Source organism: Gobius niger, assembly GCF_951799975.1.
Source record: "Gobius niger genome assembly, chromosome: 12".
Taxonomy (NCBI): domain Eukaryota; kingdom Metazoa; phylum Chordata; class Actinopteri; order Gobiiformes; family Gobiidae; genus Gobius; species Gobius niger.
This window is the reverse complement of record NC_136863.1, coordinates 9,533,101-10,109,816: the sequence shown is the minus strand read 5'-3', so window position 1 is coordinate 10,109,816 and position 576,716 is coordinate 9,533,101. Positions and strand designations below refer to the sequence as shown.

General features: G+C 41.2%; 32 protein-coding genes across 43 annotated transcripts in view; 14 read left to right on the top strand and 18 right to left on the bottom strand.

Moving 5' to 3' along the window:
• Positions 1-11,847: 11,847 nt before the first annotated feature.
• Positions 11,848-14,633, bottom strand: fbxl22 (F-box and leucine-rich repeat protein 22). Its single transcript, XM_079568202.1, has 2 exons — positions 14,207-14,633; positions 11,848-12,222 (listed from the first exon to the last, which is right to left on the bottom strand). Exons 1-2 carry the CDS (start codon positions 14,542-14,544, stop codon positions 11,874-11,876), a joined length of 687 nt encoding a protein of 228 aa, XP_079424328.1. The 5' UTR covers positions 14,545-14,633; the 3' UTR covers positions 11,848-11,873.
• A 2,649-nt stretch (positions 14,634-17,282) lies between these two features.
• usp3 (ubiquitin specific peptidase 3) lies at positions 17,283-22,665 on the bottom strand. The gene is made up of 15 exons (XM_079568191.1): positions 22,411-22,665; positions 22,271-22,331; positions 20,541-20,672; positions 20,379-20,462; positions 20,227-20,299; positions 20,025-20,104; positions 19,650-19,760; positions 19,438-19,551; positions 19,227-19,367; positions 19,029-19,135; positions 18,871-18,951; positions 18,685-18,803; positions 18,497-18,610; positions 18,365-18,432; positions 17,283-17,819 (listed from the first exon to the last, which is right to left on the bottom strand). Exons 1-15 carry the CDS (start codon positions 22,502-22,504, stop codon positions 17,465-17,467), a joined length of 1,734 nt encoding a protein of 577 aa, XP_079424317.1. The 5' UTR covers positions 22,505-22,665; the 3' UTR covers positions 17,283-17,464.
• A 1,804-nt stretch (positions 22,666-24,469) lies between these two features.
• LOC306972001 (BPTI/Kunitz domain-containing protein) lies at positions 24,470-27,663 on the bottom strand (the record flags this gene model as incomplete). The annotated part of the gene is made up of 6 exons (XM_079568445.1): positions 24,470-24,551; positions 24,635-24,713; positions 25,115-25,159; positions 25,985-26,161; positions 26,246-26,437; positions 27,600-27,663. The coding sequence occupies 6 exons, from the start codon at positions 27,661-27,663 to the stop codon at positions 24,470-24,472; spliced, it is 639 nt and encodes a 212-aa protein (XP_079424571.1).
• Positions 27,664-28,996: 1,333 nt separating this feature from the next.
• ca12 (carbonic anhydrase XII) lies at positions 28,997-39,198 on the top strand. The gene is made up of 9 exons (XM_079567338.1): positions 28,997-29,083; positions 29,187-29,207; positions 30,072-30,251; positions 33,992-34,134; positions 37,138-37,233; positions 37,405-37,468; positions 37,537-37,694; positions 37,775-37,901; positions 38,373-39,198. Exons 1-9 carry the CDS (start codon positions 29,023-29,025, stop codon positions 38,990-38,992), a joined length of 1,470 nt encoding a protein of 489 aa, XP_079423464.1. The 5' UTR covers positions 28,997-29,022; the 3' UTR covers positions 38,993-39,198.
• A 3,463-nt stretch (positions 39,199-42,661) lies between these two features.
• On the top strand, positions 42,662-56,739 carry man2c1 (mannosidase, alpha, class 2C, member 1). Its single transcript, XM_079568204.1, has 26 exons — positions 42,662-42,804; positions 43,337-43,462; positions 44,721-44,844; positions 45,044-45,114; positions 45,230-45,407; positions 46,617-46,806; positions 46,971-47,077; positions 47,156-47,266; positions 48,204-48,296; positions 48,594-48,710; positions 48,788-48,883; positions 50,319-50,464; positions 51,614-51,737; positions 52,001-52,122; positions 52,206-52,291; positions 53,173-53,313; positions 53,385-53,464; positions 53,683-53,777; positions 53,845-53,949; positions 54,543-54,699; positions 54,964-55,107; positions 55,365-55,474; positions 55,578-55,657; positions 55,733-55,875; positions 56,355-56,458; positions 56,540-56,739. The coding sequence occupies exons 1-26, from the start codon at positions 42,692-42,694 to the stop codon at positions 56,649-56,651; spliced, it is 3,075 nt and encodes a 1,024-aa protein (XP_079424330.1). The 5' UTR covers positions 42,662-42,691; the 3' UTR covers positions 56,652-56,739.
• Positions 56,740-56,924: 185 nt separating this feature from the next.
• Positions 56,925-60,831, bottom strand: neil1 (nei-like DNA glycosylase 1). Its single transcript, XM_079568198.1, has 10 exons — positions 60,749-60,831; positions 59,672-60,145; positions 59,445-59,564; positions 58,405-58,486; positions 58,224-58,311; positions 57,620-57,741; positions 57,515-57,542; positions 57,367-57,437; positions 57,092-57,287; positions 56,925-57,017 (listed from the first exon to the last, which is right to left on the bottom strand). The coding sequence occupies exons 2-10, from the start codon at positions 60,121-60,123 to the stop codon at positions 56,971-56,973; spliced, it is 1,206 nt and encodes a 401-aa protein (XP_079424324.1). The 5' UTR covers positions 60,124-60,145; positions 60,749-60,831; the 3' UTR covers positions 56,925-56,970.
• A 232-nt stretch (positions 60,832-61,063) lies between these two features.
• commd4 (COMM domain containing 4) lies at positions 61,064-62,847 on the bottom strand. Its single transcript, XM_079567962.1, has 8 exons — positions 62,771-62,847; positions 62,494-62,565; positions 62,338-62,403; positions 62,223-62,262; positions 62,019-62,138; positions 61,637-61,717; positions 61,378-61,554; positions 61,064-61,297 (listed from the first exon to the last, which is right to left on the bottom strand). Exons 1-8 carry the CDS (start codon positions 62,771-62,773, stop codon positions 61,257-61,259), a joined length of 600 nt encoding a protein of 199 aa, XP_079424088.1. The 5' UTR covers positions 62,774-62,847; the 3' UTR covers positions 61,064-61,256.
• Positions 62,848-63,626: 779 nt separating this feature from the next.
• On the top strand, positions 63,627-74,692 carry sema7a (semaphorin 7A (JohnMiltonHagen blood group)). The gene is given in 13 exon segments (XM_079568195.1): positions 63,627-63,903; positions 64,043-64,185; positions 65,262-65,303; positions 65,563-65,661; positions 65,740-65,833; positions 66,017-66,127; positions 67,328-67,470; positions 69,455-69,581; positions 69,584-69,632; positions 69,829-69,937; positions 72,180-72,375; positions 74,223-74,335; positions 74,518-74,692. Coding segments are annotated over 13 exon segments (1,515 nt in total). The 5' UTR covers positions 63,627-63,767; the 3' UTR covers positions 74,671-74,692.
• A 6,678-nt stretch (positions 74,693-81,370) lies between these two features.
• Positions 81,371-82,248, top strand: LOC306971928 (immunoglobulin superfamily containing leucine-rich repeat protein 2-like; the record flags this gene model as incomplete). Its single annotated transcript, XM_079568367.1, has 1 exon — positions 81,371-82,248. One exon carries the CDS (start codon positions 81,371-81,373, stop codon positions 82,190-82,192), a length of 822 nt encoding a protein of 273 aa, XP_079424493.1. The 3' UTR covers positions 82,193-82,248.
• Positions 82,249-85,969: 3,721 nt separating this feature from the next.
• On the top strand, positions 85,970-90,845 carry LOC306971812 (immunoglobulin superfamily containing leucine-rich repeat protein 2-like). Its single transcript, XM_079568201.1, has 2 exons — positions 85,970-86,039; positions 89,970-90,845. The coding sequence occupies exon 2, from the start codon at positions 89,979-89,981 to the stop codon at positions 90,777-90,779; it is 801 nt and encodes a 266-aa protein (XP_079424327.1). The 5' UTR covers positions 85,970-86,039; positions 89,970-89,978; the 3' UTR covers positions 90,780-90,845.
• A 3,396-nt stretch (positions 90,846-94,241) lies between these two features.
• Positions 94,242-97,112, top strand: islr2 (immunoglobulin superfamily containing leucine-rich repeat 2). The gene is made up of 2 exons (XM_079568188.1): positions 94,242-94,464; positions 94,728-97,112. Exon 2 carries the CDS (start codon positions 94,737-94,739, stop codon positions 96,867-96,869), a length of 2,133 nt encoding a protein of 710 aa, XP_079424314.1. The 5' UTR covers positions 94,242-94,464; positions 94,728-94,736; the 3' UTR covers positions 96,870-97,112.
• A 232-nt stretch (positions 97,113-97,344) lies between these two features.
• stra6 (signaling receptor and transporter of retinol STRA6) lies at positions 97,345-114,738 on the bottom strand. Of its 2 annotated transcripts, none has more exons than XM_079568190.1 (17): positions 114,576-114,738; positions 113,885-113,951; positions 112,723-112,805; positions 111,220-111,353; positions 109,318-109,484; positions 107,362-107,487; positions 105,595-105,665; positions 105,240-105,307; positions 105,100-105,161; positions 103,721-103,883; positions 103,569-103,644; positions 100,972-101,105; positions 100,767-100,884; positions 100,576-100,677; positions 100,328-100,491; positions 99,457-99,591; positions 97,345-98,894 (listed from the first exon to the last, which is right to left on the bottom strand). In XM_079568190.1, the coding sequence occupies exons 1-17, from the start codon at positions 114,644-114,646 to the stop codon at positions 98,656-98,658; spliced, it is 1,980 nt and encodes a 659-aa protein (XP_079424316.1). In that variant the 5' UTR covers positions 114,647-114,738; the 3' UTR covers positions 97,345-98,655. The 2 variants fall into 2 exon arrangements, with proteins under 2 accessions (XP_079424316.1, XP_079424315.1); XM_079568189.1 differs by having other exon boundaries at positions 105,240-105,310; positions 114,576-114,737.
• Positions 114,739-179,198: 64,460 nt separating this feature from the next.
• ccdc33 (coiled-coil domain containing 33) lies at positions 179,199-184,212 on the top strand (the record flags this gene model as incomplete). Its single annotated transcript, XM_079568444.1, has 6 exons — positions 179,199-179,330; positions 181,074-181,162; positions 182,857-182,979; positions 183,099-183,195; positions 183,266-183,357; positions 184,198-184,212. The coding sequence occupies exons 1-6, from the start codon at positions 179,300-179,302 to the stop codon at positions 184,210-184,212; spliced, it is 447 nt and encodes a 148-aa protein (XP_079424570.1). The 5' UTR covers positions 179,199-179,299.
• Positions 184,213-185,147: 935 nt separating this feature from the next.
• On the bottom strand, positions 185,148-192,010 carry cyp11a1.2 (cytochrome P450 family 11 subfamily A member 1, tandem duplicate 2). Its single transcript, XM_079567738.1, has 9 exons — positions 191,692-192,010; positions 191,388-191,543; positions 190,917-191,116; positions 190,499-190,702; positions 188,576-188,736; positions 188,340-188,506; positions 187,312-187,390; positions 186,627-186,839; positions 185,148-185,334 (listed from the first exon to the last, which is right to left on the bottom strand). The coding sequence occupies exons 1-9, from the start codon at positions 191,943-191,945 to the stop codon at positions 185,206-185,208; spliced, it is 1,563 nt and encodes a 520-aa protein (XP_079423864.1). The 5' UTR covers positions 191,946-192,010; the 3' UTR covers positions 185,148-185,205.
• Positions 192,011-192,211: 201 nt separating this feature from the next.
• On the bottom strand, positions 192,212-195,217 carry stoml1 (stomatin (EPB72)-like 1). The gene is made up of 7 exons (XM_079567706.1): positions 194,831-195,217; positions 193,684-193,790; positions 193,466-193,615; positions 193,073-193,276; positions 192,781-192,988; positions 192,518-192,703; positions 192,212-192,436 (listed from the first exon to the last, which is right to left on the bottom strand). Exons 1-7 carry the CDS (start codon positions 194,952-194,954, stop codon positions 192,243-192,245), a joined length of 1,173 nt encoding a protein of 390 aa, XP_079423832.1. The 5' UTR covers positions 194,955-195,217; the 3' UTR covers positions 192,212-192,242.
• Positions 195,218-196,557: 1,340 nt separating this feature from the next.
• nr2e3 (nuclear receptor subfamily 2, group E, member 3) lies at positions 196,558-203,362 on the bottom strand. Its single transcript, XM_079568197.1, has 8 exons — positions 203,260-203,362; positions 201,964-202,105; positions 200,486-200,589; positions 199,546-199,803; positions 198,313-198,497; positions 197,096-197,324; positions 196,807-196,912; positions 196,558-196,726 (listed from the first exon to the last, which is right to left on the bottom strand). Exons 1-8 carry the CDS (start codon positions 203,333-203,335, stop codon positions 196,594-196,596), a joined length of 1,233 nt encoding a protein of 410 aa, XP_079424323.1. The 5' UTR covers positions 203,336-203,362; the 3' UTR covers positions 196,558-196,593.
• Positions 203,363-203,370: 8 nt separating this feature from the next.
• hexa (hexosaminidase A (alpha polypeptide)) lies at positions 203,371-218,782 on the bottom strand (the record flags this gene model as incomplete). 2 transcript variants are annotated; one of them, XM_079568192.1, is made up of 15 exons in its annotated part: positions 218,366-218,782; positions 217,559-217,663; positions 217,072-217,137; positions 216,901-216,947; positions 216,224-216,334; positions 216,041-216,142; positions 215,820-215,952; positions 215,031-215,211; positions 214,462-214,548; positions 214,310-214,382; positions 211,165-211,345; positions 210,005-210,095; positions 209,827-209,934; positions 208,737-208,784; positions 203,371-203,497 (listed from the first exon to the last, which is right to left on the bottom strand). In XM_079568192.1, the coding sequence occupies exons 1-15, from the start codon at positions 218,622-218,624 to the stop codon at positions 203,371-203,373; spliced, it is 1,719 nt and encodes a 572-aa protein (XP_079424318.1). In that variant the 5' UTR covers positions 218,625-218,782. The 2 variants fall into 2 exon arrangements, 1 of the variants encoding a protein (XP_079424318.1); XR_013793478.1 differs by lacking the exons at positions 203,371-203,497; positions 208,737-208,784; positions 209,827-209,934 and adding an exon at positions 213,645-213,819 and having other exon boundaries at positions 210,009-210,095.
• A 551-nt stretch (positions 218,783-219,333) lies between these two features.
• On the top strand, positions 219,334-226,467 carry arih1 (ariadne ubiquitin-conjugating enzyme E2 binding protein homolog 1). The gene is made up of 14 exons (XM_079567426.1): positions 219,334-219,777; positions 221,635-221,702; positions 221,787-221,934; positions 222,010-222,102; positions 222,182-222,237; positions 222,914-222,980; positions 223,079-223,185; positions 223,472-223,514; positions 223,588-223,659; positions 223,750-223,880; positions 223,968-224,025; positions 224,365-224,625; positions 224,754-224,866; positions 224,935-226,467. The coding sequence occupies exons 1-14, from the start codon at positions 219,490-219,492 to the stop codon at positions 225,017-225,019; spliced, it is 1,590 nt and encodes a 529-aa protein (XP_079423552.1). The 5' UTR covers positions 219,334-219,489; the 3' UTR covers positions 225,020-226,467.
• Positions 226,468-227,497: 1,030 nt separating this feature from the next.
• cUnh15orf39 (chromosome Un C15orf39 homolog) lies at positions 227,498-242,771 on the bottom strand. 2 transcript variants are annotated; one of them, XM_079568180.1, is made up of 3 exons: positions 242,644-242,771; positions 233,834-237,045; positions 227,498-229,070 (listed from the first exon to the last, which is right to left on the bottom strand). In XM_079568180.1, the coding sequence occupies exons 2-3, from the start codon at positions 237,033-237,035 to the stop codon at positions 228,181-228,183; spliced, it is 4,092 nt and encodes a 1,363-aa protein (XP_079424306.1). In that variant the 5' UTR covers positions 237,036-237,045; positions 242,644-242,771; the 3' UTR covers positions 227,498-228,180. The 2 variants fall into 2 exon arrangements, with proteins under 2 accessions (XP_079424306.1, XP_079424305.1); XM_079568179.1 differs by lacking the exon at positions 242,644-242,771 and adding an exon at positions 237,765-238,090.
• A 4,274-nt stretch (positions 242,772-247,045) lies between these two features.
• On the bottom strand, positions 247,046-250,615 carry ppcdc (phosphopantothenoylcysteine decarboxylase). The gene is made up of 5 exons (XM_079568203.1): positions 250,430-250,615; positions 249,280-249,375; positions 248,976-249,104; positions 248,730-248,898; positions 247,046-247,404 (listed from the first exon to the last, which is right to left on the bottom strand). Exons 1-5 carry the CDS (start codon positions 250,565-250,567, stop codon positions 247,313-247,315), a joined length of 624 nt encoding a protein of 207 aa, XP_079424329.1. The 5' UTR covers positions 250,568-250,615; the 3' UTR covers positions 247,046-247,312.
• Positions 250,616-250,707: 92 nt separating this feature from the next.
• On the top strand, positions 250,708-257,776 carry hacd3 (3-hydroxyacyl-CoA dehydratase 3). The gene is made up of 11 exons (XM_079568443.1): positions 250,708-250,895; positions 252,221-252,263; positions 252,329-252,402; positions 254,384-254,689; positions 254,749-254,803; positions 254,848-254,958; positions 255,028-255,155; positions 255,235-255,347; positions 257,247-257,353; positions 257,425-257,556; positions 257,641-257,776. Exons 1-11 carry the CDS (start codon positions 250,818-250,820, stop codon positions 257,715-257,717), a joined length of 1,224 nt encoding a protein of 407 aa, XP_079424569.1. The 5' UTR covers positions 250,708-250,817; the 3' UTR covers positions 257,718-257,776.
• Positions 257,777-257,887: 111 nt separating this feature from the next.
• ints14 (integrator complex subunit 14) lies at positions 257,888-264,342 on the bottom strand. Of its 2 annotated transcripts, none has more exons than XM_079568194.1 (11): positions 264,067-264,342; positions 263,872-263,979; positions 262,829-262,984; positions 262,625-262,743; positions 261,651-261,793; positions 261,346-261,438; positions 261,106-261,250; positions 260,888-261,021; positions 259,011-259,129; positions 258,863-258,928; positions 257,888-258,257 (listed from the first exon to the last, which is right to left on the bottom strand). In XM_079568194.1, the coding sequence occupies exons 1-11, from the start codon at positions 264,286-264,288 to the stop codon at positions 258,024-258,026; spliced, it is 1,539 nt and encodes a 512-aa protein (XP_079424320.1). In that variant the 5' UTR covers positions 264,289-264,342; the 3' UTR covers positions 257,888-258,023. The 2 variants fall into 2 exon arrangements, with proteins under 2 accessions (XP_079424320.1, XP_079424319.1); XM_079568193.1 differs by having other exon boundaries at positions 257,889-258,257; positions 261,106-261,253.
• Positions 264,343-264,842: 500 nt separating this feature from the next.
• Positions 264,843-268,560, top strand: LOC306971772 (sodium/potassium/calcium exchanger 2-like). Its single transcript, XM_079568149.1, has 6 exons — positions 264,843-264,899; positions 265,227-266,179; positions 266,725-266,961; positions 267,029-267,118; positions 267,241-267,401; positions 268,145-268,560. Exons 2-6 carry the CDS (start codon positions 265,286-265,288, stop codon positions 268,401-268,403), a joined length of 1,641 nt encoding a protein of 546 aa, XP_079424275.1. The 5' UTR covers positions 264,843-264,899; positions 265,227-265,285; the 3' UTR covers positions 268,404-268,560.
• Positions 268,561-269,418: 858 nt separating this feature from the next.
• On the top strand, positions 269,419-276,790 carry LOC306971771 (sodium/potassium/calcium exchanger 1-like; the record flags this gene model as incomplete). Its single annotated transcript, XM_079568148.1, has 9 exons — positions 269,419-270,435; positions 270,878-270,937; positions 271,040-271,148; positions 271,440-271,520; positions 272,894-272,982; positions 274,194-274,439; positions 274,509-274,598; positions 275,151-275,317; positions 276,427-276,790. The coding sequence occupies 9 exons, from the start codon at positions 269,419-269,421 to the stop codon at positions 276,674-276,676; spliced, it is 2,109 nt and encodes a 702-aa protein (XP_079424274.1). The 3' UTR covers positions 276,677-276,790.
• Positions 276,791-279,835: 3,045 nt separating this feature from the next.
• On the bottom strand, positions 279,836-303,952 carry dennd4a (DENN/MADD domain containing 4A). Of its 2 annotated transcripts, XM_079567475.1 has the most exons (30): positions 303,727-303,952; positions 300,057-300,384; positions 298,621-298,867; positions 298,461-298,530; positions 298,193-298,362; positions 297,375-297,610; positions 296,157-296,223; positions 296,012-296,070; positions 295,788-295,932; positions 294,416-294,591; positions 292,139-292,239; positions 289,942-290,160; positions 289,469-289,614; positions 288,151-288,174; positions 287,580-287,713; positions 287,368-287,500; positions 286,648-286,854; positions 286,446-286,574; positions 286,229-286,373; positions 286,013-286,132; positions 285,453-285,560; positions 284,689-285,341; positions 283,678-283,864; positions 283,333-283,424; positions 283,087-283,262; positions 282,072-282,381; positions 281,732-281,849; positions 281,409-281,571; positions 280,321-280,385; positions 279,836-280,230 (listed from the first exon to the last, which is right to left on the bottom strand). In XM_079567475.1, exons 2-30 carry the CDS (start codon positions 300,365-300,367, stop codon positions 280,094-280,096), a joined length of 4,848 nt encoding a protein of 1,615 aa, XP_079423601.1. In that variant the 5' UTR covers positions 300,368-300,384; positions 303,727-303,952; the 3' UTR covers positions 279,836-280,093. The 2 variants fall into 2 exon arrangements, with proteins under 2 accessions (XP_079423601.1, XP_079423602.1); XM_079567476.1 differs by lacking the exon at positions 288,151-288,174.
• A 2,529-nt stretch (positions 303,953-306,481) lies between these two features.
• Positions 306,482-517,207, bottom strand: megf11 (multiple EGF-like-domains 11). Of its 5 annotated transcripts, none has more exons than XM_079568181.1 (27): positions 516,963-517,207; positions 484,108-484,185; positions 475,945-476,053; positions 474,053-474,154; positions 473,298-473,398; positions 453,594-453,686; positions 453,459-453,479; positions 386,005-386,251; positions 384,076-384,196; positions 380,186-380,322; positions 376,896-377,108; positions 374,824-374,998; positions 352,169-352,289; positions 350,386-350,549; positions 346,597-346,699; positions 338,512-338,658; positions 333,849-333,983; positions 328,095-328,223; positions 320,676-320,804; positions 317,133-317,261; positions 315,501-315,629; positions 313,634-313,870; positions 312,439-312,602; positions 311,634-311,697; positions 310,704-310,751; positions 308,006-308,212; positions 306,482-307,805 (listed from the first exon to the last, which is right to left on the bottom strand). In XM_079568181.1, exons 3-27 carry the CDS (start codon positions 476,043-476,045, stop codon positions 307,612-307,614), a joined length of 3,411 nt encoding a protein of 1,136 aa, XP_079424307.1. In that variant the 5' UTR covers positions 476,046-476,053; positions 484,108-484,185; positions 516,963-517,207; the 3' UTR covers positions 306,482-307,611. The 5 variants fall into 5 exon arrangements, with proteins under 5 accessions (XP_079424307.1, XP_079424309.1, XP_079424311.1 ...); XM_079568183.1 differs by having other exon boundaries at positions 313,634-313,867; XM_079568185.1 differs by lacking the exon at positions 320,676-320,804.
• Positions 517,208-523,479: 6,272 nt separating this feature from the next.
• map2k1 (mitogen-activated protein kinase kinase 1) lies at positions 523,480-531,115 on the top strand. Of its 2 annotated transcripts, none has more exons than XM_079568506.1 (11): positions 523,480-523,720; positions 526,500-526,728; positions 527,127-527,273; positions 527,359-527,436; positions 527,850-527,901; positions 527,969-528,093; positions 529,039-529,243; positions 530,401-530,465; positions 530,547-530,605; positions 530,674-530,719; positions 530,782-531,115. In XM_079568506.1, exons 1-11 carry the CDS (start codon positions 523,638-523,640, stop codon positions 530,893-530,895), a joined length of 1,203 nt encoding a protein of 400 aa, XP_079424632.1. In that variant the 5' UTR covers positions 523,480-523,637; the 3' UTR covers positions 530,896-531,115. The 2 variants fall into 2 exon arrangements, with proteins under 2 accessions (XP_079424632.1, XP_079424633.1); XM_079568507.1 differs by having other exon boundaries at positions 523,482-523,720; positions 526,500-526,710.
• Positions 531,113-534,472, bottom strand: rpl4 (ribosomal protein L4). The gene is made up of 10 exons (XM_079568508.1): positions 534,335-534,472; positions 533,401-533,572; positions 533,221-533,327; positions 532,882-533,020; positions 532,518-532,642; positions 532,303-532,432; positions 532,078-532,234; positions 531,602-531,685; positions 531,302-531,422; positions 531,113-531,233 (listed from the first exon to the last, which is right to left on the bottom strand). Exons 1-10 carry the CDS (start codon positions 534,335-534,337, stop codon positions 531,162-531,164), a joined length of 1,110 nt encoding a protein of 369 aa, XP_079424634.1. The 5' UTR covers positions 534,338-534,472; the 3' UTR covers positions 531,113-531,161.
• Positions 534,473-534,855: 383 nt separating this feature from the next.
• On the top strand, positions 534,856-540,826 carry zwilch (zwilch kinetochore protein). Its single transcript, XM_079567337.1, has 18 exons — positions 534,856-534,972; positions 535,054-535,096; positions 535,165-535,257; positions 535,407-535,564; positions 535,632-535,819; positions 536,086-536,165; positions 536,397-536,552; positions 536,910-536,981; positions 537,369-537,462; positions 537,544-537,602; positions 538,038-538,140; positions 538,343-538,422; positions 538,610-538,766; positions 539,970-539,998; positions 540,116-540,252; positions 540,339-540,434; positions 540,508-540,623; positions 540,696-540,826. Exons 1-18 carry the CDS (start codon positions 534,923-534,925, stop codon positions 540,782-540,784), a joined length of 1,800 nt encoding a protein of 599 aa, XP_079423463.1. The 5' UTR covers positions 534,856-534,922; the 3' UTR covers positions 540,785-540,826.
• Positions 540,827-540,984: 158 nt separating this feature from the next.
• lctlb (lactase-like b) lies at positions 540,985-546,270 on the bottom strand (the record flags this gene model as incomplete). Its single annotated transcript, XM_079568577.1, has 14 exons — positions 540,985-541,100; positions 541,239-541,283; positions 541,823-541,886; positions 541,968-542,167; positions 542,241-542,367; positions 542,520-542,797; positions 543,938-544,099; positions 544,192-544,246; positions 544,477-544,572; positions 544,652-544,780; positions 544,849-544,958; positions 545,053-545,140; positions 545,297-545,457; positions 546,147-546,270. The coding sequence occupies 14 exons, from the start codon at positions 546,268-546,270 to the stop codon at positions 540,985-540,987; spliced, it is 1,755 nt and encodes a 584-aa protein (XP_079424703.1).
• A 1,587-nt stretch (positions 546,271-547,857) lies between these two features.
• Positions 547,858-550,098, bottom strand: snapc5 (small nuclear RNA activating complex, polypeptide 5). The gene is made up of 3 exons (XM_079568114.1): positions 549,750-550,098; positions 549,597-549,677; positions 547,858-548,382 (listed from the first exon to the last, which is right to left on the bottom strand). The coding sequence occupies exons 1-3, from the start codon at positions 549,837-549,839 to the stop codon at positions 548,212-548,214; spliced, it is 342 nt and encodes a 113-aa protein (XP_079424240.1). The 5' UTR covers positions 549,840-550,098; the 3' UTR covers positions 547,858-548,211.
• An 11,857-nt stretch (positions 550,099-561,955) lies between these two features.
• smad6b (SMAD family member 6b) overlaps positions 561,956-576,716 on the top strand; it is a gene marked incomplete at its 5' end in the record, with an annotated part of 18,481 nt that continues 3,720 nt past the window's right edge. The window contains 3 exons of one of the 2 annotated variants that reach the window (XM_079568111.1): positions 562,662-563,355; positions 565,701-565,757; positions 566,878-566,955. In XM_079568111.1, the coding sequence (XP_079424237.1) occupies positions 562,662-563,355; positions 565,701-565,757; positions 566,878-566,955 (829 nt within the window). Of the gene's footprint in view, positions 563,356-565,700; positions 565,758-566,877; positions 566,956-576,716 lie in introns of both variants that reach the window. The other variant, XM_079568110.1, reaches the window with a different exon arrangement.

The window sequence follows — 576,716 nt, the reverse complement described above, 5'->3', positions numbered from 1 at the left end:
GAAGGCTCAGGGCTCAGGGCTGGTGCACAGTTGAACAGATTGTGCCGTAGGAGGTGGGAGACTCCTGACTAAATCTCCGTCTGCTGCCGCGCCTTCTGACAGACAACATGACTTTCCTCAATGTGCTCTGTAGACGCTTAAGAAGTGACATCATTAGAGAAAAAAATCAAGGAGGAATCTGTTTATTCTCGCAGTTATAGCTAAATGTGCCTTGGACATTGATGTATCTGGCTCTCAACCGGAGTGGATTTGATTTGGACCATCACCAAAGAATGACCCAATGTTTATTTCAACTCATGAAACACTTTGTCCTTTTAATCAAATACATATAATGTAAAATGCTGTATTTCCCCACTAATCATTAAGCATTGAAGTTGAAATCATAATACAAATCCTTCAGCAACAGTAGATTCGTTGAAAGAACTGTTCTCTGAGAAAGTGATGTTGAAAACCACTGCTCAAATCCACTGGGGTTGTTTTGTTCCATTCAAATTTACTCTGAAAACTAAGCACTGCATTTTACTTGGATCAGACTGTCCTCTTTCTATCTTCACATCTTTCTCTCCAAATTTAGCTGTTGAGTGAGTAATAGTGAAAGAAAACATTCTGTGCCGGCACGGTAGCGCAGTGGTTAGGGCTCTCGCTTCACAGCAAGAAAGTCCCGGGTTCGATTCCCACCTGGACGGGGCCTTTCTGTGTGGAGCATGTTCTCCTTGTGTCTGTGTAGGTTTCCTCCAGGTACTCCGGTTTCCCCTACCTCTACCAAACATGTACAACAGTCCAGGATGAATGATGTGTGTCGTGACAGCGCTTCTGTCAGTCTCCCCCAGGGGAAAACGTAGCTTACCACCACCGAGTATGGAGTGAATGTACAATTGTCTCATGTAAAGCGCTTTGTGTCTATGTGTGAAACTTAAAAAAAGTTATAACATTATTGCTCAATAAACAAGTTAAACATGACTGGGACCAGGGGCGGATCTAGAGGGGTGGCACCCAATAAGGTTTTGCCACTCGAGCTGCCACCCCATTGATGTCATATAAAGTCTCACATCTGCTCTAGAAGCTACTTGAGTGCTTACTGAGTCTCACTTTCAGTACTTTTTTTGATAGGACAAAGAACTACAACAACTTTATTGCAACTGTGGCCCCCAAGATGATGATTTTTTTTCTTTTTTCTTTTTACAAAAGTTTTAAACCCCCTACTTACTATTTGTTCATCATTTTGGAAGGCTCAGCTGCACCCCAGGAATTATCCCTGACCCTGCTTGCCACCCCGTGATTTTTTTCCCTAGATCCGCCCCTGACTGGGACTAATATTCTGCAGTTCTATGACATTTAAATAGACACACGGAGAGTTTATTTGTAGCCTTTGCTTCGTCTCACAGCTGTTTTGTAGCACACTAAGCTCACACTTATTGGCACCACTCAGGAGATAAGGAGGACTGGTATCAGAAGCAAGCTGGCCATTAAGTTCTCGGCTGAATTATAAGCAACACTTCCCATATGGTCGCAGAGTGTATCAACTACATCCCTCTCCCACTGGGTGTCCCGTGTCCCGCTGTTCGGCGAGAGTCTTTCGTGTTGCCTGTAATGAAGTAGATACAGATCAGAGCCGCTCCTCATGCCTGCTGCCCTGGAACAAGCAGCCGGTCACGGACTCCAAACACAAAAAGGGCCAAAAAAAGCCCCCCTGCCTCACTCAGTAACCAGTGACAGGAAGAGCCTCCGGGTATTGACCATATAAGGATGACGCTGCCAGTAAACCACAGCCCACATTACTCAACCTATAGCTCGCTGCTGTTCTTTGTAGTTTTGTCAGCATTACTCCAGTATCATATTGACACTTTTTATGCTTTTTTGTTGTTGTTTGATTCTAGTTTTATCTAAATTTGCTTGGACATATCAATCAGTTGTTTTGTAGAGCCCAAAATCACAGCAGGAATTGATAAATTAAAACAATGAAACAAAAGGGAAAAAAATGTAAGCAAATGTAGTGTCCAGGCATATTTTCTTGCATGTGCTTTGGAAAGTTTGGGAGAATTACCTCATTTCATTCATCCAGGAAGCTCTGGATTAGAGGTGAAATGTTCAACGTTTAAACTACAGAGTACAGATGACGGCTTATGAACTTTCGTTAATGATTGAAAACTCCTGTTCGACTAATGTTGGGTACCGTTACCACGATACCAGGCTGGTATAGAAAAAAAGGTTTAGGTACAACTGGTACTGTAAAATTAAGGTATCGAAAGCAGGTACCGAAAATAAATATTAAATCTTATATTCAAGTTTTGATGCTGTTGGTCATCAAAATTTGAAAGAAAGAAAAAAAAAGGGAAACACAAGTTGAAAAAAGCGGAGAAAAAATGGGGTAAATTTGGGGAAAAATAGGAAAAAAAACATGGGGAAAAAACAGTGGGAATTTGGGGGGGGGGGGGGGGGGGGGCGAGTAGGAATACAGTGGGGGGAATTTTTTTAATTTTCAAAAAAATTTGGATTGTCCCCCCAAAAAATGTAATAGGGTAAATTTAGGGAAAAAATATGGCCAAAAAAAATGCAATTTTGAGAAACTGTGGGGAAAAAACGAGAAGAAAAATGGGGGAAAATTTGGGGGGGAAATTGGAAAAGTGTTTTTTTTGCCCTTTTGTAATAAAAGGAAGTTTCTTGGTTATTTCACGTCAAACGAATGATACAAATGCAAAAGAAATTAAACAGATGGAAAATGAATAAATTACCATAAAGGATCTGTTTTATGGTAACAATTTTAGCATATGTATTGGAAAAAGTATCGTTCAGGTATTGGTATCGAAAACCAAGTATCGTTAAAAGTACCAGTATAAAAAAATGTAGCGGCGCCCAGCCCTACCCAGAGGAAAGAAAATCCCAATTTGAGATCTTAATATTGTTTCAGTTCTTTCTCCTAGACCATTTTGAGCAGTGTTTAAGACCAAAGTGAGCTCATGGCTTATTGCTCCTGTTTCTTGTTTTTGTCTCTTGAGCAACAGACTGTGCAAAAGCTCAGGTCAGACTCCAGTGTAGATTTGAAAGAGATCTAAATTTGTTCTTTATCAAAACTCAAGCTGTCTCCACATTGGTGTCTTCACTTTGTCTTAAGTTTAGAAACCAGAGATTTCACTTCCAACTGAATCAGGTCTCATTCCAGGCTCTTTCTGTGTTTCAAAAATTGCCCTTTACAGACAATAAAAACCCAAGAAAAAAAAAAACGGTAAAAAAAAAAAATTGTTACCTGATTCCTAAATAAAGATTTGTATTTATCATGAATAACAATTTTTTCTATGCTCAACACCATACTTTCAATGTCTCTCTTTGGTTTGACTCAAGTCATATTTGACCAAATATATATATATATATATATATATATATATATATATATATATATATATATATATATATATATATATATATATAAAATTTAATTAATATTTTTTTATTTTATTATTTATTTATTATTACTATAGTTTATTTATGCTGTGAATTTGTCATTGTCTAGCCTATGCATTTGGGGAGGTAAATAAATATAATGGAATTGCATGGATGCTATATTATTATACATGGTAGTAATTTATAAATAATAATCTTTTTTTTTTTCTTTTCAAACAAACGGTTCGCGTTCGCAGCTTGAACAAGGATGAGCTACAAAGTCATTGGTTAGCGCCAATTTTTCAAATTCACTATCAGTCCTGTAATTGGCTAGGAGCCTTGTCGCTCACTGTTGCTGAGCTCTGATTGGTTGATTTGTCCAAAGTGGCTGGTGGTCAGTGGCACCGTGCAGCAGCGCACGGAATACAGCAAAACTACTAATAATCCTGATGGAAAATATTATCCACCAACTACAACATTGAAGGTAAGACCAAGTTTCATTTCTGTTTAGCCTTCCTATTATTTACTGTGGCTTGATTTCCCTACCAGGCGCTGCGAGTGCAGCAAAAAAAGTTGCGTAAGCTATGTTGTATTATAGCACTATGCTAACTAAACGGGCATCGTTTTACTGACTAACTCTCTCCCAATATGGGCATGCCATATAGCGTTGGAAAGCACAGAACCTCCCGAGTTATGTCGTCGTATTAATTTAACTCCCAGAACGACTTTTTTTCGCCGCGATCGCGGCTATGCTAGCCTTAGCTGTTAGCAATGTTGTTAGCTTTGTGTGCACAAGCTGTAATGAGGAATCGGATTTTACATTTCTTTGTGGAGAGTGGAGACATGAATGTATTATTTGTTAAGATTAGGAATATATTCTCATAATAATTATTATAATCCTATAAAGCAACGATATTTGTATCAGAACAGTATGTGTTTTAACTTTGCACTTCTCACTAAATATGCCTGCAGCTAACTTTGCTTGATGGTTCTGCAAGGAAACAAGAGGATGGGGAGAAGAGGGAGACACTCCCACATACACCCTGAAATGTAAGTTCACTCTCATTCATTTATGCATAATATTAGGCAATGTCTTCAGAACTGTCTGGCTACAAACTCTTTTTGCTATTTTGCTGTCTCCTTATGAAAATGGTATTAAGACATCCTGTTCAATATATGCACTTAGAATCAGTTTGAGAAATAAATTAAATTATTAGTTATTACAAGACAAACCTGATTTAACACTGTGACGTTATTTGATATTGCTAAATAAACCTAACCTTTACCTAGCGGTAACCTAATCAAAATCATTTCCCAAACTTTAATTGTTTCTATACTTAAGCGTTTTCCAACGCCTGGCCCTTAACCAGTAGAATTTGTCCATATCAAATGCATGTGACAGCAAAATAGCTGAGAAGCGTCCCATGGCATTGTAGACACTTCTATAATATTAATATTTTTACTCTTGAGTTTGCATTTACTATAGGTCATATTCTTTTTTTCCTGTTTTGATTTTCAGATCTGATTGCCATGTCCTATACCAGCCTCATGCACGGCCCTCTGAACTCAGAGACATCCACCGTTCTCTACTATACCCCAGGCTCCTGCTATCCCTCAGCCAAGTGGGAGAGTTGACCAACTAGAGGAGTTTCGACAAAAAGTAAGTAGTATTTATCATTTAACATTATGCTTTTTATTTACAGTATAGGCTATGCCTCATTTACTTATTACTTTGTATGGTATTTTCCTTAAACATAATCGTGGCTGAAATACATGACCTGAACTTTTCCTCCTGTTTTTCTGTGTTGCAGGTTGTGTACAGCTGGAGGCAGGACACAGATTTTGCCCAATACCATGCGACCAGCTTAATTACAGGCACTTCAAAAGTGAGTTTTTGATTAGAGTAGGCATGTGACACCAGTGGTTTTAAATCCGCATGCAGCTCTTCAGCTCTCATCTTGTGGCTTTTGGTTATATCTGGGGAAGAGGTCTGGTGACTTAAATGATTGACTGAAATGATGCATGGCTGCATTTCCTTGCAGATACCGATTTAATATTTTCCAGTTGATATTGCAGACTACATGGTTCTTCTTACACATTAAAACATATTTAAAAAAAAAAAATATATATATATATATATATATATATATATATATTTAATATTTCATTGCTGCAGAGTCTTGTCCAAAGACCCACTGTACTTTACTGGCTTTCAACTCAGAGTTTTGTAGTTTATTATAGCGTTTACTCCAATTGTGTTATTTATATATTTTTAAAAGTTTATGCTTATTTCTTTTGGTAGTTGCACTGTTTTAAGTGTGTTATTTGGATGTAGTATATTATGTTTCTCTTGTAAACAGACTACAGTTTGTATATGTAATTGGAACTTTTGGCAAGTGTATGGCAATGTTTGATCCTTAACCTTAATAGGACGGTCCGCAATGAAATGATGACAGTCATTAAACATTAAATGTTTTTGTTTGTGTTGCAGCAGAAGAATGAAGAAGGGGACAAATGGACACCAAGCAGATGTTGCCACCGATCATCTTAACAAATCAAGATTGAACCCCAATGTGATGACAACAGAACATCCCCAAAAACCTTGAACTGTTTCCAGAAGGTGAACAAATCAGCAACTTTCCTGGACTAATGGACTATTACCTTTGGGCAATACTGAAAAAGTCCAGAAGGATAAAAGCTTGAAGTCAAGACACAGGACCTTTACATAATCTAACATCATCTGTGGGATCTTCAGCACGGGTGCCCAAGGGCAGCCTTTTTTATTACTTGGGTGTCACAAATTGTTAGAAATGGAACTTGTTACTTTAATAATTCTACTCGATTGAACTCTTGTTAGACAGCTGACATTAAAGTTCAACCTTGAACCATTTAATGTTTTACCAGTTCCTCCAGGAGTAATCCGCTATTTTCTTTGCTTCTTCCCTGCAAATACTATTTCCTATCAGTAGAAATCCATTTTACTTGGTATTATTGGCATGTGCCAATAATATATATTTTTTTCCTCTAGGGTTCAAACAGGGAAGAAAAGTTAGATTCATTGCAACTTTTGGAAAAATGTCCTGTGAAATCAGGCACATACTATATCCTACAACAATAACAAAAAAGGCCTGCAAAATCCTGGAGGGACTGTTTTACTGCTTTGACCATATGCTGTAGCTGCTCACACTTCAATAGGTGGCCTTCGATGAAAATGTTTTTATTTATGTATGCTAATATTTGTTGTGTCGCATAAATTAAATAAATGTATATTTAGCTTTTTAAGTGAGATTGAATCTTTATTTCTCCATTATGGCTTGTTTAGAAGCTTTAGGAGCCATAAAACCTTTCTCCCTGGTGTCTCAAGTGGGTCTCACCTCTAGTCTCATTCGTTTCTCCCTGGTGTCTCAAGTGGGTCTCACCTCTAGTCTCATTTGTTTCTCCTAAAATTCACTAGGAGCAATAGAGGAGAATCTCATTTTCGTCTCTTGAGCTTAAAAATAGCCACATTTGAGCAGCAAATTTTTCCTCTGGGTATGGACGACTGAGAGCTTGCAGTGTTACACATTTTTTCCAATTTGCTGAATCTGACTGCGACCATTGACATAGCAATAACCTTTCATTTCTGTTGCCCTAATGTTTTTCTTTATTTGCTTCGTGAATTAGGAGCTGCATCACCAATGAAAATACCATTCTGAGGCGTATGAAATGTCTTACTCCCTAACTCCCTCTTCCCTTACATGCCCTGTATAGATCCTTACATGCTCCCTCACGTACCGCCTTCCAGCTCGCTGTGCGCCTGCATCCTGTCGTTACCGGCTCATATTTCACTCCAGGGAAAGGCATTGTGCACATTGTCCTGAAAAACCACACGATACTGCACTTGCATTACTTTTAAGATGATTAACTCGGAGCTCACTGTTCATTAATCTGAGCTGCAAAATTTTAACTTGCCTGCACTCACGGCTTTGTAGTTTCTTCTTTCCCTTTTAGAGCTTCTATCATTTTTGTTACTTCCAATGAGGAAAAGAAAGAGCTATGCTTTTCATTATTGAGTTGGACATATCCACTACATCCAAGCAAGGCAAGTTTGTTTTTGTAAAGCGCAATTCGTACACCAAGTACAAGTGCAAGAACAAGAAGTATGTGTTTCAGTGCATGTTATTACACTTTAAAGGCAAAATAAAGGCCCAAATTACAAAGAGTTTAGAGAAATAACCAATATAATTAGATATGATTGATTGCCAAAGTGATATACAATTATTTTCTACTTCATGAGTAGCCACAGCAGGTTTAAAATGACTGCTATACAAATCACTTAGCCTGCTCTGCCTGGTGGATATGCTTATGTTTAGGCCGCTGTTATATTCATGTTAAGCTCAGCAGTGATGAATGATTGAATATACAGTACTACAGCGTGTCTGCACTAGTCTATGGTTCACATAAGGTCTCTGTCTAATCAGAGCCAGCGACTGTGGAACAGATGTAACCGCAGCCTGCCTCCATTTAACATTCCACTGCGCTATAAGATCGCTCAGATGCAATCCTGCGAGTGGAAAATCTGTAGAAATACACACTCTCTGCCTTCAAGTGTAGTGGAAATGATGCCTTAGTAAAACCAGAATGCCAGAGCTATAGAGCTCAGGATGGAGCATTGGCAGAAATCAGCCATGCTGGGGGTATCTATACAAAAGCTAGACATTGGAAATTCCAACCGATGTGTAAGTTGAAAGTAATGTATAAAGAGGAAAAAGAGGCAATTAAAGTTAAAAATTAAACCGTGGTAATTTGGAGTCCTCATGTCCATCTGTCAGGAAATGATTTTACGAAAATAATAAAGAGACTAGATGCAAGTTGGTCATTTTTATACTCACTACTGCCACCTCAGGTCTTACGCGTAACTGCTGGTTCTATATTAAGCTCGTGCATGACGGCACTTCGGACCCGGAGTAACACCTTTTTGAGTGGCAGTGCAGGATTTTAGAGGCAGGAAAATACTTAGTTTTAATATTTTTGACTCCGTATAGTCCCTTTAACATGAATTTTAACCACAAAAGCACTGCTGGACAGATTTCATTTTTTATCCATCCATCCATCCATCCATCCATTTTCTTCCACCTGTCCATTGCTGGGTCATGGGGACAGCCGTACGAGCTGCCCAAATCACATTGCACCAGCCTCTTATGGCTCCTCTGGCAGGTGGTGGGTCCTGTTGGTCTCTCAAAAGGGGCTTCTGAACCGCTCTTTGTCTAACCCGTCACTTAGGACCTGGTTGCCATGGGAGACCCTACCAGGTGCACGAAGCCCCTGACAACATAGCCCCTAGTATCATTCAGGTGCTCAAACCCCTCCACCACATTAAGGTGGCAGCTCCAGGAGGGAATAGAATTTCTCATATTCTTACTGTTTATTTTTTCATTATTTTTCTCTTTTTTTTCTCTCTTGTGTTTATTCTGGCTTTCTTTAAAGGTGCACTATGCAACCTTGTAATGTAAACAGACCAACAAATGGATGATTACTTACCATCCCCATGGCCTGTTGGAAGCAGCAGGATCAATTGTTTTTTTAGGTTTTCACTGCTGATTGAACCGTATCCATGGTTACATATACATTTCATTCCGATAACCTACCAGAAGCCCTAAACAAACGGAAATAAATCCTGAAGCATCATAGGAGCCACCGGGATGGAAAGCAATATTAACTTTTTCTTTTACATTTAATTTTTTTTTTTTAATGATAGCCAGTATTTAGCGTACTGTGCACTTTGAACCTGTACAGCACTTGATGACTGTTTAGAAAGTGTGCTTTATAAATAAACTTGCCCTTGACCTTGCCCTTGACCTATATGGTGCCAAGTGATCGAGTAGCCTAGCGCTTGCAGAGGTGGGTCAGCAGCAGTAAAGTAATTTGCTAATTTTTCCACTCAAGCAGCATTCTCTCATTTACATCAGATTTGGGGCTCACGTATGGGGCTCGTGTATAATACTGCCGTTTTCATATGGTAAATTTGGTGCAATAAACCCCCAGAAAGCTACTTGCTAATTTCCAGCTTGCACTCGCTATTTGAACCTATTTTCCAACATATTTTCCTATTAGCATCGCCGAACATGGATGTTAGATCTGTGGCACAGGTAAGAGTATCCAATTAGTTTTAAAATGGACCCCCACTGCACGACCGTCAGAGCTATGATATGAGTTACAACAGGTTACCATGGCAACACCCTCTCAAGAGTTTTATTATAGATCCGTGTTGCAAACATCGTCCATATGTTTCAATTTGGTTCATGAGGCTCTGATAGCGATGACGATGAATGTGTGCATCCATATGACTAAAATGTCCAGACATCTTCGACGATAAATAAAACAAATACTTCCAGTGACACAGTTTTCTGGTAGGTTTGTGATCTTGAACGTCCTGAGTGGAAGTTTTGGTCTATTTACTTTAGTTGCGTGTGTGTGTGTGTGTGTGTGTAGGTTGGAGCAGCATGGGAGGTCAGGACTGAGCGAGCCTGTGTGTCCCTGAGTCAGACTTGAGTTTATGTTCTGCTAGACTCCCTGATCACAGCTGCCTCCAGTTAAAAACATGCACAGACCAGGCGAGTGCTCCCGAGGACACGTCTGGGCAACAGGTCTTTCTTCTTTCCATTTTGAGCTTTTGTGGCTTTGTCAACGTCAAAAACGGTAGTGTTGCTGAATTTGCTTGGATGACATGTATATTTATGCAACGAGTTCAGGAACAAACTGATCTACAGCCTTGTCAGCGTACAGAAATGGCAAAAATATGACTGTGACAAATGGAACGCATCTGCCGACTTTGTATGTATGGTCTGAATACCTTAAGGAAAAGAAAAGTGAAATAAAAGTGGTCTGAAAACTTTCTGAATCCCCTGTATGTTAGTGTCATGTTGCAAATAGTGGTGCTCAAAAGCCACTTTATGCTTTGGACACTTCATACATTCTCTTCATCATTGTCCAAACGTGTTCACTATAAAAACGTCAACTACTAATGCAATAAAATGGTAAATGACTTCAAAAGACCCAGACAAGCCTCATTATTCATGTTGGGGCACGTTTTTATACTATAGTCGGATATCCTGCACGGGGAAACCACCTGGGAACTCTTTTGGACTCTTCTGGCATGAGATCAATGTAAAGCCATCCATCCATTTTCTTCCGCTTTATCCAGGGCCGGGTCGCAGAGGCAGCGATGCCCAGACTTCCTGATCCACGCACACCTTCTCCAGCTGTTCTGGGAGCATTCCGAGGTCACACCAAGCCAGCTCAGAGACATAGTCCCTCCAGCATGTCCTGGGTCTTCCACGAGGCCTCCTCCCAACAGGACATGCCTGGAACACCTCCCGAGGGAGGCGACCAGGAAGCATCCGAAGCAGATGCCTGAGTCGCCACGTTAGCTGGCTTCTTTTGACGTCAAGGAGCAGCGGCTCTTCTCTGAGCTCCTCCTGAGTGACTGACCTCCCCCTATCTCTAAGGGTGCGCCCAACCACCCTGCAAAGGACATTCATTTTTAACCGTGTTCATGATCATCTTATCTTGTTTTAAAAAATCTGACTCTTGTTTTCCTCTTAAAAATAAATAAATGTACCTAATTTTTGTTTGTTTACATGAAAGTAGTGGCTACAACTTACAACCACCGCTGATCAATTACTGCAAAGATGAGGAAGACTGAAAATAAAAAAAAACAATACCTAGACAATACTAGACAATAATTTCTATAAAAAACTGCATTGAACTGCTTGGATTAAGTGTCTGTCACCCTCTGCTGGCAACTGTGGGTAGTAGACCGAACATACGATGAGCACTGCTAATAGTAATGGCGCTAACAGATAGATGAATGAGCTTACTGCTTTGAATCGACTGCTATTTCCAAGTCTAACCTATGCTTCAATCAGGATTTTAGATTTAGACGCCTTGGTGTTGGTATTTAATGTTTTCCAATCAGAACCGCTTTTTCCTATACGAAGACTACACACGTTGTTATCGCAACAGGCTCTGGATTTTTGCTAAGGGCCCCAGAAAGGCCAGCACCGGCTCTGTTTCCAACTTAAAAACTTTTTACAGTGCTTTGAAAATGCCTGGATGGACAAAAGCTGTCCTTTTCGTCCACTGATGTTTGCCTAATTACTTCAACAATGATTTAACACAACTACCACATCAAATTAGCGCTATGTGACTCAGAGTGCTGCTTTACTGACTTGTAGCCTATTTTCTGAAACTAGAGAACCAACCAATTCTTGCAAATACTTTATTCATGAAAACAAACCGTAAAAAATAATTATCTTCAAGTCAATAAATAATTCAGTGTTACTAAAGAGTTCCAGTTCATTTATGTTTGGTCCCAATTTCTCATAGAACAGTTCGATAAGGCCAACTTTTGTCAATGCTTGGGATTTATCTCAGAAATTCAGCAAACAAGCGCAAAATGGAGAAAAGCACTGATTTAAGCAGACTGATATCACTCTGAAGAGGCTCTTTTGTGCTTAGGAGAACAGTCGGACCTTCTGCAGAGTTTTCCTAATGTTCTCTCTCTCCTCAGGATGGCTGTCTGGGATCATGCGCGCGCTCCTCTCGGCCTTCAGCCTCAGTTCGGGCCGGCTCTCGCGCACACGCTGCAGTCCGCTCTGGGAGACGTTTCTGCAGAAGTCCACCCTGACCTCTTCCAGATTGGATCCATAAGTCACCACTCCCTCCAGCACAGAGTCCGTGATCTGCACACAGTTCTCCAGGAAGAGGCAGCGCAGGCGGGGACAGCTCTGGAGCACAGAGAGGACGTCCTGATCCGAGATGTGCGCACAGCCTGACAGGCTCAGCAGCAGGAGGTTAGGACACCTGTGGGCGAGAGGGGACAGTCAGAGGCTGCAGGAGAAAGGTCACACCTGAATAATACTAGCTATACTGAATACTAGCTTTTGACAAATAAATATTCCATGTGTAATAGGTCCTTTTCCCTAAGATGAAGTAGCATTTTAAAAATGTAAGATGTTTCATATTAACTGCGCAGCCTCCTCTCGGTACTCCGGGTTCCTCCGGGTTTTCCCTACCACTAAAAACATGTACGATTGGCCAAGATGAATAAGAGTGTATTAGAGAGTGCACATGGGGGACGACGGATGGAAATTAGCCCAAGGCTACAATCCGATGTAGCTTGTTTACATGCATGAGACCCATTTATGTTCATTAACATGCACTGTCCTGAACAAATAAAATAAATATAATAGATGCCACAAGGCTGGATTTGATAAGTCAGAAGATCATAATTATTAACTCAAGTAATTTAAAATAAAGTGAATAATAAGCGCAATTGTATAGGACACTGGTAATCTATAGGGTAAGTGGCCTGATCAAACCTTGCTTGGGATCTGGAGATACTAAGCTGTGAGAAAGTACTGTATCCTAAAGTTATTATCATAAATTTGTAGAGAATGTCTCTTATTATTACACTAGTTTAAGGACCTTGAAGAACATTTTAGACAAGCATACTGTGGGATGTTTTGTGTTTTTCATCCTGGGCCATAATGATATCTGAAAACACAAGCATATGGTTTGATTTTTCTCAGAAACAGAAGCACAGGCTCAGTGTGTGCTACACAGTTTTTTGCTAAGTCTTCCTTTAGTGACACCATGACCTCCGTATAATCCACGTCAGGTTACTGAAAACTTAATAATTCATGCCGTATGTTCATCTAACATTACAGAACAAAATATCCTGTGTCCTTTAGAAATGGACAACATGAACTGAACACAGGCCGTGCAGAATGTTCCTGTTGAAGATTCTTTGTTGATTCAATGTGGACAAGTGTATACAGTCTCATGTAAGGTCATTCTTCATAACAGTCCGTTGGTTGATAGTATGTAGTGGTGGTGGTATTTTGACTTGTGTGGGGCCCACCTGTCTGTGCTGCACAGCTGCTTCCTCATTCAAACACAGACGTCACGTGAGGTCTGCCCCGCCCCCTGTCACACTTCTAAAGTTGCTCAGTTTATCTCTGAGTGCTCTGTGCATGTAAACATACCGACTGTGTGACTGTGCTGAGGCTCCGGGGTTTGTCGTATTCACAGCGAGTTCTAGTTCGGACTAGTTTCACTCTGACGTATGAAATTCCACAATTCCGTTAGTCCATGAACTGATTTATCAGCACAAGTAACCACTGCATTCTTGCCTTTCAAATTGGAGGCATGACGCAGATTTAAAGACAACTATGTTTTACTGTATAAACATATTCGGGAAAATGTTAACAGTATCGGAGTGGATGTGTATTAAAGTAATGGAGAAAACCACAGGCGACGCAAAGAAACCGCTGTTGAAAGCAGGGCACTTTCAAGCGCAACATGTGTTATTAGTACACAGAGGTTTGTCCTTTGTTGATCCAACAAAAGGTCAGCATCGACTGCAGGGGTCACTAAGCATGAAACACTCCCACATAACTGTATTAGTGAAGCTGCATTACACCTATTGCAGCTCACAAGTGTCTGTTACTGATCTCAAAACACTGCCCAATGACGAGGTTTTATTCTTCTGCTTATTCCTTTGAGTTTTTGCCTCTTGTTTAATCATTGTATTTGGCGCAAATAATGCCTGGTTATTTATTTTTACACAAATAGCTCAAATAAACGAAGTGAACAATGACCACATTAGAACATAACAGACTATAAAACCCTTTTCATTTATAATGTCATTTACACTTGTTCTCCAGGTACCATGGCTTGTTTTTACAATAAAAGATAAACGTGTTCACTCAGTATCTAGTAAATGCGCCTCTTAAAATAGAGCATGCTGTGAGATAAGGACGTGGTGACACAGTGTCGAACTCACTTGTGGCAGACTTGCTGGAGAAAGTCTGTGACCAGGCCCTGGTGTTTGCTGCAAATGTCCTTCTGAAAAGAGCTCTTGAGCCAGTCCTCGATGTTGCAGACCTGTTGCACTCGGCTGGAGTGCCAGCTGATGGTCAGGTACCGCAGAGAGGGCCCAAGGATGAAGTTGTCTTGCCTGAGCTGACTCGGAGAGCTGAAGTGGAGCCGTGTCCACAGACATGGGTCCAGAAAGACTTCCCTGAGGCGCACGCAGGTCTGGGACAGCCTGCTGCGGTTGTCCTTGTCCAGGAAGGAGAAAAGGTGCAGCAGGCACTGTTGGTTGAGTTGGGTGAGATGCATACTGACCGGTATGGGCTGATGATCAGTGACACAGCCACAATGAGCCTGCAGCCTGTATTGTGTGGCCTGGATACATGATGCCTCCTCAAGCACATGCTGCAGGCCTGCACATATAAGGCCACACTCCAACGCTATTTTGGGAAGACAACTGTTAGCGTAGTCAAAGATGGAGTTGTTTGAGCCATCCTCTCCCTTTCCATCTGTCTCTGCTCAACAGGCGAGAGGCCAGATGTTCACACAGCACTGGCCTACTTCTGACCTAGGCTTCCGAACACCTCCACGGACTTTGGATCATTGTTTTCTCTTCTGTCTTAATATGGAGCAAGTCAAACACAGTCAAAGCATTACACACTAACAACAAGTGCATGACTTTGTATGTCAACATGCATCAATGAACTCATTCTAGCTACTGAATTCAATGTGACACATCATCCACGTGTAATAATATCTGAGAAAATCCATCTGTTAGTTCTATCACAGCCTGTGTTATCTTTTTTAGTTCCTCAGGCATTCTGCAGCCCGAGGGGGTTACTGATAATATGCAAAGGCCCTGTCTGTAAATAGACTTTCGTTCAACACCATAAGACACAAAAAAAGCCTCTGCAGAACTTTCTTAACAATCCACTCATCTTTTCAGCTTTAGGGCTGTTACGAAACAAGCTGCCTGCCTTAAGAATCATGCAGTGGACCAGCCCACATGTGAGCGAGAGTCACGAGCACAGACTGTTGCGTAGTATTTTAGCAAGAGAGGAACACGCTGAACTATGAGTCAGCCCGCTGTATTCAGGAGAAAAAACTCTGATGAAAACATGCCGCGAGCCATCCCATCATTCCGAACTATCGCCTCCCCATGCCTCGAAAAACAACGCCGCTGTTGTGAGAATGATTATGTTACACACTAAGACTCTGTGTCACGGTGTCCCAGAGCAGGCCCGGTATCAAGCACTTAACAATGCAATGCGATGCCTATTACAGCAGCAGCAGGGCTACGGCAGAAAAAGAGGCTCTTGTGGCGGAGACAGGCAGGGCCCCTCACAGGTGCTGTAAGGGCCCAGGAGGAGCAGCTGCTGGCGGGGCATACAGCAGAGTCTGTTGTGGCCGGAGAGAGGGGCACGTGCTGGAGGGCTGTGCTGACGTTAGCGTGGGCGCAGAGGGGAGAGGTGGGGGGCATGAGGGGAATCAACAACAACACACATAAAAAAGCTTAATGTCAAACCCAAGGCTCTTTGTATCAGGACAGAGTGACCGTTTTGTTGAGTTGTTATTGTTAAGCTGCTTTTATCACTGACACACAACATTAACAAGTGTGTCCTTCGTGGTAAAATATTTATGTTCACTGCAGGACAGACTTTTTTGCTCCCTGGCCTCTGTGTCTGTCTTTTTCACATGTTATATAGGCCAATTACCGTTTCTTGTCCATTCTAGGATTGTTACGTTTTTGCTCATATTAGTATGATTAAAGCCTATGTATATAAAGGAAATTACAGAAGAAATGACATAAATTTACTATAGTTTGAGTAGTTGGTCCAGCCTCAATAATGCCTTACACTTAATGCGCTTTACCCAATTGTATTACCAAGTGTCTCAAAGCGCTACACTGTTCTAGCCACAGCTGCCCTGGGGTAGACGAAGTGAGGCAACCAGTCTGTGCCCATCCAAGTACCTACCAGGCCCTTCCCATATCTGACAGGCCTGGTGGTATAGTCTTAGAAAAATATTTTTAAATGTAAAAGTTAATTTGTCTGATTTTAAGTTTGGTGTATGCTTGTTCCACCGACATTAGCCTTTTCATCAAACCGACTCAAATTCCACATAATGTACCTTATTTCAAGTAATTTTAAGTCCTCATTTAAGATGGTTCTTTTTCTAGTGTGTCTGGTTTTATGTAAAGCGGTCTATGGCATATGACAAAAAGATATTTTATCCTTTGCCTCTATTATAACACCATTACATTAATACTGTAAATATTTAGAACTATATATAGATCTCAATTGAGCCATGTGGCTTGAGAATTACAGTACTAACCAAATAGAAACCTGTCCGTATTTGGCTGGTTTTCTAGTTTTAATCAAGCCGTGTTTATATATATTGTAGATAGAACATTTCACACAATGCTTAATTTCTGAAGACCAAATCATTAACACTTCCAACTTTTCTTTTCGACATAGAGATTTTAGATACATTTACTGCCCTGCCACCTACTTGAACACCACACTGTTCTTAACTGTGAACACAACCATCGCTTTGGCCACTGTTTATTTTTATAGTGCAGGCCAGGGGTTCCCAAAAGTTTTTGGCTGGGACCCCAAAATTGACGCATAAATAACTCGGGACCCCCATTGTATAAAGGTATTGCCTCTTACGCAACTTTAGGGAAGAAAAACATGTAATAATCAAGTTAATATGTATCTTAACGGTTTATTTTTGATAATTGAGTGGATTTCACTAATTATAGGCTGGTTTACGCTAAAAAATTTACTAAAAACACTAGCGTTTTTCTTTTTGATCATTTTGGGGGACCAAGTCCTTGTGACCCCCACTTTGGGAACCACTGGTATAGTGCACAATTCCAATGTAGGTGTGTGTGTCTCACTCTTTGTATAGTTTAGTAATAATACAATACATAAAACTTAGCAGCAATAGACAAAGGTCTATAATTTTCTTGATATTCCATCAACATCAATAAAGCTCGTCACTTTGTTCCATTTATGAGGTTCTTTAATTAAAACTTCAGTTCATAGTTTGTTATTAAACTACACAGTAGATCAACATTCAGAGCTTAATTTTAAACAATCTAATTTTTGATTTTTCTCACAACAGAACAGTCATGAATAACCATTACAAAATCAGTATGTCAGGCTTAAGAAACTCACAACAATTCACAAAATATAAAAAATAACCTTCTGTGACATCAAGCTTATCATACAACACGGTGCATGTCAGGGCTGGCATCATTTGCAGCCTGCTCTGAGGTAGTGACATCCGAGGTGCTAAACGTGTCTCCCCGCTCGAGGACACTCTTCCCCGGGACGGAGGCAGCTGTGGGTCCTGGGCTGGGTCTGCCTGCCCCCTCCTCTGCGGATCCCTCCTCTGTAGAAGCACACGTCATTGCCGTCTGCTCTGCGTTCGCTGGTCTCGTGCTCTCAACGTAGAAGAGAATGTAGGCCTTGGCTTTCGTCACGCTCTCCTCGTTGGTCAGAGTCACGGTGCTGTCGTTGAAGTGGTACCAGCGGCCTTCGTTACTGCCGTACGCCGTGTAGTGCCCTGAACCGACTCTGTGGACAACACGTACATCAAACGTCTGCCAGAGCTGCACAATATAGCTCCAAATTATTGTTATTGCAATATTAGGTGACTCAATATCCATGTCACAAGAATCAACAATTTATTGCAAAATCTAGGTGGCCTTCCTTCTGATTTACACATTTTACTGACACAATCAAAAACAAAAAGTAACTTTAAAATGTCCAAAGTTTTGTTTTAGTAGAAGCAGGAAGACTTGGTTTGGTCCTGATTTTGCTAGCTTTGTTTCAAGACAATTTGATAAAATGGGAAACAAATTGCAAAGAATTGTTTGTGTAAATGTACTGTGAAATGGTTTAGTAAATTATCACAACAACGGTCTTAAATTGAAAGAGTTTGTCAGAAAAACTGCAATTTTTCCATAATAGTGCTGCCTTATGATAGTATATGGAGAAAAGGTTACACATTTGTTGTATTTATTTCGAGCATTTAGAAAAAGAAATCAGAGTAAAATACGAGAGAGCAATAGCTCCATCTAGTGGTCGAACAATAAATAAACGGACACTAACTGACTCACCCAGATCCATGATGCACCACAATTGCCGCCAGATCATACAGGCAACTTCCAGGTGCAGCAGCTTCAGGCTAAAATAAAACAAATGTAAGCTCACGTTTGTACATCAACAGGAAAGAGCTGGTCATTGCTGACCTCCAGCAGGTAGTCTCTCATGTCCAGACTCCGCATTGGAAACTTCACATAAGTGTCCACTTTATTCCTAAAAAAGGTGGTCCAGTGGAAACGCTTCAGATGCAAACACAAAACCTGAAATATATTTGATTTTATTATATCATGCAGTTTGTAATATTCATTAATAATTATGTACTTGTGAAAAATACTTTTGGCAGCTTCTTAATCCAAAACTTCTTAGTTGATTTTTGACGCATTTTACATGTATGACAATAGTAGAGTTCAGTCTCATCAAGTTCTTCCAAATCAGTGAAGCTTTGTAAGCAGTCTGTAAAACAAACAAAGTTAACCTTCCCTGCCGTTCAGATGAATGAGTATAAAGCAGCGTGAAAGACCTCGCAGTGTGCAGGTGGGCCCGGGCTCCTGGTCCTTCTTCCTCTTCTGCCTGAACTGGCTGGGAATGTCTAGTGACAGATCTGAACCAGGGGAAAACACAGGAAAACAATGAGACAGTTACTCAGACGCCTTCAACTGGTTTGCCTTCAATTCTTACCAAGAAATGGGTCAAACTTTCGGGATTCTGTTCCACAAATCAAACAGTTGACTTCGTTCTGAAGAATACCCCCAAAAACAGACGTGATGACACTGGCATTTCCATTTCTGAAAAGGTCAATAGAACACAAAGAATGTAACTAAGGACGTAGAGTATTGAAGGTAATGATTGTCTTTTTCGTGTTAAAACAGAGCTTACAGACAGCCTTTGTCTCCGGTGGGCAGCCTGCCCTCATCCTCATTCAGGTGCACCTCTCCGTTCCTTTTGCTCTGCAGCTCTCTGTGGAGGTGGTCCAGGAGGTAACGCATGAACTCATGTGCATCCTGCTGCTGATAGCCCCTAAACACAAACATGAGCATTAACATAATGACCCTTTCTTTCCATTTAGTTACGAGTGGTTCAGTGTCACCTGAAGCTTGGCATGAGCTTCCAGATGGTGTAGAACAAAGAATCTGGGCTGAAGGCCGTCTGGTTTCCCTGCCACAGAGAGCACAGGGTTTTCCTGACCTCCTCCACCAAAGACCTGTGTGATGAGAGCACACATTGCTGTAATAATAATAACCTAATAATACTAAGAGTTTTTGTACTGGATGTGCTTGGTTTGTCAGGGCGGGAGCTTACACACTGGTGTCCCCCTGGCTGCGGGTGTGGTACATCCTTCCTGCAGTCTTACCGCTGAGCTGTGCCGCAGCTGGCAGTTCTTTGAAGTAACAATTGAATTGCTCGATATTACTGTTGGACAAGTACATAACCCTTGATTACAGCATTTATTACATATATATTCATATGTTTTCTTTTTTTTAAATCTAAAATTAAAAACATGAGAATAACGGTTCATTTTCTTCAAAATTCACTCAAATGCGTATTTTCTCCTCTAACTGTAAATATTCAAATAAAAAATAAACTGATTAAAATAAATAGCTAAACAGAAAAGCAGTTGCTACTTAGACTATCCCTGGTACAAACTTGGGTTTCAATATGGGGATGTGTTCCTACCTGAGGGACTGCAGGATAGCATTCATGAAGCAAGTATTCCCCAAATTTCTCAAACCTGTGGCTGCCACAGTGGTCCCATCCTAACATAAACCAATAATACAAAATGAATCAGTAAGAGAACATTCAGTGCTTTGAAGAAGTCATATTTATCTGTATTTATTACTACATTTGATAAGTAAACAATCACCAACAGAAAACTTACATTAGTTTTAATTATTTTGTTTTCTGGACCATCGCTTTCTTCGATTTTACGTTTTCTCCAGGCAGTTTCTGGACTGTAAGAACACATTCTTAGCACAAAGCAATTTCTTGCAATTGTTATTTTGTACAACATGTGGGGAAAAAATCACTTACTTCTCTACACTTTGCAAATGCTCCCTGACTTTCTGCACCAGCCCAAGCTCAGTGTCATTGGCAACAAACTCATCACATCTGTAACTAGAAAGACAAGTATGACGTGGTGCCATCATTTGTTTTACTAACGTGGGAAAACCTCTTATTTCAGTCATTTCTTACCAAAAGACACTGTAGTTGGCACAGTCCATGCAAACACAATGCCCTTCATCTTCTTTCTCCAGAGTCTCACCATTCTCTTGGCCCAATTTTGAACTGTCCTCGAAGTGTTTGACTGCATGACCGTTCACATATCTGTTCAGCACAAATATGCACACAGGATGACAAGAGTGCTTAATTTGTGCCTCATGCAACAAACTACAAAATCAGCTGTTAGAGTTGCTGGGTGCGGGTTTGCTGATGGGGAGCTACTGCCCTCTTCAACTGGCCCGCTCAACACCCTGCTGATATTTGGCATTGGTAATGGTAACCATCTGAAAGAAATATATTAATGGTCGCCTTTTGTTACTTGCTTTGTAAGGATCTTACATGAAACAAGACCGTTCTTATAATAGTGTATCATTCTGTTAATTATATGAACAGTTCAAAAAGTGGTTGTGGGTTTGGTCTGTGTTAATAAGCTGTTCTGAAAAGGTAACATCTTCTTCTTTTCAGTCAATGAGACTAATTACAAAATGATGCGGCCAAATGTATGACCGAACATGTAAACTTATTTTCTTATTATTGCTGTGGAAACTAGTTTAGTTTATTTATTTATTTGAACAGGGACAGTGTACAATATACTTTAACCTCGAAAAGGAGAGATGCATTGTACCAGGTTGGAGCACTGAAGCATGCTTCAGGGGTCCAGAGTGATCACTGTGGTCATTTAATTATATCGAATTATCATTGTTATTGTTGTAATTAGCATTACTTGTTGTAGGTGTATAGTACATGACAGACATGTAATCTTCCTTCACATAAATGCCATCTTGCCATGACCAGACTGTGTACTTAATCCTTTTAGCTATTGTTGTTGTTTTTGTTCCCTTTTACATTGATTGTACTATTGTGAAATTAAATGTTTTATCATATTGAGTTGGGGGAAGGCACTCATAACCCACTCCTTTTGAGCAAAATGTACACTCGAATAAATAAATAAATAAAAACCTGCTGAATAAGCGCTAGTGGAGTATAGTAGTATACCGTACATGCAATTGTTTTTGTAATCTAATCTAATCTAATTTGTAATTTATCAATTTATACAGCAGTCTGATACTAAAGTCAGTGTTTCCTATTAATTAAGTAGACAATGCCCCCCTCCACAGTCATTAGAGTCAACTAAACAGTCCGATAAGAACTTAATGACAGGTTAACTCAAAATGTATATCATTTTTTTTTTTTTTTTAAAGGTTCACCTGTACCACCAGTGTTTCAGTCAAAATGTGGCAAACTTTTCAATGTTATGTTTAAAGTGGACATTTTAATCTCTTACCCCCGGCCATAACCAAGTGCATTTTCTCCAGTTCAGCATTACCCAAATCTAAAATGTTGTAGTCTATTAGACCAGAGTAATGCCTCATTTGAAAGCTAAGACCTACACCACTGATCTAGAAGGATGTTTTTGTTTGCATTGTTGTCACTTTTTTTTAGATTTAGGTAAAGCCAAACTGGAGAAAATGTGCTCGGTTCAGGTTAAAGGATTGGGGTGAACAAAGTCGAAGTGAAGGCAAACAATAGGATTCAGAGCCAGACGATACAACCACCAGATCATCATTGGTGATCACCAGATCACCAATCATAACTTTGTGCTGATTTCTGGTGATAATAATAAGCGTCTTTACAGAGCACAATATAGACACTCCCTGGACCCAGTCCTTAGAATAATTACAATGTAATTGAGATAAACGCACCTTCCACAGTGGACTCGCAGGCAGGTCAGACACATCCACGAGTTTTCCTTAGCTCTGCATGCTGTCGGATTTAACAGTACACTCTGGTTTAGTAAATAAAGCAGCAGCGAATCGTGTGACACCTTGTATCATCGCCTCACCGTCACAGCACCAGGAGGACGGGACCCCCTCGGGGAAACGGGCCGAGTCCAGCTTTGAGCTCACGATGTGGTTCAGATGAGGGCACTCCATCATCAGGCACTGTTCAAAGAAGTCAGCAGCAAATCGGCTAACAGCAAGGAAACAAGCGTTCACTCTGGACTAGCATGCTAACCGCAGCTAGCACCGCCAAACACGACAGCACGCGTTTATAAATGTTTAACGGCTAGATAACTTTACTGTGTTATAGAAAATGTGGAAAAGTCGGTTACTGCGTAATAATAGGTTTTACATGTAAAAATTAATCAAAACAATGATTGAAAAGACAAACACGGTTGTGCTACAAACAAATGGATAGACATTCAGGAAGTGACGTCACCCGGCGTCGCGGCACAAAAGAATAAAATAAATGACTGCCAGTAACTCCTCGTTATATAATATTATGTCTCCTACGCCTATGTGTTCATTAGTGACATTTTTTGCTTAATTTAAAGTTAGTTTCTTACCGACTCTATGAACTGAATTAAATTCACGCGTGCGTACTATGTGTTGAACCAACTTAAAGGAACACGCCACCGTTTTTACATACTGAGATATGTTCCTGCCTGAGCTTAGACGAGTTGATTCGTACCTGTCTGGTTTTTGTGTGTGCCCTCAGTCATGCAAAAAGATCAAAGATGTTGTTAGCATTTGGCCTCTCCCAGTATATTCCTATAGCTCCAAACGGGGGTGAAGTTGGAAGCTACCACGCTCTTCCGCGGGCATGCACAAAGACCAAGCGGGTACGTATCAACTCATCTAAGGTCAGGTAAGAACATATCACAGTATGGAAGAACTGTGTGCCACCAGTCACGCAAAAAGATCAAAGATGTTTTTAGCATTTGGCCTCTCCCAGTATGTTCCTATAGCTCCAAACGGGGTGAAGTTAGAAGCGACCAAGCTCTTCCATGGGCACGCACATAGACCAGACAGGTACGGATCAACTCGTCTAAGCTCAGGTAAGAACATATCTCAGTATGTAAAAATGGTGGCCTGTTCCTTTTGATTTTTTAGGTTCTCTCACTTCAAAGTCTTGATGCCTTTGTGCCTTTTGGCAAGACATCCACGTTGTCTATGTGAATTCAGAGAATCACTGTCACCCTTATTCTCCCCAGAAATGTGTAGTGCTTAATTCACTTGTCACCCTGGTTTGTAATAGCTGAGCCGTTGTTATAATTAGGCCTTTATCGACTGTAGAGCACATGCTTATTGTTAATCATTTAGCAGAAATCAGCATTTTCTGCAGTCCAGGTCAATGATACATAGCCTGCTCATGCCAATACTAAGTGTGTGGATCTGTCTCTAAAATCCTGCACTGTCACTCAAAAAGGGGTTAATTCGGGTTTGAAGTGCCACCATGCACGAGCTTAATATAGAAGGTGCAGTTACACTTATCACCTGAGGTGGCAGTAGTGAGTATAAAATGGCTAACCTGCATCTATCTGGGGGCAGGTAACATTATTTGGATTTTGAGGAGATTTTTGCTGTTGTACAGAGAGACCATGGACCCAGTCAAAGATATTAATGATCATTTTAGTAATTAATGCTTTTCCTTTTTGATGCTACTTGTGAAAGTGTAATGCAGTTAATAGGAAGAAATGGCTCCTGTCCCGCACATGGGAGAGAGACATCATCACATTCTAGGCTTTGCCACTTGTGTGCAAAGAAGAACCAGAATTTTCAAATTTTATTAAAAACCACATTGTATTGAATAGTTTACAGACATTTTGTACGAACAATCATACACGTGAAAAGAAATATGTTCTTGTGTCTATTCTGAGTTTTTAGTGTGGCAAAACACAACCAAATAAGGCCACTAATAACTATAAAAAATGTGTTTACAAGCATGCTGTTTACCAATTTACTTTGGCCAATGTTGTTTCATAATTTTTAGAATAAAAGATTGATTTTTACATTCATGTCTTCAAAACATTAATTCGGATTCATGTACAGGATGTAATAATACACATAACAGTCCAGTGTAAACCATTGTAAGCCCTTCTATATAACTGCGGTCGATCCTCACGACACCTCCACCGAAGCCTCCTGCAGAGGCACGTCCTGCTGACGGTTTCCCGCTCCCTTCTTCTTTGCTTCTTTTTTCCTAAAATGAGCAGACGTTTTAGTATTCTGTATCAGGATAACTATGACAAAGTTTACTGTGCGTTATGTGCAAATTCCACTTACTTTGACAGTACAGTTAAAACTACAATGGTTATGACGATGCCAAAGACCACAAGAGCCAGCAGCACCCCACAGATGATTGCTGTAAAGGGAAAATAATGAAACCACAGACACATAACTGAGGGCTGCACTATTTTGGAAAAACATCGAAGTGTTGCAATTGCGGTTAGATTTGTTGATTTCTTATTTTTAAAGGAAGATTCAGTTCGAAGACTACATTTTGAACACACAGCAGCATCAACATTCAAGAAGACTGAACTATGAAATGACAAACTCATAGGAATCACATTCATCTCAGAAAATGTTTGTTAAGGTCAAAGCTAAAGGTTCAATGGAGTCTTGGTGTTGGTTTTCAGATGTTATTGTACTCTTTGTGATTTGTTAATCACACAAATAGCAATTTCATTGGACGACAATGAATTTATGGAGGATGCTCTGTCCTCTGGCCTTCAGGCGACTTTTGAACATGAATAAAGAACTCACCAACGGGAGTGTCCCACTCGATGTCCTCCTCGTCCTCTCGGTCATCTAAAAACATACTTTTGTCATTACTGTAAACTTAAGCACAATAAGATGTGAGTATAATATGAATATGGAAGACAAATTATTATCAGAATCAGAATAGTTTTTATTGCCATTGTTTGAGAACAGGTTCACAAACTAGGAATTGTAATATGAATTACTAATATTATTATTGAGGTAACCTAATGATATTCCTTCTTGATTGAATATCTGGTAAGCCAACAATGATTTGTGTCAAAAGCCTACAGTGAGACCTACCTACAGTGACCAGCGGAAAACATTATGTTTCTCTCTAACTTTTTGGAGTAACAATTACGCTTAACTTAATTAGATTGTTTTTGTGAGATTGTTCGGATAATATTCTATTATACTATGATGTCACAATTATTGATTCATCTATTAATTCTGGTATTCCTTCAAGACATAGGTGGGAGTGTTTGGGTGAAAACAAAAAAATTCACAGTTTTAACAGGAAAGATCAGGTACCTCAACTTTAAAGGGACTATATGCAAGTTAGCCATTTTATACTCCCTGAATGACAGTGTGAATGGGTGAGTGGTTCCTCGATGTCAAGCACTTTAGGTAAAATCACTATATAAATTGAGATCATTTACCATTTTGAGCTTATAGTGTATGTGAGTGATTAATTGCTGTTGGTTTTGAGGGTCTGTTAGCTACCCCTGGGCAGCTGTGGCTAGATGTGCAGCTTACAATCATCAAGACTTGTGCCTTGTGAAGAGCTTGAGGTGACTTGTTGTAAAGTGCTTTACAAAGAATATCCTTTCCCTTGTGGACTTTGTGTGTGTGGATAATACAAACTCGTGCACTCACCATGGATGCCGTCACAGGTGGCGTTGCAGATGTCAATGTCGATGAAGCGGTTTCCATTGCCAAAACAACCTGAGTAGTGGAATTTCTTGCATCTGTCAGTCACTGAGTTGTAGTAGTATCTCAGTTGGGCCCCGCTGCAGTTTCCCTTGGCCTTGGGGAAGTGGCAAGCTACTTTCACTGTCCAAACATATCAAAAGGAAAGTGGCATATATATCTCGTTAATTGATGACTATGTTTGAGTTTGTGCCCGTAGATACTTACGATCCATGGGGTAGATTTTCTCGGCGTTGACAGAGCAGTTTCGGATGCACTCTCTCTCATTGCTGAAACGATTCATGTTTCCTCCTTGGCCTCTGTAGAGGAATGGATGGCACAGGTCCGTTTTTTGGTCATAATGGACTGCAAATGCGAACGATGTGCCCTGGCCCTCGTCTTTCGGCTGATGACAGAAATCTGCAACACAAAAAAATCTGTACATTTTTGGCTCATTTTGTTTTTGTTGTCTCTTTTTTCCTTCCAGTTTCATACTATTTTAACTGCAAGTCACAGCTGGTGCACGGTAACGTTTAGTATAGCACTGAAACGAAAGTTTAAGTCACTAGCTTACTGAAAATATTTTGAAAATGCCTGACATTGTAATAATATATAGTTTCAGTAAGTCGTAATAAGTGTCATGTTATCCTGATATAATACTATATAATACTATATAATATACCTCATTAGAACACAATACTTAATGTTGAAGATTATCATCCCATGTACAAATAATAAATCAGTATTAGCCATACAACCTGCTTCCGAGACTGTGGCAGCACAACTACCATCCCCCTCAGTCTTGCCATTTTTTATTTACCAGCTTCATATTTTGTAAAGGACACAAAAACATAGCATTATTTTCAAAGGTAGTTCACAGGTGGACCCTTTATTCAATAAGAAGCGTTTAGCTGAGTCCGTGACTAATGTTTAACCAACACAGACCCACTCCCTGTTTTTATGGCGGTCATAAAAGTATTGTTTATGGTGTAGTATCTCCGTCCTCCCGCCCTTTTACACAGAAGTCCCCGCAAAGGCCTTTGCCTTCCTCATCATTAACTTAAACACTGCTCCGACCAAAATGGCTATTTCTTCCCTTTTCGGCTCCTTTCAACCAATAGTTTACACAACAGACACTAAACTGACCTGAAGCCCTAATGGAGATAATCACTGTGGAAGGAAACTGAAGTGAAAACATTCTGAGTATCAGGGGTGGGGCACAAAAAAAAAGTTGGTTACAAACCGCCTTGGGCCCATTTCACACATTTTCCTGATAGCTTTAAACACTGAACACTTTTTGAGGGGCCAAGGAACCAAATAGAACCTTTTATCCCTCCCCCAATCTGACGCCCCTGCTCAATATTACACTTTTCTTTTTAGCTATGGTTCCAATTACTCACTGCACATGAACTCAAAAGACAAGTATTTTTTTTACCAGCATATGTATATGAAATATGCAAACCGACATTTATAACAGTGAAATTAGGGCCTGAGCCACGCGCCTCAGGTTTCAATGAATTCAATATTCAAATTTAATTTAAAAAGGTGTTTATGAAAGATGGTAAAAGAAGACATGTTTTACCTGGAATCAAGAGTCCAGAGTGAACCAGCGTCAGAGCGGTTCCTAAAAACAGCAGGAGCTTCATGGCACAGCAGCGTCTTTGTCCGGAGCTGGAGACACAGAGACAGAGGAGACCAGGGACAGGGGAAGACCTTTGGACCCAGACTCCACTGATGGCACTGACTATTCGAAACTAAACTGCTCCACTGCTTTTATGGCACCTGCTGCTATTGAGTGATAAGGTGGAAGTACTATATACCACACAAGTTAGGCCTATTATACTCACAGCTTTTACAGTCAAACCTGTGCAGTAAGACGTTTCAGATCAATGTCAAAGGTGTTATAAGTATGTTGGAGACCCTGAGCATATGCTATGGAGTCGTGTTTGATTAAAATTCAATTGGAAGTAACTACTCAGTAATGTGTGTGTGTGTGTGTTTGTGTGTGTTTGTTTTTACTTTTTGTTTCATATTTTTTTGTTTTCTTTCACATAACAAAATAGACATTAGAAAGATGTGCTGTTAAGCGTGTTGTATTGTGTTCTTTTAATATGGTCTCTGATTTTATGCATGTCTGTTAACGCACTCTCGAAGTGCTCAGTTAAACATTCTGCTGCTATATTTCCAGTCTGAGGCTCTACAGGATCCGTTTATCAGTTTTAATTCTGATCTGTCTGTTTTGACATGGACCTGTGGCATCTCCTATTTCTCCCATATACCCAATCTGCTCCCTTAGACATTTGTAGGAGTCAAAAGATGCCGCTGAGCCAAAATATTAATAAAAATAAATCACGGTGACTAAACAACACAATTGTATTGCCAACATCAGATGGACAGCATTTTTGTTCGGAAGGAAAAGAAGAATTTAGTTCTTTAGACATGCAATAACAAAACACACTTCTTTCACAGCAGGGGGCGCTACTGTTATAGTCGGTGAAACAACCAAGCTTGAACTCCAATCGATTACAACCCTTGAAAATGAACATTGTTATAGTTGTTTGTTTTATATAATCTGTGGGGTGAGACATTGGCCTCTGTCACTGATATAACACTATAGTTTGCCTCAATTAATAATATTCTATTTTATTTTTGCATCAATTACTAGTTAGAAACTAGTTCTAATTTCTATATTTCTATATTTCTATATTCTATATTTTCTAATAGAGTTCTAATTTCGCGCATCAAGCTTTGCAAAAGCCTTGACCCTGGTAAAATACTAAACCCATGGGCCCATGTCTTCACCCTCGCCCTGAGATTGAACTGCGGTTGCTGCGCGCGCCCTCCGCTGACCTGCGCGCCAGCGAAGACACGTTTCGTTGTTATTGTTTTTTTTTTTTTTTTACGTCATTCTGAGAACACGCCGAGGTTGACTCATGAATATATAAAAGCGGGTTCACAGCTGCTGTCTACACACCGGGCTTCACTGGACAGCTCAGACCGGAGACATGCCGCTGCGGCGAGGCATCACCCCGCTCCTGCTCCTGCGCACAGCCTCTCTGCTGCACGGTAACCCGCTCTGCACAAGTTCTTTTGGAATGAATGCAAGCTCTCTTTTTTGTGTGAATATGCTTTGTGATATCATTGGAATAATTACTTTTCTTTGTTTCAGCTGCCAAATGGACATACTCTGGTGAGTCAATGACAGTCTCTTTTTTCATTCAAACTTCCTCTACTACTGAAAAGGTCATTTTAAACTTATTGAGGACTGACCTTTGCTGGAGGCTTATCAAAAATACAGATAAGGAAAATCTACACTTGGCTTATAGCGTTTATAACGTTTATTTCCTCTGCAGAAAGGATACCAAGTGCAAACTCAATATATCAAACATGACATCTGATTATATCCAGCCTGTTCCTGCACAGGGCAATAGTAGAAATAGAAATAGAATATATATTTTTTGCTCTACCTGTGCTTTAATGATCTCCTTGTGAGACTGAGCCATGTCTATAATGTGACCTTAATAACTTGTGAACATTAAGAAATGGGTTGAGAACTGACCGAATGTGATGTCATACTGAAGTGCTCAAGTTCTACGTTCATAGACATCATTTGTTATGTCTGTAAGAGCGGCAGTGGTTTTCAAATCTCTGTCTTTCCCCCCCTATTTTTTCTCATTTAGAAACTATTATAAACAATGTTGTGTTTTTGGGGTAATCTCTTGTTATGTCTTCCGATTCTCGACCTGATTTAGCTACAGTTTAGTCCTGGGTTAGCCCTGATATAGATCTGGTGATTATCAGCCATGATTTCCTTTGGTGGTGGTGCTTGGTGTGAAAAGCTTAAGACCCACTGAGGGTCTAGGGATTAAAATATGAGAACTAGACTTTTCGAGGCAGCAAATAATTGCAATGTAATGTTCTCCAGCAATTAGTCAGACTGGAAAACAACAGAAAAAAAAAAAGTCTGATAAGAAATGCTCACATACGTATGGAAATCTATTAGTGAAAGGAGATAATTCGTGACACCACTGCACCTCTTTGCCTCTGTGTCCAGGGCCAGACGGGGAGCATCACTGGCCCAAACACTTCCCGTACTGTGGAGGAGCGTTCCAGTCTCCCATCCACATCAGCTCTGATCTGCTCAGGTTCGACCCGTCACTCGGCCCCATCGTCCTGCAAAACTACAACCTGCCCCCCAGCGATCAGCTGACCCTGGGCAACAACGGCCATTCTGGTGAGTATACGGTCTGCAGAGATTGTCTTGAGCTCTACTATAAGGGCTTCACTTATAGGGGTGAGGGTATTATAGAATTCTGTCACTGAGCTTCATTGATTTCGATTTTCGATTCGATTTTTTCATAACAAAACACATACATGCCACTGATTCATGAAGTTATGCAAACTTTTGATACAAACCTAGAAAACAAGAAGAGCAAAAGGTTTATTTTTACGTTATGGGTGCCATTTGCCAAAGAAATGGCTGTAAACCTGAAGATATTATAAAGACCCATGAAGATTATTGAGACTGACCAAACTAGAGATTGCGATTGCCATTAAATTTCGATGATTTGCCCAGCCCTAACTAGCACTTACTGTACTAGGATTTGATTGGGAACAAATGCTGGGATTATGGAAGTGGGAGGGTCCCTTTTTGTTGTTCATTTCCACATTTGGTTTTAGCCGAGTGTCTGGTTATCTGGATTGGATAATTATCTTGAGAATCAGCATTAGATTAGATTTGAGCACACATACCTGGGGAGAAAATTCATGCTTATAAAGTAGTTACAAAAAAATCTTACATTGCAGTTTAAAGAATGGACCCAGTGTGGGGCAGGAGCCAGTTTTTCCTATTAAATGCATTACACTTTCACAAGTCGTATCTAAAAAGAAAATATATGAATGAGACGAAGAAATTCCTCATTAACAAAATAATTTTACCTCTATATAATATTATAGGCCTTTAGAACGCTGTGATGTCACCTGAAACCCAGCAATTCTCTCATTTAGTTCTATTTTTTGTGCAATGTTCATAAAAGCCTATAGTCAACCTGTTCTAAAACCAAGGGGCTTTGATAACTTACTAGGGAAACTACTTTGTTGACTCCTTTTTACCTCCAATGACTCCTAATGTATTGTAACCGCACTCCATTTGAATTCTTGGTCTCGCTCCATAATCAAGATATTCCACTCTTACTCGGCGTGAACACTGTATGAAACGTCTGCAAATCAGATAAAAGCGAACGTGATCATTAGAACGGCTTGACATAAATATGAAGGATTACTTTTTTTTTCACTAACGATTTAAATTATGGGTCACCCTTCAGAAAATGACAGGAGGATCATCCGGGGGAGTTTACCACAGCAATTATCCCCAAACACTCTCTTATTACAGAAGTAAAACTAGTCTGTTGCACTAGTCTGGGTAATCTGGGAAAAGATTAGTCAACGCTTTTGAAACTAAGGAACGAGCAGCGGGACTGACGTGTTTAAATAGCGCTGAATAGATAATAAGGCGTCTGTGATCGTCGGGTGACTTTTGAAGAGCGGGCTGATGCTTATGTGTGCATGTCTGTGGACGTCAGCGCTGGACACGCTGCTGACTCAGGCGGTGCTTCTAAATGTTTGTCACCCTGATGTGCCGTGCCCTCCACTGATTTTAGCGCCCTTGACAAAGCAAAGGAGGAGGATAAAACATGCTATTGCTGGTCAAAAGTTTGGAAACACTATTTACTTTCTTACATACGATTCTTTTTGAAGACTCAGGAAATGCATCTTGGTTTGAGCGGTCTTCACTGATTTAGACTTTTTTTTCCTGATCTGACCAAGTTTACTTTGCTCTTTTGATGACATTCACGACTAGTTCTAGGCAATGTTGCTTGAAATAAGAAAGTAAAATTGCCAAATGGGATAAGACTGATTTTCTTACCCCATTGGCAAAGAAAATTACCTGAAATAAAGCCGAAACGTACTGAAAGGAGTGAGAAACATCTGAGAACAAGTGAAATAATCTAGGTCAAAGGCTCAACGACATTTTAACCTGTCAAAACAACTCAAATTTGGATTATTATTCTCATACTAATACATTTTAGATCAATCTAGTTAATTACTTTTTGCAGTGTAGGAAATAGAGTTCGGGAATGTGATGTCATATCGCTAAGCATTATGGGATTAACAGCAATTGTAAACTAATGGAGATTTTAAAAGTTAAAATACCGGAGTTATTGTTCACATTAAAACACTTGGACACCACAGGAAGTTAGATGTATTTACCAGCAGTAACTCAGCAGCTGTTGTTCCACAGCTTTTTCTCCCATTTTTATACAGTTTTTAGCTAATGTTAGTCAAAGTGGAAAATGGATGCTAATAGCAAAGATGGCGGATCTCCATGGTAACTGTGGATTTTCCTGAACTCTATTGAAACGAGTCAGAAACGTCTCAGAACAAGTGAAATAATCCCACCTCCATTTTAACCAGTCACAACAACTCAAATTTGGATAATGCTGCTCATATTGATACATTTTAAAATAATCTAGTTAATTACTTTTGGCAGTAGGAAATAGGGACGCACCGATCCAATACTGGGATCGGTTATCGGTGCCAACACTGGAAAAAATATGATATTGGGTATTGGCAACAAATATCGAATACTGAACCAATACCAGTTTTGGCTCTTAACGCCTCAAAAACACAACTTTCACCACCTACATCTAAGTGAATATGGGCATGCTGTATATCATTGTAAAGCTAAGAACCTGGTGATTTAGTTTTAGACCCGAATTAACACCTTTTTGAGTTACAGTCCAGGATTTTAGAGGCAGTTGTGGTGAACAGGTCTGAGCTCATTCTACACATTAGGACATGGCTGGAACATGTAGGGGGAGGAAAATACATAATTTTAACATTTTTAAACTCTTTATAGTCCCTTTAAAACCTGTCATATACCCCAGGATATTTAGTGTAGAAAAGTCATCCTTGTTAAATGTTTATCCAAGGGTTTATCAATAGATATAATGGATAATTGATCTGTAACATGACAATGAAATATGACTTTAATGATCTTACAATGGAGATGAGTCAATTACATTTTTCACTCAGAGAAAACCACTTTTAAGAAAGTGGTATCGGTAAATATCGGATATCAGCAGATTCTCAAACCTCAGTATCGGTATCAGTAACAAAAAAGCTGGATCGGTGCATCTCTAGTAGGAAGCATAAAAGAGTGAAATAACTCAAAATATGATTTAGATTCTAAATTCTTCAAAATTGCCACCCTATTCCCGGCATTTGCTCAATGAGTTTTGTAAGTCGGTGAAGTCAAAACCGTTTCTGGTGACTACCCATTGAGAAAATGGCAAAAGTGTCCAAACCAATAATCAAAGCAAAATGCTGCTCTTTTGAAGAATCTATTTCAGTTTAAACATAATTCAATGTGTGTTCATTCATAAATTGATGCTTTCAGTGAAAATCTACAATGTAATTAGTCTGGAAATAAAAGAAAAACCAGTACATTAAAAAAGCGCTTGCAGACTTTTGACCAGTATTTCATATAACTGTGCCAGGGAACAGAAAGTTTCCAGTTCCCAACCAAGTCTTTTCAACATTATTATTATTATTATATTTCAGGAATATGCAAATAAATGTCATTCATATTAATGTGTTACTCAAAAAGAATTCACTATAACAATAAGAGTGTGGAATTATCACTTTATTCTCTTTTGAAACATTACCCCGCAAGAATTTTTTGCAGCTGTTTTTGATATTGTCTTCTTAACAACCATTTTAGTTTACATGAATGAACAAAACAAAACAGAATTTTAACTATATGTGCCCATATCTGACTGCATGTATATTTTGCTCCTGTCAAGAGAACGGTTTCAGTGACTCCCAAATGAATCAAGTCATGAAACAACTACACCCTATTTCATCTGCGGTGCTACTATTACTTTTCTAACATTTAGTCATTTTTCTCAACAGTCCAGATCTCTCTGCCTCCACAAATGTACATCTCCAGCCTGCCCCACCGCTACAGCGCGGCTCAGCTGCACTTCCACTGGGGCTCGGCCGGCCGACCAATGGGATCCGAGCACACGGTCAACAACAAACAGTACGCAGGAGAGGTACGTGAGACTGCTGCGCTACATGCTCTTAAACCAGTTAAAGCTTATTTACTCTATTTTTGGACGCTGATTCTATACAACATTCTTTCCGTCACGTAAGCGCCACAGTGTTTGTTGTTTGTCACGATTTTCACATGTTTTAGACAAAGGAGGGAGGTGTTTTTCAGGCTGACACAGATGCACTGTCTGCTAAAAACAGATATGTCTTTTGGGGGTAAAAGAGTAAAAAAGACTGGTCAAATATTCTCAAAGATGAAATGAAATGAATAATTTAAAAAGTTTTCGCAGCAACAAACTATAGTGAGACTTTACAATAGTAGAGGCAGCAATATTTACATGTAAAGCAATGCATTTTAGTGCCCACACATCAACCAGATTAACATGATGAGAGTAGAAAATTCAACAGGCTTCCTTGTAAAGACAGACACCCGCCTCAACAACTACGTACACCACTGATTGTCGTCTGTTGTGTTGGAGACTACTTTATGTTTTGACGTTTGGCCGGTAATAAGTGACCTCTCTCTCGTGCGCCTGACTCCAGAGAAGGATGTCAGAAGCACCGGTCTTTTAAAGAGCTGCCGCTACAGTTTTGTGAGTGTCCTGACAGACGAGACAGACACTTGAATGCTCTTCAGACACTTAGAAATGCTTATGCCCGACTCCTTCTTTAATCAGGGAAATGACTGTCTGGCTGCGGATGTGTACCACTGGTGGGGCTCAGAATCACATGCAATTTTAGACTTTATTCATTTTCATTGAAGATAATTTCCCCTATGCTTTAGTAATGTTTGTACATTGGGCGTTTTTCTGGTGTAAGTCATTTAAATCTGTTGTAGATCTTTTGTAGACTTGTTTTGGTCCTGATTTGATCTTGGGCCCCTGTGGAAGGTCAAATATTTTACGAGGTGGTACTTGTTTAGAAAACTTAACCATATCTAGAGCTATCAAATTGCATGGAGAGTGACATCTTGAGAAAGCTATAAAACTGGAATGTATGAACTCACAATGGCCCAATAAAACCAACTCTGATATTATGGTCTACAAAAACAAAAGTTGCCAATCAGATGACTGCATTGTATATCGCAGTGGGGTATTTAGAATGGCAAAGCCTTTGTCTGAGCTGACAGTAGGGCTGTGTGTCTCTGAGTCTGTGGTTTGGGGATTAAAGTAGAATACCACGATGCACTGGTTTCCACCACCTCTGAAAGGAGTGGCCGTCTGCTGGCACAGCTCTGTAAGCACTTTTCACACACTGTTTGCTCTTTTGTTTGCCGTCTCTTCCTAGTTTAATGCAAGATTAAACGCAATAAAGTAGTAACAGCACAAGTGTAATGACAAATTCATTGCATGGGAGAAGAGTTCCTTTATTGTCCTGGGTGCAGCAGTTGGGAACCACATGAGAGCAGCCTGTGGTCTGACCTGCGTCTCTCGATGGACACGTCAGAACCAGCGCTCCTCTGAACCGTCTCCAGTGCATAAAACCGCATTCCTTGATGGCATGTTTGTCTGCTGCTGCTGCTGCTGCTGCTGCTGCTGGATGATGGGAAATGTCCTCTCCTGCCGAGTGTCGTACAAGTGTCATGTAAAGCACTACATTTACCAAAGCACTTATATCATTGCTAGATAAAGCCACACGGATCATTTCAAGTATATGTTGCTCGGTCTCAAGGTCGACGCATCTGTTATGGAACCCAAAACATCGAGCAAAGTTGCCAGCAACACCAATCCTGCTCCTGAAGCTCAGTCAGACTCTTTGTCAACTCTTTTTGGATATCTATAATCAAAGCAAATCTGAAACCCAGCACCGAGCAGGTGGTTTCTCGCTCTAAAGTTACGAGTTTGGTCTGAGGTTCGATCTGCGTGCGAGTGATGCGAGGGTCAGGGCTTTTTTTTCTGACCTGCCTCAACCCCACCCGATGTAAATCAAACCCAACCCGAAAAAAGCAAGTCTCAATTTTCCGACCCGAACCCGACCTGAACCCGCACACATTAAAAAGTTGCCTCATGAGCCGCTCTGGCTGTCACTCAAAGAGGAGCACGTCACATGAGCGCGAGTTTACAGAAGAAATAGAACTTTATGCTTTGTTTTGTTGCTGAGGAACCTTTGAAATCTCTCATGGATTTATCAGGAAATGAGGAGCAGAAACTTTCCCATTATTTCCATCACATGTGCCTGTCGTGCATGTGCTATGGCCGTTGTGCTGCACTTGGAGCAGAGATCACAGTCATACAAGAGCTATAGGCGATGTCTAAACTCGGCGCAATGAGAAACCAAACATGCAAATGATACCTTCTCCCATAAAACTAGACATTCAGCAAAACATACAGTTGAATTTGAGTGACTTTTATGGATAAGAATGCAATGTGTGTTATGAGCCAACAATGTAAGGAAAACAAAACAAAAAGTGCGCTGTCTAACCCGACCCATCCGCAGCCGAACTTTGCAGTATATTTGAGGTACTCGACTGAATCCATGGATATCTGGTCCACCCACGCATCACTACTGCATAACGAAGAAACAGTCGCCACCTGGATTTAACCAACTGTTATGATCAAAGGTTACTGCAGTTGGTCAGGTCTTGGTTCAGCAACGCTATGTGCACAAAGAATGAGAACATCTGAACATCCTGCATGACCAGGTTATTCCTCGGTGGATTTCTTCTACCCTGATGGCACGGGCATATGCCAAAATTCATTGGGCCAGTCCAGATTTTAACCCCATTGAAAATCTCTGGGATGTGCTGAAGAAGGTTTTGCGCAGAGGTTACATTCTCCCATCATCAATACAAGATATTGGTGGAAAAAATGCATGCTGGATGGAAATACATCTTTTGACATTGCTGAAGCTTATTGAAACAAAGCAACGGTCTGGCAGGTCTGCCACTCATTTAACAACATGGAAATGGAAATATGTTTTTGCTTATAAAAAGTTTTCAGAATGAGTTCAAATAAGAAATTTCCTCTGTTTGGCTGAAGGGCTGCAAATCTTTTCTCCTTGTACAGATGCATGTGGTACACTTCAATTCAGAGAAGTATCCAAACATGTCTATGGCTGTGGATAAATCGGACGGGCTCGCTGTGCTGGGAGCCTTCATCGAGGTGAGATAACATAATAACGTAACTATATTTTGGGAACTGAGCAGCTACTATCTGTCTGGGGTTGAGGAGCTTTGACTCTAGACTAGAAACTAGAGTGAGAAGGTTCAAAGCCAAAGACAAAAAACATATTTTGCTCCAAACCAAAATGAACTCGCCGATCTTCTTTTACAGATCGGCGAGTTCAGTCCAGCCTTTGAACAGTTTCTAAAATTCCTCAATGGAGTTAAATATCGAGGTACGTGGCTTTTATCTCATGGTTTTGTACTTCGTGTTACTTTGCTGATTGTGTTTTCTATTTTCTAGGTCAGAAAGTGCAGGTCCCTGGTTTCAACATTAGAGATCTGTTACCTGCACGCCTGGATGAGTATTACCGCTATGACGGCTCGCTGACCACCCCTCCGTGTTACCCGAGCGTGTTGTGGACTATTTTCAGAAATCCTGTGACAATATCTCGCTCTCAGGTGAGTTGGCCGATTCTGTGATGTTCACTTGGATTGTTGTCATAAAAGTGTGTGACCGTGTTTTTGTTTTTGTGTTGCAGTTTGTGTCCCTGGCCACAGCCCTGTTCTCCTCTCATGTGCAGGACTCGACCCCTGTGCCTCTCAATGGGAACTTCAGGAAACCACAGCTGGCAGACAGTCGGGTCGTGCTGGTGTCCTTTAAAGAGGGTAAGTGTGGCCTTTCCCCAGGTCAAACCACTGACCCCTGCACTGCTTTAAAATAGTGAAATCACAGGTTTGGGTTTGCGTTCTTCTCGTGCATGGCTGTCCGCTCGGCATCTCTCGTACACTTTCACCTGTCTTTGGTGGAGCTTTTGTGGTGAACTTTACGCTTTCATTAACATTCATTATAAGTACACCCTTTGTGACTTGCTGACCTTTTGTCTTCAGTGCATGACTTTTAGGTGGCTGCGTGCCTCATTGCACTGCCTGGTTGTACTGTTATGGCTGTTGAGCTTTCTTTCCATCACTAAGCTTTTCTAATAGCACCTTTCTTTGGACGCAGCATCATGAAATCCCACAGCTTCAGTGGGTGCCACTTTGCTGACACAAGCTTGTGGATTTTCTTATTTGCTGCTTCTTTCTGGGTGTGGAGACAAACATCATACAGTAAATGTTTAATGGCTGTGTCCGATGCAGGCAGAGGACTGCAGGCCCCGACTGTCTCATCTCGCTTCATGAGAAAACACGTTGTCCAGCAGCTGCTGGTGGGAGACCTGGCTGACCTGGCGGATGAGGGCCTTTACCAGCTTCTTCCCAGTGTCTCAAAGCTTCCTGGTGCCAAAAAGAAAGAGCTCCGTGCTCAGAAAGCCTCTAAAGCCAAAAAACACATGTTGAATTCCTCTCAGTGGAAGAGCCAGGGCCACTCTGTGTCTGTGCCAAACCAAAATGCACTCTGCTATGTGACAATGGAGCAGGGTGTAGTGCGTCAGCTGAAACAGGCTCATGCTGAGAATCAGTTGGTCCAAGCCCTCGAACAGGAGGTCTTCCCTGAGCTAAACCTCAGGAGTTACCTGGACTGCCGGTCAGACCTGGCCCTCCCAACAATCAGACACATTCTGAGTGGACGCCCCACAGACGAGGCCTGGGAGCTGGACCAGTCTCTGACTAAAGCGCTGAAGAGTCGGAGGACCTCCACAGTGAAGAAGAAAACCTCAGGGACCAACAATGGCAAACATGCCCCTGCACCCGCTCCCACGAAACCCCTCGGCCAGGGTCATCCACATCCCTGGCTTCTGCCCATGGAGTGGGAGGACTGAGGAGATTCCCCTCATACTTTCACTTTGTCGATGAAGACACTTGTTATTTAGCCTTAAGCTGCAACGCTTTCTGCTCATTAGTAACATGTTTGACTAATATGAGTGCACTAGGTCCTGCTGCTGTGGCACTGTACAGTGAAAAAGACTATAAACTGCAGTGGGCATGATATGTGCCCGTATAGGGTTATACTAGAGTTGTCCCGGTAATTACAAGATTTGACTGTACCAATTTGCTGCAGCTTATGAAATTTACAAAGCATTCCTGCATCTAAACATACTGCTCTGTACAGCTAAATAAAACATGTTTTTTTGTTCAATATTTCTTTTGACAGCTTTGACATGTCTTAATTACAGACATTTGGAGAGACACGTTTAAGTTTATTACTGTTTATTACTGTTATTGTGCTGACTTTGGGAATTAACACTAAAGCTCTGTAGTGGACTACACTACATGACTGTTATACACTCGTAATGACTTGTTCCTCTGCTTCTCTGTGCCTCAGACCAACTGTTCTGGACAAACCCAGGTAAGTTCTCATAGGCGTCTGTGCTACATCAAAATCTCTCAGACCCAAATAGTTGTATGGTTGTATAGTTGTATGATTACAAGTAATTAGAATTTTGTTAATTTAGTCAAAAAATACAAACGCTAAATACTAATATCCTGATTATCACATTAAAATCCATACACGTTATACAAGGCTCATGTCCTCATGTCCCCACAGGTCTGTGCATCCCTGTGCTCGTGGGCTCCACCCTGGGACTAACTTTCATTGTTTTTTTCCTGTGCCTTATAAAGAGAAAAGGGTAAGTCTACAGTTTTAGATAAACTACAATCTATAAAATCATAGTTTTAGTAATCAAATATGAAGATAAAAACATTTTTAAAAGCCTGCATAATTTTAACTTGGCCTGGCATGAACCACTCATCTGGTTTAGACACAAATAGAAGACGCTGCTCACTTAACCTCTTTTAGTCACATTTGTTGCGTGAATCTTGGCCCGGCTTGTAAGACTGTGGTTTTCTATAAAGACTGTGCCCTTTCCAGCTGCTGTACATTGCACCATGAGTAAGATCTTTTCCCTGGAATTATGTCTAACGCCACCATGTTTCAGAGAACATGGAAAAGGTATAACCCAGAACTGTGTGTTCGCCTAAACATAGTGAGTGAAGTGGAACATGTGTCACAGTATAAAAGGCTGTCACCACAAAGGGCATATGAAGTTATGTTATCCCTAAGTAACTGCTTGTGAGGCTCAGGGGATGGTCGTTGGTTTCATCCAGTGTTCCCTGTATGTGTGAGTGTGTGAATGTTTAAGTTTGAATGAAGGTTGAACAGTAGTTTTTTATTAATTTAAATGTTTTCTTTTTAGGTCCTCTGACAAAAGGACCACGACGAAAAGCATTGCCTATAAGAACGGGGAGCGAGTCCACCACGACACTGTTGTGTAGCCTGCATTTACACGCTCTAAAGATCCCTAGGTCCCTGTCCTCCTCCATCCATCAGTCCATGTACAACAAACATACCATGTTTATGTTCATCAACATCAATGCAGGCTTATGGCCTCTAGCCTAAGATAATCACAAGCATGAGGGGCTCAACTCTTGTAGTTTTATAGTTTTCATCAGTTTAGATCAGACCTCCCTGTCGTGTTTAATGTGAGACACAGGCATTCTCAGATATTCTAAAACTGATGGGATTAGGCAGCTGAACGGTTTCCCTTGGGAATGATGTGGTGCAGCCGTGAGTGTTTACCACGTTTGCTGCAGGCCAAGTGTAGTCGCCTGGCACTGGTGAGAGGCTTAGGTCAGGCTGGACCATGGCCCTCTGTCCCCTGGCGTCCATGGTGCAAGCGCGGGGCGATCCACGCTGACAGACCTCACTGATGATGTCCGGTCTGCGGTCTTCCTCTCCAGCCTGTACTTAGAGCCGCTCCGTGGATGTGTTAATCAAAGGGCGCTTCCTCCACACAAACAATGACTCCATCCTGAAGAGAGAGGGAGAGAGAAGAGGCCATTGTGCTGGAGGCTTGACGTGGGCCGAGTGCTGATCCCTCTGAGCAGGGATCACAAGACCAGCACCTCCAGCCTGTTCCAGTGGAGCTGCTCAGTTCAACATCATTACAGCCTGTAACAGTATGTACTCTGAGAGCACTGCACTCGTGGTGAACGTAGAGTTTAAAGCGAAATGTGCACATGGTGTTTGATGAGGATGAGAGATGCTGTTGAAATGAAATACAATATGACATTTTTCTCAGCTCCTTTATGTTGGAGCTATAATACATAATATGCTGCCATTGCAAACAGAGGAGGCGAGAGCTGGGAAAGCCAATGTCAACTCAAAAAGTAGTGAAAGTAGTTACTTTAATTTTTTTCTAGAAGAAGACACCAATACCTCCTGATAAGTCATGAATAACACTAGTTTTGGATAAGTGGAGGTTGAGTTTGAGTCATCTTTTGGCTTGGCTCATCGCTAGGCAGACTTACCTACTCCTGGGCAAAAATGTGAGGCAAAAATAGATTATTGAAGGGGAAGTTTGATGGATTTCTCAGGGATATTGTGTTCGTATCTTTATGAGAAAGACTTGAGCAATTATTGTACAGTGAGGTAACAGGAGGGAGGCAATACCTCTTCATATTCATTTCAGCCTGCTCCAATTCCAGAATAGGCTGCGTGTCAGAGTTTCAAAGACAAAGATGGATCCTCGCATGATGCAGCTAAAACAGGGGGTAAACGTTTTGAAATTAATGCTATGCACCCATTTGCACCTCATTACAGTGTCCTACACATGAATGCTGGTATTGACAAGAAGCCATTGTGTGTGTGTTATGTCAAACTATCCTGTATATCCTATATATGTGTATGAAATCTTGAATCTCAGAATATTGTGTGTGCTGGTATGGCCTACACTCAATAAAGTGATAATAATGACACTTTTGTTTTGTTATTATTTTTAAACACATGTTTTACATTATGGCACGTACAGGCAGAGGTGGGTAGGGTATTCCAAATATTTACTCAAGTAAGCCTAACATTACTTAGAAATAACTCTCAAGTAGTGGCCAGAGAACATATTACATGATGAGTATTGTGAGTAAAGGGACTGAGCGTAAAGGTCTTATAAAATATAAGGGAAAAAACATGAAATAATGTGATAATTGTAATCCTTCCAAAGAAAATACAATAAAAACACATCAATATGAAAAATTCAAAAGGAAGATTTTTTTTAGCAACAGTGGCATGAGTTACTATTTTGTTTTACTCAAATAAAAATACTGCTACTTCATTTTAATATTACTCAAGTATAAGCGAAAAAAGTACTAGATGACTGTATGAAAAGAAGACTTTAAAAAGTACAATTACTTAAAAAAAAGTTACTTATGTAAGCTACTTGAGTAAATGTAACTGAGTACTACCCAGCTCTTCCTACAGGGATAAGTAAAGGGTATATTTCTGACCAGAGAAAGAGGAGTCCAATTTTCTCAGATTAGCTTCAGTATTTAAATGATGGTGATGTTGGTATAGGATGAAGCCATGGTATAATGCTACTCATGAAGACATATGGAGATTTACCAAACTGTAAACCCCAGTGCTCAGTAACATCGCCCTCTAGTGTCAGTTCTCCCACAGTGCAGGCGCTGTTTACTTCCTGGTTCCGGCTGATCAGCTGATGTGAAGGTTTGGAGTTGCAGCCGTGATGAGTTTGGGTTCCTATCATCAGCCTGTGCTTAAAAACAGGCGCACGCTCCTCGAAAGAGCCGAGAAATTCATTTCGGACATTTACTTCACAGACTGCAACCTTAGAGGACGGTGAGGCGCTCAATGACACGCAACAAGCACCATGGTTTACTGTACAAGATCCACGTGTCTTAAAAGAGAATTTGTATCTTTCTTTATTTACTAGAAATGTAATAATAAAACAAGAAAAACAGCCTATTGCAATCATTTTTTGGTTAATTTGCAATGGAAATGGAAGTATAAAATGCTGCTTCTGTCACATGGCTCTGGTGAAACACTGGATCTGGGACAATTCATCATTGGTTTTGTAGAAAAGGGGACTAGAGGCTTCAACAGTGGGAGGTCTGGTCACCCTAAACATTTGATGTTACCATTGCAGCAGGTGCTACTCATGTGTCACACTAAAAGATCACGCATTTCATTCTTAAAAAAAAAACTATCAAATACAATATCCAGCAATAGTAGAAATGGGAAAACTCCAGTCCATCTCCTGGGCCTTAGCTTAAAAAAAAAAAAAAAAAAAATAGGGGGATGTGTTGACTGGGATTTGTTGCACTGCTCGACTTGAAGTGTTATAATGAAATATTGCTTCTGTCTGTTGCAGCCTCTATGGAGACTCCTGCCCTCTGGAAAACCTTGAGTTCTTTCTGTCTCCGAAACGCATCCCATTCACAGAAGCCTCTAATCAAACCTTTGCTCCGTATAAAGTTGGAGACAGCTTCGGACCAACGTGAGTAAATCCACTGGGCACAAGGGTGGAATAATAAGGCCACGAAAAGAAAAGAAAAGAAAAGAAAAGAAAAAAACATACTAATTGTTGCCAGTAGATCAACGATTTATATTAGATTATGTAAAAAACAATTGCCCATGCTGTTCCCAAAGCACACTTTAAACCAGTGTGAAGTTCGTTGACTAAATATTTTGTCATGATTTTAGCCAAAGTCATATTTTTGGTGACTAAAATCAAACTACAATGAAAATCAACACTATCAAAATTAGTTAATTTGAGTGACACTGCAGCTAAAAGACAAAGTAAGGACCAGAAACATTAGAAACTCTTAAAGCCACACTGTGTAACATGTTTACCCAATAAAAAGTACAAGCATTTATTTTATGACAGATATTTTCATCATTGAAATTTACCTCATAAACGTACAAACAAACATGTGTCTTTGCTGTGAGCGGCTCACCTCTCCTAAAGAGTCGTCTCCATGGAGATGTGACTAAAGGCAGCAGAAGTGCAGTCCTCATCCAAATCCATTCTTTGATTAGCCACTGCAGTAATAGCATTTTCTGTGCCGAGCTGGTCATTAGGAGCATGTTTTGTACTGATGGCAACAGTATAGTCCAAAAAGTTACACAGTGTGCCTTTAAATTCAATGCCAAAATAAGATAAGATAGGACTTTATTGATCTTACAAAGAAAAAATAACAGGTTTGTGCTTTGTTTATGTGGGAAAAGCTCCAAGAAGCAGTCAATATTTTTTAATAGATTTGAAAACAACAATATGAACGTAAGACACACATTTATTTTAGGTTTAGTCAATTACATAACATTTACAGTAGATTTTGGCAAAGAATTGCTTGACTAAATCTTGACTGAAATCTTGAGTGAAACTGAAATTACATATTTGTTAAATGACCAGACTAAAACTACATCAAAATATGTTATTAACACCTCAAGAAGCACTAACATTTGAGACCAGACCAAAATATTAACTGCTAAACTAAAATGCAGAGGTCTAAACTACAAAGAGATGAGTTTTTTCACATAATAAATCCTAAAGGAGACAAATTCACCTTTTAGATTGGAAGTTATGCACAATAAAAGCTAATAATCACTAATAACGGAAACAATAGCCAACAAAAAGAAAAATAGCCTAGAGCAGCAACATATTTGAATCTATAAATTGCAAACCAGGACCTAAATAATTGCTGTCTAGGTTATTTGTATGCTCATGCTGTATGTCTGTCCTGTCTTGTGTGGAGGTGGTACACTTGCTGGTTCAGAGTCGCCCTGACCGTCCCCGCCTCATGGAGCCATAAAGAGGTGCACCTGCTGTGGGAGAGCGATGGGGAGGCCATGGTCTGGAGGGACGGCCAGCCAGTGCAGGTAACAGTGGAAATAGTGGCGTGTTCTCATGGATATTAGTGATAATGATAGAATAGTATAAAAGAAAGTAAAATGCCCCATAGATGTATTGTGATGGTCGTTGTTTTTGAAAATATACCTGAGGATTTTAGCTCAACGACCCTTGGTATACATTACATACATGGTATACATTTTTAGACACTTATGTATTTACTTGCAGGGCTTGACAAAAGAAGGTGAGAAGACCAGTTATGTCCTGTCAGAGGCGCTGCAGGACGAGGAGCCCCACAGGTGAGTCCACGTCTGTCACTGACATTCACTACCGGTATTTAGGTTTTGTTAAAAGTTTAGTCTGTGGAAATTGCTCTACAAATAAAATCCCCTTCTCTCTCTCTCTGTTACGAAGCGTCCAGCTTTACATTGAAGTGGCCTGTAATGGGCTGTTTGGAGCAGGACAGGGCTCCATGATCGCCGCTCCGGACCCAAAGCGGATGTTTTCTGTGCAGAGGGCTGAGCTGATTGTCTTTCATCGCGATGTACAGGAGCTGCTCACTGACTTCGAGATGATGCTGGATATCGTCAAGGTACTGGCATTTTCTATTGATAGATGTGATATTGGTAACGTCTTCATGCTCTAATATCAAAATGCATTTTCCTTTTGCGACACAACACAGTGGCTCAGGACTAACCTAGCCTGGCCTTAGCCATCTTTAAACACCGGTCAATTATCATTTCCCTGCATGTTTCGTCTGGGTCTGATCTCAGTGGTTGGTGTTACATCAGTTAAATTTCAACCTATACCATTCAGCGAGCGGGGGAGGCGGGTGTTGTAGGTGACGTCAACCAGCAATGGCAGCGGATACGAAAGTAAAGGAAGCTCTTCAATCCGTTCTGGCTCGGCTCCCAAATATCCAGAAATTAAAATTGAAGCCTTGGCTGCCCCCAAGAGTTATAATAGCTTGCTTCACTCACTCGGGCGCATTACATATACGTCACGACCAAACGCCAGTGATTGGGGAAAATCAGATCCAATCGTTTCAACTTTAAAAGGAATTCACCCCTCCCACCTGAAAACAGAGCTCAATTGTGAAGGTCCAGACTCTCTGTGCGAAATGAGTACGAGGTATGGTCAGACCAGGCTAGGACTAACCCAACACCTGCATGCAATTACTTACTTACTTACTTACATACTTACATACTCACTTGCGTAAATTAGTGGAAATTGCTGAGACCACAATCCTTTACTCTGTCTTATTAAGAAACTAATAGTCTTTTTGTAAAGGTAGTACCTTAAGTAAACAGACAAAAGGCTTTTATGCTGCATTTTGGTATCTTTTGATGGTATCACGAGTGGTGGGCTGATACCATATGTGCTTCTAAACTGTAAAATGTGTCCGTGTTGAACTGTGTCAGCAGGGGCGGCTTCATTAGAGGAAGAGGGTTGATTTATTCAGGACATTCGTGTTTAGTAGGTGCTGCAAAGGAAGAAAGATACAATTATAAGCAAAAGTCTGCAACATAAAATATATAAAATAGGTGTACAAACTTGTGACCAGTATATATCTGTGATATAATATTGGTCGACCACGAAAGGTTTTGTGTCCAGTTGAAAAAGCAGCCATTATGATTTAATATTTTGCATTGTTCTGGATGAAATACTGAGCAGAATACAGAAATACAGAGCAGTGTAGATTTACATTTGGCAAAACTGGGCAAAAAGTAAACCTGAGAACCGTGAAACAACTCATAACCGAGACATTTCCGTCTTGGATCTGTCTCACTGCTGCGTGCAGGAGCTGGGAGAGAACGACCAGCGCAGTTTCCAGGCCCTCTTCGCTGTGAATGAGATGGTGAACCTCTGTGAGCCCTTGGACCCCGGCACTTTCCCCCGAGCCCGCGGCCTGGCGTCCGCCTTCCTCAGCCAACGCAACGGGCAGAGCCAACACACGGTGCACGCCATGGGACACTGCCACATCGACTCAGGTCTGGCTCTGGCGCCAACAAGTACACAATAGCAGGAACAGACAACACAATAGTTTCTACAGAAGTATTAAGTGCAGGCCTGTAGTACTGTGCTATAAAACAAAGTGCAACAGGTCTGTAATAACACCTCTTGAAATGATTTTACGATGTGTTTGTGTTTGCAGCTTGGCTCTGGCCGTACGAAGAGACCATTCGTAAGTGCGGCCGGAGTTGGGTGACTGTGGTGCGTCTGATGGAGAAAAACCCACAGTTTGTCTTCACTTGTTCTCAGGTACGGGTGGACGACATTGACAAAATGAAAAAACGATCTGAAAGAGATGTTTTAAACTGTGAGGCGTCTTGTTTGCAGGCCCAGCAGTTCCAGTGGGTGAAGAGCTGGTACCCGGGCCTCTATTCACAGATCCAGGATTTCGTGAAAAAGGGCCAGTTTGTTCCTGTTGGAGGAACATGGGTTGAAATGGTAAACAAGTCTTTATGTTTGATACTAGATGGACTGTATACACATAGCATACTGTGCATAAATATAGGTTTCTTGGAAAATAATACATTTCGTAACTATTTTTTATGCATCAGTTTGTCAATAACACCCAAAAAAGATGGTGTAGAACACATTCAAGCCCAGTTTTGGCTGAAATTATGCACCATTGTTACTCAAAAGTTACCTGCTGTATCTCTTTAGCTTATAACCTCTTAACACCTGAACCTTTTCTCCGGTTTGGTTACCCTTCTTTAATAAAGTGTCAAAATAGCAACAAAAATGAGGATGCAAATACAACAATAAAAGAAACAAAACAAAAACACAATACACAAGTGACAAAAACACGTTTAAAAGGTGATGACAAAGCAAATAAAGAGCCACAAAAGAACGGCAAAAAACCCTACAAAAACAAATTTAAAAAGCAAGAAACAAGACTCTGGCCCATAAGCTGTAAGCTCCGGTCGAGAAGTGTTAAGATTTGAATCAAGCTGAACTGGAGAGAATGTGCTCAGTTAAGGTGGGGGGTAAGAGGTTAAATACTGAAATCCTCCCTCAGTGCACATATATTTTAAGTTTTTGGCATTAAAACTGTAGGGTTTCAAAGTCATTCAATTAATTGTGTTATTGGGCATTTAATGGCAAATTATGACATTGCTCAGCAGGGTTTACTGTATAAGTTCATAGAAAATTAAAAAATGTTGTGTCTGTTGTGTTGGTATGTTGGTGCAGTTTTGACAACATTAAAAATGTCCCGTTTCGTCCCGTTCTCTTTCCTCTCTTTGAAGAAAAGCATATAAAAAAAACAATAAATATGTAATTCTTCTGCCTGTATAGCATTATGGGATCCACCTACCTATATAAACCCTGATACAGTATGTGGTGCTAAGTTTTGCATTTTTGAACCTTTTCTCTCTCTCAGGACGGTAACCTGCCTTCAGGGGAGTCCATGGTCAGGCAGTTCTTGGAGGGACAGCGCTTCTTTAACAAGGAATTTGGGAATTACTGCAAAGAGGTTTGTCAAACTCTGTTCAAAAACTGCCGTACCTTTTTAATTGTGTTTTTTTCTGCCGTAAACTGTAACTCTGACGCATAAGAATAGCAATAAAGCTTTGTTCTGATTGTACGTAACCACACCTTTAATAATGCACTTGTTGTAATAGACATGAAATAGAATTACAAAGAAATGACAAAGTGATCTATCATTTATTGAAAGGTAAGTCGATGCAGTCATTATTGTGACAGGTCTGTTTGCCACGTCCGTACAGTGTGACCTTGACTTTGTTGAAAGTCTCATCCTTTGTCTCTGTAGTTCTGGCTTCCTGATACGTTCGGTTACTCAGCACAGCTTCCTCAGATCATGCAGGGCAGCGGCATTTCCAACTTCCTGACGCAAAAGCTCAGCTGGAACCTGGTCAATACTTTCCCAGTGAGTGACAAACAATTCCTAACATTATTACTATTTCTGCATAAACAGTGTTTAAGTTTTACTTTTCTTTTTTTTAGCACAGCACGTTTTTCTGGGAAGGCCTTGATGGTTCTAAAGTCCTCACGCACTTTCCGCCGGGGAATTCCTATGAAATGAAAGGGAAAGTTGAAGATGTGAGTTGACATTTTCTGGCTATGAGCTGTCGTAATTTTGACAACAATTCTTAATCAGGCTGCACAGTGGATCACCAAAATTATCGTTATCACAGTATTAGTTGACACAATATCAATATCTCAAGATCACAATATGAAAAATCCTTGATCTTCTGATGGACATTCACACATTTTTTGCTAACTCGGCCTAAAACAAAATGGAAGGTAACTAATTTAGTTCCATGCTAGCCTTGTTTCGATGACTTTGATTTTTTATTTTGACACAAAATAATTGACTTTGAGTAAGTTTGAACTAGTGTAAGATTAAAAAAAATGCCAATGGATCAAGCTTTTTTTTTTTTTAATTATTATTATTGTAGGTTCAAAGGTGTAGGCATGGGTTAAAACTCTGCTGAAGGCACTCAGTAAAATTTCACTGTATACACTTCAGTATGCAGCCTTCAATGAAAAATGTTTGGACAAATTCCAAGCTTACTCAAAACTAAAATTATCATCCATCCATCCATCCATTTTCTTCCGCTTTATCCGGGGCTGAGTCGCGGGGGCAGCAGTCCCACCAGCGTGCCCTGGGCCTTCCACGAGGTCTTGTCCCACTAGGACATGCCTGGAACACCTCCCGTGGGAGGCGACCAATGAATAAAAGTCCTTTATTCTACGCATGATGCCAGCGCGTTTCGACCAATGTGGTCTTCGTCAATGGCTACAAGTGATTTAGTTGAACCACAGGCATTCTTAAAGGAACAGGCCACCCTTTTTACATACTGAGATGATGTTCTTACCTGAGCTTAGACGAGTTGATTACGTACCTGTCTGGTCTTTGTGTGTGTGCTCAGTCACTCTCTTCCACGGGCACAAAGACCAGACAGGTACGCATCAACTCGTCTAAGCTCAGATAAGAACATATCTCAGTATGGAAAAACGATGGCCTATTCCTTTAATACACCGGGGCATCACGTGCCCAGACAACAGAAGAAGAAAAAAAACGTAAAAATACATTCATGTGAACAACACGCACATTCATCTGAAGATAAGAATCACACTCCTCACTCTATCAGATGAATGTGCGTGTTGTTCATTCACTTGTAGACTGCACTGATCGAAACACGTGCGTTGGCGTCCCGAGTACAATAAAGGACTTTTATTCAGTCAGTGTGCCTCGGACAAGTATTTTTCATCCAGACATAATTTTATAATCATTTCATCTGTTGATCGTCCTGGTAGAGCACCTGTCTGTACAGTTGTGTCGTTTTCTGACCCAGTGAAGCGTTCCCGCTCTGCTGTAACCCAGTTACGTTTTTTTTAACCCCGTTTTGTCAGCAAACCAAAGTAAAAAAATAATTTAAAAAAATATATTCGTCGACCAAATAACCGCTGCTTATGAAATATGAAGGAGAGTTAATTTACACAGCTTTTATTTCTCTGTGTTTGTGCCCAGCTGGTAAAAACTGTGAGGAACAACAAGGACAAGGGTCGGGTCAACCACAGCGCGCTCCTCTTTGGTTTTGGTGACGGAGGCGGAGGTCCCACACAGCTTATGTTGGACCGACTGCAGCGCGTCCCGGACACAGATGGACTTCCCAGGTCAGTTCATAATATTTAGGAATCAGTCTGTCAACTACTTGTCATCTGTCAACTACCGGTCATTTTCATAATCTAAAGTTTTTACCACTGTCAGGTTTTCCTCTTGAAAACATATGGAAAAAGAAACAAAAAGTATTCAGACCCTTTAAAGACTGCAGAAAACGATGTGGTCAAACATAGTGGTGCTTTTTTTTGTTTCTTTATTTATACATTTATAGAGATTTAGATTTGTGATGCATTTCATTAATTGCCTATTATACAGAAAGGTACAACTGGAGTGAAGATTTTATCTGAAAAATAAGCAATTTTAAGTATTAGCCTTGAACACAACTATGGAACCACCAACACAGTATTTGGTGACAGATCAGAGAGTTTTTAAGTGTTGCCTTTTTGTAATAGCTTCATCTATGGCATATGTGTCAAGGTCAAGGTGGCCCACGAGATGATTTGATGTGGCCCTTTGAGGAGCATGAATTCCTGAGCATGTCAAAAAAAAAGTCTCCAGCCCATTCCTGTGTGGAGTTGCGTATTTTTGACAAAATAACCCGTTTGCTCACTCCAGCCACTAGGGGGCAGCTTAAATTAAAAAAGGAAAGAATTCCACACGTGTCCAGCAGAGGGCACTGACATAATAAGAGATCAGGATATAAACAACACATTATAGCCATGTGGTAAATGGTCAGTCTGCCCCAGGACGACTGTGGCTACCATAGTAACTTACTGCCATTGAGTGTGGAGTGAATGAATAATGACTTTATGCAGCACTTTAAGAAACATGTGACACAGGCTGATAAAGCGCAATAAGTGTAAACTGTCCTACAGTATATGCGGCCCGCGAGCCACCGTGGGGGCTGATTTTAGGCCCTCGACCCAAACGAGTTCTACACCCCTGATCTATGGGAAAGAAAAAGACTAGAAAATATGAACTACAATTGTAGTTTTGGTGGCTGTGTGTACACGTCAAATGCGGTGGGAAATTTAAAAAATCCTGGCCACTGCAATGTATACAACCACACAAGGCCCACTTCCTGAAGAACCACTTCCTGAAGCCAATTGTGTAAAATTAGAGAAACATTCATCCTGCTGGGGAGTACCGTAGGATGTCGATCACAGAGAGGATGTGAGTGATGGCCTGTGACTCTGTCCTAGGGTGCGGATGTCCACTCCTGATGCTCTCTTCTCTCAGCTGTGGTCAGACTCACAGCTCCTGTGTACATGGAGCGGAGAGCTCTTCCTGGAGCTGCACAACGGCACGTACACCACACAGGCGCAGGTAAACCAGTCCTGATGCTTGGATTGTAAAATACAATGTGAAATCAGTGGGTCATTTGTCAGCATGTTGCACCTAATGAACATTTTGCCTGTATTAAAGTTTAAGTGGACAAAATGATTCTCCTGCTTATCCACTTTTGCACATGAGAAAACATTTGGTTAATGACCTCCACAGGTTGCTTTAACAAATGTCGGGGACAAAAGGGGGGAACTGAACTATACATGTATGATCATTTGAACATCCTCGGTGCATCTTCTGTGCAGATCAAGCGTGGAAACCGTCAGTGTGAGACTCTTCTCCACGACGTCGAGGTGGCCAGCTCTTTGGCCATGTGTCGGGACCCGAGTTTTCAGTATCCGGCCGAGAAGCTGCAGGAGCTCTGGAGGTTCACACTCCGTACACCATTAAACACGTATAACTCTTGCACTTTCAGAAAGACACAGTGGGAATGACTCTTGGGTGTTGTAGGTTGTTGCTTCTGAACCAGTTTCATGACGTGATCCCAGGAAGCTGCATTGAGCTGGTGGTCGATGATGCACTCAGATATTATGAAGGTACAGTAAAACCTTTGCTCACTTTATATTTTTAACTCATCAATCTTTTAATTCTCACATATCACGTCCTGGTAGATTTTACACCAGTGAACAGTGACAAAGGGGCATAAAAGTACAACTGATAATCAGAGTTGTAAAATATATTGCAGGTGTGGTACTTGAACTTTGACCTTCTTTGATATGTTCTTACAGTAGTTACATCCCTACTACAAATATATAAAAAACTATGAATGTCAATTTAAAGTGCATATGACACATTAGACACAATTTAACAGTTAACACAATTATATTTACCGTACGATTCTGCTTTAAGATTGTTCCCAGCTTTCTTTAGTTTGGCATTTTTTTATGATGTTTATCGTTTCATTTCCTTATTGGACACCGACAGGAAGTGACATAGATGAAGGCAAACAATTTTAAACTGTTGCCGTGCCAACCAGGTTATGTCAATGGGAACTGAGTGAGTCAAACTGCTATGGAACTTTACCTTTATGGTAAATGGTCTCAACTTATACAGCACTTTTCCACCTAAATTAGGCACTCAAAGCGCTTCATACACCAATGTGCGCAGACACTGAAGGCAAAGTGGTGAAGTGTCTTGCCCAAGGACACAGCGACAATGTGCACCTACAAGAGGCGGGATTCAAACCCTCGACCTTATGATCATGACACGACCTGCTTTACTATCTGCACCACTGTCGCTTCAGTTTATGTCAAGTGATTTCCTTCCTTTCCAAATGAAGAAATAGTTTCATTTTATTTTTCACATAGTCATTGCTATATATCACATTCATGAAATGCATTTAATTTTCTGAATTGAACCTGTACCTTGAAGTCATAAAACATGATATAAAACCAGCACTTATACTGTGTTCCCTCAGATATCCGTGACTCTGGTTCCAAGCTGCTCAACAGTGCTTTGAATATTCTTGGCTCCCGTGGCAGCTCACCCGCTGTGTTCAACTCTCTGCCGTGGGAGCGTCAGGAAGTTGTCCAAGTTCAGAACGGGAGCTGCAATTTAGGTGCAGATCAAACAGATGATCAAAGTGATGTCCCAAAGTTATAAACACTGCATGTTTCGTTCTGTGTTTAGCCTTAGTGCAGGTTCCTAGTGTTGGTGTGTCTCCAGTCAAATCTACAGAACCACAGACTCCAGTGTCCGTCACTGTGCAGGTAAGGCTCACCCATTCACCCCCTTCACAAAATATCACTCATAACAAGTCACAAAAATAACATATTGCATTGGAATAATGTGTTTATTCTTTAAACTGGAATGATTCCTCACACAGTATTAACTAGTAATGGACTGGGAACACATGGCAACACTATTCGACATGTACAGTTGGTGCTGGGTTTAGATACACTTAAGAAGTGTTTTTGTCTCCCTGTAGGACGATGGGACAGTCCTGATGGAGAATGGTATTTTGAAAACCGTCATAAACAAAGATGGCACATTGGCATCACTGTGTCTTGTCAGTTCCGGAAGGTAATTTTGGATTAAAGACCAAGCATGATTTTCAACACAACGTTGACATCAGGGTTGTTGTGTGCAGAGAAGCTCTTCTGGACGGCTCTAAGGGGAACCAGTTTGTGCTGTTTGATGATGTGCCTCTGTACTGGGACGCCTGGGATGTCATGGACTACCATCTTCAGACCAGGTCTCTGCCAGTTTATGCTCTAGAAACATCGTAATGGCCAAAAAACACATGATAACTTTTATCTTTTAAATGTTATGAAGACAGAAAAGATTAGGGTTAAATACTTATTTTAGCCAATAATGCAATGGAGAAATAGAATCATTTTTTGTGTTCTTCATGCAATCAGCAGCAAATACTGCTCCAAAAGTGCGTCTTGTCCCCGATCAAGTCAGGCTGGAGCCGTCCCAGATTGATATCAGTGCTGATGTTATTGGCACTGTATAATCGTGTAGTATCATCTGACTCTTATCAGCTTAATAGAATCACACTTCATTCAAAGATTAGTAAATAAAGAACTCACTGAAATTTGGTGTGACACTAGAGTTTTGAATTCACAAACACAAAAATCAATTTGCACTGATTGGTTTGAATCTGGCTGGTGGGACGAGATCAAACTACTAACCTATGGACCACTGAGCCACTGCTTATCTTTATTATTATTGACCTTATTACACTTTAAATTGGCCAAAATTATTATTAGCTGTTCATTATTGGCCATGATTAAATCGTTTTTATTCTCCTCTATTGTATTAAATGTTGCGTTGCCGATGCAGGAAGCCGGTTGTGGAGGTGGTGGATGCTGCTCGTGTGGTGTGCTCTGACAGGCTGCGGGCCACTGTCAGCTTCAGCCTGAGGGTCAGCGAGAGGAGCACCATCACTCAAGAGATCATCATGGACGCCATGTGTCCCTACCTCAAGTTCAACACTCGGGTACAAGCCTCTTCATAACACCCTTGCCGCACTGTTGGGTTTAACCTCCTTTTTTCGTAATGCATAGATTATTTTCCCTGTTATTTTATCTTTCCCAAATGAATAACCTTGTTAGTATTGGTAAACAGCTCCTTCATACACGAGAAAGGAAAGAAACCAGCAAAAAGATACCAATTAGTTTTAATTTGCACCCCAACCAAACACTTCTGCACATTAACACTTAAAGAAACCCATGATTCACCATCAGACCAATTTCCATTGCAGGTCCAGTGGGAAGAGTCGCACAAGTTTTTGAAGGTGGAGTTTCCGGTGCGCGTTCACAGCCCCAATGCGACATACGAGATCCAGTTCGGACACGTGCAGCGGCCCACACACCGCAACACCTCCTGGGACTGGGCCAGGTTTGAGGTACGACTCTGGAGATTTACAAAGACCTTCAAAATGCTGATGAAGTTATTTGGTGATTATAGCAAACTAATTAAATGAAAAGGCAATGAGGCCATGTTGAGAATTAGGTTTTATGCAGCTCTAGATAACTGAAATTAGCAATGTAATCAATATAATGTGTGTAAATAAATGAATGGCCAAAACCCTAGCTTATGTTCATTTACTACAGGTCCAATATGTAAACAAGCATTAATTCAAAAGTATTATGTATTTCTCAGGTGTGGGGTCACAAATGGGCCGATCTGTCGGAGCACAACTTTGGAGTGGCTCTGCTGAACGACTGCAAATATGGATACTCTGTCTACAGGAACACCATGACTCTATCACTGTAAGCACTCATCATTAACCATGAACATCTAGAGCTGCACAGTATATTGCAAAATCAATGAGGTCTTCCATCGAACTGAGAAATACACGGTTTTCTTCCTCAGTTTGAGAGCACCGAAGGCCCCAGACGCTAACGCTGATATGGGCACACTCCAGTTTACCTACGCAATAATGCCACATGCTGGTTGGTTCAGTGTAAATTGAAGTGTATCCTTGACAATGAAGCTTGTGTCTTAATCAGAGCTGTTTTGCTGCGTAGGGTGTTTCCAGGACTCCTCCGTGATCCAATGTGCTTATAACCTGAACTCCCCTCTGAGGCTGGTGCAGTGTCCTCCTGAGACTGTGGCCTGGAGCGGCTTCTCAGTCAGCTCCCCTGCGGTCGTCCTCGAAACCATCAAACAGGTACATGTATGATATGAGGCCTAATTGACAGAGTTAGAAACTAGCATTTGTGGCATTAAAATATAGTATTTGGGCGTTAAATAGCATTAAATTCGACTTGCTTCTGCCTGTGTAAACCCTGTAATGTTACTCCTTGTGAAAGCAGGCGTTTTCGCTCTTGCACTCTGAATTTACAATGAGTCTAATGTGAAGAAAGGAGTGGCCGGCGTGCACTTGCTGCAAGAAAAATAAGCCATTTACCATAAATCAATGCATGCGGTCAAATCAGAAGAAAAATATGAATATGCAGGCTTGAAGCGAGAGTAGTTCTATCTAAGCTTTTAAAGGAGAAAAATATGATTGTGCCAACCAAAATCAACCGGGCTCATCATCATTATCACCTATTGCTTTGTCTCTCCCAAGTGCTCACTGAGGAGTCCAGTAAATCCAGTACTGTGGGAGCTGAACTTAAGCCTTTCTTCTGTGCTTTGCTGAAACAGGCCGAGGATCAGCCGCGGACGCTGCTGCTGCGTCTGTACGAGGCCCATGGAAGCACCGTGTCTGCGGCTTTGAACTCTACACTTCCAGTCAGCGAGGCCTGGCAGTGAGTGATCTACCATTAGAGCTATGACTGTTCATTATTGGACAATGATGCATCAAAATAATAAATCCTTTTTCTTTCCAGTTGTGACCTCTTAGAGCGGAAAGATCCCATTCGTCCAGCAAAACTAACAGCTCAGGGAATTGTGCTTCATTTTAAACCCTTTGAAATCGTGTCACTTCTTCTCGTCTTGTGATGTTTTTGTAGTTTCAAACGCTATTAGTTTACAATAAAATGTTGTTATGGTTAATTGTTTGTGAAGTCTTACAGCGTCTGTCCAGAGTTTAAACGTAATCAAATTCTCGAAAGGGAATGTGATAATTCTAAATGAGGTACTTTATCTGGAATCTGCATCTTATGACCTGGAATCTCATGATCGTCTGATTCACAACATGAAATTAGATACACTACAGATGTAATTACTGGTACTGATACAGTGACAAAACAATGACCAGAAAGTATTTTTTGAATGACAATTTATTAAAAATATAAAAATGTGAATCATTGCTGTGTTTTCACTTGCTGCTCTGCCTGGTTATTCTCCTGTTCTCCATCTGTGAGCCTGAAAACACATGTTTGAAAACATTTTTCATGATGTAAGGGTAAAGTACAGTATATTATTTTGAACATTTTTACCTTCAGCTTGAACCACAGCACGGCTCCTCTTCCTGTTCTGGGACACGCTCTTTTCATGCGCCAGTGCTTTTGATTTCTTTGTCTTTTCCGCCCTCTTGCTAACAGGTTCTGCTTCCTTTTCTTTCTTTAAAGTCTTGGCCACTGTTTCTTTTTTTATCCTTTTCTTTGTTGAGCCTCCAGATCGACTCCTGGCAGTCTGAAAGGAAACCCCAGCTGAGTCCACATTATGCGAGTCCAAAAACACAAGAATCCAAGGTTTCAACTTTCACTTTTACCTTTTTCTTGTCAGTGTAATCATGGTCGTCTTCTTTCTTTACTCTTTTTTTTGCCCTGGGTGATTTAGAATCTAATGATACATATACAGTATTGAAGTTACATGCACAGTTTACATTTGTAGTTGTGCAATTATTAATATATGCAAACCTTTTGGTGCCATCGGGCCTGGATTTCCCTGAGAAACATAAACCAAAAAAATCAGCAAATATTAATAAGTATTTGTAGATATTTCACTGGGTCAGCTTTACTTACACTGAACCACATTGTTCTTCCATTGTGATCCCGAACAGATTTCATTCCATCTACATAGTAACACTGCAGCCAGGCCTTAAAATCACTGTAGTCGGCTTTCTCTGGGTCATAGCCCTTTCCTCCTGCAACATGGATTCAAATACAACTCATGAACTCAAGTACAAGCACCATTTTAGTTGTTCGGGTCATTTTTACACTGTAGTTTTGAAGTAAATCTGATGCAGAGGCGGGTAGTAGCCACTCAGTAACATTTAATCAAGAACATGTAAAAGAGTTACTTTTAGATGTACTTTTTTTCTCTCAAAGAATACATTTACATACTGTTTATTTTATACATAGCAATACTCTTAAAGATGTATGTTCCTCTTCCCACTGTGAGATGTTAAACTATGATACACGCTTCCTGTTGACATGTATTCAGAAATGGTTTGCATTTATGACCCTCTTTTTGTCACATTATTTACACCAATCAGTCTTTCGCTCACACTGTGGCTCTTTTCATGACTTGTTTTTAACTTCTGTAGTAACTGGAGTAATTATTGAGCCGACTACTCCACCAGCCTCTGCAGAAAAGAAAAGTTCAGCTGGGCTACAGCAAACCTACCTAGACTTACCACCTCCAAAGGGACTAAGTGACACAGCCGGAGCAGGTCTGGCATCTCCTGTTTCACACACTTCTTTGTGTCGGATATCTTTCAAGCATTACAAATTATTATTATTATTATTATGTGGGGTTAGGGATTACACAGGAAGCTTTTGTTTCATCAGTTATATTTGAGGTTCACCTGCTGCTGGGTTTCACACACGTCCTCCAAATCAAGCCCCGTGAGAACTGTCCTTGCACACTCGAAAGGAGGAATGTTCAGCCTACAGGAAAAAAGAGAAAATCATAGGAAAACAAACTCTTTTCACTAGAAGTTGCAAGTTTTATCAGACATCAGGCAGTCTCGAGGTCTTTCGATGAAGGTTGCGGATTGTATTACAAAACAAAAGGTTCTCTGTGCCCTTGGTCACACAGGAAAGTAACACTCCTTCAGAGCGAAGAGAAGCACCTTGAGAAGTCTGGGGGAAATACTTCAGTGAACAATTATTGTTTCTTTCCCTGAAGTGCTGAGTGTACAAACAATCTTTAGACGTCCTACGCCTGTTTCTAGACTTGCAGGGTTACAAAAGGTCCAGTTGTTCGCTTTGAGAGGCCTTCCCGTAACATTGAGAGAGTGCCCATCTACATTTTCATAGCTTTCATAAATTATAACTAATAGATCAAACTCTGGGAAAATAAGGGTTCTTCCAACAAGTACAGCAGACAGTCTACACATCGTGGTGGTGATTTAAGTATGTTTCCACAATAGGAAGTTTGAATAATCCTAGGAGTGACGTATATTGAGCCAATTTGAGAGCCTAATATGGTGTGAGACAACTTGGCCTATGCATGTTGATAGGAGCGTTTCAAGTTACGCCAGGGGAAACTGATAATGTTGCGGAAAGATACATGTAGCCCAAACACAACATGACTGCAATTCCCGAATAATATACAAATTCTCTGATTAAGCAAATAGTTGATAAGGTGCAAGAAGATTATGTCACAGGATGGCATCGGTTACTGGAAAGGATGCAGACCATTTGGCGATAACGAATAGCTGCTTCGGTGCTGATGCAAATAGAGGTAAACAAGTGATTAGTATATGTTTTGCATATCCAAATAGAAGAACCACGTTGCAGCTTTTGGTGTCACAAATTACCAAAAATATTTATTCTATTCATCAATGTTGTACATGTCTTACAAACCTTTCAGGCATTCTAAAAATGCTCTCATATTGATTACCTGTACAGAATCTCAGCTCTCAGATAGTTCCCTATGCCATTGAAATATTTCTGGTTGAGCAGAACTTCACAGATGGGTCGGTCAAAGGCGTTGTTTGACAGATGGGACAAAACATTCTGCCTGAAAAACAAAACCGGATCAGTGTGAAAGGTTTGCACAATTCAGAAATGCTCAGTTTATTGGCATTTACGTATTTACTATTTGATTTGTGGTTACGTTTTTCTGACCTAAAGCTCTGATACTCAAACAGAACGCAAGGCCCTCTAGCAGCCTGCCAAGTGCCATTCGGATGCCAGGTCCCGAACCGCCGTGTGTCCACAAAACTCATGACTCTCTGCGGCTTCTCTTTAGTGTAAAAACATAGATGCGCATGTTTGGGCAGATCATCCACTGAGGTCATTTTGAACGACCCAGACATGCCAAAGCGAAAGACAATGTCCATGGGTTTGGCTGCCTCTCCTTTCGCCCCTCTGCGTTTTCCATCCCCGTCTGCAGGCGTCAGTGTCAGCATCACTTCCTTCCCTCTGGAGGTGGCAGTGATGCTGTAGGCCTCCCAGGTGAAAGGGACGTCAGGGCTCTTGCTGACTTCTGATTTTCTGACAGCTCCGGTGAACACAACGCCCTCACACATTCGCTTGATATAAAGGCTGGCCAAGTGAAGCTCTGGTCCCTCTGGCATGTTGGCTGTGCAGCTGAGATAACTGCAAAAACAAGGATTATACATTAGTTGCTACATCTAATCTACATTGAAGATTCTTGATTTGAATATGGTTTAAAGTGTAAAATCAATGGATTTAAAACCTGCAGAACATTTCATTCTCATGAATGAACCCACATTCCTGACATGTGTGAGCAGAGCCCCTTGTTCGGTAAGGTCCTGGGGGTGGGACTGCTTGCACGTTATGCAACTTAAAACTTTAATCAAAATGTAGTCTCATTTATGTGGAATTAATGTTTCGAGCATTAATGGACAATGCAAAGATTATATCAAACCATCTATTTCATTTCATTTTTGTCCTATCATTCAAAGCCGACTGGATAAAGGTAGTTTGGGTAGTTGGCTTTAACATACAGATTGGAAGGTCGGCCTACTTTTAAAAGTCGAGAACCGATGATATGCATGGGTCATATTCGACAGATCAATTGAAAAGAGCGCTCTTTGACGATCATCAGTGCTACACTGTTACGTGTAATCGGTGAAATGCGAGATCTATGAAATGTATGCAAAAATCCAAGGAGAATCTAAATATCTCCACATAGTTTTAAAATTGTATCTACAATAATGCAACTATGCGTTTGCTTACCCCAAAAATCTGAGCAAGAATGGAAGAGTAAGAGTAGGCAACGACTGCGACCCACGTTGGTTTGTTGTTACCGAACAGTTGTAAGAGTGGGAATTCAGAAGTATCGCGAGATCTCAATTAGGTGCAGTGCAGGAGGTGGAATACCTTTGCACTTCCTTGTCTTGTATATTATATCTATGTTCCTATATAATACATTACTTTGCTATTGCTCTGACCATTCACAGCAGATTGAAAAATGGTTGAATCTCATTATGCAACACATTTATAAAAACACAAATATTTATTACAAAATGATTAACTCATTGATATTAATCAGCTTGAAATGTGCAAATACAGTCTTACATGATGTGACAATGTACACAGCATTATTTACAAAAACTATCTAATAACACAGGGCAACATAATAAGTCAACAATTATATGAAAAGTTACAATATGAAGAAGACAATTTTGGCAAATAGACCAATTATTTAGTTCTGTAGTGGTCTCCTGCTATATTTGTCCAGCCTTCATTGTAGGGAATTCATCAGATTCTGTGCTTGCTTCAGCTCTGCAAATACAGGCACAAAGTTATGATGACCACAGCTGAACTGTTGACCTTGACATTATAATGTGAAATGAAAATCGGACCACAAAGCAGGACTCTGAACTTCTCAGCAGAAACTGACACCACAGTGGTCTCGGAGGCTCCGGACTCAGCTCCTTGCACTTGCAGTTTCAGCTGAACACACGGCTCATTGATATCCCTCAGTTCACTGGAACTTAAAGTGTAGTCCACCCGCCATGACACAGCTTCAAGTCGGCCCACTTGTAAAGCAAACAAATACAAACCAAGACTGAAAATATGTCAGAGAACTGAAGGGCTTCCATTCTGAAAAAATGTACTTACATCTCAGGCTCATCTCTTTTAATCTTTCTCGCAGGGCAGAATGTTTGTCTTCATATGATTTGCACAGCCCTGTAGTGTGTTCTGATATGACAGATAATAGAATTACATTAGATTTAAACTGATGCACATTTGAACTTTGAACTAAACAATTAGGTGTGGTGCATTTGCATGTAATCACTTAATGCAAACCTATGTGCACACAAAGGATTGATGCTTCATAGCCAAATGGTTGTCTTTGGATACTGTGTCAAATTGAAAAATATTGCTGAGTAAAGACAAATATTTAGCAAGGTATGACTAGGTCACTGTAATAGGTTGTTGTTTTATTTCTGTATAGTTTAATGCACCTTTCCATGCAAATGATGAATGATCCAGGGCTCACCTTTAGGCAAACCAAGCTGCTGTAGTTCACTGGAAAGAGATTCACAGTCTACATCATGCTTTGCTGCATTTGAGAGGATGAAGCTGAGCACTGCCACGCTGGCTTTTATGTCTCCACTTTCTGCATAAAGAATTACCAATTCAAACCATGTGAATTAAATGTTGGGGCACAGGGGTTAATTGAATTTGTACAATTTCTATTTACCAAATTTTGCATCTGCTGTGAGTTTTGTAACCTTGTCATACTGTGGCGAAAGATACATTAAAAAACAGTTAATAAAATAGCACAAACTTGAGAAGAAGCCAACAAAAAGACTCACATCAATGCCTTCCCCAAGCAAATCCTTCAAAACTTGAGCACACAGTAGTTTCATCTTGACACTTGACTACAAGATAAAGAAAAAAATAATGTAAAGAAACAAGAGAAAAGTTAGCCTCTCATGTTGGTTGTGGCATATAATTTAATATTAACTTACCAGTTTAGCAAGTGTGCTTATTTCTGCAAGAACCCAATCTGGGCAATCCAAATCACCGCAGAATCTAAACCGCTATAACCCACAGAAAACATTTTGTCAGAATAAGCATCAAGATATTTTACTAGCTTAGCTTGTTAGCCGCCCTGCATTTAACACTGAGAAAAAGGCGTAGATTGCCATCAGAGCGATGCATATGTGACATGGACAAATAGAAGCTCTTCCGCTAAAGAGTTAAAGACAGAAAGACAAGTAATTAGGATTATTTTTAGATGTTTACCATCGTAGACTGGTAGGAGATCAGCTGAGCAACTCATGAGCAAACCAGGAAGTGGAGTTTCTTTACTCGCATTTGATTGGTTTAAATTCTTCTTCTTCTTCTTTGACTGCTTAACGGCGGATGCGAACTGTCCTGGCGCATTACTGCCACCTTCCAGCTAGATTGTGTCTGATCATCAGTATGACTTACACCCTTAAAAATACTGCAGCCTACAAGCTACAGGAAAAGAAAATACCAAAAATAAATAAATAAAACAATTACCTCTATATTCTATCAATAAGTCCAGTGTGCTTTACATTTCAAACACATATTTTATTACCCTATGCTGATTGGTTGAAATTGGCGTTCGCGTTATTGTTTTATTTTGGGTTCCTCTGATCAAATAAAACTATAAAATAGTTAGTATAACAAAATAAAACGAGAAATATAAATGAATACATAATAACTAAGAAAAACTAAATAATAAGAAAAAAATGTGATTAAGTAAATATTACAGTTATGCCCGCGTTTTGTTGTTTATTTATTTTCTCATTGCGTTAATTATGTCGATTTAATTTTAATAATATCGATTAAATAGCCTACGCAGTGTAACGTTGCTTTTTATCACCTGCCGACTTAACAGCTCAGCGAGCAGCACGAGCGCAGGTGAATCCAGCCTAAATATACCGGACTCGGGCGGAAAGAACAAGTGTTGGCAGACATGGCATAGCTGTCCCTTTCAGCCCACAGACTGAAGGATTTCTCTCTTTATAGTTTTTTTTTTTCGTGTAGACACTATCAAGCTCAGTGGAGAGAGAGAGAGAGAGAGAGAGAGCGAGGCGGGCGACACGACAGAGTGAATGTAAAACAACATTGCTGCTCGGACCTAACATTTTATCCTAAATGCTGAATGGTTTGTAGAGGAGGCTGATAGGTCAGACAGAGCTGATGTCCCCTTTCCGTCCTTTTCCCCATGGGAGGATGAGAGCTCAAGGCGTCGGAGGGTGACTGTGTGGACATGAGCGCTTTCACCATGGAGTGGTTTCTACCCTTGTACGTTTTCCTCGCTGGAGAGTTTAATTTTGTTTTCAGCCTTTTACTGGAAGACTTCCCAGCTCTTGGATCAAATAATGTACCAAGATTCATAAGCAAAGGTAAGTAGGCTACTTCATTATCGTATAACTTTTTCATTTATTTATTTTTTTTGCCAGGAAGCCAAGAGGCAATATGCGACAGACGCTCAGGCAGTTTGGAGAACAGGTGCTGAACTGATCCCTGTTGCTTAATCCACAGACAGCAGCATGAAGATTGCACTCAATTACACAAGGCTACAGAACCACACAGTGTTATTCTACAAACAGGATTGTGAAGATCTGTACGTCGGAGGAACAGATTTTGTGTTAAGACTAAACACAAGTAACAGTCACATTGTAGAGGTATGTTTTTATAGTTTTTTTTCTTTACAATGAAATAAGTGACCAATTGCTATCAATGCCATGCAAGGGGTCTAGGGTGCTTTTACAGAGAATCCGCATTAACAGAGCAAAAACGTGTACCCAAAAGGGGCCAGCAAAGGAAGGGAAGGGAAGAGCTCAGCCTGTGAGATAAAGATGTCCTTCAAAGTTGGCACCGACTGACACTGCAGTCTTCTCACTACTAAAAAGGATGTGAGATAACAGCTGATGGGCCCTGTCCTGAACATTGTTGTCTTCAATCCACTGGAAATGTTGTCAAGCTGTGTGTGGGACGGATGACTTAATGTTACTGATGATGCGGTATGAGCTGAAATGAGGTGCGGCGCTCTGAAGGATGGCTTTGGTTTTGGTAAAGTGATGCTGACACACTTATGTGGAAATAAAGTCAGCTGTGACCAGACTGAGGGTAGGGCAGAAGAATGCTGATGTTAAAGCTGCCACATGGGGAGCCGAGAGTGAAAGAGAACATGAACAAGCAGCTGGGTACACAAAAAACACTGACATGGAACTGGCGTGCTGCTGACAGCTCTGACCTTTCACAAACAGCTGATAGGTGGTCTTAATTAGGTTTGCTAAGTTTGAGTGAGCCCTGTACAAAAGGCAATAATAAATTCACCAGTTTCATCAGCGCTATTTGTTTTGAATACTTGATTGCTATAAAAAGTTCCCCATATCTTTATCATTCTGAACTCAAGGATACTTCTATCAGCAGTATTAAGTTTATTGTCAACATCTAAATGGTGACAGTTGGTGGCCTCCTGCAGCTCCTGAATTGGATCACCCTTAATTTCATGCTCCATAGCACCCACATAGTAATGACCTGTTTTAAGACACAAGAGGCCATTTTCTGGCGCGAACCACAAATGACTTGTGGCTTCAAGGCATTAATCTCCATTTAATGCTAATGGTTTGGGGTAGGGCAGTTGTGTAGGAAGAGCACATTAAGGATTTATGCTCAGTCTTGTGTTGTTATTTTATGTAAATTGTTACATATAGCAGCCTCACCATGATGTGTAATGACTATTGTTTCTGTGCAGAGGTATAACTTATCAACCACCGAACCCGAGGAATGCCCAGAGGTGAGGTTTTCCGTAACATCATTTGATCCAGCACAACATATCAGATGCAAACATTTGTATAAGAATCAATGTTGTATTGATTTGGATGTCCGCTACACAGTCAAACAGAAGACTCTATTTCCAGACAGATACCACTTTGCTAAAAGCTGTATCACCCTTGGCAATGTTCCCTTTGGTGGATTGCAGCCCAATTCCTCAATATATTTCAGTGTTTTCTGAATTATTTTTTAAACATTCATCGTTTTGTGTTGTTCTTCAGCAGTCACCATGTGAAAACGTTATCACAGTCATTGAAGAGTTGAATGGCAGAGTGTATGCGTGCGGGACGAATGGATACCGACCCCAATGTCGCACTCTGGTGAGGGACTATAAACACTGACTGACCAATTAAGGCGACCAAAACTACCAACAATTAACAATATGGTTTCCCTCACAGGTTTCTGCAGGAGAGAACAAGTCTGAGGACTGTGATGATGGAACGGGCATTTCACCATTTGAATACTCCCAAAACTCGATATCTCTCACTGTCGGTATGTTGCTGCTGCTGCTGCCTCTTATCATCTCAAAAGTGGGATTTGAGGCCTGAAAATGTGACATCCACAATTACATAATCAGAGCTAGTCATGTGTGTCTGTGGAGTAGTCCAGCTGCTCTCTGTTAAATAATACAACAAGTATTACTTTCATGTGATCTCTTTCTTTCTCTGTGCACAGATGGGGACCTGTATGCTGCTGCTCCTTTGGAAAGCGACGGGAGCTCTTTACAGTTTAGAAGAAAAGCCGGGAACAGGACCAATGTGTGGATGTATGACAACTGGACGTTAGGTACACGAATAGTAAAGAGCACAATATAACAGCAAATGATAGCAATGTTTGGTGATGCAGTATCCATATCACAAGAAGTCACATTATATCGCAAAATCCCTGAGGTCTTAATAATAATGGTGTAAAGGTCAGTTTGAGTCTCGATTTTGCTACTCTAGTTCAATTTAGCTGTGTTTTAGGTCTGACTTTGTAACTTTAAAGTCTTGTTTTGACACAATTTGCTGAACAAAATAAGCGTCTTGCCATTTGTGGTCAGATGTAATAGAATGTTTGGTGTTGTAAGGATTTTTTTTCTTGTCTTGTGTTGCCCTGACAAATGTTAAATCTGCTTTTAAATAAGGGTTGTAAAATTTCACTATATCAACCTCCTGATATACAGTAGGTCTTGGGTAAATATTTTTTGATGGCCATAGTTTTTTTTCCTGTGTTGTACATTTAACGGTGCCCAGTCCTTTCTTTATTGTGTTTTTGTGCCCCTTTTATGACCAAGGGCGTGTCCAGAGACATTTTTCACTGCCCAGGAAGGGGCACTAATGCTGGGGCGCAGCTTATGTTAAGTCTCTGGGGAAGCTAGTACTTCAAAAAGGCTGCCGAGAAACTGGTAGCGACTTGTTTGAAACCTCTGCTTCACCTCATTTAATTGGCTACAGCGAGAGAAGATAAAAAACACTGATTGTAGAAAGAACAGATTTGTAATACCCGCCCTAGTTGGATGTGTCCAAGAAAAAGATGGGAGGAATAGTTGGGCGTAGCAGAGCTTAAGATGGAAAAGATTTGAGCTGTGTTTTGGAAACAATGACCTTTTATGGAAGAGGAAGAAGAAGTGAGGGCTAGAGGAAGCTTTATGGATGTAAATGAAGAAAGCCATTAATTTTAAGTATGAAAAACTGAGAACTTTCAGCAACCTGTTGAACTTGCTTTGGTTTGTTCCTGCTTATAGCAATTTTCCATACTGTTGTGTGATATTATTAGGTATTCATTTTAACTTGTAAATGACGCCCAATCTACAGTACCTCAGTCTTTCTGAGTGGAGTGGCCCATTAGATACCAGGGGTGGCCTGTGCTTCTACCTTTGCCCCCCCTCTTGTCTGGACATGGCCCTGTTCACCATTCAATTGCAACAAAACAAGGATTTTTTTATTGCCAATAATGTTACATCCTATGAGGGACTGAACACTAAAGACTCTCTTCCTGTCGCAGAGCCCACCTTTATTTCGGCGACCTGCGTGAAACGGAAGAACGACCGAGACAATGAGAAGATCTATGTGTTTTTTCGAGAACTGAACTCAGACCCGAGTCATGAGGCTGACCACTGGATTTCGAGGGTTGCCAGAGTCTGTAAGGTAAGGTCATGCTTGCCTGTGTTCTGTGGTTGGGTGTGTCATTAGGGCTTGTCGACAATGCTGTCATGCCACACCTAAAGAATGAGACATCACCTCATCTAGTGGGCCGGTGGTATAAACACTGGTCGTCATAAAAAAAGATTTGTAATACCCACCCTGGTCGGACGTGTCCAAGAAAATGATGGGAGGACTAGATGGAAGTTGCAGAGCTTGAAATTGATGTGATTTGAGTGAGCTGTTATGGGAACGCTGACCTTGTACAGAAGAGGAGGAAGAGCAAGGGAGTTCCAGAAGAAAATTTATGGATGTCATGAAGGAAAACATGGCATAGAGAAAGAGTCAAAAATGGAAAGGTCTTTGGCAAAATACCACATAACTCTTTACCAAGTTTGGATGTAACACAAAATGTATGTAGGGACGGAAGTCACATGACCGTTGCCCGATTCACAACACCGTTACCCGATGCCCATGGGGTCGACTGAAGCCTGTCTGCGCCAGTGAACTCTGTAACAAGCACTCACTCAAGCACCAAGTATTCCCTCAGGTATTATATAGGGGCTAGATGCAAGTTGGCCATGTTATGCTCACTACTGCCACCTCAGGTCATATGTGTAACTGTGGAAGTGACCTCCCTCTCTCCTGGTGCAGCTGAATTGTTTGCCTTTTTCAGTGAATTATTTTGCCTTTTTCAGCGAACCACATGTTTGTATGTCTTTACCATGTTTTTGTGGAGGTTTGGTGGATTTGTTTACTTTGAGAGTCCAAAATGGTCCTGAAGAAAGCTGCTTTTTGAAGGTAAACAAACTGCTAGCTTATCAGCTAAACCCATTTGAGATCTACAAACATCTTCTTCTGAGACACTGAACAGTGAAGAGGCACCAAGAGCCCCCACACCTGCAGCACGGAGGAGGCGTCACAAGAGGAGCTACAGGAAACAACAAAAGGGACCAACGAGGAGATGGTGATAGACTGTGGAGGGAGCTGTGCAGGAGGAAGAGGAAGGACGAGGTGGAGCTGACCAGTGCAGGACACCACGCTCTGAGACGGGGACAAGCCCAGGAGGCGGTGCACCGTTTCAGATGATCAGAGGAGACAGAGGGCAGCTACAGTTTCTCCATCCTCCAAGGTCATGCGGGTGGAGTGGCTGAAGGACAACGAGATCATCGACCCGGCCGAGGACAGGAACTTCTACATCACCGTGGACCACAACCTGATCATCAAGCAGGCGCGTCTGTCCGACACGGCCAACTACACCTGTGTGGTCGTGGTCATCGTCTACGGATTTCCCATCAACCAGTGCTCCTCCTGTGACCAAAACAGTGAAGATGGCGGCCGCGACACAACGATCTTTCACCAAAGAAAAAAAAAGAGTGGTGCGCACTGAATGGGTGCTGCTGCCGGATGCTCTCTCATCGAATGCAATTTCTCCATCTGTGAGATCAATAAAGTACCATCTTATCTTATCTTATCTTAACTGCACCTTCTACATTAAGCTTGTGTATGACGGCACTTCGGAGTTCGGACCCGAATGAACACCTTTTTGAGTGACAGTGCAGGATTTTAGAGGCAGTTGTGGTGAACAGGTCTGGGCTCATTCTACACATTAGGACATGGCTGGAACATGTAGGATGAGGAAAATACTTTAACATTTTTAAACTCCTTATAGTCCCTTTAAAATCTCCCATCGAGGTAAAAGCCCAAACCACCCCTGCTTGATGAGACAATTTGTCATTATGCCAAAGATCATAAGAATCATATGTTTACAACTTTATATTCATTTTAAGAGTTACTGTGACTCAGATGCTTTGCTCTGTTTCTGCTTGATACAAACCATGGCTCTTGGACTTGGTTTCGGGAGTGAATGTTTGAGATGCTTTGGCAGAAGTTACTGTTATATTGATATGAAGGTTATTTATTGCACTTCTTCTCAGTGCAAGAACAGAAAGTTGCATCACTCACTTTGTGTCTCTCTCTCTCTCTTCAGGTAGACGAAGGTGGCTCTAAGCGATTCTTTCAAAACATGTGGACCTCCTTCATCAAAGCCCGACTGGTGTGTGGCTTTCCGGAGCAGTCCCTTTATTTCAACCACCTCCAGGACATTTACGTGCTGCACACAGTAACTGGAACAATACGAGAGTCTACGCCATCTTTACAAGCCGCTGGTTAGGCACTTTCTCTTCCGTCATTAACAACAACATGCTGACCAAGTGGCCCCAAATAGTTGTCACTCCAAGTCACTTTACAGCCTTCTAAATCAGCGTTCAATAACCTTTGTAGAGCTGGGGGCTACTTCTGTAACATGTTTAAGCATTTATAATTCTGCTTGCTTTAATTGTTTGTTTATCTCATTTATACTAGGAACTCGACAGCTGTTTGCATCTACACTATAGGAATGATTGAAGACGTTTTTGAGAATTCCACATTTAAAGACTATGATCAAGAGATTCCTTCTCCACGGCCAGGAACTGTAAGTCGTGCGTTTGTTACTCTGCAGTTCTGCTTATAGAACTTCTCTTTTTGCCCCATTTAACTGTTTGATGGTAAATGTGCCTCATGTAAACTTGTAGTTTAAATATTTATACACGGCACTACTCTCGGAATGAGTCAGAAGAAGCAGAAGTAGTATTTGACTTTATTACTCATGTTTACTTCCTTCATACTTATACTAGGTATTTAGGTAGCTGCCTTTACAAACACTCAAAGCTACTTTACATTTTTCTGCTATTACTATTCGCTCCCCACTAATGTTGTCATGATAAACAACATTTCTAATGGGATTTCAATACCAAGGAAAAAGCTTGATACTTGATACCACTTTCAATACCACAGAAATGAACATAAGGTGGTTACATTGAGAGAAAAGCCACATTGGTCGACAGAAAGGGTGCCGGAAGTGCAGCCTGGGGCCAAATGCTTCCTTGGACCAATTTTTGTTTTTCCTTGGGCTTCTTGCTGAGTTTGTATACAGTACATTGCCAGGGATTGAACTCTTTATTGCAAGGGCAGCTTCTCTGTCTAGGTTCTCTGTCAGTGGATCTCTGCCCACTGGACTAAAACTGTAGACTAGCATTAAAGGAATAGGCCACCGTTTTTACATACTGAGATATGCTCTTACCTCACTTTAGCCGAGTTAATATATCCCCGTCTGGTCTTTGTCCGTGCGCTCTGCCAGGCAAACGGAGCACATACGCAGCCTCTCCCACATATCACATAGCTCCAAAAAAGCTCACGATAGAAGCTACCAAGCTCTTCCACGTGTTCCCTATTTAAATAAAGTTACGTGAAGTGTTTTCATGCAAAGTATATTTACACAGAAATGTAGCATGTCGATTTTATAAGCAAATAAAAAGGGGGACTATATTGTGAGGCATAATGATACGAGGAGTAAAACGTCTGCGCAGTAACTCCTAAAGACTTCCCCCGCTCACTTCCGTCAATAACCTTTAGGAGTCACTGCGCGGACGTTTTACTCCTCGTATCATTACGCCTCACAATATAGTCCCCCTTTTTATTTGCTTATAAAATCGACATGCTACATTTCTGTGTAAATATACTTCGCATGAAAACACTTCACGTAACTTTATTTAAATAGGGAACATGTGGAAGAGCTTGGTAGCTTCTATCGTGAGCTTTTTTGGAGCTATGTGACATGTGGGAGAGGCTGCGTATGTGCTCCGTTTGCCTGGCAGAGCGCACGGACAAAGACCAGACGGGGATATATTAACTCGGCTAAAGTGAGGTAAGAGCATATCTCAGTATGTAAAAACGGTGGCCTATTCCTTTAACATCTTTAGCAGAGAACTCAAATAGTGCCAAAAATGTGGGCCAGAGTTGTTGTGTAAACTGCGCCTTTTAAATGTATGTGTTATGTGTTGTTGTTTTTCCTACTGTAACCTAAAAGCCAATGGACAAGTGTTGAAAAAGAGCACGACACTTAAAACAATACATCTGGTCCGTCCAATGTCATTGCTTCATCCACATTGAATAAAAAAAACAAATAAGAATTCTACACAACCTCAATAACAAACATTGTGTGGGACGGAGCTGCATGAAGATGCCTGAATAAAGGTGTGGTTGCACAATTAAAACCTCCGCAGTTGAATGATTCACTGCCTTGACCACATACATAAGGCCCACAATGAAAAAGAACAGACACCCCCTGTCCCATTTTGTCATAACACTTGCGTAGTGTACAAAAATATTACAAGTTTCTTTGAACTTTGAACCCATCAATCTGGTTACAAATCAATCATCTAGTTTAGATTCCGGTTTTAGTTAATGAGAGCTGATTATTTTAACTCTCTTGTACCTACAGCCTGCCATCTTCCATCACTCACTCATACACCAAATCCATTCCTTAGCATGGTGTATAAAGTGTCTTGCCCAAGGACACAACAGCACTACTAGGTTTATTAGGTATTCTATGGTGGCAGTAACATTGATGTAGATCCAAAATGACAAATATTTAGGCAGCCCTGCTTAATTGTATGCATTTTAGTCACAGCAACAGTCACTTGTGAGCAGTTGCTGTGTATTCCCCTGACAAACAGTTTAGTCTCATGGGACAGATGTGTTTGTCCTAAGCCTGAGTAACTCTTTGCTATCTATTCATTACCTGCCGCACTGCGTGGAATTGCTTACTCTAGCGCCAACGTCTCCATCCCCCACGTGTATAAATCAAGCCTAACGTCCTCCTCCTCATTCTGCAGTGTGTAAAAAACAGCAGGACCCTCCCACTGGCCACCGTCAACGTGGTGAAGGACCACCCGGAGATGTCCGACTGGGTCCCATCTGTGCACCGTACAGCCCCGTTCTACGTGAGCAGCTACAACTACACCAAGATCGCAGTGGATCAGGTCCGAGGAGCAGACAATAAATCGTACAACGTCCTCCTTCTGGCCACCGGTACGTCCTGGTTTGGTTGGGTTTATGTATACAGCATTGAGGCCCTTTGTGAGGCGTTCCCCTGTTGACTGGCTCGCTTCCTGTATTGTTTATCAATAGAACAATAAGCTAAAAATACTCATGTCATGCACATTCAGTGAGCTTAGGAAGTGCATAACCCTCTATTCCCTTGATAACAGTATTTTGCTACGCTCAAGGTTCAATGGAGGCTATAACAAATGGAATGCATCCACAGACCTTTAATTTTGTAGACAAACTACAAAAACTGCCTACAGCTTTATGGTTTTGTGTAAAATGTTTGTTTTTAGTATCAGACTACAATGATCAACACGAAAGGCAGTAAAAATGTGACGTGACATAGTGGGATGACCTTGAGAAATGGAAACTATAAGTTAAGACAGTGGTTTCCTCTTTTGTCTTGCGTACCCCCTAACTTATTCATTTAAACTCCAAATCTCTTATACCTCGAGGATCTCGCCAATATTTTTCAAAGTGGTCAACTAAACCATTTTTTGTTGTGTTCAAAATGAAGCTACTATCAAATTCAAAACTTTATTCTGAGAAACGTTACAACTGACTTCCCTTTGAAAGTAATAGAAAATAATAGAAATACTAGTTTTATCATATCTGTAATAATTCCAAGTCCCCCTGGTAAGTCCTCAAGTACCCCCAGGTCCTTGTACCCTTGGTTGGGAAACACTACTACTACTACTGTTTAATTTGCTGTTTTAGTTCCAAATTGCGCAGGGATAACAAAATGTACCAAACTATTCAAACCAAGAAAGTCAGAACCCTCACTGTACATTTAAAGCAATGAATATGGCTATTAATCTCTAAATCTACCATTTCACAAGTGGCAAAATTGTAAATGTGGTATTACCACAATGGGATGGGGCCCAGTGTTGGGGAGTAACTAAATACATGTTTTTAGAATACGTATTTAGAGTAACTGTGTTCTGGTAAAGTTACTCTTTCATTTGAGAGTATTTATAATACAGTCACTTTCCAAATATCCAGGAAATACAGAACTTTTAATGTTGACCTGTTTTTCCTCCTAAAATATAATAAAGATTTAAACATGTGCCAATGATGCTGTAACTGCTCCATTTGCCAAGAGAGTTTTTGAGTTCCTAATTAATGTGAGTTCATAATAGGTGTTCCAACAATCGTAGTCTTAAAGGGGCTAGATGCAAGTTAGCCATTTTATACTCACTACTGTCACCTCAGGTCATACGTGTAACTGCAGCTTCTATATTAAGCTCGTACATGAGGGCACTTCGACCCAAATTAACAACTTTTTGAGTGACAGTGCAGGATTTTAGAGGCAGTTGTGGTGAATCGGTCTGAGCTCATTCTACACATTAGGACATTGTTGAAACACGTAGGGGAGGAAAATACTTCATTTTAACAATTTTAAACTCTGTATAGTCCCTTTAAGTTTTTTTAATTATTCACCATATTTATAGATACATATAATGACAATCACTGTGAGAGTATTCTAAAAGTATTCAGAATACAGTACTCTGTTTAGACAAAGTAACGGAATACATTACAAAATACAGACTGCAAAAGTATTCTCCCCAGCACTGATGGGGCCTAAATGGCTAAAAAAGGCACATGTGGTTACCCTATGTCAGACTGCAGTATAATACTAAAATCTAATAGAAGTAGGTTTAGAAAGGTATGAAAACTTTGTGGATACGTCATTGCGGTCTTGAGTGAGGAGTCTCCCTGTTTGCTTGCCTGCTTCCTGTTTGGTTTATCAATAGAATAACAAGCTAAAAATACCCAGGCAGTGCACTGTCTCGCTGGAGGTAATACAAGGTTTGCACTATCTTTTGCTGCAGATTCTGGGAAGGTCCATAAAGTCTTGGAGGCGGGCGATGAACCGCTCCTCATCTCGGAAACGAGGTTCTTTAATCCCTCTGCTGCGCTGTCTGTCAAACTGGACTCCAAGAAGGTATGGACAGACAAAATGGCTCCATGATTTCTTTTTTTGCTCCCTATGCATGTTATTAGCTGTATCCCAGATATTTCATCATTCACAACAGTAGAGTAGATTAATTCAATGATTCAACGTTTTCTTCGAGATTAAGAAATTTAAGAGGGAGCATTCGGGTTAATAGTCATCTTTGTGCGTAGAAGAAGCTGGTGGTGGGATTTTCGGACGTCATTGCGACAGTGGACCTGCAGAGCTGCCAGTACGGCTCGTCTTGTGAAGACTGTGTTTTGGCCCAGGACCCTTACTGCGCCTGGTCAGAGAGTGAAAAAAAGTGCACCGCTGCTGCTCCGTAAGCTCTATAGTGGATAAATAATATGCATACTTTTTTTCAAAGAGCGCTACAATTATACACATGTTTTCTTTTTCGCAGTGGCAACAGTCAGAATGTACTCACTGGAAACCCAAACGAGTGTCTAAAACCAGGTAAAGCCTCTTTTCACCCAATAAATAGAGTCTCCATAGTGAAATAGAGGCCCTCGACAATAGATCGCAAACTGGATCTTAAAAATATTTGACCCTGTGTATTTCTTCACCCAGAAATACACAGAATACAGCTGCCCCCTGCAGAGGTCCACTCCGTGGCCCTGGGCATGCCCTTTTACCTGTCCTGTCCCATCGACTCATACCACGCCGAGTACAGCTGGGAGCACAACTGGGAGCACAACAAGCAGCTCATCCCCTGTCTGCAGATGAAGTCCGAATGCCTCCACCTCATCCCCAAAATGGCCCAACAGCACGACGGCAACTACAAGTGCGTGTCCCGGGAGAAGGGCTTCAGCAAAGTGGTGAAACAGTATCAGCTCAGTGTCAGGATCGTGACTAAACCTGACCCGAGGGTGAAATCTCACAGCCTGAATAATGCATTAAAGCCAGTGACACAGGGGGTTTGGCTTACTATGGGACTGCTCTTAACAATGCTGTAGCTCAAACCTCCACATCTTGTTTGTATTTTGTTTACAACCCTTTTCAGCATTCCAAGAGATAATATATTAATATGAAATTCCTAATGTTGTACCGAATTGAACAAAACATCTCCATCTTTGTTCAGAGGTCGGAACTCGGAGCTGGTTACTGTGTTTTATCCAAGTTGCTGTGTTGTGTTGTCAGTGAGACAAATGATTTAAACTTAGCCCGCCAGCATCTTAAATATTACGTTAAAATGAATCATTAATTGCTTAATTGATTTATCCATTCAGGACATGTATTACTCACATTATTATTATTAGTTTTAAGTGCTACAGAAACTAGAGGCTAAAAGAAGGCAATTTGTGTTTTCAGGTGTGATTATTAACCCTTAACCATATATATTTTTTCAATCATCTTTTTATTTTATTTTATTGCATTTTGCACTTTCACCCTGTTGTCCAGTTTGTGCTGTACATTAAGCTGTTTATATTTATTTCTGTTTTAAGGAAAGGCTTGTGACAGTGGTGCAGATTGGGGTTGTTTCATGATCGGAAGGTCAGGGGTTCAAATCCCGCCTCCTGAAAGTGAACATGTGTCATCGTGTGCTTGGGCAAGACACTTCACTCAACTTGCCTCCAGTGTCTGCGTACACTGGTGTATGAATGGAAGAGTGTGAATGGGTGAGTGGATCCTTGCTATAAAGCGCCTTTAGTGCTTAATGTAGGTGAAAAAGAGCTATATAAGTTTAGACCATTTGCTACCTTTAATAAATAGTATTTTCATACGGTGTTGCTTGTCTCTGTTGTTGTCTTGCGTTTATAGCCATGGCCCATTCCTTTCATGCCTCTGACGTTTTGACCATTTAATCATGGACGCTCAGTCCCCTCTGCCACAGGAAAGGAGCCATTTCTTGTGTGATTCTGTTAGAGATTAAAGTCTTCAGTGCAGAGTTTCAGATCATATCGCGCCTTTGTAGTCCTGTACGTGCTCCAACAGTGTTCTTCTAACGACAAGTTTGGAAGTTCAATCCCAGCTCCTTTGGCAAGACCCCTTTATAACAACAGCCATATTTCTGTCAATACAGTTTGTAAATGCAAATGACAGCTTTGTATGCTTTTCTAATTCTTAGTATAGCGCATTAACTGTGGTACTTATGGCTTGAGTGTTACGGAACAGACTTTTGAACCCAAAAGCTGTACTCGACACACCAAAGTTTACCAAATTTATTTTACAGAAAGGTAGGTATCAGGCTGTGGGGCCAGTGGGGCAAGTAGGTATCAGGCTGTGGGGCCAGTGGTAGGGGTGGTGCTGGTGTGAGCCGGTGGAGCAGGATGGAACTGAGCCTTGGGTCCAGGAAGATTGGTGGATGGCGTGCAACGGGTAAGTGATCCGGGTCATGCTGGAAGCAGGATACAACGAATTACAAAAAAAGATCCAAAAAACAGGTAAGATATATCAGATTTCAATTTTGAGCCAAGAGACAGGTACCGCTGTTGCTTTACTGACGGACTGGCGAAGAATGGCTGCTGAACCAGGGTAGATGAAGGACTGGACTGATTGTAGATGGACCTCAGATGAGTGATGGCAGCAGGTGTGGGGAAGTCGCACGCTCCACCCGGGTGAGTTCGCACACACACACAAACACAGGAGAGGGGAGAATGGAGGAAGCAGCAGGATCTTGACATTGGGAGCCTACCATCACCATAGGATGACAAGCAGCAACCCAACTCATTTAAATTCAGAAAATGAAGTGACAAAAAAAAAAATTCCCACAGATTAAATCACCAAATAAGTGGGATTAAATCATCAAATGTGCCCTAAAGCTGAAATCATGATCAAAGCAACCCAGTTTGAGTAATTTAAACAGACTCGGGCCATGTTATCCAACTTTTTCTGTATAGTCAAATACTGAAATGTTGACTGGGAAGGTTACAACTCACTGAAAATTATTCCACAGCCCACGTTTGGGTCCCAACAAACCAGTTGAAAACCAGCAGTCTAAGTCCATGTATGAATTTTGGACATAAAGCCCATTTGTGTCATTCATTTGTATAGAACGGGTCTTCCTATACTTAAAGGTGCATTATACAACCTTTTTTGTGGGAAAAAAGTTGATATTTGTGCGTGTTTGACCTTGTAGTGACACAGTGGGTGTATGAGAGGTCCGCATGGTGCCTTTACTCTCCGTCACAGTGGTCTCAAGGACACTCCAGGATCAATTATTTGAAAGGTTTTCACTCCTGACATCGGGGAACCTACATAACAATTGATCCTGGAGCGTTATCGAGACCACCGTGATGGAAAGTAAAGGCGCCATGCTGACCTCTCATACAACTGCTGGGTCACTACAAGGTCAATTGCACACAAATATCAACTTTTCCACCAAAAAGGTTTTATAATGCACCTTTAATGATTAATAATAAACATCACTAAATATGTCAAACTAGTAGTTCTTTGGGTGGCCCATCTCAAAAGACCAAGTTTGTTGAATCCAAGATCCAACATTTGTGGAGCTGGTTTTGGTTGTTTCTTATGAAAATACCTAATCGATACAGGATACTGCGGGTCCTGAAGCCAGACAGTAGCATCATATTCTTGTCTAGCATTGATCTGTCTATTCCCCCCTTCTTGCTGTTGTTGCTGTTAATTTTATTGTGGTACTCTTTGTGAGCTGAAAGATGCTGAGATATTGTGGCATTGTGGGCCGTGTGGATCGTCAAACATCTGTATCCACGGAAATATGTTGAACAGAATAACAGTGAGTCATTCTGGTCTATGCATTCTGACACAATTGTTCCATATGTGGCTCCGCCTAACTCTGTTTTTGTCTGCAGCGGCCACACAGAAATAAGAGAAGTTCTGAAATGGCCATTGCTATAGTGAAGTTGTTTTTGTTTTCGATAAAGTCATTTTGAGTCTCTCTGTTTGAGTATACAGTACAAGCACTGGTATTATCACATAAAGACCCAGAAACGCTTGTGATTTATTCTCTTTACTGGGTGAGATGCTGCTCAGTGTGGATTAGAGCAGGCATCCGCAGCATCACCAGCCTTACAAAAAGCTTTTCAAACCTTTAAAGAAATGCAGTCCATGGCTTTCTATTTTGGACGGTTTTATGGGCAAGTTGGAATGCTTTGGCAAAGGCCCCGCTGGTGGAATGTGTAATTGAGGCCCTCTTCACCAAGAAAGTGAATGGGTGCTTATTTATCCAATTTAAAGTTGGCTGTTCTGCCCTAGCTCCAACATACATGCTGCCGTTGTGTCGTTGTGCAAGACTCTTCCCCCATCAGCTTACGTGTGGTGTGAAGAGGCCCCACTCCTCTAAGCCTATCCCAAAACAACCACCACCAGAAAGAAATCAATGACCAGAGGTGAGTAGAGTGAAAAAACAGTGACCCAAATAAATTCTCGAGTTAAAGTACAAAAAAAAGTACATGAAAGTCTGATATAAATTATGAGAAACACAACATACTGTACTATTAATATGCAAATCCAACTATTTACAAAGAAAATACCATAGAAGTATATATTAAAAATACATATTTCTGGAGAAACGATACACAAAATGGGAAAGTGTTTTATATTTCCAGTTGTTTTATTCTGAAACTGCCTAGTAGTGAAGTAACTTTCTGAGCGTGTCCCAATCTTCAGTCCCGACTCAGCATTGGTCGCTCTCCTTGTGCCTCCCTAAGCGAAAGTAAGTCTTATGCACTAACATGTAGATATTGTCATCGGCTTGTTTAGATTTTGTTTAGATGCATCTGTCTACCTGTTTGGCATCTTATGTGCTTGTTTTAGTATTTTCGCATGTAGTTTAATTGTTAATACTAGGCATCACGTGACTGTGCTATTAGGCCGTAGATTGTTTCCTTAACATTATTCCAGCTTTAAACTGTGGTCCCGGGCTCATCTTTTAATTGTGCCGCGCCCATACCTGTATAGCCCCACCAGCTGCACCTAGAATGTAGTTGGGCACTCCCTGTCCATGCGCCCCGGCACGTGCTGGGCCCATGCAGCGCAGTTGCTTCTCTGCAGAGACCACGAAATCTGTTTAAAATCCCAACTTTACCCCATTAACCCTTTGTATGCCTGTACACTGGTTGTTTTATTGTTATACATGTCGACATAAAGCTTTTGGAACTTTAAAATTTACTCAGTGGCACAAGTAGCCGAACATTAGTAAAGAGGAAGTAAAAAGTGGAAGTGAAAAGTGCTGAATGATAGCAAAAACTACTCTAAGTCCAGTTTATTCAAAATGTTGCTGAAGTAGGCCTACATGTAACTGAGTACATGCGTCTGTCAGGGATTTTTAAAGCATTACATTCAAGCCAATAGAATAAAATACAGACGTGGACACTGTCTGACCAAAAATAAAGTTGCCACTTGGATTTAACAAACTGTTTGGATCTGGGGTCACTGCAGTTGGTCAAGTCTAGGTTTAGCAACACTATGTGCCCAAAGAATGAGATCAGCTGATGACCTGAACGTCCTGAATGACCAGGTTACTCCATCGATGTCTTTTCGGACATTATCCAAGATGACAATGCCAGGATTCATCATTGTGAGACCTCATTTTCACCAGATCCGTCCAGATCTTAATTTGCTTTGCGCAGTGGTCACACTCTCCCATCATCAATGCAAGATATTGGTGGGAAATTAATGCAACTCTGGATGGAAATAAATATTTTGACATTGCACAAGTTAATGTCACATGCTGAAATCAAAGCTAAAGACGGTCCAACACAATATTAGAGTGTGTGACCTTTCTTTTGTGGCAGCTTTTTATTTGTTTCATCTCCTCAGATCTCTTCAAATTTCAATCCTGCTTTAGTCCTGCTGGGGAAAAAAAGGTCATACGTTAACTATAGGATTTTCCAAACAACACTAAATAGTAAAATACAAGCACTTCCAGGCTAATGGAGTGTGCTCTGATCAGCTTCCTGCTTTAATAGAAGTCTACTTCCCACTGATTGCAATTCCAATAATAATGACCCTCTTTATATTGTATAAACATGCACTACATTTTATGGCGCCATCAAGTGCACAAGAGAGCTATTTCTATGGATCTCCCCATCACCCCCACCTTCTGTGAAGTTCTCCGACGACACTGCTCTCTTAACTCTGCTTGAGGGTCCTGTCCCTGGTCATGGCCAGGCCCTAGAAACTTTCGTAGAATGGTGTGATGAGAACTCCTTAGATCTCAATGTGTCTAAAACAAAACAGCTGATCATCGACTTTAGGCGCAGCAAGGATGCTTGTGGAATGACCATTATTCATGATAAAGATGTGGACATTGTTGACTCTTATCGGTACTTGGGCACTACATTTGACTCGCAGCTAAAGTTTGAGTCACATAGAGAAGTGATTATTAAAAAAGGCCAACAGAGAATTTGTCTTTTGAGGAAGCTCCGTTCTTTCAATGCCTGTGACACCGTTTATGCAACTTTTACAATTCTTTTAGCGAAAGCCTTTTGACATTTTCTTTTGTGACTTATGATTTAAAGGGGCTAGATGCAAGTTAGCCATTTTATACTCACTACTGCCACCTCAGTTCATACGTGTAACTGCACCTTCTATATTAAGCTCGTGCATGACGCACTTCAGACCCGAATTAACACCTTTTTGAGTGACAGTGCAGGATTTTAGAGGCAGTTGTGGTAAATATGTCTGGGCTCATTCTACACATTAGGACATTGTTGAAACATGTAGGGGGAGAAAAATACTTAATTTAAACATTTTTAAACTCCGTATTGTCCCTTTAAGTTCACTATGGGGAAAGCGAGTTATTGATAAGGCCAAACAAATCATAAGCCAACCAGAACACATTCTGTCCTCAGTTTTTGTGTTGATGCCCTCTGGGGGGCGCTACAATGTGCTGCGAGCAAGAAAGAATCGTTATCTGTTGTCTTTCATACCTTCTGCTATTAAGCTGCTAAACAAGGATGAATCTCATTGTAATCATTAATGTGTACACACTCATTTCATAATGTTTTCAAATGACAGTATTTTACTATTGTGGAGTCTTGTGTTTGTTCTTTCATATTATTTCATTGCAGGTGTTATTTCTGGTGTCTGCAGGTGGAGAAAATGTCTGTGCGCATTGTGCCATGGCTCACTGTGTGGGCGGCGGTAGTGGTGGTGATGGTGCGCTGCTGCCCACAGCCCTGTACGTGTGTGGACAGAGCGATGCATAACCTGACCAACTGTGCCTATAAAGAGCTGGAGAACGTGCCCACGGGTTTGCCCCCCAACACCACCACACTGAGCCTCTCCGCCAACAAAATCAAACTGCTCAAGAGCAAGAGCTTCGTCAACGTGACCCAGGTCAACTCCCTGTGGCTCGCCCATAATGAGATAGTGACCATCGAGAGGGACACTCTAGCCCCCCTAATTCAGCTGAAAAACCTGGACATCAGCTACAATAAAATCGTCAACTTTCCCTGGGAGGACCTGCAGAACCTCACCGCGCTGCAGCTGATCAAAATGAACAACAATGAGATGGTCAGCCTGCCAAAGGACGCCTTCTCCACGCTGGTGGACTTGAGGTCACTGCGCATCAACCACAACAAGTTCACCACTATTGTAGAGGGCACGTTCAGCCCTCTGTCCTCCCTGTCCCACCTGCAGATCTTCAACAACCCTTTCCTCTGCACCTGTGATCTTGTGTGGCTCAGGGACTGGATTGCTACCACCAAGATTTCAGTTCCAGATCTGCAAAACATTGTATGCGATAGCCCAGACCTTCTCCAAGGAATGCAGGTTACTGATATGCCTGAACTCCGGTGCCCTGTTGTCTCTAACACTGAACTGTCTGATCGTGAGGGCGCAGCTTTAAATGGAGCCACGGTGGTCTTTAACAGCTCTTTATTCTTTATTCCTTATTCTTTATTCTTAATTTTGAACATGTGAGCAACACAATGCACCTCTTCAGAATTTAAACATAAAGGCTGTTACAAATCAAAAGGACAAAAGCACATGTCCAAAAAGGAGTGGGGAGAAGTTAAACTTCTTTAACCCCACCCCCTATTCCAAACACAATTAACAACATCAATTTCTTGTCCCTATATAAACATTCACAAAGGAAAACAAATAAGTAATATTAATAACAAGGTAAACACATTATAAAAATGAAAAAGAACACACACTGAGGCGCAGGGCTCAGGGCAGTGTCCAAGAAGTCTCAGAAGTACAACAAGCACCTGATTCTTAGGACAAGCTCCCTTACGTCAGCAAACCCATAGCACCCAAGGTCTCCAACAACAATGAGATCAACTGTCAGTGTATGTGTGGTGTGTAGAGGCAGGGTTGCCAGGTCCAAGTGAAATAAAACTGCCGGTGTATTTTGCTATGCTGTTTTCAATGTAAAATAGGCTATTTTTAGCTTATTTCTTTATTATTACTATTACTATTTTTTTCTATTGACAAAACCTCACACCCAAGGCTCTTGAGCAGCTTTTTTAGAGAGAGAGAGAGAGAGGAAGAAAGGGGTGGTTTCTCATCATAGCAGGAGCACATGGCTCTGTAAACTAGAACATAAACGTTGAAAATTCCAGCCGCGCCATGTGTCCATGGATTTTGGGCATGTTTGGCTGACGAGGCCTGGCAACCCTGTGTAGAGGTCACATTTCTCTCTGTCTAGCCCAAAACAACCACCACCAGGTGTGACAAAGAAATCAATGACTAATACAAAGGATTTAAAAGCCAGGCTGCCTTAAATTCAAACCAGTAAATAGCATGAAATGCAAACATGGTCACTGCCTGAACAAAAAAAAAGCGCCACCTGTTCTGATGTGGGGTTGCTGCAGCTGGTCAGGGCTAGGTTCAGGAATAAATAAATCTTGTGCCATTGCACAAGCTAATTGTGCAGTAATTAAAGCTAAACGTGGTCCAACAAAATATTACAGGGTCGCAACTTTTTTTTGTTGATCAGGCAGTGTGTTTCACTACAGGCGTTTGTTTGGTATAAAATACTTCAAAAACATGTGTCTCTACTCTCTACTGTAAGAGGGTTCATCTCCTCAGATCAATTTTCAATCCTACTTTTGTCCTTAGTGGAAAAAAAGTAAATTTGTGAACAATATACTATCCAACAACAACAACAACACCACAATAGTGAAATACAAGCTCTTCCAAGCTCATGGCGTGTGCTCTAATCAGCGTCCTGCTTTAATAGAAATCTAAGTACATCTCTGACATGTTAGAGGGGTCTCCTGGGGGTTCACAGAGTCAATGATTCAGTTTCATGCTGGTAAAATCTGGAACAGTCTTCATGAGGGTGTGAGACAGGCCTCAACTCTGACAATGTTCAAATCCAGGCTGAAAACAGTTGTTTTTACCCGCACATATGACAACTGCAAGTATTTTAACTGCGCTCTTGCCTTTTACTGTAATTAATGTTTTTTTATGTTGATGTTTTACGGATTGATTCTATCTGCTTTCTTGTAATTTCATGCAACTGTAAAGCACTTTGAATTGCCTTGTGTATGAATTGTGCTCTACAAATAAACTTGCCGTGCTTAATTCCCACTGATTGCATTTCCAATAATAAAGACTCTCTTGAAACGTGCACTAAATGTTGTGACGCCATCCTGCAGTTCAGTCCAGAAGAAGTCTATTTCCCCATCACCCCCACCTTCAGAGGCTTCGGTTCCTGAAGTTCCGGAAGCCAGTTTGAACAAACAAAAGCGAAAAGCTGTGTTTCTGGACCCACCCTGAGCCTCTGGACTGCATGTGTGCCCCACAGGAGGAAATGTTTGTCTGATCTGGTTAGTGGAAGTAGCTATAAATACTCAAATACAGTAGTTTAGTTTTTTTTTTTTAATTATCTTTTTTTTTTTTTTTTTAAATAGACCCCATACACTTCTGTTTGTTTTTGTATTTAGCCACTATTCCAACGTGGCATAAACTATACCAATAACAATTTCTATAAAAATGCTCTTTTCATTTCATAATCTTTGTTCATACATTTAACATTATCTGTTAACATTAATATCTAATTTAAGAGGGTCAATATACAGGTGTAATTGATTTTATATGAATATTCAATAAGTAATCATCTTAACCTCTTTACCCCCGCCTTAACCTCCAGTTCAGCTTTACCCAGATCTAAAAGGTTACAGCCTATTGGCCATAGTAACGGCTCATTTGAAAGCTAAGACCGACAAGTCATAAATGGATAATTTTCCTTGTGTTGTTGTTGCGTTGTCACTTTTTGGCCTTTTTTTCCATTGATTTTTAACATCAAATTTTTGCCACATTTTCATGGCTTTTTGTCACTTCTCTGTTGTTCTTTTGTGGCTTTTTTATTACACATTTTTTGTCTGTTTTTCGTCACATTTGTGTCGCTTTTCTTGCTCTTTTGTTGCATTTTCATCCTTGTTTGCATCTGTTTGTTGTCGATTTTATGACGTTTTTTTTCAAGGAGCTTTTAGATTTGGATAAAGCCAAACTGAAAATGTGCGCGGTTCAGGTTAGGGTTAAAGGTGCATTATGCAACTTTTTATGTGAAAAAAAAAGGTGATGTTTGTACGTATTTAACCTTGTTGTGACCCAGAGGCTTTATGAGTGGTCAGCGTGGCACCTTTACTTTCCATCACAGTGGTTTCTAGGACGCTCCAGGATTACTTGTTTGGAGGGTTTTTCACTGCTAATGAACCCTCTCTCCAGAAAACCTACAAAACAATTCGTCCTGGAGTGTCCCAACCACTGTGATGGAAAGTAAAGGTGCCACGCTGACCACTCATACAGCTGCTGGATCACTACAAGGTCAAATACACACAAATGTCAACTTTATTTTTCACATAAAAAGTTCCATAATGCACCATTAAGTGGTAAAAAGCAACATCATCATTATTATGAGTACGATGATGACTATTATTATTGTTGTCTAAGTCTTTGTTGTGTTGCTGTTGACTCTGTGTAACAAATCGCACTCCAAATGAAAAAGTGTGCACAAGGCCGATGCTTCCCCAATGCACCGACAGAGGGAGCTGTCCTCCAACTACAAGACTCAAAAGAAGCGGCTACTGCACTGTACAACATAAAAACCTATGCCAATTCACACCAGTAGATGGCAGTGTGCAGCCGTGAGAGATTGTTTAATCGGTGCGTGTCTATGTTTGAAGAACTGAACCAGGAGATCATACGAGTGATTAATAAAACATCTGGTGACTAGAAATATGAATCCCACACAATATGCCTGTCTTAGAATAGTAATAGGCAACACTGAACTGAACGCAAGCTGTCCAACGGTTTGCAGAAAGTAAAGCCTGTGAGATGTGAAATCATGTCAGCTGCACATTCAAAAAAAAATCTAGCCTACATGTTTTTTATCTTTATTTTGAGCCTTATTTACAGACTGCAGCCAAAATGAACCAGGTCAAAGATGAGCTCGGGGTCGACTCATAAATTAAACATCAACACAACAGGTGAGTAGAGTGAAAAAACAGTGACCCAAATAAATACTCGAGTTAAAGTAAAAAAAAAAAAAGTACATGAAAGTCTCATATAAATTATGAGAAACACAACATACTGTACTATTAATATTCAAATCTAACTATTTACAAAGAAAATACCATAGAAGTATATATTAAAAATATATATTTCTGGAGAAACGATACACAAAATCGGAAAGTGTTTTATATTTCCAGTTGTTTTATTCTGAAACTGCCTAGTAGTGAAGTAACTTTCTGAGCGTGTCCCAATCTTCAGTCCCGACTCAGCATTGGTGGCTCTTCTTGTGCGTATCTAAGCGAAAGTAAGTCTTATGCACTAACATGTAGATATTGTCATCGGCTTGTTTAGATTTTGTTTAGATGCATCTGTCTACCTGTTTGGCATCTTATGTGCTTGTTTTAGTATTTTCGCATGTAGTTTAATTGTTAATACTAGGCATCACGTGACTGTGCTATTAGGCCATAGATTGTTTCCTTAACATTATTCCAGCTTTTAACTGTGTTCCCGGGCTCATCTTTTAACTGTGCCGCGCCCATACCTGTATAGCCCCTCCAGCTGCACCTAGAATGTAGTTTGGCACTCCCTGTGTGCGCCCCGGCACGTGCTGGGCCCATGCAGCGCAGTTGCTTCTCTGCAGAGACCACGAAATCTGTTTAAAATCCCAACTTTACCCCATTAACCTTTTGAATGCCTGTACACTAGTTGTTTTATTGTTATACATGTTGACATAAAGCTTTTGTAACTTTAAAATTTACTCAGTGGCACAAGTAGCCGAACATTAGTAAAGAGGAAGTAAAAAGTGGAAGTGAAAAGTGCTGAATGATAGCAAAAACTACTCTAAGTCCAGTTTATTCAAAATGTTGCTGAAGTAGGCCTACATGTAACTGAGTACATGCGTCTGTCAATAACTAATGCCAGGGATTTTTAAAGCATTAAATTCAAGCCAATAGAATAAAATACAGACGTGGACACTGTCTGACCAAAAATAAAGTTGCCACTTGGATTTAACAAACTGTTTTGATCTGGGGTCACTGCAGTTGGTCAAGTCTAGGTTTAGCAACACTATGTGCCCAAAGAATGAGATCAGCTGATGACCTGAACGTCCTGAATGACCAGGTTACTCCATCGATGTCTTTTCGGACATTATCCAAGATGACAATGGAGCATGAGACATCATTTTCACCAGATCCGTCCAGATCTTAATCCCATTGAGAGTCTTTGGGATGTGCTGGAGAACGCTTTGCGCAGTGGTCACACTCTCCCATCATCAATGCAAGATCTTGGTGGGAAATTAATGCAACTCTGGATTGAAATAAATATTTTGACATTGCACAAGTTAATGTCACATGCTGAAATCAAAGCTAAAGACGGCCCAACACAATATTAGAGTGTGTGACCTTTCTTTTGTGGCAGCTTTTTGTTTTGTTTCATGTCCGTAGATCTCTTCAAATTTCAATCCTGCTTTAGTCCTGCTGGGGAAAAAAGGTCATACGTTAACTATAGGATTTTCCAAACAACACTAAATAGTGTTGATAATAACTAGATATGCAATGGCTGCGCCATTGCGATTGACTGCGGAATTGCGGGAAGCGAATGCAGAAATTGCATAAACTGTTCAAATTGCATAAATTGCTTAATGTGCATAATCTAATTTGCGTAAATTATGTAAATTGCATAAACTCTTTAAAATTCATAAATCCTAAATGGAATAAACTCTTAAGTTGCATAAACGCTTTAAAATGCATAAACTGGTTAAATCCCCTAAAGTGGTTACTTTGCATAAATTGTTAATATTGCATAAACTGGTTAAATTCCATAAACTGGTCAAACTGTTGAAATGGCCTCAGTGCTTGATTGGCAGAAGCTGCACAAATGGCTGAAAGTCCTGGAGTCTCCCCATTGGCTGGATTCGCACATACACACCAATGCAAAAATTTTAAACTCTCGTATAAAAAAACTGGAAAACTGCAGAAGGCCAATTTTTTCTCAAAACCCACAAGTTACAGAAGCTGAACATGCACAAAGTGCAGAAATTGCATAAAATGCAGAAAAAAGTGCAGAAAAGCATGGATTTGCGGCAGCCCCATTATAAGTCAATGGGAAAAATCTCCGACATTTTGGCCGATTGCAGAAAAAACGTAAATTGCAGAAGTCCCAAAAGTAATAGCACCCTTCTCCTCAACATGCGGAACGTTTTGATGCATAACTTGCATAAATTGCACAAAGCATGAAGGTGCTGAAAGCTCTAGAAAATCGGGGAAAAGATGGAAGAGGAACTAGAAATGCAATGGCTGCGCCATTGCGATTGACTGCGGAATTGTGGGAAGCGAATGCAGAAATTGCATAAACTCTTCAAATTGCATAAATTGCTTAATTTGCATAATCTAATTCGCATAAACTGGTAAAATGCATCAAATGTCATGTTGCATGAACTGTATAAACTGCATAAAGTGGTAAAATGCATGAATGGGTTAATTATGTAAATTGCATAAACTCTTTAAAATTCATAAATCCTAAATGGCATAAACTCTTAAGTTGCATAAACGCTTTAAAATGCATTAACTGGTTAAATCCCATAAAGTGGTTAATTTGCATAAATTGTTAATATTGCATAAACTTTTAAATTCCATAAACTGGTCAAACTGTTGAAAGTGCTTGATTGGCAGAAGCTGCACAAATGGCTGAAAGTCCTGGAGTCTCCCCATTGGCTGGATTCCCCCATACACACTAATGCAAACATTTCAAACTCTCGTATAAAAAAACTGTAAATCTGCAGAAGGCCATTTTTTTCTCAAAACCCACAAGTTGCATAAGCTGAACATGCACAAAGTGCAGAAATTGCATAAAATGCAGAAAAAAGTGCAGAAAAGCATGGATTTGCGGCAGCCCCATTATAAGTCAATGGGAAAAATCTCCGACATTTTGGCCGATTGCGGAAAAACCGTAAGTTGCAGAAGTCCCAAAAGTAATAGCACCCTTCTCCTCAACATGCGGAACGTTTTGATGCATAACTTGCATAAATTGCACAAAGCATGAAGGTGCTGAAAGCTGGAGAAAATCGGGAAAAAGATGGAAGAGGAATAATAATAAAGAACATGAAAACCAATAATTGACTGCGGAAGAATTCCGCAGTCAATCAATGACCCTCTTTATATTGTATAAACATGCACTACATTTTATGGCGCCATCAAGTGCACAAGAGAGCTATTTCTATGGATCTCCCCATCACCCCCACCTTCTGTGAAGTTCTCCGACGACACTGCTCTCTTAACTCTGCTTGAGGGTCCTGTCCCTGGTCATGGCCAGGCCCTAGAAACTTTCGTAGAATGGTGTGATGAGAGCTCCTTAGATCTCAATGTGTCTAAAACAAAACAGCTGATCATCGACTTTAGGCGCAGCAAGGATGCTTGTGGAATGACCATTATTCATGGTAAAGATGTGGACATTGTTGACTCTTATCGGTACTTGGGCACTACATTTGACTCGCAGCTAAAGTTTGAGTCACATACAGAAGTGATTATTAAAAAAGGCCAACAGAGAATTTGTCTTTTGAGGAAGCTCCGTTCTTTCAATGCCTGTGACACCGTTTATGCAACTTTTACAATTCTTTTAGCGAAAGCCTTTTGACATTTTCTTTTGTGACTTATGATTTAAAGGGGCAAGATGCAAGTTAGCCATTTTATACTCACTACTGCCACCTCAGGTCATACGTGTAACTGCACCTTCTATATTAAGCTTGTGCATGACGGCACTTCAGACCCGAATTAACACCTTTTTGAGTGACAGTGCAGGATTTTAGAGGCAGTTGTGGTAAATATGTCTGGGTACATTCTACACATTAGGACATTGTTGAAACATGTAGGGGGAGGAAAATACTTAACTTAAACATTTTTAAACTCCGTATTGTCCCTTTAAGTTCACTATGGGGAAAGCGAGTTATTGATAAGGCCAAACAAATCATAAGCCAACCAGAACACATTCTGTCCTCAGTTTTTGTGTTGATGCCCTCTGGGGGGCGCTACAATGTGCTGCGAGCAAGAAAGAATCGTTATCTGTTGTCTTTCATACCTTCTGCTATTAAGCTGCTAAACAAGGATGAATCTCATTGTAATCATTAATGTGTACACACTCATTTCATAATGTTTTCAAATGACAGTATTTTACTATTGTGGAGTCTTGTGTTTCTTCTTTCATATTATTTCATTGCAGGTGTTATTTCTGGTGTCTGCAGGTGGAGAAAATGTCTGTGCGCATTGTGCCATGGCTCACTGTGTGGGCGGCGGTAGTGGTGGTGATGGTGCGCTGCTGCCCACAGCCCTGCACGTGTGTGGACAAAGCGGTGCAGAACCTGACCAACTGTGCCTACAAAAAGCTGGAGAACGTGCCCACGGGTTTGCCCCCCAACACCACCACACTGAGCCTCTCCGCCAACAAAATCAAACTGCTCAAGAGCAAGAGCTTCGTCAACGTGACCCAGGTCAACTCCCTGTGGCTCGCCCATAATAAGATAGTGACCATCGAGAGGGACACTCTAGCCCCCCTGATTCAGCTGAGAAACCTGGACATCAGCTACAATAAAATTGTCAACTTTCCCTGGGAGGACCTGCAGAACCTCACCGCGCTGCAGCTGATCAAAATGAACCACAATAAGATGGTCAGCCTGCCAAAGGACGCCTTCTCCACGCTGGTGCACTTGAGGTCACTGAGCATCAACCACAACAAGTTCACCACTATTGTAGAGGGCACGTTCAGCCCTCTGTCCTCCCTGTCCCTCCTGCAGATCTTCGACAACCCTTTCTCCTGCACCTGTGCTCTTGTGTGGCTCAGAGACTGGATTGCTACCACCAAGATTTCAGTTCCAGATCTGCAATACATTGTATGCGATAGCCCAGACCTTCTCAAAGGAATGCAGGTTACTGATATGCCTGAACTCCAGTGCCCTGTTGTCTCTAACACTGAACTGTCTGATCGTGAGGGCGCAGCTTTAGATGGAGCCACGGTGGTCTTTAACAGCTCTTTATTCTTTGATCCTTATTCTTAATTTTGAACATGTGAGCAACACAATGCACCTCTACAGAATTTAAACATAAAGGCTGTTACAAATCAAAAGGACAAAAGCACATGTCCAAAAAGGAGTGGGGAGAAGTTAAACTTATTTAACCCCACCCCTATTCCAAACACAATTAACAAAATCAATTTCTTGTCCCTATATAAACATTCACAAAGGAAAACAAATAAGTAATATTAATAACAAGGTAAACACATTTTAAAAATGAAAAAGAACACACACTGAGGCGCACGGCTCAGGGCAGTGTCCAAGAAGTCTCAGAAGTACAACAAGCACCTGATTCTTAGGACAAGCTCCCTTACGTCAGCAAACCCATAGCACCCAAGGTCTCCAACAACAATGAGATCAACTGTCAGTGTATGTGTGGTGTGTAGAGGCAGGGTTGCAGGTTTGTTTGGTATAAAATACTTCAAAAACATGTGTCTCTACTCTACTGTAAGAGGGTTCATCTCCTCAGATCAATTTTCAATCCTACTTTTGTCCTTAGCGGAAAAAAAGTAAATTTGTGAACAATATACTATCCAACAACAACAACAACAACACCAAAATAGTGAAATACAAGCTCTTCCAAGCTCATGGAGTGTGCTCTAATCAGTTTCCTGCTTTAATAGAAATCTAAGTACATCTCTGACATGTTCGAGGGGTCTCCTGGGGGTTCACAGAGTCAATGATTCAGTTTCATGCTGGTAAAATCTGGAACAGTCTTCATGAGGGTGTGAGACAGGCCTCAACTCTGACAATGTTCAAATCCAGGCTGAAAACAGTTGTTTTTACCCGTACATATGACAACTGCAAGTATTTTATCTGCGCTCTTGCCTTTTACTGTAATTAATGTTTTTTTATGTTGATATTTTATGGATTGATTGTATCTGCTTTCTTGTAATTTCATGCAACTGTAAAGCACTTTGAATTGCCTTGTGTATGAATTGTGCTCTACAAATAAACTTGCCGTGCTTAATTCCCACTGATTGCATTTCCAATAATAAAGACCCTCTTGAAACGTGCACTAAATGTTATGACGCCATCCTGCAGTTCAGTCCAGAAGACGTCTATTTCCCCATCACCCCCACCTTCAGAGGCTTTGGTTCCTGAAGTTCCGGAAGCCAGTTTGAACAAACAAAAGTGAAAAGCTGTGTTTCTGGACCCATCCTGAGCCTCTGGACTGCATGTGTGCACCACAGGAGGAAATGTGTGTCTGATCTGGTTAGTGGAAGTAGCTATAAATACTCAAATACACTAGTTCAGCATTTTTTTTTAATTATCTTTTTATTTCTTTTAAATAGACCCCATACACTTCTGTTTGTTTTTGTATTTAGCCACTATTCCAACGTGGCATAAACTATACCAATAATAATTTCTATAAAAATGCTCTTTTCATTTCATAATCTTTGTTCATACATTTAACATTATCTGTTAACATTAATATCTAATTTAAGAGGGTCAATATACAGGTGTAATTGATTTTATATGAATATTCAATAAGTAATCATCTTAACCTCTTTACCCCCGCCTTAACCTCCAGTTCAGCTTTACCCAGATCTAAAAGGTTACAGCCTATTGGCCATAGTACCGGCTCATTTGAAAGCTAAGACCGACAAGTCATAAATGGATAATTTTCCTTGTGTTGTTGTTGCGTTGTCGTCACTTTTTGGCCTTTTTTTTTCCATTGATTTTGAACATCAAATTTTTGCCACATTTTCATGGCTTTTTGTCACTTCTCTGTTGTTCTTTTGTGGCTTTTTTATTACACATTTTTTGTCCGTTTTTCGTCACATTTGTGTCGCTTTTCTTGCTCTTTTGTTGCATTTTCATCCTTGTTTGCATCTGTTTGTTGTCGTTTGTTGTTTTTTTCAAGGAGCTTTTAGATTTGGGTAAAGCCAAACTGTGAAAATGTGCGCGGTTCAGGTAAGGGTTAAAGGTGCATTATGCAACTTTTTATGTGGAAAAAAAAAAGGTGATGTTTGTACGTATTTAACCTTGTTGTGACCCAGAGGCTTTATGAGTGGTCAGCGTGGCACCTTTACTTTCCATCACAGTGGTTTCTAGGACGCTCCAGGATTACTTGTTTGGAGGGTTTTTCACTGCTAATAAACCCTCTCACCAGAAAACCTACAAAACAATTCGTCCTGGAGTGTCCCAACCACTGTGATGGAAAGTAAAGGTGCCACGCTGACCACTCATACAGCTGCTGGGTCACTACAAGGTCAAATACACACAAAAAGTTCCATAATGCACCATTAAGTGGTAAAAAGCAACATCATCATTATTATGATGTTGGTTACTTCGTGTTGTTGGTTTGTTTAATTGTAAAATAGCTTGTGGCACATATGACTGCCTGGTCCTGTTTTTAGTCAGGGCGGGGCTCCTGTACCTTCGACCTGAGGGGAGCAGCTCAAACTCTCTAAACAGAGGATGTTTTGAGTCCAATAATATTATGTCTGCTTTATCTAGAGCTCGAGCAAAAATAAATGTCCTGCAGACCCTTCATAGGAACACCTAGGATTTTGTCTGCAACTGTACATATTTTCCTAGGGGAGTTCTTTTGTGCCTCAGTCATGGCCCCGTACCAGCAGATGATACAGAAAGTCAGAGCACTCTCCACAAAAGCACTGTAAAACATTTTCAACATGTTTCCATCCACCTGAAAGGACACCAATTTCTTCATAAAATATAGTCTTTGTTGACCCTTTTTAGTGATGTGATGTGTGTGATTTATCCCACTTTAATTTGTCATCTAAGATCACACCCAGATACTTGTGCTCAGAGACAGAATCAATGACTTCTCCTTTTATGATGGTCGGGCTGTGTGTGGACTCCCTGGATTATGATGGTGACTATTATTGTTGTTACGAAAAAGTGTGCACAAGGCCAATGCTTCCCCAATGCACCGACAGAGGGCGCTGTCCTACAACTACAAGACTCAAAAGAAGCGGCTACTGCGCTGTACAACATAAAAACCTATGCCAATTCATACCAGTAGATGGCAGTGTGCAGCCGTGAGAGATTGTTTGATCGGCGTGTGTCTATATTTGAAGAACTGAACGAGGAGATCATACGAGTGATTAATAAAACATCTGGTGACTAGAAATATGAATCCCACACAATATGCCTGTCTTAGAATAGTAATAGGCAACACTGAACTGAACGCAAGCTGTCCAACGGTTTGCAGAAAGTAAAGCCTGTGACTGTGAGATATGAAATCATGTCAGCTGCACGTTCAAAAAAAATCTAGCTTACATGTATTTTTATTTTATTTTGAGCCTTATTTACAGACTGCAGCCAAAATGAACCAGGTCAAAGATGAGCTCGGGGTCGACTCATAAATTAAACATCTCGTCTTAAATTATAGATTTTCTTTGAGGGACCCGGGCCTCTGTATCTTTAATAGTCCGGAGGAGATGGATGGGAGGGGCCGCGCGTCCGCTCGCTGCGCCGTGAACGCGCACTGGCTCCGGCACTCGCTTCGGAGGCATCTGCGAAAGCGCTCCGGTGACTGCAGCCTCTCCGCGGGAAAATGTTTCCTTCTCCGCGTTGCAGCCGAAGCCAAAGTGACCGAAAGGGCGTTTATTCGAACAGCGAGTGGAGTTTGATGTAAAGGCGTTTGAGGAGTCTGTCTGCAGCCACTTGGAAACGGAGGCGTCTGAAGTTGCTCTCACAGGTAGGATGCTCATTGAAATCTGAGACCGAGTGCAGAAGGGCAACTACAGGCAACATGATGCCCCAATGTCAGATTATCAGCCTGGAAATGCTAGATCACTTTCAGATGCAAAACAAAACAAAAAAAAAGAGTTGGAATTATCTTCTTTAAAAAAAAAAATGTCCTAATTTCATAATGTTTTCAAATGACAGTATTTTTTTTATTGTGGAGTTGTTCTTTCATATTATTTCATTGCACTAAGGTGTTATTTCTGGTGTCTGCAGGTGGAGAAAATGTCTGTGCGCATTGTGCCATGGCTCACTGTGTGGGCGGCGGTAGTGGTGGTGATGGTGCGCTGCTGCCCACAGCCCTGCACGTGTGTGGACAAAGCGGTGCAGAACCTGGCCAACTGTGCCTACAAAGAGCTGGAGAACGTGCCCACGGGTTTGCCCCCCAACACCACCACACTGAGCCTCTCCGCCAACAAAATCAAACTGCTCAAGAGCAAGAGCTTCGTCAACGTGACCCAGGTCAACTCCCTGTGGCTCGCCCATAATGAGATAGTGACCATCGAGAGGGACACTCTAGCCCCCATGATTCAGCTGAAAAACCTGGACATCAGCTACAATAAAATCGTCAACTTTCCCTGGGAGGACCTGCAGAACCTCACCGTGCTGCAGCTGATCAAAATGAACAACAATGAGATGGTCAGCCTGCCGAAGGACGCCTTCTCCACGCTGGTGGACTTGAGGTCACTGCGCATCAACCACAACAAGTTCACCACTATTGTAGAGGGCACGTTCAGCCCTCTGTCCGCCCTGTCCCACCTGCAGATCTTCAACAACCCTTTCTCCTGCACCTGTGCTCTTGAGTGGCTCAGAGACTGGATTGCTACCACCAAGATTTCAGTTCCAGATCTGAAAAACATTGTATGCGATAGCCCAGACCATCTCAAAGGAACGCTGGTTACTGATATGCCTAAACTCAGCTGCAAAGCCCCTGTTGTCTCTATCACTTACCAGCCTGATCTGGAGAGCACAGAGCTCAGTGAGGGAGCCACTGTGGTCTTAAACTGTGAGGCGCAGGGAATCCCGCTGCCGCAGCTGGTGTGGGAGGTGACCGCAGCCAGCCAGAAATATCAGTTTCCTCTGCCTTCAAATGGAGTGAGGAATGACATGCCCATTAATGACAAGACAACCAACAGCCAGTTCCATGTTTTTCAAAATGGCACCCTCGCTATCCCCCATGTGAGCAAAAAGGTCGAGGGAAATTACAGCTGCTCAGCCACCAATGAAATGGGCAGGGCTCAGGGCAGCGTCCGAGTGGCTCTGCCGTCTCAGAAGCACACCACGAAGCAAGCACCTGACTCTGCGGACAAGCTCCCTTCCGTCAGCAAACCCGTAGCGCCCAAGGTCTTCAACAACAATGAGATCACCTGGTCCAAAACCGACGAGAAGACAAAGAGCGGCGAAGCAGCCTCAGACAAACATCAGGTGGAGCGGGCCGGAGCCAAACCCAAAGACCCCGCGATCGGCAGTAAATGTGGCGTGAGGGACGGCAGCGAGTACGTCTCCAACCATGCCTTCAACAGGACCCTGGATGACCTCAAACAGTACACGTTCGACTTCGGGGTCATCGCTCTGGAGGTGTCCGAGACCGAAGCCAAAGTTCAGCTGAACCCTCTGCAGCTCCCAAACAGCAAAACCAACCTCCACCTGAGCCCCGGCGACCACCTGGACACCGTCAACAAAGAGCCGATCAGGGTGTTCGAGTCTTCAAGCAGCAAAACCACCCTGGACATGCTCTATTTGTGTGTGGACACGGGAAACGGGCACTCCATGGTGCAGTGGTCGAAGATTGAGGAGGGGGTGAACTCGTATCGCTTCCACCACTTACAGCCTGGCACCAACTACACCCTGTGCCTCACTTACGGCGGGGAGGACTGCCAAGTGCAGGTGGTCTTCACAACCAGGAAGAAGATCCCCTCTCTGCTCATCATCGTGGTGGTCAGTATTTTCCTCCTGGCACTGGCCACTGTTCCTCTGCTGGGGGCCACCTGCTGCCACCTCCTGTACAAGTACCAAGGGAAAACCTACAAGCTCATCATGAAGGCGCAGAACCCGGATCAGATGGAGAAGCAAATGGCCTCCGATTTTGACCCAAGGGCTTCTTTTGTGGGCTCGGAGAAGAACTTTAACTCCAGTGAGCTAGAAGAGGAGGGGGAGGAGGGCGAGCCGGAGGATGCAGACCGCGAGGGAGAGGCCGAGGGCAGCGTGGTCACAGACTCCATCCCGGGATCCTCGTCCAAAACCAACCCGGAGGAGTTCGAGGTGGGCTCCGAGTACAGCGACCGCCTGCCGCTGGGCGCAGAGGCGGTCACCATCTCCGAGGAAATAAACGGCAACTACAAGGAGCCCAGCCACTGAGTTGAACCCACCACCGAGCCTCGACTGTACAATATGTCCATTTTTGAGTTGCTCGCATCCTACAGGTAACTAACGAACACGGACGCTCTACAATGATTTACATACAGGGCGACTCTTTTCATTTTTACCTCAGAAAGCACCGCGTCAGAGATTGTGAATATGTTTACGTGACATGCCGTGTGTTGTAGAATATACAGTTAACGTTTACAAAACAAGCACAGAGTCACAATACACTGCCTGGCCACATAAAGGTCAGCACATGGATTAATCACACAGGTAAGCGCCTCCTTTTGGATTATTTGTGAATGAGATCTGAATATACAAAATGATAAGGTTATTCCGCTCATGGGTTTTTTCTTCCCTGATGGCACAGGCATAGTTCAAGATGACAGTGCTCGGATTCATCAAGCCACTGACCCCATTGAGAATCTATTAAAAGGCTTTGAGCATCACATCATTTATACAAGATTTTGAAGACAATACAACATTGGAAAATAAATGTTGCGACATTACTGAAGCTTATTGAAACAGTGCCACAATATGACCTTTATTCTTGGGGGCCAGACAGTGTATTTTGTGACGAACCGATATCACGCGCGTACAATGGAAAGAACGTAGAGTCGCGCGTAAAGAGGGAAAAAAACAACAACCTGCAATTATTTCAGAGCACAAAACAGGACACAAGTGCCATACTGTATTTTAAAGACATTATATCAGGGAGGTTACGCACTGCCAATCCTGCGTACGAGCACGCACAACAACACACCAACCTGCCGCCTCTTTCAGCATCCTTCATGTGCGTGCGCTCCTCTGCGTATACGAGTTTCCCCGAAGCCTCTCAAAGAGTAAATCTTAGCTCTAAAACTGTGCTGTGCTTTTACACAAAATCACATTCTTCATTTACCAGCTGATGTGGTGTCACGTGAAGGCTTTTTACTGTTGAACCTCTTATATTGACGGGTGCTTTTTTTTTTAACGTGTCCATGGCATGTCACGCGTAAATTGTGTGTTTAGTGTAGTCTACACAGCATAGATGAAATGTTGACCTGTGATGTATAGCCACGTGAACTGAGATGTGTTTCTTTTGATCTTGACTATTTATTTTTATATTATTTATTTATTTTGCTATTTATTTTTTACTGACGGTAAGTTTTTACAAAACTTTGACAAAAACGCATCCGGGGCCACTTTAGGCTTCCTTGTCTTGTATTTACACGTGTGACTTTTTGTGAGCTGTTGTAAAACAAAAAATAAAAGGACATAAGCGGTTTTGATATTTTATGTAAGTAACATTAATAAAACATGAAATCAAACAGGTTGTATTGTTTATTTTGACGTTCAAGGTTCACGAAATAATAAAATCCTTATTATTGCTCCTGTGTGTCAAATTAATAATAGCTTAGATTTTTATGTCTTGATCCATAAGCGCGCGTGCATGCAAAGGTATTCTGAAAGCAGGGCCTTTCACAAAGCGTCTTTGTTCTTTTAAGCCCGCACTGGCGCACAGATCAGACAGCCGTTCATACGACACATGTAATGCTCTTCTTTATTTCCACAGCAAAAACAAACCTAAACGTTTATCTCCTAACATTAAATTACCGGAAAATGCGTTGTTCCAACTAAATGAATTGTTATTTATTAAGAATATTTAGTCTGTTCCACAGGTTTTATTCACAAAAGTACATACAATAAGCCTATAGCCACAATAGAATTGTGGGCTGATGTATATTTATATTCTCAATATATTATTAGTCCCAGTTTCTTTCATCCAAAGAGTGGACCGGTTTTAGTTGCTGGCTGCACCCTCTGCCTCTTTGCTCGATGTTTCTTTCTTGCTCCCTTCCTTGATGCTCTTCTTGAGGCTGCCGTTCACAAAGCTGTCGGCGCTCTGGCGCTGGAAGTGTTTCCTGGTGCCCACCAGTGCGGGGTTGTTAACCAGAGTGTAGAGGAGCTGCCAGCGGCCGCGCGCCCGCTTGGCACTGGACACTTTGTGCACTTTCTTCTCCTTCTGGACCAGTTGGATCCCTGCGGACATAAGACGCAGACATAAGAGCACGAGACAAAGTGTTCGTCACTCGCTGAGAGGAGGCTTTGCGCACGGCCCAGAATGCGCGGAAACATGCGGACAACACAATCATAATAAGCTTTCATATCACAGTCCTTTGAGCGTGCTCTGGCAAACAGGATTTGCTGTTAACACGCCCAAAGCTTTACCCCCGTGGGCCACATGAATATAAATCGGGCAATTAGCACTGCTCATCTGTGGAATCACTCAAAGCGCTCCTCCCGAAAATGTTTTATTATCTATTAGTAAACGGGAGGCCGTTTCGGCAGCGCACTGAGGCGTCTTTTTAAGGCCCTTTGCATGTTGTTCTGCCTCTTTCAACAGACAACAAAACATGTTTTGTCTTTCAAGTTCATCATTTTCAGTAAATTATACCAAACAATTTGCTCCAGACACGATGTTTAATCACAAGCGCTGAGCTTCCATTTTCCTTGCGCGTGCTTGTCAGTGCAATGATGTGATTACGGCTGTGACCCTGCGCGTTATAAAGGCAGCATACATGAGTCTATTGAATGCACTGACCTTCCTCGGCGTCCCTCGGCCTCTGAGCGGCGCTGTCCTGGCCCCCGGTCTGCAGCAGCAGCCCGCAGAAGGCCTTCATCACCGGGTGAGACTGGCTCACCTCGATCTTCAGATAATGAGCGTAGCAGCGGTAGGCTGAGGATACAGGGAGGGGCATCACTCAGAGAGAGCAATAAACACGCCTCGGCCAGGCTTTGAGGCAATCACACATAATGGCCGAGCAATCTGTCACCACCTGCTCTGTGAGACCACTGCGCAATTAGAGCTTTTTATAGAGACGGGTATCAGTCACGCTCTAGCGGCCTTCTCACAGGTGACAGGCGCCAAAATCAGGACATTCAATGGAAGTGAAAAGCGTTTGGCTCAAGAGAATGGCTTATTTGCTGGCTCTGCTCTGAGAGTTAGAAAAAAAAAGATGGAGGACAAGTCTATGTGTCAAAGACTATTTCACAGTCTTTGCAGCCTGTTTGTATTTACATGTGGAGCTTCATTCATGTTATCATCAGGCATGCTTTCAGAATGAATGTTAATATTCTCATTTCTCTTTAGCTACCCCTTCCATCTGATAGGTCACCGCACTCAGAGGGACTAAAAGGCTGTACAGTGGAGATTAAAAACAGGTTTATAACATATCTCCACATTATGAATAAGAAATGCCTCTGGAAAAAGCACAAACATTTAAGTTCCCTGATGACAACACTATCCGTTAAAACTATGACTAACCAATGTGCCCACTCTGGTCTAAACCTGTGAAAATGCCTGGACACGTCATTATAGAATATTCAAAAGTGCCTTATACGCATTAAAACGATCAGAGAGACCATTTATTTGATATGACGTATAACTCTCGTGGGACGTTCTGATCCTGTACCTGGGTCAAACGCCTCCACATTCCGGTTGAGCAGACTGATGTCCAAGCGTCCCATATGCACTATGTTGAAGAGTGCAGTGATGAGCAGGCGCCAGGCCGCCAGCAGCACCCCGACCAGGATGCTGACCGGAAACAGCACGTATGTCAGCAGGAACAGATTTCCCCTGCGAGATCAATGGGACGCCGAGTTATACACAATGCAAAGTAAGTGTGGCCCATGAGTGAGAGCAGTCGGCGGCTAACATCACCTGTTGTCTAAGTCCCGCGTGCCAGCCGTCTTTTTGATGAAGCAGAACCTGGCGCAGATATGTTGAATGAGCACGACCAGCACGATCATCAGCCAGAAGGGCCTGAGGAGGGAGGGAAATGTCAAAGTTAACATCAAACTCCATTTCTGTGAGAAAAGCAGGAGCAGGTGTGAGTCGTGAGGTGTCCTGACCACATGCTCCAGAGGGCCTTAAACAGGAAAAGGTTCTGGCCGTGCAGGATGGGGATGATGATGAGGAAGACTGCCACCATGAGAGAGAGGAAGAACACCAGCGTCTGGATCAGCACCGCTGCAACACACGAGCACAAGGCTCAGTAGAGTCTGTGTGGGGTTTTGACACATCTATCGAGGGAGGATAAGTTTTGTGAGCACATACCGGCAACAACGTGAGCGGCTGTGAAGCTAGTGTAGCCCATCCAGCACACGAGAGCCGGCCGTGACGGACGTATCCGGCGCTGACAGTTGTACACAGTGTAGATGTCTCCCCTGTACAGCCCCTTCAGATTAGACCTGCACACAGGCAACACCAGCTTCATGCAGTAATAAACGTAATAAACAAGAAGAAACTATCCAACTTTGGGTTTTAAAACACAAGAAAATCGTTTGAACAAAGGGTTAAAACATGGGACACATCTCCACTGTAAAACAATAACAAAGTACACTTCTATTTGCACTTTACTAGACTGACAAACGCTACACTTCAGTTTTGACTCATTCATACTATACTCAAGCCACTGTGATCAAGGGTCAAAAGGTGGAGCTTGTTGGAAATTATAAATATTTGGGGACGCTGATTGACAGCAGGCTGAACTTTAATGATAACACACAGATATGCTGTGCAAGAAAGGGCAGCCGCATCTGTTTTGCCTCCGGAAACTGGCTTACTTTCATGTGAGGAGTCAGTGCTAACATTTTCTAGGATGTGTTGGTTTGGAAATCTCAACACCAAAGCGAAAAAGTCACTCAGCAAAATTGTAAATTTGAGAGCTAAGATTTTGGGAGCTTCTCAGACTCCACTTTCTGACCTGTTTTCTGGACAGGTGATGCGGAAGGCTCTGAGTATTCTGGCTAATGATGCTCATCCTCTTCATGATGAATTCTGTTACTTGCCTCCTGGTTCGAGGCTTAGGGCTCCATTGGTGAGGAAAAACAGATACAAATACTCCTTTATACCTGGAGCCATATCTACGCTAAACTCTGACCATAAAAGGAGTATACTGTACAGGCATCGAATTCTTTGTGAGGGGAAATAGTTGTTGTATTCTCTTTGTCCTATTGTTGTACATAAAATTGCCAATGACTCTGTTGTTTGTGAGGTTTGCACTTCGGCATCTTGTTGGAACGGTGAACGCATTGGGGACATGAAATAAAGTGAAGTGAAGTGAAAGCGACTCTTGTAGCTACAGCTGCCCTGGAGTAGACAAATAGAGTTGAGGCTGGCATGAAATTTGGAACGTGTACAGAAAAGTCAAAACAGCTTTGTTTAAAGCCGACTACAAACCACTCTGCACTGCCCACTTGTGGTGCTGCTACACAAAAGCTAAATTCCATAAGTTGCAAGTAGCTCTTAGGATCCTATTGAAAGTGTCTCGTTGGACAAATGCCAGTTTGTGCAGAATAATGTGACCACATTAAATGCTCTCATAGGAAATTCTGTATATGCATTTTGAAGAGGCCCAAGGACTCACAAAAGGAAATGATAACTCTTCTTATAAGACCTGTCTGTCTGTCTGTCTGTCTGTCTGTCTGTCTGTCTGTCTGTCTGTCTGTCTGTCTGTCTGTCTGTCTGTCTGTCTGTCTGTCTGTTTGTCTGTCTGTCTGTCTGTCTGTCCCTTTTACATGTTTTTAAGGACCTTTTTGAGTCTGAAATAAATTGATTGTCAATCTGCTCCACTAGCCACTTAACTTCTTATCCCCCTTAACCGAGCGTATTTTCTCCAGTTCGGTTTTAACCAAATCTAAAAGCTTCTTGACTTAAAGGGACTATACAGAGTTTAAAAATGTTAAAATTATGTATTTTCCTCCCCCTACATCAGGGGTGTCCAAAGTGCGGCCCGGGGGCCAAATGCAGCCCTCAGACCAATTTACGGTGGCCCTCGGCCTCTTGCTGTATCAGTACACATCACCAGAGATGGACCTTTTTATTTGAAATGTAATAATTCTATACAATTCTAACATTGTATTCTAACACACAACAACAACTAACATTTTATTGTGAGACTGAGCTGGCATGAAGGTTTTAAGCTTAAATAGAGGTATGGGGCACAATTTAAACCTCTGCTAGTCGAAGGTTTTGCAGCACTAACTACTGATCTACGGCCCTTCACCCCGTGTACGCTTCAGTATGCGGCCCCCCATGAAAAAAGTTTGGACACCCCTGCCCTACATGTTCCAGCAATGTCCCAATGTGTGAATGAGCCCAGACCTGTTCACCACAACTACCTCTAACATCCTGCACTGTCACTTAAAAAGTTGTTGCTTCGGGTCGAAGTGCCGTCATGCACGAGCTTAATGTAGAAGGTGCAGTTACACGTATGACCTGAGGTGGCGGTAGTGAGTATAAACTTGCATCTTGCACCCCCTTAAGAGTTTGGCCAGTGTAATGTCTCATTTGAAAGCTGAGACCTGCAAAACTGAAAATCTTTGTGTAGCTGTGTTTTCATCACATTTTTCCATCACATTTTTATCACTTTTTTTGTTGTTTTTGTCACGTTTTTGGTGCTCCATTGTTGCTTTTATGCTGCTTTTTCATCAGCCGCTTTTTTCAAGAAGCTTTTAGATTTGGGTAAAGTTGAACTGGAGAAAATGTGCTCGGTTAGGGCAGGGGTTTGGAGGCTAAACAACACCAACTCACACACCGTATTCAAAGCAAGTCATGTGAAGTATCTTGCCCAGGGACACAACAACAGTCTGCACCAGCTACTGCCTGAGCCACACACAATCACTACATCCTAGACAGTTTCCATCACGTACCTGTGCAGAACCATGGAGCGCATGAGCATGACCAGGTTGACCAGAGCGGAGAGCGTCATGGAGGAGATGTAGCACACTGTCGGCAGAGTCACAGAGTCACTTCAGTCCCATCTACTGAGCTCAACCCGGCACAAGACGAACCAGACACTCACCCTCCACGCACCACATGTAATACACGACGATTCGGACCACTTCGTTTTTGTCCTCAGACAGCTCGATTTTGAAGCCAGCTAAAACGTTGGCAATGTCCGCGTCCACTCCCAACCGCGCCGTCTGCAGCGTTGGCACCACGGCGACGATCAGGAGCAGAGCCACCTGCAGCAGACACACACACAGTATTACAGGGGGTATCAAGTACTTATACATATTGTTATTCAGCTGGAAGTAAAAGTAGTTACTCAGCAGGAGAAGGAGAAGAAATATTCATCTGACTGATTTAGTGATATTGAATTTATTTAGATATAGACCTTAACCTCTTAACCCCTGCCTTAACCAAGCTCATTTTCTCTAGTTTGGCTTTACGCAAATCTAAAAGGTTCTTGAAAAAAGAGTCAAAATAGCAACAAAAATATAATGAAAACTAGAATGAAAATGCAACAGAATAGAGAAGTGACAAAAAATGTGACAAAGAAGTGTCAAAAATGTGCTAAAAATATGACAGTGCGACAGTTACGCAGATGGTTAAGTGGGTCGTCTCTTAATCAGAAGGTTGGGGGTTCGAATCCCGCCTCCTGAAGGTGCACACTGTCATTGTGTCCTTGGGCAAGACACTTCAGCCAAATTTGCCTCCAGTGTCTGCGTACATTGGTGTATGAATGAGAGTGTGAATGGGTGAGTGGTTCCTTGCTGTAAAGTGCTTTGAGTGCCTAATGTAGGTGGAAAAGCGCTATATAAGTTGAGACTATTTACAATTTACAAAAATGTGACAATAATGTGACGAAGAAGTGACCAATAATTGATGAAAATGTGACAAAAATGTGACAAAAAAGTGACAAAAATGTGATAAAATGTGATGAAAAAGTAACAGAAATTTGACTGAGAAGTTACAAAACTGTGTCAAAAACGCAACAAAAAAGCCTCAAAAGAGTAACAGAAAACGGACAAAAAGCAATTGTGACGAACAATGCGGCAACAGCGTGAGGAAAAAGATCCATTTAGATGAGTTTCACAAGTCTTAGCTTTCAAATGAGGCGTCACTCTGGCCTATAGTGTCTAACCTATGCTGAAGTGGAGCCTCCTATCAACATAAGCTTTTATCAATTACTGGACACTGGAAAAAGTAACCAAAATATTCACATATTACTTTTGTACATTGAATTTTACGCTCTGTCTGTGGTTTCTGCTCATCATGTTTATGACGTTTTATCTGATTTCATCTTGAAGCAAAATATGCATAAGAAAAAAATTACAAAGCTGTTTTTAAAAGTACAATCTCTTAGGAAAAGTTACCCAAATACTTGATCAAACATATATTATTCACCCACCTCTGCCCAGTTGCCTACAGTGTGCATCACACATCACATGGACATACCTGGTACAGAGTTATGAAAGACACCACGCAGGAGATGGCCAACTTCAGAGGAAACCGAAACGCTGTTTGAAGAGACGCTTCTTGTTATTACAGGCTTGACTTTAGATTTATATCAGTGAAGCTTTAGCGTCCTCTTTTACCGTCCTCTGGAGTGTAGATGTACGACTTCACAGCATCCGTGATCCTCTGAAGGAGTCCAGGCGTCTCGCTGCTAGAGACACGGATATGGAGGAAAGAAGGATGGAGGTTATGGTAATATCTCATTGTGCCCGAAGGGAAAGTCGACGGCTGCGTTTGCCAACAATTTGAGCTCTAATTGCTTCCCCTTGATCCCTGTCTCATAGTTTCTCGCTCTTTCTCTCGGAAAAAAAATAGACAAATGATTGTGTCAGTTTTTGCTGCTGCCTCTTAGTGTCCTAAAACAATATGCATCCTGACATTTCATTTTTCAAGTCAGTTTCATCATCTCACAATAATGTAAATGTTTGGATTTACCTGATTTTACTGGTCTTCTTCTTTTTCAGTATTTCCTTCACATAGTCCTTATAGTAGCTGCTGTTCAGGTCCTAAACAAATAAATAAAACATCACATGATAGTTGCAACATGGGAGCAACATCCAAATGTTATTTAATATATACACAAAACAACTGGATGTTATGAGTGTGACACCTCCCCAAGATATTGCACAGAACCGGTAATAAAGGATATCAAGACTTAAACATTAGACACAATTTTTGCTAAAACATAGTTAGCACGATTATATTTAAGATTTTGCTAAAGATTGTACCCAGCTTTCTTTAGTGTGGCCATTTTTTGTGATGTTTATAGTTTCACTTCCTTATTGGACACCGATAGGAAGTGACATAGACGAAGGCGAACAATTTTAAAACGGTATCATGTTAGCATTCTCCGTTGTTTATGTATTTATGGGCTGTTGAACCACTTTGCTCCATGTCTTTGTATCTTTATTGGGTAGAAAACTATGTTCACAATTCAGCATTTGTTAAAGTAGCTTTTGATAATTAGAGAAAGTTTAGATTTTTCTCCAAATTGATTCCAGAGATGCCGTGTGTATAGATACAGGCGGCATCTGGTCGCCCATATTTGGTCATATCTGAAAACAGTTAAGGGGGGGAAAAAATTGGAGAAAAATCTAAACTTTCTTTAATTCTTCAAAAACTACTTGCACAAACTACAATGCTGAAATGTGAATAAAGTTTTCTACTTAATAAAGATACAAAGACATGGAGAGGAGTAAAGTGGTTCAACAGCCCATAAATACATAAATGCTAACTTGATGCTTTATGTTAGCTTCGGGCTAATGCTAACAGTTAGCTAGCGCGAGCTACAACTGCCGTTTTTTCACTTCTACTGAACAATCTGCTGTGAATAAATATCCATATGGACCCGATTTAGACTTGACTTTATTTATGTGCGGTAAATAAGTTCATATTCCACCAGAAAATGTCTAAAAAGAGTGAAAAAGTGTTTCTCTAAAGATTCCATTTTCCCCCTTGGTGAAGCCACGCCCCTTCGATGACGTCTGCATCAATATAATAGATCCATGGTCTGCATCTATGGAACTTTACCTTCTTTTATGTCACTTCCTGTCAGCTTCTTAAAAATTTAAATTAAAATGACTTTTCTGCCCAACATTTCTAACATTTCATTAAAAAAAAGTGTCACTGCAATAAAATGATAATTATGCAACTGATTTTATCCTTCTAAATAAGTCAAATTTTCAAAAGCATTAAAACCTGTCATATGCACATTAAGGGAACAATCCAAACCAAGCTCCAAACTCACAGGGATCTGACAGCTCCTGGTCAGCTTCTCAAACCGTCACAAACCTTTTTTTTCCCCCTTAATTGTTTGTGACAAGAAAAACTTACAGCATAATTGCTTTGTGGCGGTGTGTGAGTACAGAGGCTCTAACTCGGCCCCGGCTTTGTCACACCAATGAGAGATTAGCATCAAATGAAGTGGAGATTGCTGCTCGGTGAAAAAAACAAGCCGACCTTTTCATAATCTGATCAAGAACACGACATAAACCAGTTACGTCAAATCTGCTTTAATATGCTTACCGCTCATGTGCCACAGAGGGTCCACACACGCTGCGCAAGGGCCGCATTAACTGGATTTAAACATAATAATCGTAATAATGCATCAGACTAACGCCTTTTGGACATTCAAAGACGCTTTACATTGCGGGTTCACTCCCCCCTCACCGAGCTCCCCACTCTCTGTGATGTAAAACTTACTTCTGTTGCGTTTTCCTTCTCAGTGCCCTTCAGGCCCTGGAAGAGCATCAGCGGGTACTGGAAACTAAGGAATGCCAGGCAGGCGATTTGTGGAAAGCTGGAAAAAAGGGAGAAGTATTTGTAGATCTGTGGAAAGAGGAATAAACTTCAGTTAAACGTGAGGCCACCAACAGCTCAAAGAAAATTCAGATAACAGTCCTTTTTGACCAAGTTTGAGTGCCCTCCGCAGGCAGCAGTGGGAATTGTCCATACTCACACGTACATACAATCACTTTCAGCTTATGGCATGCAAAACAAATGTATGAGAGTTTGAGTGAAGAAAGGTTCAGTATAAGTCCAATAATGCGTGAAAGAATTGAAAGAAAACATGATTAATCTATCTGGCACCAGTGTTGGGTGAGCTACTAAAAAATTATGATATATTCTATATTGGTGATTACAGCTTTAAAAATGTAATATGTTTTTTTATTACACATTACTGTTTTCAAAATGTAGCCGAGTTAAATACTTTGAGTTACTTTGGCAAAATATAAACTGAATATAGTAATAATGCCACAGAGCAAGTGCAGTCTATTTGTTTTTCCCATTAGTTTCCACCAGGGTAGCGACTAGTCTTCCTGGGTCCATCACAATATTAAAGGGATATTTCATGATTTTTGACATAGGGCCTCATTTCCTAGTTATCTCCAGAGTGTTGCTGATTTCTGGAGTAATTTTTTTGTAATTCAAGCAGTTCTTGTATTTGAAGAGTTTCCTGGCGCCAGGCTAGTGCAAGGCTAGCGCATTCCTATGGTATCAGCTAGCCTGCATTAATTATTAAAATATAAGTTCTTTTAAATGCAAAATGGTTAAAATTGTATTCTATTGACACAGACATTTATATGGTTAGTCTGGCGTTATAAGTGATTTGCCTCAGGTGCACTGTGGAGTGTGTCAGACTGTTTTTAATGCAGGCTAGCTGATATCGTAGAGATGCACTTGCCTTGCATTAGCCTAGCGCCACGAAACTCTTCAAATATAAGAACAGCATGAATTGCAAAAATCCTGAAACATCCCTTTAAGAGTCAGAGATCTCCTTTTCCTTCACTTTTGCCCATTCTCTTGTGTTTTGTTTTGAGGACATTAACTACACACAACTGCAGATCTTATACATCAGTGTCCAACTTGATCATTTTACTTTAAATGCGCTTGGAACTCGAGTTACTTAATGTAACATTCCCGTATTTTGTGTAAGTAATATGTCATAAAAAGTTATATATTTGGGTAACTCGTTACTTTTGTAAAACACTGACCATACCAACACTGACTGGCACAAATTATCCACAAAAAAAACACACTTTTTTTTCACATTATAAACAATGAAAGATGAAGCCACTGAATTAAAATGTTAGTTGTGTCCAAACTAATTCTTCCTCATTCTCAATTCTTCGCAAGAAATGCTTGAAAACTAGCCATGAAAAGTCATGAAATTGATATAAAATGCTTTTACTATTCTTATGCACAGTGTTTTTTTTAACATATATCTGCGTTTACAATATACTAGTAAAAGCAAATTTTGTTCCACTATTAGAAAAAAAAATCAGGTATAATTTCAGAATGCTAATGTGTCCAAAAGCCTGAAGAATCGGTCACACAGGCTGGTTGAACCTTTTACTTGGTGTTTTGGGAGCATTGAGAGGCTGCATTAGAATTCCAGTCCAGACTGAGGTACAGCACGGCCACTGTCCTCGCCGTCACACACTAAAGTGATTAGCACTTACAAAACCCGTTCATTAAGACTAGCAGACACTGGAACCAATTGTTTTGATTACAATTCTCTGTGCGCTGGAAGCCCAATGTGGAAAACACAGTTTGAAATGTCGATTATTTGCTTCTGTTTGCCAAATCTGGTTTAGTTTTCATCCCCTGAGCATAATCCTCAAAGCCGCTGCACAAAAATGTCTGCTGCTGTAATACCTGAGGCGTTTTGGGGCAGTCGATCTTCTGCCACACCAGAACTACAAAGTGGGTCCATGACAGTAGGCTGCCCAAAACGTAGCCCACTTTGTTGTGTAAGGCGCCGCATGCCAGGAGCGGGTAGTACAGGGCGGGGTAGTAGAACACGCCCAGGATCACCCAGTTCTCTGCAAAACATCATCGGAGTGGTTTTAACGCTGCCCAAGCTTTACAGGCTCTTCATTCATCCACAAGAGAATTTACTTGGTCATAGAAGCTAAGATGCAGTTTGTATATAAATAAACCACAAACATGTCAAATAAAGCGGATACTAAAAACAACATGACTATAAACATTATGGTAGAGGTAATACTTTAGTTACAGCTGTCTTTAGTCTTTAATATTTTTTAACAACGATTGTGGGTTAAAGCAGTACTAAGTAACTTGTTTACCTTAATAAATCCTTTCCGTAGTCCCTCTGGGGGTAATACATCTCCCCCTGGTGTCAATGGCCAGAAAACCACAATTGCAATTTCGCTGCCTCCGGGTCAGTGAGCCAATACACACTAAAGGAATCACGAAGAAGAAGCTAACAGGCTAACGGGCAAAGCTAACTGTGGGCTAACGGCACTTAAACAGTATTTACAGCCAAGTTTGAGTGAAAAAAATGATCTCCATTGTGTAATTGTACAATATCCCTCTCTCCCTTTGTCTTTTCTGCGTTGTATTTACCCTCACGGACAATAAAGGAGTAAAAAAACGCACCTGCAGTGGCGCTTATGGCCTCTAGGTGCATGAGTTACTTAGTACTGCTTTAAATACTGGTTTAAAGTGGCAAAACATAACAAATTCATTGCAATTTCCATTCAGACTCATGCTTTTCAATGTACTGGTTTAGCCTCTGAGGCCTCTCAGGGGTTCCCAGACTTTACTTTGGGAACCACTGATGTAATACATGTATAATATGTGTAAATCCACAAACAAACAAACAAATTACATGCATAATTTAGGTGAGGATGGAATAAATGTTCATGCAAGTTCTCAGTCGTAGGAAAAGGTTTTCAAAGTCATCAACTGGACAGCGTTGTATGAGTTGAGGATGACTGAGGTCCACTGCTATTTCAGTAACTTTTTTTTTCCCCGCATAGCATCAATTCCTTCTTATCCCCATATTGTAAACACAGAATAGACCACTGCAGTGCTATTCGCATTTAAGCACACTGGAAAAATGATCATCAAGAAATTAATATTTGAACTAAGAGATTCAATTGAAAATGTGATATTTGGACTGGACTTAGATCAGGTAAAACCTCTTCTTGTCAATGGACCAAGTACACTTTTCTTAATTCAGAATATTTTCTATCAAGTGAAAAATAAATATTTTAAAAAGTAAAAGCTAATTTGTCTGATTTCAAGTGGGATTTATGCTCGTTCCATTGGCATTAGCATTTTTATCTTATGTTAGATGAGTTCAAACCAACTTAAATTATACATAAGGAACCTTTATTCAAGCAATATTAAGTCATTCATCTAATTTAAGATGCACACTTTGGTTTTTAACACTGAAGATTAGTGTGATCTCGTCCTGTGCTGGTCCGCCCTGATTCGCCTTCTGACAAAGCAGTATTTACTCCCAAGAAACAAGCACCGTCCACATAAACTCAGTATGGGAGGAATTGCAAGAGCTAGAAACAAATTCAGTTTGAAAGCGGGTAAAATGTTTCACCCCAGCTTTACTTGTTGTGGTAGAAAGTAACTGTTCGTGAGAAACTAAGCTCCAATGTCCCTCTGCAGTTTAGAAAATGTGTAAAATGTTTCTGCGTAATTCTGTGTAATAAATAGACTTCTGTTGCGATTACGTCCACAGTGATCCGGTTACATAAGTGATGTTTGGCATGTAGAAGGGGTGTTGTGTTTGCTCACGTTTGTGCTCGGAGTGAGAGATGAAGGGAAGGGGGTCTTCAGACAAGACCAGCCCAAAGAGTTTGCACAGGAGAACTCCAAACACCGCCACGGCCAGGCCCTTGTGCTGCGTATGGTCCAGGAAGTTCACCGGACTGTGGGGTCAAGCAGAAGGTATTTAGTGGGAACCCGTGAGCAAACACTGCACCGCTTTCAACCAATCAGTCCGGGCTTGATTCTTCTTTCTCAATGAAATACTGTACAAGTTGAAAAGAGTCTCATGGTGCATCAATGACTGAACACTTTCATTTTGTTTTTTGATTTTGATTTATTTATTTATCTAATTCAAGTGACATCTAACAATCCCAACAACGGCAAGCCAATACAATGTGAATGAAACAGAGCAGAAGAGAAAATAAAGCCAATTATTTATAATACTTTTTTTTAAAGGCATTGTAAGTAAGATTGTTTCTTAAAGGTACTGTAGGTAAGATTGTTTCTGAAAGGTATTGTAGGTAAGATTGTTTCTGAAAGGTATTGTAAGCAAGATTGTTTCTTAAAGGTACTGTAGGTAAGATTGTTTCTTAAAGGTATTGTAAGTAAGATTGTTTCTTAAAGGTACTGTAGGTAAGATTGTTTCTGAAAGGTATTGTAGGTAAGATTGTTTCTGAAAGGTATTGTAAGCAAGATTGTTTCTTAAAGGTACTGTAGGTAAGATTGTTTCTTAAAGGTATTGTAAGTAAGATTGTTTCTTAAAGGCAGTGTAAGCAAGATTGTTTCTTAAAGGTAATGTAGGTAAGACTGTTTCTTAAAGGTATTGTAAGTAAGATTGTTTCTTAAAGGTATTGTAAGCAAGATTGTTTCTTAAAGGCAGTGTAAGTAAGATTGTTTCTTAAAGGCAGTGTAAGTAAGTAGTAAAGTAAAGGTATTGTGAGAAGTATTGTTTCTTTTCCATGTTCAAATGTTCAAATTACTGAGAACTACTGCAATGTCAATTTATTCACAATTAAAATCACATTTTACACAAAGTTAAAGTTGTTTATGTTTTGAATTTTTGTGTTTTCAATGACTGAGATGAAAATCCAATCAGTTAACTGAATTAATGGGTTGCCAGATCCTATTGCTAAAACCAGTTTGTCAAAGCACCTGTACTAGGGTTGCCAGGTCAGTGGTCAAACCGCAGAATTGGGCGACTTGTTAAGCCTTGCCACAGGCGAAAAAAAAGCTTTTTGCCATGTTGTTTCTTAACTATTTTCAATGACAAAATCTCAAACCCAAGGTTCTGAGAAATGCTTTTTCAGTAAGAGAGGGAGAAAGGTGTGGTTTCTCATCATCACAGGAGCACATGGGCTCTATAAACTAATACAAACATTGATTATTCCATCTGTGCAGCATGTCTGTGGATTCAAGGTTCACCGCAGAGACCTGGCAACCCTGACCTGTCCCCCCAAAAAACCCAATTACTTTGCTGTATAACCTACGATCTGTGGTATTACAATTAATTCACTATATATCTGTACTCACCTGAGTAAACTTGCAAGGCCTTTGTTTCTGTTGGCAGATTGTGCTTTTCGAGCTAAAAGGGCGAGGATGAGCATAATCACCACCTGGAATCACAGGTTAGCATGTTAGCATGTGGTTCACTCAGCAACAAACAGGAACACATGAAGAAATCTTCTTTGAACTCTGAGTTTTGCCAAGAGGTAAATTTCAACATATGACACATGTGTTACTAAGACTTCTGACAGGGTTTAGCCTTCAGCACCGAAGGCTTTGATGTCAGAATAAGCTCCTGCTACATGTGATCCTGAATGTGATTATTGACCTAACTGATCCATCAAAACACCAGTGAAGGAGCCCAGTGTCTTGCCCAAGGACACATTAAGAATATGAACTGGGATTAAGCCTCCATCTTTTGGTTCTGTGGGCTCCATTACTGAGCTACTGCCAAATATATACAAAATACAACCATACCTCCACTTCACCAGCCTGGCAAGTCAAGTTTTTACAAAAATCCAAATCTATGCAATCAGAGAAACACTTGGTCCATATCAAAACAAACATGGCGGCCCATGACTAAAAATAATGAAGAAAAGGAATAAGAAACAGAGTCCTTTTCTACCAAATCAAAAGCTGCAGAGAAGTTGTCTCAGAATGATATGAGGTTATTTAAAAGGAAAAGCCCTCTCCCTCATTTGAGTGACCTTTATTTGTGGGCATACAATCTTAACAATGAGTAGAGCCAGGGCTGATTTTACTGACAGTTTTATTATTGATTTTGGACATGGATATTTTGCCTTTGATTAAAGCAGTTCACCTTGATATTTGGGCTATGAAAAATCCAAGAGAATGTGTGAAAATGTGTTTGAAGGAGCTACTTTAAGTGGAGATGATGTTGCCACAAGGTTAAAAAAAAAATGCATTTTCGGAAACTGCCCTTGAAACTATGAAAACTTTGTGCAATAAATAAACAAACAATTTAATAATATAGGGAATATAACTGTTTCCAGGTGATCGTAAGAGAGCAAACAGGCCCAAAACCTGAAAACGGGAGGAAAGTTGATAAAAAATGTCGCTCCTTGTATGGATTTTGGAGCACAGGAAGAAAGAAATATCCAAGAAAATCATTAAAATGCAGTATATGAACAACTGAATGAATGTATACTATGTATTATTGTGCGCTTACAGATATTGCGGTGATGCATATGTGGTAGAGCTTGTCGTCTGCCGTGGGGTCACAGGGCATGATGACCCTGAAAGAAGAGCAGACCGGTGATAAACATCCGCCCGTGGCCTCGTCTGTGCCGCACCTCCACACATCACTGTCGGGCCCGGGCGTTTGGAGCTGGAAAAAATCCTGCTGTGGAGATTTGCATTTAAACGGATTGGTATCAGCGTGACACGGGGAAACAACAAGCGGCTGTTCACATTCCCTCCCGCGCTGAAGAGCAGTAATGCCTGGTCATGCGGTCGCCGGTCAAGATCTGCCCTGAGCCGTGCGACACAAGAATGCCGCTTTCACAACCAAGATTATACTATTTCCCAAACATGGTCTTAACGGCCTGCTTTCGCTCTAGATTCTACATCACAAGACTTTGTTAGGATGAGCTTTCATTTGCACCTATCTTGTGTCATCAAACAGTAGCTCTCCTTTTGACACAGCTCTGGTGTAGCATGAAACCCAAACATGACCCTATTCAGTCACCGGCTCTGGGAAAGTGTGCCAAGTGACAGCTAATATCGAAAATCCTGCCTTTCTCTGCTGCAAGACATACTTTGAAATGATACACGTCTGTGCAGATAAAGTGAAGGCCACAGTAGGGTTTCGAGCATACTGTTATTGTGAATTCAGGACACGCTCTGATTAAAGCACTCACTCTTTCTGGGCGATGGTTGGCAGAGGGTCCGAGTCGGGATACTCGTAGTCCACGAAGGCATCCTTGTCCATCTTTGCGGCTTTGTGCGGATTTCGCGGCGCGTCCCAGTGGTGTCCTTGTGGCTGTTCCCAGTGTTTGGTCTACTGGCAGAGCTTCCTCCTCCCGGTCCAGGTGCCCTGTGTGTGCCCCGCGGAGCCTCCACCCTCACAGGCCTGTCAAGAGCAGCAGCCTGAGCGCAGAGTGAGAGAACAGTGTGTGAACCCAGGCAACAAAAAAAAAGGAAAACTTGTGGAACTCACTCAATCCTGTGGCCACCTGTGGCTTAGTGGATTATCTGCACTTTGGGGGCTGCGTGGTGGAGGTGCTGGTTTGTTAATGCTTGTAAAACCTGCTGCGAACATATGCTTACCATGTCTTTTAAGTCTTTCTGTCAGGGTGTAGAAAATAAAGTAATGCTCATTTTCAGGGGAGTCCCGGTCCCAGAGGGGAAGCTATTGCACATGTTTTATGTGGTAGGGTTTAGAAATAAGAACACACAGGGAGAGCATGCAAACTCTACTCAGAAAGATTATACATATATAATCATAAAACAAGGTGATTATTGAAGCAAAAAGTGGTGGAAGAACCATTTTTATTACTTTAATGGGACTATAGAGCTTAAAAATGTTAAAATTATGTATTTTCCTCCCCCTACATGTTCCAGCAATGTCCAAATGTGTAGAATGAGCTCAGACTTATTCACCACAACTGCCTCTAAAATCCTGCCCTGTCACTCAAAAAGTTGTGAATTCGGTCATGCACAAGCTTAATATAGAAACTGCAGTTACGCTTAAGACCTGAGGTGGCAGTAGTGAGTGTAAAATGACTAAGTTGCATTTAGTTCCTTTAAGCCACACTTGGATGAAATGTCATCCGAGCATAAATGCCATTATGGATGTTTTTATTGGTGAAAAATAGTCATTTCAGACCTATAGTTTTCAAAACCTCTTAACCTCTTAACCCCCACCTGAACCAAGCTCATTTTCTCCAGTCTGCTTCGACCCAAATTTAAAAACGTCTTGAAAAAACGAGTCAAAACAGCGACAAATATGACACGAAAACGAGGATGAAAATGCAACTAAAACAACTACAAAACCGCAACAAAAAAGGCCCAAAAAAAGCAATGAAAATGTGACAAAAATGCTACAAAAGGGCAAACAAAAAAGAGACGAAAATCCAATGAAACGGCAACAAATAGTGACAAAAAAAGTGATGAAAAAAAAGTGATAAAAAAAAAGTGACAACAACAAGGCAACCATGTGAGGACAAAGATATAGTCCAGTTCACTATGTAATTTAGCCGGATTTTTGCGGAGAGTATCAAAACTATACAAACTATACAAACTTTATTAAATAAGCAATCAGAAAAACAGTGTATGGAAGAAAAAAACAGTGTAATAATAGCGATAATAACATTTATATGTACAAATTTGGTCGTTCCAATGAAAAAAGTCAATGAAACCCTTGTCAAATTTTTCATGGAGTTACCATAGCGATGACCAGAACTCTCCCCATTTACTCTAATGGAGAAATGTTGTCGTTTGGTAAAATAATTGCACAATTTTACCAAATGACAAGGGCAAATGGAAACATTGTTTTTCTCATTGCTTACACCATAAGGTTTCCAAAAATATATAGTTTTCATATCTCCACAAAAATGTGTGAAAAACAGTGGAAATCTAAACATAGTGAACCGGACTATTGGGTCTTCGCTTTCGTCCAGAAGCTTTACGATTTGGGTAAAGCCGAACTGGAGAAAATGTGCTCGATTAAGGTTAAAAGATGTAGTAAAGTCAAAAGTACGAGCTCTATAAAAAGTGCTCATCATGAAATTTACAAGGAAAACATTTCACTTTTGTGCTTTGTTAATGTCCACTGTCAAACACACACAGGCTCCTTATGTGTAAAACCACAGCAGTCGGCACCCGCATATGAAAGTATAACGATCATTTCTCAAATCTACTGTGTCGACTGTGATGCTGCTAAACACTGTTAAACATCTCATCCTGCCAGTTTGCCCCATTTCCCACAGGCCCCGGCAGAGCTCCAGCGGCTGCAGGAGCAGTGGCTCCAGTTTCACACAGACGGCTTTGAAGACGAGAAGACGAGCGACAACACAAAGACTGTGGCATCTGCTGCTGTCATGATACTTCCCTGACTCATTACTGCTGAGTGAGAACGCAGGACAGCTAATTTCTATTCTCTCTGTTGTCTTTAAAGACACACTGCGGAACATTTCACCCGAGGATAAAACAAAGAGTGTTTGTAGCAGTTAAAATGACTTAGAAAGGTCTTGACTCGCTTCTCCTCAGACGTGAGTTCGCAGAGTTCTTTGTATCGTACATTGATTGAGAATGTTCTACAAACAGTACATGTGGACGTCTTGAACCTTATCTTTGGACTTTCTCTTTTACCAATTCGCTGTGTCTGCACTGAGCCTGTCACAGTTTCTCACACTGGACGCCATCCGTGTTGCAAAGTGGTTTATACATGGACTCAATGCCGACATCGTCCGAATCACAGTCCCTCTGTTTTCTATTATATACTGTAATTATAGAGAATTATTATCTGTGAAGAGCTGCAAACAAGTGCTGCTTTTGGTCCTGGTTTTGACGTGGTTTATGTGGATGTGAGTAGGGCGGTGTATCGCTAAACAATACCAGTATGGTATTGATAAAAAATGTAGACCGGTATTGAAAAAAATGAAAGTATAAGAAAAATATATACAGTATATACCGGTATGGTCCAGGGTCAACATCAAAGAAAGTGACCTGGTTGTTTCAGCTCAAACAAATTATTTATGTCCCCTCATTTTTTTCCAATTTCCTTTTCCCCCATTTTCTCCCAATGTTTGCCCCATTTTTCACACAGTGTTTTCTTATTTTTGCCCCCAATTTTTTCTTGCTTTCCCAATTTTTCCCCTCATTTTTGCTCTTTTATTACTAATATTTCTCCCATTTTTGCCCCATTTTTCTATTAAAAAAAAAAAGATTTACAAAATTTGTCCTTATTTTTTTGCCAGAATTTCTCCCAATTTCCCTTCAAATTATTCCCAATTGTTCACAGTATTGTACACTGTATTGTTCTGCTTTCAGAATTAGAATAGTTTTATTGCCATTCTTTGAGAACAGGTTCACAACTAGGAATTTTTGTCGTAGTGGCATGGTAGTGCTCTCACTTTGCAGCAAGAAGGTCACGGGTTGGATTCCCACCTGGACGGGGCCCTTCTGTGTGAAGTTTGCATGTTCTCTCCGTGCGTAGGTTTCCTACAGGTACTCCGGTTTCCCCACCACTAAAAACATGTACAATAGGCCATGCTGGATGATGTGTATGCGTGAATGAATGATGGGGACTGTCGGCGCAGATGAGTGCAGTTGTGACAGCACTCTGACCAGTCTCCCCCAGGAGAAACTGAAGCTACAAAAGTGTAAAGTGCTTTGTGACCATGTCTGTGAAAGACGCTAATAAACATCTTCTTCTTCTTCTAAAAATGCAACGCAGAATTTAGATTAAAGTAAGCTGCCAACACTTATAACTATAAGGCTATAGGGGCATGCAAAAAGAACATTAACATAAATAATACATAAAAAATCAAAAATGATAAAGACAACAACAGATGTGCAGGCGCTAGATGACAAATAGTTTACTATATTGGGACAGGTATCGGTATCGTGAACCAAGTATCGTTAAAATACTGACATTGAAAAATAATGAGACAGTACCCAGCCCTAGATGTGAATCAACTAAATAAATGAAGTACAAATGTGGACCAACTCCATATTAGAGCAGTGCCAAAGCCTATTCCAGACACGATAAAAGCTGGTCTTAAGAGCTGCATGTGACTTTTAAAACATTACAGATGCCGTTACAGATCATGCCGTCCCCACCTTGACAGAGTCGGATTGCGATCACAATCAAGATTAGTCAAATAATACAGCCAAGATGACGCTTTCTCGTGCCTTACCTGGGTGCGCTGATCGGTCCAGCGTGGTTTCAAAGAACACGCTGGTTCAGTTGTGAACACTCTGTCAAGTCGTCTTCCAGGACTTTGACCGTTCTCTATCTGACAGCGGCAAAATGCTATAAATCTGATGCAACTGAGGCTTGTTGTTGTGATAATCTTTTCTCAGCGAGGTGGTCTCTGTCCACAATATCCACGTTTATGTTGTGCTGGAATTTAAAGGCCCTGTACCAGTTTTCTTCTCGTAATAGAATGTGTTTTGTCCTTTGTGTACAAGGAAGCTGTTTGGTTGAGGTACGTATTGGTGTTCTGATAGCTAGTCTGAAGATTTTGTAACACATGAGCGGTGACCTCACTTTTGTAAATACTTCATATAACTGCACTGATACTCCCTCAAGACCTTTGGAGTATGTGACCTTGCATTAAGGGCATCATAGGGTCGTAAATCTCTCCAACCATCTCTTGTATTCATTGATAAGACACCTTTTGTGAAGCTTAGGCAAGAGCCAACCTGTGTTTAAGCTAACCCTCAGCAGCAGGAGAGCCCCCAGCCCTTTCAGCCTCTCCATCTCCTTCAAAACTTACAGGGCTTGTACTGTACACAAAATATGGGCATGTGTAAATCCAGGGCACTCACATACATCTTTATCACTATCACGATCTAGAACAGCTGAAACAAAACATCAAGAAGTTCCTCTTCCTGATTTTCAAGCAATATCACAGTAAACCCTTCCCACCCCTTCCTCTTTCTCTCGTCTGCTCGGCCTGTGTGGTTGTTGGATTGAGCTTAGCAAGTGATTGAGAGGTGAGAAAAGCTAATTCATGAAGGACCTCAGGAGGAGCTTTTTGGAAGCTCCTGCTACGGCGCCAAGAAAAGCCAACAGTGAAGATCCAAGGATTACTCAAAGATGCGCTAGAAGCTCAAAACACAACTCCAGGTCTGATTTTGATGAGAGAACAACTTTGTAACAAGGCAAAAAGATCAGAAAAGGTGGTAGCGGCGCAGATGGTAGAGTGGGTCGTCTTGTGATCGCAAGGTTGGGGGTTTGAATCCCGCCTACAGATGCACACTGTTGTTTTGTCCCTGGGCAAGACACTCACTCTCCTTGACTCCAGTGCGTACATTGTGTGAATGAGAGTGTGACTGGGTAGCTTTGAGGGCCTAATGTGGGAGGAAAACCACTTTTTTTAATTTATTTTTTAATCTTTATATAACCAGGAAAGTCCCGTTGAGATTACTAATCTAATTTTCAAGGGCGTCCTGACCAAGACAGCAGCACAAGTCAAGACAATTTAGAATTACAGGGCAGATTTCAAGCAACTATTTCATAAAACTATTGGATTTCATTTCCAAACCTTTGAGCAATAGTTTAAACTCTCCTATTCAGTTCTTTTAATTTCCAGTCTTTTTGTAAAATCCTCTATGTTGTGGGGGCAGAATACTGAAATGCCACCTGACCAGATTATATGTGAATATACAATTTACAATTTAACTTGAGAACATTTACCATTTTGCATAATACCCCCCTTAAGTTTTATGTGACCGCAGTACGTTCCTGAAACTCTTTCAACACACAATTTTTGTTCACATAGAAAATGATACACACAGTTTCATATGAGAACACCTGGACTGAACGATGTTTGGGTTTGAGCTGTGCAGTGTCATATCTGTCCTGTGTGTTCAGGTTTTTACAATAATGAGCATTTTTGACCAAATAATGCAGTGTTTAGGGGAAAGAGTGTCCTATCATTAAAGAAAAACTCTTACATTTGTGCATATAGTACAGAGTGTCATTGTTACTTGCAAGGTCTTCTGTGCCTTGAATCCACCTCAAAACCCCCACACATCTTCCACCCGCCGTCACCATTGCTCAATTCAAATGTCGTAAATCGCACTTTATCGTCTGACTGCAGTAAATGCGGCAGAAAACCAGCAGCACTAATTACTGATGCTATTTCACTGCCGCGCCTCCTCAGTCATAATCAATGAGGCCTGTAACACTCCATTGCAGCCTAATTGGATTTGTGTGAGCTCAGATTGGATTGTGCTGGTTTGGGACGACATGACAGCGGCGCTTATTACTGACCGATCATCAACCTCCCGCCACCGCAGCTGTGTCAGACGTGGCAGACGTTCTGATTACTGTAAATTTGTTGTTTGTGAATATATTGATGTAACACAACTCATTTCTTGCAACACATCTCGTCATTAGAAAATATGTATTAGTATTTTTTTACTTACAGGTTAAAAGGCAGGAGACTTCAGTCTTCAATCTTCAGTCAGTTACATAAAGGAAGTCCCACACACCATCAATCCTTGCAGAAAGTTTATTAATAAAAACGTTTCTTCCTCAGGCAAATGCACTTTGGTTAGGAAAAAAAAGTGTCATTATATTCTAATTACTATAAGATGTTAAGATTTATTTTCCCTCTTGTAAGACACTTATTCCACCAGCAGATAATTATCAACTTTTTGTGCTGTACATTAAAGCAGTACTAAGTAGCTCACGCCCCTAGAGGCCATAAGCGCCACTGCAGGTGTCGTTGCATGTTACAGTTTTTTACTCATTAATTGTCCGTGAGAGTAAATACTACGCCGACAGAAAAGACAAAGGGAGAGAGGGATATTGTACATCCTATTACACAATGGAGATATTTTTTTCACTCAAACCTGGCTGTAAATACTGTTTAAGTGGCGCTAGCCCGCTGTTAGCTTTACCCATTAGCCTGTTAGCTTCTTCTTTGTGATTCCATTAGTATGTATTGCTCCTCCGACCCATTGGCAGTGAAGTTGCAATTGTGTTTTTCTGGCCAGAGACACCAAGGGGAGATGAAATATCCCCCTAATCATCCCATTAACACTTGTATTAACCCCAGAGGGACTACGAAAAGGATTTATTAAGGTAAACAAGTTACTTAGTGCTGCTTCAAACAAAACAAAAGCAGTACTAATGGTCTCAACTTATAATATATAGTGCTTTTCCACCTACTCCCTTACTCACACTCTCATTCATACACCAATGCACTGTCAGTGTCGTGTGCAAGGACACAGCGGCAGTGTGTACATTCAGGGGGCTGGGATTTGAACCTTCTGATCATGAGACGACCCTCTCTACCATCTGCAAAAAGATCCCAGGCCTTTTACAATGAAGTTTGTGTTTGCACCTGTGTCGGATTCGATTTCCTTTGCACCCACAGAGATCATGAAGGGGTTTGGATGCTTTTCTCCTTTATCTATGTCAGCTGATCCAAAATATTTACTTTGACAGGAATTACTTCACAAAACCAAACATGCTTATACACTGGGTAACTAACCTCATTGAATCCAAGCACACTTGAGACATTTCTGTTGTTTTGCTTTGCTGGACACATTGATTTCGGGGCTTGATAACGTGTCTGTACAGATAATGCTTTGTCCTCTTTATTGGGCCATAAACGCTCAGATCAGATAACAGGCGCCGGCTCGGTGCGTTATCAGCGATGTTTTGAAATTGAACGTGTATTTCTGATCAATAAAGTAAGAAGACAGTCCCGCTTTAGCCCCACTGCTCGATTCCTGTTTTTGTGTTGAGATATCCCCGTAAACAGACTTGCCCCCAGACTGTTACGCCTCTTATGAATATGAATTGGCTGTTATGCACATGTCCTGTCTCAGATGGATGATTAGCATTTTAGCATTTCATGAATTACTTTTTAATTATGTATACAGATCTCGCCCAGCATGCCAAACATAATTGCAGACAAGATTAGATTATTCCCCCCCCCCCCGTGTACACCCAAAAGAGCTGAGGCGGGGAATTAAAAACACAACCGTCGTGAAAATTGAGACATTTCTAAAGTGTTTCCCGACAAATCTGTGCCTCGGCCCGAAGAGTCATCTGCAGTCGGCACAGTCTCTCCGGGATAATGTGCCAGACTTCACACGTCTCTGCTGGAATGAGGCTGCTCCACTCAGATGTTGCTTCTCGATCAAATACTATTCGTGTTTTACGCGGCCATATGATCTCTGATACCGGTTTTTAGGGTTTGCATTTCAAAGCTAAAGACAGAGGAAGTGCACTATACAACAGAAAGTTAGGTTGCCTTGAGTTTCATTGTGGAAGAAGTGTCTCGTTATGTTTATCTCCAAACTGCTTTTAGCATTTGGCAGCAAGTTGGACTCATATTACTTGTCAGCTCAGAACAAAGAGGTACATCTAAGCAGGAATGTGCTAAACCATTAATAAGGACTGAGTAAACATGGCGTGACACTCGAAAAACAAGTGTCATTTATAACATGTCATGTGTCAGGAAGCTGTTTAGGGCCTTCTTGAAATTTAATTAAATGACTAACATATGCAGGTGGTACTTAAAGGAACGGGCCACCTTTTTTCCATACTGAGATATGTTCTTACCTGAGCTTAAATGTAGTCGGTGGTAAGTTAAATTACTTTTAGGATGCCGACAACGCGACCTAGTTTCCGGGACTAGGACCCAATAGGCCACAGGTCCGTACACGGGGTGAGCAGTGAGACAACACAGAGGTCCAAAAGTTCAGTAAGTTTATTAGCAGTGTTAAGAAAAACAGTAAAAAGTTGTAAACGAGTCTAAAATAGGCCTAAATACTAAAAGTCTATAATAAACTGAGCCTGGGTAGGAGGGCGAGGTCTGCGCTCTGGTCCGGGGCCCGGTCCGCGCTCTGGTCCGGGGCCTGGTTTGCGCTCTGGTCCAGTCTGGGGGCTGCGCCGAGTTGATATATACCTGTCTGGTCTTTGTGCGTGCGCTCATTCACGAAAAATGACCAAAGATGTTGTTAACATGTAGCCTCTCCTCCTCTCCTCTATGGGGCCAAACAGGGGACTATATTGTAAGGCGTAATAACAATTAGGTGCACTTCGACATCCGTGCAGTAATATCTTCACTCCTAAAGAATTCTGAAGATATTACTGCGCAGATGTCGAAGTGCTCCTCAGGTGTTATTATGTCTTACAATATAGTTCCCTTTTTTATCCGCTTAGAAAATCGGCATGTTTAATTTTGTGAAACTATACTTGGATCGTCTAACTTTCCATGTAAGCATATTTAAATAGGGAAAACGTGGAAGAGCTTAGTCGCTTCTAACTTCACCCCCGTTTGGGCTAAATGCCAACAACATCTTTGGTGTTTTTGTGTGACTGAGACCAGACAGTTGCACATCAACTCGTCTAAGCTCAGGTAATAACATATCTCAGTATGGAAAAATGGTGGCCTGTTCCTTTAAGATTCTCTGCCGTTCTTAAGTTTTTTTTCTTTGTTCAATAGAAAAGTACAGGATGAAAGGGGCTGAAAAGTGAGCAGAGACATTCAGGAAATTATTAGAGCTTGATACTAAAGACAGACTATATCAGCTGAACAGATTTCTACATTTCTTGGGCCCTTTTTGTGTGAGACCTCCAGTTTAAAACAGACTCTATGCACGCGAGTGACATGTGACTTCCGAGTGCGATCTCCGCCAATGTCCACCAGTAACTCACTGCCTGCCATGTAATCCTGAGCTATTTGTATTTTTGGACTTGACCCTGCTACTAACTCATAGCTAAATAACGGGACAGGAAGAGCAGCGCCTCCTGAGGATCCATTCGGGAGTCTTGTGACGCTCGTTTATAGCCCATAGTCTTTATAATCTTTAGACTTACTGCGGAGCAAAGTAAAGTTAAATGTATAAAGGAGTTGAAAAATTGTGAAGTTAGGAAAAGTAAATCAGTTTATTTGCCTTTAGCAGTACAAAAAAATGTAAAAAGGGGAGCCAAAGTGCACTGTCAACACATAAAAGGACATAATCATAAAAACAACATAAAAATAAACAAACAAATAACATAAAGGGTGGCCTGATTCAAGAGTCAAGCTTTATATGTGGCCTACAGCAGAAAGCAGCCAATGGTCCTGCTGGCTGATCGAACCACTTTCTTAAACAACGCGGGGCACGAAAACAATTTGATAATAACACATTTCTATAAAAATAAGTTTAAGTTACAGCACCATATTGAAACATGGCTCCCTTCCGCTTGCCATGTAACTCCATTCTGTTGCAACACTTCCTCACGTGACCTCGACCTTAATTATTGCAGAACAGATTGTGATTTGCATGAGCCGGTGAGCGGTGGAGGGGGGTCGTGCATATGGGAACAGCGTAGCAACACTCCTGGGTCAGCCTCCCTCCCACCAGGTGCAGTGTTCCCAGGAGTGTGTTATGAATGATTCTGAAGGTGTCTGCATCTATTATCTTTGATGGCGGCTGACAAATGGTACCAGCGTTTCCATATGTTTTTCACATTTCAGCATTGTGTTAGATCTTTGCGCGTGCTGCCGAGTTCAGCGATAGTACGTCCACTCTGAGGTGCTTAAAACGGAGGGGGCTTTATGAGGACACAGAGGAAGGGAGAGGGAGAGTTCAGCTTCCTTTTACTTTATTTCAAGATAATTTACATTGTAGATTCTCACCAAAGACATTCATGAATCCATGAAAAAAAACATGGAAAAAAGTTTAAATAGATTCTTCTTTCGCTTTGATTACTTCTGTTCAGACTTGTGAAGGTATAAAAGCGTATATAAGTTGATTCTATTTACCATTTTACCATTTGTGACATTTTTTCAATGGGCTCCACTATAGCCACCCGAAATTTTGACTTCACAGACTGTCCAACTGGAACAGAGCCCATTTTCTACAGTTTGGCATTTTAACCTGGATAGACTCAAACAGACAAAAGCAGCGATTAGGAAGATTTATTAACATGTATATTAGTTTTGGTGATCAGACCCCGGCGGTACACATCAATGTATGAAGTCAGCATGGATGAACAGCTTGGAGTTAGGGATGTGTTCCCCGGAGCCTGGACACTGGTGGTGGTATGGAGACCTGTGAAGGATGCAGCAGGGAGAAGCCATGGACGGAAGAGGCGTAGATGGGGCGGAGGTGGGTCGCAGCGCAGCTGGGAAGCGAATTAACCATAATTGCTAGGGCTTAAAAGCGGGACCAAGGGCGATGATTGACTGCTACGGAGGTGCGGCTCTTACGTTGATGGGCTGAGGTGGAGGCGAGGCCCTCTCGGAAGTGATCATTGGTAGGTGATGCTTAAATTACCAGGTTGAATTAACGAATAGGCTTCATTATCCAAATCTAAAAGCTTCTTGAATAAAAGCATCCAAATAGTGTCGAAGATCCGCTGGAAAACACAATAACATAATAAAAATGTGACAACAAAATCAAACACAAAACGGTTCAAATATGTGACATAAGCTCTAAGTTAAGACCAGTTTTGTTGGCATTAGCTTTCAAATGTGGCATTACCCTGGCCTATCTGTAAACTCTCCATTAGAGAAGCTTTTAGATTGGGGTAAAACCGAACTGGAGAAAATGCGCTTGGTTAAGGCGGGGGGTAAGAGGTCAAACCATTTCAGTTGCCATGCCGACCATGTTAAGTCAATGGGAAGTGAGTGAGTCAAACTGCGATGGTGCTTTACATTCATCTTCACTTCCTGTCGATATAGCTAAAAAAAAAAATAATGAAATTGAGGAATTAAAAGCCTCACTAGAGTTAGTAGACGTATGGAGACTCCAGCACCCAGAATCTAAAAGATATACTTGGCGGAGAGGGCAACAAGCCAGTCGGATAGACTATTTTCTCATTTCATTTTCCTTGGTCCCTAAAACACCTAAATGCTATATAGGAGACAAATTGAGGTCAGATCACTTCATGGTATCTATAAAAATAAAAACAGCAGAATATCCACGAGGAAAAGGGTACTGGAAATTTAATCAATCCTTATTAGATGATGCCAATTTTATCAATAACACCAAAACATTTATTAGGGATTTTTTCCATATAAATGAAAGCACATCAAATCCTCAAATTGTCTGGGAGGCATTTAAATGTGTTTTTAGAGGACATTGCATTAAAATTTCATCCATTAAAAAGAGACAAACATTATTGAAGGAAAAGGCTCTTATGCAGGAACTAAAAGATTTAAATGAAAAACTTGATAGTGAGCAAAATTACTCATCTGAACTCTCCTTAGTAATTAAACAAAAACAAGACGAACTGGAACAACTTTATTACGAGCGTGCTGTCGGACTCATTAAAAGATCACGGGCCGTGTGGATGGAACATGGGGAGAAATGCACAGCACATTTCTTAAGATTACAGCAAAGAAATGTAACAAAAAAAAACATAATGCGCCTGACAAATTCAAATGGATCAATAACAGATCCTCAAGAAATTCTAAGCGAAGAGGTGAAATATTTTACAACACTGTTCTCACAGGAACATAATTATGCTGCTGATACTGATCAGTTTTTTCCCCACTCAAATGATTATAAACTAACAACACAACAAAAACAAAGTTGTGAAGGTGATCTCACCGAAGATGAAATCCATGTGTCCATAAAGTCCTTTTCTTTTGGTAAAGCTAGCGGACTAGATGGAATCCCTATAGAAGTATACTCAACATTTTTTGAGGAAATCAAGAAACCACTTCAAGCATCTTTTAATTATGCATTCACAAACGGCTTATTATCTGAATCACAAAAGCAAGGTGTCATATCATTGCTGTTGAAACAAAACTCTGATGGTCAATACAAAGACCCTACTTTTATGGAAAACTGGAGACCTCTGACGTTACTTTGCTGTGACACTCGCATTCTTGCCAAATGCATTGCTCTACGATTCAGAAAGGTCATTGGATATATTATTAAACAAGAACAAGCCGGATTTATTAAAGGAAGGTTTATTGGAGAAAACATCAGACAGGTCATCGACATTATAGAAGATTATAAAACACGACAGAAAGCAGGAATTCTATTTATTTCAGATTTAGAAAAGGCCTTTGATAGAATAAATTGGAAGTTTATTTACAGTACACTTAAGTTTTTTGATTTCGGAGAAAATATCTTAAGATGGGTCCAAACTTTCTATAATCAACCTACTAGTAAAATTATAAATAACGGATATTTATCAGGAAACTTTACAATATCTAGAGGCGTCAGGCAGGGATGTCCGCTGTCTCCTTATCTATTCATTTTATGTATAGAAATTTTAGCCATCAGAATAAGAAATAATGCATTAATAAAAGGTCTGAAATTACACAACACAGATATAAAATTCACAATGTATGCAGATGATGTTACGTTTTTTTTGCAACCAGAGGAAAAGACACTGAATGAACTGATAAAAGAACTAAATTCATTTTCAAATATATCAGGACTAAAACCAAATTTTGAAAAATGTGCAATCATGAGGTTAGGTAATATTTCAGATACAAATTTTCATATAAAATGTTCAGCGCCAGTGAAATGGATTAATTCTGACGTTCGAGTTTTGGGCATCCACATTTGTGGAAATACTAAAGATACGGTACGTTTAAATTATGAAAAAAGAATGAAAAAGGTTGAAACTTTATTGTTGCCTTGGAGAGGAACTTCTTTAACGATGATTGGCAAAGTTACATTGATCAACTCCTTGGTAATTCCACAGTTTGTACATTTATTGATTACTCTTCCTTCACCAGAAAAATCTTTTTTTAAACATTTCGAGCAAAAAATTTTCAAATTCATTTGGAACGACAAACCCGATAAGATAAAAAGACAATATATGTACAACACGCTCGAAAACGGTGGTTTAAATTTAAAGAATATAGAAATGATGAATGAATCTCTGAAAGCCTCCTGGATTTCTAAAATGTATCTTCATCCTAACTGGATATCTAGCCAAATTTTAGCAAAAACCTATACATTTTTTCAAAGTAAATTGTTTCCTTTTTTTCAACTCAAGTCCAATCATATTGACCATATATTGGAAGTAGAATTGAAGGGCATCTCGATTTTTTTCAAAGATGCACTCAAAGCATGGTTAAACTTTCAATACTATCCTCCAGATGGCGTTCATGAGATTCAAAATCAACTCTTATGGATGAACTCAAATGTATTAATTGAAGGACGACCTGTTTTATGGAACTCATGTTTACAAAATGGTGTTATGTTTGTAAATGATCTTATGAAGTCATCAGGAGATTTCCTCACCTATTCAGAATTTTGTACATACTATGGACAATGCATTGAACTCTTTCAGTATAATCAGCTATTATCCGCAATCCCGATGAGATGGAAAAAAACATTTAAAAACAAAAACAGGCTATTAGTATGCATGCCGCAAAACAAATGTAATAAATGGCAAACCAAGAAAATAAACAAAAGTATATATAAATTTAATTTGTACATGTCTGGAACTGCCTTTTATCCTCACAGAGTCTGTACAAAATGGGAAGATGAATTTAACATACCTATTTTATGGAAACACTTTTTTAAGGAGATATATAAAACAGCCATTGATTCTTATTCAAGGGTGTTTCAATTAAAACTATTCTATAACATCATAGCAACAAGAAAATACCTAAAAATATGTAACATTGTGGATAATTCCATGTGTAGATTCTGTGAAGTTGAAGAGGAGGATTCAATGCACTTATTTTATTTTTGCCCATATGTAGCTAAGTTTTGGATGTTGGTCAAAAATTGGTTACTTGAATTCAAAATTGAAATTAACATCTGTCCCATTAACATAATATTGGGGGTACTAGAAAACAGTCCAACAGACTTAATCAACACAATTGTTCTTGTTGGTAAAATTCTTATTTTTAAGTGTAAATCCAAGGCAGATCTTTGTCTAGCACACTTAAGGAAAAAAATACATCAACAGTATACAATCGAAAAGATTATAGCAATAAACAAAAATAAAATAAATTCACATGACAAAAAGTGGAATGGGTATGGGACTGATGTGTACTAACATTTTTAATCTCCTAATGTTCACAATGTAATTAATGTCTTTTCATGTTCATTCAGTGGTTCTCAAACTTTGAAGCGCTAGTGGGACGGGTGTGGGTTTTAAATCAAACCTGCAACCTGCAACAAACCAGTTGCCCCAGGACTACCATCCCAAATTCCTACAAATTTAGATCAACAATCTTAATCTAAAATCTAAAAATGTGTATAAGGTTGAACAGAATAAAGGAAGACTGGTGGAGTGCCCATTTTTTGAGAGCCACTGTAAAATGTAAAATATAAAATATAATGTAAAATATAATGTAAAAAATAATATGGAATTTATGAAAATATGTCAAGGACTTGTATGTACGTCTTGTATGTCCTGTCTTTGTGTTTGTTTGTCTTCTCTTTGTCTTGTCTTAGTCTGGAAGCATCTGTCTGTGAAATGTATTGTGATTTTGGTATTGTTGTGTTATTTATGTTTTTGTTTTATTCAATGTATACTGTGACTGTGTCTATGTCTGAGGTGAATGAATGAATAAAAAAAAAAAAAAAAAAAAAAAAACATTATGCTACAAGCAGGGTTTGGACATCAAGACAAATAAACAAAAAAAAAAAAAAAAAAAAAAAAAAAAAAAAAATTCTGCCCAACATATGTCCATTTAAATGACCGCTTCACTGAAATAAATGATAATTATGTGACTACTGAACTTGCAACTGATGTTATTCATCTAAATAAGTCATATTTTCAAAAGCATGAAGACCTGTCATGCACTTTAAAATAGATAATGCTGATCTTGCTGCAGGTCCCACAGTTTAACTGCATTGTGGCTGATGGCACTTTCTCCAAGTTTACTCCTGACCCTGAACATGACAAATAATCTACCCGGTTCCTTTAGTGGATGCGATCGGTTAGTCAGACAAATATCCATGCATGCTTTTTTAAATTAGTAATAAATCATTAAAATTGATTCTTTTGGAACACGGATCCAGTGGAGGTTTTTCCTGGTTTAGTCCAAAAATCTTAAAGTCTGGTGTAAAAATGACAGCTTGGTAAAATGTGGCTTTTAAAGGTCAAGTCTGAATCAATTGGACCATCAAGATTAGTCATAGATTTGTTTTGCAGAGGTGGAATTTAGTGCTTCGAGACTCTCATGTAAATCACAAATCTAAACTACTGTCATTATTGTTCATACATCATATTTTGTATACTGTATGTATAGCGTGTGCACCCTCAAAGTCAGGCCTGTACTAACCATGTGACTATTACTAATCTTACTAATGTCTTTATGCTTATTCTCCGCACATATTGTTAGCGTGCGCTAGATGTGACGGGGGCAATAGCCGAGACGCAGGGAACAGGCACTTGAATGATTTATGAGGCAGCTTATTGTAAAGTGTGTTCTTTCATTCATTTCCTCCGGCGCCGTAATGTGTTTGCTCTGTAATAATCTGTGTCATTTTTCACCGTGACAAACCGGACTCCCCAGCCGCACGCCATCAGTCTTCGGTTAAGCAGATAAACCTCATCAGTGTGTCACGGCGATGCCAAATGAACCACGAGAAAAATGAGTCGCCCCCTCTTTGTTGCTGGTAGCTTGTTTTAGGTATTAGCAACATGAGTGAAAACCATTAGAGAGGCCTGCACACACAGCTGTCCACAGAAAAAGCTCTGAGATAATAGCGCTCGTATTTTAGACAGGTTTCTAATTGTCAAGTTTTGAGCTCTGAATTTGCTGAGTTTATGAATATGGATACAAGATCGAAAGGTTTAGAAAGCAAATTAAGTCGTGATTGCATCGTGTCCAGAAAGTCGTCCAATGGGAACCACTGCTATAGAGGGAATGCATGTGATGTGCATAGCAACAGCATGGCAACAGAAGCCAAATGAGTGTCAAGTGGGCATTGTTTTGACACTCTTCACACTTTGAAATGTGAGGGCTCTGTTTGGAGTGAATCTCACCTATGGTTAAAGGGATATTTCAGGATTTTTGACATAGGGCCTAGTTATCCAGAGTGTTGCTGATTTCTGCAGATATTTTTTTGTGTGATTCATGCAGTTCTTATATTTGAAGAGTTACGTGGCGCTAGGCTAGTGCAAGGCTAGCGCATTTCTATGGTATCAGCTAGCCTGCATTAAAAACAGTCTGACCCGCTCCACAGTGCACCTGAGGCAAATCATTTATAACGCCAGACTAACCATATAAATGTCTGGGTCGATAGAATAATTTTTGGAATATAACTGACCTTGCATCACATGAATGATCGCATTTTGAGGGACTATTTTCTAGCAGATCACTCCGCCGCTGCGTAGCTTATACAACCACGGAGCTGAAGCTGCTCAAATATAAGTTCTTTTAAATGCAAAATGGTTAAAATTATTCTATTGACACACACATTTATATCATTAGTCTGGTGTTATAAGTGATTTGCCTCAGGTGCTCTGTGGAGTGGGTCAAACTGTTTTTAATACAGGCTAGCTGATACCATAGAAATGTGCTAGCCTTGCATTAGCCTAGCGCCACAAAACTCTTCAAACAGAAGAACTGCATGAATTACAAAAAAATATCTCCAGAAATCAGCAACACTCTGGATAACTAGGAAATGTGGCCCTATGTCAAAAATCCTGAAATATCCCTTTAATATATTCACTGACAGACGACATTGAACTTCATGCACGTTTTTGGATCTCTCTTTCGCAGCGCCATATCATGTGACCTAGGTGATCATGGAACGCCAATCGTCTCTCTTCTTTGCCAGTGTCAACATCTCAATGCTGCCCATTCCAGTCCAGGCAGCGATATTCAGGAGGAAAATTGTTCCCAGCCGCCCTCTGTCTTGCTTCCCATTGATTTTACCTGTGAGGAAAACCAATTCCAACCCTTCCTTCCATGTACAGTGTCCCAGAAAGTCTAGTTGTTGTTTCCGAATCTGCTTCAGGACTTTTCTCTGTTGGCCACTTCTCTATTGGTCTTGTGTCTTGTCCAGTGGATTCTCATCATGCACCGGAGGAACCACATTTCTGTTGCTTGAAGTCGGTTTTCCATTTCATTTGAGATAGTCCAACTCAAACATTTGTATTTCATCACCGCCGTGGCCAAACAATCAAGGATCCAGAGTCTTGTCTTCATTGTAATTTTGAGATCGCAAAGTAACTTGAACTTGAAATCTGATCTATAGCCTCTTGCTAATGTTAATATCATGATGTGAACCCAACGTATTTAACCGCATTTGAAACAGCCTGTCATTTGTATAATAAGAATCAGCTTCTTGCTTCATGGTGATTTGTGAGACCAAAGGAACAACACTATCAAAACCCAGGGCAAATGCAGGACTCTGAGGTTAAAAGAAAATAGCGGCGCAACTAAACCTGGGAGGATGAAGCAGAGCCAGGTTCAAACCAATACGGTCTGTTTGCCCACTCCACTGTCAGACCCCTCTATAGTCTCCACTGATCCACTGAATGAATTCCTCTGTCCGCTGAAAATCCCATCTGCTCCGTGGTTACTATTCCGAGATGCTCTGGTGATTGACAGGTATAAGCCAGAGTCTCTCCTGACATCTTATTGGCCTGGGTCATTTTCTCCTCGAGCCCATCCACACCTCATGCCCTCCTCCCCCTTCACACACACCTCACCCCGTCCTCCCATCCCCACAGACACTCATATGATTCCAGTCTTCTGAATTATTGACCAGCCGCAGTCTCACTGAGCCGTAGCGATGTGTCCTTCAGCAGCAGCTTGTTTTGTTTTGATGAATGAGGATCCGGCATTTCAGCACATTTTACAGGATATATCCTGATGCATTCACTTGCTCCGTCGTAAAATCGGCACTTACAGCAATTTTATACCAAGCAGCGTAGAATCCTATTTGAAACATACTCTTAAACTGAATTTCCATGGCTGTATGCTTCAAAATTGTCTTCCTTTGAAAGTTAAATAAGCCTTTACTCTGGTAATGGTAAAAACCCAGGCTGAAAATTGTTCCATTTAGCTTTGTACACTGCCTGACCAAAACAAAATGTTGCCACTTGGATTTAACAAACTGCTATGATTTATGATGATTTATGATGATGAGGGTCGCTGTAGTTGGTCAGAATAGGTTCAGCAACACTATGTGCCCAAAGAATGAGACTTGAACATCCCGAATAACCAGGTTTCCCATCCATGAATTTCTTCTTCCCTTATGGTACAGGTCTTTTCCAAGATGACAAGGCCAGGATCATCTGACTCCCATTGAGAAAGAGTGCATGAAACATCATTTTCACACATGGATTGTCCAACACAGAGTCCAGATCATGACCCTAGTAAGAATCTTTGGGATGTGCTGGAGAAGGCTTTGTGCAGTGGTCACACTCTCCCATCATCAATAACACTTTGAAAATTAAATGAATGCAACACTGGATCTCTTGACTTTGCAGAAGCTTCATGAAACAATACCATAGCAAATATAGTGTGTGTAGCAGGTAGCGCATTCGTGACAAATTAAAGCAGTATTAAGCAACTCGTGCCCCTAGAGGCCATAAGCGCCACTGCAGGTATCGTAGCATGTCGCGTTTTTTTTACTCATTAATCCTTTATGAGAGTAAATACTATGCTGACAGAAAAGACAAAAGGAGACATTGTACATCTAATTACACAATGGAAATAATATTTCTTCACTCAAACTTGGCTGTAATTACTGCTAAAGTGACGCTAGCCTGCAGATAGCTTTACCTGTTAGCCTGTTAGCTTCTTCTTCTTGATTCCATTAGTGAGTATTGGTGCTCCTACCCAGTGGCAGCGAAGTTGCCATTGTGGTTTTCTGTCCAGAGATCATCCCCCCCCCCCCATTATAATGATGTAAATGTTAGCAAATGTAAGTGTGATTTCATGCACTTTAAACACTTCCTTGTCTTGCAAAGCTCTTTGAATTAATAATAATCGCTCTCAAATGATAAAATATTAAATAATTACTCCTCATAAATATTTCACAAAGATTTTTTTTCACAATAATTGAGATTTCTTTTCTTGTTTTTAACTTCATTTAAACCCAACATGTAGTAATGTTATTTACATTATTCCAAGTCTTCTGTAGTTTTCAGTCTTTGCATCAAATATACTGCGGGCTCCTTGATCAGAACAAAGAAGCGCGGTCCCGGCGGTGTCTGTAGAAACCGAGGGAGCTGTGGGGAATGTGGGGGCTGCTTCAGAGGAGGCCAGTGCGTTGTATTAAAGTCATTATTCTGCGTCTGCATGCGCTCGGAGCTCAGAGAAGAATTAGAGGAAACATGGGAAGAAAAAAAACATATGTGTGAAATGACCTGTTGCTTAGGAACGGCAGACTCCGCCCCTTTGCACAAGAAAGACGCCAAGGCCGAGACAAAATGGCTTCCGGCAGAAAAATGAAACAACTGAATATGTTTATGTTTGAGGAAATATCAAAGCCGTGCAGAATAATATTTCACCTAAAAAAAAAAGGAAATGAATCAACAAGCTTTTCTTTTATTCTGGGTGTATTTGTTGGTGGAAAAATGACCTAGAGAAATGCATCTTATCGTGAGCAGGCTCGCCTCTCCTGAGAGCGGGACATCACCAGCTCGCCTCCATGGAGATGCTGCTTTGACTGCAAGTCGGCAAACATGAAGTTTAAAGGTGCATTATGGAACTTTCAGTGGCTGTATAGGTGGTTATCGCTTTTACTTTCCATCACAGTGGCCTCTAACCCAAAAAACAACTGATCCTGGAGGCCACTGTGATGCAAAGGTGATAACCACATAAACATAATGCACCTTTAGATATATTCAATCTTCTTCCAAATGCTTTATGTTCAATTCCATTTTCAATTCATCTTTTTTATTAGTAAATAAATAAATAAATGTAATGTCGGTATCTCGCAGTTCGTTAGTTTAACCTCTTAACCCCCATCTGAACCGAGCACATTTTTGGCTTTACCCAAATCCAAAAGCTTCTTAACTGAGAGCAACAGTGTAACGCCTCATTTGAAAGAAAACTGATTAAAAAATAAATAAATTGTACCGTTTTTGTCTTGTTTTTGTTTGATTTTTTATGTCACTTTTTTGTTGTGTTTTCGTAGTTTTATTTGTTGCTTCTTTGTCATGTTTTGGCCACACTTTTGTCACTTTTTTGTGTTTTTTTTTAGGCTTTGTTCATTGCTTTTTGGATGTGTTTTTGTCCCATTTTTGTTCCCTTTTTGTTACGTTTTCTTCTAGTTTTCGTTGCTATTTTGTCGCAAAGACGCGCAAAACCTTCCAGTAAATCACAGAAACTACAAATGCAGTTCTTTAAAAAAAAGGCAAAAACTCTGCTGTACCAAGAATGAGAGGGGTTTCTGCTTGTTTAAGTGTTGCCATGTAGCCATCCAGTCAATAAGCTAATGCAATAATAACTTAAACGCAGACTAAATGGTTCTTTATGGAGTCAAAATGGAGTGAAGGAGTACAGGAAACAAATTTGTAAATGGAAATAGATCAGCAAATATTTTGGGAAAAGGGTACACATTACAAACAATACAAATGAATAACAAACAAACAAACAGCTTTAAAGGGTTACACGAGGAACACATTTGGTTACATGTGTCTTTGTTCAACAGTCAATTTTGTGACACATAAGACTTGGAATGTTCTGCACTGTGGCTTTATTGGACTAACAAAGTGCACATTATGAGTCATTAGCTCTCACTCGACTTCACCTTCCACAGGCGCTCCATTGTTCTCCTGGTGGTGGTAAGCTAATCTTGTAGCCACAGCGACCAGCCATGAGACGACCTGCTCTACCATGGGAGCCATTGTTCATATTTGTTAATGGGTTTAAACACCTTAAAATAGCATCACACTACGGGATTTGGATTTGTGATTATATGACTCCAATTATATCCCATGCTACAATACGGTCTGCCCTAACCCAGACCCCGCAGTAGTAGTGTTACCCCTCAAAACAGACACACCCTTGGCCTGTGCCCCCTCACACGCGCCCCCCGCTGTGAGGAAAGTGCTGGTGGAGAGTGCGCAGGGCCAGCTTCAGACGAACACTTCAAATGGAACGGCGGCGATGGGAGGCGTGCCCTCATGAATGTTTGATCTGCACTGGGCTTTGAGGCGGAGAGGCGGTGCTGGCTCCCTCTACAGTCTACAGTCCAGGGGGAGGGGCCGAGGAAAGGCAACAAGGCATCTACAGACAAACAAAGATCAAGAACACGATACAACAGAGACAGAGTTGGAAGAAAAGCGGACACCGGCAATAAAGATTGTTCAACAAATATGATTTAAGAGAACCTACTGGTCTGTTAAGTGTGCCGTACTACCCTAACATCACAAAGTCACAGCAGCAGTGCAATAGCGGCTGCAATAGTCCGAGCTCGTTTGAAAAAATACTGTATATTTAGAAATGCACTCTTCTCTATTTTATGCCTTCACTGTAATTTGTCACATCGCTCCAGATGTTGATCAAGGTTTATAAAAGTGCATATGACACATTAGACACAATTTAAAACATAGTTAACACAATTATATTAAAGGTTTTGTTTTCTTTAGTTTGACATGATTTGTCATGTTAATAGTTTCATACGTTTGTTAAGTGGTGACGTCACAGCTCTACTTCCGGGTCCGCAGATGTGCGAGAAACTACAAAAAAACTCTTTAATATCACAATCAATATTTCTGAAACTCAACAGAGAGATACTGAACATACTTATTTATCAGGCCCATTAGCCAAAAATGCTGAACCTACTGCTATAAAAGTAATATTTACCAAAATTGGAACTTCCGGGAAAATGCTAACGGCGCAGCAGCTACGCTAACCCCAGAAGTACCGACTTAAGTAAATAATACTTTTTTAGCAGTAGGCGCAGCATTTTTCGCTAATGAGTCTGAGAAATAAGTAGGTTCAGTAACTCTCCGTTGAGTTTCAGAAATATTGATGGTTGTTTTTAAGAGTTTTGGTAAGTAATGGGTTTTTTCTCGTATAATTGCTGGGTTGCTAGGACCCAAACGTATTGGACACTGGCAGGAAGTGACAGAGATAGTGGCAATATATCTATGTCACTTCCTGTCAGTGTCTTAAAAATTAAAATGAATGACTTGAAATTGACATTTTCAATCATTCATAGCGATGCTTCTCTCTTCTCTAATCAATGTTTAGTGCTTTACCTGCTGTCTGTTTGCACCGTCTTACAGTCCTGAGTTTTTTTTGAGTAAGCAGCCATATTTGTTTTGATGCAGACAGACCAATCCGGCTGTGGATCATGCCCATTGAAACTTGGAGAGAGAGGACAAGGTTCCAGACTGTGACATTTGTATCACATTGGGTAAGACGTCACACGGAACGGCTCAATCCATGGAATCAAACTCTGAAGCTTCTTGCTGTGTACTTGAACACTATGGGAGCATATTTTTAGCTCCGTGTTTTCGTGCCACGTCTAATTTTAGTTCGTCGTTTAATATTGAATGCGCTCTGCTTCGACGAACTGTCTGCCTCTGAAATTGCACTCGCAGAGTAAAAGCAGTGACCCTGGCTAAATGAATACATGGCCTTCTTTCCCATCTCTGACTCGCCCCTGTCTGTCTGAGCAGAATCAGGAATATGAAGCTTTTCTGAATTGCTTAAATGATGCCATGCCCATTCACCGTTCCCCCCACCCTCACTCACCTCCACCACGACTGGCCTACATCTGCAGACAGCGGGCTCTGAAACTTTAATGACTTATATCGGATGCATCAGTCCGAATGTTAACTCGCCCAGACGTCTGCATCCACTGGACAAACCACAGAAACAAGACTGTTCTACTTTTATGACCAACTCAAGGCAAAATAGATAGCAAATATATTTTTTTTTTACCAATCCATTTGTTAAACGTGACGCATCGCAGCTGGTCTCCATGGTAACGCAGGACAGTCAGCGCCGTACTGAGAACTGACAGCTTTCCATGGACTTAAAGGAGCAGGCCACCGTTTTTTTTACATACTGAGAGATGTTCTTACCTGAGCTTAGACGAGTTGATGCGTAACTGTCTGGTCTTTGTGCGTGTGCTCAGTCACACGCACAAAGTTGGCGTCTAGCCTCTCCCGGCAAAGGTATAGCTCCAAACTGAGGTGAAGTTAGAAGTACAGTGATGTGAGCCTTTACACAATCCAAGTCTAGTCGAAAGTCGAAGTGCTCTTCAGTGCTCCTCAGTATGTTAAAACGGTGGCCTATTCCTTTAAACTAGGCGGAAACTGATCAATATCTCTGTCTAAAAGTTTGAAATTAGCTCATTCTACACATTAGGACATTGCTGGAACATGTAGGGGGAGGAAAATACAAAATTTTAACATTTTTAAACTCCATATTGCCCCTTTAAGTTCACTTAAATTTTAGTTGTCACAGCAGCTCTTATGTGAAGACATAGAAAAGGAAAGAACGCCATAGAACATTTATTTGAACCTCTTACCCTCTGCCTTAATAGCACATTTTCATCAGTTCAGCTTTACCCGATTCTGAAAGCCTCTCGACTGGAGCCTTCAGCCTATAAGCCATGGCAACGGCTCATTTGAAAGCTAAGACCTACAAAACACATGTTGTTGCCTGTTTTTTATCCTCATTAACGTTTCACTTTTGCCGCTATTTTAACATTTTTTTCAAGAAGCTTTTTAGATTTGGGAAAAGCCAAAATGGAGAAAATACTCTCAGGTTCAGGTGGCATTTCTTTATTTATTTATTTCTGCTTCGTGCAATTTTCCCTATTTGTGCCATGATTACTTTTTTACAGCAAACAGCGACAACGTGAGCGAACACATTTTTCCACCTTTATCTGCGGGTCAAAGAGGCGCTTATCCCACTCACTCCTGGATTAGGGGTCAGGCTCGGCTGACTGGAAGCTGCTCATGTGACCACAGAGGTATTAGGCACTGCAGCATGTGTCGTAACAATGATTTCATTTATTTTAGCCCCTATGTTGCTTAAACTTGTTTAGCTTTCTCCACTACAGCTGATAAATTAATAGCAAAATATTTCAATGTCCCAACATTTTAACTACGTCACACATAAATCTGAAAAGGCTCTATTTGGTAAAGAAGGGATTATGTCGGCAAAACGGCTAAACATTTTGGGATTATTTGCATATTTCCAGGTCCAGTAATCCCATTCTGGTAAAAACCTCGACTGTGATGTGTGGCTAAATTTAGTTTAATTGACTGAGGTGCAGGGGTATCAACAGTTGGCGTCGTGGTCTTCCCAGCAGGCAGTGTGGCGCCCGAATGGCGATGCTGTCCGGGGGAGGGGCAGATGGCGGATTCACTGAAGGGTGCACTCGTAAAAAAACATGCTCTGAGAAAGTATATCCCGGGTCTTGAGCGCACTCGCTGCAAGATAAATAATAACATTGCCAATATTGCAGGACACGGCGCCGGACTGCAGGGAGAGCCGCAGTCAGAGCAGCCCGAGGCGACAGATGCTTCTCTGGGATCCATAAACCAGCACATCAGCTCCTGAATTATTAATAACTGCATCTTCCTGTTGACTTCCAGCCAGGCTTCCACACTCTCAGACCAGTGTTGTGGAACTGAAACTATGCAATGTGTGTCAGGGCTTTTCAAACTGGTGTACTTTGTATTAAGCTTATTCCTTACTGGAAATCATTATTTAAGGACAGAACCTCAAATCCATGGCAATCTGTGCTGCTTTTTCTGTGACGGGGTGAGAAAAGGAGGCAGGCCAGCATCACTGGAGGAGCACTGGCTCTGTAAACGAGTAAAATACCTCTCTGCCTCTGCATGTCCATTTATGAGCTTGGTTTGGACCTGATTGGTTTAATGTTAAGTTTAATTTAGTCTAACAGTTTTGTATTAACCTCCTAACCCCCACCTGAACCAAGCACATTTTCTCCAGTTTGGCTTAACCCAAATCTACTAAATGCTTCTTGGAAAAAAAGCTTCAAAATAGCAACGAAGACGTGGATGAAAACGCAACAAATAAGTGACAAAAACGCAACAAATAAGTGACAACAAAAGCAACAAAGAGCGTGACAAAAAAACATTACAAAAAAACACAACAAAAAAAACTACAAAAACACGACAAAAAAAAATACAAAAACATGAATAAAAAAATACAAAAACATGACAAAAAAATACAAAAACACAACAAAATAAAAACAACAAAGACACGAGAATTTCTTTTACAAAAACGCGGGGGGAAAAAACTACACAAACACGACAAAATGCTTCAAACACGTGACATAACCGTGGCAACAATGCAGCAAAAACATTACAAACAGTTTTGGAGGCCTTAGCTTTCAAATGAGCCATTACACTGGCCTATAATCTTTTAGATTTTGGTGAACAAGAGAAAATGTGCTTGGTTAAGGCGGGGTTAAGAGGTTTTATTATTATTTTATTGACCTTTATTTAACCAGGATAGTCTCACTAAGAATCTCTTTTTCAGGGGAGTCCTGGTTGGTAATTCACTCAACATCAGCTGTCCGTATCAAAGAAAGGCCGGCTGTTTTGATTTATCGGACTTTGTCTCCTTAATATAAGTCTTAAAGGGGCTAGATGCAAGTTGGTCATTTTATACTCACTACTGCCACCTCAGGTCTTAAACGAAACAACAGCTTCTATATTAAGCTTGTGCATGACGGCACTTCAGACCTGAAGTAACACCTTTTTGAGTCTAAGTGCAGGATTTTAGAGGCAGTCTGAGGTCTGAGCTCATTCTACACATTAGGACATGGCTGGAACATATAGGTTGGTTGGTTTTAACATGTTTAAACTCTGTATAGTTCCGCAGATGGCCCTGTTCGAGCTGACGGAGCCCATGTATCGCCAATGATATGTCCCACAGTTTGAAAGCCACTGATTTCAACCAAAGCTGGCGCCTGTGGAGGCCCACTGCGACGTGCGATCGTGAAATGTCATTGGCGGAGGCTCTTTAGCGCTAAAAGGTCACACTGACACCGGCTCCTGGGCTTCTATTGATTCCCAATCTACCGCCATCATGCATGACAATCAGGCAGCAGCAGAAACCCTAATGACCAAACAGGGATGTGTCTGGAATGAGAACGTGGTCTCCTCAATCATATTCCACACACACACTCCGTCAAAGAGCAGGGATTCCTTTGTGGATTCACTCAGAGCTTTACACTGTCAATATAGTACTGTCAGTATAGTATGAATATCTGGGTGTATGCCAAATGCAGGATTTGTTTTCATTTGAGCAACATAAATAAAACATTGTATCACGGGTGGCCAGGTCATTTCCACTTTGCTCTCTATATATTCACAAAATGTGGCCCCTTTTGAGTAAAGGGATATGCCAAGATGTAATAGAGATATGATTATGGATTTGTCTAAACGTCTGAAAAAGAAAGGTTGTAGGAAAGATACACCAGCGTCCCCTTCTTGTTATGGTAAGTGATTTGTATCAATGTAGATGTTTTAGGAGAAGTCCATGTTTCTCATCTCTCCGCTGCTTGTGCTCCACTGTAGGAAGAGCATATGCGTATGGTACAGAGTGTATATATTCACAGAGCGCTGCTATGAAGAGCCTGTCTCCCTCTGAGCGCAGATGGTGCAGAGCAGGACGCACCAACCTGTTCTGTCCCCACATATAAGACTTAGTCACTCAAAAACACAGCGTCCAAACACCGCAAAAATATTGACGAGTGTGACACGTTGCAACAACATTGATTTTTCTCATTTTTAGTCTTTTGGCTTATTGTTTTATCCAGTTTGTCACGGCAACCCACGTTTTCAAAACAATTGGCACATTTTTATGATGATGCGACCACATACAGAGAAGTATAGATACAGACGGCATCTCTGGAATTGCCCATATATGGTCATTTTTAAAAACAGTTAAGGGGGAAAACAATTTGGAGAAAAATCAAAACTTTCTCCAATCAAAAACTACTTTAACAAATGCTGAATTATGAATATAGTTTTCTCTAAATAAAGATACAAAGATATGGAGAGGAGCAAAGTGGTTCAACAGCCCATAAATACATAAATAACGGAAAATGCTAACATAGTGCTTCATGTTAGCATCGTGCTAATGCTAACACTAGCTAGTGCTAAGACTGCCCTTTTTTCGCTTCTACTGAACAATCTGCTGTGAATAAACATAGATATGAACCCGATTTAGACTTTACTTTATTTGTATGTGATAGATACGTTTATGTGTGCGGCTAAAAAGAGTGAAAAAGTTGTTTCCCAAAAGTCTATTTTCCCCCTCGGCAAGGCCACGCCCCCTTCTATGACAAGATGCCGTCTGTATCTGTCCGTACTAAACTTTCTTAGTGATAAAGGTGTTTACCATCTTAGCCAAAGGATCCTAAGCAGTCATCTGTACTAGTTTAATTGTCGGATGTTATACACAGTGTGAAGAAAAAGTGAGTACACCATTTGGAATTTCTGCATAAATTGGAATGTGATCTAACAGAGTAAACAGTGTCTTAAACTTATACCACCCAAATATTTACATTTAAAAAATTTTTGGCCATAACATGTAAACATTCACAGGACAGCATAGAATAAATGAGTACACCCCCTGAATCTCGCTGAACTGCAGCAGTTTTGTAAAGAGCAATGGTCCAAGATTCCTCCTGATCATTTGTACATCATAGGAAATCCAAACACGGACATGATTTAGGGCTGCTCAACAAATCGCAAAACATTTTGTGTTTCAATATTCGGTGCAGTATCTAAACCACAATAAGCCACCGTATACCACAAAATCATTAAAGTCTTCCGACTGATTAAGACTGATTTTTATTTTTACCAATTCAGTATAAAACAAAATGGCTTGAAATTGATGAACGTGCAAAATTTCAGGTTTAGTTAAAATTGTCACTATTTATTTCCTTTTTAGTCATATATTGGTCTGGATTATTACATTTTTTTGTCTTGCTGAGACGTAATTTGCTGGAAAATATAATACTTATTATTTAAAGAGACTAGATGGAATTTTAAAATCCTAATGTGTAGAATGAGCCCACCTCAACTGCCGCAAAAATCCTGCAAATCACTCAAAAAGTTTAGCCTGGCTAACACCAGACTAAAATCACAAGTGATATTTAGTCTGGGGACCACCAATTCATTTTCTCGTAGGAGAGGTGTGGTTAACGATCGTCCATACTCGTTTATTGGGCGATACGAAAAAAAAAAAAAAAAGTCTATCATGCGTCTGCACGTAGCCATGGCCAATCGTATCATCGTATGAGATGACGTATGACGTATCCGCTGTAAACTTTTGAGCTAAATTATTTAGAACAAGGTCTAAAGCTTGATCGAACAATAGCATCGCGTCTGCTGCTGTCACGTTGGATCCGTAAATACACTTTTTTTTTTTTATCCGTAAATAAACTACAAGCTTTCGAATAGTGCGTCATCGTCTTGCGTCTCTCCTCGTTCTGTGATTGGTTCCCAAATCCACCGGAAAATTGGGCCATGGTCTCCAGGCTGTTGTGCAGTTCGAAATAATTCGAGCGCACACAGCAGCCTGGTGTTAGCCAGGTTACAAAAAGTTGGTATTTCGGGCTGAAATACCAATCCATCCTCATGCACGACCTTAAAGGTCCTATATCATGCAAAATCGACTTTTTAGAGCTTTTAGCCATGTTGTTATGCTATTTCCTTATCAAAAACACCCCCAGAGTGGTTTGTGGCTTCATTCACGCAGCTCTCAGTAATCGTCCTGAATCCTGCTCTCTGAGCAGCTGCTCCTCCCTCTCCTGGTGAACGACTGAGTGTTCAGTTGTGTCGTAACAGCGGAACGGAAGTGCTCGTCGTCTGTAATGTAATATCTTAATTCTATGCTTACGGCCGGATTTTAATTTGTAAAACAGCTTTTTCATTATTTCTTTTTAAGAGAGAAACAAAGAGTAAAAAATGAATAAAAAATAAATAAATAAAAAAAAAGGATGTGCCCGAGGTGCTTCCAGGTCAGCTGTGGCCAAAACAAACACCCCTGAGCGTCTGAACAGATCAGTCATGTTTGCGCTGCAGCTGTGAAGATGGAGCTCGTTACCTACTCTGGACACCTGTTCTATTTTCTTAACTAACGATAATGTCACGGACGGAGAAAAAGAAGCGCGTTTGGCTACGAGGACGAGGAGTTTATATTCAACCCTTTTCAAGAAGAGGCCACTCAGCTGTTTTTTTCTCCGGGATTCAGCGACTATCACCAAAATATTGTTTTTCTGTGACTGTCTCTGATGGATGTTTGGTGAACCTTCGCCAGAATCAAAGTGGATTAACTTATATAACCAACGCGAGTCCCATAATGTAAACAGCGATGGACCAGAGCGGTGAGTCAATCCAAACGCGGGTTAGCTTGTGTGTTAGCATATTAGCATGTGTGTTAGCCATTTATGAAGCTGTGTTGCAGATGTCAACTCCGTATAACTGCATCGTGAAGTGACTTCACTTATTGTTGTTTATTTATATTACGGTAAAGTTGTATGCGCGGAGAGAGGGGGCGGAGTTAACTGAATTGAAGCGTTTTGTCTTCCGGGTTCGAAAAATACCTCCAGAAAACACTTATATTTATCACAAAAATGAGTGCTCCATAATGGTAGAGGTATAATATATCATATAAATGCCTATACTTAACTTTGGAATGGCTAAAATAGCATGATATAGCCCCTTTAACATAGAGACTGCAATTACGCATAAGACCTGAAGTGGCAGTGGCGAGTAAGAAAATGACAACTTCCATCTAATCCCTTTAAAATTGTGTATAGAAATTTGATGGAACATCCTGAGTTGAAACAGTGGGACGGTACTCTTAAAAGGACATATTTGTACCTTTAACATCAAGGTTATTTGCTCTCATAGGGTACAACATGTAAAGGTACTGAAATGTATCCTCAAAGGGTATACCTGCCCTGCAGTGAGGAGCCATTGGACCGTTAAAAGTACAAATTCAGCACTTTATTTTTAGCAGTGCAGACAAATATTTTGTATACATGCGCATATCTTAATGTAACAATGGTTTCTTAGTATACTGAGATTTGAACTTCCTTCCCTCTTACTGATGGGCAGACTCGACCCACTGCTGTGACTCTGTTAAATGACAATCCCCAAAATGCACTGCTAAGCTAATAACCTTTTTAAAAATACAAACGTCTCAGCATACAGGCATGTCTGTCAGACGCTCCAAGGACATCATTAGTGCCTGGAAAGATCAATTGGCTGGTGCTGATGTGGGGGTGGAACTCACAAAAGCCTCTATAGACAGAGGAAACTGCAAAGGCAAGCAAGATCCACAGGCTGCCTACATGTTTGCACGTATATAACCAACACAGATCTACACAGGAACAGGATACAAGGAGTGGGAGGACCGTGAGTCAGTCCAAAATATTTTAGACGGAGGCACAGCTCATATTGATCAGAGACCGATATCAGGATGTCCTGAGTGATGTGGGGCGTGGAGGCGGATGTAGCGCGCAGACAGGAAGACGCATGATGAACTGCGGCTGAGGTCTGAGAGAATCAATTTGAGGAAAGTGGTAATGGTGGGTAGTTTTTCAAACCATTTGAGACGGCAGCGGTGCAGAAGGTTTCTCCACCAAGCATCAATCCCCAATTTCAAACCCCATCAAAGTCCATGATGTTGCGTCCATCGGAAAAGAAGTTCACTCAGAGCTGATTTGAGTTTTAATCAGGCTGTGCAAATGTCCATGATCAACAGAGGGCTGCAATAAAGCTGACAAATAAAGCCTCTATATGGCAGCTATTATTATTATACAGTTTCTTCCCTTCTCTCTGTCCATGTTCATCCACAATGCCAAATGTCTGTGCAGCTTGTTGTATGAACCCAATGGAATTATTTAAGATTCAAGAACTTTATCCTCTCATACACAATAAAAACATAAACTGCCTCACTCCCCCAAAAGTGTCCACCTGAACATCCTGCATGACCAGGTTACTCCATCAATGTATTTCTTCTTTCCTGATGGCACGGGCATATTTCAAGATGGCAATGCCAGGATTCATCGGGCTCAAACTGTAAAAGAGTGGTTCAGGGAGCACGAGACATGGATTGGCCGCCACAGAGTCCAGATCGTAGCTCTACTAAGAGTCTTTGGGATGTGCTGCAGAAGGCTTTGCACAGTGGTCAAACTATCCCATCATCAATGCAAGATCTAGGTGAAAAATCTTTTGACATGCACTGCAGAATGTGTGCCATATGTTTGTTAAGTGATGATGTCTTTGCTTTACTTCCAGTCCAACAGAGCTTAAGCTGTATCCACTATGGGATTAAACTGATTTTAACCTGTTGTAGAGCCGACTACAAGGCTCTTTTCAAACATCTGATCGCACAGAAATATTACATTTACACTGGATTTTCAGTAGTAATACTTTTCTGGCATTAATTTTCAAATATTTTATTCCATACACAATGATAATGATAATTTAATAAAACATATCTTCATTTTACCTGGAGAAATGGTGAGCTTTATTGTTTGAATTGGGTGTAAAACAGTTTTGGGCCTTTTACCTGTTGTTATTTCAGCAGAAGATTTAGATAAAGTTGCATTTTTTGCTGTTTTTGCTGTAGATAATTATTGTATGTGATGTCACACTTAACAAACATATAATAGAAGCTACAAGTAATCGTGAAATAAGTAACATTTTCTTGAAAATAAGTAATTTTGTCCTTGATTTGAGAGTCTTATTTCAAGAAATCTGTCTATGGGGCAAGATATTTACACATAAATTATTATAAAACAACTACAACTTATTTCAAGTAAATCAAAATCTTTTTATCTAGATTTGAGAGCAGCAATTTCTTAATTTTTAATTTCAAAATCTTAATTTGAAATATCTTGCCCCATAGACAGAGGACAAAGTACTAACTACAAGACAATTTCACTTATTAAAGACTACTTTTTGCAGTGTACAACAAAATATAAGAGAATCTGACTTTATTTTTTGTGGTTGGCAGCTATTGTGAAGAATTTCTGAGAAGTTTGCATAAGAAAACATACAGTATTACTTAACTGATCTCACAGAGGAGGAAAGTGTATTCAAAGAAAAATACATTACGTTTAATGGCACTTTATTATGGTCATGTGCCAGTGGATAGAGTCTTGCTGTTAAAAACATGAGCTAAAAAGATAAAATGTAAATCATTATTGTTTTGGTATGCGAAGAAAAAAATCCTGATATTCATAACAATAGAAACCTTATTTCATTTTCCGCCTTTCAGATTACAAATATCCCGCGGCAGCCCTCCCTGTCCCTGCACATGGGGCATAAATGAAACATAATGTGTGTCTCGATCGTCCACGTCGCTCACACACACACACACACATGACGAGTCCCCTGTTCAATGAGAAATCCATTTGGCCGAGCGGGGGATAAATAAAACATGGAGCTGCTCGCGGTAATAGCTTTTCTGCCTGTTACTGGAAGATGGATCCTTCCTGGTGATGATGCAAGTGTCAGGAAGTGACAGGAACACGGGAAGGGGACCCCAGAAAATGCCACACTGAAACAACTTGTGAGGACAGGAGAAAAAGTGGACTCAAACTAGAGAGAAACTAGACAGAAAAGAAGTATAAAAAGAGTAAAAATAACCAGTTTATTGAAAGAGATGTATCACAGCTGATCTCCATGGTAACGCAGGACATATTGATGGGTAAGACACAGCTTTCCATGGACTTAAAGTTGGCAGAAACTGATAAATAGGCCTGTGTCTCAGATTGCCTTATTGGCGAGCAGCCGTTTCAAACATCTTTGCTAGAAGACTTTTCATTTTACATTATGTTAGACTTGCTAGCTTGTCACAGTTGCTAATTCTTGAATAGCATTTCAGGCAAAATACTGCTATTTTTATGCTTTAAGATGTAGCTACATTTTGGGCAGTACCCCGTTGTTGGTAATAATTCTTATTGCCTCTGACAGTGAATTCAACAAGATTTACTGACATATTTTATTGGCGATCAGACCCCGGCAGCAGACATTGATATATAGATTAATGTTAGTAGAGTTAGGCATGTCTTCCCCCAGAGCCTGGACACTGGTGGTGGTATGAGAGACGGGTGAAGGATGTAGCGGTGTGAAGTCATGGATAGAAAAGGCGGTGAGGGGGTGGAGGTGGGTCTCAGCACAGCTGCGAAGGTGACGAGCCATGAACGCTGGAGGCTTAAACGCAGGACCACGGGCAAGGATTGGCTGCGATGAATGTGAGGCTCTGCGTTGACAGGCTGAGGTGGAGGTCTGACGCTCACAGACATGATCACTGGCTGGAGGAAGGTGACGCTGAAATTAGTCTTACAGGTTGAATTTACGCCAGGCTTCATAAAGATGAGCAGTTAGTAGTAGCTTTTTCATTTCAATTCAGTTTTAGTTTTTAGTTTTCCTTATTTTGTTTATTTGAGCAGAATAAAAAAACAACCGTAAATGTTTACAGCAGGAAAATGAGTGAAGTCCAGAGAACTTATAAAGACCTACCCCTGACTTGTCAACAAAACATGAAGTTGTGGTTTGTGACATGGGCTACATCTTCACTTCACACACAAAACCTTTCACCGACATTGTCACAACGCACTTTACAAGGGACTTTTTTTTTCTTTAACTCCAGGCACAATTTATCATCTTTTATATACCACACTTTAAATTGTTTTTATAGATATTTTTTTGTATTTTATTCAAATATCCCACTTTATTCATGTCCAGGCTTTTACATTTTTTGCATGAAAAACATGATCCAATATGGCGACGGTGCCGTTTTTGTCACGTGACTCACAAAAAAAGCTGGCTCTATCTTATTTGAAATCTACTTAAAGTTGTATAAAATGAACAAAACGATAAGGAAGGGGAAAATATGTCAAAATATGTTCTCTGATGTCTTGAATTTAGCGGCTATGTCTAAATGAAAGGTTAAGTCCAACATTTTACTTGATCAGTGGAAAAAGCGCACAGGTTTATTTGACATTAGACATTTTGCACAGGTTGTACAAAGTCCAGAGCCAGGACACAGTATTTATACAAACAGACTGTATAAGAGTGGACCAATGATGTGACCAATGATGTAATGGTCAGAGTAGTCTTGAATTGTCGCGATGCAAAGATGAAAAAAAGATACAGCAGATACATAAGGCGCCATGGACAAGGACATGTCCATAGATTACATGACTGATTATGACTGGTACTAAGGAACAAATAAAGTAATGTAGAAGGATCAAATGAGGTAATGCTCTCTGAATATAGGTCACTGTATGTAATGGTCAAATGTCTATAAAGCAGATGTCACATGATGAGAGGAATAAACAGTTAATGGTCCAGATTGGCTGTGAGGCATTTGCTTATGTACTATTAAAAGAATAACAATAATGAATGAATAATGAGCTTTAATGACGCTGAGCATTGTCTCACATTACAATACTGAACTCATTTCACACTGGCGCTGGTTTTTACAGTGCAGGTCACGTAACAGCCGTCCATTGTGGCTCTAATGGATGTCAGTTGTCCCGGTGCATTAGTGCATCAGGACCAGCTGCCCCCCTTTTTGTATCGATCATATCCTTCACTGAGGAGCAAGCTCCCACAGCGAGTTTTCCCTCCGTGATAAACACTGGCCATTACTCTTGCCGTGTAAAGATCCCATTCCTTCAGCAGCAGCAGCAGTCACTAAACCGGATTTTATGCGCAAGAGGGTAAATAAAGGAAATAGCGGCCTGTGCTGAATCCTAAAGGGGTTTTCACTTCCTGTATGAAAGAGGCATTTAAATCTAAATGCTCAGCTATGTGTATTTTAATAAGTAAATCCAAGACTGCAGCCTCTAATTGACATCTCAGTGTCTCCCAAAGGACATCGGCCCATATCAAATACACTTTTTATTAACTTAGCAGATCTTTCATCTCGCTGCAAGAAATGAAAATATTGGAAATCGTATCTAATTGTCTGAAATTGTATTAAATAAATGATTTGGTGTTATGAAAGGCTTAATTGTGTGGCTGGGAGTTGAACTGCGGACTGTCTCTTGAGCACAAAGCAATAAAATAAGTGTATGATCTGAACAAAACCTGTCGAACTAGTCATTGTCTATTATTATAGGGTTTGAGAACAATTCATATTGATTTACTTTGGTACAGTTCTTCAAATCTTTGGTTGTGTATTGATAGTGAAGCAGATTTACTGATAGTTCTTAGATCATGTTTTCTCTTTAAGACAACACTTTTATTTATGCTGCAAATCATTCAGTCAAGATTTAACTTCTCCAGTAGATTGTGCTTTGTTTTCTCCACTAAAGAAAGGTTCTAAGTGGCAAAGTTTCACAAATAGTCATTTTATTTGTCTCCAAACACATCATTTCTTTGCGGATTGATGTTTGGTAAATCAGGTGTGAGGGGCCTCCTGCACTAACAGTAATTACAAGAGACCGCCCTCGTGAGGACGCTCCATTAACAACTGACACAAATCAATCTTTATGACCTCCATAAAAACTGCGAAGCCAGAACGAGCCGAGCGCCAGAGCATCCATAAGGTCTCAACACGGCAGGTCTCAATTCATTCATTCTTTCAATCAGCTGAAAAAGCCGGATTGTTGACTGTGCACTTCTTAAAACTATTCAAGTACATGTCCTTGTGCATGTTTAATTAAGAGAATGAAAGCTAATAAGCCTAAGAGTGCACCTACAGGGGATGATAGAGGGTAAAGGATAAACTGTATTCCTCAATGAGAGCTCCTCTTTTGCTGGATCCCAACAGAGCTAAAGGGAAAAGGCTGCAGTTATTGCAATAAACATTGTTATCAAGACATTATTAAAGCTGTGGTAATCAAATCATTCTCTTGTAGTAGAGTAAACTTCATTTTGCATCATGCAGTTGTGCTCAAAGGTTTACCCTGCCAGAATTTCATCATAGACCACCATTGGCCTTGTTGACAACAAAAAAGTGCACCATTCCTACTGTGAAATATGGAGGTGTTTCGGTGTGTGGCTGCAGCAGAACAAAGTGAAGGTGTCGTTAGTGCCATCTCAGTCTCCTGACCTCAGAATCATTGAGCCGCTGTGGGAAGAGCTCAAACGTGCAGTACATGCAAAAGAGTCCCAGAACTTACAGGAACTGGAGGATTTTTGCCAAAAAGAACTGGCCGCTTTACCATCAGAAAAATTATAGAACCTCACCCACAACTACCACAAAAGACTCCAAGCTGTCATTGATGCTAAAGGGGGAAACACACGGTATTAGAACTGGGGTAAACTTTGCATCAAGGTCATTTTGGTTTGGTTTGGTTTCCTGCCAGGGTATGTGAACCTTTGAGCACAACTGTATAGGTCTACATTGTAAAACACAGCATTTGTGACAGAGAAACAGTGTGCACTGTTGTGTGTCTACAGAGCATTTTTCTCCAGCACAAACCAAGAAGTCAGAGGCTAAACTAGCATAATGTTAGCATTGGATGGTTTGTGACAGCTAGAAACTAATTGAAGCAACAGCAGAGCGATATTAATCAACTACTCTCATGGTTTTTATAACGGAATAACTCGGGTAATGCAGCTTTAAAGCAGTACTAAGTAACTCATGCCCCTAGAGGCCATAAGCGCCACTGCAGGTGTCGTAGTGTTGTTGCGTATTTTTACTCATTAATTGTCCGTGAGAGTAAATACTACGCTGACAGAAAAGACAAAGGGACAGAGGGATATTGTACATCCAATTATACAAGAGATAATTTTTTTCACTCAAATTTGGCTGTAAATATACTGTTCAAGTGGCGCTAGCCCACAGTTAACTTTGCTTGTTATTCTGTTAACTTCTTGGAAGTTGGATGTTCTCAGTGTGCTGTGCACATTAATAAAAAGTTGGAAGGGCAAAGTGTGGACGAAAAAGGCGCACAAGCCACAGGGATGAGCGCAGACTGGAGAGGATTGTCAGGAACAGGCCATTAAAAAGTGTGGTGGACTGAGGTAAGCAAGTTACTTAGTACTGCTTTAAGTTAACAAAAACATAGTGATATTCGAGAGGGAATGTCTTCTGCATGTCTTGACTTGCAACTTGACTTGCGACTTGTGAGAGAAACGATTTGTTATGAGTTAAGTGCGAGTCACTCCTTGTTTCGAATAAAAGGTAGGTGTGGCTGTCTCGCCCAAGACAAAAGCAGGACACAGGCACAGGCAGGAGGAGTGAAACTGAGACACAATGATTACAAGAATGAGCTCTGATGTCTTCAGCATCTCGTACTTACATGACTGTGCAGACAAGACTCTGAACTGAGGATGAACTTGATGCTCACACCCCTCGCCCCCCTCTCTCACAGACACAGCACAGTGTGAGTCCCTCTCTATTACAACAGCAGCCTGAGGCCTTCAGCTCCTGACACAGCAGTAAAGGTGGAATAATGTAGTCGCGAGTGGTCATCTAACCATTTAAAGCACCTTAGCAACAGTTCCAATCCGTCACACAGCAGACGGTCGCCGCCCCTGACGTCACACCGTCCAATCAGCACGCTTCGCCGCAGAGGGGGAGGGACTGTTCAGGCTAAAAGAGCTGATATGAAGAAAGCCATGGCTTCAAACATAAGAACATCAGTATTCCGTGCACGTCCTCACACCCTGCAATGGTCCACCGCAAACGCCTGTAATTATTCTGTCATTTGTCAGACTCCAGAGGCAGAGCAACAGCAGCTCGACTACACGAAGCATGTTCGTTCAAAATGACATACAACATGTTTGACGATATTTCCAGAGCTCACAGAGGAACACATGCTGCTTTAATGATCACTGAGCTGTGTGACCCAGACTGGAGATCAATACACCGTGCAGGGCTCATCCATCTGGAAAATGTGGAAAGCAGTAATCAAGAACAAAAAGTCTTGAATCAGCAATGACTAAAATAAAAGTCACATCCTGGATTTAACTATTTGCTCCGATCAAAGGATAGGCTGGATTCAGCAACACTATTTGCTTAATCAATCAATCAATCAAATCTTTATTTCTATTCACCTTATTCAGCCCCGCCCACTTTTCCTTCTTTATGCCACCGATCGGCGCTTCTGTTGTAATACGAGTTAGAAGGTGGGCACAATTCATGACAGCACCCACGCGAACCTCCAGAAAAAGGTGAATGGCACATTTAAAAACAACAACTGCTGACCAAAGGGCTGAACAGAGGAAAGAGGAAAACCAAAACAAGATATTCAGATAATATGAATGACCATCCAATGGATTTCTTCTTCCCTGATGGCACGGGCATATTCCAAGATGACAATGTCAGGATTCATCGGGCTCACAAGAGTGGTTCAGGGAGCGTCATTTTCACACATGAATTGTCCACCACAGAGTCCAGATCTTAACCTCTTAACCCCCACCTGAACCGAACACATTTTGTCCAGTTTGGCTTTACTTGAGTCTAGAAGCTTCTTGAAAAAAGTGTCAATATAGCAACAAAAATGAGAAAAGTGAGGATGAAAACGCCACAAAAAGGCCTCAAAAGAGCAACAGAAAAGTGACAAAAACGCAACAAATAAGTGACTAGCAAGTTATGAAAATCAAACAAAAATAGCAACCAAACAGTAACAGAAAAGTGATTAAAAAAAAGTGACAAAAAAGCCACAATTGAGCAACATTAAAGTGACAAAAAGCAATGAATGTGTTGCAAAAATGTGACAAAGCAATGAAAAAAAATAAAGAATGCAGAATGCAGCAACAAGGTAAAAAAAAATCAGTTCAGATGAGTTTTGGAGGTCTTAGCTTTCAAATGAGGCGTTACACTGCCCGAGAGGCTGTTACCCTTTAGATTTGGGTAAAGCTGCACTGGAGAAAATGCACTCTGTTAAGGCGGGGGTTATGAAGTTAAAAGAATAGGCCACCGTTTTTCCATACTGAGATATGTTCTTACCCGAGCTTAGACGAGTTGATGAGTACCTGTCTGGTCTTTACACATGCACTCACGCAAAAAAGACCAAAGATGTTGTTAGCATTTAGCCTCGCCTTCTCCCCTCTATGGGACCAAACAGGGGTGAAGTCAGATGCGAGTATGCAAAGATTATGGTGAAAATGTGCTGGAAACAAAGCTAAAGCCTGTCCAACAAAATATTAACACCTTTTTTGGAGGGTTGCAAATTGTTTTTAAATTTCATAATTCAAAACAAATCAAAAGCAAGAACATTAGTGCATATCTTCTCTTCTTCTTTTTCAATATGAGTGCTCCAAGGTGTACATTTAGTTTTCTAGTTCTGACAGAGCTTGTTCTAACACATGACAGCAATACCCTTAACACCATAACACCATTACCCACTTATTAGAGCCGGCGCCCACACTACATTACCCAGTGTACGGAGCGCGTTTGCTGGAGATGGACTTTGACTCTGTGTGGGCCGGGACGCAGCGGAGAGCGTCTCCCATGGGGGCTGTGGTTAGTGAGAACAGCGGCGCACAGCTCACTTCCTGCTCATCCACCCGTCATCAGACAAATTATTTTCACAAGATTTGACATCCTAATTCTTCACAGGGATGGGTTTATGAGCACACACCAAAAAAAAATCACAAATACCTGCTTTAACAATATCCTGAAGGACTTTCATATTATTCTGCTACTAAATTCATCAAGTATGGGGCTTCTAATGGAGCCAAAAGCTGAATTCATCCACAGAAATCCGCTGTATCTGGTCTATTTCACAAAGCTATTACATTGTTGCAGTGATAGATCTACGGTGTAATATAATTGAAGGATATTGGTAAAATCATTTGTACATTAGCGTCGACGATGGCCTCCGCTCGTCTCTGTTATGGCTGATTCAGTTTTATTGCTCTGTCCCGGCGTTTAGGCCTAATGTAGTGTTTTATGGCGGTGCTCTGAAGGATTGTGCCGATTCCACCCTGAGCCCCGCGTGCCTGTACCGATTATTATCATTATATGACAGAGAATTTCTCTCTTGTGAGCCATAAGTCGAGTTCGAGAGGAGGAGAGGCTTGAAAAGATGAGCCCCCAGTTTATGTTTGTGGATATAAAAGATTATGGGAGGTTATGGACACATATACTGGTAGATTCGGAGTTAAAAAGGTAGTAATAACTTAGACTTGTATTTCACTTTACACCATTTCTCCTTTGGGGTAGAACGAAAGTGAGGCTGGTAGTTTGCACCAGTGAGAGCAGGGATTCAAACCACCAACCTTGTGGTGGTTCTCAACTCGTGGGTTGTGTTATCATTTTCACAAAGCTCTTCTTAAGAATCTTTCAATATTTAATTACTGATAAAGTTAGAAAATGTCACCTGCATTTGTGAGGAAATAATTTACGTTACGTTAATTTTACGTAATATTTAAAACCACGCCGCGTAACATTTGCAGAGAATAAAATACAACCATTTTATTTTACTACAGATATTTTCATTGTTGAAAAATACCTAAACAATTAGAAAACAAATGTGTCTTTGCTGTGACTTTACTGGGGGCGGGACGTCTCCTGCTTGTCGCCATGGAGATGTTGACTATAGGCAGCCAAATATGAGATATAAATAGTTTACGTTCTTATCCAAATCCATTCTTTGATGGCCCACTTCAAAAGTAGCTTTATCTGTGTCGAGCTGGTCATCAGGAGCATGTTTTGCTGCTGTATAATCCAAAATGTTACACAGTGTGGCTTTAAGACATTAAGTGTTTTATGGGTTTGAATATTAACAGTGATGTGGAGTCTCAATGCCACACCATTTGAGCAAATAACATAATAGCCTAATGGAAGCCAAAAAGTGCAATAGGGTGTGTAGCATCCCAGCTGAATGATTGAAGCGTACAAGTGGTACATTTCCATGTCAATGTTTATTTCCATTCCTTATGACCACCGTAAGAGCTAAAAGGTTAAACACAAGCAAATTACACTCATGAAACACTCTTAAGCATGAGCATAAACATAAAATAGACAATCACCTTTTTTCTCCCTTCAGCCAGGAGCCAGAAGTAAATCAGTGAACCGCAAGGCATTTTACACATTCTCCCGCCATGATGATAAAAACATTTAAGCACTTCCTACAATACCGGAAACTACGTAATTTGTACAGGAAGTACTTCAAAATAAACCATACTCCGCTACAGGGTGATAATTATGGTTAGGACTTGAAAACAGGAGTCATTATCAACCCATTGTCCAATCCCAGCACAAAGACAATCAATTGTACGTAAAACAACATGGATATGTTTTTGTTTGTTGTACGTTGAAAAGATCCCCATTAGCACAGCCAAGCTGTCGCCATTCTTCCTGAGGTCCAACATCAATTAATTATGAATAATAATCATGCTATTTATTATTGTGCTGAAAAGTAAAATGAAGCAATGTTTCTCTCTCTTTAGACAGAGAGAGAGAGAGAGAGAGAGAGAGAGAGAGAGAGAGAGAGAGAGAGAGAGAGAGAGAGAGAGAGAGAATGGATCTCTCCATTTACAACCTGTTCAGTGACAACAGGTGTGAACTAACATTAACCGAGCACCAATCATGTTTGATTTCACTTTGCCAAAGGTAGCCTGTTATTGTGTGCGATCTCTGAACGAATTAAAGCATACCACATAAGTGCACCGTTTGGAATTTCTCACATTTCTGCCTAAATTGGTCATAAATGTGATCTGATCTTTATTAAAATCACAAGAATGATTAAACGGTGTCTGCTTGAACTAATAACATTTACATTGTATCATATTATTAATGGCCATAACATGTAAACATTCACAGGGCAGGGAGGAATAAGTGAGTACACCACCTGAATCTCACTGAACTTTAGCCAATGGTCCAAGATTCATCCTGATCGTTGTGAGCTTCTAATCTGCAATGACAGAAATATGATCAAATGTAAATGTAGACACTGTTTATTCATTCTTATGATTTTAATAAAGATCAGAGCACATTTTATGACAAATTTAGGCAGAAGTGTAAGAAATTCCACACAGTGTACCCGCTTTTTCCTCTCACTGTATGTTGACTGGCAAATGGAGGAAGCACGATTATAACCTCCTGTCGCCATTCTGTTTCTTTCTACCAAACTCAGCCTTCGCCTCTCAACTCTTTCAAAAATCCATCTTCTGTCTACCTTTCCCGCTGAGCCACAAAACTCAGCAGCCGAACACTCACCGGTTGCGTCCAGGCCCTGAGGGAGACTTTTTTCTCCCAAAGAAATCCATCATTCATCAGAAAATTGCCGACATCATTCCGGCAGAAAATACATTTCTGAAACTAAAAGAAACCTTGCAGAGGTCACACAATTAATCCAAATGTAAAAGCGGTAAATTTACTGTATATATTACTTCATACATAATGCATACAATAACAATATATGCATGTTAATTATCGACAACAGCGGGAAATGCCCTCTGACTTCCTCCTAGATTTGCTGCAATTAGCATAAATATAATGGGACACATGAGAGCCCCTCCCTTGGGTGAAGACGAGGGTGACAAGGCTCATATGGAGGGACGGGGGGAGGATGGTGATGGGAGGGGGGGTGTTACGGGGCCCGTCAAGCCGTTCTGTGGCTCCAGGAGAAATGGTGCGAACAGAACAAAGACAGCGTGACCTTGGCTGTGAATGTAAGAGAGATGTGTTTTTTGTGGTTCTGCATTTAGCCGCTCCTCTCTGTGTCTCGGTTCGCTCGGAAGTGGCTTCGATCGCCCACGCGTTTTAGACAAATGCTGTAATTACGCTCACAAAAAAGCAGCGAGACAGCAACAGATTTTACTCTGTACTGCCGGCTTCTCTGGACCAGCAGAACACGATAAATAAACTAAATTATACATCGACATTGAAGGCACATGATAACAATAGAAATCATGATTGTGCCTTCCCATTAAATTCCCATTTAGTCCAACCAATGGAGACTTTAAAATGATATACTCTTGTGTGTGAAATATCTCTCGAGTTGTACTTTTTTGAAAACAATAGATCATGGGATTGTGGCATATTTAATAACAACAAACCATTGGAGATTCTCAACCATGTGCTGCAACTCTCCTCCTCAGCAGCAGAACCATCAGCCTCTCCATCTCATCTCCTTCACCAGAACCAGTGTTCCCGAGGAGATATTTCCAGACAAATCCACCATTCTCCTCCTTACATCACATCACAATGTACCCATCCAATACAGTATTTGTTGCACAACGCTACTTTGTCTGTGTCTGCCTAGAAATCACGCGCTGTGTTTTCAGGCTTTCTGCATCTTTTGCTATAAATGAGCACATATTGGCATAATCAAACGTTCTGTCCACTAACAGCGGTCCCTATTATAAAGTTTGGCATTTAGATTTCATGGAATGTATATAGCGTATATTTTATATGGTTTCAGCATCATTAACCTCTTAACCCCTGCCTGAACCGAGCACATTATTCTCCAGTCAGGCTTTACCCAAATCTAAAAGCTTCCCGACTGGAGAGCAAACGTGTGAAGTCTCATTTGAAAGCTCAGACCTGCAAAAGTGATCAGAATTTTGTTGCATTTTTGTCACTTTTTTGCTGCGTTTTCATCCTCGTTTTTGTCATTATTTTTGTAAGCTTTTAGATTTTAGTGAAGCCAGTTCAGGTGGGGGTTAAGAGGTTAACAAATTGCATACAGGAGAAGGTTTACTGGCATTGACATTAATTTTTGTTGAGCTGCTTTTGTTCGGAAATGATCAGTAAGTAACCAGGCTTTGACACAATCTATAAATCCTGACAGCTCTATAAAGAGTAACTGACTACATGTATGCTCTATTATTTGCCTGAACCGCCTTTAGCTTTGATTACAACACACATTCACTGTGGCGTTCTTTCTTTAAGCTTCTGCAATGGCGAAAGTCAGTCCATTTTTCACCAAGTTCTTGTACTGATGACGGGAAAGTGACGGGGGACGTGTGACGCCTCCTCCAGCACATCCCAAAGATTCTCAGTAGGGTGAAATGGTCTTGGAATAAGCCCGAGCCATCAGGGAAGAAGAAATCCTTTGATGGAACAACCTGGTCATTCAGGATGTTCATGTAGTCAGCTGATCTCAGTCTCTGGAAACATAGTGTTGCTGAACCTCGACCTGACCAACAGCAGCAACTCCAGATCAGAAAAGTTAGCTAACCTCTTAACCAAACACATTTTATCCAGTTCAGCTTTACCCAAATGCAGCGTAGCAGGGGGCTCCATGCAAGAATGTCGGTAGGGGGCCCTCTGGTGGCCGCTCGGTGTACTGCGCACTGGGAGAGAGGACGTCATTTGGGCAGGAGCGGGTCACCTGACAGCTCCCATAATGCAGTTGTCAGCATAGGTTTTCCTCAGAACAGAAGGCTGAGGTTTTTTCGGACATGAAGAGTGTAAAAAACTGGATTCTAAATTAACATTACGGAACCATGACTCACTAAAGCATACAGCAGGATGGGTATGAACAGCGCCACGGAGCATTGGTGGAGAGATGATGTAACTGCATCACCAAAATCATTAGGAATCAAGCGTTTACTGTAGGCTTCTGAATAAGGGGTTGGTACATGGGGGCCCTTGACTGTTGGAGGCCCTAGGCAGCTGCCCAAATGTACCTCCTACAGGCCAGTTTAACACCTCATTTGAAAGCTAAGACCTGCAATATAGTACTTTTCCATTTCAGGTTTTTTAGGTGCTTTTTCATCACCTTTTTTTTCTCGCCTGTTATGTTGCACTTTAGATTTTTTTTGCTGCGTTTCATCCTCATTTATGTCTCGTTTTTGTCGCCGTTTTGATGTGTTTTTCAAGAAGCTTTTAGATTTGGGTTAAGTCGAAAAAAAAGACAAAATGTGCTTGGTTAAGACTGGGGTTAAGAGGTTGAATCCATGTGGCAGCATTGTTTCCATTGGTAAAGCGGTGCATGTTCATAGAATCAAACGGCATTCCTACATATTACTTTCTCAGATCCCAAGAGGAAAGGGAATAACTCTGACTTGCTGGTGGCTTTGTTGCATTGTTCAAAATCTCTAATTGTCCCACAGTTCAGTTCGACAGCGGAGTGGACGAGAACTTAGTGGAAATTGAAGTTATGCTGACGTGCAGTGAAGTGCAGCGGAGTAATTATCTCTCGCTTCGGAGGCGGTGATTGGTGGGATAGCGGACGGTCCCGTGGGCTCAGCAGGTGGGTGTCAGACTGCGCTGTGGTGGGCCTGTCACCGAACGGACTGCAGACACCAATTACAAACACAAGCATTTTCCATTTTCGAGGATGAGGTAGAATAAACACAAGCCTCAGCCAAATTGTATCGTCGTATCGTGTCATTTTTTTTTGAGTTTTTCCTCCTCTATTTCCACACTTTTTTAAGAAGCTTTCAGATTTGGGCAAAGCCAAACTGGACAAAATATGCTCGGTTCTTGAATTCTTGAACATAGGTTTTTCTGTTATTTGTCCGTATTTGACCTTGTAGTGAGAATGGCTCCTTTATTTTCGATCACAGTGGTCTCTGGGACGCCCCAGGATCAGCTGTTTTGGAGGTTTTCTGGTGAAAGTGAAAACCAATTGATCCTGGAGCGTCCTAGATCTCACTGTGATGGAAAGTAAAGTCACTACAAGGTCAAATACGTACAAATATTTACTATATTTTCCACACTAAAGGTCAGCGATACAAACATTCTCCTTACAACCAGATGTATACACTGACTATGAGCCTATAATTGAATATCATGTTCTGCTACATCCATAATGAAATAAATGCTTGTATTGTTTCTTAATTATTTGGTGAGAAGTTGGGCTTAAACCGAAGTAAACTGACAAACTGGTTAGAATTGACTGCCTTACATTCAACAGTAGATACTCTCACAGCATCAGTATTCCGCTTTTACTGTTGCCGTAATGAGCTGGGCTGAGTGAAGGCCTGGCTTTGTCCTGAACATCTCTGTTAGTCTGGCCCCTTTTCTCTCTTTCTGCTCCGTGCACTGTCCCAGGGGACCGCTCGTAGGCCCTCTAATTCAATCAAGTGCCCCGGGCCCCTCCCCAGCCCCTTACCCCCCCTTCCCCCTCGCTCCTCAGACAGGGATGGGGGAGAGGGGCTGCGGCTTTGAAGCTTTTGTTCTGCTCAGCACCACGGACAGCTCCACAGGCCCTCACCGCCACGAGGAGACCGACAGGCTGAAATCCAAACAGCACGTGTGTGATTTATAATGCAAGAGTTTAAAATGTATGACGACTTAGATATCGGTGCAGTTCTGTTGACTTTTTGTGCTCGTGTAGGGGTTGTTTATTTACTCATCATTAGGCGAGGCAAATTTATTTATGCAGCACATTTTATGCACAAGGCAACTGAGTGTGCCTCACAGCAACACCAAAAACACACATAAACACAATGAAAACACAAGAAAACAATCCAATCAATACAACTCATAAAAATATATCAAAACACAAATCTTAAAGCTTCTCAACTGTAGAGCTTAGAGTCCATAGGCCAGTGTAACACCTCATTTGAAAGCTAAGACCAACAAACTGTTTTGAGGCATATTCACAGCATTTTTTGTCACAGTTTTGAAGCGTTTTTGATATGTTTTCGTCTCTCATTGTTGTATTTTTTTTTTTAGTTTTTTTGTGTCTTTGTTTCACTGTTTAATTGTGTTATTGTTGCTTTTCCGCCATGTTTTTGTATATCTTCCTTCTCTTTTTTTATAAGAAGGATAAAATGTGCTCGGAAAGATGGGGGTTAAGGTTCTCAAGGCCCCGAGGTGGTTCATATGGCCATGAAGCCAGAGCAGAGACCGGAGCACTGGACTAATGCGGTCGTATTTCCTGGTTCTGGTCATTAAGTTGTTAGTAAGGTTTCACAACATCCCATATTGTGGCTGTGGTTGTTCTGGTCTTTCTCTGTGTCAGCCCAAAACATGCACAATAGGCACATTCTCCAGCTATTGGCTTGTTGCACAATGTGGCTACGCTAGTTCCTCTGAGCTGAGGCTGTGGGCGCTAGTACTTCCTGTTCGTATTAATTTCCATTAAGATTAGCTTAGACCCGTGCGAATCATCGTATTTCCTACCGATTCTGTGGTGGACAGTGAGTTTCTGGTAGATGATCACTTACCGCAGGTTAACGAGTTGCTGTACAGTGTAAATATTTCCGTACAGGAGACGTCTATGTTTATAAGGATCAGTGAGTTTGTCTTGAAGCTAAAGGCTAGCATTAATTTCATGCATTATACAATTTGAAATAGTATATAGCATGCTAGCCTTTAGCTTCAAGACAAACTATCAAACCTTTATGATCTCAGGTGTCTCCTCTGAACTCATTACATCAAGGTTTGAACACACAGTTAATGATCATCTACCAGGAACTCACTGCCCACAACATAATCTTTAGAACATATGATTATTATTCCAGGAAAAGAAAACAGACAGGAAGTGCTGGCGCTCACAACTTCAGGTCAGAGGAGCTAGCATAGCCATACCGTGCAACAAGCCAATTCCTGAAACCTGAGCTCAAGGCGATATGGGACCCCAGGTAACGCACTGTAGTGCTGACTGGTTGCCCCAGGGGTGAGGGGGAAAGGAGCTTTTTGGGCACAGAAACTCTAGACACCAAATAACTTAAATCAGTGCTTCTCGTAGAGTGGTAAAAAACAACTATCATTATTGGGGGGTCCTCGTGGGATCTAGGACTTTTGCCTAATCTAAATAATGCACAAAATAGGACCTTTGTGCAGATATAGTAACATTTTGACGTGTGCCAGCTAACTAAAGGCTGATTAACATACTAGGCAAGTGTTAATTAGCTTTTAATTAACATGAATCAAAAACTTATTAATGCCATATTCTGCATAATCTTGTTCTGAAGCAACACATTCACATGATTAAACTCCTAAACACTACTAATTAGTGGGACACATTGCTGTACATAAATTATCCCGTAAGTTGTTACTGCAATAAGTGCTATAATAATATCAGAAAAAGGATTAGTTTTATATAATTTGCAGGTTTCTATACAGTATATAACCACATGGATTCTAAAAACAATTACTAGTATAGCCAATTGCTGGAATGAATGAGACTGAATGAACAAACTGCATATAAATGAATTAGATCTTAAGGTGTATGTTTCATTCACAACCTGGAGCTCAGGCGTCCCGGGCCGTGTCAATAACAATGTCTGGCAGAGGCAGAGGTGTGCCTGCGCATACCACACCGTCTTTATTTCCCCTGCCTCCTCAAACAAGCCCAGATTGTTAGTCCTTCAGGTCAGCCTCACGGGCACGGGAGCAGCATGCAGGAAGAATACGGATGTCTGCTTAGTTTCAGGATAATGGCAGCTCAGTCTTTGTTACAGTTGTTGCGTACAGTTGTGCATGTTGTAATAATAATAAACCCAATCTGAACCATTTCTGAACCACGCATGTGTCCAGATCAATCAGATCGTATGATGAGCTGGCCTCAGCAGCTGAAGAGACCTTTGCGGACTGGAGCTGCAGTTGTATATCCGCTCCTAATGCTGTTATCTGGAGTCTGGAGTATCTTAGCCCACAGATGAGATTTGACTGGACCAGACTCCATGGAGCTATGGCGAGTTCCCTCCCTCCCTCTCTCTCCTCTCCTCATCTACTGCCACTGTTTGGAAATCGTGTTTGCATATCGGGACAGCACAGTTTTTTTTTTTAAGTGCCTTCCAGCACCCCGATAAGTGAGTCACTGGGCTGCCTCTCTGTTCCCGTAACGCCCCTCCCGCCCACATACCGGCACTGCATTCAGCCCTTCACCCATGGCTCACAGCAGCACCTACTACTAATGCTGCTGGACAAGTTACATTCATATTCAGGTGTGGTCGTTGGTGTAATACATAACAGCAAAATATCACTATAACTAGGGGAATCCATCCTTTTGTTCCCCTTTCTTTATCTTTGAAGTTGCAAGATGACATTTCAACACAACTAAGGAAAATGACTTGAATTTCCGCTTTATCAAACCTAGTGTTCAAAGTGTTTCAAGCAAAAAGAAAATTCATCTACTTTAAAAATCGCTGGTGACTTACAGGCGTTAACTCCCGAGCCACTGTTTGGAGATCATAATAGATCAGGGGTCTCCAAGTAAATTTCCCTGGGAGCCAAAATATATTGGGAGTGTTTTGCCGGGGTCCATAAACAAAAGCTTCAGTAAAGTATGTTTTGATTGGGAAAATACTATTGAGGAAACTGTAGGACTGTAACCTCGGCTTGCAGTTGTATTGCATTTAACATGCCTGTGTCACAAGTCTCTGCTACACTGTAATCATTATTCATCATTCACTCAGCACTTGGTGGTGGTGGTTAGCTACTATTGTGGGGCAGACTGACCATTTACCACATGGCTATAATTTGTTGTTTTTATCCTTATCCCTTTTTATGTCAGTGCCCTCTGCTGGACACTGCTGGAATTCTATGCTTTTTTTTAATTTATTTAAGCTGCCCCCTAGTGGCTGGAATGAGCAATGATTATTTCCTTAAACATTCATAACTCTGCACAGGAATGGGCTAGAGACTTACTCTTTTGTTTGACATACTCAGCAATTTGTGCTCTACAAGTCAAGGGCCGGATTGAATCATCCCCAGCCCGCGGGCCGCCTGTTGCAGACCCCTGTAATAGATCTTTACACTAGAAATAATGACAAAGTACAAGGGCCAGATCTTGTGCCTTGTGCAAGGATAGTGCAAGCCCCTAGCGATACAGTGGGGAAAAAAAAGTATTTGGCCAAAATCCAATAGAATGTCTATGTGAAACTGACCAAATCCTTTTTTTTCCCCACTGTATGTATAAAAAGAGAGAGGACTGAGGCGTGGTTTATTACAAGCAGCACTGAGAGCGTTACTCTGATGGCATCACATTTACATTGTGCTGCCTTGTGTTCTTCCTTAAGCATAATAGGCTCTCACAGGTCAAACTAAAAACTTCATTAACCCCATCGTGAGCTAAACGATGTCTGTGTCCCGAGAGAAAGCAATGGTTGGAGGAAATGGCTGTTCTTCATAAAACCACCATTGGCTATGAGTGTTTCTCCACCCCACGTACTTCCCACTAAAAGTGCTAATCAGGAGTGGCAAGATCTGAAAGTGTGCTCCCACAAAGCACAAAATGTTATGCTATAGTGTTCGCTTAGAAACACATATTGGGCTCAAATAGTCATCTCAACTAAATATCACGCTGAATATCCATATTGCAGGAAGATGGTGTAAATTCAGTCTTCCAGGGGGCTCATTTAATCTTGTAAGGTTAAAGCAAGACAACTGGACATACTTTATTTTGACTCACGCCAACGTTTCTCCATCCAAAGATCAGTGTTTGTTTTTGCTTCTTCTAGGCTGCTCTAAATCAATCGCCCTTAGTGTAGTAGCCTAAGTCTGAATCTGAATTGCTTTGCCACATTTCGATGAAAAATAAATACGTTCAATTAGTGGGTAAATAATGACGGAACGCACAATGCAAATGGTTTTGTAATATCACCATGACACACCATGAGGTAACTACAGATAATAAACCGTGCAGTAGAAGCGGTTTATTCAGGAAGGCAACATCCAGCATAAAGCCACATTAACATGCAAACAACAGCGCAGTCGGAGTCCGCCGGTTGCAAAGCTCTCACGCCCCTTCCCCTTCAGCTGAAACTACATCACCGCTGTTTTGACTGCAGCGTCCAGTGAACTATTGCAGTAGTGTACATTTTAAACAGTAATGTATTGCATGTGCCTTGACTGCGACTGATCAATATCCACTCAGTACACATTTCTGATTCATCACAGCTCTTTATTCCGTATTGATTTTGTGCAGCGGCCAATCTGAAAAGAATTGGATTTGTTTTTTCATTGTACGGTGCAAACAGATGCAGCGGTCAGCTCTTTTGGTGCAGATAATTCCACCAAAGCATTGTTTTTAATAATAATATAGTTGTCATACAGTTATATTTTGAGTAGATAGATAGATAGATAGATAGATAGATAGATAGATAGATAGATAGATAGATAGATAGATAGATAGATAGATAGATAGATAGATAGATAGATAGATAGATAGATAGATAGATAGATAGATAGATAGATAGATAGATAGATAGATAGATAGAGGGAGGAGTATAACATACAGATGATGCATTCTGATGTGGAGCCCTGTGCAGTGAAGACAGAGGCCAGAGGAAGAGACAGGAGCATCTGCGGATTGTAATTGCTTCGGAGCAGTTCAACAGAGGAATCCCATTACACAGAAAGGCCCCTTTATGCTGTTGCGCAGAGGCACTATGTGGACACAGTGACACCTAGTGGTTCATCAAATATCAAACCTGTTATGTGTCATTTTTCCACAGCAGAAGTGGGGAAGATGTAGAGGAGGAGGCGAGCCAGTATTCAAACATTAACCACCTTATGAATTAGGTCAGTGGTCCTCAGCTTCAACCTCTCACGATCAGATATGATGCAGGTTGAAGCTGTACTGGTAATTAATGCAGTATTTCCTCACAAAGTTCTGTTGAGTCAAGCATTGACGGTCCTAAGGCTGATAAAAGGGTCAAAATAACCCACTTTAAGGACACTAAACCCCTGTGTTTGGAGGGTAAGGTTAAGGCATGCCTCTTTATCCACATGTATAGGGAAATGTGTCCCAAACATGTGACCCATCTGCACCACCAAGGACCCTTCCCCAGGTTTTGAGCTTGAGGTTCAGGAGTTGCAGCTGGAGGATTTGCCCCATGTGCACGTGGAGGGAACATGTTGCACCATGAGGAAACCTATATGAATTAAAAAACAAATTTAATTATTGAACAGACTTTTTGGCTTTTTGTTGCATTTGAGAAAATTATAGATAGCTCATAAATGAAGGATGTATATAAAGCTCCTTACAGCAAATACAATGCAGGTTTCATAAGGGATATCATTCTGCCTCCAGGCTATACAGCATTAAAATCAGCTGTATTTCTGCTAAATTCCTATTAGATATAAGGTAGTGCATTGATTTTCATGATACTAGCTGCACCCATTCTTCAGGTGAATGCATATGTATACTCTGGCCTTGGGCTCTCAGACAATCACATCAGAGCTATTAAGTGGGAGGCACCGAGGTCGTGCGGAGCCAAGGTCCATGAGGGGCCCCGCGCACATGATTAGAATTAACACTGAAAGCAGCGCATGGAGCACGGTGGCCCTGAAGGACAGAAATGTGTTAGTAAGTATTTAGTCCTCCATTTAGGGATGCACTCATGTCTGTGCTGAAGCGGTGATCACATAATACTGGATAAAGGGGATAAAGGGAGAATGATGATAATGCAGATTGTTTTGGAATGTTAGCAGTAAATATAATGGAGAAATGGACCTGATTGCTATACACTGTTTCCATAGTTAGGACAAACAATTGAGCTGGAACTTGCTTCAGCTTAAAAAGTGACTCCTGCCCAGGACTAAAAATAAAGCAAACCAGCCCAAATTAACAATGACAGTGTGTAGTATCATGGTAGAAGTGGATTAAACAACACCAGAGCTGTGCATGAAACAGCTTTAATGCACTTGTTCTTGACTCTGCGATGTGCATTAAAACTCCTCGTTCCTTGCATATCTGTGAATTTTGCCTTTTGACATACAGTATAACCAAGTGATACAAGAGTATAAAGATGCAGGGAAAATATTTAATTCTGGGCTAAATAAATGGGATAGAGCAAGTTTATGGAAATTTTGCAAAGAGGATGGATAATGCTTGTTGCTACTGATATAGAAGATAGTGGCAAAGAAAACTTACTTTTTAAGACCTCACTTATTCTTGGTGGTGGCCGGTCAATTTCGAAGGGTCCAGAGTCCCCCCGCCCCCACATCTCCCCATAATATCAGCCAGTTCACGTTTTTTTTTTTCTATGTATTTGCCTTCGAGTTACCCATTAGTTTTGATTATCCAGGAAGCACTTTTGTCTCCTTTGTGTTGTTAAATAAATCATAATATTTCATTGATTCTGCCCGATTGACCTCTTACCCACCGCCTTAACCGAGTGCAGTGTCTCCAGTTCAGCTTTACCCAAAGCGTCTCGACTGGAGAGCAACAGGCTAACGCCTCATTGAAAGAAAACTGATTTTTTTTGTCACTTTTTTGACATGTTTTCACCACATTTTGTCACTTTTTGGCCATATTGTTGTCATATTTTTGTGTCTTTATAGTCACATTTTTTTTCTTCATTTTTTTGTCAATTATTTTCATATTTTTTTGTAATTTTTTTTTCAGATTTTTGTCTCAATTTTGCCAGATTATTGTCAATTTTTTTCTTATTTTTGCCACTTTTTTTTCTTATTTTTGTCACTTTTCTGTCACGTTTTTGTCATGTTTTTGTCACATGTTTTTCATGCTTTTGTCACTTTTTGATCACATTTTGTCATGTTTTCACCACATTTTTGTCACTCTTTTGTTTTGTTTTCATCCTATTTTGAGAGAGGCTTTTTGATTTGGGTAAAGCTGAACTGAAGAAAATGTGCCAACACTTAACACTTTAACCTTTAAACGTTGGTTTCTGTGAATGTGGCGTCATAAATTTATTTTTACAATCTGCAAACAATCATCGCGTTATAGCGTTTTCAGTTGTACAAAGGGAGCCACCATATTAAAACATAAGAACACCAAATAAACATAAAAAAGGATGCACTGGTGGTCTATTTACCGCCGCTCTCCTTCTGCAGGTCCACGATAACCACGCTGCCCCACACTCAGAGCCTCTTCCTGCAATTTTTATTTTATTCCCCAGTACTGTCGATAAAACAGCCCTGTATCTATCCCCCGCAGCTGTATACAAGCACGCACCTGATCATGTGACCTTCTGAATAGAGATGTCCCGCTTCATAAATAAGCTGTGGGCCAATGTGGGAGCGTGTCCTGAGCCCCAGTCAAACGTCCGTATCGCCTCCTCATCTCTCCCAGCCTGGGAGAAGGAAACAGCCCCATTAGAGATTGGCCCATTGTCCCGTATAAAAGGCTGAGCGCTTAACCTCTTCATTTGGGCTCTTAACTGATGGGGTCGGTGTCATTAAGCCCTTCCTTCGGTCGATAAGCAGCTACAATGCGTCTCACCCTTACATGCACCCCTTGATAATGAATTTAGCGCAGGCTGATGGACACTGTTTCCTAGAGCAGTAAAGAGCAGATGCCTATGGATACAAAATAGTTATGGGGACATGCGCCTCGTTTGTGATGGTCATGGTGATGAGGAGTGAAACAAAGGACAACAGCCCCTGACCAAAGAAATAACATGATGACCAGCACGTGATGTGCATGATGTTGGGCTACCACAGGGGCATGACTAGATAGGGGGCCAGAGAGGGCATGTGCCACCACTCAGAGAGGCTGCAGATGAAGTTCATTTTGACATTAGCTCCTAGGATCATTTCGGTCATCATCATTTTGATCAGCTTGGATTACTATTAGTAAGCAAATAAGTAACTAAGTAAGTAAGTACATTTGGAGGTAGTGGAGACCGTACCACCCGTAGGAAACCTGCCTGGCTGCCTTCAGTCTCCTCTGAGAGGTGCACCCCCTCCTGGGTTTGTCCTTGTTTCAGAGCGTGGTGTCCTGCACTGGTCAGCACCACCTCCTCCTTCCTCTTCCTCCTGTGCAGCTCCCTCCGATCCACAACAGTCTGTCACCATCCTCTGCAGCAGTTAATCTGCTTTATTTTCCAGCAAACATCTAATAGCCAGAGCAATTGAAGGCATGTGTGGCTAAACTGTGAGTCTTGCCCGGATACCTCCTCGTTTGTCCCATTTTGTTTTCAGTATCGCCTCTTGTGACGCCTCCACTGTGCTGCAGATGTGGGGGGCTCTGGGTGCCTCTTCAGTGTTTCAGGAGAAGAAATATGTAGGTCTCAAATCAAATGTCTTTAGCTCATAAGCTAGCTGTTTGTTTCCTTTTAAAAGCTGCTTCTTCAGGAACATTATGGACTCTCTGCAGTAAAACAAAATCCATGGAACCCCCAAAAAACATGGCAGACGTGCACAAGTATCCAGTAAAACAATGTGGAAAAAACGCACCTGTACCAAGAGAGAGGGAGGGTGATATTATTCATTTTGTACCAAGATCTTGTATTGATGATGGGGGAACCCGCAACAACTGCCCAAAGCAGGAGGCTCAGGTCAGGCAGAAAAGCAGACCTTTGTGAAAAAAGACCACAGTTTGCTGCGCATCTAATGATGAAGCATTTTCATCGATCAGGAACCAGCAGACTAGTTGCTAGCACTATGGTGAAAGTTATGAAAAATGCTTACAAACTTACCACTTTGATCAATGAGAAAAATGTTTAAACTTAAAATACTTCCTCTTAAGTCTGTGAATGCAAAAAAATGAGCAGAGGGCCTTTGTTATGATAAAATGATGATAAAAGTCTTTGTGTAGAGTTCGATCAATTCCCCGAAGGTCGATCGCATCTCCTACCTTTCATTCTGTTCTTGTGTCCTTGAGCAAGATACTAAACAAGAATGCGACACAGAAACTCAGTCCTCTGGTGATATAATTCCTCTGACAGGCCTTATAGCTTAATAACAAGAGCTTTCATCATGATCCTCACGGGCAGGGCTGATCTTGGCACAGATCAGATCAGGCCAAGCCAAAAATTGTGTTAAGGCTCCTCCCTAAAACGACAGGAAGGCAGTTATAAAGGCTGGTCAGGGTGGAAGCTTCCATGCAATAAAATGACTCCCCAGCCCACACACTCTCCATTGAACAAACATTTCATTTCATTTTAAAGGTACACTGCGGAATATTCCAGGTTATATGTTACTTGTAAAATGCCGATAAATAAATGAACATGCCAAGGACACTGTACAAAAAGAGCTTTTTTTTTTTTTTTGCAGAGGAAAAGGAGCTAATGATTCTAGATATTTTTACCAATCAAATGACTCACTCCAGCATAAATGTTTGTGTGTTGGTCAATTTAATGGATGATAAGTGTCATTAACAACCATTTACAAGAACAAAACTGCATCGAGCAGCCTCATAACTTTAAAAATCTCACTGCTCCTTGTCTGCATTTATTATGAAAACATGGGCCGTGATGCTTTGGCGAGCGTGAAGGGGCCGAGGGGAGTGGAGTGATGGCCGATGTGACAAACCGGTGATGTATGACTCTCCAGACACACGTCCTCTGCCTCATCCGTCTCCATGGCCTTTCCACAGATTAGACAGAGGAGCGGTGATGTCCGTGTTAAACAGATCTGTTTTCAAAACGCACAAACCAAAACCACTAAAACGATTGTTTACATTGACAGAACTGCACACTCCGACCAACACATTACATTCAAATAGGCAAGGAGGATGAAGTGCCCAAGAACTCACCGCCAACATATCATTGTGACTAAGAAGGTCAGGCTTTCGATATGTTCTTTGGAGCAACATCCTGCCTCTCACAAACAGAGGAAAGATTCAGCCCTCAGCTTATTCCTGCCTATGATTTAGCATTAAACAGCTTCGTAAGCCTGTGACAAATTGCAAACTATTTTCCATAAACTGTTCATAATTGAAGCTACTGTTGCAGCATTTCCATTTCCTCTCTCTGGGGTCCATTTTGGGTTGAGGCATTACCATTTTGGTGTTGAGCGGGAATTCTTGTTCGGTAAATGCCAGCCGCTGTGTTCGTCATTATTCGGTCGGTGTATTGCATTGGGAAAAGGTCACGTCGCTGATGGAGGCCGTCGGTGACACGGTGGAAGTGTGGAGCGGCGCTGCCTAGAGACCGGCTCTGAGGGGCCCCGGGGCTGCCCCTGATTGGCCCCTGGAGCCCACAGGCACACAGCTGATTGTTAAAACACACACAATGTACTATAAGGTGATGTGCACATTTAAACTACCACTATGGCTTCATGTTTGTATGAAACAAGCAGTTGAGTTTGGTACATTCCAAAGTCAAGGAGTTTTACTGTCATTTACACCTCCTGTAGAGTACAGACAGTTTTGTTGTATTATGTGCACTGACAAAGACAGTTTGTGAATGCAGGTAATACCAGCGGGAGGGAGGCAGGGAATGGAAAGAGTTCCTGACAGCCTGGTGAAAGAAGCTGACTTGTGAAACCAAGAAGATTTCTACACATTTCAGAATAATCCATCACTGAATTCATTCTCAGTCATCGCTGACACTAAAAACACATTTCTAATAGCAATGCTAAAAGCTGGAATTATCCCCTGTCCAATTACACTTTCTGAGAGCAACAGTCACTTGCTCGAAGCTTTCTGTTAACTTGACATGGTAACCAGCAGGGTTGCCAGGTCTCAAAACCTGCCGAAAAATATTGAAATTTCCAATGTTTTTACTATTTTACAGAGCTCATGTGCTCCTGCAATGATGAGAAACCGACCCTTTCTCCCTCTGAAAAAGCAGCTCTGAGAAGACGTATTTTAACCCTATACTTGGCAACCCTGCCCCAGTCCCCAATAGAAGATTTGTGAAACAGTGCAAAGAATAATTGATTTTCTATCTTTTGTTTTAGGCCAAAATGACTCTCACGGGGTCACGGCTCGTATGTCTGATATAGCAGGTGCTGATGTGGGGATAATCCTGGGCTCTGATCTCAGGGGCCTCTGGGGAGGGGCCCGGGGCCTCGTCCTTCACCCAGAGCTACACTCTGTCCTTGACCTCTCTCTCTCAGCTCGGCGTTTGATGCTCACAGGAGCAATGGCACGCTGTTTACAGGAAGGGGGTGTGTCCAGTGGCCGAATAAACTTGATTAAATGTCAGGCCAGTTTCAGATCTGCCTCTCACACAGATTGAGGACACTTTAAGAAGTTTCTGAGGGCATTAGTTTGCTACGCACACATAACAAATCATCATAATCTCTAACATAACCAAACGATGTGGTGCCAATGGTTTGTTGGATTTAGGCCATGATGGCTTTCTTTCTGGTTCAAAAGTTTGACCCGCTACAATGGCTGGGCACCAAAAATGCTATCTACGTGGGTTGGACCAATGACTCTTCTACGACTTACTAATTACACTGATTACTGATTGCAGGACATTCTATAAACTGTAAAGGAAACGCTGGGCAGCCTCACATTCTCAGTCCAATAAGAGCTTAAGTGACTGATTTACTAATGAATGATTCAGAGGGTGATTATAGCAGCTCTTTGGCGGCCACACCCTCAGCAGCTGCCCATGAGGGTGACGCACATCCCCATGGGATCATCAGGCTGCACTGGCTGCCCAAGACACTACAGGAAACAAGAGGGTAGGGTCAGAAAGGGAGGGAGGACAAAGGATGTTAGACTGGTCAAGATGAAAGATCCACCAAGGGAGGGCCAGTCACACATGTTGGGTTTAGTGTCTTTTAAGAGTATTCAATAAACTTCTATTCATTTTTCTGGAGTTTTACTATCGCCCTAACCACTGTTTACTCTATTTCAGTGGTAGCTAATGTCAAGCCTGTCAAATACACTGCTTGAATACAAAAAAAAAGTCGGCACAAAAAAAACCTCTGATATTTTTTTTGACCGCCTTTAACTTCGATTCAGAGAGATTCAGAGTTGCATTAATTTTTCACCAAGATCTTGTATTGATGATGGGGGAGTGTGGCCAGCGTGCAAAGCTTCCTCCAGCACATCCCAAAGATTCTCAATGGGGTTAAGATCTGGACTCTATGTGTGAAAATGATGTCTCATGCTCCCTGAACCACTCTTTCACAATGAAAGCCTGATGAATCTTGGACTTATCATTTTGGAATATGTCGACTGTGTCTGTGCCATCAGGGAAGAAGAAATCCACTGTTACTGTAGAATAACCTAGTCATTCATAGGGATGGGACGACAATGAAATTTGGGGTCACGATTATCTTGGCCAAAATAATTGCGATTAAGGATATTATCACGATATTTGCCTATGGTGTAAAAAAAAATCACTGAAACTGCAGAAATGATGTGGATTGGACAGTTATTTAAAGGCACACTGTGTAACATTTTGCACCGTGTAGCAGCAGCTCGAACGTCCCGGGTTTGATTCCCACCTGGACGGGGACTTTCTGTGGTAAAAGCATGTGCAATAGGTTAATCCTCCAGCCAGGTGTTTCTGACCACCAGCCTGGCTCCACGTCATGGAGATGGGACACATTTCTCTACAGATATTAATAAAGTGTAACTTAACTTAACTTATACTGGTGTCATCAATACAAAACATGCAGCTAATGAGCAGCTCGACACAGAAAATGCTATTTCTACAGTGGGTAATCAAAGAATGGATTTGGATGAGGAACTAACCTACTGAAATCTTAAATGCTGCTGACTTTAGGCACATCTCCATGGAGACGTACCCACTCCCGGTATAGTTACGGGCACTGGTTGTCTGATGGATTTAGCGATTGTCTTCTGGCATGATAATCGAATAATGTGGCGATCGATTCATTGCCGCATTTTTTATCGCAATTAATGATATTATTGTTTATTGTCCCATCCCTAGTCATTCAGGATGTTCAGGTCATCAGCTGATCTCATTCTTTGGGCACCTGGCCAACAGCATCTGGATCATAACAGTAAGTGCAGTGTATAATCTACGAGACAAGAAGAAAGCTTTTACAAAAACTGCAGGGGCTTGGACTTAAAAGGTTTGAGAGCCACAACATTGCACCACAAAAGGCCATTACAGTTCGGATATGTGATATTGACATTTGTTCGTGTGCTTTCCTAATGAGCCTGAGTAATAACCAACTCTCCTCTTGCTGTGAGCAAAGGAGGAACTCAGCACCAAATCATTACCATGCACCGTTCTGCCTTTGGGCAAATATCAGGGCTGTCTTGAAGCAAAACGTGTAACAAGAAAGACCAGATGAAAGCTTCCTCGGTGACAAAGAGTGAACAGGTTCCCTCCTCCTGCGATGTGTTTGAAACATGATCTTCTGTTGCTAAGGCCTGCGCCGTGGGAGCAGCGGAGATTGAGCAGCGTTTATTAATGTTTGCTTTTCATGGAGGCTACAGCTAAGACCCCAGTCGTGGGCGGCCCTACAGCTCCACAGGTAGGACGGGGCGACGCTATGCTAATGGCCGCACAAAGACAAAAAGATAACGATTTAGTCCATGTGGGAGAAGTGCACTGCCTGGCAACCACTCAGGCGATGCAGTGTATGCAGCAGGAGCACTCGGAGGGGGCTGGAGGGCGGTGGACACAAAAGCTCTCGTGGTGTGGAGTGGGGACTAAATGTGGAAAAAAAGAAAGCTTGTGTGGTTGAGAGAAACAGAGCTTACACAGGGAAGAGGGGAATGGAGGCAGAGGTCATAATAGCGACACGGAAATAAAAGAAAAGCAGATTCGGAGGGGGAGCAATAGTGAATAGAGTTTTGGATGGACTGTTGCCAGAGAAATCCGCTATTTTAGGGGCTACAGAAAATATAGATCCTTTCCCTGCATCATGCAACATCAAGAGGGAGGAAGTAAGCAATGGATAGAGGATTAAACCAAATCTAGCTAGTATAAAGTTATAAGTTTGTTTTATATTTAAGTGAAAGAACAGGGTGTAAATTAAAGTTTTATCGGATATGTCCAACAACAGTTAAACATTACTCTACAATAGAATGATATAGCATTCAGCTTCCAATGTATACCAACAATGAAACGGCCTATTGTCTGGTGCCATGACATTGGTCCGACAATCCATTAGTCCGATATGTCATTATTCCGAAGATTTACCATCAAGCAGAGGTGCCATTAGTCCGACATCTCTAACCCAGTTGTGTTGTGGATTAGAGAGCCATATGCAACCACCGGCCCTAACCTTAAGGTCAGCGGACTCTTGCCTGAACCTAATTTTATTTTTCAACCCCGACTCAATGGGACATTTTCGGAATAATGGATTGTCGGACTAATGGACCCACCCCCTCTTGTCCACAGTTATATTCGCCAAAAACAATATTTAAAAAAAAGAACAGCAAAGAATCGTGGAACAACTCCGTTAGCTGCCTGGTCACTAATTTTTTGTACAAAATGTTTTTTAAATCTAAATCTCTATTTGTTTATTGATGTGGAATGTGCTAGAAATCCGAGACATTGCGCTCCATAAAGAGAAAACGAAATTAGCAAGGCACCAGGCTACAGCAGGCTAATCTGTTGACCTGCCCATTCTAATAAGCCTTATAGTTTAAAGTTTATAGCTTATTTTTTATCTAAACTCTGTGTTATATGTTTTTTATGTTTAATGTTGCACGTCTCACCAAGATAAATTCCTAGTTTGTGAACCCGTTTACAAACAATGGCAATAAAAACTATTCTGATTCTGATTTTGATTCCGATAAGAGGCTATTTATGTAATATGTTTCTTTAGGAATGTAAAACCTCTAGAATTGTGTATAAAAAACTGTGTGGCAACAATCCATTATTTAATACATGGGTTCCCAAAAGTGTGGGTTGCGACAAATGAGTGTGTCGTGACATGATTTTAACAATGTTATTTTTAATATACAATATAATGTAATTTAAACAGTATTTTAGTTAAATTACAGTTCTTGGGTTGGTGATTTTAGTTTATGGATGAAGTCTTGGAAAATAGGCGCAAATAATGAATAATAATCACTATCCTGGTTCTTGATTAGAAGCCAGTCAATTAGATTGTGGTTGAAAGTGGTCCCGATTCTTCACAGTTTATGAGCAGATTTCACAACTTGCAAGGTCACTTTTCAGGATCATTGCCACAAAAATGCTCAAAAACTATACAGCAAGTTCATGAAATGGATAGAAATGCTTTATAATTAGATGCACAGTACTATTTCCACAACTAATAAATGAGGTATGGGGCCTGTAAGAAAGTAGAGCTTGGGAACCACTGCCTCTTCACTGTACTGTGTGGTGCAGCTGACTGTAATCATGTGTCTGTCCTTCGCCCCAGAATGACGTCCTCAGCCTGCCTTCCCATGATGCTCTGGCACAGATTCTCCCACTTTACCTTCAAAATGACCCTCAACAGGAACAGACGTCAGCTGCGAAATCAGACCATCTCACAGGAGAGGAACGGTCAGCCACAAGCCTCTCACAACAGTGGAGTGACAGTAAATGAGTTACTGAGTGATTTGTGTTCAGATTGTCTCTGTGTGTGGAGGATCCCAGCACTGCACCTGTGACTGCAGCTCATGCCCAGGTGAGAGCACGATCAACGCCTGGGTTTGATCTGAACATGAAAATGAATCATGATAATTGTAGGAAAAAAAAAACATCTAATGTATATATGGAAATCACAATGACTCTCTGTGGATACACCTTTATAAGGGAGTGGCCTGCAGGCTGACTTTGTTGGCACTCAAGCTTTGTGCTGTTTTTAAAAAAAATAAATCCTCTGCCATTATTGCCTCAATAAAAAACCTCTTAACCCCCGCCTGGACCGACCACATTTTCTCCAGTTCAGCTTAACCGAAATCTAAAAGCTTGGTTGAAAAAAAAGCATCAAAATAGCAACAAAAATGAGGATGAAAAAACAAAAAACTGCCGGAAAAGCAACAATACTAAATAATAAAATAAATAATAATAATAATAATAAAAACAGGACTAAAACGTCAAAAAGCAAAGAGGAAAATTGTGTGAATTAAGCAAAAAAAAAGAAGTTAAAAAAAAAGAAAAGATTTTTAAAACAAGACAAAAAAAAAACACAAAAACCTGACAAAAAAAGAGACAAAAACACAAGAAAAATTTGACAAAAACGCAGTTTTCGATTTGGGTAAACCTGAACTGGAGAAAAATGTGCTTGGTTCAGGTGGGGGGTTAAGAGGTTAAGTTCCCAAACCTAAATGAGAGGGTAAACCAAAACCAGATCTTTCCACATTTCAAGTCAGTGGCCCCTCTCTTCTCCCTCGATTAAAAGAATCTGGACCCTAGAGACAAAACACTAAATCACTCTTGGCAGTGGTTAAGTCATACCCAGAGGCATGACTGATGGAGACTTAGTGACTGTGCAACTATGCAACCTCTCGTGATATAGTTCTATCAAAGGGACACCTTTATTCAAGCAAGTAAGGTGAAGCATCTTGCACAAGGAGGCAATGGCTATAAACTGAGATTGAACTATAAACATAAAATAAGAGGGCATGCATCTCTCTCTTTGTCTCCTATACTGTAGCCTGGGCACAATCTAGTTCCACGAATCACTAACCTGTAACAATGAATAACCAGTTGCTTAGTCATAATGATAACACAGAAGAAAGTAAATGTTTGTAGCATGTATCTAGGACAGAGAAAGGTACCTCTGTTCAGGATGTAGGCCATTGTGCCCGTAGGCCCCCCCACACATCTCATCTCCATCATGATTGTCCCGGCCCTGCCCTTTCTATTAGACGCTCAATTTCACCCTGGGTCCCCTGGGAGTGTCAGCCTCAGCAGAGAGTGGAGTGCGGCCCCTCCCACATTGCAGAGGACAGTGCACAGACCATAGCACAGACAGGCTGTTAAAGGGAGGAAAAAAAAAAAAAGGAGGATTGGTGAACCATTTGGCCGACACTGAACCAGAGGCTTCAAACACTTTGTATTTCCGCCGGAGAAATTGCATTTGTCTCGCAAAATGTGATATTTTCTTTATTCTGGCCAGACAGTAATTTCTATGTAAATTTGCTAGACAAACAATTCATTTCCTCAAGTTGGCTTTAAAGAAATAGAGGCAAAAGGAACACAAGTTACTTCTAGGATTCATGTTTACAAATATGATAATGAATTGAAGCCTTGCACCCTATCTTATGCTAATATTTATTGATTTTTTTCATGGTGTTGGCTGCCTATTTATTGGAAATATGTTCCTGCTATTTTTTGTCGTCCAGATTTCTGCCTGTTCCCCAAGTCAAAAATCCAGAGGCGGTGTGGGGAGACCTCTGGTGGGGATTAGTGAAACTGCATGGAACACCTTCAACATTTTATACAGCCTAAACCTCTGCTACTTTTGCTCAAATAAGCTACAAAAACAAATGTTCATGTTCCTGGTTACTCACCCTGTCTGTCGCGTGCTCGCGTGTGTCCAGGAGGTGCAGAGGTACCGCGGAGCGATGAGGCACATGGCGGCGGACCTGATCTCTCTGCGCGCGCAGCTGGAGGCGCTGCAGACCGAGAACAGCCGGCTCCAAGCGCACCACGACCCGGGGCCTGGAGCTGCTCAGGGACACGGACCTGGACGTGATGACCAAGACTGAGATGGCTGACCGCATTGGTAACTCAGCACTGGCTCACTTTAGCCTGGCTCATGTTGTCAACAAAGTTTACCCAGCACTGTAGTTTTCTCAATTCACCCAGGTCTTCTCTCTATTAACACGATGTAGGCTGTTTGTACATGAGTGGTTTGATCACACAGTACTTTTTACTTTGCCTGAGGAAAGTTAGGTGAAGGTCAACTGTATTTCTCTGGCACATTTACAACAACCACAGCTGCCCAAAGTGCTTCATATAAAATACAACTTACATCTAGATATACAAAAATACAAAAACAAGGCATGATCAAAAGATTAAGTATAATAAAAATAGAGATTACGTGCAAAGAATACATTATGGAAGTGGAAAAGAAAATATTTTTTTTTTTTTTGTTGGATTATGTCCTAAAAATATGACCAAGACCTTTGCGCTTAAGCTGCATGAGTGACTTCATGAAACTTTTTGAAACTTGACTTGACTTAAAACTGTTTTAACTTACTGAGTAAATATTCAAATCATTTTAAAGTGACATACTCTAATTTGAATAAATAGTGTGAGTACTCCACTCACATCTGTGTATATGTTTCGAGTTAAACTATTATTATTATTTGGAAATGAGTTACAACAATTAGAACAGGGATAGTCAATGTCAATGTCCAGCATAAAACCTCCGGCCCCCAAGAGGATTTTGAGAAATATTATTATACAAATCAGCGAGCAATTGCCTGTTCAATTTCACAAAAAGTGTGAAAAAAATACAGTCAATACAAATTTCTTAGCGGAACATCAAATTAGATCATAGCCATATGAGGCTCGACACTTGGCCTTTTGACAATGAATAAAAACGTCCCTCCACCAAGAGAACTTGCCGACTCCGTCCTAGAGGATGGAGATGGAGGGCAGGGGTCAAAAAACTCTGTGGGAGGAGACAGTTGTTGTTTGAAATCTAAAATCACTCACGAACCACAACCTCAAATTAAAGTGAAATAACGTTATTGAACAAGCAAGATGACGAAGGCGAATAATGTTATGTTGCCGTTTTGGGGCAAAGACGAGTTCTTGGACTTTCATCCCCACTGACCTAAAAGATAGAAGGGATGAACACTAGTAGCTTCCATCTTCACCCCTGTTTGGAGCTATAGGAATACATTGGGAGAGGCCAAATGCTAACAACATCTTTGGTCATTTGCGTGACTGAGATTAGACAGGTACAATCAACTCGTCTAAGCTCAGATAAGAACATATCTCAGCATGTAAAAACGGTGGCCTGTTCCTTTAAGAGGTAAAGCCATGGAGAAGCATTATCCATTTGTTTTGTGTTCTCAGAAAGGACACAGACTCAATATGCAGGGTTACAAAACACAGCGTGTAACGAAAGTCATGTTGTGAGGCTAAAGCAGGACAAGACATTGCAGTGAATTTGGAACACACAGTAGCTACATACCTAGAAAAATAAGTATTGCTTGGGTGTGACGTATATATTTTCCCTCTAATGTCCTTGCAGCAGACTGGTGTGAGCGATAAGGGTTCATGAGTTTGGTTCATGGTCCGTGATATGGCGTGTGGGCAGAGAAAAACTAATCTACTGAAGGACACTGCGTAACCTCGATGCAGCTATCCTCCCCAAACGCCGCCCGCTTTGAAGTCTCATCGAAATGAAAATCTCTCCCCAGCAGAAGTTTAATGGAGATAGTGTTCTGAGAGCTCTGAGCATTTGAGAGATGAACAAATTCTTCACTCTGATGTGTTTGTTGTATGTCCATAGCGTCTCTCTCGAGCAGACTGTCCAATGAGCGCAGCAGGACCGCGACTCAGACTGACAGGATCCAGCAACTGCAGAACCAGCTCATCAGGGTAAAGATGCACGAAAGAAGCGAGTCCGAAAGCTTTGTTTTGGCCTGATTACTGAGAGGTGCACTTTCGCCCATCAGCAAGGTCCTGGGTTCAATTACGATCCCAGATTGGGCCTTTCGGTGCAGAGTCTGCATCTCCCCCCGGTGTATGGGTGGGTTTGTAGAGCCGCATTTGGTCAAAACAGTTAAAAATGTGATCAAATGTTCACTTCTTCGTGAAATGAAAAAATGCATTATTTTCTAATTTTGCATTAAAGCAGTACTAAGTAACTTATTTACCTTAATAAATCCTTTCCGTAGTCCCTGTGGGGGTAATACAAGTGTTTATGGGGTGATTGGAGGGTCTTTCATCTCCCCCTGGTGTCTCTGGGAAGAAAACCATGTTTGCAACTTGACTGCCACCGGTGCGGAGAAAGCAATACACACTAATGGAATCACGAAGAAGAAGCTAACAGGCTAACGGGCAAAGCTAACTGTGGGCTAACGTCACTTTAAACAGTATTTACAGCCAAGTTTGAGTGAAAAAAAATATTTCCATTGTATAATTGGATGCACAGTAACCCTCTCTCCCTTCGCCTTTCCTGTCAGCGTAGTATTTACTCTCCAAGACAATTAATAAATTAAAAAAATCCTAACTTGCTACAACACCTGCAGTTGCACTTATGGCCTCTAGGGGGAAGAGTTACTTAGTACTGCTTTAAGTAATAGAAGCCCCCCCCCTGCACTTGTTGTAGTGAGACCCCCACTGATGTAAGCAATCAAATGTATGGCAACAGTTTATGACTTCACACAAAGCATTTTCAAATACTGTTTCCACACCTTTTGTTAATAATCTCTGTATATATTATTTATTATAAGCACCTAAGTGGTGACTGCATACATTGTTCAGTCATTTAATAAGTTTAGATCCTAAAAGACAACATGCTCAAACCGTTTTCCTTATCATAACATAATCATTTGTGACTAAACACAACCAGACATAGGAATGGTGCACATTGGGACGATGGCATCACTTCAGGTGCTTATCAATGTTAACAATGGTGAGTAAAACTGTAGTAACCAAAGTTATTACTAAATGCATTGAGAGTTCTTTCTTCTTTACAAAATTCATGTAAATACATTTTGAACGTTTATTACGTAATCTGTGTGTGCAACATCTCTGGCCCTATGAAGAAGAAAATGGGATGAGTTTCGAAGCGTCGGCCATTGAGTAGAAACATGTCCAGATATGTTGTTTTAGTGGACTCCATTTAGTTATTCTCCTGGAGGACTGAGCATCCATGTTTAATGTACATATAAAAAAATGTGGAAACGGGTCACACATCCTAGTTATTTCATGATTATATCAGTAATTACCTGTCAACTCCCAGGAAACGACATTTTCTTTGTGATATTACAGAGAGATGCACGATCCCTCCCCAAAGTCACCATTCTATTTCCATCCTATTGGCACGTCATTACAGTCTGGTTTATGAAAGAGCGTTCCAGCAAAGATGGACCGATGGCACAAGAGAAACATAATTGACTAAACTGTTTTGTGGGGAGCTCAGTTTTTAAACAGTCAATAGACTCAGACTACAGTAAGCTAATGCGGGGTTGTGGATCTGATGCTGATGAATGGGTAATAATATCACTGTTGTGCGAGGAGAAGGACAACTGCACTAAAGAAGACGTTCATCTGATTCCTCTGTTCAGAAGAACGACAGTGAGAAGGAGCTGCTGAGGCTGAAGAGTCTTCTCCAGACTCAGCCGGGGCGTCTGCAGCAGGAGCAGAGGCGGGTGAGCGAGCTGGAGGCCATGGTCCGGCGCCAGGGCAAGGTAGCGCAGTGACACGCTCCTCTAGTGTGAATCAAACTGCATTTCAGAGAGAGGCCAACGTGAAGTGAATCTGAACTTCACTGATGTTCAGTCATAAACACCAAGTCTGTGTGTTTCAGGCGATTGAGAAGATGGAGAGAGCTCAGCAAATGTATAACATCTCAATGATAAAGAAACAGCATGGGAACATAGGACAGGCAATGACAAAAATAAGAAGTGAGTGCAGTGCAGTCTGGCCCTTTTAATTTCAATATGGACTCCAGAGTGATGTTTCTGTTGTGTGAAGGTGAAAGTGAGGGGAGACGAGCAGCAGAGGACCCAAGTCTGAGCCAGGAGCTACACAGGGCACCGACACCTCCCGCACCGCCCTTTGCACCGGTATGTCACGTGTATCAACAATCTATGTCTAGACCATAATTTTCTGGGCAAAATGTTATATTGACATCGGTGCAGACAAAATAACATTGTTACTATGCACGTTTTGTGACTTGGCAGGATCAGTTAAATACACAATGGGTCATTTTGTAACTTGTGTAATTTCTGGTTGGTACAAATTCTAAAGTTATTGTAGTGTTAACCTCTTAACTCCCACCTTAACTGAGCTCATATTACCAGTTTTACCCAAATCTAAAAGCTTCTCGACTGGAGAGTTCACAGCCTATAGGTCAGGGTAACGCCTCATTTGAAAACTAAGGCTAACAAAACTCATCTAAGTTTCTTCCTTTTTTTTTCCCATCACTTTTTAGTCATTTTTGTTGTGTTTTTATCATGTTGATGTTACTGTGATTAAGCCTCAAAAATGTGACCAAAACTTGTCAAAAAAGCAACAAAAATGTGACAAAAACACAAATAAAAAGGATGAAACTGTGATAATGTTAACGAGGAAGAAGCTTAGATTAGCTTTGCAGGTTTTAGCTTTGAAATGAGGCGTCACACTGTAATGCTCAACTGGAGAAAACACACTCGGATAAGGCGGGGGTTAAGAGGTTAAAATGCTGCTTCCTAATAAAACAGGAATCAAGGAATGAATACTTTCTGAACCCACTGTAAATATAAATGCAAAATGTTGACATAATCACCAATAAATATGGTATTTCCATCCCCCAGCATAAAGAAGAAAACGCAGTACATTCTTACACAAAAATATTGGGGGACCCTCAGCTCCCGTCTGTGTAGTCCATGTTGCATGATGTAATGTTTGATGTTTGGGCCACTCAGCTCTTCAACTTTTAGGACTCTGACTTGTTTTCCTTTTCAGAGTAAAGCCACTGCATCAGTGAAAGACCAAGAAGATTTATTGGCTGAACTAAAAAGAACTGATACCAGGCGGCTCATACTGGAGCAGCAGGTGAAATAGACATTATAATATACATATAAAGGATCATTATGTGACTTTATGAAACAGTCTGTGATGTAAAATGTCATTTTTGTAGCTTGAAGAAAACTCAAAGCTGTGGGGAAAGCAGAAACAGCAGATGCTGATCCATCTCAGCGAGCACGGATATGGACTTGGTCAAACATCCTCAACACTGTCACAGAAGTAAACACAAATGCAGAACATAGAATAATTATCCTATATATCATATTATAATCAATATATTGCTAACTATGAGTGTCAGATATTGTCCATTTTACTATATCAATTCACATGAAAAACGTTCTAATAAAAAAAAAGGCACATTCCAGAAGATTTCTTGTCATCCATTTTATTCAGATCTTGGTATTATTAAAACACAGACTTAAAGGGACTGTATGGAGTTTAAAAATGCTAAAATTAAGTATTTTCCTCCCCCTACATGTTCCAGCCATGTCCTAATGTGTAGAATGAGCTCAGACCTGTTCACCACAACTGCCTCTAAAATCCTGCACTGTTACTCAAAAAGGTGTTAATTCGGTCCGAAGTCAGGCTTAATATAGAACCTGAGGTGGCAGTAGTGAGCATAAAATGACCAACTTGCATCCAGTCCCTTTAATTTTGACCAGGACATAATTATTTAAAGTGAACTTGATGTGGTGTTACATACGTGTTTGCCCAAAACACGTCTATTGTCTATCGTTCCACACGTGAAGCACAGACAGAGAATTGATTTAGCATCATCTCTAAAGCACAGGTAAATTATATGTACACAGCAGAGGGAGTGAGGGGGAGAGTTCAGCCCCTTGTTGATTAGTTAGCTACCATTTATTTGACATATTTGGTTTGATTTAAAGTGATCTCAGAAACGCTCAGACGTGTTGGCTGTTCTGTAGCGGCTTCAGGGTCAGTATTATCGGCTTGTCGGGCACAAGGATAAGTTCGAACACGCTTTTGGCATCGACGTGTCGTTGCTTCTCCACTTTGAAGTTCTCCAGCATCTGAAAGGACCAAGGAAAAGGAATATTGTAGAGTTAATAATCGAGAGCGCACTTGTTCTGTATGAGTGACACAATGATTATAATGTCACATCGCATTACGAGACTATTTGTTACATTTGTTCTGTCTTTGCTCAGTGAAAACATAGGTTTAGTCCTGACTTGACCTTGATCCAGGTCTGACGGCCAGTGTGACCGACACATTGCAGCAATAAAAGCCAAAAAAAACAGAGTGAGACAGTGGCGACATTTACCTGGACAGAAAGACCTGATAACTGGGGAAATCAGACAACACAATAATCAGATCGGACTCCTTTACATTCTCTTGAGAAATATGAGAATCCAAAACTCCGGGTTCTACATGAACCAGTGCAGATTTGGATAAGAACTGCACGAATTACAAAAAAAATATCTCCAGGTACCAGCAACACTCTGGATAACTAGGAAATGAGGCCCTATGTCAAAAATCCTGAAATATCTCTTTAATTCTGATTGGCGAGAGGGTGTAGGTTAAAAAGTGAAAATCTATATCACTCCACTGCAGCTGTTTCCCTCGTAACGACAACCAATTGAGCTGGTAAAACAGCTTATAGAGTGGAATAACTACTGCCCAGGACAAAAAGGAAAAGCAAACAGGACCCAATCAACAGTTTCAGGTATAAGGCGGGATAATACAATGTCCATTATCAGAAATAAATGGATTTCGCGGTGTCGCAGCAGACATTCATTTCTGATAATGGACCCTTCGTCGTCCTTTATATAATCATGGCTGGGACACTGAGGATGACGCTCCTTAACCACTCAAGTGTTGAAAACACACTGTGCTTTATCTACAAACAAATTAGAGATTATATATACGTTATTTCATGGATAACTTTTGTCTTTTCATGATATCTTTAGTCTTTGTGACGTTAGTTTGGCCTCTTTGTTGTGTTTACCTGGTTAGTTATGCACACGTGTGAAAAGCTCAGAAAGAAATCAGATTATACTGTTTACAAACCACGTCAATAATCCGAGAACTCTAGAAATCAGAAGGTCTAAATGTAGCCAGTGTGCGGGAGCTTTTCCTTATTTTAAACGTTAAGTATCCTCCACTCTTACACATGTGTTGGGAGAACAAGTCCTGTAGAAACCTGATTTTTTTTTTTTTTTTTCATATGCTAAACAAAAAGTATGAATAATATTTGAACATTTCCTTAATATTGAGCGTCTTTAACAATCATATCGGCATGTATCTGATCATATTGTGTTGTTAATTGTGGACATCACCGTCAGTGTTTTGCTCACAAACTCACATGGATGAGGAAAATCTGCATCTCGGTCTCCGCGATCCTGCGTCCCAAACACTGCCGTGGACCGAAGCCGAACCCCAGGCTCCTGAAGTAATGCGTCTCAGTCATACTGTCAATGGTCTCAGTGCGGATCCAGCGGGCGGGCTGGTACTGCTCCGGCCGCAAAAACGCTTTCGGATCGCGGCCCATGGCATAGAGTCCCAGCTGTACCAGGGTCTAAATGAGACACGACAGGACGATACTGAGCCAACAGACAACCTTAAGACATGTAGAGTTGTGAAAATAATCAATACTCAGATATTAGGAAACTAGAATTGGTTTCCATGGTTCCAAGGGGGTAATAAGGCAGCTGTGCATGTGGACAATGAGCTGAATGTCACTCTCTGCTCTTTACTGGTCTAGTCCTGTACTGTCTAATACTGCCTACGGACCAAAACCTTAAAAAATAGTTAGCATTGTCCTTATTTTCCAAGAAATTTAGATTTAAAGTGATGGTCTGTAAGATTGCAAAGTGAAAAGAGAGAGAAATTGAAATGAAAATAAACATCCAATCCTCTCCTGATTGGCCCAAAAAGCAGCTCTTAGTTTGCAAAATGAGGAGATTTAGGAATGAATACAATTGATACAAATAAATGACATCTATCTGAGTATCAAGTAACAAGACGACCACACGGGCTCGTGCACTCACCCCGGCCGGGATGTGGTAGTTCTGAATGATGATGTCCTCGGTGATGTATCTCTGCAGGCTCACAGCGACTGGGTGTAACCTAGACATGGCACAGAATGAACAGTTGTTTACTAACATTGGAGTCCATGTCCAAAATGAGAAGACAAAAAAAGCACTAAATATTTAAAAAGGCAGTTTATTTTAATGTTTCTATTCAACATTTTGGAAATTCTTGTTCTTCTTCGCTAAGAAGATACCTGGGATTCCAAGTATCGTTACTTAAACGATACTTGTTTTTCTATGCCGATACTTTTTTCAATACCTATAATAAATTATCTGTCCTAGAACCAAGACACTGATTAAAAATATTATTTTATTCCTTTTCCTTCCATTTAATTTCCTTTCCATTTGTATGATTTGTTTGAGGTGAAACAAACAAAAAACAATTTTTAAGTTATTCTTAATGTTTTTAACCTTTTTTTTTCATGTTTTTTCCCCTCAATTTTCCCAACTTTTTTTTTCATTATTTTGCCAATTTAAATTTTTCTATTTTTTTCCCCTCAAATTTACTCCAATTTTCCCACTTGTTTTTCCCCATTTCCCCCCCAATTTTGTTCAACTTGTCTTTCACTTTTTTTTCTTTAACATTTTGATGAACAGCAGCATCAAAACTTGAATACAAAGATTTTATATTTCTTTTTTTCGATACCTTTTTTCTCTATACCATACAGGTAAACTATCGTGTCATGGTACTTAACCCTATTCCTGGTGCATTCCATGATAATAAACAAAAAGACAAAATATAAAATATTGATTCTTTCGTACATAAAACCTTTTGAATATTGCAGAGTTCTTCCATGGCTCTTTCTAAACATTTTATATTGTTAAGCCATTTTTGGTTCCCCATAAAATGGTAGCGTTCAATTTGTATCATTCCATCCCAAACTCTATTACTTATATTTCAAGAGCAGCAAGAAGAGTTTTATGACACAGGAATGGAATGTGTGAAGTTTGCCAGAAAACCTGAATAAACTACTATGATCTATTACCGTAGCGTCTCCTTGAGAGCTCCTTTGACCAAGGGAACGTGCTTGAGCATTTCCTGCATGTTTCCCTGGCATTTCTCTCGAGCCTTGAACACCTCCGCCCTCAGCTCCTCCTGGAGGTTTGGTTGTCGGGCCAATTCATAAAGCGTCCACTGGAGAGTAATGGAAGTCTACTTTGAAAAACAAGTACAGGTTAATAATGTTACAAGCTTTCCCCGTAAGACACCGTGTTCACTCACCGTATCCACTCCTCCAGCCATCAGCTCTGTGACGTTGGCCTTAATGTCCTCAACAGAGAGCTTGTCCAGCAGGAGCAGGGTGGCTAGGACCCCTGGGTACTTCTTTGTTTGCCCCGAGTCCTGCCGCAGCTCTCTGTAGATGTTCTGGATACACCTGTCCGCTGTAAGGAAACAATGAAAACTTGGTCATAATCACAAATCTTTATCACTTTCACTTTGTTGGTTAGAAAATGCAATATTGATCTAAAACAGCTGAAACGAAATATCCAGTAGTGTAACTTCCTGGTTCACTGAAATAAGCCCCGCCCCCTCCTCTTGCTCCCCTTCGCTGTGCACTGTTTCAATAAGAACACCGCTCGGCACATGTGGCCCTAGTTAAACTATGATGAGTGAGTTTTTTTGCTGTTCATGGTGCTAAACACTGGAGAAGATCCTAGCGGCTCGAAACACAGCTCCAGCTATGTTTTTGAAGAGAGAACAACATTGTAACATGATAAAAAGCTCTTAGCGTCTTAACCTGCCGAAACAGAGCAGATTTTCTCCAGTTTGGCTTTACCCAAATCTTCTTAACTTCTTAAACTGATAGAAATGTTGCAAAAAACAGACAAAAGTGATGAAAATGCAATGTAAAAGAGATAAAAATGAAACAAAAAAGTGCCAAAAATTTGGCAAAAATGTGACAAAAAATGTAGAAAAATACGCTGAGAAACAGATAAAAATGTGACAAAAAATTGGCAAAATGCAATAAAAAAAATGTTTAATTTTTTTAAAAATGTGCCAAAAAAGTGAGACAAATGCAGCAAAAATGTACAAAAATACATCGAATAAGAGATAAAAGTGCAACAAAAATACGAAACGAACGAAAAAGTAAAATGCGGCAAAAATGTGATGAAAAACAGACAGAAATGCAACAGGAAAGTGACAAAAATGCAATGAAAAACTGACAAAAATGTGCCAAAAAAGTGACATAAAAGCAGCAAAAAAGAGACAAAAATACAAAAATGCAACAAAAAACAGACACAAATGCAACCAAAAATTGACAAAAATAAGCAGAAAAACAGACAAAAAGGCGACAAAAAAAGTGATAAAATGTGATATAAAAAAGTTAAAACATTTTTAAAATGTGCCAAAAAGTGACACAAATGCAGCAAAAAATTACAAAAACACAACGAAAAAAGAGATAAAATGCGCCAAAAATACAAAAAAATAGTGACACAAATGCGTAAAAAAAGGGACAAAAATGCAACATTTTTTTTTTACAAAAATCCACTGAAAAAACAGATAAAAATGCGACAAAAAAAAGTGAAAAAAGCGTGACGAAATAAAAACTTTTAAAAGTGATGGCAACAATGAGAAAAAAAAATAGGTTAGATCAGTTTTGTAGGTCTTAGCCTTCAAGTGAGATGCTACACTTATAGGCTCTACTTGAGAAGCTTTTAGATTTGGGTAAAGTTGAACTGGAGAAAATGCATCCGGTTAAGGCGGGGGATGAGAAGTTAAAAGTGCTATAAGCTTGATGCAACAGTTGTTCGTCCACAGGTCCAAAGACTAGCAGGTTGAATCAAGCTCAAAAAGTGTATCCTGTTACTTTGTCCTTGGGCAAGACACTTCACACAACTCATTTACTGTATGTGTGAGACTGTGGTGCATGAGTTAAGTAACTGTGTGAGAGGTAGGACAAATGTTTAATTTGAATAGAAGCACAGGCAAAACAAATGGCATTCTCCCTCTAATTAGATTGTAACAGGTTCAAAATCAGTGCATACTGTCATTGTGTCTTCCCTTTACAGAACACTTCGCCCAGCGCCGACCAATCACAACAACTAGTTCTGGAAATAGTTGGAAAATGCTGCCTTCCATCTCCTTCTCCAATCTGAAAGCGACTAATATTGCCATGAGTGAAATTAGAAGGAGGAAACATGCCTTGGTTGAAGATGCCGTCCCAGGCCTCCACGTGGTCCCGCCACACTTTGGAGCCCAGCCTCCTCAGCAGCTCCGGGGGAATGAACAGCATGGGCGAGGTGGTCTTGAACATGACCGTGATGCAGTCGATGAAGTGCTGCACTTCAGGGTCGATGTAGTCCAGCATCAGACCCAGGCGTTCTCCGTACAGCACCGCACTCACCGCTGCGGGACGAGCAGAGCAGGAATCACATCAGCAATACGATAAGAGAAATAGAGAAAAAAGGAGCACAGGGATTACTTCCATTGGTCCCCTCTGATCATTATAGTTTGTTTTGATATCAGAATTATGTGGATATTTAGTCATGCTTTTAATCATCTACTTCTCACATTAGTCAGCAGAAGTATTTCATCACTACTTGACAAAATGAACACTTACATTCGAGAGCGAATTTGAAGAGTTCCTGGGACAGGTCTGTAGTCCATTTGTTCTGACCGCTCCGCTCGATCTTTTTGTGAACTCTCTCCACAAAATCCAGCCCCACTTCTTCCATCAGAGGAATAAAGTTTTCCTGGATTTTCGGGGCGATTACCTCTTTGTTCAGAATGACACGGTTTGAACGCCAGTCCTCGCCGCTCCTGTTGAGACATAGTGTGTTAAACCTAAACATCATGCCACACACAGATGGGACATGCATACCTTGGCTAATTAAAAATCTGGACTAACTTGGAACTAAAGCAGGACTAAGGATTGAATTGAAATAATTGAAAAAAACATCTGCACAAAGTTTCTTAAGCAAATTGACAAATATCACTTACCTGAATTAAAATAAAAGAACCACAATCTACTGACCATGTCCAAACGGGTGAAGTAGTTACATTTAAATAGTATGGGTTTACCAATACACACTTGAGAAGAACTCCGTATCTGCGGTTCCTGTAGTCTCTGTATGCCGTCCATGGCTCTACGTTTAGCCTTTTGGGATAATGGCCCTCAGCTTTGAACAGGATGGCAGCATCCTCTGGCTTGACGATGTTAACACTCTCGTAGTAGCCGATTTTTTCTCTGTCAGATAAGAAAAATGTAAACACACGGCCAGGCTTGATCTCTTTATTGGCCTTGACAATAAACTATTTTTATTCAAAGTATAGACATAACATGTTACTCATTGCATTCATTTTAAGAGCAGTGTGGTTTGTGAATGCCTTCATACCTGTAAATGGGCCCAAACGTGTTGAAGTTGTTCACCATGATGCGATGAAGGTTTTTGAAGCCGTCTTGTTTCCAGAAGTTGTACAGATTGACCACACTGTTCTTCCACAGCCCAGGGATCTCATTGAAGGGCCGGACAATGCTGCCATGTGATTGTCGGACCACGGATACACTGCTGCTACAACGTGCTCCCACAGGAAGGCTCTCCTCTGCCCAGGAGAGAGGTCTCAGGCGCCAGACACTCCACCGGGACATAGTGAGAGCACACTGAGCTGCAAAGCTCCGTCTGAGTCAGGGACATGAGTCGGAGGAGGCTCGTCCAAGGCCCCTGCGCAGCGCTCAAGGCAAAGTGACAGCTACTCACTAATGATGTCATGTTGACAACCATTAGCATATATTAAACACGCTACAGCCAATGAATGAAAGATGTTTAACTTTATTACAATTCACTGATTTGAAATCTGCATAAAACACTCTAAAATTATTGAGCCATTTAAGATTTCACACAAAAACACAATCATAAATAAAAATAAGTGAATTTATAAACATACATCATTTTCTAAGTAGCTTAATAACTTCTTCTAATTTCATGGCGGTTTTCACATCGCCTTGAATCCGAAGTCTGCCACTGCTGTAGGCAGCGAACGGCCTCAGTGTTCCCTCAAACAGAGCCAGAAGGTCAGTGTCTGTCAGACTGAGAGTGACATCAGGGTCTGGAGACGACCCTGTCCCTGCAGAACCACTTCCTGCAACACAAACAACGGTGTCCTGTTCATCTTTTGTTTTTGAGTATCTATGTTACCAACAAAAGCGGGAAAGGAGCTGACCTTGTCTTAGATCCACGTAATAATTTTTCTGCTGCTGATCTGCAGAAGTAATGCAAAACTGGAAGCAGGCTCCAACCCGACTCACAAGACCCTCAGAAAGCAGCAGTCTGACAGCACTGAGCAGCTCCTCCACAGAGTGAGGCGAGGGGACAGGAGCAAGCTCATCTGTCACTGTTACAGTGTCTTCTGAAATTAAAATTCAGCATCAAAAACTTTACTTCATGTTGCACATTACTCAAGACGTGATGTGAATTTGAACAAACCTTGTTTTGGCTGAGATAGATTTTGACTGAAAAAATGCATGGCCAGCTGCTGAATGGGGCCAGCGATGCCTTCCAGGCCAGGGACAGAAGGAGGCAAAATAAAGGAGCCCTGAGGGCCCTCCTCTGGAGCTTGGAGGATGGAGCCAATAACAAGTTCAACCCGGTCCACTTCAAGGCCCCAGGGCTTTGTCATCTCATTAATGTCCATCTTTTCAAAAGAAAAAAGGTGTACAGTTACTTGAATAAAATGCTTATGAAAATGTTACAAGTATAGAAAAGTATATGGCCGCACCCCCAAATATTCCCCCAGTTTGACCCTCTCACTCTGGATCTCTTTGACTGTTTTCTTGGACAAACTATGGCTCAAGGCCTTGTGAGCAGTCATCCTGGTAGATGCATTCAGGTCCTGCACAGCCACCACAGACAGGACAGGGTTCCAAATCCTGAACTGGATATCAGCTCCAACCAAGAGTAGTCCACCATCTAGTGTCCTCACCTGAAAATACAGACAGACAAATCTTTCAATTTAGTTTTTCCCTTAAATACTATACAATGTGAAAACTATAGAGTAAACAATAAAGAAACAAAACATTTTCTTTAATATAGCCAAGATCATCAGTTGAAATTTCCAAGTTGGAGCTCGTAAATTAATTAATAAAGTGTATTATTATATTATTATTATGACCTGACAGGGAGGGATGCTGAAGGCTCTGGTGCGAAGGTCTACTCTCTGCCACTGATCGATGAGAGGAAGCACCAACACTACTCCAGGTCCTTTGGGTGGACAAATACGCCCAAGACGAAACACCACTATCTTTTCGTAGTTGGGCACGGTCTATGAAAAACACATTAATTGTATGTTTATTATCGACGGTAATCAGATCACACGTGCCATCATCTTACCTTGAGGACAAACCATCCAGATACAGGAAAGGTAATGAAGGTCACAATGTAGACCAGGAATATGACTATGAGGTTACATATCCAAGAGAGCCAGCCCTGGGAAGCATCTAAAACATAAACATGGTATGAAAAATGGCTTATTATATGTGGGAACCAGCTTACTATTTATCTAAAACTATTTAATTTTCTTGAGGATAGAAGGAAAAGTGCTCCCCCAGACCACATTACAGAAACAAACATGGGTAGATTGGACTATTATATACTACTGCTGTATTAAAACATTATCAAAACATTACTTGTATTCGTGCAGCAGTTTAACCTCTGACCTCCCCCACTGAATCGAGCATATTTTCTCCAGTTCGGCTGTACCCAAATCTACAAACTTCTCCACTGGAAAGCAACAGTGTAACGCCTCATTTGAAAGCTAAGACCTACAAAAGTCATCGAAACTCTTGTCAAACTGTCGCCGTGTTTTTGTCACATTTTTGTGGTTTTTGTCTGTTTTTTTGTTGATTTTTTTGTCATTCTTTTGTCACTTTTCATCTATTTTTTGTTGCCTCTTTTGTCGCTTTTTGTCCTAATTTCTGTTGATTTTTTCTCGCTCTTCGTCCTGTTTTTGTTACTTTTAGATCTAATTTTTGTTGATCATGTTTTTGTCACTTACATGGAATTTTTGTTGATTTTTTTGTCCTGTTTTTGTCGCTTCTTCATCTATTTTTTGTTGATTTCTTGGTCATGTTTTTGTCGCTTCTTCATTGAATTTTTGTTGCCTTTTGTCCTGTTCTTTGTCACTTTACATCTAATTTCGTTGATTTTTTTCTCGCTTTTTCTCATGCTTTTTTGTCACTTTTTTGTCATTTTTATACCTAGTTCTTGCTGATTTTTTGTCGCTTTTTATCCTGTTTTTTGTGATGTTTTTGTCGCTTTTTCATCTAATTTGTGTTGATTTTTTGTCAAGTTTTTGTCACGTTTTCATCTAATTTGTGTTGTTTTTCATTGCTGTTTTAGTCACGCTTTTGCCACTTTTTTCATCGCTATTTTGACGCCTTTTTAAGCGTTCACGCGCTCGGTTCAGGCGGGGGCTAAGAGGTTAAACACTACAGCGCTTCAGTTCAGTGGAGCTCCGCCACAGCTCAACGTGCTTTACCTGTGAAGTCGTTCTGGGAGACATTGGGGATGTAGTCAAAGGACAGTCCTCTGTGGGGGTCGGTCACGTACAGACCTGGAGTGTCTCTCTGCGGCAGAGGCTGGTACCCGGAGGACCTGAACATCTCTGTTTTTAGCCTAGTGCTAACTGTAGCCTAGCCAAAAAAGTTAGCCAGCTGGGATATGTTTAGTGCCTCTTTCCTTTGCCCGACATCACCTTTGCATCATTGCATCCGGATAACTGTTGGTGGACAGTGCGATCAATAATATATTCACTTAAGAAGGCATCGGCCATTAAAATCGACACAGCATTATCAAAAATGATCGTTGGAGTCATTTCCGTGTTTGTCGACCGTAGCCCCCTCTTGTTGCTGCACATTAGCCCCCTCTGCTGGTGGATTGGAGCTACCGCCTTGCATCAGACCTGGGCAAATTACGGCCCGCGGGCATGGATCTATAATATTAAACCACACCCATGGCAAAATATTTTCAGAAAATAATTGTCCTACTAAATACTAGGGCTGGGCGATATGGACCAGAAGTCATATCCCGATATATTTAGGTTGAATATCGATATACGATATATATCCCGATATTTTTTCCGCAAAGTGAGAGCTGTGAAAGGAAATGTCAAAGTCAAGCCAAATGCGAGAAGTTTCATTGAAAACTCACTATAAAATGTAAATATACACACTGTTTAACAAAGCTCCGTAAAGTGCACATTTAAATTAAGAAATATCTTAAAATAAAAATAGCCTATAGAATAAGTATTATGGCTCAAATGTGAACGATATCAATATATGCAATGTGGTCTAATTCCATATCTCATTTAAAAATATATTGATATATCTTAGTTAAATATCGATATATCGCCCAGCACTACTAAATACCAGTATCAGATATTCCAAATACACAATTTAGTGTCATGTCCACTAGGATAAAGTTGAGCAGAATAAGTTTGTAATTGTTGGTGCGGCTCCGACTCATTTCAGGCTTCTTTTGTGGGCCCTTATGAAAATGAATTGCCCACCCCTGCTCTCGATCCAAAAGTGTGTGCTGCTTTTGTTGCACTTTTATGGACTGGAGAGCAGAGAACAGGCTTTGCCTGTTAACAAGGCTAACATTTGGTAATGTAAGCAAAGTGTTTCATGAATGAAAAATATAACTATGCTCCAAATCTCAACAACTGCAAAGCTTTTCTCGCACAAATGTGTCATCATTGTGATAGTTTTCTTGTCTTTTAAACAGATATCCTACAGTTTAGCCGAGAGCTGCCAGAAACATTTTCTGCTCGGTCCTTCACACAGCTTTACTCAAAGCCAGAGCACTGCCCAAACAAACTGCCTACTAGAAACTTTCACCAGTCACCAACATAGACCATTCTCAGTCTATCACTCTGGTTGGCAAATCAGCTGTTTGGAACTCAGCTACAACTACAGAGTACACGAGCTCTCTTTACCTCACACTTAATAAACAGAGTCCACTTTGTAGTTCGCCTCCTATTTGCTCCGTTACAATAATATTACTCTAGTTGTAAAAAGTATGATAAAACAACAGATAGAAAACCTACATGTTGGCTACTTGAATGTAAATGCTAAAGTAGGGCAAGCTACTAAAGTAGACGATTAAAGTTCCATTCTTCACAAAAAAATGCTTGGAATAATTTCACTGAATGTATCATGTTTATTAACAAATAACACATTTTACATGTATGCTGACAACATGGCCTCAAACCACATCTGAATCATTTTAATATTCCAGTCTTTAGTTTTTGAACATATCACACAGTAGTTTTTCCATGGGTGTGCTCCCAATCGTCTTGTAGAAGAAGAACTGTTCCACTTGCTGAGAGCTGACAAAGTGAAGAGAGGGCAGCAGAAGCAGCAATCTTCCAAACCTTTCAAGATATATACAAATGCATTTTATTAAACCTCATTTTTAGAGTTCCTGTTTCATGGCGTGTATGTATTCATGTACCTGCCGCTCTGGCTTGGGTAAACTGAGCGAATGTGCTGACCCAGTAAAACCTGGGACTGGTCCTGAAGACTCTCGACTCGCTCTGGATCTTTGAGGCTGCGTGTCTCTGAGAGGAAACAACACATGACATGGTAACAAACTCGCCATGACAACTCGTTAGGTGGGATATACAGTATCGTCAGCAAGATATATACAGTATATAATTTAAATACTATTATTACTAATATTGTCAATATTGCCCACCACATTTGGTTATTATTTTTGCTGACGTAGGCCTCTCATTACACACCTGGTTTGAAGAGCACAATTGCTTTGAGACATGCGAACTCTGTGGGATCCACAGCCAGAGCCCTGAAGCGATGGAAAGTGTCTTCCAACACGTGCAGGTCAGTGATGGAGTTGCTGCTTTTACTCGAAGACTCTTGGAGAGAGAAGAGGGGGCAAGTATCGAATGGGAGCGACCACTGAAGTGCACAGAGGAGGAACAGTTCACTCCAGGCCTCCTCCAGCAGGATCACCTACAGGGGCCAAGAAGATCAGGAGGTGATGACGATACTTCTGCGTAGAATTAAAACTCAGGAAATAATCCAAATAATAATCATGATAAAGATTTTAAAAAGGGTTGACATTTGTGATTACTCAATATGTGAAACAATGTACTACAGCAGGGGTATAGGCAGGCCTGACGTTGCCTATACAGCAGGGTCAGGCCTGGGGACCAAATCCAGCACAGAACCTCTGGCCCCCAAGATGATTTGATAAATATTATTATGCAAATAAGTGAGCAAATACCTGTTAAAGTACCCTAAAAATGTGAGAAATAGTGTCAGCATTTTGAAAATGTCCTGGCAGAACATCCCACTGGTCATATTATATAATGTAAAACGGGGATTCTAGACCCTAAAGTGGGTCTAAAGGGAACTTTTATTCAATATTTTCCATCTGAAACTGCATGGGAACACTAATAGAGTTTGTTAAAATGGTTGTTATTGGGTTGTTTTCATCATAATTTTACAATTGTTCAACAAAAACTTGTGTGGAAAATACAATATTGTATACGATATATGACAAACTACAGTTTTGTTTGGGGCGCGTATTGTCATCCTGGGGTAATGTTGGGTCCCAAAGCCCTGCCACTTAAGAACCACTGATGTAACACATTGGTATTTGCAGATAAAAGTTCTTTACTTTCAGCTACAATGTTGAGGTTCGGCCCCTGGTGTTTTGGCAAAGTCAGTAAAGTAAGCAAATCAGCCCTCCACGGCGCCCTTGCCTAACCCTGTACTACAGCCTACCTTCCCTACATCCGTGAGCTACTCTGTTACCAGAGACGGTAAAATAAAATATTTACTCAAGAAAGAGTAATGGTGGATTATGTTTCAGTGACACAGTCTTAAGTTATGAGAAAAATAAACTTGAAATAATGTATGAAAATCCCAACAAAGAAAATGCCATGAAAATACAAAAACACAAACACAAACTGGATCTACATGAGTTGACTCTTACCTGGTCTCGAAATGGCAGCAGAGAGAAGACGGGAAGGTTTTTGGCCCATTTGACAGACATGAAAAGTAGCCGGGCTGAAGTCTCATAGATGCTCTCAGAGAAGCCCAGGGGGTATGGAGAAAAGCGAACGGAGGGAATGGCTTCTTTCTCAGCCTCGTTGGTCGTCACATCAATGGTGTCCTCCACTTCAGACAAGAAATCACAAATTGATAGAATGCATTCATCACAACACAATGTTCAACAAATGAATCCGCTCCATAGGACCCTCCGACCAACACCAACCACTCACTCTCACACACACTATGGGATTTAATTTGCCAACCTTTAATTTTTTACTGATCTGAGCCACTGCTGCTGATATTGGAGTCTAATCTATCCAACATGTTAGTGTGTCTGCAGAGATGTAAAGAGAATGAGCTGCTCTAGGCCAGGACCTGCTTTAAAAATGCACAATCACAATGAAGTGCTCCTGGTGAAACAAAGATTAAAGCCACACTGTGTAGAATTTTACCCAATAAATAAAATTGAAATACAACCATTTATTTTATGAAAGATATTTTCATAATTTAAAAATACTTCAGAAATGTACAAACAAACATGTGTTTTTGCTGTGAGCGGCTCAGCTCTCCAAAGACATGACTGAAACTTTACCAGTGGGGACGTCTCCAGCTCATCGCCATGGAGATGTCGATTAAAGTCAGTAGAATTTGAACTTTAAACAGGTTATGTCCTGATCCAAATCCATTCTTCGATTACCCACTGCAGTAATAGCATTTTCTGTGTTGAGCTGGTCATTGGGAGCATGTTTTGTACGGATGGCAACAGTGTGGTCCAAGATGTTACACAGTGTGCCTTTAAATTAAAGAAAATTCAAACCAAGACACATAAACATGATTTCCAATAATAGTAACTTGTGACATTATAGGCCCCACACTCTTTGTCGTAGTGGAATCTATGTCCTCCTTCAAAACACTTCACTCACTCCTCTCAGGAATACCATTTTTGGAATTTTATTTATTTTGTTTATTTGGTTGGGACAGTGCATCTTAATGAATATTCCCATTCTCAAACACATGCACACTCATCCTGGCCTATTGTGCATGTTTTTAGTGGTATGGGGAAACCGGTGTACCCACAGGAACCATACGCTGACATGGGAGAACATGCAAACTCCACACAGAAAAGCCGGGACCACCGCGCCACCATGCAAGCAGTTCTCATTCATGTCCTCACCGTCCTCTGAGTCCAGTTTGGCGCAGGTCTCGGCGGTCAGCAGGCTGACCATGAGGCGGTGGCGCTGCTGCTGGGCGCTGAGGGCGTGTTGTTCGGTGTCGGGTGGGGCAGGGGGGCTGTGGCCCGTTACCCGCGGCCGGCAGATGACGGAGGAAGTGAGCTCCGGGGCGGTGGAGACGAGTTCCTGTGTGGTTTCCATAGCGACGGAGTCCAGACTGACCTGCGCCGAGCTGCGAGGCTGGCGCTCGTTCTGGACAGCTGACAAGCACAAGATCGTTATTAAAATAAAAGCTATAACACTTTTTATTTTTTTATTTAGTTTGCTCTCAAAACACAAGCATTAGATTAGAGAGTAATCTAATGTATTGTGTACATATTTCTAAAATTCAATTCAATTCGATTCAAGGATGTGAGAGTAGGCTAATACAATTTAAATTATCTGTATCTTTCAAGTGAGTGAATTGACATTTGAAAATGACATTTGAACATTACATATTTTTAATATAATTGTATTATTTTGATCAACGCTCCTTGTAATTGATTTATAGAGATACTTTCAGGTTAAAGGTATTTCTCTTAAAATTGCCCAGTCTTGTACTTACAATAGTTAAATTCTGTCGCCTTTTCCTTATCAACCTAAATCGTTTCTATGTATGTATATATTTTCTGTACTTCACCCACTACTTTACTAAAATACAACATTAATTCAAAAATATCTGTCTGTCGGCCATAGCCAGACTGTTTTACGATCTGTTTTTATGAGTGAAACTCCTTATTTTAAGTTGATTATGATAATAATTCGCTTGGGGAGGCTAAAAAGTGCATTGAGGCACATTGAGTTGCCTTGTGTACGAAATGCACGGTATAAATAAAGTTGCCTTGCCATTTTTCTTATGCACAGACGATAAACGATCACATTTGACTCTGCGTTTGGACCTACCGTCTTTGTTCATTCCAGCCTGAAGACATTTCTTGAGCCGACACGCCTGGCACTGGTTCCGGTGAGCCTTATCCACGAGGCACTGCCCTGTACCTGCGTGGCACCTGAGATAAAGCCAGTTCATATTTCAATATTTCAGTCAATGATTCTTCTTACTCCTTAACTTCTACTCAATATCTCTTTCTATTTTCCCAGCTGCAACAAATAAACCAGAAAAATATATCATCTGTGGGCAGCTCCATGTTAAAAACTCAAATTACTTCTTTTTTTAAATTTGATACAGATCATAGTTAAACTTTTTCCTGCATGATGTTCAGAAGATATATGGTTAGAATATGGTTTATCATCAGCTGAATAATTATCATTTTATTTCAGGGAAGCAACAATTTTAATGATGAAATGTTGGGCAGAAGTGACATAGAAGAAGGTAACATTCCCCATTGACTTAACATGGTCGGTACGACAACAGTTTAAAATTGTTTGCCTGCATCTATGTCACTTCCTGTCAGTGTCCAATAAGGAAGTGAAACTATAAACATCACAAAAATGTCCAAACTAAAGAACACTGTGTACCATCTTTTGCAAAATCTTCAATATAATTGTGTAAACTATGTTTTTGCAAAAAATGTGTCTAATGTGCCATATGCACTTTAAGTAAAAGCAAAAATATCAGATTAATTTTCTACTTGCACTACCTCTCAAAAGTTTGTGGTCATTTAAAATGTTTTTGAACGAAAAGCACTACTTGAGAAGCTTTTAGATTTGGGTAAAGCCAAAATTGAGAAAATGTGCTCGGTTCAGGTGGGGGTTAAGAGGTTAAAGGGTAATTGATGATTAGAAAACCCTTGATCATCTATGCTAGCACTGCTGAAAACTGCTGTGAGGATCAAGCTATAGAACTGTTTTCAAACTAGGACTAAACCAGGTCTAAAATGGGTCTGAACCTGGTCTGGACCAAAAAGAAGTCACTGTGATAATATGTGTTTCAATCACTGTTCAAAATACAATACTTTCACTTTAACTCCAAATCAAAAATATAGTGGAGAAGAAAGTAGTGACACCTGCTTAGTAGTCATCATCATAAATGGTCTCAAGTAAAGTAAAGGTACCTCAGTTTTACTTCCTTGTACTTTCCACCTCTGATTATAAGGACTGAAATGTAAACTGCTGAACAAACACATTAATCCCATATATTTCAGATGAGATCATTTGTTGTTAACAAAGGAAATTAGAGTTCAATCATTGCAGCTTATTGTGAATTGACAATAAGTCCATTAAAAGTGCCATTTCAGTTTGACTGCAAGTACTTTTGAAGATAGTGTTCCTCCTGTCATTCTTCATCCCTCCAGGACTTGATACATTATTCATATATCTGTCTCCTTTATGGTTGTGCGGGTCTTGATTTAGTGAAGTAAATGCTACAGTTTCTTGGTGTGTTGCAAACTAAATGAACGACAGAATCTGGATCGTCCACAGACCTGTAGATGAGTCTCCGCCTCACGCTGCGTTTGAAGAAGCCGCTGCAGCCGTTGCAGGCGTAGATGCCGTAGTGTTTCCCGCTGCTGGAGTCAGAGCACACTTTGCACAGCAGACCCGGCCCCTTCGTCACCGGGACAAAACCTGCACACACACAGAGTTTACACACACACGGCTTTGTACTTGTCTGTTTAAGATTATATTGAGATATGACTCATTACAAATACTTAGTGCAGTTCATTGTTTTGGTTTAAAGGGACTATACAGAGTTTAAAAATGTTAAAATGATGTATTTTCCTCCCCCTACATGTTCCAGCCGTGTTGAATGAGCTCAGACATGTTCACCACAACTGCCTCTAAAATCACTCAGAAAGGTGTTGATTCGGTCTGAAGTGCCGTCATGCACGAGCTTAATATAGAAGGTGCAGTTACACGTATGACCTGATGTGGCAGTAGTGAGTATAAAATGGCTAACTTGCGTCTAGCCCCTTTCAGGAGAATGTTTAGTTTATTCTTAAATCATAATGTGGGAAACAGATTCTTGGACATAATGTCTACAAACAAGTATGCTAATTTTTAGTTGTGGAATAAGAAAACCCAATTAATCTCCTATAAAGGTGCATTATGCAACTTTTTATGCAAATTTGACCTTTCAGTGACCCAGCGGTCTCTTATTTTCCATCACAGAGGCCTGTATGATGCACCAGGATCCATTTTTGATAGCGTTACTGGTAGGTGTTCACTGCTGTAGGACCCTTTCAGCTGAAAACCTACAAAACAATTGCTCCTGGAGAGTTGTAGAGGCCACCATGATGGAAAGTCAAGGCACCAGGGAGTCACTGGGTCACAAAAACGCAAATTACGCACAATTTTCCACATAATGCACCTTTAAATGTTTAAAAAATCTGATATTGATTGAAAACCACAGTGATTCTCAAACTGCGGTACATGTACAATGGTGGTACTTGGGTTTATTCAGGCAAAGTCATCTGCAATTTTAGACTTTATTTTGTTTTAATGAGAGGCATCTTATTGTTTTCTTCCCTTATTTTGACATAGTTTAAATCCAGTTTAGGCTTAATTTAGTAAGATTTAGGTGCCAGTTTAGTCCTGATTTGTCCTTGATAGGTGGGAGGTCTGGGGCAGCACTTGCAGGGTCAAATATTTGGTACTTGGCATAAAAAAGTATAAGCGCCACCGCCATGAGGTTGAAAATGATGCTGAACTCACTTCGTTTGCCACAAATGAACAAAGTCAGTGTGCAAACTGTGAACACACAAAACTCAGAATACTCTCACCTGTGCTTGTCGGGCTCAGTCCAGTGAAGTCCTCTGAATGAAGTGGAAAGATGTGGTTGTTGTGCAGGTCTCCCATTGCAGCCTAAACTTCCAGGTGTCTTTTCAAACTATCTACGACTTCAGATTTGTCCAGATGGTGCACGCTGCCAACGGATGAAAGTTTCTGCCTGTTTCTTCCTGTGGCCTGTTGTTCTTCTGAAGCCCATGCGCCTCCGGAGAGAGAGCCTGCATGGGGCGTCTGGGATTAGCAGAAGGCGCTGTGTAAGCAAATGCTGATCTGTCATCCTTTTAATCTTTAGTCTCTATAAGAATAAATCAATCAGTCACACCGGCTGTTGGGAATAAAAGTACAAACACAGGCCTTACTTTCCACCAAAGTCCTCTTGGATCCTACACACAGAGCCACAAAGCAAAGAACACAATATGGAGGCATTTTTGCTGCATTAATTACTGTATCATTGTCTGACTGTCCTAAAACATTGTAAGTTTTTTTATTAAGTTCAGTCAATTTGAACTATTCTGTTCAGAGCAGGCACATCCGCTTTCTGCACCCATTCGTTTATTCATTTATGACTTGATTTATTTTTTAACACAATATAGAGAGTTTTTGTTTAACGCCTTAACCTCCTCCTGAACCGAGCACATTTTCTCCTGTTTGGTTTAACCCCCAAACCTGAAAGCTTCTTGAAAAAAGTAGCAAGAAAAATAAGATGAAAACTTATGTGCAACAAAAGAGTGACAAAAACTTGAAAAAAGCGATGAAAGTGTGACCAAAAAGTGACCAAAAGGGCAACAAATGAGAAACAAAAGAGCAACAGAGGCATCACACTGACATGTAGGCTGTAAGCTCTCCAGTCAATGCACTTTGAGATTTGGATATAGGCCTATGCGTAATTGGAGGAAATAACCCTAACCCGTGACAGTGGTGCTGGTAGAGCGGGTCATCTTGTGATCAGAGGATGCACACTGTCATTGTGCCCTTGAGCAAAGACACGCTGTAAGAAATTACCGTAAAAAGGAATAGGCCACTGTTTTTACATACTGAGATATGTTCTTACTTTAGCTTAGACGAGTTCATTTGTACCCGTCTGGTCTCCTCTCCTCCTCTCCACTACTAGGAAGGTTGCAGTAAGTTGCTAGGACAATTGGCAACTTGTGTAAATTTAGTGCCACTACAGCAAAAAATGTAAAAGCTGTTGAAGATTATCCATAAATTGTAATATTTGTACATACACTTTAAAATAAAGGTCCAGACCTGAGAAAATAATGGTGCCACTACAGTAAAAAACAAAAACAAAAGTAAAACAGTGACCTTCAATCCCAATGTGGCAACCCTGATTAAAAACTTTATTGACTATAGAAGGGGATTTATCTAACATGTTTTACTCACTTTCTTTTAATTAAAGGAACAGGCCACCGGTTTTACATTCTGAGATATGTTCTTACCTGAGCTTAGACGAGTTGATGTGTACCTGTCTGGTCTTTGTGCATGCCCTCAGTCACGCAAAATGACCAAAGATGTTGTTAGCATTTGGCCTCTCCCAGTATATTCCTATAGCTCCAAACGTGGTGAAGTTAGAAGCGACCAAGCTTTTCCACGGGCACAAAGACCAGACAGGTACGCATCAACTCGTCTGAACTCAGGTAAGAACGTATCACAGTATGGAAGAATGCTGCCCTCAGTCACGCAAAAAGACCAAAGATGTTGTTAGCATTTGGCCTCTCCCAATGTATTCCTATAGCTCCAAACGGGGGTCAAGTTGGAAGCTCCCACACTGTTCCACAGGCACGCACAAAGACCAGACAGTTACGCATCAACTCGTCTAAGCTCAGGCCAGAACATATCTCAGTATGTAAAAACAATGGTAATGTTGGAATATATTGTTTTTCAAAATGTTTGAAATTGCAGATTTGTAGTTGAAATGTTTTGGATAATATGTTTTGATAGACTACATTTGATTTTCAGAGATCTGTGTTCATTTGAAAATGTTCAATAAAGCACTGATCCTAGGAATTGCATTTGAAGTCTTATTTTGAAAAGCCCAGTTACTTCTATCAGTTGTTCCTTGGTGTAAAGCGCTTTGAGTGCCTAAAGCATATAAACTACGCGAATGAAAAATTGTACGCGGATGAAGGATGGAGTTACGTATGCTACCCAAACATTTCTCATTTCTAAGATTAATACTTAATTGCTCTGAACATTGAAGCCGAATAGACACATTTCATGATGTCTGCAGGCTGTAATCCCGATCCTGACATTAACAGGGCTTGCATTGAAAACAGGAGCCTTTTGTTGTTCCAAGTGCCGCGTAAAAGGATTACTCACTCAGCTGCAAAGTGATCTCAAAGATTAACTGGACAAAGCCGCTGTTTTGCTGCGTGTGATGAACTGATATTAAGTTTCATCGGTAAACTCTGTTCACATGCGATTGTTTATATGTGCTTTAGAGGTACATCTCAAACGGCACTAACTCCTGTCAGGGATAAGTCCATGTTCGGCCTGACCTCAGCAGTCTGCTAATCTGGAGGAGGACATCACATTGCGTAACGCCCCTTGAATCATACCTGCAACATGTCACCAGATTAAAGAAAGTATTAGCTTTTTTATATGCAACTAACCCTTAACCCCACCTGAATTGAGCACTTTTTCTCCAGTTTGGCTTTACCCAAATTTAAAAAGGTGAAGAAAAGCAATGAAAAAAGTGACAAAAACGCAGCAAGAATACGACAAAAATGTGACAAAACAGACACAAAAAAACTGCTTCAAAAATGTGACAAACAGTGATGTGACAAAAAAGTTACGATCACTCCATCTTCATTTATAAAGTGCTTTTCATATATTTCAAACTGCTTTACAGATTTAAAAACAGCCACCTCCTGCCATAAATACAAACACATTGTCACAATCACACTCGCCCCATCCACCTCCCCAAAGACACGCCACACACACTCAAGGTAAAACAATGGACACAATGGAGGCTGGGTACAGATGAACCAGGTAAGGAAACACCAGCCAGGGAGCCGTCTGCATCGGGAGCAGCATCTCGGCTGCAGCCACAGGGCACCAACACAGGGCGCCCAGAGCCACCACGCCTCCATTCACACACCCACAGGACAGCACCCCGGCACAGCCAGATAGCAATTAATAATAGCTATAAGGTGCTGAGATAAAAAAATAAAAAAATAGGCCTAGCAAGAATAATTATCAGTTAAAAACTAAACTTTAAAGGTGGGTCTTGAGCCTGCTTTTAAAAACATGAACGTTGAGCTCCTCCGGCAAGTCGTTCCAGAGGCGGGGGCCGTAATACTGGAAAGACGCCTCGCCGTGAGTGTGTGTCCTGACTATGGGAATGACCAGGAGACCCCTGCCGGAGGAGAACAGGGTCCGCGAAGGCTCATAAGGTAAAAGCAAGGACTAAGACCAAGACATTTAAAAAACATTAAAGAACATTAAAGGTCTTCGGTTTCAAATGAGACATTACACCGTTGCTCTCCTGTTGAGAAGCTTTTAGATTTGGGTAATGATGAACTGGAGAAAAGGTGCTCGGTTAAGGCGGGAGGCAAGAGGTTAAGGCCACAGAACCTTTTATATAACAATGCCAAGAGCAACATAACTCTTGTAGACAGTGGCTTTTCAAAAATTAAACATTTGAGTCAAAGCAAAGCAGCAGTATCTCCATGAAGACAAAATGGTGATGTCCCGCTCCCAGTAGAGTTAAGAACAAGCCCCAACGAGAGATGTACCCGTCTTAATGCTTGTACAGTTGTGACTAAACCACGATTCATCCAGGAGCCACTGACAATGTATCTGTGACAGTATTCAACTCTTCTTGCCCAGATTTGCATTCAAACTCCAGCGATCCAGACTATGCTGCAGGTCGCCCAATCCTAAGGTGTTGTTCCTGAAGGACAAAGTTGACCGGAGACAGAGCTGGTCATGTCCTTGAGTGCTTCACACGTGTGCAAAAGACTAAGCAGCTTCTTGATATAATCTCTATAACGTCAGCTATTGTCAAAGAGTTGGATTAACTTTTACAGCTATCACACAAGCCTCTTAAGACGCACAGAGAAGACCCCTCGCTGTTTGAAGAGTGAAGAAATAAGCCGTTACTTATGAGCATTTGTGGTACAAAGAAGACAAATGATGCAAAAATCTTCCTTTTAAAATTTTATTTAAGATCAAGATGTAAAAAAAAAAGTTGTCAAGAGTAGGTTTTAAATAAAATGCCCACCTTTTCTTTGGTTTAAAATCTTTAGCTCATAAAGTAAACACATTATATTTATTTTTTCACACATTACAGTCTTGTTTTTAATAAAAAATAATAAAAAATAATGATATGCACTTAAAACTCACAAAATATATCGGCTCAGGCTGCAACGTGAACAAATTGGCAGCAGCGTTTAGTGCTTGTGCTTCACAGCAAGAAAGCCAAGGGTTTGATCCCCGAGTTCTCTGTGGGGTTTACATGTTCTCCCTGTGTTTGCGTAGGTTTTTCTTTGGGTATTCTGGTTTCTACTACCACTAAAAACATGCACAAAAGGCCAGGATGAAGGAAAGTGTGTTTGCCTGTGTGAGTGAGGGACTATGTGGCGCTTTGAGAAACTCGTAACACAGGCTTGTAAAGCACAATACTAGTGTAAGGCATTATTATTAAATGGATAGGCTTTGTATTGCTTTGTATTTGCAGGGCACTGCGCCAACCTCAGTGTCATTAGTTCACCTCCTGTTCTCTCCCTCATCTTTTCCCCCTTACAAGCTGATTTGACCTGTTAAAAAAAAAATTTAAAACAGTAATTGGCCAAAAAGTCCAATATAGGATAGTTCCAGGGGCCTAAAAGAACTGCAGAATTCAATTGGGTTTTGGGATCAGAAAATTATAAAACTTCCCCAAAACTTAACTTAAATCACCACAAATGACATTAAAGGGCCTCAAAATCCCACTGAGTTTTGGTTAGTCCCTGTTGAGTTGATCCCCAGGTCAGAGCCAGAGGACTGAGGAGTCAGCACAACAGAGTGGGATTAACTCTGCCATCTGCTGCCACTAAAGAGACACAGCGCTGCAAATATGGCCACACAACAGAAGTACAGTGAGGTCGGGTGCATTCAGACTATGACTAATTCTCATTTTAGGTTGAGGTCTGATAGATTTTCTTTTCAATTAAGCAGGTTTATGCTGAGAGGTCAAAAACAGCAAAAGAATGGGTCTGAAGTTTTAAAAGGGTGTGATTACTTACTCTCTGAATATTGTGATACGCCAAAAACATTCTCACTTTTTCCCTGAGATTTTGTGGTCTATACCTAGACACACAAGAGTAAAAAAAAAGATCAAATCAAAATTCAAGTTGATCCAAAGCAATCTAAAAAAAAATCTATCTTTAGGGTTTAAAAAAAAACATCCTAAACTAAAAGACATGGCTAAAATAAAGTTGGAAATAGCAGAGATGATTTCGTGCTTCCAGGTCAGTTTTCCATGTACTCCTGTTTGCAGTGGCCCGTGAACAGCGGCTCGGCCTGGATCCCCCGCCTGAAACACAAACATCATCAGGAAGACAAACAAGCAGGACTGGCAACTTGACTATAGGAATGAGTTATGTAGAAAAGGCTAACAACATCATAGACTGTGTGCAGATGAAGTCACAGCTTTTGCATTTCTACATTTCTAAAGATTCTAAACACTTCCCCAGATGTTGATGACGAATCTAAAGAAATCAAACCATAGATGTACTTCAATTATATACTGAATACTGCCTTTCAAAAGTTTGGGGTCACTTAAAATGTTTTCAATTATAAACTAGACCTGTGGTTCTCAAGTGGTATGGGTTTGAGACTCACCATTACCCTAGGACGACGAGCTGCGACCCAAATAAAAATGTGATTTGTCTAATCGGCGTATAAAATATCGTATTTTCCACACAGGTTTTGTAGTGAACAAGCAGTAGATATGTTTTTTTTAAGATTTAAATTATGATCAACACAACCCAACCCACATAAGGTGCACAAAGGCTCAGAAAGCCTGTCCTCATTGAGCGTTGAAGCATTTTAAACTTCAAAGTGTCCCAGTGGGCCAAAAACATGATTTCACCATTAAAGTGGACACATCATGCGTCATTGTGGCTCTTAAACATCCTTTTTGGTACGTCAGCGTCAGATATTTTACAGTAAGGATGTGAGAGAATGGTCCGGAAATAGTGGCAATGACATGCAATAAAACAGTGAAAACAAGCTTTCACTTTTTGACCGCATGCTGATCTATCAATAGCGCTGTAATGAACCCACTTTGAGCGCCGAACTCAGGACGGGTCGAGTTTTTGATTGTTTGTGGACTTTAAAATCAAGGAGGACCATATTGTGCTACATTTAATACTCAATAAAATCCAGAGCACTTTAGCTGATGAACCAAATTAAACATCATTACTCACCTCTGAAGAATACTTCTACTCTAGGTATGTATGTTTATGATGAGAACATTATAACATGGACCACTTACTGAGAGCTTCAGAAACATATCAAATTAATATACAACTGTTCCAAAGCACATAAAATGCACTAGTACATATATAATGTACCTGAGGAGCATGCAGCGGAACTCATTGAGCCGGGGGAAGGCCTTGTCCACACTGGTGGTTTGCTTCTCGTCGCTCCACAGCCTCTCGGCAGCAGCACAGCCTCTGGGCCTGAGGAACAAGCAGCAGTTTGTGACATGACCAATAATAGCCACTTGTTCTGCACTTTCTCTTTTCTTACCAGAGGCGAGGAGTGAGGTTAGTGGCGTCTATATACTCTCCCCACATGCAAACCTCACCCCCGATCACCAGCTTCTTCTGCTCCTCCGTGCCTGTAAAAGACGGTACTGTCAACTTTATTTTTTGTTTTATTGAAGTAACAAAGAGGTAAGCAACTTAACGGTTGACAAAACAAAAAAAGCAATGCACGAGATGTTTTCAAGATTAATTGTATTTATTTTTGATTGAGTGATATCAAGCCAAATGTCAAAACTTACGATCAAAACAAACATTAATAAACAAGATTTTAAATGTTGTGCATCTGAATTTATTACAAAAAACTATTTGTATTTCACACTGGGGTCCTGAGTTGGTGATTTTGGGAGCCCTGGGTTAGATGGCATACTCATGGTTTCTAAGGTCACCAGACATGAGAAAGTCAGGCACCTTTGCAAAGACTTCAGCAGTGTATTTCTACAAGCATCTTTTCTAAGTTTTGAAACAAAGAAAAAATCATGTTCCCATTGCACAAACAGTGGGAAAAAACAGTAATACAGCAATGCTATCATTTTTAATGATTCCACTCCTACAATAGAATGCACCAGTCAGAAAAAAAAGAGATTAAATCAGGACAGTTAGACCAGACCAGCATCTGGTTAGAAAAGAGACAAGTGTGATATACACAGTGACCGCAGTGACAGGGGCCTCTGCCAAAAATGACTGCTGAAAAATTGTTCTGTAAGTTTACAGTGCTTCCATAGAACTCTGTTAACACTGAGAGATCTCCCCGGAGGAGTTAAGGTGTGCATGGATTGGGAAGTCTGGACATCTCTAATCTGACTGCTGCCTCCGTAACCCGGCCCCGGATAAAGCGGAAGACCGATCATTCAATAAGAATGCAGCAGTTAGAACCACTGCTTTACATCTCGACTGTGTGAATGTGGTGTGCCTTTGATTTTGTCAGAGAGGTTGCCAGTTAATCCCAGAGTATCGTCTGTTCTACTTTAAATTTAATCTCAATCAGCCATCAGCGCTCCAAGTCACCACTGCCAAAGCAAACAATGAGCCACAGATTGCCAAGCAGCAGCACCACCACCAGTGAAGATGGACAATTTTGGAAGCTTTGCTCTCAGAAAGCATATGAAAAAAGAAAAGTATATCTGCTGCTTTAAAGCCACACACCAGTGAAGTTGAGAGGCTGCACAGAGTAGTAGTTTCTCCAGTCCTGGCCGTAGCTGATGTGGTTAATGTACCAGGGAGCGGCCAGGATCACCCTCATGCCCGCTTTGGTCATCCGGGCCAGCTCGTCGTGGTACGCAGGTGGCAGACCCTTCCAGATGTGCAGTACGGTGCTCTGAGGGATCTGAGCAGGCCACAAACAGCTCATGTCTTGTTTGTTTGTTTGTTTGTTTGTTTGTTTACAAAATGCGTTGGACAGATTTCCACAGATCTGCAATGCTCTGAGATCAACCAAGCCTGAACAAGTACCCCCTGAGCCACTGGTGTACAGGAACAATATGGCCTACAGTGACAATAAAGCCTAAAAAATAGAAATCAAGCTGATTTGCGCTCAAAACCTCACAGATTTCTACAGACTTGCACAGTTACATCACCGTTAAAATCGTCTTATTCTGTGAGAAGGCTTGTATTTTTCAGATCTTCCTACAAAATATCGTCATAGTCTGAAATCACACAATGTCCTGATCAGTAAATGTCAGATTTTATGTCAACTTTATGTCCTCTTTCACTACATGTAGACCACAAGACTCACAGCTCTCAAGCTCTCATCTCTATCCTCCATCCTTCCACCCATTCACTCGCTCTCTCCTTTTTGTGTTCAGGCCCAAAGCATCTCAGTGTGAACTACTCTCCGAAACATGCAGCATTTTCGCAATGAGCCTCAAAAAAGACTTTTTGTTGTCGGTGTCTTAAGGGTTATACTGTTTCCAACCGCAACACTTTATATTGAGAGTATAATCTCTTATAAGCTCCAGGTCACCACCGCCAAAAAACAATGATCCACAGATTGTCAGGTACCACCACCACCACCACCACCACCAGTAGTGAAGATGGACCAAAAATGCAAGCTTTGCTCTGAGAAAGTATATCAAAAAAAGAAAAGTACATCTGCTGCTTTAAAGCCACACACCAGTGAAGTTGAGAGGCTGCACAGAGTAGTAGTTTCTCCAGTCCTGGCCGTAGCTGATGCGGTTGATGTACCAGGGAGCGGCCAGGATCACCTTCATGCCCGCTTTGGTGATCCGGGCCAGCTCGTCGCGGTACGAAAATGGCACGCCCTTCCAGAGGTGCAGCACGGTGCTCGGAGGGATTTGAGCAGGCCACAAACAGCTCAGATTTCTACACACTTGCACATGGAAGTTAAATTAAGGCAGGCAGAAATACAGTTTCAATGAGCTTATTCTGTGGAAAGGCTTATATTTTTCACAGCTTTCTACAAAATATCGTCACAATCTGAAATTAAACAATGTCCAGATCCTGTCCTTCCAGGAAATGTCAGACTTTATCCAAACTTTATGTATGTCCTCTTTCGCTACATGCACACATGTCCCCTGAGGTCTTCTAGTTGACCACAAGACTCACAGCTCTCATCTCTATCCTCCATCCTTCCACCCATTCACTCGCTCCCTCCTTTTTGTGTTCAGGCCCAAAGCATCTCAGTCTGAACTACTCTCCGAAACTTGCAGCATTTTAAGCTTTTACAATAAGCTTCAAAATCATAAAAAGTCATTTGTGATGTGTTCTTCAGGGTAAAATTGTTTCCAACTACTATATTTTATATTGTGTCAATTCTTTTTTTGGTTTCAATGCGTATTTTGTGTTTTTGACCACTTGACCAGGACACTGTAGCCAACGAGAGATCAAGCTCAATGAGTTTTTTCTGGTTAAATAGAGGTTAAACATCCAGAACTGCACCTCCTGGATCCTGAAGCGCAAATACGACCACATCAACCCCGTATTGCAGTCCCTCCACTGGCTCCCTGTCCAGTGGAGGGAAAGATCTTCCCTTAGGTGTAAAAAAAAATCTTAATTATTACTATAAACAAAATGTAAACACTGACTGGGCCACTGACTGATATGGGTTCATTCTGTTTACAGCACAGGCATAGGCTTCTAGCACCCCCTAGTGGTATGAGAGGTATAATGCATTATAGTAGTCTAAAAATAAAAACAAATAGAAATAAATGGGGGGGAAAATGGGAGGCTGGAGTGCTACTTGAATGTAAAAAAGTTGTATAAATTTGCCCTGAGGAAGGCCTAGAGCCAAAACGTTTTGGCAATTTTATCTTATCTAGCCATGTTTAAATAAAGGCTTTTTATTATCTCTACTTTTGGAGTGCCTCAGCTTGTTTGATTTTTGGCTTTATTATTAGGCTAACCTTTATGATGTGATGTGTGGGTATAAAAAGAGTCTCAAAGTGTGATATCTGTAGCATGTGTAGCTGGGTTATCTGCAATTGTAGACTTTGTTCATTTTCATTAAAGGGCAAATAGTTCATGAGGAAGTACTTGGTGTGAAAAGTTTGAAAATCACACCAATGAGTTGTCTACCGTGCCGTCGCTCTGGCTTAATTAATAATAAAATAAAAGGCAAAGTAAAGGACACAAACACACACAAACACAGCACACCGCTCGGCTCTAACCCTTGAAATTGAGGGGCCGCACATTGTAGAAGGGGGCCCAGTTGTGCGTGGGCCCCGGCAGGTCCAGGTACCAGGGCGCGGCCAGAATCACCCTGAGCCCGGCTTTAGTGGCACTGCGCACTTTACACATGTAACAGGGCTGTCTCCACACCTCCACCACTGACAGGAAACTGCGCTAAAACAGAGCACTGACTTGATACTGGCATCACGAGTGGCATCTAAGCACCCAAGTCTGACACTGAGAATGTTCATTTTATTCTTAATAAAATAGGCTGAACTGTAATGTAATGTAATGTAAGCACCAGAGCTACTCTTCCTTTTATGGACGCTCAAAAATAACACGACTATGATTGTGAGCAATGGAATGAAGGTCAAGGTTTACTTTAGTGTCCCTGTAGGGAACCACTCAGCAAGCACACAATAGGTCCGAGGGCCTCATTTGGCCCCCGAGCCACACTTCAGTAACCCCTGTTGTATAAGGTCTGAATACTTCAGTAACAATGAAATTTTATTCTTTCTCTTATTTTTCCCAAACTTTTTAAATGATTATTCTTATACTGTATGCTGTTGTAATTGTTGCAAACAGTGAATTTATGCTATAGATGGAATAAAATAATACATTTAAGAAAAAAAGCTTTCTTCTCCATTGCACATTTAGGACTTACCTTTTCATGGTAGTCAAACACATCCTGCCACACAATGGCAGTTCTGTTGAGAGCTATGGTAATGTTCATAATCCTGGAGAAGATGAGAAAGAATGGTGAAATTCTGGGTTTGTAGTACATTTTGGAATGACACAAAAGTTACTTTGCATTACGTCTCCATGTAGAACGCCTCGAGTTGGGTAAAGTCTGATCCGAATCCCATTTTTCCCATGAATGCCCGAACATCTGGGTTTGACTTCCTGAGAAAAATGAGATTTGTTCAATAGTTAATTACAGTTTAAACCAGACTTTTTCATTGAAATGGCCCACGGGTGGCACTTAGATGATGCTAAGGTGGCACTATGGCCAGCCCATGTTTCTGAGGCTTAAAGCTAAATTTAATTTGAGCATTGAACACTTGATTTTCAGCATTCTGGCAAAAATGCAGTGTTGTGCGCATTTATAAACTGCCAAGAAATGCTCCTGACACCGTTTGAAACGTTTTTTTTAAATTAAGATGTGGCATGATGTTATTCACAATGGGTAATATACAATATTACACTACGGTAAAATACTTTTCAAAGAAGAAGAATCACCTCAAGAAAAAAAAGTCTTAATGAGTACAATATCACATTTGATTTTTTAGTTTTTTTTCCAATATTGTGATTTACAGAAATATTTTTTTGTAGTATAGGGTCTAAAGAGTCAAAACTAATACACATTTGATAAGAGTCACACGTACCAGCAACTGAAGTTCACTTCATCGCCCCCCAGGTGGATGTAGGAGTCAGGGAACACCTGCGACACTTCCTTGAACATTTTGTACATAAACTCATAGGTGGAGCTCAAGGATGGATTGACTGGACCAAATGTCCCAGAGGGAGATCCGCCCCTGTAGCAGGGGGTCAACAGATCTGGCTGTCCTAAACAATAAACAGGGCAATCACTAATAGACAGAACAACATATTTTAATTTAGTTTTAGTCTTTTGACGAAAATGTAATTCAATTTTAGTTTAGTTTTAGTCGACTAAAATTGCAAGTGAACTTAGTCGACTAAATTAGTCGACTTTGCACTCATAATATTCACTATATACTATTTAATCAAGGACCTCTGCTTCATGGAGCTGCTGCCACATGAACAAAGCTCAGAGCTGTTTCTTTGACAGTGAATTTACATGATCTGAGGCTCTTTCACACGGTCAATAGAAGTTTGGATAATTTTAGTCTTTTCATTTTTATTTAGTCTTATTTTAGGCGACTAACATATCTAGATATTTTAGTCATAGTTTTAGTCTCATGTAAAACATTTAATTTAATTTTAGTCCAATTTTAGTCGTCAAAAATATCACTTTGACTAAAATTAAGACTAAATATTTTAGTCGACGAAATTATTTGTTTGTTTGTTTGTTTGTATACTTTATTGTCCCCGTAGGGAAATTATCAAGTAGGTCAGATGTTTTTTCTTATGAATTCAATATGTTTCAATTGCTAAAGTATTCTCATGTTACTGCCAGCTTGAGTTGATCGTACCTTTTCCCCATGACAGGGTGTGGCCTGGAGAATCGAACTCGGGGAGAACCCTGATCCCGCGCAGTTGGGCGTATGAGATCACCCTCTGCACGTCTTCCTGAGTGTAGACATGGGTCGATGGATGGTATGCCCCCTGCATTAGAGAATGATATGTTTCTAAACACATTCCCACTGAGCAAAACAGGATCAATGTACAAAATCACTGCAATTGGACTGTATACCTTACTAGACAGGTCTGGAAAAGTTCGGCTTTGGTAGGGGAAAGAGGGGTCATCCACAATGTGCCAGTGAAACACGTTAAATTTACTGTAGGCCATTCCATCCTAACACAAACAAGTCATGGTAATAATAATGTATATATTTCTCTATTAAGAAACCTTGATAGTCCTAAAAAATGAATTTACCAGTGTTTTGAATATAGTCTGTAAGGGCAGATAATGACGAGATGTGTCCAACAAAATGCCACGGAACGGAAATCGAGGGAAGTCCTGAATGTCCGTCTTATTGACATAATACTGAAAAGCAAGAAGGGACAGTCAAGACTAGTACAAAGAACATCTACACAATTAAGATGGCGCAATATCCATATCTCAAGATGCTGCAATATATCACAAAATCATAATCCACACGGCGCAGGGGGGGAGCGAGAGGAGTGGGGGATGATGCTTTGATAGTGCGGCGGCACCAACTTAAAGCTAACTGAAGAAATGAGCAAAGTTCTTCACAGTCACGGCGAATATTTGCACAGACAAGTGGCAGGGCAAGTGGGGTTTAAAGAGATGCTCATGGGCCCCGAGAACTGAAACGCAACCAACAAATAAATGCTGTTGACAAAGCCAGCTGCGCCTTGGAACCAAGATGAAGTTCTTTCTCGCACGCAACGACCTCGAAAAGGCGACTCATGCATTTACAGTTGTTACTCCCTCAGTTACAGTAAGACTCTGGAAGTTAACCATGCCCTTTTGTTTTAATCGGTGTTTGCAAAAAATGTGTAGATCTCAGCCTCAGCTTTTGCGATATATTGTGGCATATTGTGTAGATACGGTTTCATCTCATATTGTAAAAGTCAGTGAAGTCTTACAGTGCCTGAATTGTCTTGATAGACGAGCTGACTGAAAGTTTCCAGACCTGGGAATAAACAGAAGCTATGTTAGTCAATGCTTATGAAAAGCAACACCCCAGGACATTTTGGACTGGTTTCAGAAGGAAGTCAAATGATAATTTTATCATCATTCAATAATCTGATAGTTACCTCTTAAAGCACCCCATACGGATTCAGCATTCAGAGTGGCGTAGCTTTCTGAAACACTTAGGTTGTCTGTAATATAAAAGTAGTGGGTTATATATTTCATAGAGCTGTAACTGAAAGTCATCTGTAGTTTCACTGCCCAGCCATGTAGGCCATTGCTGCACCCAATTTTGGTAATGCCCACTTTGTAAAGTTGCCAAGTGAATTTAATAAAAAGCCTAAAGTGCAAAATTTCCTAACTTTCTGTGGTGAAAGGTTTTGCGAACCATTAGTGTCTGTTTTATTGGACCTAAAACGGCGAATGAACAAGAGCAACGCCAGTCTCTATACAATTCAAGCTTTCATTTCTCAAGTCTGTCACCATATTGCAATATTCACCCCACTTTAACTACATTTTGAGGTGGTCACCCTATGAGGCAGAAAGATGCTGTGCTCAGCTTCAGGTAATAAGGTTGGTTCAGAATAAAGAATCAGTATCAAAGAAACATACAGCGTTCAGAGGAGTCTTCTCCTGGATAACCCTGGCAATCATCCCGGTCCACACTCACCACCACAGTAAAGGACGGATCTTGGACAGGCCTTGGATGAAAACTTGCTGTGTAGACAAATCAATGGATAAAATATCTTAGTAAACATTTTTTGTGTCCATCCTTGAGGACAAACCAGAGCTGCACCACACTCTATTCACTGCTCTGGCCTCTACAAAGCCCATTGGTGTTTAACATGACAACTAGAACATTCACAGCTGTCACAGAGTAAGCATTCATGCCAAAACATAGTCAGAACAGAGCAAACCAACGAATCTGTCATTTTGAGATACTACAAGTTCTTAAAGACTACAGTTTACTAGTTGGGAGGAATCTATGGTTGCTAAGTAACGGAGCACCATATATACAGTTGAGCTGTCAGTTAGCTTCAGTTGGGCAGCCACAAATGTCTGCGTCTGTGAGGTGGGTAAAAATATATATTTTTTTAGGTGTTGAGTCCTGTGTGTAGCTAAGTTACTCGTAGTAATAGTTGTCCACATGTACTTTCAGATATCAGATGTTTGTAACCTCATCAGACCTTTGTAACAAATTCAGTAAACGTCCTAAACTGCCCTTTGTGTCCGATTTCGATATGTTGAGTGGATGAAGAATCCCACAGTCCTACAATCCCCAACATTGGTCCGTCGTGCCGGATATAATCCCGAATAGCTAGTTGTAAAATGATTGTGATAGCGTTATAATACTTCACCTAACAATTCTAAACAGTGAACGACAATAGAGCTACTGTTGCAGAATAAAACTAAACTTACGTTTGTGGAAGTAATCAGGAAAGATAAGAGGGAAGTATCGCTTGAAAGCCTCATCCAGGATAGAGCAGCCATACTTTGCAGCAGAGTGTTCTCCATAGGTAAAGTAGAAAGCGTCAGGTTGTAGTGAGAATCGCTCCGATGATCTGGAGATACTTTGGGGCAAAGGCCACAGTCCACGAACTGTTTGGAGACCAGAGCTGACCAAAAGAAACAGGAGCAGCTTCCAGCGATTTATTTTAGTCAGATTGCCGGGATCCATTGTAAACGCACAAACCTTTCTGCGAGTGAGGCAGGTTGGTTTGTAGCGCGCAGGGAGGCAGGTGACTGAGTCATGTGCATCACAGTCACATGATACAACAGTGGGGCGTCGCTATTTTTATTTTAAAATGTACACACAGTACATGTTGTCTTTCTTTTGTAAATGAAACTGGATTATAGGCAATATAGCCAGAATATTCACTTCAAGAATAATTTCAAAGTGACTATGTGAAATATTGGATATAGCATTATTATCAATTAGCCTATTATTATTATTATTATTATTATTATTATTATTATTATTATTATTATTATTATTATTATTATTATTATTATTATTTACATTCAAGAAGAAGCTTTAAAATTCTTGAATCCTTCACTCTTTATTAAAGTACGATTTGTTATCTTAATTTTCACAAACTACATTGACGATTCTTTTTCAACCCTGGCTTGAGATTGAATAAATCTTATTAATCAGAGTACATTTATAATACCTTTTGAAAGGCAAGACAAACTTTGTCTGATCATCTTTTTATATTTTGCATGTGATGATCTATACAGTAACAAACTTGCTCTAAATTCAACCCGGTTTAACTCGGCCAGTTTTGATCACTCTTTAATATGTCTAAATAATTTCAGTATTACTTAATAAATTCTAAATATTATTTTAATTATATGACGTACGGTAGCGTCAGTGCGTGACGCTGCGTCTCTTTGTTGGCTGAGCGGAGAGAGGTTTTGTTGTTATTTTCGCTGCAGCTGAAAAACAGCCTTGGATCATTTGGTGTTCGTATTGTTCCGCAACTAACGTTTGAGGCGTTTTAGGCTTTGGGTGTGTTTGTCACAGGCTGATAATCACCCTAGGAATGGACTCAGACGAGGGTTATAACTATGAATACGACGACGAAGAAGAGGAATGTAGCGAGGACAGCGTCGAAGAGGAGCCCGAAGACGACACCCTGGACCTCGGCGAGGTAGAGCTGGTCGATCCCGTGGTGGCTGGAGGAGAGCGAGATGAATGCGGTGAGACAGGCGGCGGCGGACACGGCCCAGGGGAAGAAGAAGAGGAGGACTACCGCTTCGAGGTTCTGACAGCCGAACAAATCCTTCAGCATATGGTCGAGTGTATCCGGGAGGTCAATGAGGTCATCCAGGTAGGTGTTTTGGCATGTCATCGTCAGGAAACACCGCGGTCCAGCTTTGGAAAACCGGAGAAGGCCATGGTTCATAGCTTAGCTTTAGCATTAGCTTTGCTGCATTACTCCATTTGCTGGAACTTTGACATGAACGTTAGCTTCGTTTTAAATGTATATTGGTGTCATACGCTAGTGTGGCGTTAAACATTAAGCATGTTCTGAGACTTAATCATCCTGTAAAATTATGATTTTTATACGTGTACTTCCAGGAAGTAGCCTAATCCCTAATGAAAAGTTGGCAGCAGCTTTTGCTAACGCTATGCTAATGTTAACATGCTAGCTAGCATTCGCGCTAACCTGTAACCGTTATGCTAGTACTTTGATCGGATCAGAATATATTTGTAGTTGTTTGATTTTTCAAACGGCTCATTGCTGTCATGTTATGAATTGTTGACTCATATAGAGCAGTGTGCTGCTCAGATGCGCGGAGTTTAGCATTTGGCTATATGCTATTTGGTTCTAAAGGCTTGGTCATCAAGTTTTTTGTTAATTTCCTGACTGCATTACATACACTTGCATTAAAATCCTCGTGTTCCCGTAGTTATATTTTTACTCGTTTTATAGCTGCCGCTGAGCTCAAGTGGATCCACATTTCTCATTTCGTCCTCCATTTCCTTTCACTCGGCCTCTTATAGATAGATTTTGAATAGACTTGAGTTTTAAGAAATTAAATAAAGAAAAGGGTCCAACAGTTCTGATTACGGTGATGTATCAAGTGTCCGATAGGGTGCATTATACCTTTTGACCTATTCTTAACCTGCATTTTCAGAATTTGGAAGTAGGTCAGTTCAGTTGTTCACATATGAAAATGATCTATGCATTTGCAGCATGCTCTAGGTTTAGTCTCTTCATAAATGGTCTTCTGACGTGTTTAATGACTTTAATAAGCTCACGATCTAGGTGCTGTTGTACCTCATTGCCATTTGTTGCAGTAATTGTCAAGACTATTTAATGTTACTTCACTTGTCCACAGTGATCTCCTAAAGTGCAAATTTGACTAATATTTCATTTGTTTTTATTGTGATACAATCCCCCCAAAATTCAGTTTGTTGTTCAGACAAAGACTTTGACTGTTGAGCCAGTGATGCAAATGAACATGCAAATTCACATGGTTGTGTGCATGATGTCTGGCCTTGGCCTGATATTTACTGAGAAAATAAAACTGAATGTGTGTCCTTTCATTGGCAAAATTATGCAGTCAATTTAAGCAATACTTTTTTTTTTTAATTACAAACAGTGTTTTACATTTAAAATGCTAACTGTTTTGCTATGTTCGATTTCCATTTAAGGACTTTAAAACTCAGACGACATTGAAGACATTTAAACTGCAAAATTGATGAATCAAACAGTTTCGCTTTGATCCAGACTCAGGCTGTTAAGTTCAAAATGTTTATATGATTGCGGTCCATTTCATTTCTTTATGCATATGACAGACAGTAAAGTCTCAGCAGCTGTCATCTTAGAGGCCTTTCCAAACCAATAAACAAATCGGAAATTCAAGCAACAAAACGAGCAAATAGCAACCACATACCTGCCTTTTTCTTGACATGGAAAAACCCAGCTGTGAGGAAAACTTGGAGCCTTGGAAGAGAACCGCATGAAGGAGACCAGCTCCCATGGAGAGTCTATAGATCTATAGACAAAGGACAGGGCTCTATCTACCTCCAGTATTTGTATTTCCCACTATGGCTGTATTTCCCATTAAGCTTCCAGATTTGTTCCAACTTCCAAGTCCAAACATGTTTCTATTCATATCTTTCTTTCTTTTTAATGAATCTCATATGTTGGATTAAACTGTGTGTTTTCTTTCTTTAGAATCCAGCAACAATAACTCGAATACTGCTCAGTCACTTTAATTGGGACAAGGAGAAGCTCATGGAAAGGTGAGCGTACCAACCTGTGTGTTCACCTGATTCTGTCCTTCAAATTTGTAATATGCCATGCAACTGACTTGGCTCTTTCCGTAGGTATTTTGACGGTAATCTGGATAAACTTTTCTCTGAGTGTCACGTCATAAACCCTAGTAAAAAGCCCCGCATCCGTCCTCCAATCAACACAAGATCATCTGCACAAGACATGCCCTGTCAAATTTGCTATCTCAACTTCCCCAACTCGGTAGGTTTTTGCCTTTACTGTAATAATGATGTTAATTTGTGATCGTTTGGACTGATAAAAAGCACGTATTCTCAGTATTTCACAGGCCTGGAGTGTGGACACAAGTTCTGTATGCAGTGTTGGGGAGATTACCTGACTACCAAAATTATAGAAGAAGGAATGGGGCAGGTAGAGTCCAATTCATTATTCAGTCATTTTGTATCTAATGTTTCTCTTCCTAAGGCTTGCTGGTCTCTGTGTTTTTCAGACCATTTCATGCCCTGCTCATAGTTGTGACATATTGGTGGATGACAACACAGTAATGTAAGTTCCAAGTAATATGTTTGATCATGAAATTGTGCAAAAACAGGACTTGTAATATACACAGTTGGTTTGAAATACTAAATCGGGACCAAAGCAAGGCTAAAATTGAGCTAAATCACTTAAACTTAATATGTAAATCTCAGTCAGATGGATGATCAGTGATTTTGCCATTTTAAGTGGCTTCTTCTGATGTGGATTATGTTTGGGGTAAAGTATTTAGGATATAGGATTTAAGTATCTACCAAGGCACTACAACTGATCTTAAATTGTCCAATGTCCAAAGCAGTTGAATCACAAGGACATCATCGGAATCGGGTGTTGGGATTGTGGAAGTTACAGAGTCCTTTTTATATTTATGTCCAAACTGGATTTAGCATTAGGACCTGTCAATTATAATTGTGGGCTATTTTCTGATTGGATAAACGTCTTGAGATTTATATAATATCTGAGTATATAAAAATAACACCTGAAAAACTTGCATTCCTAAAGACAAAATAGTTTGATCAAAAATACAATTCTTGCTCTGTCTGAGTCAGTGCACAGTCCAGAAAGGATGACCGTTAATTGATTTCCAAAATGTCATTTGTCGATTTTATTTATTTTTTGTTACTTTTAAAGTAGTTTTTGACTGCACTGTACTATTCTAAAATGCTAAATGTTTATTTTTTTCTTCTAGGCGCCTCATAACAGATTCAAAAGTGAAGTTGAAATACCAGCATTTAATCACAAATAGTTTTGTAGAGGTAAGTTGTGCATTGAATAATTAATTGTTTAGAAAAATGGATCTGTATGGATTTCTCTGTAAGGATAAATTATAACAAAATGATTCTCTCTGGTTCAGTGTAATCGACTTTTGAAGTGGTGTCCCGCCCCAGACTGCCACCATGTTGTTAAAGTCCAGTACCCAGATGCCAAGCCGGTCCGGTGCAAGTGCGGGCGGCAGTTCTGGTAAGTCCATTTTGTCTTTATAAGCTCTTGGTCGTCCAGGTATATTCTATTGTTAAAAGCACACACAAAAAAGGGGTTCAAACGGCGAGTAGACAACCGTGCTTGATGGTGGGACTATTTATTTTTTTCCTTATTAAAAGAGTCGGGACCAAACCTACTTTTACAAATACTAGTGTTCTATCATTTGGCATCATGGCTGGATATTGCCTACCCCGGTTTAAAGATGTCAAATGGACGTTTCACCTCAATCTGGAGGCTCTGTCATTTATAATATACTCTTTTACAGTTTCAACTGTGGAGAGAACTGGCACGACCCAGTTAAGTGCAAGGTAAGGAAAGACTAAATTAAATTGATTCACTTTGCTCTTGTCAATGTATCTGAACAACCCAACGTCTTTTTAGTGGCTGAGAAAATGGATCAAGAAATGTGATGATGACAGTGAAACGTCCAATTGGATTGCAGCAAACACTAAGGTACAAATTTATGTTAAATATGTCTTAGATAGAATCTTACAAATCTGTAATTGTCATTTGTGTTATAATGTACCAAAACATGTTTTCCAGGAGTGTCCAAAATGCCATGTTACCATTGAGAAAGATGGAGGATGCAATCACATGGTGTGTCGAAACCAGAACTGCAAGGCTGAGTTCTGCTGGGTGTGCCTGGGCCCGTGGGAGCCCCATGGATCGGCCTGGTACAATCCGGCTGTTCATTATTAAGCATGGCTGTTTTGGTAAAAGATGTACGTTAATAATACATTATTGACATTGCTCTGTGTTAGGTACAACTGCAACCGATACAATGAAGATGACGCCAAGGCCGCCAGAGATGCTCAGGAGGTACCGCAGCTTTCCCCCTTTTTTCCCCATTTCATTGAAATGACCTTTCATGTTTGTGGACACAAGTTCATGGCAGAAGGCTCTCACATTTCCATCACTTTTTAAATACGGATTATTTTTATAAAATGGAAAATATTTAAATGCCAAAATAATGCAATGAGAAACTCGATCTGTTCTTGAAATTTGTCAAAAGTCCTTAATGTAAAATTAAAAGTACGCTCAACATCATGATGCAGCAAAACCCTCCTGTGTCTCACACAAAGGATATCTTACTCACATTTTAAATCCAGTTGTTGGCTCATATTGGGTGCTTTTTTTTTGTTGTTGATTGTTTTTCAGCGCTCCCGGGCGGCTCTGCAGAGGTACCTCTTCTACTGTAACCGCTACATGAACCACATGCAAAGCCTGCGCTTCGAGCACAAGCTGTACGCTCAGGTCAAGCAGAAGATGGAGGAGATGCAACAGCACAACATGTCATGGATCGAGGTGCAGTTTCTGAAGAAGGCTGTAGACGTGCTGTGTCAGTGCCGCTCTACACTCATGTTCACCTACGTCTTTGCCTTCTACCTCAAGAAGAACAACCAGTCCATTATCTTTGAGGCAAGTAAATTATCCCAGATTCAGGTGCCAGTTATATACTGGTTCAAAGGAAATTTTGGGCAGAAGTGATACTAGTATTTGCATTTGGGATATTTGGGCATATTGTCACTGCCTTGATGTTTCCTCAGAACAACCAGGCTGACTTGGAGAATGCCACGGAGGTGCTGTCTGGATATTTAGAGCGAGACATTTCCCAGGATTCTCTGCAAGACATCAAGCAGAAAGTCCAAGATAAGTACAGGTGAGTGCTGTGTTTAAACAGGCCAAAGAGCAAATGGTGCCAGTACTAAACCTTGTGTTGGTCTGCAGATACTGTGAGAGCAGACGGAGAGTCCTGCTACAGCACGTCCATGAAGGCTACGAGAAGGACCTGTGGGAGTACATTGAGGATTGAGGACACGTCTCCATGCAACAGACTCTTGAGTATCTTGACAAACTAGAGCGCTGATGCAATTAACCAGGCAGCACCGGCCTTCTGCCTCTCCTCCAACAAACCAACCACTTTTGCGTCATTCTCCTGGATTTGTTTAACAAAATCTTCAAAGTAAATTCTATTTAAATAAAAGGTAGAATAATAAAAGAACGTGTACTACAGTATTGTTAGCCGCAGAGTGGAGTCATGAAAATGCAGGGATCCTCCTCCAAATACATCCGATCGGCTTGTATCGTATCACCTCCCTGATGATCTCTTTTGTTTTTGCTTGTGAATCTTTGTTTTTTGATTTTGACTTAGTTTTCCAATTAGTGTGACATGTTTTCAACAGCTTTAATCGTCCTGGCCATGTCTGCAGTGTGTTAGCTCTGTCTGGGTGCCTGAATGTTGAGGTTAATGAAGGGGCAAAGACATTTCAGGGTGAGAAGAAAAACCACAAAAGAACAAAATAGTGTATTTTTCAATTTGTAAATAGTCCATATGCATGGAGTCAAAGTGCAGGGGTGGCACGTGTTTGCATAATTTTGAAATATTTATTCTTTAACCAATATTGGAGGATGTACTTTTGCCATCAAGAATTTTTTGGTGAAAGGGCAAAGTGAACGCTGTTGGCAATAAAATTCAGGGCAAAATTTTGGGCAGTTCACCTTAGCCCTATCCCTAGCACAGGGCCTGATATGAGAACTTTCCTTTTTGCCAAGTCATTAGGAAGAACTCGGTTGGTTACACGTCACAAAATGCATAGTACAATGGAAGAGAAGGCAGAATGCACCGACTCCAGCTAACTATTCTAATCCTTTGTTTCCCTCTTAGTTGTTTTTAAAGGTGTTTAACATTAATGATGTAACTATTATTTGCAAGAGCCAAACTGAGTGACATTCACTCTTTTTTTTTTTTTTTTAAATCTTTTTTCCCAATGTGGCACGAGGTTGCCTACTAAAGCCCAGCTTGCACCTTGGGGGTGACGAGAGTTGTAGAATGTAATGACGGCACAAAAAGTGCTGATAATTGGCGTGGCTCGCTGTGAGACTGAGACGTGCTTTATGGAGCTCCATAGATGGACTGGTGAAGTCCTTAAGATAAGGAAATAGGGCAAACTTATTAAGGTTCTAGGACTGTTTTATAACGCTGTTATGCTTTTGCATTAAATACTGTATTTTTCCATAGTGAGGATGACACTGAAATGTCAGTGCCCCTCCAGGTTTTGTGTGGTTCTCTTGTCAGGGCTGTGACTTGTGAATGTGGCTTACAGCCACCAATGCAGGTCTGTCCCTGGCAGCTGTGAGTTTCCACAATCTTTACCACATCCTTCTCCAGTTCACATCTGTGGGGAATTCTTTCCCAAATGCTTCTTATGTGTTCAAACGTATTATTTTATCCTAGCAAATTATAACTGTATTGTTTATTTGAATAAATGTTATAAGAAATATAATTTGACTAACTTGTGTCTTACTGTAACACTTTAATGTGTGTGAGAGTGACCAGTGCTTAATTTCAGTTCCTGAATCCTTAACCCCCAAAAAGTTATGAGGAATGTGTTCCCCCAAGCGGTGGTATTTCATATTGAGCACTGATTTCCAAAGATGGATGTAGAACAGTTGCACATTGTCAGAGTATGCTGTTTGAAGTACAAAGGCATTTCTTCAAATGTCATCTTTCTAAACACTAGAGGGCAGTGTAGTTCAGATTGGCAAAAAATAAGACTAGAGAAAAGTGGAAAAACATTTATTCAAATTTTCCACAGGTTTACAAAAACAGTATAAAAAAATTTAAATAGCCATTTCAGCCGAGGTTGCACAGTTTCACAGTTAAACACATACAAAACCTGAGGGTCCCTTCAGACCTGTTCAGCAGCTTTAGACACGGAAAAAACGGTCTCTTCAAAACAGTCCACACAGTTATAAAAGCAGAAATGTGTATGATTGTACGCAATAAAAAGGGCCGCTGAGGCACTAGTTGATAGGGTGAGGTTCAAACCAGATTGAATGTCAAGATAAAAGTCACCAACAACAAGTCTAAAGTTCAATCTCAATCCTCACTGAGAAATGAACCTAACATTCAATGGCACTATAATTATTTGGTCTCTTACGTGTAAACTTAATACACACAGGACTATGATTATCAAAAGGAATGTCAGGTCATTTCAGGTCATTTACTTTCACTCCTTCATAAACGGGGAATGGTATCTTGCATAAACTCTTCTTGTATCCCCAATATGATAAAACTACACAACTTCATTCTCAAGCGTTTTTGAAATTCTGTGAAAAGGCAAGTAAGGGACAAGGGCTGCACAATACATGAGGTAATTATATCAGCTACCACAGTATCATAAAGTAACTCAAGACACTTTACACAATGTAATAAATCTCTAGAAGGTTCTCCAACCTTTTTCCCCGTGAGCTACTTTCACAAAACAGGAGAGAGCAAGTGATCCTTTGAGATTCTTGAGTAAACCAACACAAATACAGAACATTCATTTGGTTTCTTTTTTTTTTATGTAGTTCATGTTTGCAAATTGTGTTCAACAGGTTCATTACTCAAGCCCTGGGTGCAACAAGAAAAAACATGAATCTGTAAATGTGACACATTGTATACAGATGTTTTGACTAATCAAATTACATCAAGCTTCTAGAGAAATGTGCAAAGCCTTTGGCTACTCGGAATGGGCACAGATTTGAGACTCCTGATCGAAAAACATGTTGCAACTTTACGGTCAGGTTTTGGTAATGTGCTTGGTAACTTGATAAGGCACATTTTCCCACATGTTGTGCAACCCTTGTTAAAGCCACACTGCGGAACATTCAAGGTTATATGTCACATCATTAGAGAAACTAAAGCGACTTAAAATACTGATGAATAAAAATCCCAGTGATACAAAAGGTGCTCTCAATGCTCTGCTAGACATTGACAATGCAATTTTTTCAATGTTTAAAAAAAAAAGATAAAAAGGTCTCTTTTTTTAAATGAACATCACCATGGAAACCAGCTTATAATGTCTAGTCAGGTCTGAGGAGAGCTGGCTTGTTATTCACCAATGAAAAACACCTGTATTGAAATAAATGCTTGTATTTCATACTACTCGCTGGGTGAAATGTTCCGCATCGTGGCTTTAAGTGCATAAACTACTCATCGATTTTAAGCCAGCCCTTTTTGTAATCTATGAGCAGCTCCAGGTAGTACTTCCACTCGGGCTCGCTGTCGTAGCGGACCTCGAACACGGTCTTGAGTGGATTAGGGTGGGCCTTGTGGACCCCCAGCACCTCCCCCCTGTACCACACCTCTGATTTGTCGTCTTCCTCGTACAAATGCTGGATCCTTTTCCCCACCAGATCGGGGTAGCAGACCTTCACAGCCCTCCTGGCTCTCCGCACGGCCGAGCGGAGGTAAGGGAAGTACTTGGTTGTCAACAGCGAGCGTAAGTTTCTCTTGGAGTAGGCGTTCAGCGGTTGTAAAGAGTTGGAGAACAGCCCGGAGGTTCTCTTCCACTTCGCGATCTCCGGTGTTTTCATCGACTGTCGGCTCGATTCGGCGTCAGACGGCTGCGTTTCTGACTGCAGCCTCTCCGAGTCTAAAACCGGCCGGTAGCTCATTCTTTTGCTGTTGCAAGTTCGTCTCAATTTGAGGATGACGCCCGGGCCGCTCTTGGATTTTCCCTGAAATGTTCTCGCGGCAGAAGGCTCGACATCACACTGCATATCGGAAGTTTCCCTTTGGATATCACCCTCTGTGGCTAGCGGACACATCCATGAATTGTCGTTTTCAATAGATCCATCATCTTTTGGACTTGGCTGGGGTGCAGAGTCTGATTGAGAGCTGGTCTGTTGCTCCTCATCTGACGAACAGTCAAGAAACAAAAGTCTACAACTTCTTTTGATGCGACTTCTCCTCGAAAGGGACTTGGGTTGAGGTTTTTCTGTGTCTTCGCGTTGGGATGGTGTAGGAGCGGGTGGACTGCTGCTGCTTGGCCCTTCGCCGGATTCATCAGCATCAAAGGAATCGTCCAGTTCTATTCCTGGAAAGACAGCGAGGCCAACCGTCAGATGTCATGCAATTTTGATGTAATGCCACAGTTCGTGAATACTTAGAAAAGAAAAAAATCAACTTCAAATTAAAAAATTTCTAAAGTGGAAATCGTAAAGTAGTGCTCTGAGCAGGTTGGTGACAATTTATATTATTTATTGTGCTGTAAAATGTTGTGGTAATAGAGTAAAGTAATTTTATTTTGCCTATAATGGCCTGTAATGTAAACGCAACCTGTGAAAAAAACGGATACAAAAACAGATAGCACGTGCTGTTAAGGACCTATCTCATCGGCCTGGAGACTAGATGGTAACTAGTTGGAGAGTCGAGTTGCCGATGTTCATGGAGATGTCTGCACATGGTCTCCAAGATGTCTACCCAATCTCAAGCAGCTATAGCAACGTTGTGAACACTATTTGTTGCCCTCAACCTGTGAGCTGCATCTGTGACTTGAAAAAGTCTCAGCTGAAATCCGTTTGTTTTCACCGAGACTACCATATGTCCAAGGGATGTCTCGGAGACATCTTTGTGACCAGCGGCAACTCTAGTCTCCAACTAGTCTCCAGGCCGGTGAGATAGGCCCTTAACAACACGTGCCATCTGTTTTTGTCTTTGTTTCTGTTTCACATATTCTCTTTGTATGCGTACAATCTTTCCAAGTTGCAGAGACATTGCGGAGACTGCCAGTCGCAACAGTCTCCGCAATGATTCCTCCACAGATTGGCCCTTTAGTGTCTAAATCAAGCATTTTCCAAATATGGGCGATGCATTTCTTTGGCAGTTGGCAGTTGCTCCGCTCCACCTTCTGACAAAGCCATACACATGCCCAGAACGTGCATCATTTATCCGACTGAAGAATCACCAGCCAGAAACAGGAGTCACCGGTTAACGCTCAACTACCTCCGACTTTCTTGGACTCCAAAAATGGGGAGTGCAGCTAAAAAGTGATTCAGTGATTTGCTCTTATCCAGGATTTAAACCTTTTTTTTCAATTAAAAACTAGTAAAAGATCATTCTGAATATGTTTAAAGAGGCCAAAAGTACAGGTTGAGCAGGTTTTACACATACTGTAATAAAACACTTGGCAGGTCATTATGCAAACGACACTATAAAGCAAATAACTGAAGGAAGTTGTGCTTTTTAGGTTCAGCCATTTCCGTTCGATTGTGATCACCTTTGCGGCTGTCGTGATAAAATCTACCCCTAAAAAAGGCGAAGAAAATAGAGCATCCACCACCAATGTTAGTTTATAGTCTGTCAAAAAAACCAAACATGCCACCATTGCGGAGGCAGCCGATATTAGCCTCAACAACACACACAACGATATAGCGTGGTATCAATCGTGTGTGTTGACCCTCCACAATGGCGACGTGTTGTTTCTTTTCGACTGACTGTCATTTGAAGTCAAGACGGAATAAAGTTTGGGTGAGGAAAGATGTTGAAACCATGTCCGGAGCAGTGCTCGTCTGCAGAAATACATGAACAGGAGGTCAGGCCTTCTTCCCTATATGGCCCAACAGCAGCACACGGCCAGAAGAGAGGAAGTGCTCGCAGAAAAGACCATAATCAACAACTTCTGTGAAATACAGCGGGTTCAGGAAGTTTCACGCCTTTTTTTTTAAGTACAAGTATTAGTAAAAGTTCTGCTCCGATCACAACCTAGTAACACATTAAGAACAGAAAGATTTTAGTGACTTTTGTACGTTTTCAGACGATAACAACTCTGAAGCCTTTCTACTGCTGTCAACAGTGGCGTGTTCAGACTTATTTAAAGTGGGCTGATAATTATTATATAGACTAGGTAATATTTTCCTGCCTCAATATATCAAGCTTTAAAATTTGCCATCGTAACTAGGTATTGAACACCTAATTCTCAGCATTAACCCTTTAATAGTTTGCTTAACTCTTTGGTAGAGCACACTTCACTGAATCATGAGTTGTTTCTAATTCTGCCTATCTCTACCATGTATGTAATACTCAAGATATCCAGTTTAAATAAGGCTTGGACTAGTTCGGACTGGTTTGGATCGGTTTAGACCTGGCTTGGATTTGTTCGGACTGGTTTATCCTGGTTTGCACTGGTAAAGACCTGGTTTGGACTGGTTTAGATCAAGTTTGGACAGGTAGGTCAAGTTTGGACAGGTAGATCAAGTTTGGACTGGTTTATGCTTCTTTTGACAACTTTTAGACTGGCTTAGACCAGTTTTAGACTGATTAAGATCAGGTTTGGACCGGTAAATGGAGGTGAAGTTAGAAGTGACCAAGCTCTTCCACGTTTCCCCTATTTAAATACGGTTACACGATCCAAGTATAGTTACACAAAATTACATGTCGATTTTCTAAGAAGATGAAAAGGGGAACTATATTGTAAGGCGTAATAACACCATAGGAGCACTTCGACGTCCGCGCAGTAAAGTGTAAACACATTACAGCTCAGATGTCGAAGTGCTCCTAAGGTGTTATTACGCATTACAATATATAGTACTTAGAAAATCGACATGTTCAATGTTGTGTAACTATACTTGGATCGTGTAATTTCTCACGTAATCGCTTCTAACTTCACATCCGTTTGGACCCATAGAGGAGAGGAGGTGAGGCTAAATGCTAACAACATCTTTGGTCTTTTGCGTGACTGAGCTCACACGATAAGACCAGACAGTTACGCATCAACTCGTCTAAGGTAAGAACATATCTCAGTATGGAAAAACGGTGGCCTATTCCTTTATTAACACAAGTCAAGTTGTATCGTTTTTAAGCCTAGAAAATAGAATTAACCACCAGGATGACAAAAAAAAATCAGCATAACATTAGCATTCTAGTAAATTTGTATGCAAGTTTGCGATTACTTGTAGCAATTGTCCAATATTTGTTTATGTTTGGTCATATATATTTTAGGATACTTTACAATATTGGGCCTCAGTGCCTCCAAGATGGCCTGTGCTCCCTCTGGCCACTCCCTAAACATCCCCTGGCTGTCTCAATCACAGTTATGCCATTTTAAACTTTCAGAACAGTTGAGGTCTGGGGTAAATTTGTGTGTGGGCCGCAATACGGGAAGTTACGGCCTTTACGTAAGCCTAAGAGTCTAAAATGATCAAATTAAAATAGCAACGATTTCAGTATTAAACAAAGGAATAGAGTGAGAGGGATGTGATATCTTCCTGAATCCACTGTATCAACTTCTCTCATTCTCTCCGGCATATCCCGGGTCCAAAGGCGCCATTTTGTAACTTGATCCGAGATGATTCAAATAGAATGTGAAAATGAGAGGAGTTGGAGCGGTTCATTTTTCAGGGTTAGAGTCAGCAGTAAGTCATGCTTGATTAGTTCAGAGGGTCACGAACTGCCCAGAAGAAGCAGAGAGGAGAAAAACTCTGTGTACCTGGACTCTGCTTTGGACTTCACATGAGGGAGGCTCTGGAACAAAATACACGTTTTCACATAAAAGCCTTATGATCTAAAGCAGTGGTTCCCAACTTTTTGTTTTTATAGAGGCAACCCCCAGTGCAATCTCTGGTGATTCTCCATTTAAGCAGCTTAGAATAAAGCTAATTATCACCAGCACAATGGAGCGCTGGTGCTCTTGTTTGAAGCAGATGTCAAGTTCTGTTTAAACCAAAGATAAGGTGTGATCTGACGACCCCTTGTGATTAACTTATGACCCCAGTAGAGTTCCCGACCCCCACTATCTATTAAATCTAGTGTCAAAAAAGATACATACATCCCCTTGGTTTCAACACCTTAAACCAGTGAATCCCAAGTCCACATTGTGGTCCCCAAAACTTCACAGGGGAATGTACAACTATAATGATTATTGTGCAAGAAAATCTTTATTAACCACTGAAATCAAAGTAATAATTGTTCCTATTCATTGAAATACAGTGTTGGGGTCGAAACAGGGGGCAATGGGAGAAAACGTTGGGAATCACCGCGTTAAACATTTAGCACGCTACACACAGTATTGAAACTTGTCACAAAAATAAGTGAGTGCTTTGAAGAGTGTTAGTTTCTCACTTCAAACCACAGCACAAACGACCATATGAACCCATTGCAACAAAAACATTTCAAGCGCGTAAAAGATTTCAGTCTTTACACATCAGAGGCCGCATTCTCAAAGTTTACAGCATTGTTTTAATTTGGAATTTGTCTTATCTTTCTCATATATTGCCCATCACGGTTGCATGTAGATCGTCTCTTATATATTGTTAAATATCGTATTTCTACAGCACATTTAGATCCTTTGTTTCATTGGGTTCACAATCCATTCATAATTATTCCTATTTTACAAGGCAGCAATCTGTTAATGTTATTTCTTAATTCTTTAAACTTTTGACAGAAATACATGCATCTTTCTGAAGTTTAACCAGTGCCCTTATGAACATTTTAAAACTGCATTGCCTTTATTGAGAGCATGGAATTGGTCTGATGTAGTTTTGTAAGGTCTGAATAATTTGAGTTTTTTTCTCTTTTCTTTCATATTTTCCCAAAACTTTATAGTTTACAGTTTTTAATCAATAAAAATGAATCAGACATGTTTACCATTTACCACAACATAATAAAATAGATGTGATAAAAAGAGTCTGAATACTTTCTGAACCCTCTCTACATCTATCTACATCGAGGAGGAGGAGAATACATAGTTTTAATAGACAAAATTGGAATCTTTCTTCAATATTTTTTCCTAAAAAATAACACATGGAAAGGCTACCCTTTTGGCAAAATCATTTTACAATTGATGAATTGACAGGGACTCACCAAGCTGTTTGCAGACGCTGGTGTAGTACAGCAGGTTGACCACATCGGTGTAGACGTCCGGCAGATGTTTGAGGGACATCAGTCTGCGCAGACGGGAGGAGCAGGCGCGTTTGTGCATTTGGATGAGGGTCTTCTCCTCCGAGAGTGTGGTGGGCCGCAGCTCCACCCTGTGCACCTGCAGCACCTGGTCAATCAGAGCTCCATGCACCGATGGGAACAGCACTTCCTTCACTACCAGCATGGGCAGGAAAATGGCGCCGGTCCGCACCACGAAAGGGAACGGGCAGCGCTCCTGGGCCGCATACTCGTTCAGCCTCTGTACCACCTGCTCCAGCGAGCTCTTCATCTCCTCGTTCAGACACGCCTCGCTGCCCTTCCGCCCGAACAAGCAGCTCACTTTTTGGTTTTTACCCGAAGCAATGTGGTTGAGCTCCATCTGGGACAGCCAGGACTTGAGGGTTTCCTCGGATGTGGCTGCCACCGATTTGGAGATGAGCTTCACGAGCGACTGGTGCAGCTCAAAGAAATGTTTGCGAACGGGCATCTGGAGTGGGATACTGGGCATAGTGGGCTGGGTCGGTGGTGGCACAGGAGATTTATTAGTGGAGATTTGGACCCCGCGGGGGAGGTTGACTTCGGGGAGTATGATGTTGTAAGAAGAGAGCTTCAGGCACTGGGGAGGAATGTTGAGGAAGTTGACCTTACCGCCAGGATGCGGGGGAGCGGAGAAAGCTGGAGGAGGGCTGCGCGCGGGAGTGACTTCTCTCTGGAACAACTTTTGGCCACATTCGCTCCCAGGCCTACGCTCCATGTTGTAGTCAAAATCGAGCTCACATTTCTTAATCTCAAACATGTGTCCATTGTCAGGCGGGTCGATTTCCTCTGGCTCTTTTTTAATGATTTTAAGTTGCTCAGGGTACTCCGACAGTTCTGAGCAGCCACTTTGGTCCGTTGGGGAATCCTGTTCCTTTTTGCTCATTTTTGTTTCAGCATCCTCTTCATCAGGCCTCTCTTTAGAAAGATCTAACGGAGCAGCCTTGGATACAGCAGCGCAAGTGTTCAGAGGTTCATTTGGACCTTCTTGTTTGATCTTTACCCCTGCTGGAAGTGTTGTTGGTTGGATGCAATTTGAACGTGCCTGCTTCCCAAGTGACCCTGTTTTTTCTTGTTTAATAGTTCCATTCACTGTTGGAGGATCTGAATTATAATCTTTACTATGGCTTGCAGGTTCCGTGCATCTATCTAGATGTTTTTCGCGATTGGTGTTTATAACTTCGTTCACTCGGGCGCCTTCTGTCACAATATCCTTGGACACTGCGGTCTGTTGCCTCAAATCTTCATTTGATAGTTGAGCTTGGGCTTGTTCTAAACTATAGCGCGCAGGTCTCGGAGGATGTGCACCCACATGCAATCGAGCCAGCTGGATGTAAGTTTGGTAAGGAGCCAGACTAAAAACGTTATTAATAACAGGCATCGGAGGAGAGCTCTCTTTGTTTTTATGATCAACGTTTCCGTGTTCAGTCCTTTGTCGCTTATGGTTTGTTTCCACCACAAACACATCGTCATCTTCATTTGTGAAGGGGGAACTGGACAGAGCTCTTTTTAGAGGACCTTTGTCAATATAGGAAGGCTGTGGATTAGCTACATTTTCCATCGAGACTGGAATAGGGGGGCAGTACAGTATTCTCTGATTATTAGTTTTGTTTGATAAAATGGTGCGTGTTGGTGAGAGGTGCGGGTGTCTAAAGTACGGTTGGAAATGGTAGCCATGGTGTCTGGTGGGCCGTATGTTCAGACCTAAGTGAGCTGGTGCCACTACAGGAGGAGGTGCCCCTTGTATTCTCACCGCAGGTGGTCGCAGGTGTAGACTGTGCTTTGGAGGGCAGTATCTGTTGTGTGGCTGGGGGCTGGATTTTGGAACAGCTGACTTTCTCTGACATGTGGTAGGACTGGTTTGTTCCACAAGAGCAAATGGAGAAGAATGTTCTGCATGTTGTGAAGATTTATCCCTATGAACAGAAGGTAAAGTTGCGATCGGGCGATGCACATGCGTTGGGCTTGTGTTTATGTAATCTGAGTGCACTGCATGTGGATGCGTGAGGTGGGTGTGCATTGGACTTGCATTTAAATTTAATGTGGGGACAAAATAACCTGAATAGTCAAATTCTGGCAAAAAGGCAGGATTTGGCATTGCTTCAAATCGAGGCAAAGTGGCCATGTAATGATCCCCTGGAGGATGTAAGGGATGTTTCAAGACTACAGGGATCTCCTGTGTGTGCTTGGAGCCAGTGTTTTTACTTTCAGTCCTTTTCTCTACCTCCGCATTAGTGGGGGAATAGTAAAAGGCTGGGTGCTGTGGCGCTTGTCCATATTTGGAAATAGGAGAACGGTTGTGATAAATCACAGGCTCATATGTAGCCTGGGAGGGGTACAGGCTGGGGTAAGCTCTGGGAGAGCACTGTAGACCGTGGCTCACCTCCTTCGCTTTAGTGGGGCTGTAGGTTTGATCCAGCACAGCTGGCACAGTGCGAGTCTGGCCAGGGCTGCACAATGACACTCCGTCTGTGTGTAACTGTCTCTGCTGCTGCTGTGTGTCTCTCGGCTCCCCTGTCTTCCAGCTGTGCTCATACACTTGGTTAGACAGACTGGGAGACCCATGTCCCATCACACAGCAGAAGTCCGTGCAGCATGGGCCGTGTCTGTAGACCGCCGGAGGGACAGTCAGATACACAGGTCTGTCAGTGGAGACACGGTCACCTGCAGCCTGCTCATTTCTCACAATCACAGAAGTAGAAGACTGAGGGCTGCTGAGGATAGGACTTTTAGTGTAAAACGTAAAGCCTTGTTTTGTCGGAGAGTTTTTATGAGCGGAATGGTTCTCGTCTGAACTGCTGTCTTTCCTATAAATGTGTAGTCTGTCAATGCCAGAGAGATGAGTCATTGGGCTTCTTCTGTCCACAACAGAACTCTCTGTGCTGCTCCAGGGAGCAGGGAATGCTGTTATGTCTTTTCCTTGAGCTTTGTAAGAAAAATATGCTCCATCATACTGCTTTCCCATGAAGCCTGGCGCACACTGAGGCTGAGACAGTCTGGCAGGAGCCATTTTTTCACTGTAGGACGGCATTCTTCTCCCAAACACTGGTTCAAAGAGAGTCCCCGCCGAATGGCTGTTCATCATGGACATTTGAATAGATGAGGTCATCAATATTTATCTGGAATGAGAAAAATATTTCAGAAAGTTTTTTGGGATGAACATGGAGTTAAGAGACTTACAAAACATTGAAAAGTGCCAAAGGTCAGACCAAACAGAACAAAAGCTGAGGATTTCGAAACTTTCATTTGCACAAAAACAGCTGCATTTTTCACGTGATAATCTGAACCCAGCGGTTACAAGTGAAGACATCGCTCCTGTGCCCACACGCCCAGATCCCGGTTAACCCTGAGGAATACCGTTCAACTTGTTCTCAGCTTCAGTGACCTGTGCACAGAACTTTTCATTCAGGGTGATGCAGGGTGAGCCATCGCGCGGACTATCGGCAACTATTTGACCTAATTTATCCAGACTGAGGAAATGTCAGCAATGCGCACAAAAAGGAAACATTCACTGTCATCCAATAGAAATGCGACGCGCAGTGGACGCAAAAACGGAACTTTAGACTGTAGAAAAAAGTTTCCTGTCAAGCACTATGTTTTATTGTGTGCGAAGACGTGCGTGTTTATCAGATATGAGCCAGTCACACGCTTCCTGTGTCAAGAGACAGTTCGCTGAGATAGATATGTGAACAACACCTTAAAAGCTGACGCGCTGAAGCCGCTGGCTGGTGTGAAAAAACTGAAAACGGGCAAAGAAGCCAAAAGCTGATACAGAGGGTCTCCTGAGCGGGCATGACGCGCGAGAGCCGAGTCAAAACAGCCCAAACCAACAACTCACCACGCAGCTGCGCTGACGTGAAGGCACCGCCAACAAACTCCATGAAAGTTCACTCTGGGGCGCACAGGCCGGCGGTGTGTCCTCTGCCCGTGGACTTGCAGATCATTCCGATATCCACGATGAGGAAAAGCGCAACTTCCAAAAAACGTCCCTTCCCACTTACCACGCTGATGAAGAAGTTTGCGTACGAAGACAGACAAAAGGCAGGAGGATGGTCTCTGAGCAGTGAAGGCGGGGCTTACGCCGGCGTGAGTCCTGTTCGCGCACATGTGATCTGTTCCCACTGACTGTTGAAACGCCTGCCCGCTCCAGGCGCAACAACTTTCTTTTCCTCATTCTTTAATAGATAACCGCTGCCACACATTATCAGTCTCGACCGCCTGTTCTTGTGGATGTGGAGAGACACTTGCATGACTCTCTTGGCTTTACTTTTTCTTCTTTTTAAATCTAGTTCTTTTTCTTTATATGGGCCACGAGTCCGGAATACGCTTGAATTGAACTAAAATGCGCGCGTGCATGCTGCTGAAAAGTCAGTCTGTAGCCTTTTTTTATTCTCCCTAGACCAGTGGTTCTCAACCTTGCGGACGGGACCCCCAAATTAGGGTTCCCTTTCTAATGGGTCCCCAGAGATTTTGAAAGAATAACCTAAATTTAGTGAATGGAATACGTTTTTCCTTCACTTAAGTCACTAAAAAGGAAAACGTTGGGAACTATTGCCATACAAACTTGCAGATATTACCTTGTTATATATGATTATTAATATTATATGTGTCAGGGACTGAGACATCAACACACACAATGCATGCAGGTTTCAGTCACATACATGTCTGTTATTGATGTCAGTTTGAGGACTCATTCATAAATATTTTAAAATTTTGGAACAGTAGGCCATGCTACGGAAACGGTCCCCACATTTCATCCCTTTGAAAGCCTTTAGGTGGAGGCACAAGAGTCCACATTAAAAGTTGCGTTGAGTCTGGCCTATAGCCTACTTCAAATTACACATTGCAAAGAAAAATAGATGACAAGATATTAATTCCCCTGTTTTTTAGAGTCGATGCCGGGCTCTTGATGTGTCCTTTGGGTTTGGGGCTCCAGAGTGCTGCCCCCGGGGCCCCACCATCATCTGCTCGACCTCCGGTTTCCATGACATTACAGCACAAGGCCCGCGACACAGGAAGCACCCAAGGGTCCGGATCAGCCACAGGGCCCCAGGGCAAACCACCAGAGTCTCACTATTTTTTATTTTTTAAACTAGAATTACACAGAAGAAGATACATTGGTCTTGAGTGGGCCGCACTCCGACTCTGACGCCGTTTTAGGTGATAGTGACAGAAAAAAGTAGATAGTAGACAGAGTTCTCTTTTACTGAATGGAAGTAAAAAAAAGTAATATGTGTTTTTACATTTCACCTCAAAAGTAGATTTGATTTGAAACACCAGCGGCACGTTCACTGGTCTCTCTCTGTTCAGAGCAAAGTTACAATTGAAAGTCTTGACTGGGAAAAAATTAAATTTATCCGTAAAAAATGTTCATGACAGATTGGCAAAGAAATCAGGAACCCTGGCCACTCACTGAACAGGGAATATTCTTCCCTCTGGCAGGCGCTTAAATACAAGAGGAACCGCTTTAAGCCTTCTTTCATCGGTGAGACTTTGGAACAAGACGGCCATTGACCTTACAGCCGCCAATGTCTTATTATGGAAACTGTGTGTAGCCGAGGTGCTACGCTTTTCAACTTTCGTATATGAGCTTTTTTGTTTGGCTGTACTTTTACAAAGTAATGCCAGACAAATCACTTGGGAGGTCTTTTTTGTGCTGTACTGTAGGTATGCATGTTGAATTGTATGTAATGTTTGTCTAAATCAGCATGCAGCTGAGAGCCCAAGACAAATTTCCCGCAAGGTAATAAAGTTTAATCTAATCTAATCTAATCTAATTCAGTCTCTTCTATTTGACCTGTGACGTTGGCACAATTCCTCATCCAGATAATCTACAATTCAAACCACACGGCGTAATATTAAACATATACAATATAAAACTGCATTTCAAACTGCACTGGCTTGGCAGCTTTGTTCTGAACATTTTAATGTCACTTTTGAATGAATGAAATAAATGAATGAAATAAAATACAAGCATTTACTACAGACATTGTGAAAAGAAATACCTCTCCTAAGACCTTTCTTTACTGTGTGCGGGACATCTCCAGCTCTTCTCCAGGGAGATATTGACTAAAAGCAGCCAAATATGACACTTAAATAGGTTAGGTCCTCTTTTTCAACCCATATTTAACCAGGAAAGTCACATTGAGATTAAAAACTTCTTTTTCAAGGTAGTCCAGGCCAAGAGGCAGCAAAAGATACAAAATTTCATCCAAATGTACTCCTTGATAACCCATCACATAAATAGCATTTTCCGAGTCTAGCTGGTTATTATGTTTTGGATTATTTTAAATGTTACACAGTGTTACTGTAAAGTCACACTGCGGAACCTTTTGCAGGACATTCCGGACAAGTACTAAGAGCAACTACCATAAATTTCATTGAGCGCACCTGAATATGAGCCGCTCCAACTTTTTCTTTTTTTCCATATATAGTATAGGCCACATGTATGTATAAGCCAAGGGAACGGTGTTCTACAGGTAGCCTACATTTGCTTTTATTAAAGTATGCTAGGAGCTTAAAAGCTTATAAATTTAATTATATACTTATTTCAAAATTCTGCACAGCGACTCCTCCCAGGGAGTGTCATCGTGTTTAGAGTCGCCCCAGGCCAAGGAGGACCTGATGAGTGACTTTTGATTAATTTAGTCCACGCCTCGCTTTGTCCCTCCATAATATTTCAGCGGTGAGATAATTAATTGCATTCATTTTGCACCCGAAGCCGCATTACAGGCACGGGAGGGCATCCTGCTGCCCCCGCCCTGGTGTGCAGCTGACACCGCGGACAAAGGGAGAGGAAGACAGTGATAGGATTTGCCACTTGTCCGAGTTATTGTGCAGATGAGGAACCGCGTGAGCTCTTCAACATCTCCACGTGCACAACTCTATTTTTTACATATATTTACATGTTTGGATTTGGAGCTGTTTTTTTGTGCCTTTGGAGTCCATTTATCAGAAATAGCCAAATGTTTTTGGACCCAGGTGCTTTGCTATTGATAATATGACGATGATAAGGTTCAAAGCATATGAAAAAAGTTCCGGCTTATAGTCCGGAAATTACGGTAAACTGTTGAAACTGAAAACGTACATATTCCAGCAATACCAAATATGCTCCTAACAATCAGCTGGACACAGAACAGCGCGTTGTCAATAAAGATGAATTTGTTTAAACCTGTTGTCAGAGCAAAACAACAACATCTCTAGCTGGTGATGTCCCGCTCCCAGAAAAGCTACGAGTCAGGTCTGAGGAGAGACGAGTCCACTCACAGTAAATAATCATGTTTTCACCAATAAAAACACACAAGTATCCCGTTGGGTTGTGTGGGTTTTAATTCATTCAATAGTTCTTAAAATCTGCGTTAAATGCTATTTTTTTTTACTTACAAAGTGCTCAATTTCGGCACTTTTGTCACAATACAAAGTTGAGTTCTTCTTCCACCACATTGTTTGAGGAAAAGCCCACTTCGTAATAGTGAACACTCTCAGTTGGTGGGTTGAAGTTCAGTGAGGAATCCTGTAACCTTAGAACCAGGCAATATGGCGCAAATGCTTCAAAATCGAATCATGACCTGATCCCTGTGACAATCCGCAGAGATCGCCATGTTGTGATCCAGTGCTCCTCTGTTTAATGCCCTTTGCCAGGCGTAGGCAAATTTGCTTTGGCTGAATTTCTCTAAACAAAAGAACAAGGGTTTAACTTGTCAATCTTGGCCAAAAGTAAAGCACTTCCTCTAAACTACAGTGTACATCTCTAAAAAAGGTGAGTTTTGTGGATGCGTTCCCTAAGAAACTCTAAAGAATTAGTATTTTTAGAGTACTTTATCAACTATTTGATCACTGATGTGCGCAAAAATATATCTCAAAAGTTCTATGCTGGAAGGCCGGATTTTACTCTCATATCTGATGCAACTGGACGCACACACACCGCAACAAATAATCTAGAAATAATGTAGGTTTTTATATATATTTAGTTATATTTGTTTTAAAAGTAAGTAATATGCCCTCGAGTAACACATTTTTAATAAATCTGTCATGCAGCAATATATTTACAGTAAAAAAATAAATAAAATACTGTACACTGCAAAAAGTAATCTTGAAATAAGTAAAACTTTCCTGAAATAAGTAATTTTGTCTTTGATTTCAAAGTCTAATTTCAAGAAATCAGTTTTATCTAAGAGTAAATATCTTGCCCCATGGTCAGATTTCTTGACATTAGAGTCTCAAATCAAACACAAATGTACTTAGAAAATATAACTTATTTCAATTTCAATTTTTGCAGTTTTTTCTTAATTCAAGTGTAAAAAGCCTGACAGTTACTTGAAGAATAAATAAATAAAAGTTGCTGCACACAATCACTTTTTTTTTTGGCTTCTATTGCTGCAACATGTGGGTCACACTGACCTTCATCAAGCATCTTTATATTCTCCTCTCTCACGCACCTGTCGCCTTCTTAAGTGTGCAGAGCTTCTAAGATAGTTCAGCGGCAAATCTACTTATTTCAAGAAAACTTAACTTGCAGTGTACAGACATTCACAATATTAGCCAGTTTGAACTTTGACAAAATGTAGATAACTTTGCTTATCTCTTAAAGGCATGAGAAAGATAGCAAGTGCACATGAATGCGGTTAACATCACAATCCTAATCTCGGCCCTAATAAAAGTGTGTGTTTGTTGTTTAGCTTATATGTATAAGATGCAAGTGTGTTTGAGGTACTCACTGCATCAGCATTCTCCTGACGTGCAGATGAAATGATCTCCAGTGCAGTGGCTGTGGGATGAAGCGTCCCGGGTGACCAGTGTGGACTTGTTTACCACAGACTGAGTGAGAGTAGACAGCGGAGAGGAGTAGTGGTGACACGGGCGGATCTCAGCGGATGTTTTCTGATGAAACTCCTGTTCTCCCTAAGGCCAGCCCTGGAGACAGCACTTGCATCAGCCCTACTCTGTGTGTACCCTTTATGGCTTCTATAAGTACACTTAAACACCTGAGCACCCACATTAACGACAATGTCAGTATAGCAAGGTAAATACGAGGCTTTACTCCATGTGACAAGAGCCTTTCTGTTCGCCTTTAAGCAGGAAAAAAGCAGTTTTAGATTTGCTTTAGTCTGTATCAAGCAACATCATCTGAGAATTGCTCCTAATATGGCTAAAACAAAGCTTGCCTCTGCCAAATAGATTGCTTGATTGTGTCCTTGGTTGGACTCAGAAGGAAGTATATTGACAAAAAGCTCACATAATCATAAAATAAGCCCAAAAATACTAAATCAAAAACAGTGTGTTTTTTTTGTCTAGATGTTCAATTCTACGGCAAGGTCAGGTTTATTTAGTAAAACAACTGACTCCCCTTGTTTGATAAAAGCATTGGACTATTTATAACCCAAGGAATGATAAACTAAAACAATAAAACATTGCTGTTGTTTTTTCTTTGGAGGATTGTTGGCCCGTAGGCTTTATTTGACCGGACCGCAAAGGAAAAAGGTTCCTGAGGAGCAGGGGAGACATTCAGCGAAATGTCGGAGCCAAGGACAATGAAACATTTCAAACAGCCCGGGACCCCACTATAAAAATCAATTCATAATATAGATAATGTCAAGCAAAATATAGCTTTCTTGTAATATGCATTTACATTGTTTACTTTGTTATATCACCTCAATTCGCAAATCTATGCGGTTTTCAATTAAGAATTACATTAAATAAACATTAAATCATTTGTTTTTTATATCTTGAAATCATCTCAGGGGCCCACAGGTCAGTGGTCACGACCCCCACTTTGGGAATGACTGGACTAGACCAAAGCAGGCACTTAGTGACGCCACACTGCCTGATCCCATCAGATTTCAGAAGCTAAGCAGGGAATGGCCTGGACGGTACTTGGATGGGAGACCATTTGGGAATGAAGTGAGTGGGTGGTTGGTGGTGGTTGGAGGGGGTGATGGCACAAAGTGACAACCTCGCTCCTGTTAATTTGAATGAATAATGCAATGTAAAGCGTCTTTGGGTCTCCAGAAAAGCACTATATAAAAAAAATGCTTTATTATCATTGTGCAGAGAAAGATCAGATCCAGGCACTCATATTTTGCAAAAGTAGAAAAGGCTTTATGAATGGGCCAGAAACATTAAAAATGAATTAATGTTTTCCATGTGCACCATTTCTTGCTGGATACCAGAAGCTCCCTGTTCTAATTTCTGTTTTCGCTTTATTATCATTATCATTGTCATTATCCTCATTATCACTATCCTCATTATCCTCATTATAATCATTATCATTATTATTATTAGTCCGAAAAAAAAAAAAAAGGTTGGGAACTATAGCCGCACAATAATAAAACTTTGTTAATGATAAAAACAACAAATACAATACAACACATTTACAAAAAAATAACATATTGTTGTAAAATGTCTGATTCTGCTTGAATTAAAAGCAAGTGCAAAAAAGTATGTTGTCACCGAAGCAATTCATTTTCAATCAATTTGTGATCATTTAATATGCAAAATGACTTGATTCCAGAGCATGTGCCGACAGTGTTTTTGTGGAGAAGTCGGCTAATTCTAATCCCAAGAGAACACAGTGCGGTTTTGTTTGAGTTTGACAGTGGCGACATTGACAGCATGTGACAAATATGAGGTTCAGTTCACTCCTCAGTCAGCGCTGCGGGCCGTTCTCTCCTGCTGCCTGGCTGATGTAATAATGCTCCTCTCAGCAGCTCATTACCAAAAAGTCCCTGGCAGCCAATAGCAGCGTGACAGGTTATAGCTCATACACGGAGCCACTCACAGCGCTCCATGTACTCCTCCACAGCATGACACACCGGCTGCTCTTTTGAAAGGCAAATACACCCCCGCCTTTCTGAGTTTTATATCAATGATAAACAACTTGATATGATGTTATGGGGAGCTGATAGGGCAGCGCTTGGTGGTATGTGCAGCGTTTATGGCAAGACAAAAATGCTTAATGATTGACCGCAGTGTTAATTAAAGAATAACAAGAAGCCTCACAGTGAAATGAGGCGGATAGCAACACTTTGGCCGTCTTTCTTGATGGTGAACGATACAGAAAGACTGAACAAATGGACTTGACACTGACAGCATGGTGAGAGACGTCATATCTGTCAGGAAGTTAAAAGCTGCAAGCATAAACACAGAAAAGTGATACGCATTCAAATGATGTGGCTGGTCTGCTATGGGCAACTGAAGAGAAATATAAAACCATCAGTGTGCCTATGAAAGCTTTTCATGTTGGGATGTTGCCGGTGCTAGGGATTAATCATAGTTTTACACCAGTGAAGTGAGAGGAGGTAGAATTCCAGATTGCTCAGGGCTTTTAGGTAGAGTATGACTGCACGTTGACGGTTAACGCTTCCCACGTCACGCCCTGTTTTCATTTCCAATGAGGAAGTAGATGAATAAACCCTCGATGAGAGTAACGTAAGATTATCTTTTGTTAAGGGGAAAAGATGGTTGGAAAGAGAATAAGCAGGAAGTGGAACACAGAAGATGGCTGGTTGCTTTTAGTGTTTGGATATAGCAAAAATAGGAAAAGGCACACTTTGAAAAAAAAAGGGAGGGTTCAATCCCAGGGCCAGACAGGGCATATCTGTGTGCATGTTCTCCCTGTGTCTTGTAGGTTTCCTCTGGGTACTCCAGTTTCTCCTACCACAAAAAACATGTATAATAGATCAATCCTCTAACCATTAGCCTGGAGATGGGCCCCCGGGCGCCTGCCTACAGCGGCTGCCTACTGCTCCTACAGGTCGCCCCAGCGGCACTGAAGCATGGGTTGAACTCAGAGAATAACTTGCCCTAGAGAGATCAATAAAGTACAACTTGACCCGAACTTAATAAATATTTGAATGTAATGAAAATACCTTTATTTTCATGGCCAAGAAAAGATGCTTCGACCATAGAAGGTTTTCATCAGGGCTTCAATAAAAAGGAATCAACAGGACGATCGAAGATTCAATTTGCTGTGTATCTACAATAGTCTTCTTCAGCCCAGCCCAATTCAACAAAGGTAACAGCACCGTTCAACAAGAGAAGGCCAAGTTTTACCGTTAAACAAGGTGGAGCCAAAAGCAAGTCTAACAACTGGAGGAAAAGTCTTGCCTGCAGCCAGAAATAATCATTTCAGCTGACAAAGCTTTTTGGACAAGAAGCGAAACGCTCTCATGACATGACAAGATCAAAGCCTTTTTTTTTTTTTTAATCTACGACTGCGAGCATCTAAACGCATCGTGGTAATAGAGCTCATGTGTGTGAAGTCACAACATGGCAACGGCGTGGCAGTTAGCATTCAATCGAGGCAACAGCAGCAAAGTTCCAACAGATATTTCAATTAACACTTGATGTTTGTGGATAAAACACCTCTAGGATTTTCCACATTAACCCATACAAATTCAGTGTCTCTTGGAATGAGATAGAAAGAAATGTTTAAGTCCTACACGGGTCTGGTTAGCGACAGAGGAACACAGACCAGACGTGCATCAGAGACGGACCACCATAAACATGTCTAAACGCACAACATGGCTTTCCTCACTCCTGACCTCTGATACTGCCTGTTTAAACAGCACACGGAATAATGTATCCACCACCAATAAAAAAAAAAAAAAATCATCTGGGGAAAAAACACACGTCCGTTGGGTTGAACTGGATAAAATCTAAAACAAATCTTGTAAGAAGCCAAGTGTTGCATACTCTGCATGCCTCTCAAAGTGACAAACTAGAACAATGAGGACAATGTGCTTATTTAAAGGAATTTAAGTCTATGCTCCCATTAAACAACCAGCTACTCCAGCTGCCCCAAGAAGGGACGAAACAGGTCTCCCAAGTTTATGTTTACAGAGTGGAATTTGGTCATTGTTGAACCTGAATGTGACACAGCATGAAAGGTTTATTTGTTTACAGCCTGATAACAGCATTTGCACTATACAGCTTATCAGACTAGAGACTAACTTACTGTAGAATCAAGTGACTAAATGTTGTAGTATATTAAAACAATGAGGAAATAATTTGTTTTTGGTAAAGAGCAAGGTATCGCAGAGCAGCAAAGTAGAGAGAGATTGTGTAAACCATCATCTACAGGTGAGTTGCCTCGTTTTAGGTTTCATTTAATACATCAGTGAATATACTAATGCAACACAAGAAGGAGGAAACTGAACTCTTTGCTGGACCGGAAATCATAACAAGTTGTATAATGTAAATGTTGAAAGTTTTTTGTGTGATCTGTTATGTTGCCACAAACTGAATTACAGGTCATATGTCCTTCATTCTGCGTACTAGGACAGTGTTGGTGCACAATGAACTATCAATGTTTTTATTGTTGACTCTGGTTCTGTTCATTGTTTGCCTTATTTAGCTCCGACCTCTTCTGCTTGTCACACATACAGGTCATGCGTTTTCGGGCAGCTCGTCTGGTTGATGAAGAAGGTACTGTCTGATTGTAGAGACTATAGTTGCCACTTCTGCCATGGCTCCTTTTCCTGCAACAGAGAAAACGTTCTGTGGTTCAGCCCAACAGTGCGTCAGCAGTTGAGTAGCATCACCCGACAAGTTCATACGTGCACGTCTGCTTCCAAAATGTGTGAAATTGTTATCACTTAGTGTCAATCACTGATTGGATGATTAAACAAGTTAACCACTGTTTAATCCTCCAGTCGAAGTACACATTTTCGAGAAATAATACTTAGCATGAACTTCCTGTTTCCTTTTGGCCACAGTCCGTCGATGCAGCCTTAGCAATAAAATGATCAACAGTGATTCATAGATTGATTCAGATCCTCTTTCTAAAGCATTTTTTGGGGCGGAACAGAAATCATATTTCTGATAAATTTAGAAAGTCTAGATTATACACAATGTTACAGAGAGTGAAAACACATTTGAACAGATGCAGAGTTGTAGGCTTCCTGATACTTATTGTACCACTTTATTACAACTGAGTGGTTGGATCTAAATGGTAAAGAGTCTCAACTTAATCCATTCAAAGCTCAGTGGTTTTCAAGCCTGAGGGTGGTTTTCACCAATTGGAGTCATACAATAATTCCATGGGCTCACCAGATCATACTCCTGATCTAGTGAGCCCATTAAATTATTGTAAAGTATAATTTATTATAGGCTTAAACACGACTTAATATCTGCTTCAAACAATAGGTTGCACTCATGTTGTAGAATTTGATTTCAGTCGGAGGGCAGGTGCCAATACAACTCTATGCGAGAGAAACCTCCAGACAGAAAATGTCCAAATGTTTTCCCTCATCATTATTTGATAGTGATTGGATTCACAAACCTGCCAACATTCTTCTTATGGCTGAAAGTCTTTTCTACCGGCCAACATTACGCACATGTTTTTGAATTTTGTCACCACTTTTGGACACCTTTATATGGAAATAATTAGACCTTAGTTCATATGCGTCAGAAGAGATTACTTTGAACCTTGTGACAGTTTTTGTTTCATGTGAATTGGGCCAGGAATTACAGAGATATTAGCAATAAAATAAGATGAGAAGTCTGCATTTTGGTGGTTACCATTGAATTTTCAGCTGCCCTCATCCTCAATTTTAATCTATAGGATCTTTACAGTGTTTTGATGTCACGTCAACACAACCTATTCAAACTGCACCAGTGTATGCAATACAAACAATAAATGCATGTTTTTAAAGTAATCTAAATAGAAAACCTGTCGTGGGGGGTTCCCCCGAACTGTCTTATACTCACGATGATAAACAATCGCTCATTTGTTACAATACATTTGTTTGTCAAGGGTAGAACAAGCATATTGTCTTTGGAACAGACTGGACGTTATACCCACCTTCGTCTCCACACACCAGCTTCTTGGAAATACAAGGGATTTCTTTGTATCCAAATGTTTGAAGCCTGGATACATGCTCAGCCGTGATAGGGTGATTCCACATGGCTGTGTTCATGGCAGGGCAGAAAAGCAAAGGGCGGCTGGTGTCCCATGCTCTCACCACACACGTCTATGGGGATACAAATTTGAGTTAAACTTGTGCTGGAAATGAACGAGTGCTGCGGATTTATATTCACGCCGTCTTACCAACAAATTATCACAAAGGCCATTAGCAATTTTTGCAAGAGTATTTGCATCCAAGGGAGCAATGACGAACAGATGAGCCCAGCGCCTCAGCTCAATATGCAGTACAGGGTCTGATCTTTGTGTCCACAGCTACAACAGAAACAAATCAAGATCAAAAATAAAATAAAATTGGCACAACCCTCACAGCCACAAACAGCAGCAAAGTCATGCCTGGTAAACGTGTTATAACTGTGTTGTAGTTTTTTAATTCTTTAAAATCACAAAACGTTCTTCTTCTATGTCATTGCTGTGATTTAAGCTTTACCTCCCATTCGTCTGTGTCACTGAAGATTTTCACTGGGACCTCAGCTGAGTTGTAGAAGTGCTTGGCGTGTTCTGTGGTAACCACTCTTACATCCACCTGCAAAACAGAACCTGATGCATAAATATAAATACTTAAAGGAGCTATACCTGATTGTACACAAAACAGGGTCACTCAAATTTCATATTGCTATTTTCTGATCCAAACTCATCTCAAATGAGCAAAAGCACCGAGTATGGAGTGAATGTACAACTGTCTCATGTAAAGCGCTTTGTGACTATATGTCTGTGAAAGGCGCTATATAAATAAAGATCTTCTTCTTCTTCTTCTTCTTCAAATGCATTTACAACATCAACATTCGTCACAGGGACAAAGTTTAAACCAGATTTCACAACTTTCAGGGAGGAAAACTGTCACCTCACTGTAAAAAATGCCTACTAGCCTGACATTTTATGACTGTTTAAAAGGCTTTAAAACCTGTGTTTTTTGACTAAATGTCTGCTTTTACCATATACTAAAGGACAAAACAAATTTGATTCCAATAACAGAAAATTAAAAAATCAAGGATAGCTCCTTTAAGGGCAAACATTAAGGTCCATACAAAAAGATATGACACTTTTTTGGGGGGTTGCCTATTAGTTAAGCACAAAATGAAATAAGCCTGTGCATGAGCTGGTGTTTCGTAAATATTTGACTGACTAATAGGTTCCTTAACTTTCTTAATTACATTTTGTGCCTATATTAGGGGCAGACCGCTGATAATACAAAAATAAACAATAACAAAAACTGAAACAATAATGATAAACATTCAGCTGTTTTGTTTTTTTAGGTATCACTTCGTTGCGGGGTAAGGCATACCAAATTTGCAAATGTAACAAACCATAAAAAATCATTGCTCCTTGTTTTTTTTATCTATTTGAAAATGCCTTCATAACAAGCTAATCTAATATTATAATTTAATGAGAAACATGTGATATGTTGACAAGGGGAGGTCAACATGAAAACCACAGCTACACCTAGTGGTAAAATGTACTCTTTTCTACATACGTGATAAAAAAAAAAACACATTTGATAACAAGGGCAGGGTGTATAAATCATACGTATAAATCCCACTGCCATAGAAGAAGAGAAGTCTGTAAATTCTGTTAAATACCCCGGAGAACTTGAGGAGCTCGGAAACCAAAATTGGAAGTTTCAATGCCGCCACACTTCCGGTCACACCGACGAGGATATTAAAAAGTCCACTAGTTTTGTCTAAACTTGAGCATGAAGCTGCCTCATCTGTCTGCATGGCTCTCCTCTTGCGCCCTTCTTACTGTGTCCGGTCTGGCCGCGCACTTCCGTAAACACCGAAAGCAACAGCCAATCAGAACTCTTCCTTCAAGCCGGTTACGCGCACGCACTTCTCCTGACAGATGGTGAGCGCGCACGTGGGGACTAGGGAAAATTCTGGTTACTTTGTCCCGGATGCGATTAGCGAAGATAGAATAGATTTAATTGAGTAAATTGTGCTTAGAATCCGGTATTTCGATTATTCTGACATGCCGCTCACGCCGCTCGTTTACTGGGCACAGCGCCACGAGGAGATTTACCTGCGCGTGGAGCTGACAGACGCACAGGTGAGCGATCTGTCCCATTCAGAACTCAGGCCTACTCAACTCACGAGGCAGTGGTTCTCAAACTGAGGCACGTGTACCGCTGACCTCCCCGTGTGGTAGTTTCAATTTGCATATAAATAGGCGAGGGTGGGGGTAAGTTGAGCCAGTGGGTAAAAAGCAGATCAATAAAGAAGAAAGAAGAAAAGAAAAAAATAAGGGGCAAATTGGGGCAAATTGAGTCGCCTCTGCTCCATTAGAAACAATGAATAACAAACTACAGAAAATGTTTATGTATGTATTTTTTTTTTTTTAATGTAATTTCAATTCTATAGTTTTTGCATTACTTATTGGTGGTTCTGGGTCTAGTGGAGACAAGCAAATGAAAATTAAATATTACATTGAATTATTTAGGTCTCTGCAAAAGGAGTATATGAAAAGAGAAATATTTATTGTAATATATACTGAATAAAATTGCTAATGAGAAACTCTAAAATGTAAAGAATAAGACTTTATGATGTGTCGTCTCGATTTCACCTTTAAATCTGCTTTTCATTTTATCCCTCTCCTGGGGTGGAATGAGCTACAAGACAACTTTTTTTTTTTGAGAGCAACATCTTTAAAACCACATTATGTAAATAGTAAAATGTTGTATTTATTTTACATTGTTTTACACAACAACCACCAAAGCAAAAAGGGGCTCATCTTACTCCTAGGGCTGTCACGATAGTTACTATATCGACTTATCGTTCAATAAATGACAGATAAACGATACATTTTTGGGCTCGATATTTATCGTCTGTACATTTATTAGCATTTCCCCCTATTTTTCTTTGATTTCTAACTGAGGCAAGTTGAGTTTCATTATATTTCATGTTTATTGCGGCTTGTGTGGTATTTTAGGATGTGATGCACTTTTAGAACAAAGTTTTACTGTAATTTTTATGCCTGGGAGTTGACCGTATCTAGTATCATTAGAGTCAATAATATTGTTTATCGCGATACTTTCCTGCCTCAATATTTTGAATTTCAAATTTGTTATCGTGACAGGCCTACTTACTCCACTCTCCCCTATAGGCAAGGCAACTTTATTAATACCGCACATTTCGTACACAAGGCAACTCAATGCGCCTATAGAGAGTGCTTTAGGCAGATGTTTTTTCATGGTTTAGACACGTTTTTATTTCATATCCTAGTTTGAGCTTGATCAAGGCCGACTGTAGCAAGTGAATTTCTCCTTTGTGAGATCAATAAAGGTTTATCTTATCTTATCTTATCTTAAATTCAACGATCCTGTCTACTTTTAGAAACATTTCCATAATACCAGGAAATGTGATTCTTTGTTACAGAATATCGAAGTTCATGCAAATGACACAGTTCTCCAATTTCGAGGTAAGTTCCATGGCATGGGGTCATAAAGTCAACATGTAAATTCTGATAACAGTCTCTTTGTGAAGGCCAGGGGCATGGTGCAAAAGGACACAACGAATACGAGTTCAGCTTGGAGCTATTGCATCCCGTGAAGTCAGAGGTAGGCTCTTACTGCAGTACTAAACAACCAACCAACCAAACCTCTGTCAAAACTCAAGTAAAACTGGTTGCACATGTACATTAATTATTTTTCAATCAATCAATCAATCGAGCGCTTTTCGTACACAGGTGCATCGCAAAGTGCTTGACATTTAAAAAGATATTAAAAACATTATCGCCCGTCAAACCCTCCCACCCTCCCAATATATACAGTTTTCACACACACACTTACACTCCCTACCCTTTACTCTACACTCACACTCAAAAAAAAAGTACATAAGGCTGGGTGCAGATGTTTTGTTTCAATTGTGGCACTGGAAAGTAGTTTCTAGTGAGTACAAATTAATTATTATTTGACATAGGCAGAATATAAATGTTTGAAATATTCTTCTTAAAAACATTATTGTTCTCATGTGCCACAAAAGACTAAACCTGTTGGCCATGATTTTTGTCTCTCTACTTTTCTATTGTTTCTAATAATGTCATTGGTGTACCCAAAAATCAGTATACTAAGTTATTTTCTAAATCCCATGGAATTATATTTGCTCTAAAATGCAGCATTATTCAAATACATCTTGTAAACATTATGTGGGAACAGTAAAAATGCATTATATTTCTTCAATTTACACCACTAGCATCTCGTGGGTCGTGACTCGTGAGAAATCCCTGTTGATTAATAGTTTTGTTTTCGGTGGGCCTATGATGGATAAACAAGAAATGCTATTGATACATTTCAAAAAGAGGGCTGGACTGCAAATAATTTTTCTAACAAATTGAAATTAATATTTTCATTTGGGTCATGGCTTGTCATGATACATTGGAGGTGAGCCCTGACTCAGAAACTAAAACAGAACTTTACACTATGGCTGCACACTATGATAAAATAGCGATGTTTTATAACTTGTATGATTGAAAAACTTAATTTAAAAATAATTTCCACACCGTATGTTCCATTACATTTATCAAAACAAGGCCTCAAAACGCAAAATCTGGACCAAAACAAGACAGAAACTGTGTCGTCCCGGAAAGATCCTCTGCCTTTGCACAGACAGTCTTTTCATATAAAACCATTAAACAACGGAATCAACTCCCTGACAGTCTGAAGTTGTCTGTAGATCTGAATTATTTCTCTCGAAACTTAACAAATACATCCTCGATAACCAGCTGTGTCAGAATCAGCACACTTGCATTTTAAGAGGGAGGGGTGGGGAGGAGAGAGAGGAGAGAAAAAAGGGAGGATAAAAGGGGAAAAAAAAGTTTAAAGTGATAGTCTGGAAGTCTAAATGTATTACACATTTTATAAAAAAGTGCAAAATCTACCACCTGGTCTTGCTTTTGATGGAAACTAAGTAATAATAAATATACATTATTTTTAGTAAAGTCTCTTCTCAGATCTCAGACACTAATCAGAGTCTAGTATCCTCCCGAGTCGACCAATGAGACGAGCTTTTCCTGTCAGGTCCAATCAGGAGGGAGGGGGAGGAGCTTGATCGTTTACTTTTGAAAATTCTGTTCCTGCTCTCCTCATTTTGCAAACGAAGAAGGGCTTTCTGGTTAAAGAGGGGAGGAATTTGATTGTTTACTACTTCAATCCATCTCTCCTCAAACTCTTTGCAAACTTACAGACTATCACTTTAAGGGGGGTATCATGGTGTCAATGACAACACATGATCATACACCTTTTTGTAGTTCTTTTGGCTAGTTTTACTTAGTTCATCCAATCAAACACAATCCTCCTTCCCATATTGTGTTCTGTGTCCGCCTCACTTATGTAAATATGCACCTTATATCTTATGTGTCCATCACTTAATGTCTGTGTAATCATGTAAATAAAATAAAAAAATAAATCTCTGTTAGATAGAAAACCTCAGTGATTTTGTGACGTATTATAGCTTCTTGTGATATGAATGTTATACAATAATTTGTGGATGTTTTGTGCAGCCCTTCTTTATACCATATCCTTAATTCTTGCCTGTGTTAAGGTGAAACATCGGTCCACGCAGCGGCTGGTGAACATCACTCTGCAGAAGCAGCAGCGCGGCTGGTGGAGCAGACTCACTGCTCAAGAGCGGAAACCGGTCTACCTGGCTCCAGACTTTGACCGATGGATGGACGAGTCTGACGCCGAAATGGAGATTCGGGAAAAAGTGAGATATGGTTTTTGGTCTTTTCAGGGTAAACTGTGCAACATTTGTTTAACATACTACATTTTTAAGGAGCGGAAGAAGAACAAGACACCAAGACAAAGGAGTAACTGTGAGTATAACAAGTTTATAAAGCAGGGGAGAGTAATATGGGGGGAAATTGCTAAATTGTTTGAGGCTTTGTTTACAAAATGTCATTGAAGACCTCAGTTATTTTTGTGGATATTGTGTCAACTAATATTGCTATAACTATAATTAGTGAGAGTCTGTAAATTTATATCTTTTGTTTTTCTTCCTTCTAGGGCTCTCAAACTTTAAAACAGGATTTCTTTTATTGTATAATCTGGTGCAGTTTCTTGGCTTTTCATGGATATTTATCAACATGACTGTGCGACTGTTCATAATTGGACAAGGTAACATGATTAACATTGGTCACAAAGCGACAGCGCATGCCTGTAGCTGATGCACCTCTCTCTTTTTAGACTCTCTATACGACACGTTTCACTCCATGGCTGACATGATGTTCCTCTGTCAAATCCTTGCGTCAGTGGAAGTCCTCAACGCTGCATTCGGAGTGGTTAAAACGGGTGTCGTGCCAACTCTCATTCAGGCAGGCCTGCTTTATAACCCGATTATACCTCGATGCGTCACAAGCAAGCATAACTGAGTCTTAATTGTTTATATTCAAGGTGGTGGGCAGAAACTTCATCCTCTTTATCGTTTTTGGCAGCTTGGAGGAGATGCATAACAAACCTGTGGTGTTTTTTGTCTTCTTGCTGTGGAGCGCCATTGAGATTTTCAGGTGAGAATTGAAATCGAACGCACAAGCCTTGTTGATAATGTTTTTTTTGTTGAAATATGCTATAAATTTAACATGGCTACAAATATAATATATAAATATAATAATATAATAATTACAATTCTTAACCATATGTACCTTGCAGGACCATTGTTTTGTGATATATTGAGATGTGTTTTTGTTGTAATGAGTACCGCATTGACAGTCACTATAGACCCTTTAATAGAGTTCGGGAAAATCCACAGTTACCATGGAGATCCGCCATCTTTGCAGCTGTTAGCGTACATTTTCCATAGACTAACATTGGATAAAAACAGTATAAAAAGTGAAGAAAGAAGCCATGGAACAGCTCCATTAGCAGCTGAGTTACTGCTGGTAAATACATCTAATCACTGTGGTGTCCAAGTGTTTTAATGTGAACAGTAACTCCAGTATTTTAACTTTTAAAATCTCCATTAGTTTACAATTGCTGCTAATCCCATAATGCTTAGCGATATGACATCACATTCCCGAACTCTATTGTTTGTAAACATTCTGGGCTTGGCTGGAGGCAAATGAACAAATGTTTGAACTGTTGTTGGAAATATCAGATAAACCTTATTTTATCGTCTCAAATGTCATTCCTCTTGTTCTGGCACCTTAAGCCACAACAGGACCACTTGTTGTACTTTTACACTAGTTTTAGTTTAGTTTAATTTCATTTCTCTTGATCACTTCCTGTCTCCAGCTGATGTCACCGATGATGTCAGCAGTCAAAGTGTCACAATAACGAGAATGCAGTGCTTTTCTACTTTCATAGAGACCTGAAGTTGTCTCACTCTGCCTGAGCAGGAAGGGCATCAATCTACGGACAACCAAAAACTCGGATTCAATTAAAAGTATTTCTAAAATGGCCTTACATTTTGTGTAAGGCCATTGCAGGTTGTGTTTGTCAGACTGATTAACCTCCGCCTGAGTGCATTAGCTCCAGTTCAGCTTTACCCAAATCTTAAAGTTTATAGCCTGATAGGCCAGAGTAATGCCTCATTTGAAAGCCAAGACCTACAAAACTCAACTAAACAAATCTTTTTCCTTGAACTGTGGCCGTGTTGTTGTTGTCACTTTGAAAAAAAAAACAATCCCTTGCGCTTTTGTTGCCTTTACGTCACACATTTGTCACTTTTATGTTGCTCTTTTGTGTCATATTTTTTGTTACTTTTCCATCACTTTATCTTATTTTTGTTGCATTTTCATCCTCGTTTTCATCTCAAGCCTTTAGATTTAGGTAAAGCCAAACTGGGGAAAACGTGCTTGGTTCAGGTGGGGGTTAAAGCAGTACTAAATAACTCATGCCCCTATAGGCCACTGCAGGTGTCGTAGCATGTTACCTTTTTTTACTCATTAATTGTCCGTGAGAGTAAATACTACGCTGACAGAAAAGACAAAGGGAGAGAGGGATACTGTACATCCAATTACACAATGGAGATCATTTTTTTCACTCAAACTTGGCTGTTAATACTGTAAGTGACGCTAGCCCGCAGTTAGCTTTGTCCGTTAGCCTGTTAGCTTCTTCTTCGTGATTCTATTAGTGTGTATTGGTGCCTCCTACTCGGTGGCAGCAAAGTTGCAATTGTGGTTTTCTGGCCAGAGAGACCAGGAGGAGATGAAAGACCCTCCCAATCATGCCATTAACACTTAGAAATATATCTGATATGAGGCCTCAATACTGTAATACATGCAATTGTAAACAGTAAATTAGGTGCAACATGCTCACAAAACAGCTATATGCCATTTTCCAGTTGACAAATGACCCCCTTACTGTATTGCATTGCAGTATAGTAGTGAGATTGCAGTTCTCCAGCTCCAAGCCTAAATGCGTCGTTACTTTATCGCTGTAATGACCTCACGACACTCTGACTGCAGGTATCCATTCTATATGCTGGCCAGTCTCAATACCGAGTGGAAGATTCTGACCTGGCTGCGATACACTGTCTGGATGCCTCTTTATCCTTTAGGAGTTTTAGCTGAAGGTGAGATATTATGCAAAGGTTAAAATTTATTATGTTCTGCATCCATTTTGACTCATTGTCATTCATCTTAGCTGTTGCAGTGATACAGTCCATTCCCATCTTTGACGAGACTAAACTCTTCAGCATTCCTTTACCAAAAGCCATCGGCACATCTGTCAGCTTTTCCCGTTTCCTGCACATTTACCTGATTCTAATGTTTTTGGGTGAGTTTATTTTGAATTGTTTTAGTAAAGTATTTATATTTTCGTCTGCCATAACAAATATTTGTCTTTTTCTCCCATCTGCAGGACTATTTTTCAATTTCAAGCATCTATACAGGCAGAGGACAAAGCGCTTCAGTGTCAAGAAGAGGAAAGCACATTGACTCAAATTCAATTTCTGTTTAACATCAGAAAATAAGCAACTGTAAAATGTATTTTAGCAACATTTCAACAATAAAAATGATATTACAAGAAAACACTGTCAATCTAAGTTGATTTTTGTAACCAAGACAACCAAAACTGTAAAAACATTGGTTGTGAAAAGTTTATATAAAACATAAAAATATATATACAAGTCCAATTTTACAGAAACCCAACTGTAGTTTGTTATTTGTGTGTGGGAGACGGACCACTGCAGTTCATGAGGGCATTACAAACACATGTGAGTTCAGTCTACTCTCCCTCATAGCTCAGCTGGAGAAGTCTGTGTGCATGGGCACGATGTTGTGGTCGAAGGCGGCGTATTGCGAGTCCCCAGTGCTGGCCAGTTTGAGCTGCTGCGCTGCGTGGGAGAGCTGGAAGGCTGCGTCTGGGTGTGCGGAGTCCGGTAACAGGGTGCACTCTCGTTCCAACAGATCTGCCACTCCCTTTAGCAGCTCCCAGAAACCAAAGGCCAAGGCAGCTTTCCTCAGCCGGTTCAGCTCCTAACACACAACGTTATTTAGAACTAGAGGTGGGCAACAGATGGAAACAGGTGCTGGGATTGTGGAAGTAAGAGAGAGTCCCTTATGTTAATTTCCAAATCGTTTTAGCCATAGCATTTCTTTTACACAAGTTCATCAAAAATACAATGGTCCTTTTGTTTTGTTTTTTTAGCTCAAAAGTTGGCTGAATCAATATTTACCCTCATTCCACTGTTGACACAATACACTGAGTAACAATTTGGACGATACTGTTGCCAACACAAAAAAAAAACATGCTCCTAATGACCAGCTAGACACACACAATTCTATTTTTGCAGTGGGTAATCAATGAATAGATTTGAAGACCTAACTAATTTAAATCTACTTTCAGTCTCCATGCCATTAAAAGCATTACATTTAACTTGCTGCTACTTGTATAAAACCTGGTGGCGAAGATTAAACCGTCCCTACTGAATCTGTATAAATGAGCCAGCCTGCTACGTGCAATTCTACTGTGGCCAAAGGCTTCATGGTGAAACGTCAGCCCAGTACAGATGACGACTTGAACAACCCTTCCACTGCTATAGGACAATCATCACTGCTTGCTAATAACACAAATAATTTACCTTATAGAAAGTTTGAGTTTTATCTGGTAGCTTTCTTGCATTCCTCAGGATCTTCTGCACATCCGTCTAAATGTCCCAAAAAAAAGAAATGTTGCAGTAAGAGTAACTTTCAACGCTTACGATAAACCCCCAAACAGCATGACCCTACCTGCAGTCCGCTGGCTTTGATCCACACAGTGACATTTTGTGCGTAGCTGCGTTTAACCTGGGGCTGCACAGGAAAAGGACTCTTACTGTCATCCTCTCCATAAGGGTTCTCGGCTGCTTCTGCAGAGACATGAAATAAATGAATAATTCTGATGCATTTTCAGCTAAATTCTGCACTCAATTACTTTATGTAACTGCAGTGTCGATGAGTCTGAAAGGTAATGAAGGCTGCAGGCACTATTTGTGTTTAAGTTCACATGCAACTACAGTACAACTGAACGTGCGTTGCCTCAAGCTGTGAAAGAGGACACAAGCACAGGTTTCAGTGAACTTGCTGTTCCTCATTTGAAAGAGAATCTCCAGAATTTAGTCATTGACTATGTTTAAATGTCAAAAATCCTTTCATAACCAGAATATTAGCAATAACCCAGTTGCGCACAGCCATGTAAACCTGAATAATCCTCATATTCTGTTTTTTTTAAATCCCTGGGTTACTCCTTTTCTACCTCGATTATTTGGTCATGTAAAAGCATATCAGAATATTCCCATCAAAAGGAACAGTAATTTGTGTTCTGCGCATGTTCTATCCACAAAGAAGCTTGATCTTTTCGAGTACAGGAAGTACTTGCATGAGCAGTCTGGCCTTCCGGAAATACACAAGAAACATGTTTGCAAATTTATACTTTTTTTCTGCTGAAGTTTTATTCTTACTGTAATCACATATCTGTTCAATAAAATGAAAAAAAACAACAACAATTAAAACCCCAGAACTGGCATCCTGAGATACACACGGTGAAGAAAGTTCCACTCGGCAGTAAACAAAATAAAAAGGTGGCGAAACAGACGCAGCACAGCACCACGGAGCAAGGAGCAAGGAGGAAACCAGGTACTCTGTTAGTGTGGTGAAGACATGAATATTGACAGAGAGCATCAAGAGCATATTTGCATCATGATGTGCTCTGTGTGCCACTGTTTGGAACGGGATATCCCAATGGATTAACAATGAACATGTATGCAGGAGTAGCTCTGTCTGCTCACGCACGTAAACGGGTTCGTTCTTCCAAATGTTTTAGAAACCGGAATATTTACCTTAACCTGAATATTGACGGCATGTAAACATAGTCATTAAGTTTTAACTACTGGAGGATGCACTAGCACCAATTAGGACATGATTAGGGAACGCTGCTGGCATCGTGTACATAGGAAAGAGTCTCTTTATGTTCATTTCCAAACTGTTTCAGCTTTATCTAACTTCAAATGTGGGGCTCGTTCTGCTTTCTGACAGGATAAACGTCTATCAGCAACAAAGAAGTAAATATATGCAACTTTCTCGTCTCAGGAAATGTTTTTGTGATTGTGAGAAAAAGATAAGAATTACAACAGTTATCAGTGAAACCTATATTTGATTTGAACATGTTTACTTGATATGCGGGAACTTAAATAGTTCAAGGTTTTGAAAACTTTAAGCACGAGAAATGCACCTGGCACTGGTCTGACCATTCAAGTCTTTAAATAACCTCCGTGGGCGCCATCGGAAGTCAACGCAACGCGAGGAACAACCTTCTGAGTGTATCACAAACTGAGTGATAAGGTGTTCCAGCCCGGGCAGTGTGACCCAATTAATCCAGCAAACATGCACATTAAATAACAACCTTCTATGGATTGCGAAAAAAAGGAGAACACAATAAGAATAAACTGCTCATTCAGTATATCCAGGTGGTAAGCTGATCTCATCGTTCGGGCGCTTTTTGGAACCTTATGAAACAGGAAGCTCTTATCTATTTGCTTTGGGGAAGAACTTTTAAAGATAATCTCACCTGCTCCTAAACTGCATATAGCGCGTACTTCTCCACTGAGATGCATTTTGGACATAATTACCTGAGACTGGTCCTAAGTGAGTGATCTTGCCCATCCAAGGCAGCGGACCCGGACCCGGCTCAAATAGCGACATCATCAGGTTGGACTTCTTTTTACTGTCTGCCTGGGAGTACAGCATGCCATACCATTCAGGCCTGCCACAAACAGGCCAAAGTTAGAACAATAACAATACATACATGAAAATAATAACACAGGCTACTCATCCATATTGAACGTACCCAGTTTGAACCAAAGCCACCATGCCCTCCACCTTCAAGCTGCCGTGTAGAAGCACACAGAAGTTTGGACTCTTTCCTGCCATTTGACTCGCCGACACCTCTTCTTCGGGCTCCTCCGTCGCTCCTGTGCCGACTTCATCCACATCTGCTGTAGGACAATCATAAACAACTGTAACTACAATGTTTACGCACTGGTATTGGTTAAAAACGTGTCAGAAAGTAAAAGAATATATATGCTACCTTTGCTAACGGCGATAGGAAGAACCAGGTGTCTGGAAATAACTGGTGGACTGGCAATATCAGCAATTTCTACAAATCCTACAATCTCCAGATCTAAAAAAAATACAGAGAAAATTAACTTAAGAATTGAATTTAACATTTAAAGTCGCATAGCTTTGTTTCAGTTAAGTTAACTGTCAATACTACAACATATTTCAGAATCTAATTTCAACATATTTGTATAGTAAACATTAGATAGCACCATTTAAAAGGTAAATTATCAATAAGTACTTATATATTAAAGAAGCAGCAGAGGGAAATAGCACCTGAGCTGACAGTCCGTGGCATAGGATCAACTTCTTCATCCACTATGATGGGTTCAGGACGAGGAAACACTTGAACGTCTGAGGACAGGTTTCCACAGTGGAGAACGGCATGGAAGGGAGAGTATGCATGGTCTATCAGCTTTCTGTAAATTCAAACCATAACTCAGCTCAGTAAAGGCAAATAGTTTTTTTTATAAACAAGACTCTTTTGCAGGAACAACTAAGGGGTACATTTACCAAGCGTTTGCTCATGGAACAAAGGGATTTATTTGTAAGGAAAATATCTGTGCTCATATGCAAAACAAAGAGCGCACACAAAGTGGAGCAGCATCAGTGTCATTTACACATCTTTCACTTACGCTTTCTCGTTTATATAGCAGATTTGTGTGATTTCCTTTGATACGTGCAGTTTTAAATGAAGCATAGGCTATTCTATTTAGCACCTTAATGCCTCCCTAAATGTGCAAAGAGATATTGCATGCGACGAGAAATATCTATACACCAGGTTTCGTCATAAATTATGAACTCTTGAGATAAGACAATGCAGGTCACTTCTTATCCAACAGATTTTGTGTGACTTATCTATTCTTAAATTAGTGTGTATGTGTTATAAAGGTTATGACTCAAACGGTCCACACCAAGAAGAACTATGTCATAAAATGTTTGACCTTCCATGTATAATCAGATCTTGATCAAATCAGGACTAAAGATTGGAATAAATTATGCTGTACATCGTGTCTAAACTAGAAACACCCAATAAAAAAATACAAATATATAAAAGATGAATGAAATGATTTCCTATCAATATGAATAAAGCCTAAAATTGCAGTACCACCGGAAGAAACCCATATTAAAGACACAAATAATTGGTAATTCTGTGTCATCATCCTCTTGCAGTTGTGTCCATGTAAACCCTCACCAAGCTGGTGTTTATCTAGTATGAAACAAGAACTCCCATAAACAATATTCCATACCCAAACATGGCCTGGACACTCTTCATACACAGCTGCCCATCCACGGTAAAGATCTCTCCATCTCCTCCACTCAGACGCAGAAGCTCCTCCAGGTTTTCCATGGCATCTGTCATTTGCAACTGCAATCACACAGACACACTCAATAGGATGGATTTGTGTGCAAAGTGTAAAAAAGAAAATGCAAACACTAAAAGAAGCCCAAACCTCTTCTGCATTAGCGACACACATCACAAACATTTTAGTTGGGAAAGGAAAAGGTAGAGGGAACTTTTTGTCTTCCCCACGATGTTTCAGAGTTTGGAGGGAATGACGCAGAGAGCCTCTTCCAATTCCCAAAGAACCGTCAGTCACCAGCACCACCTGGAGGACACAAGGAGGATGAACACGGGCAAACAGCTTGTGATACGTGTATGAGCATGGAATTAGTACGATTATTAATGCTTTTGTATTTTATGTTTACAAAAAAGTGAATGATTCTTACAGCATAGCACACATAGAAAAAGAAAACTTGTACAGTGGTTGTATTTATTCAGAGTATTGACATTATACTTATGTTGCAAAATACTGGTCCAAGATGCAGTATGTCTAATTGTATCCCATACACAGTAATAACATCTACAACATATTTATGACGTATCGGGCTGGGTACCATAACGTTTTTATTTCTCAATACCAGTACTTGAACGATACATGGTTTTCAATACCGATACCGAACTTTTTCCAACACCTAACATATTTGTCATCTAGCACCAGAAAACAGAACAACAGTGTGAGAAAATAAAAATGGAAAGAATTTATGCAAAAATAGGGAAAAATATGAAAAAAAAATTGGGGGAAATAGGGAAAAAAATGGGAATAAATTGCAATTAGGGAAATATTAGTAATAACAAAGGAGCAAAAATCAGGGGGGAAATTGAGAGAAGGAGACAAAATTGGGGCAAAAAAAAGAAAAATATATGTTAAGAAAATGTGAATAATGGGGCAAGCATTGAGGGAAAAAAACTTAGAAAAATGGGAAAAATAGGGAAAAAAGAAAATAGGAAAAATGGACCCGCACCACCCGCTAACTTCTTTCGATACTTTCATTTTTGCGATACCAGTAGTACCAAACTTTTTTTTCCGTGATACCACACTGGTATCGTTTAACGGTACCCAGCCCTAATGATGTACAGCCCCTGTATTTTTATTCAATGGCTGATTTTGTAATAACCACTCATTATGTGCCATCTGGTGACATTTCAACAAACCTGACAAGGACATGCGCTGCCCCACTCTTGCTGAACCACGTTGCTTACTCCATTGAGGGCAGATTCAAAACATGTCTTATCATAGTCCTCTAAATTACTCAGAGCATCCTGCAAAAAAACAATCAAAAACAATACTGATTAATTGGACATTTAAAAACACACATGCTCATTTGCTCCTCATCACACTGCACCTACCTGTAATGCATTATAATCTCTAGTAAAGGGAACTAGAAGCTCCCACAGAGAGGAAAAAGCCATGAGCGCAGTAAACTCCAGGCGGTAATTACTTGCCATATGCTCAAAAAGCATATTAAGTCCATGCACGGCCAGGTTCTTCCTCTGGTACTCCTCACTTCCATCCTGCGCCACGGGCCGTGTCATGGACAGAGACACGTCCATCAGCACCACGGTGGGCATGGCTCTGGACACCGGAGGGTCACGGCAAACTTAGTAATGTTTACAACAAAACACCGGCCTGCGCGCACAAAGAAAGATGCAGTTACAAGTTTTAGCATAGCCTCACTCCATCACTGAATGGGCGACTGAATGCACATTAAATAATACTATAAATAACTTGGCACAGTTTATGCGATAGCGCTAATAAAAAACATATTAAATAGGCAACACTTATATTTGTATACTAAGAGGAGGACAAAGCTATGTGGCGTTACTATAAACAACCAAAACAAATTTACATGCCTTTGTAGAGCAGTGTTTATCCAGCTCTAGTTGGAGTGAACGCCGAAATTGTGTTCCGAGTGGAACCATTCGATGCAATACAAAGTTCCGCAATAAAAGTTCCTAGCCGTTTGTAAACTCATGGGTTTATATATAACTAAATGTCCATGTGGTTGGATATTTAAAAATATAGCTTGTACAAAACCCCTTTTAGTTTATTTTAGACTTGTTTAATTTAGTTTGGTGGTTTCAGTTTACAAATCAACAAGATTGTGCTATCCCTTTAAAAACCACGGGGGGCAGAAAAGAGCTGTTCAACTTCTCACATCTGCAAACTTCAACGCCTAACGGTAGGAGTTGTCAAAACTATATGTTCTTCTTGTCAAAGTCTGATAATGAGAGCTCAAGATCAATTGAGTCGCATAATTGTTTTATTAATAGCTTTTCTAACGATCGAAATGCGTGGGGGAAGTCTGTCCACCCAACTTAAAACTGTTCTGTGTCTAGACCAATCTATCCATCTTTTGCAACTTAATGATGCGGATCTAAACATCCCCCTTTTAACCTTTACATTCTATTCATGTACACATTTAGGAAGTATTGCACAGAAAAACAGCGCATTTTTATCAATGTTTTGGGACAGCTGTTTTGACTATATGTTCTGATCCTTTCTGCAGGGAATTTGCTGTGATCCGTGGTGTTCAGAAGTTGTGCATTTACTACTTCAGTGAGCAGGATGAAGTGGATATCAAAGTGTTTCATCCTCTGTGCCATGTTCTCGTGTGTCTTTGGCTCTGGACCCAATGAGGTGTTCACAGAAAGTCCACCTAAAAATCCAGCTGAAGATGACACATCCATCCAAGAACTGCAGCCCCCATCTGCCCAGACCACTGCCCAAACAACACGAGAGACTAACTTTTTACGTGACCTGGACACACTGCTTGAAGCCTCCACCACCAACCCTCCTCGACCCACAACTGTTTTACACATGACCATGAAAACCACTGAGCCTTCAACTTTGGCACCTCCAACGACGCAAGCACCAAAAGCAAGAGAGAAATTCCCCAAGGACCTGTTTTCACTTGAGGAGCGCAGGAGAGGCTGGGTGTTTCTACATATCACCGGAATTATTTACATGTTTGTGTCACTGGTAATCCTCTCTGAAGAGTTTTTTGTCCCTGCGCTTGGAGTTATCTCTGATATTTTTGCCTTATCTAATAGTGTGGCAGGGGCGACCATTGTAGCAGCAGCTTGTTCAACACCAAGATTCTTTGCTTTCTTCTTAGGGGTTTTCCTGACTGGGGTAAACCCGGGGATTGACAATATCCTGGGCTCAGCGGCTTTCAACATCCTATTTGTGATTGGAATGTGTGCTCTGTTTTCTCGAGAGATGCTCCATCTGGCCTGGTGGCCTCTCTTCAGAGACGTGTCCTTCTACCTCATATACCTGATCATGCTCATCATCTTCTTCCTGGACAGTGTCATTTTGTGGTGGGAGAGCCTCATCCTGGTGGGAGGCTACTCTCTGTACGTGGTCTTCATGAAATACGATTTGCAGATAGAGAGGTTTTTCAAAGGCCTGTTTCACAGACACAGAGGCACAGTTATAGCCATGAATGAACATGGGAAGGTGAGTGCAAATTTAGTTTTTTAGCATGATTAATAAAGTATTAACTTAATCATTGTTTTACTCAAGTGAAATGGCAATTTTTTCCCACATCATCTATGAAATTATTTGGCTTCTTTAAGTACCCCTTCAACCTCTTAACCTCCACCTGAAACAAGCACATTTTCTCCAGTTTGGCTTTACCCAAATCTAAAAGCTTAATTTGAAAGCTCAGACCTAAAATACTGAACGTTTTTGTTGCTTCGTTGTCATTACCCTTTTGTCATATCTTAATGCTTTTTTTTTATCACGTTTTTGATGCTTTTTTTTGTTGCACTTTCATCCACATTTACATCTCGTTTATTGTCGCTATATTGACGCTTTTTTCAAGAAGCTTTTGGATTTGGGTAAAGCCAAATTGAAGAAATTAAGGTGGGGGTTAAGGGGTTTAGTACCACCAGGTCTAAAACAGGTCAACGTTTGGCGTGAATCAGTTCTAATGTACTCATAAAAGTAAAATGTTGTATCAAAGGTTTACGCCAACAAAACCCATGTAAGAAATCTTGCAGGAAGCAGCAGGGGATGGGTCGGACGAAGCTTCTAGAAACCTCAACGGCAGCCACAAAGACGTCAGGCATTCTAACCCCAACCAGGAAGACCCCAGTGAGGCCAGAGTGGAGATGGAGGAGGAGAACCAGCCTCTGTCTTTGAAATGGCCCGGGACCTGGTGTGGAAGAGTGGTCTACCTGCTGCGGCTGCCTGCACTGCTCCCCCTTTGGGTCACTCTGCCTGATGTTCGCAAACAGGTGCAGCCATAATCGAACACACTGTCATCTCTGTGTCAATGACTTACTGTGTGCTTTGTTGTCTTAGAAATCCAGAAAGTTTGTTGTTTTCACACTACTGGGATCGCTGTTGTGGATGACCGTTTTCCTGTACATCATCACGTGGTGGGCACATCAGGTCAGCGCCTCAGAACTCACATTAGAGTGACATTTACAGTAGACTAGGAAGGAATACATTTTACTTTACAGATACTTCTAAATCGTGATGCATTATGACGATGTTGAATGATCATATTTTAGGTGGCAGAGACCTTTTCCATCCAAGAGCGCTTCGTGGACCATCTTTGGGCAGTAGTGAACCTTCCTGTCCTCATCACTGCTCTGATCGTGGCTCGCAAAGGTCTGGGGGACATGGCCACTTCGATTGCTTTAGGGAGTAACATCTATGAAATTACACTGGGGTAAGGATTCAAAAACACCCTCTTCCTGTTTTACTGCAAAAATCTCACCTCCAACTTGTCCTTGGATATGTCTAAGGCTAAGCACTGTTAAAAAATATCCAAATGGTACTAAAAAAAGGAAGACTTGCTCTAACACAGCACAAAAGAAAGAGTCTCAGTTGTTTCAGCTCAAATGAATGGGGGAAAAAGGAATTTTGCTCTTTCATTGCACTTGCATCTTCATGATCTAGTCATAGATAGACAGCTAGTCACTGGCTCAAAAAATATAATATAATGATTTATGGTACCCAGCCCAAGAGACATCACACATACGAAAACAATTGCTTTCTAATTTTTATACTACCGTATTGTGCAAATTTATATGCAGCTATAGTCACTGGAACATTTGATCACAAATGATAAATATTATCTCTCAGTCACATGAAGACTTTAATGATACATTGTGGCTGCTTGCGGTACAGATATTGCATCACCTAATATCGCAACACGATATTTTTGCCGAATTATTGTGCAGCCCTACTTTAAATACAACGTGATCTCTAAAATCAACAGTTTTTTAGGCTCACTGCACATGACTTGAGGAGAGCGAATCAGACATGGACCTGAGAAGGCATAGCATTAAAAACTAAATATCTCAGTGATTTCTCTCTTTTTGTGAAACACAATTACCCCATTTGGATAAAAGCAATCTAGTGTTTCCCTAAATTGACCTGATTTTCCTTTCTCTCTCGTCCCGTTGTCAGACTCCCGGTGCCTTGGCTCATCTTCTCTGTTGTTCATAGTTTGGCTGCAGTCGGCGTCAGCAGTGCTGGACTTACCTGTGTCATCTCCGTGTTTTTCATCGTGCTCCTCCTCTTTATTATTTCTTTTGCATCTTGTAAACTGAAGATTAGAAGGGTTCTGGGCTTCACGATGGTGCTGCTCTACTGTCTCACATTTTTACTGAGTGTGATGCTGAACTATGACATTATTAGGCCGTATTGTCACGGGCAGAATGCCTGAAATCATTGCTTTTGGAGTCATTGCCACAAAGTGTTATTAAATTTGTTTCGTTTTCCAACACAGTCAATAATGAAAAAAGAGAGTGGCCGAAATGATTAAGTACCTACTTTGTTAGTACTATAGTATTACTTAAATGTCACTGGAAAAATAGATATCTGTGTGTGAGCCCTTAAAATGAGAAGGTACTTGTGGTTTATGTTTTCTTTTGTTCATGAGTCAACAAGGAAAACGTTTGTGACCAAAGTATGTTTTTTTTATTATTATTTCCAATGCTATTATGAGGCTTATTTTGTTTGCTTTGTAAATGTTTTTTCTTTCCAGGTTTACAGCACATTACTGTAGCCTGATGTAAATCAGCCTAATGCACTATTGTTAATGTTCCAATTAATTTTAGCTAATGAAAGATCAATATTTTCTCTACACCCAACTAATTACAGTGTAAGCATTGGTCTGCGTGTATTTCGATCTTTGTAATTATGTTTCTATTTGTTTTTCTCAGAGTATAAGAATGACCTGAATGTATTATATGTATATGCATTTTGGATAAAAGTAAACATTGTTTTATATTTTCATTGCTGTTCTCTGTGTAATATGCTGCTGTTTTGTAAGTAATTGCCTTTAAATGAGATATTACTGAGCCGGTATCATGATAAAGTGAGAGTAGATCTATAGCCATAATCCTCTTAGCGCCCTCAGGTAGGCTATTAGACATTCTGCTGATCCATTGTCAAGATCGCCGTGTCCTACATTCTCTGGACACTGGAAATACTCCAGACACTGCTGTAACTGTTTTCTACCTTTTGGCCATGAGGTGAGTAAAGTCAGGATTTGAATAATGTTGTGTGTATTGCTCATTTAATGCTTGTGTTATTAATGTATATTTGTTTTGTTTTGAGGTGTTCGCAGCTAAGGTCAGTGTGACATGACTGAGCAGGCAGTCCGTGGTGTCTCGGAGCACAGCCTTTGCCCTGTGCGTGTGTGGTGAGTAGCCGGTCAGCAGTAGAGCTCCACAGTCATGTACTGCAACCGGAGGAAGCGTCTTCGGCTCAGCCGCGTCATCTTCCTCCTCTCGGGCATCTGTCTGTGCACTCTTTACCAGCTGACCATCAGTGCCAGACTTCAGGGTGTTCCACTGCCTCATGCTGGGCAGGACCTGGGGTCTGCAGAGGGGCCAGAGGAGATATCAACAGAAGGGACTCTTATTTCACATGGGACAGAGCCTGAACAAACTGACCTCACAACAGCACAGACAGACTCAGAGCCTGAGACTTCTACAGACGAACTGACCACAACACGGTCTCTTCCAGCACCAACGACCACAACCAACAAGACTCTAGTCCGCTGTATCTATGTGGCTCCAGAGCCCCCCCATGTGACTCCCACCCCCCTGCCGGCTCCACCTGAACCTCCCACCAGCCCCGCGTCTCCTGGGGATGCCCCACACATAAAGGGCGAGTATCCAGAAGACATCTTCTCTATTGAGGACCGGCGGAGGGGCTGGGTGCTCCTCCACGTCATTGGGATGATGTATATGTTTGTCTCCCTGGCCATCGTCTGTGATGAGTTCTTTGTCCCCGCTCTGGGAGTTATCACTGATAAGTTGGCCATTTCTGATGATGTGGCCGGAGCTACATTCATGGCGGCCGGGGGCTCAGCTCCAGAGCTCTTCACTTCACTCATCGGAGTATTCATTGCTCACAGTAATATCGGAATTGGCACTATTGTAGGGTCGGCGGTCTTCAACATTTTATTTGTGATTGGAATGTGCGCTCTGTTTTCTCGAGAGGTCCTCCACCTGACCTGGTGGCCTCTCTTCAGGGACGTGTCGTTCTACATCTTAGACCTGATCATGCTCATCATCTTCTTTCTGGACAACGTCATTGTGTGGTGGGAGAGCCTGATGCTGGTGGGCGGCTACACTCTGTATGTGACTTTCATGAAATTCAATGTACAGATAGAGAGGTTCTGCAAAGGCCTTCTCGTTAAGCACAAGAACATTGTCAAGGTTATTACTGTGGAGGAGCCCGAAAAGGTAAAAAGCACATTCTTTACATTCTTTGTGAAATACGTATGTGATCTCATTTAGTTCCCTGTGTATGTAGTCAGACAGTCTTAAAGCCCTTAAAGTGATCTTAAGGATATGGTATGATAAAGGAGGCACAGCGGTGAGAATTCTCACCTTGCAGCAGGAAGGTACTGGGTTCAATCCCAGGAACAAGTGGCCCCTCAATGTCTGTACTTCTCCCTTTGTCTGTGTAGGAGCCCCCTAAAAAATAGATTCTGAAATCTCAGTGGGTTGAATGGTTGAATAAAGTTAAGATAAACATTGTTTGCCTTTTGGTCTGTGATAAAAGGACACAAAATGATAAATTATCTTGGAGACAAAACAATTATAATCAAGGTAGATTTACACGATCCTGTTCTTTGCCTAGAACTTTGAACAGACCAAATAAATGTATTCAAATATATTCCAGGTAAACGGTGATGCTGTGGAGCAAGGACCTCCACCTCCAGAGGACAAGAACCGCTTAAAGGTGCTGATTCTCACAACAGCCTCAAATGTAAACCATAAAACCTCATGGTCTCGCTTATATACAGTGGATTATGCTATTGTGATTCTGCTGTTGTTTTCACAGTTAAAGCCAGCTCTTCAGCGAGGGGGGAGCTCAGCCTCTTTACACAACAGCACAATGAGGAACACCATTTTCCAGCTCATGATCCACACGTTAGACCCTCTCGGAGAAGGTAAGTCCCTCCTGTCTTCGTGGAGAGGGAAGTTGTCTGATGTGATGTAAGGCCAGAGGGAGTGAGGTCTCTGTCCTTCTTATTGGCTGATAGATTAGCATGTGTCCCATATGAGGACTGCACTAAGACCAGATTGATACTAAGCAGATAATAAGTGCCTTTCTCTCTCACTGCGCACGTGCAACAGAGCTCTCTATGACATGCTAAAGCCATTTCGGTGTGTGTTCTGTTCTGTTCTGTCAAAACCCTTTAAACCAGTAAACCAAGCTTGTCCCTTACTCGTTTTTGTAGGTAAATTTAAGGATAAGGCTGAGATTCTGAATCATGTGGCCAGGAGGAAGGCAGAAAGCAAAAGTCAAGACAAAAAAGAAGGTAATTTGAAAGTCACCCTTGTGTAATGAGTATTTTGAGCCATTTATCACCAGTGGGGGGAAAAAAACCTCTCTGATGTTTAGCTGGAACCACTCCCTCTTATCTTCACCTAAGTGTGTCTGATCAATCATTGAGGTAGATTTTGCAGGCTTCACGTGATGCTCTGTCTGATTGGTTTTATTATTGGTAATGGCTTTTCAGGGGCATGTCTGGTTTCTGATTGGCCACTTATGAGGGCTAAGGATTTACATTGTAGATAAAGTTCAAATACATGTTTTTCTTTTAAGAGCTCAGAATAGAGTCGCTGCTCCTTCACGTCGAGAGGAGCCAGCTGAGGTGACTCCGGCATCTGTTCAGGATGCCTCCTGGTCGCCTCCCTCGAGAGGTGTTCCAGGCATGTCCTATTGGGATTAGGCCCTGGGAAGACCCAGGACACACTAGAGGGACTATGTCTCTCTGGTGTCGCATCAGGGTCCCCCCCAAAACAGCTGGAGGAGGTGTGCGTGGAGAGGGCATTTCCGCTCAGACTAGATGGATCCATCCATTCATCCATCCATCCATCCATCCATCTATTTCTTCTGCTTTATCCGGGGTCAGGAAGCCGAGCTGTGATGTCCGCACTTCCTTACCCATGCACACTTCCTCCAGCTCTTCTGGGGGTATTCAGAGTTGTTTTGAGGCCAGCTAAGTCCGTCAATCTTGTCCTAGGTCTTCCACGGGTACTCCTCCCAATTTATACATGCATTCAGAAATTTAAGTCTCGTCCTCAAGCCACTCCTGGGCCACCCCAGTGAAAACCTCTGGACATGCCCCTGTTGTTTTAAAAACATATATATTTGTTTGAAGACAGAGTGCAGCCAAGTCCTGTGCAAGTGCTGTCTCTCTGCCTTGGTAAGGACGCTGCAATCCACAGATCACTACTACTACTACTACTGCTACTACACATTGTCTATGCTCAAAGCAGCATTGATCACAAAAAGTGCATTCTAAGGCAGTTTCATTAGCACCCAAACAAGTAATACTTTAGGTTGGTTAGAGAACAAATACAAATTCTCTGTTATTTTATGTATAATACATTAAATTGTGGCTTTGACCAGTATTTATAACCGTGGAATTCTAGAATCTGAGGGAAAAACATCCCTCAGATTCTAGAACTCCACGGACATTTATAGGAACTATCTAACAGGAAAATCCACAAATGTTTCTCTTTATCATTCACTATCTTCGTTTTAAGGTTCCCAATCCTGAATTTATCCAAGCACAACATAAAATCAGCACCCATTTTAATTAAAAACAGCAAGTATATAGATGTGTTTTTTTATCTGATTTCACGTGTCATTAAGTATCTTGTGCAATTTTGGTGGTTTTCCCAGACGGCGGAGAGACATCTGAGCAGAGCAAAGAGCCAAAGCCTGACAATGCCTCTGACACCGAGAAGAAGGAAGCAGCTGATGACAAGAAGGTACTCTCCCAACACGCCCTGAAGGTTTACAAAACGCACAGGAGTCTGTCTTTGGTGCCCTTCTATGTAAGACTGTTAGCGCGGAGCTCCTGACCAGACTGTTCAGCTACAATGCCCTCCACTAATACTAGCATCCTCGGGAATAGGCCTGAACAAGGACTGACATATGAACTTATAAAGTAGTTCAAGAATTGCATACATTTCAAAACATGAGTGAAGATTTCTCAAAAACAAAAAAACAAATTTAAACATATAAAGAGCCCCTGGAGAATATTAGAGGTTTTTTTTTTTTTAACCGTTTTTTAACCAGGAATGTCCCACTGAGAGCAAGAATTCCTTTTACAGGGGAGTCCTGGCCCCAAAGGGGAATCTATTGTATATTTTTAGTGGTAGGGGAAACACAAGTACCTGGATGAAACCTACGCAGACACAGGAATAACATGCAACCTCCGCACAGCAAGGCCCCGTCCAGGTGGGAATCGAACCCGGGACCTTCTTGCCGTGAAGCACGAGCGCCAACCGCTGCGCCACCGTGCCGACCGATGGCTCTTCCATGGCTATAGAAGAGCCATTGGGCGGCCCTGAAAAAAGACCCTCTTCCATGACTATAGAGCTCAACAGTCCCACCCCCTTCCGGTCACGTGTCTGGATCTGATGTAAAGTATCCCATTTATTTTTCGAACAATTCAAATATGAAGATTTTTCCCAGCGTCTGCTGTTAATCAGCTGTGTGCCAACTCATGGACATAAAACACACAAAATGAAGATTTGTCTAAAACGTTAAACTATACTATAAGTATTGATTGTTTTCTTTCTTGTCAAATACCCGTGCAATGTTTGGTGGTTAGCACATAGCTGATTAGCCGGCGTCGTGCTTTTAATATATGATTTTTTAGAAAAATCAATGCTAAAAATCAATGGGATATTTTACATTGGATCCTGACAAGTGACTGGGAGGGGGTGGGACCATTGAGCTCTATTGGCACCCTTTATTACAAGCGATTTATTCATTTTTTGTTTGCTAAATCTGTATGTCATTGAGCAGAGTTCTTGGGTTGAGAAAGTCTCCAAAACAAACACAAACGTTACCTGCATCATCATCGACTTCATCAGGTTTTTTTTTAACCATTAGTGGAGGGCAGTGTACGCTCCCCCAGTCCTTGGCACTTCTGAAGTCTTCCCGACTGCTCTGCTCTCTGTTGTCCCTGTAGGAGGATGTCCCTGCGAACAGCGGCTCCGACGGTTCAGACGACCCCAGTGACAGTGAAGAAGACAGCGACAGTGAGGAGGAGAGTGAATCGAGTGAGGAAGAGGAGGAGGAGGAAGATGAGGAGGAGGAGGTGGAGGAGCCTCTGTCTCTGGAGTGGCCCGACACGAGGCGTAAACAAGCCACGTACCTTGTGCTGCTGCCCATAGTGCTTCCTCTGTGGCTCACGGTCCCTGATGTCCGCAACCAGGTAAAGAGACGAGTCTGACGCTGACAATCCGGAGGAGTCATGTTTATTCTTACATTGTGTCATCTGCAGAAATCCAGAAGGTTCTTTGTTTTCACATTCCTGGGGTCCATCATGTGGATTGGCATCTTCTCCTACCTCATGGTGTGGTGGGCCCATCAGGTAATGCGATGGAACTGTTGCCTTCTAGTACTGTTTATGCTTTAGCTTTATGTCAATTCTAGTGCTTATCTTTTGGTTTCAGAATGCATGAAACATCTAAAAAATATTTTCAAGGAAAGGCATTTCTATTGATTTACAAATTACATAATATTTAGTTTTAACACTATGAACACCCTGTACAGATGTTACATGCGTACACTGCCTTGATTATGAAAAAACAACAACTAACAAATATAAATAACTTCTTTACCGTTGCATTAGTAACCTGTACACTTTTGGTACACTGTGATCATCCTTATTACATGTGTTAGGACAAGATGGACAGACTGATTCATGACGCTCCCAGTTCTATAAATTGCCTTGATGTTGAAAATTGGCCTTTTTACTTCCACAGTTGCTATGTTTAGAGTATGTTTTCAGTGTGCTGTTCTTTAACAAACAAGAAAAGTTTATGATAAAAGCCATTTTACTGCCCGTTTTGCTAACAATGTTAAAATTATCCAAGGGTTCTGTAGTTTCTTGTTAAATCCATTACTCCCTGTGAACTTGCAGGTGGGTGAAACCATCGGTATTTCGGAGGAGATCATGGGGCTGACCATCCTGGCTGCAGGCACCTCCATCCCTGACCTTATCACCAGTGTCATCGTGGCTCGCAAAGGTCTGGGCGACATGGCTGTGTCCAGCTCCGTGGGCAGCAACATCTTTGACATCACTGTAGGGTCAGTATGGAAACTAGCAATGCACTGATCCAACTTTTTTTGTTTCTGATACCGATACTGATACTGGGGCCTTGAACACCAGCCGATATCCGATATTAACCAATACCAAGAGACTTTCTTAAAAGTTGCTGTGAGTGAAAAAGTTGGTAATCTTTTCTCCATTATGAAAGTCTATTTTTCAAAAACAACAAGATGTTATCCTTTTATCGGCTATAAACTGTAATGGTCAAACATGAAACAAGAATAACTGGACTTTTCTACACTAAATATATGACTGGCTGCTTAGGTTTTGTCCCAGTCTTGATTAGTTGCTGTTAGCATTAGCATGTTGCTGCTAGCTTTAGCATACTGTTGCTAGCCCCAGCATTTTGCGAAGTGCGGTACAGCATGACCATATTCACTTAGATTTAGTCGGTGAAAGTTGGGTTTTTAAAGCAGTGAGAGCCAAAACTGGTATCGGTTCAGTGTTGGATATTTGCAGCCGACACTTAATGTTGTATTTTCTGGGGTATCCACTCCAATATCAGATACTAGTATCAGTGCATCCCTAATGGAAACATTTAGCACCAGTGTTTACCCCTGAGTAAAGACATGGCCCAACATGCCCAACACTGTAAAGTTCTGTTCCACTGTTTAAAAAACAGACTGTACAAAATAGCTTTAATGATAAGAAATATCTAATTGTATATTTCCCCCTTCAATTGTGTTTGCAATTGTGATAACACATAATATTTATTGATTAGTTCTCTGCAAAAAACAGAACCGGTCAAATCCCAGACACCTGTCATCCACTTAAGTGTGTAGAGAGCATTTTTTCTTCTATTGTGAAATCTACTTCAAAATGATGTGTAGTTTGGGTCAGAATATAATGCAGCATGACCAGTGCCACTATTGTAGTCTTACTGAAAACTGGTGCACAGTCCACACAAACAGCACTTCTTTACCTAAATATATTTTAAACACAGCTACTCAACTGACCAACCAGGAAAATGTGAATGATTTACAATAATGTTTGTGTTACAAGTGGCAGAAAGCTATTGAAACCTACAGTACTTTGTTTCTTCAAACCTCCAATAAGGAAACGTCTCTTTATTCGTGTGTGATTGCAGTCTTCCAGTCCCGTGGCTGCTGTACTCTTCCTTCCATGGTTTCGCCCCGGTGGCGGTCAGCAGTAATGGTCTGTTCTGTGCCATCGTGCTGCTCTTCCTGATGCTCCTCTTCGTCATCATCTCCATCGCGTGGTGCAAGTGGAAGATGAACAAGCTGCTGGGCTTCACTATGTTCCTGCTGTACTTCATCTTCCTGGTGCTGAGTGTCATGCTGGAGGACCGCATCATCATCTGCCCTGTGTCCATCTGAACATCAGACCTCGAAGTCACAAGCAGGTTCACCCAGAAGCGAGCTGATGCCTATTATGATTTACATTAGACCAACAGCAGTAACCAAACCACAGAAGGGATAAACTAATGTATAGACATTATACACCGAGTTGCAATCTCTATTGACTTCATATTGTTTTTTGCTGCAGCACTTAACTAAAAAGCAGAGGGAGGTACAGGAGTCATAGTCCTTTGCTCTGTTCCAGTGCAACAAACTTGAAGAAAATTACATTTTTGTGATTATTTTAATACTTTGAAATATAACAGTGGTAGTACCGATATCTTGTGTCACTGCCCTCCACACAAACACACAATATTGCAATAAATATCATAGTATGAATACCTGGAAAACGTTGTGCTGTAAGTTTTAGATACTGTTATATCCCCAAATATTACCTTAATTTATTATTACAACACTTTTTGACCAATGCATCCAAGGGGTACAGGGTACTTGAGCACCTAGCTGGGGGTACTTTCAATATTACATTAAAGTAAAGTTTTTTTTATTTATGTTTTTTAGTAATAGGTTTAAATTTGAGAATATTTTACACTACTTAAATATTATAAATCTGAGTTTAGATGATCACTTTCTAAATAATTGGACACAGGCAAGACAAAAAAGTTTGGGAACATTGCATTACAGTAGGGCTGGGCGATATGGACAAAAAATCATATCCCGATATATTTTTGGTTGAATATCGACCAATATACCAATACCAATATTTTTTCCGCAAAGTGAGAGCTGTGAAATGAAATGTTAAGTCAAAATCAAATACGAGTCACTATAAAATGTAAACATAAACACCGTATAACAAAGAACCGTAAGCCTAGAAAATAAAATAGGGCAACATTTACATATATATATAAAGAGATAACAAAATAAAGCGCTCAGTTTAAGATAAACTTTTTAAAGATCGGCTTGAGATTACCTGTTTCTTTTTGGTAACTACATAGCTTATCTGAATTTGAAATATCCCGATATATGCGATATGGTCTAATTCCATATCTCATTGAAAAATATATCACCATATCTTAAATATCGTTATATCGCCCAGCCCAACATTACAGTGTTGATTTTCTAGAGCTACATTCATATTTCCCTCAATCTGGTGACAGGTAGAATTCACTGAATTGTGGATGTTAAATGTACAATTGATTATAATTATTAATGGACATTTTTAAGCATTTTAGATTATAGACATACTATATATGAAACCTTATGGTAATACAGGATTGTGACCGTCAAAGAACAGTCACTCTTTACTGATGCGCTGGGACCTAAAAGTGGATCACAGATTCATTTTTAGTCTGTTGTGGGCCTTGTACTGAAATACGTGTTTATTGTTTTGAAAGTTGTTGATAGAAGCCTTACGCTTGTGATGCTATGATGCTTGACCGGTGCTTGAATCTGCTCTGTGAGACAACACTGTATTTTGCTTTTTATAAACTATAACATGGCTAAAATGCAACATGTTTATAAAAATGAAATCACTGCTTTTATTCGAGTCGCAGTTTGTTGTGATAGGTAGAACGGGCGAGAAGCGCTGTCTTAGAATAAACGTGATGACCTGCAATGACACACCGACGACGGGGAGAGTATGGATTTTGTATTTAATGAAAAACTCTTACAAATATGCATTTGTGTTACAAGTGATAAATAATACTGCAGATACAACAAATATTGTAAACATGTAGACATCATGTTGGTTCATCACAAGGTGGTCCACTGTGTCCAGCTTCATCCAGTCCATCCCTTTGTCCAGTTAGACACAAAGTCCTGAATCAGAACAGTTACACCACAACAGTCAACATCACTAAAGTGACTTGGGCATAACAAACGTATGCATCCTTTCATATTTTCAGTGCAAATTACACGAAATGTCTACTTTTCACATATTTCAAGAAGAGGCTAAACGTTGTGTTCTGAATGTTTAGTGTATAGGAGTGCACACATCCAAAACTGGCAACACGGAAAAGAAAAATTACAAACATTGTGAATGAAACACTCTGTACAGACAGCGTTAATAAATCATTTCTTTTATCAAAATAGTGTCTCATTTATTTAAAACAATAAATACAGTTGGGAGTCTGCTGATTGTACTTCGTCAAAGGAAATCTCCTTGGTGGTCCCCTAATGTTGTAGAAACATGAACGCTCTCTTTAGTATTGCTTTCAATCCCATTCTCAACTCAAGATCTCAAATCATAAGAGCTTTTTGAAGTTAAAAGGAAATCTGTCGAAGAGGGCGGGGATAAAGAAATCCTTTGCTTTCATAACAGTTTGTCATCACTACAGTCTGTGCTGCAGCTTCCTGAACAAGTCATCCAGGATGCACTACAGTGGATTCAGAAAGTCTTAAGGCCCCTATTTCATTATGTGGCAGTGTGATTTAAAGATAATATATACATTTGTTTTTGTGCTAACAATTACACACTGGTTATCCAGATATGAAATGAATGCGTAATATAAATGTTTTGGAAAAATGAGAGAGAAAGAGTAAACCTAACAGCTGCCTTTCCTTTGCCCATAATCATATTTGTTCAGCTTTTGATTATTCGTAAAAGTCTGTGTTTTTAATGAAAATAATTGGTCGTCGTTATCATCATTATCGTCATCATCATTATCGTCATCATCAAAGGGAGTTTAGAAAGTCCTGAGAGAGCTCCCAGACCATCCCATTGTCCAAGAGGAGCAGAACATCACCCTCACACGGTTGAGCAAAAAAGCCACAGGAACAAGCGGAGATACAATAAAACGGATCACAATGAACATTTTCAGTATCAGACTCGGACATAATGCCGTCATAAAAACTCGAGGGGTGACTTTCTGAACCCACTGCACGTGAAAGAGGGAAATCGATGAGAGCAAAGTGCGTCATGAAAACACAAGTTCAACAGTCTTTTCACAGGGTCACAGTACCAGGCGGGACTCTGTACAATCCTTTTACAACCTGCGCGGTCTTAAAATAGACCGTTCAGAAAATGTACAAACAAATTACAATGACAGCGGGTTCAGGACGTTTTCAGGCCAGTCTCGGTGTTCCAAAGTTATTCTGCTGGGACACAAGAATCATGTGTTTTTGCCCCAGGAGCAACTTCTACTGCCTCTGTAAACGTTTCTTTTTTTGGTCAAGACAGTTGTAGAACGCCTTTAGAAAGCTGTTTGGAAAAGGGTTTAAATAAAGGTCAATTCAAAATGAAGATGATTCAATTCAGTCTGGAAACTTTCTGAACCCGCTGTATCACACTCCAAAGTAGATGATCTGGGGTATTTACAGAAACCTCTGGGCCCGTCGTGGCTCCGCGTGTGTGCGTTCGTGTGTGGCAGTTGTCCGTTGCTGTTTCTTTGTTGTGCTTTAGCGCTCTGAGCAGGTCCTGAGTTCAGTGGGAGCGTCCGCTCACAGGCCGGGCTCTACGAAAGTCCTCCGGCACTCCATCACCCCTGCTCCCGGCGGCCGGTCACAGTTGTGCGTCAGCTTCACCTGACCGGGCGAGAGGCGGTCGTAGGCTAGTTTGTACTCTCTGTCAAATGCATCTGTAGGGAGAAAGAGGCAGGAGAAGGGGATTACCCATGTGTAGTTTGACGATCAGGTCTGAATGTTCACACGGCACGGACGGCACTTACTGATGTTGATGTTGTGTCTTCCTAAAGCTACCAGCGCGAGGAACAGCAAGTCTCGATACAAGCTCCTGTGGAAAAATATATGGATAATATGATAAGTAACTTTGCATTTACCAACACAATGCTTCATTTAGAATCCCTTATAGAATCTCGCAATAGCCAAGTACTGTTAAAGCAGAACTAAGTAACTCATGCTCCTAGAGGCCATAAGCGCCATTGCAGGTGTCGTAGCATGCAACTCAATAATTGTCCGTGAGATTGTCCGCAGTTAGCTTTGCCCGTTAGCCTGTTAGCTTCTTCTTCGTGATTCCATTAGTGTGTATTGGGGCCTCCGACCCGGTGAAGGAAAGTTCCAAGTATGGTTTTCTGGCCAGAGACACCAGGGGGAGATAAAAGACCCCCCAATCATCCCATCAGCACTTGAAAGGATTTATTAAGGTAAACAAGTTACTTTGTGCTGCTTTAAGTGGGACTGTACTGGTACACTTTTGGACGATCCCCTTGGTCCAAAATTCTAACTGTAACAACTGACTTACAAAAAACAGTGCCCCAAATGACTAATGAATAACTTAATGCAGTAAATAGCAACAGATTTCAAAATGGCATAAAATAAATGACATCAATAATTATTTATTTAGCCCTTTATTTATGTTTTTTAACCAGGAAAATGCAATTGATTTTCAACATTTTCAAAAGATAAAGAAAATATATATTTGTAACCTCTTAACCCCCGCCTCAAACAAGTGTGTTTTCTCTAGTTCAGCTTTAACCAAATCTTAAAGGTTACAGCCTGTATACCAGAGTAATGCCTCATTTGAAAGCTCAGACCTATCCTACAAAACTCTTCTAAATGGATCTGTTTCCTCACGTTGTTGCATTTTCATCCTTGATTTTGTCTCATTTTGTTGCTATTTTGACACTCTTTTCAAGAACCTTTTAGAATTTTTTTTATGTATTTGTTTCTTTAGTTTTTATGTACTATTAAATTTGAAAAGAATGACCTCGCAGCTCCATCTTCCTTGCTCATACCCTCATTGGCGCTAATACAAGTGGGTTGCACTGCACATACAGTATCCGGCCTGACTGCTCACCTCTGCCGGCTGAAGCCCAGCTCAGGGCCCAGCAGCTGTAGGATCTGGCTCATGGGCTGATACAGGTCACTCTTCTTGATGCTGCGGACGATTCCCTGCAACAGCTCCACAGTGAAGAGCTGACCGTCTCCACACACGCCCGAGCGCACCAGGGAGTTAGCACCTAAAACAGAGTTAGGACAAGTTTCTTCAGGCCAGAGTTGCAAGCGTATGTACTTTCAGGGATGATTAACGGGTGTAACAAATACTAGTGATTCTGTACTTCTATGTCACTAAATAAGATCACAACACAGTATAATAACAATAACACAAATTGGACTCACAGTGCGTGTTCCAGAGGACGTAGCAGGGCTGGACGGTGTCTAGATGGAGGGCCAGGTTGTCCCACATTATCCTCACAAGCACCTGCTTACTGTCCTCCGCCAAAAAACTCAGGGGAGTCTGAGGAGTAAAAAAATATTTTTATTAATCTTCTACATTGCACACTGTTGCTGCCAGTTCTCCTTATATTATACTCTAAGATTTTTTTTTTTTTAGAGACAATGATAACAAAACATGTACTTTTAATTCACAAATACCATAAGTGCTCAGTTATTCTCCACGGATGATCATTTTGTGCAGATTGTGTATAAACTCATTTGAAATGACCAGCAGCTTGTGTACCTGGTCGTGGTGGTGGAAGTGCTGCGAGCCCAGGATGAGAGCGGGCAGATTACTGGGCAGCTCTAGCCTCTTGAAGTACCACAGGAGGTTCCAGAAGACTATGGGGTGATGGTCTACGACGCTGGGGGAGGAGACGGCCTGTTCCCCCTCGTTCACCAGCAGACTCTCCAGCTCCTTCCACAGGACCAGCGGGCTCAGGTAGGGCACAGTCACCAGGGACGCCTGCGGGGCAGCACTGGGCGCGCTTTGGCGATTGACTGATGCTGAAACGTTTTCTTCTAGGACGGGGGTGCTCTGTTTAGAGGAGTGGCTGTGGGGGGGAAATGACAATGATGAAGTAAAATGAACCTTATTTACTTATTCTGTAACTGGCTAATATAATTCCTATTGGTCAGATGAGTTATTGGCACAGAATGGCAGATCTAAGTAGAGAAGGTTGGTTTTAGTTGTCAACTTAACTGAGTTCTGTTACTCCCCTTTCAAACCATCTTCTACACTCAAAGTAGAGTGGCTAGTGCTTTAAGATGGAGGTGCACTGTGTCCGCTGGTGTTTTCTCTGCAGTGTTGGTACATTCTTTTGTTTAAAAGTTGTTTATTTTCTCATGTATAAGATTGAAATCTACTTCTTTGCATCGAATAGAGTAAACACTGCTCTATTTGTGGCTGGGAGTTTGGTACTACTGATGTACCAAATGTAAAAGAAATGGACTTTTATGGAATGCATTAACATTATTGTTCAGTTTTATGGTTTTCGTACTAGTATTGGAAAAAGTATTGTTCAGGTATCAGTATCGTAAACCAAGTATCGTTTACGTACCAGTAAACCGGCATGTTGAACTGGCTAACTATACAGTAGCAGCTGCTAAAAATAGTGTGTCTGAGGAGGGAATGAATAATGAACTGCTGTAGCACTTTAAGAACCTTGTGTATCTTGAGAAGCTTTAAATCTGAGCCATTACTATAACTAACTGTCATGGACAACTATTTTTGGAGGAGAGAGAGTCTTCTCATTTACCTGCCCTGTGGCCTGAGGTCCTTGATCTCCACGCCGAGGAAAGGCAGGAAGGCCGTGCCACAGAAGGGACAGGTGCTGTTGAGGTTGGAGTCGTTCGCTGTCCAGCCCGCCATGACCTCCTCATCGTACACCAGGCAGTCACACGTCTTACAGCGGCTGCAGCTGGACATCAGCACCTGCAGGAGAAGAGCACGTTCAGAACTGCACCAGGCTGGACTTCAAATGCTCACACTACTCAGGACAAACCTCGACGGTGTAGCTGGGAGACGACTGGAAGCGGCTGGTTTCAGGAGACGCATCTGGAGTGTAGGGGGACTTTGCAGCAAGGGCCAAACCACCTAAAAAGAAGAAGAATGAAGCACTGTGGTGAGTTTGCAGCCTCAGTTATGCCATAATAACCTTTTAACTATTTTAACTATTGTTATGGTAGGTAGAATGGTAGGTAACAAAGGTAGAAACCCTTAGTTACCTACCAACCATCAACAAATGGCACTGAATCTGGGTGGCCTTGAGTTGCAAATGGAGGACACTAGTTTGTGGACATGCTACACCTATATTAACATAAATAACAACTTGATGAAGTGCACGGACCAGAGAAGGAGTTGTGCCTGAAGACGCGGTCTGGGGTGCTGGGGCTGCGCCGGTGCCCTCGGGGGGTGATGTGTTGAGGGGACGTGAAGCCCTCAGGGTCCACACTCAGGTCAGTCTCCAGCAGAGAGGAGCAGTCTGCGTCCGCGGAGGTCAGGGAGGACACGCTCAGCCGGTCCATGTTCCCATCCTGAAGCACAAGCGGAAAGTATGGGTCAATTTATGGCATATGGAAGAGGGTATCAACCGTTGGATCGATAGTTATTGTCTGTTGGGAAGGAAATTTGATATGCAGCCTCTCTGCACAGCCATTGCTTGTATAGTCACTTGTGCCCACCAGCCACCTATTCATGCACCATGACTCATGCTCTGTAGTTTAGAAATGTAAACTTCTATATTTTAAGGAGGAATCGTTTATCATGTTAAAATTACTTCAGTTAACCTCTTAACCTCCACCTGATCCGAGCGCATTTTCTTCATTTCTGTCATGTTTATTTTTTCTTATTTTACCCAAATCTAAAAGCTTCTTCTGTCAAAAAAAAAAAAAAAAATGAGATGAAAACAATGCTGAAAATGCAAAAAAAGAGCGACGAAAATGTGACAAAAACCCAACAAAAAAGCGATGGGAAAAATGTCAAAAAAGTGACGACAACGCAGCAACAAAGCAAGGAAATTGATCCATTTAGATAAGTTTTGTAGGTCTTCGCTTTCAAATGTGGCATTACACTGGCCTATAGGGTGGATTTGGGTAAAGCTGAACTGGAGAAAATGCACTCGATTAAGGCGAGGGATTAAGAGGTTAATTGAAAACAGTATACATGCTGGTACTACACTACTCTACTCTGATTATTATTGGTCAAGAAACCACTCTTTTCTTTGTACAGACGAAAAGCAGCTCCTAAAAGGTGGAAACAGGGATATTTTTGGATTCAAATTATTCTACTTCGAAAGTCCCACTGATACTGTATCTTTTTTGGGAGGGAGACCTTAATATAACAATATAATATAACAAACCTGTGTTAATGAGGTCTGAGAGGACAGGCGAGAGTAGAAGCGGCTGGCCTTCTCCGCCACGCCCTTCCCCGCTGAGATCACGCTGCTCTTGAAGATGTCCAGCGTGGGGGTGAACAGGGAGTCCATGGAGAAGGAGGAGGCAGTGGACGGGGTGGGCGACGCGGGGGACTTTATAGGGGAGGGCCTCTCTATCAGGTCCCCCAGCGGCAGAGAGGGGGACGGCCTGAGCCTCTCTTTGGTCTTTGGTGGCAGGGGCAGGTGGGTGGCAGAGCGGGTCAGTGCTGAAGGTCTGGGCGATACCTGGGGGGACTGTCCCAGAGAAGTAACGCAGGAGGGGTCAGTCTCTTCCACTGCCTCCTCTATGGTCGTTGTGCTTTTACTCGGTGTTGTTTTGGAGCTTATTAACACCTCAGGACCCTCTGTGCTCTCACTCTCCCCGTCCTGGGAGCTCTCTTTGGGCTTGTCCGCCTCCACTTCCTCCTGAACCTGGTCGAGTCTGTCTGTGCTGACGGGCTTTGCTGATCCCTGCTGAGGGAAAGACACTCTGACTGTGCACTCCTGCCCTGCACAAAGCTCCAGAGACTTGGGACGCTCCATTTTGGATGCCGGTGCGCTTGCAGCAGCGTCTGCACACACAGGCCTGCCACTGTTACCTGTAGATAACAATGACTGTCAATTGCTTTGTGTGTATCACTTATTGTATAGTGGTTGTTGTCACTAGATGAAGGTTGGATGTTGTTTTTGCAGATGTAAACAGAACTGACCAGGCTGCCGCGGCCCTCTGTCGTCCGTCAGTCCACTGTCACTGTCTCTCACACACAGCCGCTCCTCTTCTTTCGACAGAGAGTCATAGCCTTGATCCGACTGCCCTCCTTCACCACAAAAGACACATTCAGTGAAAACAGGATTGAGTTAAAAAACTTCTCTCATACGGGGCTTCTTGTAACCCATGGACAAAAGATAAATCTTCTCTTTTGGATCAACATAAGGCCTCATGTTGTGCAAGGATAAAACTCCCTGGGAACACAGGGAGCTTTAAGAATTCTTTTGATAACACTTTACAAGGGCTGAACAAATATATCACCAAATTATTAGCACTATATTAAGAGATAATAAAAATACATGTTTCTGAATAACTCACATTTTATTCCAACACTTGAAACCTAAATCTGTGACATTACAATGTTAAGAATGTATGAAATGCAGATGATATAAGATCTGAAATGCCATTCCTTTTCTCTGAGAGTGTTATTCAGACAGACATTTGATTAGTAAAACATGCACCAGTTGCATGTATTGGATGTAAAAAGACAAGTTCTCTGACCTGTGCTGAAACCATCATCACTGGAGTCCAGTTTCGTGAAGTCAGTGTCGATGGAGATGCGCTCAGAGTCATTAGCGCTGTCCACGCTGCCGTGACTCACAGTGTCCAGATCACTGCCATCTGGGAGAATCAGACAGAAAATACTGGTAAGAACTGAGAACCATTTAAAACAACACCTCCTTTAAATGCTTATAGTTGAAAGCTGAAAATAGAAACCTGATAGCTGAGGCTCTTTGCGCAGACTGGGTTGTTTCTTCATGGCCTGTTTGAACTGCACCACTCCGAGGACGATGTTCCGGAGCTTTCTCCACATGAAGTAACCTCCTCTGGTGCTGGAGGGCCACGTGCTCTCTAACACCGCCTGCACATGTGCACACAGTCAATGAGGCTGGCTTTATTAGACAGTATTATCCTCCTCTTAGGGTGCACGTACCTTGTTATAGTAGCCGTAGGTGATGGCGTTGGGCTGCAGTCCTGCCTTCTTCATGTCAAACAGCACTCTCACAGCCAGGACAGGCTGACTGTACTGACCACAGAGCTGCAGCAGCACACGGTAACACACCTGCACAATAACATTCACAATCAGAAACTCCGGTGCATCCCGGCTCAAGACACAGGCCAAGCGCTCCCTTTACCTCGTCTGGGGCCTGCAGGTTCCTGTCCTGCATCTTCCTCAGCAGATCGTAGGCCGTACGCAGAGCTCGGACCTTTGAGGCGCTGCTGCTGACAAACCCCGGCAGACAGATGTACCACAGGCCGTAACAGTGACGCAGCAGACACTTGGACCACATCTGAGGCATCGCCGAGTGGGTCTTGGCCATTTTCTGAGCCAACTTCATCTCCTGAGGCAATAACACAGAGGAAAGTCAATTGTGAGCGGGTGGCTGAGTTTTCACTTGAGAAGACAGGTTGCAAAGTGCCTCTCAAAAGCCCATTCAGTTGAATGTGGCTGTGCTTCGGAAGAGTGCGTCTGTTGCAGAGGTGTAATCGAACTGTAACGGAGCGCAGTGAAATCACTTCAGCGCATTTAATCACGGACAATGAAAGGTCAGCTCCAACAGTGCGTTAATAGTTGTTTCATAAGGTTAGTGGTAATAGTTGCTTCATAAGGTTAGTGGTAATAGTTGCTTCATAAGGTTAGCAGCGCCAATTCTTCTGGACATTAGACCATTCTTCCGTCACTTTTACAACAAATTATATTTTTGTTTAGATGAAATAGGATCATTGGCTACTTGCTAACACCTAGTCCTATCTTCTGTGTGTGTATTTCTTTAGAGTCCAATGATTCCTTTCCGCTCTGCGCTCCACTCAGTGACACACGCGATTAGGCCTTTTCCCTGCAGGTTATCGGTTACCTGTTTGGAGCGCCTGAAGATGGCTGTGGGGCTGGCTGGGCTGCTGTGGCGCGCGGTGGCACTCGCTGAGGGAGGAGTGGAACCGTCCAGAGGCTGCAGCAGATCCACCTCCAGCACCGGGAAACCAGAGTAACTGCACAACCAAGATATCACAGCCTCATGAGCCCCACAGACACACAGAGAGCTCAGTGTGAATGGTTAATATGTGGTACCTGTAGCGGAGTGGGTGCTCCTGGCCCTCGGGCAGTGGGGGCAGTTCTGGGGGGTTGATGTAGACGGTGTGTTCACTGTAGTGGGACTCGTCTAGATCGATTAGCCGCGTGTCCTCAGGGTGTTCACTGTCCATCTGCAGAGAACAAAGGGCACAAACTCCATCAGGGTGTCTATCTTAATCTGTGGGATGGATTTGATCAGCGACTGGGAAGGGATATTGGGAAATTTCTTAAATAAGCCGGACCGCTATAACCGTTGAATTCTTCTTTTTAAATGGAAGGAATTACATGTATACTTTGCTGTCGTGTCCTGTGTTGTAAGTTCAAGTGACGCTTCTTCAATCAATACATCCTCTTTTCATTAATAACCGCGTCAGTCTTTCAAAGGGGACACTTCTGCAGGATGTAAGTGCTTCCTGATTGCACAAATGTGGAAGGGGCGCAGGATGTTTTGTTCTTTTGAAGTGTGTTGCAAGACGTTAACACGTGTAAGCTGTTTGTCAATTTTGTCTGCACTCGTCACGTGAAATCAAATGCATGTAGTTGTGTTATCCAGTTTCTGAGGGCTTACCTTGCTTCCACTGGTGGTGAATAACTAATGATCCATGAAAGCAGTGTGAACAGAAAAAGAAGACAGCATACGGGGAAAGATTAGCCGCACTGGATCATACTTAAAAATATACCCTAAAAAGCTGAAATTGCATAAAATGATCGGATTTCCTACTTTAGACTGTCACCTGTTAGTCATCATCAGCCAGTCACAGCGTGCTACACTTGCCTTTCAAACAAACATTTCTCAAGCCATTCATATAAATGTGCTCTCCCTCTTGTTGTTTGGATACCATGTAATTGTTGGTGTAACAATAGTGATTCACATTTCCAATTGTTAGAGGATAACATTAAATCACTATTTATCATACTGGGTCAAGCTGTACAGTCGTACTATCTCTGTCATAGCCTTGACTGTGGTGCTCAGGCGCCCACTCTCAGCTACTGAATGTCTCGCGTTCATGTCCCCGGGTCCCGCACCGATGGTAAATAAACGTCTCCTGTATAAGACATCCAGACTGCAGCCTATTTTTCATCTATCCTCTAGAACACCATTGTTACTTCTCTAACACCAATGACATTGAAAGCAAGGCCATAATCTGTCATGCCGCTCCCTTGCGCTCCCCTAATGAAAAATAATGCTCTTGTTGATAATTTTGCTTTAAAGGTTATTATAGAACTTTCTATGTGAAAAAAACTTGATATTTGTTCGACCCAATGGCTGTATGAGTGGTCAGCATGGTGCTTTCACAGTAGGACACCGTCATGCTCACGGCTAGAAGGTCCGGCGGAGGGGCCTTTCTGTGTTGTACAATAGGACAGAATGATAGTGTGTGAGTGAGTGGTTGGTGGTGGTCCTAGGGGCCCGTGGCACAGACTGGTAGCCTCGTTTCGTCAATCTACCTCAGGGCAGCTGCGGCTACATTAGTAGCTTACCGCCACGGAGTACGGAGTGACTGTATAATGACAGTGTGGCGCTTTGAGAAACTTGGTAATACAGGGTTGTGAAGCACACTACAAGTGTAAGGCCTCTAGAACACTCCAGGATCAATTGCTTTGTGGGTTTTCTGGTGAGAGGGTCTGTTAGTGCTGAAAACCTACCAGAAACTTTAGAAACAATTGAATAGAGGCCACTGTGATGGAAAGTGAAGCCGCCATGCTAACCACTCACTAAGTGCCCAATTTGCACGAAGAGGAAAAATGTTTTCACATAAAAAGTTTCATAATGCACCTTTAAAAATGATTAAGTCATGAGGATCCATACTGACGCTGGCTCCAGTATCAAAATATCGATTTAGAAATTGATTTGGGACAGAGCCATAAAACGTTCAGACGCTGACCTTATCCACACACTCGTCGAAAAAGGCCAAGCTGGCATCTTTATCGCTAACGAAGGAGCACTCCTCGATGAAGCGGCTGAACATCTGCGTCTTCATCATCAGGGAGTAAAACCTTTGGTGCGAGCGGTCACGGCTCTTCAGGAAACCTTCAGCACAGAGAGAGAAAAGAAGAAAGAACACACTTTGTAAGCACCACATGACGCAGCAGCCTCGGGCAATACGAACAATCATTTTCAGGAAATAGAGTGTGGGATAAAAGTGCGCGTTACATAAGAGCAGACAGATGCACTGTGCCATTAATCCCTCTGCTGCTGTCTCCAATTTAAAAGAGTCAATATTCAATAAACATAAGGAAAAATGGAAGTGACATATGCACAAACAAATGCACAGGATATACATAAAGAAAGAATAGAAAAATGTGTGTCTATAAATAAATAAAACAGTAAAAAAACAATCAATTATTTGAGGCCTACCTTGTAAGTCGAAAAGAGAGCTTGCGTCTGTGGTCTTCTCGGAGGGGGCCTGGGTGATGGGGAGCAGGTAGGAGCGGTAGCCTCTTAAGATGGCCGCCATGAACCGCAGGAAGGCCTCTTGGATCTCCAGCTCCAGCGTTTGGAGGCTCTTCCCGCCGTCCAGCTCACAGTCTGCCATGGTGTGCTCTGTCTGCAGGTCGTCCCGGTTCAGCGGACCCCCTGCATCAGCGACAGGTTTAATCGTTTGTCAAGGACGAGGAGTTGCAGTGCAATAATGTGCCTGGCCCTCAGTCTGTAAAGCTTCACTGACCTGTCCCTTTTTATCTCAGTCTTGACTAATCATGCTGAATCGATACATTTTGTTTTTATGCCAACAATGTCTGCGTGCATAAGATATGTCAGTGAGGCAAACCAAAACATGTGCGGTATAGGCTTAAAGGCACTACATCCTTATTCTTAACAGGGTTGGGTTTATAGGCGTGTTTCACAACTTTTCAAGGTCACTGTCACAGAAATGCTTGAAAACTAGACTGCACATTCATGAAATTGATACTAATGCTTCATGATTAGATGCACAGTGTTTGTTTTCCTAAATTATCTGAGTCTATGATTACTGGAGGACCAAACAAAAAGAAAAAAAAGTTAGGCATCATTATATGTAAGTACAAATTACATTCAACGATTAAGCACCACTGAAGTCCAGTCACAGCGCTGGAGCCGGTGTCCTAAATAGAATCCATGTGTCGAAACCCACATTTTACACACTACGTATAGCAGCTAACACAAAACCAGCTGCCAAGTTCCTGCCCTTGGCTCGAGTTACAACTTACAAGTGCACTGTATGAGAAACACATAAATCTACCACCCCAGTGAGCCCCAAGATGTAGCACACAAACCATTCCTTTATCCCAAATAGAGGAATATATCTTCTGCATTTGACTCATCCTTCAGTCAATGTCAGTCATGTAAGGAACATTGGGCAACCACAGTGAATCCAGATCTTAAAGCCCTATACCTGATTTATTGGTAGGATAACAAAAGCAGATGTTTGTGTGCTGTACATCTAACTATAAAGTCTTTATGGATCATGAACTAGCAGGTAGTTGTTGTTTCCTGTCACTGTGAAAGCAATGCTCCCTGAAAGCTTATTAACTCATCCCTGTGAAGAATTGAGATGCTAGAAATGCCTAAAAAGCTATGAAAGAGTGGGGACATTAAAAAAAAAAAGATTTTGCTAAAGATTGTACCCAGATTTCTTTAGTGTGGCCATTTTTGTGATGTTTATAGTTTCACTTCCTTATTGGACTCTGACAGGAAGTGACATATATGAAGGCAAACAATTTTAAACTGTTGCTGTGCCGACCATGTTAAGTCAATAGGAAATGAATCAAACTGCTCTGGAACATTACCTTTATATAGATACAGACAGCATCACGTTACAGAAGGGGGCGTGCCCTCACCAATTTTCCACTCTTTTTAGCCATTTTCTGGTGGAATATGAACTTATTTATCACATATAAATAAAGTCAAGTGTAAATCGCACCCATATGGATATTTTCTCACAGCAGATTGTTCAGTAGAAGTGAAAAAACGGCAGTTGTAGCTAACGCTAGTTGGCCGTTAGCATTAGCATGACACTAACATGAAGCATAATGTTAGCATTCTCCTTATTTATGTATTTATGGGCTGCTGAACCACTTTGCTCCTCTCCATGTCTTTGTATCTTTATTTAGTAGAAAACTATATTAATAATTTAGCATTTTTAGATTTTTGTCTAAATTGTTTTCCCCCTTAACTGTTTTCAAACACGACCATATATGGACGACTCCAGAGATGCCGTCTGTATCTATATGTTGCTTCTTGTCAACAGCTTAAAAAAAACTTTTCTGCCCAACATTTCTTCATTAAAATTGCTCCTCCACTGAAATAAAATGATGTTTATGCAACTGATGTTATCCATCTAAATAAGTCATATTTTCAAAAGCATTAAAAACTGTCACTTTAAGCTCCGCCTCTCCGCCTGTCATTGTCAGGAGCATCTAATATCAAAGCCTCAATAAAAAAAAAACACAATTTGACTATACCTGACTAATGCATTAATAAAACGCTAACTAGTCGACTACTGAGTAACAATTAGTTGCAGCCCGAGTGACCACAGGGCTGACTGGACAGTGAAGTGATGGAGGAGGGGGCTCACCTTGGAGGAGCTGCTGGTACAACTTGTTCAGGCTGTTCAGGAGGTGTTTGCAAGCTCGCCGCGGCAGCAGCTTCCACGTAACCGCCTTCTTGTCGTCTTTCCTGCGAGCGCACCAGATGGATTCAGTTACAGAGGGCCAGAGCAAAAACATTAGGAGGAGAAGATAATAAAAGAGAAATCTACTGACAAATGCACTGTCAGGCAAAGGGGAAAACATGGTTTAGATAAATGTGGGACAGCGGTGAACCCAGAGGCACTAGGGGAACTGTAAAAAAAAGTGGTTATGTAAGAGGAGCTTTGTTTGGGAATAAAACGGTTTGTTCCTCACAGCTAGACTATCCCGGCACGGGCCAGGGCAGAGGTGAACGAGCACGAATCCGTACATTTTCAAATGAGATTAAAAAAAGGAATATTTTCACTTTTTCCTTCACATTACTGTACATACTGCTACACAACTCATAATAAGTGAAGCTGTTTTCTCAAAATGACATTTTCTCTGGTCTTTTCAGTCTGGGGACAACATTTACACTGGAAGCAACACAGTAAGTACAAACACCAAATTTCACACTCTAAACAATAATGATGACATTTCAGAAGAATTTGTTGATGGCGTAATCTTTGGAAATGCTGAGTAGAGCTCAGTCCTGTTCACGTGCCGGGTTCTGGCAGTAAAAAAAACAGCTATGTGCTAACTTATGGACATAAAACACACAAGGTTTAATTGAAGATTTGTCTAAACGTCATAAATAAAAAGTAAAATAGAAATAATTGCGACATATGTTCAAGTATTCAGTGTTTACTTTCTTGTAAAACATCCGCGCTATGATCGGTACAAAGCTGATTAGTCAGTGTCATGCTCTTAAGCTTCTAATATTTACATTTCTCTATAAATGTGTGCATATAATGAATGGGATTTTTTCCCAGCCCATGACTGGAAGACTGTTGAGCTCTATTAGCCAAATAAATAAAACTTAAAAAAATCAGTATGATTAGTTTACTCAAAGACCAGCATCCCCTAGCAAAGACCAAAATCTTCTACATAGCAATACCCATGTCCCAGGCTCTGACCAATATTCAGATTTTGTCCTTAGAAATACATTGAGTTGAAGACTGTGATGTCATATTGTTAAGCATCATGGGATTTGTTGTAGCAATAATAAACTAATGAGATTTTAAAAGTTAAAATACTGGAGTTACTGTTCACAATACAACACTTGGACACCACTGTGAGTTAAAGCAGTACGAAGTAACTCATGCCCCTAGAGGCCATAATCGCCACTGCAGGTGTCGTGGCATGCTACGTTTTTTTACTCATTAATTGTCTGTGAGAGTAAATACTACACTGACAGAAAAGACAAAGTGAGAGAGGGATATTGTACATCAAATTACACAATGGAGATAATGTTTTTCACTCAAACGTGGATGTAAATACTGTTTAAGTGGCGCTAGCCCGCAGTTAGCTTTGCTCGCTAGCGTGCTAGCTTCTTCTTCGTGATTCCATTAGTGTGCATTGGGGCTTCCGGTTCGGAGCAGGAAAGCTGCAATTATGGTTTTCTGGCCAGAGAAAGAACCTACAATCATCCCAGAGGGACTACGAAAAGGATTTATCAAGGTAAACAAGTTACTAAGTACTGCTTTAAGATGTTTTTACCAGTAGTGACTTGACAGCTAACAGAGATGTTCCATGGCTTTTTTCTTTGCTTTATACTGTTTTTAGTTAATGCTATATGAAAAATGTAACGTGTAATGTGCTAACAGCCACAAACATGGCAGATCTCCATGGTAACTGTGGATTTTCCCGAACTCTATATTGCTGGGTTGCAGGTTCTAGAATGTGATGATGTCATCGGACCCAGCGGGGGGCAGGAGCCAGTTTTTCCTATTAATAACATTACACTTTCACAAGTCATAGCTAAAAAGAAAATGTATGAATTTAAAAAATGATCTTTAATATCAGTCACTGGGTCCAAGATCTCTCTGTACAAGACCAAAAATTTCCTCAAAAACAAAATAATTTTTCCTCCATGCAACAGTATTGGCCTTTAGAACGCTGTGATGTCACCTGCAACCCAGCAATACTACAGTATTACAATAATGTGCAGTTTTTAACATTTAACGATTGAAAACCCTTTTCTTACATTGATTAACAATCTACAGGAAAACTTTCACACCAGTATCTTTAAATGTGTTAATATTTTTCTACTCCACGACACTCGCTTGACATGGCGTTTGAGCAGGGTAGAGTTTCGACCCGAGGGAGTCTGTGGGGTTACTCACTGGGAGATGGTGTTGGTGTCCAGGTCCACGCAGCTGATGTCGGCGGGGGGCACGTATAGGTCGAAGTACCGCGAGTCCACTCCCACGATGAAGGGACAGGGGGCGCTCAGCACATCAGCCAGAGCCAGCGGACACAGCGGGATGTAGGGACAGGGCCAGTGGAAGGGGAAGATCATCTGCACACAAGAACAGCGGACATTGTGAAATTGTGAGTAAAAGGAGACTAATAGCTTTGCGTGAAGGGAGTATCACATGAATAGAACATTACATAAGGCCGAGTACTCCTACAGGACTTAAGTAAGATGTACAGTCTGTACAATGTTAAGCCCAGAGAAAGCGCAGATGTGTGTGGCAAGATAAGATTGATGTATTTTATTTTGGTGTGACTTGTTTATAGCCAGAACAAGTGTACCATACTACTAAACTGACCTTTTGAATGTACAGGCCTAGAGGTTAGATAAGAAGATAGTTTGTGTGAAATATAGAGCCGATGTTTCAGAGGCGAAGAATAAACACTGGCTAAAGAGCAGCAAGGCCATCGTCAACATGGATCACAGATGACTCCTCAAAGGTTAAAAAAAAATGCAACTGAAGAGCTGGTATTATAAATGTGACTTTGATGCAAGACTCCAAAAGATGAAGATCTATAGAGTAGTTTAAAGGGACTACTAGTATTTTCCTCCCCCTACATGTTCCAGCCTTGTCTTTATGAGTAGAATGAGGACAAGGCTGGAACATGCCACAACTGCCTCTAAAATCCTGCACTGTCACTCAAAAAGTTGTTACTTTGGGTCCAAAGTGCCGTCAAGCACAAGGTTAATATAGAACCTGCAGTTACGCATAAGACCTGAGGTGGCAGTAGTGAGTATAAAATGACCAACTTGCATCTAGTCTCTTTAACCTCTTCCCCCCCTCCTGAACCGAGCACATTTTCTCCAGTTTGAGTGTGATGACAGCACAAGCAAAAATTGTAGATCAGTTTTGTAGGTCTTAGCTTTCAAAAGAAGAATGCTTTAAGCTCCGGTCCGAAAGCTTTTAGATCCTGCGAAATATATATTTTTTTGTTATTGTGTTTCATCCTTGTTTACATCTCCTTTTCGCTGCTAATTTGAATATTTTTTCAAGAAGATTTTTATATTTGGGTAAAATGCGCTCGGTTGAGGGTAACAGAATTGCAATTGTCCCACTGGCAGTTTTACTTTCTTATTTCAAGCTAAACGACTTCAGAACCAGAGAGAAATATCCTCAAAGTAGCAAAGATCAGGAAAAAAGTGGAAATGAGTGGAAACCGCTCAAAACAACATTAATATTCTCAATTCAAGTAATTCGAGCAATCTTTTTCCACTGGAGGAGTTCAGGGAAGCAGACTTACAGAGACCAGCGCTTCAGTGACGCTGGTGAGCACAGCCGGGCGCAGAGAGTGCACTAGGATCTTGTGCTCCGTGACGGCCAACACCAGCAGAGTGGCCGCATTCTTTGGCCCCAGGTTCAGCAGCAGCGTGGACAGGCTCCCTCCACTGTCACACACACAAGTGAAGTGCAGCAGTAAGAAGCAGCACTCGTACAGGCAAAAAATGTATTATAGCAAAGACTTACCTGAGAGGCAGTGGGGAAGAGACGGGCTGGCTCAGAATCAGGCTGTCGTGAGGAGACAACTGTGCACAACACACACAACAAGCTCGATTATCTACAGTATATTTGGAAATCTATGTAAATGTTGCACAAAAAATGTAAATCTCACCTGAACTAGAATGCGAGGTCTCTGAGTTGAAGGGAATGGCACATTCAGCATAAAATGTGCGATGTGCCTGTGGAGACAATAGAAAGGATTACTATTTTGAGCACAGTGACGCCTGGAAACAGATTTCTAAAATGTCTCAATTTATTTATGAGTACGCTCTAAGGTCTGGGGTTCTCAACTGGTGGGTCGCGAAACCATTGTCAGTGGGTAAAGAGTCTTTCCCTGGTACCATTTCGTTCAATATTTATGTTCTGAAAAAGAGTAACACATCTAAATCTATTATTATTAGCTTGTTTTCATCATGATTTCAGCTTTTTAGGCATATCTAATGATTCTTCAACAATATTTTGTGGGGAAAATGCAATATTTCGCATTATGTAAGACCAATTCAGTTCTGATTTTGGTCACAGCTTGTCACCAGAGCGTAATGGTGTTTCCTGATGCCAAATCATTTAGGAACCACAGTTTACATTTACTCCAGTGCCAAATCTTTTCTCGACACTATGAAAGCCAGCGACATTGTGAAATGCAACTGTTAATGTGTTACTTGCCCCCTGATCAGGGAGTGAGGGTTAGGTTTAGGGTTAGGAACGGCAAATGTGATCTAAGTTGTGTTTCACTCACACAGATCGTACACATATTTTTAGAAACTAGAAGGTCTTGGCTTTCAAATGAGGTGTCACACTGGTAAGCTCTCCTTGGATATGCATAACTGGAGAAAATAACTCTAATCATAAACCTAACCCTAAGATTGCAGATAACAGGTGATACCATGGATCGGATGCTATCACACATTTCACAACACTAGAGATGTGTACCTACCTAAGAAATGTAATCCCTCAAAATGGTACTAGTAGCCCAAATTTGAGGGTCCCATCTCATACCAATATTTAATACATTTCAATGTTATGCTTGCACTTAAAATTCGTTTACATGAATGCAGCATCATAATAATTTATGAACATGAACTGGATGTGTTTTGTTTTTTTTGTCACTAAAGACAGGGAACACACAGGGGACATCTGGTGGACTGATTTGAACACGTGGGCCACCTGTAGATATTTTTTAGACTTTTTGTTTCCTGTTGTCGCTAGGCACAGAAATTACAGCGATTTAACCGTACACCAGTTCAAAATATCTGCATTGTGACACAGTGAAAGGGCAAATTCCACCAGACTTTTTTAGACATTATGAAAGCTTCCTAGTAAGAGCACTGACTTCTCTATGGGCAGGGCGTGGGGTCCGGAGATGGAGTATCTGTAGAGGAATGTGAGGAAGCTCCTGAAGGACTGGAAGAAGGGCCAGTGGGACAGCAGGCAGATGCTCTTGTTGCTGTACAGGCTGCTCCCGTCGGGGCCCAGGCCTGAGCAGGACAGCCCCAGCTGAGAGCGCTGCCGGTCGGACAGATCCTCCTCCTCGTAAGGCTCGTAGAATTGGATGGCCGCTCCGTACACCTGCACACAACCACAGCATTTTGGATTATAATCTTCAATCGGATTTTTGTGGTTTCACTAAAATATACAATCACGCTCACAAATACTCGTCAAACCTGATAACCTGACGTATGAAGCGCTTTCAAACCCCGATAAACGTTAAGCAGCAGAGATTGCAGAGTCAGGCAAAGGCTATTTTCTGAACTATCCATTATTAAACAGATGAGCAGAGAAATCTCCTTCACGCCACGGTGCGCTCAGAGAAAAGCGCTCTTTATTATTCAAGCGTAGGACAGAACTGCTTTAGGATTCTCCTCCGTGTGCAGAATTAATTAAGATTGCCTGGTATTCCAAGAAACCCCACTTCCTTCCACAAGCTGTGAAGACTCTAAATAATTCACCTTCATTTTTGTACCGTGCAGTATTGAAGTATTTTATGTGGCATTTGTTTGTTTTTATGCCTTGTCATGGCTCCTTCCAATGTTTTATAATGCAAATGGCTGATAAAACTGAATTGAAGGTACCCAGCTCTCCCCCTCCTGAGACGCCGTACATCACTGAAAATGGATGACATTCATGTATGAGATAAGCAGCGGCACTGACCTTCTCCCCAGAGGCTCCGGTGAGGACGAACGTGGAGAAGACGGGCAGAGAATGTTTGGTGTGAGCGGGCCAGCACTCGATGGTGGCCCCCATGGGCAGACAGAACATGGGCACAGACTCAGGCAGAGGGAACGACTCGTAATCCTCCTCTGGGTATCGGCACAGCAGACCTGCACGGACAGAAACGGAGAGTGCGTAAGCCTGGATGAGCTTTATTTATTAACTTCTGCTCATCCCAACTTATTTGTTAATTGAGGTCGTGCTTTACCTGCTTTGTATGCTATTGTGTTCGCTTTGGCCAGTGACTTCTTGTAGCACAGGTACACCGAGGACCCCCACTGAAAGATAAAAAGTTCCTTATTTCAATTACTCTATTAAGATATGCTAAATTAAATAGCTGTGATGACATTGCGGAAAAGAGGGCGCACCATGCTGCTGTTGAGGTTCTTATCCACTTTGCAGAATGTGTGCGGGGGGCTCTCTCCTTTGCCCGGGACGATGATGCACACTTCAGTGAGGGCCAGGGAGGTGTGGGGCTGGCTCTTGGGGGCCCGGCGGTACGTGATGTAGATGCGCTGAGAGGAGGAGCTGCTGATGTTGGCGGGACGTCCAGAGGGGGTGGTCTGCACGATGTGACAGCCAGGCTTCAGCTTCTCCTTCCACTCAAACAGAACCCTGAAGGAGACAGGAGTTCATTAGACAAATTACAAACCTGTATGATAATGTTGTAGTTTTAGGTTCAATGTAAAAGCTTGATTGTCATTCGGCTGCTTTATTTAATCTACACTAAACTCGCTATACATGGATCTTGGCGGATGGATCACTGTGTTTGGACTGGAGTGCATAATGTGGGTTAAGTGTCTGAGCCAGAGACACAACAGCCGCTTGTGCTTAACCTGGGCTTGAAACACTGACCTTCTGATTCACTGACATATTCTTAGACCAGTGATTCTGAAACTTTTCACACCAAGTACCACCTAAGGAATTATTTGGTTTTACACTAACAGGTCCACAGCAGGGCTAAACGAGGTCTAAATGAGGTCTAAAAAAGACTGAACCATGACTCGAGGAGATCTACACAACAACAATAAGTGAATACAAGTCACTCCGTATCTTCCGTAGCACCTGAAGCAGCCTTGTGACACCAGTGGTTCTTTCACTACAGTTTGAGAAACACTGGCCTACATCATTGCATTACTGCTGTTCCCAAAAGCTACATCACTTATGACGCCTTCGGGTGCAACACAGCGTGGTAAGGCTTTACAGAGGGTGGTGCATTCTGCTGATCATTGGGTGCTGTCACCCCGCCATCCATGACATCAACCAGCGCCGGTGTCTGAGGAAGGCCCACAGCATCATCAGAGGCTACACCCACCCAGCTCACACACGCTTCCAACCGTTGCCGTCAGGAAGGCGGTGCAGGAGGAGTTTGCCAGCACACACAAAGACACTAAAAGACTATTACCCTCAGATGGTCCGGCTTCACTGGAAGTGAAATAATTATTTGTGCAATAATGTTTCCCTCCTCTCTCTTCTTTAGCTTTTTAATATGTGAGTGTGGCTGAATGAAGATTGAATGTACTTATATTTACAGTGAGTTCTTCTCATCCAAGTACATGTCATTGCATTGTTGGATGTGTGTTGAGCTGCATATGACAAATAAATCTGATCTAATCTTTCGGCCCTATTGTTGTAATGTAAGATCTATAATCAAAATTGTTTGAAAACATCCAGACATAAGGTATATTTGTTGTATCAACCTGTTTAAACAGTGAATGCTAACAGTTAGCTGCTATTGTTAGAGCAGAGTGGTGCAGATCAGATTAGCGCTTTGAGTAAAGGGTCAGTGAGGATTACTGCTTACCCGAGGTCTGTCAGCGGCGGCTTATCTCGTCCACGCTTGAAGCACAGGAAGATCTGCGGGCCCCTGAGGCTGGCTCCGTTCAGCTCTGCAGACAGGCCCGAGGGGGTGGTCTCCACACAGGTGAACCCCGGGGGCACCTCCTCGCCCAGGGAGCGGATGACCACCGCCACATCAGTGATGGGGGCTTTGGCCTGCACCGAGCGTGGGGAGACATCATCCAAGTGCAGCCCTTCCTCCAGAGGTGTGGGCGAGTCAGTGAGGCCAGCCACCACAAAGTAGTCGGCTACACGAGGCCCTTTATCCTCCATCATGGCCCATTCCCACTCAGCTGCACAGACCAAGGAAAGAGCTGTTTCAGAATACATCCCGAATTCCTAGCCAATAGTTTTGTATTTTCTGGCACTGGAATCAGGAACCACCTACAAATGCATTAAACATTTTGCAACAATGAGAAACAGAGACTTGAAAGCCTTGAGGTTCTTAGATTCACAATATGAATAATACTGTATATCTTGTTACACAGTACCTACATTAGCATTACAAAATAAGAGAATACATTTTGCACATCTGGGTCCAGTTAGTGCATTCCTCTGCAAAAGCTCTATTGCACTGTGAAATATGGGAGGGCTGCAGCACAGTGACCTCGCTAATGCCGGGGAAGTTATGTAAAATAAAACACATGCTTTTGTAAGAGAAAAGGAGAAAGAGGAAGTGTCCTTCGGTTAAAGCACTCTTGAGGTGCTGTTTACGGCTGTCCCTGCGGTTCTGTGTTGTGGAAAAATAGAGGAGCACAGCCAGGGCGAGCAGCTGCGGAGAGCTTTATCACTGAACTATACGAGCCTGCACCCGGCACTATCAGCGGCCTGTCAGCTCCTTCGCACTCATAACAATACAACAGCTTATGGAGGCTCTGGACAATGGCAGATGAGACGGCACTGACATCAGCCTGCACCAGAGAAAACCCACAAAGAGCAGTTTGTTATTATCACCCTGCAACTTCATGTGTCTTTTTCCTCACTTTTAGGCAAACTGTGTAACATCCCAGGTTACAGGTTGCTACTGAATCAACAAACATGCCAGCAATGTCAAAATCTGGAGATGAATAATGTTATTTTTGCAGTGGGTTATCAAAAAAAAAGCATTTGGATGAGGAGGAAATGTATTTAAATGAGTCAGGTCTGAGAATAGACAAACAGTAAAGACACACAACTTTTCCTCTATTCATGAAATGTTACACAGTGTGGGTTTAAAGGTCCAGTTTTCAGACTAAATTTACTTTGGACACTGGGCTTTACATGTTTTATCTATCTTTTAATACTTGTGTGTAATTAAGCACTATTTTCTGAGCATGCAAAATGCCTGTACTTTTTGGTACAAGAGTGGAGCAGTATAATTAAGGCTAGAATAGAAATAGCTACTACCTATATAAAGAAGTCATGCTTTGTAAATGAGTCATTCTGAGCACTGCAATGATGTTTGGTGATGATATATGGACTTTAAAAACACAGAGGAGCATCAAAGGGTGGAGTGGAGCATTTTGAGCTGTTGAGAAGGAAAATAAATGCAGGATTACTCAGACCACTATGATCAAACCGCTCCAGAGGAGTCATGCCAAAATGGAATCACATTGTAACACATCGTTTATGAGCTAAAAAAGTCACTTCAGCAGAATATTAGTACTTTCCCGTGCTGTTTTAAGTCCATACCTCCCTTGCTCTTGGGCAAAAGTTTGCACTTAGTTGAAGAAGCCTGCAGCATCATCAATCTGTGGGATAGAGATGCTTCTTTGTTCGCTCAGTTTCTTGTTCAGAACCCATTAGAAATAGCTGACATAGAGCAAACTCTATCATTGCAAAGAGAAACTGATGAGACAAATGCGGCATACGCAGGCGGAGAGAATAAAGAAGAAATCCCACCACATTCTCTGCATCTGCTCATCAGCCTCATCAGGAAGTACCGACCTAAAATGGTATGTGTTGTCATGACAACTGCCTTCAAAAGTGAGTGAGTGCGAGGGGTGTCATTTAAATACAGCGGCGCTATCGGGCCGCGTCATTGATCTTTCCTCACTTCATCCAGTGGGATTTGTTTGGGCTGCAGATACTTTTGGACCAATGCCAGTAAACGTAAGTACAGTCAACAATGATATGCAGAAGTTAGTGATGCAAAATATATAATGCATAGAAGTTAAACAAACAAACATATCAAATCTCACACAAAGTTTCAATTAAATCATTTAAAGGGCCCATTCTGAACTGATTTGGAAGTGGTGTTTCTCTATATGACTCATTTATTCATTTGTTGATTTTAGTGCTCAAATTGCCCCCACTGCAAAACATTTCTAGCATAGCAGGCAGTTTTCTTTAACTGCCTCAGGGGACGAGTCCAGGCATTTTGCTCAGAATGAAGGGCTGAGTTACACCACAGAAATGTCATTGCTAAGGTGTCCAAAAGTGCATAAAAAGCCTATATTATTGGACGGTTTCTGACACAAAGCATGAAATGATGGGAGGATATGACAATTTGAAACAACATTTTCTGTTTTGAATTCACTTATGAACAGGCATGATCTGATTTACTGTTGATGTTACTTTTAGACCCTCTTCTATAACAGACTGTTCAGCTGTTATAGACCTTGATCAGACTTCTCAGCCACTTCAGACCGTTCTCACTCTTGAGAAAGTCTCATTACTCTGAAATCATGACGCAGCCTCTGCAAGTTTCTTCATCAAAAGCCCAATAAGGCAACGGAATTTCCTCCTGCCGTCATCCAATAAGGCAACTTCCACCTGCGACATCACTGCCTCGCGCGCACCTTCTACACTTTCATCCCAAACACCATGATCCTATCAGAGCACTGCCCTGAACTGTGTGATGACTGGCACATCACCTGTGTTATTCCTACTGCAGGGGCTAGATTTCACCAGATACAGACACTATCAAGTATCCCTCATGCCATCAGACAGGCACGAGCTTTGAGCGGGCCTTCAAGCATCCTCTGCTCTGTGTCCCCCAGGTGGACCCCGGTCCCCAGGCCACAGGAGTCGGTGTGGGGGAGGGAATGAGTCCGCTTTACTCACATCTGGTTCCCTTTAGGCGTCAAATCCTCACCGGCCATTTGCATTCCTCACGTTTGACAGGGGAGCCCTGCGTGACTGAAGGGAAACCACACACGCCCAGACGCACAGAAGAATGTCGAACGCAGAACCAGACAATAACATTGGACCCACAGTTTACAGGATAGACGCCATGTTTTATAGCCATTTAATATTTTAAAACAGGATCCTTATTCCACAAACATCAGAAGCCATCTTACAGCGCATCAGGACGCAGATAAACCTCAGTCCATATGACCGACTCTGACCAATGGGAGCGCAGTTTATAACCACAATAACGGGCTGATATAAAATAGAGAATAATTATATTATAAAATACAACAGAATACACGCGCATGCGGCTTCTAATGAGCCTGTTTACCGTCTATATTTCCACAGGCCAAAAAGCGCGTTAGATGTTATAATAGCCCTAATGCATTCGCAGCACAATCACAATTGCCTTAAGGCTCAGCAGCAAAACCAAATATCTGCTTTTAGACTGAGTATAACAGATAAAACTAATGGAATAACATGTTCTGCAAACGCATGCGTTTTATTGTAGGTAGTGTACTCACGTCTCTGATTCTCGACGGTGGCACGGAGTCGAGGCGCGTCGCCCTCAGCTCAGAATATTAATGCGCTCCTCCGCTGTTTCCTCACGTTTCACTGACTGCGCGATGAAGACAAAACAATAACAGTCATCTCCATCTTCAGGGCGTCTCAAACCGTGTCAACCTTAACATCCCACGAGCATCGCCTTTATCCAGAGCTGCGCTGGTCACGTGACTCATTACAAACACATCCCACGTCACGGATGACACTGACAAGAGCGCAGCGTCTCAAGCGCACAGCGCTACACTGGAATGTACCCATGAATGTATCCGCTGCACAGATGGGTGGAATAACATCTATCCCACCGAGGGACTGAGGTTTTAACTTCGGCTGTGCACTAGAAAGAACGGGTTCAGTGGGTTTGCGCGCAATGGCTGAACATTATTGTTTGATAAAATGATCAAGAGTTTATGTTTATTATTATTATTATTATTATTATTCGGAAACTACACAACAAAACAACACCCTACATCAACAATCACTGCGTCAGTGCATTTACTTGTATCCTTCCATAAAACAAGGCCACTAACATCATCACATATCCCAACAGATTGGAGTCGGACTCCATCGCCCTCTGCTGGCTTTGCGTGTGTCACAACAAGGATCAGTCAGTCCAATGGATTATTAGCCTATTGCCCCACATAGCAACCTTTACCAAGTTTTTTCGTTTTTACGTTGCCTCTTGTCACGGACGGTGCACCGGAAATCAATGCATTTTTTGTGGTCAAATTAAAACAACAACAAAAACACGCTCACTGAAACACTTGATCACCCCTGAAACACTTCCATCGTTGCCCCTTTACTCTCGTGGATGATTGCGCTCAATTGAGGGATCACAAACATCACCTGCTGCACAATGAGGACATGTCCTTGTGGTCAGGGTCGTGTCCCGTGCCCCAGTCTCCTGCTGACCCTGCGCATATAGCACCACCTGGTGGAACCGACCAGTAACATGACTCAATAATCAAAGACAGGAGGAGGATTTAGGGAATTACAAGCAATGAACTATAATCATCCAATACAAGGCTGTAATTTATATGTTGCACTTATTACAGACTGTTTTATATCATGTTGTCAAGTGTGAAAAACGTACCTGGAGTTGAGTTCTGTTTGATCCTGCATATACTCCGTGTCACCTGCTGATGACTTGACGAGGTCCTCTGGACTTTAGTGTCCTGACAGCTTCAATCATCCGGATCACTTCAGTGAGCAAACTGCCTCCATTACAAATATTTCCTTTTTATGGGCCACAGGAGGAGTATCTTTTGTGACAATCCCACAGGTGAACCTTGTTGCTCCTGAAGTGGGATCTGAAGGCGCCAACAGGGTAATTTTTAGTTAAAATACTCCACTTAAATTCCCATGTCTCATCACTCTTCATCGACTGGTTAACTGGTCTCACTCTGTGTCAGTTTTGAGAACAGCCCAGATCACGCCCGGCTGGTCCTCCTTCTGCTTTGGCCTAAAGTCATATCTACAGATTGTTACATCACTGCTTTCTCCTGAAGTTGTTCTGTTCCTCAACATTTGTGTTATTAATTACCTTCATATAAATGTGAAGACAAGATACTGCTATTACTACTATTATTTTTTACGCTCATTGGGGATTTGGGGAATGCCTGCAGCTTTGCACTCGTGTTCAGGCATTTCCAGTGCTGTGGCCGCCTTTAGAGCACTCTTTTCTATTGAAAAAGCACACTATTACTAACCAATATGTTTTGTATTGGTTGTCCCTTGCATTATTCTGAGATGCATGAAAGTTATTGAATATGGGGTAATCCTTCTTGCTCCAGCCTGCTGCTTTTGAGTTGTCATTGCCGTGTAATGATGTGATAAAGTCAATTAAGAATCCATCCATCCATCCATTTTCTTCCGCTTTATCCGGGGCTGGGTCGCGGGGGCAGCAGTCTCAGCAGAGATGCCCAAACTTCCCGGTCCACACACACCTCCTCCAGCTGTTCTGACCCCGAGGCGACACCAGGCCAGCTCGGAGACATAGTCCCACCACCGTGTCCTGGGTCTTCCACGAGGCCTTGTCCCACTAGGACATGCCTGGAACACCTCCCACGGGAGGCGACCAGGAGGCATCCGGAACAGATGCCCGAGCCACCTCAGCTGGCTCCTTTCGACGTGAAGGAGCAGAGACTCTACTCCGAGCTCCTCTCGGGAAACTGAGCTCCTCACCCGATCTCGGAGGTTGCGCCCAGACACCCTGCGAAGGAAACTCATTTCGGCCGCTTGTATTCGCGATCTTGTCCTTTCGGACAAATTAAGAATGTAAGTTGCTAAAATAAACCTCTACTTCTACTACTATTAATATAATAACTGATGAATGTTGCCAGGTAGAGAAGGATAAATACACCCTTGATGGAACATGGACCACCAGATTGGGATTTCATAATATTCAAACTTAAAGGGGTGCTGTGATAAATGCACATGGTGAATGATGTGTTTTTGAAGAATTTTTGAGTACCATGAACACATTGTTTGTTTTGACATGTTAATTTACCACTGAAATCAGATATCTAGGTCAGGGCATTAGAGAAACGAAAGACCAAAATATACATTTTATGAAACATCAAATTGATAAAATAATACCTGGCATGAATTCTTGATAAATCATTCTTCTCATTAACAATTTCTGGGTTATTTTCCCAAATAAGTAATAAGTAATTAATCCATAATAAAACAAATTTTTTTTTATTCTACAAAGACCGTTGCTAATAGAGTTGATTTAATGTGAAATATACACAGGTATGTCCCAAAACAAGACGTGTCGTCACAGCGATGGGAACAACAGAACGTATAACCCAAATATATGATGAAATATTTAATGTAATGTCAACAAACGATTGTCAACATGTTATTGCTTCTACTAACAATGTGATGAAATTCACAGTTCATGAGAATTAGCTCAGATTGATGGCATTATAAAAACATAAATCTTATATCTTGTAAGTACTTTATACATATCACTCTCTTCAAGCTGCGCAGATGAATTGTTTTAGAATTTACACAGGGACAAGAGGAGAGAAAATAGAGATTAATAAATTGAAAAAACAGTTCACAACATGACACTGACCATATCACATAATAATCTGTGTTATCTACATCAGTGGGTATCCTTTGTCTGCTCATGCTCATCTTTTAAATTCTAGTGTCACGTCAATAAAATTCACCATCACTTACTGTATATAAATCCATAAATAAAGTCTTGATAAAAGATAAAAGTCAACACAAATCCTTCTTAACATCCATAATTTGTAAAACATTTTTGAAGCAGAAACACATTAAAAAAACAACACTTTTTTTTCTTTTCTTTTTTTTTAAAGTCTGGGAAAGTCTTGACTTTCTTTTGCCATTTTTATGTTTTTTTGTTGTTGGGGGATCATTGCGTCGACATGACCTTGTGATCCATTTTGCTTCTCTTAAACAACTGAAAGTCTCATCTGCTTCAAGGACAAATAATAATCTGTGAATATATTATAAATCTACCTTTCTTCTTATCCTGTTATGGAGAAAATGGTGTCTGTGTTTGAGTGCATTAGAAACAGTTAGTGGCCCATGCACCGAGAGCCAGTACCACGAGACATAAAGGGCTTTTCTCCTCCAGAAAACTCCCACTTCATGTGCGGGGCCCTCAGGAGCCTCACGTGGGTCCACTGGAGGAGCCGCGCACAGGGGCTCAGCGAGCAGCAAAGGTATAGCCAACAGTAACGGTCGCTGGTGTGTGTCCCAGTCCGGCAGTAGGCCTGGAGGGAGGGGCGAGGTGGGCGGGACAGGAGGGTGTTTGTACGTGTGTGTTGGGGTGTTGTCGGGGGAGAGCTGACTTCTGGGCTGAGGCAGGTTTAGAGCAGTGAGCTGGGGCTCTCGGGGGCCAGCGGAGGGGGGTCTGTGGCAGAGGAGCTGTGGTGCAGAGGCAGGAGGTCGTAGTGACTCTTGAGGTGGCTCTGGAGGGGGACGGGGCGCGGCAGGTCGTAGGGGTTCTGGGAAAAACCCGTGGCCATTCCGTTAGGTCCCTGCAGGACGCTCACCGTGGGCTCTGTCAGCAAAACAAAGGGGCACAAAAGGGTAAGAGGATAGTCCAGAACCGACAAAACATATTCTCTTACGTCATTTTCATCCAGGCTTCAAATGTTTTTATTGAAGATCACAGAACAAGAGCGTTAGTCCTTGTCTACTACATATCGACTGATTGTTGAGTCATTCCACAGTCAGTACAGACCACACCGTCTGACTTACCCACTTCATACACGGCCCTGGTGGCACTGCCCAGGAGCGTGGCTGTCCCTCCGAAGGGCACTTCTCTGTGGGAGGGAGACTTGACCTCCACGTAGCTGCTCTCCGAATGCTTACAGCTGAGTCCTGGGGGGTCTCGGATGGTCGCATAGGGGTTCTCCGTGTTCAGGGAGCATGAGTTGTTGTTGCACATCGAGCTTTTTATGTAATCTGCATAAACAGACACAGATTTATTCACTGACCTCATGCAGCCGGAAGTTTGAATCGCATCAATTACAAGTTTAGGTAAGCCAGTATTCCAGGATTTTAGGGGAACTTTAGGAGAACTTCAATCAAAATAGACTACCTCACCATAAAAAAGTAACAATGACAAAAAAAAAGGCCACACACTTTGATTACAGCAGACATTCACTGTGGCATTGTTTCAATAAGCTTCTGCAATGTAAAAAGATCTTGTATTGATGAGGAGAGTGTGACCACTGTGCAAAGCCTCCTCCAGCACATCCCAAAGATTCTCAATGGGGTTAAGATCCGGACACTGTTTTGCCCAATAAATGTGAGAACATGATGTCTCATGCTCCCTGAACCACTCTTTCACAATGTGAGCTCCATGAATCCTGGCAATGTCATTATCCCCATGTCATCAGGGAAGAAGAAATCCATTGATGGAATAACCAGGTCATTCAGGATGTTCAGGCTGATCTGATACTTTGGGCTTAACGTTTCTGAACATAGATCTGACCAACTGCAGCGACCCCAGATCAGAGGAGTTACTTAAATTTAAATAGTGACATTTTTCTTTTTAGACAGAGTAATTGAGTTGTGTGTGAAATAGTATAAATAAACTTGCCTTGCCTAATTGAAATAAAAAAATAATTACGTTACTCTCGTAAACATTTGACAACAAAAGTAAGTAAAAAAATCTAGAATAAATTTGGTGGTGGATTATATTCCTAGTGGTTCCTCAGAATGTCTGTCCGTGCAAACCTGCAGTGGGTTGAAGCTACAAGAACATTTACATAAATCTGCACAAAATCGTCTGTTCACAGGAACAAGACTGTCCTAGTGTAAAAGGGGGTAGTTGTATTTCTTTTCTGTCCGACAGGTGACTAATGGGGGGCGTGAAATGATCAGAGCCGAAAGGGGAGGGGGGCTGGATGGTGGGTTAGGAGCTGGTCTCATCTTCCTGATAAGAGCCTCATTAGAGCGGGCAGTGGACCCCGGGGTGCCCCCTCACTCCCTCCCTCACCACCAGCGGCCGGGCGCTCGGTGTGAGAGAGGAAATGACGGATCGGGCACGCAGCCACAGAGAGCAATTACCACTGGAACAAAACCTGGCCGCTCGGTGCTCCGGTCCAGGGAGCACCCACTTTTCACATAAATCACAGAAATATGAACGTATGGGACTTGGCTCCGGAATAGAAGTCGACAACCGGTCCAAGAAGTGAGCGCTCAAACGGACACAAGGGTAGCAGCGGAGCATTATGTACACAATCATGGTAAAATCGTTTAAAGTGTAAAACCACTTGCCACGGTAAAAAATAGAAAAGGGGGATAATAAGAAAAGATGAGGCGCAGTATAATTTTTAATGGTCTTGTTTTAAATATTGACTTAGCAGTTAAATGAAATTGTAGGATAAAAGGTAAATGGCTCTGAGCCGGAGCTAATGATAAGTGCTGAAGGGACAGCAGCCACTAACGCCAAGGTTGGTAGTTCGATCCCCTTGGACAGGACACTTCAACCACTTGGCCAGTATGAATGTCTGTGAATGTGGCTGGAGAAGCTGGTGGCGCTGTCAGTTAGGCCCAGAGCAGCCAAATATGGACAATTAGAACTCAGATGTAAAGTTTGTAAAGCACTCATTTGTACGTACAGTGTTTATATGCTTTACTTGTCATATAGAAAAAAAAAAAGGAATAGAACACAATTGCTAATTATATCTATATAAATACACTTCCGCACCCATTCGCTGTGACTTTGGTTCAATAAGCTTCTGCGAAGGCAAAAGATCCAGTGTTACATTATTTCTTCCCCATGATCTTGTATTTGTGATGGGAGAATGTGACCACTGCGCCAAGCCTTCTCCAGCACATCCCCGTTCTGGACTCTGTGGTGGCCAATAATGTGTGAAAATGAAGTCTCATGCTCCCTGAACCACATGTGCCCGTGCCATCAGGGAAGAAGAAACCCATTTATGGAATAACCTGGTCATTCAGGATGTTCAGGTCATCAGCTGGTCTCATTCCTTGGGCACAAAGTGTTACTGAACCTAGACCTGACCAACTGCAGTGACTCCAGATCATCACAGTTAGTTTTATATAGATTTTTTTTTCCAGTCAGGCAGTGTATACACAAAGCAAACTTTAACCTCACCTTATCCATTGCCGGTGACTAAAGTATCTCCAAACCTCCAAGTTTTAGTTCCTTTAAATTTATATTTAGAAAAGGCCACTCAGCCAAGGACAGAAGAAGTCCTAACACAAAGGTAGTCCAACATGCTAAGCCGTGCAATGGAGTCAAGAACACTGCTATGACTGGAACAAATCAGATAAAGGTTGAAGTGCAACAGCTGAAAAGGGAGAGGACTCAGTGTGCAGGATTACTGAAACTTGCAGGAGTGAAACGAAACATGTTTGAAAGATGTGGAAAAAAAAGTAAGCTTTGGATAATAGAACCTATACTGTGTACTATATGTTGTACCTTTCCTGGGTCCCCTCTGTGCAGTGGCCGTGTCTCCCTGTTGCACTTCTGAAACACATGTGAAATCGTTAGTTAGATCCTGTCATTACATCATTGCATGTTTATAATCATATCACACAGCAGCGCACATCACCATCTTGGCCCGATTGGATCTTTTCCAGACGGCAGAGCAGGGGACCACATGGCGCTTGATGAGTACATGGCACATAATGTACTCACTAATGTGGGAGGAGCTTGTGTCCATGCGTGGCAACGATTACACAAAGGCAAAGTGGACGCTGTAACTTATGAAGAGGAGCCTATAGGACATTGCTGAGATTATTTTTGTTTTTTAATTGATATTTAGGCTTTTCTTATTGTTCACCTGAGTTCAAGACTTTTGATCACTCATAAGCAGATCATTTCTTTGTGCACCTTCATTATTTCTCTCTACAGATGCCCTTTATATAAATCTGTATGTGGGAACAGTGCATAATTACGTACATATCAATGTAGCATTCAGAATATGGACATCTTTGTGTAATGTTTCCATGTATTATTAGTATAACTGGCCAGACTTCACTTTTTTCTTTCATTTACATGCTGCGCTCTCCAGAGTTAATATTTCATAAAGACTAAATTTACCGTCATCCGTGGCAAACCCGGTGCAATATTTGACCTCACGCGCACCATCATTGAGAGATTTGTCCACTAGTTGAAGCTAATGAGCTCCTGGTGGCCCCTATTCACCCCGGCGCACGGCTTCCACCGCTCCACTCGAATATCTTATCAAACTCAGTGCAAAGGCTGTGTCTAACTAGAATGGCTGGCTTCATCTTCATTCACGGAGGCTTATGTCCGGCAGTCTATAAGCCGATGACCTTGGAGCAGTGAGTCTAATGTGGTGCGGGGAGGAGTGCGGCGTGTCCCCAAAGAGAGCAAGAGACTGACCTATGTCGTTCAGATTGCAATATGCCCTCCATTCAGATCCGTTCCTGCCTTTCAGAGTGCTCGACTGTGAAGAGACACAGAGACGAGTGTTAGCGCTTTGTACAGAGGAAATATGGAGTCATATTTTGTTAGAACCCAAACAGTAGAGTAAATGTTTATTGATTCATACATTTATTATAAGAACTCCTATATTATCTATGTACTTGAATATAAACTCTTGTAACTTGAAACAATAATCTTCTTTTAGTTCACTGGTCCTTAAATTGCACATGAGAAGCTGAGGTGAGCAGGTACCATACATGCCTTTTGTAGAAGGAAAATAACCAGAATAACTTCAGTCAAGGTCTATGCAGTTCATTCTGGCTTTTAAAAACAGCACCTTCGGATTTGAAGAACCTGTGCATTTTAAACACTCAAGAACAGGATAAATCTCAAGGAATACAACATGCCTAAACACTAGAAAGCACTATCTCTATCCAGGGGGGCAGACCAATTTTCGGTGGCCCTCAGACAACTTGTTGAATTGGCAGAGATGGTACTTCTCTATAAGCTCTCTACAAGCTGGAAGTCTATAAGCTCAAAAAGTACCATTTTATTGTGGGAAATTGCTGGTGTTAAGGATCCAAGCCTAAATAAAGGTGTGGGATATGGCTAAAAACTAAATTTTCACTGTATTGACCACCAATCTGTGGCCCTCAGCACAGTATACACTTCTTTCTATATGCTTTAGAAGGATCTATATCTTTACAACATGATTAAGACACAAGAAAAGTAGTGTAAAAAGATGTTTTGCATATGGAGTGACCTTTAGGGTGAGAGTGCCGTCCAGTCCGCTGGAGATAGTGGACACCACATTGCACTGAGCCACAGTGTGGTAGCTGGCGTTGGAGAAGCACGGAGCTCCACTGCTGTTCTGCACCGGGGCGACCTCTGAGGGGCTGGAGCGCATGGCCACAGTACTGCCACACTCTGAAACACAGGGGCCACTGCGTCATCAACACATCTTCAGTAATCAGGAAATACTGAGAATTACACAAACACTCTGTTTAGGGAATGATAGTCCATCAGGTTGAAAAGGAAGTGAATCCCTCTGTGTAACCCGGCTGCAATTCTAATGAGCTCAAGTTGTATTTCATTCTGCCTCTGAGACAGAACATTATTATACACAAATACATTACAAAATATTGAACGGAGATGTGAGAGCTCCTCATAGTACAAAGGTAATCACTACAGCCATTAAAACGTATGAATGTGAGGAGGATCTCTTCACTTTAAGTGTTATTTAACATCTCAGCCAGGCAGAAAACACATATCAATTTAGCTTTAATGTTTATCTGATAAATGCAACAGTTCCACATTGTTTACTATCATGTTAATGGCTGCACTGGGCGCCAATAGGTTGGCTCTACACTGCGTACCACTATTTGCAAAAGTGTCCTCAAATGTGATGGATTTCTCGCCCAATATTATTTATATTGCTAATGCCACTGTTAGAAAAGCATTCTCTTCATATTCACATCCATCTTATACAACAAATAAAGAGAGTTCATTCTGAAATATTACTTGTAGAGCTGCCAAAAACTGAGGAATACCTCATGTACAGAGAACAAAATCTACATGATTTAATGCATAAAACCCGTAGTCTAAAATGCATATTGCAGTGTCCTCTGATAAAGCTGCTCCATCTGTTATTTCTCGCTCTCAACCCGGGAAAGTTGTAGTTTGTTGAGCATAAACAGCTGCCCCGAAAAGAAAAAAGTATGACATATTAGTTTTCTTTTTCCCCGCCACATTTTTTATGCATTATTGTAGGGTAATCATGGCTTAACCTTTACCAAGAGAAAAATGATTTTAGTAAACAAGAAAATGTCCACTAAAAATGTGTCTTAAAATCTTTCTAAACCCACAGCGTGTCGCACTGTCTTGTTTCTCCCCATTAGTAGTCAAACCCAGGCTCTAATGCTGTGCAGATTTCATCCATATTTGAGGAGGAGTCTCACCGGACAGGGAGTAGTCAGTGTTGGTGATGTGCATTGCCTGAGAGTAGGACACACTGGGCTGGATGTCCTGGCCTTTGTCCCGCTGCCGCTGCCGGTACCACACGAACAGGCTGAGCAGAGCCATGATGATGAGCAGGAGGAAGATGACGCCCATGACAGCCCCCGCCGACTGCCGCTCTGAACTGCGTGCCGGGCTGATCTTAGTGTAAGGGTTCAGCTCCTCCATCATCAGAGCTGCTGCACACAAGACAGGGTCATGGTTACAAGAGTGAAGGGAGGAATAGCACCAAGTCAAAACGTGTGTATTGCTCCTAATCGAGTGCTGCGAGGAAAATCAATGTGTCTAAGTCTAAGGCGGAAGTTGATCAGAGGCAGAGCGAGCACAACCACTGATGTGAAGGTCGATGGTTCGATCACAGCGGCTTCATATTCACTGGTGATTAATGAGAGCGTCTTCATGAGCACTAATATGGGGCTAATACATATATAATCTGCATTATTATGTCTGTTATATACACCAGTGGTTCCCAAAGTGGGGACGGGAGACGCTGAAGTGGGGGTCGGAAGATTTTTGATTGAAAACAGAATATTTTAGTAAAATTAAGCCAAATTTCACCTTAAATTATTATAAATGCTAATTGCATTTTACAGAAGAGGTTCCCGAGTTGTTGGTTGTGTGATTTTGGGGGTCGCGGCCTAAAAGTTTGGGTGACGTTTGATATACAGGTGAAACTCGGAAAATTAGAATATTGTTGAAAAGTGCATTGATTTATGTTATTAAACTTAAACTGTCCCCTATAATTTTATTGTCATTATTGTTATTATTTGTGTCCATCAATAATTCACCAAGCCTACGACCAGCGGTTCGTAACTGGTGAGTCGGGATCGAGACCCATTTTCAGTAGGTGTCGACCCTTCCCCAGAAGACATTTAAATATTTTCACATTAAAACTAGAGCCCAACCGATATATCAGCCGGCTTATAAAAATGTACACATATGTATTTTTTTGCGTATAATTTCAGACTCATAAGAGACGAAGACTTAACCGTAATTTGGTTTGGAATCTACAATTTTTTGACTTTCAAACAAGCTTCCTCTGAACCTACTAAACATGAATATACAGCGCCCCCTGATGTCACAGTTCAACACTGACACGTTTCAAAGCATCATACACTGGATAATAGGCGAGGCATTTCAAAAAATTGGCCAAAAATATCAGTGGTGCAGATCGGCATCGGCCTTAATAAAACCCCCATAAGGTGACCTATTAGATATGCTTCTATATATTTCTATGATTAAAACCTTTACTATATTAATAAACATTTAACTATGAGCTGCTTGAAAGATTTAAAAAAAATTACATTCAAATTACTTAAAATATTGGCCTATATATTGGCTATCGGCCATGCAAACCCCCTCCATATTGGTACTGGGCCCCAAAAATCCATATCGTTTGGGCCCTACACAAAAGGTATTGAAACACAACATGATGTTTTTCGCTGTGTATAAATATTACCATATAAGCCCCTCCCAGGGATCTGCAGATGCACACAAGCCCAAGGCACAACGCATCTTAATGGTAACCTTTATGTCACAACTGTTCATGCACCATTATAAGATAAACTAATGCTCGTTGTTGCAGTAGTTGTATTTGTAGTTGTGACAGTGGTTTAGTGGCGTAGTATGTAATAGTGGGAATAGCAGTTGTAGTAGTTGTAGCAATTGCATCATTCATTGGATAAATATGAATCTGAATGACCCATTTCAAAGCTCAGAGCCATGTACTCGTGAAGTCAGTCTGCAAAACCCTTTGAGGACACTGGTATTGTGATTCTGTGCTGGGGAAAGTGAATCGAATGGAATCACCTTGGTCACAGCGGATGCCTTTGTAGCCAGAGCTGCAGTAGCACGTTCCCGTCACGTAGTCACAGGTAGCATTGTTGAGGCACTCACAGAGCTGCTGGCACCCGTATCCAAACGTCCCCGGCGGGCACTCTGTAAAGGGAGGAGAGAGGCTGCATTACCACCCCCATCAACTGAAAGCACTTAGCGAGCCCAGCCAAAGTGTTTATGACCACACTCCAGAATTTGAAATGCGCAGGGGCTGTAGACTCAACTCTTGCGATGGGATTTCTGGCTCTGGTGGTTTAAAAAAGTTACTACAATCGCAACTCACCGTGGGCAGCCGTTAAGTTGCATGACAAATTTATGGACATCCCTCAAGGAACTCCTGAACTTCAGAGGGGGGGAAACGTAACCAGAATATTTACTCAATACACTGAAAGATTAAAATTACTCAGGTAGAAGTAAAAAAAATACTGTGACAAAACTTATCTAAGAAGTTTAAGTACTTAAAAAAAGCCTCTCAAGTACAGGAGCTAGATGAGAGTACCACCCACCTCTGCTGAGCTTTCACTTCTACTTAAAACAGAGCTTTATTCGGGATATGTGGAGGGATTTTGGATGTGTGGGACAAAATGTTATGGTTTAGTGCAGTGGTATCCAAACTTTTTTCATGGGGGGCCGCATATTGAAACGCACACAGGGTGAAGGACCATGGATCGGTGGTCAGTGCTGCAAAACCTTTGACTAGCAGAGGTTTTTTGTGCCCCATACCTTTATTTATGCTTACAACCTTCATGCCAGCTCCGTCTCACACTAAAATGATAGTTGTTACGTTAGAACTGTGTAGAATTATTACATTTCAAATAAAAATGACAATCTGGTGATGTGTAGTGATTCAGCAAGAAGGCAGGGGACCACCAAAAATTCATCTGAGGGCCACATTTGGCCCCCAGGCTGCGCTTTGGACACCCCTGGTTTAGTGGTTTTAGCCGTAGGACATGGCAACCCAAAGTATTGATTACAGCTGTGGCATTGTTTCCATCAGCTTCTGCAATGGCAAAAGATGTATTCATTTTTCACCAAGACCTGGACTGATGATGGGGGAGTGTGACCACCGTACAAAGCCTTCTCCAGCACGTCCCAAAGACTCTCAATGGGGTCAAGATCTGGACTCTGTGACGGCCAATCAGTGTGTGAATATTATTATTATTATCTCATGCTCCCTGAACCTGATCCTGGCATTGTCATCTTGGAATACGCCCCTTGCCATCATGGAAGGATATACCTATTGATGGAAGAACCTGGCCATTCAGGTAGTCAGTTGATCTCTTTCTTTTTGCACAGTTACTGAACCTAGACCTGACCGACTGCAGCAATCCCAGACCATAATAGACCATATTATTTGTTGATCAGGCAGTGTAAATGGCCAGTTTAAACTTTTTACTGTTTGAAGCAGGAGAAAGTAAATAAATGTTTGTGCCACAATTGTAGAAAATAGGCTGCAACTTCTCCACCAAATAATTTCTCATGCAAAAAACAAAACAAAACAAAACTCTTTCTCATGTTGCCTGCTCTGCTGTTATGCCTTTTCTTATGTACATTCAATTACATGTGGGTGAATTTCCATAAAGACGTCGGGCCTGTGTACTCAACTCTGCTCACAGTTGGTCCCGATGAAGCCCGTCCGACACGCGCACTGCCCTGAGATGTGGTCACAGTCGGCCCCGTTTTGGCACCGGCAAACCTCGCAACAGTCACGGCCGTAGAAACCTGAGGGGCAGCCTGCGCACACGTACAAAGCGAAGAGAGGATGAGACAAGGAGATCCATAAGAGCGTCATATGTCATATCATTGAGGACAATATTAGAAGGTGACGTTGTGTGGGTTTAATCTTCTGATTATCTCTTCAAAATAACCACAAGGATTAGTTCTAGATAAGATTTTTGTCGTCACATCGTCCAGGCCTTATTCCAGGTATGTTCTTGATGAGTTTGTAACATTATAACATTTTGGGGCCTATAGATACAGACGGCATCTCTGGAATCGCCCATATGGTCATGTTTGAAAACAGTTAAGGGGGAACACAGGAGAAAAATCTAAACTTTCTCTAATTATTCAAAAACTAATTTAAAGGGACTATACAGAGTTAAAAAATGTTAAAATTAAGTATTTTCCTCCCCCTACATGTTCCAACAATGTCCTAAGGTGTAGAATGACCCCAGACCTATTCACCACAACTGCCTCTAAAGTCCTGCACTGTCACTCAAAAAGGTGTTCGGGTCCGAAGTGCCGTTACACGTATGACCTAGGGTGGCAGTAGTGAGTAGCCTATAAAATGGCTAACTTGCATCTAGCCCCTTTAACAAATGCTGAATTATGAATTATGAATATAGTTTTCTACTAAATAAAGATACAAAGACATGAATACATAAATAACGGAGAATGCTAACATGATGTTTCATGTTAGCGTCATGCTAATTTTAACGCTAGCTAGCGCCTGCTACGACTGCCGTTTCTTCCACTTCTACTGAACAATCTGCTGTGAATAAACATCCATCATGGAACCGATTTAGACTCGACTTTATTTGTATGTGATAAATGGCTAAAATGGCTTTCCCAAAAGATTCTATTTTCCCCCTTGGCGAAGCCACGCCCCCTTCTATGACGAGATGCCGTTTGTATCTAAAAATTAATGCATTTTTACAACATAAGTGATTGATCCTCTGTCATTTGATCTTTTTATTGAAGTGAATTCCTTATGAATAGCACCTGTTATGAGGTTTTGAACTAGTTATATTATTTAAAACAAATTCATACAGTATACGAAAAGGAAATCATACAAATCAATCACATCCCTTGTGGTACGTGTTGGGAGGGCCCGGACAGATTGAATGAATGGAAATAAAAGAGTCGGTATGAAATCCAGCGAGGTAAACAAACAACAGCACCACTGACTGTATGTGGAAATAAAATAGCATCTTTAAAATGTCATTTCTATGCATATGACAATGAGGTACAGCGCTGCAGGCAGAGGCATGATGGAATGTGAATTAGTGGAGTTGATGTCTTCACTGTCCCTGCGTGAATGACTGGAATCTGTAATGACAACATGGACAGTGTGCGGCTAATATTGGCAGCCTAGACAAATGTGGGCAGAGAAGGGAGTGAAGTATATTGTTTTAAAACTTGTTTCGCAAAAAGTTTAAAAAAACATATAGTGACCCTGAGTAAAATAAGTTATTATAAATTATATAAGGGGCAGTGAAAACTCTAATGCTAACTGGCCTGCATTATTTTCGCATAACCGCAGTTAGTCCGGCAACAGTTAAATCACGTTCTATATCACTCCACTGCAGCTGTAACGGCAAACAATTGAGCTGGAACTAGTTTCAGGTAAAACGGCTTCAAAAAGTGAAATAACTCATGCCCGGGACTTTAAAAAACAAAACAGGCCCAATTTAACAGTCTCAGTTTGTGGGACCATTGTATAAGAGGATTAAACAACTCAGAGCCCCATCTGAACCACGCACAGTTTCTGTAGTTTGGCTTTACCCAAATCTAAAAGCTTATTGGGGGGAAAAAAGCGACAAAAGGAAATGAAAAAAATACTGAAAAAGCAACAAGAAAGCAACAGACATGTGATGAAAACGCAACAAAAAGCAACAAAAAAACTTGGCAAAAATATGACATAAAAACAACGAAAAAAAGCTATGAAAAAGTAACAAAAAAGCTACAAGACGTGATGCAAAAAACAGCCCCAAAAAAACACAAAAACACAAATGAAAACACGACATAACACAACATTTTTTGGGACAAAAACACGGCGACACTGTGACAAAAAAGTGACGATTACTTTGCGATTACTCAAGAAAAAAGCTATGAAAAAACAAAGGAAAATCAACAAAAACTCTGATGAAAACACAACAAAAAAAGCTACAACAACACGACAAAAACGCTTCAAAAATGTGACAAAACCGTGGCGACAAAGTGACAAAAAAATGACGATTACTTTTGTAGTTCGTAGCTTTCAAACAAGGCATTACCCTGGCCTATAGGCTGTAATCTCCAGTCGAGAAGTTTTACGATTTGGCTTAAAACCGAACTAGAGAAAATGAGCTCGGTTTAAGAGGTTAAACAGTTTTAATGAGTTAAAGACTTCTTTAACCCCTTTCAATGCAACATAATCTAGGTGTTTTTTGGTCCTTCGTTAGCCTAAACCCCTACGCAAAGACAAGGTAAAGCAATGCACTGACAACCTGAAAAAGAGCTGTCTATTCTGCCAAGACCAAGGACAGTTTCATTGGCCAAAAAAAAGTCAGTGTGTGGTTTGTGAGTGATTGATGGTGGTCGGAGGGGTCACTGGCACTGATTTGAATCCACTCGTCCATCTGACTTCGGTCAGTCGTATAGAGCTGTATCAGTGTGGAACCATCTGCCTCTATATATTTAATACAGATGAGTATGGAAGAGACGTTTAAAAAGAAGTGATACTTGTTATAAAAATGTAAAAAATTGTGTATTTAAGTACAATTTAAAGTCTCTATGATGTAACTGTATATCCTACTTGAAACTAGTGCTGTTAGCTTAACCAACCTTTGTTTACATATGGACTTGAGTGTGCTACTGTGCATGTTTGTGTAATATTGTACATGTTTGTGTTGTTGTTATACGTGGACCACAGGAAGAACGGTTATCGCTGCAGTAATAAATGGGGATACGTAATAAAGTCTGCTCTATAAAGGCTACAGTTGCTACATATTGTCAGCCTCTGTGCACAATTGCTTAAGACATGCATTTAAGATTTTGAAAAAAACACGTCAGAGCTCTTCTAGAGATTGACAGAAGATGTTTTTTTTAATGCTCCTTTTAGATATGGCCAGCTGTAGCAAAACAATAATCTCAATTTGGTCAAATAAATGACACACTGAGGCTGACGATGTGCAACTTAACACCTCATAGTGTGAAGAGAGAATGAGAAATGCATTCAATCAAAGAAGCGAGGCAGAGTGTCTGCTAAAGCGGCGTTTAAAACATATGCATTTTCAACATTTTAATAGTTGGGTCTTAAAGTTCTCCCAAATGTCAAGGCGAAGTTATATCTACGAGGCCTTTGTGCATAATAATAATGCCATTGGCGCAACAAGCCATGCAGTTACAAGCAGCAGCCCCTAGATGTCAGTGTGCATCCAGACTCACGCTGTGTGCAGTAGAGACCCGTCCAGCCCGGGCTGCACCGGCACTCCCCGTCATAGGCACTGCACTGGGCTCCGTTGTGACAGTTACATGAGTTCAGACAGTCGGGGCCCCAGTGACCGGAGGGACAGGCTGCAGGGGGGGCCACAGACACACCTCGCTTAGCACCACAACATCCCAACAACACACTCTGCTATACAGTACATGCGGCATGGTAAATCTTACACCAGTATATACAGATAACAGACCACGGGGTTGAGCATGGAAGCACATTTTAGTAAAAGTGGATATGGACGGGTTGAATTTGACTTTACAAGACATTAATAACACAGTGATAGGATGGAAGTAGATGAAAAATAATGAGATAATGAGGGATAATTCCTTTTGCAGCCCTGTTTTTATATTATCAAGACAATGCAATGTTTCCAAGCAATTGACAGACTTGATATAGAGTTAACCTCTTTCCCGAAACCAAGCACATTTTCTCCAGTTTGGCTTTACCCAAATCTAAAAGCTTCAAAATAGCGACGAAAATGAGACGAAAGCGAGGATGAAAATGCAACAAAAGAGTGACTATAACGTGATGAAAAAGCAATGAAAATGTGATGGGAAAAGTGACGAAAACAAAACGAAAAAGCCAAAAAAGAGCAACAGGAAAGTGGCGAAAATGTGACGGAAATGTGTGACAAAAACACATCAAAAAAAGTGAAAAAGAGCGAAGGAAAAGTGACAAAAAAGTGAAGAAAATGTGGCAAGAAATCTGACAGAAACGCAGAAAAAAAGTGACGACAACGCAATAATAACGCAAGGAAAAAGCTCCATTTAGATGAATTTTTTAGGTCTTAGCTTTCAAATGAGGCGTTACTCTCTCTCTCGCCTATAGTCTGTGACCTCATGGATTTGGGTAAAGCTGGAGAAAATGCTCTCAGTTAAGGTGGGGGTGAAGAGGTTATAATCACGGTTATTCATTGGCCGGGACACAAGGGACTCATGCATGTAAAAACTCACTCTCATTCATCCAGGCCCAAGAGTGGAACTTATTGTATATGTTTTAGGGGTAGAGGATGTATGTGCCATAATTACCATGTTATTACACTTTTAGGCACCACACAACGGTATTTCCTATTACGATGCTACTGCTGTGCTGTAAAGTAAAGTGCTACCGTGTGATGTAGCATTGTCATTCCTCATCGATGCCTGGATTTGTTTTCATCAGTCCCACTTAACTCTCCAGTCTTTTGTTGGCCTTGTCCCAACTCGTCTAATATCTGTTGTTGCCTGCCATCTAATCCAAATTAAGCTGTTATTTACCATGAAATAAGAAAATTGCACTGTTTATTTTAAATCCAAATGTTGATTTAGAGGTACATTGTGTTTTATCGCTGTTTGTATTAACATTTCCCACAGCGTCCCTGTTAAGCCTTATTTTGTAATAACACAGCATTATCTAATAACAGTCCAAAACGTCCTTAATGCAATCGAACCACATTTTGTAAGAAACCCTTAAAGCATCTTGCCATAAATTTGATAACTACACACTATTAGGCAGTTTGTAACGCATTGATGAATAGGAAAGGACTTTATTTCATTCATTTTTTAGAAAACATGTAGCCTTACAAACTGTTGTTCATCATTTATAAGCACCCAGAGTGATGCCTTTTTGCATCCCTTTCCGAAGGTTAGGAAAAGGGTTTGTTATTTTACACTGTTTATTCATGGTCTGAGCAAAAAAGTAATCAATATTTAGATGCTTATAAATAAGAAACCAGTGACTCGAAATGCTTTGTATATGTTTTAGAAATGATGACCATAGATACAGACGGCATCTCTGGAATCGCCCATATATGGTCATGTTTGAAAACATTTGGAGAAAAATCTAAACTTTCTTAAATTATTCAAAAAATACTTTAACAAATGCTGAATTATTAATACAGTTTTCTACTAAATAAAGATACAAAGACATGGGGAGGAACAAAGTGGTTCAACAGCCCATTAATACATAAATAAGAGAATGCTAACCTGATGCTACATGTTAGCATCGGGCTAATGCTAATGGTTAGCTAGCGCTAGCTACAACTGCGTTTTTTTCACTTCCAATCAATCAAACTTTATTTATAAAGCGCTTTTCATACCGAAAGGTATCACAAAGTGCTTTACAGATTACAACATTTAAAACAATGCGCCTGGGACAACCTCCCATATATATATACTTTGTATATTAGGATTAAATAAATAGATTAGTCAGTTAAAGGCTAAGCTAAAAAGGTGGGTCTTGAGCCTGCTCTTAAAAACATGAACGTTCTCTGCAGCCCTGAGCTCCTCCTCAGGTGGTTCCAGAGTCGAGGGCCGTAATACTGGAAAGACGCCTCACCATGAGTCTTTTTGTTGACTTTAGGAATAACTAGGAGACCCCTGCTGGAGGAGCGAAGGGGCCGTGAAGGTTCGTAAGGTAAAAGCAGTTCTGAAAGATAAGAAGGACCAAGACCATTAAGACATTTAAAAACCATTAAAAGAACTTTAAAATCGATCCTGAAACACACGGGGAGCCAATGCAGCGATTCCATATGGATATTTTCTCTTATGTGAGAAAATATCCATATCCAATATCCATCTGATTTACACTTGACTTTACTTATGTGTGATAAATAAGTTCATATTCCACCAGCAAATGGCTAAAAAGAGTGAAAGATTCTAAGATTCTATTTTCCCCCTCAGCGAAGCCACGCCCCCTTCTATGACGAGATGCCATCTGTATCTATAGTGGGGCTGGACGATCTTAATTTTTGATTCAATTTCATTTCTTCATAATGAAAATAAATGTAACTGAGTCATGAACTTGAGCGTATGTTTTAAACAAACCTCAACTCAAACAAAAAACAATGTTTTCCTCTAGTTTCATTTAACACACTTCCATTGTCTCCTACTGCAAAACTAGGTGCTGTTTCTGCGAAAGAAACCTGACAGTTATAGAGACTGACCAAAGCAGAGATTGCCATTTCAATTAAAATTTGATGAATTACCCTAGTCATAAATCTTACTGCTACTGAGATATGCTCAATATGAGAAAGGAGTGTGATACTCAAAAACTGTGCTGTGATATTTTACAAAACAATTTCAACACAGTTCAATTGTGTCAAAATAAAAAAAATAAAAAACTTGCATTGAAACCATAACAAGAAGAAAATCAAATTGTGTAAATGTGTAATTCTCTGACTGTGATAAATAGCACCTGATGGGGCGGGAACCGTTTTCAGTGGGTCGCGAGCCTTTCCCAGAAAATATTAATTTAAATATTTATTATGTACAGCAAAAGTATAGAATCATGTCTTGAGTCTGATAAAATTACAGTTTGTTAGTTGTTTATATCATCATTTCATCTTTTGGTTTATTTAATGCTCATTCAACAAACATTTTTGAGGAGTCGTATTTGGGTCACGGCTTGTCATCCCAGGGTGATTGTGGGTCCCGGCGCCGCTCCAGCTGAGAACCACTGGTGTAAAGTGTAAATGTGTAATTCTCAGTCAGATGGACGAACACAGTGACTGATAAAGTATAGCAGGGGTAGGCAATGTCAGGCCCGCGGGCCAAATCCGGCCCTCCAGGACAGAACCTCTGGCCCTCAAGATGATTTTGAGAAACATTATTATGCAAATAAGAGATCAAATTCCTTTTACAGTACTCTAAAAATGCAAGAAATAGTGTGAGTATTTTAAAAATGCCCTGGCAGAATATCCCATTTGGTCCCTACAGTATGTAACGTAAAACAGTCATTCTCAACTGGTGGGTCGCGAGTCTAAAGGGAACTTTTTTCAATATTTTCCATCTGAAACTGCATTCAGATTTAAAGGCATATCTACTGCTTTATACTTCATATTTCTTCTCTGGGTCTCTCGTGTTAGTTATTGTATTGTTGCTTATCTGTCTGCCCTTGATCATTTATGGCTCTTGATCACGTGACATGTTTGGTCACATGATCTCTTTTTTTAAAAACCTCTACACCTGTGATCAATTTTCCATGCCCTGACGAAGACCTGTGTGGTCGAAACGCGTAGGCTGGTCCATTTGTCAATAAAGGACTTTTCATTTTTGCTACAGGCCTCGAGTGCCTCACACTTTTGCTTTTTTGACTGCTTTCGCTACTTTGCACAAGCTGTTCTACAAGCCAGTCTCAGCTAATTTATCCCATGTATTCTCAGCACAGTCTTTGAAGAGCACCGGTCTACCTTTTCACTTTTTCCCAGACCATTGATGCACTCGCCCTCTTCTGTTTTTTGTTTTTGTTTTTGTTTTTATATCTACTGCTTGTTCAATAAAAAACTTCTGTGGGAATACACAATATTTTGAACGATATATGACAAATAAAGGTTTTATTTGGGTTATTTGGGCCAGTCATCCGAGGGTAACGTTCGGGACCGACTTGGTAACCGACTTGGGAACCGACTTGGTAACCACTGATGTAAAACTTTGGCATTTGCAGAAAAGAGTTCTTTACTTTAGGCTACAATGTTGAGGTTCGGCCCTTGGTGTTTTGGCGATGATGAAAATCGGCCTCAACCCAATTTTGCAACAATAATTTGGAGACATAACGTGCAGCCCTAAATGCATTATATAATAATTCTTGGGAAATGAGGACAATAGTTAATGCTGTGCTTTTACAAAATGATGAAGTCACAATTGTATGACATTTTCAGCTCTTTTTACACAGTGCAGCTCTTCATCCTTTCGGGAATATCCATTTCATAACATCCCCGAACACAAATGGAGCTAAATCATCAAAATGCAGGCTGCGACTTCATCTGACCTTTGCCCTCCGCCAGCTTTGTTACCCGCACATGTCACGCCGAATCGCCCCAAGAATAATATCACTAATACGACATCTTTCTGATCCTTGGTTATTTTACTTTGAGCAGTTAATGCAATGGAATAGCACACATCAATTTCCTCGGTTCTGACAGCTCAAAGCTCGGCGAACGATCTTTGGCCCCTGGTGCTATAAATCAAACAGCATAATGTATTACAACAATCATTTAAGCCAGCTATGTGTTTTACATCAGCTGGAGACATCAGGCAGCGGAGGTGATGAAGATGATCAATGTGCACAAAGGTAATTGGGAGGTGGGAATTAGTGGAGAAAAAAAACGGCGTTCATTTTCGTTGATGTTTTGTCATATTTTTTTAGAATATTTCTTGTGATTGAACTGACACAAAGTAATTAATAAAGACTAAAACTACGACTTAAGTTCCAGATATGTTCAATGACTGTAACAAAAATAAGCAAAAGTGGGTCAAACTAAATAGATCTGTGCTCCCAATGGAACAGATTGCACATAATTAATTCCTTTTCAATTACAGAGACCTAAACCCATACTGATTACAGTTTAAAGGCTCAGTACCTGTTTTTCTTTCTTTTTTGTTTCTTTCAAACAGTGACAACCCAGTAACCTAGTTAAATTTGAATAGTTAGCAGTGTTTCAAACTCATCTAACTTTTCCAAACACATTTCATGGAGCAGAGTGGCTTTGTATTGTTTCTAACAACTAGTCTGACTGTTAGACTTTTACTATTACTATTAGTCTACAATAGACCCTTTAATTGCTTGTAAACATTCTGGTGTTAGCTGGAGGCAGGAAGCTACATTCCTGTCTATTTCCATTGTAGCTGTCATAGTAACGATACATAAATGTCTAACTGTTGTTGGAAATATCAGATAAACCTTATTTTATCGTCAGATACAGACGGCATCTCTGGAACTGCCCATATATGGTCATGTTTGAAAACAGTTAAGGGGAAAATAAGTCGGAGAAAAATCTAAACTTTCTCTAATTATTCAAAAACTACAAATGCTGAATTATGAATATAGTTTTCTACTAAATAAAGATACGAAGACATGGGGAGGAGCAAAGTGATTCAACAGCCCATAAATACAACACAATGCTTTATGTTAGCGTTGCGCTAATTCTAACGCTAGCTAGCGCTAGCTACAACTGCCGTTTTTTCACTTCTATTGAACAATCTGCTGTGAATAAACATTCATTTGGGCCCTGATTTACACTTGACTTTATTTATGTGTGATAATTAAGTTTATATTTCGCCAGAAAATGGCTATAAAGAGTTGAAAAATTGTGTTTCCTATAAGATTCTGTTTTCCCCTTGGCAAAGCCACGCCCCCTTCTGTGACGCGATGCTGTCTGTTAGGGATGGGCGGATCGATACCACATTATCGATATATCGATACCAAACGGCTACTTTTTAAGTATCGATATTGGGCAAAAAGTATCGATACTAATTTGCATATGTAAAAGGAAGGCGTGGCAGCAATTTTAAACATAAAAGGATGATTTACATCTTTGTTCTGAGCCAAAACAGCCCACATACAGCAGAGGATTGAACTAAGCCAGCCATATCATTCTGGTTTAGTTTCTGTTTGTCATTAAAGTATTAATTTTAAACTTTGTTTATGTAGGCCCTATTTAATTTCACATTAACATTGTTTAATTAACCTGTCAAAGTAATATAACTTTAATTTACTATTAATTATATAAAATAACCAGTTTTAGAAATGTATATTGATTGAAATACATTCACCCACATAAAATGACCAGTATCGGTATCGAGAAAAATGACCCCAAAAGTATCGGTATTGTATCGATTCCAAAAAATGTGGTATCGCCCATCCCTACTGTCTGTATCTTTCTATCATTCCTGTATCATTCCTCTTGTACTTGCACCTTACGCCACAACAGGACCACATTTTTAGTTGTAGTTTTACACTTATAATTGCTAGCTTAAGTTTAATCTTATTTCTCATGATCACTTCCTGCCTCCAGCTGATGTCACTGATGATGTAAGCAGCGAAAGGGTCTACACCATGCACACTATTCACCTTATGCCGCCGCTAAAATATGAAGCACAGTAGATTGATTTGTGTAAAATTTGTGATGTTCAGTCGCACCAACAAGTCAACACTGCACTGTGTCTCTGAGCTGCCTGAAAACAGCTTTGCGTCCGTGTAGTTACTGCTTTTCTCTTGATCGTGCAGTCCTATGTAAACTAATATGAGAGAGGGGGCCGGTGCAATGAATGGCGGCACCCACGCGAACTTACAGAATAAGGTGAATAGCGGTGTCTTTATCCCTAGACATAAACAACTACGAACACAATCAAAATGGATTTTACTCTACAATGAGTAAGGAAAAAGGTAAAACAGGCAAAGCCACTTTAAGGAACAAGTCTGGACCTTTGTGCATTTGCTAAAGATTGAGAAGAGTCTTGAGTGAATGTATTAATGATAAAGTCAACAACATTCACATGACATGTTATGACTAAACCTGACCTAAAACAAAATGGAAATGGATACAAACTAAAAACCAAAGGATAATTTGTTGAATGATCAAGTGGAATGAATGGGTGAGCGTACAGTACCCTGGGAGCAGTCGTCTCCGATCCAGCCTGGGAAGCACTGGCAGGAGCCGTCGATGGGGTTACACGTGCCGTTGTTGGTGCACAGGCAGATCTCGGCACACACTCGGCCGTATCTGCCCGTGGGACACACTGAGGGACAAAGCGAGACCACAACAGGAATCAATGTGATGTTCAGGAGGCAGAAAAACACCGGTGAAGGTTTAGGGTCGAATTCAGAAGCTTAGATGTGTGAAGTTTTAGTCCTTTTGGGTCCTCTGCATGTGACCCATCCTTCAGTGGAACAGTTATTATGTTTAGGAGTACCAGGGATTAGGAGTACCAGGGCACGCTTTAGGTTGGTGCAGTAAATCAGTGCACACAAAGGAAACCCACGCAGACACAGAGAGAACGTGCAAATTCTACACAAAATGGCCTCTCGCACAATCAAGGAATCGATCGGATGCTCAGCTCGACTCGGGTATCGATCTCTCGAAGCTGAAGTGTTTTGAGCGGGTGATGCTTTAGATCACGAGACACAAACAAGGCCTTTGTTAACTTTACATACATTACTTTTTATTTATTTATTTATTAGTTTATTTGACAGGGACAGGCCACATTAATGTCCACATTAAGTCCACACATGAACAAAGCTAGTTTTCAACTGTTATCTCTGGGCAAGGTGTATAATGCCAACAATTATAAAACATATAGACATTTTTAAAAGTGTAGTCTTCATGTTTACATAACATTGCAATTTTTCATACATTAAAAACATCTCAATGTTCGTTCCGTGACTTGTGCAATAGAAAAATACAGTATTTTGGTGCAAGGGCAGGTCATACAGTTCAAACAGAGGACATTATTAGCACTTTAATGTTACCCACACCAAGTATTTTCTTACCATTTGGGTGACGACAACAATGTTTTTGTTTTTTTTACCGGTCCAAACCTGATCTAAATCAGTCTAAAACTGGTCTAAGCCAGTCTAAAAGTTGTCAAAAGAAGCATAAACAGTCCAAACTCGATCTAAACCAGCAGGGGGTCGAGGTTTCAAAGGGGTTCAATGCTTTATAAGGTCTCAAATTCAACATGTCTAGGAATTGGTCATTTCTGGCTCAAGAGCTCTTTTTCCCTCCTTTCTTGAAAGACCGTTCAAGACTTTCTTGTACTTTCAGAAGCCAAACTCCCTTACTTTCCTTTTGAAACTGATATGATATTGTATTGAATGGACACTGAACGCTGATTACACACCGGTCCATCACAGCGGCGCCACTGCCCCATTTCCGTTCACACCCGCAGAATGACTGATGTGCCACAGAATTAAAATAGACCATGTACACACACCACACTATGCATATTTAATGAAATTAATATTTCACCGCTCTCTGGGACACTTCAATAAAACATGTCATCTCCAGTGAAACCTCCATTGTGCTTTTGGAGACAGACAGAGGGGGGACAAATGCAGGGCAGGTGTCAGCCGCGTTCGGAGAATAGCCCATCATGAGGGGAGGATCAGATAGGGCGCTGGCTCTGGTCATTTCATCTACAGATATTCATAATTACATTTGAGTGGATCCTCCTGCTATTGTCAGGCGTCTTGTTTGTGATTTGTAGCTCGTGAAGAAGAACAGACTTTTATTGGGACATTTGCTGCTGCATTTTGTTCTAGCCAATCACAATCAAGCCTCAAAATGTAGCTAAATCACAAAGCTTAAAGCAGTAAAAAGTAACTTTTTGTAGTCCCTCTGGGGGTAATACAAGTGTTAATGGGATGATTGGGGGGGGGTCTTTCATCTCCCCCTGGTGTCTCTGGCCAGAAAACCACCCTTGCAACTTTCCCTGCTCCAACCCGGAGGCCCCAATACACACTAATGGCATCACGAAGCTAACAGGCTAACGGGCAAAGCTAACTCTGGGCTAGCGCCACTTTAACAGTATTTACAGCCAAGTCTGAGTGTCAAAAAGTATCTCCATTGTGTAATTGGATGTACAATATCCCTCTGTCCCTTTGTCTTTTCTGTCAGGGTAGTATTTACTCTCACAGACAATTAATGAGTAAAAAACGCAACATGGTACGACACCTGCAGTGGTGCTTATGGCCTCTAAGGGCATGAGTTACTTAGTTCTGCTTTAAACATGTCGTTTTTTTAAAATGGGATTTGTGTTTGTAAGTCTGTGGCAGCATACCTTGTGTTTTTTCGTCTTCGCTGTGTTGTTAATTAGTATTAGAGGTCGACGATATATCAGCCAGCCATATATCGGGCCGATATATGGGTGTTTTACAATATCGGCTTTCGGCTGGTGTCTTGAAGATATCTCCGGAACCGAAAGTGATTGCGACTTCTCGACTTCCGGGAGTTGAGAAACATCACAGTGAAAATTTGCCACAAGTTTATATATAAAGTCGGATTGTATTTTATACTGCGGACATTTGCTAGCAATTTCCGAACAATAATAATAATAAGAGACAGAGACCCACTGTTGTTTGTTTTGGAATCTGCTTATTTTTATCTTTAAAATGAGCAATCTCTGAGGTACCAACTAAACATGAATGTCTTGAATATATCAGCCCTATGCCTCTAATAAAGCGCCCCTGCTGTGACAGACACATTTTACAGCTTAGAAGCATCACACATAGGATTATAAACAAGACATTTAAAAAAAAAAAAGGCCAATATCAGCATATCAGCATCAGACAATCCTCAAAAATTGGCGTGGGATTTAGAAAAACCTACATTGGTTGACCTCTAATTAGTATAGTTTGTTGTCTTGGGAAATGTAAAATAGTGCCATTACGAAACACCAAAGTATTTTTTTTTACTTTCAAGACTGAAGATTCTCGGAAAAAACAATCTTAGGAAGTTCTGTGTTCAAACTGTTCATCGCTCCACCAAAGCTTCATCGGCACCTTTGTTAAAATTGCAGGCTTGTACCATTACCTGCTCACCCTCACGTCTCCCGGTCACTGGGATCCCTGTGTTTCATACTTTCAAACGGTCTCTGTTCGTGTTGTGCGGTGGAGTCCAGCTGAGCTCCACGTGGGGACACGGAGCAGCCGCCTCCGTCCCGCTGGTAATTACTCACCAGACAAATTAGCAGCGCCTCTTCATTTCCCTCTCGTCTTCCCTCTACCAACCCATTAAACTTTCATCTGTTACAACACGGCTCCAAGTTTGAAAGAGAATTCAAAAGACCCCCGCAGTGTCTATGTAATTTAAAGAGAAACGTGATTGTGGATCATTAGCGGAAAAATCTACTGTACATTTACATATCCAGATGTTCAGAGACAGTGTTGTTGGGAATCTTGACCCGGTCATGGGCAGATGAACTAATGATAAATTGTTTTACCGATTAAGATAATAATGATGATGAGTTCCAGTCACATGACTTTTCACCATGAGAAATATTATGCCAGCGATCCCCATTTCACATCACTGTGAAACCCATCTATAGGAGCACATAATGATCAAATGTGTGGATAGGTTCATGTGGTTCAACGACAGTTCTCACAAGTGCAATGTAGCAACCGTGCTGTGCAATACACAAGTCACTTTTATCATCATCTTCAAGCATATCTTTTTTGTAATAGTTTTCTTGTAAATATCGTTAGATTTTTTATCCATGCACACATTTCTTACGGTCTGCACTTTTGTACATTAAGGGAGTCATTAATCAAGACAAGAGCCTATAGTTTAAAGGAACAGGCCACCATTTTTACATGCTGAGATATGTTCTTGACTGAGCTTAGACGAGTTGATGCGTACCTGTCTGGTCTTTGTGCGTCCCCTCAGTCACGCAAAATGACCAAAGATGTTGCTAGCATTTGGCCTCTCCCAGCATAGTCCTATAGCTCCAAACAGGGGTGAAGTTGGAAGTGACCAAGCTCTTCCACGGGCCAAAGACCAGGCAGTTTGTATCAACTTTTCTAAGCTTAGGTAAGAACATATCTCAGTATGGAAAAACAGTGGCCTGTTCCTTTAAAACTGAGGTAGAGGGCAACTGATGGTAACTATGGTAACTGGCGAACTGCAGATTTCTTTGTCTTAGTTTTTGGTTAATATCTCTGTCATTACTGGGCGATTCCGCATGAAACAAAAACTGTCTCAAAGTTCATTGTCGTCTTCTCTGTCAGGACACATCAACTAATGTCATGTTATTTTCTCGGAAAGGCGTCCAAAAGTGGAGACAATATTCAAAAACATGAGCGCGATGTTGGTCAATAGAAAGGACTTTCAGCCATAAAAATAATGTGGCGGGTTTGTGAATCCAATCATTGTCAAATACTGATCAGGAAAAACATTTAACAATTTTCGTTTTGTTCCCCCTCCTGGAACTGCCATCTTAACGTGGTGGAGAGGTCTGAGCGCCCGAATGATCCTGGGAGCTATGTTGTTGGGGGCTTCCGGCCCCCGGTAGGGTCAGACAAAGAGCGGTTCAGAAGCCCCTCATGAGAGACCGACAGGCCCAGTTAGAACCATGAAGCTGTCCTTGCGTGCTCACCACCTGCAGGAGGAGCCATAGGGGCTGGTGCAATGTGATTTGGACAGCTCCAACAGCTGCCCTCACGACCCGGAAACGTAAAAGTGGAAGAAAATTGATGGAATTTTTGTTTTGGAGATTTCTTACAAAAACTGTATTTCTCCCATAGGCCGCTGCCCTCCACCTGACATTATGACATCATCACATTCTAAAACGTGAACACAAAACATATTAGTGAGCGCAACCTGGACAGGGTATGTTGTATGTAATTTACCATTTAAAATATCCTGTAATACAGTATTAGGGCCCCAAATTTGAAATTCAAATATGAAACGGGAACGCAGAGGAGACACTGACGAGGGAGATCGGGAGATATTTATAGGACGGAGACCGGAAAGGGCGTACGTGAGGTGAGGTCCTGCTCCTGAACCTGAGATAACACTTAATTTTGCAATGAGCAGACGCTTTGAAAATGAGCCCCTACGATTTGCTCTAAAAGGTGAATTTCTCAACTGTGAGTCAGCCTTTGAAGTTTGATATTTTGAGGCAGGAAAATGTTGTGATAAACGGTCATAGCTTAAAAAATTGAAATCTCAGTACTACCATAAAAAAAAGTCTTTAGAACAAACGAGTTGCAATTAACATAAACGTCAATGAAACATAATTTACTTAGAGTAGAGTTAGAGTATTACAAAAATAGATAGAAAAAACGAAGGACAAATGTAAATACGATCAAAAACGATCATTATTGAGGCATTTATCAATTGAGAAACAAATATTTCCGTGAAATTGAATGATTAACTTTCCCAGCTCACACAAAAAAGCCCTAGGTTTGCTTCCTTGGCTTTTCTGTGAGGAGTTTATATGTTCCCCTCGTGTCTGGGTGGGGTTCCTCCGGCTACAGTGCTTTGCTAATGCTCCATCTCCAGACCATAAACCTAGATTAAGGACCTGAGCGCTGCACTGCGGTTGACCAAAGGGAAGGATAGGTTATTTACAGGGAACATATTTTCCCACTGGGAGAATAAAGCGAACCTTAACCTGCTTCATCTAGAATGGTATAATGCGACATGGCTGTGAGTACGAGACTGCAAAGCTTTGTGTCTGTAGTTGCAGATTTAAGTGGAGAAATGGATAATCATGAGAGAAGTTACACGTTCCCGTATCAATCTATTGAGAAATGCATATTATTGTGTAGATTTGGTTATTAAAGGCTTTGTTTCCCCCCTTAGATGCTGCAGCTCTGTACAGCCATATAAGCAGTGAACATTGTGGTATATATAGAGTACTTACCTTGGTTACACAGAGACCCGGTGAAACCCGACAGGCACTCGCAGTGTCCCGTGACGTGATGACACGGCCCGGTGCTGTGGACGCACTGGGGGCACGACTGACTGCAGCGGTGGCCGTAGAACCCCGGGGAGCAGACTGCAACACAGAGACACAAGTCCTACCTCAGACAGAAGGAAAGAGCCAGACCAGAGCGGAGGACCATGACGGAAGGATTTAGGAAACATGTCTAATGGATTGGCTATATGCACAAATTCCCCGATGTGATTTCCGCGTGGACAATAAGATCGGAGCTGTTCTTTCCTCTCCTCTATCTTTTACATTCACGACAAGCAGGGTCCCACACAAATAAAGAGATAGCTCAAGATTTAGTAAAGGACAGCGAGTTACTGATGGACAGTCGCTGCAGCGTGTTACAAACATCATGTTCACTGTGAATCCTTCCCCAGAGGAAACTCCAGTGGTCGTAAGGTAGAAGCTTTTATCTTGCAAGCTAATGTTAAATAATGACAATATAACACGCAAACTACTTACAGGCCGATTCTTTATTGCGCAGGCTCGTTCAAACCTTTGCACTTTGCAGTAGGCAATGACACCATTCCCTCCAGTGAAGTCGTTATATCTCACATAATGTTTTTAAAGCGATACTAAGTAACTTGTTTACCTTAATAAATACTTTCTGTAGTCCCTCTGGGGGTAATAAAAGTGTTAAAGGGATGATTGGGGGGTTTTTCATCTCCCCCGGTGTCTCTTACAATTACAAAATACAATTGCAACTTGACTGCCACCGGGTCGGAGCCACCAATGCACACTAATGGAATCACGAAGAAGAAGCTAACAGCAAACGGGCAAAGCTAACTGCGGGCTAGCGCTACTTTAAACAGTATTTACAGCCAAGTTTAAGTGAAAAAAAAATATTTCCATTGTGTCATTGGATGTACAATATCCCTCTCTCCCTTCGCCTTTTCTGTCAGTGTAGTATTTACTCCCAACTTGCTACGACACTTGCAGTTCCGCTTATGGCCTCTAGGGGCAAGAGTTACTTACTACTGCTTTAAACGGCTAACTAACTTTTACTTACTGCCCTTTATGAAATCTTGAGCTATCGCTTCATTTGTGTGGAACCAAGCGGGTCGTGAATGTAAAGACGGGGGAGAGGAAGGACAGCGCCGCTTTTACTTTCCAGCCAGAAATCACGTGGAGGCACCGTGTCCCATTCTACATTTGACGGCGAATATTGATTTGCAAACTTCCAAACTAATACAAGAGTCAGCGTTAGAGTTTAAAAGTGAGGTGAGATTTTTTGTACATATTTCAAAAACATGACCTATTTGTGTCAACAGATGTGTAAGGTAAACATGTTCAAATGAAATATGTTTCACTGATATTCTACTGAAATAATCTTCAATGAAGGTTCTTGAGTCATCTTCTGGACTCTGTAGTTGAAGTGTAGAACGTTTCACCTCTCATCCAAAAGGCTTCATCAGCAACACTAAAGTTTAAGCTCAGGCCACAGACTATATATAGACCACAGGGAGGGGTCTAGCTTGGCTCAGCCCCTCCCACTCTCACCTGTGGGTAAACACCTGTGTAGTTCTAGTTTTTTGAAGTCCTAACAACCGAACTCACACCATACTTTCAGCCTGAACTTCAACCACATCACTTCGACTACAGAGTACAGACGATGACTCAAGAGCCTTCATTGACAACTCCTGTCCAACTCAGAGCTTCTACATCTACAGAAATAATGTAAACATCTTGTACATCACTTAACACAAGAACCCCCCCATGGCAACAGGATAGTTATGTTTCACCCACAGCCTGTTGTAGCCTTTGCGATTTGCTTGTTGTGACCATTAAATTTGAGATCTCGATTCCATTACGATGAATTTTTCAGAAGCACTGAACACACTGAGCGCATGACAGACTGTAGCTGGAGCCATAGAACCCGGGAGAGAGGAAATGATCAAAGCGTGATCAGGACAGAGTAACAAAAGCAGAAGAGACAGCCAGAGAACAGAGACAAGCCTGTCTTCATTACAACTGTTGGTCGTGGGCAAGCGGAGGAGAGGAGCCAATCCATCACTGTCAACAAAATTTGTACTTTATTTTTTAGACAAATTAGGGGAGTCGTTAAAGCTGGACTTCATAATTTCATGTGTATTAGACTCATAAAATTGCAGAAAGAATTAAAATATTCCAATCTAAAATCAAAAAGAAGCACATTTGTTATTGGAAACTTTAGTAGAAGACAAAGGGGGTAGTCGCTGGCACAGTGTTTTCACCTGGAGGCAGTATTGTGTGCAAACTGAATTTGGGGAAGTAATCATTCACGGCTGCACTCAAACAAACAGCGGGGCACTCTTTATACAAATCACTGTTTACAGGATTGTGACAGCGCATTTTACTCCACATCGCAGAAAAAATCACCACAGACAGAGAGAGAGAGATGCAGACAGACAGACAGACAGACAGGCAAAAAGGCAGAGAAAAGAGGGAAAGCATGGCAGAGAAAGAGATAGAGAGAGGGTATGGCTGCATGTTTGTAGAGAACATAAAATTTGCAATTATTTTAGTCATATTTGAAATCATCTTCTGTAAACAATGCCCTGAGATTGAACCGCCATAGAGTTTGCGTGCAGAGAGGTGTCCTGAATGACACCCGTCTGTATTCTTATGCACAGGGATATCAGTCTTGTCACCACACCCTCATTCGCTGCTCGAGTAAACTCAATCAGATTTGTTTATTTGCAGTCACGTGTTGTTAGCAGCATCACGGAAGTCTCCTCAACAACAATCCAAGGCTAGCGCATGGGAGTGAAGAATTTTTTCCCTCCTAAATTTTGCTTTAAAAGACCAAAAACCACATGAACTGTAAGTGCATTTAGTGACATATAACCCTGTTTGAAAATGAACGCAAAAACGCTATTAACACTGCAACAATGATGCGCCCTTCACTGATTGGTTTACTCTGCAATAGGGCTGGGCAATTAATCGAATTTTAATCTAATCCTGATTTTAATAAAGGTCGATCACGATAATCGCGCGGTGCGTTTTAATGGAGGGGAATTGGCCAGTCTTGTCGCAGTCTGGAAATAAATATGGACGGTGCAATGCTGCAGCGCCTGTCAGGTCAATCCCAGGGAAACACGCGGCCCAAACAAACAGGAAGCACAGGACGGCACATGCGGCACAACGAGGAGAGGACCTGGTGATTTTACATGTAAAATCAACTACAAAATTGCGCTAACTCGTCTAAAGAGCAAAACAGAACCACGCGGGGAGCCTCAGAGGAACAGGACGCGCACACGGGGATGAAGAGTTTATATCTTCGAAGAGAAAAACTATCGATTGCTGTTTGGACCATGTGGATTTGTTTTGAAGCTGCAGCAGTGGATTAGCTGGAATTCTAACAGTGAACTGTAAGTTTGATCTTCTTTTCTACTATTAAATGTGTGGCTTACTCATTTCTTTATGTAAATATTAAGTTGCTAGCACTTCACTCACTACATCGTGGCTTTTTTAAAATACAATCTAAAATCGAGATCGATCAATATGGGGAAAATAATTGAGATTATTTATTTTCCATAATCGCCCAGCCCTACTCTGCAACCTCGGGGTTTGCACGGGTTTGTTCTGAAATTTAGTCAATGTAACGGTGACCAGACTCAATCGCTGGTACAGCACTGAGTGGGCGTTAGCCTAAATTTTTTTTGTTTTTTACTCAATGATGTCATTTTAAAAGTCGTCAATATTATAATACATTTTTGAGTAATTAAACAGCCCTAAAAGACGGTAGGAAGTCAGAGAGACACAGATTAATAGGAGAGACAAAGATAGATTCAGAGAGAAAGACGACAGAGAGACAAGGAGTGAAGGAAAGAGACAGACCGGTACAGAAAAACCGAGCGACTGACAGAGGCATTTCCCACAGAGAGGTCATTCTTCCAATCAGACATAAGGCTGAACCTGTCTGTCTGTCTGTCCGTCTGTCTGTGGGTGTGAGTGTTCTGTGCGGCCCGTCTCCTCTGTGCGGTGTGTCTCCAGAGGCGGCCGCAGCGGCAGAAGCAGAGATGTGGTGATTAAGAGTTCGCCTGATGAAGAGCCCACACTCTTCAGACAGACACATGCGAGCAGCCCGCTCTGCTGGTGTGTCCTCCAGAACATCTCCACAGACCACTGCAAGGTCAGGGCTGTCAGCTCAGATGGTCTGACTACTTTTTTATCACTTTATTGGGCAAAACATACGTGTTTGTGTTAATATGCCCAGCTAGGGTCTAAAGACGTGAAAGTAAAGGCAAATCCTTGTAATTCTAGTAAGTTCACAAGCAAAAATAACATACTGTAATACCAAACAACATGTACATTCAACAAAGAGGATTGTATCAGGCCCTGGGAGCTCCAATCTGTCCCAGAACCAATTCCCAGCCTTTGGTCACACATGATGATGAATAAACCCCCCGGTGTATTTTCAGAAAAAGTAGAATTCAGTAAATTAAATCCTCAACAAAACTCTGAGTGTAGATGTTTTCAAGAATAGTAACAAAAACAGAACATTTCCATTATCAAGACCTCAACAGTACAACATGAAATGAATAGAGGGGCATGCATGTAGTTCCCACAGCACATGGTAAATGTATAGAGCGTGACTGAAAGTAGAGCTCACTTCTCTTGCAGGAGGTGCCTCTGTATCCAGGTGCACAGACGCAGGTGCCGTCCTCTGGAGAGCAGGAGCCTCCGTTCTGGCACGAGCAGCTCATGGAACAGTTGGGGCCCCAGAACCCCTGTGGGCACACGCTGTCGCAGTGGATCCCTGCAGGCACATCGCAAATAAAACATAAGCATAACCCCGATGCCCGGAGAGCGGCGGAGGATCACAGACGGACATATTCTAAGTGCATGCCATCTGTAAAAACACATAGCAAAAACAGCACTCGGTTTGGGTACACAAGGGCTCACTGCGCTCCTCACCGTCAATGAGGCTCGGCGAGTGGACGAGAATATACGCAGCAGCGCACTCATTTAGTTCTGGACACTTTTTTTAAACATGGCAGTTCATGGGGTTAGGCGATAAGGCAAAATACATTATATTTCCCATTAAATTGACTTAGATTAAAAACAAGCAGCTAATATGGCTCATGAGATTGACATTTCATTATAAAGCTTTGCTGAAACAACAACTGCAAGGCTTTTACACAAAATAGGTTCTATTATATTTCTCCAAAGTCCAAACTCCGATCAACAATGGGCTGGAAGGATTGGCCATAGACCTGTGGAGATTTAATTGTGCAACAATGAGGCCCAGCATGTGTGCTGCACCTTTAAGCCTTAACCACTATGCTACGAATCAGAGCCGTCAGACCTTGAATGAAAAAACAATAGCATATTTTTCTGATGCTCAAAAACAGAACAAACTAAGAAAATCGAATCAAATCAGGGCAGGTGCTAAATAGTGAGTGAAATACTGTAAAATAGCGTCGCGAATAATGTGAAGCTTGCACTACAGTATTAAGGCTACGAATCTGATACTGTATGTAAATGAGAGAATTCTGCGTGAATAAAAAATGTGAAAAGGATTCTGTTGCTGATCCACATTCACATTGCTACTCATTTTGCAAACACACAGTAATTTAAAAGTTAGAATATCTAACAATAACGACTCATCTTTGTCAGAGATTCCCCTCTACCATCAATCAGTCACACTGCAAAAACAAATCTGCATGTAAAATTTTCTTGAAATAAGTAAATTCGCCCCAAATTACAAGAAATCTGTCCATCAGGCAAGTTGAAGAATAAAGATCTCATTGCACTCAAATGTATAGACTAAAATATCTTAATTTACTTAAAATTGCTGTTGATGTTTTCTTCTTAATTTAAGTGTAAATGGACAGATTTCATGACATTAGTTCCTCCAATCAAGGACAAATGTAATTATTTCAATAGCAAGGACCACGCCATAACACAAGATGTGATAATAAGATCATTTATTAACAGTGAGCAGATGCTGGATTAGGACTGTGGGCTCTGGCTCTGGCTCAGGCTGAAGTTAAGACCTGAAGGGAGGGAGGGTGGGGTCGAGAGTTCAGACGAACAGTATTGAATGAGCTTGGTTGGTATAAGTAGGGCATCTGGGTAATTAGAGGCGCAGTTAGGTGAAGACATGGTTGGCTGGCAAGAAAGAGTTGGTTGAGGCTCGGCCCTGCTCCTGAACCTAGTCAATGAAATATGAACTACATTTCAAGAGAATTGTACTTCCTTACTAGATTACATGCAATGTGAGTGAAATGTCTTGCCCAAGGACACATGGACACATGCCCTGGAGCCAGTATAGATTTAACTGTTCATTTTCAGGTCAGTTGAGCGAGCGCTGACTTCTACAGGCTGGTTATGCTGTTGTTTATGTTGGTAAATAATGGACACTGACAGTTTACAGACGGTCACTTCAGGTCAATAATGGAGGAGCGTTCATCCATGGATGTAAAGGTCAGCGGTCCGAACATCGGCTCTGATTGATGCATATACACTTGAAGGGTTTAGTGCTGCATGTTTGATTGACACTCTCTTACATATAAGGTAATAAATGAGCAAGTTTCTTATGCTGAATGTCTTTCTCCAAAGAAGTGTATCTAAAAAACAAACACTAAGCGTCTTTAAAACAAGACGACATGATGAATGTGATAAAAGGAGTGATTCATTCTGTTTTTGTAGGACACTCCAGCAACAATGCCTGTTTTAATGTAGTGTGTGAGTGATTGGCAGCCACTCTCCGGCCAGTGTACCCAGGAGCAGCAGTGGCCAAGTATGGACTGAATGATTAAAGACAACAGTGTAGTGCTTTGAGAAGCTTGTCAAGCTTGAAAAGCACAACACAAATGTAAGCCATTGATATCATTCTTACTAACAAGTTAATTACCTGACGGGAATAATAGGAAGAATGAGCTTGATTGTGTGCTCTGTACAGGGAGCAGTGAGTGATCTCAGACACAGCAAAGAAACGCAGTCTCTTAAGAAGTGCGCCGTCTTCTCTCTGCAGTTTGAGCTCAGCCCGACCTCTCGCACACTCCTCTCCAAATGTGCTTTATTTTTGATCTGAGCGGGGCGCGCTGCCAGTGCACTGTGTTGATTAACAGGGTTGGGTCTCGGGAGGGCCACAGCTTGTCTGCCATTCTCTTTCAGGAGGCCTGCTCTGGTGCACAGCCCAGAGGAAGCTTTGCGGCTATACGAGAGCGGCTGAGGTACCGTGGGAGACTGTGCCCAATCCGAAAACATGGCAGAGAATATGGTGAAACCACAAAGCCTGTCAAAACAATTCCATTTACAAGCTATGCGATTGATACCATTGTCTTCATTACGGTTAATTGCACGTCTAGGGATTTTAGGACATTATGATTTAGGATTGAACAAAAAATACAATGGGGATATTTCAGTGTTGGGATTTATGCTTTCAGAAGCCTGAAATTTGAACAAATGTTAATCTAATAAACATTCACTCCTGTCCTTGTTTGTTTTATTCAAGATACAATGACTAATAAAAACCTGACATTTCACCATATTATTCAAAAACATCTAAAATTGGGTTGTTGTTTTTCTATGATCAATGTACAATTTTACAATTTTATTTTAAAATTAACTTAACCAAACTTCGTATCTTGCGGCAACTTAATAAAATCTAAAACATTAAAGGGGATCAGAAAACTGTGCGCAGATGTCTTGTTACCTTCCGAAATAACAACAACCTTTGTGAGTTTTTGCTCCAACCATTCAATTTACAATTCATGCCGCAAGAATAGTATTGACACTGAGAATAAAAGTGCATTTCTTCTTTCAATTAATTTAACGCAAATATTTCACATAGTGGTATCTTCTGGTGGATACTGACAAAAAATACTCTCCCAATACTTTTGGTGATTTTTGGGACGACACAAGTCAGATCTTCAGTCCCGGTCAAAACTTTGGAAACACTTAAAAACTTAAAGAAACACTGAAGACATAAAACTAAGAAAGAACACATGGGAATATGTAGGAGACTAACGTTTTATATTTTATACTTCTTAAACTTTTTGGGTAGTCATTGTATATAAGATACCTCCATTTACTATTAATTGTTAGTACATTTCCTGTCTATCCTGCACACTGAGTGTCTCTGAGAGCTGAATGTAACAAGTGAATTTCTCCATTGTGAGATCAATAAAGGGTTATCTTATCCGATCTTTAAATACATTTAGTTTCATAAGGTTGTCCTAAAATGGTTTTCAAAAGTCTGTGAAGTAAACATGTGAAAAAAATAACTTAGAAGAATCTACTTCATAGAATCTATTATATATGTATTATATATAACATAATTCCATATGTGTTAATTCAGTGAGAATATACAATGTAAATGGTCTTAAAATGAAAGAAAAACCGATACGTAATAAAACCTTTCACAACTTTTGACTGGTACTGTATATTTCTACAAGCCATCAGACAAATCATCCCTTTAGAATTATAAGGTGCTATCGCATTTTGAGTGGTTCTGAGATATTTCGGTTTAAAGTTTTACAACTCATAGAACGAAATGGAAATGGGTACAATGTGTTTGCTCATGAAAACCTAAAAAAATGCACTAAAATCTACAAAATATAGATATCCGATATAGTCCATAAACATATATGTGAATGGACGTTTAAGTGAATGTGTTGTTTTCTTTCTTTTTATATTGACATTTACATTGTAATTTCCATGTCTTCTGAATGACAATTCCAATATTGCTGTATCCCGTAGACGTTATATTGCTCACCTCTTGTCACATGTCCCCACACATGTGATGAATAATTTTAAAAAAAAGAGAGAAGAAGACTAAGAGAAGAGACACACACACTACACTCTGAACCTTGAAGCAGCAGCCTGGTTTGAAGCCTCATTTGAAATTTCCTTTGAATATCTGAGAATAGCGCGGCCATTAAAGCCACGATTGAGCCGTACCTTTGAATTAAACCTGTGTGAAACTCCGGGGACTAATGTTATACAGTAGCCGGGGAGCGCGAGAGAGAGAGAAAGGGGGGAAAGAGGCAGCGCTCTGGCTGCCGAGGAGGACGGTCCACAGCCAAAGTGATTTAGTCGTAGGGACCAGCCGCCTGCTTCAAAAGGAGGGCAAGGCTGGTGCAAGCGTGTTTGAGGTTCTGCGGGGCCAGGCAGAAAAAGGGGCTTCGCCGGGAGAGTGGGGAGGGTGGACACAGCGCGCACTCTCAGCTCTAATGGTGACAACACAAGGGCTTGCTGGACGGAGAAGAAAGACTGTGTGTGTGCGCGCGCCACAACTGAGGTCCCTTGAAAAGCCGCCTTTCGTGCCGAGAAGTGCCCGTGAGGTGCCGCTGTCCAATTTGAACATAGAGGCAAGCGCGAGCCCTCCCTCCCTCGCCCCGTCTGCCTTGCGCGCACATGTAAACATTCACTATACAGACTGCTTCAGATAAAAAAAGAGGCCTATTTAACACCTGCTTTTATGGGGAGTCCTATAGGGAGTCAAAGCGCTGGGTGATGTCAGGCTTGCGACAGCAGAGTAATCATTGTGGGGGTCACGGCAGGCACTCTTGACACTCGACGGGCTCTGGGCTCCTGACAGCTTAGAGGAGCGCGGGCGAGAAGCGAACACACAACGCCACAGTGACAGTAAAGAGTCTGAAAACACTGACTGTTCCTCGTGTGACGCTGTTTACTGCCGAAAGGGGAGCTGCTGCAAATAGCCATTTCTTCTTCAGGACTTGGGGGTTTTTTCTGTGACATTTTCGAGATGTCTAATCTGCAGTGGAGTCTCGGAAACCCCCGGGACGACACAAGCCGAGAGTGATGTTGTTATATGTATAATTGAAGACAAATTCAAATGTCGTGATTTTGACATTATGTACTAAGCGTGCCACGGTTTGTCCCCTTTATGAGCTGCGTGAAAAGCCAGGGATTTCTTGTTGTTTTCTGCAAACCTGGGAGCTAAGGATCAGGGGATCTCACGACATGGATCTTTTTCAACATCATAGCAATGAAGGCGAGTTTTAGAAAGATTAAAGCTCGGGCTGTGGCGCCAGATGCAAAAGCTTTGTCTGCAGCCACAAGATAAAAGGTGCTTTAACTTCACTTGCACTAAGTGTGATCTCTGTGCTGTCTAGAGATCGAGAGCATGTGAAACATTGCTCCTATTGTTGCATTTTTCCAACGCTTTTCTCATGTTAAGCAGTGGTTTGAACCGAGTGACTGGTTACTGGAGTAAAAAGCCATGAATCTACACCAAATAATACCCTTTGTTAATGGGTAATAGGCCATTCTATATATTTGGATAAATAAAACGAAAATCCAAAAGGAAAATAAAGGACTTATGACTTCTTATACATTACATGAATCTTTCTAAACTGGCTGGTTCATCCTTGAGGAGCACCTGTCCCCTCACAGATTCGCCCTGTTCTTAGAATCGCTTTTTTTCGTCCACAGTGTCACATACTGTGAAACAAAACATGTCTGTCCCACCACAAAAGTACCATATAAGACCGTTGTATTATTTAAAACTCGCAGAAAGTGGCAGTGTGTTGTGTCTGGTGGGAGATATGGTGGAATAATATTCGTTTTAACTCAATGTATGTTTGCGAGGCCCAGCTTGGCCCTCACCCCCTGGTGACTCAATTACTGCAGACAGATGGCCCTGACCGCAGAGATTCAGAGCGTACACCTTCAGAGCGCCTTGGTTCACTTCAGATAATAAAACCAAACTGAAACCACGAGAGGTGAAGGGGGAAGAAAGATTGGAGAGAGGAGAGCAGGAAGAGCCTGGAAGAGAGGAAAGAAGGACAGAGGAGGAAGAGTAGCAGGGGTGTTTCTAAGGGGTGACCAAGAAGGACACATGCCACCATGGGATCTGTGCCACCCGTGGATCTGTCACAATTATACGCTACAACTGTTGTTCTTTTTATGGCTGTGCTTACTGCTGCTTTTTTTCCCCTTTTCTTAAAGCAGTACTAAGTAACTTGTTTACGTTAAAGGGACTATACCTAATTTTGAACCTTTTTCATCACAAGTTGACAATTTGGGTTGACCATGCATAACATCAACAAATCATAATATGGCGCAAATCAGGCATCAGGCAGATTTCTTCCACAAGTGACTTTTAAAACATACTTTATGGGGCAAAAATAATTTACTTTACAAAAAGAAAAAAAAAATCAGGTATAGCTCCTTTAATAAATCCTTTTCGTAGTCCCTCTGGGGGTAATACAAGTGTTGATGGGATGATTGGGGGTAGAGCCAAAATCGGGCCTAAAAAATCAAACCCGACCCGACCCGAGCCAGCAGGTATAAAGCCTAACCCGAGCCCGAGCAATTAACTTGAAATGTGGTCCGAGCCCAAAAAACCCCCGACGTAAATAATTATTTATTTAATGCCTGGTCAGAGCCTCTGCATTCAGCAGCAGCACCCAGAGGAGCACGCAATTTGTGAGAGGCAATTGGGGGGGTCTTTCATCTCCCCCTCGTGTCTCTGGCCAGAAAACCACAATGGTATCAAATGAATCACAAAAAAGCTAACAGGCTAACGGGCAAAGCTAACTGCGGGCTAGCGCCACTTTAAACAGTATTTACAGCCAAGTTTGAGTGAAAAAAAAAATACTTCCATTGTGTAATTGGATGCACAATATCCCTCTCTCTCTTTGCCTTTTCTGTCAGCGTAGTATTTACTCTCACGGACAATTAATACGTAAAAAAAACTGTCACAGCACTGCAACACCTGCAGTTGCGCTTATGGCCACTAGGGGCAAGAGTAACGTAGTACTGCTTTAAGTAAGGACACTTTTTCGCAGACAATTGTCACAAAGTGCTTCACAGACATAAAACGCATTAAAACATCAAACTTTAAATACATAAGATAAATAACAGCGCTGAGTCAAAACGGTTAAGAAATCTTGCCTAAACATGTTTTATGAAGGCATCCGCTGAATCTAGAGAGTGCAGGTTGAGAGGAAAATCATTCCAAAGTCAAGGCGCAGCTGCTGGAAAAGATCTCCCCACGTTTTCAAGGGAGAAAAAGTATAGATTGTGAAATAGATTTGTCACAAAAATCGACGACACTTCCAAGGGGGCAGTACTGAGTCCAGATCTTTATAAAACATCCATGACGCCGCCGCACTCAGAGGGGCTCAGATGCAACTTTACTCAAATATCACAGAATGTTGACAAATATGCAGAAAGAGCTATAAACAGGCCCCGATATATATGCATGTAAGGTATTCAGAGTGAAACAATCTTTCTCCTGAAGATATGGGTCAGTCTCGGTGTCACCCCGAAAAACGATGTGGGAAGATAAAGGGGTTTCACAAACATCCATTATGTCGCCAGTTAATACTTGAATTGTTTCCCTTTTTAACTGACATTGCTTTGGAACAAAAGTATATAATTTACACTGAGAAGCAGCCACTCTCTGTCTAAGCCTGAATGATGAGTCACGTCAGTGCAGTGAACACGTAATAAAGATGCAGAGTAAGCAAAAGCGGAGTGCGCCACTAAACAAATTGATTTAGCTCACTTGCAGCACCTCTCACTCAGCACCAAACCAAAGCATCATTTAATTACCAGCACAGCTCAGACGATCTGCAAACACCATGTAAACAGCACTGCAGGCGCGCACTCCCTCTCTGTGCAACTCGACAGACACTTTGACCATGAAGACTGAAATAATGTGTCTAGAAATGGAAAAACACAAGGAATTTGTACACTTCCAGACAGTGAGACGTACCTGTCCACCCGGGGTAACAGCGGCAGTATCCACTCACAGGGTCACAGCCGTCGGCGTGGCTGCAGTCGCACCGCTCGCGACACTCCAGACCGTACGTGCCGTCCTGGACAAAGCAGAAGGTCAGCATCGTAACTCACTCATACATTTGAAATCATGTTTATAAAAGACAAGGGCTCGTTTCTTCGGCTGAGAGTTTAATTGGGCTGAGTGTTGGGTAAAAGAAGGTCATACTATTGAAGTTGAAAGAAAAAAAAACAGAAATTCTTTCACGAATAGGTTTTGATACAAGATGGGTCCATAGAGCTACTTATGCACAACTTTTGTAACGAATTATTCCTGTTTGATAATGATTAACCTCTTAACCCCCACCTTAACCAAGCACATTTTCTCCAGTTCGGCTTTAACCAAATCTAAAAGCTTCTCATCTGGAGAGCAACGGTGTTATGTCTCATTTGAAAGCTAAGACCTACAATATATATATATATATATATATATATATATATATATATATTAGGGGTGTAACGGTACGCTAAAATTGTATTCGGTTCGGTTCACGGTTTTGGAGGGCTCGGTTCGGTTAATTTTCGGTACAAATAAATAAGAACTAACAAAATATTTCTTTTGAAAATACACAATAGAATTCTTGCATAAAATAAATAAAAGCGACCCCCTGTGTGAGGACCACTAACCACTAAACCACTGTGAGACTGGTATTTAGGACGACTACTAGTCTATTTCCCTTTTTAAAATAGTAAATGGCAAATGGTCCCATTCTCTCACCTCTGGTCCCTGACCCACAGATTGGGAACCGCTGATTTAAAACTAACTGAAACCTGCTCCTGACGGTTGTCTCTGTCTTACTGCTGAGAATTAGCCTGTGAGTCGCACAACCCGTTTTAGACTGTGCACATTCAGAGAACCAGAGTTACTGTAAGTTACTGTGCTCGTGAGAACCATGTGGATTCAACTCAACAGAAAGGCCACGGAGAACGGCTTTACTCTCGTCTACTCGCCAAACTACTGTCCGGATACTCTAGACTCACCAGACACAATAAGATGAGAGTTTAAATGAGAGTGAGGCCCAGAGTCCGCAAAGAGAAAACATGAGAGCTGCGCCCGGGACACGGGTGACATGATGCAGCCGCAGAGGAGCCGCGCATGAGGCGAAGCGAGCACCGGGAAACAGACGGCCGAGTGGGACACGAGCGGAGAAGCAATCGCGCTTTGGAAGAGACAGGGGGAAGGCGGTCGGTCTCTCCTGCTCATTCACTTCACCAGACTACTCCGTGTTGGTGTTATATGTGGCGAAGTAGGCGGAGAGTGAGTGCGCGCTGGAAGAGCCTGTCCCGTAACAATGCGTTGATTAATCAGTGAAACAACACTACGCACCTTGCGTAGTTTGCGTATAGGAAGAACCGGCTCTGAGCGCTGGTATAACTTTTTGGCTGAAGTGCGGACGTGATGGGATATTGTAGCGAGGCTCAAGACTTTTAATCAAATACTTAAAGCCAGCGCCTTCAACAACTGCAGTTTCTCTCAGCTACTCATGCAGCTTCAATAGCGTCCGTGCGGAAACTCGCGTAGGAACTTTGTTCCACGGCACTTAATATGACGCTAATAATAAATTTACATTATTTAATGAAAATAATACACCGAAACGGTACGCAAGTGGACCGAACCGAACAGGCCGAACCGAAGCGGTTCAATACATCCCCGTGAACCGTTACACCCCTAATATATATATATATATATATATATATATATATATATATATACACACACACACACTGATATAGGTTTTTTCCTCGTGTTGTTGCCTGGTTGTCGTCACTTTTTCGTCGTATTTTTTTTTTTTTTTTTGCTTTTTTGCAATTTTTTTGGTGCTTTTTTGTGCTTTTTTGTGCTTTTTTGTAATGTTTTTGGTGCTTTATTGTAATTTTTGTGGTGCTTTTTTGTAATTTTTGGGGTACTTTTTTGTCGCTTTTTGTAATTTTATTTTATTTTTTTTCAATTTTTATGGTGCTTTATTGTAATTTTTGTGGTGCTTTTTTTTTCTTTCACAAAATGGGTGTTAAGAGGTTAATGGAGGATTGCCTTGTTAGCAAAATATGTTATTTTAAGGTTTGGGGAAAATAGAAAAACATATTTTTGTCAGTGCGGTCCCAGGGCCAAATGAGGCCATCAGATAATTTTAGTTTGCCCTCAGGTTTCCACTAAATTGGCACATATTGTCAGAGAGGTTACTTTACACTACAAGTTTATTAATACTACACAATTATGACCTCAATAACTAACATGTAAGTGTGAGACATTAAAGCTGAGGTACCTCATTATTTTCTGTTCAAACTGTGAAATGTTTCGTTTTGTTTCGTTTCACAATCCCTCCTGCGTATCCAAATTGTTCAAGCAAGCAAATTCAACCTCTTAACCCCCACCTGGACAACCTGGACGCAACAAAAGAGCGGCAAAAACGTGATGAAAAAGGCGATGAAAAAGTGACAAAAAAGCCAAAAAAGAGTAACAGAAAGGGAGAATGAAAAAAGTCACAAAAGAGCGACAAAAACGTGACAAAAACGTGACAAAAACGCATTAAAAAAGCAATGAAAAAAAAAGTTCAAAATAAAAGTGATGACAACGTGAGGAAAGTGATTTAGATGAGTTTTGTAGATGTGGGTAAAGCTGAACAGGAGAAAATGCACCGTTTACAACTCTGAGTGGTGGCAAAGTGAAGCTACTTCGATCTTCCATCGCTCAATAAAATGTTAGTTGAAGACAAAGCAACAAGGTCTGTTTTTTTTTCTGTGTTTACAACATAACATTTACTCTACAACAACAAAAAGTCAGGTCCCCCAGCTTTAAAGGAACAGGCCACCGTTTTTCCATTCTGAGATATGTTCTTACCTTAGCTTAGACGAGTTGTACTGTAGATGTTGTTAGCATTTAGCCTCTCCTCCTCTCCTCTATCTCTATGGGGCCTAATGGGGTGTAATGAGAAGTGACCAAGCTCTTTCACGTTTCCCCTATTTAAATATGGTTAAGTGATGTCCGGAAAACATGGAAGAGCTTGGTCGCTTCTAACTGCACCCCTGTTTGGCCCCTTAGAGGAGAGGAGGAGAGGCTAAATGCTAACGACATCTTTGGTCTTGACTGAGCACAGGCGTAAAGACCAGACAGTTACGCATCAACTCGTCTAAGCTCAGGTACGAACATATTCTCAGTATGGAAAAACGGTGGCCTGTTCCTTTAAGTTCCAAGCCCCAACAAATATGTCGTGGCGCCTTTAAAACCGCTGCTAATGTTGAATGTTTCAGTGCATTGACCAGCAGTCTGTCATGCCAGATACAATTCAGTATGAAGTCCACATTAAAAAATAAGATTTGGACTGCCCTGACCTAGACTGAAGATGTTTTTGTCGTAACAAGCCGTACGCTGAGGACAGAGCCAATGATAAAGATGAATGATTTTATCAAGGCAACGATAGATCAGAAAAAGTATAATTTGGGTATTAATACTTGAAATGCTGAAAATAGTAAAATAAACCTTTTCTGTACACAACCACCTACTGTACTAACAATAATCACGTGGATGAAAAATATCTTGTAAAGGTATAAAGAAGAATGTTGATTTAGCATTTGTAGTTCATGAAAACAGTGAGTGTTATTTTTAGACTGCTCCGGTCGCTTTTTGAACCACTCTGCAAAAAGAGGATTTTAACTGGAGCAATGTGTTAAAGTGATTGAGAGGAAAAGTAAATCCTGCCAGCAGCGCCGATGGGGCAAATGCACTCACGGGGCAGGACTCCTGGCAGTGCTCGCCCCTCCAGCCCGGGGAGCAGGTACAGGAGCCGTCCAGGGGGTCACACGCCGCGCCGTTCACGCACAGACACGTGTGGTTACAGGCCATGCCCCAGGAGCCGCTGGAGCACAGCAGGGAGCAGTCCACGCCCCGCCAACCTGAAAAAACACCCATACAGACGATTATACAGATGATAGTTGTAGATAGATATTGCATGTATTTATAATATAATGTTTTCAGCAAAGATCTATTGACACTTCCTCATCCTATAGTTGATACTTTTTCAAATCTAATATACATATACACTGTTGAGGGTAGATACAGCAGGTAAAGAAGGAAAGAGATAGGGGATATCAATTTGAAAGATATACTGTACATTACTGCTATAAATATGAGAAAAAAAGTTGTTTTCACATTGAATATTTTACAGTATATGAAAATAAGGAGTAGAAATCACCAAAATAGCCAATACCCTTTAAGGTGAGACACTGCAGGTGAATAGGGAAAAAAAAATAAATGTAGAGATTTCAATTTGAAACTTTTGCTGAACATCACAGATATAAATATGAGAAAAAAACATATTGCATTTTTTCTGTCATTTTATGTTTTCATATAAAAAATAAGGCATTTTGTGCATGAAAATGGCCAAAATTGCTTATATGTTGGGCAACGAAATGCAAATAATGGATTGAGCCAGATTAAAATGTATTGATTCATTTTATTGACATATTAGCAACTAAGGTTTTTCTCAGAGCGGATTTTTTATATATTATTTAGTTTTTCAATAAACTAATCATCAGTGAAAAAATCTACCGTTTGTTTTTGGGTTCAAAAGCTGAATAAATCGGGTTAGGAATTAGATATTAAAAAATCACTCTGAAAAAAACTTCAAAATATTGTTAAGTCTAAGACTGGAAAGTTTGGAGTCTGTGGGAGCGACTATAAGGGCTCAGGCGCTGCCCGAGTGGGGCCTTCTCTCATTCAGAAAAAACAGCCCTGAAGTTTTGTGGAAAAATACCATATTTGGGTGAAAGCGTCATCACGGGGACCCTTCGCACAACACGTGGATGTAAAATCTGTCAATATATGTGAATGAATATCCGCGGGAAAGACGGCCTTTTGATGCAGCGCAGCAGCTACTTCCGGGTTACCTCCGCCTCGCAGGCGACAAAAACATCATAAAACAAACATCATGTGGGGTGAGTTTTGTCATTTTTATACTCTGACATGAAAACTAAGATGTAAAGGGAGGAAAATAGCAAAAAATCTCCACTTCGACCACTGCGTGAAAAATTAATACTTTCACCTGCCGTGTCTCGCCTTAAGCTATAAGCTAATGTTCATGAAGGAACCAACTTCTATGTCTATGGAGAAATGCTGCAATAACTAATCACCTTATTGTGAAGATAAAGGAATCAATTTGTTTCCAGGTAAATGTTGCCTGAAAATGAAAACAATTACGTTTTGCTTGCAGTATCTCCCCTTAAATGTTTGTGTTTATATTAAAAAGAAACACTGTGAGATTCAATTGATAAATATAATATATAATAAAACAGCAATCACAAAACATGTCAGGGAAAAAAAAACCCTCTCAAATTCCTTCAGCTCTTCTCAAACTCCTCATGGGATTTAACTAAGTCGACGTTCGAATATGAAACATCTTTGTTCTCCATTTGTGTGTCTCAAAGAACAAAACTCAAAGTGACAGAGACAAGATCCAATTATGGCACAGAAGAGAGTGAACGAGGAGCTCTTGACACTCTCCAGTGAGCTGTACCTTCTCTGCAGACGCAGGAGCCGTCCGTGGGGGAGCAGGACGCGTGGTTGTGGCAGGAGCAGGTGGAGCTGCAGCTGGGCCCGAACAGACCAGGAGGACACTGTGTGGAGCAGTCCTCTCCCTGCGGACAGCGCGGGGCAGCGATTAGAACAGGCGTCACACTTTTTAACTTTTAACACAGTTTTCTAAGTCACTAGTGTGGAGAAGTTATTATGGTGTTGTTAATGTAATTCCATGTTCACACAGCGCCAGGCTCTGTTTTGTTTCTTGTGGATTGTATTATTCCCGGCCAGAGGATGCATTAGCTTAACTCTGGTACCATGCACTCATGTTTATTCTGTGTATCAGGAACAGTGGCTCGGGAGCTCCAGCCCGTTCCAAGTAGCTCCCCAAAGGCTTTCCACATTTCTACATAACCCTTGATGAGTCACATAACCTGGACGCCTGGATTTGCTGCGGGTCAGGTCATAAAAGATATTACCTGAGCAAATGATATGGGCAAAAAAATCATCACACGTGACTAAGAAGGGACTACATGTGCAGAAAACACTCACAATTCTGTTCATTCTGGAAGGGAAGTGTAAACTCGAGCACACCGGGCTTCTGGGAATAAAAAAGTTGGGAACCACTGATATAGGTAAACAGGCAGAAGTATAAAGAGGAAACTTTCTCCAATTTTGTTGAAATATCTTGACCTCTAACCGCCTGGTGAACTCTCACTCTCCTGGGGTAAAAAGGTGGGAGACCCCTGCTGTTCCTTTGAAATACAGACATATTATCACTGCGCTAATAATTAGAGAATAATAAAGCTTTGATTTTAACATTAAACTTATTGGAAACTTGTCTTTGGTCCACCAATCACAGCAGAACAATAAGACGGCAGTTCCAATAAGTTCATTAAAAAAACCTTTTGTCCTGTTTTCCATTCTCAAATGAGGTGAAACATCTTGGAGTGATATTTACAAGTGACCTTAAATTCAAGCGTCACATTGAGGAAAAGTGCAGGTGACATTTATGTCTTCAAACTGCTTAAAAACAAAGCTGCCTCCAAGAAGGGATCGGCGGCTGTCACGCATACAGTACAGGGCCGATATTAGATCTCTTCTTGAGTATTTTCCAGTGCTGATGTGAGGAGTTGGAAGAACACTGGTGAATTGTCTGGAAAGTCTTTAACGGTGCTTTAGGTGTACAATTTTTCAGATGCCGTCAGATATAACATCTGAGCATTACAGAACATTGGGCACTTATGAACTGTATTATGGACTCTTACTGTCCCACACAAAAAAGTACTGCCCTATAATGTGCGCCGGCCAACCTATGCACTGCCAGAGAAGACGCTACTTGCAGCTGCAGTGAGAAAAAGGTCATGTCTCATTCTGGTGGCACAGGTAGTTAACATCCTGGACAATGGGTGAATTTAAGGGGTATCTGGCTGGATGATGAGCTGTTGGCGAACTTTTAATTAGAGCTATTTTACTTTGTATTTTATTCCTTCCAAGGATCTTATGACCATGGATTTTAACTTAGTATCTAATAATGTATCTTGTCTTTTTATCTACAACAAAGTTAGGGAGAAAAAAGTCCTCATTCGCTCCATCTTTTTTTTATAGCATATTGTACATTTTGAGAGTAAAATATGGTTATCAGGAACACCTAGGGATATGTCTGTGGATCCTGAACCCTTCCCCACATAATCCCCCCTTGAGGTTTCTTGTCAGGCCTCTCTTTAGTCTGTTTTCAGTCCTCTCTTCATCCTGTCTTCACTCCCCTCTTCAGTCTTCTCTTCAGTCTGTCTTCACTCCCCTCTTCTGTCTGTCTTTAGTCCTCTTTTCAGCCTGTCTTCAGTCCCCTCTTCTGTCTGTCTTTAGCCCTCTTTTCTGCCTGTCTTCAGTCTTCTCTTCAGCCTGTCTTTAGTCTTCTCTTCAGCCTGTCTTCAGTCCCCTCTTCTGTCAGTCTTTAGTCCCCTCTTCAATCTGTCTTCTGTCTTCTCTTCAGCCTGTCTTCAGCGCCCTCTTCTGTGCTCTCTTCAGCCTGTCTTCAGTCCCCTCTTCAGCCTGTCTTCAGTACTCTCTTCAGTCCTCTCTTCAGCCTGTCTTCTGTCCCTTCTTCATGTCTCCAGTCCCCTCTTCAGCCTGTCTTCTGTCCCTTCTTCATGTCTCCAGTCATCTCTTCAGCCTGTCTTCAGTCCCTTCTTCGTGTCTCCAGTCATCTCTTCAGCCTGTCTTCAGTCCCCTCTTCAGCCTGTCTTCTGTCCCTTCTTCGTGTCTCCAGTCCTCTTTTCTGCCTGTCTTCAGTCCTCTCTTATGCCTGTCTTCAGTCCCATCTTCAACCTGTCTTCAGTCCTCTCTTCTGTCTCTGCTTCATGTCTCCAGCCCTCTCTTCAGCCTGTCTTTAGTCTTCTCTTCAGCCTGTCTTCAGTCCCCTCTTCTGTCAGTCTTTAGTCCCCTCTTCAATCTGTCTTCTGTCTTCTCTTCAGCCTGTCTTCAGCGCCCTCTTCTGTGCTCTCTTCAGCCTGTCTTCAGTCCCCTCTTCTGTGCTCTCTTCAGCCTGTCTTCAGTACTCTCTTCAGTCCTCTCTTCAGCCTGTCTTCTGTCCCTTCTTCATGTCTCCAGTCCCCTCTTCAGCCTGTCTTCTGTCCCTTCTTCATGTCTCCAGTCATCTCTTCAGCCTGTCTTCAGTCCCTTCTTCGTGTCTCCAGTCATCTCTTCAGCCTGTCTTCAGTCCTCTCTTCTGCCTGTCTTCAGTCCTCTCTTCAGCCTGTCTTCAGTCCTCTTTTCTGCCTGTCTTCAGTCCTCTCTTATGCCTGTCTTCAGTCCTCTCTTCAGCCTGTCTTCAGTCCTCTCTTAAGGTCTCTGCTTCATGTCTCCAGCCCTCTCTTCAGCCTGTCTTCAATCCTCTCTTCAGCCTGTCTTCAGTCCTCTCTTCAGCCTGTCTTCAGTCCTCTCTTCTGTCTCTGCTTCATGTCTCCAGCCCTCTCTTCAGCCTGTCTTCAGTCCTCTCTTCAGCCTGTCTTCAGTCCTCTCTTCAGCCTGTCTTCAGTCCTCTCTTCAGCCTGTCTTCAGTCCTCTCTTCAGCCTGTCTTCAGTCCTCTCTTCTGTCTCTGCTTCATGTCTCCAGCCCTCTCTTCAGCCTGTCTTCAGTCCCCTCTTCAGCTTGTCTTCTGTCCTCTCTTCACCTGACTTCTGTCCCTTCTTTATGTCTCCAGTCCTCTCTTCAGCCTGTCTTCAGTCCCCTCTTCAGTCCTCTCTTCAGCCTGTCTTCAGTCCCCTCTTCAGCCTGTCTTCAGTCCTCTCTTCAGCCTGTCTTCAGTCCCCTCTTCAGCCTGTCTTCAGTCCCCTCTTCAGCCTGTCTTCAGTTCCCTCTTCAGCCTGTCTTCAGTCCTCTCTTCACCTGACTTCTGTCCCCTCTTCATGTCTCCCGTCCTCTCTTCAGGGCGGTCTGCCTTTCATCAGCTAACACTCTCTGCTCCCTCTCTCCATCTCCTGCTGCGCTCCACTAGCTCCTCGCTGCGTAATCTGCCCCTGTGCCAGGCTGGACTAGATTATTAATAATACTCTCTCTGATTTATTCAACTTAAGCAGCATCACCTTTGGGCTCCTGGGCTTTGCGAGACGCCCGGGGCAGTATTGTAAAAGTGTATTGACAGTGCAATGGTTTTCTGGACACAAAGACCTGTCCTGAGATGACAGGCGCTGGCTCTGAGCAGCGTGTGTGGGAAGTATGAGGCAGAAATCCGAGAACAGCTGGAGATGCTGATTCCATCCAACAGGGGGAGTTAGGGGCAAAATAGTCAAAAGCCCTTTTACAAACAGATACGGATATGTCTCATCTCTGGGCGCTGTATCTGACTTTTCCTCCCGCTCTGTGCAGTACATACATGTCTATGGGGTTCATCAGTATTTCTTGCATGTGAACACAAGAGCGAGAGGAGCAGGGGATGCCAATTTGTGCCTGTGACAAGTGTGCGCCTTAACCACACAGAGAAAAGGGAATCACGAGGTGGAATAGGCTTTACACAGAGCACACGTCATCGCTCTGGGCATGGGCCACTTTTCCTCTGCACAAACACAACATCTAATTGGATTTGAGCCCTAGATGTGTCTGCTTTGGGTGTGGAAGCGCTGGTAGTGAGTGTGTGGGGAATGCCTTGCCCAAGTACACGACCACCAACCTTCAGTGGACGAATGCAATACCAACTGAGCTGTTCATGCTCACACTTACATAATACAAATGATGATGTCATGTGAAACGCTGACATGACCAGGTTGTAAAGTCCTGATTGGGCAATAACGAAAACAAAAAAATTTGAATTTTTGAATATCGGATAAATCCATTATGACACACCAATATTGAAAATGTATCTTGCGTTACTTAACAGCAAAGAGAAAGAGTAAAAGCGATAAATTTATGCAATGTCCATGGCATGAATCTTTCAAACATTGGGGGTGCACCAGGGATCCACAGTTCAGATGGTAATTGAAAGAATAAAAGAGCAGGCATATTTTTATGTATTTAGAATGGACGGCTAAAGTTAGGCTTGAAAAGACGATAGAAGCTACCAAGCTCTTCCACGTGTTCCCTATTTAAATAAAGTTATGTGAAGTGTTTTCTTGCGAAGTATATTTACACAGAAATGTAACATGTCGATTTTATAAGCAGATAAAGAGGGGTACTATATTGTGAGACGTAATGATACAGGAGCACAACATCCGTGCAGTAACTCCTAAAGACTTCCCCCCGCTCACTTCCGTCAATAACCTTTAGGTCAACCTTCGCTTGAAAACACTTCACGTAACTTTATTTAAATAGGGAACACGTGGAAGAGCTTGGTAGCTTCTCGCTTCACAGCTAGAAGGTCCGGGTTCGATTCCCACCAGGGACGGGGCCTTTCTGTGTGGAGTTTGTAGGTTTCCCCTACCACTAAAAACATGCACAATAGGCCAGGATGAATGATGTGTATGAGTGAATGTATGGTGGTGTCAGAGGGTCCGTTGGCGCAGACGTGTAGTCGCGAAAGCGCTTCTGACAGTCTCCCCCAGGGGGAGCTGAAGCTACAAACGTAGCTTTCCACCACAGAGTATGGAGTGAATGTACAATTGTCTCGTGTAAAGCGCTTTGTGACCATGTCTGTGAAAGGCGCTATATAAATAAAGATCTTCTTCTATCGTGAGCTTTTTTGGAGCTATATGACATGTGGGAGAGGCTGCGTATGTGCTCCGTTTGCGTGACAGAGCGCACGCACAAGGATCAGACGGGGATATATTAACTCGTCTATGGTTAGGTAAGAACATATCTCAGTATGTAAGAACGGTGGCCTATTCCTTTAAGGAAGAACACAAGGCAGTGCGATGTAAACGAGGAAATGAATGTCAGCGGTGCTCCCATCAGTGCAGTCACCTCCTCTTGTGATGCCCCCTCACAAGTGGCGGAGGCGAATAGTGCATAGCTCCGCCACTCGGAAAATAATTCACCAAGAGCCGGCGTCCCTTTGCGCGCCACCACAAGATCTGGCCCAAGATCTATTGTATTTTTGAACTGGTTCTGAGCACCACTGCCTGAAAAGTGCTCTGCGACCCACTTTTGGGTCCTGACTCACAAGTTGAGAGCCACTGGTGTAAATTAAAAGTAGTGAATAGCACCTTGGGGCATGATGCAACTTGTAAACAGTGAATCCGTAATTGAAAGCGCTCTTTCGATTACTAAAAGAGCGCTTATGGTAATTGTTTTTCATGACCTGTTTCTAAAAAAAGAAATCAATAAATACATTCATAATTGCTACATACCTAACCTCAAGCGATTATTTCTCTGCTTATGTTAGGAAAAGACTAAAGACTAGAGTAATGGAAATGTTTCTAATGGGAAGAGCCGAAGATGCACACTCTCCAGCCTCTCATTAACGCGCTGAGCCTGACTTCAACGATGCCTCTTTTATTTAAGTTCACATACAGTACAGGTCCTCTCCTCGATGACTTCAGCCACTGCCGCTCTTCACAGCCGCTTCCCCTGGACCCCCTGATGTCTCCTCCACTTTCAAAGCCCCAGCGCTGACTGACAGGTGACACCATGATTTAGAGTTCCAATTAGCGGGGCCAGCCACAGCTCCAGCTCTCTGGCTCTCAGCGCTGGGGACCGACTCCTCTCATTATCATTTTGAACCGGCTTTAAACGCGGCAGACAGCAGAAAGTGCCAGTGGACGCCGCTGGCTGCGCACTTCTTAAAGGCCTTCTCCTCCCCCGTGCCCCACATGAAAGCGCTCGTCTCCGAATGAAATTTTTATCAATCGCCGGCAATAACCTTTGTTCTGGAGAAAATGACGGCTTCAAGATTGCTAACAATAGCGGTTACAGTTGTTAAGCGGAAGGAGTTTCGGCCAAAAGGATGGAGAACAGGAGGTGGGAGATCTTCAGAGTATGAGTTATTGGATTTTCATGGTGGATAAAATGACCGCATGGACGGTTACATTCACCTTTTTGGCACAAATTGTGGAGTAGCTCTTCCACCCCATTAAAAATAATTGAGCACAGAGTTGGTCAACATGGCAATAGAAATGAAATTGTGATCTGATCTCTGAGACAATCTGCTCTAATGTTTGTGGGAGGCGTGGGAGCAAAAGTTACTTTTTACGAGCTATTTACAAGTAACAATATTGTTCCCTCATCAAAAACATATCTGCAGCTGTGTTTCCACTAGCGCATGTTTAAGTAATCCTTTAACCTTCTCCTGTTTACTCCATGCTCCTACCACGCCTTTCCTGGCCCTATGAAGCCAGCAGAAAAAAAAAACACACGGCAAAGGCAGCCTTCCCAGTTCTGTTGTTGTATTCCTTTTTCTTTTTTGTGTGTGACAGCAGATATACGCCGAAGGGGAGGCGCTGGTGGCCATGAGGTGATGGTATTTTTTAATAAGCTGGTCTAGATCAATATAATTATACTTTCAAACCGACAAAAAGTATTATAATGATCAAAATGTGGATGAAATATCGCTATAGCTATACAGGCAGCAGCAAGTCAAATGTAATACTTTTTAATTACATGTTTAGGACCAAAATACTACATTTTAATGCCACACGCGCAGAACAAAATCCAGGCATATTAAATTTGTTCTGATTTGCAAACATTTCAAGAGAATTGGACAACATTGGAAACTTTTTAGCAAAAAAAATGTGGTCAATTGCGGCTAAAACTGCAACTGAACATGTTTTCGATTTAGAGCATAATTTGGGTTTTTGATGAACTTATACGGTAAAAAATGTCGACCAATGTCATAAATTTGACATTTAAGGCCTTGAGTTGGCACAATTCATTCAATGACTTTTAATACTTCTCTGTTTAATGCAACTTATTCTCAAACAGACATCCCCCCCCCCCCACCCACTCCTATCGGTCAGTCTCGTCATGATCCGATAAATCCTCTTAATGTATTTCATGTTGCTATGCAAGGGAGTGCCCTCAAAGAGAATTTCGATGTGATTCATTTTGCAGTGACAATAAAGACCTGTCCTATCCTATCCTTAAATGCAATGTAAAGATACCAAGTGCTCATAAATCCTGTTAAGATAAAAAAAAAATCTTGATTTAAGCGCTATTGATCCGGCAAATGTCTGCTCTCAAAGCACGTCACTTGCTTATACATATTCCCTCAAACTCTACCAGTTTCTCTCCCCATAAATATCCATCATTCATATTTTTCACGATAACCTTTAACTTTATTGCTTGTTAGCGTTCGCAGTCTTTGGGTTTAACTTGTAACAACTGGTTTCACTTTGCTTGCAAATAGAAACTAGAGCCCTCTGCTGGTATGTCATATGGAGTTATTCCATAAGGGAGGACTTTGCATTCCTTTCATTCTTAATTGCCAAAGCTTAGTTGTCCAAAATAAGTTTTAAAGGCCTGAATAATGCTCTTCAATATGTTGCATCCACAAAGAGAACAACTTTTAGTAGAACTTCTGCCGAATACTCTACTTCTACCTGAGTATAACCGTTACTCTTGAGTACATTTTGTTCCTAATGCACAGACCACATGGATGCAGTTGCAGCGGTGACCACCTGGGCCCCTCCACTTGGGCAGCCTTTCCTGGTTGGTCCACAGTGAGCGGGGGAGAGACAGCTCTCTCATTAGATGACTGCTTCAAATTCCTTCAGAGTCGAGGAGTGTAGAAGCCCGTTTGAGGAGGATCATTATTAATACACCGGCTGTCAGTTCGAACTAGCAGTATCTGGGCCCTTACATAAGACCTCCGCTGACAGTGCACAGGCCAGGACACTACCCCCATGCCTATTAGGACCTTAATGTAATTGAGAGCCTCTTCTTTTTTTTTTTTTTTTCGCAGGACGCGAGCCGACACATTGATCAAGCTGCCTTCTATTGAGACTAGATGCAAATGGCAGGGCTAATTACCAATCACTCTTTAACACTTCATCTGTCTGCTGGAAGAGCGACTGGCCATTTAAAATTCCACACTCACAATGAACCTGTGAACTATGTGATGAGGCTGGAGCCTGGAGAGATGCGCAAAATTATTTGTTTTCGCCATCGACAAGAGCAGACAGGAATTCGATACACAATACATTCCTACAGGCGGAACGATTTTGGGCAGAAAAAAATGTCTAATTGCGATGTTTCTGACAAGTATTACAATAGCGATTACATTTGCAAAGGCTTGGTTCACAGCGCTCGTTTTTAAAGGCATTCAGGAGCAATAACACACGATAGAAGACTGAAGTATACGAGCTGCTAAATGAATACAAGAACCATACATACATTTCACAACATATTTTAAGGATAGACGGTAAATTAAGAATGGACTAATTGTGGCTTCTTCTTCCTGAAGCCCTGAGGAAGTGGAACATGCTCCGGAAGTTCCTTTCTTGAGTCTAATGGACTTCCTATGGAAATGTTTTTGCCCCTCTTTACCCCTTATTGAACACGGACTTGTTGCTCTTACCTCCACATGTGTGTCTGAACTCAGCGCGTATACTGCACATATTTAATTTCTTAAGATTTGCAAATATTTGATCCATCAGAGAAAAGAGAATTGGGCAAAGCTGGCAACTTTTGAGCAAAAAACGTATTTTCTATGAACCACAGTAAAAATTGTTGACCAATGTCATCATTTTCCAAGCAATGTATTTTTAATGCCAGATTTAATCCAATTGAATGCATTTGATTGACATTCAAGACCTTCATTTTGGTCATTTAATTACTTTTTATGCTTTTTAATGCCCTACGGAAACCCTGGAAATACAAGCAGTACATTGTCTTGATTTTCCTCCTTTTGGTATTTCTATTTTTATTTTCACCCTATTCAATTATAGTCACTGGCTCCAAAAACATAGCCACATTGCTAGCATGTACAAGCTTCAGTTAGCCCACACTGAACGCTATGGGCAGAGCCACCCTCACTTAGTCCATTCTTAATTTACAGTCTGTGGTTTGAAGAGGTCCATCTAAGTTGCATTTTGTGACAAAACCATAATGTTAAACCATTATGTTTCCAAATGGCATTATGTAATTCCACTTCTAATAACTATATAGTTATATTATATAGTTATTTGAAAACTACACTTTAAGAGTTTATAAATGGTTATGACATTAGTGGAAAAGCTCTGTGTCTTAGAAATGATAATGAAGTATTTATTCAGATTCAGATTCAGAAAGCTTATTAATCCCAAGAGGCCAATTCAATTTGCAGCCGCCGCTTTTTATAAATAGAACATAGCAAACATGCATGTCAGTCAAGAACAAACAGTATGTCTGTCAGTGCTCAAGCTTTACTTATGCCTTATAGAGCGTGTTTTGCGTAGTAACTGTGTTCGACCACAAACTGAAATTTGATGTAAACACGGATGCTCTCGCTAAAAAAGGACATCAGAGAGTTTAACTCCTTTGGTCGAACTCTCACTTTTTCTTTCATCTGTGGGTTTGGTTGTCTATGAGTGTGAGAAAACAACAGAATTGTTAATGTGTGTTCCAAAATCATCGGTGTCCGACAGAGAGATTTGACCTCGCTCTGGAAGAGTCAGGCCACTAAAAAGTCTGGTCAGATCATAGACTTCGATCAGAGGCACATCCTATCGTCATGTTTTAGATTAACGCCCTCAGGTCGGCGTTTTTACCTGCCTGTGAGCCGAACAAATCGTTATTCGAACTCATTCATCCCTTCTACGATAAGCTTTTTTTCAAACAAGAGTTTGTGTTTTTACTTTGTCTTGCTGAACCTTAGTGAACAGTTGTGACACATACTGTAAATGTTTGTTCTGTGTGTATGTATGGCCGGGTCGCTGCTGCAAAGAATTGCCCTTCACGGGACTAATAAAGTTTTTTCTTTCTCATTCTCACAGTTGCTTTCTTAAAGGGACTATACGGAGTTTAAAAATGTCAAAAGTAAGTATTTTCCTCCCCCTACATGTTCCAGCCATGTCCTAATGTGTAGAATGAGCTCATTCACCACAACTGCCTCTAAAATCCTGCACTGTCACTCAAAAAGATGGTGCTTGCGGAGTGCTGTCATGCACGAGCTTAAAGGAATAGGCCACCGTTTTTACATACTGTGATATGCTCTTACCTCACTTTAGTCGTGTTAATATATCCCCGTCTGGTCTTTGTCCGTGCGCTCTGTCACGCAAACGGAGCACATACGCAGCCTCTCCCACATGTCATATAGCTCCAAAAAAGCTCACGATAGAAGCTACCAAGCTCTTCCACGTGTTCCCTATTTAAATAAAGTTACGTGAAGTGTTTTCATGCAAAGTATATTTACACAGAAATGTAACGTGTCGATTTTATAAGCAAATAAAAAGGGGGACTATATTGTGAGGCGTAATGATACGAGGAGTAAAACGTCCGCGCAGTAACTCCTAAAGGTTATTGACGGAAGTGAGCGGGGGAAGTCTTTAGGAGTTACTACGCGGACGTTTTACTCCTCGTATCATTACGCCTCACAATATAGTCCCCCTTTTTATTTGCTTATAAAATCGACACGTTACATTTCTGTGTAAATATACTTCGCATGAAAACACTTCACGTAACTTTATTTAAATAGGGAACACGTGGAAGAGCTTGGTAGCTTCTATCGTGAGCTTTTTTGGAGCTATGTGACATGTGGGAGAGGCTGCGTATGTGCTCCGTTTGCCTGGCAGAGCGCACGGACAAAGACCAGACGGGGATATATTAACACGTCTAAAGTGAGGTAAGAACATATCACAGTATGTAAAAACGGTGGCCTATTCCTTTAATATAGAAGCTGCAGTTACATGTGTGACCTGAGGTGGCAGTAGTGAGAATAAAATGGCAAACTTGCATCTAGCCCCTTTAAAATTAAAGGAATATATCACAGAACTCAGTCATGTGTACATTTCAGTTTCATATTCATAACATTAATAAGAAAGAAAAGGGGAAAAGTTTTGCTCTGTCCTTCTGGGCTTTTGCAAAGTGTTTTTTTTTTTTTTTTTCATTCCTTCTTAGTGGTAAATTAATTCAAAACCGGAGAGTAACAAATGTAGCATAAACATCTTCATATGCTGCTTTAATGCATGAATATTATGGTGTCAAATTAGGGTCAAAGAGGTATTGTAAATGTAGGGTGTAAGTATTGTAAACATAAAGAGAAAACTGTACATGTAACTCTAAAATTACAAAATAATCGAAAAAGTATCATAAATAGAAAAAACAATATTGTAAATGGAAAACTTTCATTTATGCTTCTTTTTATTCTTCACTTCACAATTTACGGTTACGATAAATTTATTTCTGACCCTTTTTTTTATTGGGGTGGACTCAAAGGCCATTGGCTGGAGTGACAGGATGTTGATTGGACAAAGTGAGTATTCAGTATTCCGTGACTAAATACAATTTCAAAGTATTCTCCCTAACACTATTTATGGTGTTCTGTTGACGTGTTAAACAAAAAATATTGCAGTTTTTAAACAATGTGGCTTAACTTTAATACAATGAAGCGAGATTTCGAGATACTAAGTTCTCTTCAGCACAATGGCACAGCACATACCACTTCATTTATAATTAACCTTGTAGCCATCGTTTCTGCAAAGTTTTCCATCTGACACAGCTCGAGCGCAGAAACGCCGCCGATCGTGAGGGACAGAGCCCGAATAAGGTAACATGTAATCACTTTGTCGCAGTCAAAAAGAGCATGTCCAATTACAGGAGCTAAATCAAGCGTGCCGGGGCTCTGGCAGCTCCAGACTGCGCTTGGTTGGCCCCCCAGTGAGACGGACAGAGCGGGGCTGCAGCAGGAGGCTTAGTCCTATCAGCCGTCCCCTGTGGAAACGCCCCACGCACCAATCACGGGCCCAGCCGCCTGCTCACAGATATTTGGAGAGTCCCGCTGCGAGCTAATGGTCACGTGCCACCACTGTGACAAAACACAGGCAGGTGAGAGGAGAGAGGAAACATCTATGGGAACTGAGAATGTGCTTTGTCAGGTTTTCAGGGCAAAAAGCAGTGGCCTAATAATAATCGCCTGATTGATATAAATGGGTTAAGAAACGCTCTAACAATAAAGTCCTGCATTACAGTCGATATAGATCAGTACAATGTTGCTAAAAATATGGAGTTTCAATCAGGAGGACTTGTGCCTTTTCCAAGCCCAGATAAGTGGTGGTAGGGTACAGGGTAAAAAGAACATGTGGTATCTTGGGTAAAATTACCATTTTAAGGGGAAATAACACTACAAGGCAAAACTAAATTTTTTCAGTTTTCAGGTTTTGGGCCAAGTTGGTCTCTGAACATATAACCTTTCACCTGGAAACAAAAAATATACTTAAACTTCACAACATGTTTAAATATTGCACAGATTCAATTTTTCCCATAGATTTGTATAGGAAAACGTCATTACAAGAGCCTTTTTCTCAAAATGCACTTTTCTCTCATTGTGGCGACACTTTCTTCATGTCAGTAGCTCCTACAGACTACAGATCTTTTAATGTCTTATTTCGAGCCGGATTTATTGAGTTTTGAATGTCAAACAATAAGTCAAAAATTCAGCAGCTTATTTTAAAACTAAACAAGACGTCCAAAATCCCCTATGGAGAAGTCTCGGTAACTAATTTATCAATACAATAAAACCATGCAATTGAATGTAAATAAATCTGTTTGTGATTTTGTAGCCGAAAAGATAGGATTTTTTATTTCATATGAAAAAATAGAATGACAGAAAACTTGCAATGTTTTTTCCCCCTCACATTTATGCCCGTAATCTACAGCAAGAGTTTCAAATTAATCTGTAAATTAAAAAAAAAAATCAAAATTAGCCTCTGTTTAGCTTAGATTTCTCAGGAACCGAGGCACGTAGAATTAAACTGTTTCCTGTACGGAGAGCTTAGATTCTAGTCTTTCAAACGAGCCACAGCATGTGTCCATAGCTATAACAAAGAATACACTGTGGTGCTACAAACATCATGAAAAATTTGTTCCGATTGTTGGCACTCAACAGCTAAATCCTCAAAACAGCGCGGCACTCAGTGTGTTAAGGACGCAAAAAACATGGTCCATAGAGTAGGAAATTAGAGAATACGATAATGAAATACAGTACAATGTATATTTTACAGTCTATCATACAAATGGACAGGATCTCCAGTGCACCCACTATTTAGATGTGAACCTGACAGAGCTTTTACTACAAGAGCCCAGAGCTTCAATTATAGAATTACAGAGGTCTGCGACTCTGCACATAAATAAATAAATAAATACAATAACGAATAACTGCTGCACAGGATCCTACATTACAGTTTACAAACATTTTACTCGCACTCGAGTCTCTTGGAACCTTCAGTAAGAATCTAAGAGAATCATTGTATGCGACATTCAGCTTATAATATAATATTTTTTTAGGGGGAATAAAATTGCATTAAAATGCTTGGTAAATTGATAATAACAAATCTACCTTAAACAACTCTTCAAGCCATTTGTCCCGTTTACTATGTTTTTGTCCCAGTTGTAAACCTATGCTACATTAAAAAACAGTATCATGGGAAATGTAAACCATAATCCAAAAGATGAATTAGCAATCCCAATAGAAGTAAAATGTGACATCTAATAAAACATGAGGAATACTGGGGAAGTGTTGTGGCCATATTGGAGTAAGGGATCCCCCCACTGTTCTTGTAGACACAGAATTAACAGTAGTCATTAAATGTTTAATGAGATGGAAATAATGGCCGATCATGAGCTTTAAGCTGAGCTCAAAGCTAAAAGGCACACTAACCAAAATGTGTTGATCGTTCCCAGAACCAGCCCTTTCGTCCAAATTGGCCCAATTTGCCAGTGTAGAGAGCACATATTGCACATGAAACACCCTTCAGCTGCTTTCTTTGGTTTACGGGCTGCTCAAATCATCTCATTTACACGTTCCAATGGGCAAGGACTTTTACAGACTGATGCACTTCTCTCTACTTACTGTATGTGATTGGGATCAGGATAATGTGTTTATATTCAATAAACAGAAGTCAGACGTATTTCCTACACAAGTAAAATTCAGAAAACCTTAAAGCTGTTTTGTGACTCACAGACCCAAGCAAACTGTATTAAAGACTCATTAACTTTTCATGTAATGATATAGTTTGCTTAATGTCAACAGTGCGATGCATTTTGATTCTGAAAAAGAGGAGGTTCCGGGTTCATCTAAAAGTCCTATTCATTTGCTGTAATTAAAACTGAAGATACTCCCAAAATCATGCCATTTACTGCAAGACACAGTATAATGATGCAGTATAATTTATATGCCTCTCTTTTGAAAACAAATTCAAATAGTATTCAGGTTTATCTTTCTCAATCTAAAACCATTCACCTAACCCTTGCCACGTGCTAGTGTACACCCAAGGTTAAGATTTAAGAGAGCATTATCATATGGAGATCAATACAAACAGGTGACCAAAACAATAAACTACTGGTTTGATTAACATGCCAAAATTATTAAAAGCTCAAAGACTTATTTCCGCTGAATAAAGCAGATATGGATGGCAGTTTCATTGTACTGCTTAAGGATGAGTTTTTCTCGAAAGCGTCCCCCCAGAAGAGTCTAAACAAGTGGGCTGCGAGGGCGCCTTGTCTTCCGAGCGAGACACAAACACCAATCGTGGGTGCGCGGCGTGTCGGCTCCCATCTGACTGCCCTCCAGCTCCCTTTAATGGATCTGGCAGGCCTTCCCAGCAGCCGGCGCCGAACAGGTGGAGCAAATTAAGACACAGTCAATTCACCACAGTGGCCCGCCGCGAGACACAGCCAATCTCCACTCAAATGTTATGTTGGAAGCGCCGCGCCCGCTCGCTCTCCGCTGCCCTGTAACTTCAGATTGCTCGACAGGAATACAATGGGAAAACTGATTGGAGTTGTTCGACTAATTTGACAATTGTAAAAGGGGGACAATGTGGCTTTGTGGCGCAGCTCGAATGGAGACATAAGTATTTATGTCGAAGATTCAATTTGCGCTGGGAGGCTCAGAGATAGATCCTGACTAAGCCAGGCACATGAGTAAAATACTCTAAAAGCAATACAAGGGATTAATGTCCGCAGAGGGGAGCAGCAGACCAAAGGAGCACATTCATACTGCATGATAATAACATGTCACACCTTTCCTCATGCAGACTGCTGTGAGCAGAAGTGCAAGAGAATCACCAACACAGAAATGAAATGTTTTAGGACTGACTCAGGAAAAGAAAAATGGTCCAAAATGCACAAACTATTGGGCCATCTTAGCATAGATCAGAAAGTATACCTTAACCTTAACCTTAACCTTAACCTTAACCTTAACCTTAACCTTAACCTTAACTTTAACCTTAACTTTAACCTTAACCTTAAAGGGATATTTCAGGATTTTTGACATAGGGCCTCATTTCCTAGTTATCCAGAGTGTTGCTAATTTCTGGAGATATGTTTTTATGTAATTCATGCAGTTCTTATGTTTTAAGCTAGCCTGCATTAAAAACAGTCTGACACACTCCACAGAGCACCTGAGGCAAATCAATTATAATGCCAGACTAATCATATATATGTCTTTGTCGATAATTTTAACCATTTTGCATTTAAAATAAAGTATATTTGCGCATCATCAGCTTTATGGTTGTATAAGCTACGCAGTGGCGGAGTGATCTGCAACAAAATAGTCCCTCAAATGCGATCATTCATGTGATGCAAGGTCAGTTATATTCCAAAAATGATTCTATCGACACAGGTGCACTGTGGAGTGCGTAAGACTGTTTTTAATGCAGGCTAGCTGATACCATAGAAATGCGCTAGCCTTGCACCAGCCTAGCACCACAAAACTCTTCAAATATAAGAACTGCATGAATTACAAAAAAAAAATATCTCCAGAAATTAGCAACACTCTGGATAACTAGAAAATGAGGCCCTAAAAAATCCTGAAATATCCCTTTAACCTTAGCCTCAGATCAGAAAGATCATATTATGCACATGCTTTTGAATATTTTTATCTGATGCTGAAGTCGATGTATTTGGTTTGTTTGAAAAATAGTTCCAAGGCCTTCGGCGCCACGAACTGCACCAGTGCCTCGGATCAACCAGTTCTCAAAAAAAAAAAACACAATTCAGGATTAGCTTTTGTAAGTATGCAATATTAGCCCTTTACACAAATGCTCATTCAGACGGATCTCAGGTGGATTTCGCGAGCTGCTTCTTTGTACAGAGTCCAACCAGCCTCTCCCTTCCAGAGGAGATACTACCCTGGAGCTAAGTGTGGCCCAGGCGACTGTTTGCCCAGAAGGAGCGATGGTCCGTGGCACAGGTTATGACGCGTGCACACTCTCTCCTTTGAGAGGAGTGAGCTTCTTGTAAAACCCCGTGCTTGTTTGTGCTTCACTTTTCGCTGTGTGATTATGGGCCGTGCTAGATCGGGGATGCTTGGTGAAAATATCAATAATTACATCGCCCTGACTGTGACTTGGAGCAGCCGCAGACGCTCCTCGTTTGTTCATATGCAAAATACAGAAGTACCACAGGTTTTTTCGACATGTGGACAGCATAAGCAGGAAGAACAGCAGTCTACAAAATAAACCGAGTGCACAGTTTGTAAAAGACTATATGCCCCTCAATCGTACTGGAGTTTTCCATCGTAGACAAAGGCACTCTGTAGTTTAAGTGTTGAAGCTTCATCAGCGACACTAATGATCTCTGGCAGCAAACGGACTTTTAAAGACCAGTGGGAGCGGTTTCACTTACAACATTAAAACATGGTATAAGACACTACAGGCAAAACAGTTTTCAGGTTTTGGTCTCTGAACATACAAGCTTTCACATGGACACAAAAAGTATACCTAATCTTCACAATAACTTGTTTAAATATTGCACTGATTCAATATTTCTCCATAGATTTACATTGAAATCGTAATTTCAAGCACCATTTTCTCAAAATACATTTTTCTCTCATTGTGGTGACAACATCTCCACGTCAGTAACACCTACAGACTTCAAATTTTCCAACTTTGGATTGAACAATATTTTGACAACTTTTTTCAGAGGGATTTTTTAATAACTAATTCATAGTTTTTAGGCATAAAATGACTTATTTTTATATGAAAGCAAAAAATGCCAGCAAACTTGCAATATATAATTTTTTTCCTCACATTTAATCTCAGTGGGACTATCCCGGTTAAATAAAGGTCAATCATTTTTTGTCAGTAATCTACATCAAACGTTTCAAATTGATATCTTGAAATGTCCCTATTCATATGCAGTGTCTCGCCTTAAAGGAACAGGCCACTGTTTTTCCATACTGATATGTTCTTACCTGAGCTTAGACGAGTTGATGCATAACTGTCTGGTCTTTATGCGTGTGCTCAGTCACGCAAATAGACAAAAGATGTTGTTAGCATTTAGCCTCTCCCAGCAAATTCCTATAGACCCAAACAGGGGTGAAGTTAGAAACGACCAAGCTCTTCCACGTTTTCCCTATTTAAACACGGTTATGTGAGTAGTTACACAATCCAAGTATCCAAGTACACATAATAACATAATAATTATCTTATCTCATCTTATCTTCTCCAGTGTTAATTTTGACAACATATTTTATTTTAGTTTTAGTCTTAGTCTTTTGACTAAAATGTAATTTAATTTTAGTCGAGATTTAGTCCCAAATTTTTTTTTTCAATTTTAGTCTAGTTTTAGCCGACTAAAATTGCATGTCAATTTAGTCGACTAAATTTAAGACTAATTTAGTCGACTTTGCATTTATAATATTCATTATAATCATATTTAATCAAGGTCCTCGACTTCATGGGGCTGCTCCCACATGAATAAAGTTCAGAGCTGTTCCTTGGCAGTGAATTTTAAATGATATGAGGCTCTTTCAGACGGTCAATAGAAGTTTGGATGATTTTAGTCTCTCCTTTTCATTTTTATTTAGTCTTATTTTAGTCGACTAAAATATCTGGACATTTTAGTCATAGTTTTAGTCTCATGAAAAACTTTTAATTTAGTTTTAGTCCAATTTTAGTCGGCAAAAATATCACTTTGACTAAAATTAAGACTAAATATTTTAGTTGACGAAATTAACACTGATCTTCTCTCAAACATGCCGAATTTCTAAGTGGATAACAACGGGTACTATATTGTAAGGCGTAATAACACCTTAGGAGCAGTCAGTAATATCTTCACTCCTAAAATTCTAAAAATATTACTTGGATCGTGTAACTACTCACCCACTCGTGTAAGAGCTTGGTCACTTCGAACTTCACCCCCGTTTGGGTCCATAGGAATATGCTGGGAGAGGCTAAATGCTAACAACATCTTTTATCTATTTGCGTGACTGAGCACACGCACAAAGACCAGACAGTTACACATCAACTCGTCTAAGCTCAGGTAAGAACATACCAGTATGGAAAAACGGTGGCCTGTTCCTTTAATGCAGGCACACAAAAAAAACACAAACAGGGCTGGCTGCAGCTGTGTACAAACTACTGGGGATTCTTAGGATAGGATATCATTAAAGTATATCAATGAGCAAGGTTGCACTGATTATAAAAGTGACACTTGTATGAAAAATGCACAAACAGAATAATGAAGGGCTGACAGCTCCTAATGGCTCCAGTGATTAAACTACTGCACGGAGGAACACGCCGACATGTTGAACAGGCATTTTGGAGAGGAAAAAAGAGCTAATGTTTCCTTTGTGTAGGTCATTTCCTCGCTTTTATGTCTAACATCTTAAAAGGCGGATATGAAGGACTTCTTTTTCATTGACATTAATTACTTATGTCTCCAGATATGAAGTCAACATACTACTGCAAAAAACATGCAATATGATGCAAAAGCTCTGTTTACATTCTTTGCTTTGGTTCTTGAGCCAAATATAAGGTCAGAACCCAGAATGAGCACCAGACTTTGGCTTCTTTGGGTTGCCAGATCATGCGGCTAAAACCAGTAAACCTCGAAGGACTCTCTTGGATCTAAACACTTCCTTCCAAAAGCCCAGCACCTGTCCCCATTTCATTGTTAAAAGCTCAGTGACTGAACTCTGGAGATTCTTAGCTTTGTGTCCTCTATATACAGCTACGGTTGAGTTTTTTTTTTTTTTTTTAAACCAGCAAGAGCAAACGCTGCATACCTTTTATAACTATGTATTTTGACAAGTTTTTGATCCTTCTGACCACAATTTAAACCCTTTGTTCCAGTGTGTAAAACTCTGATGTTATAACCTAGTCACACATCCATGCTGTTTCCATGGAGACCCCAATTTTGCCCTTATGCAGAGATCTCACAGGTGAAAGAGCACTTTTCTAAGCCCTCCCCTGGGATGTAGAGACACACACAACTCCCTACTTCAGTACAAATGCCACAATGTCAAATTTTACTGTTGCAATTATTAAAGGAAGGGAAGAAAATAAAACTTTGTGACAACAGAAAAATTTAACAAAGAAATCCTTACATCACATTACAAGGCAGATAAAACCAATGCATCAAGCATCAATATAAAATGTTATTCATTTCAGAAAAAAGCAAGAGTGCAGATAAAATAGTTTCAGTTGTCATATGCACGAGTAAAAAGAACTGTTTCAGCCTGGATTTGAACATAGTCAGAGTTGAGGCTTGTCTCACATCCTCATGAAGACTGCTGCAAGAAACTGAAACGCAGCCTCACCGTGTTTAGTCCTGACTCTGGGAACCACCAGGAAACCCCTCCCCGAGATGGAGCATATGGCTCTAACATGTCAGATATGTATTTTGAGAGGAACAAACTGATCTCTTCAGTGCGTGGAATAGTCTGTAAAGGAGGTCAGGTGCTCTTCAGGATCAAAATGTAAGTATAGGCACAAGAGGAAAAATCCGAGGCGCTCTGATCCCCTGTTAGAAGTCCTTTATTAGTTGGACATTTGGTGCTAAATCATGAAAAGACTTGTACACAAGCAGAGCTGTTTTAAATTCTATTCTCTGAGTGACAGGAAGCCAGTGCAGAGACTGGAGCACTGGACTAATATGGTTGTATTTCCTAGTTCTTGCCAGGACTCGAGCAGCAGCGTTCTGGATGTACTGCAGAGAGGCCAGTGAGCAGATGTTAAATTAGCCTACAGGTAGAAAACTAGCACATCTACAGGTACTGAGTCAGTGTGCAGGATCAAAAAATAAGAGCAATAAAGAAATGCTCGGTAGCTAACAGTTTGTGCGGATCTTTCATCATTTGGTTACAGTCGTCTAACCTGCTGGACATAAATGCATGGATAAGTGTCTCTAAGTCTGGTTTTGACACTATTCCTCTGATCTTAGCGATATTTGATGTTGATGTCATTGCTTTGATGTGGCTGTTTAACGTCAGGTCCGAGTGCATCATAATTACTCATAGATTCTAACCTGATTTCGATTTTAGAGAGACTCAAGGTGACTGATAAAAAAAAAAAAGTGTCACGACCAGAATCTTGGGCGCTGCAGTTGGTCATGTCCAGGTTCAACAACGTTATTAATGAGGTCAACTATTCTGAATGACCAAGTTATTTTATTGTTTTCCCTTTGCCCCTGATGGCACAGGCATTTTCTGAAAGGACAATACAAGGATTCATGTGCTAAAAAAGGGAGCATGAGACACCCCTTTCACATGTATTAGTATAGTATAGTATATAGTATATTAACCCCATTCAGTATCTTTGGGATGTGCAACAAATGAATGCAACACCGGATGGAAATACATATTGTGACATTGCAGAAGGCAGTTCAACAAAAATATTAGGAGTGTGTAGCTGGATAATGTTATAAGTGAGTTACATCTAGGTTTATTAATTTTGAACTTTTAAAAGGTGGCAGTGAGCTGGGTTTGTTGTTCTTCCCTCTAAGAGCACATTCAGACTGCCCAGAGCCAAAACAAATACTTTAAAACATCCTTTTATTCCTTGTACAATAAATGCCCTGAATTTGCACAATTGTTATTTTGGCTGTTGCACTTTATATAGGTGTTTAGTGTGAAAATAGATCCTTTTTATTATGTCCTTAAGGGTCTCCATAACCCATTTGTGTTTCACTGTTTTATTACGTCGAGACTGTTTTTCCATTGTTTGTTAAATAATCTGTTTTACTCCCACACCAAATATTTGTTATTTTGTTGAATTTTGAAAGAAAAACATCCTGTTTTTTAATATCAAGCAACTGAGGAAGAAACATATTTAGGCCTATTTCAACTTTCCAAAGGTTGGCGGTTCGATTCCAGCTCCAGCCAGTGCCTACTTTCATAGTGTCCTTTGGCAAGACACTTTCCTCACCTTACATCCTGTTTCAGTGTACTGCACATGAATGAGAGTGTTTTTATGAGTGCAAATGCAGAACAAGGGATATAAACTAGCCAATTGCTACCTGGCATCTGGTGTGGCATATTTACATGCACATGTCTCATCTTTGATCATAAACATGCGTTGTCTCAGCCAAATAAATAATTCAGCTCTTTATCCCCTTTAATGGCCTGCACATAAATGGTTCTACAACCTAGTTTTGTTGCCGTCTTTCTCGGTCAGTGATGCGCAAACCCTTCACACCAAGTACCGGCATAACAAAAGAGCGGGTATTCAAATCATGTCAAACACATCTTTATCACTATCTTACACATTGTTATTTAGAAAATGCCATATTGATTTAAAACAACTGAAACAAAATATCCGATCGTTTCACTTCCTGATCCTCCAAGTGAGATCCCATAAGCCCCACCCCCCTTCCGATGCTCCCCTTCACTGCACAGCTGTTTCAATAAAGCGGGAAAAATAAATAAAAATACACTGCTTTGACTGCTGATCGAGAGGTAAGGGAAGCATTTCCTGGACACGAAGACCAGGAGGAGCTTAGGTACTAAGGATCGCCACTGCTGAAGATCCAAAGATTACTCAAAGATGCGCCAGTGGCTCGAAACACAACTCCAGGTATGTCTTTTGTGACTGAGCAACATTGTAACATGGTAATAAGCTCTAAACAGTCAAGTAAAGACTAAACAGGGTGGTAAGTGTCTAAAATAGAATGTCTGAACTGGAAGTAAACCATGTCTAAACCATGAAAACACCAAATTTAAACAAAATACTAAAGCACACATTGAGTAGTCCAAAATTACAGATGACCTTGAGTATCACCTAAAGAAGCCCAAGTATCACCAGTGGGGCGTGTGCCACAGCTTGAGAAGCACTGGTCCTTGGCATTTACAGTACGGATGCACTCACCATGTACCCGGGCGCGCAGACGCAGGAGCCGGTGACCGGGTGGCAGTCGGCCCCGTTGGAGCAGCTGCACGGCTCGGAGCATCCTTCGCCGTAGAACCCGGGAGGGCAGCTCTCATTACAGAAGAGGCCTGTCGACCCGGCCGCGCACGTGCACTCGCCAGACAGCGGGTGGCAGCTGAAAAACAACACGCTCTCAGCTCATTTTAAACCAGGGTCATGTCTGCTTCTCCTTACCGCTCATTCATCAGGGCTCCGATAAACGTCCCTTTTCTGTCCCCTTCAGCTGTAATGACTTCTATAGTTCGCGCCGGAATCAGAGCATTAACACGGCATTAACTATGAATGCGGCTGCTCAGAAATTATGAATGAAGCCAAGGTCACGATTAAAAGCCGAAGAGGATGACACGGCGGCGAGGTGACTGCGGAATGAGAGGGGCTTACGGAGCGGAGATGGGAATGTCTACTTTAATGAGAACTAACTTCTCTGGAGTTGTTTAGAAATATTCACTTTTCAAGACATGGTTTATTTAACATGTTTAAAATTAGGGCTGCAAGCGTAATCACTGTTTACCTGAACCCACAATTTGAATGTTGGCAACTAGTAAAACGCAAAGGCTGCAAATATATAGTTAATGAAGATGAGTGTGTTATCTTAAGGTCCAAAACTGGAACAGTACATGCCCTGTCCCGTTCCTCTTTGTTTCCATGCTCCTTCAAACCCTTTCTCTACTTTCATCCTTTCTATCCTTCAGGTAAGTGGAGATGAAAAACCTTCTTCAACAGCGGGACAGCAGTTTGTTTACGACTGGCTTGTTCAATGAAAAAAATTATCAATGGACTCTATCATTATGGAAAGACCTCAGAGACATTTGAGTGAGAGGACACTGACTAAAGCACGAGCTAATCCCTGTGACTCCTCTCACCCTCTGAACCCTCAGTTTCAGCATCTAAACTCTAGGAGGCGATACAGAGCTCCACTGGCTACATCCTTAGTCCCTTTGTGCTGTGAGCCTTCTGAACGAAGCAGCGACCTAAACACAACCACCACAGAAGCAGAAATGGAGTGAATTGTTCGGTAATATTTCTTGTTTTTGTTTTCTCCTAGTCTTGTGTTTGTATGTGTGGGTGAGCCAAAGATGAATGTCTACTTCGGTAGACAATAAAATCAATTCTATTCTATATTTCACACTATTTTGAGGTGAGCAGTGAATCCGCTCTATTATCCGGTCTTTTGTGAGGTTTAACTGAAGGGAAAACGTCTGGAAACAAGGAAAATGTATTTGAACGTTAGTATTTTAGGCTTTTCTTTAATTTTAAAGCACCTGTTTGAAATGTGCATTGTGATCTTTGAAACCTAAAAGCCCCCTATGGACAGGTGTTGAAAATGAGCAACTTTAGCATTAACACTTTAAACAATCCATCTGGTTTGTCTAATGTAATTGCTATGTCCATATTAAATAAATAAATGAAAAATAAGTGAAATGATTTTTAAAAATATATATCAACACAATTTACTGCTGAAATCAATGATTCATTTCCCACAAAGGTTTTATTATGTCGGGAAGCATTAATATTTGAGAGAAACATGAGAGATAAAGAGGAAAACTACTACAATAAACATGCTTTCATCTGTGGAGGTTTAAACAGCAGGGTTTGGAGGCTTTACTAATAATAACCCAAGGAGATTTTTTTTTTTATTCACCGAGGACAGTACGGTATATTCGCGAGATTATTGGCAGCCTTTGCAATTTGCGTATTGTGAACATTCAAATTGCATAATCCAGATTATTGTAGGCCCTAGTCTAAAACATGCTGAACAACCTTTGCTTCGAGGACTATTTTAAGCATGTAAAATTATGCATTGTTCAGATATGACTGGTCAAGAGTGATAAGAGACAATAACTGACATTTCTACAACAAAAACTGTCTGAGCGGCACCATCCGCGGGACTGATTATCTATTTGATTTTTGATTAAACTTGCAGCCCGATTCAGAACTCAAATCATAACCCACGTCGCAGTCCCTTTCTGACAGCAGACTAATTTGCCTGATGCTTCGGCGGCCTGCCTCACCTGAGCGTGTTGCTGCTGTTACAGGGGCAGTACTTGTCACAGATGAGGCCGTACAGACCGGGCGGACAGAACCTCTCCTGGCAATTAGGCCCTTTAAAGCCCGTCTCGCACATGCACGCCCCGGTGATGTGGTGGCACCGCGCTCCGTTCTGACACTGACACTTGTGGTTGCACTGCGGCCCATAGGTGCCCACGGGACAGTCCTCCTGACACCTGAGAGAGAGGGAGCGCAGTAATGACAGGGAGAATGTCAGACACATTGTTAAAAACTGCACAGGGAGATTTTTTTTTTTACGTAGCGGCCAAATAATCTGCCCACGTAATGTCCGTTATACAAGGGTGCTCCCGCCCAAGTCGTCGGGTTTCGGGTGAAATTGTAGCATCTTGTAGATCTGCGCTGTTTGAAATGTAAAAAAAAAAAGCTCTTTTATTTAAGGTCCTACATTTGAAACATTTTTATAATGAATTTTAAACACAAAGGTTCGCAAAACATTTGAAGAGACAAAATCTAAATAATGTGTGGAAACAAAGGAACAATGAAAGAAACAAAACATAGCTGTACGATTTTTCTAAATGTCTGGTCTATTATCCTGTGTATGACGCTTCTAAACTGTAAAATGTGTCATTGTTACTGACACTGGGGGTTTGAGTATCTTCCAATTTTAACCACTACCAAGTGGCTTTCTCTTGAGTGAAAAAGTGAATGGTCCTTTTTCTCCAGCGTGAGATCAATAGAGTCTTTATTTTTCTTGCAAACGAGATGTTCCTGATCATTTATCAATTATATTAATTCATAAACTAAAGTAAAAACCCTTCAAAAAATGTAATATTTCAACTGGACTTTTTTTTGTATTTATTTGTTGTTGTATCAACTAAGACTTTTCAACAGTCATCCAACTGTCATCCTCAGTGAAGTCTTTGAGACTGAGCACTGGTCTTATATACCCAGCTTATAGGCAAGGCAAATTTATGCACAAGGCAACTCAATATGCCTCACAGCAACACAACACAATAAAACAAATCAATCAGTACACTCATAACAATATACAAAATTACAAATATGGATATATTAAAACTATATATTACAAGTAGTTATAATACCATCAATCGCCATAAGCAGCAGTAAATATATACACACCAATAGGCCACACCTGTGTCAGTCTGTGTTGCCAGATTAGACTAAAGGGGGATTGCCTCAAAGGGAGGTTTACCATCTAACAAAAAAAGTCCAGTTGAAATATTTGATTTTACCTGTTACCTGGATGAAAAAAATTATAATAATAAAAAATGAGCTTACATAGACTAAAGTAAAAACGTTTTAAAGCCTGTCATCTAGCTAAATACAATTGGCTGGATGACAGGCTTTAATTTTGTATTAATATAAACTCACATAAAGTGATCAGATCATTACAAATATGCTAGATCAGTTATTAAACTAAAATACAAATACTTGGCAACCCCAACAGTGACCACTTTAAGCTTTTATCTGTGTTAGATCGGCTGATTTAGTGGTCGACCTCTACATAGCTCCAGGTGTTTTTTAATGTAAATATTCTATCATTGTAGAAAAGTCAGTGTTTGCAGGTCCACAGCACAGAGCAGCTGGGCGAATTCACTGTATGTACTCCACTCAGGTCGTACAAATGGATTTTCCAGCTCAGAAACAAACCGACTAGCGATTTCTGCGGGAAAATCAATCTCCACGGCCTAACAAAATGCTAACAGCCCAGTCGAATTATCAAATGACCAACATGTGTTTTGTGTTTAAATGAGCTTTTTAGCACGAACTACTATTATCAGCCTCTGTACATTCAGAGGTGAGGGCTAACACGAGCTCCGATTACTCCTGGCAGCTTAATTCACCTGCCACTGACAAAATGAATGAGGGCAATTTTGCGAAATAATAAAGTAACGGCGAGGTCTTGAGGAGGAAGTCTTTTCATCCTCGACACGATTGCTTTAGCCGAACTAATAAAGACGGGAGCTCTGGGCAGCTCCAGCAGGCAAAGGATCTGCGCTCTCCAATGAGACGCTAATATAAGCCCATTACTTATAATTAATGAGCGGAATCCAAACAGCTCGGAGCCTACGGAGGGATCAATGGACGGCCCGAGACACAGAACTTCGCTGGCCACAACGAAATACGAGATTAATTAAATATAAACATCCTATTACGCAGCAACAGTCCAGCCTGCAACTCACTAATGGGCATTTACGCCTGTCGCTCCTCGGGGTGTGAACCATCTGAGAGGCGCCTTTCTCTTTTAAGGCTCTCAATAGTTCTACCTTTATCATAATGAAGGTTGCACTTAAAAAACACACAGTTTCGTAGTTTAATTAGATCAGGGGTCTCCGACCTGTAGCTTGAGAGTCAACAGTGGCTCTCCATGGATCTCCAAGATGCTCCCCAAAGGCTTGTGTCAACATCCGCTTGAGGAGCCAACCAGGAAGTTTTATCGTCATGAGCAATTTGAGCTATGAGCAGGTTGAACATACAGTAATTCGGAAACTAGATAATAAAACAGTAAAGTATTACACGTTATGACATACTGTATTTCCTATTCATTTATTTAACAGGGACAGTGCATATTGATGCGATCTGTAACGTTTGTAAAGTAAATATTCCAGATTATAGGAAGCATCTGTATTCCCAAGGAAGGTGACATAACATTTTAGTTACTAACCGTCCAGGGTAAACTCTGACAAAGTCCCATATTACTCAAATATCCTCAAAGCAAGGCTGGAGAGTCCTGGTTTAGATCATTCATGCATGTTTAATAACATCTCCTTAAGAGCCCTGGACTACACCACTTGTTCTGAAATTGCCTTCACTTACAGGCATTTATCGTCAAGGCAATGCTATTAATTAGCCGCACTTCTAATGGGGCTTTTTGCCAGCAGAGGGCAACAGCTACCTAATCGAAGCCTTCTTAGAGAAAATGAAAGCCCCTTTTGGCCCCCTACCACTCACATAATCATACACAGCCTTAATGTACAGGGAACAACAGCAGGCACTGGGGCAGAAATGGAATCAAACTGCATCATGGGAAGAAAGCTCGGCTGCTGCAGTACACGTTATTCAAAATATTAAATACTATAGCAAAGGGCTCCAAAGGTACTTCAAAAAGCCTGATAAATAGGAGCCAGGTTTGCTCCTCGTTTGGAATCAACAAAGAGAATAGGTCAGTGTGGAAGAGTTAAAGCATCCCTTTGCATGAAATACTCATACCCCTCAATTGTGTGGCCCATTTTCACAACAGAGCACAACAGAAGCCTTCACAGCCAGATACCTGCGTCCACTGAAGCCCGCGGCGCACTGGCACTGCCCGGTCACATGGTCACACACGCCTCCGTTACGGCACGAACAGTCCTTGCTGCAGTTGATGCCGTATTTGCCGATGGGACACGGCTGGGCACACACCGAACCCTGGGTGTGATAGAGAGAGAGAGGGTGAGGCAGGACATTCAAGAGGCCAACGATTACTATTATTGCTGACATCTTAAGCAATAATGTTTTTCTTTTTACATTTACATTGTGAATAATTATCAGAATGATGCCATAGCTCCTTAAAGGCCCTGCACCAACTTTATCCAGTTTCAAACCAAAAAGGAGGTGGTTAGCTTTAAAATGCTCATCTTCGTCTCTTTGGACCTTGAGTCCTTAATAAAGTTGAATTGAATTGAATTGTTGCAGTGCTACATTAAGCCTCTTACATTTTGTTTATTTCATTTGTATGTGTGCGTGCGGTGTGTGTGTGTGTGTGTGTGTGTGTGTGTGTGTGTGTGTGTGTGTGTGTGTGTGTGTGTGTGTGTGTGTGTGTGTGTGTGGGGATTTAACTTTTGAGAGAGTGAGTAAACTTTGACCAGTGTTGTCACAGTCACCTTGAAAAAGTAAACTTATTAATTACTAATTTCTGATTGCTCAAAAAAAAAAGTTACTGATTACTTGATTTTAAAAGTAACTAACTTAGACTACCAGTTACTGTATTAGTTACATTCAGCAGCTGCCAACAATGAGTCCACTGCCTCAACATAAATTATAAATGATGACCGCTTTTGCCAATACTTTATTGGAATCACTTCATTGGAAGTGCATTTTAATAGTAGCATTAACAATGCTGACTCAAAATAGTGATTATATTTCCAGCGGAAAACGCACACTTCTCTCCTCCTCCATTGTTGTTTACGTTTGCGTCTTGAGTTCTTGGTATGTATTTCACGTGAGTTGTCCTCATGCTGAAAACGTGACTTTACGCATTGTTGTGTCACTCCCGCAAGACACAAGAAGAAAGAAAGCAACTTTAATTGGATTACTGGTTAGAAACGCATTCGATTACTCGTTACTGAATAAAGTGGTTACTGAATAATTCGTTTCTGGCATCACTGGCTTTGAGCTTAAAATACTCTTTGTAATCACGAAAACATTATCTTCTGTTTAACCTTGAGACGGTGATAAGTTTGCTAAACAATTATGAATCCATTAGCACATTTTATGTGACGCTTAAAAATACAATTTGTTGGGTGAAAGAAGAGGTAGTGGGACAGGAAATGTGGGGGTTTATGTAGCCTATCTACCCTGTAGCATCAATGCTCTCTATAAAAGGGGAAAAAAAAGTATAGTCAGATGAAAGCAAGGCTCGGTTGCTCTTGGAGGCGGAGAGACGATGGTCCGGGTCTGTAGCCTCACCTATTTGTCTTTGAGTCTTCATTTCTATCTTAAACCCTGTTATTTCATCTCCTCCACTTCTTATACAGTACCTTATTCGCTCCTTGTGGTGTCTGCACTTCTGATAGATTTCACAATATTAGACAAACATTACACCTCAACATTGGTCGAGATTTGTATATATTCACTAATTGTTCTAATTGTGAGGCCCAGATTGTGAAATTCCAGAGTGGCGGTTTCAGCCTCTCTACTGGGGTTCCCGCTGGAGTTGTACTTATCTAAATAATTCTTGGTTCGTATTTATAATTGAACAGAGAGTATTGATGAAAAGTTCATGTTCTCACTGGGTCTGCTGTAAAAACTCTGCCAGACATGAAATTTAGCCCCTCTCAACACCAACCTGTTCAAACGGTTCAACTTTCTTTCATCTGATGTGAAGTTGTTCAGGAGCAACAGAAAAGCAAAACTATTTTCACACAATTCAGAACAGTTTTAAACTTATTTTTTTTTTATCTTGCTTTACTTTGGAAAGGGTAAAATACTGCATACACACTGTTTTGCTAACTGGCCATTTTTGCTCGTGTGCCAGTATTGACTAATGACTGTATGAAACTGAAAATACACACAATGGTTTTTCTTATTTTTAGTGCCTCTGTGCTTTGCTGGTGATCTTTTAAAACTGTAAGCTTGGCAATAAACCTCTTAACCCCCACCTGAACCGAGCACATTTTCCAGTTTGGCATTACCCAAATCTAAAAGTTTCTTGAAAAGAACAACAACGTAAAAATAGTAACAAAAACGAGGTGAAAAAAAAAGTAACAAAAAAGCCACAAAACTGCCTAGTCAACAGTCAAGGGCCCCCATGAACCAACCCATTCTGAAGCCTGCAGTAAAAGTTTGATATACACAATTTTCCTAATGATTTTTGATGATGCAGTTACATCATCTCTCCACCGCTGCTCTGTGGCGCTGTTTATCCCCATCCTGCTGCTTTAGTGAGTCATGTTTCCCTGTCATGTGAATTTATAAGGAGCAGTGGATAGACTGTTTTACTCATGGCTCCACCAGATTATATTTCTAATACTGAAACCATGTAACACTCATCATGACCTGAAGAACCTCAGCCTTCTGTTCTGAGGAATACTTATGCAAAAAACTGCATTATGGGAGTTGTCAGGTGACCCTCTCTCCCAGTGCGCCGAGCAGCCACCAGAGGGCCGCCTACCGACAATCTTGCTTGGGACCCCTTGGTACCCTTGCTACACCACTGGTAACACAAAAGTGACAAAGACTTACCGTATTTTCAGGACTATAAGTCACACTTTTTTTTAGAGTTTGGCAGGGTCTTTTACTCCGTCTTATACTCCGGAGCGATTAACATGTGATTTTTTATTTTTTTGTGTTGTTTTTTGATACAAGTGCTGAGATAAAAACTTGTCCTCAATGACGTTTTCTCCAGTCAAGTGTTTACATCCAGTGTAATGTTTTTAACCTCTGAACCCCCGCCTGAACCGAGCACATTTCATCCAGTTTGGCTTTACTCAAATCTAAAAGCTTCTTGAAAAAAGTCTCAAGAAGCGACAAAAACGAGAAGAAAACAAGGATGAAAACGCATCGAAAAAGCGTCAAAAAGTTACCAAAAAAAAGTGATGAAACTGCAGAAAAAACTGACGAAAGAGCAACAAAAAAGCAACAAAAAAGCGACAAAAAAGTGGCAAAAGTGTGACAAAAACTCAACAGAAAAGTGGCAAGAATGTGACAAAAACTCAACAAAAAAGTGGCATAAAAGTGACAAAAACTCAACAAAAAAGTGGCAAAAATGTGACAAAAACTCAACAAAAAAGTGGCAAAAATTTGACAAAGACTCAACAAAAAAGTGGCAAGAATGTGACAAAAACTCAACAAAAAAAGTGACAAAAACTCAACAAAAAAGTGGCAAAAATGTGACAAAAACTCAACAAAAATGTGGCAAAAATGTGACAAAACCTCAACAAAAAAGTGGCAAAAATGTGACAAAAAATCAACAAAAAAGTGGCAAAAATGTAACAAAAACTCAACAAAAAAGTATGTAAAAATGATGTTAAAAAGAATGTGAAAAGTGACGAGGACACAGCAACAACGTGAGGAAAAAGATCCGTTAAATTCAGTTTTGTAAGTCTTTCAAATAAGGCGTTACACTGGTCTACAGCTCTCCAGTCAACAAACGTTTAGATTTGGGGAAAGCTAAACTGAAGTTAATGAGGGTGGTAAGAGGTTAACACCTAGCCAGTGACTCACCATCAGTAAGTCAATTTCAGTTTGGTTTTCTTTAACTATTTATTGATTTGCACAAGACATCACTAATCACTAATGGGGAAACGGCGATAGAGGAAGAACAGCTTCCTCTGTTTCTCACTTGAATCGAGCCCAATGGTAAATAAACAACACAGCACAAAAGTTGAGCTGAATTTTGTTGATGTATAGTTTTCTCTGTATACTCTAACTAACTGCAGCTCAGTGTGCCTCAGTTCGTACCGTCCATCCGGCGGGGCAGGAGCAGTCCCCGGTGATGTGGTGGCACGTGCCTCCGTTCTGACAGGGGCAGCGGCGCTCGCACTGAGGGCCGTGACTCCCGGAGGGGCAGCGCTCTCCACAGCTGTCACAAGCACACAGAACGGGACAGTTACACTCTAGTAATTCTCTCCATCAGTACTTAGAATCGTAGTTCCCAGTTCCCAAAGTGGGGGTTGGGCCACTGAACTGGGGTCAAGATAAAAAGAAAAGATATTGTATTAAATATAGTTCCGAACTAAACACAGCCACCTTTGAATTTAGGCCAAATAACAAAGTAAACAATTGAAATACATATTACTAAGCAGTGAATGTTGTTTTATTTTGCTTGATAGGGCAAAGTCAGTTCGCACTTCGATCTCAAATCTCATAATTGCAGAAATACTGACTGATCCCCACCAAAAAAAACACTGCCACATAAAAAGGGTCACCCATTTTTTTTTTAGTTGGACCGCCTTTAGCTTTGATTATAGCCCAGTCGCTGTGGTGTTGCTTCAATAAGCTTCTGTGATGACAAAAGATCAAGTGTTTCATTTATTTTTCTCTCAGATCTTGTATTGATGATGGGAGAGTGTGACAACTGAGCAATGCCTTCTCCAGCACATCCCAAAGATTCTCAGTGGAGTTAAGATCTGGACTCTCTGGCGGCCTATGCATCTGTGAAAATGATGTCTCATTCCCCTGAGCTACTCTTTCACAATGTGAGCCCGATGAATCCATTGGAATATGCCTGTGCCATCAGGGAAGAAAAAATCCATTGATGGAATAACTTGGTTAGGATGTTCAGGTCATCAGCTGATCTCGTTCTTTGGGCACATAGAGTTGTTGAACCTAGACCAACTGCAGCCACCCCAGATCAGTTAGTTAAATCTAGGAGGCGACTTTTTGTTTTCTTCAGACAGTGTATCAAAAACACTAATACAGGGGCAAACCTATATTCCCCAGTGCCTATGTTCCCAGATTACTATGGATTTATTTAGCTGATGACACCAAGCCTTCCATCCCATCATCCCCTAATCCAACCCCTGACCCTAATTTAGTCCCCGATCTTAATCTCTTAACCCCCACCTGAACCGAACACATTTTCTCCAGTTCTCCGGCATTACCCAAATCTAAATTCTTCTTGAAAAAAGCGTCAAATTAGCGACGAAAACGAGTATGAAAATGCAACAAAAAAGCAACAAAAGAGTGACATTACACAATAAAGAAGCAACAAAAACATGACACATAAAATGAAAAAAAAAAAAAAAAAAAAAACACAGATAAAAAAAGTGATGGAAACACGACAAAAACGCTTCAGACATGTGACATAAACATACGATCAGTTTTGAAGGTCTTTCAAATGAGGCGTAACACTGCTTTTAGATTTGGGTAAAGCCGAACTGGAGAAAATGTGCTCAGTTAAGGCAGAGATTAAGAGGTTAACCCTTTAAGGGATATTTCGGGATTTTTTACATAGGACCTCATTTCCTAGTTATCCAGAGTGTTGCTGATTTCTGGAGATATTTTTTATGTAATTCATGCAGGTCTTTTGTTTGAAGAGTTACGTGGCGCTAGGCTAGTGCAAGGCTAGTGCATTTCTACGGTATCAGCTACACTGCATTAAAAACAGTCTTACACACTCCACAGAGCACCTGGGGCAAATCACTTATAACGCCAGAGTTATAAGAAAGAATGTGCATAGAAATGCGCAAGCCTTGCACTCGCCTAGCGCCACATAACTCTTCAAATATAAGAACTGTATGAATTACAAAAAAAAAATATCTCCAGAAATCAGCAACACTCTGGATAACTAGGAAATGAGGCCCTATGTCAAAAAACCTTGAAATATATACCTTTAACTTTACGTACCTCCGGCATTTATTAATAGAATACAAAATGAAATGCACTCACAACGCCCCCGTGTAGCCGGGCGTGCACAGGCACTCCCCTGTCTCGTGGTCGCACGTGGCCCCGTTGAGGCACTGGCAGATCAGCTGGCAGCCCTTCCCGTAATACCCCTGCTCGCACTGCTCCTCACAGCGCCACCCCTGGTATCCGTCGGTGCACAGGCACGCGCCGGTGATGGGGTTGCAGCGGCCCCCGTTCTGGCACTGGCAGCGGTTGGTGCAGTGGGGGCCCCAGAAGTCCGCCTCACAACCTGCAGGGGTCACACAGGCAGAAAGGAGGAGGTTACAAACAAATGAGAGTCACCCTTGAAAACATCTGAAATCATTTGTCAGGTTAAAGGGAGCAGACGCGGATCATTAATAGCGAACGCCCACAGAAATTAATTCTTCCAAAACATTTTTCATAAGTGGCATACGGATAGATCATGTCAGCCAGCTCATAATTGGTGTAAAAGTTCACAAAGGGCAGCCTGAACTTATAGCCGTGGATTTAGGCCAAGAAGCAAAGCAGTGTTCAGCACACAGTGGCACCTCATAATACCACTGAGTGTTTTGACAACCCTATGACACCTTTCTCCAGCATGTTTGTGTAAGCTCCCAGTCAACCAGGAGTTATCCATTGTGGGGTTTCAAGGTCATCAACTGAACAAGGGTTGTGCCGATGGACGATATCATCGTCCATCGTGATGGATGGGCAACATCACGATGGAGAGCCACCATCGTGATGCCACGCCCCCTCCTGTCAGAAACACGCACTGGTCTTCTGTGGGCCTTGTAAACCTACAAGATTTGCAGGGATTGCACTGTAAATTAAATCACGGATGTAACTAATATGCGCGCTAGTGTCAGTAGCCTGCCAGAAGCCATGATGTGTTAGCCGTAATTATTAACATAAAGACGCAGCGCTGCTCTATTTCTGACGCGCGGGGCTCTCTCTCTCTCTGCAGCTCAGAGTTTAACAGCGCGTGGTTTTGCTTTGCAGCGTACGAAAACTTAAACCGTTTTAAAATGACGAGAATGTCTCTCACATCGGAGCTAGATGAGCGCGCAGATTATTCTCACGAAGAACGAGGAGAGAAGAGAGAGAGGAGAGAGAAAGAGGCGGTGCAGGAGTTAAGAGGTTACGAGCTCACGGACCGGGCGGCGCGTGGAGCGGCTTCAAAAACGTGAGCTAAGACGCAAACTTCTAAATATTGTCCCGTTCACCCACTGTTTCTTAAACATTACGTTAAAACTGAGCAAATGCAAATAATAAGCTCCGATTTACATTTGTATTAGTGTGACAAGAGCCTTGGAGTTCACGCTCTGAATAAGTCGTTCTCCTCTCAGACTTTACGCACGAGTTTTAACACATTTCTGTTGCAAAAGTCGTGTTCCGTGACTCTGTTCAGATCATGTTTAGTTTAGATCCATTTATCCTGCAATCTCACATTTTTCTAGCATACCTAGTAATATGCAGCATATATATAGGCTATGTAGATGTCTTTAAAAAACGCTTATAATGAAAAATGGACGATATCATCGTCCATCACGATGGTTCACTGTAAACATCGTCAACGGCCAATTAAGGGAACATCGCCCAACCCTAAACTGAATTAGGTTTTTGTTGGAATTTGGGAACATTTCGTGATGTCATCTCATCAGTCCTGTTGATGACTTTGAAATCCTTTACTTCCCTTCTTACTTCCCTTATCAGGGAAAAAAGAAACTGTGAGCACCTCCCTATTCATTTAAATAGGTAAATGCAAACCCCTTTAATACTGTATAATCCTAGCAACTTGTTAAAAAAACAAGACTGACTCAATAATTGCATGTTTTTATAGTAATCAATGTATCATCTCATTGTTTGGTTACAGCTTTCAAATGTCGTATGGAAACTAAATGTGATATCTATTTGTCATTTGCATTAATCATGTGGTATTATGGTCTACCTTTACACCCCAAACCACATGTAACATCATAAAAACCCCTAGGTTTCAGAACCAAACCACAGAAACAAACATCTTTCACAGGTCAAAGTGCAGGACAATTTCAGAAACAAACACCGCACAGAAAAGGCCACAATTTCGATTATCCTTTCAAGAATAAAAACATAGCTATCTCTCAGGCAGCCTGTTGGAAATATTAAGTCCAGGGTAGAGCAGAGAAGCGACATACAGTACATCACATGACCTCGGAGTAAACCTGGCGTCTCACATGTTTGCGCTGACAACGGGGGTAAAGGTCGCAGCCACATGACATGTAAGAGGTGGACATGAGGGAGATCGAATCCGGCTCAGATAAGAGAGAAACAACTGAAGGAGCGATGTATGAATCCAGCAAAACTACTGTTCATATTAAAGCTGCATGATGACAAAAAAAATATTTGATGTCATAATGAATATTGCGAATAACAGCACTATTACTACTAACAGCACTAAGAAATACTTCACTAAACCATATCAACATGTCGCATTACATTTTAACATTGCAATAATACACAATCTGACTTTTCATTAAAGCAGTACTATCTAATTAATTCCCCAAGAGGCCATAAGCACAACTGCAGGTGTCATAGCATGTTACGGTTTTTTACCTTACTAATTGTCCGTGAGAGTAAATACTACACTGACAGAAAAGGTCAAGGGAGAGAGGGATATTGTACATCCAATTACACAATGGAGATTTTTTTTTTTCACTCCAACTTGGCTGTAAACATTGTTTCAGTGGCACTAGCCACTAGTTAGCTTTGCCCGTTAGCCTGTTAGCTTCTTCTGTGTTATTTCATTAGTGTGTATTGGTGACTCCGACCTGGTGGAAGGGAAGTTGCAAGTGTGGTTTCCTGGCCAGAGACACCAGGGGGAGATGAAAGACTCTCCAATCATCCCATTAACGCTTGTATTACCCCAGAGGGACTACGGAAAGGATTTATTATGGTAAATAAGTTACTTAGTATTGCTTTAAGAAAAAGGAGGGAAAAAAATATTAAAACATACTAAACTAAAACAAGGTCATTATGGAGCTAAAATAGATAAAAATAAACTAAATTTTAAGCAGTACTAAGTAACTTGTTTACCCTAATAAATCCTTTTCATAGTCCCTCAGGGGGTAATACAAGTGTTAATGGGATGATTGGGGGGTCTTTCATCTCCCCCTGGTGTCTCTGGCCAGGAAACCACACTTGCAACTTCCCTTCCACCAGGTCGGAGTCACCAATACACACTAATGAAATAACACAGAAGAAGCTAACAGGCTAACGGGCAAAGCTAGCTAGTGGCTAGTGCCACTGAAACAGTATTTACAGCCAAGTTGGAGTGAAAAAAAATATCTCCATTGTGTAATTGGATGTACAATATCCCTCTCTCCTTTTGTCTTTTCTGTCAGCGCAGTATTTACTCTCACGGACAATTAATGAGTAAAAAACGCAACATGCTACGACACCTGCAGTGGCGCTTAGGGGCATGAGTTACTTAATACTCCTTTAAATTGTTAAGTGTTTTTCTTTGTTTTTTTGTTTTTGCAAAAAATCTGTAAATCTCAGTCAGATGGAAGACTTTTGTGACTTTGCAATATACTGTGAGCTTCTTTTGATCTGGATGTTTCATCATCTACTGTTGGAGATATATCCAGTGCTTTAATTGGCAAAAACCTGTCTGTCGTGGGCTAAATGGGGTAAAATGTGTAAAAAACCAACAGGGCGATGTTGAAAGTGTAGCTCATCATGTAGATTATACTTGTCTTTCAATACAAAGGTCATAAAAAAGGACAAAACTGCGTGTGTCACTCGACGCTGGTTGGTCTATTGAGGGTTTTTTCTGCGCCGTAATGTTTTCTTTTTGACAGAGCTTTTTATTGGTGACTGAAAAGAGTTTTGATCATTTAGAATCTGGTTTAATAGCGCTAAAGAGTTCAAGTACAGTTATGAAAAACTGTAATCAGTGAAAAACACACAAACATCCAATCACTTATCTGATCAGTAAATCTCTGCAAAACGCCAACCTTAACCCACTGAATTATCTGACTGAAAAATGGGCTAAAAGTTCATACAATAAAATAAATATTTAAAATTCCTGTCAGTCAAGTAGAAATAGGCACACACCATGTTTGTTATCCCCATAGCAATGTCATGAATGGGTTTACTGTAAATAAATGTGTGTAAAACTCATGCTTATCAAAAATATTATGAAAAGTAGACAGAAGGACATGGAAGTATCATGAGTTAAATTTATCTGCAAGATTTTTTTTTCCCTCCACATTTCACATTTCTGTCAAGGAGGACACAAAGATTTCCGATGCGAGAGCACATCGCGTTTTGTTCCTTTTCACATATCTGAGCTGGATGTTCAGCCTTTCAACTGGCCGAGCATCAGCACAGTTAGATCACGGCGCTATGTTTAAGTTCAGTGGGTGTCTAAGTGCTGTATCGAGCGTGGGAAAGTGCGTTTCGATGTAATAGAGCGGCCTGACGAGTGCGTGAAGGTGGACTGCCCAATGAGCTGTCCCTACTGTGCTGCACTATCGACAATCGGGAAAATTAGCCAGTTATGGGCGCCTTAGCGAGATTCATGTAAATAGCTCAGTGACATTACTAAGTGGTACCTGAGGGGACGATATAAAACAGGTAATTCCCACATTTCACATGGGGCCCGTGTGTTTAGAAGAACTCAATAAGTCCCATAAAGTGCAAGCAAATAGGTAATGCTCAAGGTTAAATGAACGGCAGGCTTTTATGTGGGAGAACAATCAGCGGAGAGCGCGCGAGCCTTTCCTCCGGCTGTGGTAATTGTTCGTCAGAAGATGGGCTGCTGATTTAAGTGATTGCACACTCTTCCATCAGCAGTGGCACAAGCAGAGCCGCCTCACATTCATAAAAGCCCGGCTTGAGATCCACCATATTCTCCCATCGATCCTCTCCGCGGCGCACACACACATAAAGGCTTGAGCGCTCACTTGGCTGGAGCTGTGATGAAGCGAGTGAGGGGCTGATGAAGCTGAGCCGTTTCCAGGTACACGGCGGGGGGTGATCAGGCTCCCCACACACACAGGGCTCTGGCTGGGGGGGGTGAACAGGAGATGGGGCCACATTACAGGCCTCACATAGATTGGCTGTAATGCCCCGGCAAGCCTCAGGTCTGGCATGGATAGTTCCCAGAGGTTCAGGCGATGCCTCACAGACGGCCCCGGCACATTAGAGCGGGGTGTGGGCCACTAATGAAGCAGAGCCCCTGCTTCAAGCCCGGTTCAGGCCCGCTCTGAGCACAGGTCTCAGCTGGACTCAGTTCAATAACAGCACTTCAGAATATCAGCACCAGCCTGAAAACCACAGCGCCTCCAAGCATTTGTGACGTCAGTAAGAGCAGCAGACACAGAGGAGGCTCCAGCTGTGAGTTCTCAGCGCTGAGCAGCTCAACATTGTTCCATGTGAAGTTTGAAAGTCGCTGTGGCTGGCAGTCAGAGCCTGAGCACAGAGTAAAGCCCATTATCTGCCTGTCTCTCCTACACTGTGCTTCTTACACCGCAGCCTCTCCCTGGCACCATTTAACTGTGATTAAGGAGTCAGAGTTCATGATGAGCTGCGGGCAAACAAACAGCTCCGAGCGGGCGCAGGTCTCAGCCCCTGGGCCCAGAAGAAGCCTCACAACCCGCACACAGCTACTGGGGGGGGGGTCAGGTTAGTTGACCCCTCAACCCCGGCCCCGCTGGGACCCCCACAGCTCCGAACACATAACCAGGGAAGAGAGGATAAACTCACACACAAGGTACAGTCTAATCCTCACTGGAACAAACAGAGCAAGAGCCAACTTGAGGAGGTGACGTCCAGAGAATGGCCTGAGCACTCAGCTTTGAAGTACGCTCAAAGTCCTGCCGCCGCACAGATTAAACCACAGCGCTCAGAGCGGCTGGCTTCACGCTGAACTTCTCCTGGAGTTGGCCCGCGACACACAGTTTTCCCTCTCCTCTGCGAAAGGATGTCTCGCTGAAAGCTGCCATAAGCTTCTCAAAGCGAAATTCAAAATGATGGCCTAAGACAAGCTCTTTAAACACAAACAGAATATCTCCCAGAATTCAAATGGCACTTCAGCTAATTCATACCTTATTTATTCAGCTCCAAATGGACTCGGAGCATGCAGACGCTGAGGATCGGGACTTGACGTCTATAAAAATGGTCCAGAGGAGATGAGGAGCTGTTGCGGGGAGGCTGAGGTATTATTGTGAGTGGAAACGCTGGCACCTGGCCCATTGCCTCTGACAGTCACATAACTATTATTAACACACTGTTGACAGCACAGAATAAGAGCTGAGCACTCAAACAGAGCTGTTCCTCCTCACGTGCACAACCCTGAGAGGCGCACTCACAACCGAGGGCTGCGACGTTAAACGCCATCGACTCAAAAATGCAATTTGAAAGGTCGCAATAAGCAAATAACAAAGGCAGGAAACTCTTCCCACTTTAATGCTGTTTTTTTCCAGCAAATTTTCATAGCCAGGAATCTCACAACGCTGAGGCCCGCACAATAACCAGCCTATGTTCCAGAGCAGGTAGTTCTTGTTATTTTCCAACACATGTTAATGCTCCTGGACGTGCCCAAATTGTGCAGCCCACGGAATCTTTTAAAGCAGAAATTTCAAAACTAATCGCAAGACTTTCGAAATCAATTACCCTTACTCAATTCTCTCATTTTACATATCTTCAGACAGCAATTTGGAAATTACTGTCGCAGTTGCACACACTTCTAGCGGGAGTTCAGGCAGAGCAGAGCTGAGCCGCGTGACTCATTTTCTTGGCTGTGTCTTGCGAGAAGAATGCACCTTCACTTTTTCTGCGCTCTTTCTCCTGCCGCGGCTTTGTTCCTCTTCCTGACAGATCTGAACTTTTAAATTACACTTCGTCTCTGGAATTAACACCAGGACTATTTGCAAATGACGTTATGCGGCCACTTTACTTTATAGACTTTTAAATGATAAAATGATGTTTTTTCTAAAGCGAACAATGCAACTGCTCTGGGGAGCATTCAGCTGATGTGAGAATATGTAATGCCCGCTCTTCAGTCATTGTAAGCTATTTGTAAAGGAGATTGTTCAATAAAAGCCCAATGAAGCTTATTCACCAGGCCTTGCTCAGTAGCACAGACAATTAGACAGAATAGCACATGCTGATTAGTGTAAGTGGAAGAGGGCAGGATGGTGTGGAGCTTAGTTCATCTCACTGCATAAAGGTCCTGGGTTAAATGTCTGTAGCATTTAGTATTTTCATTTTTTTCATTTGGTCAGGACAGTGCATGTCAATGAATGAGACACATGCAAACATGCCACGCTGGATTGCACACATCAGCTAACTTGCATATGTTCACACTCACACACACAAAGCTGGAAGCTGAAGGTGTTTTGCCCAAGGACACAACGGTACGCCCCAGCCAGAACCCCAGATATTTGGATCCACGGACAAATGCTCTCACCACTGAACCACTGTCAGTGTGGGGCTTTTCCTTTCAGTGCTTTGGTTTCCTAAATGTGTGCTGCATGATGACTTCCCGTGAGATTTGTAATTTCACATACTTAAAAAAGCTACATCTGAAAGAGTCCAATTACCAACATTTAGCTCGAATACCCTGGTGTTTCAGACCAACCCTGGGCGGGTTTTACACAGCTGGGAACAAGAATTCAAAAACACAGCAGTGACAGAAAAACACGAGGTGCTGCTAATCTTGCAATAGCCAGAAAAAGTTTTAAACACTAAATATTTAATTGATTGTTGTTTAGCAGCTGATTGAGACTTAGCTGCTGCTTTTAAGTGGTGTTATACATTATTAAAAAAAAGTGTTAGTGCTGATCTAACCTTTTAGTGACCCAATGGCTGTATGGGTAGTTAGCATGGCGTCTTTGCTACCAAACAGTTGATCCTGGAGTGCTGTAGAAGCCACTGAAGCCACATAAACTGTCAATTACACATAAATATCAAGTTATTTTTTGTTTGCATAAAAAAGTTCCATAATGCACCTTTAAATGATCAACTCTGCACTTGATGTAGTGTCTTGACTTCAGTCAGTGGAGGTGCATGTTCGAGATGATCTACACCAGCCAGCAGTCTCCAAAATGGCAGCCTATGGAAGTCACATGACTGGGGATTTTCAAAGGAAATGTCAATATTTCAGCATTTTGGGGGCTTTTTTTTTAGATCGTTGCTAATAACATTTCTCAATAAAATCTTGGGGATGGGTTTAAAATCTTGAGAGCTGGAGTTGACCCTGATGGTGCTCCTGCAATTACTCAGCACTTTCGTAGAGGTAGTTGTAGTAGAAGTAGAAGAAGTAGGGGCGACACTGTCTCAGATACTCGAGTGGATTGTCTTATTATCTGTAGGTCGTCTTAAAACCGGAAGGTCGCCTTTTCAAATCCCGGCTCCTGCAGTTGCATCCTGTCGTTGTGTCCTTGGGCAAGACACTTCACCTTCTTTGCCTTTGGTTTTGAGTACATTTATGTAAGTAGAGTGTGAATGGGTGAGTGGTTCCTTGATCTAAAGCACCAAATGTTGGTGGAAATATATAAATTGAGATAATTCACCATAGAACTATATTCAGTCTAAATCCATACTTTTACTTCATCTTTCCTGTTTTAAAGTACTGGTATTTGAGGATGATTATCGGCTACGTTATCCAGAGCTGAAAATACAATCAACAAAGGTGGACGCCCTTTAATTCAGTTCTCGTCTGAAGCTTGCATGTTGCTCCGAGCCAAAACCCACAGTTTGCACAACTCATGCCACCTCCTTCCTCCTTACTGTTTATTAATGCTCACAGCAGCCGCGCATGACAAGCACACAATTTAACGACGGCACATCCTCCTGAGCTTGACAAATGGATTTCTAAATATACACAGGGAAATGCCAATAGTGGTGAGGCCAGGAGTGCTGAATTGGAATAACAGTGATCGTGGGCGTGGTTCTGTCCGGGTCTAATTCATCTCTGCTGGTCCTCAGGGACGGAGCCTGAAGCAGCAGCAGCAGCGGCAGCACTGGACACAGCGACACGCTCATGTGATCACAGCCAATGTACTCGGTGCACTCTGCTAAAAAGTACAGGTTGTACCTCACAGAGCATTGTTTCTCAAACTGTGGCGCGGGAACGACTGGTGGGGACACACAGGGTCCGTCTTTGTTTTATAGGTTAATAGGAGGGCAAGAGGACAGTAGATGTTTGATGCATGTGACATTCATCAGGGTCAAAACACTGACAAGCGCCATGGTAACGCCTGCTTTTTTTACTCACGTTAAACAGACTGGGCTTTGTTTATACATTATTCTCATGAGAAAGATCTGACTCGGAAACATAACAAGAGAGAGAAAGTGATGATTTGTATAAGCCCCCCTGAAACAACTTAAAATCTAGGCAAGTGTTAGCGAACTGGAGCTACTGCCTGTCATTTTGTGAATTTGAATTTATTTTTATTTGATCAGGGACGATGCAGAGACGTCATGTGTCAGGTTATAGCAAAAAAAAAAAGACAATTTCCACCCGCAGTCCCCGGACAGAATACTTGTTGTACTTACAAAAGTTTACAATAATACGAAGAGAAGCATCATTATTTCACTCACATCTTAACAACAGTCCCACTTCAGGAGACTATCACTCACTCACCATACCATTCATATCACAATAATAACCGCTGTTTAGTCAGGCATGCAAAGTAAAGTTTGTGATGAGATCATTTCGTTTCAAGTGTACCAAAGGCTCACTGCTTTGTAAGAAAACGATTGTTGACAAAATGTGGTTCTGTGCCTCGGAACACTGCACTCTCCTCTGACAGTCGACCATGTGGCTCTAGAGCAGGGGGCCCAAATTTGGCCCGCCGGAACAATTCCACTGGCCCGCCAGAGGGTGACCTACTTTTGCGGCCATGTATGGTTAATACTGTACAAACTCTCTTAACTTTTCCCATTCATTCTCAAAGGTAAGCCTTTACAGTATGGATGCAGTTCACTTTTTGAACATCAGCATCAAATTGGGGGCGCTGTTTCGCTCCTCCCGCAAAGTTAAGGAAACACTGTTGTTGCTCGGTGTTTATCAATCACAGAGCGTAGTTGCACATCGACTTTCCCAGTTTTCCAACTTTTATTGCAAAGGTTGTTGATGTCAACAAACAAACATGTTAAAAATGTACTTAAAAAATAATATATGCTGAACTGACACTTTCAAAATGATCTAATATCGCATTTTCTTTAAGTCAACAAATCAATTAGGTAAAGTAATTCTAGGTGTTGTAGATACAGTTGTCGCCATGACACTGATAAGCACTCGGTTTGCTCTAGTGGAAAGTAATGATCCCCTCCTGGAACCGCCACTTTAACATGGTGGAGGGGTTTGAGCACCCGAATGATCCTAGGAGCTTTGTTGTCGGGGGCTTCGAGCCCCTTGTTTGGTCTCCCATGGCAAACAGATCCTAAGTGACGGGTCAGACAAAGTGTGGTTCAGAAACCCCTTATGAGAGACCAACAGGCCCGGTTTATCATGAGGCCGTCCTCCCATGGACCCACCACCTGCAGGAGGAGTCATAGGGGCTAGTACAATGTGATTTGGACTTACATCTGTGAGCAGACTTTTAGTGTCATGACCCTCAACAAGTCCAGACTCAGAGGTCACTGACTGACTTACACCTTGATGACATGCTAGCCAGCTGCAACCCTAATAGGCTAATAATGTCCAAAGACCAGCTTCATGTCTCTCACTAGTATAAGCATAGTATAAGTTTGTACAATTGAAGATGCAAGGGTTGTTGTTGTTCACATTTTGCACTATATTGCTGCAATTCTGTGGCTGCAATTGTTGATTTTGTTCCACTAAAACTAGGCTTTTGCCATATAAATAAAGTAACTATTATTATTTGCATTTGTATGTGTTTCACGTTTCATGACAAACCCTGATGGCACCCCTGCTCTAGAGATAGTCACACTGAATCACTATTTCTACAAAATTTGTGCTTAATATCATATTCTATTTTTTTCTTGAGATCTCAAATGTCTAAAAACCTGTCATGTGGCTATACATTAAATAAATAAATAATAACTTAATATGCCAGTTAGTGTGCCGGCAAATTTTCATCGATGGACAAAAACTCAAAACAATATCAGTCAATATCAAAAGTAAACACAGGGCACAGTGACATTAGAAATTGGAGAGATACAGAATCACAGGCACAATAATAAAAAAAGCACAAAAAGCATGCTCAAAATCAATCCATCCATTTATCCAGGGCCGGGTCACGGAGGCAGCAGTCTGAGCAGAGATGCCCAGACTTCCCGACCCACACACACCTCCTCCAGCTGTTCTGGGGGAACTCCGAGGCGACATCAGAGACATACTCCCTCCAGCGTGTCCTGGGTCTTCCACGAGGCCTCCTCAGAATAGGACATGCCCGACATCCGAAACAGATGCACCTCAGCTGCTCAAAATCACTTGATAGGCAACTTCTATAGCACCTTGAAAGCACCTTGATTCTTTTAAGGCGGTGTTTAGCAGATTAAAAAGCTTGTCCTGGCTGTTTTCCCGTGTCCAGATGTGATCATTAGTCTGAATTCAGCCTCCAATGTGAACCTCGGATCAATGCTCTGAGCCAGCACCATTTTACAGAGTTAGTGCTAATAGGGTTAACACGCTGTACAGTATAGGAGATAGAGTGAGAAGAGCCATTGTGCACCATTGAACCTATTGATGTTATAGGTCACTTATATTTCTAGTTCTTGTTGGCAATGACAAATAAAAAGAAATTGTTTGGCTTGTGCTGCACAATGGCCTCAGGGAAGATACTGAAGGTCTCAGAATTGTCAGGTCGATGTGCTGAATGTCTTTTCCAGCTCTATATCAAAGTCTTCTTATCTTTTAAGAACTGAATTGGTAAAACAAAGACCTGACTTAAACAGTAAATTGTTTTTATTTAATACATTTTAATTTTAAAGAGACTAGATACAAGTTGGTCATTTTTATGCTTACTACTGCCACCTCAGGTCTTACGCGTAACTGCAGTTGTGGTGAAAAGGTCTGGGCTCATTCTACGCATTAGGACATTGATGTAGGGGGAGGAAAATACTTAATTTTTAAATTTTAAAACTCTGTAGAGTCCCTTTAAAGTCTATTAACAGGAGACAAATGAGGAGGAGATGGCAAAAGACTGCTGTGGAGTGGAGGGAGCTGCACAGAAGGAAGAGGAAGGAGGAGGTGGAGGGGCTAATCAGCGCAGGTTTCTTCTGGTTGCTACAGTTTCCCCTACCTTCAAAAACAGTCGCAGCGGCTCAACATCTGAACACAATTCCGTTGTATAAGTATGTAAGCAAGCAAGTGCTTTATTTGTCATTGTGCAAGGGTACAACGACATAGTGTTCAGGTGCTAGTCCGGACCCGCTGCAACTGAGCCACGCTGCTATTGTGGGCCGACCTGATCCGGAGGTCGGGGAAACCTCCCGGAGGAAACCTGGCTGGCTGCCTTCAGTGATCTGATCCTCTGAAACGTTGCAATGCCTCCTGGGTTTGTCCCTGTTTCAGAGCGTGGTGTCCTGCACTGATCAGCTCCACTTCCTCTAACTCCTGCGCAGCTCCCTCCACTCCTTCCGCTCCACAACAGTCCTTCATGGTTATACGATGACAAATAAAGCCCTTGCTTACTTACAGAAGAGCTAAGTAACTTGTTTACCTTAATAAATCCTTTTCATAGTCCCTCTGGGGATGTCTCTGTATAGAAAACCACTCTTGCATCTTTCCTACCTCCGGGTCAGCGGCACAATACAAATTAATAGAATCACGAAGACGAAAATAACAGGCTAACGGGCAAAGCTAACTGCAGGCTAGCGCCCCTTTAGCAATGTTTATAGCCAAGTTTGAGTGAAAAAAATGATCTCCTTTCTCCCTTTGTCTTTTCTGTCAGCGTAGAATTTACTCTCACAGACAATTAATGACTAAAAAATAAACACAACACGATACAACACCTGCTGTGTTGCTCATGGCCTCAGGGGGCATGAGTTACTTAGTTCTGATTTAAGTGGGATTATTATTCTTTTTGCAAGTACTTGGTATGTCACATCTTAATCACTATTCCATTCATTCATCTTTTTTATCTGAGTTCCACAAAGTTCTATATAGGAACAGTTCAGTATAGTAAGCAATAAATACCGCGGATATGATGCTCAAAAGGAGTAGGCAGAAGCTTTAACTTACATTATCATAGACTTTATTGGTTAGAAAATTGCACCATTTGCTTTGGCCTGTCTTCTTGGTTTGACATGCGCCTCTGTCCCTGAGCCCCTGCTCCCCTTGCTCCAAATCAAAGCAAACCTTTGGATCCGTGGACGTCAAAGCATGCTGGTAGAAGCATGATGTAAAAAAATTGGCTCTGTAGTATCAGAGAGAGTTGTAGTTTTGTAGTTCCTCTAAGCTAAGCTGCAGATCGGGAGGTAAGGAAAGCACGTTCTGGTCACGTAGGGCAGCAGGATGTGCTTGGGGTGAATTGGAGGAGCACTTTACAAGCTGATTCGGGTGCTTCGAATAGTCCCCACAGATTGATAAGTTTACTCAAAAACAATCATGAATGGACACAACAATGTTTTTGTGGAGGGAAAATGTGGAACAAACCCTTGGCTAAAGAGATTTTGTTCAATAATTAAAAACAAAAGATCAGACAGCAGGCAGAAAATACTGGTCTTAGTCATGACCCAGTGCTCATACTCCCAGAGCGCCCCCTACAGGAGCTGCTCAGACAAACGGCCTGCAGCGTTTGTGGGAGTCTGAGTAGAATGAGACCAGTTTCTCCACAACAATACAAAATCCTCTCTCCATGAGTTCTGGGGTCCATGAATGGGCTCAGGGGTGGTACCTCAGCAAGTGGCATAAAAGTAGGAGCTTTTCAGTCAGACAATACAGTAGTGAATTCAGATTTGACCGTCTCAGCAAAAGCATTGTTTAGGTCGATTACAATGTGCTACGGACTTTCTTTCGATAGAAGTAATGCAATGTGGTCAGAACTGCCATTTACACAGGAAAGACTGCATCATGTGCGAACAAGGCTTTTTTTTTTTTTATTCAGTAAAATTTCTAGGTATTTTTTGTTCAATTGTCCTGGAAATTATGGGATACTTTTTGAACATGTTCTCCTTGCACTGATGCTGTGGTCAAAAGAAGAAAATGAAAAGAAGGTTCAAGCGAAAGATGAATGTTTGATCTGAAACCAGAAGGTGCCCTGTTGGCTGAGAAGTTCTGTTTGTTGTCAAGTTTTGATCAGGTACAGGTTCACACAACGACCGGCGCGGGAGGAAAAAGTATGTGAACCCTTTGGAATTTCTAACATTTCTGCCTAAATTGGTCATAAAATGTAGTCTGATCTTTATTAAAGAGGGGGTATTATGCTTTTTTCAATCACTTAGCACCAATCTATAGCACACTACAATGATGACGAAACCTTCTGTTGGTCTGTAAATGGAGTAAATTAGAATAACTGCCTTGTATAAAATTGCTCTCTCAAAATGGCTGTAGCGAATGTCTTGAAATAGGCCTCTGTCTCTTTAAGAACCTCAGACCCTTTCCGGCACGCCCCCTCCACACGCTGTCTGTAGCATCAGTGGGGAGGGGGTTCTGCTGAGGAGCAGTGGTTGGTTACTCGGCTGGTGACGAAAGCTCGGAGGCGTCTCCAGGAGGTGGGGGCGTTCCTAGGAGGACTCAGGCAAACCTATCCCTAAAATGGCCGCCATCAGAGTTTTTACAGAGTACTCAAAAACACGTGAATGTGCCAAGGCAACACTTCAGGCATGTTTTTGATGAGGGAATGACATAATAACATGATGTAAAGCTTGAAAAAGTCAATTTTGCATAATACCCGCCCTTTAAAATCACAAGAATGTCTCTATACGATCTCAGATATGCTCCCAAATGCTCCAAAACTACTTCCTGGTTCCCTAACCCCCATAAAGTCAAGTGAGAAAAAGGAATCTGTCCTCTGCTCCGCACAGACTGACAGCAGCCTCACTGTTGGCACTGTCGGGCTGAGTCCACACGCTGTGCCAGTGCAATGACGCAGGTGAAGGAAACCACAAAGACTGGTCAATCAGAAACAAAGTCACACTGATAAAAGACAACTGACTTTATTTGCACAATATTGATTTCCTATTCTCCATTAATAATTGTAATGAGGGTGAAAGGAGTGAGGGCCGGGGGGCGGTCAGACCGGCTGACGCTCATATCATGCCAATGTGATGATGAGGAGGGAGAAGGGGAAGTAGAGGAGGGAGAGGATGCAGACGGTTGAAAACAATCAGAGGTAAAAATGTGATCGTGAAAAATTATTATGGGCGGCACAGCGGTTAGCTATCCTGCTTCACAGCAAGAAGGTCCCTGGTTCAGTCCCTGGGGCAAACGGGGCTTTTCTCTGTTGAATTTGCATGCTCTCCCTGAGCCCACGCAGGTTGCTTCCGGGCAAAACATGTAGGATGTAGCATGAATGATGAGTGAGTGAATGGTGGTGATCCATCGCGCAGATGTGCGTCCCAAAGGGCAGTCATTGCGTCATATAGGTAGCTTACCAGCACCATGTATGGAATGAATTCAAAACTGTCTCATGAAGTCTGTGAAAGGCACTAGTGTATACAAAAAAAACTCCTTCTTTACTTCCTAACATCGTCATAATGTGATTCAGGACGTTTAAAGCACACTCCTTTCTTTTGGTCAAACTCGTAAAGCTATGAGTGAGTGGCAAGAGTTTACAAATCAAAGGATAATGTGAACTTTTAGAAGCAGCAGATGCGTTTGTTGCTTCTAAAATATAATAAATTGTGAGACTATAAATGTTGTTCAGCATATCATCCAACACTAGGCAGAGGAGGGTGAAGAAGACCAGAGAGAGGGGCCATTGGAGGCAGAGGAGGCTGAAGGGGAAGAGGAGGCTTCGGTACGGGCTGTGAGAGAAAGGGAGTCTAACAAAACGAATACACTGACACAGACAGGGGAGTCAACAGTGCTATTCACTCAAGTGTGTTTTGAACTATAGCTACCAACCACACCACTGCCACCTCATCAGATGATACACTAAAGGAAAGTGTAGTCCACAGTGCAAAGGCATAGTCTACTTGAGCAGAGATATGGAAGAGAGGTCGTAATATTGTTCATGAAAATGTTTGCAACACGATGAGCTGGCAGTGCCTCCACACAGTGCAGGCGTGGGGGGAACCTTTCTGCCCTGACCTCTCACACACCTGCCTCGGTCTTGAGTTAGAGCCACAGCTTTGGTCTTAACTCTCCACCCAGAGCCACCATCCTAGTTTCATGTATACAATGTTATTCCTCTGACTGGTCCCTACTTTGGCTGATGAGAAACATGCTGTGATGCACTGACATCCCCTTCCCCCTTTGATTCCACGCACGTTTGGGAAATGTGAAATAGGAGGGAGCGGTGCTTTCTGTGCGTCGCGGACTTGGGGAGAGAGCGATCTGATCTACTGTGAACTAGGACACCTCTGAAAGAAGCACCAGGAGCGTGAGTTCTCCCTGCTGAGATGAAGACTCACGGCAAATCAACCTAAGCAAGACCTCGCCTGGCTGCTTAATATGCACCATCTATTTTATTCTATCGTCTTATACTGGTTCTATTGAATGTAATTTCAAGGTGGGACTATAAGGAGCAGAGGGAATACATCGTGAATGTGACGTGTGACCTATCCATTTGTTTCAGAGACAGCTGTGGATTATTTTAAATCCAGTAACATGGGGGAGGATTTTTTACATTGAAAGAAAAGCTTTAAGAGCAACAAGTTTCTCTTCTCTTTCAAAAACAGAAGCTCACAAAATAGAAACAAGAATCTATTGTGCCATGTTCAATGTTTTAAAAGTTTTTTCAGTAACTGGACCTGGTCTATACAGCTCGCCCCCTTGCACTGCGTTTGGTGGAGCTACAACAGTTCGAAGGGAAATTCAATCTACATGAAAGAGCACACTGTCTAACTCAAGATACATGGATTAAGTCAAGCACCCAGCACTACCTTTACTTTTAATCCAACTCCAAAGGACGTGTAGTACAGAAGCTAACGTATACATACAGTATACCTCTTGCCTGGGACGAAAGGGTTTTTTTGTGCCGTTTTGTTGTGTTTTTTTCCCCCCCACCTGCGAGCACATTGTGTCCTTAGACCAGGGGTGTCAAACTCATTTTGGGTCGCGGGCCGAAATTCAGCTCCCATGGCGGGTCGCGGGCCACATATAATAGAGAAAATGTTTCCAATAAATGAATAATAATAAGCTGTGATTTGATCAAAGCCCCAACTTGACTGTAGCTTCATCAATGACAACGGCTTACACTTGTATTGCACTTTACAAGCCTGTGTCACAAGTTCCTGAAAGTGCAGTAGTCTTTATTCATTCACTTGGTGGCGGTAAACTTTTATTGAAGCCACAGCCGCCCTGGGGCAGACTGTCCATTTACCACATGGCTATATAATGTGTTGTTCATATCCTGAGCTCTTATTATGTCAGTGCCCTCTGCTGGACACGTGTGGAACTCTATCCACTCTATCTATTTTTTCAAAATTAATGCCCCCTAGTGGCTAGAATGAGCATTCTGGTTATTCTTTAAAAATTCATAACTCCGTACAGGAATGGGCTAGAGACTTACTTTTTTTTTTTTTTTACATACTCTGGAATTTGTGCTCTACAGGGCAGGGGCCGGATGTTTGACACCCCTGCCTAGTACACTTCATCCACTTTGGCACATCACACAAATGCAATTGTTTCCAGGGTTTATACAGCAAGTCAAATGTAATGTTTTTTAATGCCATTTTAACACCCAAATACTATACTTTAAATGTCGCAAATGCAAAGAATCTGTGTATATTCAATTTGTTAACATTAAAGGGACTATACAGAGTTTAAAAATGTTAAAATTAAGTAATTTCCTCCCCCTACTTTTTCCAACAATGTCCTAAGGTGTAGAATGAGCCCAGACCTGTTCACCACAACTGCCTCTAAAATCCTGCACTGTCACTCAAAGAGGTGTTAATTCAGGTCCGAAGTGCCGTCATGCACGAGCTTAATATAGAAGCTGCAGTTACACGTACGACCTGAGGTGGCAGTAGCGAGTATAAAATGGCTAACTTGCATCTAGCCCCTTTAACAGTCCATTACACAGAGGAATGTTGTTCAAGAGCATGAACTCAGTAGTAAAAATAGTCAGGCAATGTTATTATTTTCCAAAAAGACCTTAATTGAATGACTTTTAATGCTTTTTCATGCCCCGTAGAAACCCAGCGTTTCACTGTGGAAACTACTAACGCTAAAGGAGGCAGCTAAATGAAATTGTATACAAGAACAATAATACACACATCATCGTTTCATCCAGTTATTTGGCCCCATATGTGCATTGGAGAATATGGACGATATTAAAATCAATAATCCTGAAATTGTCTACAGAAAATTATCCGACAGTTTCACTACAATCTGATTTGACTTGATTTGTCCCCCTTCCTTGTGGTGAACAGAATTCCAACAGAGTCACTTTTTGGTATTTTTGCAGACTACAGTATGATTAAATAGATGATGAAATGGATCCGAAGAATAAATCCTCACTTAACACTCGAGTAACATCCTCTTAAAGTATCAATACCACTGTACTGCGCCCCCTCTTTCCCCTCAGCTTGTCCTTTGCTGTAGTGGTTTGTCTAGTGGCTCATCCAGGTAACCTCATTAGGGTTACGATTGGCCTGGTTTACAGTGTTGCGGCAGGAGTACGAGCGAAATGTGCGTGCGTTGGTGCGAGTGCAATTACTTAGCCCTCTGTACACAGTGGGGCTCTGAAGACTAGTGTTTAATGAAGCCTCCACATACAAACAAAACGCAGACAGTCAGAGGTGGAACTGGGTTGGTGCGAACGGAGGTGTCGGGCTTGAAAGAGATTTTATTAAAACACCCCAGTACGCATAATCTACATGACATCAATTATCCATGCGCTCTGCAGCTCCTCTCCAAACAACAGGTTCGGGGAAAGCAGGTTGGGTTGGAGCTCGCCAAACAGAGGCCGGGGAAACGAGATCTGACTCATGGAGCGGTGCAAACACAAAAGACCCACACGGCAGCATAATTGATATTGCAAAGGTGTCAATTCGCATTAAAAACAAATGTACCTTTTACTGCTATGATTTATGAGCAAAGACGAGAGCGATATTTTAAATAAACCTCAGTTCAGACTAAATGCTTTACACTCCCGTTTAACACTTTCAATGAAATCCAAACCAGGTGCTTTTACTGCCACAGAGTTGGCTCTGGACCTGACGAACAAAAAGACAATTATCCAAACTGACTGTACATAGGATTGCGATTTCAATTAAATTTGGATGATTAACTCCACGGCCCAGACCTCAGACCAATGGTTCTCACCCCGGGGATTAGGAGATCATTTCAGCCGATGTGTGAAGCCTATATCTGTTTCTGATTGGATTAATATCACACACATACTGGAAACACATTGGACGTATAGATCTGAGCTGCCATCACTGAGACTCTTTAATGTAAATGTGGTGCAGCCAAACTACATGTTTTTTCATAGATGTTACAAAGACATATGTCTGGGAGCAAGCATGATCTCAACGATTTCCCGGTGGGCGTGATTGACAGACGACATCAACCAATGAGAGCAACGCTGGATACGTCGCAGTAACAAGTATCAGGAAGCCTTTTCAAATACTTCCTTTTTTTTTTATACGAAGAACGCTTTGAACGCTGTTTCTTGCTCTGGTTTTAGGGATTTATATATATTTTCCAAATGATCTAAAACAGACGAAAGAGCAGAGGACAACAGTGTATCGGTCGCCGTGCCGCCATCTTTAATGTTTTGGACCAATGTGGGCCAGGCAAGCCTAAGCCAAGTTCGACTTCTAAATCTTAAAGCTTCTGGCCTGGAGCTTGCAGACTACAGGCCAGCCTTATTTGAAAGCTAAGATCTACAAAACTGATCTAAGAATTTTCCTTGCATACATTTCTTGCTTTTTTGCAAACTTTTCCTCACTTTTTTGTTGCCTTGTTTAGTTCTGTTTTTGTTGCTTATTTGTCCCATTTTTGTTGCTCTTTTGATGCATTTTCGCCGCTTTATTGTCGTCTGTTGAGTTGCGTTTTTATCGCTCTTTTGATGCTTTTTCAAGAAGCTTTTAGACCAGTACTCTAGCAGCACAGGTATGCCCTTATAATTTGGACAATTCACTAGCAAGGACCACGCCACAACAAAGTGCAATTAAGATTTCATTCACAAGGTTGTAGTGTGGAGTGAAACGGGGCGAGACTGCGGGTGGAGGCTCCATCTCGGATGAACCCAGCTATTCGAGACGCCCCTTCTAAGCAGGAGAATCATTGCTGAAATGGAACAGACGTAAAGGGAGGGAGGGTGGGGTCGACAGTTTCAAACAAACAGAGATGACGAGGCTTGGCTTGGCATATAATGGCTCTTGAGTAATTAGAGGCGTGGTTAGGTGAAAGTAAGAGTGGTTGGTGTGTGGTTAGTGTGATAGGTTGAGGCGTAGTCCTGCTCCCAAACCTAGTCAATAAATATAGACTCCAATTAATTCTGAACATTTTTTGTATGTATCACTTTGTTTTGCCTGGAGACATGATGGCTACCGTAAATTCTCTAATACTGGCCTGTATTCCATTAGCGGCCGGGTCTCTAACAGTGGCCGGGTTCGTGGCTGGCGGAGGCAAATTAAAGCCGGTCTCTAAAACAGGCCGGGGCTATTGTTAGAAACTATAGCGGTAGAAATATTTCCCATGTTAGGAATTTGTCTCATACTGGTGTAAATGATAACTCACGCGCAGGAAGTAAACAAACGGGAACCTGGGCCGATGGGGAACGCTGCGGAGGAGCTGATCCGACCGTAACTTTGACACAGATTTAGCCACTTTTTAAACCTCCTGTGACTATATTTGGAAACAGGGCAAGCAACAAATGTTGTGTGACCCTCCAGGGTTTTAATAAAGTCACCATCGCGTCTTCAAAGCACGTCCAGCTGCTCCGTGTGCAGGTAAGTCCCACGCCTCAAAATAACGTCTCGTCTTCTCTCGGTCTTTTATGATCGATCACAAACACAAACGCTCCGTCTAAACTCGCCTTTTACACAAGATAACAACAAATAATCCGGTCCGCGATAAAAACGAAACAGAAACCTGCAGTGACATTGAAGTCAATGTTCCGCTGACAGCAGCGAAACACTTCCTGTTGTCCCGACAAATTAAAAGGCTCAATGTTCCAGCCGCTGGGAGAGGGTTTGTAATGTTAATTAATAAATGAACCTAATATTTTAAGTGCAAATGGACACAAATCTCGTTTTTCTTCATTTTCCTGGTAGTCCGTTTTGCTCAAAAAGAAATAAAGGCCTGGTTCCAATAAAGGCCTGGTTCTAGATGCCCTTGTGTAAATAAAGGCCCCGGCCTATATTAGAGAATTTACGGTATATTATACTAATTAGGTGTAACAGTTTTGGGGCTTTTATCTGTTAAGATTCAGATAAAGTTATGTTTTTCGCTGTGTTGTCTATGGAACTCTCAACAGTTTGGACCCGAAAGAAGCTTATTATTGTGTGCGATTCCAGAAGTTCCCGTGGGTGCCGCCATGAATTATGCCCCCCCCCCCCCTTTTTCCCATATTAGTTTACATAGGACTGCAGACGTAGAGACAAATCCGTCCACAGAAACAGTGCAGTGTTGACTTGGTGGTGCAAATGTACTACTGTGCATCATATTTTAGTGACAAACATTTTCCCTCCTTCTCCACTTCGTGAACAGACTTTGCACTTTACCGGAGGAGTCATTACAATGGAAGTGGCGAACACTGGCAAAGAGGAAAAAGTGGTCAGGGTGGAATAAGGTGAATAGACGCTAACAGGAGAAAGGCGAGCGGTCCTGCGTTTCTCATGTTTTCAAAATAAAAGTACCAGGATTGTCCATCAGAGCTATTAAAACTGCCCCAGTGACATATAGTGCTGGGAAAAACAGCAAACCATTATTTTTGAAGTATCTTTAAAAGTATTATGTGAGTTTTTTTCTCTCCTACCCGCGGTGTGTGATCACTGCCCTCCCCCCTCTCCTGACTCAAACAGATCTCAAACTCTCTCGCACTTATCATCAATAAAACAAACTTTATGGTTATAGAAAATGAATAACTGTTCTGATATTAATGCACTAAATCTTATTTGCACAAGTTTTATTTTAATCACGCTTTATGAATATATATTTACAGAGAAATGATTTCTAAACTGGTGGTGAAGACCTTAATTACTCAACATCTTTATTACCATAAGGGAATGTGACGATATTCTCTTTCTAAGCTAAAGTGACTGTGGGAGGCACAGACATAAATGATTATTGTTATATTTTTCTGAACTGCTTTGGGTACGATGCTGCTTTTGGCAACTGTGACTAGTTTAAATCAATATTCATTTATAGATGTAGATGAAGTGACATTTGAAAAAATACTTTGTTTTTAACACTTCATGCTTATTTCATGAAGTATAAAACTCTGCCAATGCAGTAAAACAGTGTTTCCCACCAGGGTTTTGTGGGTGACTATTTAGCATGTGTTTTGTGAGTGTTTTTATTATGTCCCATGAAACCGAAAACCATTTGAATCTTGATTTTGGAACATACTCCAAATTCATGAGGGATTTTTTTTGTAAAACCTTTTTTAAAGCAGTGCTAAGTAACTTATTTACCTTAATAAATGCTTTTTGTAGTCCCTCTGGGGGTAATACAAGTGTTTATGGGATGATTGGGGGGTCTTTCATCTCCCCCTGGTGTCTCTGGCTCGAAAACCACACTTGATAATAGAATCACGAAGAAGAAGCTAACAGGCTAATAAGCAAAGCTAACAGCGGGCTAGCGCCACTTTAAACAGTATTTACAGCCAAGTTTGAGAGAAAAAAAAAAATTGCATTGTGTAATTTGATGTACAATATCCCTCTCCATTTACCTTTTCTGTCAGTGTAGTATTAACTCTCACAGACAATTAATAAGTAAAAAAAATCGCAACTTACTAGGACACCTGCAACACCTAACCCTCACCCTGCGCTTATGGCCTCTAGGGGTTACCTAGTACTGCTTTAAGTTGACAAACAAGTCGTGTTTATCATTATGACTGAAATATCTGTGAATATTATTTTTCCTGCACTTGATGTTACAGAAAAAACAATGGTGTCTGAGAGGATAGATGGAAAAATAGTCAGAAGTCTGGATATCTTATCCTGGAGAAGTTTATTTGCCATCATTGCGTGACCCGGAGGCATAAACTCATTGTGCTAATCTGACCGTTCCAGTCTGGATTTGCTTCCACATGCAGAGGGATATACAGTATACAGTAACCTCTGTTGTGCATCTGATATGCAAGCCAAAAAATAGAGCATGTGTGTGAGAGCCAAAGTTACGGTTATACTACGACGGTATGGCACAATATAATAAACAGAGATGTCATTTTATTCTCTAACACCCGAGCAGCCCTATAAGATTCCCTTCACCTTCATTTCAAGCTAAATCTTCATGAAACCAGTCAGAAGCATCACAAAACCAGTTTAAGGATCTACCCTAGTCAAAACTTACGATTAACCTTTTGAATATTTGAGGTGAAAATGTCTCCACAAGCGTCCTCCAGATCCCAGTTAGGATTCTGTAGCGCTCGCTCAAGGCTCCGGACAATGCACTATAGATTTGTTCATAGCGATGCACAGCAAACATTTTTAAAGTTTAATGCCTGAGTGTATAATTCATGACGGCCACTGCTCCGGAGGTCACTGCAGCACCTCGGACCAGACATATACAGGCGGTAAGGACAACCACGGGTCCGACGACTTTGACAGGGTACATTTCAGCTGTCTCACACTAAAAACGTGACAGTATCCTCCCAAAGTGATGAACTTTATATCCTATTTACCATCATTGTTTCAGTAAAGACTTTAAACTGAACATTGGAGTTGTAGCTTGTGAATAGGACCCGGTAGTGTCAAGATCATTTTTTTTAGAGGCACCTACTGGCAAGAAACGTAAGAGCCAGTGGCCAGAGTTCTGTAACTGCAGGTTGAGGTTTCAGCACCTTGGACAGCGACAGTCTCTCTCCACAGTGAGTGAGTCTGCATCGTTCACAAAAGACCTAATTAACACCAATTAAAAACTACTGCACCATCATAATCTACTCAAAATGTGTAACCCTGATCTTAAAGTGGATGGGGAAACAGAGACAATATGCTGCCACTAACTCTAAACTGTGTGCCCGGGGTTTAGATACAGTACAGCTCTATTTGGAGGAACACATACGCTGGAATATCAAAGAAAAAGCCACATCTGAAATCGAAAGTGTAGCTGCAGTTGTACAACTATCAATAGTCAACATACTTTTTAGTCACACATTGTTCTGTGCTATAGTTTCTGAGACAAAACAGCACCTGCTTTCCTGCGCCAGTGTTTCAATGCATCTGTTTAATGAGTGTCTAGAATAATAGTTAATAAATTCATGCTTATCTTTACCTCACACTGTGTAAGATGTAGCGATGCATGAGGAGTATTGAACCATATTTAGTGTTGCAAGTTTGAGTGTACTGGAACAAATGTATCACCTGTTTCACACTGGCACTACTGAGTGACACTGTTCCTATTATTTGTCAGAGCTACAGAGCAGTGTCAGTGATTATAATAACAGATCTTTGAATTACCCAAAGTATTTTAACCTCGTACCCTCCGCCTTAAACGAGCGCATTTTCTCCATTTCAGCATTACTCAAATCAAAAATCTTCTTGACGGGGGCTTACAGCCTCGAGTAACGCCTCATGACCTACAAAACTTTGTTACATTTTAGTCACTTTTTTGTGGCTCTTTTTTGTGCTTTTTATCACTTTTTAGTCTTGTCATGCTTTCATCTAATTTTTGTCTCTTTTTTTTCCTCGCTTTTTTATTGTGTTTTTATTTTGTTTAGTTTGTCTTTTCCGGCACATTTTTGTGGCTCTTTTATAGATACAGACGGCATCTCTGGAATCGCCTATGGTCATGTTTGAAAACAGTTAAGGCGGAAAACAATTTAGAGAAAAAAAAAATCTTTAATTATTAAAAAACTACTTTAACAAATGCTGAATTATGAATATAGTTTTCTACTAAATAAAGATACAAAGACATGGAGAGGAGCAAAGTGGTTCAACAGCCCATAAATACATAAATAATGGAGAATGCTAACTTGATGCTTCATGTTAGCATCGGGTTAATGCTAACAGTTGGCTAGCGCTAGCTACAACAACCATTTTCGCACTTCTACTGAACAATCTGTTATGAGAAAAGATCCATATGGGCACGATTTACACTTGACTTTATTAATGTGATAAATAAGTTCATATTCCACCAGAAAATGGCTAAAAAGAGTGGAAAATGGTGGTTCTCTAAAGATTCTATTTTCCCCCTCGGCGAAGCCACGCCCCCTTCTATGACGAGATGCCGTCTGTATCTACTGCTTCATTGTTGCGTTTTTCATCCTCGTTTGTGTCGCTGTTTTGACACATTTTTTTTAGGAAGCTTTTAGATTTGGATAAAGCCGAACTGGAGAAAAAGTGCTTGGTTCAGGTGGGGGTTAAGAGGTTGATGCTTGACGCCACTCACAAATATGGGGCGACAGTGGCGCAGTTGGTAGAGGGGGTCGTCTCATGATCAGAAGGTCATGGGTTTGAATCCCAGCTCCCGAAAAATGCATACTGTCGTGATGTCCTTGGGCACGACACTTCACCCTCCAGTGTCTGCGTATATTGGTGTATGAATGGGTGAGTGGTTCCTTGCTGTAAAGCGCTTTGGGCCATGAAGGTAGAAAAGCGCTATATAAGTTGAGTCCATTTAGCACAAAGGCCTGATGTTTTTTTTAGTCACCGAATGACATTTGTTTTGACCTCCTCTAGTATATTGTAAAGGGTACAATACATCTCCTGTATAAATTTCATGAACTTGCAGGTGAGTTTGTAGTGTTTCTGTGATGGTCCCCTAAAAAGTGACCCTGCAAGTTTTGAAAAGTGCCAATAAACCCGTCCCTGTGAAGAACCGGGATGTTAGAAATGTGGAAGGAAGTGAGGACTGAGTTTAATTTGCTTGATCTCTCTTTCATTGTTTGTAATTTAAAAAAAAATCAGGTATAGGGCCTTTAAGAAAAACTTTAACCCCTTTTTAGTTCAAAAGCACTCGTCTGTATTGTGATGCACGGACCTGGGAGCCTCCAGGTAAACTATAGCTGCATGGCTAACTGGCTGCATCTGATACACAAGGCTTTCTCCTCATGCTGCTGCTGCTGTTCTGCTCTGCCTTTCATCACTCCTATCTAAAGATGCACAGCTTGTTCTGTTGTTTGAATCACTGGGCAAAAGCGTAGTTTTATACTTATTAATAAAGTTTGAAAGATACAGAGTTGGATCGAAGAAATTGCCCAATAATATGGATAAATTCAAATTTCCTTTAATAGATCTATATGGTCTCTTCTTTTTGTTACAAAAAAGGAAATAAAGAAAGGCCAAACTGCACCCTTCAAATATATCTGAAACAAAAGAAAATGCCATTTTAGAGAAGGATTACACGCTCACAACCATGTTCAGGTGTTTATGTGCTCTTTGAATCAATCCTCCAAAGTTAAAGCTCGCTTCAAAAATGACTGATTGGCTTGAATGATTTAGTAAAATAATTTACATTTTTCTGAATTAGACCTAGAACAAAATGTTGCAGCCGAAACCTCCCAACAGACTGTTTAGTTTATCCAAAGCTGAAGCAAATGGAAATAGTCTGCCTCACGCTCAAGCTGAAGCTGGAAACACTGGTGTTGGCAGGTTTTTTACATATTAAGACTCCATTGAGACGGGACGTTAAGTTTTCCACAGAGGAATTATATAAAAGTAATTGCAGTCTTTGTGAAATGCTGTAGTGGCCGTTCCAGCTGTGATTTCAAAGAGCGCTTAATCTTGACAGATCACAGTTCACCTCAGGGTGTTGAACTCTGACAACTCTTTAAATGTCCTTTCCTTCACCATGAAACTGCAATGTCAATATAATGCAGAGATCTTAGCATTATGGCATGGCTTAAGACTAAACTCATACTTATACGTTTATGCTGAGTTTTAATGTGATTTCAATGTCGCACAAAGGTATCACACTTTCACTTGTACAATGACAGAATAAAGAAAAAAAGGACAGAGGTGTTTGGAGGAAAGGTGACAGCTGTAACATCTGTACGGATCCCTGCAACTCAAATGCCACGTCTTGAATTTATGAATATTCTATATGTTTGCCTCAGATTTTGTTTCCATAACACCGTTGTTCATAAATATGAGGCGTCAGGCTGTAAATAAGCGACTGAACCTGCAGCAGAAAGTAATCAGAGCGGAGTCAGAGAGCACTAAACCATATCGATCACCGCACACCGACTCAAGGCACAGCCACAGCAGAGGAGCTGTATGCAAAATCACGCCTGTCCTAGCTTTATGTTTGTGAAGGCTCTTGAGTTTAGTATTTAAATATAATTGACTGGTTTGATTAAGTTTAACGACTTTTCTTTGTTCGTTCAGAAGCTTCTTCTCGCTCTTGTCTGTGGAGGTAAGACTGTTTGAACACACAAGCTAAAGGCCAATTTAAACTATTCAGCATTTCTTTAACAGGGACAGCCCCCCTGTCAGAGTCTCTTTTTCTGTGATCCCACTTTCTTTACAGTTTGCAGTTTCAATAATTAGAATAGTTCTTGTTATGGGCTGGAGTTGTTACGTTCCATTTGCATTAAAAAAGCTTTGTCACACCTTCAATCTGATGCATTTCAGTGTTTACAAAGATCAGTGTCAAGTCATTCTGTCCAGGGCCGTTTAACCTTTACGCAAGATCCTGAGGGACACTAAAAAGCGATTATTAGAGGGATTTATAACAATGAATGGAGCATGTTAAATGTCAACATTGAGGTTGTGCAATATAACATCAATTTAAAGCTTAATTCCTTACTGTTTTCAGCGTGTGAAAGTCGCAGTTAGTTAAGCAAAAAGCTGTGAGCTGCTGCCCCAAATAGAAATTCTCACTCTTTACCTCCGGCACATCATGAGAAGGGATTTTACGCACATTTGAGGCACTTTGACAGGTGGCATTAGAATTAAAAAATATGCTGTTAAGATGCTAACAGCGCATGCAGTCTGTTTATGTTTTATATGGTGGCAAAATAATGACTCAAACAAACCAGTTACTCCAGCTTTAACTGATTAATGAGGAAAGTCAGTGAAGAAGGCAGTTACACGTGTCATGGACAGCAATTACTACTAATTACGAGCAATAATGATTCATTAATGATTTTTAATTAAATGACTTCTTCTAAAATTAAGGGATGAACCACAAGTTGTCCTGAAGCCATTTCATTAAAAGAAATCTGACAAACAGCTAATGTCTGTTGAAAAATGCACGACATGAAAGAAGCGAGTCAGTCAGTATTTCAAATAGATATCAGTATTATTTGGGCATATTTACACTTTCAATATACAGTGTGCTGGTAAATACTTGTGTGTTGTAAATGGTAATTAACGTGAGAAAATGTAAAACTGATCAGATCCTCGATTTGGTGAGTCAAGGTCCAAGCTTGATATAATCACGTCAAAACTACTTGGCTATAGAGCGGACAGAGGGCATATTGAACATTTTTCAAAGAGTAGAAAAAAGTTTAGTGACTACCATAAAAGTCCAAACTGGGTAATGACAGGCCCTCAAGCCTCCACTGGTGTCCTCTGCATCTCTGTGTCTGACAGAGCGATGTCTGTGCCCAAGCTTAAATACAAATAGCTTAAAGTTGGACGCGTGAGCAGCTCGTCCTACCTGCTGAATTACCCCAACAATGAGGAACAACACACAACAAGGCCATAATTACTTTTTAACGATCTCACATTATGCTAATGCTCATCAAGCTCCATCAATCTCACAGAAGGTTTGTACAGGCCGCACAATACTGCCAACTCGGACGGATATCGGGAGAGGAAAGTTAGGGGACTGACCTGTGGGAGCACACTTCAGTGGGTACAACATTTAAGGAATAAGTGAGGCAGTTTTACACTTTAGACCTTATGTAGAATATATTATAGTGTAGAATTATCTTAATATATCACGCTGGGATAAACCAAATGTATTTTATTATAGATCCTATTATTCATGAATATATTAAGAAGAAGAATGAGTGAAAACACAAAAACCTTTTTTCACTCATGGTCAGTGATGTTGTGAATCCATTTATTGTGAACAAAATGTGTGAACTCATTTCAAAAAACCTTAACATAATAAAATACCAAAATGACCCTGTTGGAAAGTTCACATCCCAGTTCATAATACCGTGTATTGCCCCCTTTAGCATCAATGACACTTTGGAGTCTTTTGAGGTAATGGTGGAGAAAGAAGGTTCTGTATATAATCTAAAGGTATCGCAGCCCATTCTTCTTGGCAAAAAGCCTCCAGTTCAGTTCTTTATTCAGCCATGGCAAACACAATAATAACAACAACAAAATAATATTCAATGCTGAATAGGAGCATGAGGAAGACAGTCTTTTAAATTTCATGCCCTCTTATATTTCAAAAATCTGAGCTGGCTCTGAACAGATGGCTCGCCAGTAATTGTTTTGTTTACCCTATATCAAGGTACAATAATACTTTACGTCTAAATAAATGACTGTTTCAAATTTGTCAAACATTGGTTCTTATGCTTCGCTGCCTTCGTATTTTCCAAGTACAATTTTTTTATACATTTTATTGAATTGAATGATTGTGTTACATGATTTTTGAACAATGTCCAAAGAGTTCCATAAACTGATCCCATTTACAGTTCCTGTAAGTTCCTGGGCTCTTTTCATCATAGGCCTGGTTGACAACAAAGAAGTGCACCATACCTCCTGTGAAATATGGAGGTGTTCCGCTGATGCCAGTGGCTCCAGCAGAATAAAGTGAAGTGCCATCTCAGTCTCCTGACCTCAATATCATTGAACCACTGTGGGGAGAGCTCAAACGTGCAGTTCATGCAAGACAGCCCAGGAATTTACAGGAACTGGAGGCTTTTTGCCTGGAAGAATGGGCCGCTTTACCATCAGAAAAAAATAAAGAACCATCTCCACAACTTCCACAAAAGACTCCAAGCTGTCATTGATGCTAAAGGGGGAAATGCACAGTATGAGGAACTGGGGTGTGTACACTTTTCAACAGGGTCATTTTGGTATTTTATTTTTTTATGGTGATTTGAAATGAGTTCACAAATTTTTTTCATAATAAATGGCTTCACAACATCACTGACCATGAGAGATTGTTTTGTTATGCTTTCACTCATATTCTTTGAGAAATGCCCAAAAAGTAAAAAAAAAAAAAAAAAGGGTGTATAAACTTATTGGCACAACTGTAGCACAAAATGTTTTCTCTTTATTTTATAACGTGATAAAATCAGTTTTTTCTGCCGAGAGATGAGAGCTCTCTCTGCAGGAGCTCCTCCATATTAAACAACAGGCAAATACAACAAACTTCCAGGCAAGACGTCTCCAGAGATTGCGAGCTGGCCCAAAGTGATGTAAACGCATCTCAGTGGACAAAGCCACTGTCAATCGATCACACAACAGCCAGCGAGGAGTATTTTTGAATGTGGCACCACCACTATGACTGAAGCAATCAATGTGTTTTTTTTCTAAACTGGCTGAACTTTGGTGTAATCTAGGAACAGTGTTTCATTCTGGATTTCTTTTGCTGTTGTACATTTGAAACTGGACTTTGTTTGGAACGGTCGAGCCTGGATCGTTTTGGACTTTCGACCCACGAAGCGAGAGCATCACCTGGGGCTCTCCCACTGGAAAACTCATTCAAATAATTTCAACACTAAAATTGCTTTTCAGTACAAATCAATCATGTTCTATCCTTATGTAGATACAGACGGCATCTCTTCATAAAAGGGCCGTGGCTTCGCCAAGGGGGAAAATAGAATCTTTTGAGAGACACAATTTTCCACTCTTTTTAGCCATTTTCTGGTTTAATATGAACTTATTTATCACATGTAAGTAAAGTCAAGTGTAAATCAGGCCCATATGGTTATTTTCTCACAGCAGATTGTTCAGTAGAAGTGAAAAAATGGCAGATGTAGCTAGCGCTAGCTAACCGTTATTATTAGCACGATGCTAACATGTAGCATCATTTTAGAATTCTCCGTTATTTATGTATTTATGGGTTGTTGAACCACTTTGCTCCCCTCTATGTCTTTGTAACGTAATTTAGACGAAAACTTTATTCATTTTTATTGCTCATATCCCCCCAGCTCAGCCGCCACGTGTTGGAGTTCACCCCGGTGGACGAGAGGGTCGCGTCCCTACGCCTTCGGGTCGGGGACAGGTCTCTCACCGTTGTTTCGGCCTACGGGCCCAACATCGGTGCAGAGTACCCGGCCTTCTTGGAGTCCCTGGGAGGGGTACTAGATAGTGCTCCGACTGGGGACTCCATTGTTCTGCTGGGGGACTTCAACGCCCACGTGGGTAACGACAGTGAGACCTGGGAGGGGGTGATTGGGAAGAACGGCCTCCCCGATCTGAACCCGAGTGGTGTTCTGTTATTGGACTTCTGTGCTAGTCACAGTTTGTCCATAACGAACACCATGTTCGAGCACAAGGGTGTCCATAAGTGCACGTGGCACCAGGACACCCTAGGCAGGAGGTCGATGATCGACTTTGTAGTTGTGTCGTCTGACCTCCGGCCGCGTGTCTCGGACACTCGGGTGAAGAGAGGGGCTGAGCTGTCAACCGATCACCACCTGGTGGTGAGCTGGATCCGCTGGCAGGGGAGGAAGCCGGTCAGACCTGGCAGGCCCAAGCGTGTTGTGAGGGTCTGCTGGGAACGTCTGGTGGATCCCTCTGTCAGTGGGGTCTTCAACTCCCACCTCCGGAAGAGCTTCTCCCAGATTCCGGGGGAGGCGGGGGACATGGAGTCAGAGTGGACTCTGTTCTCCTCCTCCATTGTCGATGCGGCTGCTCGTAGTTGTGGCCGTAAGGTCTCTGGTGCCTGTCGCGGCGGCAATCCCCGAACCCGGTGGTGGCGCCCGGAAGTAAGGGATGCCGTCAAGCTGAAGAAGGAGTCCTACCTGGCCTTGTTGGCTTGTGGGACTCCTGAGGCAGCTGAGAGGTACCGGCAGGCCAAGCGTGCTGCGGCTCGTGCGGTCGCGGAGGCTAAAACTCGGGTCTGGGAGGAGTTCGGGGAGGCCATGGAGGAAGACTATCGGTCGGCCTCGAAGAGATTCTGGCAAACCATCCGGCGCCTCAGGAGGGGGAAGCAGTGCTTCACCAACACTGTTTACAGTGCGGGTGGGGGGCTGCTGACCTCGACTGGGGATGTCGTCGGGCGGTGGAAGGAGTACTTCGAGGACCTCCTCAATCCCGTCGTCACGTCTTCCAATGAGGAAGCAGAGGCTGGGGACTCGGAGGTGGGCTCACCCATCACCGGGGCTGAAGTCACCAAGGTGGTGAGAAAGCTCCTTGGTGGCAAGGCTCCGGGGGTGGATGAGATTCGCCCTGAGTACCTTAAGTCTCTGGATGTTGTAGGACTGTCTTGGCTGACACGTCTCTGCAACATCGCGTGGCGGTCGGGGACAGTGCCCCTGGATTGGCAGACCGGGGTGGTGGTCCCTCTCTTTAAAAAGGGGGATCGGAGGGTGTGTTCCAATTACAGAGGAATCACCCTCCTTAGCCTCCCCGGTAAGGTCTATTCCGGGGTGCTGGAGAGGAGGATCCGGCCGATGGTTGAACCTCGGATTCAGGAGGAACAATGCGGTTTTCGTCCTGGTCGTGGCACACTGGACCAACTCTATACCCTTCATCGGGTACTCGAGGGTTCGTGGGAGTTCGCCCAACCAGTCCACATGTGTTTTGTGGATCTGGAGAAAGCGTTCGACCGCGTCCCTCGTGGTGCCCTGTGGGGGGTGCTCCGGGAGTATGGGGTCCGGGGCCCTCTGCTAAGGGCTGTCCGTTCCCTGTATGACCGCAGCAGGAGCTTGGTTCGCATTGCCGGCAGTAAGTCAGACCTGTTCCCGGTGCGTGTTGGTCTCCGCCAGGGCTGCCCTTTGTCACCGGTTCTGTTCATTACTTTTATGGACAGAATTTCTAGGCGCAGCCAGGGGCCGGAGGGTGTCCGGTTTGGGAGCCTCAGAGTCTCATCTCTGCTGTTTGCGGACGATGTTGTTCTGATGGCTTCAACGAACCGGGACCTTCAGCACGCTCTGGGGCGGTTTGCAGCCGAGTGTGTAGCGGCCGGGATGAGGATCAGCACCTCCAAATCCGAGGCCATGGTTCTCCACCGGAAAAAGGTGGTTTCCCCTCTTCGGGTCGGTGGGGAGTCCTTGCCTCAAGTGGAGGAGTTCAAGTATCTCGGGGTCTTGTTCACGAGTGAGGGACGGATGGAGCGTGAGATCGATAGACGGATCGGTGCGGCGTCAGCAGTGATGCGGTCGCTGTATCGGTCTGTCGTGGTGAAGAGGGAGCTGAGTCGGAGGGCAAAGCTCTCGATTTACCGATCGATCTACGTTCCCACCCTCACCTATGGTCATGAGATTTGGGTCATGACCGAAAGGACAAGATCGCGAATACAAGCGGCCGAAATGAGTTTCCTTCGCAGGGTGGCTGGGCGCACCCTCCGAGATCGGGTGAGGAGCTCAGTTACCCGGGAGGAGCTCGGAGTAGAGTCGCTGCTCCTTCACGTCGAAAGGAGCCAGCTGAGGTGGCTCGGGCATCTGTTTCGGATGCCTCCTGGTCGCCTCCCGCGGGAGGTGTTCCAGGCATGTCCTAGTGGGACAAGGCCTCGTGGAAGGCCCAGGACACGGTGGTGGGACTATGTCTCCGAGCTGGCCTGGTGTCGCCTCGGGGTCCCCCCAGAACAGCTGGAGGAGGTGTGTGTGGATCGGGAAGTTTGGGCATCTCTGCTGAGACTGCTGCCCCCGCGACCCGGCCCCGGATAAAGCGGAAGAAAATGGATGGATGGATGGACTTTATTCATATTTCAGCGTTTGTTAAAGTATTTTTTGATAATAAAAGTAAGTTTAGATTTTTCTCCAAATTATTTTCCCCCTTAACTGTTTTCAAACATGACCATGTATGGGCGATTCCAGAAATGCTGTCTGTATCTATAAACTGCTTCAGTTCTTGCTCTTTCTGCCGGCAACATGGTGGTTTGTGTGCAGTTAAAATGTTTCAGAAAATTAAGACCATGAGAGTGTGTTAATGAAAAGACATTCTCAAGACATTGTACTGCGCTGACCATTTACGCCTGGCCATGCTTCCACAGGGAGAGGGTTGAAGAGTCAGGCTTATGTGCAATCCATTAGTGGAACAAACGTATGTCTGTATAGCAGGCAGTGATAAGGTGAATAAAATCAACTGTCTATCAGAAATGTTTTGCCCCAGGACCTTGTAAGCACAGCAAGAAGGTCCTGGGATGCAAACGACTCCATCACCGTGTCGCCTATACAGTCCTCAACAAATTTGATCCTTGTCTCGGGCTTGGGTTTTCTGCTACTAATGCGGCGTGCAGCCATAAGACCCTAAATTTCCTCTGTATCATCGCGGACACCAGAGCCGTGCACAATTATCAGTGAGCCATCGGCTGGATGTGGATCTGAGGCTGGGAGAGGACAGAGCAGCAAAACACTGTCTTTGATTAAGCGCAGCCAGTGCCGATTAGCCTCTCCACCGTGATACAGACCCTTTGGAGGTCTGTGCAAAAAAAAAAAAAAAAAGAGAAAGAAATGAAAATTGCAGAGTTCATTTGAGATGAAGCTGCAATGCTCCTCTCAGAAAGTTGTAGGCACATGAATTATTCTCCCCGGTTCTCAAAGTCAAAGGGAAGAGAAAAGTATACAACGGCAGCCAGGGAGAGTGCGAGGAGAGAGAGGGAAGGGGAGGGGGGGTACGGCGGCGACATTAAAACAGCGAGAAGAGATTGAGCGGTGGCCTCTTAAGCTTCTCCCGTATACAATGTGCTATTCAGGCGTTGTGATTTACCTTCTGGACACCTTCACACTGATATTTCCTGCTTGAAAGCTTAAAATAATGGATGTATAAGCATGTAAACATAATTCTAAATGAACTGGAATGAAGCCAAGGATTAAAACAATGGCAGCTAACTATTGAAAAGGCAGGTTTTTTTTAGCTGGTGCATAGAAATGAAAAAGGAGAAGCGGCGTTCGATCCAAACGTATGCAGACGGTTAGCAAGTAGGCTAGTCCGGGGGGAGTCCGTTAGCCTGCTCAATGTATTTTTCCTTTGCCACCAAACATTGCAAATTATGATCCAGATGTTTTCAGCTGTTCTCAACCCATCGACCATATTTAGATGGGGTCAAAGTCTAGTTAGAAATCATTAAAGAATGTACAGACCTTTTGCGATTTCACTTTAGATACTGTACAAATTAGTGTATAGAGTTCGGGAAAGTCTACAGTTACCATGGAGATCGGCCATCTTTGCAGCTGTTAGCGTACATTTCCATTGACTAACATTAGCTAAAAACAGTATAAAGCGTGGAGAAAATAGCCGTGGAACAACTCCGTTAGCTGCTGAGTTACTGCTGGTAAATACATCTAACACACTGTGGTGTCCAAGAGTTTTAATGTGAACAATAACTCCAGTATTTTAACTTTTAAAATCTCCATTAATTTACAATTGCTGCTAATCCCATAATGCTTAGCGATATGACGTCACATTCCCGAACTCTATAACTGTGACCTCTGAGCTAAATGCTAACTTACATTCAGCCAAGTTTCTGCTTCTTGTGGTGTCGGATACACATGCAATGGGCCACTAAACATCATCTTATAATACGTTGATGATTAAGAAACCACAAAAATGATGTAAATATAATAGTATTTGCGCCTGTCTTCCCTATTCATTTGTATTTGGACATAATCGTCGATTTAAATCTGGTCCGGGATTCGACGTCTAAGAAAATGTGTGCATTTGTAGGAACAGGCTGAGATAGCTTAAGGCATTTCTGGGATTTCTGTGAGATGGTGGACCAATTTTTTGGCTCTCGAGAAGGGGACGGAGTGAATAGGCAGGAGGTATGGAAACAACAACTAACCGTCAAATGTAAATAATGTGTTTTCCAAAGTCATTTTATCTAAATGCATTTTTCTCACCGTCACAAAATTCTGAACGAACAAGATTCACAGGTTTGTTCAGTAATAACTACTTCACTCAAAAACAAAAATAAAACATCCAAACAAATAAAATTTAAAGCTGCTGGCTCAATCCATAAATACAATTAAGTCATTTTTTACTTACAGTTCTGTTTAGTTGAGTTGAGTTTATTTATTTGTTTGAACAGGGACAATGTACAATATACATTAGGGATGTACCGATCTGATATTTAGTATCAGTATCGGGAGCCAATCCGGGCATTTTGAGAGTATCGGATTGGATCGGATTTGATGACTAGACGGGTCCGATCGAAACAAGACGGCCGTGAATTTGCGGTCATGGATCTGCAGCGGCTCCAGCCTGCCGGTTTACCGCAGCTCTTCAAGGTTTATCACAGCACAGTGGTAAACCTTCATGCTATCGCTAAGTTAGGATACTGACTTGATTTATTTGATTTATTCTTATTATTGTGTTTTGCACATAAGTAAGTGCCCAGCCCTCATGGGCTTACAAGACTCATTTCAAAACAAAATTTAGATGGCTGCCAAAATAAAATCAAACATAACAACATCCACATCACACCACATCAGGATATAAATTACTTTGTCTACTGTCATTAACCTGCCGCTAACACCTGCTTCTGAAAAACGTTGTAATTTAAAATCAAAGCTACAGCCAAAACCTCTTGCATGTTTATAAAAAAAAACCTACTGCAATATCCATCGACTATAATATATAATGATGTGTATTATAGAAAAATAGAAAAATACAAAAAGACTGTATTGGATCGGGATATCGGATCGGTATCGGCGATGGAAGTGTCAACAAATCGGATCGGATTGGGAGCTCAAAAAAGCAGATCGATGCATCCCTATTATACATTAACCTCAAAAAGGAGAGATGCATTGTACCAGGTTGTAGCACATTTCCACCTGTTGTCCCAAGTCTTGTTAATAATATATTTCTCCCAAAACAGCATTAAAACATTACTTCTGAAGCATTAATTTGCAAATACACTCTCACATACAAACCAATTACAGTACATTATGGGAACAGGTTTGTTTAAAAAAAATAATAATTTTGACCTGGTGTGAAAAAGTGTGAACATGTACACTTGTGGTCAGCTCTGTGGGCAACTTATTCCACTGTCTAAAAGCCTAATTTCCATTATGAAAACTAAATGAGAGAAAACTGCAGAACATTTTTAGTACTGTATATTTGTAACAACAATCTGCAGGAAAAGTTCAAAATTGACACTTTGAAATTCAGGCAGGTTATCGGAGCACGATGCGAAGGAAAACACTGTGAATGTGCACTCTCATAGCCCTTTTTTTAGAGAATTAACAATGGTGTTCGAGAGGATAGATGAAAAACAGGCAGCAGTCTTGTTTTATACAGGAGAAGCTCACCATCGGTGCGGGACCCGGAGACATGAACTCGAGACATTGCGCCAGTCCTACCATTCAAGTCTGTCTATGCTTCCACAGAAAAGGGATATATACCCTCTCAGAGCGTCATACTGACACGTAAGAGTCTGAGCTCCACAGTCAAGGCTATGACAGTGATAGTACGACTGTAAAGCCTGATCCAGTATGATAAATAGCGATTTAATGTTATCCTCTAACACCTTTACAACATGCAGAAGGATCAACTCACTGACATTATATCCTCATCAACATGTTTTGTTTCATTCAGTCATGTTTGAGTAATTGTGCATCTCCTTCATAACGCCAGCCCTGCAGTTAAAAAACACACAAAGAAATCCATGAACCTTGTCTGTCTTTTAAAGTCTGGACACCTTCACTTCTCCTTCTGATCCTGTCCTTCCCTGTGCAGATCAGCGTTGACATTACCGTCAATTTGAACCACATGCCTTTTCACCGCAGTAACGATATTAGCATAAGTTGTACTACAAAATATTAAGGCTAAGAGGTTGTAAAGTAAATAAGCCCAAATAAATATTGGTTTGAGAGTGGGAGAAATCAGGTAAGGCAGCTTTAGACTTGCACAACACAACTGCAGGTATGCTTTCCAAGAGAGAGCGACATTATAACACGGTTAAAAAAAAGCTCAAAAAGTCATATAGTACAACGCGGGGCTCTTAAATTACCCACAGCTGGAATAAAACATCGGTCTGTCAGATCTGATTACATTGTAGCTGTCTCGCTCGAGGACAAAAGACAGAAATTTCCATCCAAAACCTTATTTGAGCCGAGGAGACAGATGCTGATATCGATCGCAGACGTTAACCCCAGTTTGAGTCGGAGCAGAGGGCGAGTTTGTCATTCAGACAGGACGACCCAGCCAGGAGTCAATCCCGGAATCATAATACCAGCTGATGTTTAAAGCGCGTCTCCAGAGGGCCTCGCCGCCGCCAACGAGGAAGTCGGCGTAATCCGTCTCAAAACTCAGCTGAGGGCTCTTAATGAAGTGCGCTTTCGGGACGCGGCGCCAAACTCGCGGAGGTCTGCTCATGGTTTGGCATTGATAAAAGGGAAACGGCTTCATCGGGTCAGTTGTGCGAAAGATACTTGGCGGGACAAGGTTGCGAGAGAACTATACAAACTTTTCATTTAACAAAGAATTCAGCGGAAAGGTTAACATCGGTTTGAGTAATTGTTCTATAAAGCTAGGCTTCAATTCAATCCCTGTAGCTTACGTCCTTGTTCAAACGCACCTTACCTGTGTGAAGAAGGTCTTAGAGGGAGTGTCAGTCAGTCAGGGGCCAGGGCTCACCTCTGAGTCCTGTGATATTTTACTTACAACTAGAGATGCACTGATCCAGCTTTTTTGCTACAGATACCGACTGGGTTTTGAGTATCTGACGAATTTTTGCACCATTTTAAGATCAATAAAGTCATATTTTATTGTCATGATAATACAGATCAATTATTAATTATATCTATTGTATATAGGCCAGACCGCCTTTGCTATGCCCAATCCCGTCAGACCTTGGACACTAAGCAGGGAAGGGCCTGGTCGGTACTTGGATGGGAGGCCGTTTGGTAACACCAGGAAGCCTAGCGAATGTTGCGAGTGAGTGGTGGTGGTCAGAGGGGCTGATGGCACAGACTGGTTGCCTCGCTTCTGTCAGTCTACCCTAGGGCAGCTGTGGCTACCACCACCGAGTATGGAGTGAATGAATAATGCAATGTAAAGCGTCTTTGAGTGTCCAGAAAAGCGCTATATAAAACCAATGCATTATTATTGTTGCTAAACTCTTGGATAAACATTTAACAAGGATCAGTGGACTTTTCTACACTAAATATCCTTGGGTATATATGACAGGCTTTACGTTCCATTAATATAAACAATTCACATGACGTGATCTGACCATTACACATATGTTTGATCAGTTATTTACAAACACTGGTCAAACAGTGGTCGATTTTATTTTATTTGGCTACTTTAGGTATTTCTATGTTTCTGTCCCAGCTTTGATTAGTTTCTGTTAGCATGCTAGCTTGAGCATACTGATGCTAACCGCGGCATTTTGCCCAGCGATCAATATGTGTTGGCGGAGGTTGAAACTAACGCAGCGACTCAATTCTCCTTGTTCTTAGCTTTCCAATGATATGCCCATATTCACTAGGTGGTAGAAATATTCGTACCTGATACCCGATATTGTATTTTTTTCAGTATCGGTTCCGATATCGGATCGGTGCAACCATGCTTGGACTATACCAGTGTATTTAGTGTGTTCATGTCTGACAAAGTTGCACGTATACAGTTCTGGTTCCCTGCCCCAGTCTCTGGCTCATATTGCCTCACAAACATGACTGCAGTCGGGCAGCAGGGGCGGCTGGGCCCCTGTCGCAGCTGCAAGTGGCCCTATGAGCTACAAACCCAGCTCCAGTGCTCCTGTGCCAGTGTGTAAATATTGCAAAGGTCTATTCCCTGTTCCTTTCATAGTTGATTTGCTGCTGTTTCGCTGGCGGGAAGGGAGTCGGGAGGAGTTTTCAGTTTACCGGATGTTTTTAAAGAACAACTAACCCCCAAATCAACTTTTTTTTCTAGCTAAGTTGTATAAATGGGTATCTTATAGTGTTGTCTACGTGTATATGTCACTATTTTAACAATTTAGTGCAAATTTGTTGAAATCCTGTCTTTGTGTCCCAAACCGTCTGTGTGGCGCCATCTGCAGCGAACTGTCGGTACTGCATTTGATTTTTTGAATTCGGCACCCAATTAGCGGAGGGGAGAGAGATGATGTCAGGAGGCGAGAGATGATGTCACGGGCTCTGCCGCTCTGGGGTATAAAAAGGCTCAGTCTCGCTCACGCCCCCGTAGCGAGTTGGAGTTGGAATAACGAGAGAATATTATCATCGATTGTCAGGTTTGCGATTAGTTGTCATAGCATTTAGGTAGATTTTATTAGGATAGCTTTTTTATTATAAATAAGTGTATAGTTTTAGTAGTGTTAGTTGTTGAATATTGTAGTTGTAATCACTAGTTGCTTTTATTGTTAGATTAGTTAGCTCAATTTAGCTTAGGGCGTTTGTTAGTATTGCTTTTAGTGGTCTATCGTGTATAATTTAATTGTTAGTTGTTAATTGTACTGTGTTAGGATGGGGAGGAAGTGTAGCGTAGTGGGGCTGGAGTTTGCAAAGACCATTTTACGTGCTGATTCCTTCGCCAACTTCACCGAGGTTGAACTGGGCTATGCTAGTCTTCTCCGTTTGAAGAGCGAGGCCGTCCCCACCGACACTCCTGCCCCGCCAACAATGTGAGGTGAGTGAGAAAAATAATGATTTACCCATTTTGGGTTTGGTAGTAATTGCATTGATTGTAGCTGCTGTAAAAAGAGGCACTTGGTTCACTCTGTCCCGGTCATTTCTGTCAGTAGAAGCTACTTTGCTCACAGATTGAGTCATGTACAGTATATAGAATATTGATGTGCACGTCAGAATAGATCGTTATTGTAGTGTCTCAAACAAATTCGCCGGTTTGGCCTCTGATAACACCAATCACATGAGTCGTGTAGATATGTTGAAAAAATATGGCGTGTAAATAGACTCTGCAGCCTCAGCTCCAGGCGATGTGTCCCGCACTCGCTCACTGTGGCTGAGGAACAGCAGCCACCGGTTATAAGCGCGTCTACTCGCTGCCCGGGGCAGCCTGCTAATGCATCAGTCTGCAAAGTTACGCCAACACTGCGCAAATGTGCACGAGTCTGAGCACCAAACTAATCTAAGTTTGACATGACTGTAGCTTTTGACAGTAGCTACAAGCTAGCCTGTATAGCTAACGTATAGCTAGAACGTACTGTGTGTCGGAGGCTAAACTGACCCGCTCCGTGCGCGCTCTGCTCCCGTTTGATGCTCGACTGCGGTCAGTGAGGAGAGGGCTGACCACTCCAGGTGGACCGTGTGGTCAGTGAGGAGAGGGCGCTCACAGATGTGAGCTGTTCTTACGTGGTTTCAGAATCAGTATAGTTGTTATTGCCATTGTTGTTGAACAGGTTCACAAAATAGGATCAATTCTGATAATTATGTTCATGTTGACAAGTTTTCTGAACTGAACCAAAGTTTACACCTATTTGGACGCAGCTTTTCAAAATGCCAAACCATTTGGAAGTTTTTAGTAGCCGACTGTAGCCAGAATTAACCTGATACAAATATTTGGTTGATCTGCTATAGGGTGGCATATTCTGAAGTATATCCTAGGTTGTATTCCTATAAATCATCAATACAAACAATGTGTTTGCATGTCACTTGTGTGTGCACTTTATAAATATTATTTATTGTTATGTTTTCAGCCAAAAGTGAGCAGAGAGAAATGTCCAGACTGATCCAGTCATTACAAGGCATGCAAGTGTCCAGGCCAATGTGAAGCCGAGCAGGCGACGCAAAGGTGAAATCTATTTATCCTTTATACAGTACTGTCATTTTATGTATAAAACAGTCTACACTTTTGTTTTTTTTATATACTGTAGTTAGACACAAGTTGTGTAATTACTGCCATTTTAAACGTGTTTTTTTTGTTTGTGTTTTGTACAGCTACTCAAGCCCGGACCGCTTACACAAGCGTCGGTTGTGGGACAGGGGACCTGATGGAAATCCCTCTTCCTGACAGTCCCAGAGCAGCCTCTACACCTTTAAAAAGGAGAAGGTGTGAGGTGTCAGCGTCTGACCCCAGCTTCCACATCGATGACAGTGCCAGCACTGTGAACTGTTCAAGGTACAAAGAAAATCTAGAGTTTTAATTGAAAAAATATATACAGCGTCCTGGTTTTTTGAGGGATGAAATATCCTTTATTTTATATAGCATTCCCACTGAAGTCCCTCCACACAAGGACAAAAAATATATTGTTCTTGAGGACCAACTGCTGGAGCTGTTTAGGCGATGTCCTGTCTGGGTCACTCAACAGTGTCCTCGCTGTGAGTTCTCCAGTCAGTGGTCCAGTCAGCCCATGGTGAACAACGTCCCAGCTGGAAACCTACAGCTCTGTGCTGCTGTGCTGTTCACCGGCTCATCCTTTAGCCAGATTTCAAAGGCACTACAAAAACATTTTGTTTTTCCATATATTATCCGATGATAACAGATGTTTTAATTTTATAGTTCTTGGGGGCCTTCAATATTCAGGGACTGTCAGAGCAGTGCTTCTATAGGCACCAGGCAAAGCTCCTCATCCCTACGGTCAACTGGCAGTGGAAGCTGGAGCAGGATAACCTCATCAGGGAGGCTCTTGAAAGCGGCTCTGTGTCACTGGGCGGGGACATGCGGGCAGATTCACCTGGTAAATACATTTAATAAACATTTATCTGAAGTATTAAAAGTCAGCTAATGTATAACTTGCATTCATGTAGGACATTCAGCCAAGTATGGCAGTTACACCATGATGAATCTAACGAGTAACAAAGTCATTGACATCGAGCTAGTCCAGGTAAAACATTACAATACAAACATAAATATGTAACTTTGGATAACTGTGCATTATGATAGAACTCATATTCTTATTTTTTTGTCTTATTAGAGCAATGAGGTTGGAAACAGCGTGTGCATGGAGAAGGAGGGGTTTGTGTTTTGTGTCCCAGAGATTGGAAAAAAATGATGCGCTGGGCCAGAAAAGGTGAACGGAGGAAATGACGAGGTGGAAGAAAAGCATTGTGAACCATCTATATGAATCATCTCTACTGGTCACCATCAAAGGCTGTGGCTGAGTGGACATCTGGGCAACTACATTCAGAATGTCCACGGAAAACCCCCTGTCCCCTCGCTGTCTTCACAGGCCTTTGGTTGGGGATGATGCAAGAGTGTGGCCAAAATCAAGTATGTGTAATTACAACTACTCCTCCCAATATCTAATTTATATTGATGTATTTACACTTCACATATCAATTTATTATTCTTTGTAATTCTTTATAATTCTTTGTAGGCACAGCAGCATGCGAGAGACTCTTACTCTTTTGTTAACACCACGTTTTTTGAAAGATTAAGCTAAAATAAGCCCACAATACCACACTTCAAATATTGAGGCATTCCATAGTCTGATTCTCTCACAATAGTCTGGGCCTCTTATTCAAAGGAATGCTGGCCAGGTAATGATTCCTAAAGGTTCAACAAATATTCACTAGTTATTTTATCACTTTGAAATGTTTAGAAAATAGATACTGCATATTAATGTTTATTTGTGAAATTTTAGGGTGCAGGTTGGTGCCTTGAATTTTGATTTAAAAAAGGCAAATCGTCATAGTGTATCCAAAATTCAAGCGTGGAGACTACACAGTGAGAGCCATGAAGACCAGAGCTACCTCAGGTATGTCACATTAAAAACAACACAACCAATGCTTTTACAAGGACAAATGTTTTGTGCTTTGTTTACAGTCTACTTTGACCAACTAATGGCCCTGCTGTTTGAAAGTGTGGTCGAGGATCCTCTCCCATATCAGGAGCACACAAAGGACCTGTGCCTGAACCATTCTGTGCCCATTGGACAACGTAATAGATTAAAATCAATGTTTCATGCAAGATTTAATTGTGGGCAGTAAAAAAAAAATGAAGCCTGTATATGTTCTGTCAGATATGTCACAGGAAGGTATATGCAGCACCACTGTTTCTAGAAGCTGAAAACTTACTGCATGTATATTTATTACAGTTGGTATTGTATAACATAACCAGTCAACTTTGTCTGTTCAATTTGTTTATTGCACACATCTATGTAGGCCAAGTGAGTGGCACATGCAGCTCAACCTCAAGTGAAATGTGAGCTGTAAGTTTGTAGTAAGTTTTACCAAAGAAATTGTGCTATAATTTGGAAATTGCACTGTTGTAAGAGCCAGAAGTGCAGAATCAAGTACTGGTACAAAACAAGATCTATAATTTTCATTAATATTTCAATATTCAACTAAAAAAAGCATACATATAAATACTTCATTATAGTCTTTACTCTACAGTGTCATCATTCAGTGGTAGTTTAGTGTATGTGTTAACGTTGGTTAAACCTTTTAGTTCACTAAATTTAGTAATAGAAATTACTTCAGGCTATTTACTTAGGGCTAACTGGCTCTTTGGGTTCACAATGTTACAGTCAAGCCTTTAGAGAAACATAACCTGAATGATTCTGTCTCACATCTTCAATGGCAAACCAAAAACAATTTCAAAAAGACAGTGTTCCTGCTCTATAATACAGGCCTACATATATTTATTTGATATGTTTTGTGCACTTTGCTGTAAGAAAAATAATAAAAATCTTTGTAACACAAATAGCCACGTCTCTATATCACACACTCTGCTGAGGACACTGAGATACATCTCCCATGTTAACGTAGACCACAGCAAAAGTCTACATCTAAAATAGATCGGTAAATTCTGAAGCAGCCAGGACAGTTACGTCCCTTAGCTGCGATGCTAACGTCGATCGAGCTCAATGCTAAGCCGCTAGCTTTGTAAATGACAGAGGAATAAATGAGCCAGCGCCTCAGGTACAAGGCCGCTGTCTGCCACGATGCCCCCCCTGTGTAGAGAGAGCTGTCGAGCTGTCCCAGTGGAACAAGTTGCTAAATAAGTTAGCTCGCTGGAACTCCATGCTCCCATGCTCGGACTTTGTTTACGAGGAGCGCTGCAGGTGCAGCGTCGAAGTCAGAAGCCTCAAGCCCCTCCCACCCCTCACCCCTCCCGCGTGCCCCTTAGTCCTCCAGGCAACGCCCCCTTTCTGTTGAGATTTTCAAATCTGAGGCTCTGATACTGAGGCTCTGGAAGGAGGGGTTAGTAGCCCTTTAAGCATACCTTCTGAGGGAGAATCTCTGAGCCACTGACCTTGTTGTGTGCACAGCTCTTGGCAGCTCATTCTGGAGCAGAGAGTGCAATTGACTCTTCGGGATGCATCCTTGTTTCGGGTAATGATTACATTTCCTCAACATTTCTTTGATGCTTATCTTCCAGATGCCCTTTCGTCCATGTTTAGATCCCGCTGCCTCTTTGTTCTCAATAGTACACCCTGCCTGCGATAGCGTCTCTGCGCATTCTGTCCTTTTGCCATTTCCTCAGTGGCAAAAGCCAACGTTTTAATTGAATTTCAGAGCTTTTAATGTCTGCATTAGCCTAATCAGAGAAAAGGGAACTAGAGTTGTTTATCTCGACCTTGGTAGAATTAGCAGAGGGTATACTTGTGGATGTTAAAAGAGCAGGTGCACTTTAGGTGTTAGCCCTAAACATTTGCTTCTGCATTAACACTGCGCTGATCACACAGGGCAAAACAAAACATTGGCTCTGTGTGCAGACTTCAGATGAGGCGACCCTGCTCTTTGACTTATTGTTGAATATTAAAGGGAAAACTTGTGGGTGCCTCACAGTGGAGCCTCCAGGCGGACCAAGAGCTGGTGCGGGACACATACAACATGAGAGGAAGAGTAACCTTCTGAGAGCCGCAGCCCTCACAGCACACTGGAATGCAAAACACAGCCCCAAATACCCCAGGGCCTCCAGGCAAATTTGATTAAAAGTTTGTTTTTCTTCACTCTCAACAAACGGAGGAGCTCGTCGATGCGGCACTGACAGTTAATTGGACTTGGCAGGGCCACGAGTTCATTCGTCAGCATTGTGTGGGGCTGGCCTAGGAGGAGCAGGACAATCGATGTCCCTCAGGACGGTCTGTAATCACTGCAACACTCCGATGAAGTCCAGGGTTAAACAGCACAGAGCAGGTGCATGAGGAGCGGACCAGGACTGCTAATATGCTCTGCACAACACAAGGACACTGCAATGCAACACCACTGGAGCACATGGACCAGCGTGAAGCCACCACCACTCCCAATCTCCCCATCTCTGATCGAATCAGCCTAATCCCATCATGAGCACTGCATGTTAGTGCAATTATACAGCGCGATAGACTGGTGCAGGGCAGTAACATGTAGATCATTAGATTCATCTTCATCTCAGGAGCAGTTGACCTTTCTTCAGATTTAAGCGTTCAGGGAGATTGTCTTATTTCAGATAACTTCAAAAGATTACAAAGGCCTATTCTGTTTAATTATGGATCGAGGGCAGGGGACATTTCGTCTGATATGGAAAAAATATATTCACGGTATGAAATCATTGCAGAAAAGCAGCCTCGTGTTCCCAATGTGAGAGAGGGACGAGAATCTGAAAAGAACCATTGTGGCATCATTTGGTTCAGGTTTGTGATCCTAAACCCAAATAAATCGTGTCCTTTCTGTGAGGCTAACCCACACATACAATACACAAGGATGTCTAAATGTATTACAAATTTTAAGAAATACACAAAATTGACCAGCTAGCCTTACATTTTGATATAAAGTGAGTAAAAATATACATTATTATATTTTTGTTAAGTCCCTCCTTCCCTGATCTCAGCAACTACTCAAGAGCCCCGTCGCCGATGGCCCAAACCAATCGAATGAAAGCAAGACAATGATTGACACATCATGCACGCTGTAGGCTCGCGCCCGGGAACTGAGCATGCGCAGAGAGTGTTTCTCGTACCTGGATCCGCCATTACGCCCGAGCGCCGCTATGGAGTAACAGCAACCAATTTTTTTCAATTTCCAGGCTTTTCACAACGTTTTTTTTGCACTGATTCAATGTTTCTCCATAGATTTATATGGGAAATTGTAATTTCAAGGGCCATTTTCTGAAAATCCATTATTATCACATTAATGCGACAGCCTTGGACTGAACAATATTTTGAAGGTATCAGAGGGATCTTTTAAAGGGGCTAGATGCAAGTTAGCCATTTTATACTCACTACTGCTACCTCAGGTCATACTTGTAACTGCACCTTCTATATTAAGCTCGTGCATGAGGGCAATTCGGACCCGAAGCAACCACTTTTTGAGTGACAGTGCAGGATTTTAGAGGCAGTTGTGGTGAACAGGTCTGAGCTCATTCTACACATTAGGACATTGCTGGAACATGTAGGGGGAGGAAAATACTTCATTTTAACATTTTTAAACTCTGTATAGTCCCTTTTTTCAACAGATTTTTCCCACTATAAACAGCTTATTTTAAAGGACCAGGCCACCATTTTTACATACTGAGATATGTTCTTGCCTAAGCTTAGACGAGTTGATGCGTACCTGTCTGGCTATTGTGCGTGCCCTCAGTCACGCAAAAAGAGCAAAGATATTGTTAGCATTTGGCCTCTCCCATGTATTCCTATAGCTCCAAACGGGGGTGAAGTTGGAAGCTACCACGCTCTTCCACGGGCACGCACACAGACCAGAGAGGTACGTATCAACTTGTCTAAGCTCAGGTAAAAACATATCTCAGTATGGAAGAACGGTGGCCTGTTCCTTTAAAACTAAACAAGATATCCAAAATCCCCTCTGAAACAGTTTTTGTAACTAATGTCAATGAAAATAAAACCATGCATTTACACCTGGCTTAATCCATATTCAGATTTTGCTGCTGAAAACATAAAATGACAGAAAACTTGCCATACATTTTTCCCTCATATTTATACCAGTAATCTACAGCCAGAGTTTCAAATTGATAACTCTAAATTTAAATAGTTTCCCTATTCACCTGTAGTGTCTCGCCTTAAATATAAGAAACTGTGCAGATTAATGACTGAAGCATCTCCCATGTCTTTGTTTAATAAATCTTCACTTTGAAATAATAACAGTGTTGCATTCCCTGCTTGTTTATGGGTCCATGTACAGGAGAATGCAAGAAGACCACTTTTCTTTCTACAATAAAGGCATGATGCTTCAGATAAATGCTTCACTTGGAGGTCATTCATGTGTATTCGCTTTGCGGGGGGAAAATGAGCATGCAAAAAAAATGATCCTGCTGTTGTTGGGCGGACGGGGTCAAGTGAAGTAAATCCCCTTCCACATCGCATTAAATAGAGGTCACCCAGCAACCTGATCAATAAAGAAAATGCATGTTTTACGAACTTTATTTACATCCAGAGTGGACGACGGACAGAATATGACTCGGTAAGACAAAGCTGAGGCGTGCGCGGACATTAGTATTCCGCGGCGCCTTATCGCTCCAAACTGTTATCATAGCATTTCAGATATTTCAGACACACTGACCTTCTCTTAAGGACAGCAGATAAGACTTTTTAATGTCCTTATTAAATCAACTCATCTATGCATCTCCTCTCAGAGCCTTTCAGATGCTCTCAACTCTCTCCCTCACTAATGACAAGCACCGCGGACATAATGACCAGTGGGACGCTCGCACTCCGCCAAAAATTATCCAAATGGAAATATTTTATCATCGGCAGCATCAGGCCTTCGTATACATCAGGCTCTTTAGTGCGGCTCGTGCGCATGTGTGTCTTTTCTCCCAAAGGTAATGGAGCAACGCACTCCAGGGGACAATAAATCCTGGCTAATGGAATGGGACCAAATTCCTCGGAGCCAGGCATCTGCATACAGGCCAATGAGGCTTAGGTACAGTACAGGCATAAGAAAAAGAGGAAAGCGCTTTCAAAAGAATGCGGTTTTGGGAGTTTGATATATCCGTAACATTGCATTTATGGAGAAGTGAAGGAGCTGTCAGCCGCTTTAATGGACGCCCCGTCAGTCAGGAAAAGTCTACAAATGAGATTTATGGCTGACATAAGTCACCGAATGCTGCTCGTTCAGACTGTGTTCATTGAGGAAGGCCGTAGGTGTAGCTGTGTGTGTCTATTCACCAAGGCTTAGAGGAAAAAATAGCCCTTTCTCATTACTTTTTATTGCGATTTATGTTTTTAAGATAAAGATTCAGTTCACAGCGTGCATTCAAATCACTTCAGATGCATTAACACTTATGAGAATACAGAAATATGAAGTGCTGCGTTACAGGCAACTGGGAACTGGGTTTTTTCCCCGCTAGAAAATTACGACTTCCGACCCCAGAGCGATCCAGCTGAATACACTCCGATATAATCAACAGGCAGCTGAAGAAATGTTTTATATGCATCTTTCCTCGCATTACATTTAATTCAATATATGCTAAAAAGTGTTACATTATCATTGAGCTGAAACATCTTCCTGGTAACAGTTGCCGGACGCACTTCACGAAACAAGAATCCCATTCATTTCAGGGCATGTTTGTAGAGGTCTAAATTTCAGGGTTATCAGGATTTTTGGTAGACTTCAAAGAATATTATGCCTGAATAATTGCAGCCTTAGCTATTCAGTAACTGCAACCTTGAATTGAAAGGATCTGAATTCATTAGTTTTGATTTTACACGGTATATATTTTCAATTTATATAATTTTTTATCTTATTCGAAACATAATGATCTGCCTGTGGTGTTATTTTTATTTTTTTATATAATGCTATTTTCCATTCTTATTATACCGGCGCACAGCCTCAGCCCATTGCATTATACATAATTTTACATATGGGATTAATGGCTGTGCATTAGTGAGGCTGTTATGTGATAACTCATTTGTTAATCTGTTAATGTTTTGATATTCAACTTTATGACATTTTCTCTAATATCTGTTTTAACATCTGCATTTTATGTTTCAAAACATACTAAAATATTGATATTAATCTCTGAAATGAAAAAGAAAAGGAATTCTGATCTAATTGCATGCAGCAGCTCGTCCTGGAGAAGAAACCAAGCGTTTTAAACTCTCACAGAAGAGACGGAAAATGCTAGGTATACGTTTTTGATTCACGTTAAAACATGGGCACAATTTTAGTTCCCGTACGATGGGCTCCTTCAAGTTTTCTCAATTTTTCTATTAGTTTAGTTCTGTAAAGCCCGAAGAAGCCATTAAAGGCTCTCACAGCATTGATTTTCTCTCCAGTTAATGACCTCTAAAAGGAAATTGGGAACATAAAACACCTTTGAGGATTCAGCAAGGATTGCACTATGCGCCTGTTGCTGTCATGGTGCTGTTTGTTGATTTGTCTAATTATCTGATAATGAATTAAGTTAGCGCTCTTGTTCCCCATAACACCTATTCTCCAACCTTTACATTTGTATTTGGACACATTAAAGGAATAGGCCACCGTTTTTACATACTGAGAAATGTTCTTACCTTACCTTAGGCGAGTTCATTTGTACCTGTCTGGTCTTCACGCGTGCCCTCAGTCAAGTAAACACAGCACCTAGCCTCTCCTCCTCTCCTCTATAGCGCCAAACGAGGTGAAGATAGAAGCTTCCAAGCTCTTCCACGTTTTCCCTATTAAATTATGTTTACGTGAAGTGTTACACGATAAAGTATAGTTACACAAAATCAAACAATGTGGATTTTCTAAGCAGATAAAGAGGGGAACTGTATTGTAATAAGCAGATAAAGAGGGGAACTATATTGTAATAAGCGGATAAAGAGGGGAACTATATTGTAATAAGCGGATAAAGAGGGGAACTATATTGTAATAAGCGGATAAAGAGGGGAACTATATTGTAATAAGCAGATAAAGAGGGGAACTATATTCTAATAAGCGGATAAAGCGGGGAACTATATTGTAATAAGCGGATAAAGCGGGGAACTATATTGTAATAAGCGGATACAGAGGGGAACTATATTGTAATAAGCGGATAAAGAGGGGAACTATATTGTAATAACCAGATAAAGAGGGGAACGATATTGTAATAAGTGGATAAAGAGGGGAACGATATTGTAATAAGCGGATAAAGAGGGGAACTATATTGTAATAAGCGGATAAAGAGGGGAACTATATTGTAATAAGCAGATAAAGAGGGGAACTATATTGTAATAAGTGGATAAAGAGGGGAACTATGTTGTAATAAGCGGATAAAGAGGGGAACTATATTGTAATAAGCGGATAAAGAGGGGAACTATGTTGTAATGAGCGGATAAAGAGGGGAACTATATTGTAATAAGTGGATAAAGAGGGGAACTATGTTGCAATAAGCGGATAAAGAGGGGAACTACATTGTAATAAGCGGATAAAGAGGGGAACTATATTGTAATAAGCAGATAAAGAGGGGAACTATATTGTAATAAGCGGATAAAGAGGGGAACTATATTGTAATAAGCAGATAAAGAGGGGAACTACATTGTAATAAGCGGATAAAGAGGGGAACTATGTTGTAATAAGCGGATAAAGAGGGGAACTATGTTGTAATAAGCGGATAAAGAGGGGAACTATGTTGTAATAAGCGGATAAAGAGGGGAACTACATTGTAATAAGCGGATAAAGAGGGGAACTATATTGTAATAAGTGGATAAAGAGGGGAAGTATATTGTAATAAGCAGATAAAGAGGGGAACTGTATTGTAATAAGAGGATAAAGAGGGGAACTACATTGTAATAAGCGGATAAAGAGGGGAACTATATTGTAATAAGCAGATAAAGAGGGGAACTGTATTGTAATAAGCAGATAAAGAGGGGAACTGTATTGTAATAAGCGGATAAAGAGGGGAACTACATTGTAATAAGCGGATAAAGAGGGGAACTATATTGTAATAAGCAGATAAAGAGGGGAACTGTATTGTAATAAGCGGATAAAGAGGGGAACTATATTGTAATAAGCGGATAAAGAGGGGAACCATATTGTAATAAGCGGATAAAGAGGGGAACTATATTGTAATAAGCGGATAAAGAGGGGAACTATATTGTAATAAGCGGATAAAGAGGGGAACTATATTGTAATAAGTGGATAAAGAGGGGAACTATATTGTAATAAGTGGATAAAGAGGGGAACTATGTTGTAATAAGCGGATAAAGAGGGAACTATATTGTAATAAGTAGATAAAGGGGGGAACTATGTTGTAATAAGCGGATAAAGAGGGGAACTATATTGTAATAAGCGGATAAAGAGGGGAACTATGTTGTAATAAGCGGATAAAGAGGGGAACTATATTGTAATAAGCGGATAAAGAGGGGAACTATGTTGTAATAAGCGGATAAAGAGGGGAACTATGTTGTAATAAGCGGATAAAGAGGGGAACTATATTGTAATAAGCGGATAAAGAGGGGAACTATATTGTAATAAGTGGATAAAGAGGGGAACTATGTTGTAATAAGTGGATAAAGAGGGGAACTATATTGTAATAAGTGGATAAAGAGGGGAACTATGTTGTAATAAGCGGATAAAGAGGGAACTATTTTGTAATAAGTAGATAAAGGGGGGAACTATGTTGTAATAAGCGGATAAAGAGGGGAACTATATTGTAATAAGCGGACAAAGAGGGGAACTATATTGTAATAAGCGGATAAAGAGGGGAACTACATTGTAATAAGTGGATAAAGAGGGAACTATATTGTAATAAGTGGATAAAGAGGGGGACTATATTGTAAAAAGCGGATAAAGAGGGGAACTATATTGTAATATAGTTCCCCTCTTTATCTGCTTAGAAAATCCACGTTGTTTAATTTTGAGTAACTATACTTTCTCATGTAACATAAGAACATATCTCAGTATGTAAAAAAAATCTTAGAGGTAGATTATGCAAGTTTTTATGTGGAAAAAAAAGTTTATATTTGTTGTGTATTTGAGCTTGCAGCTGTGTGAGTGGTCACAGTGGTCTCTAAGACACTCCAGGATAAAGCTCTCACCAGAAAACCTACAAAACAATTGTTCCCGGGGCGAAAGTAAAGGCGCCATGCTGACCAGGTTATTTGTCACTATGTCATGAGAGTAACATATGGTAACATAAGTGCCATTGTGGAGATACTGTATGAAAGCGGTAAGAGCTACATCACAAGACCAAATAGTTTTAAAACTCAAAACATAAACAGCAAACGTGCTCCTAATAATTCGCCTCCTGATAACAAGGCATTTTTTGCAGTGGGTTTTATACTAATAAAACATTTGGAAGAGGATTTAGTCTGAAACTGAAAAGAATGGTCAGAGGCCCACTCACCATAAAACATGATTTTATTTTAGGTATTTGTAACCTATAAAATCACCTGTAATGGAAAAAAAGCTTGTGTTTTATTCCAGCTGTTGGGTGAAATGTTACACAATATGACTCTAAATACTGACAGTTTAACTCTGGTTACTAAAACTGACCAATGTGTGGACAAGGTCAACTGTCTATTTCTGAGCCTCTCCCTCTCTATCAGATCACTACAATAAAACGCTCCGACCATTTATATTTCAAAATGCATGAGCCTTCTCCCACGTTTATCGGAGACCAGGCAACAACAGAAAGACTCAATCCTGCCTCACGTAAGATACCCTCACGGCCGCACTTCAGTCTCTCGCGGCCACACTTCAGTGGCTGCTTATCTGTCAGTCGGAAAACAACCCGGCAGAGTCAACAGAGTCGCGTGGCCTTCTCAGTACATATAGATGGCTCTGTCCACGTGCTCCCCGGAGGAGCAGCCGCCGCTCGCTGCTGCCCCGCGGCTTTGATCAAGGAAAACGGAGCAGGCAGAGCGCATTGACAGATACAAGCGGCACTGAACCCCATCACATTGGAACACTTAGAATATTTATAGTTCTCCAGAAAATGTCGGTCTTTACATGCGGCTGTAATGAAGAGTGGAATCAATTCGGACTGCTCTTTAAAACTTTATGCACAGACTTGCCCGTTTTTTATGGATTTAGAGCCCGTCATAAAAACGGCGGGAGTTATTCAGCTACAGATGTAAGTAGCTACACACATGTATTGCGTTTGTGTCTGTTATGGATCGTGCGGCGAGGGGGGAAAAAAGCGTCTTGAGCGATGTTTTGAGTAAAAGAAGTGTGCGGTGCTTACGCGGAGACTTCAGTGTTTATGACAGTAGACTAAGTTGTTATGCGACTGATGTGGTATGGTAATGGCCTGTGCCTGTTTTCTGAAGGGACATGAGAGACGGGGAGTGAAAGCGATGCCTACCTCAGCTGACTCTACACGCTGTGGTTCCGTCTGTAGATGCATAACATTATAGAGGAGAGGGCTGCAGCACAAGAATCTAAACATAACTCCATTTGGTTACGGTTTTCAATCTGATTCTGAGATTCACCCCCAACACGTTACGTCCAAGTGCTCAGACACAGTTCTCCTCAGCATCGCACCTCAATACTTTACTGAGATTTCTCTCTTCGCCCCACACCTGCTAACCTGTCCGATCTGCTGTGAAGAAAAATAAAAGGCCTTTGGGCAAAAAAACAAACAAACTCCTATCAGAGTGGTGTTTGTCTGGAAAAATGTGGGCTTCCAAGCTACAATATACGACAAAGTGAGAAATACATTTAGAAATTGGATTATAGAAGTTGAGCTCTTTTAAAATAGACATTAATCTGAGAAGATATCGCTGTAACACGACAGTTTGTGTCATCAGTGATTGTAAAGCTTTTAATCCGGAGGAATGTCTGCAACAGTCACATCCTGGAAAACAATATTAACCTCTTAACCCCCACCTGGACCGAGCAGATGTTCTCCAGCTCTTTAATTTTTTAACCCTGTACTCCGGGCATTTACAACATCGTCGATTTTTGGACATAACTTTGGATCAGAAAGTGATAGAGACTCGCGGTCTTTTGTGTTGAAAACTAGAGATTCCAGTCTTTTCCACAAGCCCACACTGGTCCCTCTACGCCTCCGGAGGCCCGTGTAACATCGCAATGGAAATTTCTAAATTTACTTCAGAAGTAGTGTTTTCTCCTCCAATAGAAGAGTTGTGCTCGTTCCATCATGTCACCATCATTTTTTTTTTTTTTTTACGAATAGATAATTATAAAATAACAATAATCCATATCCAAAAAGTGTCCAAAATGATTGGGGGGGGGGGGAACAACTACTATAGCATGCTATTTGGGTCAAGAAACACGCAGAAATATAAGTAATTTCCCCTGCAAAAATGCAACCAAAGACAATAGAAAAGTGACAAAAATGTGATGGAAAAATTAAAAAAAAAAGGCCACAAAAGAGCAACAACAAGCAATAAAAATAAATGTAAAAAAAAAAACACTGTAAAGCTGAACTGGAGTAAATGCACTTGGTTAAGGCGGAGGTTAAGGTCCTACAACTGACTTTTTCTAGTAGTGGAATTAAATTAATATTGTGTGGTAAAGTGTAAAAGCAGACATTTGCGATACATCTAACATTTTTAGTGAAAGTAAACTATCGGACTGGTTGAGGTTTACATTAACACCGTGGCGTGAAGTCTCTGTTGCCCTAAACAATTATTTACAATGTATTTTATTCTCTACCCTCATATTAAATAATAATAACAATAAATAACACTAGTTTGTATGTTCTCCCCCCTGTCCCCACAGGTTGGCCCACAATGGTGGCTTAATTGAGTACATTTTCTCCAGTTCGGCTTTACCCAAATCTAAATCTCGACTGGTGTTTACAGCCTACAGGCCTGTGTAACGCCTCATTTGAAAGCTAAGACCTACAAAACCGATTTTTCCGCATGGTGTTTTTTTTGTCGTATTTTTAGTGCTACTTTGTTACGTTTTTGTCGCCTGTTTTGTTCAGTTTTCAAAAGGGTGCTTGGCTAAGGCGGGGGGAAAGAGGTTAATTCATATTATTTAAAATAGATCCATCCATCCATTTTCTTCCACTTGTCCGTTGCCGGGTCGTGGGGGCAGCTGTTGGAGCTGCCCAAATCACATTGCACCAGCCACTTATGGCTCCTCCTGCAGGTGGTGGGTCCATAGAAGGACGGCCTCACGATTCTCAGGCCTGTTGGTCTCTCATAAGGGGCTTCTGATCTTAAAATAGATCAAAAATATTAATCACTCTATATTTTATAACGTCATCCCATCGGATTTGTATCTCTGCGTTGCCCAGAGCCGTCAGAAATGAATCTGATGGCTCTCGTCCACATAAAAACGATCTGCAGCACAGCAGCCAATCAGAAGCAAGGGTTCACCACTAGCAGGCCACAATGACGTAGACACTTTGGATAAAACCAGCCTTGGCAGCTAGCAAACAGGGACAACAAATGAGTTGTGTTTGAAATGACTTAGCTCACTTAGCTCAGCTTATAGAACCAATAAAGTTTTCGTTTTTATGATTGAACATCAGCTTAATCGAGGAACTGTATTTCACTGTGGATTTGTTCACCATCACTTTCTCAGGAACCTTTTACAGCTGGACTGGCCCGTGTAAAGGGGCTTGTGTAGCATTTTGAGCCCAGCAGAGGAAGAGCAACATCGGCTCACATTCATACTAAACACCAGTCAACACGGGTCTGGAGTCATGCTGCTTTGAGAACTACAGGTCTTTCAAGGAGAGGACACAGCGCAGGAACACGGACTGAAGAGTTTCTTAAAAGGACAGACTGAAGGAGCACAGAATGAATTAATTTTCCAGGAGTAAACACGATGGCGGTGCATCAGATTGAGAGCAAGCATAAAGAAGAGCCCCATAGTCGGGCTGTGACTTGTAAAACCGAGTGATGTTTTCACGCTTTAAGGTGTTGTCCTTGTGGTGAGCAGTGAAGCGCTGGCTAGTTTTACTGTATGGTGAAATTTAAAGCTTGGTGCATTGCGTCCCTAAGACGCCTTGCATCTTTTAAGCATCTGTGTATGAAGGCCTAGCACCTGAGGGCACAGACGCCACTGCATTACCATGACAGTATAGCTCCCTGCAGAAGTACGTTTTCCTTGAAATTTTGTGTATCCTTGTGGAAAGTTTGTTTGTTTTAAAGGCACACTGCTTAACATTTTGGACATTGCTGTTGCCATAAGTACAAACATCCTCCTAATGACCTGCTCAACAGAGAAAATGCTATTACTGTAGTGGGTACTCAAAGAATGGATTTGGATGAGGACCTAACCTGTTTACCGTCATGCACAAGCTTAATATAGAAGCTGCAGTTACGCAAAAGACCTGAGGTGGCAGTAGTGAGTATAAAATGACAACTGGGCTGCACTCATTAGAGGTCAGATATATAACTTCACCTCTATTGTATTAAAATTAGCAAATTCGATAAAATGTTAACCATGGTTTTTAATTGAATATGCTTAAAGTAAAACAGTCTTCATCACAGCTTTCTATTAATGGATTTTCATTTATTTTTAACAAAAGAGAAAAGGTCATCCACAGCCTCATAACACAATTACTCACCAGCACAGACTGAGATGTATAGCTCACAGCAACTAAACATGAATCCCTTCAAAAAACTGTTAACATCAACTGACTGAATCTTTTAGGAATTGTGATCATTTACACATGAATACTGTCCTTGACTGCAACAGTATCGTTGCAGATTAAACAAACACATCTCCCTCTCTTTATTTTATATCATGATTTTCTCTTCACCTCACCCCATGCGGCTGAAATTTTCGGCCCTCATGCTTCGTTTTCTCTCTTTTGTTCATACACCAATGTACGCAGACACTGGAGGCAAGTAGGGTGAAGTGTCTTGCCCAAGGACACAACGACAGTGTGCATTTGTGGGAGCTGGGATTCGAACCCACAACCTTCCTATCAGGAGACGACCAGCTCTACCACCCACCGTTGTGGGACATATTCAATAGGTTGTGTTCATCACGACATTCTAAAGAGCCCATAGTTCATAGGTGTCAAACTCTGGCCCGCGGGCCAAATTTGGCCCGCAATATAATTATATTTGGCCCGCGAGGCTATACCAAATGACTACTTGAGCTGGCCCACCGGTATTATAATTTTTTTTTTCAGATTTTGCATATCTGGACTATTAAGTTATATATTGTATAGTAATACGTGTTGCTTGTTCCATATTCAATGTTAAAGCAAATCTTGTTTGGGTCCATATTAAAAGGTTCATTTGTTCAATGGTGGCCCGCGACTTTGTTCAAGTTTTACATTTTGGCCCACTGTGTATTTGAGTTTGACACCCCTGCCATAGTTAGTTAAATAGTTTAAAATTGAGGTGGAGGGCAACTGATGATAACTATGGTAACTGTGCTATGTGATTTTTTTTGTCTTAGTTTTTGGTTAATATCTCAATCATTACTGGAAGAATCCACATGAAACAAAAACTGTTTCAGCACATCTGAACTAATGTCCAATTATTTTCTCTGAAAGGCGTCCAAAAGTGGTGACAATATTCAAAAACATGAGCGTGATGTTGTCCAATAGAAAGGACTTATATTAACTTATATTTAACTTATATTAAAATAATATGTCCGGTTTGTGAATCCAACCACGATCAAATACTGCTGAGGAAAAACTGTCTCTCTTGTATTGGACCCTGCCCTCCATCTGACATTATGACATCATCACATTCTACATCGTGAACGCCAACTATTATATTAAAAAACAAATAAATTAAAAAAATAATAATTCAATAATACTTTTAAAATTTGCAGCGGGCCAATTAAAAGTGGGCCGCAGTTGGCCCGTGGGCCGTAGTTTGGACCCCCATGCCTTAAAGAGATTCAAGTCAATCTCTAAATGAGTTAACTGCATTAAAAATGAAAACATCCACAAGCATAGTGTACATATCTAAAACGTGGTTGGTGATATGACGATACAAAATCACCTTGTACTGTATAATAAACCTGTGACAATCTGCATATTTGCAAAGATTGTTCTATGATTCCGTCCTTTTCTCCTTAATGCAGCTCTCCGTTCTGCTTACCCACACACTTCTCTGCCGCTGTCATTGAGTGACAGGCCGATTTAACCAATCACAGTCAAACCTAGCCTCCGCGAAAGCCATGATATGAACCGTTTTCCATTTCTAATCTAACACACTCATCTTTAAAACTTGAGACGCTCCGGTCTATTATGTTCTGTCGCCACTCGGACTGTCGCCAGCAGCAAATGCCTCCCACAATGATTCCCTAACAAAGCGTGAAAACCATCACTTCTACAGAATAAAAACAGTTACTTGCGGATATGAAGTGTCCCCCATTGCAGCGGCCCGGCCAGTGATATTAAGTGTAATAATTAACAGTAAAGCTGGTGTCGAGTGTATGTTAGGCTATGGCGTAATGGGCCACATTCATCATTTATCGGGAGCGTGCGGCGGCCTCACAAGACTGTCCTGTTTGAACGCATTAGGGAGGAATACGTTACCTCGCGCCGCGCCTGGCCAAACACATTACATTTGCCTATTAAGTGTGATAGATTTCTTCTCGCAACAAAAGATGCTTTGCCGTTTACGAGGCTACAACCCCCACTCATTCCACGGCCACATTGATCTCCGCCATTTTGTGAGCGCATGTGGGCGTCTTACAATAAAGTAATTTGCAGCGAAAAGCGCAGACACCGGTTCCTAAAGTTCAATGTTTGTGCACAGTTCTTTTATCCCTGAGACTCCGGCGAACGTGTTATTATCTGACGGAGACGCATGAAATCAATCTTAGTGCTTCGTTGAGCTTTAAGTCTTAAATAACATGGGCTAAATATACCTTACAGCCCGCGATCGGTGCCACTGTGGAGATATGAAAGCGGTTATTACACAGACACGCGGTGACCCTCCCCTGACAGGTTCATCACACAAATGAAATCAGCAGTGCTTAAGGAATTCAGCAATCCAGGCACGGCAAATTTATCTAACTTTGCCAACTTCGAAGTCCAAGAAACTCATAATGTTGCGCTGAAACAACTTTATATGGTTTTATTCAATAACCGCATCATATCCTACCAAAAAAGATTTGATTTGCTGTTTTCCCCTTATACCGCGCGGCTGCATCTACTATATTTGTTGCGAACAGCGATCAATAACATCACCCGTTTGGCAGGGGCAAACATCAGAGAGCAAATGACTAAAGACCGTCCCATAAGCACAGCACAGCGCTATCCGCAAAAAAAACGCCTTTAAAAAGAAATCAAGTCGAGACGCATATTTTCATCCGTAATCCATTTTTACATTTACATTTACAATCCCACGGGGAGCAGAGATGTTTTTGGCTTCTTTTTTTCTTTTAACGAAGGAAGCATATTGGCACACAGGGAGAAAAGACAGTTCATTTTATCAGAAACACAGCAACAAGCTCAGGAGAGAATGAAAAACATGTCGCAGAATGGATTGGAATTGGGAGAGACAGTCTGTCCGGCAATTATATAGTTTGTCGGGCGCTAGCAGGCAATTTTAAGATGCTGTTTTAGGCAAAGCAAGGACACATTAGAATCATAATCTGAGCTAAAAGTTTTGACTCATATTTATCTCCTTTATAATGTTGGAATTATGTGGAATTAAGTGCATGATATGAGTAAAAAAATATGATTGAATTTCTGGTTTTCTTTATGAGACTAGATGCAAGTTGGCCATTTTATACTCACTGCTGCCACCTCAGGTCATACGCATAACTGCACCTTCTATATTAAGCTTGTGCATGACGGACCTAGCCTGGTTTTACCATACCCTCGTACTTACTTGGTTTCGTACAAAGGTCTGGACCTTCACAATTGAGCTCCGTTATCAGGTGGGAGGGGTGAACTCCTTTGAAACGATTGGATCTGATTCATTTTCTTTATCCAGGGCCGCGTCGCGGGGGGAGCAGTCTCAGCAGAGATGCCCAAACCAGACATAGTCCCACCACCGTGTCCTGGGCCTTCCACGAGGCCTTGTCCCACTAGGACATGCCTGGAACACCTCCCGCGGGAGGCGACCAGTAGGCATCCGAAACAGATGCCCTAGCCACCTCAGCTGGCTCCTTTCGATGTGAAGGAGCAGGTAACTGAGCTCCTCACCCGATTTCACTCCTCCTGAGGTACTTCGTATCCAGGAAATCCTTTCCTCACCACTCGATCTCTTGTATTAAAAGTGAGGGCAATCTGGGGGGCGGGCGGGGATGGACAGAGCAAGACACGAGACAGTATGATTGTTGTGTGTATGTGAGTGTTGTATAGATGTGGCAATATTTGCTATGTTTTGTTATTTTGTGTTCAGGACCCCCTTGAAACAGAGATGGTTCATCTCAATGGGGCGATCCTTGAAATCAGTGAAATCTCTTGCTAAGCTTAATACTTTCACCATGAAGCAAAAACACCCTCCATAGCTTCACTTCAGCCACATGAGCCATACGGTCGATATATGTTGATGTTGTTTTCTAAACCGCTGCACAGTGAAGTAGAGAAAGATAAGGGGTGGGAGGAGCTTATGATCGCTTGAAAATCAGGAAGTTAAATTTACTGAATATTTTGTTTTAGCTGTTTTAGATCAATATAGCATTTTTTAACCAACAACGTGTAAGTGATATGTGTTTGAGATTGACTGGTCGCAAATGTTTTTAAATTCAATGATCCTCTCCCTACTCTCGCAAATGTTTTTAAATTCAATGATCCTCTCCCTACTCTCCTATTGTTTGTGACTGGTCACAAACAATAGGCACCTCTTAAACCAGTAGAAAACCTCTACAACTTCAACAAAGGTTTTATATTAACAAAAACAATCAGATTACACCACTGTAATATTTTATCAAAATACAGTCATCTATCATTTACAAATTGCATTAATCTGAACATGATAAAACAGATTTTTAAGTGTCTCAATGGACTGGCCCCGGAGCCTGTGAGTTAAATGTGAGTGCTCAAATCTTTGACTGGATTTGGCATTTTCAAAAAACATGCAAAATCATGGAAGTGCGAAGCAGAAGCATTGTGCACATGTTTAGTGTTGTGTCTCTGTCTTCTCTTGTATGTGCAGTTCTGTAAAGGTCATTGTCTTCTCATGCATTTTTAAAATATTATGTACTTTTAACTGTTATAAAAGCCCACCTAGGGACAAGTGCTGCAAATTAGCTTCTTCTATAAGCACCATGATGCATACACTTCTGTAACAGTGTGTCTCTGTTTTTGCATCTGTAAATATATTACCAAATACCTGCAAAAGGCATAATGTTCCTTCTTAGGCATTCACTGTCCTGACCAAATGTAAAGAAAGGAATGAGTAAATATTGTGTCTTCTTGCAATTTGCGTCACTTAACATTGCGATTGGGCCTGTTTTAAAGTTTAAGTTCAAACAAAAAGAAAAGAAAAGTGAGAAAACTAACTGGCTGGCAAGGCTTTGAAAGAAAACTTGGAAGAAAGTCATGATATTTTATGGAGATTAGTGAAGCATTATCCACAACAATGAGCAGGCATCAGTCAGCTCACTGTTGACTCTGAGAATCTAATGTACCACAGAGGCACACACACCATCGCTCCTTCCGCTGCTTTGATTTGGGACATCCCGGGGTGGGGAAGGGGCAAGGGGTGGGGAGGTGATCCGGGGTCAGTGTTGCCGCCTCGGGGTGGGACTTGTGCCTGGAGAGGATGAGGAAGGGTTCTGTTTCAGCAGGTGGACATCAGCCTGCGCTTGGTCTACTTTCTACCCACAACAAGAAGCCTTCCCGGAGGCAACGCGCTCAAAAACAGGACTTTGATACACAGCCAGAACGGGGCGGGAGTACTCTGCTCTGCTGCGGGCTTTGCTCGCGTCCCACGCTATCGTCACAGTGGCATATATCTAGGGTACGAAGGAATTTTGAACAGATATGACACATGCATGTTCAAAACAATCATGAAAGCATTATTCATTCTGTAAAAATGGTTTAGAAATATATAAGCCCCACATTTAGGGCTGTCACATTCTATGGCTGAATCTAACTGGCAGCAAACCTAAAAGGCTACTTCCTGATCTAAATGCTCAATACAAAATCCCTACACCTGTCCACAATCCTTAAGTCTACAAGTTAGTGGCAATTCATTTTCTTGTCGAAAAGTAAACTTCTTTTGGCACCATAGATCTACATTGTAAAACAAACACTGTTAAATTATAGCGCATTTTCCCTCTGTGCGGAAGATGAAGTCAGCGGCTAAATGAGCACAGTGTTAGCAATGGCAGGGGTGCGTACCTGTGTTCCCCAGGTCCTATGTTCCCCCACTTCTATTGACTGGGGAACTGTGATATTGAAATAAAATACAAAAAAATGCTTGTCATTTAGTCTAGTCTTTAAGAACTACAATTAAACTATAATTTAAGTCATGTGAGTAGAAGCAATTCCACATCTGCTAAACCATAAACTAAAGCCCTATAAACACTGGCAAACATTAAGCCTAATTGCCTAATGGTGTTTATTTATGCTATAGTCTACTTTTTTTTGGTAATCTTGTGTATAATGATGTGCCTCGTAAACCTATTGCTATGAAACAAGCAGTTTAGCCTCCTGTTTGTAACCAAATCTCTGCTCATATGAACAATTAAACAATATGTTCTCTATTTTCAGCTGTGCTCTGGGTCATGCCTGATATGTTATTGTTTATTCTTTCACTTTTGCCAGAATACCCAACCTGGGGAACATAGGGTCGACCCCCATTGGCGACCCGCCCTGTTCACGTCTCCACGCTGTCTCGCTGTGAACTCTGGCTGAGACGAGCTTCAAATTATCTCAAGTGAACAACTGGGATGTGCGGGCGGGTCTGTGAGAGGTAGAAGCACGTTTAAGCAACTCATGGGCTTTACTACAATATAAGAGGAGGGCAAACTAAGGCCCAGGAGCCACATGCAGCTCGTTTAGCCGACAAATGGCCAACTCTACAATTTCTTTTTTCATATACAGTCAGATCCATAACTATTGGGACATCGACTCAAGTCTCATCTTTGTGGCTCTCTAAACCACCACAAAAGATTTTAAATGAAACCACCAAGATGTGCTTAAACTGGTTTGTTTGTTTGTTTGTTTGTTTGTTTTCAGCCTAATAATGGCTTGCTTCATTGATAGTGATGGCTCTTGGGATCTCATATAGAGAATTAACAGCAACAGTATCCAAAATGCAAATATAACACTTGAAATGAACTCTGGAAGTCTCCTCTGTTCCTTATAAATGGGATAATGAGGGAAGAGCAGACACCAGGCCATGGAACAGCTGAGCAGCCACTTGTCCCATTACTTTTGGTCACTTGAAAAGTCACACATACAAAGGGTTGCAATTCCTACACCGTTCATCCGATTTGGATGTAAATACTCTCAAATTAAAGCTTGGTTCATTTGAAATCCAATGTGGTGGTTTATAGCGGTGTTTTTTAAACATAAGAATTGAGTCGATGTCCCAATGTTTACGGACCTGACTGTGGTTTAGGTTCCTGCAGTCAATTAGTGAATTGTGGGAATTATGTGAAAACCCAGTGTGGCTTTAAGGTCAAAAAGCCCATTATGCAAAACTTTTTGGAGCCTTTAACCATGTCTTAAATGCTCATGAAAAAAAAACGTGTGGTTGTTTTGTTTACTTTTGTCATATTATAGAAATGTTTCATATTTCCATCTCCCATATGCTTCTGCATGAGAAATATAAGCCCACACTTCTAATATTTGTCATAAGGCATGAAGCATTAAGTTCCTCTCTTTCCCTGAGTAGATTATTATAATCTGTCACTGTTTTTTTTTTCACTGGGATTTTATAGTGTAACTACATCATATAATGGCTAAAGTACCAGGTAATTTTGACTTCTGATAAACTGAGGACAGACGTAATAACATATAGATATGCAGCAGTGTTTGGAGCGTATTATAAATAAAATATCTAATTCTTGACAAAAATAATATTGACTAAGGGCCACTATTTGAAGCTGAGATTGTAGCAGCATTTTTAATCCAGTGGGAAAGTCTCCTAAATTATTTACCCTTAAATGCAAACAAAGTGAAAAAGCAAATAAAGCATTGATTTCTGTCTGGTAAAAGGATTTACAAAACGCACCTATCCGTGAGCCGGTGCAAATTTACGACCCCCCCCCAAAAAAAAGCGCTGAACCATTTACACAACGGAAAAGGAGGGCAGATTTAATTTCAAAATTGGCACACATTCCTCATTTCTACAGATGAAAGCTTGCAAATGAGAAAGCCTGGACTCCTGCCTGGGATGGATATCTACACTTATGAATAATGCTTTTCTCGATCGTCAACTCTCTTCGATTACGGCAGATTAGCCCCAGTACCTGCGTCTCAGAGCCCAACAGCCCGCCCTCCCGCTGGGGCCAGCCGGTGCCCCCCCTCCCGCAGGCAGCGTCACAGCCTCCCCGCTGCCCCTAAAGCTCTGTCATGTCGGACCCCGCCTCCCCCTGTGATTTACACACAGCACTAATCAGGGAATGGCTCTTGTGCAAATGAAATCGCATAGATCTGTACAGTAACAGTGGCGGTATGATTTTAGCTCCCATTACTCATTTCGGAATATGCAAAAAGGCCATAAATGTTTGATGCCGGCAGCTGCGGCTAAAACTCCGGGTCAGGGGTGTGTAGACGAGAGAACACAAGAGTGGGTCAAGAACTGGGAAGTGGCCTGTTTAAGTCTGCGCACACATAAATATGAAGAATAGAAGAGAAGGCATGTCAGTGTTTCAGCATTAGGATGATTACAGGGTAGCGAAGGCTCCCGGTAAACAGAGGACAATGACTGTACTTGGCATCCAAGCAGCTCTGTGCAACAGCACAAGACCGAATTCATCAAGACAACGCTCCAACAGCAAGAACATCTACATGAGCTGCAATGGCTTCAGAAAATGGATCCGGATCTGAGTAGTTTTGACTAGGTTAGAGCTAGGGATGAGTATCTATACTACTATCGATACTCCAGTCCTTTAAGTGTACTATTATTGGTACTACAAAAGAAAATGCTATATATATAATAATACAGTCAAAAGTTTGGAAACACTTGTTATGTTTTGGCTTTTCTTTATTTTCAACACCATTTACACTGTGTGATTCTCATTCAAGACGTTAAAGGAATAGGCCACCATTTTTAAAAACTCAGATATGTTCTTACAATAGCTTAGACGAGTTGATATGTAGCTGTCAGGTCTTTACGCGTGCCCTCAGTTATGTAAATAGTGCACAGATGGGGTTAGCATTTAGCCTCTCCTCTTCTCATCTATGGATCCAAACGGAGGTAAGTAATATTATTACACCTTGCAATATAGTTAGCCTTTTTATCTGCTTAGAAAATCGACATGTTTAATTTTGTGTAACTATACTTGGATCGTGCAGAGGCTCATGTGACCATATTTAAATAGAGGAAACGTGGAAGAGCTTGGTTGTTTCTAACTTCACCTCCATTTGGATGGCTATATGCTAACGCCGTCTGTGCTCTGTTTACGTGACTGATGGCACGTGTAAAGACCAGACAGCTACATATCAACTCATCTAAGCTAATGTAAGAACCAATGGGCGAGGAACACGCTTCTGTGCGGTCCTTATGGCGGGAAACTGACATCGCTGTAATATCGCCACCTGATGGCCAGAGGCGACTCCAAGAGACACTGGGGAGCATTGATTCTGATGGGACCGTCCCAAGAACGGCTTTTTCTAAAAATTGCTATGACCCATGTGACCACGCTGGGGTAAGTGAAATATTTTTAAGCACGCTGGTTTTTGTTTATCAGCCCGAAATTTGGAAGCATTTTCAGTACATTGACTGGCTCCAGAGCCTGTCAATCAAGCTCTATGGAGGCTCCCCCGCCCCATGAGTGCAGGGCTTCCCGCCTTTTTGCCCTGTTATGGAACAAGCTGCAAAGGAGGAGATAGAGCAGCCATTAGGGTGCACACAGGACTCGGGAACCTTTTTCAATGAATGGGGCTGAATGGGACCCACTCATCTTTACTATATAATACCTATGGTAAGAACATATCTCAGTATTTAAAAATGGTGGCCTATTCCTTTAAACTATGAATGAACACGTGTGATTATGTACAAGACAAAACCAGCGCGAAATAACTAATTTATACTTTCAATTCTTAGAAGAGAAATTTCGCACATAAATTACTAGAGTCAGATGCGTAGGAGATGAGGGAAAATCCCAGGTACATGAGTAAAAATAATACATTTCTTGAAAAAAGAAGCAATGTATTAACAGAAGTCAGAGATGAGGCAAAAAAAGAGAATTTATGTTTGCTAAATGCATCTAAACTTTAATCAAAACTACTCAAATTGAAGCCATTTGACCATATTTAGGTGTTCATGTATTGCGTGTAGTTCCACGACAGAAGTGCCAGGCAGACACAGGGGAAACCACGCATCCATCCACTCAGCAGACTCATCAGGCAGATCACTTCCAGCAAATGAGAATGAATTCATTGTGCCTTACCTGTTCCATTGGCTGTGTTTGCTAAGAAGAGAGGACACACAGCTAAGCAGCTTTGAGATAGATGTGCATACAAACAGATGCAGGAATCACTGTCAATGTCTTCTAGGAGGCATGGAAGTAGAAAAGTGCACTCACCACTGGAGCAGTCGAGCCCGCCCCAGCCTGGCTCGCACTGGCAGGTATCAGGGGAGACGCAGCGGCCGTGGACACATTCCTCAGTGCACAGGGCTGGAAACACACGATAACATCAGTGACAAACACAGAAAGACGAAGACAGTGGTTAACGTAGGTTCTCTCAGTACAAATAGGTCTTTTTGCAGGTCAAAATAAGGTCCAAACTTGGTCCAAATCATGACTGAAGTTCAAAGCAAGGATTACCAGCCAACGATTGTTTCTAAATTGAATTAGTAGCCCATTTACAATTTTACAACTGTGAATTCCAATAGCATTTAACTAAGTTTGAACCTAAAAGCATAATTTAAAAGCTAGTTCATGAAGAGTTTGAAGGAGCTAAAGACACAAGAGCTAAGTCCAAGTCTGAACCCCAAGTCACTCACTGTCCTCAGAAACTCAAGGTCGGATCTGTGATTTCATACCTAGCTGCTTAGGCACTAATAGAAATATTACCTTCATGGGCCACGCTGGAAAAAGACAAAGGTTTCTGTTGTGGAAGATAGCAGAAGGACAGTATGTTATCACGCTTATCCTTCATTTACACTGAAGCAGTTGTGTATCTGGTCCGTTCTGTGCACGTTTACCATAACCAAAGAAATCCTGTCATATAAATCTGATTTATTTGAGTGATGAGAATATTTCCGTCACAACTACAGCTCTGCAGCAGGAATATGCAACAAGTCTATTTTCTATGCTGCAGTGGTGCGAATGAAGCTGAACAGGCCACTTTCAGCCAAACAAAAAGAAAACCACTGGAAGACGGTCTGGCTTTTATTGTTTCTGTCAGACATAAAACTGGTCTGGGCAGCAACATCAGTCCACACTGCTCCAAACTTCAAGTGCTCCTGAAGAAAGGGACTATACGGAGTTTAAAAATGTTGTTACTTCGGGTCCGAATTGCCGTCATGCAAGAGCTTAATATAGAAGCTGCAGTTACGCGTAAGATCTGAGGTGGCAGTAGTGAGTATAAAATGACCAACTGACCAATCCCGTCAGACCTTGGAAGCTAAGCAGGGAAGGGCCTGGTAGGACTTGGATGGGAGACCATTTGTGAACACCAGGAAGCCTTGTGAATGTAGTGTGTGAGTGAGTGGTTGGTGGTGGTCGGATGGGCCGATGGCGCAGACTGGTTGCCTCGCTTCCGTCAGTCTACCCCAGGGCAGCTGTGGCTACAATAGTAACTTACCACCACAGAGTATAGAGTGAACGAATAGTGCATGTAAAGCGTCTTTCAGTGACCAGAAAAGCGTTATATAAAACCAATGCATTATTATTATTATTATTATTATTATTATTATTATTATTATTATTATTATTATTATTATTATTATTATTATTATTATTATTATTATTATTATTATTATTATTATTATTAACTTGCATCTAGTTCCTCTAAACCAGTATTTAGCCTACCATCAGAGCTAGATTTTGGATGTAAAATAATAACAAATGTCTTTGAATAGGGTAAATTAGACTTGGCTTGACTTGGAATGGCTGCTCTACGACACATTCAGTCGAAAAAAAGTGAGAGACGACCAAAATTCCCTCCACAGTAACCGCCATTCAGCTTTTTTACTTCTTTACTACTCTCTCTCACACGGACATCCTCGAGTACGAATGCACATTGGGGACTGAGAGCAGACATTGTATAGTTGATGAACAGAGAAGAAAGTAGTGAAAGAGTGAAGGCACAAGCGAAGAGATGAGGAGGAGAGAGGCTCCGAACGTAGTATACGCAGATTCCACATCGTATGAGTTACAACATTGTTTTCATAAGAAATAATTTGAATTAGTGATTTGATAATGTGGGGACAGCTGCAGTTTGACCAGTCCGGTACTAAACATTAACGGTATCGGCCAAAGTTTACGGAGTAATAAAGTTTGTGGTTTGGTGGAGATAGGGAAATAAAATTACACACCTAAACACACTTCTCATCTTCATTTTTGTGGGGAGTCTCCTTCGTTCTCTCTCTATCATAAAAGGCTGCTTATTCTCTTATAAACTGTTACTGTCAAATTTGAAAAGGGCAACACTCATTGAAGATCATTTCCTGGTGTTATCAACACTGACACGGACCAAACCATCACAGCAGCTTCTTTTTGCAATAAGGCTTTTTATTGCAGTGACATTTCAGACGCACGAGTTGATATTTTGACATTGAAAGTGCATGAAAATAATGAGAAATGCTATTTATTTTCTATTCTATTTTGTGATGATTAGAGCTGAATAAAATGTTTTTAAGCCGGTTGCAATTTTCTTTTGACAAGTCAAGAGGGTACATTGTGCAAAAAGAAGTTTTAAAGCAGAACTAAGTAATTCATGCCCCTAGAGGCCATAAGCGCCACTGCAGGTGTTGTAGCGTGTTGTTGTTTTTTACTCATTAATTGTCCGTGAGCGTAAATACTACGCTGACAGAAAAGACAGAGTGAGAGAGGGATATTGTTCATCCAACTACACAATGGAGATAATTTTTTTTCACTCAAACTTGGCTGTAAATACTGTTTAAGTGGCATTAGCCCACAGTTAGCTTTGCCCGTTAGCCTGTTAGCTTCTTCTTTGTGATTCAAAACCACACAGTACAGCACTTTCTGATACTAGCGCTGATACAATCTCAGAGCTGGAGACGTAGCAGTGGTTTGTTTTGAGCTAGGTTGAGGAGAGCCTTAAAGGGACTAAAAATTAAATATTTTCCTCCCCCTACATGTTTCAACAATGTCCTAAGTTGTAGAATGAGCCCAGTCATATTCACCACAACTGCCTCTAAAGTCCTGCATTCTCACTCAAAAAGGTGTTAATTCGGGTCCGAAGTGCCGTCATGCACGATCTTAATATAGAAGCTGCAGCTACACTTATGACCTGAGGTGGCAGTAGTGAGCATAAAATGGCTAGCTTGCATCTAGCCCCTTTAAAGGGACAGAGGTGCAGCTCTCTGAAGAAGGCTGTTTGTTGAACACGTGGGATAAAGACCCAGCACAGTGATTTTAAAGACAATCAATTAGCCTCTTGAAATATGTAAAGGCTTTTTATATGAAATGCAAACATAGAATTTTGATGCAGGAAAAGTGCCTTGTTTTTTCTTTTCAACTGAAAAATCAAAGAGCACCTTTGTCACACACTCACAGAAGAGAAACACTCAGAGAAAAAGCATGTCCATTAACAACAGCTTTTGAGAGAAAACTGAATACAAGAATCACAGGGGTCTAATTTACAGAGTTGGTTTTATTGGTAATAAGACAGATAATTGATATGTTCGTAGACTGCTTAAAATTGCCAACTCAATTGAAGTTTTTCTGATTAGTTGCACCCATATTGAAATTTTAATCCCCCCATTAGGAACGCCTTATCAACACTGTTAATATCTACTAATATCCATAGACTTGATGGCACGGTGCTTAAACATTCCTCTGGACTGATAGGACAGGTCAGCGTGATGCAGGGGTCTGGCGGCGGCGTTTCAGGGCTTCCCTCGGCAAAGCGAGCTCTTATCGGCCGTGAGTTGCTGACCAACGGCCTGTAAATCCACTAATTTGATCCGTCAGGGCTTTGTCATAGAGAGCTGCTCTAACGTGGACTGTCCAGCGCTGCCGTTTTCTCGATCATTCATATTGAGCAACACCCATGGTCCATTGATTGAACCGGCATTAGTATTCCTGGGAGCGTCTTCACAAGTTGGAAGTTTGGTTCGGCTGGATAATAAAGTGACCTACATGGAGTTTTCTGCCACTGTGCCAGTTTTGTGAAAGCAGGACGGGTAGTATCACGACACAGGCACTTAGCATGAATAAATCTGAGGCGGTGCAAGGTCATCGGGCCAGGGCGAGACAGAGATCTTATTGGAGAAGGATGGAGACGCCGGGAGGGAGACAGGGACCTGATGGGAATCGGAGTTCCTCTGACACAGACAGACCAAGGGCGGCCAGCAGCATCCTTAACTGATCACTGCCCATCCAACTCGGAGTCCGATGCTATTATCACTGCAGCTGCATCCATTACTGCAACTTATGCAACTACTAATGTGTTCTCTCTTTGTTTTGCTTTTCATAAAAAACACCTGCAACAATACTTGTAGTTCCATAGTATTATATAGTACGATATTTGAAGAGAGAACGCATTTGTGCACAGTGTTGATTTGCTACTTATTGTTTCATTAACTCTTGTTAATGAAACATGAAGTATATCTCTTGTTAAAGAGGGGATATTATGTTTTTGGCAAGCATTGGGTAATAATCTCAAACACAGCTTGATCACTGTTGTACTTTGTTGCTTAGAAACAGCTCACACAAATTCTCCTTTAGCCTTATTTGTTGGTTTGACAAGTGCACTCTGGTTGCTGTCTAATAGATAAAGTTTCAGCTCGTATTTTTGTTTTGCGATGGATGAATAAGCTTTCCAAGAGATCACAAGGTAGGGAAATAATATCCTGGTTACGTAGGGCTGGTTAGGAGGAGTAAACAGGCGACGCAATGTGTAAGTTTAGCTTAGTTTATTAGTTTGTACCAGATTTAAGTATTGCTAGAGTCCATCTCAGTCTCCTGGCAGGTGCACAAAACATTAAATTACATTTTTGAAACAAAATACTCATTACCCAACAATTTAAATGGACTGATGTTGCCACAGCTCGTTCGTTCGTTATTTTATTTTGAACATGTGAGCAACACAACACCTTTGCAAAATTTTAAGCGTAAAGGCTGTTACAAATCAAAAAGACAAAAGCAAACTTGTCAGTTCCCTTGAAAAGCCAAATACAAATGCACATGTCCAAAAAGGAGTGAGGAGAAGTTAAACTTATTTAACCCCACCCCCTATTTCAAAAACAGATTGAAAACATCATCATTTTCCTGTTCCTACATAGTTACTCAAAACTCAAAAGAAAATTGCTAAGTAGCAATAGTAACAAGGCTCATACATGAGACCAATCACTTGTAATCTGTAAGTTCTGTTGTCTCATATTTCAAAAAAATGTTTTCTTTATATTTCTTCTTAAACTGATTCATGCTTGAGCACAGTTTTAGATCTGAGCTTAAATCATTCCATAATGTGGCACCAGTAATGGAGACACAAAAACTTTTCATAGTTGATTTGAACGTTTGTATTGTAAATTTATGGTCATCAGTACTCCTGAGACTTTCCTTGTTAACTTTGAAATACTGAGGTACATTTTTTGGACAGGTAGCCTGATTTTTTATTATATTATTTAAAATACCCCACATACTCTGTACATTATTTCTACTCTTTGTAAGTATTTTATAGTAATGTTCTTTCTTAGCAGCCCAAATTATAAATGTTAATTTATTTTTGTATTTTTTGTACCTGCTTTCGGCCTCCGTTGATCTTGTCCTTATGAAGTCACGATATAGCTTTTTTTTTTTCTTACAAGCATTTTTTATTCCGTTAGTAATCCATGGATCATTTCTACGTTTTGCATTGTAAATCATTTGTTTCAAAGGGCAATTTTTGTCGTAAAAAAAATTGAAGTAACTCGGAAATAAGTCATAAGCTGTATCAACATCTTTGGTGCTATAAAGATTATTCCAATTATGATTCAACAAGTCATCTTTGAGTGCATCTAAGGCATCAATTGTCTTAACTCTCTTCCAGCAAGAATTATTGTGTGATTTCCTACTTTGGCAATCTGCATTGTAAATGGTAAATATGGGGAGATGAGACTGATGTCACTGACTAAAATTCCAGTTGCAGAGACGTTGTCTATATTGTTTGTAAATATATTGTCAATCAGAGTGGCACTCCCTGTTGTTATTCTTGTAGGTCTTGTAATAATAGGGTGCAGATTTAGACAGTACATGGTTTGTAAGAAATCAGTGGTAGGTTTGTGACTGTTCGGGTTTAGGAGGTCAATGTTGAAGTCGCCACAAATTAAAACTGACTTGTTAGCTACAAGCGAAAAAGTGGCTTCAATCCATGTGTTAAAAACATCAATACTAGATCCAGGTTTTCGATAAACACAGCTAAGTTGCTTCCACAGCACTAAGGCCCTGTCCATACGAAGTCAAGCTGAGGACCAAACGCAAAGATATTATATCAATCCAGTGAATCGTCCATACGAGGCAGGCGTTGTGGGGGTCTGTAAACGCACATTTTCTAAATTAGGTCCCAGAGTTCTCAAAAAGTTCTCAAAACGCCGTTTCCGCGGTGCCATTGTTACGACGTCTCCGCAACTTTTACTAAAACGATGACATCCCAGCACCAGAGTGGTGTCAGTTATCCGTAATCTACTGACCTTATGATGAGGTTTACTCATGGATCTATGATGGTTTTACTCCGCTCCTCTTTGCTCCGCTGCAGTCCGCGAGCCACAGGTGACAAGTAGAAAAACACGGCCGAGTCAGTCTGTGTTTTTGGACTGACAGGTTTTTCTGCTTTAGTCCCGTTACATCTGAAGAATAAACTCGCCTAGGGATAGGTTTGCCTGAGTCCTCCTAGGGACGCCCCCACCTGCTGGAGACGCCTCCGACCTTTCATCACCAGCCGAGTAACCAATCACTGCTCCTCAGCAGAACCCCCTCCCCACTGATGCCACAGACAGCGTGTGGAGGGGGCGTGTCGGAAAGGGTCAGAGGTTCTTAAAGAGACAGAGGCCTATTTCAAGACATTTGCTACAGCCATTTTAAGAGAGCAATTTTATACAAGGCCGTTATTTTAAATTACTGCATTTACAGACCAACAGACGGTTTTGTCATCATTGTAGTGTGCTATAGACTGGTGCTATGTGATTGACAAAACCATAATACCCCTCTTTAAATGGTATTATTTGTAGCATACTAATTGTCAAAGCACAATAAAATACACTCTTGGTATTGTAACTCCAAGTGCGTAATTGCTTACATACAGATTTGATATAGACACATTATATCTGCAGACAACAAAGAGAATAACTGAGACAAAATTAAGTGACACCAACCTCAGGTATAATGTTGCAGTGAAAACATCATAGAGTTAACAGCTCCAAGAGGTCAAGTAGATTGGCTATATTAAAATATATCTAATCCAAACAGATGATATGACAATGATTAGAATCACATCAGTCACTGCCCTTATGAAAACTTTGGATAGCAAGACACTAAGTCATGAATCTTGGTCCCTTCTGTCACAGTGGGGGAGACAAATTACTTATTAGTACAGTGTTTACCATATTGTTCCTTTAGTCTCCACGCGGTGTAATTATTCCGTACCTCGTCACTTTGGCCCATGTTAATTAGCCCGGAGGTCCGTGTGCCGGGGTCTGCATTAATTTGGTGACCTCTGATCTGTCTTCAGTCATTACATTCACCGCGGCCGGCCTACCCACCACCAGTCAATTCAGCGCTTCATTTCCTTCTACGAGTTTGATTAGTGCGGGCCACGGAGCGCTAACGACCAAGCTCATAATATCTTTGGGGACAAGTGCTCTACTCCGGCTACGACTCCTCCGTGACTCCTCCACCGGACAGTCTCCCCGAAATGACTGCGGTCTCAAAATTAGCCAAGTTTTGAAGCGGGGGAAAGTTTGAGGCAGCAGCGCGGACTCTTGCACATTTGATGATCAGTAAGATGATGAGATCCAGGGCAGAAAAGGGACTCCGGCGCCTTTGATTTCTTTTTCATATTTTAGCTTTGTTGCGTTTTTTAAGCGCTTCAAAGATTTTAAAATAAATGATTCCGCGCCGGATGGATGGAAGCGCGGGGAAGGAGACATGTTGAATCACCCGGTTTCATATTTCCGATCTGGTTTAATGTGCCACAAATGTCGGAAATTTTACAGACCCAAATCTATTAACCAAATTCAACAGGACGTTTGAGCATAATAAAGTATATACCATCACCTTGAAATTATATGCCTTAGGTTAACATGGAGAAGAGAAAACATAGGAGTTATAACCTTCTGAAAGCAGGAGACTGCACGGTTGCTGTGGCAAATGTGTCGGCCATCTTGCAATTGTCTAATTAGCCAAATTCTAATGAAAATTACTTTCATTAGAATTTGGCTAATTAGACAAAGAAAGAAGAAAGAAAGAAAAAAAAAGAGGGTCAAAATCAGATAAAGTGGTAGGGAAATAATTTGAATGGAATATAATAATAATCCCACAAACATTTCACTGGCCTTTGTTTTGTAAAGATTTACAATATACTGTATTTGTATGCCAACATGGTGTATGGATAAATGCTTACAATGCTGACTTATGAGAAAAAAATCTACATTATCTTCTAAATATTTTCACATTGGTATGATTGAACATGGACGTTACATTGGGCGCAAACACGTAAAATCACACAAGCAGAGTTGTTGACATGAACAGCTTTCACTGTGGTCTGAAACAGTGGCTGAAGTCAGATCAGAGTTGCACACACGGTCACGCTGTATGAAATGTATATTGATGATGTGTATTGTTTACCTTTTTAAATATTGCACTGTATTGTATTGTGTTTTGTGAAATGTGTCTCCAAGCCTCCTATATGGAAGCGTTGCAAATGAGCAGTTTTGCTATATCACTAAAAACAGTGTATCTGGTTTGTCCAATGCTATTGCTATGTCCATATCAAATAAAGAAATAAATATATAAATAAAAAACAACAAGTGTGTTTACATGCACTCAAGTCTCCTGGTTATTATCAGGAGTTTTCAATATTACTCCCGATTATAGAAACCCGAAAATAGCAGTTTCCCGGTGATGAGAAACCTGAAAAAAGTCACCGGGAAATAACCGCATTTATTTCCTGGTTATACTATACTATACCCATTTCTTGCGCATGTGCCATTAATCATACACAAACACGGCACCGGCAAGTCCAAAGAGTTCCTACTTCTGGTGTCAAGAGGAGAATGAAAGAACTAAAAGTAGTGAATATTTTACATGGAAAAAACATCATAATGTGGATTCATGCAAAACTGTGGCCGGCCGTTTGAAGGCTGCTGATTTTCCTACCAGCACTGTCTAACAGGTGTGTTCACAATGGAAAACCTTGAAAAAACAATAACAAGAGGCTATCTGTGGACTCCCTCAGCACCACGCTCTCCCACCAGTCCTGAAAGTCTGACCCAAGACGAATAAAGGTAACGAATTACCCACAATTCTCCGCTGTTGTCGCCACCATAGCTCAGCATGTGCAACAAAAAGCCACAGAGGTCACATACTTATGCTTTTCATATTTTCGCCATATTGTGCTCAAAATTATAATTTAAATGCACCTACACAGATATAACCTCAACAAGGAGCCTTATTTGATCATGTAAACAAAGGATTTGAGTTCCTCAGTTACATATAAACAAACACCATATCCCGAAAATTGCCATAACTGGAATACTAGAGCGCATGTAAAGTGCAGTTAACTAATAACTTTGAGTGCATTTAGTACATGGCTGATTTACATGGCAACAGTGCATTTACAATATTACATCCCAATATCTACTTAAATAAATAAATCAACACGCAGTACAATGTTTTTAAAGATAGCTCAGTAGAAAAAGCAATTAAAGCTGAAGTTAAAGTTTATAAACATGAGAAATAAAAGCCATCATCAATCTTTTTTTGCTCTTTTGTGTACAACAGAATTCTGCAGTTTTCTATGAAGTTAGTTAGTAAGCAAAAGCGACCTTGTTAATAAATTACTTCGACATTTATTTATTTTTTAAGTTAGAAACACTTCCTTTTCAGTGTGTCAAAGAGGTGAAGGGTGTCCGTTTATATTATTTCTGTGCAGCAGCATAAATGCACCAAACTCTAGAAAATGTTGATACAGAAGAATCTTGTGCAGGTGTCCAGGGATAAGAATAGTATATAAATCATTCAATTCCGACAAAAATATCAGATAGAACCGTATAAATCCAAGGGGACATTACTTCCACAGGAACTATTTTATCGGACAGGGGAAGGATATTAAAAGTATTAACACTCGCTGACAATCACCAATTAGCTTCCATTGTTCCATGCGCTGATAACACCTCGGCATAATGAGTTAGATTAGTCTTTTATCTCGATGAAAGACTCCATTTTCCGACAGATTCTTCAGACATGAGTTAAGCAGAGTGATTCATGAATTTCAATTAAAATGAAAGACCTACCTCCTACTTTATTATGCCATCCCTGCAGTACACCGGGTTCACATCTCCAGAGAAGCCTCCCCCATATTCAAAACTTCATTTCCATATTTTTTTTTTTTTTCTTCCTTTCCTCCTCTCGTCTTAAAAAGGGATGTGACGCATTTGCATGTCCCTGTTCTCGCTGATCAGAATTTGCTGATTGAAACGAAATAAAATCAACTCACGGCGGTGACATTGAATTTGTCTCCTCTTCTCTTTGAATCCCGCACACTCATTGATTACAGGTAGTCGATGGCGGTGCCGTCGTCAGCACAAATCTTCAAGCTCTGGCTCTATCCGTCCGCTGCAATTAGACAACCCTCTGCCAGCAGCTCAGAATCGGCCTGAATTATCTTTGAATCTCCGGTTTACCGTTTTTGCCTGAGGAGCACTTCTGCGATTAGCCACGGCCCAGGTGCTCGGGCTTTTCCGCTCGGCGATGGGGGAGGGGGGGGTTCTAATCGAAGGATGATTGAGTGATGATCTATATACACTTTCATTGTTGGGGCCTTGGCCAGGTTCCTCCTCTGACCCGTCTGACCCTCATCCTGGTGGAGCACAGCGCCCCTCGGACTCCTCTCTGTAACAAACTTTACACACACTGGCCTCCTGCCCTCTCCAGGCACCGACCGCAGCATGGAGCGGCAAACACAAGACAGGAGCAACTTTGTTTGGCACAAAATCCAAGACTTCCTTCACAATTTACAGAAGTTACAGGTTTCATTGTTGCTCAAAGCCACACTATGGAGGATTAAAGGTGATGTTGCTGTGTCAAAAACTTAAACAAAAATACCAGTGTGTGCTCTTGATCAACTAGACACTGATAAACCTATTTTTACGATCTGTTGTCAAAATAAAGCATTTGGACAATGACCAAATGCACTGAAGCCTCATGGCAGCAAAAGAAGCAGCAACATCTCCATGGTTACGAGCTAGTGATGTCCCGTTACCAACAAAGTAACAAACAAAGACTGAGAAAGTATTTTGAGGCATTTTTTCTACCAATAACCACATCCAACTTACACTACTGCATAGGGATGGGCAGTTCATTGAAATTCAATCAGAATCACATACTCTACTTTGGTCAATCTCAATTATCGTAATGGGACTTTATAATTGTCTGGTTTACAGCTCCTACTTTGGAGGTTGGATGCAGAGCCGATGCTGGCCCTTAGCAAAAATCCACACGGGGGCCCTACAGTAGGCCTCCCATGGTTATTCAACGAAGAGCGAACACATTTATGGTCAAAAATGGTTCCACTTTGCAGTAGTGCAGGGCAGAAGTAGAACATAATGACCTGAATTCAGGCCCTGCCCCTCTGTGTGAGAACCGCTAACCAATAAGCCACTGTGAGACTGGGATTTTGGACTACTACTAGTCTATTTCCCAACTTTTTAAAATGGTAAATGGCAAATGGCACATTCTCTCACCTCCAGTCCCTGACCCACAGTTTGGGAACCACTGATTTAAAACTGACTGAAACCTGCACCTGACAGTTATTTCTGTCTGACCACTGAGAATTAGCCTGTGAGTAGTCAAATTCGTTTTAGACTGTGCACATTCAAAGAACCAGAGTTACTGTAAGTAACTGCCCGCATGAGAACCGCGTGGATTCAACCCATCTTTGAAACACAAATAGGCCCGTAACAACGCGTCGATTACTCAGTAAAACAACACCGTAGTTTGACTGAGATGTAGGGCCCTTGTGGCTGTGGGGGCCCAACGCAACATGCATAGTTTGCCTATAGGGTCTAAGTTCCTAAATCAGCTACATGATTTGTTGAAATGGTGCACAGTATGTCTTTAAAAATATGTAACAAAGCTTATGTTAAAGCTGAACCACACCTGAGGCCTGTGCTGGCATCAGAGTGAATGTGAGTGAATTCAACGCCCGACATTCACAATTTGCTGAACGTTTATCTTCATCACCTTTCAAGCTGCATCTATACAAGCCAAAAACAAGAGAGGTGCAGATGGTAGAGCAGGTCGTCTCATGATCGGAAGGGTGGGGGTTCAAATTCACCCACCTTGCCTCCTGTGTCTGCGCTCATTGGTGTATCAATCAGAGTATGAATGGGTGAGTGGATCCTTGCTGTAAAGCGCTTTGAGTGCGTAATGTAGGTGGAAAAGCGCTATATAAGTTGAGACCATTTACCATTTACAAAGATCTTAGAAGAAAATACCAGGTTTTAAGTCATATATAATGTCTTGGCAAAAAAAAAAAAAGCTAACTTGGGTAAACCTCTTACTCCCCTCCTTAAAAGGTAAGACCTACAAAACTAAGCTTTTTCCTCGTTATCGTTACGTTTTTGTCCTTTTTGGTTGTGTTTTCATCACGTTTTTGCTGCTTTTTTGACATGTTTTGGTCACATTTTTGTGGCTTGATTGCAGTTACATTCCACTAACCGAAAAGCCCCCCCCCCCCCCCCAAAAAAAGGCGAAAAACACAATTAAAATATGGCAAAAAATGTGATAAAAACTAGACAAGATGCGATAACAAAGCAGTGAAAACATGGATTAGTTTTGTAGGTCTTGGCTTTCAATTGAGGCGTTTCACTGGCCTATTGAATGTAAGCTCCAGTCGGCTAAAACTAAAGAAAATTGTTTTTTTTGGTTACGGCAGGGGTTAAGGGGTTAAACCAAGCAAGTTTCAAAACGATAGGGGGTTTGAGTTGGGCAATCCATGTGGAAATTTGAAATAATGCTCGTTGATGATATGTAAAGGAAAAAGCTCTTACTGGAATAACCTGGTCACTCAGTATTCGGAGAAGCCCATGATGTTACAGAACAGACAGTAATTATCCAATGGGTGGTGCTTGCCTTAATGTGGCTGGAAGTGTAAGAAAGTGGCATCTAGCATCAATTTTTAAACAAATGGGAGAAATGTTGTTATTTGGTCGTCGCTCTCTGTTCATTTTTTCACTCGACCCTTTTGAACATTTCCAGTCGTGAATGGTTCGCAGTTGTGACCGGTGAGTGCCAGAGGAGCAGACGAAAAGGTCAACAACAACAACTGAACCAAGGGGTTCTTTTGAGTGGACACAAGTTGTTTCAAAAGCCCAAGCTATGAGTTGGGGAAAAATACAGTATCAAGGCAAAAAGGCCAGCATATGGTACCGGTGATGATTTGGAACACAACCAACAAGCTGAGCCAGTACTTTAATAACAATAAAACTTTGCCATTATAGACAGACATTATACAGACTGCAAGATTAATAGCAGTTGTATCGACATGGCAATATGAATAATTGCAACTATAGCAAGTCACAAAGTATGCAAATATTTGTAAAGCCAGTCTCAAACAAAAGCCAGTCTCGAACAAAAGCCAGTCTCGATTGGGTCTTTTTTTTTCAGAATCAGAATCATATACGTATAAAACACAGTCATTTTGCAGTAGTTCAGTTCAGACTCCTACAAAGTACATCTTTTTAGATGTATGCTATTCTTGCATTGATAGCTTTAGTGTCGGTTCTGATATACTGTCAGTAAAGTACACACTGAGAAATATGAAATTACATTACACTCAAACCCTTAATGTTCAAGTCAAAGTGAGTTATGATCACGCTGGGATGACGAGCCGTGACACAAATATGACTTATGGCTGGTGTACACTGTGCGATTTTTTTTGTCTTATAAGATTTTTAGATGTCACACTGCACGACATGGGGATGGTAATATCGTGAGCAACTCTCGTCTCCACTGTGTGAGTGTTCAAAGAGACAATCATAGCTACGATCAAAGTTTTGTTGTCGCAGTTTCAGGCTTCAGAAGGCGTGCCTTTAGCAACATGCTAACGGTGTTCATTTTCGGCGGAAAAGTCCAGAGAAAGTCCTTTGAAATGCGTAGCCGGACCCGCTCATGCTTGGCCACTGACAGAGATCCTCTCTGCAACGACAGGATGGCTCACTCTTCGACTAGTTTTCCAAAATATTAGACACTGCTTGATGTTGGTCGTACGTCAATTCTGTCTCACTGTACGGCCTATGATTTTCAGCTACAACCTAAGATTTTTCTCAATGTCTTAACGTGTTGAAAGAGCTCAGAGCTGTTCACCACAACTGCCTCTAAAATCCTGCACTGTCTCTCAAAAAGGTGTTTATTCGGATCCGAAGTGCCGTCATGCACAAGCTTAATATAGAAGCTGCAGTTACTCTTTAAATAAGCCACTATGATAAGTATGATACAAACAACCTGAGAACAGTCATCTTAACAGGCTCAAGTAGTGATTCTATACTTTTTCTGTACATAAATTTAAATATTTTTAAAATGTTTGCGACCCACTGAAAACTGCTCCGTGAGCAATTTTTGGTTCTCGACCCACCAGCTGTATGAACCACTGGTTTAGCTTCACTACATTTGGTTGCGCGTCAAGTCCTGGATTGAATTTAAAATTTTGCTGCTGACTTTTAAATGTTCGAATGATCTGGCGCCAGGTTATCTGTCTGATGTTGTACAGCCATATACTCCTGCCCGAGCTCTGAGATCAAGTGAGGCTGCACTGCTGGCTCAGCCCAGGACACAAATGGTCTCAAGAGGAGATTGCACTTTTTCAGTTCGTGCTTCCTCCTTGTGGAACTCACTCCCATTTCATATATGGCAAGCTAAGCATTTGAATTTATTCAAATCATTGCTAAAGACATTTTTATACCGCAAGGCATAGGAGGTATATAGGAAACTGACCGAATACTTTTTTGCCCCTCTGTAAATACTAATGTACATTTTTCTGCTCCACATATTCATGGTATACCAACTTTCACCAAGTTCACCTCAAGTCATCTCAGGGAATGTATTAACCTATCTAGTCTAGACAGAGACAAAAACGCTGTTTGCATTGCATTATGGGTTCACGTCAGGTACGTCGCCAAGAGAGAAAAACACACTTTTGACTCACTAACTGCTATGGCACCTCAACATAGATAACGACACACCGGAGGTATACATTACATCCGGTAAACAAGCAAGTGACTGGAAAGAGAAGAGCGGAGTTAATTTTGGGTCGATTTACTCTATAATGCCCCCCTTTTGTCGCCGCATGCAAAACAGCCTGGGGACTACAAATCTCTTAATCCTGAGTGAGAGTGCGGGATTAGAGAGGCTGGAGGAGTTTGCGAAGGCAGCAGAAAACAAAAGTGCCCTCTCGGCCCCCATCAAGGCAGCGTCCCACTTCACCTGGAGGAGCACGGCAGGTTAGCCCCCCCACTCGCAGACTCGCGCGCTCACTACAGCACAATCAAGACTGACAGAGCAAATGGAAGGTTTCACGGATAAAGAAATAACAGTGTGTCAGTGGCAGAAATCCCAGGGGTTAGAGGAATAAGATATATCAGTAATGAGCTACATTTTAGTGCTTCTCTTTCCACTTATCCCATCAGTCAGAGTTACCAAATACAGCTTTTTTTTTATTCACAAGATGCCCTTCCTGTGATACATTAAAGTGATAGCGCGGCTGGACCAGAAAGCCTCTCCTTGTTTGCAAGATGAGGAGAGCCAGAACAAACTTTAAAAAATAAACGATCACGCTCCCTCCCCTCCTGATTGGACCTGCCAGGCCGGTTCACAGGAAAGCTTAAAAATATTATTTATTTTTATTATTATTTCATATTACTTACATGGTAAAACATTTAAACTTTAAAGGGTCTATATACAGAGTTTAAACATTTAAAAATGTATTTAAAAAGTATTTTTCCCCCCCTACATGTTCTAGCCATGTCCTAATGTGTAGAATGAGCTCAGCCCTGTTCACCACAACTGCCTTTAAAATCCTGCACTCTCACTCAAAAAGTTAGAACCTGCAGTTACGCGTTAGACCTGAGGTGGCAGTAGTGAGTATAAAAATGACTAACTTGTATCTAGTCCCTTTAAGACTTTAACTTTAACACATTCTTTGACCGGATATAGCATTGTTGGTTAAATACCTTGTAACAGGACACAGCAACTTTCTGAACTGTCAGATTTGCAGCAGCTACACATATGTTGTACATTTTTTACAGATTTTGGATTGCTAATACTACAGCTTCCCAAAGGCAGAAACATGGCTGACATTTTACAAAGCAGAGTCCCTTGTCTTCAAAGGGACTATACGGAGTTTAGAAATGGTAAAATTATCTAATTTCCCAACAATGTCCTAATGTGTAGAATGAACCCAGACCTGTTCACCACAACTGCCTATAAAATCCTGCACTGTCACTCAAAAAGGTGTTACTTCGGGTCCGAATTGCCGTCATGCACAAGCTTAATATAGAAGGTGCAGTTACACGTATGACCTGAGGTGGCAGTAGTGAGTATAAAATGGCTAACTTGCATCTAGCCCCTTTAAGCCTGAAACTAAATATTATTTTGCTTATCGACTAATCTGTAGATGTGTTTTTTTTTCAATTCATCAATTAATCATTAGATAGAAAAGGGAATCTAAAATTATATGTTTAAAGGGGCTAGATGCAAATTGGCCATTTTACACTCACTACTGCCACCTCAGGTCATACGTGTAACTGCACCTTCTGACAGTCTGACAGTGCAGGATTTTAGAGGCAGTTGTGGTGAACAGGTCTGGGCTCATTAGGACATGACTGAACATGTAAGGGGAGGAAAATACATAATTTACACTGGCTGAAAACGTCTTGATTAAGAAAATGTACAAAGTCAGTCATCTAATCACATAATGAATGTTCTTCTTGCAGTGCTTCGACTTAACACCTGCCTTGTGTTAGGAATACAATCTCTTCCATTATGTTTAAGAGTCTGTGAAGTCTAGATAATAATTAATTACAAAATTAATCACAGTTCATCCGAAAAGTTGTTGCAGCCAGTTTACCCATTTTGTTATATTGTGACAGGAAGAACATCTGGCTTAAACACCAGCCAAATGAATGCGCAATTAATTATGTGCTGTTGTGTATGTGTTACTTAAGACTACAGTAGTCCACGGCGGTCAAAGAGCATCGCTAAAACCCAGAGCTCTTCACTCTTCCACACAGTGTTGCACAAGACATGTGGCAATCCACTATTCATGTGCCATTCAGCCGCTATTACAGAGAATAAAACATGAACTGGAGAATACTGCAGCCGTGCGTGTGTGTTCATTTGGCTAAAAGATTCACTTTGAGAACCAAGAATAGCCCGGACCGATAATGAAGTAATATTAGTGACAGTGAGGGATTGTATTTCAAGCAACAGCTCTGTTTCATTTTCAAGGCTTCTGCTTCTCCGTTGGTTATTACCGCATCCCACTGTACTTTTATGCGAGAGCCATCCACAGCGTCTAAACCGCTCTATCCTGGCTCGTTAATTTCTCACATTGTTATACAACTTCAATTACATTAGTCTGGCTGGGGCAGTAAAGTGAGGAGTTGTGTAAAATAGGCCTTTTGTGGTTTTAAGTTTCGCTCTGGCACATTTAAGTGCAACTCCACACGTGGGACCGTGCAGACAACAGTCGCCACATGACTTCTCACGGTATAAATAACAGACAATGATCCTTAAGCCGTCATCTGTACTGGGTTATTTTAGAGTGCAGGACGTTTCACCTCTCACCTCTCAAGAGGCTTCGTCAACAACTGACGATCTTTATAGCAGAAGTCTGGGATTTATACTGAACTTATAGAAAGGGGTATAGCTAGTTTTTCGTTCTTCCCATCTTTGTTCTTCTCTACGTGGTGTATATAGCATTGTTTTGCACAACTCTGTGTACACATTTAGCATACTCATCTCTCTGCAGTAAAGTCTTGAGTTTGATTGGTCGGGTGGGGCCTATTGTATATTGTGAAGAGTTTGCATGTTGTCCCTGTGTCTATGTAGGTCTCTTGTGTGCACTATGGCTTCCTCTACCACTAAAAACATGCACAGTTTGCTGAAATACCTTGTGCTAAGAAAAGCTGCAAGATCATGCCTCAAAATGAGTCTATGGGTGCGGCACTATGGTCGCCCACTATACCTGACAGGTTGTCCTGGGGCACTGGTTGAAGGATGGGTCAAATACAAAGGGCAAATTTCCTAGAGTCTACAGATACAACACACTGACCTGGTATTTGTTTGTAAACTGTCTATTGTGACTATCTGTGTCACAGACTCATTGATAGCGGATAGAATATTGGTGCTGATTCAGGAAAAACACCGGTATCGATTCCAAATATCTAATACAGAACCAGTACATTGTCTCAAAGGCTTCAGTTTTTAAGGAGACTGGTGTGAGATTGGTGTGAGCACAAAAATAATGTCTTGGTTTTATACTGCTGTTCAGGAAAGCCTTATCAGATACGGCATGGTCGTCTGTCCCTCTTACTGTCCTGTGTAAAACCAAAATTGAGAATTTGGTACGGAATGCCACAAAAATGATTGACATTTACAAACACTCTTTGAATCCTCTGTCCTGGCACAGGCAAAAACATTCTCAAGAACCTTCTCATGTGCTTTAACCATCGGGGAAACGTTATCAGGCTGCAAGAGCCACAAGCAACTGATACAAGCACTCTTTTATATCCTATCGGTGGCTCTTCTTAACAAGCGCAGATAGCACTGTGTGCTCGGGTCTTGTATGTTCTCTCATTGTGGCCTTATTGTGTAACACATTCTGTTGTACTGCGATTGTTATGGCACAGCCACATTCCAATGTTGAATTATGCCAAATGAGCTGACTGTGTTCCTTTGTATGTCATTTTAATGCACTGTCTTATATTGTTATCATTATTATTATAACCACAGCATGGCAAGTCCAAGACAAATTTCTCTATGGGACAACAAAGTTTAACCTTAACCTTTAATACCTGTTTTTGCTCTCACAGTTTCAAAAACAAAACTTGCACGAACCTAATTCTAAGTGTATATGGATATGCCATACATGCCTTATTGAAAGCCCCATAATCTGTTGAATTTAGTTAATTTTACATTTTACAAACATACTTTTGATTGCTGTGCCGAATAGCATCGTTAGCCACAGCATTTTTATTTTTTAATTTGACCTTTATTTAACCAAGTCTCACGGAGCATCAGGGTTCTCATTTCCAGGGGTGTTCTGGTCCCAGAAGAGAACCTATTGTACAGATTTTTAGTGGTAGGGGAAAGCGGAGGACCCGGAGGAAACCCACACAGACACGGGCAGAACATCAACACAGGGAGGCCCCTGTCCGGCTGGGGATCGAACCTGCCGGACCTGCGCAGCATTGCTAAAGCGAGTGTAATCTAATCAAGGCTGGGGCAGAAGCTACGAATGAGTCACCTAAAGTAAACTGATGTAGCATAACTGCAATGCACTAGTTGTTTATTTAGGGTTGTCAGATTACAAAGCCTAAAAATTGGGACAGGGTCGGGGGTTGCTCTGATTTGTCTGGCAAGGGTGAAGGAAATCAAATCTGTACGGAGCTATACCCTACAAACACTGGCCTGGCTGTGTAGAGGCTCTATTTATGATACAGAGGCGCAGACCAGAATGGGAGCTAAGGCGCAGGAGGTCGGGGGCGATAGACTCCGTAACTTTTATCTACAAGCCACCCGCAGCAATAATCAATCCCAATGTTTGCTCCTTTTCTTTTAATGCCTGCCGGACTCGGGTGGAAATGTCATGAGAGGGGACAAAGTGAGAGAAAGGATACTCACGGACGCACAGGTCTCCGCTCTCAAAGTAACCAGGGCAACACTGCGAGCGGCGGCGGTACATGGTGCGCACTCCCCGCCGGTAAGCCGTCTTATAGCTGATCCTGAAACAGCCACAGACGTGTCAGAGTGACCGCTGAAGGGCAGGACGTATAGAGGAGTGAGCGCCTCAATACAAGGGGAAATGTCAAATGGGTTTTTTCAATATGTCGCGAGGCAAAGCAGCATCGTGTGTTGAACCCAACAATTTTTATCAACATTTTAGCACAAAGTAAGTTATTGTTATGTTGATATAGACTGTAGTTTGGTTATTTAGTTCAGTTATGAATTTGACAGCTCCTCATCAAGGCGGCTACAAATCCCATTTCCATTTTAATTTGTCATTCATTTGGCTTCTTTTTAAAAAAAAAACTAGCTAAACTTATTATAATATGTGCTAATTAAGATAATTTATGATGATTTTGAGTAGATCAGGACTATCTTGAAATAAGATTGTCAATGGATCAAGCATTTTTTCCTGACTCAGAGTATCTATGTATTATTTAAGTGCCATTTTTCTTTTTTTTTAAGCCTCCACAGAACTTGACTTGTGGATAACACATGTGACTGCAGCTACATTTTGAATACGTAGCAGTAAGTTTATGGATGATGTGCTTAAGTATCACTCCACTAAACTTTTGCAGAGGATTTCATAACATTTTTCTGTGTAGAAGCACCACAGGTTACAACAGCTACATTGTTATAAAGCAAGTTTTTACCTGTGCTTGGTGCATTTGAACCAGTTGAGGATGTCTGCGCAGCGCGTGTAGTAGATCTGGTCGAAGGGGTGAGCGTAGGACTCCTGCACCGTCACCGCATAGCTACAAGACACAAGAGGTCATCAACAACAGATGAGAACGATCAAACATGCAACAGTAGCTTTATAGTATATTAAAAATTAAAAAATATAAGAAAACGAAGTACCGTAAATTCCGGACTATTGAGTGCACCTCAATACAAGCCACATCTACACAATTTATAAAGATATGTTTTGTTAACATATACAGTATAGGCTGCACTGGTCTATAATCCACAGCTGTTCCAAGTATACTCCGTGCACAGTCAAAGAGAATGGTGGCCTACAAGTACATTTACTTTTATTATTAAGTGTGTTAGGAAGTTCGATTATATTATTCTTTAAACGCACTTGTTCAGTGAAGCCACAGCGCTGCCCGCACAGCGACTCCTCCTCAGGAGTGTGGGTGTGTTTAGGGCCGTCCTCCTCGGGACGTTTGTGCACACACACAGCCTCAGGAGTTTCCCGGTGTTCAAAGCTCTGAGCTGGGTCCTTGGTGACCGCTCGAGGCTGGCTTCTGATACCCGCGCATCCCTGGACCCTCCATAATATTTCAGCAGTGAGAGAATTAAACGTGTTTATTTTGCACCCGAAGCCACGTTAGTTATAGCGCGGGAGGGCATCCTGCTGCCCCCGTCCCAGTGAACAGCAACAGCGAAAGGGTGACACGTAACTCAATATTCAGCATGACCATAAAAATCTATAAATTAGGTGCACCGTTGTAAAAATGCAAGATTCAAGCCGTGGGAAAAAGAAGCAGCTTATAGTCTGGAAATTACAGTAGTCATTTCAGGGACCACATACAGAGAAATATCTGAAGCAGTGTGCTGTTCACTAGTGGCATACTTTGGCATATCACTAGAGAAAATCCAATTTAGCAGCTCCCTTTGATCTATTATGGGTCAATTATAGTCAAATATTTAAGTCTGTCTCGTATCAAAATGCTTGTTAATGAGGTCTAGTACTGGGGTTCCCAAACTTTTCAGGCCGTGACCCCCAACATCACTCAACCAACAACATGGGGCCCCCTTCTGTAAAATGTAATTAGCATTTATAAGAATTTAAGGGGCAAAACATTTATAATCCAGTTTGATAATGTTAGTTTGGATACTGTATGTATTCTATTAAATGTCAGAAATGTAAAACATATATCATCATCTCCCAACCCCCCTTTTATCTAGTAGTTTTTATCACCTACCTATCTAGATAAAGTGTTGCATAGAAGCAAGGGGGAAAACAGGGATAAATAGTTCAAAAAACAACTGCAGGTGGAGAACCACATAGAGGATTTACATAGTTTTGCACAAACATGTCTGGAGAGGTGTTCCGTTCCTGCCGGTGTTGATATATGCGATTGGTGTCAGACGAAAGTTATTGCAAGGCCTCAGAGCTCCTTTAGGGATTTAATTTCACCAACAACAAGGTGGGACCGCTCTCCCTAAGTGCCCTCACCTCGGTCGGCCAATAACACACACAATATATCTTCGGCATTTCCTTTCCTCCCCTTTGCATCCGGGACCCAAATGAATCCCGCTTATTTCTCGCGAATGACAGTAGCAAGCACAACTAATAATTATTCCGTCTCGCTGGCACCGGTGATAGATTGCGGAGAGAGTATACACTGATCAATTTGCCTGCGTCTCTCATCTGAGGCACGGCTCCTCCCCTCGCCGACCGCGCCACCACGGGGCAGTGACGATCGATGCCGCTTTGTACAGACTTTACAAACACAAGCCCCAACTTTGGTTAAGAGCATTGGGAAGGGGGGGGGGGTGTACTTTAGTGACCTTGGCGAATGCGCGGTTGTGAGCTCACCTCTCCCAGTGGCTGCAGACGTTGGGGTCGTCCGGGTTGAGGCCCCACACAGAGGCCCCGTGGACCAGCGCAAGGGTCAGCAGGAGACAGCGGGCCCGCATGCTGTACTCTGTCGAGACAAAAACACAAAGGAGCTTACAGCAGAGAAAGTCAAAGATAGATCTTCAAATCAATAGCTTTCATTGCCCAGGATCAATGCATGAAATAGCTCAATAACTTCAATATGAGAGACAGACATGAATGACTAATGAGGAAAAAGTTGATCATTTGATAATGTTTCGAGTTTAGCGTCTCCAGGGAAACAAAAAAGCATAATTTGTTGGCGGCGCTGTAAATAAAATACCCTGTTTTGCGTGTCCAGTGTGCCGTGGCTCCCCTCTCTTCCTCTTCTAAAAGTTACCTGGCCCAGTTTACTCGCTACCTCACTACTGCTACTGCTACTGTGGCGTTTCAGTAAGCACTTTGCCTCTTCCTCTTTAAGCATAATTTGTTGTCAAGTCAAAGAATTTTACAAATCCTGTATGTAAAATAACACATTTGTTTTATATTATGCTTTTCAAGACACTCATTGTAGTAGATGTAGCTAGGTAAAAATGCTCTTAAAGGAACAGGCCACCGTTTTTCCATACTGAGATATGTTCTAACCTTAACTTAGACGAGTTGACGCGTACCTGTCTGGTCTTTACAGGTCCGCTCAGTCACGCAAAAACACCGAACACATTGTTAGCATTTAGCCTCTCCTCCTCTACGGTGAAGTTAGAAGCGACCAAGCTCTGCCACGTTTTCCCTATTTAAATACGGTTACGTGAGAGTTCACACGATCCAAGTCTAGTTACACAAAACTAAACACTATATTGTTTGACATTACTGCGCGGACATCGAAGTGCTCCTAAGGTATTGTTAGGCCTTACAATATAGTTCCCCTTTTTATCTGCTTAGACATTTGACGTTTTTTTTGCGTGACTGAGCACACGCGTAAAGAACAGACAGGTACGCATCAACTCGTCTAAGCTAAGGTAAGAACCTATCTCAGTATGGAAAAACGGTGGCCTGTTCCTTTAAACAAGAGAATTCACAGTGTGGATACTCCTTCACAAGGGATTTAAACTGTTCAGGGGTCAGAAGACTGTTCACACGCAAAGTCATCTGTGCCTTATTCCAAAAATGTGGAGCAAAGTAGCAAAAAGCCTTCTTACCCCATTCTGTCTGAACATGGTGTAACCCAAGCGTCAAAATGTCCTGAGCCCTTCAAGTGCATATGACAGGTTTTAATGCTTTGGAAAATATGACTTATTAAGAAGTATAACATCAGTTGCATATTTATAATTTCATTTCAGTGGAGCAGCAATTTTAATGAGGAAATGTTGGGAAGAAAAGCAATTTTTATTTTTATTTTTAAGGCGCTGACAGGAAGTGACATAGATGAAGGTAAAGTTCATAGCAGTTTGACTCATTTCCCATTGACTTAAAAAGGTTGGCACGGCAACAGTTTAAAATTGTTTGCCTTCATCTGTGTCACTTCCTGTCAGTGCCCAATAAGGAAGTGAAACTATAAACATCACAAAAAATGGTCAAACTAAAGGAAGCTGAGTACAATCTTAGCAAAATCTTAAATATAATTGTGCCTAATGTGTCATATGCACTTTAACTGTTAAGCATTTGACCTGACATTTATCAAAATTAACAAATAATCAGGCAGGACACCAAGAAGAGCTTTATATAGAAACGGTGGACTATGCTGCTCCCTCCTTGCTCCTAAATGCTCACAGAAAGAGGTTCCATGTTTTCCTACGGCTCCCTCAGGGTTCAGGACACCCCTGAAAAAATGAATTCTGAATCTTTACAGCTGGCTTGGGACGGACTGATGGAATCGTGGCTGCCAACCTGCCCCGGTTTCTCCAACCACCACCACCAACTACTCACACACCACATTAAAACACAGGTGGGTGTTTAAGGACACAATGACAGTATGCGCTGGCTAGAGCTGAGATCAAACGCTGCAATAATGAGCCACGCTGCCCAATAACATCTGCATCAGAGATTTGACAGGACCTCCGCAGTATGATGATGAACATGTCTGCAGCTGTCTCCTTTTTCCTTTAACTCAACTGTGAGCTAAAAATGTTACAGATTTGCTCGATAAGCTTTAGTTTGAGAGGTTTCCCTAAACACACAGACAAGGTTGTCTCCTTGAGCGGGACCTTCAGGACGGGAGCACAGCGGGGGCTCAGATTAAATGCTCCTCTCTGACAGCAGCTGATTTGTTTAGGGCTGATTTCATTAGACGTATGGACATATACAGGAGACTGTGGCTTGATCCGCCTCATGACAGTGATTGATTCAGTGCCGTCGCGGGTTCAACCTCACTGGTTGCTACAGAAGATAAACAATGTAGACTACATGAAAATCTGACACGCAACATATCTCAGAGATTAATGGTGGCATAGGTAACTGCGTTTGTGACCTACAGAGGGACGAAGATTTACTGTTGCATTTTACTGTCCTGTTCAAGACATTTCTCTGACTCTTGTCTCACTGTGGGGAAAACAAGACTAAAGATTAAATGGCCTATATGACTCTTTTTCAGGCTTTTCTCAGACACTTCAGCCTTGTATTCTTTGTAGTCTAACTTAAAATAAAGTACGTGTCTTGAAAGCACCCATTGGTTTTAAGATTTTATCAAATGCAGCTAAAAAACATGTGTACTTTAGTAAAAAAAAATGTCTACCCCCAAAGACAGGAAAGTCAGTAAGAGCAGACAGAATCAGAACAGGTTTGGTGAAGGCGTCTTTAATGGAAAATTCGGAGAAACTTCACTGAATTCTCTGTGCGACGTCTACAGGAGTGTGGACTGGCCTTTGGAGTGGAACAACACTTCAGGTACGGCTCGCTTCGGGCCAAATGAACATAGAAAAGCGCAGATAAGTTGAGAGACCATTTACCATTTAACAACAAATTTCATCAGTTGGTCAAGAAGGCTGAAAGTGGAATTACTGAAAAATCAGAACAGTTTCAAAATCTAAAACCAATTCACACAGGATGCAGTGGGTGGAAAATGCAGTGACAGATTCCATTCATTATCCTCTACAGTGCCATTCACATTACGCCTGCAGAGGGCGCTCCGGGCTAATTCAAAACCCTGTTTTTTATTTATTGGTTTACAGCAGGGGTAGGCAGCATCAGGCCCGGGGGCCAAATCTGGCCCTCCAGCACAGAAATTCTGGCCCTCAAGATGATTTTGAGAAACATTATGACACAAATCAGAAAGTACTTTAAGATGTTTAGGGTTAAATGGGAGAAGTACTGTCAATACACCCAATAAGGTCATATTATGTACAACTCTGGCATTTGCAGAATGTGCACTGGAAAAATAATAATAATTTTATGAAAGAAACCTACTTGAATTAAGAGATTCAATCTAAGCTTTGAGTAGATTTGGTCTGGTCTTAGATCAGATAAAGCATCTTATCGCCAATGGAACAAGACATTATTCTCTAAATTCAGATGATATTGTATCATTTCAAGTGAAAAACTAATCTTTTTAAAAGTGAAAGTTATTTTGTCTGCTTTCAAAGTGGGTTTCATGCTTGTTCCATTGACATTAGCATTTGTATCTTTATCTTAGATTAGTTCAAACAAACTCAAATTCAACATAAAGAACCTTTATTCAAGCAACTTTAAGTCATTTATCTCATTTAAAATGGTAATTTTTCCAGTGTAGTGGTTTACTTTGGCCTAAAATTGGCGGCTTCGGCCCTCGGTCTTTATTCAATGAAAAAAATTGGCCCTTCGTTAAGAAAACTGGCCTAACCCTGGTTTACAGTATCTCACCTCTTCACAAAATGGTTTGTTATGATACGGGTAACATTTTGCCCACATTGCCTTTTGTACATGTTTGTTCTATATATCCTGCATGAGCTGAAAGAGGTTATAGAAGATACGCTCAATATTTGTGAGTGACGCCATCCAATAACACTGGCATTCACATGTTGGGCTAATCTGCTGCATTGATAGCTGTATGCAGTTGAGCCACATGTGAAGGAAAATCGATCCGGCCTGACTTCCTCTGAGCTGTAGTTCATCGGAGCGGACAGGGGCTAAAGGCGTGTTCATTTCCCTAACAGGACAATTAATCAACACGCATGTTACATACTAGAGCAACCCCTTTTGCTGCAGGTATACTCACAGATACATTAGAAAGATATCGGTATAGGTGAAAAAAAGAGGGACACACACTAAAACACACTAAATACAAGTTTAAAAAAGATAAAGTGGTAATGTTTGAGTCCTAATAATACAAGGAAGACAATGTATGTTTGTCAGGACCTAGTTTCACTTCAATACATAATTTACAAAGCACTTGATGCAGATTAACATTGTCTTGTATGTCAACACGCTGTATGTATGGATACATTCATCAATTCTTCTGGCCACAAGAGCTAAGAAAAGGCTTCTGCTGATAGAAGCTAAACATCCTCAACTCAACCAACTCAGTCCAGACAACGTGTTTTTTTCACCATGATCTAAATCATCAATGGACTAATAAGGGGCGGGAACCTCTGGGTACCTCACGATTCGATACAATATGCGATACATGCCAAACAATGATGAAAAACAACTTCTGCTGTGCTCGTAATCAAAAACGTAATCCGGAGCTACAAAGCACAGCACACGAGGTTAACGGGAGCTTTTTTCCCGATCGACTTTCCAAAATCAATAAATAGATAAATAAAAAGGTACAGATTTTCTTAAGCTTTGGTTTAGTGGATATTTTTTATTTTATGGTATTTGGAAGATTAATATTAGTCTCTGCGATGACAGCTCGCAACGCCATATTGTTTACAGCAGCGAACCCCCCAAGGCGCAATGCATTATGGTGCAAGTAGCAAATAGATCTGTCAGTGACTTCATTCACATTTAAATAAACAAGAAACCACAGTCCTATTTAAAAAGGAATGAATCAACCCCAAATTAATCCTATATGTAAATATAAAAACTATCATTAAAAGTAATTTATTTGTGCGACAGTGTTTGGTCCAAGTGCTTAAAACTGTTGTGCTGCCCCCTGCGCTCCTGACTGAATTCTTGATCATTGTTGGCCTCTATTGACTTCGAAAACACAGTCTGTCTTATTAATATGCATGATGTCGCTCATTAATATGCATGATGTCATCAAACGTATCGATATCAGAATAAAAAGCATCAGTATCATATTTAAGTTTTCATTAGGGTTTTCACCTAAAGAAAAATAGAATCTCCCACACACTGTAAATCTTGCAAAAAGGGAAGTTTTATTCACAATGTTTCGGCTCTAGACCTTCTTCAGACAAAATGCCTAGAGCCGTTGTAAATAAAACCTCACTTTTTGCAACATTAACAGTGTGCGGGAGATTCTATTTTTCACATATGAGCATCACGCACCTGTTATGAACCACCCACAATTTTTTGGTTTTCACCTAACCCATAATTATATAGTAGCATATCGATATGGAGATATCTGGCATGAATATCGAGATATGACATTTTTTCCATATCGTTCTGCCCTGGGTGTTAAACTCAGCCAAATTGCTAACATGAGCATCGTTGAATGAACGCTATGAGGCACCAGCCCAGCACTCTATCACTATTGTATGGTATATGATCTAAATATGAACTTGAGCCTGCAATGCTAAAGATAATTCTGTTTATGTACCCACGAATACAGGAACAATTTAAGATTTATACATTTAAGTTCATGTTGAAGATTCCAACCAAGTCTCTCCAACATCAGGGGAATTGTGCAGTTTAGGTGAACTGGAAAATTACTTTGTCTATCTTTCCCCGAAGCCCTGACAGAAAGATGGCCGCATTGGTCCTAAAAGCTAACCTGGCTAACACCAGGCTGCTGTGTGCGCTCGAATTATTTCGAACTGCACAACAGCCTGGGGACCATGGCCAAATCTCCGGTGGATTTGGGAACCAATCACAGAGCGAGGAGGGACGGCAAGACGATGACGCGCTATTCGATATATGGAAGCTTGTAGTTTATTTACGGATAATTTAAAAAAAAGTTTATTTACGGATCCAACATGACAGCAGCAGACACGATGGTATTTTTTGATCAAGCTTTAGACCTTGTTCTAAATAATTTAGCTCAAAAGTTTACAGCGGGTACGTCATACGTCATCTCATACGATGATATGATTGGCTGGGGCTACGTGCAGACGCATGAGACTTTTTTTTTTTTTTTTTTTCGTATCGCCCAATAAACGACTATGGACGATCGTAAACCACACCTGTCCTACGAGAAAATGAATTGGTGGTCCCCAGACTAAATATCACTTGTGATTTTAGTCTGGTGTTAGCCAGGCTACCTAAAAGCTCCAATCTTAAGGCAACTGAGTCTTTGGAGTCCGAGAGTCTCCACAACGACTTCACAAAGTTTTCTACCTTACCACACAGACTACCCGGAGAATCAGAAGAGCAATGCTGTACGATATGGCAGGGTTTAAATTTATCAAGACAAGCTTAATGCTTTTAAATGCCATTTTAATGCCCAACCACTACATCTTCAATACCACAAATGCAAAAAAAGATCTGTACATATCTCTGCTCTTAACATTACAAAACACCCCGTCAAATTAACTAATGAGGGGAAATTTCGAAATGAATGTGTTTTGAACCATGATTTCTGAATTTCTGATGAAGTTGCGCAGCAAAATTAGTTGTGCTCTGCCGTACTTTACAAGAATTAGATTTAATGTCAGTTTGTCATTTTTTTTAATGATATTTAGGACCTCAACTTTGCCACAATTCATTTAATGACTTTTTAATGCTCGTGGAACCCTAGTATGGGAAAAAATAGCAATATTCCATCAATGTCTTTTATCATTAGTTTTGCTACCATCAATTAGGATAATCATAACTTTAACTGAGCTTTTCAGATGAAAGGCATCAGTGATAATGTAAAATATTGTGTCGTCTCGTGATCTAGATATTGCAATAGCTGTAATTGATTGACTGCGGAATTCTTCCGCAGTCAATTATTGGTTTTCATGTTCTTTATTATTATTCCTCTTCCATCTTTTTCCCGATTTTCTAGAGCTTTCAGCACCTTCATGCTTTGTGCAATTTATGCAAGTTATGCATCAAAACGTTCCGCATGTTGAGGAGAAGGGTGCTATTACTTTTGGGACTTCTGCAACTCAAGGTTTTTCCGCAATTGGCCAAAATGTCGGAGATTTTTCCCATTGACTTATAATGGGGCTGCCGCAAATCCATGCTTTTCTGCACTTTTTTCTGCATTTTATGCAATTTCTGCACTTTGTGCATGTTCAGCTTATGCAACTTGTGGGTTTTGAGGAAAAAATGTCCTTCTGCAGTTTTCCATTTTTTTTATACTAGAGTTTGAAATTTTTGCATTGGTGTGTATGTGGGAATCCAGCCAATGGGGAGACTCCAGGCCTTTCAGCCATTTGTGCAGCTTCTGCCAATCAAGCACTGAGGCCATTTCAACAGTTTGACCAGTTTATGGAATATAAAAGTATATGCAATATTAACAATTTATGCAAAGTAACCACTTTATGGGATTTAACCAGTTAATGCATTTTAAAGAGTTTATGCAACTTATGAGTTTATGCCATTTAGGATTTATGAATTTTAAAGAGTTTATGCAATTTACATAATTTATGCAAATTAACCCATTCATGCATTTTACCACTTTATGCAGTTTATACAGTTTATGCAACATGACATTTTATGCATTTTATCAGTTTATGCAAAAAAAAAGATTATGCAAATTAACCACTTTATGGAATTTAAACAGTTTATGCAATTTCTGCATTCGCTTCCCGCAATTCCGCAGTCAATCGCAATGGCGCAGCCCATGTAGGGAGCGCTGTAGCACGGGAGTTACTGCAGTATTGCTCAGCTACTTCCTTAAAGAACAACCTTTTTTAAAACAACTTCTGCTATTTGAATTTCATGTAGCTGTGGATCCTGCTCAGGTGCGAGACGTCTCACTTATCCTTCCACTTATCCCACTGTCTGTGGCTAAAGACCAGGACGCGTTCACTTCACTTTTCCCATACATTGCGGTTAAAGGAGTGAGCAGTGGCGGTGAGAGGTTGTAAGGGCAGGGGAGACCGTGACAGACCATTATCCCGGCTCGCGGCCTAAACTCACCTAATCTCCACCTGCGCTGTGTCTGCGGAAGTGACAGGAGGCGCTGTGCTGAGCGCGGGGTGACGACAGGCCGCTGATCTGTGGGAGAAGAAAAATAATGAGCTGCTGATGACACTCTCCCCTCCTCTCTCCCCATGCGCCGAGGCAAACTCAAACACTTCCCATGGATAAGGTGGCGCTCCTGATCGGAAAGGTCTCGTGCAGATGTTACTGTTTTGGTTAATGTTATAACACTGTGTATACTCATAAAGAAACATACTACGTGTTCAGTTATATGGTGCTTTATTTTTCCACAAACAATACTGTACAACAAAATGTGTCCTCTGCATCAACCCCATCCTTCGACGCCACTGGGACGACCCGTAAGCAGCAGGGGGCGACAGTAATGGCTACCAAAGATATTTACTCAAGTAGACATAAAAAGTAATGAACCAAGTAATTACTGAAATTACCCTGAAATGAGATAAACAAATAATAAAACAAATAATTTTGCACATAAGGCACAAGGTCAAAGGTCACCAACCAAAGACTTTACTCAAGTAAGAGCACTGTTACTTCAAAATAAGATTACTATGACTATTACTAAGTAGAAGTAGGGCTGGACAATAAGGCAAAAAGAATTATTGAGATTTTTTTTCTTGTATTGATCGATCTCGATTTTCGGTTCGATTATATAATTTCATACTAAAATGAATACATGTAGCCGATTCATGAACTTCGATCATCTTTTTACACACACTTCCGCGCAAACAAAAACAAATGCATCCAACCAATATCATTTGATGCACAAAAATGTTCCTTTGTTTCCTCCAAACTCCAAACCAGTGCTATTTCTGCCACAGACATGGCTGTAAACCTGACGATCATGAAGTCCCATTATGATTATCGGGATTGGGGCGACGGCAGTGCAGAATGGGCGACTGGTTCCTTACTGTAAAGCGCTTTGAGCCTGATGAAGGTAGAAAAGTGCTATATAAGTTGAGTCCAAGTAGAGATCTCGATTTCAATTCAAACCACACTGTGCAAAATTTCACCCAATAAACAAAATTTAAATACAAGCGTTTTATGATGGATATTTTCATCACTGAAAAATACCTCATAAATGTACAAACAAAAATGAGCTTTTGCTGTGAGCGGCTCACCTCTCCTAAGACATGACTGTAGCTTTACTGGAAGTGGGGACATCTCCAGCTCGTCTCCATGGAGATGTTGACTAAAGGTAACCAAATATGAGATTCAAAAAGGTTAGGTTCTCATCCACATCCATTCTTTGATTACCCACTGCAAAAATAGCATTATCTGTGCCAAGCTGGTCATTGGGTGCATGTTTTGAATTGATGGCCACAGTATAGTCCAGAATATTATGCAGTCCACCTTTAAATTTCAATCAATTGCCCAGCCCTAAGTAAAAAAAAAAAAAAAAAATCATAAAACTACTCGAAGAAAGTCTACGTTACTTCACAGGTATTTGAGTCCTTCACAAGAGCTCAAAACACTGTTCCACAAGATGATGTCATAAGGCAAGATGATGCTTCAGCCATTAGTAGTTGTTTGTCTTCTTATTTGTTTCTGACCTGAACCCAAGAGCTCCAGGAGCGGGTGAAAGCGGTCAGGAAAGTGTCAGGGCCGAGTGGGCGCAGGATTGAAAAACTAGTAAGTGTTGTCAACGCTGTGTTGGCAACAAAGTGGTTTTGTGTGCACAGAAATAATGGCTAATAGAGGTAGTAATAAAAGTAATAATACTAGATTGGATGTGTTTTTCACATTTTTACAGTTAGAAAGCTCGAAAAACAAACACTACACTGTCCAAAATCACTACAAAGCATCTGCTGTGTAGAGCTGGTACTTTAGCTATGCCACTTCCCGCAACTGTTATAATTTCTAATCCAAATGTTTCAGGAGAGTGAGAGACAAGTGGCTGCACATGAACGCATTTCCGGTTACAAAATATTACGCATGTCCTTAAAATAAAATAATCAGAATGAATCATTACAGCGTGTTTGTGTTCTATAAAATGGCAGTATGTTCCAGCCTCCACAGTGTCCTGTCCCGTCCTCCTACCTCCGTAACCTCGGCTGAGACAATGGGCTGCATTAACTGGAGAGCCATCCAAACGACCACGTGCCGCTCTTGAGACACACGAGAGGCTCGTCCTGGCGCCTACAAGAAGCAGTTGGCGCGGCTCATTAGCAAACGCATTATAGCCGTGATAATATTGTGCATGTAAGCATCTACCGTCACTGATGATTCCAGCAGGGTCAGGGTCAAGGGCCACACTCTGATTGTTACACGAAGAATACGGTGTGAACAAGAGCGCTATAACACAACAGGAGGGGTTCGTTCAAAGAATAAATTACTGAGCTGTTCTCTTTAGCATGTTTTACCGTAATATATGTAGTAGGCGCGGGTTTAGGATATTAAGACACTGCTTTGTACTGTGAGATAGTCGTCGAGGGGCTGAAATTACATAATTAGTTGCTTTTAAGGCTGTACTCGTGCATTGAAATGAATAAATTGTGTGATATTGTGATGCTGTTGTGCAAGTCGTTTGTTGTGCCTTTAACAGTCCTGCCTCTGTGGAGCTGTACTGTATTTTTCTGTATACAGCAGCATAGGAACAAAGCACTGACAGAAGCCGTGTCAATACACTGCTACTAATCACTGGGGCTCAGAGCCTCCTCCTGCTCGTATTCACTAAACCAGTTTGTTGCAGTTTTCACATCAATGTGTTCACTGTGCGCCACACAAAGTGCTCCCCAGAGACGGGATCTGCCCTAAATGAGTTTTTCTCCAGTTCCTCGTCCTTTTGATTACACAAACTACAGAGTGCCTCGTCTCTGTGCTGCAGCTCTCATCCTGCTGACAAACTGCTGAAGGAGCATCTCTGAGACTGTGATGGATCTATAGTGGAGGGTGTTGACAGAGTGCATGTGGTGCATATAAGGATAAGGACCTGACCAACATGGCAGCCATGCTTCACACGGACACTGACATTTATGTCTCTCCATATACCCCAACACATCTCTGTGATTAAATCCATGTGCTTTCATTGAGTGACTGATTCTAGTGCGGTGCAATTAGGCCCGGTGTCCCGCCGATGACCAGCGCCCGGCCGCTGACAGACTGGCAGCGGTCAGGAGCCAGTCCCATCATGGAGCCCAGCCAGAGCAAAGTCTTTTCCGATAATTCACAACTTAACAACCCACAGCAGTGGACGGAAACATTAGTGCTTTTGCCCGGAGCGCTCAGAGAATGTCCAATCAGATGAGGGATTGTGTGTGCTCCTGTGTTTGACATTCTGCCCACTCGGATGCACCAAATTCAACTGGAGGTCCTACATACAATTTTTATGAGGATCCATCCATCCACTCAATCTGTTTTGTAATCACGACTGAAGCATTCCTGACGCAATCTAATTTGCACTGATCTAAAGGTTACAGGTGTATCCATGCGCAAAGAGGAGATGAGCTGGGCCACCTCTGGCGCTGGCTGTCGCGTGGCGGAGCAGAGTCATTAGGAGTCAGGCCTCATTAGAGCTGCAGCGCACCACACAGACACAGAGCAAACTCCAGTCTGCCCCCAGTCTCACACAGGCCCACAAGGAACCCAGCTAGGCCCCTCAGAATAAAAAAATAATAGAACGTGTGATATATTGCTGAACATAACGCGATAAACGATCATATTGAAGACCAATTAATGTCACAGACACTATAGCCCTAAGCATGATAATCCCAGTAAGTGCCTTTTCTAAAATCCATATCTTAAATTCACTGCACGTCATACATTAAAGCGTCATATATTCTTTCTTCTACCTCCAACTCACGTATGGCTGCACCAGACTGAAAAGTTCACAAGCCAACAAACATTTCTCCAGCCGTGCATAGTTGCACAGATGCAAAAAATATTCATTTCCATAGTGACATACAGACCATAGAAATCACAGAAATGCCTTTATCTCTAAGCCTGTTCCTATAAATGTGCACATTTTGCCAGTGACTCCCAGACCAGATTTAAATTGAACATTCCATCCCCATATAAATGCATAGGGAAGCCTGGCGTCCATACTTACATATTGGGAGGTATGTTTTGTCCTTCATGGCATTTATATAATTTCTGTGGTTTCTTTATCATTAACATCTTATAAGATGTTTGGTGGCCATTGGATGTGTGTCCGCCCTAACAAAAAGCAGAAACTTGAGTTAGCATTTAGCTATGAGGACACTTTCAAGATTCAAGATTCAAGATTCAAGATTTTTTATTTGTCACACCACGTAAATGGTTTGAAATTATGTTTCTCTCATCCTTGATTGTGGAGCGGGGGGAGGGAGAAGAGGGGTGGGAGGGAGGTCAGGGACTTCATCTTCCCGATGGAACTGTGTACGAAACTGTTCCTCATACTCTAATCTGTATATAAAGTAAAATCTAATAAAGTCTGTACATTCATTAATAATTTGTTTATTTTGTTAAGTCTTTAACCTCACCTAAATGTGGTCGATGGGTTGACAACAGCTGAAAACATCTGGATTGTTCAGAGTTTACCATCAGACAGTGGCTAATGGCTATAGAGGAAAATACATTGAGCAGACAAACTGACTCTGAATTGTCTCTCGGACTAGCCGACTTGCAAACTGTCCGTTATGATTGAAAGCCGCTTCTCCTTTTTATTTCTATGATACAGACCCTGAAATAACTGCAGACCCTTTCCATTGCACTCAATCATAGCTGTTTATTAATATTCATAAGGGTTTAGGTCTATGGTAAATTTCATTCATCGCCCATGACACAGAAAGGTACAGTCTCTTTAAAAGCCTGAAACTAGATTTTTTTAAATAGCCTAATAAAAAAAGACTTAAGACTTCCCCGAAATAAAACAGAAATAAAAAGAGGGGAATAAAAACTTCCTGTGTTGATGGTAAAATGAGCTATGACTTTGACACGAGTGCCCTGAAACAAAAAACGAAGACACGAAAGAACAAAAGCATCAACATTACAAGCCTTTTTCACCCTAAATGTAGTTTTGGCTGCGAGTTTAACAGTCCGTCTCCCTGTTTCATAAAGTGGTCTCCATGACAACAACAAGTCAAAACGGCGCTCTCCTCTGATTCTGCTTCTCGACATAAACGTCACTTCAGAGAGGCGCGCGGTTTATGGGGATGATGCGGCCGTCTATACCGAAGCAAACACTTCTCCGAGCGGGTATGGGCAGACTTCAATGTCATGGCACTTATGGAATATTAATTAAGGAAGGCTAAAACAATGAATGTATGAGGAACAGATATTTTCCATCAAGCAGGGAAACATTCTTTTACAGGTATTGGGGGAATTTCAAACATGCCTTGATCATTACTTTACATTCTGTTAGTAAGTAAATGCTGTATTGATCTAAAAAAAAAGAAGCCGATTCAAAGTTTCCCTTTTGAAAAAATTTAAATAGCAGCTTTTTTTCTCCCTCTCGATGCTTTAGAGGAGGAATAAGCTCTGCTGCGAAGAGTGTCAAGGGCAGGAGGTGAGTGGAGCACTTCCTGGAAAACATATAGGGCATAGAAATAAAAAACGTATGTGGAAAGTCAGCCAGCCAGCCAGACCAGGAAACTTTTCAGCCTGCTTAATGTACTCTTCCAATAATCATTACAATTTAGCCATAGAACATTGCAAATAATGAATGTACAGATCTTTTGGATAACAATTAGCATATAATGCTAAATGCAGAATCGGTCAAAAAAAGAACACGTCACCATTGTGCCAATATTACCCTATCAACACACACGATTGATACCACGCTATATCAATCATGTGTGTTGATAGGCTGACGTGGGGTTTTTTTTGGAGCTTATGCAGAAATTCACCATGAAGACCTACCAGCTCTATCCATTCACCTTCTCATCACTGGCAGCTCTTCTCCAATCATCCAATCACAGTCTGCACCTTCACGACAGCCAATCACCGCAGAGTCTCATTCCTGCTCCAGCCACTCATCGCTCAGGATCCCCTTCTTAAATGAATCACTCAGTCGTTTCCCAGCTGTGCTACGACCCTCCTCCACCCCGACCGGCCGCCCCGTGGGGTCTCGTATTCTACTACCACCACCACTGGGAGAAGATTCTGGCAATCATTCATCAGTGGCGTGCATTTCAGAATGTTAATTCTGATCCCCAATCACGATTCATGTTCAATACACTCTCTTAAAGCAGTACAGTGTAACTCTTGCCCCTAGAGGCCATTAGCGCAACTGCAGGTGTCGTAGCAAGTTGCGATTTTTTAACCCATTAATTGTCCGTGAGAGTAAATACTACACTGACAGAAAAGACGAAGGGAGAGAGGGATATTGTACATCCAATTACACAATGGAAATAATTGTTTTCACTCAAACTTGGCTGTATTTACTGTTTAAAGTGGCGCTAGCCTGCAGTTAGCTTTGCCCGTTAGCCTGTTAGCTTCTTCTTTGTGATTCCATTAGTGTGTATTGGTGACTCCGACCCGGTGGCAGTCAATTTGCAATTGTGTTTTTCTGGCCATAGACACCAGGGGGAGATGAAAGACCCCCCAATCATCCCATTAACACTTGTATTACCCCCAGAGGGACTACAGAAAGGATTTGTTAAGGTAAGTTACTTAGTTCTGCTTTAATGCCATTCTGTCTCTGTGAGTCTTTTCAGGTTGAAATAACAAAACTTTTTTTTAAACTCAGACTTGCATGAATGGCTTAAAACACAACTCCAAGTGTGTTTTTATAAGGGAATTCAGTGGGAACAACATATGGTAAAAAAGAAAAAAAAGAAAAGAAGGAACGGAAGTGACGAATGTCTTTAATTAAAAATGTTTTGAATTTAATTTAGAAAGAGCCACATATACAAACTCGATTTCCAAGTCCCGGGCCCTGTAGCACTGCAATATTATGTATGCCTGAATAAAATTAATAACCTTTGTTTGTAATTATAATACTATAGCGCTTAGTTATTTTTCCCAAAGTCCTTCAACCCTACTTTGTCTAAACACCATTTGCTGCATGTTTCGTCGACTGAAATGAAGCAGCATTTCAGAGAGAGGCCATAACTACATTAAAATTTGTCTAAATTACATTCTGCTCCCTCACTCTGCTCTGAGCGTTCTGGTCTGATCGTAGTGTGAAGATGGAGGACAGAAGAAGTGCCATATTCTCATATTAGCATTCAGGACATTTAAATATTGAGCAGTTGTCAGTTTCCCAGGAGATGGAGCTGGTCACCATAGCACCAGGCTCTTCACTGCCTTCATTTATGGACAGCCTTTAACATCTTCACCTTTTCACCCATTTCATTTAGACTGAGAATTATAAACACAGCATTACTACCCACTGTCCATTACAATATATTTGCCATCCCTGAATAGAAACAGGCGATGGAGATAAAGGAAAAAGCTTTAGGTTTTGTTAATAAACACAGTATGAGTTAGTTTTTATTCTACTGCAGTGTGTAATGAGTACCATTTAACGATACCAGTATAATATTAAAAAAAATGAAAGTATCGAAAGCTAAAGTACTGATAAAAATATTACATCTTAAGACCAAGTTTTGATGCTTGTTGGGTCAGACTAGCCTGGCTAACACCAGACTAAAATCACAAGTGATATTTAGTCTGGGGACCACCAATTCATTTTCTCGTAGGAGAGGTGTGGTTTACGAGCGTCCATAGTCGTTTATTGGGCGATACAAAAAAAAAAAAAAAAAAGTCTCATGCGTCTGCACGTAGCCCCAGCCAATCGTATCATCGTATGAGATGACGTATGACGTACCCGCTGTAAACTTTTGAGCTAAATTATTTAGAACAAGGTCAAAAAATACCATCGTGTCTGCTGCTGTCATGTTGGATCCGTAAATAAACTTTTTTTTTAATTATCCGTAAATAAACTACAAGCTTCCATATATCGAATAGCGCGTCATCGTCTTGCCGTCCCTCCTCGCTCTGTGATTGGTTCCCAAATCCACCGGAGATTTGGCCATGGTCCCCAGGCTGTTGTGCAGTTCGAAATAATTCGAGCGCACACAGCAGCCTGGTGTTAGCCAGGTTAGGGTCAGACAGCATTAGCCTAAAAGCTTCTTCAAAAAAGCGTCAAAATAGCAACGAAAACGAGGATGAAAATACAACACAAAAAGGGACAAAATAAAGCGACGAAAACACAATAAACAAGCCACAAAAACACGATTAAAAAGTGATGAAAAAAGAGCCACAACAGAGCAACAAAAAAGTGACAAAAACATGCCGGAAAAGCAACTCTAACACAATTAAAAAGCGACAAAAACACAAGTAAAAAGTGACCAAAAAAAAGCAACGAAACCCTACAAAAAACAAGACAAAACAGACATGAAAACAGAATAAAAATGTGACAAAAATGTGACAAAAATGTGCGGCTGCAACGCAACAAAAAGTCACCATCAGTTTTGTACTCTTAACCCGCACCTGAACCGAGCACATTTTCTCCAGTCCAGAAAAGCAACAGTAACACAAAGGAAAAGCGATAAAAAATACAACTAAAGCAACAAGAATGCTACAAAAGAGCATCAGAAACGTGACAAAAACACCACAAAAAAGTTACAAAAAAAGCAACAAAAATGATACAAAAAAGTTCAGATCAGTTTTGTAAGCGTTAGCTTTCAAATGAGGCGATACACTGACCTATAGGCTGTATGCTCCAGTCGAGAAGCTTTTAGATTTGGGTAAAGCTGAACTGGAGCAAATGTGCTTGGTCCAGGTGGGGGTTAAGAGGTTAAAGAAAGTGACTTGTTTGTTTCAACTCAAATAAATTAAACACATTTGAAATAAATTATATAGTTTCGCAACCAATCTAAAAACAGGTGAAGCTTAACTGTATTTTAATATTCATTTAACAAATCTTCTTTTCAATGATAATTTTCATGTTTTTGCTTTATGTTTAACACAACAGAGTTTAGGGGTACACTGACTAGAAATGAAAGAGACAAAACAGGTTGGGGACCACTTTTTTATCTGTCTTCTGGTTCTAAATGATAAATATTTGAGTGCAGGCATCAGAATAAGTATCGTATGGCTTAAGCCAAATATCCAGTACCCAGCCCTAGTAATGTGCTTTTTCAGAGCTTCTAAGCGTTAGTTAATTAGTACAAAATGAAGTGACACATCAAGGTTTGTAAGCAAGAAGTAAAATCAACACCTAAAAGGTTCTAACACAACTTAAGTAAAAACAAAGGATGCTGTGATTGAAATGCAATAAATAATTAGGGATAAAACAATGAGGAGCCGTCATTACACCGTTTTAATGCACGGCACGGAGCCTGGAACACCACGAGCCGAAGTGAAGTGATACAGGACATGATTTGTTATTCCAGACCTGACCAAGACCTCATATTTCTGAATATTAAGACTATGCTGAATGTGATATGGCTGTAATTCAATGGCAACTTAATCCAAATATGAATGGTGGTAATTGCAAAAGGCAGTACTTTTGGGGGTAATACAATGTTCCTGGACAGTAAGAGCATGGCGCTGCACTCTCACCTCATAGTAAGAACATCACAGGTTTATGTCATGGTGGAGCCGTTTTGAGTTGTAGCGTTATTTAATTAAGTTGAAAAAGAAAGCAGGATCTCTAAAATCTTGTGTTTAAACTCAACTTCAAACTTTTTCCATCTTCTCCCTTTGGGGACTTTGGGAAGAGTCAAAATATCTTTCATATCTACAAAACAGGACAAGGGTGAGTGCGTCGGGGTCCAGGTTTGTAAAAGACACGATCCAGTGCTCAAGGACAAATAAGCATTGCAGTAGAAGACAGAGCATTCCAAAAGCCCTGTGTGGGTAGAAGAATATTACAGGAGGGCAATGGAAGGTTCGAGGCACACAGATTGTTGAATGAAAAGTCCTTTATTTGGTGCAGAGATGCGACACACGTTTTGACCTCAAGCGGTCTTCATCAGGGCTAGTAATTCATTTTGAAACGTGTTTGGCGTCCCTGTATCAAATAAAGGACTTTTAAGTTAACAATCAGAGGGCTTTTATTGCCCTCCTGTAATATTCTTCTGCCCACACACAGCTTTGGAATCTTTCATATCTACTCTGTTTATGAAGTAATACTCAAGTAAAAGTACAGCATGTCCATTATTTAAAAACGTTTTTTTTTTTTACATTTTTGTAGCGCTGAGTGCTTTGGATCCTTCCTTGTCTCACAGTCACAATTCAAAGCAGGATTAGGCAACGTCAGGCCCGGGGGCCAATACCAGCCCTCAATCATAGATGAACCTATGACCTCAAGATGATTTTGAGGAATATTATTGCACAAATCAGAGATCAAATGCCGTTAAAGTACTCTAGAAATGTGAAAAATACTGTCAATTACTTTAAAATTTTAAAACTAATTTAGTATTTAGGCCATATATGAGGAACAACACTGGAATTTGGAGAAACTTTACTTCAGCTACAATTGGAGGCCCTTGGTCTTTTGGTGAAGGGCCAAAGAAAATCGCCGCTTCCACCAAGCAATCTTGCCTATCCCTGATTTAAATTATATAATATAGCAAGTCCCCTCCTGGAACCGCCACATTAACGTGGTCGAGGGGTTTGAGCAACCGAATGATCCCGGGGGCTATATTGTCGGGGGATTCATGCCCCTGGTAGGGTCTCCCATGACAAACAGGTCTTAGGTGACGGGTCAGACAAGGAGCGGTTCAGAAGCCTCTTGAGAAACCAACAGGCCTGGTTAGAATCGTGAGGCCGTCCTTCTGTGGACCCACCACCTGCAGGAGGAGCCATAAGTGGCTGGTGCAATGTGATTTGGGCAGCTCCAACAGCTGCCCCCACGACCCGGAAACGGAAAAGTGGAAGAAGATGGATGGATGAATATAGCAAGTCTCTACTTGTTCACTCAGCCTTTTCGTGGAAGAACACTTGTATCTCCCTCTATTTTCTTTATGACTACATTTTTTTTAATTCAATTTGTTCTTTTTTCATCTGATACCTCAAGAAAAAACAATAACACAAATACACATCCGTATAGAAACATACAGTACATACGTCACAGGTAGGACCACAGATGGAAATTCCTTTCAATAACCTAAACTAAAACTAAACATACTCTCCCACACGCACACACATGCCCACAACAACAGTACATCCATATTTTTTATTTAGAATCTATATTTTACAGGGGAGTCCTGTTGTACATATTTTTAGTGGTAGGGGAAACCGTAGGATTCTAAAATAATAATGAAGTACCTGTACTCTTACTTGAATTGTTACTTTTTCCACTGTGAGTAAATATTGGCAAATGCTCTACAATAGATGTAGTTCATCTCATGCACCTTGTTCTTTAGAAAACATTTTCAGGGAATTTTTTGAGAAATATCACAAATTCCACATCATTTTATGTCTTGTTTCACTCAATTTATGGCGCCATTGAAAATAAGTCTTTTTCACTCAAGCAGTTACTCATTACTCACAGTCCTCAAGTAACACTTTCTCCAAGTACTTTTTTTAAACTTTTACTTGAGTCAAATTATTTCAAAGTAACGTTACGCTTACTTGAGTAAACATTTTGGCTACTCTACCCACCTCTGCACACGTCCTACATATAAAAAGTAAATTGAAAATAATAAAAAGTTATTAAAAAAAATAAAAAATAAAGAGAGAAGAAAAAGAAGCACAAAAATATACAAAAATTTAAAGAATCTACCTCTATTTGTCTTTATTTTTGAAGCACTAACCTTCATGAAATTTTAAAAGTAAAAAGTACAATTGCTGGGTTTCAGGTCACATCACAGCTTTCTAAAGGCCTATAATATTATATAGAGGTATAATTATTTTGTACAGAGAGATCATGGACCCAGTGACTGATATTAATGATCATTTGTGTAATTCATAAATTTTCTTTTTAGATACGACTTGTGAAAGTGAAATGCAGTTAATAGGAAAAACTGGCTCCTGCCCCGCACTGGCTCCTGTGACATCATCACATTCTAGGACCTGCAACCCAGCAATATAATAAAACTACTCTTAAAGCAAACATACTCGAGTAAATATACATGATTACTGCCCCTTTCTGCCTGTAGCATTAACATGAACTGGCATTTATGTCTGACCCTGCGGAGCCGCACAGACAGGCCTCGTCCCTCAGCTCATCGCGCCAACAACAAGTGTCCGGTGAGTTTGGCCGCGCCGCTTCCTCTCGTGGACCGGAGCACCTGGGAAGCGCTCGGCACGGTTTAACCACCGCCTCATTGAACACATGGTTTATTCATGCGGCGGTGGCTGATACCGCGGCTCCCATAAATCACGGAGTGCGGCGCCCTGGACGGTCGCAGCGCGGGCAGGCCTCACTGATCTCCACAGCATCTTTCAGCAGAATAACCTTGTCTCACCACGAGCCGGCAGAGAAGACCACAACATTTGACTCGGATTTTCACCACAGTGACACTTGGGTGAGCTCTGAGGAGAAATACAGTTACAAAAACGCCTATAGTGGCAATATGACATTGGATGAGAGTTGTCACAAGATAAGTGTTGCAAGTACCGTGAGAGGAGTTGTCACCATAAACGAAATGGAGAGATAAAAGCCATAAAAAGTGCATTTAAAGAGCGCTGGTTGTCAGACTTTACTCACCAAGAGCTGCCTCATGAAATATTTCACCTTCAAACCACCAGGCCAAGATCAAATCAGGACCAAAGCAGATCTAAGAAGGGTCTAAAAGGGTCATTACATGTGGCACATCTCGTCACAATAAAAGCTTCTTCCTGCAAGCTGTGATGACTTTGAACAACACACTATTCATCTCTTTCATTTATTATCTATATTGTTTTGAGGCAGTTTTGTATTTCAGATTGTGGTCTTTTTAATGTGGAATTTGTGGTCTTTTGCATCAGATTCTCATTTTAACAAAAGACCTACTCGGACTAAATTAACTGGGTGCACATGATTCAAGTCTAAAATATCAGATGACCCTGAGAACCTCGACTGCTAAGAGGCAAGGTGTATCAGTGTCCAATTATGCAATGCCAGTGATAAGAGTTGAACCGACAACCTTAAGGTTCGGGCTGTTAACATCTCTCCCAACTGAGTTAATTCCTCTCCGAAAGTTGAAATCACATTGTTGTTCTATTCTTGTGAAGCTATAAAGATTATTACAAATTGCACAGGGAAGTGGTTTCTACAGGTATAGTTTTAAAGCATTCAACTTTATAAGAGAAGCCTGTGATCTTACTTACTGTATTTATTTATTTGATTTATTTGTTTATTCATTCATTCACTTATTTTTGGAGAGGGCAGTGCACTTAGAACTTAGACTTGGAAGCTAAGCAGGGAAGGGCCTGGCAGTACGTGGATGGGAGACCGTTTGGGAACACCAGGAAGCCTCGCGAATGTAGTGGGTGAGTGAGTGGTCGGAGGGGTCGATGGTGCAGACTGGTTGCCTCGCTTCCGTCAGTCTACCCCATGGCAGCTGTGGCTACAATGGTAGCTTACCATCACCGAGTATGGAGTGAATGAATAATGCTATATAAAACCGAAGCATTACTATTATTATTGTTATTACTTAAATGAACCCTCTGTGTGTAAATGAGGCAGATTTAGCTATGAGCTACTTCCATGTGTCGTCCTCGTGCATGTAATAATACAAAAATGAACATAGAATATATATCTAAACCAAGACTGCAGGTGAATTGGGAAAAATTCTGAGATATCAATGTAAAACCTTTGCTGACATAAATATGAGGAAAAAATGTATTGCAAGTTTTCTGTCATTTTATGTTTTCGTGTTACAAAAAAAATGCCTTTATTTTGAGTGATGAAATCTAAACAATGGATAGTGTTTTATTTTGTCGAGAAATATTAGCTACAAGGATTTTTTTTTTTTTCAGAGGGGACTTTGACTCTGGTTTGGTTTGTGAATAAGCTACTTCTAAGTGGAAAAAAATCTAGGAACAAGATATATATATATTAAAAAAATTAAAACTGTGAAAAACCTTCAAAATATTGTTAGGTCCAAGAAAGTTTGGAGTCTGTAGGGGCTGCTAAAATGGAGATGTTGTTGCAAGAGTGTAAAGAAAACCACTGGTATAGAGTGTAGGCTGCATTTTAAACAATATTGGTGCTTATAGATGTATTAATTGATTTACCCTGACAAACAAACAAAGTTCAGTCTAACCCCGGCTTTTTGAATTCAGAATGAGGCACGAGAGAGGAGCCAGAGCCAGCAGTGAAAGAGCTTCAGACAGATCACACTAGTCAACACTCTCATCAAATATGCATGATCTGACTATCAACTGCACTGATGCTCATGTCATTTATGCAGAGATGGGTCGTCAAGTCAAGCTGTCTTCGAGTAGTAGATATAGCAGAATGGGCTGTGTGTTAGAACTAACAAACTTATCAGTAGTAAACATGATAACTGTAAGAGACATCTATGGTTCTATGATGGTGCAGTAAATGAGTGTGAGCTGAAAACGGGATTCACCATCACTTTCCAGAAATATGAATGAGACCAGGAAAGTCGTTCATCACTTGGCATCACACATTGATGATAGTGGCATTAAAAAGCAATGCTCTATTCACTTTATCCGTTTGCCAGCAGAGGGTGACACCTTATCGAAGCATTCACTGCCAACGTGCAAGAGCCAAACAAAATACAAGAGCAAAGGTAATCGAGCATGAATTTTAAAAAGTGTGGAAAAAACGGCAATAACTGAGGACACTGTATCAAAATGGCGCTGAAATATATAAGAGGTCTGTGTCATTGCCGCGGAATTGCTTTCTTACTCAAAATGGCTGAACAGGCCACAGAGTTGCCATTTACACTAGTCGGCAGCTTCAGGCAGGCACTTATGAACAGCTCATTAGTGAAACAACGCCATGTGATGAGCCTGAACAGGAACCAGAGGCATTTCGTCTCATAACAAACACTGGGCTTTGACGGCCCGGTGTGAGGGGCCCTTGCACTGGCCCCGTACTCTGACTGAACACCCAAAAACACACGCACACACACTAATGAGAGCAGGAGACAGCAAGCCATCTGAGAACATGTGAACATATGAATATTAGTCTGTCCAACCTTCTGCTGCACAGAGAACCAGCTCTGCGCAGAGAAGCACCAGGCTGGAGGTACATCTGCCCCGGATCAGACCAAGAGACAAGGCAAACGGAAAATGGCTCAATCAGTATTGCAACAAATCACAGGAACGATTTTTTTGTTGTATTATTTGACTTTTATTTTACCAGGAAAGTCAGATTCAGAAGCGTATTGGGGAGTCCTGGCCCTAGACGTGCACCTGTTGTGCTTGATTTTAGTGGTAGAAACGACTGAAGCAAGCAGGAGAGTGCAAGGAAACTTCAAAAAACTAACAAAATATTTAACAACTTTTATGACAAATTTAGTTAGTTAAGTTGGGGACCACACTGGCGTCCTGTTGCTGGGTCCCCTGCTGGGCCTTTGACTAAACCAGGTAGAGAGACCGGCCTCTTCCTGGACTCCAGACGAGGCCCTCGCACCTTTAGACAAAGGTCCCAAACGCCACCATGATTTCATTCCCATGCAAAGTGCCTTTTGGTGGCTGCATTAACATCTCCAACTGTATTACCATTCCTATGTGTTTCTGGGCTTCCCTTTGTTGTGTATGACCCCTGTCCTGCTGCTCTGTCTGTGGTGCTCAACTTATAAAAGAGGATGCCAAAGCTGAGCAGAGCAGAGCTTAAACATGACCCCGCGTTATGTGTAACTTCTCCGCGATGCATTGTGTAATAAACTTCACATGTTGACTAGACAAACTTCTCTTAAGCTTTATTAAGCAAGAAAATCCACAACACAACTCACTAATGCAAGGGTCACTAACCTTTTCGCACTCCTGAACTATTTAAACAAAAACATATATCAGAGAGATACTATACTATAACATAGACAGCTGGACAGTTATCAGTAACCAATTTAACCCTTGACTTTTTGTAAATATATTTTGTAGTAGTAGGAGTATGTTGTAAACACAGCAAAACACAGATCTTGTTGAATCGTCTTCACCTAAATGTTTATTGAGCGATGGAAGATGGAGGTGGAATCTAAGTCAGTGCAATTTATTTAATTCCACCAATCAAAGCTGTGCACGGGGGTGAAGCGTGCATATAATCACTTTGCTTGAACATTTCAGATGTGCAGGAGGGATTGTGAGAGCTAGAAATAAGTTTGGGACAAAAGAAAAAATGTCACTTTTTTTTAACAGGAAAAATCTGGTATCCCAGCTTTAACCCCCACCTGAACTGGGCACATTTTCTCCAGTAAATAAAGATTCTTCTTCTTCCTCTTTTTCTTCAGTTTGGCTTTACCCAAATCTAAAATCATCTTTAACAAAGCGTAAAAATAGTGAAGATGAAAATCCAGCAAAAGAAGTGACCAAAAAAGCAAAAAAGGTGCCACAATAACACAATAAAAAACATGACTAAAAAGTGACAAAAATGAGACGAAAACATGACAAGAAAAACATGACAAAAAACGCCCCAAAAGCAAGGGGAAAAAAATGATGAAGAAAGTTTAAAAAAAAAAAAAGACAAAACAAGACAAAAACCCTACAAAAAAGAGATGAGAACACTACAAAAATGTGACAAAAATGCAGTGACACTGCAGCAAAAAAGTTATAATCAGTTTTTTAGGTCTTAGCTTTCAAATGAGGCATTATTCAGGCCTATAGGCTGTAAGGTCCGGTCGAGAAGCTTTTTGTGTAAAGCTGAACTGGAGAAAATACGCTCAGCTTAAGGCTGGGGGTAAGAGGTTAAGTTGATTTGTTTTCTCACTCGGACAATGCATATAAATGTGTCTTGATGATATATGGGACAATAACCACATTTATTTGACTCATCAAACTTACAGTATATCAATGAAAAAACCTTAGCACATCACCTTCTGCTATATAATCTGCAATCATTTCAATCAGAACACAAATCTTCAATTCCTCTACTAATAGCATAATAATACATATAAACTGAACTCGTACAATTCTCAAATGTGCTCCCGACAGAATCCCCTATGAAGCAGTGTCTTACTCGCTCCAAACTCTTAAACCTCGAGACTTGCCGCTGAGCGAGTCTGCAGAGCCGGAGTAAGCGGAGGCGAGTTAGCGCTGGACAGAGAAACAAATGAAAAGGGTGAAGAAAGACTCGTAGTGTGTGGACGCAGCCGAGCAGCGCGCCATGAAATGCTGAAACAACAGCACGACTGCCAGGGCAATTTTACAGGCCGATAGTTCCACACCTCGCCACCGCCGCCACGCACTCTCCACTCTGTGTCTTCTCTGTGTCTTCATTTATTTTGTGTCAGTGGCGCGATGTGAGGAGGCGAGGGCAGAGAGAGAGAGAGCGCCAAAATGTCGCAGGAAGCCGTGTGTGAAGCAGACACCAGAGGCCAAGCTCCACTGCTCCGGGAGACAGCCGCCGTAAGAGCACTGAAGGCCACCTCATTCTCATTCTGTAGACAAAGGTTTATGGGGAGCTATTTAAATATCCATCACGCAAAGGTTAAAGCAACACCATTTCATCTAATGTATAGGTAAAACACCCAAATTATGTTTTATTCAGGCAACTTTAGACACCTTGCCTTGGTGTTTGTTTGTGTTTGTCTAGAAAACAGGGCTGCACACTATGAGAGAGAATAGCAATATTTAAAAGCTAAGATAGAATGGCAATAGTTATAACTAGCCATAGCTGTACTGCTTCGACACTGCGCTTCAAATCTCTAATGCAGGTTAAGTCCATCCATCCATCCATCCATCCATTTTCTTCCACTTGTCCATTTCCGGGTCATGGAGGCAGCAGTTAGAGCTGCCCAAATCACATTGCACCAGCGCCTTATGGCTCCTCCTGGAGGTGGTGGGTCCACGGAAGGACGGCCTCACGATTCTAACCGGGCCTGGTGGTCTCTCTTAAGGGGCTTCTGAACCGCTCTTTGTCTGACCCGTCACCTAAGACCTGTTTGCCCTGGGAGAGCCAACATGGGGCACAAAGCCCCCGACAACAGAGCTCCAGGATCATTCGGGCGCTCAAACCCCTCCACCCGCTTACCGTGGTGGTTCCAGGAGGGGGCAGGTTCAGTCAAATTGGCCAAATTCAGAGGTGGCCAGTAACAAAGTAAATTGACTTTGTCGCATTTTTGAGAGTCTTTTTGTTGAAAACTTATTTTACTTTTACTCCACTACATTTCAAAGGCTCCAAGGTAAAAAGTAATTGTTGGGGTCCTATTTTGTTCCATTTTAAGCCATGAAATGCACACTTCAGAGCAGTAGGGGGCAGTGTACAGATTTATTATTCATCAATGCTACTGATTCGTAGTTACTATTAGGAACAAGCTAAAAAACAAAGTTGTGAAAGGGATAGGCATAGGTGACCTAATATGGCTGTGTCTGGTTTCCCGATTGTGCTAAAATATCTCATTACAGTCGGACAAACTCTGTCTGACTCCATTGATTTCCACTGTGCTCGCTACAATCAACTAGCATTTCCGTGTCAATTTCAGCTGAATAGCCGCCCAAACCACAGAATAAGGGTGACAACAAAGCACTGTAGCGATGGTTTGTGTCTGAGCGTTTCAAGATACTCTGATAAGGACTACGTCTTTCTGTGCTCCATACTTTTTAAATGCGGCAACGTTTAGGAAAATCATACAATATGTGAAAGAAAGCATTTAAAATTTACCTTTGAGGAGAATTCTGCGGGAATGTTGTGGTGGTAATCAGTGGTAAACAACTCAGTGTTTGTACAAAGCATACGGGACTTTTGAGGAGAGTGTTATCAGCGTTGACATCATTCAGATACTGGGCTATGAGAAAGTGCCCTTTGAATGGTCCATGGAAGAAGAAGAAGTGAGAAGAAGGAGAGGAAGAAGGAAAAAAAGGAGAAGAAAAAGAAGAAGTAGAAGTTAGAAGAAAAAGAAGTTATAAGACGAAGAATTAGAAGTTAGAAGGAAAAAAAGACGTGAGAAGAAGAGGAAGAAGGAGAGGAGCAAAAGGAGAGGAAGAAGTAGAGACAAAAAGAAGAAGGGGGAGAAGTAGACCTTAGAAGAAAAAGACATGAGAAGAAGACAAAGAAGAAGAAGAGGGAGAAGTAGAAGTTAGAAGAAGAAAAAAGTGAGAAGACAAAGAAGAGGGAGAAGAAGAAGAAGAAGAAGAAGAAGAAGAAGAAGAAGAAGAAGCAAATGAAAATGAAGCAGCAGAAGAGGAAGAAGAAAGGTAAACAAAAGCAAGTTGTAAAAAAGGATAGGCATAGGTGAGCAGAAGTAAAAATAATATTTATGTAACGGTCACTACTTCTTCATAAACATAAACTACTTCTGTCTCTATTCATTCATTATTTATATGAACTTGACACTGTAAAATAGACACCATAAAAACAGCCAATAAACTATATATCTATGAAAGAACTGAATATGAAGAACGGAGTGCACAAAGCACCGGGTATGATTTTGTTCATTTTGATAACCACTGCTCTAACAAAACTGCTCTGAGTTATAATATGAGCCGAGTGTGTCCAAACAGTAGATACTGTCTCTAAAAAAAAGCTGCAGTTTCCAAACCCTCACATGAAGCAGAGGTCGGTCTGTGGTTGGGTTAAATTTATCAACTCCCTCACATTTTGCCTCCTCATGTCCTGCTAAAAGCCACTCGTTGACCTGGCACACCAGTTCGCTGAGTAAAACAGAAATGACTTCCAAATGTAGTTGTAAAATCTAAAAATGTGCCGAAAATGCCCTATTGTAAATCCCAGTGATCTCAGGTGAGCTCCATCACTGGATTTGCATTTAAAGTGGACATATCAGGCATAATTGAGTTTTAAAAATCTTTTGAGAACTTCCGCATTCACATTTGACACTGAAGTACATCTCTCTGCAGGCGGTAGTGGGAATGACACGTTATAAAACAGTGCAGAACAAGCTTTTACTTTCAGCTATCGGCGTACTGACAAACACATGGCGCTGTGATGCACACACTTTTATTATCTGGCGACGGATTATGGGATTTAAAACTGTTTTGTGTTGCCTTTACGACGCAAAAAAATCCCCAAAATACAGCTTGGGCAGGATTACTCAAAACTGCGATAGTGAAAAGTCGATTTTGCATGACATGTCTCCCTTATGATATATGCCAACTTTTTTGCTACGGTGACCCCTCACTGTCCTTGAATCCACTCGAGCAAGATACACCTACTTAGGCTGAATATATTATAAAAGAGCTGGGTTGGTTAGGAATTAATAATGAATCTGAGTGCCTTTGGTCAGCGACAATAAAAGACGTAGAAGAGGAGGTGCACCGGTGCTTCATTAGGGCCCCACTATACAATATCATATCTTTATTCAGTGTAGCGTGTAATGTGCTCATATAATTGTATCATATATCAGAACGTGGGTGATACCACCGTCCAATCTTACATAGTAAATACAAAATTAATGAATGTCCATGGAAACATCTAAGCCCAATGGGATGCTTCTGATGTAATGTCAATATGAGAGTATAATAATCAGCTCAACTTGACAATCTATGAGAAATTCATGAGGAACAATACGCCGTTACTAATATTAGCATGCATGACAAGTATGAACAAAGGAGGGTATAAAAGTACATCTTATGAGTTGTGCCATGACCTATAGGGTTACGTGTGATGCAATTATGTCTGAATATATACTGTTATTCTAGTTCTTTGAATTCACATGAACTAAATTGTTTTAAAGTGTATCTAAACGAGGTCGAACTGTAGAACGTGTGTGATAGCAGGGGGCAATTTATTAGGGACAAAGGGCTGATTTATTCCAGACATTCCTGTTTAGTAGGTACTTCAGAGGGAGAAGACAAGAAACAAATCTGCAGATTCCAAAACAAAAAACTCTACCTCTTATGGTTCCAAAATTATGAGCAAAAGTTGGCAACAAAAAATATAAAAACATAAACTTTTGCGCAAGCTCAAACTCAATGGCTATTGTCTGAGGGCGTCGCATATAAATAGGACAGGAGGTCGACTGAGGTGTGATATATTAGAAGCAGCTCTGATGTCAGCCTCACATTCATTTCCTCGTTTAGATCGCGCTGCCTTGTGTTGTTACTTAAGGCGAGACACTGCAGGTGAATAGGGGAAAAATGTATATTTCCAGATATCAATTTGAAACTTTTGCTGTCGATCACTGGCATAAATGTGAGAACAAAATACATGGCAAGTTTTCTGTCATTTAACTTTTCATATACGAACAAGGTGTTTTATGCCTAAAAATGCCCCAAATTTCCCATCTTTTTGGCGACAAAATCTGAATAATGGATTGAGCTACATTCAAATTGATGGTTTCATTTTATTGATAAATGAGTTACCAAGACTTTCTCAGAGGGGATTTGGGATTTCTTGTTTAGTTTTAAAATAAGCTGTTTTTAGTGGAAAAAATTGTAAAAATGTAATTTTCGCCTTACTTTTTGACATTCAAAACTCAATAAATGGGGCTTAGGGATCAGATAATAAAAAATCCCTCATTGTTCAGTCCAAGGCTGGAAAATGTGAAGTATTTAGGTCCGACTGACGTGGACATAGTGTCGCCACAATGACAGAAAAATGTGTTTTGAGAAAAAGGCCCTTGAAATTGCATTCTCCCATATAAGTCTATGGGGGAACATTGAATCAGCGCAATATTTAAACATGTTATTGTGAAGTTTAGGCATTTTTTCTGTTTCCGGGTGAAAGCTTATATGTTCATGGACCAATTTGGGCCAAAACCTGAAAACTGAAAAAATTTAGTTTTGCCTGTAGTGTCTCCCCTTAAAGGGACTATACAGAGTTTAAAAATGTTAAAACTAAGTATTTTCATCCCCCTACATGTTCCAGCAATGTCCAAATGTGTAGAATGAGCCCAGACCTGTTCACCACAACTGCCTCTAAAAGCCTGCACTGTCCCTCAAAAAAGGTGTTAATTCATGCACAAGCTTTATATAGAGATTGCAGTTACGCATAAGACCTGAGGTGGCAGTAGTGAGTATAAAATGACCAAATTGCATCTAGTCTCTTCAAGCATTATTGGCTCTCACGTAAAACCAAAAACTTTATTAACCCCATCGTGAGCTAAACAATGTTCGTGTGTCGAGAGAAAGAGATAGCCTATGCCGGTCCCGCTGTGGCGCATGTTCACCCCTCACTCCCCCACAACCCCCTCTCCCTTTCCCCTTGTCGGAGTCTGGTTGGAGGAAAAGGCTGTTGTACATAACACCGCCATTGGCCATGAGTGTTCCTCCAGCCCACATACTTCCCACTTTAATGCGCAAAGTCTGGAGTAGCAAGACATCAAAGTGCGCACCCACTCAGTGCAAATTGTTATTCTATAGTCTGCGTTTGGCAACACAAGATCGGCCCCATAGGCCTTTGAAATATTGAAAATGGCCTGATATATCGGCCAATATTTGAAATATATTGGTCAACCTCTACTTCAATCTGCAAATAACAAACTGTAACTTTACTTAATTGTCTACTATTTCCAGACCAGATTTTTTTCCAGTATAGTGTATTTCTGTGTAATTTGTGTGTTTAAGATTAAGATGATTAAGATGATACTTTATTAATCTCACAGATGGAGAAATTGCATAAAGAAGGGTTATTATGCTTATTATATTATTATTTGGTTATAATCTCAAACGCACTGTCTGGTTAGAAAATGCAGTTGTAGTATTGATCAAAAATAGCTAAAAAGGTAAGGAAAGCATTCTCTGGATACTCAGAAGGAGCTTTTTGGGAGCGCTAAGAGTGGCCTCTGGGGAAGATTCAAAAGTTACTCAAAGATTACTCAAAGATGCGTTAGCGGCTCGAAACACAACTCCAGGTATGTTTTTGATGAGAGAACAACATTGTAACAAAGTAAAACGCTCTAGTAATTTTACTTTGTATAATACGTCCCCTTTAAATGATGAATTGGAGTTTGATTTTTCTGCTTTGTCCGTGGGCCCAGCGTGCAGATGCCTGGCCGTGGAGGGACATTTATGGTATAATGTTTTATTCACAAGAAGCGTGTTGAGTGGGCACTTCTTCAGGAGCCAAATCCCAGATGTGGCTCAATCTGCGGTGCCTTCACTGTCCTGACGGCGGCGCATTGATCACTGCGAGGTACACGCTGCTGAATAAGCGCATGTGGCTTATGCTATAGGCCTCAAACGCCTCACGAGAACCGATCCATCAAGGAGTATTGGACAAAAGCCAGAGAGTTGCAGGAAAATATTGGAGGAAGCTTCAAGCCTGAGACACACCAGAGGATTTTAAAATATTTAGCAATTTTAAAACATGAGACCAAGTGCACTGACCACAGACAAAAGGACACAATTAATAATCATCTCAGGCGTCGTATCTGCGGTGTGAGGGCCACAAAAACATACGCAGATAAAATCCAGGATTCAAAAGCGGCACAGGACCGGGATGGATTCAGCAATCACCAGAGAGCTAGAGGTGGTGGTAAGTTTCCTGATTGGCTGTTGCCCCAATAGCATCACTCAAACAAGCGACAATTTGCCATAATCTAATATACACAACTTTCCACAAGTGTCATCTGTAGAGTTCAGGAACAAATATCCAAAACTGAGCGTCATAGAAAATCTTCCCAATTTTCGTTGCCGTTAAACCTGTTTTATAGCAGGACTGTGTAGGATAAATCTACGGGGGAATGCTAATATTTCTGTTTTTCCTTGACCTGAAGGAGCATCTAAGGACACGATTTGCCTGAGAAAAACTAGCAGTCTGCTGCTTAACTGCAGACTGTTCCTTTGGACACTACATTCAATTGTCTGTTTCTGTGTCATTGTTGATTCCAAACTGTTTGGGAAGCCCCATGAGGCAACTGCTGCAGTGACATTGGGCTAAAGATAAACAATTGGATTTGGCTATTGCCTTTTTAATCAACAATTGTACAAGAGGAACAGCACCTGGTTTGGACTTCAGTATATACAAAACACTGCTGCTCCCGTCCAGATCAGAACCAGGAAATACAACCATATTAGTCCAGTGCTCAGGTCTCTGCACTGACTTCTTGTCTTATGGTAGAGCACCAAAATATAGTAAAACTGACATGATGCAACCTCGGACTCTGAGAACCTCAGGGAAGGGTCTCTTGGTGGTTCCAAGAGTCAGGACTAAACACGTTAATGCTGTATTTAAGTTTTATGCAACAAAAGTCTGGTACAGTTCACTGGTGCCAATGGCAAGATATCTTAACTGACTTTTAATAGATAGTTTTTGTCTATTGATTTTCACTTCTGCTTTTACATTTTTCCACATCCCGAAAGCCAGAAGCCGTGTAAGCAGACCAGGTCATCAAGGCACTGAGGCCTGACCGCTACCCAGTCCTCTTTGCACCCGACCCCTAGAAAACACACTGTGGCTCTAGATCATTATTTTAAAGCAACAAAATTTAAATTCAGGCTCAGTCCCACAGCTACAGCCAAATCTAACCAACAGCCTGTGATTGATAAATACTGAATCCTTCATTTACTAGATCATTTGAAAATATTAATGTGCAAATTGGAAATAAATTGGGTCTAAATGTAAGTATGTATGTATGTATTTAAGAAAAAATAGCCTCAATTCACCTTATTCTGCCACGCCCACTTTTGCCTCTTTTTGCCACAGAGCGGTACTTGCATTGACACTTCCGGTCAAGCGCAAAGTCCGTTAAGCAGAGGATGAAGGAAAATGTTTGCCGCTAAATTCTGATGTTTAGTAGATTTATTTGTGTAAAATGTCCAAAGTTCATTTGCACGAACAAGGCAACACTGCACTGTTTCTCTGCGCGGCCTAAAAACAGGTTTGTATTCATGTAGTAACTGATTTTATTTTGACTTCCCCAGTCCTATGTAACTATTGTATGTAACCATTTTTTTGTCTTTTAAAAGTACTGAAAAGAGTGCTGCTAAAGTACCGGATCGATAATGAGTATCGATAAATCCTTAACGATAACCATCCCTACAACTCAGACTGCTGCCTCTGCGACCCGGCCCCCAGATAAAGGATATTTACAAAATAAACCAATGGACTTTCATGGAGTTCATCTTAATTGCTCAGGTCTAATGGCAGGGTTTTTTTCCCCTCACATTGTTGAGCTGCTTTTTATGCTAAATCAAAATACTTTTTCACTCTTACAATATGTTTGATTTAAACTAGGGCTGTGCAATTGATCAGAATTCAATTATGATTTCAATAGTTACACTACACGATCACAAAAATAGTATAATCGAGAAACGGTTTGTGTGAGCGCATCTGATCAGCTGAAGTACCAGTGCAGCGTGATAGAACTGTTAATAATATCAAACTAATATTTTTTATACCTAGCTCTTGAGAAAACGCCACTGTTAAGTGCTCACCTTGTGACCAGCTCGACATCCTTTGCCCAGGCACTGGTTCTGTCTAAAACTCTTCTTCGCGAAAGCGACTACGTGTGTAGTCGCTTTCGCGACTACACACGTCTGCGCCAACGGACCCTCTGACCACCACTCACACACATCATTCATCCTGGCCTATTGTGCATGTTTTTAGTGGTAGGGGAAACCGGAGTACCCGGAGGAAACCTACGCAGACACGGGGAGAACATGCAAACTCCACACAGAAAGGCCTGTCCAGGTGGGAATCGAACCCGGACCTTCTAGCTGTGAAGCGAGAGCACTAACCACTGCGCTACCGTGCCGCCCAGAGCTCTTATTGTTTCATGCCGCTGTGATGATTGTTTCTGTTCCCTTTGCATTTCACGTGCTAAAGGCTCATGCTTTGGTCTGACATAAAAACATTAGCACTGTGTGATGATGTCATCAGGCTGTGTGGCTATGTTTGCTTGGACAGGTGTGAGGGCTGGCCAGCAGGGGGGCAGGTATCTCTCAATAGAGGATTAGTTTTGAAACGTGAGCATATTTAATATTTCTATTGTCCAAAGAAATAGTTTTGCATAGTTGTTTTATTTTTATTTTTAAAATGAATAAATAAAATAAAGATTTTTTTTTTTAAAGCAATACTTGTTTGAATAATCGTGATTTCAATTATTACTAGAATAATCGTGATTATTATATTTTCTATAATCGAGCAGCCCTAATTTAAACATTTAAAATGAAACAACAGCTCAAACAACAAATAAATGTTTTCCATCTCAGCACCAGTTAACACTAAACAGTTTCCATTTTACTCCACTCCACATTTTTTGTTCCTTTGTCAGGTCTGCTCTTTTGTACTTGCTGTAGTTTCTAATTGCTGTTGCCAAAATGCAATTTCCCCATTGTGGGACAAATAGTTAAAGCTGAAGACCAGTCAATTAAAAAGCACCATGCTGATTATTGTAATTGACCCTCGATTTGTTCACAATTAAAGTAATTTTAAATTAATTACACAGCCCTTTGACTAACTGTGTATAATTCATATGCAAAGCAAGTTGGAGATGTGATTATTGTACTAACTGTAGTCGTTACCCTGCTTACACAGACATTTCCAGTGTCACGTTCATTTTCCCACTAAGCCGTGTTGAGTACACTGCATCCTCTGTAAGTGATGAAGTTGTCTGACGCTACATATTAATTAGTCATAAAGAGTACAAGTCCTCCGTGCGAGTAAGGCCGTGTAAACTGTGCGGAGATGGCTGTTCCGCGGATGAGAATGGATTTGTGCTGCCTCAGCCATAATGATGAATAATAGCCTTATCGCTGTAGCGCATGGAAACACGCCACGATGCTATCAGCTCATTTCCACACTGTATTCCAGCGCGGCTCTGTTCTGACAGTCCGGTCATGTGCGCGATGTGGGCTTTTTGGCAAAGGCTTTGTTTTTTTTTTTTACTCCACACAAAACAAGTCAGAAAAGTGGCAGGTGCGGGGAACGTGGCACATCAGCAGTATCCGCAAAAAGTCACCACTCTCCCACCAGGGACGTCCTGTCATTAAAACAAACAGTAGGGACCTGAGGAGTGCATTAATCAAAGTAGGGCAGGTCTACAACACAAAGGCACATGAGGGTGGGAGACCCCGAGCACTGGACCCAACACATGAGACCTGCTAGACCCTGCACACCCTCCCATGGATGTGCACTTTAGATTTGATTAGATTAGATAAACTTTATCGTCCTTGAGGGGAAATTTGTCTTGCTGCCACACAAAACCAGCAGACACATTCAATTTATATTCACTTATGAGTAAAGTATCTCAAAAAAGTCACTAATATTCAAAATGCATACAAGTTATAAAAATAATAACACTTCAGTCCCACACATCAATCATTAAAGAGAGGATACAATATGTCCTCTCCTGTCGAAACACTAAAAGTGACACTAAATGGGTGATGAAAGATCTGTTGTTTTTGAAGCTCTATGATGTAATGGAGGATTTTCAGACTCAGTTCAAGATGGTTCTCGATCATTTGAGCTTTTGTGAGAACCTTTTTGTTGTTTTTTATCTGTTTCAGAAAGGTAACTGACTTTCACTGTCCCTCAAAATAGAGTTTTTCTATGTGTGTTTTGCACTGCACTGTTAGAGGGTCAACCCCAGCAGCAGCAGCAGCAGCAGCAGCAGCAGCCCCATAGCGGATGAGGCTCTGGAAAATGGCTTCATAGAAACAGCTCATACATTTTAAAACTAAAAGGAGCCTTCGTAAAAAGAGGAGCCATTGGGACAGTTTGGTGCATAGACTTAAAGAGGTGATCAATGTGCACACCCGGGTATCAGACAGACTTGTCTAACTCTATTTGTCTGCCTTTGATGATAACAGGGTCAAGTGTCAGCAGGGCCCTGAGATAAAAAAAAAAAAATCCTCTTTTGTTTTGATTGTCTTTAATGTTAAGTGATGCTCCGCACACCAGGAGAGAAAGGAGTCTATCTCATTGTTCAGAGCTGCCATCAGCATGTAACATCAGGACAGTGAACTAAGGATGTTCTGTTCAATTTCTTGAATTGATATTAACTGGTCTCTTCATCAAACAATTATGAATTAACTTAGCTACCAGCTTGATGTCTCTGGACATGACATTTTTATATAAACAAGCCTTTTTTTTCCCCACGAAAAATAATCACAAGCCATGAACAAAAAAAGTGGCATCGTCGACTGGTTCAGAAGCTTCTTCTCACTCTTTTAGTCAAATGTCTGACTGGCTGCTCTGCCCACTCCTAAGAGGAGGAAGTAGGTCTTGCATAAACTCACCCATTGGCTGATTACACCAAAACTATTTCACTCGATATTACTGTATCACTTTTTTTTTTTTAAGTAATAATGTGTGATTAAGCAGAATTGTTATTGCCGCATCACTGCAAAATATATAAAAAAGTCTGACAGAGACTTACACATTTTACAAACTCAGCCTAAAACTAAAATGCATGGTAACTAACAAATGGAACAAAATTCTGTTTTAGTCATAAATTTGCCAATTTTCACCTTGTTTTGATTCTAGCCAAACATTTAACTAGTCTTCTTTTGGCTCCATATGATAAAAAATATATATATATTAACAATTTTTGTTTAAATTTATTGGAACTCGCTGTGTTGAAATGGTTTTGTAAATGATTACAACATTGGTAAAGTCAATTTTCAAGTGTCCTTTTTTCATAATAAAAAATAATAAAAATAGGTGACCACTATAATAACACCACGAGACTGACCAGCCCTGGCACCTGCTGCTGGGAGTCCGTCAGAGCTCCTGTTTTCCTGCTGTGTACAGCCTGTAGCTGAGTCCACTCCCTGTCAGGCTCTGGCTGACCAACATCAATGCCAACCATTGTCCAATTATTAATTAAATGCATGCAAGCATAATCAGATGCAGCCACAGGGACCTCTGGGACGCTAACATAGGATTGATGCTGAATTTAAATTGCAGATTCCCTCCACTTTTCAATACCAGCAAACTGTGCTGTTTTAAAAGTCTGGCCTTTAAAATTTAGCAGCACTTTGCACTTGTTTAACTGTGAAGCAAACTCAATGTTCCCAGAAAATCCACTCAGACTAAACGGTGGGCTCGGCGTGGCCATGCAGCTGTGGGAAATGTTTACATCCACCAGTATGAGCCCTGTGCTGTTTGCTATGGCTTTATACTCTTCACTCCCTCCAGACACACAGATGTAAATGCCACAGCGCTCAGAAGTTACCAAAGTCGACTCTGCCGCTCCAGATTTCATTAACTTTACTTAATGTACTTGCTATGGCTCCGGGGTATTTGCACCATGTTCTACGCTCTTCTGTTAAAATAATAAGATCTATCAGTCAAGAGCCAGGCAAAACAGCTTCATTTGCAGAATAAAGGTCATCAGAGTCCGACTTTTTGAAGGGCCGTGACAAGAAACACTCTGAGAAACACCAAAGTCTAGATGAAACTCTGTCACAGGAGACTGCTGTACAACACATCCCAGGGTTCACGTGTCGCGCTTAAATTTACTGACAGGTTGAGTGCTGAGCCGACAATTATGTTTGTGGAAGTGTGGACCAGCCTAGACACTCAAATGATCCCAGCCCTGCTCCTCTGAGCAACATATGGGCTTACAACCTTTCATAATTGACCTACCATTACGAGCGACCGCATAAAAGAAGATGATTAAGCCTTAGACTTTAGACCTGGTATATTGCTAGTTTATTGTTAAATGCACTAAAAGCATTGACGAACTAACTGAACTTTTGCACATTTTAAAATTACTATGCGTTTTTGTTTTGTGCTGTGTGCAAATCTCATTCAAAGGAAAGACCTGAGTAATTTTGAGATATTTTGTCGCTTCCTCTTCTTATTACTTTCATGCAAATGGCCAGGTATCTAAGTGCCACTGGCAGCCCTCTTCTAGCAACCTTTTCTGTGAACAGGAACAACAGAATGAATTATTTAACGGCACAGATTTTCTATAAATTACACCATAATTGCGATTTACCAAAGCAGTGCATTTGATCACATGGAAAGTGGCTGCTTTCCGTGAGAGAGAGAGAGAGAGAGAGCTGTAAGCCATCCGCAGCCTCGCTCTCATTAATCAGCTCTAATTAAAGGTATTGATCAGGCCCTGCATTGAGAGGTGTACGGATCGTAAAGACACAACAACATACCATCAGCTGTGCGCACGCTCAGCCAATCACGCGTCCTTCAAAGCTCCTTCACTTTGAGAGAAAAAGCAGACGAAGATGTGCCTCTCATTCTCATTACACTGTCAGAATTCTGCGCACTCGCCCGGCCGCTCCTGTCCTTGGCTCCGGGCGGCGGCCACTGGAGCTGAACCGCCTCAGTTTGTTTTTGTTTTGCCGTGACCTCGCGCCGCTTTAGGAGGAAACGCTCTTAAATGACGGCGTGAAGCCGGAGAGCGGAGCAGCAGACAGACACAAGACTTACAGACCTGACTTTTTTTAATAGCGACAGCTCAGAGCTGGGCGGTTGCACAGTTACTGGCAATTATTTGCAATTGTGATTCTACTTGTGGATGGTGTTTTAAAATGAAGTTTCATTTTTAAAACACACCCAGGAGGAGCATTAAGGCGTGGGGATACTAGAATATTAAACCAATACAAGAATTGCATGCATTTAAGAACATGTTTATAGCGGTAAAAAGTAAACTATAGACGCTGTTGTTTACAAGGACTTTATATGTTTCTCAATAACTGGGGGATTTGTAAATAGCTATTTCTATTTTACAGTAATTATTCTTTCTGTTTCATTTATCTATTGTTACTTTTAGATGTATTTTTGCCTTGATGGTCCGAATACTGACTTTTCCCGTGAAAGAAGTGTGAAAGGGAGCAACACACTGACGGACAGTTCCCTTGGGATCAAAAATGTATCTACTGCAAGTGTCTAGCAATTTATCCATCTATTAAACAGCTCTTTTATACCCGAATAATTACATTAATACACAAATTATTTACTATACATACATTTTTATCTAACATAAAAACACTACCATGAAACAATTGTTTATTTATGACTTGTTAAGCTTATTACGCTTCCCTCCATAAGAAACTATGTAAAAAATGAACTTGTACTTTCACAGGTTTAAGTATTTTGTCACAAGGGATTGATTTTTAGGTTTCTTGAAGCGTCACTCAATGTTTTAAAGCAGCGTTTCTCAACTGGTGGGTCGGGAGCCAAAAGTGGGTCGCGGAGCCCTTTTCAGTGGGCCATGAGCCTTTCCCATAAAACATTTCTTTCCATATTAATCTACTGAGAAAGTATAGAGACACGACTTTAATCTGTTAAAATGACATCACGATTTCAGCTTTTTTGGTTAACAATAATTTGCAAGGGAAATACAGTATTTGACGCTAAGTATAAAAATTTAATTTTGTTTTGGGTCGGGGCTTGTCATTCTGATGATAGTGGGTCCCGACACCACAGTTGAGAACCACTGTTTTAAAATATGCACTAAATTACAGTAACATGTTCCCATGTGATATATGTTGATTACCTGCCATTGCCACAGGGAGACGATGGCAAATATTATCATTTCTATTAGACACGTTTAACTAAGCATAAGGATACTGCATATGATCACTCTGCATGCAAATCTTTAATGGGATTTTTTCCCTTAAAACACATGAGGGGAAATTAGTTTGAATCACTTACACTATTAATTACTACTACTATCTGCGTTTGTTGAAGATGATTGCTTCTGAAATGCAATCTCTCCAACAAGGAAGAGCAAAGGTGAAATATTACTGTATCTGTGAGAAAATTGTTTTGATAATTGGTAGCATTTACGATTGTGTTTCTTCAGTAAAAGCAGCAGTTGGCTATGTAAGCAAAACAGCCGTTAATAGCTGTTTTAAATTATAGCTATGATGAAGATGAATTTCCAGTAAAAGCACATTTATCACTAAAGAAAGAAAATATATGTACCTTGGTGCATAACGCGCGGCAAACATCAGTCAAAGTCGGCTGCATTGCCGTAAGTAGCTTTTATGAAAAATGACTTCATGACGAATGGGTGTAATGCGGGGAAGCCATGCACAGAGTGGACCCACAGGCCGGGGCCCTGCATCAGGGAGGGCTGCCAATACACAACATGACATGCAGGGGCCCCCAAAACCAGAGAGAGAGAGAACAACTGCTTCTCCATAAAGGCTACCCCCCCATGACAAACTTTCAAAGTAAAAATCCAAACTTGCACCACATTCTTACATATTGCAAACCAGTGATTACGCACAAGTTTCATCTCTCTTCAAACGACTCCTAATACAAGTTTAATCTGTTGGTCTCCTGTAGTCTTCACTCGACTGCCATCTAGTGGCCATCAACATGAGGACCGTACACAGAGCGAGACGGAACCCAAGTATGCCAGCACCTGTCATCGTTTAAGCCCATCGTTTCTTTGGAAATCTTTCACTGACGAAAGGAAAATTGAGTAGTGTTTTGAGTGCAATGGCTGATAACCAGAGAGCAAACTATAGGATTAGGCAACTATGAATTGAGGGGAATGAAAACAAGTTGAGGACGCAAAAAAAAAAAGAATAACATTACTTAAGTTAAAATAAAATGGCATGCGTAAAATAACGAACGTGTCATCAGAAAATGCACAATACAAGCAGCTACCATAGGTTACTTCAGCATCAGCTTTCAAACACACATTAAACGAATGGACACACGCAAAAAGTCCGAAAGTCCCGTGCAACCGACTGCAGTCCATTGTACACCGCTCTGAATGATACAGCCCTCTTTGGCACAGCGGACACACACCACGGACGGACCCGCCAATAGCCTAATTAAATAGAAAGCACTATTTGTCACATCGAGCACCAGCGTGAGCTCCAAGCCCCGTGCATCGGCTCACGGACACGAACAAAACCCACGGCAATTAATTTATGTTTATCCATAAGCACTGTTCAACCACAGAATATTACATGCGAGTATCTATGTTTTTTTTATCAAGTCTCGAGTTTTGAACGTGAACACTTACCGTGACTGGAAACGCGGGAAAGTTGGTTCTTGAGAAAACAACAGGTCCAAGCGCGCGTCAGGGGCCGGGGGAAAGGATCAGAGGGGGTTTCCAGGAGTGTGGTCCCAGTGCGCAGGGGTCCGTCCCGGTGCACGGTGGGTGAGCGGTCCGCTGGTGAGGAGGAGGAGAGCGGTGGGGTGTGAGCTGAAGCCTCCGCAGCTGCTCTCTGTCCCTCTCTCTCTTCTAGTCCTGGCAGTCTCTCTCCTCTCTGAGTGGCTCTGGGGTGCCCCTGATGCGCGGCCCACTTTAAACTCCGCTGACGTCACACGCATGCATGACGCTCGTGCACAGTATCAACAGTTATGAATATTAATATTAATTACAACAACGATGATGATAATGATAATAATTTCCTTTTTGTCTTTTATTTGCAAGAATACAAGATTTTACTTTCAGTTTGCTCACAAAAACACATTTCATTAAAAGTAGAGCCAAGAAATACAATGATATTAGTCCAGTGCTCAGGTCTCTGCTCTGGCTTCCTGTTGCTCAGAGAATAACCTTTAAAATAGCTCTGCTTGTGTAAGTCCCTTCTCGGTTTAGCGCCAAAGCACTTCTCAGACATGTTAGAGCCATATGAACCATCTCAGCTCTGAGAGCCTCAGGGTCTCCTGCTGGTTCCCAGAGCCAAGACTAAACACTGTGAGGCTGTGTTTCAGTTTTATGGTAAAAATAGTAAACGGTCTCAACTTATATAGCAGTTTTATACCTTCATTAGGCCCAAAGCGCTTTACAGCAAGGAACCACTAACTCATTCACACTCTCATTCATTCACCAATGCAGTTCTTGCCCAAGGACACAACAACAGTGGGCGTCTTCAGGAGCAGGGATTTTAACCCCGACCTACCGATCATGATGCGACCCGCTCTGGGGACCCCGGCTAAAATCTGGACTCGACTTCCAGAAGATGAGAGGCAGGTCTCAACTCTGACAATGTTCAAATCAAGCCGCCAACCCTTTTTCTTGGTTGCTGCTGTGCATATGACTCTGAAAGTATTTTCTGCACTCTTCACTTTAAATATAATAATATTAATGAATATGTTTATGTTTAATGGGTTGTTTTTATCTGCCTTTTATGTAACTGTGAAGCACTTGGAAATGTTTTGTGTACAAATTGTGCTCTACTTTTGTCCTGCCTTGATCAAAACAACCCCTTTTTGTCAATTGTTGAGGGCCTCATGTGATTAAAAATATATGGTCGGGTTTGCCGCAGAGAATTGGTGCAGTCGGTGGTTGAGTGGTCTGGTTAGCTGACATGTACAGATCACTGTTTTGGCCTCAGAGTCATGGGTCGTTTGTGGAGTGTCTCCCTGCTTTTCCACCCCTTTCACCATTGGCTGTCCTGTTGACTACGGAACCAAAAAATATTTCTAAAAATAGTGTGGCTCAGCATTGACCTTATATTTCATTGAAACAAACCAATCAAAATGAAGCCCTAAAGGCACAGGCAGGAATTGGCTGGACTTACATAAACTTAAAGAGCTTTCAGCACCACGGCCAGTTCTCGACCTCCTCTTCAATCACATATGTTCAGAGAATGTTCAGAACAGAATAATTATTATAATTATAGTCTATTTTCTCTTCAGGGGTGAGCATGCTCATTCATCTATAAACCCAAGATGACATTTCTGTCTCCTACACTTATGTCCCAAGGTGATGGTTAGACTTGGCGGAAAATGCACAGGTACGAACAAGAGATCAAACTGTTTTTGTCACAGATTCACACTCTCAGCGAATCAGTACAAATCATCATGCTCCAGTATTTCTTTGAAAATATTTTAACTTCAAACGTCCACTGCATCTTATTCAAAGTCACAGTGAGTAACGCTCATGAGATCCAAAGCTACTGTAGTGTGTAACAGTAGTGTGTAATTGTACATGTTTGTTTTGCTGTTTTATGTGGACCCGCAGGAAGAATAGTTATTGCTGCGGTAATAATGAATGGGGATCCATAATGAAGATAAAGTACCTGATGTATCCACCTCTAGCCAAAACAAGTTCAAAAGTCTTTCTCAGCAGCTCCAAACACTCACCCTAGCCCGCTGACGCCATAGTTAAGACCTAGTTTAGAAGGAGTGATACTTGGAAAGCCAAATCATTTCTTTAGGTACGTGTCAGTCGCTGCCAAAGCTAGTAGAGCAGACCTGTGGTTAACTGAGCAAAACATGGCCGTCGATCTGTGCACCACCCCACATGCACTTTCACACAGGCAAAGTGGGTGATGTGCCTTGCCCAAGGGCTTGTCATTTAACTGGTACTGAACAGCCATCTTTTTCCAAGTATGAGAAGTCTACCTGAATCACTGTCGGCCCACAACCATGGTGACCACCTCCAGTTAGAGAAATGTGGGACAAGTTGTGTAATTTGTCGGAGGGACAAAGAAATTGCTTGTCCTCGGGAGTTGAAATTCGGTCACAAGTTCGTACACAAAGTCGTATTTTATGCCACAGACTTTGGCTTGCCCGTTCAGAACCATAAGAGACTTACTGTTTTTAGTAAGTTTATTCTTCTCTTTCCAACAAGTACAGTATTATCTACTGATGCCAACTTTGCTGCATACAATTGAAACCGAGCGTTCTAATAAACCTAACTTGATATTCCTTTACGGAAGCTGTGCAACAACATATTGAATAATCCTACAAATCCATGACAAAAGCAGCTGATTCTTGTCTTGTTTTCCTGGTTCTATCATGTTATTACAGTCCTATGAGCCCACGGCAGCGTGAATGTGATGTAAATATCAGCTGTCATGAAAACAAAGGTGTATAGCACTTGATGGTGCATAATAAGGGGATGCTTAATAAAGTGATAGGTTGCGTTCACGTTCTCAAATGTGATAATGTCATTGTGTCAGGTGAAGGGCAGGGGCCAATACAACTCTTTGGGGGAAATACAGTTTTTGTAAGAAAACTCCAAAACAAAGTATTTGGTAGTGATTGGATTCATAAACCTGACACATTATTATTATTATTATTATTATTATTATTATTATTATTATTATTATTATTATTATTATTATTATTATTATTATTATTATTATTATTATTATGTCCTTTCTACTGGCCAACATCATGCTAAAGTTTTTTAAATACTGTTTCTACTTTTGGACACCTTTATGAGGAAATAATTATTTATACATTGTTTGTGTATACATGTTTATACATGCTGACAGACAGTGTTGGGGGAAATGTACATTTTTTAAACAGGAAAATGCAACACAAACATATTACATTTTTACAACTGTAATCACTAATACGCAATATATTACAATTTTTAAGCAACTTGCCCAACACCGCTGACAGAGGAGACTATGATCTTTGAGACAGTTTTTGAGACATTAACCAAAAACTAAGACAAAAAAATCTGCAATTCTCCAGTTACCATAGTTACCACCATGAAATTTTCAGTTGCCCTTCGCCTTAATTTTTAAGTATAGGCTCTATAGAATGTGGTGATGTCACGGGAACGCAACCTATTAGACAAAAATAAACCAGGCGAGACAAATGGTTAAAAATACCCTTACACCCATTAAAGGAAATGTTTAGACAAATGGTAGAACAATAGATTACTCGGAGAACAGAGGTTTAAATCGCAGTCAACAGAGGAACAGATGGTAATTTTACAACTATAATCAGGATCTTTACAACATTATCGGAGCGAGCAGGTAGTCTTCCGTCTCACCAGCTCTGTATGTACCAGTGTGTGTAACCCCGAGCATGTCCCCCGCGGCTACACACGGTTCAATCATTGCAGAACAAACTTTTCCGTCTTTGTTTTTCCCACACTTCATCACAAAGTATAGTTGCACTTGTGTTTAGAGTGAAGGGGTCCCAGTGGGCAGAGCGCTGACCTGAAGCTGACGAACTCTCTCTGCCTCGGAGGGAAAAACACACAGATTTCCCTCACCTCTCCATTAGAGACCGCCGAGCCAGTTATCACAACAGACAGGAGGCCAAGGCTTCCCACAGCATCAAGAGCACACACGAGGATTATATTTGTATCGCTTTGTGTTTGAAGACTTTATTGTGCCCGTGGGGAAATGTGTCCTTTGCATTTGATCTTTCTTTCAACCAGCGCCTCGCAACCTGTCAGAGCAGTGGGCGACCGCAGTACAGCTTCAGATACTGAGCTGTTGCAGTGCTTCTCAGACTGTGCTATGGAGCTTTGGCTTCTTCAGGTGGCTCTGTAGTTTTATACTTTATTCGTTTCATTGGAGATTATTTCATTCTGGTTGTTTTGATGGTTAAGATGAGGTTTACACTCAGTTTAGACATAATTTAGGTCAATTCAAAACTACCCTGTTTACACCAGATTTAGTTCTGATTAAAGCTTGATCCAGGACTGGTGGTACTTGGAACTTCAGATATTTTTACTTGGTGTGAAAAGTATGAGAAACACTGAGCTATAGGATCTTTATAAGGAGCAGTGGTGGAAAGCAGCAAAGCAAAAAGTACAAATTATTGGTACTTATACTTGTTAGGGATCTGTTTTGTTTTCTGCTCCCCCTCCCTTTTTTATGTTTTGTGCAGGGCGTGTGTGACAAGGGGCGTGGCTGGCTCCTCCAGGGGAATGAGGCACACCTGAATCAACTCCACTAACTCTTCATTCAGTCTTCAAGACCCTGGGCTGCACACCCCTTCTCTGCCAGATTATTCCGTCTACTTGGTAGAGAGCAGTGTTCAGTGAAAGCTTTGTCAAAACAAATTTTGGATTCTAATTTTTGTTCCCTGTGCTCAGGTGCCTCTCCTGGAGTGACTTTTTCTACACCACCTATCGGCCAGCCAACCTCCTGTCTCCACTGCCCATCCTGCCTGCCTCCTGTTAGGAAATAAATGTTGTTTTGTCTCCGGCTCTGCTTTGGGGTTCCTAAACAAACCATAACAATACTTTACTTAAGTAAATTCTATGATGAATACTTTTTACTTTTACTTCACTACATTTTAGAGCCTGTATCTGTACTTTCTACTCTACTACATTTTTTAATTGGGTTAGAAGTAAAAGTATTTTCAAAGTGACCTCAACAATGAACTGGTTTAGTCCCAATTTAGATTTGGTTTAGTGGTTTATACCTTTAGACAATGTTTAGATCTGGTTTAGACCTGACCTAGTTTAGTCCGGGTTTAGACCTGGTTTAGTTCCTGTTTTTGACCTGAGTTAGTGCTTTACTCATTTAGACCTGGTATGATTCAAATGATTTAAAAAAATCTTTATTAATTAAACTCTTAAATACTTGTACTTTTTACTTATAAAGTACATTTTACAATGCATACTTTTACTTAAGTAAAAATGTTATCAGATACTTTTACTTCAGTACATTTTTGGTCCTGTGTCTGCACTTTTACTTAAGTAAGAATATTGATGGAAAAGCCTATGCTGTGCATGTTTTGGATTGATTGGGAAAACCAGAGCTCCCACAGATGACCTGATTTGCATGTTCTCCCTGTGTCTTTATTCTTCGGGAGTTATGGTTTCCCCAATCAATCCAAAACATGTACAGTATAGGCCTACTATAAAAAATGTACACTAGAGTCCCCTGTTACTCTCAATTGGGACTTTTCTAGAGGAAGAATGCTCAGATTCAATAGAAAGAGTTTGTAGGTACAGACACGCACATCCACAAACACTGTATTCACCACCTTTTTTATTTCTCACCACAATCATTTAAAAGAGAGCCTCCACCGGTTTAAAGGTCCCAGGAAATGAACTTGGGACCTTTATGCTGTGCCTTCGAGCATTGCATTCTTTACATGATCCTGTTCCCTTCTGTTAGCGCCACTAACACAGTTATAAGTAGCTTTGTATTGTATTTTTGTACTTACTTCCTGGCAGCAATTAATGGAGTTTTTTTGTTTATTTATTTATAATTATGATTTCACGCTTTCTAAAGATGGAGTGGTAAAAAATGATAATGCAACTTGTAGTGACATAGTTAAAAGTTGGATGCTGTTGCATGTCACTTGTTTTGACCACCTGCATTTCATGTCTTCATCTGGATATGGAGGGGCCACTTCACTGTTTTGAGTTCAGATGTTTTGAAACTCAAAATACTATCTCAAAATAAATACAATCAAAAGGTTGTATTTGTTTATCTAGCAATTATGATTGTTTTCAGTAAAAAAACAAAAAAAGGAAGATTATTACAGATTATTTTTAGTTAAAGGTTTTAATTTAACTGACACTTCCTCGGGTGTCAAAGTATGATGTCAGTAGCACGGGAGGCAATAATCCTGATAAACACCTTGGATCAGTTGGATGCAGTGGGTAGAAGGGTGAAGAAGTCCTTGATTTGCTTGACAAGTCTCCAACTGACCTGACTCCAGCAGTGTGAAAAAGCCCATAATAAGTTTGTTAACACCTGCAGTAGAGAAATAAGATTTTTTTTTTTCTCCAAGTCAAAAGTCATTTGTGGATAATGCTGCAAGTCTGTCCACGTCCAGCAGAGGGCGCGCTGGTCACAGTCTTCCGCTCTCCGGAAGAACCGCAAATATTAATGACGTTTCATGCGAGGATCATCCACATCCCTCCATCAACAGAACGTCTCAGAGCGTGAACCTGTAGCGCATGACAAACCTGCGCTGCGTCTCAAACCCTCAGAGAAATCTGTCCCCTCGCTTTGGTCCATCCCGGGTCTGAGCCATGCAGAAGAGGAGGAAGCCCGAGCCCATCCAGCTGAACCCCATCCCGGATGGACACACCATCAACGGGACCGGAGCCTCGGAGTGAGTCCATCTACACACACTTAACATGAAACAGGACCATGGTCCTCTGCCCCGTGCTCGAGAGAGTGAGCCTATAGACACAAGTGCAGAACAGAGAAGAATCACTCAAACAGATCTTTGAATCTGATAGCCTTCGGCACACTCTGAGTGGTTATGTAACTGATAATGGGCTGTTAATAATAGCATTTATTATAGGTTATTGTGAAACAAATCTACAGCCCAATAGACTACTCCTTTACCCATTCATAATCTGTGAGACCAATTAGCCAATAATCTGAGTCAGAGTCACAAATGCATCATGTGAATAATCATATTATATTGTAATGTGGACCATATTTGCACGATTGCATTTATGCCGTTGTGCATTACATTTTGGTTAACCTGTAATTGCAGCATGCAGCCTAATTCGTGCATGTGTCCTCTTGTGGCCCGTGAGAAGGCAATATGTGTGTTTTTGTGAATCAATTACGAACCTATTTGGCTGGTGCTGCAGTCTCCTGTGCAACAGGCAGCAGCATCTGAGGCGCATTACATAATGTCGTTTGTAGTCCTTGCCACGTTTCATCATTTGTTCTTCAGATATACAAGAAAATGTTTGATTATGCAATGTTGTGCAAACCAGTCGTCCTTGCCCCCACCAGGGTCAACACTATGCAAATAAACATAATGCAAAATAGGCTTGCCCTCCAGCTATAGGTGTCCCTGATCAGATCTTGGCTCGTGATCCGGAGACAGTTCCCAGTTGCTGCTCTTGACAGGTTGCTCAGGTAGTGAAGGATGGGTCAAAGAAGCAGTGAACAAATTTACCACGAGGACAATAAAATGTGCCTTAATCTATAGCACCTAAAGGCATCCATTGCAGATTGTTGTTGTTGTTTGTTTGTTTTTTTTGTTTTTTTTTGGGGGGGGCGTATTGCATTTACATCATGTCATCTTTGGCCACTAGTTTTCAAAGCTGATTAGCAACATCTCCATGGAGACAAGCTGGTGATGTTCTGCTTCCAACAAAGTTAGGAGTGTCTGCGTAGGCTTCTTCTGAGTACTAAGGTTTACGTACCACTAAAGACATCCACAATAGGCCAGGATTAATGCAAGCATGTTTGAGAGTGTGAGTGGGGGACAACGGATGGAAATAAGCCCATGGCTGCAATCTGGTGTGGCGTTTTTATATGCATGAGTAAATAAACAAATAAATGTGTGCTTTTGCAATGCATTTAAGTTAAGTGATTTTCAGCTTTGCACCAGTTTATCAAATGTTGGCTAATATAGGACCCTTTTAAGAACCCGGTTCAGACCTGATTTGATCTTGATCTAGGCCCGGTGGTACTTTCATGGTCAAATATTTTTTAGGAGGTATTTGGTGTGAAAAGATTGAAAACTTTTGGTCTAAATAATTGCAGTTTTGGCGACTTGATAGTAATTACAACCATTCAAATTGCGATTTCGATTTGATTGCGATTAATTGCAGCCCTGTCCTCCCTCAGTCCTTCTCTTCTCTCCTCCGGTGCGGCTCGTGAAAAGCCCACGCCGCCCACAGCTCTCAGCCTGCGCTTGTTTCCATGGATATGAGTGCTTGTGTGTGAAGAATCCTCACTGTGGAGAGCGGTGAAGAGCCTCCTACTCGTCAGGCCTACTGTACTCAGAGACCTTCAACAGACCTTCATCTTCGCTTAGATTGTTTGCTAACAGCTTTTAATCTCGTCTTTTGTCATATCACCCACAATGTTTTGGGAAAAATCTGCAGCGTTCAAACATTCACACTCAGATGGCTGTTCTGGGTCACTCTGTCAAAGCCACATAAGCAGTGTTTTCAAGCAATCTTTGGTGTAAAATGGTCACTTATTTCTTTAATTTACTATTCAAACTGCTGTTTTTAATCAGTAGTTTTATCATTTATTTATAATAACACATAGCACTTTAATTTACTTTACTTTAAAAGAAGAATATGAGGGGCCATCATCCTCACCAGCTGCATCACTGTGGTGCCAGCGCTGCATCCTGTCGAGGGAGCCTCAAACGCATAGGGAGAACAGCTGAGAAGATCATCGGTGCCCCTGTTTCCACCACTCAGGACATTTACTCCATCGATATGGGTGGGCGATATGTAAAAAAAAAAAAAAATTACATCACCATTTTCTTCGACTTAGATCATCACAATTTTGATTTCATCATGTTAATATGTACAGCATATTGGATTTTAGAGGCAAAAGCTATTTGCTGCCTCTGAAAGTCAATGTTTGTCGCTCAAAGCTCACTCGCAGGGATCAGATCACGATTAGTTTTTATCATCATATCGCCGCAAAGCCTTAAGAATCCATCACACAGTCGTTTCAGTGGTCTGCCATCAGGAAGGAGACTGAGAATGGTAAATGGACTTAACTTATAAAGCGCTTCTCTACCTTTATCAGGCTTAAAGCGCTTTACAGGAAAGGAACCAGTCACTCATTCACTCTCTCATTCATACACTAATGTATGCAGACCCTGGAGGCAAGTAGGTTGAAGTGTCTTGCCCAAGGACACAACAACAGCGAGAACAGCTTCATCCGCCAGGCAGTTAGGAAGCTGAACTCTTACCCCTCCCTTCTTTGCCCTCCTTCTGTTTCCACCGTTACAAACTGGGATCCTCTCCAGCCCCTCAAAGACAGTGAAAATCGTCACTTTGTCTAAGAATTAACAATAAAATTATGTTTCTCTTTTTTGTGGTAGATGAGAGTTGATATGTCATTTGAAACAGAGCATTTGATATCATGCACCATACAGTATTGTTGTCTCCTCATAGAGCGAACCTGGAGTCGCTGCAGAAGAAGCTGGAGGAGCTGGAGCTGGATGAGCAGCAGAGGAAGCGTCTGGAGGCCTTTCTGACGCAGAAGCAGAAGGTGGGAGAGCTCAAGGACGACGACTTTGAGAAGATCTGTGAGCTGGGAGCAGGAAATGGAGGAGTGGTCTTCAAAGTGTCCCACAGACCCTCGGGGCTCATCATGGCCAGGAAGGTCAGTCCCAAACTAACAGTCAGTCCTAAACTTTTACTATAATATAATATATAAAATATATATAATATAACTGTCAGCAATGCAATAACTCAGGGATGACCCTTTAAGACCTTCCAGTAAGAAGTTATTGTTATTTAACTTCTTTAAATCTTTGGGCCTTTTCTTTTTACATACATACAGTGTAACAAAATAGATTGCAATAAACTAAAGACTTTTTAATTAAAGCATTTCACAATATTCCAGCTTTATGCAAAATGAAGCAAAACGTTTCTGCTTGAGGTTGCTTTTCTTTATCTTCTTTCTCTCTGTTGATTTTCCTTTATCTATTTATTTTCCTTTTTAAATATATGAAATAAAAAACAAAAACAAAAAACAAACAATATAGGAAGAGCAAGAAGTTAAAATATCTCTTTCAGCTGATCCACCTGGAGATCAAGCCTGCCATCAGGAACCAGATTATCCGGGAGCTGCAGGTGCTGCACGAGTGCAACTCTCCGTACATTGTGGGCTTCTACGGAGCCTTTTACAGCGACGGGGAGATCAGCATCTGCATGGAGAACATGGTAATTACTACTGTGTCTCACATGTCATCTCATGATTAGACCCAGAGAGAGGGAATTGTATTTATATTTGGTTGTCGTACCACAGGATGGAGGCTCCCTGGACCAATCTCTAAAGTTGGCTGGCAAAATCCCTGAGCAGATCCTGGGCAAAGTCAGCATCGCAGTGAGTAACAAAACCATCTAATTTCCATCCATCCATTTTCTTCCGGATCCCGGGGTCAGCAGTCTGAGCAGAGATGCCCAGACGTCCCTGTCTAATGACTTAACCATCTAATTTTGAAATTATAACGCGTTTTTATGAATAATGATCATGATCAGTGTTGACCTTTACATAAGCTCTGTTAAACCTTTTAGTGCATACCTTAGTTGCTATGTCTGATCTGTCTTCTGACTTCAGCACTATGAATGATGGATGAGATTGTGCTTGTGACCGTGGGACGACGAAAGGAAATTAGTCCATGGCTGCGATCCAATGTGGCGTATTTGCACATATGAGTCATATGTGTCCATTAACATGCACTGTCCCAACCAAATATGCAAATAAGAAATGAAATGATGTGTTACTAATCTCTCCAGGTCATAAAAGGTCTGTCGTATCTACGGGAGAAGCACAAGATCATGCACCGAGGTAATCATAGTGGTCAACACATCATTGCTGTTTAGTTTTCCGCTGATGACCCTCTGGCCTCTCCCAGATGTGAAGCCGTCAAACATCCTGGTGAACTCTCGTGGGGAGATCAAACTCTGTGACTTTGGGGTCAGCGGACAGCTCATCGACTCCATGGCCAACTCCTTTGTGGGCACGCGCTCCTACATGTCTGTGAGTTCACAATTACCTTTTCATACGCGTAATCTACTTCAGACCCAGTTGTAAATGTCTTTACAAATACATACTCTTCACCTTATTCCGGAAGTTCCCGTGGGTGCCGCCATGAGTTGTGGCCGCCCCTTCACTCGTATTAGTTTACATAGGACTGCAGACATCAAGAGAAAATCAGTTCTACGCGGACACAGTCATTTTCAGGCCGTGCAGAGAAACAGTCAGTGCAGTGTTGACTTGGTGCAAATGAACATTGGACATTTTATACAACTACTACTTTGCATCATATTTTAGCAGCAAACATTTGCCCTCATTCTGCATCTTATTTGAAAAGGAACTTTCACATAACCAAGTTTATCCAAAGCGCTTTACACATAGACTTATATTACTGTATATATTGGATTTACATTTAACATTTATATTTGCTCCATACTTCGTGGTCGTATGCTACATAATTAGATGCAACTGCCCTTGGGATAAACTGGCAAAAGTGCAGCCGCTTATGGACCCTCAAATCACCACCACCCATATTATACATCCCATCCTGACGGTCTCCCAAATTTCAGGTACTAGACATGCTCATTCCTGCTTACCCTGCATTCAGAAGAGGGGGTGGTATGGCCATCAGTTCATCAATCTCTCATGTACTGCATATCAAAAAGTTTATAAATGGTAAATGGCCCATAGCGCTTTACAGTAAGGAGCCGGTCACCCATTCACTCTCTCATTCATACACCATGTACGCAGACTCTGGAGGCGAGTAGGGAGAAGTGTCTTGCCCAAGGACACAACAACAGTGTGCATTTGCGGGAGCTGGGATTTGAACCCGCGACCTTCCGATCATGAGATGACCCGATCTTCCATCTGCGCAGGCGCCTTTATCTCTATAAATGCTGTAAAAGAGTCTAGGTTGATCTGTACATCCTTTTGCATTCTTTTTTGCAGCCGGAGCGTCTGCAGGGTACGCATTACTCCGTGCAGTCGGACATATGGAGCATGGGCCTTTCGTTGGTGGAAATGGCCATTGGTCGGTTCCCCATCCCCCCGCCGGACACACATGAGCTCGAGCAGATCTTCGGGGTCTCCATGGAGGGAGAGGCTACAGTCAGCGAGTCCTCTCCCCGACCACGACCTCCGGGAAGACCAGGATGTAAGTGCTGATACAGTCAAGAAAGGTTAACGGCTGCTGACCAACTTTATGTTTGACGGCACTCTGGAGTGATTAGTGCTGTCACGTCTAAGGAGGTCATGGGTTTGATTCCTGGATTGAATGGGGCCGTATATCTCTGTCAAGATCATACAATTTCCCCTACAACTTTAAACATATGCAATAGAGTCTTTTCCTTTCTGGGGCCAGAACTATCCAGAGAAAGCTTATGAATCGCAGTGGTACTTTCCTTGTTAAATAATGATGAATGCAGTCTATTGGCGTTTCGTTTTTTATTAAGATGCGGACTGATTTTGTGTGGGGCCGTATATCTCTGTCAAGATCATACAATTTCCCCTACAACTTTAAACATATGCAATAGAGTCTTTTCCTTTCTGGGGCCAGAACTATCCAGAGAAAGCTTATGAATCGCAGTGGTACTTTCCTTGTTAAATAATGATGAATGCAGTCTATTGGCGTTTCGTTTTTTATTAAGATGCGGACTGATTTTGTGTTGCGGTCAGACAGGATAATGGAAGTAGTCATTAATATAAAATGATGTGGTTTTCCACGCGGAGATTTTCCATTTGACTCCATTATTGAGAGCCAACAGGAATACTGGCTCCTACCCAATTATGAAGTAAATTACTATATTCTATTATCAAATGAAAAAAACAAAACACAGCCCACTTTGGTACTGTAAACTATTCTTTGAGCTCAAACCAGGCTTTAGAATGGTAAAACACAATTTACTTCTTAGTGGTTGCATTAAGCAGCAGGAAATATGGAGTGTAGAGTGCTTGATGTTCGAGGCCAGACTTCAAATTGGTTTATATAATGATTTCTGAGAGGCCTGAACAATAGAGAAAAATGGAATGGAGGTGCAAAGTGATGGGAAGTCAGTGCTGGTAAAGGCCATAGAAGAGTGAATGATGTTTTTAGTATGACAGGTTGGCGAGCCAGAAGACGCAGGGGATCAAATGTTTGCTTTAGTGACCCCTGGAGGGGAACAGTAGTCATGCGATTTGTGGAGGATAAAATGGGTTTAGGACCATGCAACACACATGGATAACAGGACTTAGACACTGACAATTATGGAAAAAATGTTAGAGCAGCTTGGATTGTATGTGATCTCCCTCTTGTTACTACTTCCTTTGCAGGTTATAGCCACGACAGCAGGCCTCCAATGGCAATATTTGAGCTTCTGGATTACATAGTCAATGAGGTGAGCCACAGTGTTTCACCCCAATATGAATCATATGGTCAATCTGGAATGCAGCCGTTGCCATTTAAATTTCTTTTATAGCCCCCACCAAAGCTGCCAGGAATTTTCAGCACAGAGTTCCAAGATTTTGTGAATAAATGGTATGTACAATATGAATGCGGCCAGAAATACTGCCATCTAGAGGTAAATTATACATTTATTCTTTCAGTTTGATCAAGAATCCAGCAGAGAGAGCAGACCTTAAACGGCTTATGGTGAGTGGAGAATTTCAGGACATAAAGCAGCATTTGTGCCCATATTTGATTTGTTTCCCCAGGTGCACCAGTTCATCAAAATGTCAGAGGCAGAGCAGGTGGACTTCGCGGGTTGGCTGTGCAGCACAATAGGACTCAACCAGCCCTCAACGCCCACTCATGGACCTGGCCCTTAAAGCCCCCCCCATCAAGTTGTACGAGGCCTACATGTTTTAAGTGCAATCAGATTTTAATGTAAAACAAGCCAAGTGAAATCCTTCCAGGCTGTACGTCGAGCCTGCACAAAGCCATGATTTTTGTAAAGTATTTTAAATGACAGATGCTGCTTAACCTGTGTGCTTGATATTTTCTCATTGACAAGGTTTGTTTTTGTCAAATAAAGAGTCTTGTGGATAATTTGAAACCACTTTTTTTTTATTAGTCTCTGAGACACTCGGGAGATTTATGCCTTTACTTTCTTGGGAGTCTTCCTCACAACCCTCTTCTTCTTGGGCTTCAACATCTTGGCCTTGATCTGTGAAGAAACATCATTAGCCTGAGTATTTAAATACATAAATCCATCTTTATGACTGGGGGTCTTACAGCAGGGTCGTGCTTGAGAATGGCATGACGTTTGGCCGTCTTGGCGTATGGGTTCAGTTTGAGCATTATCCTCAAGTTCTTCAGAGGATTCTTCTTCAGGACTCTGCGGTTGATCTTCTTGCTGCAAAGGACATAGTACACTTCATTAATCAAAGGTTGAAAAGCGCCATTCTGTCTGAAATTTGTCTGAATGTGCAGAGCTCAGACCACTTTTAGATAATCACGATTCAGAAACACGGACCTGTGGAATCTCATCATAGATTGCCTTTTTAAAATGCATTAAGGTGGAAAAGTGCTTACATTGGTGCGCGAAGGGATTTCTGGATCTCCTCGCTCTTCAGAATCCTGCCCAGGTCTGTGTTGGTCATCTTGTGCATTGGCAGGCTGAAAAGGAGAGAGGGGGCAGTTAGATTGTTTTTACACAGTTACACCTTTGTACACTTAGTCACGCTTTTTGTACTTTTATAAACACATTGACTCAGAGCTTCAGAAAATATCATGTGTGTCAAATACACGGACCTGAAGTTAATCTCATCATTGAGTGTGTCTAGGGATTCAGAACAGGTTACTTCCCTCTGACTAAGACCTACACATTTGTTTAAATTTAATGTAACGAAAGGCTTTTTATAACAAGATAATCCAATAAGATGATCTTTATACCGTGCAGCCAATTTAGAAGTCGCTACAACTTCCTTAATTGATCGAAAGCAGTCAAATTTAAGATATCCATAATGTCCACCTTGCTAGGCTCTACAACTCGCACTTTTGATACTCACTTGTAATCAACCTTGAGTGAGGCAGGTTTGCGCCATGTGCCATAGAGCTCGTCCAGTTTACGGAAGGCGCTCTCTGTCCAGATGCAGAAACGACCCACGTGACCTCCAGGAGCGAGCCTCAGGAGATTCAACTTGTTCACGTTCTGAAGAGTGATTCCTGGACAGCAAATATATACATTAATGCCCAAGTTCAAAAAGATGAATGCACAAATTTAGGATGGGTACCTGGGATGTTTCTGAAGGCTTTTGTGACTCCTGCGTCCTGGTTGTAGATGATGCATGGCCCTCTTCTCTGGATACGTCGACGGTTCCTCATCTTACCCTTACCGGCACGCATGCGCTGGGAGGCGTACACCTGACATTACAGAGAAAAATCATGCATTACAAAAGGTCTGCATTTAATTGACACTCATCTGTCACAATTGTTTTGTTTTATTTACTTTTTTGATGTCATTCCAGGCTTTGAGCTTCTTCAGGAGCAACACTGCTTCCTTGGTCTTCTTGTAGCTCTCCACTTTGTCGTCAACGACCAGAGGAACCTCTGGGATCTCCTCAATACGATGTCCTGAAAAGAATAATCATTCAATACAGGAAAGAATTTGGGAAAGAATTTGACTGTAGAGGCCGGAGTTTGCTCAGACTCAATGTTCATCAATAACATGTGACAGCATAAGACGGCAGGCAACCGTCACTGTTCACAGTCTCAGACGCAAATTACACCATCACTGCAAGTTTAAAAAAAAAAAAAAAACTGTTCCAAGTGCCCCTTGACTAATACCCAGTACAGACCACACAAAAGCTCACCTTTGGACATAACAAGTGCTGGGATGGCGGAGGCAGCCAGAGCAGAGCAGATAGCATAGCGCTTCTGGGTGGTGTTAATTCTACGGTGCCAGCGGCGCCATGTTTTGGTGGGAGCAAACATGCGTCCTCCACGACACATCTGAACCAGAGTCAAGGCTCACACTGGCATTATGAAGGACTGATGGACAAAGCTCAGAGTCTGTCATCGTCAGTCATCTGTGTCAGCATATGACAGTAGGCATTCTGTCACTGACACAGAGTCAGACGCAAATTACACCATCACTGCCAGTCTAGATTAAACCTTACTGTAGAAATATAAACTGAAGTGTGAAAGGATACATTTCCAAAGGCTCCCTGACCAGAGCGGTGAGTACCGCCTCCTCTCACACGGGGGATACGCGCCACAGCTCTTCCGGTTCCCCACGACTCTGCACTGGTCTGGTGACCTGGAAAATACAATGTTACTTTACATTTTGCAAGAAAACAAAGATGAGCTTTTACTTTGAATATACCACATACCTGCAAGCTCACTGACAGCATATGGCTGACGGCTGTTTTTGCGCATGTTGGTGTGCACAAAGTTCACCACATCAGGGCGGATGGGTGCCTTGAACACAGCAGGCATCACAACATTTTTGCCTGAAGATTCTCCTTTCTCGGAGAAAACCGAGATCAGGGGGCGCGCACAGGCCTAAAGGAAGATAGTCCAAACATTAACAAAACGTTGTATTAAACATACAGGACAATTGTGTACGACCATGCATTTTGTTATGCCACCTTAACAAAAAGTATACAGTGCATTTAGTTTTCACAGATATGCCATCTTCCATGTGTAAACGTGACTCAGAACTTCTAATAGTATCATTATGTTTCAAAAACACGGACCAGAAGTGGAAGCTCATCATTGCACGTCTACAAATGATCTGGGGCATTGTTTAGATAACCTTTTATTAAAATGGTTGAAATCAGCCATATTTATCAGTAAAACGCTTGGTCACTGTCTATTTATATAGCGCCTTTCACTAAGTTCTTCTACAATAAGCAACAATAAACTCGCACTAGTACTGACCCAAATGTGACGACATGACTGATGGTGCAGACGCCTTTAGAGGCATTGTATTTAACTGGATTGGCTGTACGGTTAAATCTTGCGATCACCAAAGCGGGGCAACGAGCTAATTCATGTTTGACAAGGTTTTACTACTTTACAAGTTGTGGAAGTTTACAGCAATTGAAGGAATGGGACTTCTATAATAACACGTGTATAGCGTACACGACCACAGGCTACGCTTTCAAAATGGCTCCGCGTGTTAGCTTTTCTCTCGGAGATTTCTTTGGCTCAGAAAACGTTAGTAGGGCATCAGACTTGCCAATCTTAGCAAGTCACAGTAAGCCAGATTGTTTAGCTATCGCCAAAAGGGTATACGATGTCGTTTTACAGAGTGAATCTCACCATTTTGGATAAAAGGTTTTCGGCTCGCCGGGACCACGCTCCTCACGCTATGGCGGCCACAGTGAAAAGGAAGTGCGTGGATCGTCCTGGAAGCTTTAACCATCCGCCACACGCATGCTACTTCCGCAACAGTAAACGCACGGTATTTTTGTTTCTTCTCAAGAAGTAACAATACACGTCATTATATAAACTGGCTTGAAAACACAAATACTTGGCACATTAAGTAAAACATGTCTTCAAAACCCCAAAAGAACCAAAAAAATCTGGAACTATTTTTGGTCCTGCCCGCGGAGGAAAAAAAAAAAAAGCAAAAGCCGGTCTACTTGTTAAAAAGAAAAAAAAAACATATGTTCTTAATTACTGTGTTGACCACTTAATGACACGCATATCACGGGGTAAAATAAGACATTTATGTTTTTATTCAATTTTCGTGTACTAAAGTTTTAAGATTTAACCCGGTCACGTGACCCAGTGGCTACGTCAGTGCGTATTGCGTTGCCTGGATTGAGCGCGCAGCTGAAACTTCTAGTTTGTTTTGTTTGTTTATCTTCTTGTTTGCGCGTTATTTTGCTCCTCACCTGTGTTGCGATGGGTTCGAGGACAGTCTTCGGTGCAAAAAAGTTCATCGACGTCCTATCGTAGGTTTTATACTTGCTATGGTTGTTAATTAAGCCTCATAATGTGCTGCAATGTTCATATTTTGCTGTGTTGTGTTGTAGATCCCTTCATGACCAAACAGGCAATACTTCTTGCCTGATTGAGGTAATTGCATCAAGTACACATGAAACTTTTGCACCTGTATGATTTCTTATGTTTTCATTCTGGCTTAGGAGGACATACAGATTTCAAAAGTGCATGGAGAAGAAAACGCCCTATTGGCTATGTTATCAAGTAACCAGACCATTTTAATTTGTCAGAAAGCGGTAGGTTTTTGTTTTATGCTTGGTTTTATTTTACATATTCAACTTGAATGCTCCGTACTCTGTAGAAAATGCAATGTGATGGACATATGTATTCAACCATTCATTCATTCCTTCATTATCAACAATCAGCCAGTTTTCTGTTATTTCAGGCTCCAAAATTTGATTGTGAACCTGAGGTGCAATCCATGGCAGAAACCTCAAACTGTTCAGAAAATGGTGATGATTTAGACCCTGAAAAAGAACATGACGGTACTAGTCTTCTGAAAATTGAACCAGAACCACTGCCTCTTACTGTGAACCAAGCAAGGTAACAGTTTGTCCATGCATATTATCATTATTGTGACACAGTGAATGGCTAATTCATGTACCTGTAGACAGCTGGTGTCCTTCTACACTCTTGCCCAGAACCCGTGTATGGCTCTGGGGAATGACGGAACCTTGTCGCCTCTATGGGTGTGCTGTGATATGTTGGATCCAGCGGGAACCACCTGGCTTGGAGCTGAGATGGTTAGCACAGGGAGCAAAGCAACAGGAATCAAATTATATTCTGTTACATGCAAAGGTAACTTCATATTTTTGCTCTTGAATGGTCAAAATTAGCAATACGCTGTAGTTAATGTATTGCCTTTTTGAAGATAACTAAAAATCCAAATCAAACATGTTCTGAAATGTGTGAGACTTATATTAGCTACTTCATATTTCATTCTTCTCTGAAATGTTAATGCTCTTTCTTAAAATGTGCACTGTGAGCTGAATTTTTAACCCTAACCCAACATCATTCCACTCTAATACAGGATTGTAACTAGCATGCTCCATGTTTTTAACCAGGCTCCACAGTGGGCAAGAAATCTTTCATGACATTAGAAGAGGTCAAAAAGGAGCACAGAAAGAGGCATCCATCGGCTCCGGTAAGGGATAATTTTACATCATTATAAATAGAGCTGCACAATTTCTAATAACATTTTTGGCCTACGAGCTAAAAACCCAACAAAACATGGCTAAAACTGGACAAAATAAGGAAAATCATTGAAGACCTCTATAATTTTGCGATATGGATCTTGTGCCATCACCTAATATGACTGTAACAATAATGTGGCAATGTATAAAGTTGATTTTACACATGGGATGAATGGTTTCAGGTGGCGCTGAAAGGCACTGCCAGATATACCTTGTTTGATTCCACTGTGGTTGAAAACACAACTATCAAGTCCCAGAGCAGCGTAACAGTGGATTTAAAATGGAACGACGTGGGGAGCATTTTGGAAACCCCACCCATGTCTTCAACAGCGACACTGGTATGTAAGAACGTCACTGCTTTAGCAAGAATATCAGGATTAAAGATGTTTTTTATGATTTAAAGTATTCAAACACAGCATCATAGTATTCAAATTTGAGCAACAAGCTTATGTAGAGTGTAGACAGCTTTTGTGGAGCTACTTCGAAAGGCCTGGAAAGCTGTTGTTAGATCTGAACTGTGGGTTAAGGGCCCCTGTTCTAGTGTAATGAAAACAAACTTTCAGTATATCTGGAGAAGAGCGCGTACATGTTACACTGCACAGTTACTTTTCCCAAAAACATATGTGGTGTTACATGAGCATAAAGAAAATTATTTGTGTAATATTTTCAATGCTTTCTGTGTTTGTTTTTTGCAGAATATCAAAGTTGCCAGTGGAGACATGAGAAGCCCCATGTTCGAGCTGTACAGAGAGTTTGAGTTTCTTCAGGTTCTACTTTTCGGAATGATATTGATTTGTCTTTATTGCATGTACAAAATAATGCTGTATAACTGTGCTGCATCCAATATGTGATGCCAACACACAATCACAATGCTTTTACCAGCATTTTTCAGTGATTCTCAAAGTTCTCGCACCAAGTACGTACTATCAAAGAAATTATTTTGCTTTCTGCGCACCACCAGATCTAAACCAGGTCTATAATATGACTTTTTCAGGCCTAAACTAGGGATAAACATGGACTAACACAAACTACAACAAAAAAAATGAATAAATTAACTTATATTCAACGAGGGCTGGAACTGTAGAGAAGCCTGAGTTTGTGACCTTCATATGTCTTTGTGATATGGCTAATATTCTCTGTTGCATCTTTTTAAGAGTCTTGCAAATGGTTTAAGAACTGAAGAGATAAATTGGCTGGAGCCAGTGGAAACGACTTCAGCTGTAAATCTCACCAAGGCCTACCTGGAGGGTGACTGGCTTTATTGTTATATTTTCATGTATTTTATAACATTCAAATAGCTTATAATTCACATCTTTCTGTTCAATTCAGAGCTTCAAAATGACGCAAAAACTCAACATCAGACAGTGAAACCAGCAAAATCTGCAAAGGTACGTTTGAGTCGCTTAATAATACTTTTTTAGAGCTGCACAATATTCACCAAAGTATTGTTATAGCAATATTAGGTGACGCAAAGTCTAACAGCAAGATGCCGGAATATATCACGAATCAATGAGGTCTTCTTTTTTGACTGAGATTTATTCAGCCTAAACACCAAACCGCTTTGTACCTTTAAAGTTCAGTTTTAGTCATGACTTTATTACATTAGTTTTAGCCATGTTTTGGCTTGATTTTTTAAAGACCTATATATTGCCAGAAAATAGTATGACACAAGTTTCTGATTATTCTGATATTTAATGGAGCATACTGTGTTGAAAAATATATTGACCGTAAGATTCAAGACAGTTATTCAATGGCACTTTTTTGTGCAGCCCTACAAGAACATGTATGAAGAGAGTCACTTTTTTTTCCTGCTTTCATTTCAGTCGCCCAGCGTGAACTCTGATGAAGAGACTTCCACTTTCACCTCGCTGCTGGCGAGAGGAGACCTCGACTTTATTGAGCAACTGTGGGTCCGACTGAGAAAGAGTAAGCATTTCATTTTATATGTTTTCTCAATTTTAGACTTAATGTACCTAAACCTAAAGGCTTTATTTAAAACATATATAATAATTAAAATACCCTAAATACTTGGAGGTTAACCAGTGACTAGTTTTTACACGTTTTTATTGTTTTAATGGCGACTGCAACATTGTACGCATATTTTCATCATTGTAAATTGATTTTGAAGGTGTGACGTCATATCAGGACATTGGCGACAGTCTGAAGCTCGTCATTGATGCTTTTAGATATGGAAGCATCAAACCATGGGTATGTATAATTAGCTTTTAAATGACTGTAGTTGAATAAAGCTCAAAATTAAAAGATAATGGATGTGAAAATGTAGTATATTTTAAACAGTATTCAGTCTTCGTGTTCTTCCATTCTGCTGAGATCTGGCTCCCCAATTATAATGTTGACAGTTAAAGCCTAGTTGCGTCTTGTGTTTTTTGTCCAGATCCACCGAGACAGTAACAGCAGCCTCAGTAAACTCGTCCTCCAGTCTTACCACCAGAAGATTGACAATGTTCATTTGTCCGGTATGACGCCGGTCCGAATGTTGCTGGAGATGGGCCTGGACAAGATGAGGAAGGACTACATCAACTATCTCATCGGTAAGAATACCGTAATAGCAGTTCAAAGCTAGATCAAAATTTTCTCTGAAGGTAGAAATAAAGGTAAAAATAGGGCTAAACCAAAGCAAAAAATGTCATCATAAAGGTTCAAAACAATGACTTGAATTGCAGAGAAGCTTGAATGCCACCCTAAGCATCCTGAGAACCACAATTTGGGAAACACGGCCTTAAGTTATTAAAGTGAAGATAGTTTATTTTTCCTAAATGGAGATTTTTTTTTTTTCCCATTTAACCTGTGCCAACCAGCAATGATCATGTTTTGCGCCAGGATAACCTTCTGTGAGAAAAATAAAGGAAAGAACATTTTCTGGCCAAGAAGCAGGGTCAAATACATGACATAACGTACAGTGCCTGGCCCAAAACAAAACAGTCGCCACTTGTATTTAACTGTTATGATCTGGGGTTGCTGCCGTTGGTCTGGTCTAGGTTCAGCTAAACATCCTGAATGACCAGGTTATTCCATCAATGGATTCATTCTTTCCTGATGGCGCGAGCGTATTCCAAGATGACAATCCCAGGATTCATCGGGCCCACATTGTAAAAGACTCCAGATCCTGACCCCATTGAGAATCTTTGGGATGTGCTGGAGACGGCTTTGCACAATGGTCATACTCGCACATCATCAATACAAGATCTTGGTGGAAAAATTAATGCAACACTGGATCTTTTGATATCACAGAAGCTTACTGATAGGAGCTTTAAGCGGTTCAACAAAATATCAGAGCGTGTGATCCTTTGTTTGCAGTGTATGTGTTACTATGAGGAAAAAGTCCTTTATCCAGGATTATATGGGAAAAAGAAATGGCAGCAAATTAATCAATGGAGAAACCTGATCTTATTATGTAAACACATATCTAGGCTTTGTGTTATGTTTCAAAGAACCGGACCACTTTCAATCCTAGATGATTCAGCTCTTATTTATTAATCACCATCAGTAGGCTTTTTAAGTCTGAACGTATTTAATATTTATATTGTGGCAAGTAACATGTAAAAAGACTAGCGACAGCAGGTAGTGTGCTGTGTCGAGCCCTGAGGGGAATATACAAATGCTGTACAAAATGGCCGAGGAATCAAAGGTGTGACATTCTTACTAAGGGGAGTATGCAGGACCTCGTGTGTCTGTACCATGTTTGTGTTTATTCTGATTTGTTTTGAAGTTGTGCATCTTTTTCCTTTTTACAGCTGAAGAACTGACCACTTTAAATCATCTGGTATGACCTTGATTTTAAACTCTCTAAACCCACACATCTTATTATTTATCATAAGACCTACCAAAAATGTAAGCATATTTATAACACAAACTCAAATGTCACGTTTTGTGTTGACAGCATTATTTCCTGAGCACTGACGTGGATATTCAAGAGCAGGTCGTCCGACTGGGGAAACTGCACCACCTGCTGGAGATAATAGTGACCTGCACCACATTCCTGGGCCTGCCATATCACAGCCTTTTCCGACTCACACAGTACGATCAGTTTAATAAACCTATGTGTAAACGAGCCTTCATGTTCTAATAGACTAGCTTTAATGTGTTTTGCACTCTCTTTGTAGGTCCTGTTTGCAGCATTACAAAACAAATCCGTATAATGAAAGCTACAACTTTGAACTGCCCGTCAAACCAGCTCTGATCGGTCATTTCTACCAAAAGTTAAGAGTTTTCCGTTTGATCCTACATCATCTCTTCAATGTATATTTAATGAGTGAAATGTTTTCCTTTCAGGGAGCGTCCCGTCATGTGGGGAGTTGAGGTGTCCAGTGGCCATGGCCCTCGCGAGGTCAGAACATTATTGCAGCTCAGCGACAGACCCCTGGTGGACCATGTTGTCTTTGAAACCGGTGCATAATTTCTCTTTCATTTACAACATGATGTGTGCAAAAAAGTAAAATAGACCTTTTGTTTTTTCGCAGATTATCTGAATGAAACGGTGAATGGAGCCTCTGAGGATCCTGCCTATTTTTCTACATTGGTGTGTTGTAGTCTTAACAGTTTTGCATAAATGCTATATATTATTGTACAAACTCTTGTGTATAGTACTCCACAAATAACTTCATTAATGAAAACTAAGATGATTTATAATGTTTTATCACAGCATTTTTTTAATAAAGCTTGAACAAGGCACTCTTGCTTGATGCTAGTCTGTTAGCAAGCATTTACTACACTTCAAAACTGTCCCATCGAATTTGGATACAACATAAGTTAGCTCCGCCTCCTTAACAGAAACATGAGGAAAACAGCACTGATCAGAATGGACAGAGTGCAAATAGTGGGGACCACGATTTCAGTCACCATCTCCATGTGGCTGGTCAGAGGATCTGTAAAATTGCACACAAACACTTTTAGATATAAAAATGTAATGTTACAAGTAGATGCTCAGAGGCAAGCAGTGAGCACAGCAATCAAAGGGTTAATATGGTTTCTTTACTACAAAGTAACTAGGAGTGATTCCTTACCATGTATAAGTCTTAGAATATTGGCAGCAGAACTCCGCTGTTCCTCTAATAAAAGAAGAAAAAGTGTAATTTAACCCTTTGAGAACTGCAGCAGCGACAAAGCAGCACAAGGCAATGGGATACAGAGCTAGACTACAGAGCGTGTAATACAGCAGTCATATCATGAAATACCTCAATATCATGATAGCACGGGCTGTTACAAGAGTATTTGTAAATGCCATTCACATTGTTGACTAGCTTGGCAGAAAGTAGTACTTAAATGAGATAAAAGTAAAAAAATATATATATATATGAATCAACATTTATACATTTAAAACATGTACCATTGGTCTAAACTTCATCATGCACTGGCCAAACCTTTGGCATTTCAGTATGTTCCATGGCCTTTCTTGTAGCTGCAGGGGCAAACAAAAAAGATGTCTCAGATACAAGATTTTAATGCTAAATATTTTATATCTAAGGTGCTACAACAGCACCTAACGTTCAGATATATTATGACTCAATTTATGGTCTTTCAAAGATACAATCTTTGTTTGTTTACCCCGGCTCATAAAACCATATATATGTAGTAATAAATAAGTCACCTGCAGCTAAGAGCTGGTTGCTTGAAGAACATGTTTCCACAGCCTTCCTCCTCCAGTTCTCCACCTGCATCACACATTACACTGTGTCACACTGTTTCAAGTGCAGGGAGTTTTGGTGTAGCTGGAATGTCAGTGCTCTGGTTACCTCTCTCTGGTTGGGGAAGCCGTTGGAGCTGATGATGCGTTTGTAGAACTGAACAGAGGCTTTTGGATAGCGAGCCTTGTTTTTGTTCCTGAAGTCGACGTAGTACAGACCGAACCTCTCAGTGAAGCCTTCGTCCCACTCAAACTTATCCATCAGAGACCAGGCCGTGTATCCCTTCACATTCACTCCGTCTTTGATCGCTGTGTGACCAATATTCACTTGTTACAGGAATACACTTAATCTTTAAAACACACTTTAACTGCAGCTCTGTACCTTTGAGCATCTCATTGATGTAGTCTCTGTAGTACTGTATCCTCCAGTTGTCACACAGCTCTGTGCAATGCATCTTCTCTGAGACGCCGTTCTCCGTCACAAAAATCATGGGGTTTCCGTACTGACTCTGCACGACAACAGGAGCACACGACACAGGTGATGAGGATTTCAGTTATTCTATTACAGTATAGATTCCCAGAGGAGGATAATCACAACTCCCCCTCCCCCCCTCTTTTTGTTATGCAACACACTTCTGATCATTTTGAGAGCAGTACTGACCTTGACAAAGTTGAGCAGGCGTCTGAAACCCCAGGGCACCGCGTAGAGCCACTCAGAGCCAGGGTCGGGCCAGCGCGGGTCCACCAGCTCAGCCAGGTCACGGTCCAAGAAGTAACTGCTGCTGCCGCGGACCGGGAGGTTGTTCTTCTGTGTTACGTATCGCGTGGTGAAGTGGCCAATGCCCAGAAAATCACAGGTACCTTTTAGGTAGCTTTTCTCTTGGGGGGAGAAGGACGGGAGGCGAGATGTTCCCAGGCCCTGCTGGACACTCTTTCTCCCTAAATGAGAAGAAAATTATTACTACTACTCTTAAATAAAAGACTATAAATTCCAAAACAATAAATGAATGGGACACACTTTACTCAACGGTGCGGGAGAAAAAAAATGATAAAAGGATGGAAGCAACATGGTTTGGGATCAAAGAGAATAATGCATTTTGCAGCCCCATTTCCATATTACTACCTAGAAATGCCATGTTATAGTCTTCATACTTGGGTAGGGTTAGCCATAACACTATGAAATTAATGACCATCTTATTACACTTTTATACACTGAGCTATCACAATCCTACTACCATGCATATAAGGGGATATTTCAGGATTGTTGACATAGGGCCTCATTTCCTATTTATCAAGAGTGTTGTTGATTTCTGGAGATATGTTTTTGTAAGTCATGCAGTTCTTATATTTGAAGAGCTTAAGATAAGATAAGATAAGATAAGATGGTACTTTATTGATCTCACAGATGGAGAAATTGCATTTGATGAGAGAGCATCCGGCAGCAGCACCCATTCAGTGCGCACCACTCTTTTTTTTTCTTTGGTGAAAGATCGTTGTGTCGATTAGTGGTGCTAGGCTAGCGCTAGGCTAGCGTATGTCTATGGTAACTAGTAGCCTGCATTAAAAAACCTTTTCAAAATCATCAGGTAGTCCTCCAAACGTTGCCATATCTGATTTGAAGAAAGCTCTTTTGTGAATTCCACGTGTAGTAAAGCTAGCCGCAGGTAAACTACTGTAGATCCAGTAACCTAGCAGATCACTCCGCCGCTGCGTAGCTTACAACCAGGGAGCTAATGCTGCTCAAATATAAGTTCTTTTAAAGGCAAAATGGCTATGATTCAGTGAACACAGACATTTATAGCAGTAGTCTGGTGTTATAAGGGATTGGCCTCAGGTTCACTGTGCTTGGGTCAGACTGTTTTAAATGCAGGCTACTAGTTACCATAGACATGCACTAGCCTAGCACTAGCCTAGCACCACTACACTATTCACATATAAGGACTGCATGAACTAAAATAAATAGTGATCTCCAGAAACCAACAACATATGTAAAAAATCCTGAAATATCACTTTAAGTTGTATTAATTACTTGTACTTTTTTCCAGATTGCTGTTACACAAGCTGCAGTGTGTGAGTTACCAATGAAGTCCTTCATGACTTGGGGGTAGTCTCCGTGAAAGATCGGTGTAGCGAACCATCCTAGGAAGAACTGCACGTATCTCTCAGCCGCTTCGATGTCTTTCTGGTTAGTGATGTCCACAGGCTCCCCCCAGTCTCCGGATAGAGAGATGCCGACCAGGCCTGCCCACATAAACAGATTTTGAGCTCTTTTTTTACAGACACTTCTCATTCATCAATTTGTTGTAGCGTTTGCACATGCTAATTTTACCAACCTTTTTGTTTCCCACGCCACTGCGTGTCATACGAATGCCACACCTTAGCATGTGCCTAAAGAAATTCAAACAAATAGCTTAATTAGTTAAAGGGATTTCTATTCATAGTGTGATCTCCAGGGCTGCCAAAGTATCCATATCACAAGAGGCCCCAATACACAGCCTAAAACAAAACCAACTAAAAAATGTAGAAGTAGTTTAGTCCCATTTTAGTCATTTTTAAGTCCTGTTTTGACATAATTTGACATCACATTGGTTACAAAAAATAATTTAAAGGCTTGTTACCTTTATAATGTGATGTGCGGCTCTGTATGCGCCTGTGCCTTTCAGCTTCAGCCCAGGAGCATGTTCTCCAGTCTCATAGCCTTCAACTGCCACAGACTGAAGCATAACACAAGCATGAGAATACTTTTGCATCATGACGAGTACTATTGTATGACTGTATAATATTTAAGCCTACCCATGGATTATTGAAGGTGATCCAGTACTTCACTCGATTTCCAAATTTTTCAAAACACAAATTGGCAAAATCATTAAAATGGTTGATAATGCTGATGTTTTGCCATCCGCCATATTTCTCTTGCAAGACCTGAAAGCCGATATTCCCTGGTGAATTGGAGTAAAGACCAGATAGAGGTGGACAGTCTGTGCACTGACCTGTGGCAGATCCCAGTGGTATAAAGTGACAATAGGAGTGATGTTATTATCCAGCAGAGTGTCTATTAGCTCATCATAATACTGGATTCCTCTCTCATTTATATGATCAGCTGTGAAACGTTAGGTTAAAGTCAGATCAAGCTTTAACATTTATCTCCAATGGACACTTCTGTATGCCAGGAAAAAAACATCTCTTGAACTTACACTTTATGCCTGTGGGGATGAGGCGAGGCCAGGAGATGGAGAACCTGTAGTGATTTAGCTTTAGCTCCGTCATTAGATTAACATCATCCTGTGGGAAGATCAGTGGTCAATAAGAGATAATAAGATATTCTTTTTCGAGCAGTGACAAATACAGAAACGTGCTTTCATGAGAATTAGCAACGTTTTGGCACTAAAGCGTCTGTGATCCCTAGAGCTACCAGCCAAATCTGGCACACCACTGCACCTTGACTTTGTAGTAGCCTTCACAAGACGAATCCCCAGTCTCATTCTGTTGGATTTTGCCTTTCTTGTGTGTGAACACGTCCCAGATGCTGAGTCCTTTTCCATCTTTGTCCCAGGCTCCTTCGGTTTGATACGCGGAACCGCCGGCTCCCCACGAAAATCCTGATGAAAGTGGAGACTCATCAACGCTATAGAACAGTGTATAGATGACGAGCATAATAATCGCATTTTTAAGCATTTCAAAATACTCTGAACAGTCAGAATCTAGTGGCAAAACAAAGTTAAATTAAATGATAAGGTGGCAAACTAAAGGTTTACATTTATTGCTAATACGCTAATTTTGTAGTGACACATAGAAGCAAAGGAAAACATAACAAAATCAAGAATCTGAAAACAGTAGAAATAAGAAAGGCCAACAAGGAGCTTTCAAAACGCAGAAGAGAACATGGTGTTTCTGCGAGAGAACAGTAGGAGTCAGAGTTGAAGGCCCTTGAAAGACGTTTACCTTCAAATAATGTATATTTTTTACAATAATGTACTGTAAACTTTAACATGTATGTGTCGTTTACAGATGTAAAATACAAAACTATGATGGATAATAATAATTCATATGAATTATTAAGGATGTTTCGATGTTTTACTAATGAATGAGTGTGTCTTGTATGTTATTTATAAGGCTCCTGTATAGAAGCTAAAGAAGCTTCTGGGTAGTCCCTTTACACAAAATATTGTATTGTATTGTATATATATATATATATATATATATATATATATATATATATATATATATATATATATATATATATATATATATATATATATATATATATATATAAAATGAAAGCATGTACCAGTTGGAAAAGTGCCATAATAGAAGGAGCCGTGCTGGTTGTTTGTCCAGTCGAAGTCCTCAGCCGCAGACAGACACAGCACCAGCACAAACACATGGCCCAGAGTGAGCGCAGAGGCGGACATGATCCTCCGGAGGCTCAGAGCACGCACAAGAGCTGATCTGGAAACAACAACATATGAGCGTTATAGATAAACTCAACATACACTAGGCTCCGACTGTGGGTTCAGGAGGGGTCTCTTTAATTATTCTTGTCCTGTTTTTTTAATTAATATAGTATACAAATTATTCAAAATGTTCCATTTCAATTGTTAAAAACATGTGTTTGCGATTGAGGCTGTTCCTTTAAGTATAAATAAAATAACATATAACATGAGGAGTTTAAAAATGTTAAAATTAAGTATTTTCCTCCCCCTACATGTTCCAGCCATGTCCTAATGTGTAGAATGAGCTCAGACCAGTTCACCACAACTGCATCAAAAATCCTGTATGGTCACTCAAAAATGTGTCACTTCGGCCCGAATTGCCGTCATGCACGAGCTTTATATAGAAGGTGCAGTTACACATATGGCCTGAGGTGGCAGTAGTGAGTATAAAATGGCGAACTTGCTTCCAGCCCCTTTAATTTTCATTAACAAGACAGCTATGATTGGAAGCAATGGGTAAGATCTGTACTTGTTACATAATGTCAACACTGATGTTACTATGAAGTTTATGTCAAATTTTCCCCTGAAGACTTTTTTACTGTTCTGTTTTTGTGTTTACTAATAGGGTAAACAGTACTTAAACAGTATTTATCAATTTCTATAGCTTTGACCTCTATTGGACTTCATTTAATGAATCCGGAGTTTGCTGGTAACAATTTCAAGCACTGAAGCAAAAAATCTGCCACCTGTAACTGTCTGCTCATCAAAAAGATAGGGACAGTGAGGGAGGTGGAGAGGGGGTCCTTTTGGAAAGCAGTGAGGTGTGCGCTCATTTTGCTTGGGCCAACACATTAAGCAAAATTACAGTTTTAGGAGAAAAAAATAACAGCAACACTGCACAGGAATCTTTGGATTAAATCATGAAGGAAAATATACTCATTTATATACATTTTCCTCTAGCATTTAAAATCATTAACCTATTCACCCTGTACTCACATGTACCACACACACCCACTTTGCCTATAGTGGGAATCCATACAAAAGCCTGTATAAAACACAATTAACAGTGTTGATAGCGAGTACAACGTAACTTACCTGTGTATTCAGAGTAGAGCATGTGCAGAGGAGCGTTCTGAGCCCGGACCCAGGCTGAATGAGCCATGGACACAGTAGAAAGATGAATATGTCCATTGTATGCAGCTATGTTGTACTCTGCTGCCGGTGTGAAAGCGGCTCTTTACGTGAGGCCCACTGCTTTGTTATTCTGTTTTGAAAATGCTGAATAGGTCACTGATGGAAAATGATTGCTCGGCGTTACCCATTTAACAGTCAGCATCTGCCAACATTTAGGACACTTGATTAAAATAAAAAAAAACATTTATTTTGTGCTTTTTGTGTTTAAATTAATATACAAACAACTTTTTATAGTTTTAGAGAAGATGCATTTTCAGTGCCAGCACGAACTTATGCAATTCGGTTGCACTTTCCTTTACAGCACAGTAACAACATGGTAATAGGGTGGAAATAGCATGGTAACTAAACTTTTGCAGCACTGTTTCAATGTTATTACCATGAATACAAAAAAATGTGTCCTAATCATTTTAGTTTATGAACCGGGTTAGAGTTAAAGTTAGGATTAAATAAATCACCATGGAATAAATTATGCAAGTGTCCTGATTCTACACATTATTGTACTTCTAGGTACCATGCTGTTACTGAGCGGTAAAGTGCCACCTGCAATTTTAGCTAAACATCACACTATGGCAGAACATTGATTGAATTGTATATTAACACTGGTCTGGTACTGTCACACAATCCTATGCACACTAAGCAGAAATCTGAAATAAGTTATATATCAAACAATCCTTAACATATGAAGAGCTAAATAGGCTTCCAGGTTTGAAGTCCTTGGCATCATTTTCAATAATCATCATCTTCTTCCTCCTCTTCCTCAAGCACCAGCTCACTGTCCTCATCCTCTTCTTCTTCTTCATCATCTTCTTCCTCATCCTCCATGTCGTTGTCCACGGCAGCATTCAACAGCAGTTTGGTCTGGTTTATCTCCCTCTCGTCGTCCGGATTTACGCAAGCCTGAAACAGAGAACACAGGGCTCGAGTTTGTGCCGACAAATAGGCCGGTCACGGTAACAAATTTGAAGTTCGGTATATTGAGGTAGGAGAGTATCGCGATTAATGATATTATTGACTCTAACGATACCATACTGTCAGCCAGTTCTAAAAGTGCATCATAATATCCTAAAGTACCACACAAGCTGCAATAAACATGATATAATGTAACTCAATTTACTTCTGTTAAAATAGGGGGAAATGCTAATAAATGTACAGAGCCCAAAAATATATCATTTATCTGTTATTTATTGAACGATACGTCGATATAGTAATTATCGTGACAGCCCTACCGACAAAACCACTCATATTTCTGGGGATTCCTGGCACAATCCTTAACAATAAACCAATGGACGTTTTAAAATACACTAGATAACCCAGCAGCAGCTCTTTTAGCAGTAGTTTGAATATTGTTTATTGGTAATGTTAGGTATGGACAATGTTTCTCTAGTAGTGTTGAGTGTTGAATAAAAAAAATGATCCCAAGCTCTTTTTCATTGGTTCTTTTCATATTCCAAAACACAATGATGCTCCACTCTCAAGTAAAAACACTACTCTTTCTACCTATATCAATGAGTTGGTACAACCTATAACATACCCAAAATAAAAATGAATATAATAATTATGCCCTCCTGGAACCGCCACCTTCATGTGGTGGAGGGGTTTGAGCACCCGAATGATCCTGGGGGCTATATTGTCGGGGGCTTCGTGCCCCTGGTAGGGTCTCCCATGGCAAACAGGTCCTTGGTGACGGGTCAGACAAAGAGCGGTTCAGAAGCCCCTTATGAGAGACCAACAGGCCCCTTTAATCGTGAGGCTGTCCTTTTGTGGACCCACCACCTGCAGGAGGAGCCACAAGGGGCTGGTGCAATGTGATTTGGGCAGCTCCAACAGCTGCCCCCACGACCCGGCAACGGACAAGTGGAAGAAAATGGATGGATGGATAATAATTATGAAATCACCTAATAATACTACAAAATCTGCATTTCTGACAATAGTGTCAAAAGTTTGATCAACTGTTTTGAGAGCTGATTGCCATGCTTATGATCAATGTTTGGAAAAATAGCCACTGCGTTTTTACAAAAATGTTGATGCAAAAATATACTGCATAAAACATAACAACCATACTGTAAAACTGGCATGTTCATAAGATAAGTCGTTGTAAGATTTCCCTTTACCTGCATCTCTGGAGGCGGCTCCTCAGACTCCCCTTCTTCAGACATGGCGTTGATCATGGATTTTAGCGTCCCCTCCTCAAACTAAACACAATAGTTAAGGCCTGCATAACACCAGCGCCGACAGACCTGCCTCTCTCTCTCTCTCGGACTTACCTTGAGCCTGTTGAGCTGATCCTGCAGAGTGACTTTTAACTTGAGGAGGGTCTCTGCTTCTTTCTTCAGCTCCTGCAGACGACTGTGCATCTTTGCTCACGCACAGTCACCAAACTCCATAGCGGTTCACGGTGCCAGAGGATTGGGCTACGAAAACTCACTATTACATCTTTTTGCTAGCTTTCAAAACGGTGTTAAAGTAAACAGAACGTAGATGCCAATCTTACCGAACTTAATTATTGTTTATATCGCGGGTGTACTTGCTTTATTTGTTCATAGGTTGATATTTGACAAGAAAACAACAAAATGCTGCACAATCACAAGTTCACAACGACATGCGCGAGCGAATGTTTTCTTCCGCGTGGAAAACGTCACATCCGGTCAGCGTATCCTTAGTTCAAAATAAAGGCTAAAGTATACGGTTAAAGCCCAAAACGGATTTTTGCGTTTATACATCTCAGATTGAGACAAAGACCATCGTCATGAATGCGTAAGTTGTGCTAGTGTAAACTTTGAACTTTTCAGCTGCTTTCAGAGTCAGGGGCTGCACAATTCAGTCCTCAAAATATGCTAGTGCAAGACTGATGTGCCCTTCGAAATAAGACTCATGTGAAGATGTGAAGATTTTCATAATACACACTTCACTTCACTTTACTTGAACATGTTAAAGCACATTTTACAATTTATGTGTAATGAAGTACTTTATTATCTGCCTCATACATAATAATCCACAACCAATCATCTCCTCCACTCAGTCAGCTTGTCAGCATCAGAAACCCCACATCTTCACAGCGGGTGACCAGAGGAGCAGATCCAGGAGACTGTTTAGTCCTATTCAGGAAAAGTGCCTTTTAGTCAGAATGCCTTTTCTGTAACTGTGGTCAAAGGAAGGTCACTGGAACTCCATCCCAGCAAACATCAGAGAGCAGTCCACATACATACTGTTTAAAAAACATCTGAAGAACTGGTTCATTACACAACAATCATGCAGTCATTAACCCCTGTCTGTATACGTATCATATGATTCTCTTATTGTTTGCACTGTTTTGTATCTGTATTTAACCTGTATAGTGTAATGACTGTGTTCTACTTTGTATTTTATTGCACTGACATTGTCTCCGGGAGACCATTTACATCTGTCCAGGGACTACGGATGAAAAATAGCCTTTTTGCTAATTCCGGTGCGTTTACAGAAATGTTGATTTATGTACAGTGTCCCTGTCGAATAAATAAACAAATAAGAATAAATACATTACTATTATAGACAAAGAGACATTTAGAAGTAAGTACAGTTGTGCAGTTGAAGTAAGTGAAGTACAGGGAAAAAAACACCTCTTAAATTGTTTAACATGGTGCATTAAACTGCCATGTAAATATGTTTGTGGAGGTTCTCATTCGTCCAGGGAGTATCCATAGTAGAAAAGGTTAAATCATCAACTGGACTGGGTTTTGATAAAGTTGAGGACGTTTCACTTCTAGTCACAGAAGCTTCTCCAGTTTGGGTAATAGTGTGTTTTATGACCTAAGCACGAAGAAGAAGCCTCTGTGACTAGAAGTGAAACGTCCTCAACTTTATCAAAACCCAGTCCAGTTGATGATTTAGCCTAACCTAATCTAAATATAAATAAATAATAGTATGTATCTTATATTGTTACAACACAGCATTAGAGGTTCGTACATAATAATCAAAGGAAAGCATTTTTATTTTGATGTTCTGTGTATTTCAGGTGAATGAACTGCATCACAGTTACATCACAGTCAGGGCAGTCTACTGGAGTCATGAGAAGCTACGTAGTGGTGAGTTTAGAAACACATGTTATATGTGGTCAAGAGTCACCTCAAAGCTACTAATTCCTCTTACAATAAACCCTTCTTCTTGACACATGACATTTTATTTACAAGCGTGCAAGTTAAGTTATTAGCTCGCCAGTGTAGAAACTGCATCTGAATGGAAGAGGCCACTGTTGCAGCTGTTTGGCCTTCAAAGGCAAGTCTTTGAAGCTTTGATTTTGAGGTGCTTCTCCTATAACTTTGACTCGTCACCAAGATGATGTTTTACTCTCACGCTGCATTTCTGAGCTGCAGACCCTTCAGTGTTGGCCCTGGTGCCTGGGTGAAGACTGATGGCAGCTGGGCCCCCATGAGGTGCCTGCCTGAGTGGCTCTGTCTGTGCTGCATTTGAAGGTTCCTCCGGTGTCTGTGGAATGCAGCACTGGATGTGTGGAGAAAGGGCCCCTCCAAAGGGCAGGGCGGCGGGAGGCAGTGAACACACTGGGGAGCGAGGAGGGGGCTCACCTTTGACCTCTACTGTCAGGAAGATATGACTCAATCTCTCAGACCGCAGTAAACAGAAGCAGGAGACGCTGTGCATTTTTAGCATGAGAAGCAAAGCCCAGGGGGAGGGGCATGTCAGAGTGCACATAGTGGGCATTGGCAAGTTATTGAGAATAGTTTATTTGTAACATTTTAGCAGTCCTCAGCAGTAACGCTTTGCAGAGTCATGTGTCCGTTGGAGTGAGTGGGAGATTCATTCGTAACTATTTGTGTTCAGCATTCCCTGCCTCCATCACTAATTTTCACAAATTCAGAGCAATTTTAGTCAATTTAGCAAAACAACATTTTATATTTTGTGCCTCACAGATGACCAGACAAGTGAATGGATTTAATTCATTGGAAGGTTTTTGTGAAACCAGTGCCACAGAAAATTTGTACACAACAGAAAGTGTGTTTTACAGAAGAAGGATGTTTATAGAAGGCTACATTAAATAGCATAAACATCATAGAGTCAGAATAGTTTTTTTTTTTTTTTTTTCATCAGTGGAGCAACATTTACAAAGTCTATTTTTTTTTCTAGTGATAACACAATAAATAAAGCTAAACAAGATATAGTCAAATAAGCTAAACAGAATATACCAAATAAACGTGTCTCATGTGAATGGTGAATTCTGGTCTCACTCTTGACTGTGAGCCATCGCACATGTGGGTCAACAGCAGAGGGAGCCGTTGGTCACAGCAGGGTAAATGATATCATGGTAAAAGTTGGTCAAAATGAAAGTTTGATATTCCTGAAAGGCGCTCTATGTTACTGTATATGCCACCATTTCCAAAGTCCAGAGCGTTATAGCCCCGATGTTAATAATTAACGCTATTCAAAAGACTTTCGTGTTTTTTCTCGGATTTACATAATACAAAGAAAATATGTTTACAGAATATAATCTATTAGTGTATTTAACCCTCACTTGAAGTTAGCATTACTGTATATATAAAGCTGTAGTCAATTGTGGGCAGCAGAGAGAGGGAAGTGAGAGTTCAGCTTCCTGGCAACCTGGTGGATGATGCTGTTCCTCAATCAGTTGGACCATGTCACTGAGACTCAAGACTCCGCAGTTTTCTCCCTGAAGCAGAACTGGCTGTGAGGTGGGTGTGGTGTCTCCCTCAGGGGTCAAACGAGCCCTGTCCAGATCATTGTTGAGCCACAAAGCTTGATATCTAAAGAGCGTACAATGTGCTCTTTTTGGACAGGCGGCTTGTGTGGATTAGCCTGGTCTGGCTTGTATATCTCCTCTGTTTACTCTCCTCTCTTCTGTCATGCTGCTTGTATTTGTTGAGATCTAGAGCAGATCACATCCCCATAACTTTTCACCCAGTTTGAGAGGACAAGAAGATGCTGTTGCTGCTGATACAGTGTTTGCTGCCTACTTCCAAACAATCTTGGACCTATTACTCTGTGCTATTATCCCTGTCCATTCTATTTATATGACTTTTCGAGGCTAACCTTGTGGGAGATAGATTGTTAGGAATTGGTTACTGTCCTCAATCAGCTAACATGTTTTATCCGATTAAATCTTTGACTTCTTTGAATAGGCTTCTTAGCATCAAAACGGTGCCTCGTACTTATCATGGTAAGCTGCTGTGTGTTTGGGAGATTTTGATTTTCAGAAGGATTGTTGCACTGTCTCCCAGAACAACACTGCCCCTGGGTGGTCAGGATTTGCTGTGTTGAATGAAGTGCAGATGAGTGTGGCCTGGTAATGTTTGGAGAGTTCAACGGCTCAAAAGTCTGTTTAGGAGGCTGGTCTCTCACGCTTCAGCAGCGCTCCATGATAGTGGGGCTGAACAATTTTCTGAGAAATACCTAATTTTTATTATTTTACTGAATGGCTTTGCAATTTGCAGTATGTTCTTTGTGGACTTTTTAAGAATGACATATGACAGAATGCCTTTCAAAGCATCTTTTAGAGAGATAAACTAGCAGGAATTATGTTCAACAAATGCCAATGGAGACATATCAAGACTTTTTTTGTTTTTGTTTACCTAAAACAACTCAAAATCATGGATGTAGGCCAATGTTAAATATTAGCTAGAATCTTGATGTTAGGGATGCATTGAGAAAGTTAGTAATATAGGTTTGGACCCTAACTTTAAATTTCAACTAGCATCAATTGTGAGGTTTGAAAATGGGAAAAAATGCCTTAAACTATAACAACATAACACAAAACAGTTTACCCATTTCCTTCCAAGCCCAATATAAAAAGAGCTGTTTCTGCCACTGATTTGACTGTATAATTGATTGTTAAAAATGAACCACTCTGATAGTTGTCTATAGATTCAATTCTATTTATTGCATAGCTCTTTTCTCAGGAGCTATACCTAGTATTTTTGGTGCCCTACGACTTGAGGAAAGCTACAGGAAGAATGAAAAAAAAAAAAAAAAACATAAGCTGGAGTCATAAGCAAGCGTGAGGGGTGAGAGAGGGAAGCAGACGGAAAGGTGCCTCTAAGAGAATTCCTGCCCTGCCAGCGATAAGAGGCTCAGATGCAGTTTGGTGAACAGATAGTGTGGGAATGTGGCTGGGCCCAAGCTGAGTGCACTGCCCCTATCTCCACTGACTCATCGCCTCTTCACACGACTGCAGCAGAGGGGCCCAAGAATGCCCGGTGGATCTAGCATTTCTACAGGGAACATAAATGTGTATCCTCAATAGTGATCCCACACATAAGCTAAAACAAAAGTGGTAAAGAAATGATTGATAGTAGCGCTCATCGAGGAAAATGTCAAATTGTGATCACATCGCGAAGCAGCAACATTTGAGAGAGGAAGTTTTTTTCCACAGGAGTTGAGATTGTCTTCATCTGAACTGGGTTGATTAGATTTAGAATAAGAGACTTTTAAACAAGAGAGAGATGTCTGACGCCAGAGGTGAAATGTCTTCCACTCAATCAACCCAGTCCAGTTGACAATATTTCAAAATAACTACATTTTGAGAGAAGACTGTAAATTTGCTAAACATAGAAAAGAATCACGCATTTCAAAACCTGTTTGTAGAGATCTAAACTAGGTTACTAGGTTTGTCATGGCGACAACATATTCTGTTGTTTGCAGTGGTTATTATAATGCTAAATAAATTTTTCATTGAATTGCAAAGATTAAAATTATTTTGATTTGCATGTACATAGCTTTTGGGGCTATGATTTTGGCTAACAAAAGCAATTTTGCTGCTGAAATGAACTGTTTGTCGTCAGTCCTTCACAGACAGAAAAGGTAGTTAACATTGGCTTAAACAGACAATAAAACAAAGCTTATGAGTTAAAGTTAAAGTATAACTTGTATAGTTATAACAAAGAAATGTTCTGCTGATTTTGTGTAGAGTGCACAGGCTAAAATGCATTTTTTCTTTGGGAACATCTTGCATGTTGTGAGACACTTTAATTAAATTAATCCTCCTGAATTAGAAAGATTTTAGATGTCACGGCTTCTGAGGATGTTTGGAATATCTCAATTTAGTTGACAAGCAAAGATAATTCAATAAGTACTTCAAAGCCTAGCAAAGAGAAAGTGGGTTTGTAATTGTTCCATGTCTGCTTGAGCAGGCTGTGGGCAAGCGGAGACGCCAGGCTCCTCTCTATCACAGCGCCTGATGGAGCGATAGCAGCGGGGAGCAGCAGAGCGTGGACAGGAGGGTGGAGCTGAGACCAGCAGACAGTCTGCACAACAAGTCTGCACAAGAGAGGCAGTCAGCTGGAGACAGCACCACGATCAGTATACCTCAGTGAGCAGATGCTAACACTCAACACAGACTGGCAGGATAAATAAATAAATGTATGGATTTTATTATGAGATGTGTATATGTCACAAATTGTTATTTTCTGTTGTATTTTGCTCAAAATGAAACATAAAAAAGCTATTTTATCTCGTCAATAATTATTATAGTCAACAGAATACGGCTGAAAATGTAATGATACAATTTGAGAACTTGCATTTGAAAATCAATGTTTTTCCAAGTGGAACAATGTTTCTCTTGACATTTTGCTGTGAGACTGTAAAATGTTTCAATCTGCTTCTATTACATTCTCACATGGCCTTGTACATGAGCTGCTGGTCTGTTCTGAGGCTGGTGACACTCATAACCAAACCAGTTCTGGTTAGCTTTGAAATGATATTATATTTATATGATGCTAAATATGACAAATATAGAGAAAGGATGTTGAACAAAACAAAGGGAGAAAGTGTCTTACTAATGACATACAGTAGCTGAGCGTGAATAGCCAGACTTTTTTATATCATTTAAAGCAACTTACAACAGCATTGGTTAAGTGCTGAACATTATGTCCTCCATTTACCTCAGGAAGCAGACCACCTGAGATGGTGGAGATGCTCTTTGTAAAGACAGCAGTGGCAGAGGTGGCAGCTGTGGGTCTGTGGCTGAGGAGGTGGTTGGACTGGGGGTCTGGGAGAAAGAACATTCTGCAGCCACACTGTCTGCCTCTCCAGGCCCAGTGCCGCCGGCCCCCCCACAGTTATCAGCTGGCTCAGCAGCCACAAAGAACTAGCTAAACAAGGCCTTGTTTATCTTTGCAGACTGTATTCACTGCACATCCCAGTCACTGGTGGTGGCACCACTCGACAGATCGGCCGTCTGTCCAGAGAAAAGGTCAGCAGCCTGTGGTGGACATTAGAGGAGCCGAACAACGGCCGCAGTCTCACGACTACGACGGACTGACTCCTGTTGTCTAAGCAAAGCTCAATGCTTTTATTCACTCACTAAGTCTATAGCAAATAGATCTGTCTATCGTTTTATGCTCATAGCTCCTCACGTATTTAGCACTATGCACAGGGAAGGAGTGACCCTAATGTGCTTCTCTCAGACTCTTATCTGTGAGCCAGAGCCTGACTCGAGCTGCTGTAGACACCGCTATCAAACTGGGTCCTGTCTGTGTACAAGGAAATCACCCAATCTGCCCTCAGAGCAAAATATGTTGCAGACTTCCTGGCTCAGAGTTTGATAAAAGACGACATATGTGAAATCGCTAATTGTCGTATGGCGACAAGTCATACAACACTTGGGGCAAATAACTCAGTTGGGCTTAGTAAACAAATCCTGTGCTACTTAGTTTTACATAACAGACAGAACAAGAGAAAGAGAAAAGGGAGCAGTAGTTCAGCCATTTTGAATCCAGCCTGTTTCCCATTTGAGAGAAATAACCCCATAAGGCGGTGAAGGGTCCTGTAAATTTCCCCCCAAAATACTAGCTTCCTCCTTTAAGAGCCACAAACAAATTTGCTTATTTATTGTGAATGTACGGACTGAACCAGGGCTAAACTAGGACAGAACGAGGTCTTTCTTCAGGTTTAAGCTTGTTTAAACCATGACTAAACCACAACTTCACCAAATGGCACATGAGGCCCTGAAAGTTGAAACCATAGATTGCAGATGGACCAGACTGAAGGGTTCTGAGAAGGGGATACAGAAACAAGTCGACTGTGACGTTGCCCTGTGACTACTTTAGTGTCTAGTCAACAGGTCTGTCCTTATTTTTCAAACTATGATGATAAAATGAAAGCAGTTTCTCCCAAGGTGCAAGATTGGAACAGTGCATGAGATACTGAGTTTACAAGAGTGCCTTTTAAGGTGACTGTGGCTCAGATGGTAGAGCGGGTCGACTTTGATGGTTAAAATCCCGACTCCTGCCGGTGTAAACTGTTGTGTCCTTGGGCAGGACACTTCACACAAGTTGTATGAATGTGGTGTGTGAGTGAGTGATTTGTGGTGGTCAAAGGGTCTGACTGGCAGCTTCGCTTCTGCCAGTCTACCCCAGTTCAGCTGTGGCCACAAACGTCACTTACCACCACCAGCAGCTGTGGAGCGGATGAATAATGCATTTTAGAGTGCAATAAAAACATGCATTATTATTCGGATTATTATTAAGAAGGCAAATTTAGCCTCTGTGTCATGGGTTTGAGTCCTGACCCCCCGTTCATCAACCCTTTTCATCCTGTGCTTCTCTGTTGAATAAAGGCTAGCATCTGCAAGTAATCTGTTTATTAACAAAATTATAATAATAATCTAATTCAGTTTGATACAGGTTTTTTTTGTATGACAGCATAAACGTTGAGCAGGCGTCAACTTGACTTTGGTGTGCACAACCAACAGAAATGAGCAGTTGTGTTACCCCTAAGGGAAGAGAGACCAGAGTGTGGGGCCCTGACTGTCGGGGCATGGAGCTCTGATGGTGCAGGGTGCTGCTGATTGTGCTGCCCTGGTCCTTATCTGCTGCTTTACTGACGCCATTCTCTTCCTGTCTCAAAACTTCACTCCTCATTTTCTGGTCACTCCTACCCAGCCTGTTGTTTTTGCAGGTCTTTCAGCGAAGATTAGATAGAATTACCATGGCCAGAACAGCAGTTTGAAGGTGAACTAACAAAGAAAGTCTACAGCGATAATGATTGAGGAACATAGGGGAAAAAAATAGTTTGTTTCTAACTTTCTATCAACTAACCCTGTTTGTAAGGTTAACATTTAGTGAACATTTAGTGAACATTTAGTTCCTTTGTATTATGTTTGCCTCTCTTTCCGATTTGCAATTTCAATTTGCTTCTTTGGCAGACGAGAGTTCACAGAGGTCACGTCTCTCCTCCACAACCTGCTTCTAACTCTTCAATATTTGTGCACCATTAAATCATGACCAAGACAAATGCTAAACCTATAGTGCTTACATCATCATGGGAACGTTGGTATATGTTGCATAAATCCAGCCTAAAATGCAGGAGGTGTTTGTCTTTCTTCCCTTGCCCGACAAAATCAAAAACAGCCATCTAAAATACATAAACACAGAGAAAGCCCTGCTCTGCGCTGGCTGTTTTAGCGTCACTGCAGTCTTCCTCTGTCTGGCCTGTGGCTGCTGGGCGGCTCATTCTGATGGCGCCATGCTCTCCGCAGCTCTGCCGTAATCAGGAACAGTGAGGGGCAGTCTCTATCAGAGAGACTTTCTTTCCCTTTCCTTTGTTTTTCACAGATTTCCTTCCTCGTTTTCTTAGATATTCTGTCTCCACTGATGTAAGTCCAAGCATAGGGCTATTTAGAAAGTAAACAGATGAATGAAGGCTCAGAGACGCTAAGCCTGTCTGAGGTGCAACCACTTTACCACCATGCACTCGAGAATAATGGGGTAGTAAAGTGGGAGCTGATGTTGGTGTTGGATTGCGTTTTGCGTTGAATAATATAGTGTCTTTCTAAAATGTTCATTTTATTCCCAGGGTTATTACTACAGCCCACTCTGACACCACAGCTGCCCACTCTGACCATAGAAATCCTGAGAAGCAGTCATGCCTATCTTTGCCTGTGCTGCAACAAATGTATACACTCGGATTCTTGGAGATCTGTTAAATGTGTCATCGAACATCCTGGAACTGTGTTCTTTAGTGGCATCCAATAGTGGAGCCAATCCCTATAAAGTAGAGTAGAGTAGAGTGGTGTCACGGCTCTTCGATAACATTTTGGGTTGGTGGCACCATTTTTGTAATTTAGGACATAATTTAATCGTGCCACAAAATCATCCTAAAAACAGAGTTCATGGTCAATGCTTCAACAATTAACCTCCTTTAACATACAGTAATAAAAATCAATTGCGAATGTAGGCCTACATTATTATTTTAAGCGATTACTATCTGATCCAACAGCTCTCTACTAAAATGTATTTGTTTATTTATTAATTGGACTTTTATTAACCAGGAAAGTCCCACTGAGGTTTCAGAATCACTTTTCAGCAGCGCCCTAGTCCCAGAGGAGACATGTTTTTAGCTGTAGGGGAACCGGAAAGATCCCACCTGGCATGATAATCAAAGATGGGTGCTTTTTGCTGTGATGCGAAAGTGCTAACATCTGCGCCACAGTCAACATTCTGCTCAATGTGTGATAACACACCAGGATTAGGCTGCGTCTTGAGTGAAATTGAAGGTCTTTGACCACTGGAGCAGCCTTGGTCAATGACTGTGATGTCCATAATCAGTGGTGGAAGTGAGTGGTCTCACTCTGAGGCGGCGGCATGTCTGACCCCGCTGTGGCTCGGCACAGAGACTGGACCTGAGGTGGTTGGGTGTTGTGTCCTCATATCTGCGTGGCATTAACAGCAATGCCTCTGATGACATGCTCTTCCTGTGCCGGCCCTTCTGAGGTTTGTGGCTGAGCTTCTTGTGGCCCCTGGTCTTGAGGCACTCATCTATTTTGGGAGGTCACTTGGAGCCGGATACTTTGTCTCCCCAATGCGTCTGTCTGCTGATACTGCTATCAACCACAGCTTTTAAGCGGGAGTCAGTGCCGTTTACACAAGTGACGCCAGTGGGCAGTTATCAGGACCCTGACTCCAGATTAGGTCTTGTAATGAGCATCTTTGTACAGGGAAGTGAGGGACTGTTTTTGAATAACAACAACCAGAGCCGTTGAGAGATAGTTATAGAGTTCGACATCACCATGGAGTCCAACAGCCTGGTTTTTCATCATAATAGTTCGAATAAATCAGTTCCCAAACATTGATTGCTAGGACTTTAGTGGTGGATATGGAAGATCTCTACAGCAGTTTTCAAATTACACCTAAAACGTTTAGTCACCATTGATTCTATTTGTACAAGGCCGATCCCCGTGAAAGGGACAAAGTTGAATCAACTGAGTCCACGAGTGAGATTCCTTTTCTCACCAGTAAAACCCTCCACACCTCACCTGAACTCTCACGCTAACTCATCACTGATGAATGTCCAATCAGCCAAATAGCCCCAAGCCTCGCATACGATCTGGAGACGGTTCCCAGTGGGGCTGGGTGATATGGCAAATAAACAAATCACTTTTCCTCCTCATATTGTTTGATCTGTCAATATGATTTTATTATGCTGAACACTATTGAACACATTACTTTCCATTTGATTCCACAGACAAACAAACAAATTCCTTCAAACAATGAGCTGTTTCTGCCGCAGGATTGGCTGTAGACCTGTCAATTAAATAGTCGCCTACTGCTTCTTATATTGCTCCATGGCATTGAAGGATGAGTCTAATGCAGAGAACAAAAACTGTAACTAATAAGCCATTTAATTTTATAGTCTAACTGCACAATATCTGTCTAATTTGGTTCATTGTTTCATTTATTAACTCCCCACATTGTTTATGTATGCATTGGTCCTTTCTGGTACACTTGAACACAGTTTTGCTGTAAGGTTTGAAAGAACAGCTCTTGGGTTCTTTAGGTTAAAGCATGTTTCCCCACGACCAGCCTCTTCATAACTGTGTTTCATTCATCACTTGTTAAACAGTTTCAGTGTTGGGTGGGACTTTGTTATTGGGGCTGGACCTGTACTGTTTTCAGCCAATCAGCGCTGTTAACTACTGGACCTTTGCTTGAGTGGATCAAATTCTCCTGTGTGGGCGTGGCCTGGAGTTACGAGTTGTTCTTTTTAACTCTTTCTTGGTTTGATACGTAGAAAACTGCAACAAGTAGCTTAAAAATACTGTGTTTCCCTCATGGCATTTTCAGCCTTTACCTTTACCTTAAAAAATCTTATATGAACATTTGCCTATTGCACATGGTGGACCAATAGTTAGTTAGTGAATTAGGTTTATTATCTGATGACAATGCTTGATGTCTGCATTTTATTTGTACATATTCATATTTGTTTTCAATAATAATAGCGCTTGCATATCCTGCCCATGTGTGTAGGATTCTACATGTGCCTTTGTGGGATTGCACAGGACTTTTTACAGAAGAGTTCTAAAAACCTTGTTTAAATGTATTCATATTTAGGCTGAAACTTTATGCAATGATCATAAATGAGTGGGCTATTTCCATAGTTCATCAGTGGCTGAATTGCCCATGAACGAATTTCGGAAAGTTTGGTTCGACTTCTGTGTTTTCGCCTTTAAGAGTTAAGAAACTCGAAACCTTGTTTGCGCAACAGTCAGTGCAGCTCCCAGCCGCCAAAGTGTCTAGACTAGCACATGATGGTAGTCAGCCAATGGCTCCACCGCTCTCCTTGGGGGCCCCGCGCGCGTGTGTATGTGTGTGCGCGCGTGAGTGTGAGGAAGAGGGGCAAAAGGAAAAGAGAGAAAACGCCGAAAGAAGAGGCTGCGCGCTGTAGTTTGGCTGAGGTCTACACTGAACGCTTTAGGACAGAGACACGGATATTTTCCATGGACCTACTGGCCTCCGGAGCCTGGTTTACTGCTCTTTTAAAGGATTAAACCCTCCGAAGTCCTACCTCCGCTCTCGGTGCTGAACAAAGTAGTTTGGAGCGGCTTTAAAATCTTCGTGCTTCATGGCGTGTTGCGCCCACGGCCACTTGGTTTGGATTTTGTTCTGTTGCGTTTCCTAATCGACTCTTGTGCAGCTGTAGGCTTTACATGCATGTTCTCATTGTTTTAAAACGCTTTTTGTGTGGGGCTCGTTATGCTACAGACGTAGCAATCCGCTTTGTTTTAGATCAACTCCACTTAATGTGAAGTCTCCGCTCCTCGCGCGTTGGCTGTGCACGCGCTGCACGGCATTCCACTCTCATTCATGTTTGGCATCGACTGTCTCCACATCAGTTGTTTTAGGATAGCCCTATTACACGTGAATAAGCGCAATTTCTAGATTTGAAGTTGTCGTATGTTCAGGACGAAACGCTCAGGTCTTGTCCGGCGACTCTGGAGAAGCCGTTTGATCCCAGACCGAGAGGAGGACAATGGGAGAGATGACAAAGACGAGCTTTGCGGTACCAACCCGGAGAAGATTCCCAAAACGGAGTTCAGAACGATGACCCCCAGCGGCTCCCCTGTGTGGCCCTCGGGGGACAGGGGCGCCCCGGGGGTTACGGCGGACCAAGGCGGGGGCGCACCGTGCTCCCAGGGCCAGGACAGTGAGAGCAGGACCGTCACGTGCTGCTTGTTCAAAGACAGGGACCACTCTGAGCTCTCCGGGGACCCAGGCTCGTGCCAGTTCACACAGAGGAGTCCACATGAAGCGCAGCAGGCGATGCCACGCGCCGTGCTCGAGCAGGAGCTCAAAACCGCAACGCACAGCCTCTTGAAACGGCTGAAGGAGAGGGCGCTGGACTCGCTGCTAGAGGCGGTGGAGTCCCGAGGAGGCATGCCCAGTGACTGTGTGATGGTGTCCCGCACAGATCTGCGGTTGGCCGGCCAGGCCGCCTCTCCGCCGCTGCTTGTATGTAAACTGTACCGTTGGGCAGACCTCCAACACCAGGCCCAGCTCAAACCACTGTGTGAATGCGCAAGCTTCGGGGTCCAGGACACTCTCACCGTGTGCTGCAACCCCTATCACTACAGCCGCCTGTGTGGGCCAGGTAAGCACTGGGCCAGCAGTGGGGACGGTCTTAAGCTTTGTGAATGTGGGCAATGTGAATAAGCGGCAACAATATGGAAAATCTTCAATTAATGGCACTATAGACAAATATCCCTGAAGAGAAATTATAGCAGCTCCTTATGCTCTTAATTCTTCTTTTCACGGCCAAAGACCTTAGAGTCAGGGTTACCACAATCACACTGCTGTGTTACCTGACATAGTTCACACAAGGACTGTCAGGTTTGTTTAACTACAGCAGTGTTCCTCAAACTTTTCACACCAACTACCACCTCATACAATATTTGACCTTCCAAGTTCCACCTCATAAAAATGACATCAAGATCAAATCAGAATTAAACAGGGTCTAATACAGGGTATAATAGGCTTGAATTGGACCAAATAATGTGTAAAATGGGTGTAAACTGTGTCCAAATCAGAAAAAATACACAACTTAAATGGATAATTAAAGCATAAATGAAATGATCTCACAATTAAGTCTGACATTACGGATGCCCTGAGTACCACCAGTGGTCCACATACCACAGTTTGAGAACCATTAACTTTGGGGCTAAGAAGTAAGAGGCTCCAGGGCTTTTCTGCTGATAAAGGCCGTTGAGGTGATGTTGGCCAGGCTGGACTGGCTGGGTGGTGGTGGTGGGGGGCAGTGATTTGGCACACCCCAGTGCACGGGTCACTTGACCCCGCTGACCCGCTGTCAGCCTGGGATCATGTGCAGAGATGTGTGTGTCAGTATTTCTGTCTCCTCACTGGCACTGGAGCTGGAATTTCCATAACATCCATATTTACTAGAGCCAACTGGCAGTGAGCAGCACTTCAGAGTCAAAAGTCCAACTATATCAGGTACATCTCAGGAAAACCAGGACTCCAGTTGTCAGCTGATCACGCTCATGCTGTTTAACACTTTCTTTTCAGGGTTGTAATGTTATCACTGTTGAGCGTAGTGTATCATTGACTTTAGTTGGCTAAGGAGAAGTGAATGTGTCCCGCTGGGCCCAGGCACATAAGAGTGCGGCCTGTGGACATAGCTGCCATTCGCTCATGCGTGGGATTTCTCTCATGCTATTCAACAACACAACCATAATCTAGAACTCAATCAGCGTTTTTAGTCCAGAACATTAAAAACAAGGGAATGTTTTCACTGTGAAACATGAAACCACACTCCTCTGGTGCCTCTTTTTGAACCGTTTCGGTAGAAGTGGACAAAAATGTTTCTTTCTTTGTTTAGTCGGCTGTACAACTTAAGGACTACGATCAGTTTTGTATTGTGCTTCAAAAGCCCTTTGTCCTGAGGAGGTCCCTGTGCTATTTAGGTGAAGGAGTGGTGATAATATACGTTTGCCTAGAGCTGGCGCCAGGCTGACTCTGTGGATCTGAGTGACTGAGTTCAGATCCTGGCAATTACTGCGGTCACTCTTAAAGGAGCCACGCAGCGCCCTGCTCTCTCCTTTTCCCCGGCTGAGGTCACAGCGCGCCTCTGTGCCGCACTTCCTTTGGGGATTTTCTGCTTTTTCAACAGTTTACTGAAGGACATTTTTGGGGCAAATGGGGGCAAATGGGATTTATATCTTTATTTAATGAAAGCTGAACCTTTAGACTGGTTCATCTTAAGCAGTTTCTCTCAAACTGTGCTTTGTACCACTGGTGGTACTTAAGTTTCATCAGGTGGTACTGAGGGTCATTTGCAGTTTTCGGCTTTATTCATCGTAATTAGAGATAATTTCATTTAGGCTTTAGTAATGCATTAAAGATAAGTGTTTTTTTCTGGTTTAAACCCTGTCTAGACAACATTTTGTTCAATTTAGATAGACTTTAGACTCAGTTCAGTCCAGATTTGAGTCTGGTGGTCCTCAGAAGGTCAAGTATTTTATGTGGTGGTACCTGGTGTGGAAATACGTATGTCCTACAGTCGCAGGTTTCTCCAGCAGTCAGGTTCAGGTAACTTTATTTATACCTGTCGGTTCGCAGATAGTTAAAAACCCTATGCCGGTATTTTGTTTGTTTGTTTACTTATAATGAAAGAGGATGAGTGGAAATATTAGTTCTGGTCCAAAGTCGTAGCATTTCTAACATCACAATTCTTCACAGGCTTAAACAAATCTTTGTGCCACATTAATACATGCTACACACCAAGCTAAAAGCTTTTCCTTAACCATTTCTGTTTCTGTGATGTTTCTCATGTTAATTTGAAAATAATCATTAAGGAACTATTCAAAAATCTGATATTTAGTGAATCAAAGATTGTTGTTTCTTGTAGCCAGTTTACAAAGGAGCACATTCATTCTATTACTATCAATGTTTTACTACCACTGTATTGTTGCCCCACAGAATCACCTCCTCCTCCTTATTCGAGGCTTGCCCAAAAAGACGACCACAAGCCACTGGGTAAGTCATTGACTATGTGATCAGGCATAACCTGCCTGATAATTATAATATGCCCAGTATGAAACAGTTCACACACCCTTTTTCACTGCATGTGCATCACTTGTTCCTTCTTTGGGGCTTTTCTGTTAGATGTCACTTCAAACCGGTAACACCCCATCCCATCACAATCCAAGAGCTGCACATTTGAACCATCATGCACTTGCCAAAGTCAAGATGACTAATGTTTTTGTAATAGTTTGCAGTTAATTACTGCCCACTTTTTCACATCTTCTTGCCACTCTCACATTGACTTTGAGGAGGAATGAACTGTTGCCTACAGCATCAGTGGTCATTATGTCTTGTAATGTTTATCTTGAGACTAGGCTGTCAGTGAGTATGAATATGTATTCAATTTGATAGAAGTCAGTATGTATTAGGGTTGCACAATATTGACAAAAAACCTGCGATACATGTGTGCAATATTGTGATAACGATATCGTGATATTTTGCTAAATTGTTTAAACACTGCATATTCCATTCACAAATCGCAAGTCAATTGTTTTCAAGATATTGTGTCAAACCAAGGTATAGCTTTTGCACGTCAGTTCCATGCATTTATTGTTTTAGGCTGAGTTTGCAAAGATTGCATCCGCTTCTCGTGATACGAATATTGCATCACCCAATATTGCAATACAATATTTGTGCAGCATCAGAAAAGCATGTGGAGCATCCAAACAAAATGATTATGGACAGAGATCGGCCTAGCTTTAATGCGTAAAAAGTGAAAATAATGACTCCTTATCTCGGCCAACCAGTATCTCCATCTCTAGCATCTATATTTGCAAGCGTAATATTGATATAAGCCAAATTCTTCATTTCTCACTGTTGCCAGACTACGGCACCCACTAAATCCAAGCTCTCAGTAAAATTCAAAGCAGATGCTGACGCAGACTCAAACTTGTGAATGATTATATTGCGTCACGTGGAATAGCAATCAAAGCTAAACCCAAAAAAAAGCATTAAAAAAAAAAGTATTACAAGTGCCCCTAGATGTTATTTCCTTATACTGTGTAGATGTTAAAGATGAATATATTCGATAAAGTCGCAGTTTTCTTCTCCTCACGTGAGCCTCTGTCCACAGATCGGTCTGACTCCACTGTGTCGTACTCTGAGAGCGAGGCGGCCAGCTCGCCCAACAGCTCACCGGGGGAATTCTCAGGTGGGTGTGTCCTCCAGCTGTTCCCAATATAAAAGCGCTCTCGTTTGTGTTGATCGGTGAGTGGCCGGTGTAGATGCAGAGGGCGTATCGTGAGGGTGTTTGTTTCGGGGGTGAGCAATTAGAGCTGTGTTTAGAAGTTGTGGAACGTGATGCTGCTTGTTACTGCAAGGATGAGTGTTAGATGTGGAGATATGAGATTTGTATTTTGTGCACAATATAGTATTCAAAAGATGCATTTACAGCAGATGAAAAAGAACTTGCGCAGTAAATCTCTTGTGTCTTTTATTTTACAGCCATTTTTTTTGTTAAATTTATCAACTATCAAAACGTTGCACACATTAAACACATCATTGGGTGCTAATGATATTGTCCAATTACTTCAGAAAGTGATACAGATAGTGTTAAAATTAATTTGGGTGAATGTCAGACACCTCTTATTTGCGTCTTCTTAAAGGGGCTAGATGCAAGTTCGTCATTTTATACTCATTACTGCCACCTCAGGTCATACTTGTAACTGCAGCTTCTATATTAAGCTCGTGCATGACGGCACTTGGACCGAATTAACACCTTTTTGAGTGACAGTGCAGGATTTTAGAAGCAGTGTGGTGAACAGGTCTGGCTCATTCTACACAGTAGGACATTGTTGGAACATGTAGGGGGAGGAAAATACATAATTATAACATTTTTAAACTCTGTATAGTCTCTTTAAGTGTCGTATTTATAGGTTGTCATAAACAAAACATATTGATAGTTCAGTTTATTATGATGATGATTCTTCTTATTAATGTATTTACTTCAAATAGTTGTAGAACAATAGTGAAGTAGTGATAGATTTACATTAGCGTGCCGTGCTAGCATAATAAGCTAATACATTTACAAAGAAAAAACTGTCTGATTTCGGTTGTGGTATAACGTCCCTTGGTCCTGCCCTGCGCTATGAGTTATTTTTTATTTCAGATTAGATGATATGAGAAAATGACGCAAAATTTGATGAATATTGCAATAACATTATCATTTTGTTATTTTGCTTCTTTATATAAAAATTATACAAAATATTATGTTTTCATCAATTTGTGTCGAAAGTAAAAAATACTAAATCAAAACCAAAAAGCTAAAACATTCTATATTTATTATTATTATTATTAAGACTATATTAAGGACACAAAAAACATGATCCATATAGTAAAAAAAAATAAAGAATAACATAAGAAAATACAATACATATATACATTTTACAGTATATCACACATAAAGACAGGATCTCCAATTTAGATGTGAACCTGATACATATATATTTATATGTGAACCTAATAAGTAGTAGAACACTATATTTATAGCCAAGGCAAAGTCCGTCCCAAGAAGGGCTTTTAGAAAACAATACATACAATAATAGAACTAGATTTGGAAAATCGTTGCTACAACAGAACTACACATTTTTATATTAGAGCGTGCTTTTGTTTGAGGCTGTGTTTGTTGAAAAAGTGTTGAACCATAGCGATATATTGTGGCTTTTTGTGATATGGACATTGCGGCACCTCATGTTGCGATAACAATAACGAGGCAATATATTGTTCAGCCCTCGTTCTGACAGAGCTCTCTTCTTTTATGTGTGCTTTACTCTCATCGAAGAGCATCGCTGCTTTGAGAGTGACATTGAAAGCACTCTTTGTGAGCGAGGGGTGAGCCGATCCTGAGGCGTGTGCTGGCCCTCCCCCTGTTTTTTTTTTTTTTTTTTCGTTCACAAATCCATGAGTGGGATCAAAGTGTAATCAGACCCACGCTGCTCTGATCCGTGGAGCTGAAGCGTGGCCACTCGCAAAACCGTGGAGGTACGGAGGGCTTCTTCTGACGGGAACAGTGCGACGGACTGTACTGTGCAACGCCTTTCCTTCTTTGAATAGGCAAGGCGACACTCCTTCAGTCAACAGTCGGGGTTAGTCAGAGCGGACCACAACTCCCCGGGGGACTGTGGTGAGGAGCATGTCTCTGCTGTTCCCCTGGTGTCTGTCCAGCTCACAATTGGGGCGATTATAATGTTCAGACGTCGGTTTTGTTCAGTTTGGGAGGCATGTGGAGACTTTCTGTGTTGAGTTCGCATTACGGGAGCACAACGGTTATCGCGATATTGACCAACACAATATAAATATCGCTGATTCACATCTAAAACTAACAGGAAACAGGAAACTTCATTATGTCACAAAGAAATGAAGTCATGTTTTAAACTTGCTTTGTGTTAGTTAAGGCATGTCAATGTTCTGAGTTATACCTATTATATCAAAACCATTCAAATATTGCAATGTCAGTCCAAAGATGTTACGCATTTCTACATAAGCTGGCAAAACGTATAAATGCCATTTCTCTTAATGCACCCAGTATTTACAAACATCAAAGTGAATATCGCAAAGTGTTTAGAGAAAACACATATGTCATTTTCTTTCTAAGTTACTGCCCCCAGTGCCCGAGTCCATGCAAGTCTCTTCAAAGTAAACATGTGGCTCTACTGTGTTTTTATTTCGTATAAGCAGCTCACTGAGGAGACTCCACAAAAAAGGCGAATCCTCCAGCTAGGAACTCCTGACCATAAACCAGCTCAAGATCAAAAGAAGCGTCCTTGAACATAGACTCTGTTTCCTGCCATAAATGGACGTAACTAAAAACAATCAGAGAAATGCTAGTCTCCTTTAACAACGGTGAATGGGCGCTATCACACAATTAGTTAATAAATGAACGGCTTCCTATGTGTGGGGAGACGACATGCTTCAGTTTGCCTTTTTTTTTTTAAGCTTAAAGCATTCTGAAAACAGCTGAAAACATTCTACTGAAGATGTAGAGACCCTATGGGAGTTTTGACTTCACGTTAATCCCCCGATCAGGTCATAAACATGTCTCATCCACTCCTAACTTGGCTCCCTGTTGGGTCTTTATGCTGCTCTGTAAATGTTGATCAGAAAAGCCTGCGTCCATCTGAAAGTGATAATTTAGTAATGGAGCTGTCAAACCCAACAGAGTGACAGACTTTACAAACTGACTACCAGCCTAAAACCAGCCTAAACTTGTCACATCCTTCACTGTAGATTTCTATAACCTCCAGCTCCAGTCTTAAGTATATTGCATTTCAGTCTCCCACTGCTCCTATAAGAGGTTGACTGAGCAGCAGCGTAGTGGAATGGGTCAAATTCAGGGAAAATAAATTCCTACAGGGACAATAAAGTATACCTTAACCTCCTATGTTGTATTAAAGCATTCACTTTGTCCAGAACATAGCTGGGAAAATAATCACAAGACTAAGAGCTGGAGGCTATCATGATAAAGGAAGCTTTAATGTTTGACTGTATGCTTGTTTTACGTCTGAAAGCACATCTGGGGGGCACAGAGAGCGATGGGGAAGCTAACCGTAGCTCCTTTTTTACAGCCTGAGGCCACAGAAATCCCCATAGAACAGTATTGTACGTGACACAATTGACTGAAAAAGCGCTGGAACTGGTTTGTTTAGTGCGAAAGCTAGTTCTACAAATGATGAAGTTTAGCCCTGGGCACTTGCAGCGGCATCTCGCCTTTGTTCTGTTATTGCCGCGGGATATACAGCACCTTGGATGTTCAACGAGCTGAAAGGTTATGATTGAGATCAACTTAAATGCCCTCATCAGAAACGTATTCTCTGCATTTGATTTATCTTTCAATTAGACTGGGACATCCAATATGGAGTAGTCAGGGGTAGTTGGAGGAGTAACCTGTTTTACATGTTGTGGATTGATGAAAACAGAAACTTATATACCATTTTTTGCAAAGAAGTCAGAGCAGAGCTGTCACCTGGGTGTTGCAAACATCTGCATGATGCCACCTGTCTCGTGTTGCCTGCTCTGTGTATTCTCATGTGGGCCTGTTTTTAATAGGACTATAACAGCAATATGCTTGATTCCTTGTACTTTGTAGTAAGGGCCATGGTTAATGTAAAGAGAACCACTGATCTGAACAGCAGCTTTTTCTTACTACCAGTTAGTCTTTTGATGCAGAGTAGTGGTTGCGTGTGTGCCTTAAACTACACTACCTGACCAAAAAAAAGTCACCGTAAAGCAGTACTAAGTAACTTGTTTACCTTAATGAATCTTTTCCGTAGTCCCTCTGGGAGTAATACAAGTGTTGATGGGATGATTGGGGGGGTCTTTCATCTCCCCCTGGTGTCTCTGGGCGTAAAACCACACTTGCAGCTTTCCCTGCACCGACCCAGAGGCCCCAATACACACTAATGGAATCTTGAAGATGAAGCTAACAGGCTAATGGGGAAAGTTAACTGCAGGCTAGCACCACTTAAACAGTATTTATTTACAGCCAAGTTTGAGTGAAAAAAAATATCTCCATTGTGTATTGGATGTACAATATCCCTCTCTCCCTTTGTCTTTTCTGTCAGTGTAATATTTACCCTCAATTAATGACAATGAATGAGTTAAAAACCGCAACATGCTACGACACCTGCAGTGACGCTTATGGCCTTTAGGGGCATGAGTTACTTAGTACTGCTTAAAAAAAGTCACACTAATATGTCATTGGTCCACCTTTAGCTTTTGATGATTCGCTGTGGCATTGTTTCAGTAAGTTCCTGCAATCAAAAGATCAAATGTTTTATTAATTTTTCACCAAGATCTTGTATTGATGATGGGAGAGTGTGACCACGGTGCAAAGCCTTCTCCAGCACATCCCAAAGATTCTCATTGGGGTTAAGATCTGGCCAATCAATGTAAGTTATATTCTGCTCCGTGAACCACTCTTTCACAATGTGCGCCTGATGAATCCTGGCATTATATTATTATGCCATCAGGGAAGAAGAAATCCACTGATGGAATAACCTGGTCATTCAGGATGTTCAGGTCGTCAGCGGATCTCATTCTTTGGGCACATAGTTATATTTTGGCCAGGCAGTGTAAGTTAGCATCCCCAGGGTCCCGCCGCAGTCTCCCAGGGATGTGGGGTGTAGGGCCAGGATACGGATGTGGAAATAATGTGAGCGGAGTGCTTCCACCCGGCTCCGAATCAGGTTGTGCGGATTGTTTATTTTAGGGGAAGGAGGCCTCAGACAAACATCCTGTTTTAAAAGGCCGTGGTGAATCGGCCCCTTTGACAGTGGGGACAGTGGAATGTTAGAGAGGACGAGAGAACCTGGGAGACGTGAGGGACTCCTGCCATTTGTCATGTCCGCGGCGCGTCCAGTCTGGGATGGGGTCGGATCCAGTTCAGTGCGCGTCTTGTTGCGAGCGTTCTCTCACAGTCATGTCCTGAGAGGATGCCGTGCGCTTCCCCTTATGTAACACACAAACGCATATACACAAGAGCCATTGATGAGAACTGAGATTGGACATTTTTCTCCTCTATCAGCCCGGGATATCCATTTAAACCATTTCTACTACTTTAAAACTTTTATGGCATGGTTGAAAGGATTAAGGGAGAAATAAGTCCATGGGCTTTCAGAAGGCACTCGCTGCTGCTTTGCCTGGCATCATTTGGAGTCCTACCATTATTTATAAATGAAATCTAAGTACAGATAATGGCCATGTGGTGTCCTGACTGAGGTTGTGCCGTGCCTGAGAACCTCCCTGATGTGCCTGTGTGGACCGTGGGACTGGGGGCCTATCTGACAGTCTTGTTCAGACACAGTTCGCAGATAAGACGTCATGTGCTGCTTTCATCTGCTTCAAACACATGCCTTTTACAGACACCGCTGATTTATTGTGACTGATAGAAGCACAAAACTACATATGGGGGAAAAAAGCTTCAAAAATGGTTGGTGAGAAAAATAATAACCCCCTCCCAACAAAACTCGACTTTTGCAGTTTATTTTAAAGTCAAGAGAAAGCATTAATTTCGACGATTAAAAATTACAAAGTCACAAAGGCTGAGATGTACATTTTTTTCCAATTATAAAACATTACTGATTTTTGTAATTATTATTTTTACGATATATGATAGAGGAAGTCACAAAATGTATTTATTTGAGCATACATTTTGCTCAAAAGGAGTGGCCTGAAGCAAGAAGCTTATGAGTGCCTACCCTTAAAATTACCCCCAACTCATTTAAAAAATAATTCAAATGTTATTTGTGGCTCATACTCATTCCTTACTTTCCTAACACATTTGTAGCATATTAAATTCTTCATAGGAATGAGTGTAGGCACATTTCTTAACTTAAACACAAATGTTTGAGTTTCCTACAAAGGAGGACCAAAAACTGACAAGAAAAAAGTCAGGTATAGTGCCTTTAAAAACACATACACACAAATGATTTTAGTTCGGGCTGGGTACGATAAAACGATACTACTGGTATTGAAAAAATAAAAGTATCAAAAGCAGGTACCGAACAAAATATAGCTTTAGAGACCAAGTTTTGATGCCTGTTGGTCCAGGGACAGCATTAAAGGAAGTAACATTTTCTCCAGTTTGACAAAAATGAGGCCAAACTGTAAACAAAAAAAGTGACAAAAAAGCCACAAAAAGTGATGAGGTTGTGACAAAAAAAATGATATTAGAAGCAACAAAAAAGAAACACAAACTGCCTATGATTTATGTTTTGATTCAAGCGAACTGTGTGGAAATAGTCAAAGTTTCCCCCCCCCCCCCACAAACTAAGCATGAATGTTTGATTTTTATGTGGGAAGCGTCATTAGGAATCGAAGGTTTTTTCCCATTATTGGTTGTTATATTAGTATCAGTATTACTATTAACATTAGTGGTCCCCAAACAGCATTTTGGCACCGAATATTCCTATTGTTATTCGTGGCATTGTTGTTATTCATGCTTAAAGTATAGAGCTTTTTGACGGCGCAATAATAGCTTCCGCTTGTAACTACTGATTTATCTGAGAGAAAATTAAACACAAGTTCAGAAGTTCAAGAATCAGTCACTTGATTCAATTGAGTCACACTGAGAACTCACAATGGAGATTTGAGTGAAATTCCACCGTTTCTTTCTGCCTGGAAGTTCTCATAATTTTTTTGCAAATGTTGACAGCAGAGGAATGTCAACTCGTGCATTTTTAATGAGGTGTTGTGAGCCGAGGAAGTGCTCCTGTCTCTGCTGTTGTCCTGTGTTGTGATTGAAACAGAAGCCCCCCCTGACAGAGCCCATTCCTCTCACAGACTTCAGCCACAGAACTCATTTACCCCCATCTACGAGGAGTGATCTGGCTTTATGGTATTTTTCTCTGAACTGATATTAAAATAAGATGTCGGAAAGCCGGTAATCATAAATTTATGGGTCAAAGGTGATCAAATATGAGTAGAATTCAGAATTAAAAGAACTAACTGTGCAAATTGGCAAGAAGTCTACTCTGGGGCACACTGACTAAATAAAAGTCCTTTATTCAGTCACAGGGACGCCAATGCAGTTCGACCAGTGTGATCTTCATCAGGGGTCACTAAAATTCAATATTTTTATGATGGAAACCCCTCAAAATGGTGAACATAAAAGGAAAAGGTCATGTGACTGAGACCCATCCTGAAAATGCATTGACAATCCAAAATGGCATCCACAACATATACAGTATGTGATTCAAATTTGAATGTATAAAGTTGGTCATCTTTGAGGCTAGTGGTTTTCAACTGGTGTAGCTTTCGGGACCCGACCTCAGCATTTCCTGACAAAACCCAAAGAAAAATCTTCATTTCAACTCACTTCTGGTTCCTGATCCACCAGTGTAGAACAGTCAGTGCTTTGTTTGTAAAAGAGTAGTTTCAGGAACACTTTTGGACTGATGTGATGGATTCAGGGAACAGGTTAAAACAGTTACCGGAACAGTCTCATTAAACACCATTATATCATCTCAAATCTCTGCCAGATCCTCCAAAATAGTTCCCGGATCCTTTACCCTAAAAACCTGAAAGGTGGGGGAATGCGTTCCTCCAAATTAAGCAATGTGAAATAAAGGAACAAATAACCGATTGTGATTTCTAGTTTGCCCATAGCATAAAGTGTCCACATATATTTTAAACTCTGCTGGTTGAGCTGATCAGGTAATTTGCTTTTTTTCTTATACAATTGTACATCGAAATTGCGTTGATCAGATGGAGGATTAGTCCTGAGCTGCTGTGATTATGAGCCAATCTGACCAGCGTGTTTGGAAGTCTAGAGGAAACCAGAGCACCCTACGCAGTCACAGGGAGAACATGCCAAGTCCACATAGAAAGGTCCTGCCCAGTCCAGGATTTGAACCCTGGACCTTATTGCTGTAAGGCAAAAGTGCTAACCACTCAGCCACCGTGCCGCCTTCATTAGCCCTGCAGTTATCGTTTCAGATAGTAGCTGGTAAAGACCCGTGGCGCATGGACACACTGTTAAGATGGACGTCTAGAGTTTGGCGCCACAGTGAAACACATTAGTGGGAGGATGATGCTGCAAACATGCTTTAGTTTAGTGCATATGAAACTGAGTCTGTTGAGAGAGAATTACAAAGTTAAGTAGTACATTTGAGATGGTCAGCACAAACCCCTACAGGACCAGAAACTACTGCAAATCTCGCAGAAGAATGTATTGGATTTTAGATGGTGGCCATAATAGAATAATTACAACCCACTTTCTGGACCACAAGCCAATGTTTGTGAAAGCGAGGAGGAAGTGGGGAGGCACCGTGAAGGGGAGGGGGCTCAGGAATGTGCAGGGCTCTCCCTTAAAGAGCTCTGCAACCTACTCCAAACGCTGCTCATATAAAACCAGCGCCTTAACTTGCAAGAGGGAAAAAAGGACTGAAACTCTTTCTTGTCAAACTTAGGACAATAACTTCCTAGCCCAGTTCAAGTTGGCAGCGTGGGGGGAAATGTCTTCTTCAGCTTGCCTTGAACAAAATATTAACTTGGCTTAGACGCTTCCATTAAATAAACTTAGTAATTATTATCTAGGTCCTTTTTTTGGGGGGGGGGGGGGGGGGGTTAACAAGCATTTGAAGAGGGAGCGACTCAAGTTTAAACTGTTAGTTGGTGTGCAAACTCCTTCCTAAATGAAACATGCAATACAACTTTCAAGACGCAACAGTAACCTCAACCTGCTGTTTGTTTATTTATTTATTGGTTTATTTGGTCGGGGCAGTGCATTTTAATGAACACACATGGGACTCATGCATTTAAACACATGGCATTTGCTCTGCCCTAGCTAAGCAGGGAAGGGCCTGGCAGTACTTGGATGGGAGACCGTTCGTGGTTGGTGGTCGGAGGGGCCGATGGCTTAGACTGGTTGCCTCGCTTCTGTCAGGCCGTCTACCCCAGGGCAGCTGTGGCTACAACAGTATGGAGTGAATGAATAATGATAGTGTAGAAATTTGAAAAGCTTGGTAACACAGGCTTGTGAAGCGCAATACAAGTGTAAGCCATTATTATTATCATTATTATTGCATCCTTTGTCCCACATTTGCACTCAAATCGACCTTCTAACTCGTTCACGATCAATAAAAATGTACAGAGCAGACTGGTATTTTTCCACAAATCTCCACTTTTTTGTTATTCTGAAGGACGACAAAACTTATTTCGTTCTGCTACTAGAACTGGAAATATAAATAATGTGCAGGGCCTAACAATTGGGAAATAAAACCATTTTAATTTAAAGGGTACAAACGTGCAGAACTTTCTCTTTGTCCGCCCGCAGACTGGAGGTGCAGACAGTCGGACTGATCCTGGCTCCAATATGCCCTGGAGCATGCCGGGAGATGTAATGGTGTTGTTTTTGCTTGTCTCCTATACTGACTTCTCTCGTCAGGCTGAAGGGGGGGCATTTACCCTCGTCAA

Bases quoted from the DNA above. Each gene is read 5' to 3' on its own strand.
- fbxl22 (XM_079568202.1), bottom strand. From the start codon at position 14,544: ATGCATCTCACCCAACTCAACCAACAGTGCCTGCTGCACCTTTTCTCC. The intron at 12,223-14,206 runs GTGAGTTCGACA...TCTCGCCCACAG, and splicing joins CTCCAGCAAGTCTGCCACAA to GTGTCCTAACCTCCTGCTGC.
- usp3 (XM_079568191.1), bottom strand. From the start codon at position 22,504: ATGATGGAGTGCCCTCATCTGAACCACATCGTGAGCTCAAAGCTGGAC. The intron at 20,105-20,226 runs GTAAGTTTTCTG...GGTTTATGTTAG, and splicing joins ACAAAATAATTAAAACTAAT to GATGGGACCACTGTGGCAGC. The intron at 19,368-19,437 runs GTGACACTGAAC...GTTTGTGTTTAG, and splicing joins AAGCTCATGCCAAGCTTCAG to GGGCTATCAGCAGCAGGATG.
- ca12 (XM_079567338.1), top strand. From the start codon at position 29,023: ATGCCGCTGCGGCGAGGCATCACCCCGCTCCTGCTCCTGCGCACAGCC. The intron at 37,469-37,536 runs GTACGTGGCTTT...TCTATTTTCTAG, and splicing joins CAATGGAGTTAAATATCGAG to GTCAGAAAGTGCAGGTCCCT. The intron at 37,695-37,774 runs GTGAGTTGGCCG...TTTGTGTTGCAG, and splicing joins TGACAATATCTCGCTCTCAG to TTTGTGTCCCTGGCCACAGC.
- man2c1 (XM_079568204.1), top strand. From the start codon at position 42,692: ATGAGTTTGGGTTCCTATCATCAGCCTGTGCTTAAAAACAGGCGCACG. The intron at 44,845-45,043 runs GTAACAGTGGAA...ATTTACTTGCAG, and splicing joins GGGACGGCCAGCCAGTGCAG to GGCTTGACAAAAGAAGGTGA. The intron at 55,108-55,364 runs GTACGACTCTGG...TGTATTTCTCAG, and splicing joins GGGACTGGGCCAGGTTTGAG to GTGTGGGGTCACAAATGGGC.
- neil1 (XM_079568198.1), bottom strand. From the start codon at position 60,123: ATGCCAGAGGGACCAGAGCTTCACTTGGCCAGCCTTTATATCAAGCGA. The intron at 58,487-59,444 runs GTAATCAATATG...TTTTTCCTGTAG, and splicing joins AGAGCTGAGATTCTGTACAG to GCTGAACATTCCTCCTTTCG. The intron at 57,742-58,223 runs GTAGGTTTGCTG...TCCATGTTGCAG, and splicing joins TTTGGAGGTGGTAAGTCTAG to GAGGAAAGGGCTATGACCCA.
- commd4 (XM_079567962.1), bottom strand. The intron at 62,139-62,222 runs GTAAATAGAAAT...TTCTTTATGCAG, and splicing joins CACAGCAGATGCAAAATTTG to AAAGTGGAGACATAAAAGCC. The intron at 61,718-62,018 runs GTGAGCCCTGGA...CTGTCATATCAG, and splicing joins GCAGCTTGGTTTGCCTAAAG to AACACACTACAGGGCTGTGC.
- LOC306971812 (XM_079568201.1), top strand. From the start codon at position 89,979: ATGTCTGTGCGCATTGTGCCATGGCTCACTGTGTGGGCGGCGGTAGTG.
- islr2 (XM_079568188.1), top strand. From the start codon at position 94,737: ATGTCTGTGCGCATTGTGCCATGGCTCACTGTGTGGGCGGCGGTAGTG.
- stra6 (XM_079568189.1), bottom strand. From the start codon at position 114,646: ATGGACAAGGATGCCTTCGTGGACTACGAGTATCCCGACTCGGACCCT. The intron at 109,485-111,219 runs GTGAGCAAACAC...GATGTTTTGCAG, and splicing joins CTCTCACTCCGAGCACAAAC to AGAACTGGGTGATCCTGGGC. The intron at 105,162-105,239 runs GTAAAAGAGGAC...CTCTTCAAACAG, and splicing joins CATCTACACTCCAGAGGACG to CGTTTCGGTTTCCTCTGAAG.
- cyp11a1.2 (XM_079567738.1), bottom strand. From the start codon at position 191,945: ATGTCCCGGTGGAGTGTCTGGCGCCTGAGACCTCTCTCCTGGGCAGAG. The intron at 188,737-190,498 runs GCATGTTTCCTC...GTTTCCTTACAG, and splicing joins GGACGGCATCTTCAACCAAG to CGGACAGGTGTATCCAGAAC. The intron at 186,840-187,311 runs GTGAGTGCACGA...TGTCTCATTTAG, and splicing joins ACTACCACATCCCGGCCGGG to ACCCTGGTACAGCTGGGACT.
- stoml1 (XM_079567706.1), bottom strand. From the start codon at position 194,954: ATGTTCAGGTCCTCCGGGTACCAGCCTCTGCCGCAGAGAGACACTCCA. The intron at 193,616-193,683 runs GTAAGATGATGG...TGTTTTTCATAG, and splicing joins CTGGATGGTTTGTCCTCAAG to ACCGTGCCCAACTACGAAAA. The intron at 192,437-192,517 runs GTCAGCTCCTTT...TTTGTGTTGCAG, and splicing joins TTACGTGGATCTAAGACAAG to GAAGTGGTTCTGCAGGGACA.
- nr2e3 (XM_079568197.1), bottom strand. From the start codon at position 203,335: ATGGGAGACCTGCACAACAACCACATCTTTCCACTTCATTCAGAGGAC. The intron at 198,498-199,545 runs GTGAGGACATGA...TCTTGTCTGAAG, and splicing joins CAAACTGGACTCAGAGGACG to TGGAGGACACCATTGATGTG. The intron at 196,727-196,806 runs GTACATGAATAC...ATATCTTGAAAG, and splicing joins TACCCAAGCCAGAGCGGCAG to GTTTGGAAGATTGCTGCTTC.
- arih1 (XM_079567426.1), top strand. From the start codon at position 219,490: ATGGACTCAGACGAGGGTTATAACTATGAATACGACGACGAAGAAGAG. The intron at 222,103-222,181 runs GTAGAGTCCAAT...TGTGTTTTTCAG, and splicing joins TAGAAGAAGGAATGGGGCAG to ACCATTTCATGCCCTGCTCA. The intron at 224,026-224,364 runs GTACCGCAGCTT...ATTGTTTTTCAG, and splicing joins CCGCCAGAGATGCTCAGGAG to CGCTCCCGGGCGGCTCTGCA.
- cUnh15orf39 (XM_079568180.1), bottom strand. From the start codon at position 237,035: ATGACCTCATCTATTCAAATGTCCATGATGAACAGCCATTCGGCGGGG. The intron at 229,071-233,833 runs GTGAGTCCCTGT...CTGTCTTTCCAG, and splicing joins CAGCGTCTGCAAACAGCTTG to GAATAGAACTGGACGATTCC.
- ppcdc (XM_079568203.1), bottom strand. From the start codon at position 250,567: ATGCAGACAGATGAGGCAGCTTCATGCTCAAGTTTAGACAAAACTAGT. The intron at 249,376-250,429 runs GTATTTAACAGA...TCTGTTTTGCAG, and splicing joins AGCTCCTCAAGTTCTCCGGG to GTGGATGTAAGAGTGGTTAC. The intron at 248,899-248,975 runs GTAAGACGGCGT...GTATCCCCATAG, and splicing joins GCCTTTGTGATAATTTGTTG to ACGTGTGTGGTGAGAGCATG.
- hacd3 (XM_079568443.1), top strand. From the start codon at position 250,818: ATGCCGCTCACGCCGCTCGTTTACTGGGCACAGCGCCACGAGGAGATT. The intron at 257,354-257,424 runs GTGAGATATTAT...CATTCATCTTAG, and splicing joins TTTAGGAGTTTTAGCTGAAG to CTGTTGCAGTGATACAGTCC. The intron at 257,557-257,640 runs GTGAGTTTATTT...TCCCATCTGCAG, and splicing joins CCTGATTCTAATGTTTTTGG to GACTATTTTTCAATTTCAAG.
- ints14 (XM_079568193.1), bottom strand. From the start codon at position 264,288: ATGCCCACCGTGGTGCTGATGGACGTGTCTCTGTCCATGACACGGCCC. The intron at 261,254-261,345 runs GTAGCATATATA...ATTGTCCTACAG, and splicing joins TCCTATCGCCGTTAGCAAAG to CAGATGTGGATGAAGTCGGC. The intron at 259,130-260,887 runs GTAATTATGTCC...ATGTCTCTGCAG, and splicing joins TCACTTAGGACCAGTCTCAG to AAGCAGCCGAGAACCCTTAT.
- LOC306971772 (XM_079568149.1), top strand. From the start codon at position 265,286: ATGAAGTGGATATCAAAGTGTTTCATCCTCTGTGCCATGTTCTCGTGT. The intron at 266,962-267,028 runs GTGCAGCCATAA...TTGTTGTCTTAG, and splicing joins TGCCTGATGTTCGCAAACAG to AAATCCAGAAAGTTTGTTGT. The intron at 267,402-268,144 runs GTAAGGATTCAA...TCCCGTTGTCAG, and splicing joins ATCTATGAAATTACACTGGG to ACTCCCGGTGCCTTGGCTCA.
- dennd4a (XM_079567475.1), bottom strand. From the start codon at position 300,367: ATGATGGAGGATAAAGGGCCTCGTGTAGCCGACTACTTTGTGGTGGCT. The intron at 298,531-298,620 runs GTGCGCCCTCTT...TTTATCTTTCAG, and splicing joins AGAACCTCAACAGCAGCATG to TGGGGGTCCTCGGTGTACCT. The intron at 282,382-283,086 runs GTAAATGAGAAG...TCCCCCCCACAG, and splicing joins GACCTCAGGCCACAGGGCAG to CCACTCCTCTAAACAGAGCA.
- megf11 (XM_079568181.1), bottom strand. From the start codon at position 476,045: ATGCGGGCCCGCTGTCTCCTGCTGACCCTTGCGCTGGTCCACGGGGCC. The intron at 380,323-384,075 runs GTACGAACTGAG...TATCACACCCAG, and splicing joins CCTGCCCCGCCGGATGGACG to GGTTCGGTGTGTGCCCAGCC. The intron at 310,752-311,633 runs GTCAGTCTCTTG...CATGTGTTTCAG, and splicing joins TTGCAATCTGAACGACATAG to AAGTGCAACAGGGAGACACG.
- map2k1 (XM_079568506.1), top strand. From the start codon at position 523,638: ATGCAGAAGAGGAGGAAGCCCGAGCCCATCCAGCTGAACCCCATCCCG. The intron at 527,274-527,358 runs GTAATTACTACT...GTCGTACCACAG, and splicing joins GCATCTGCATGGAGAACATG to GATGGAGGCTCCCTGGACCA. The intron at 530,606-530,673 runs GTATGTACAATA...TTATTCTTTCAG, and splicing joins CAAGATTTTGTGAATAAATG to TTTGATCAAGAATCCAGCAG.
- rpl4 (XM_079568508.1), bottom strand. The intron at 533,328-533,400 runs GTATGTGGTATA...TGTATTTTCCAG, and splicing joins TGCTGTCAGTGAGCTTGCAG to GTCACCAGACCAGTGCAGAG. The intron at 531,234-531,301 runs GTAAGACCCCCA...GTTTCTTCACAG, and splicing joins TTCTCAAGCACGACCCTGCT to ATCAAGGCCAAGATGTTGAA.
- zwilch (XM_079567337.1), top strand. From the start codon at position 534,923: ATGGGTTCGAGGACAGTCTTCGGTGCAAAAAAGTTCATCGACGTCCTA. The intron at 536,553-536,909 runs GTATGTAAGAAC...TGTTTTTTGCAG, and splicing joins TGTCTTCAACAGCGACACTG to AATATCAAAGTTGCCAGTGG. The intron at 540,253-540,338 runs GTACGATCAGTT...CTCTCTTTGTAG, and splicing joins AGCCTTTTCCGACTCACACA to GTCCTGTTTGCAGCATTACA.
- snapc5 (XM_079568114.1), bottom strand. From the start codon at position 549,839: ATGCACAGTCGTCTGCAGGAGCTGAAGAAAGAAGCAGAGACCCTCCTC. The intron at 549,678-549,749 runs GTAAGTCCGAGA...TATTGTGTTTAG, and splicing joins ATCAGCTCAACAGGCTCAAG to TTTGAGGAGGGGACGCTAAA. The intron at 548,383-549,596 runs GTAAAGGGAAAT...TCTCTGTTTCAG, and splicing joins AGCCGCCTCCAGAGATGCAG to GCTTGCGTAAATCCGGACGA.